The sequence below is a fragment of the Osmia bicornis genome, chromosome 3 (genome assembly GCF_907164935.1).
Source record: "Osmia bicornis bicornis chromosome 3, iOsmBic2.1, whole genome shotgun sequence".
NCBI lineage: Eukaryota > Metazoa > Arthropoda > Insecta > Hymenoptera > Megachilidae > Osmia > Osmia bicornis.
Window position 1 is genome coordinate 1,760,324 of NC_060218.1, and position 480,633 is coordinate 2,240,956.

At 44.2% G+C, this 480,633-nt stretch overlaps 21 protein-coding genes, 1 long non-coding RNA gene and 1 pseudogene across 35 annotated transcripts; 12 read left to right on the forward strand and 11 right to left on the reverse strand.

Annotated features, from left to right (window-relative positions):
- Window positions 1-3,939: 3,939 nt before the first annotated feature.
- LOC114872665 (mucin-17) lies at window positions 3,940-16,444 on the reverse strand. The gene is made up of 3 exons (XM_029180110.2): window positions 15,894-16,444; window positions 9,004-9,109; window positions 3,940-7,526 (listed from the first exon to the last, which is right to left on the reverse strand). Exons 2-3 carry the CDS (start codon window positions 9,104-9,106, stop codon window positions 5,020-5,022), a joined length of 2,610 nt encoding a protein of 869 aa, XP_029035943.2. The 5' UTR covers window positions 9,107-9,109; window positions 15,894-16,444; the 3' UTR covers window positions 3,940-5,019.
- A 2,205-nt stretch (window positions 16,445-18,649) lies between these two features.
- LOC114872670 (peptidylglycine alpha-hydroxylating monooxygenase) lies at window positions 18,650-20,951 on the reverse strand. Its single transcript, XM_029180118.2, has 3 exons — window positions 20,701-20,951; window positions 20,373-20,591; window positions 18,650-20,290 (listed from the first exon to the last, which is right to left on the reverse strand). The coding sequence occupies exons 1-3, from the start codon at window positions 20,866-20,868 to the stop codon at window positions 19,619-19,621; spliced, it is 1,059 nt and encodes a 352-aa protein (XP_029035951.1). The 5' UTR covers window positions 20,869-20,951; the 3' UTR covers window positions 18,650-19,618.
- An 81-nt stretch (window positions 20,952-21,032) lies between these two features.
- Window positions 21,033-24,447, reverse strand: LOC114872671 (ADP-ribosylation factor-like protein 6). Of its 2 annotated transcripts, none has more exons than XM_029180119.2 (3): window positions 24,168-24,447; window positions 21,875-22,054; window positions 21,033-21,591 (listed from the first exon to the last, which is right to left on the reverse strand). In XM_029180119.2, exons 1-3 carry the CDS (start codon window positions 24,343-24,345, stop codon window positions 21,380-21,382), a joined length of 570 nt encoding a protein of 189 aa, XP_029035952.1. In that variant the 5' UTR covers window positions 24,346-24,447; the 3' UTR covers window positions 21,033-21,379. The 2 variants fall into 2 exon arrangements, with proteins under 2 accessions (XP_029035952.1, XP_029035953.1); XM_029180120.2 differs by having other exon boundaries at window positions 21,037-21,591; window positions 24,261-24,447.
- On the forward strand, window positions 22,068-24,059 carry LOC114872667. Of its 2 annotated transcripts, XM_029180115.2 has the most exons (5): window positions 22,068-22,350; window positions 22,433-22,914; window positions 22,998-23,330; window positions 23,408-23,497; window positions 23,560-23,661. In XM_029180115.2, exons 1-5 carry the CDS (start codon window positions 22,191-22,193, stop codon window positions 23,575-23,577), a joined length of 1,083 nt encoding a protein of 360 aa, XP_029035948.1. In that variant the 5' UTR covers window positions 22,068-22,190; the 3' UTR covers window positions 23,578-23,661. The 2 variants fall into 2 exon arrangements, with proteins under 2 accessions (XP_029035948.1, XP_029035946.2); XM_029180113.2 differs by having other exon boundaries at window positions 23,408-24,059.
- Window positions 24,448-24,616: 169 nt separating the features above from the next.
- LOC114872668 (protein LTV1 homolog) lies at window positions 24,617-27,048 on the forward strand. The gene is made up of 7 exons (XM_029180116.2): window positions 24,617-24,762; window positions 24,849-25,407; window positions 25,488-25,684; window positions 25,746-25,874; window positions 25,932-26,123; window positions 26,203-26,448; window positions 26,522-27,048. Exons 1-7 carry the CDS (start codon window positions 24,760-24,762, stop codon window positions 26,633-26,635), a joined length of 1,440 nt encoding a protein of 479 aa, XP_029035949.2. The 5' UTR covers window positions 24,617-24,759; the 3' UTR covers window positions 26,636-27,048.
- On the forward strand, window positions 26,889-28,550 carry LOC114872672 (V-type proton ATPase subunit G). The gene is made up of 4 exons (XM_029180121.2): window positions 26,889-27,049; window positions 27,435-27,535; window positions 27,634-27,732; window positions 27,819-28,550. Exons 1-4 carry the CDS (start codon window positions 26,968-26,970, stop codon window positions 27,891-27,893), a joined length of 357 nt encoding a protein of 118 aa, XP_029035954.1. The 5' UTR covers window positions 26,889-26,967; the 3' UTR covers window positions 27,894-28,550.
- A 493-nt stretch (window positions 28,551-29,043) lies between these two features.
- On the forward strand, window positions 29,044-87,161 carry LOC114872669 (E3 ubiquitin-protein ligase MYLIP). Its single transcript, XM_029180117.2, has 7 exons — window positions 29,044-29,606; window positions 75,538-75,734; window positions 82,402-82,642; window positions 82,716-82,885; window positions 83,001-83,217; window positions 83,310-83,507; window positions 84,032-87,161. Exons 1-7 carry the CDS (start codon window positions 29,520-29,522, stop codon window positions 84,356-84,358), a joined length of 1,437 nt encoding a protein of 478 aa, XP_029035950.1. The 5' UTR covers window positions 29,044-29,519; the 3' UTR covers window positions 84,359-87,161.
- Window positions 87,162-87,619: 458 nt separating this feature from the next.
- LOC114872666 lies at window positions 87,620-137,694 on the forward strand. 2 transcript variants are annotated; one of them, XM_029180111.2, is made up of 15 exons: window positions 87,620-88,037; window positions 89,291-90,183; window positions 90,563-90,819; window positions 90,901-91,541; window positions 91,630-91,821; window positions 91,904-92,588; window positions 92,681-92,777; window positions 128,348-128,598; window positions 128,989-129,233; window positions 129,405-129,557; window positions 129,650-129,795; window positions 132,532-135,084; window positions 135,149-135,355; window positions 135,438-135,833; window positions 135,944-137,694. In XM_029180111.2, the coding sequence occupies exons 2-15, from the start codon at window positions 89,400-89,402 to the stop codon at window positions 136,141-136,143; spliced, it is 6,807 nt and encodes a 2,268-aa protein (XP_029035944.2). In that variant the 5' UTR covers window positions 87,620-88,037; window positions 89,291-89,399; the 3' UTR covers window positions 136,144-137,694. The 2 variants fall into 2 exon arrangements, with proteins under 2 accessions (XP_029035944.2, XP_029035945.2); XM_029180112.2 differs by having other exon boundaries at window positions 88,030-88,113.
- On the reverse strand, window positions 95,356-100,368 carry LOC114872673. The gene is made up of 2 exons (XR_003788806.2): window positions 95,892-100,368; window positions 95,356-95,777 (listed from the first exon to the last, which is right to left on the reverse strand). It is a non-coding gene; the product is annotated as an uncharacterized LOC114872673 (long non-coding RNA).
- A 515-nt stretch (window positions 137,695-138,209) lies between the features above and the next one.
- On the forward strand, window positions 138,210-139,654 carry LOC114872636 (histone H2A-like). Its single transcript, XM_029180033.2, has 3 exons — window positions 138,210-138,348; window positions 138,430-138,637; window positions 139,073-139,654. The coding sequence occupies exons 1-3, from the start codon at window positions 138,327-138,329 to the stop codon at window positions 139,248-139,250; spliced, it is 408 nt and encodes a 135-aa protein (XP_029035866.1). The 5' UTR covers window positions 138,210-138,326; the 3' UTR covers window positions 139,251-139,654.
- Window positions 139,655-141,854: 2,200 nt separating this feature from the next.
- LOC114872688 (UBX domain-containing protein 1) lies at window positions 141,855-143,686 on the forward strand. The gene is made up of 7 exons (XM_029180160.2): window positions 141,855-142,039; window positions 142,112-142,165; window positions 142,227-142,385; window positions 142,462-142,713; window positions 142,779-142,995; window positions 143,084-143,264; window positions 143,420-143,686. The coding sequence occupies exons 1-7, from the start codon at window positions 141,984-141,986 to the stop codon at window positions 143,464-143,466; spliced, it is 966 nt and encodes a 321-aa protein (XP_029035993.1). The 5' UTR covers window positions 141,855-141,983; the 3' UTR covers window positions 143,467-143,686.
- On the reverse strand, window positions 143,687-144,926 carry LOC114872689 (ribonuclease Oy). The gene is made up of 3 exons (XM_029180161.2): window positions 144,759-144,926; window positions 144,065-144,602; window positions 143,687-143,969 (listed from the first exon to the last, which is right to left on the reverse strand). The coding sequence occupies exons 1-3, from the start codon at window positions 144,818-144,820 to the stop codon at window positions 143,805-143,807; spliced, it is 765 nt and encodes a 254-aa protein (XP_029035994.1). The 5' UTR covers window positions 144,821-144,926; the 3' UTR covers window positions 143,687-143,804.
- Window positions 144,927-146,158: 1,232 nt separating this feature from the next.
- On the reverse strand, window positions 146,159-154,029 carry LOC114872687 (ATP-binding cassette sub-family G member 1-like). 2 transcript variants are annotated; one of them, XM_029180159.2, is made up of 13 exons: window positions 153,975-154,029; window positions 153,276-153,411; window positions 152,015-152,280; window positions 149,538-149,655; window positions 148,896-149,082; window positions 148,301-148,446; window positions 147,982-148,220; window positions 147,694-147,890; window positions 147,453-147,621; window positions 147,166-147,266; window positions 146,928-147,083; window positions 146,618-146,858; window positions 146,159-146,532 (listed from the first exon to the last, which is right to left on the reverse strand). In XM_029180159.2, the coding sequence occupies exons 3-13, from the start codon at window positions 152,178-152,180 to the stop codon at window positions 146,360-146,362; spliced, it is 1,893 nt and encodes a 630-aa protein (XP_029035992.1). In that variant the 5' UTR covers window positions 152,181-152,280; window positions 153,276-153,411; window positions 153,975-154,029; the 3' UTR covers window positions 146,159-146,359. The 2 variants fall into 2 exon arrangements, with proteins under 2 accessions (XP_029035992.1, XP_029035991.1); XM_029180158.2 differs by lacking the exons at window positions 153,276-153,411; window positions 153,975-154,029 and adding an exon at window positions 152,450-152,638.
- Window positions 154,030-155,053: 1,024 nt separating this feature from the next.
- LOC114872686 (ATP-binding cassette sub-family G member 4) lies at window positions 155,054-170,252 on the reverse strand. 5 transcript variants are annotated; one of them, XM_029180156.2, is made up of 13 exons: window positions 170,145-170,252; window positions 169,215-169,331; window positions 163,996-164,126; window positions 160,949-161,066; window positions 159,902-160,091; window positions 159,652-159,797; window positions 158,502-158,740; window positions 158,066-158,353; window positions 157,807-157,967; window positions 157,550-157,718; window positions 157,367-157,467; window positions 156,737-157,078; window positions 155,054-156,658 (listed from the first exon to the last, which is right to left on the reverse strand). In XM_029180156.2, the coding sequence occupies exons 2-13, from the start codon at window positions 169,271-169,273 to the stop codon at window positions 156,500-156,502; spliced, it is 2,103 nt and encodes a 700-aa protein (XP_029035989.1). In that variant the 5' UTR covers window positions 169,274-169,331; window positions 170,145-170,252; the 3' UTR covers window positions 155,054-156,499. The 5 variants fall into 5 exon arrangements, with proteins under 5 accessions (XP_029035989.1, XP_029035990.1, XP_029035987.1 ...); XM_029180157.2 differs by lacking the exon at window positions 170,145-170,252 and adding an exon at window positions 169,965-169,986; XM_029180154.2 differs by lacking the exon at window positions 170,145-170,252 and having other exon boundaries at window positions 163,996-164,384; window positions 169,215-169,300.
- Window positions 170,253-171,674: 1,422 nt separating this feature from the next.
- LOC114872690 (40S ribosomal protein S28-like) lies at window positions 171,675-173,469 on the reverse strand. Its single transcript, XM_029180163.2, has 2 exons — window positions 171,928-173,469; window positions 171,675-171,819 (listed from the first exon to the last, which is right to left on the reverse strand). Exon 1 carries the CDS (start codon window positions 172,165-172,167, stop codon window positions 171,970-171,972), a length of 198 nt encoding a protein of 65 aa, XP_029035996.1. The 5' UTR covers window positions 172,168-173,469; the 3' UTR covers window positions 171,675-171,819; window positions 171,928-171,969.
- A 9,116-nt stretch (window positions 173,470-182,585) lies between these two features.
- LOC114877512 (ATP-binding cassette sub-family G member 4) lies at window positions 182,586-195,537 on the reverse strand. Its single transcript, XM_029190177.2, has 12 exons — window positions 194,545-195,537; window positions 191,120-191,289; window positions 189,525-189,748; window positions 188,950-189,067; window positions 188,685-188,874; window positions 188,416-188,623; window positions 188,145-188,321; window positions 187,701-188,062; window positions 187,445-187,613; window positions 187,273-187,373; window positions 187,025-187,180; window positions 182,586-186,949 (listed from the first exon to the last, which is right to left on the reverse strand). Exons 2-12 carry the CDS (start codon window positions 191,275-191,277, stop codon window positions 186,605-186,607), a joined length of 2,208 nt encoding a protein of 735 aa, XP_029046010.1. The 5' UTR covers window positions 191,278-191,289; window positions 194,545-195,537; the 3' UTR covers window positions 182,586-186,604.
- A 4,264-nt stretch (window positions 195,538-199,801) lies between these two features.
- On the forward strand, window positions 199,802-203,678 carry LOC114878393 (TBC1 domain family member 15). Of its 2 annotated transcripts, none has more exons than XM_029192179.2 (9): window positions 199,802-200,195; window positions 200,642-200,734; window positions 200,804-201,305; window positions 201,396-201,563; window positions 201,640-201,734; window positions 201,807-202,005; window positions 202,079-202,296; window positions 202,373-202,687; window positions 202,763-203,678. In XM_029192179.2, exons 1-9 carry the CDS (start codon window positions 200,169-200,171, stop codon window positions 203,069-203,071), a joined length of 1,926 nt encoding a protein of 641 aa, XP_029048012.1. In that variant the 5' UTR covers window positions 199,802-200,168; the 3' UTR covers window positions 203,072-203,678. The 2 variants fall into 2 exon arrangements, with proteins under 2 accessions (XP_029048012.1, XP_029048003.1); XM_029192170.2 differs by lacking the exon at window positions 199,802-200,195 and adding an exon at window positions 200,364-200,467.
- Window positions 203,679-203,841: 163 nt separating this feature from the next.
- LOC114877525 (uncharacterized protein F10E9.5-like) lies at window positions 203,842-204,984 on the forward strand. The gene is made up of 2 exons (XM_029190203.2): window positions 203,842-204,320; window positions 204,434-204,984. The coding sequence occupies exons 1-2, from the start codon at window positions 204,118-204,120 to the stop codon at window positions 204,912-204,914; spliced, it is 684 nt and encodes a 227-aa protein (XP_029046036.1). The 5' UTR covers window positions 203,842-204,117; the 3' UTR covers window positions 204,915-204,984.
- Window positions 204,985-210,423: 5,439 nt separating this feature from the next.
- Window positions 210,424-412,062, forward strand: LOC114877518 (protein dachsous). Its single transcript, XM_029190191.2, has 17 exons — window positions 210,424-213,928; window positions 372,318-372,498; window positions 377,478-377,957; window positions 388,946-389,109; window positions 389,185-389,589; window positions 391,662-392,070; window positions 394,431-394,709; window positions 394,793-395,016; window positions 395,170-395,836; window positions 395,924-396,274; window positions 398,473-398,799; window positions 398,873-399,359; window positions 401,985-402,930; window positions 403,017-403,302; window positions 405,978-406,274; window positions 408,186-408,645; window positions 408,724-412,062. Exons 1-17 carry the CDS (start codon window positions 212,240-212,242, stop codon window positions 411,050-411,052), a joined length of 9,981 nt encoding a protein of 3,326 aa, XP_029046024.2. The 5' UTR covers window positions 210,424-212,239; the 3' UTR covers window positions 411,053-412,062.
- A 163-nt stretch (window positions 412,063-412,225) lies between these two features.
- Window positions 412,226-421,905, reverse strand: LOC114878168 (excitatory amino acid transporter). 2 transcript variants are annotated; one of them, XM_029191653.2, is made up of 11 exons: window positions 421,435-421,905; window positions 419,523-419,648; window positions 419,078-419,285; window positions 418,049-418,091; window positions 417,699-417,952; window positions 417,395-417,628; window positions 414,929-415,123; window positions 414,712-414,846; window positions 414,440-414,548; window positions 414,249-414,367; window positions 412,226-413,978 (listed from the first exon to the last, which is right to left on the reverse strand). In XM_029191653.2, exons 1-11 carry the CDS (start codon window positions 421,607-421,609, stop codon window positions 413,930-413,932), a joined length of 1,647 nt encoding a protein of 548 aa, XP_029047486.1. In that variant the 5' UTR covers window positions 421,610-421,905; the 3' UTR covers window positions 412,226-413,929. The 2 variants fall into 2 exon arrangements, with proteins under 2 accessions (XP_029047486.1, XP_029047496.1); XM_029191663.2 differs by having other exon boundaries at window positions 414,233-414,367; window positions 421,435-421,706.
- Window positions 421,906-430,666: 8,761 nt separating this feature from the next.
- LOC114877446 lies at window positions 430,667-464,195 on the forward strand. 3 transcript variants are annotated; one of them, XM_029190042.2, is made up of 19 exons: window positions 430,667-431,484; window positions 435,073-436,607; window positions 444,119-444,436; window positions 444,883-444,987; window positions 445,421-445,486; window positions 448,872-449,075; window positions 450,360-450,584; window positions 451,107-451,167; window positions 455,860-455,983; window positions 456,812-456,928; window positions 457,047-457,185; window positions 457,355-457,471; window positions 457,639-457,800; window positions 457,943-458,046; window positions 458,625-458,918; window positions 459,644-459,888; window positions 461,464-461,673; window positions 461,764-461,991; window positions 462,530-464,195. In XM_029190042.2, the coding sequence occupies exons 2-19, from the start codon at window positions 435,129-435,131 to the stop codon at window positions 463,165-463,167; spliced, it is 4,836 nt and encodes a 1,611-aa protein (XP_029045875.2). In that variant the 5' UTR covers window positions 430,667-431,484; window positions 435,073-435,128; the 3' UTR covers window positions 463,168-464,195. The 3 variants fall into 3 exon arrangements, with proteins under 3 accessions (XP_029045875.2, XP_029045885.2, XP_029045893.2); XM_029190052.2 differs by having other exon boundaries at window positions 461,464-461,667; XM_029190060.2 differs by having other exon boundaries at window positions 457,648-457,800.
- An 89-nt stretch (window positions 464,196-464,284) lies between these two features.
- LOC114877438 lies at window positions 464,285-471,551 on the reverse strand (annotated as a pseudogene).
- A 478-nt stretch (window positions 471,552-472,029) lies between these two features.
- LOC114877464 lies at window positions 472,030-473,124 on the forward strand. Of its 2 annotated transcripts, none has more exons than XM_029190093.1 (3): window positions 472,030-472,124; window positions 472,679-472,807; window positions 472,872-473,124. In XM_029190093.1, exons 1-3 carry the CDS (start codon window positions 472,065-472,067, stop codon window positions 473,004-473,006), a joined length of 324 nt encoding a protein of 107 aa, XP_029045926.1. In that variant the 5' UTR covers window positions 472,030-472,064; the 3' UTR covers window positions 473,007-473,124. The 2 variants fall into 2 exon arrangements, with proteins under 2 accessions (XP_029045926.1, XP_029045916.1); XM_029190083.1 differs by lacking the exon at window positions 472,030-472,124 and adding an exon at window positions 472,131-472,221.
- Window positions 473,125-480,633: the final 7,509 nt, after the last annotated feature.

Below are 480,633 nucleotides of genomic sequence, written 5' to 3' on the forward strand. Positions count from 1 at the left end.
TACGCACATCGTTGTACGTACACTGACCAAGTTAATGGGTTCTACCCGATGTTTCAACTCTTGCCGAACGAGTTTCGTAACGTTTAATTTCGGTGGTCATCCCGACGACAAGGATCGCACGAAATTCGATTCGATTCGGAAAGGAGTGGAGGCTTCTTAGCGGCGCCTATTCGCGGAAACTTAATCGATTATACTTTGCTCTCGATCGATTCTATGCAAAACTCGACAATGGGTCGTCGTACCCGGAACCCAAGCAACACTTTCGTCTCCGTTCAAATCGGCGACTAACTTTCTTCTCATATCCGGTACCTACGTGCCAGTCAACAGCCGAGCTAACGAACCAACCGATCGACTCTGTTTAACATTCTTTCCGCGACCGACTCAAACTACTCTTCGAATTTCGCTCCCTTCGACCAGGATATCATTTACATTCCACTTTCACCGCTTCGAAAAATCGGTGCAAATTAGCTTAGATAACAATGATAGGAATCGGTGACGGTCGATAGATCGGGTTATTCACCGCTTTGAGACGGAACAATCTCCTTATCCATGGATCGGTATCGTGAATTTTGGTTTGCTATGCGAGGAAATTCGAAAAGAATCAAATAGGAAGAAAGGAAGAAAGAAAGGGGTCGGTCGCGTGCCATCACGTATCGGTGATCGCGGTTGACGCTTCGCTTCTACGCGTCCAGCGTATTCCACGCCGATCAACCGATCGATCGGTTCCCAATCGCGACCTTTCAACCGGTGATTTGTGTGCGTACAACAGCTGAGAAAGAGGGTTGGGGAAGAGGAGGGAGGGGCATAATAAGCCTGGTCTGTAAACTGGCGAGACTAGGCTACGCGTACAAGAGAAAGAATCGGATGGTATTCGCTTGACAGGAAGCGTTTCGCATACCGGACAAGGGACGGTGATGCGAAGCCTACTGCCACTCGCCGATCCATCGATACGAGGAAACGACGAGTCGTCAGTGTGTTTCTGGAACTCACGTACCATTTCGTTTCTTTCCACGAGCTCACCGATCTGAACCGCCTCGCTCGTCTGCCGACACGCTTCCGTGCCCCCTGCCGCGATTTCCATAATGTCCGATTCCAATTAGACAAATAATTCCCGATTCCGCGTAATGACGATAACAACGAGAAGTTGCTCGTAGACAAGTCGATAAAAATTCCGCAATATCAGAACTGTTGAAAATCGAGCTTCCAACTTCCGTCACTTTTTTTCTCGATTTCGCGACGAGAACGAGTTGTTGGCGTAAGAAGAAGGCCGAGTTAGATGCCAGATGCGTGGGTTCCAGGTACCAGAACCGAAGCAAGACGAAACGGTGGAGAGGCAGCTTCGAGGACGCCGATATTGGGTTAGTTTTTACGACCGGTTTCTAGTTTCCACAGTGGTGCAATGAGGCCTGCGCTTCCCGTAGACGATCACCACGTTCTACATTGAAACCCGCATCGTATCGCGACGAGACGAGGACGTACGATGAAACGTTACGGAAGGCGATTTGCATCCAAAATTTCTCTCGGTGCACGTAAATGAATCGCATCGCGTTTTTTGCCGGAAGATGAAAAAGTTTTATTGTCAGAGACAAGGATCGGAACAGAACAAACTACCTAATTGACGTTGTTGTTCTGCGAGTACGAAGCAAAGGGTGCGTAGGATCGATCGAACTATAATGCAACAGGATGTAATCGGCGCGATCGTTCGATCGACCGCAAATGGCCCGACAACTTTTTCCCCCGATTCCCCTACAAATAAATATAACCTTCTCTAGATTTAGTTCCTCGCTCGATGAGTTTCTCGCTAAGCGTGCAAGTTGACAATCTTTAACATATTGCTGCTACATTCCCATGGAAGGTTACTCTTAGAATCGCAACGTTTCTATTTTTTTCTATTATCGATCCAAATAGCATTTATAAAATTACTTAAAAATATTTTAATAATTACATCGCAAACAGTATTGTGCGAAAGTTTGCAGGTACCTACGAGAGATAAGAAAAATGTGAACGTTGACGTTGAAGACTCGATCGTTAATCGAGCAACGACGAAAGAAAGAAAAAGATAAAGAGGAAGAAAGAAGGGGGAGGAATTTTTCCCCGTTGAATTGCCGTTCCTTCCCCGGGCATCGTCGCTGATAGTCGCGCGAGGACCGCTAACGGTAAGATAATGACGCGAACCCATCCCCGTGCGTTTAACTTTCATTAAGGTTGACGGGTATGACCTTCTCGTCGTGCTGCTTCTCTATCTGCGAGTCAACGCGTTAAGGCTTGAAATTTTTCTCACGTTCCGCATCTCTTGCATTTGGGTCCCGAGTAAAACACATGCGGCAGCCTGGCAGTCTGTTCGACGAACAGAACCGATGCGATGCGATGCGATGCGACGATCGGTCCTCTTAATTTTACGATGTCACTTTGAGCCGAGTCGAGCGACCCACTTTTCACGCGGGTCGTCGACTAACCTCGCGTTGGATACGCGATGCTATTACGCGTTTTTTCCCTCCCCTACGCTTTGTCTTTGACAAAGTTCTTTTCTGCTCGAACCCGATATGATACTTGTCTAAATTACCTTTCGCCTCCCTCGCCTAAAAAATTGCAAACCCTTGCCAAAAGTCCCTTGTCTTATTTTTCTTTACGAAAACAAAAATTTGACCGATGGAAAACAGTTAAGGTAGCACGGCTGAAACAAATTGCTTCGCAACCTTGTAATTACTACTGTGTAGAACTCTGTAAGAAATGGGAAAACTGAACTATAGATCGATTGAGGTGTCTCGAAGGTAGCAACCCTACGAGGCCGAACCTTCAGTTCTTTTCATTCCCTTCGTTTGCTGGTTTCCATTCGAATGAACAGAAAAAGGGAAAGAAAGACGTAAGTGCGAACCGGTACCCGGCTTCTTCCTCCGATAGCTTTGTTGCAAGGATATTTTTCTTGCCGATGGTGCAATTTTTCAGCCTGTCAGAAAATACACTTTCTTGAACAACGATCACTTAATCTTGGTTGAAATTTGCTGATATCTCAACCCTGCTCTCCTCTTCGTTGCAACATATAATTTCCAGATGAATATTGGTTACTTTGCAACCAAATTGAATCAAAAGTTGACACGGTGGAGACAAAGTTGAGCAAAATCGAATCATTAAGAGGGAAACGTGAGAAAGAAAAGGAGAAAAGGAGGAAGCAGAGAGAGGGTGCGGAGAAGAGAGATACCGGTGTACAGAGTCGGCTGGCTTCTACGTGCCGGTAACTTTATTTCATCGACTTTTTTCTCGGTACGCACGTCCACGACGCGGGCCCGGACCCCTGTCCTCCGTCGGAGATTTATGATACCGACATTGATACTAAATTACGCCATAAATTAACCTTAAATTCGTGCTTTCGGTGCACCCCGACCTCATCCTTCTCTTGCTCCTATCAACTTCTTTCCAGCTGTAACACGTATTTCCCTTCGCCGCACTTCAATCTCGCTCCTCGTAACCTCGTCTTACCATCCCTTACGACTTACATTTTCCTCTTTCGAAAACTCGGTCGAGCTACCCGGCAAACCAGGGTAACAGAAGGTGTATCCAAGACAATGAAAGATTGTTACTCGTCGTTTGTAATACTACGTAATTACAGTGGGAAAAAGAAGGGTATCGGACGATTGGTTGGTTGGTTAGTTGGTCGGAGATGGTTCAAAGAATCGAACGCGATACCAAGTCAAGGGCGAGAATTAAGGATCATTAGTGGCGATAAATCGAAAACAAGTACCGTTTCGGCAGCTTTAACCCTGCGGCTATTCTTCAGGCGTACTCCTTGCGATAAATTATCCGGTGGGCGTGTATATAATCGATTGCTGTTTCTTCGTGCAACGAAACGAAGATGAGCAACGCGTACCGAGCCGAAACCTTTGTAACGATCGAATCGCCCTTCCAGATATTGTTTGTGAATCAAACCCGATTATGCAGATCGATGTTGATAATGCGATAATTTATTGATAAACGGAAAATCAACAAAACGTGTGACCGTCAGGTACAATTATCATACGTAACATAGTTCACACCTATAGCACGTATACGTAAATAGTCGACGCTCTCGATTATCTTTCACATCGCGTCGCGTCGGGAAACGAAAGAAAAGGGTTAACGTAGAGACGCAACGGATGTAGATTAAGCTGACGCGGACACGGTCGGTAGCTGACAAACAAATTCGATGTTAGCAACCTACGAACGTGAGACTAGCGTTAATAATACAAGGTGAATCGCGTCGAGCGTTTCGTTCGTCCAAGCAGCTTACATATTTGTAACAAATCCATCTCCATCGTGGAGTCGAACGTTCGCAGATCGCTTTACCTATTCCCAAAAATTCGAAACAACCACCATCGAACGTTGTAGCTGGTTCCACCGAACGCGTCTGCGTAAAATCGAGAATACACGCGCAAGAGACAATTTCTCGCGTAATTTGTCGCGATACGACGACGTTATAAATACATTGATCGGAACGAGCATTAAATTACTACGATAAATACGATCCTAAGTTCTTTTATCCGCGTGCTGTGCTGATTGCGAGTCGGCAAACATCCTTGTCGTTTACGATTTCGCGAAAGAAAAGACCGTCTGTGACACTGTCACCTCACAGCAGCTGATAACCCCCTCGATACTTTGACGTACTTACATGTACGCCTACGTACACGAATATACGAATGTATAAATTTACGCGTGTTCAGTCCAGGGACCGCTAATTTGGTTCACCGAAAATATTTTCAACATTTTAGCTGGTCTTTTTACCCGTCAGTTGAAACCCGTGTGTCGATGTACATTCGTCTGTACGTTTCAATGCGTGCATGCGTATGCGTATGAATATGTGTATACTGGCACATTAGAAATTGGCGCGTTTCTTCTTGCGAAGAACGAAATCGTGGCAGGATCACGATTTAGACAATAAATAACGCGGAAAACATAACATAACGAGAAATTTCAACGAAACGATACAGAGTTTGTGGCCACGAAGGTGACGCGTACGTCCATGCTCGATTTCATCGCGAACAGCGATTAATTCCCATCGATCTGAATGGTAGTCACAGCGTTCGCCTGATGCTCGTCTTCCGTTGCGGAAGCGGAAGGCGACACGGTAAAACTATCCAATCCGCTCTCCACCAGACTCATCAAAGTGTTCTCACGAACGCGCGCGATTTTCTCTGCCCGCGCTTTTTCCTCCGCTTTCTTTTTTTCCGTTATTATCGCGTTTGTGTTTCCCCTCTTCGTATTTTCCTCGATGAACTGCTCGAACTTTGACAGTTGTCTCTCCGTCACCTCGTTTATCTCCACCGGTACGCTGTGCTTGCTCACCATTGGTTTGTACGTTTTTACCTTGGAGTGGCCCTGAATGATTAGATACATCGGTCCTCGAATGGGTTTGGCTGGTTGCTTGTAATGCGAGAAGATGGGATCGGTAGTGAGGCTCGGCACGGTGGTGGTTTGCGAGGAAAATGTCGTCGAAGGACGACTCGAAAGAGGAGCGGAAGACGCGATCGACGACGCGTCCCAACCAACGGTTTTCTCTTTCTCATCGTTGCCCAACGTCGTTTCCGGTCCTCGAGTCTGTTCGTCCACTGTAAACAGCGAATTCCCGATCGAAGAGAGGGTTGGCAAGAAGGGTGTGGGCGTAACGACGATCGTCGTCGAGTCTGGCATACGAGATCGATGATCTTCGAACGAATGATCCTCCACTCCCAGCGACATGGCCGGCGGTGACGACGGTGGCGGCGAGTTGGCCATCATCGCTGAGAAATCTTGCGTCTGGGGTAATCTATGATCCATAGCCACGGACGGGGGCACCATGTGATTGGTCGTCGATTTGATAGGGGGCGCGTGCATGTGAGTCATCGGTGGAAACATCGGCATCGATCCTGGCAGCCGGAGAGGGACGTTTGGACGCATGCTACCGAGAAACTGCATCGTCCCGTGATTAGGTCTGGGCTGATGAGTGTGCATCCTCAAGGAGAGAGGAGCTTGCGGAGGAGCAAACACGGATAAAGTATCGATAGGGGGGTGTCTGGGAGGGAACGGAGCCATCGTCGGTTGAAAATGTTGTTGATGAGAAGACATCATTCTGTTCGGCAGGACGGCTGCTTGAGAATCATCAGGCAAAATCGAGGTTCCGGTTACCGAATTTCTAACAGGATGAGACTCGATTTTCATCCAAGTCCCACTGGTGGATTCTGCATTCACGTTGGTCATATTTTCGGGAATGCTCCAAGTAGACGCGGTTGCTTCGGAACTTTGACGAGTATCGTTCAGCTTTTTATCCGAGTAATTGGTCGGCATCACCACAGCCACCGGTCCTTCGTTCACCGTCTGCCCTTCCACGTCCAAGCTTGCGGAAGAATTCGCGAGAACGATGTGCATTTTCTCGGAAGATTGACCAGTTGCCGTTTCCTCTTGCGTGTTCTTCTTGTCGTTATCAGAGACAAAGGAAGTGGAGGAGGAAGAGGAATTTACCATAGTCGAGGACGCTTTATTCGTCGAACCGAGTTCCTTTTGACCTACAACTACCTCCTCGTTCTCATTGCTGTCTCCGTCGACGATTATGTTGGCGTTCTGTTCGACTACCACCTCGTGATTCGACGAGGCGGCTACATGGTGATCGACTTCGTACTGGTCGCGAGAATAATCCGGAGTCTGCCAAGTGGATTGACTGGTATCGGAAGTGGTAGGCGTCGATAAGGGAACGTTGCTACCTGGCCAGCCGCCCGATAATGTCTGAGTCGATTGATAAATCAAGTTTGATTTCTCGAAAGAGACCGAGGCTGTCGTCGCGCTTTCGTATCTCGACTTTGTAGGCTGTGGAGAGGAAGGAGCGTATACGCTCTTGATGGTTTCCACCTGCGAAATCAGCTGGCCTTTGTTCGGAGGCTTGGACGCGATTTTAGCCGGTTGTTGTTGCTGTTGGTTGTAACCGTTCGCAGGATTAACCGCGTAAAATTGTGATCCTTGGAGAGACACCGGTCCCTCTTCCGTTTGGGTGCTAAACTGTTGAGTAGGTTCGACGAAACTGACTATCTTGTCCTTTTGCGTCAACGGGGGCGGTAACATCATCGTGTACGGTTTCGACTTTTGATTGTAGAACGGACTTGGGTAATAGCTGGCCGGTATCGATTGAATTCGGTTTTGGTTTCTATAGTCGATCGGTCCGTTTCTGAAATTCGTTGTTCGTACTACTTTCGGAGGTTCCGCGCCGGTGCTGCCGGTAAACTCGTTTCTGTACGAGTTCGAAACCTCCTGGTTCGACCTGGTGAATTTCGGTCCGTCGACGAACTTTAGAAATTGATCCGGGATCTTCGGACTGGTCTTCTTCGCGGTTACTCCCAGAACGAGAATGTCTCGTTTCGCGGACGGTTCAGTGGTGTGAGAATCCAGCCAATATTGAACCCTATCGAGAACCGGGGGCACGTAGTCGAAGGTTGGATTGTTCTTCAAGGGGTCGCCACGACCCAGCGGTGTCCACTCGTCGTAATCCATGCGAGGTGAAAAGACGCGCGGTTTACTCTCCGCTTGACCTGCGAACAGAAACAGATTTACTTCTATCAGACGGTCGACGATTTCATCGATTCGTCACCGATGTTTAAATTTCAATCGATTTATTAGCAAATGAAATCGAAAAATTATCGTCGATTATATCGCAAGATTTCTCCTGTTCGTTGTCCGTTGTTCGTAACGCATCTTGGCGCATTTTGTGCGCAGCTGTGTTCGACGTGCGATCACATTAATGACACTTGTAGAGATAGAAACGTCGCGTCGAACGACTCGATAATGCAAGGAGAAAACGCGAGCTCTCGAGAGCCATTATCCGTAAACTTCCTCGTAAGCGTACTCCACTCTATTTGCCATTTGTCATGTGCCATCGAAACTCGGTCTATTCGACGCGAGTTAATCACAATTATCGAAATCGACAAATACAGATACATTTATAATAAAAATTTAGAAAATTGGACTTGTCGAGATAACTGGCCGACACTCGAAAGTGGATAAATGTTTGATCAGCGGATCAACGGGATCTCCGAGTGTCCTACGAGGGGCGAAACGAGCCGTGGGCCCGTAGGCCCATAACCCCATAGTCCCGTAGCCCGATAGGCGCCACTACTTGACTCGCGTCTTGGGTCGCGGCACGCTTGCGCGCTTGCACAATCGCGCACGCGCACTTGCACAATTGCGCACGCGCGTGTATGCGCATCCAAAGCATGCAAGCGTAAATACCCGGAGATGAACACGGTTACCGTGCTCGTACACCTTCTCCTTCTCTCTCCTTCTTTTTTCACCTGCCGGTTGTGTTTCTCGTCCCATTTACGCATAATACACGGCTAGATGCACGACCTCCGAAGTTTCGCGGATTGTATCTGACACGTTTTACAGAAACGCGCGTTTCGCGCGAGGTCGACGGAGATGATGACACGAGTAATCTCGCCGACAATTGCTACGAATTCTTCTCGTTCGTCAACTTCGACGAACGGCTTCGATGGACTGCATTTCGTTGTTCTCCAGTAGCATTGTCCGCGAGAGGATGAACGTTTTGAAGATTGAAAACGTACGAGAGTACAAACAGCTGATTGTTTCCGACGACACTGCTCCATTCGCAAACGAGCAGCAAAGATTCATTAAGGTTAAGAGCTTACAGGTCGCGCCAGCCAACGAATGCTTTCCGCGTCCCAGATTTATTGTTGACAATCTGTCGTCGTTTAAAGTTGCATTGATGACATCTTAATTACCGGGATGGATATTTTTCATTTCTACGAAACGTTTCATAGAAAATCTCAGGAATTCGGAACATCGCGGAAACAGCGTGTTTGGCTGCGAACTGGAGCGATCGTGCCAATTCGAATCTCTTTCCGCAGCTTCCTGCAATACGACGATCGAAGCATCCGCAAAATCTGTCGCAAAGCAATCTAACGCTAAACTTCAACTAAACGAGCTCACCTCGTGTTACAACAATGTTTCTTTACGTATCTAACAACAAGCGCGACGAAATCGTTCACTCACCGGTCCTGTTCTCAAAAGTGGACGGAACGCTTTGGCAGGATGAAGAACACAGCAATCCCGCCAGAAACAACCACTTGCACAGATCCATCGATCTTCTGGGCATCGTCTGAAACAGGAAAAATAAAATTGGACTATATTAAGCGAGGTAACGAGTACCAGAAGAATTCTTAACGCGTCCGATAATTCGAGGCGGGTTGCGACCCGCTCGAATCGAACCACGAATTACGTTCCCACGATCGAGACATCCACCACACCGCATCCTTCTCTCCCTCTTTCTCGCCTTCTCTCTCACCCACGAGAAACCGTTTCCCTCGCTCTCCATACCTTTCATCCTTCCCGATACAATCGATAACGAGAGTACGCGCGCGTATCCTGCGTGAATCGAGAGTATCGAGAAAGTGGGCGGATCAATCGAGGAAATTATCCTGGCTCCGCGTTGTTTTAAGTTGGGGTGCTAGATCTGCCAACTCGCGCACACCCCTCTTTGAACGCTCCAGTTCGATAAGATTTTTTAACAACTCTGAGATAAACGGACACGACCCTAAGGGAGTTTTTGATTAGCATTTAAGAGGTTGTTATCGTTCCGGAAGAAAGTGAAAACCGATTTTATCAGCTATATTTACGCGTCTGTACAAGATTAGTAAAGAGAGCAACGTCGTTGTCGTTAATCAAGAAAACCTTGATATTTATCTATCTGGGCGTGATTTGCTGCCTATAAATAAGCGGTATAATTGCTGCTGTCAACGACATAGGCGAGCACAGATAAGAAAAACGATTATATTAATCGGATTATCGACTTAGCGTTTTGCAAACTGCGACCGACCGAGGAACCCTTGATCGTCGCTTCACAACGCCAGTCCCATCGGACAGGAGGATTCTGTTGCTTTCGCGTTTGCATCAAAGTTATTAAAATATATTCCGTAAACGAGGAGGGGAAAGGGGGAGACTGGTCGGTGGAACCGGTGCGCAAACTTGGTGTCTGTAAATTCGACTCGAAAAGCGTAGAGCGATGCTTTGGAATATCTATACTTTCACCCGAGACACGTGCAAATCGCTTTGCCAACGCTCAACGGTTCACCGGTCAACCAACGAATCGTTCACAGTTCCACACCTGCTTCCCGATTTCTATTTACCGATAAGTCTCCTAACGAAACTGAATTAGGAGGATTCCTTCAAATCCTTTTCCTCTTCCTCTCGCGTTCTCCAGCAAGACGCGTTTCGGGCCTCCTCGAAGAAAAGTAACGCGGTCTCTTCAGGTTTCTTCTCGATCATCGTCGATTCGAGTCCAAGGTCATAGGTCGACGGTACCTTCGGTAAAGTGCGAGGTTCAAACCTGGAAGGTTGAAAGTAGGTCGTGCCGAGGGATGTTTGCCGATCGAAACCACGGCTTTCGGAAAGCCTGCTGGAAGCGGTTTCCATCGTATTTGCACGTGCGATCGCGGTGTATCGAGAGAAGGGGTGCGAGAGAGAGAGAGACCAGGTGAAGAGAGAAAGAAAGAGGAGACACGTGGTAACGGTAGACGATGCTTCGGGCGCCGATCTCCTCTCTCTCTGGAGTAAGATTCCCAAAGAAAGAACGTGGTCGGCAGAGACGAGCGAGCAAAGAATGCCGCTTTCTGCGATGCCGCCTTCAGATTCGATGTGATTCGACCTTGAAGATCGAAGCTGCAATCGAACGCCCCCTAATCGAGTCCACATCGAGATTTTCCAAAGAGTAACGTCGCGACGCGATCGCTGAATTCCTTACAGGTCGCGATTGAAAGTTCATGCCAATTTCCACGACCTCTTCTCCTTCCGCGTGTTTCCGTTCTTTCGAACGTTTGGTTGACTGTTTCGTGAGTCGGTATCTCTTTGTTTAACTATAATTTATGGACGCGAGCGTATCGAACGCCTGAGGGATATAGAAGGAAAACGGAAAGACCGGAGAAAGTAGACAAGACACGGAGATGCCTCTGCTAGCTACCTTGTGCCATCACGATCGGCTAAGCGGAATGTTCGCCGACCGATTAATGCACCGCGTAATCGATCCTCTCTAGAATTCAACAACTTTCCACGAATTCCTACAAATAATTTGTCCTCGATCAACCTGACGGCTCGTACGAATAAAATTCGATTTATCCGTGTGGAAATCAATTTTTCTCGAATGTCTGTCGACCCAGACGAAACGAGGTTGTAAGAAAGAAAAAAAAAAAGAACAGCGAATGCAGGAGAAGAGCCCGCGAGTATCTCTTCTCATCGACTGGCCACGCACAATATATAATTACCGTTTACATCGTTAGAAAGTTATTGCCAGCACGCTCGCTCGTAGATCGCTTGTTCTCGATCGTTTGATTCCGAATCGGGAACTCGATTTCAATCGGGGTCGAGAACGCTGTCGCGGTTAAAACGAAACAGCCCGATGATAATCGCGAACGTCGATCGGATCGAAGCAAGCCGAATCATCCGTGGTGTTTTTTTTATTGAAAATCGTACAATCGTCAGGTACAAAGTTGCGAAAGAGTTGAAAATTCACGGTTCTGTATAGGATGTACAGGAAACAGCGCTTTGGTGAAACGATACGAAACGTAATGCGGCAAGTCGGGTCGAATCGAATTGAACGGTATGGGATGAAGGCACGCAGCGAAGACTGTACATATTAAGAACGGTTGCCTCACCGTACAAGCATGATGATCGGTACCTCGAAAATTGTACCTGTACAAGTTCCGTCTCATTTCGCGCAACGTAAAGCACGAAATTGCGGGAATCGTTGGCCCTAATTACTTTTCTTGTCGGCTGCGTTTCGACGATCGAGACAAAACGGCGTGGGAATCGAGACGATGGAACCACCAGCTCGCGATTCGTAAAACCTTGCCATCAAGATATTAAGGTATATTAAAGTATAATGTAAGCGAATTAAGCGGACTTTTATTTAAGAGAAGGGCAGATGAGAAAAAAGGTAAGGTGAGGTAAGGTAAGGTAAGGTAAGGTATGGTAAGGTAAGGTAAGGTAAGGTAGGGTAAGGTAAGGGAAGGGAGGGGAAAAGAAGATGAAAACCGGAGCGGGAAGAAACGGCGTGGCGTGGACGGCCCTGAGATCGAGGTTGGATCGCGAGACAGCGTGGCCCCATCACAGTTTCACTTTATCTCTCTCTTCCGTGGACCACACAAGGTTATCGTGCGCCTGTGAACGCGCGTGTAAACGCCTGCGAAATCTCCTGGTGCGCGCGCGTTTGCATCACTGTCCAAATGGATCGTCGTACGAAGAAGTATTGTACAATCATGGATTCATCGCAGAAGCGAATCTTGACCTTATGGAAATATGCGAAAATTGCCATTTCTTCTCGTTATTCTTTATCATCGTCGTCTGTACGAAAGCGAAAATAGTTGTAATCGAGACACGGAGAAGAAGGAGATTTTAACGAGACGTCGCGTCGTGTCGCATCAGGGAATTGCCTGGCCCCAAAACCAAACCGGCCTATATTAGCTAAGAAGGTGTATTACGTATGCAGGCCGGTCGGTCTCGCTACCGCTCCTTTTCTCGCGTGCGATGAAATTTTCATCGTGGCTGCTTCTTCTGCTTCCCGGGATACTCGTGCGAAATTGTACGTCGTTTGGTGGCGTACAGCCATGCAATCTCATAAATTTTCGTTTTTTTTTTTTTTTCATCAAGCTGGCTCGTGAAAACGAGAAAAATTCACCGATCTGAGATATCAACTCTCGACTTGTCGCCGTTTCAACCGTACGATCGTCGTAGAATATTCTCATTCGAAAGGAGCAACAATAATTTGGCGTGTGCGAAATAAGAAAGTGTCGTAATTTCGTAGAATTTGCAAAGATTTCCTGTACTTCCGTTCGATTCGTGTCCTGGATAGGGGTCACACGATTTACATGTGTTCGCTCCTTACATCGACGTGAATTTCTCTGGTTCTTTTCTAGGTGGTCTTCCACCTGATTGGAGAAATGACGAAAGTTATGGGCTCCCGTGAGCGGCATCAATCCCATCAAATAAATTACGACAACGAGACAGAGATGTATGCCCCGAGAACATACGAACGTACGATACTTCTTCCTCCCAATTACTCTCTTCGCTTCTCTTTTTCTCTCGATACTTTATACTTGCTTGAAATTTGACCGATACAACTTCATCGGATCTGCCTATTCTTAAGAGATTGTTCTCTTGGCATCGAAGATCGTGTCTCGCGAAACGCGTTACCATCGAAATGATTAATGGTACGGTACACGTTCCGTTCGATCCATTCGTCGCGACAGTTTACGAATAATCAAATAAACCAGACGCGAAGAGAATTTTTCTGTTTCGAACGCGATCGAGTCGAGCCGAAAGGAAAGGAAATTACGAAATTTTACGTTCGAATTGGACACGTCCCAAAGCTTTCCACGGCTATTTCTCTTCCCAAGTTTCTCTTGGGACTAACGAGGCAACCGAAAGGCAACCCGCGTTACAAACAACAAACGATTCTCAACATTTTTGTCGATGCGCTTGCCCTGTTCAACTCGTTTCCAGCATGCTCGCGAATATCGACCGATCCACCGGATGACCCTTTGACCAACTACGATACATATTTACCGAATCTCGCGAAACATTCGAATTCATTCTCGAGCTGGACTCGCGTGTCCCCGATAATTGCTTCGCGACAACGTATTCGCTAATTGCTCCGCCCTGGACAACAGATAACAAGCGTTCGGAGAGAATTCGAAAAAATTCAACGAGTAGATAGACCAACTGGTCAGGAAATTCAGAATTACATCGAATCGACTGCGACTGTTCATTAAACGCAAAATTATTACCACTTTTCAAGTTTAAAAATATCAAGACCCACAATTTTCATCTGTCGAATAGCGGGTCGCTATTGAACAGCTGCTGTCACTAAAGATTCGATGAAATTGATGGCTCTGTAGAAGGATAAAAAGTTGAAAAATTGACGATACAAAGGATTTCGCTGGCAGGAAATTGAATCGTTGAAAAGTAAGGAAAGATTCATGAAACGTCGAGCGGGGTTTCTATCCTTTCCGATATAATTCCAACTACATCGAGGCGATTAAGAATTCTCGTTTGTGGTAGGTAAGTTTGTTCGTTTCGTACAGTGAAAAAGGTAAAATTGTGGTGCAGAAAATACGCGAGCACGTCGGTGGAACAAGTATGTTTTTCCAGCCAGGTCGGCTTCCCTTTGGATTTATGAATGTGGCTCGTTGCGAAGGGACCATACTCGTTTCCTGGTTGTAAAGAGAGATATATGAACCTTATGGGACACCGTACATTAAACCGGCAACTGTGTACGCCTATGTGTACACACGTATGTACGTATGCGCGTGTGTATGTATCGAAAGAATACCGAACCGACTACGTTTCGACGGTGAGATTAAGCAGTTTGCCAACTTTTGATGCATCGATCGAAAAACTCCACTACGTGTTCGATGAGGATATTAAAGTTTCGATAAAATCTTCGACCGAGTTTCGCTAAACGTATCATACTCGACACCCTACAGACCGACAGCATTTAAATAGACTTTCATGCGGAAAACCAATTAACAAGGAGGATCACGCTGTTATAAATTTCTCCTTAGAATGTTTAATCATTATTGAGTTAAAAGACAGTGTAAAATGTGTTTTACTAGGAAAACTCTCGTTTTCTTGCGCACCATCGAAACGATCAGTTTCGCTGGAGGAAGACGGGACAAGGGAACAAAGCGGAAAGGAAACTTTGGCACTCGAGCAGAATGCCAATAAAACAGATGCAATTTCCTGCGGGCCAAGAGTTTGCCGGATTGGATAGGAACAGAGTATTGTTGCGGTACGAAGGAAAAAAGGTGGCGACCTAGTTCGAATAGTTTCTATATACGTTATCCGTGACGACGTTTAGGCTGATCCGCATGAAAGAGCTGATTTCAGTAAAAGCTTGCCAACTGGATGTCACGGCTCGTGTCGCGATTCGTATTCAAACGTGAAAGAAACCTTTGCTTCGACGTCGACACCCGATTCTCTATGCCGTTGAAAAAGAATAAAACGATAATTCGATATTTTTTAAGGTACCGCGTTTCAAACTGTTTTTTCAAGTTCGCTTTTCAATAGAAACGCGTCGATATTCTTCGGGTTCCTTTTGTTTTTCGGGTAAATCGAAATCAACATCGGGCGCACGTGCCTAAGCGATTAATGCCAATCAAGAGGCGGTTTCGCGTTCTGAATTCAAGATCGTGTTAACGCGAGCAATCGATAGGTCCGCAAACCGAGGCAATTAAGGATATGCACGAGCAAACAAGACCGCAAATCGTGAAACCGAGCCTTTCGATTTGAATGACCGATAAATGACATTCCGCAGGAGTCTGTACTACACTTTACATTCACGATGTGTCGTACTCTTCGAATTTGCGAGCCAGCATTTCGTCGTGTCGCATACGACGTACGTAAACCGTGACATTTTTTGCTGGAAAATTACCGAGACAGACTAAAAAGTATCCGGGATGGAAAGCTACCCCTACGAGTATAAGTGAAAATTCATTCCCTTTTCATTAGAACAAATTTTCTTTACATACAATTTTTGAATGATTCCAAATTGAAAAAGTTCAACTTGGATTAACGCGACACATCGTAAATAACTTTTACGAGCACAAACTCCGAAACGATCCGATCCTCTGCCAACAGTTTCGGGTGTGCAGACCTCTTGTTAATGGAAAGCATCAGTGAGAACGAGTTTTCGCTTGTGTAAATTGTACCAGAATAAAGTGTCGTAATTATGTAAATAATCTGACCTTTTTGTTTTCATTCTAATTTGAAATTCTCTATTAAATACATCCACGAATGCTCGATAATACAGATAACACGTTCCTGTAGAAGTTTATGCGACCCTTTTAAAAGGCGAAGTATTAGTCGAAATAAAGAAAAGTGGAAAAACTCACCGTAATTTCAAGCAAATTCCTCTTTTTCCTCTCAGCAATTTCTTCTTCGTGTAAACTGCAATCTTCGATTCTTCTATCGTCCTAAGCCGAAAACACCGACGCGTGTTCGCCCATAGGCATAGTTTCTTCTTCTATTGCCTCTTTCGTTCCGTCTTGTCCTCGAAGAAACGTAGGTCGTCGATGCCGACGACCAGGATGATAGCGACGACGAGGAAACGAAGAAACGAAGACAGTAGGGGTGTGTGTTAACGAACAATTCCAAATAATAGTCTGATGGAAAGTGAACTGGAGTCGAAGAAAGCGCGCTTTGTCGTCGAGGATTCGTAAAATCGATCGATCGATCGATCGTTGCGATACTATCGAAAGATGTAGTCGCGGGGTTCTCGAGAAATTCGTTTAGCGAAAGCTCCGGTTCGCTCGGAGCGCAGTGGAGAACTGAGCAAAGTGCCGGCCGGTTGAGCAGCCAGGCGGGCTTTTCCAACCGGCTTAACCAATCGCTACATCTCTCTTCTCTCGCCTGCCCCTTTCTCTCTTGCTCTTTCACCTTTCCATCACCCTCTCGCCTCGAATCTTCCACAAACTGCCGAGTTAGCACCCTGCCGGTTTCTGTTTCCGCTTCCGCTTCCACTTCAACCCTATAGATGCGGCATCCCCTAGCCTTTCTACAATATCTCTTCAACGCTCCTTGCCTTTTTATTTATTTTTCCTTTCCGTAGGGGTAGAAGTCTAAGTGCTAGTATCCCCATAAAATGTAAAGTAAAATTTGTTACAACAGCAGAATAGCCCTTCGAGTGGTGTAAAGTACGAACGAGTACAGTTCAACGAATTGCTCGCGAATATTTCGCTGCCAGATAAAGCACGAATACCAATTATTGGCTGTTGAGGAAACGAAGGATCACGTGCAAACGGTTTGCTGCAATTGAGAAAAATAATACTGAGGAAAGAACGAAAAGATATTGAAAAGTCAAGTCGTTTGAGAACACGTTCACTGCTTTAATGCAATGGAATCAAGGGGTTAAATTAAAAAAATGAATCTTCCGTATGTTTAAAATTTCATACTGCAGCACTAACCACGACTATTTCTACTGTGCCGGACATCGCGTTAACGCGTATTTATTTTCACAGGAATTCTTCGAAGATGTGCCACATTGACAAATACGCTAGCTCGAGTCAATGAATGTAGCCTCGTTTGCCGTTAATGGGCAGCGTATTTACAAATAAAGTTTTACAATAAAAAATTACGTCTCCTTGTGCAAATGCGCAGGAGACGAGTTGAAAACCGAGACACAAACCAGCCTGTTCACACTTATCAGTGTTTAAGATATGATCTTAATCGTATGGAAGGAAGCAGTACACGAGGTGACGGTCAAATCACGACCTCTTCTTGTTGGTTGACGAGATAGAGAGAAAAAAGAATAAGGAAACAAAGGTTGTGCCAAAGTCTACTTAGTTTGTGCGGCAAGCTGACATCGAAGAAAACGTGATCGAGGCCTTACTTTCGAAGTTGCCTGCAAAGCATACCTACAACCGATCGGGCTGCATGTGCTCCAGTCGCTTTCCTAACGACGAGACATGCTTTTACCAACGATGATACTTTTATGCGCGCGTGACGTCCCGTTTTCATTGACTCATTATCGCTCCCCTCGGAACCTCGAACCACCTACATAGGTGGTACCTACCAATTTCCCTTTAACCCTTCCCTCCTGGAAGAGTATGGATTCGCGAAAAAGAGATTGCAACCATCCGACCCGCGTGAAAGGATAACATATTGCTAAAATCAAGAAAATCCATTCCATTAGTGTAAAGAGAGAGTTCCAACAATTTATTCCTGTCATTCTGGAGTTCGTTTTCCTTTCGATGGTACGCGTTACGAAATCTGGAACGAAAGTTAAATATTTCGTTTTAAAGAAAAAAATTCGTCGCGATTACCATACTAAATATTCGATTAACTTTCTCTTAAATATAAACTGTATGTGCTGTACAAAGTTGTCATCTATTTACGTTGTCTACGCGAGCGGAAATCTAATGAATACCATTCGAAAGGATTGTTTTTGCTTCACCTTTGTTGTATCGATAAAAAGTAATGTATCAGGTGATAAACTAAAAGTACATGTATAAGTACTTGTTTTAATTTCTTATTAAGGATCATTCCTGACCTTGGTTTTTCGTCGAAAGAGAGCGATCGAGACTTGTTCGACGAAAGTACTCGTACATATACTTACTTCCATACAAGAGGACCGGAAATACGAAACGAACCGAGGCGAGGCTGCGTGTCAATTTTACTTTCACAAACTCGTATTACAATTACAATTTCGATAGCACAGTTCACGTTTGAATTACTTGTAACGCGTACAAGTAAACAGTAAAATATGGCTACATATGTTTAATTGACTTTTAAAAATTTGATACGTTTGTAGTATTTCTACCGCTCAATTACGAATCCTTCGCGTAATAAATGATTAACAGGTTCAAACGAGGATTGGAGTTGCAATCGGAGTCTGGGGAAAAGATTGATAGTTTCTCTAACGGAGACGCATCGATAGATGTGATGTGTTGAACCACACCTCCGTTAGATTCTTCGACATGTTCGCTGCACTTTCTCCGTTCATTTGTTTTCCAAAAACGTACGTCCACGTTCATCGACATACTTTTTAAAAGGGGATCCCCATTTTACCGGACAAAATACCTCGCAATCCATTTAGCTGATTATAATTATCTAATTGAAAGGACAATATAGATGAATAAAAAGAAATTAATTAATTCACAATTTTCAATATAAGCATGATTTATTAACGAATAAGTATAATATTATTAAATTCATAGAAACTCATTCGCGCCTTCTCTGCACAACTTGGAAAATAATTTATATTTGTTACACTTATCGGTATGTAGAGTAAAATCGCGTCGAGGTACATCATGATTATGTTTTACTTTCAGTCGTTTAAGTTTAAAAATATTCTCTTGCGTACACTTCGAAAATACTGTTCAGTTTAAAAAATTATTATTAGTTATAATAACTTATGTCAGTATACAATTCAACAGCAACTGTTCCATCTTATATTAATGGGCATCTCATTAATAGTAAGTGTCACAGAAATAACGGTTGAAATTTTTTAAATAATTTCTTTTTTGGAATGAATAATAAAAAAAATGATATTTAAATACCACAGGCTAATCCTATGTACAAACACAATTAAAATAAACTAAATACACAACAGAAAATTCTTTTAAGTTTTGCAAAATAAATTAAAGAGACAAATAAATAATTTTCCACCAGCTCAGAAGAACATACAAAAAATAGGATTAACTACGCGCATACATATACAAAATGCATTATCTGTGCGTGAACGATTAATCCCAATCGAAATCTAACAAATGAGAAGAACAATAAGATTACATACTATTTTTAGGCCTAGTATGATATACAACCTGTTTAAAATTAGTTTTCACATGGTACAATTACCCCACTTTGATACATACACAGTATAATTAAAGCTAGCTAAATACAATTCTTCGGATGTAAAGTATCTTTAATAAAACTAAATTTAAATTAAATAAAAATATATATTAGACTGTAAAGAGGAACAATAATTATTATCTAACATGGAAGAAACGAGCGCTATTCTACAACAAATAGACAAAATCCTTCCATAAACTCTGTTTCATTATCAACAACCTCAAATCCCTATCAGTTTCGATCCCGAATGTTTGTAATTGACGTGAGTTTATAAACTGGATGCTTCTATATCAGGAATGTTAAAGAGTCCAGCATCTTTCCAATAATAAACAGGAGGACCATTGGTAAAACAATACTTCATGGATAATGGTTCATCGTTTTCAACATAATACATTAAATAGAAATTACACATTTCATCTGCTTTAGTACTACCTATATAGGTCCAAATATCTCGTGTACTATGCATAGTACAACGAGCCGCTATTTGATCTCCTTGTTCAGCTGAAACCCTATTATGTACAGGATAAAACATTTGAGGTGTCAGAGGATCTCTTTTGCCTAATTCTGTCCAGGTATAATCTGGTTTTATCAAATATCCAGATACTACTTTCCCAAGTGAATGTGTATGAGTTCTATATGCTATAGGGTGGATAGTTTTGTTCTCTTTTATCGTACAAGCAGTTTCCATATATGTTGTACTTCTAGGAGGTATAGCACCAGATGTTCCCAATAAAAGAACTCCAGCTAATTTATTCAATGGACGCAAAGTATAATGCAAGAATACACCCGAATCGTCGGTTCTACCATCTTTAAACTGATCAATGTGAGCATAATGAACTTGTAGAACTAAATATTTTATTGGAGAGTCTCCACCAACCTTAAAACCCACTCCTTCTGGTAAAATTAAAGTTGGTGCATCTCGAGCCCAAGCATACAATATCTATAAAATACATTAATTATATTAATCATTCCTACATACAAAACTATTGTATTTTTGTATCCTATTACTTTGTATTAAATACCTGTGACTCTTTTGCGCAAGGAACCATTGTCTCCTCTTTATCATTCGTACGATGTCCCATTTCACCACAATTCCATATGGATTTTGAACTGCCAGGTTTACCACAACCATATAAAATTATATGATGGGCACTTGCCATTGTTGCATTTGGTTCAAAACCAGTTAAATAGTAATTTTGGGAGGGATCCACTTTAACTGGAGTACATAAATATAATTCTTCCTAAAAATCATAAAAAATATGCCGTATGTGTTTTATTATTTAAATACCAATAAAATATAAGTAAGCAAGCAAACTATCGAATAAAATTTTAATGACAACATGCATTTACCTTGTTTGGTCTAACATTTGGCATGAGTAACGCATACTTGTTTACACTATTACACTGTGTGAACTTAAAGAAAATCGCGAATAAAGTACAAATTATAAATGCGTAATCTCCTTTCATTTTTCGATTACTTTTAAAATGGATTTTAATGGACAACCAACAAGTCCACATGAATCCTTCAAACGTCACAGGGATCGATACGATACAAACCCACGCACAGGTAGTCGCTGACGTAGCAATGAGAAAATTGTATAAACGCCATCTGGCAAAACAGGCACATTTATTAGATACAAAATTTTTGTAAAATACATGTTCTACCAAATAATTTCAATACACATTAGCTACAAATAAATAATATACATATACATAAATTACGGTATAAACACGTGTTTATATAACATTATTGGACGGAATCTAACTACATATGTACCTAGATGGCTACTATACAATCATGTATATGCATTACATACATACGTGTGTGTTTTTCATTCATACAATGTTTCATTCATGAAATCATTATCGTTCGAAATATTGAATGAAGTAATCATAATATTATGAATATAAATTTTCGCCAGATACTTACATTCGTATTTAAAAAGTTTAGTGTTTAAAAAGAATATATATATACTTGATCTAATTAAGTTTTATCAGTAAAAACTTTTACGATGCATTAAAATTATTTTTATCTTTTATTAATGAATATGTCGCGAATTTGATCTGTAAGCCATTCAATGCCTAATTGCAGTCCCTCTCCAGTGATCGCATTTGTTGCTCGTATATGCCAAGGTTTATTCTGTATGCGATCAAGACCGAGTCCAGCAACAAGTTTAACAGTAGTCAAAGAGTCAGGCAAATCCATTTTATTTGCCAAAAAAAGAATCGGTATTTTGCGGCCTACAACGTTTTGAATATAGAAAATTCAATTTTTAATATATATATACCGCAGTTCACCAGAGTCCATAACTGCGATTCCCACTGCGCAGGTTGGAAGATGGTGGGGCAACGCAGCGAGCTCTCCGCTAATCGCTTTCCACTTCGTTTGGGAGTATCGCCAATCAGGGCGAAGATGCGTACTGGAGATGCGCGAAGAACGAAAACTGGTCTTCTCGCAGTTATGGACTCTGGTGAACTGCGCATATATGTATCTATTATTAAAAAATAGCGAACAAATTTATACCTGCTACATCTGGATGTTGAAGAAGCATATCTAATTCTTCTTTAACAACAACTAATCGCAATTTGTCACTGCTATCGATTATAAAAATAATACCATGACAATCCTTATAATAATGTTCCCATAGCGATCTATGACGATCATGCCCTGACATATCGAATGCCGTGAAATTAACATTTTTGACTGAAAAGAAATGATACTTTCACGTAATTAAACTTATCTTAATGTAGTTTTTTGATGTAGTAGTATAATGAATATAGTAATGCAATAAACGAGTATATTTAATATTAATTCCTAACTTGATATTAATCCCAAATAAATGAGAATCACTGAAAGTAAAGATAGTATTAACTGTATATTGGCGCGATATCATTTAAAAGCGTCTGAATACAATTTTATAAAATATCATATAAACATGGAAATGCATACAATTATTAACGATATTATTAATAATGAAAATGATCGTGAAACAAATAAAGGTGAGTATAATGTTGGTTTAGTAAAACTAACCCCATAATACTATTGTCAAATATAATGTTATATTATGATGTTCAATTTTAGAATCTGCAAACGAGTTAAAAAGCAAACTGAGAAGGCAAATAGAAAATTTAAAGTCTGTAATCTATCAAACTGAATGTAATTTAGGTATATCAAAATTTTCAAACACTGAATGTTGTATTGTTGAATCAGAGATATCTAATCCTGTAAGTCCTAAGAAAATTCTAAATATCGATGCACAGTTAGAATCTGCATTGTATAAGTATTCTGGTTTTTATTGTGTTAAGTATACAAAACAAGAATGTGTATTTAATTTTTCATCCTTAAATAAATGTGACAAAAAAAATACTTTCGCTGTACAAATTTTAATGAATAAAGAGAAAATTACATTAGGAAAATGGTTAATGCCAATGCCAATTGATTTAACTGATTTGATGTTAGAACTGTCCATTAAAGAGTTAAAAGACTTGCCTTATTTTTTTAAAACTTGCAAACATTATAATGATTGTTATTTTATGCGACATAAACAATTTGTTGGACTGATGGTAAGCCTGTTAATGATCTATTTTTTATTTTTTTGTAATTTGATACATATAATGAAGTATTAAACATATACTTTACTTTGTAGGATATTGTCTCTGATACAAAAAATTGCAACTTGCAAGCAAATTTACAATATACACAAATTAATTTAGAACTAATGAGAGTATATGATAAAATTAATGATAAATATATAGATATAATCATATATCTTCTATATAATTTCAATGAAATAAGACCACATAAAATTAAAGTAGATTCAATGTCGAAGAACACATTACATCCAAAGACAATAAAACATTTAAAAGTATCTTTAGCATGTTTTAAACAGTTTCATTTATACATAGCATTTAAGAAAATATTGAATAAAGGACCATTTATATGGTCAAAAGAAGATGAAGATAGTCCACTAGAAATGAATGTATGTTGAAATTCTGATTCATTTAAAATAAAAAATCATTCATTTCATTTTATTAACATAATTATGATTACTTTTAGAATTCAGACTGTTCGGATAATGATGGATTATTGGCGGAGTATTTATTATCAAAACAAAAATCTTTAGATCTTTCAAAAAGGAGAAGAAAAGTAAGAAAGGAACAAAATACAATTAAAAGACAAAAGATTGATGATGTTTTAAATTTACCTAGTACCTCCAAAGATACTAGACATTCCAGATCATTTCAAGACAAAAACAAAGAAAAAGAACAAGAATTTGAGAATAGAAAGCAACATTCAGAAAGTGAAAATGACAGTGATATTACAGAATCAACACAACCTGTTAATAAATCAAATCGAAAGAAACCAAGGCAGAGAAAACTGGAATTTCATAAGGATAAATCAAACTTGCATGTAAAGAATGATGATGTATCTTCTAAGATAACATCATTTAAAAAGAAAACAGCTTACAAGAAACTAAATCAACCATTTACTAGTACTCCAAAACATGAAAAGAAGCAAGATTCTAAATTGATTATATCAAGTAACACTGACATTAGTGACATTACAATAAATGCAAAATAAAGTGAAGATTAACTCTATTAATAAAATTATTAGATAGGTACAAATGGAAAGGAACATAATGTTTTATATGTCATGTATTCAGATTCGTATTCATGTATATTTTGTACAAATAAATTTTGTAACCTAATGTAATTGTGTGCTTGAATAAACCAGCAAGTGCAAGTAATAACATAGAATAACTGTAAGCTCGTCAATTCAACATCGAACGTCGTTTGCTCGTCATTATTTAACTTACATGAAAATTTTTCAACATTATACCCAACAGTGGGTACTATGTCTATGCAACGGTCATCCTCGCGTTTGAAATTATTTATGACCGTTGACTTACCGCTATTGTTAAGGCCCACTACTAAAACATTTACTTCTTTTTTCTTAAGACCTAAAAGATTTGCTAATCGATCAAAGAGTCCCATTGTTTTATGTTTCCTTGAAGGTTTGTTGCGTCTTTATCGAACGTCAGTAGTCTATGTTGTTGATATTGACTACTGTTAGGAAGAAGGGCAGATTTAAAAACAAATATGAAATAAACCTTTTTATAGAATTTATATTTAGTTTAAGCATTATTAATATTATAATTTATGTATCTATATATATATAAGTATATAATTTTGGTACTTTGCGAAAAGATTGGGCAAACGTTTGAATTTGTAATATTGATATGGTGAATTTTCTCATGAATATGAGAACCACTGATGAATCGTGTTTTTATATTATGTGTGACATGTATCACATTAATAAACAGAATTTAACTCTGCAAATAATTAAAAATAGTTTTCTACAGTAATTTGTTCCTTAATATTGTTCATTGAACAAAAAATTCTACAAAAATGGTAAATCTTTAGCCTAAAATACATTTAATTGTGTAAATGTTATGGGGTAGGTTATTTTTTACATGAGGTATTTTTTAAATTTTTAGCCGAAAGGAAAAACGAAGAAATTTATCGACAAGAAAAATTCAGTCACATTTCATTTAGTTCATCGTTCACAAAGAGATCCGTTAATTGCTGATGAAACAGCGCCGCAACGTGTTCTTGTACCTGTTGGAAATGCACAAGCTGCTAAAGTCGAGAAAAAGAAATTGGATGAAGATAAACGCAGAAAAGAACAGCAAAAATATGGCATATATTTTGATGATGATTATGATTATTTGCAACATCTCAAAGATGTCAATTCTTTAACAGCTGAATGGGAACGTGTAGATAATACATCCTCTTCAAAGACAAATGATAAAAAAGATGCTCCAAAAATTAATCTACCATCTTCTGTATTTGCATCAAATGTAGAAGAAAAAGTTGGACTGCTTAACAGAGCAGCTCCAGTTTCTGGATTACAATTAGACTTAGATCCAGATGTAGTTGCAGCTATGGATGATGATTTTAATTATGAAGATCCAGAAAATCAATTAGAAGACAATTTTATAGAATTGGCTAATGTTAGCAGCAGCGATGGTGAATTTCCACAAGATCAAGATGATGGTATGTTGTATTTGGTATATTTATAATAATACATTATACATAACATTTTATATATTACAAATATGAATTGAATGAATCAGGTCAAGCATCTGACTTTTCATCAGAAGGACATATGGAATTATCTGATGAAGAACAAGATGAAGTACATAGTTTAAATGGCCCTCAGTATACTTTTAAAGAAGAAGAAACAAAATCACGTTTTACAGAATATTCAATGAGTAGCAGTGTAATGAGAAGAAACAAACAGTTAACACTTCTAGATGATAAGTTTGAAAAAGTATGTATTTGCTGTTATGAAATGTTGTTTTATGTAATAAAACACAATGTCATTTTCACAGTTGTATGCAGCATATGATGATACTGAAATTGGTGCTTTAGATTGTGATGAAATTGAAGGATATATAGCACCAGATTCAGAATTAGTTTTTCAGTGTGCAGCAGAATTTGAACAACAGCAAACTGAGGATGTAAGTATTGCAAAAGTACTTGCAAGTAAAATGTTATTCGTTATTGTATTTTTATAGGCTGATAATGTTGCAAAACTTATGAAAGACAAAATGAAAATTTTGGAAAAAGAATACTCTAGTTCTGAGGATGAAAACAGCCTAGAAGAACTTGTTGTTGATGCAAGAGAAAGAGAGAAGTGGGACTGTGAGAGTATTATTAGTACATACAGCAATATTTATAACCATCCAAAGTTAATTTCTGAACCAAAAGTAGGATATTCAATAATAATTTATTTAATTATTTATTTTATTTAGCACGTAGTTATGATTTCTGCGATTTTTTTCGTAGCAACCACAAAAGATTAAAGTCGATCCAAAAACCGGAATTCCAAGAAACGTGTTAGATTGTTCTGAAAAATTAACTGCTAAAACCTTAGCTCAGTTTGATCAACAAAATGAAAATAATAAACCAAAGGGACCTCAATCCATTGCAGAAACTATGAGATCAACTTTAAGTACATTAAGTATAAGACCAAAAAATGAAACTCCTGAAGAAAGAAAGCAAAGAAAAAGAGCATTGAAAGAATATAGAAAAGTAGGATTAGCTTGTTGATTTTGAATTTGTATAATACAGTGTAAGTTACTAATCAACCATCTGTTAATTTCAGGAAAGACGAGAAGAAAGAAAAGCAAATACCGAAGCATTTAAAGAAGAAAAGAAACGTCAAGAAAAAATTTTATTAAATAATAAACAAAACGTACAAGGAAATCGAATACTTTAATACATTTGTGAACAAACTAATTCGTATTATATTGTACATTAAATATGTTATCCACGAATAAGATGAAATTTATTTAATATAAATTGTTTAATTATTATACATATACCCTAAAAACTGCGTTAATATTTTTGAAATGTTGAGCGTACGTTCGTGCCATTTTGTAGATCGCGGTTAGTTCATCTGTTAATTTACAAGTTGTTGGAACACGTGAGAGCACAACGTAAAGCGCCATCGTTTAAGGCGGGGCAAACAACGGAAACTCCAAAGTCATATGATCGATTTGTGATTCCTTTAGAATACAGCATTCTCCGTTGTTCACGTTGGTTGCAAAGATGGCCAGTCAAACGCAAGGTATTCAGCAACTTTTGGCAGCTGAAAAAAGAGCTGCAGAGAAAGTTTCAGAAGCTAGAAAACGTGAGTTTTTGTTCAAGTGTTATAATTCTTACTCTAATCTTGATACGTTCTAAACATAACACGTTGTGATCAACTGTTCTATGACCCTGAGTTTAAATGGGTGTAACCTTTCAAATGCATTGAAAACTGATATTTGAATTTATATGGATAAAGATTGTAGTATTTTTGTTTTGTAGTATTTTATTTGAAATATTAAAGGCTTCGAGATGACACCTGAAGTTAATAACTTCACTTAAAGTTAAACTAACCTTTTATTAATGCAAGAGGTAATGCGAAAAATATCAGTTTTAAGCTTATTTTATTTTCCTTGTACAAAAATTATAATAATTAAATTGATGAAAATTATCGAAATAAAATTTGAGCATTAAGTTATTTCTGTTCTTAGGTAAAGCACGTCGATTGAAACAAGCAAAAGAAGAAGCTCAAGATGAGATTGAAAAGTACAGGCAAGAACGGGAAAAGCAATTCCGTGAATTTGAAGCTAAGGTGATTGAATTTAACATAACATAGTCCTTCAAATCAAATGTTTCTAGGTTGTAATGACTGTGAAACAAAGACATATATCTTATTTTATTGTTGCTTAGCATATGGGATCAAAAGAGGATGTAGCAGCACGTATAGAAGCTGATACAAAAATAAAAATTGAAGAAATGAATAAAGCTGTGGCAATGCACAAAAATGCTGTAAGTTGAAATAAAATTTTGACTCACCGAAGTACAAAAATTCATGAGTTCAAAATATTTTACTATGAATATTTTGTGTCTTACAGATCATGCTTAAAATCTTGGAGTTGGCATATGAAATTAAACCACAATTACACAAGAATTACCGTTTTGATCATTAAGTTTCAAGAAATATATGGGTTAATTATAAATACTGCATCATATGCTATGAATGTACATTAAGTAATTTCCTTTATCATATCTTTAAACGTATTTTTCATCATTATGTTGTACTTTTATTGCAAATAGTGTATATCTCTTAATCTTAGATGGTGGTATTTGAATTATTATTATTATAGTCCTTTTCCGCAATTACTTCACGACAAACTTTTACCACCATATTGGAAAGTTTGAAGATCATTGTAGTTAAATTACTATTGTAATACAAACATATTGAACGAATTTTCGTCATTGTGATATATCAGGGCTTAGATATATTAGGATGACGTGTAAATGTTAAAATTTAGGTCAAGGTGGTGGCAAGAAATTGTACATCATTGAGCACATGTTGTTAGATGTCATTCCATAATTCTGCTATATCAAGGGTATAAAATGCGCTTAAAAAGTACCATACAGCCTCCCAAGAATTACAGTTTAGTTTCCCATCAAACGTGATTCTCGTGATGATGTATACTGCACGTACTACTTGTTTTGTTTGAAATTTTTAAACATTGTTAATTTATAAAAAGAAAAATTATACCCCACGTATGCACCCTGCACCTGTAAGCTGTTTCATCTGTACAGTATTAATGTTCAAAAATAAAAACACTTAAGGTTTATCCGTTTCGTGATTGATACCTTGAATCTCTTCGAAATGCTTTCATTATGATTTGCGTTTCGTGGAAAAGAAAAAAATGTGATATTGTCAATGTTTGCCTTCACGATTGCGTAATATATCTACGTAATTATTACATAAAACATTTTGCGATTTTTTACATATGTACCGTAGTATTTAAAGTTGCAAGCGAGTTAATCGTGAGACTTATTATTGATATAACTTAAAAACTACAATTGAAAGACATTTGCTTGCAATTTATTAACAAAGTTTGAAATACATTGTAAAATGATTGTTAATTCAATAATCATTGTCACTCGCAATTTTAAGTTTCTTGGCTGTTTGCGTTTGACGCATGCGCAGTTTTAGCTGCAATGTAATTGGCCGCTTCTGTTCACGCTTATCGCAATTGGTTAGATGTTCAGATGGAGAAGAAACTATTCTAAATATGGAGGGGGAATCAGCTGTGTAAACCTAACCTTCCCTTACCGAACGGATCGTGTTCAGAGAAGACAGTGGTACGTTGGATTGCGCGTAGTGCGTGTGTGGTGCGTTTACAACACTAGCGCCACGCTACAGAGACTGAAAGGTGATTCGATTTCGCGAACTAATCCTGGCAGCGCGGAGCGGTCAGTACGTGTGCCATTCTGCACCGAGAAATGGAAGCCGACGAAACGCGTCCGAGTAATACGAGTGCGAGCACGTTGCCGATGGACGAAGTCGTGTGTGAGCACGCAGTGACAGCTGTGCACGAGTACGGGTTTTAAATTTGTTATGATCAAGAACGTACCGGGTAGAACCGGTCGCCGACCAACTGCGATTCCGGAGAAGAGATCGTTTTAGATGCGCTTGTCGAAAGTTCAGTGAACGTGCATTTTGGTTTTTGGTTTATCACCGTTTCGGAGTCGTATCGCGAGTTTCGGCAAGAAAGCAGGGCTCTGTGTACGAACGTCTTTGGATACAACCTGACAAGATGTGGTGTCTCGTTAGTCAAGCCAATTCCGTCATCCTCGAAGTGCAAGTCGACCCTAAAGCCATCGGTCAGGAGTGTCTTGAAAAGGTAAGTCATTATATTATTACTCTTCTTCCCTTGTTTTTATGCGTCCCAAAAGAGTACGTACTGTCAAAGTTGTAAAAACATATTTTTCAAGTTTCTAACATAGCGTTTCTTTCTCTTTAATCTGCTCGCAATACAAAATCGCGGAAACTGACAGGAGGATAATCAAAATCTGTATAATTTTTATTCTTTTTTCAATTTCCTTTTATTCGTATGTGCAAATATGCTAACGTACCCGTACATGTAATTAAAGCTATTGGAGAATGAAATGAAAGCATATAAATTAAATCGTGCTCCTTTGTCCCTGTATCGCGGGTATCGTTTCCAGTGTAAACAATAATAAAGCGACCGTTTGCCGTACGTGACGCTGATCGTGTTTATCATCTGGAATATAGCGGTACAGTAGAAATATTCATTGAAAAATGTTGAATATAATTTTATCGGTGAAATGTATGAATTTCGCGTCTCATCGGTTTCAGCGGATTTCATAGGACATTTTTATGAAAGTTCGACGTAGCGAGCATGCGATAATGTGCCAACTCGCGGAAACTTCAGGTCGCATCGGTTAATGGAAGACTGTGTGAACGCTACCTTAAGGCTAGCTCGTAACTCACGTGCGCAACAGATGCCCCGAAAACATTCGGCTACCCGTTGCTGCAATTCGATATTTGACAACTCGCTCGTCTCCTTTACATTTATTATCTTGTTTACGACAATGAACCGTGATCATTTTCGCGGTTGTAACTTGTACAGGTATAAAAGTAGGGAAAAATGGAGTCTAGCGACGCGATGTTGCGACATCGAAGTTGATTTCGAGATGGTGACGATTATCAAGGCGTTCCTATATTTAATTTATTCGCGACCTAGGGTGACCTCGCGGACAACCTCGGTGGTCGTTTTACCACTAGCGACGTGTTCGTTCTTCTTCGGGATTTAACCCTATTTATAGATGCGAGACGCATCGGTTGCGTGTAAGGCTGCTAGCCTTATTCCCCTTGCTGTCTGCTCTTTGTACTGTGCTTACCTATCTCACCTGTAAAGACCCTTATCGTCCGAGTTGAAAATAACCACCTTCCCGAAGTAGAAATGATAATTTCAAACACTGGCTATCTTGCAGTAAAACGTTTATCTTGCTCCTTGTCACCGCTAAGCCGGTCTTTGGTACTTTGTTTGTCCAGTTGACCAACTAGGTAAGTCTGAGTGCATAAAGATCGAGACGGTTAATGCTTCTGATATCTTTCCCAAAATTTTTACTACGAACTGGAAGATGATATTTCGAAGGTCGAAGGTATCGAAGTAGCAAAGATTATTGCCTGGAAAGGATTACTTTTAATTTGACGAGACACGTTAATTGCATGAAAATATCTTTGAAAAACAGATATATAGATCTTTGAGATCGTAGGAAGGAAAGCAAGCAAGGTGCTGTCCCCATGCAAACGAGATCCGTGTTTACCTGCAATATCAATCCGTGCAGAGCACTCGACGATGATTACGGTGCAACCAAGTGGGTCAAAGCCTAACTGGGTCGCAATTTCACTGAGCATCGTATTATTAGATGCTTGATGCATGCCCACCGACAAAATCGTCGAACGCGTTTTCAATTTAACTACGAGGACCCTCCCTCGTCCTCCCTGGACGAGGGAGGACCGACGAAACTGAACGAGATTAAATCTTTCCTTTCTATCCACGAGATATTTCGTTCTCTAATTAAGGGAAGTAAAGTTCAGTTCGATGGATAACGAGTAGAAAGGGGGAGAATGTTGTAGACACGTTCGAAAAGCTTTTCCCGTCGCGACGCGGAGAAAAATTTAATGTTATCGCGACGACGGGTGTTTTTACGAAAAGTTTCAACGCTTAACGCGAGTGGAAGGTAATTCGGTGGAGCAAGTTTTAAGGAAAATATGCGCGCGAGCAGTTACCAAAAACTTTCGCCGTTTTACTTGGTGAGACAGTCTCCTAGAAAATTAGGTCGATGTCGATAGGAATTACCTGGTCTTTGTGTCTCTAGGTTGATGCGACAGACTCGCCTTTCTTTACATTCAGATAATTCGCATTTATACGCTTCTATTTCGAACCATCGAACTTTCCCAAACGAAATCGTCTATCGTCCGCCTTATGTCTCCATCCGTCGTTTCGAAAGCACCTGAAAAGTAGAATTTTAAACGAATCGCATTTCGTTACGTGACTTGTGAAAAGTAATTCGAAGTTAAAGCGACGAAGTCGCGAGCGAACGATAGTCGCTTTACTCGCGTGCTTTCATCCGAGTTTCGAAACGGATAAACAAGGTGCACGGTCTAGTCTAGATTCTAAAATGCTTTTGTCAGCAGCGGTCCTCGAAGGACTATTCAAATGCGGAGACCGCAACTTGATTAACGAATTTGGAAATAGAGTTTTTCAAATAAAGATTTCGGCCTACTTTGCTGCGTGGGCTTATGGGTGCGCCGTGGTGCGGCCTGGCGCCAACGATTCGGAACTTGACCCAAAAAATACAATGCGACCACTATTCGTTCACGCGGCGGTGTAGATTTACGATTTTGAAAATACGGGTGGTCCGCTGGAGCCGAAAATCCTTTTAGGACGGACCTGGCCAACTCGATGCTCATGGCACAGTAAACTGTGCCCGCATGTAGTAAAACGCTCCAACGAGAGAACACTGACCACGTGCTGCTTGTCAGTAAACCCTATTTTATGTACATTTATTCTAACGTTTCCCTTCTGAAATGGTAATCTGTTTATGGAAACGATTTAACTCTGAAAGAGTGGAGAGGTTGTTTTATTGCTTCTGACGTAATGATGTTTATAACTTTCCAAGGAGATGTTTTCAATTTTATCTTGAACGTTTGATTTGTAATTCTAATGTCTGTCGTAAATTTAACATAGGTTAAGATTTAGTCTAAATATAACTTATACTTCAGTTTATTAGGAAACGAACGGGTTACAAGGTTATCGAATGAAAAAATGTTCAGTTTAAATCGACCTATTTTTGTTGTGTCAATATTATTTCTAATTAATTTGTTCACTTTTTATTGATTTGTGAGTCACGATGTTTACAGTTTGCTCAGAAATTATTTTCTTTTTCTCTCGAATGTGTGATCTATAATTGCAACGCCGTAAATTTCGTTTAAATATAGCGCAGGTTCGTTTTAAAATTTTATTTGCCAAGTACTTAACGAGTACGAGGGATAAGTAGATAGATGCGCGGAATGTGAAATTATGAAATTGAAAAATATTCAAATTGACCTCTTTTCGTTTAATTTGGTTATTTCTAATTACACCAATTCGAATTGTAAATTCAAAATCCCCATATTTATCGTTGCGTTCTCTTAATTCGAATCGTAAAGAAAATTTGTGTTCTTTTTTTCAAAATTCTATTTGGTGGTTGTAAGAGATAGGGAAAGAGCTACGAACGGTTCGTTATCGCGGCAGAATGTACCAGTTACTCTCGGAAGTTCGTGTTAAAGTCGAGTTTTGCGGTGTAATTTGCGTTCGTTTATCAGTAAAACTAGCGTCAACTCGTTCGGCAGTTAGGTGATACTTCTGTAAATGACCATGTCCCTGTGCAGGGAATGAAATGGACAAATCCTTCCGAGGCTATTCGAAAAACAAAGTGGAACAAAAACATATTTTCGTTGTTTTTTCAATTTCTTTTCATACCGAAATGTAAAAAATGTAACTATTTGAATTAATATTTGTTTTCTTCGTATGCGCGGACTCGGAAAATCGAACGATACCGTAGAGTAGTAGAAATTAAACGGGAGAATTTCTAATTACAGAGTTTCTTCTCGTAAATTGTATGCAGGGGTGAAAAAGAAGGACGAGCAGAAATAGGTCGAAGTGCCGTAGGATAATTTCTGTGCCCGAGCAATCTTTATCGGTGACGGGTTAATTAACCATTTCCAATTGCACTGAACACAAGTATGCGATAAAAATTGATTGCGAAAAATTTAATTGCGGTTACGCATCCTTCGATATTTTTTCAAAGTATTTCACAATTTCTGATTCTTCCAACTTCGAATAAGTAGAATGGAAGCGAATTGCGAGATTTTACGGTGATCGAATTGCTGGAAAATTTGAAGAAGAAAGAGCTGTCGAACGTCGCTAATCGTTGCAAAGCCGAAGAACGTGATCTCCTCGATAGGCGGAAAGGATTTGAATTTGATGGAAGTAAAAAAGGAAGGTCGGAAAGAATCGATGAGAAAGCGCCAGCTTGCAAAGCGGAGCTTTGGAGTTTAATTAGGTGTAAGAACGGTATCCGATCTTCTTTCACGCTCGCAGGAATGTTCATTTAATTCGAACCATTCCCAAATTTCGCACGAAACCGCGAGTATACGTTGAAAAGATGCCGATCCAGCATAGTCATCGCAAGAATCTCATTACGTCACTTAATTGCGTTCCATGGGGACCCGTTTCCGTAGCTGAATCCACCAATCGACTCGTTTCTTCCATTCTGATCGTCTTTTTCCTCATTTTCTTTCGCCAGTCTCGACAAATTGTACCACGTTTCTTAATTCAACTACGTTTACACGTTTACGTTGGCTCGTTATTATTGCAGACCGAATTAGAAAGAGGAAAACGAGACGTCGTTTCCCTCGTTCTAGCCGTAATCTCTGCACGTCTCGCAGCTTCATATAGTCGTAACGAATCTTCCTCGAGTGTAACGGTAACGGTGCGCCTAATTAATAGGATTAATTAAGAAGTTTGCGCCGTGTTCTAACAGGTAGCAGCGTCTTTCTAACGATTTTTACTTTTTACCTTGGTCCCACGTTATATCCTTTACACAGGCTGTCCCGAAATTGTTATATCTCGTACAAGTTTCTAGTTTTCTAATTAACGCTTGCATAACAGAGCGAAATGTTGAAAAAGTAAAGAGACGAAAGACGAATGAGTGGAAGGCATTAAGTAAACGTCTGGTCGAAAGTTACGTCTCTGGTGGTCGAGTTAGGAAAGTAATCGAGCGAGAAAGAAAGGGAGGAATAGTCGAAGGAACATCGAACATCAGGGTGGTAGCGAGAAGCTCGTTCATCACTACTCGACGCCCCTAAATGTTTCCTTTGTGGGTTTTAAAAGTTTTAGTAGCGCCGCTATCCGTGGCCCAGAAGTATCTCGTCGATTGGTTTATAGCGGTACGTTCCCGAGGGATTTGTCTCTTTTATCATCCAGAACCCCGTCGTTACTCTCTTTCCATTCGTTTGTTCTCCACGGACTGTGGAAAAAAATATGCTCGCGAATATGCGGCAGTTGGAGCTCGTTAACCAAAACTCTTCTTCGCGTTGCATTTTGGTTTCTTCGTTTTTACGTGTAAGTACACGGTTTACTCGCTTTTCGTTTCTTCAGCTCGTTACACATTGAGGTAAATAACGACGTAGCAACGTGTTTGTAACTACCGCGATTTTTTCGTCGTAAATGGTAAGAAATTTAGATTGATCGTCAAATCTAGAGTTGGTCCAGAGAAGCTGAGAGCGATAGCAACAAGAACGCATTAAAGTTCCAAAAAAAGTAGGTGAATCATTCGTTTGTTTGCCTTTTCTTCGATTTCTTTCGACTTCCTTTGAATTCGTCTCTTTGCTTGCACTTTCGTGGTCGACGTCGTACATTTAGTCATCCAGAAATTCTTTGGCGAGCCTTGGAAACTTTTTTTATTTGCAAGAGTTAAGCAAAGCCGGTGAGTTGTCCTTTCTGGCGCAACGAAGGAAGAAGTAGAGGACACAACAAAGCCTCTTTGCAGCCACTCCGTCGCGTCGCGTCGCCTCGCGTCGCGTCGCCTTGCGTTGCGTTCAACGTCCGTTGAATAAAGCAATATCCCGAGGCTTTATCGTGCCCGTTTTGCACGAACAAGGGCCTGTTATTAGATCGGGAAATTGCCGGACCCGAGTTTTCCCTTCCCTTCTCTCGCGTCCATTTTCCTTCATCTATTTTCTCCCTTATTCCTCGGTTTGGTAAAGTTCATTCTCAGATTGGCTCTATCGCTCCATCACTCCATCCCTTTTGCCTTTGGTTCGGTTAGGCGCCACTTTTTTAATGTATAGACGAAATTTTCACCGTTTTTCAAGGCATCCTTTTATTTCGTGTTTGGTAAATTTTGATCGAGGTTTCTAAAATTCAATCTTGAACGATCGATCAACCATTTCGAATAGTTCGAATTGGAGAAATAATCGCGCTCATATCGACGATAGTCTCGTATCGGCTACTTGTTGTCCGCGAATTCGGCGCATTCCATTTTCGGATACTCGGGATGAAATATCGCGAGAATTCTGGGAACGAGAACGGACGTACACGGACACAGGTGTATGTTAGTTCAGAGAGATTTGTAGAATGTCGAGAAAGGGTTGAATGTTTGATACCGAAATTGATTCCAAGATTTCCGACCATTATCAGATTTCCACTCTTCGTGGTAATTGAAATGTTCAGTGACCCGCTTATTAACCAGGAGAATAATGAAGAAAATCGGCGAGCAGCAAAAGTTTCACTGTTTTTGGTCGCACGCTCGAAAGGGAAGTACATCGGCGCGGCGGCGGTGGTAAATTAAATTCTCTTCGTCTCTCGATGAATTGTCGCAAAGTTCGCGGAGAAAGACGAAAGATTATCGTTTAGAGGCGTGAACCCGATAAACTTTGTACCAAACGTTTTATTCGCGACAGAGTCGATAATCGTTAACGAAGAGTTTTCTCTGGATCGGGATTGTTGTAGGCGGGTTGCAAGGGACAAACAGTAATATCGGGATTACAGGTCGGTCGAAGCGTTAACAGTGATTGGATTCTTGACGACCCGAACGGAAATTGGGTGAAATACGTTAGATTGGAAGAGAAGCGATGGCCGGAAATGAAAAGATCCTCGTCATCTACAGCTAAGCTACTCCCTTCTGTTTCCGTCACTTACTGAAACGTGTTTGTAAATTAAAAACATTTATTTAAAAAATCTAAGTTTCAACTCACGCTACCGTACCCTAAGGAATTTCCTTTGCGAATCGTAAAAGGATAGGCGATAAAGTAGACGGTGCTAATGGTAAATCTTTTAAAATTAGGAGGAAATTAGAAATTTAATCTGGGAAGGAGGTCGATCGCGAACTTTGCCATCTTTTTAAAACGTTGCGTTGTTATTTAAAGCTGGCAATTATGCGGCGTTATCCGTTAAATCCCTGCTAGCTGAGGGTCGTTTTTCCCATAGAACGAACCCGCGACCCTTTTACTCGTGCATCTCTCGCGCATTTTTCTGCTGATTTAAAGGCTGCATTTAAAACGCTTCATTACACTGCGAGACTATACGCGGCTGGAATTCGCGGTGCGCTGGCTGGTCTGGCCGTGGATTATGCATCTCTCATTTGCTACGGAATATGGCAACGATTTGAAACAGTGCTGAACGAAAAATAGGTAGCCGCTTCTCCACCCTTTCTCCACCTTTTTTCTCGTATTACCCTTCCTGTGGCGTCCTTTCAAATCGCGAGCTCCGGTTCCCTCTAGTTCCCGTTCACTCTTTTTCTCGTTTCATCGCAATATGCCGACGATACTCTCCGCTTCCGCAATTTCTCCGCAATACACAGCGAGCTGAACCGCGTCGGAAAATAGGTACCCGCTTCAATGACAATTTTCGAGGTAGCTTTTCAACGTGAAATCTCTCGAATGCCTACCTTTCGCGATGCGTTGTCGTCTCTCGACAAATACAACCACGTTGATGAGCGTCATAAACGTGCTGTGATTCATTTGCTTGCTTCCAAATGACAATTTTCTATTTTCAAACGAATAGTTTCGTGTCAAGACGAAAAGTCATTGAACTTTTTAATAGTGTTTTCGATCGTCGTTCGATACTAGTAATAATATTCATTCGTAACGTCTGTAGATTAATTTCTTCGCAGCGATGTAAAATCAAAAAATCGAATGTTTCACTTCCGGACTGACTGATTGTGAGTTAACAGCTGACCACGTGGACGCAGATAAACGAACACGTGTGGATACACCTACGCATACACAGCAGTTGCTATCGAACAGTAAGAAATTATTTACACTGCCGCTTGTTGCGCTATGAGGAGGGTGAAAAGTGAATGACCCCTTACGGTTTGATAGCGCGTGTCGCGTGTGCGAACTCGTATCGCGTCGTCTCACACGGTGCAACTTGAATAAACCTTTCGGCAAGTTGCTTTCGTTTCCTGCTGGTAAAATAGTAGAGTGGTTTTGGAGAAACGGTGCTTATTAAACGGAAATTAGAGCATGTTTACTTATCGTGTCGTTTTAGACTTCAGAGTTCGGAGAACGCTTCGAAACATACAGACGCATACAATAATTGTTTGCTCTCTGCTACGGTTGTGTAACATCAAGTCACGACTTTTATTCGTGAACTGTTTCGGCTGTTTTACGGTTTGGTAACACTAATTTGAAACTCAAATGAGTTCCGTGCATATAGAAAATGCTGGAAAACGCTGGGTTGGAAATTACGTTGCATGTATTCAACGAGGTTAACTAATTCACGATAAAAAGAAAAAAAGTTTATCGTGTTTTTAAACAATAACCAGAAAACAACCGACGCGACTGGTTGGGTGCAAAGCGTACGCGAAACAAGAATAAAAAGTATGATTTATTAAATAAAAGATAAGCCTTACGGGCTGAGTGGCGCTCAACGAATAAAGTTCTCCGAACGATCGATAAATTTTGTATAAACTTTTGACGGTAATAAAAAGCGCTAAAAAAATGATGAAAAGTGATATAAAAGCGAAAAGGGTAGAGAGTAGTCGGACAGCCCGTTGAGGGGAAAAATGAAAGAATAATAGGAGGTGCGTGGGATGGGTAATATTACTTTGAGAATCTCGTCGCATCGCACGTCGGTTCGTATCTGGTTATATGGTTGGATATGGTTGGATATCGTGCCGAGGGAGAGGCTGGTAGTTTTGCGTGGAACCGAACAACTATTTCGATCTAACTCTGTCCGCTTTCTAATCCACAACGATGCTGCGATATATCGAGAGAGGTTTATCGTATATCGAGCCCGTGTGCCAGCACGACGTCGATGTCTCTACGTCCATCTATAACTCCCGCTTATCTTTGACACGACGTCGTACCAGGGATCCTGTGAATGGCTCGTTTCACTAACGTTTTCGACTATCCTATCGATAGCTCGATTCAACCTGGACCGAACCTTTTCGCTCGCGTTGCGTCGCCAAACCAATGTCTTCCTCTTCTTCTTGCTGCTTGCCTCTCTCCGACTCGTGAACCAGAGATGAGAAAAATTCAAGGGGTAGGAATTACTTTTAGGATCGGTATTTCGATCGCGTACGCTTCGCAGCGTCGATTACAGTAGTGAGAATCATTTGTTCACTTGCGAACACGAGTTACATAAAGAGGGAATAATCTCATCGGGCTCGATAGCTTTTCTCTTCCTGCTGGCTCAGCGCAACGGGTCTCCTCCGGTGTAAAACGACATTCGACACCCATTGTCACTCGTATTACTCGTGTTACCGAACGCGGAAGACTTCATCTTTCAGAAGGTCGCGTACCTCGCGACAAGGGGACCACCTTTTGCACTCAATGCTACATTCTGATATTACATATGCTCTGGAGTTTGTCGCCTGCTGTGTGGTTTTATACTTAGATTTTGAATAATTTGCGAGGATATAGAAAAGCGTACAAACGATCTTATGTATTGTAGGCGTTTAGTGGAGGAGGAAGGCGGACGCCCTTAGTTCGGGTCGGCGACCGCCAGGTGGCAGCGGAGTTGAGTCTGTTCTCGCTGGCAGTCGCCCGGCGTGAGTTCCAAAAAGCGGAGTTATGGGCGTCTGGGGCAGGGATCGTCTCGTCAACTCCATTGACGAGTCTGGCCAGACGTTCCCGAGACAGAAAAACGCGAGCAAGAGTCCTTTTGTCAAAGAGCGTCCATCGAGAATAGTACACGGGGCTTACGTATCCGTGTTACCGGTCGTAGGTGTCACGGAGGAAAACCGGTAGATACCGAGAGTGCTCTGTGCTGGCAAACTCCATAGGAAGCTGCTAGGAGTAGAGGATCATAAAGCGTATTCAGGACCAGTTTAGCCTGCGGGGAATGGGTTTAAATGCGACCTACTCCTTTCCCTTCCTTTTCTCTTTTGCGATTCAACGTTGGCTGGATGCTCGTATCTACTCGTGTCTACCTGTGTGTTTCAAGGTAAACACTGTTCGTTCGGAGACACGCATACGAAATACCCCGTGGAATACTCGGATCGAACATCGAAGGATTCGAAAGAGGAACAAAAGAAGGACGAAAGAAGCGAGGATCCTCGTTAAACCAAACCGTACTCGCGTTTTCTTTGTCGAGGAAAGTTTTTTGTAACTTTTGCAACTAGATCATCAAGTTTCAAAGCGTAGTTTAGTAAAATTGTAGCGTGGCTTAGCGTTTTTCATTATGTATTATAGATAGCAGAAGTTGTAAAAGTCGATATACTGATATACTACTGATTGGATGGCGGTACCACAGGAAACGGGTACAAAAGCGTCGGTTTTGAGATTTATTTTGTATATCTACTTGTGCATGCTGTTGCAAAGAAGTGTCGGTTATTGTTATCCTTTATTTGAAAGGAAATGAGGCGAAACGTTGACCGATTAACGCGATAACGTTCGCCACGGTCGGGATGGTAGCCTCGTAAACTTGGCCACGGCTCGGTATTCAGCGAATTATCGTCCGGTCGTTGAGTCTCGTCGAGGGAACAAAGTTCGAAAAACAAGGAGGGAAATGACGTAACTTTTAAACTGGCTTACTCGCGGTCGAGTTTCGCGGATCCGCCTCGATGCTGGATGCCCGATGCTCGCGGTACACGGACTCGGTCAAACAATCTCCGTGGAACGGGGCCGAAAGTTTCTCGCGGTCCTAAATTTTCTGTTTACGAGTTGGAACGTATTAATCCGACCTCGATGTCGTGAGCACGCACCATTGGGAGACACATGTGTCCCCGGTGGAAATAGCGACCGCTCCCCTGAATAGGAGTGTGCAGTGTACGCGTGCAGTGTACACCACTCGTGGGGATTTGCAAGAAACGTCGACGAACTTGAACATCGACGTTCGCGTGTTCCAACAACATCGGCCGCATTGCCGTTGCGGCGTTATTATCTCTTCCAGGGATGCTTGTTGTTGAAACGGCACCTATATCATCCTCCGAACGCCCATTGCACGCTCGCCGAATAAACCTGTAGGGAAATCCTTGAATCGAAAACTAACGACCCTTCTTCTTTCCACTTTCTACCATCCATTTTTTATCTCCCATTAAGATTCCACCTGTTTCATTTAAGCTGTTGAAAATCGTGAAAGTAAGCGAAAATTGAGTCGGTCGTACTATGGTCGTCGTTACAATCTGCTTATTGAGATCCAGGAGACTCGAGGCCGGAATGAAGCCCTAAAGTGTAATGGGTTAATCCGTACAGATGTAACTTCTTGTCGAGGGTAATCCAGGGTTCGATTGTCGGATAAACGTAATTCGGCCGTGGTTCCGTTTCGATCGATGCCCCTAATACGATCGCATCGATCTCATTTCATCACTTGCTCTTGTTTCATTGAAACGAGAATAAAAACAGTCGGATGATCGTGGTTAAAGAATACACGGCGGGCTGTAAAACATTAAGGCCGTATCGCCGTAGAAGCTACGAAAAGAGTACGCTGTTAACGCGTTGGATAACCTTAATGGAACCTTTTAAGGCACACCAGGATGGCCGTAGCCGTCCTACTGTAATCTACTATTCTCTGCTTCGACAAGGAGGTAAAAGAAGAAAAAAGAAAGAAATTTGTTCGATAATTACTGGGTTGGTCGGAGGTTGAGACACTTTTCCGGTCGTAGCATGAATTTGCTTCTCGCAGTGACACTTTAATCTACCCCTCGACCAACGAGGGAAATTAAAACTGCATCAGACGCGTACCCCTGACGGTGCTTAATCTGTCAAGAACGGGGATTCTTTACAAAGACCTTTACAGCGTCCTTCGATAAAATGCTTGAGTAAATTCGCTGGTTTATACATTTTAGAGATTCTAGATAGACAAAAGCTTTTAATATCAACGATAAAAGGTTTACATCCAAATTACCATTACCGTCTGCAGTCTATCGACGAGAAACGATGAAAAGAAAGGGTTGCTGGAACTTTCTCGTTAATTACAGGGCTGTTCCCCGTTAACGATGCTCACTATTCCGAATGCAATCGACTCTCTAACTACTTGGAAGCTTTTATGATAAACACATTGACGATAAGTGTAGGTATTACTTAGACGTTGAAGAGCTTCATTAAAGAACGTTTACGCAATAATCTATTGTCGTAGTAAAATACAAGTACGAGTTATAAATTTTCATAAAGGATTAAAATCAAAGTCCAGTTGCTGCTTGGATTATTTAAAGAGGTCAGCCTTTTAAACTGAACGATTCCTTTTGCTCTACAGCTTTATAGTGATTAATTAGTTTTTTTGATTAAGAAATATATCGATGAGGTGGTGTATCTGTTGGATGTTGGATCGGAAATAAACCGAGATAAAGTAGAAAGGTGCCACGAAATGGAATATAGAGAGCGGAAAGAGAATGTGGTCGACACGGAATGCCATTTCCTCCGATGAAATCGAAATAAAAGTAGCGAAGAAACGTGTGCCAGAAGTCTATTTCGTATTTTTTCTTCTCGTTATCGATGCGAAATCTTATCTATCTCTTCGAACCATCTCTCGCTCTGAATCGTAACTTTGGTTTCGATATTGGACACCAGGTGATCGTCGGTTAAAAGTTCATTAGCCTAGGTTGAACGATGTGGCGGTTAGAAACGGACAATGAAACGAAGAAGGCAAATATTGAGCTATCAGCTCTCGTGACTGATTGATATTACGTTTAATCGAGCAGTAGTGCTGAACATTGTACAATGATGAGATAGTACCGTTGAAATTGAGTTCCAAAGTCCACCGACTTCCTATGTATTGTTTTTAAAAGTATAATCAACATTCCCGAAGTATGCAGTTAGCTTCTTCATAAATATTTAGAATTAAACGTAGCGTAATTGGTGGGCAACAATTGTACGCTGAAGAATAGGGTATTGGCATTCGACAGTAACGAGTTTCGTTGCTTTACAAGTAGCTTCAACTTCCAACGTAAGAAGCACCGCTCTGCTGTCCATACTGGCGTCATTCCAGGCGCCGAAGAATCGGTAACCAAGATTAGTTTCCACTTTTCACGCAAAAATACAAAGGAACGATGGTATAAAGTACTACCGTTGCGGTTCCAAATTGTCTGAATGCGTTGAGTGTATCCTGGACCAGTTGCTCTTAGCTTTCTATCCAAAGCTAAGGAAGGCAACGGTACGGTTTCAGGATGAAACTCCCGAGTTTTCCAGAGGGAAGATCCTCTTCCATCTCGAAGGTTGCCTAGTAGAAACGGAATTAAATGCGAATTCTAATCTTGTCGGGGTCCGGCTTCATTATGCGAATCGCTTAACGAACTCGCCTTACGGCTCTCCGAATGGAAGAACAAATTAATACCGTTTGTAATCGCGCGAGCGTTAATCGCAGTTATTTTCTTGCGGCACGAGCCTGCCATAAATTCCAACGAAATTTCGAAGAGAAGGAGACTGGCAACGATTACGAGCCCCGTGAAATTGCTTCTGTAATTACACAGCCAAAATATTAATGTTGCGGCGAGCAATGATTTCTGGAGATCGTAAGCCAGGAACAAAGGTAGATTCCTCAATTTTCCTCGCGTTATTTTCATTTTCATGGTTCAAAGTTTAAACGCATCGAGGAAAATAACGCAGCATAGATAGAAAAACAGGATGTATATACAATCGAAGTGTCGAACAATGAAGTTATCGTTCAATGTCTACATCGTATTCATATCGCGATTGTTGATATGTTTCTTAGCAGAGAAAGACCTCGCTACTTGCGAACCTTCGTTATTACGGCTCATTTAAATTGGCTGAAGTGAACTTCCTGTTTAAGTAGACCCTCACCGGATGATGGTGTCAATAGTTGCAAAGCAATGTGCAGTGACGGACTCGTGTACAAACTCTATGCTAATTTTCAAACATCGTTTATTTCGCGAATTCAACAGTTTTGTAAATACTTTTCATCGCGAATTACCGAGTGTAATGTCAACGAGAAACGATTAAAAGTAAGGAGATTAAATATCATTCGTTTTGGTTTGCATATATTTCATCGACGAAATCGAATAATTCAGAACTCAACCGATGGATATCGATATCGATAAAAGCGCGTGAAATTGCCAAGATTTACGGGCATCACGGCATCACGAACGCGAACGGTTGCTTTTGAGAAATGATTCGATCATACCATTCACCTTACCCGCATCCTTCGCTTCTCCATTATCGAATCGTGCGCATATAAATGCGAAACGATGAAAAATAAAAGCCGATTTCCGGGTTGACAAAACTTGCAGGCGGTAGCTGCGAAATATACTCTCGAATAAACAGAAGCTATACGTTCTTTGTCATGGTCGACAGGTGTACCCGTTTATTTATCTTCGAATTTCATTCGAAATCTCTCGAATGCATAGGAACAAGCAAAATTCATTGCTTTGTTAAACGAGTACATTTGGCACGGTACGTTATAAGAAGAATTGTTAATGCGATCGTTTAGTTCATCAATTTTATCGTTCAGATGGTTGTAACCTACTTGGGAGAGAAGAAAATGGGACAGGATTTTTATAGCCATGTACAATACACAGTAGAAGTAAATTAACGCTACGGTGGTGGTGTCAGAAAAGCAAAACAATGACGCTAGACAGTCCGCAACTTACGAATGCGTATAAATAATTCACGAGTAGCAAAGGTTAAAGAACAGCGTCCGCAAATCCGCTGTAAATCGTAAAAATATCTTCCTAATGTATATATAGAGCAACGATATCGTTTCAGGTGAAACAGTGCAAAATTAATTGCAACAAACTAATTTTCACAGCCACGGAAAAGTGGTAGCTATTCGAGAAACCGAGAAATTTTTATTTAATTAGGACAAAAATGCTGCCAGGCACGTAACGTGTGCTACATTGTGTGTTTGTTCATGAAAGAACATGTAGCAACAAGGTAAATTACACATGTAAACGGGAACAAACCGCATAGAACGTAATGGAATGGTGTATCAAGCGAATATGTAGTGGAACATGCGGTTTGCGTGTACATTGCATGCTGCTGTACACTTTCGTACACCCGTGTGCATAGATGGTCTTGTTCGATTAAGGGGAGGAGTAAACCTCTACTCAACTCTACTCTTCTCTTCGTGGAACAAGAGTGAATTAGGCGACTTTGTTTTTCCCCTTATCACTTACTTTTTTTTTTCGTTTAAGTGCACGAATTGTGCCGAAACCGAAACCCAGGAGCGAATGGTGGGTTGTTATTTACCCTACTTTTCGCTTTAAACAAGGGAAACGCATTCTATACGCTTGCGTACACAAATTTCGAAGCTGTACGCGTGTAATAGTTAAGCGTGATGCCGAGAGAGGAGAAAGTTGGTTAACGTGTAAACGACAGAGATAGCAGTGTCGTTACCCTGATGTTTACGCGACCAACGACATACGCGATTTAGCCACGGTACACATTTTCGTTAATTATTTGCGGCGTTGTGAGATTCGATGGAATTCTATCGGCTTGCTTGCTGCAAATCGAACGAATTTGTTACAAGAGAAAACAGATGATAGAATATTGTAATTGAACGCGCTGTCTCCTGTTTCAATTAAGCGAATAGCTTTGCTCTAAATTCGGATATCGAGTTTGGTCGAAGGGCGTATCGATCTGAATAGAGATCCTTGCGTAAATAAAACGAATCGATGGAAATGAAAGGAAAAATTGCGAGGAACCACGATGACTTTCGCAAGAAAAAACCAGAGACTAATCGGATTTAAGGTTCTAGTGCTCGTACGCAAACTTTCAGTGGACTTGGGCAAAGTTTTCCACCCTACGGACTTTAATTACCAAAATGTAATTACAAAATCTAAATATTCTCGAGGTTTTCCAAGAGGTTTTCCGTTGGTGGTGAAATTAAAAAACAAAAAGGGAAGAAATGGTAAATTACTTTAAGGTAAAAACTGACGCGTTATTACCGTGCTTGAGAAAGGATTTGCATCGAATTAGAAACTCTTCGAAAGTTATTATCTTTTACGAATTCAACGAAATTTTCTTGAATCTGTTAATTTAAAATTTATCACGCCTTACTTGAACGTAACTCGATAACGTATTTCGTGATCCTTTGAAAGATCGCGACTCGTAATCGTGCAATATGTGTCAGAAATGTTAGTTTACTTGGAGAGTAGGATCGCAAACACGAAGGTAAACAGGTGATAGAAGATTCGATCGATTTTTTTCTCATCAAACTTTGAGTGGTTATATAGTGGTATGACGTCACGAAGCAATTTTACGGTTACCTCTTAGCGAAGCAGTGACCGAAATCCTCGCGGTACAAAATATACTCGCGATAGAAGTCGGATGAGCAAGTCTACCGTATGACCGACAGATTTATGACGAGAATTCTCCTCTTTATGACGCTCATTCCCGGAATTTTTCCAATTTATCCAAAGACGGACCGAATTCGACGACTTGGACGACGGTATATGGAGTAGTATCGCGTTCAAAAAGCGTTGACTATGATATACTCGATATATCGGGCATCGTTTCAAAATAATATGGATATCGCTGATAAATTGGATCTACATTTGCCTCTGGGATCCATGAAATATGAAAGTTTGAACAAAATTTCTATTAAGATGTAGGGATCGTCTGCCAGACTCGTCAGTGGGGCTTTTTGGAAGTCATGCCGGGGGATCGCCAGCGAGAACAGACTCAATCCCGCGGCCACCTGGCGGTCGCCGAACTGAACTAAGGGCGTCCTCCACTAAACGCCTACAAAGGATACGTAATGTTCTTATCTTGTATCCTAAAACGAATAAATTTATCGCCAAATTGTTGCTACGGATTTGGGTCATACCAAAGGGATAGCAGCTCTTACGTACAGAGGTTATAATACAGAAGTAGTAATAATGATAATAAGATTCATAATGGTACTAGCAGCGGTGGTGGTGTTAGCGATAGTAGTAGGAGTAATAATAATAACAATAACAGTAACGTTTTCGTAGAGGATGGGGGATAGGATGTAACAAGTAAACCTTGAAAACTCATTTTTGCCCTTTTTACCTTGCCAGTGAAAATGGACACGTCTGGTAAGACACGTTCATTCGTGGGTATCGTTCAGAATAAGTGCACGGGAAAGGGTTATGAAATAATAGTAGTTTTCTGGTTCAATGAAGAAGGTAGAGCAAAAGCAGCAGAAGTAGATAAGAGAGCGTCGAAGCGAGCGGAAGATGTTCATGTAGTGTGTATAAATTTCAGGCGTGTGCAAAGTATCGTAAGAAGAGGGTTTGGCGCCGCGCCAGCGTGTGCCAAGCAGTTTCACAGTAGAACACGAAACCCGTAGGCGTTTATCGTTACCGGTTTTAATTTATCGTCGATAAATGAAATTAACGGACTTCTCTCTGCTCGTGATAGCGTCGTGTAAATATACACAGGACGCGGTTAACCGGTTGCTGAAACGCTGAAACCTGGACCAATCGATTGGAGCTGGGTGAATATTTGATATCGCCATTTATTCATTTTTCGTAACAACATTCCTTTCTTTCGTTTAAACCAGTCCTTCTTCAGCTTCATCCTCAAAAACAACTAACTCGTTTGCCTCTACTAAACTCTACTCGGTAAAGAAGCCACATTCCTCTGCGCTTAATTGTAAATTTCAATTTATCTACGTTTGTTTTACCGCCGTTTCTCTGCAGCCATCATCTCTCCGTCATAAATTTCCTCGAGTCACTTTGAACACGATTATCTAAAAGTTTCCACGCGAGCAAATATATGGGTCATTTAGTTTTTGCGCGAAGAGTTGACTCATGAAAACTCGTATCATGGTCAAAAGTTTTTATGGCAATCCCCCTGAAATGTACATATGTAGGTACCTTGATGATACTACAGTTAATTAACGAAACTTTCAACTTCTCGTTTACGACAGAATCGTGTTTTCTGACAGAATTTCTGCTTTGATTGAATTTATGGGTTTCAATTAAAACCGGTCGGCTGATCGAAACAATTTGAAAAACTCGTTATTTTTCGCCGAGCCGATAACTGACATTTATTTCTTATCTATTTTATAGATCGGAACGGCAAAAGAAACACGGACGCGTGACAAACGATCGAATCTTCTTTCTGTTGAGAATACATACATCAAGAAAAATTGTTCCCGTAAGAAAAGTATTCGCATTTCATAAATACGAGGACAAAAATAATAATGTAGGTACCAAGCAAACGTAAGAAATATTGCGCTTTCAAACGACGAACATTTTTCGATGATGGATTTCACGATGGAAATGGGGTGTGCGCCGGAGTGTATTATGGTTATTCGAACGATACGACCACTCTCGTGCTAATATGCTATAACAATAGTTGTCGATCACAGATAACCGTGACGTATATTAGCCGAATAGTTAGCCGACTGACGGATATTACTGATTTTCGTTTCAGCGCCGATTGCTATGGAGTCGCGATGCTTTCGCGTAATTACAACATATCACTCGTATCGATTGAACGTTCGCAATACCATATTGGACAGTAGGACGTACAATATTATTATAGTAGATGGGCGTTCCTTTTCTCGACAGAGTTATCGAGGGAAGTTTAATATTTGCGGGATTTCAGTGTATTTAGGCTAATCGAAAAGCAACGTAAATTTTCTATGGGAAGATAACTCTGGTAAACTGTAGAAACGAGATCGCGATATTGACCACGTCCGAATCAGTCGGAAACGTCGTTTGCGAGATTGCAACGTAACGCTGTTTCACTGTTTATTGACCGATAACGGATGGAAGTTTAACGCGTCTCTCGCGAAACAAGCATCAAGCTTGTTATCAAAAGCCAAAAGCAAAATGTTTCCCAGCTGAAACGGTAAACAATCGCGGATTCTTTTATCACAGTCGGGATTTAGGTTCAAACACGACCAAAGCCAGGAATCGAACGGCACGCGTTATTCGGCCCCTCTTCAGCTATCGTGTTATCCGGATCGTCGGCGAATATTTTCCTCCTCCTAGCTTTTCACATTAAAATCGCTGCAAGATAACGGTAGAAAACGTTCAATCGATGTGCAAGTGATATTTATTTACGTTTCGCGGATTTATCGATTCCGCGGCAGCGGTATCTACTCGATACGAAACGATTGCACACTGCCGTATTCAATGATTCGCTTAATTACCTGCTCTCGATTAACCTTAATGTCGACTTTGCGTAAACAACGCGTAGCTATGCATTTAGTAAAACGCGATAATAATTCTCGTACAGCGTAATGCGGTTGTCAAAAGTTATTTGCAACCGTTTTAGACGTAAACAGCGTTTACTTGATACTCGAGCTGAAAACCGGGCAACATTTCCAGTTGCATTTTACCATCGTTGCCATCGTTACCATTGCACCGATTAACGGCACCGAAAGCCACGACCAACGTTGTTAAACCGGCACAGGATATTACGTCACGGAATCAACCGGATATGACGCAGCTTGTCTTCGTTTATCGATTGAACGTACGCGATCAAGATTTATGACGCACCTTCGAACAGTCGTTTGCGAAACAATCGGTTACCCATGCTTTCAACGATACACGAATCGATGTTCCCATTCGAATGTTACTCCTACTCGCGGAACAAAGAGAACGCAGCTCAACCGAACAAATCCTTTTTGTTATTACTTTTATATTTGTAGGTCACGGTTTTTCTTCGATCTCAAATCGTAATTACTTTTCCACGGCTAACCACGACTTTTTCTTCTGATTTCAGGTAAGAAGCTCGACAATCCGTGGTTAATAACGGACGTTCAAACGTGAAAATTCTATACGTATTCTGTCCGAGCTGAAGAAATTTTCCAGCAGGTGAGTCAAGCTGTGTTAGTTTCATCCATCGACGAGTACTGTAGGCACGTACTTGGTTAAGAGCCACTAACCCCTTTATGATTACTCTATTGAACCGGATAGCTCTGAAAGAAAAGGTCATTTGAACTTTAAGGCCTAGTTTATATCAATAGAGTAAGTGATAGAGCAGCTGATGGTTGACAAAGTACTACAGCTACTCATTGTCAATTTTTCACGTTACGGGATTGTGAAAGAGAATTCGGTTTTTGAAATGCGCAGGTATCGAATACTCTTGTGATTTCTCGGACAAAACCAGAATTCGTTAAAGCGGATTGTTCGATAAACTACACAGTTTTTTTTCTTTTGCTTTAATTTGAAATTCGTTTAACAGTATGCGCGAGTATGTAAATTTACTATCGTTCTTCCGCGAGGAGAGTAAAAGGTCTTTTTCGCAAATAAATTAGAAAGTAGCTTGTACGATCCCGTTACAAGATAATCTGGCATTCGCGACGAATTCAAAATTCATTGCCTCGTCGGTTTGGTAAGAGTTTAACTTTTGAAATGATTTTGCAAGGAGCACGTTTACACGACTCGTCTCGTTATCTACAATTTAGATTCTGAATGTTTATTCGCGCGAGTTTTGCCGTTTTTACCGCGTACGGTCTGTTCGATTGGACTTTGAACCTTGCATCGTGAAACTTATCGGATCGCAGATACGCAAGGTGTGTTTTCAAAAGAGCCGCTTTCAAATGCATTATTTTACCAAAGAACAACTGTTTTTCCATAAAAATAGTTGAAACGATCGAATATCGTTCGGTTAATTCATTTTTTATCCGTGGAAAGTGAACATCTTGCGGTCGATTCGTTCGAGACGCTACGATGCACCTACTTAATAATAACAGAGCACGTAATTTGCTGCACACGCGGTCGTAGCGTGTCGCGAAACACAATAGCACGTGCTTCTTCTCTCACGTTTCGCATGCAAGTTGTTCGAGTTGATCCTTCTCTTTGCACCGTCTCTGCGTTACTTTTCCCCGATCCTCTAATTCCAATTCCAGCTCTAACTCTGTTGATTGTTGATAGTCGAACGGACGAAGGAATATCGATAGAACAATAGCAGCGGTAAAAGGATTGATGAAGCTGTTCGGTATTCGAACAACGCTCTGCTCGATGGAACAAGCTTCACGTTGATACGAGTTTACCTAGCATGGTAGCGTATTTATAGCTCGTGTATCGACTATGTAACGTCGAAAGAATCCGTCGCGAACACGTTTCAACCGATCCTCGAAACTCGAGGATGATTTCAACGAGCCGACTAAAATTGGCCAGGATACAATTATCTCGCAATCGGTTCTCGGAAAATCTGTTAAACGAGCGAAGAACTTTGTACCGTTGCGTTGTGTAACGGATATGCAATTATTTTACCAACCAAGAAAATAAGGTAAGACGATGCAAAGTTGTTCGTTCAATGCTCGCGTCTGTAAACTTTCAACCTCGAGCTCAAACTTCCACGTCGGTTCGAGAATAGACTGAAACAGAACGCGGTCAACGAAGAAAACTTAACACTTTGACGGTCGTTAGCTTTATGGAATTTATTATCGAGTTGTAGGTGCACGAGGAAAATAACCGTAATCCACTGCGAACCCTGATTATATCGAATTTTCTTAGACGAGAAGCATCGTACGGGTGGTTGTTCGGAAAATTTTCTTGCTCGTTTTATGCCGTCTAGAGAGGAGGTGTATCGCGAGTCGTAATTAGCTAGAGAAAAGAAGGATGGTAAGAAGGATAGTCGATAGTGTATCGGTTCTCGTCGAACGAACAACAGGAGGGTTGATTAGCCCTGGTTAAAGCCGAGGTGAGATAGGTGAAGAAGCGTCGGCGGAGAGACTGAGATACGTAGAGGTGGAGAGAATAGAAGGCAAGCGAGATATCGAGACAATAGAAAGGAGCATCTGCACGGACGAACAACTCTGGGATACGAATCAGCTTGGAACGATTAAGAATAGTGGAGTAGGGTGCGAGGAAGTCGGGGAACAAGGTAAAGAGGGTAGGTGGTCCTGATCGGGATCGAAATCAGCCGGAGAAAGGATTCCCTGGTGTTGTTTCAGATCGTCGTATTCCACTTCCGGACTCGCCCCTTTATTTTCCTTTATTCTTTTTACTCTCTTTTTATTTTTCGTTTCTTCGTTTTTTATTTCCTGTTCACGCGAAGAGTATCGTTTTTCTTTCGAACCGAAACTCGAAGAAAGTTGTTCGGAGACTTCATCGGACAACCCTCTTATCTTTCACCTTTCCGTTTTTCTTTTTTCTTTCTCTTTCTTTCCTTCGAATCTCGGCATCGTGTTTCTTTACACACTGTTAAATCGTGGATCTTATGGAGCTCTTCCTTCGAATTTTCAGCAAATTGAGGATTATATACACATTTCGAACTTTAAACGATGTTCCGAAGCGAATCAAACTTTTCTACCGTCGAAGCGATTACTTTGAAGTTAGATTTTAACCTGTTTTATTCATTGAACCTGTTTAGCAAAGCAAATCGCGCGTATTAAACAGGACGTTTAACATTTTTACGAGTTAACAGCTTCGATCGGCAACCACGAAGAGAAGAAAAAGAAAAATTAATATATGCATCGCGAATTGTGCTCGAACGTGGACGCGTTTCTTAAATTGATTATCGCCTCGCGTAACACCGTACCTCGATTTTCCTTGCCAAAAAAGATTTGTTAATTGCAACCGCAAGATCGTGCTTTCGACGTCAAAGTCCAAGCATCGAGGTGCTTTGCCAACTGTTCCACGAACCGACATCGCTTTCGTCTCGGTGCAGAGTCCACGGTGACGAAACGCGTTGACGTTTGAAAATGAAAAATAAGAAAAATAAGAGTCGGAAAACAAGAAACAACCAGTTTCGTTGCGGGTCGAAGAAAGGCATTTAACCGACAACACCTACGCAACCTGCTGTTCCCGTTGGCAAAACACGAACGTTGAAGAGCGAAGAGTGAAGCAAATCGAACTTTGGACTCATTTCCCTCTCTGTCGCGAACACGTTTCGTAATTAGCCCCGGCTTTTTGTCTTACGCGCGAACGCGTGCTGCGAGTGAAGTTTACTCCCGACGCTTGCAACGTTTAATACAGTCGCTCGTTTAACGATTATTTAACGAGCTGATTATTTACATTAAAACGTAGTAGCGGGTAAAGTCTAACGTCGAATCTTTGATCCCGCGAGGTAGGTTTGTTTGGGCAACGAGCTGAAAACTTGGGTGCGTTAATCACGCTCGCGAGCTACGAGTTTGCCAATTCTCTGCAAGTATATTTAAGTAAATCCGAGATACTATACGATATGCGGGATGCCAGAGCTTCTAGTACAATCGAATCGTCAGCCCGCATCTCGCAATTTCCCTTTCTTTCGAGAATCGTAGTTAAACCCTTCGTTCTTTCGTCGAGAAGATCTTGTTTGTTGTTTCGAACATGCTTTGCTCTCGCTTCTACCTTCCGTCTACCTTCTACGATTACAATTGCTACATAGTAGAATTATTGAGTCAGTTAACTGCAAGCTACCCTTTCGTTCCTTGTAACTTTCTCCTATGACTCGACACCAGTTACAGGGATATTCAAGATAAGCATGATAAATGGTACAGCCTGTATGCGTTAGACGTCCACCAAGAACGTTTGATAAATTATTTGTTTCCTCGTTCAATTGGTTAATGTTAGCGTGACCAGAGTATCGCGATCAATACTCGATGCAGAATGTGTAATCACATTAATGCCTCCCGAAGAAATTACGCGTTCGATCGATACATCTTGTCTGTTCACATTAATGGTTTTTTTTGTTAATAAATTAATAGTCACTGCGTGTAGTATTACTTATTACACCTGCGAACGAATAAACTACCGGTTCAACGCGTTGCTCGGTTTTCTCGAGCTACTTGATCGACCACCTGTGACTTAACATGCGATCTTTGTACCCTCGTGTTTTTTTACCTTAACAATCATTTACACTTTGACTATTAAAAATATCCGACTTGCCTTACTCGGTTGATTTCTTATTAGATTGTCGCGAAAGAAAAATAATTGACAAAGCGATTTCAACGAGCGATTGGGTGGGGCTGTTTTTGTAAAATTTCAATAAAGTTGATACATCAAGGTTGTTACACCGCGCGAGAAATTACGCGCAACGCAAAGTTTCTGGAAGACGATGGAATTTCTTGGCAACTATGATTACCTACGTAAATTGAGTTTAATTAACGCGCCCAGCCCTAATAACCCGTGGGACTAATTTTGTTTGCTTTCCATAGTTCACCGTCCTTCGTCCCTTTTTATATCCTGCCGTGTAACCATCGCGCTTTGATGTTTCAATTTAGAACGCAGACAAGCAACGTCGTTGTTGGCATTTTTTTACCGACGCATAATTAAATACAAAAATAACACAACCACGGGTTTTAAGCGACGTAAAAGATCTTGATTCAAAAGGTGAAATTAAGTATAAATTTTGAGAGATAATTTCTCGCACTTTCGTCGAGATCCGTCTGCAAAAGGTCAGTATGATTTCTGAACGTTTGAAATTCTCAGGGGGAGCGATCTTTCGACGAAAGGTATTCATTGCGAAAAGATTAATCGATCGGCGCGCGGATTCGTTTGACAGTGAATCGACAGATAAGATAGATGTATTTCTCTCTTCTCCAATTCGATTCAACTTTCTTTCTGGAGCTGGCTCTCACGAGATTTGTCCCTTTCGCTTCTTCCGCCTCACCGTTATTCCACGATTCCTCGATTCCAGGATTATTCAAATGATAAATGTGGAAATGAATGGGACGATGAGTTGAAACGAGGCGTTAATGAACACTGGTCTATATTATTTGTGCGATAATTGCAAATTGATCGCCGAAACTTAGGTACGGTTAGTAAACGGTTTACATATTACTTGCTGTCAAGGAAAATTTCGACGCTATTGTAGCTCGGCACTAATTTGGTATCTCGGTTAATTAACCCCTTTGTTGCTAAGGGTAGACCATGGGTATATTAAGAGCGACTATAGCTGCTTGCCTTTAATCGCTTCCTGTCTATGAAAAAGCAACGATTAACAACACAATAAGAAGAAGGAGAAGCAAGTAAAGCAGAAGTAATTAAATAAATTGAACAGGACAATTGCAAAAACAATTGTAATTGTCTCGATATCGACATAGTTTATATTTTCCATGTCGAAAATGTTGGGTCACAGAAAAATTGAAAGGTGTTGTAATTGCAATTAAATCAAGACAAATTGGCGAACGAATTGATCGACGCGACGCGACGCTATGGTGCACAGAAAAGGCGTTAATTGAAACCAATTCTCGCAGGAAATTACGTGGAACGTAGTCAGATATCGCCTCGTTTGTTCGTTTCCTTCCTCGTTCCGTTCCTTCTTTTTGTGAGGCTGCTATGTACCCTGTTCCTCAAATATTGGCGCGTCTGTCCAACCAATCGCTAATTAACGATGCAAACTGCTACGCGAAATTATAATTGTAACATACATACAGCTGACATAGCGAGTAGTGGCACGTTTCTCGAGCAGCCAATAAATCAGTCAGATTATACAAAATATTCCGAGAAATTCTCGTTAATTAATACCTCGTTAAATCCAACCGACTTTCGTTAGAATAATTTGCCCTTCGAATCCGCAAGCAGGTTGCGGAAAATTTTATTTTTCTCAATGTACATATGGCAGAAAATATGTGCGTTAAAGTGTAATGCGTTTTGCATTGTTAATTGCGTATAGCGTTATGACGATACGCGAATAACCCGGCTTTGTTATCGGATGCCACGGTGTACGTCGCGCCGCACAATAGCGCTGTTCGGTGCTCATGCAAATGCACGTAACACGATAATAACCTTTCGTTGCCCTTTCTCTAACGTTGACAATCCAATTTTCATGGATCCACGAGTAAATACGCGAAACGGAGGCCGTGTTCGCCGTCTATCGCTTCGATTCGGACTGCCGGATAATATTTATCCGTTTGTTTCAACAGACGCGGCGGCGAGTTAATGCAAATCGCGTATCGTCGATCGTGCGAGACAATCTCCGCACAAAGGGGAAATTCTCTTTCCTGAGTATTCCCCCGTTGATTTTTATGTTCACCCTTTCTTTCTATCTTCTTTCTACGTTGAGCCAAAACGAAATTAATATAATATTCAATCGTGTTAAATTTCGAAGTAAAACCTTGCCGGTCACCGACAACCCTTGGTAAAACTCGGTGTGTTCATTAGGAATCTGCCGACTCTTTTCGCTTCTCCGTTGAAACGACTTTAAAAAGATCGCGTCGTTTGAAATTCTCAGTCGTTCTTCTTTCTGTACAGAGCTTACTGTAGTTGGTTTGCCTCTCTGAGAGGAGGAATCGTTTTATTGGATGCGTCGACGGTTCTTGAACACGCGAACGTCGAGAAGAACGAGAAATCACGATGCATTCCGTGCGAGCGTAAATTCACCTGTCAAGCGTAATAGAATTCTTTTTCTGTTTTCGCCTTGCAACGTTCCACGAAATCTATGTTTTCTCGATAGTACAGACGAGAGTGGCAATTTTCACGGTGGAAGCCAATTTTTCGAGGCATCGAAGGAGACGAGACGAAATTCCATCTTCGGCTTCTGCAAATTATTTCTTCTACAACTCCCTTTTTTATTCTTACATTTCAAGTAGGACAAGTTAGTGTTGTGAATAATCAAGTTGTAACTTGTATCGATTTCGTTGCCGACCGCGTGTTTTAAGGCTGGATCCTAGAAACTAAAACGTAGCAAGAAGCTATGATTCCACGAGAAAAAGCATAGGTAAGCTACGTATTTATTCGAAGCTCGTTTGAAAATTACGTTAGCATGGAGAATAGGTAGCGCACGATTCGTTTGGTCGATCGCAGTCAGGTTTGTTAAGTAAATTTACGCGACGAGTTAGGGAAGAGACGGCGAGCGACGTTGGAAAGAGGATGGAAATTCTTGAAGCTTTCGCTTGCAGCGCAGCTAAGGAAAGGAAGAACCAAATGGAATGTTGGATGAAAAGAGGTAGAAAAGAAAAGCCTGAAGGAGAGTGGTATGGGACAAAGGATTTTCCGGATCAAGGGGTGGATTCCGCTTGTACCGTTCTCTTATTTCCTTTTCCGTTTCCGTTTCCGCTTCCGGTGTTCGAAGTTCGACACGTTTTCCAGGATAGCCGTGAACCGATTAGGCGCGAGAATCGAAAGAAATGCGGCTACAATGGCTGCGACAAACGCGATTAGGGTTGATTCATTAACACTTTGCGATGTCGAGAGAATTTAACTGTTTTAATCGAGTTGAAGCAGTACACCGCGATTACGATCTTGGTTTCCGCAAACGTTCACGAAAATTCGTTAAAAGCGGCTTTCGAAAGCTCGGCTAGCGTATTCGACAATGGAAACGAACAACATGGCGTAGCTTCTATTCAATTCCTTTTTCCCTGTGGGGGAAACAAACGAATTGTTCGGTCAGCGACTATTTTATCGTTCGAGGTATAGATTTGTTTTGTTCGACTCGCGGATGTTAAACGAACGATTCATTTTCCCGAGAAGCACGTAGTCGACGTAGGAACGCTCGGTTCATCCGGTTCCTTTCTTTTCTGTTATTTCAAATCATCGTATTTTCGTATGTTCCGTCTTTTGAAATTGTACAAAGGGCTGAACTTTACTTTAGGGAATCTAAAATTTTTGACCTTTTTTTTCTTAATTTACAGCTAGCGATGGAACCCATACCCAAAAAAATTTGGTGTCTAACCCTCGCGTCAATTGAAACGTCTGTTGGAAAATGCTCCGCTGGAGTGGTGTGTACAGTATACATAGCAGGCCTCGACAAAGCGAATGGAAGTAGGTTAGAATTATGCCCCTTCTTTCCACTTTTCTTTCCGTTTCGCAAAGCTATATCGAGCGTTTGCGGGCACTCAGAAGCGAGAATTTTTTGCCAGAGCAGCGTTTTGCCCGCGTACAAGTGGCACGCGTCGCGAATTTCGAGCAGAGGACTTTAAACGCGCGGGCTAGCGCTGTAGCAGCGACAAAGTTTCATTCTACTGTAGCGCATAAGAAAGTTTTCTGATGAAAAAATATCTTTTGAACGTTTATAAAGTAGAATGTTTGAGTGTACGATTGCAATTAACGCCTAAATCCTTTGACCGATTTGGATCGAGTTTTGCGTAATTACCAGGGAACTTTTGGTGTAATTTTAACATACAATTATTTCTAAAATATCTCCGGAGAAGCAAGCTTAATTTTGCGAGCAAGCTTTTGCTTGGAAGTTAGTTCCTTAAACGTGTTCGATAATCGGGAGCGTCTAACGATCGCATAGTGCGGATTAATTTAAAACAGAATTAAAACTGTGGCAATTAATTAACGACAGCAATAATTGCAACTATCGACGAGAAATCCAATCGTAATCGCAATTTTCATCCGGTTGCTTTCATTAAAAGCGAGAGAGTAGCCTCTTCCGAGGTACGAGTGGTATCGCGTCGATCCGTTCGATCACAGTTTTCCATTTGCCCTTTGTTTCTCGCTGTTTTCCTCCTTTTTCCTTTTTCTTCTTTTCCTCCTTCCCTCCGACTGGAGCTTTTCAGAAAAATACCACGCGTTTCTGCTCTTCCGAATGCTACGTGGGCGACGGCCAATTTCATTGGGTATCGATCAGACGGATTCTTCTCTTCTTCCTCGCTTTCTTTTTTCATTTTTCCTAACTCCTCTCGTACCGTATCCTTCGATTCGACATATTTTCAATTGTTTTCAATACAATCAAATCGGTTCACCGTTCGTAGCAGCGAACGCTACAATTTTCAGTTTACCACGAGTGGACAGGATGTCTATCGGCAACGTTTTCAGAAAATCGACAAAGCGAATAACGCGATCGCTATGGACTACGGACAAAGGAGTAGCTTTCGGCTTCGACGCTGTCTTTTCTCCTTGAAATACTTCGTTTCCTTCCAATGATAAACGAGTTTCAAAACCAAGATCTCTCGATTGTAGTCTGCCTGAAAGACGACAGTGAAACGGGAATTCGTTCGGGGAGATTGCTCTTTGCCAGCGGTATCGTTGATATTCGAATTGGCAAACTTCTCAGACGTTAATTACCATCCGCGATGAGTTTCTAGCAAAACTCGAAGAAATTGCTTGCCATGAGTAAATACCAGTGTAAATAGGTAACCTCTGAGCTAGATTGATTGAAAGAGAAGGAAGAAGACGAAAGCGGGCGATTGTTGAATGGCAAATGTCTTATTATCGAAACAAAAAGGGAATCTCTTATCTAAAGATGTCACGATTGTCTCGCATAATTATAATATTAGGCGAAACGTTTTTCCGTGTCGCTGCGCTGCGAGTATATATTCAGAAAGTTTATTCGCTTTTACGTGGTGAATGTAAAATTCGTTTCTCGCTTCTAGTCCGCAGTCATATCTTGGCGATCGAGCGGAACGACGAAAATCCGATTTTCATCTGCCGGAATATGGTTGAGGTCAAGGAGATACTCGCGTATTTTCCTCGACTCTCTGTACGGCGTTAGTTCCGTTCACTTTAGCGAGGATCAAAGAATAAGCGATTGAAAATTGCGACGAGAAGGAGTCTTTCGAGAAGCGGAGGACTTTGAAATTTTCTTCGAATCGAGTCGCGAGTATCAGAGAAGCGCATGGAGAATCGGAGAGTAGAGAGAGTCGAGGTGGATATCGATCCAGCGAACGCTGGAATCGAGCTTGATATTTGAGGATTGAGGATGGAACAGATTTCGATGGACCGACTATTCTCTGTAATCGCGTTGAAAAGCCGAGACGAGCATATCGGTCAATAAAAGCGTGGAAATCGATTCGAATCGGACAAACAGTGAATTTTCCAGGCTTTTTCCTCACGAAACCAGATTCTCCCTCTCAGTTTCAAATACTAAATCGGGAATTTGCAGGAATTTGTAATTGGATACAAAACTTTGGAAACTTTTACAGAATGATTGTTAAAAAAAAAAAATTTTCACGAAATCAATTATAGTTTGTCAATCGAAGTGAGACGCGAAACGCGGAACGAACGAATCAGAAAGTTAAAGGATTTCCCCGAAGTAAAGAGCGCGTGTTTCTCTGGTAACTTGTTAGGTTTCGAGCAGTTTCTGTTTTTTTTTTACGGATTACCTACCACGGAAAAATCATTTCTCTCGCTTCGAGAAACAAGAGGAGGAGAAAAAAATTCCTCCCAGGGGCACGAGTCGAGCTTTAAGCTTCGTATAACTAACGCGATTACTTACCTTTCTAAGCTTCTTGCGGATTTCACGAGGATAAAAGTTACGAGGGAGCACGTAGCTCTCTTTTATCCGATTGTTACATTCGCACGATGTTCTGCATCCGTCTTGTAACGTCGACTGTTGCTCTTTCTACGCGTCTTCGATATTTTGTCAATCCGTTTTTGATTCTTTTCCTGGAAGAAAACATCTTCAGTGATTTTTAGATCGCTCGCCTTTCAGAAATAATTACGCACTAATTTTAAAAAGCGTTCTGGTATGAAAAATCGTTAAACGAGCGGTCAGTTATACTTGGATATTCGAATCGATAAAATTACTCGATCATCGAAGACGCGAGCCTAGAAATAATCGTTGAAAAACCTTGACCATGCTCTATGAGTCAACTTGAGCTTGATACTCGTGATAGTTCTTTACGACCGACTTCGATGTCCTCGCGATCATCTAATCGCGTTTATTCATGCCACGTGGTATTAATTAAGGAGCGGAAGGGAAGTATTAACGCGATGTTAAAAGTCATTGAAATTGGTGTTGTTACGTGAAATAATAGAGGGTACGGATCACGTTTGACAGCCTGTAATTTTGCAGTCGATAAAGTTGCCAGACGGGAACTTAAGGCGAGATTCGACTGTCGAGTTTGTCACGTTTAACATCAATTAGACGGTTGATAATTAGTGGTAGTTGCATCGTTGCATCCGCTGTATCTTTACCGCGAAGCTAGCTCGAGTTTCCGTGCTCGTAATTCACCAGTTATTATACGAAGCGCCTCGGTGCACCGTGCCGCGAATGCTGGTATTTTCCTCGCGACGAGATTACGCCCACGCAAACCGAGGCGTGTGCCAACCGTAACTCGCCAGCTAGAACATAATCTCGACTGAAATTAACTTTTTCTATCGTCCAACGTTAGAACCATACGCTCCTGTCCCTTTTTATACCATTCGATTATTATTTATATCAAAGTAACACGATAAGTAGAATCTGGCTAAAAAAGAAAATATTCAATTCACGCAACGAACTTATTCCATTAAAAGAAACTACTGGAAGGAATTATTACGGTGCAATTAAATCACGTGATAAGGCAAGAAAAAAAAGCAAAGAATATAGGTTCGAGAATTTTAATAAAGAAGAAGTACGTTGCTTGTAAGTCGAGGCAAGATATCTGCTTTTATAAAGCAACCGTCGCGTAAAATTTAATTTTGCACGAACCGTCTTTGCGTTTGCTTTAAAAGAAAAAGGATTTCTCTTAATTGATCGAAGGAAAGGCGACGAACCTTATCTTGATACTTGCTTGCAATAAAAATATATAGCTGGTAACATTTTTAGTTCGGAGGGTTTTTTCAAATTTTTATCTCTGCTTGGATGCTTTAAACAGCATCTCCTAGTTTAAGGAGTTTCGTAAAGAGGGTCACGACGTAACTTCATTTATCTTTGGACGAAACTTCGAGGATGTATCTACGAAAATGCAGTTTTCGTACTCGCAGGAGCGCGAGAGGCAAAGTAACCTATTTTTTTTTCTCTGAAATTAACTTTGATCGCTTGAGTATACAAATTGTATACACGCATATGTAGATATTTAGGTCATGCATGCTTGTTAAAAATGCAAAAACGAGAACGGAAGATATGTTGATTACGCGTTGAATTGTTTTGGAAGCGTGGTGTAATGGAAAAAGAGAGAGAGATAGTCGAGAGGGGATCAGAGTACTTGGCGTTTCCTCGTAGGATTCAATTACGCTAATCGATTGATTTCTCGAGGGAGATGGTCGGAAGAGCGAAGCAGCTGTTTAGGAGCGTATAAAATCTGTAGGTAGGTAGTAGGAAGTACGAAGGGCGCGGAATTTACGGTGTTTTCTCAATGGCGATATTAAAATTCCATTGGTGCGCATCGTTCGTGCTGTTTCAATTACTTCGCCACTCCTCGGAAGATTCGATCGAGCGTTCTCGAGGTTCCACGAGATAATCGTTCCTTCCGCTTGCATGCTCCCTATCTGAACGATGCGATGCTTTCTACAAAATTTTCAACCAACTTAACCCTTTTCCATCCGCTGACAAGATTTTTACAGAGAGTGAACCGTCTAACGCGATCACGGTACCTTATACGTCCTAATAATATTTCGATAGCTGTCGATAACTTTGCGCTCGTAGGAAAAAAGAGACGTGAAAAAGACGTATCAATCTCGGTAATTAATAATTTCAATTAACAGAAGCATCGAACAAGTCCAATCCATATCGATGTTTCAACAGCTTTCGCCATATTTCAGATACGAAGAACGAATTCAGTAGGTAGTACCTCGATTTCAATTAACTGAATTGCCATTGTGCTGTCCCGATTTATCCTCTTCTTTTTCGATTTCGTTCCTCTCTTCTTTTCTTTCTGTTCTTCGTTCCTCGCGCGACGATCGGTTACCGATGGATCTGTCTATTTCGTTAATGTAAATTCTTCACCATTACTTTCCGCTTCAGAAAAACGACTGACATTCCGATGCATTTCCATTTTCACGTTCAACGGTTTGCTCTTTTCTGTATCGAAGCAAAGATCGATACGTATGTAAATATCGAAGTTATGTCAGGAATCGTAACACGTTTGTTCGCGTGTTCGTTTTTTCTTCTTAAACGTACTTCAAAAATGAAATTCAGTCTTTAATTTATTAAAAACTACTGTTTTAAGATTCTTTATTAAGATACGCAACGCACTCCTCTGTCTCGCGTTAATTAATTTCGCGTGAAATGTGAATTAAATTTCGCGAATTTAAAAGGAATGCTTTTTACTAGTGTAAGTAACGTATATCGTTTTACGTTAAAAATCAATTAGTTTTTTTTAATGTACATATTTCCTTTCTGCTATTATTTTACGCTCCTTTCATTAAATTTTTCGCAAAATTGGTATAAAACACGCTACGAACTTTACAGATTTTAAATTAAACGAATTTATTTTAAAAAAATGTTCGCAAACTTTCTATTTATTCGATTACTGAGAACGATGGAATCTCAATTTAACATAGGAATGAGTACAATAAAATTGTTGTAATCTTCCTCACAAAAGGTACTTTTCCACCGTTTTCCTTGTAGAATGAAACAGTTAAAGATTCGAGCATAGAAGGGATAAGCCAAGTAAGCGAGGAAGCTTGTAGATCATCTTCGAGGTGTGAAATCTCCTTAGAAAGAGCGTTCGTTCACCGTGTTCAATCTTCGACCACCTACTTTTGCTTCCTAGCATTTTTTATTCTTCTTCTACTACTACCGCTTCTATCCTGATCCGCTTACAGTCGACAGAAAGAACTTTATTTGCTAAAGAAGCGGTGATTCATTCTACGCGAAACTACCTCAAGACTACGACTATTTCGAATGCTCATTTTGCATCTTTAAATTTACCTACGAGCGGTAAATTATAATAGTCAACTTTTCCGGCCCACATAGAACAACGAACTCAACTATTCCATTCTGTTTTGTTTCTGTTCTTTTTTTTTTCTTTTTTCAAATCCATCAAAAGTATAGAGTATCGACAATTACGCGGTCGATCTCGCTTTCAAATCGGGCCAGTGAATGCGAAGGGATGAGTGACAGGGTGACAGGGTGACAGGGCTGAAGAACCCGCGAGCAACTCTTGACAAACAGTCGCTCTTTGTAACCGTTCGTGCGAGAGATTTTCACAGTCGGTGGTTTTCGAACCGTTAGAGGCGAATATTTAAAAAAAAAAAAAAAAAGGGAAGGTCGTCGTATCAATCGAGATGACAAAAATACTAAAGAGTTTAAGGATCGTTCGACCGTACGTCCCTTTGAACGCGACTACAAAGCCTGCTGATGTTTTTTCCTTCTTTTTTTTTCATCTTTAAACGACTGGTGTTTGACAGAAAGAAAGCGTCTCTTTTCGAAGTTAAAAAGTTTACAATCTCTAACGAGCAGAAAAGTTGCGTGAAAAACTAGTTTCAATCGAGGAGAAATTTGTACTACCATCGGGAAACAAGAAAAGGAAATTTTTAGCTTTTTCTCGTTGAAACAAAAGGTATTTGTACGACGTCTCAAACAGAGACTTTTCCAGACAGAAGATGAAAAAGCTGAATGGTAGAAGAAAAAGGACGAGTGGCTTGCTTTCTCGTTGCTTCCGTCCATAGGAATAACGGCATGAAATGGTAATGCGGCTTTAAATATGACGGCCATCGTTTTTTCATACACCTAATATTAACCTCGAGTAGGATTTTCAACTTTCAATCGAATTAATTATTGTCCATGCAAATAAGTTAATCTCCATTCGCTGTATAATCGACGTTCACGAACTTACCGGGATACGTTACACTCGGTGCGAACGAAAAATATGAATATTTATTAGAAAGAGCTCGAGCTTAGAAAATCAATTTCGATCCTCGTTCAACGTCACAAGATGATCCTCCAGTTGGCCCGTTTTCATACCAAGGCTTCTTTTAAACGAATCCTTTCAAAGCTGGCAAGGATACGCTTTTATCAGAGATTCCTTGAAACCCGACCGTAAAGAATATAGAGAGATATCTTGTTCCGCATCTTTGGCCCACAAAAGATGTTGAAAACGAGAGAGAAATCTCACCACGTACCGGCATGCTAACCAGGCACGCTTCTCCTTAACTTTCGATTTTTACGATTATCATTAACATTATTTTCTTTCTCTGACCTTTGAAAATACTTTATTTTTGTTAAAATCCTCGAGGTGGTATCGAGGAAGTCTGTTTCTCGGGTCTCGAATTGAGGGATCGATCGAAGCAGTTACATGGAAAGAAGTCAATAAGATGTAAATTGATAGAATAAGAAAGAAAAAGGAGAATTTACAGCAGGGAGTATCGAGAAAGCTTCGAGACACCCTACGGCCCTATGGCCCTATGGCATTTATTTGAATCGAATGCAGGGAAATTGCTGTTCTTCTCGTCTACGTGTTTGTCCGATGGCCTATCCTTGTTACACGTCCAAGCACATTTTCTCCTGCCACGTAAGACGCGAAAATGAAGAAAAAGTAGGAAATAAAGTTTTCTGCTTCTGATAGTAGATTCTGTTCTCGAGAAAATAGATTTTGAAAGAACGTTAACGCGTTAGCTATTCTATATGTCTATGTGCAATTTCAACGGTAATTCATACAGAAGTAAAATATCAGAGTGTAAAGAAGTTGGTGCAATTTCTTGGAGTGTCGATGAAATTCCGTGGAATCGACGAATCGTTCGTGTACGAAAGTCTTTAACGAAAAGTAGCAACGAAATCACTTTAGGTGGAATCGCGCATCACTCGAGAAGAATTACAGATAACGTCTCCTCGCTTCCAGAAAAGCGATAATCGATTCTATAAGACTTTAAGTTATTTCGAGCCTGGCAGACAGTAAGAGGATTCGCTTGTATTTGCATAATCTGTCCAAGAGGATCCGTATTGAAGATGAAAGGTCAAAGAGCCTATAATCGCCTTTGTCGTGTTTCAATAAGGAGCCGTAAGTCTGTCGTAATGTTGGAACTGTAGCGAAATTATTTAGTTACGTTCAAAGTTCGAGCGACAATAACTTTTGTTATTAGTCTTTAACAACCAGCTTATTCATTAATGTGTGTTAGATTCTCGATACGAATAGCGGCACGATTTTTCATTTCTTCATCAATTATTTGATTTAGATCGAAAGCGTCGATCAGCCGTGGACCCCCCTGAGCTATAAACGCGTTATAGACCGCGGACGACTGACAATAAACGAACAGCTGTCGCTTGAGAGGACATATCTACAGTAAGAGATTATTCACTCTTGACCCTTCTGGTAGTGCAACAAACTCGGTAATAATCTATTACCGTACGATAATGCTTGCTACGTGTACGCGCGTGGATGCGTGATGGATTCTGTTTGAGCGATAAATTCATTTTTCTTGGTTCAGTATTTTCACGCCATCTCGTTGGACGGGGGAATAAGCTGAACCGTACAATAGCGGTTTGTCGTTCGTGAAGGCAAACGAAGCATTATTCGAAAGATTAATGTGTGTTTCGGTCGAGCTTCGCTCGTACATTAATTATATCGTCTAATCACCCAGGCAATTATGCAACTACCCATGAAACCGTTCGTCTCATACACGCCGTGAAATTCTGCGTAGTCATTAAGCTAACTGAGCCTCGACTGCTCTGTTATAACGCGGTATCTCGCGATTATTGTTGGAGTGTCAGTTTAAAAACAAGCAAGTTCAGAACGAAACGCGAGTTGATTTCGTTCGTACAAGGAACGAGTGAGAATCGAAACGTTAATTTTCCAACTTCTAGTTTGAGCAAACGAGCAAAGCTTTGGGAAAAGCACACGATTAACGGAACGTTATCCTGCGTAACGATTCGGTCTAATTGTTCTAGTTATCGATCCGACTATTATTTTTAAAATATTTTACGAGTTTACGTTGTTTCCAAAAAAAAGAGAAACAGAAGGGAGAGAGAGAGAAAATCATAGTAACGAACGACAGGAATAAAATCGCAATACGCAAACATTGAACAGAGGCGTTGGTGACCCGATTAATTTGCATCGTTTGTCAAATTGTTCCATTGCAAAGGGAGGAGTGAATTTACTCGCGTACACGATACGAAAAATCTTGAAAAATGTGTAGGGAGAGAAATATTCGGCCAGTCGGATTGCCGGACAGGGATTCGAACTCGTCCGTTCAGCCCGTCGACGAATATTCTCTTCCTAAACTTTTCAAGTCAAATGCCTGTCGGTTACAAACGCGAGCAAATATTTTCGGCCAGATTCACGAGCGAGTGATCGATTTATCGTTCGGAGAAGCGTATGTAAAATCCATCGGCGATCATCGGGAAATTGACGAGTTTACAACGCGCAAATTATTGGAAAGCCGTGCGAATCGAGACAGAGAGAAGAACGGATGCTCTGTACGCGAATTAGCCAGCCGGGATTCGAAATGAAAAGGAATGCAAAGCCCCGGGGGATTAAATGAGCTATATAATTGCTCGCGTGGTTTCAACCTGCACCGACTCGCGGATGAACACTGCAAAGTCTGATATGAATCCACGTTGTGCCTCGACTATCTACACGCACCCACACACCTTCGTTCCTATTCATAACCGAACATTGCCGCGACTTTGACTATATAAGCATGCACCGTGAAACACAGAGTCACTTTGGTGAATTAGTGGAATCGTGGCTTTTAGCGAGAACACGATACAGTTTTAACGTCTCTTCCCTCCGCCGATTTACATCGATAGGGACTAATTTCGATTGCGAACGATCGATGTAATCATTTCGTCGAGAGTTACGTAAACGAGTGTTTGATATGAGAAGTGTTCAGGTATCTAGAAAAAGATATTTCTTCCCAGCCAGTTACGTGCAATCCATGGTAATGCTGTATTTCAATAGGGACTCTGGCAAAACTTTGCAAGCGTTCGGTTCGATTATCGCGCCATTTCACCGGCGATAGAACGTTCTAATAGGTCGGAAAATGAAAATCTCGTACGAGCGGTTTCGTTCGAACTTTTATCGACGTTTTATACACTTTCGAGAGTTGCAACACCGTGACTCCTCCACTGCTCTTTGGCTTTCAATTTTTTGCCACCGATATAACAACGCGACGCGACGCGACCTTTTCAATTGCACAGCCACTCGATTGATTTCCAGGCCACTCGAAAGATTTCCCCGCGCGCGAAACAATCGTTGACGCTCGAGTTTTCTCCCGCCTTTTCGCAAGCCAGACAACGAGGCGAACAACGGAAAAATCGAGTGTCGTTTCTCCGCTTCTTGTCGCTTGTCGGCACAGTATCTTGTAACTTTTGTTGGATCGTCGATTACGAGGTATGTAACAGTTGCGTTTTATTCTATGACGGCAAGCTTGACTTCTCTCTAAAATCTAAAGCGATGACTTTCTCGGCGAAACGAGGTAATTTGTCCTTTTTTCTGTCTCTCGTGGTGCAGGAAAAAAGAGGAATTCAGCTCGATCTCCGTTGAAAGGAGAATTTGGCGGGCGATTTTTTTATTCCTCCTCGATAAAAGAGAAGTCGAGCGTACTCGGCGGTATAGGCGTGTCGCGCGCTCAGCTCAAAGCTCTAGAATGCTTCCAAAAGCGGACGAAAAATCCGGCTATCGAGGAAAACGAGGCTTTTCCGCGCCACTCTCGTCCTGGTACTTTCTTTCACCGCTCAAACCACCGACTGCATCCGAAACCGCGCTGCACTTAAGAAACTTTTCCAGGGATGAAATATTGCGGCCTGTTAACTCGACGATGCAGAATACTGTCGGCGAGGTCGATGCGTGAAATACGAGTCTGAAAAAGGAGGATACCGCACGTCACACGGCTATGAAGTGAAGCTGCAATGCGAGAAATTAATTATTGCGTTTGTTGCATGCTGTACAACGCAACGAGAAACCCAGTTAAATACATGCAAAACCTTTGGAATTTTGCATACGCAACGAACCGTCAATAATTTCTATTACCGGCTGTCTAGTTAAACGCAGATAGCTACGTGTTTATCTTGCTTGTTCGCTTCAACAATTGTCGAGGTAAATTTTTATCTTTTTCACGCCATCGCCAACAACAAACTCTGGAAAGATATGCAAAATTTCTTTAAAACGATTACGGTGCACTTTTCTTCGAGCACTGAAACGATATTACCGCGGAAAATGCGAGAAAAACTAATTGCCGGAAAGTGAGAAAATGATTTAAATGTTGTACCATCCTTCTGGTAGAATTTTATCGTTTTTCTCTAATTTATGTGAAATTTATTATAGTGGGCGTCGAGAGTATATCGCGTTAAACTGTAGGAGACTTATCGATTAATGAAAACCGTCGAGAGCTGAAATTTACACTCGCGGTATCACGAGTCATTATCTTCAAGTTTGCAGATTTTTTACCACGGAAATTTTTATCGCTCCAGTGACTCTACCTCCGCTAACCAAGGGTAAGGGCTGTTTGTCGAAAGTGTTCTGTTATGGAAAATTTTGTTAAGAATAGAGAAATTGATAAAAGACGTCTTAGTTGTGGTAAAATTTGTCTCCTTCCAGTAGCATTTTTTAACTCATCGTTCACGGATGTTGCATATTTTCACGATTACATTATACGGAGATACCTTGGAAACTAGATAACACATAACGTGTTATTTGCCACTTACTTCTCATCCATTCGTTCGTACGTTGAAGTATTACATAGAAAGTTGTGCGAGAAAGTTGGTAAATTTTTATCTTTTTCAAGGTTACAATTTTTATTTTTTGTTACAAAGAATTTTAATCGTATACATTAGGCGTGAGTTAATATCATGCGAATCGAAAGTTTGTCTCGGATGGAGTAAGCAAAATAGTCGTCCCCCTTTCAGCGCTCGCAAAACTTACGAATAAGCAAACTTTCTTCTGTTTGCTTGAATAGAGTTTAGCAGGTTCGATGCGTGGAGGAGTTTTAGCTTGCAATTTAGATTCGAGAAATAATAATCATACGAAGAGTAGGAGGCTGCACTTTCCATTCTTCCTTTTGAGAATCTTTTGAAAAAGAAAAGTTTTTTTCGAGCGTGTAGTAGATTCGTTCGTTTCGAGGTTACAGAAATTCAGGTATAACGATACCAATTAAACCTGACTTAGGTTTACTGATGGTCGATTCGCAGGAAAAAAATTTCAACTTGAAGATCGAACGAGAAATGCACTGCACGCGTTGCATAGCAATCCTGAGCAATGTATCCTCGAAAAGCCAATTAAAATATTTACGACTTTGCGTTTGTATAATAAACGGCACCCATTTCAGTCTCAAGAACCAGAGAGAGAGAATCCGATTCGAGCAATCGGATTTGCTGAACCGGAATTCGAACTCGGATCTTCCGCTCACTGAGTTATTGCTCTAATTGTTAAGCTATCGACGAATATTCTCTTCCTATCTCTTAAGACTGAAATACGTAAATTGATTGGGGGAGGAGGATCGAGTGTACTTTCTATAAATTATTTCTACGCTCAGTGAATTTTGTTTTCGCCTTAAATACGCAAGGGTATAAAGTATAAACAATATACTCGGTGCTAATTAGCGGTACACGCATCGAGAGCTAGCGTAAGGGTCTAATTAACCGGTTTGCATCGCGCGAACGCTTGTCGCCCTAATTAACCGAGTCGTAGCCTGTAAACGCTTGTTTCATTATTTACCGCGGACATCTGTGCGTGGCTTGGATAATTGACAGGTACTTACTTGTCGGTTAGTACAGTCGCGTTTGACGAATAAATTTATTCTCGTGTCAACAACATTACAGGAAGGAGGAAAACGTGGATTGCGAAGAAAAAAGATCGTTATCCGATCGTATCGACAACCGTAACCTCGGTAACGATCGGTTAATTTGATTAGCGATCCTGTTGTCCTATTTTCTTAATAGTACTCGGCGTTGGCAGCAATTTACACGGGAAAAAAAAAGAATACAGGATGAACTCGTAACCGATAGCATAACCGGTAAAATAAATTACAGGATGTATTACGTAACCTGTGGACGTTATGCAATCAACGTAATTGCCGATGATAATACCAGTATCGTTGATACAAAGGTGCTTGGTAATTCCGTTGCGCGCTATTATTTACATCGGGAAATTTATTACACGGTTTACAAGCGACAATTTCGGGCGCACTGCTCCCGTTTCTCGTTTCTTCCGTCTCGTTTTTTTTTTTCCATGGATTTTTACACGCTGTCGAAAATACAGTTACAATAAAATTGCTCGCCAGCCAGGGAAAATGGAATTTCGTTTCGAACCGGAGTGCATTGTAGGGTAGCGTCCCCGGTGAAGAAACGAACGAACTGCGTCCATGTACTAAATGCAAAGTCGATAGTTATCGAACTAGAAGCGGAGAAAAGCAGGGGAAAGAAGAAACGAGAAAAGCTGGGGGTGTAGAATGTAGAGAATGCACCCTATCATATTTCCGGTCGAGAGTATCTGTTTCTTCGCATAAACCGGTACGCCACTACCTACTCCCCTATGTATATACAATTTTCTCTAGCTTCTTAAGCTTCTTTCGCGTATTTTTCACTCTCTTTTCCATCAACCTGTTCCCCCGGTCTGTATTCTATGCGCGTACAGGTGTTGGGTGTCATTTTGACTCGATTAATGTGACTCATTTGAAAAAAAAAGAAAAAAGAAAGGCAACAACGTTATATAATAATCAATACTTGCATGAGAAAGTTAGTGCAATAAAGTTCGAAAGAGAACAACTGAAATCGATCGTTTTTCGAAAGCGTAGAAGCATTCTTCCTCTAGAAAAGTATTTCAATATTTGCCGGATGCAAACGCGAAGACTGCCGATTTCCTAAACGTATGTACGTCGCTTTTCGCTTTGCAGTAAAAGCCTTTCTTCCGCCTTCTGTCTAGGCGAGTCAAAGATTTTTCGCCGTCGAATCGGAAGGAAAAATCGTCTGGTTATGCTGCACGCGAACGTTCGCTCGAATTGGACGCGTTTCTCATCAGAGACGAATGGAAATGGAATTTTTTTTCCTTCGCTAGTGGAACATCCCGTGGAGGATGGCAACGTTTTAGACGCAAAACGCGCGACAAATCTCCTTGGCGCTTCGTGATCCGAGTGTAAAACGGCTCGCAGAAATACTCTTTGAAAGCGAATCCATTTCGAAATTCTCCACGTTTCTCTAGATAGAGAAACAGATCCGCGCGGACCTGTTCACCGGTGATATCACGGGTTTTCGGCTCGAAAATCGTTTTAACGATCCTTCGATAGATCCCAGTTGAACACGCGTGGTCCCAGACAGACGATATTTCCGGAAAGCGAAGAAAAGAGTTGTTTGAAGAACGACGAGGCAGCAGAGGAGCGCGGGGAAGGGTCAGTCGCGTGGAAAATGACGGGATAAGTGGTTTTGTTCTTGGAGACACGGTTTTTTACCTTGTCGTTCTACCTTTTTTAACGAGCCTCTCGAGCCAGCGCTGAGAACAAGAGAAGATGGAGAGAAAAGCGTGGAAAGGTGAGAAATAGGAAGGCGGCCGTCGAAAAAGTTGCGCTACGTGCCGAAGTGGTCTGGCCCCTGACGAATCGCGTTACCGTTCCTGAAGGACCTCGATTACGCGTCGATCATTAAACCCAGGTCCGTGTACCGAAACCGACGCGACGGTACTCGGCACTCGGCACTCGAGAAAAACTCGCGAGCAAACGAGAAAATGGTCGATAGCAGAAGAGAGAGAGGATAACGGTCGGGAACAACGAGTGGACGGAATCCTTGAAGATTTCGAGTGCACGATCCGAGCAAGTCTTTTATAACAAGGAACGTTATCCAATTTGCCTGTCCGGCATCGATTCTCTTTTCCTTCAAACGTGTTATGTGGACTGTTTTCAAATTCTTATTCCCTTCGAATAGGTACTTACTTGCCAACCTGATAAATAATTGCTGCTGCTTTCGAACGGTTGTTTAATGTCCCTTATGAAAAAGTTTGCATCAAGGGGGTATAAAATCGATATCAGGCGGTGAAATAATGTTCTTTGTAGAAACCTTGTAATCTTCTGTCGATAGAACACTGGTTGAAGCACATTTTTGTTGCTTCCCGTACTGATTTACCCTTTGAAAAATGACTTGCTGGTTATACGGTGCAACAAAATGAAGCGACAACCGCGAAATGACACAGCGTTTCCTCCCGAGAAACGTGAGTATCACGGTGTGTCTCACGCAAAAGGATACGTCACCGTAGTGATTTATAGAAGGAATCCTTAAGCAAAGTAATACCAACTTAGAGAATAAGTTTTCGAAACTTTTAACGACAATAACTCTGATGCACGGTACTTAACGTTTAACGAACAAACTTTATAGAATAATTTGAACGATGCATAAAATGTTGGACATTGCGTTACGAGTAACTTTTAAATTCCACTCGACTGGTAGTAATTTATCGTTTGAAATTAATGCTTACAAGAAGAACGGTTGAAAAAAGTTAATTAGAGAAAAAGGTTATTAAAATGATGACGAGTGCGAAGGTTTAACGAGATACCGGGCTTAAAAGTAAAAAGCAACTTTTGGCAACGAAACAGGCGACGCTAATGCTATAAACTGAAATCTGTGAAGAGGAAAACCTTTTAAGGTATATCGCGTTCAATGCCGCGGGAATGAAAGGCAATCCTTTACGAACGAATCGACGCGTTTCTGAGGTTGGCGCGACATAAATTTCCTCGTGCGTCCACAATTCGGTTCATACGTCAGCTTGTCAATACGCTCGGCAAAGAAACCCCTCGCGACAAAGCTCGAGCGATTTATTCGTCGAAATTCGAGTCCATCGAGAAGCTTTGAACGCTTCCATTAGGCGATAAAATAGCCACGCCTCTCTCCCGAGGAAATTCGTTTAACCATTAGAGAACGATTACGCTACATTTTCTACGGTCATTGCTTTTTACGCGTCTGGCATAAAACAAAAGTTAGAACAAAGAATGTCTAGTGATCGCAAAATGGTTTATCGACGATAAACGATGCGGGAAGTTTGGGAAAATTTCTCGTGGCGAAACTTTTTTCTACCACTTAGGCGTGAAAGTTCTTCCTTGAAGCATTCTTTACTCGTTCGCGATCAAAGGAACGAAGACGCGAAAGAATCCTATTTAATTCTTTAGCTTTTCAAAGCTTCTCTCTTTCGCGATTTCACTTTCTAACGGGCTTTGATGACTTTCCAGCGATATGTTGCGAGACGAGAAGTAAATGCAAGAAAATCCCTTCAAGTAATTTCATTTGAAGCTAGGTATTCGCTCTTATCCTGCGAATATCTAACGCGTAGATGAAACTCGATTGATATTTCAGGAGAGTGAAAAGGCAAATAAAAGATCGTTCGCATCTTGCCGCTTCGTCAGGTAGTTCGGTCACGTATCGCAAAGCGCGAAACAGAGAATCCCATGGCTGCAAGTTCCGCCGAGCATCGAGAACCGTAGCGAAGTGCCTGAAAATCCACTTCAATAAACTTCCTGCCGAAAATCTAGTTACGTGCTTACCGATAAGCGGTTGAAAATTCAACCAGAAAACCATTATTCTTTCTCCGTTAAAATTAGAGAAAACTTAGCCGCGGGCAGTTTATAAATTGCAATTTTTCGCCGGCCAATTTTAATTACGGTACTAGGAACAATGAAGGAGAAACCACGGGACGCGACATTTCGCTCTTTTCAGCTTTTCTTCTCTTTTTAGCAAATAAATAAAGAAAGAAAATGGAGATTCAGGTTGGACGAGAAGCGGTGCTCGTTTTTCGGTGACACTACTGGCGCGTAATCTGTCGCCGTGGAGTCGAGAAATTAAGCTAGCAAAACAATACGAGCTGCGTTCGTTGCGTCGACGTTACACCACTCCACACCATGCCACGCCGCGCCACGCCGTGCCGGATTAACGGGTTTATTTAATTCCAGCCGGCGGGCGATATTAATTTTCCCGTCGCGAATGCAAATTACTTCATTTCGAGACGACGCTGTTTTCAGCGTGTCTTGTTGCTCGTTCGTAAAATCATGTTTGCGTAAGAGTGCAGCCGGCCGTCGCGTCGCGTCGCGTCGCGTCGCGTTGCAGCGGAATGCATCGAGCCGGGATACTTTAACGCGTGCACGTGGAAAATGTGTTTGCGTGCAGTTGTGCGTCCGCGTTATGGTTTAACCGTGCCCGTTCGACCGTATTTGCATAACTACGTTGAATTTTCTCTGGTTGCATTGCGAGCTTGAAACTTTGACGTTCCGTGAATAAAAACGAAATGATATCGTTTGAAATTTTCCTTTTCTTCTTGCAACTCGGTAACGTTACGGCCAAAACTATAATAGCACAATAGCTAGTCGGTAAATAGATGCACGCGACAATGAAAACACGAGTAGCAGCAGAGGTAAAGCCGTGTCTTTCGTTTGTGCTTTCTACATTTTTCACCGTCACGTTTCACGAGGCTGCCTTACGAAGATATTGTGCCGGCGATTTTTCAAAATGGTCCGCCGCGTCGGATGAATATTCATGAAAAGCAGACCGGCGACGCATTGCACCTGTGTGCATGCATTTTTGCTAGAGCTCGCTAGGATTGCATTCGCACGACAAACTGCACCGATGAAAGCGCGATCCTACTCGGAATTACATGGTGCTGTTGAAAAGAGGAAGGAAAGTAGTGTGTCGCACGAGCCCCGTATCGAAGCACATTAATACCAATAGGACGACTGCACCTACGGGGTCGATAGATTCTCCGACACCCATCTTTCTTCGAGAACTGTTCGCCTGAAAATGTGCGACTTATACACGCGATTGGAAAGGGTATTTGAAAATAATTATATTAAAATGCTATAATTTTATATAATATTGTGTAAGAAAGATCCATTCTGTAAAATCAAGTAAATAAATCTTTTTGGTTTTCTCTGGTGAAAAAATGGTAGGTAGAATAGCATGGTGGTGGGAAATTTATTAGCTCCTCCACTCTGCTCGCTTCTCTGCTTCCTCCCCGTGAATTTTCCTTATCGCCAGTCTCGCGACCGACTTTTCATCCGCTACGACGAGCACAGAAAAGCTTGAAACACCCACGAAATAGAATACGTGTCGACTTTATGTCGTTCGTTCTTCATTTACGAGATACTTTTTTTTCCTTTTTTTCTTAGAATACCACGCAGTACGTTATACAGTGTACTAGGTAAAAGGTGAAATGATGCGTAACGAGTACACGCGGTTCGGTGATATCCGAGTATGCGGTTCGTTGGAAGCCATGCGCAGCAGGGGTGGCAGTAACTTTCTAAATTATTGCCAGCAATTTATTACACGCTTTGCTCGACCGCGCCGTTGTTTTCCCGCGATTCGAGCTGCGGTTTTCAAGCGTATCCGGCGAACGGTGCGCTCTAGATAAATGCTTGCTTACTCGGGGGATATCGGTTTGAAAAAGGTGGCAATACCACCCTATTCAGAGAGTTCGAGAGGATAGGATTCTAATGAAATATTCATTTTTCTTGCAGGCATGCGACTGTCTCGGCATTAGCAAGGAGTGCGACTATTTTGGACTGAAGTATCAGAACGCAAAGGGCGAAGAGCTTTGGTTGAATCTAAGGAATCCCATTGAAAGACAAACGGGTGGTGGTGTAGCGCCTCTAAGGTTCGCATTGAGGGTTAAGTTTTGGGTGCCGCCTCACCTGTTGCTGCAGGAAGCCACCAGGTAAAAAGAAGCTTGTTTTTCAGTCTTGTAACACGGTTTCGCGTAATTATCCGTTTATCAACATTTACAAATTTCATTGTTTTCGTCGCACAAAAACGTAACACGGTATAAGGACGATAAAAATTTGGCTAGAGTCGTCGAGTACGCGATCGATCGAACCGTAGATGGTTATAAGAGCATAAATTGCATGGGTTGCACCAGAATTGCTTGGATGCACCAATTTCGAGCGTTACGTATATCTACGTTTCGCGTACCAATTTCGCGTTATTCAGAGAGCCGAATGTTTGATGAATAAAACTTTTTTGCCAGGAACTCTAGTAGCTGGTACAGTATGTTGCAGAGTGTATATTTTACGGGGAGAATTCGAAGAGTCAAAGTTTGATAAAATGGTTAGAATTATGAAATGCGAGATAGACCGGTTGCAACTATTTCCGCAGAATTTCATCGGATCGAATGGTAATTCCGATTTAATCGTGGTCGCTCGAGTTGGCCTTGGTGAAGGTAAACTCGCGAGGAGTAATGCGTTCAACACGCGAATTAATTTGTCGCCCAGTGGTAACGTTGGCTGCACCCGGACTACCGTAATTGCAGCAGCTGACGCGAACGCCTCGTTCGTTCGTTCGTTCGCCCAGTTTTTGTTCCCTCTGTCCAGCAACACGTGTTCCTAAATTTACGCTATCGAAACCTCTATCGATACCGTGCATGGAAAAACCGGAAAATCGTTGCGGAAAATTAAATCGTTCGCCGTGAAATCTCTGCTTCGACTCAAATTACCTTTGTCGAATTGTTCACCAAACATTCGACACGTTTTTCCTGGTGTAATCAATCCGATCGGAGATTCGGAGCTTATTTTAATTTTACACGTTTGTAATTAAGAAATTGAAGGCGATGATAAACGGGATGGTCTGTTATTTCCCGATAGAAGCATCATTATTGAGAATCGATGAATCTTGTATTATCCCGATAGTAATCTCCGTGCCTCTGATTCATCCGGGTTTTCTTTCTGAATTAATTCAATATTCCGGGTTACGTATACATAACTCACGGGCTGAAGTTTAATTGGATAAATCTGTCGAGCTCTGATATAAATCCCGTCTTTGTATTCTTTAATCTTTCCGTCCTCTTCGTTCAAGGCAAATAAACGAGAAAAATGAATCGAATTAATAATATAAACTTATATAAACGTGTTTACTTGTTGTTTTCATTTTATTGTTGAGAGAAAAATGTAAAATGATATAGCTGATGGATCGATAGGAGTGGAAAATTCTTGGAACGTAGAGAGTTAATTTCGCTGATATTCCATCGATGGTTGATCGAAGTGTGCAACAGTGCGAAAATGCAGAATGAATTTAACGCGAAAAACATGGAATACCGGGGCTTTACGACGGTTCGTGGTCAGAACACGTTGCCGCTCGAATTAATGCTTGAACTATATTAACGTCGTTTGAATATTTCCCCATTAATTCTCTTTGCCACGTTTAAATGTCCATATTGCTTACCAAAAGGACGAATTAACTCCAGGCGGTGGCACGAATACTTCGTTCTCCGTTGAACGCGTTTCTGGCACGAAAAAGTATTAAGCTTTTTCAACGATATGAAAACGTACAACGTCAACGTGACTCGTAATTCATCGAACAAGAATAAACAGATGAAAGAAACTTGACGTTTGCTAATGATGAAAAAGCTCTTTCGAGCATCGTTGGTCGAATACTCGCCATTCTCTGCGGTTACGATGCGAGAATTTCACACTTTAGTCTATTCGCAACTGCTCGAATCCACTCGCTCGTTAATTCATCGCAAACACTTTACACTTTTATTTATTCCATTCGTTCGTCAGTTGGTTTCATTCAGAAATTTATGCATTCACGAAGCGTTCGATTCCCTATTATTTCTAACTAGTTTTTCTGAACTTCCTTGCAGACTTTCGCAGGGTTCATCTTGTGTCGGTCACCCTTTAGTTTAGCGAGCTATACGATGGCCGCATAGTTTAGTTCGGCCTAAATCGATTAGTACGTAATATTTCATGAAGGCGAAGGCTGGGATCAGGTATAAAGCTGGTGCCGGTGTACCAGAGAAGCATCGAATTCTCCGGAACTAGAGAACAAAGAGCGTAGACGCGAGCACGGGGGTGGCGTCGAGATTTGGTGGACGGTTTGCCTCGGGAATATAAATCAGGGCTTATTACAATGCTATTGTCGCGAGATGCGCGTACAGTTTTCCCTGATATTCAATACCACCGATACAATGGCGAAACAATGGGTTTGCTTGAATCTCGTAAATTTAACATTTATTCCCGTTTATTTGTCTTTTTTAACCGACTTCGAAAAGGTGGAGGTTACTCAATTCGATCGGTATTTTTAATATATAAATTTTGCGCCGCCTCCGAAAAGGTATAAATGAAATATAAATTATTTTACGGTTGTATTTCTTGATTCGAATCAAAGTAGAATTTAATTACATTTAATATGAATAGATTTGAAACTAACTAAGATTTACTATCGCGTCCATTGATTCGAATGAAAAGTTTTCACGGAATCACTTAAACAAGTTGTCGCTAAATTTGAGAGCTTCTCTGAAATCTGGTTGCCGTTAAAACGTTACCTAGCCATTCGAAGAACCCGAAGAAGACTCGGTGAACTCTGGAGAAGCTTTTGAAAGCTCTTTGAGGAAATTTCGCTAAGCATCTCGTGCTTAACCTTAAGAGGGCGCAAGTTCGAAATCCAAGGGATTCGAAGCTGTTTGACTGGCTGCACAGGCTCGCGACTTGCGAGCTTGGATTTCAATGGATGCCCTCTTGAAACTTGCCGGGCAAAGCTAACTTTACGAAAGCTCGGTCTCGCGTTTTGCAAACGATCATGAAGCGCATAATTTACTTCGATTAAGATGTCGTTGAACCCGTGCCACCGCTGACTCGACGGTTATTCTTTCTGTAAAACACTGATGTTTACTGCTGTTTATGTAGAGTCGAGAAAAACGGGGTGGTTACGGTGCACGGGTAACTTATTGTTAGCGTGGTTCACTCTAACGGAGGCTTTACTCGTTTTGGCACGCTAAGCTCGCCAACGACGATCGACACAGCGAGCTTTGGAAGCGCGTAAAAGCGCAAACGCTGCAAAGTTCGACGATAACTTATTTTTCGAGCAACACGACGATCGGCTGAAACACCTACCCACGGTCTTCGTAAACTTCCTCGTTCCCATTCATTTAGGAAACTTAAGGGAAACAAAGAAAATTCGGCGATCCGAATGTAGCGAGCGATTTTCTATCCTGTTGAACGATTGCTGTAATTTTGAGCATGATCGATTAGGAATTCAGGGTACTTTTGTTATCGGAAAGGTTTGAACTTTTCCCTCGGTTGGTTGACGGCACTTATGAAAACCGCAACGCGCTTAACAGCTGAAAAATGAACGAAGCGAAACAGCAAGAAACTGTAATTCGATACGGTGTGGAATTTCTAGTTAAGAACGATCGTAAAACCATTAAACTTTGCTGTACGTATTTTCTGGTAAGCCCTCTAGGGAAAGTTTTGATATTAAACTAACCGTTGTACGGTGAAGTTTGTTCGAAACTCTCTCTAAATATTTTTAAATACCCAGAAGCTGTTTACCTTTCTCGAGAGCCAGTGTCCGTAGGTTAAGCGGTCCTCCTCCAGTTTACTTTACCCTTTTTTTTTTTTTTTTTTTTTTACGTGTTCAACTTTAACAGCGTGCTCGAGTGTTTTTTCCCTAGAACCGTAGAAATTTTCCCCATGAAATTTAAAACGCGAAAGCGTTGTTCGTGGTCGAGAATTTATTAGTTTTTCTCGAAAGCAGAAGTTCCGTTTCTCGATGCTGGCTTATGAATACGTAGGTATATATCGGAAACACGAAAACAGCGAAGGTAATTAGCACACGGGTAAATTAGTTATGCAACAGTTGCAAAGGCAGTCAGTAGGTTGTCTGTAGGTAGAGCCAGAGAGTTATTGGATAGACGGTAGACGTAGCTGGTGCATCTGGTGCTTTGGTTTATTCATTCGCTCGGGAACATTGCCATTAATCTACGGAAACTATACAGAGAAAAGGAATTCACCGGCGTGTTATAAAACTGCTTGTCTCTGCACGAGAAAATCTTTTTACGTCCCTTCGCGTCGTTCAGGAAAACTGATATTAATATCGTCGTTATTAATAAGAATAGCTAAGAGCTTTAATTTCGGTAGTTATCGTAAACGTTCCGAACGTTCTGGTACTAATAACGTGATATATTTCGTTAGGGTCACAAATAGAATCGAGATTCTCTATCGCGATAGTTGCCATTCTACTTCCCTTCTCTCTTTGAACGATCTCCGAATGATTACGTTATCTCGAATTCTCGACTCACCATCTCGGTGTATATACTCGCTAGATGGTCCCAATTTGCGAGCACATAGACACTGATCTTGGATATATTTGTTACCAGAACTTTGATTAAATCAGTTGAAACGAACGGCTGGTTGGACTGGACCATTTGTTTCAAGAAGAGCATCGTTTTTCAAAGCAACACTTTGATAGTCGTGCACTTTGTACACCCCGTATACCGTACACCACTCTGACGCTACCCTGCTAGTTAATGTCGCGATCAAACGATCCCGAGGGTCATACAGAATATATTTATCGCGATAAACGATGGAATTATCGGTTAGCGAACCTCTTGAATATCGATGGCCATTTCAAAATTCCAACATCTGTTGGACGGTGTCTACCGGTGATGGAGACGTTGTTATCGATTTATATTTTCTGCGAGCATATTTAATGTAAAACATACGTATACCGGGAACCCGTTCGGTTTAACTAATTTGGCCAAGAAGGCCGATTTAACTCGGTGACAAAGTCAGGGCTAATTCATAGCTGTCAGAAACAGTAGGAAACAGTCGCAAACAGAGAACTGGAAATGTGCGCTTTGAAATTACCATCACCGGATGAAACAACCTTATCCGTTTGAATTATTTGCGCGAGAATGCCGTCACTGCTACCGCAACGTCTGTCCTCGTAACTTGCCACCCCGTCTTCTCATCTCGCCATCGAAACAGCTAATTTGCCTCTTTCGGCTTGAATACGCGTTTTTAATGCGTACCTTTTAATAAATCACATTTTGGAAGAGGGTGCAATTATCGGTAAATTAAACGACCAGAATACTTTGATAGTTTCGAAGAACTCGTAGAAGGTAGCGAACGCGACTAAGGCATCGCTGAATGAAGACGTAAACTCGACTTAACTATCGAATGGGTTAAATTGCTCGCGAGACGGAAATCATTTTCAGAAGAAACTTGCCGGCGAGCAACGTGGTTTATTAACCGAAAGTTTTCTAACCAAGTTTCTTGGTCGCAAAGTATAAACTCGTGGAACGTGATGTTTCAAACAACGAGCGAATGAAAATACGAGAAGCGAAGAAAGGAATTATCTGCGTGGTTATGCAAGTATCGCAGCTCTTTCGAAGAAGAAGAAGAAGAAGACACCAAAGATAGAACACTCGAGCTTTCGTCAGCGGATTTCCACTCGCACAGTTGTTAACGATAAGTCGTCCAACGAGAGTTTCGAACATTTGGTCTGTCGTTGGGTAAGTTCGATCAGAACCAATATCTTTCTCGCGATGACAAATGTCAGTTGGTTCGTGCAGTTTCGTTCCCTCCCTCTTGGTCTCCGCATCAAACTTCTCTATAAGTTCTATCCGGTGAACCAGCACCCGACGTCTTTTGCTGTTAGTAGCCTGTCCTCGAATTCGGGAAAATCATCCCGCTAAATAACTACCTCGTTTCTTTTCTGTAAACCTTCACATTCACCCTTGTACCATACCGCGTTATTATTTGCAAACATCGATTCTGCATTGTTGTTTCGTTCAAGTTGATTTTATGGTCGATAACTGCTTGAATAGAACGATCGTGCACCTTTATTTGTAGCAGAGATAACTTAACAGCAAAACCCTACGAACGTTTGTAACAGAGTTCATTGTGTGAGGGTGTAATTGAAATTCAGCGAAATCCATCAAAACTTGATCGATTTCGATCGTTTTCGATCGAACGTTAAATTCGCTCGTTGTAGGAGAGCAACCAGAAACCACATCGAACGAACTAATAGTTTCTCAAACGTTCCGTTTCAATTTACCATCTGTACAAATGAAATTCTCCCCTGACTGCAAACTATTTTATCGTTCCACGGATTACGCGTCAAAATCTCCTGTTGCATTTTCCATTAACGCGATTGTCCAAAGTAAAACAATCGTAAAAGGAAAATATCGTTTTGTTATAATTTCGTAAAACGCTGCTCGATGTATTTTATATTTGCAATAACGGGAACCAACGTTCTCGAAACAGTAACAAATACATAAATAACACGTTGAATCGTATCGTTTTACGCTATATTATTCCGTCTACTTTATTACCTGATGGTTTTAATGAAAATTCGTTACTAATTACAATCGTTCTGTTGAAAATTTGGAAAAAATGCTTCGTACTCGGTAAACTCGGTAAACGGAGTAAAATAAATGCGCAAAATATGAAAACAAAGTTCGGCTCGATCGTTTTATACAATATCGTAGCAGAATATTCAGCGTATAATAAAAAGAGTGTTAATTGTTCTCCATGTATCGATGCGATTCGATTAATGTCTTCGTTTTAATTCTTTTATTTTTATCTTTTTCCATTTTTTTGTTACAGGCATCAATTTTATTTACACTCACGTTTGGAACTGGTGGAGGGTAGGTTGAAAGTGTCCGATTGGACCAGTGTGGCGCGTCTGATCGCTTTGATAGCGCAAGCAGACGCAGGTGATTACGACGCGTTGTCGCCACCCCATGCGCTCTATTCCCAATGCTGTCAAATACAACCGACGGAACCGTGCGAACCGAAACCTCAGGATTTCCTGCACCGGATAGTTCAGCAACACAAAGAAATCAAGGTTCGATCTCTTCTTCATTTTTTCTTTCTGTTTCCCTCTCGAATATTTGATAGAGAAATATATATTTATTCAGGGCATGAAACCATCCACCGGCGAGTATTGGTTGCTAAAAGAGATCTCGAATCTAGACACTTTCGGCCAGGAAATGTTTCACAGTAAATTTGGATACAACGGAGTGTCGATGATCGGTGTTGGACCTCACGGTATTACAGTGTACCGCAGCAACGACGAAGAAACGCAAAAGTACGTATAATAAAATAGGATTATACGGTAAGAAAATATATTTTCCTGGTCGGAGAGCGGTTTCCGCTTCAGCCTTTTACTCATCGTACAATTTTCTCTTCCCTTTGTTTTCCAGTATACCGTATACGGCGATACAAAGCGCAACGTCTCAACGGCGAATGTTTCATTTAATTTACCTGTCGCTCGACGGTGAAGAGACCTCGTTGAACTTTAAATTAGATTCCAGCCAATCCGCAAGTGGACTTTACAGAGCAATTACCGAAAAACACGCGTTTTACAGCTGCGAGACGGTTAGGAGCGCGGTGACCGCTCAATTTATACGAGACTTGAAGGTATCCTCCCCTTAACCATATTGCTGAATTGGAAAAAGGAGATGCGAAAATACCACTGTACACTGCAACTGAATTGACCTGTTTCTCCGCAGGGCACTATAATCTCGATTTTCAACGAGGACTCGACGTTAGGGAAGAAGTATGTGTTCGATATCCGGAGAACCTGCCGAGAAGTGTACGACAATGCACGACGAGCCTTGTACTGCGAAGCTACGACCGTGAATTTGCCGGAGGAGAACGAAATGTTGGAGAAGCACGACTGTGGGGACTGCGAGGATCCCAAGTGCAAGGTATGTATTTCGACGAACACCCACTCCTACTACGGTTAACACTTTGCCGTCTCTATGAAACTATAACTCTGTTTGACTCGAGTAAATCGAACGTGTGATACCACGTATGACGTGTAAGCATTTATTGAAATTAAAATTTTTTTTTTTTAATACTCATGTTCGTCAGTCATCAATGAACGTTTCGTTTATATCTTTTTCCATCACTTATTATGTGGACTGTCGAGAAAGTAAAGTATTACCTTTCATTTTGTCATTTGTTCGAGTGCAAGTTCGCGTCCGCGTCACGACAGGATGAAAGATTGCTATACGCTTTTATTCTGATCCTGTCCCGTTTGCCAAACAACGGAAGCGAGTGATACGGCTACTGCCCTTGATTTGTGTCGCATCATAATGGACAACACCTGCCGCTACGGCAGGATTTAGCGTTGTATCAACTCCTAACGTTTCTACACCGTCGACGGACAGCAAAGATGTTAACTAATCGATCTCGCGAACACGATTGTTTACAGTTGTTTAACTTACAGGAATCTCGGGAATGTTTGGCAAGATTATTGGACGCGATGCTCTGTCGCATTTGCATGGATCGTAGCTTAGACACCGCCTTGTTCCCGTGCGGACACGCGGTGGCTTGCTTGGATTGCGCCAGACGTTGCGAACGTTGTCCACTTTGTCGGGCCGACATCGACCACTGCCGGACGATATATCTTCCCATCGAGCTGACGCACGTCGACAAGCACAGCCCAAAATTGGTCTCCGAGTCCATCGAGCCTCTCTATGGGAACGCGTCCACCGAAGAGATTCAGAAGAGAGCTTTAGGAAACGAGAACACGGTGAACGGCAATGGTATTTGAGAGTGCCATCGCGGAAGAAGATTCAACGTGGCTCAACGATTCCTTGGAATCTTCGCTTGTCGAACAGAGAGAACGCATTGACGTCGTTCGTCGAATCGAGCTTCGATCGAGTCTTTTCAAGATTTTCTTTTTTTATTCTTCTCACGATTCAATGTAAGCTTCGAGTTACTTTTTTAACCGCGGAAAACATAGTTTGTTTATCGAATGTCGAAAAAGAAATTATTTTCTAGCGCTTTTTTTTTTATACTTTGTTAATAAAATTCGTTTCGAAGGAGTTGTATAATTTGCCAGAGCACTGTGACATTTTATGTTTAAGGACGAGCAAAGACATCGTTTTCTTTCGTGTTTTAACACGTAGACTGCCATGGAGGTCACCGATCAGCGGTGCTACGAATTTCATTTAACGTGTTAAATTTGATTTGATTTTTAATTTTTCGAATACCACTAAGATTCGAAAGATTCATTGGTACTGTGATCAAAAAGATAAAAAAGAAAAACAACGCGAGTTCGTAACATTAATGAAATTACTATCGTTTAAAAATCTTATCTTACCTATTTATAACAATGTTGCAATGTTACTAAGAATGTTGTCGATATTTCATCATTGAATAATTAACGATATTATAACGTCTTGATTGAACGACCGAAAAGTGCTATTAGCAGCATTGATCTTTGACAAACAGTGCTGCCGTTATTTTCAAGAGAATCGTATAATTTACATCAATGCAAAATTGGATTACGTTGTGCAAAAGATTTTATATTTTCATCGACAACTGGACGAATAAGTTATGTTTCTTTCTTTTTTTTTCTTTTTTTTTTTTTTTTTTTTTAATTTAATCGTTGTTTACAACACTTCTTGATACCTTTGTTCCTCTTAGATAGATTATACACATATTTTTTTCTTTCTCTTCTTCCTCGTACGTGTATCGACTTTCGTTCAGATATCGTGGTGCCGGGGTCACCAGGGTGAAGAGTTTTATTAAAACCAGTGACCCTTCATATTTTTAATATAGCACATACGTTACTCATTATGCGTACACGGTATCGTTTACAAAACGACTGGTATAACGTTCCTTCTTATAGAGGATGTTTCATTTAAGATGAACGCGGATCTCGAACGGTGTAATCGATCGTTGATGGAACGCTCTTATCATCGAGTCGCGCGATATTTATACATTTCTGTTCGCTTCAACGTGTGTACAGGTTTAATATTCGATGAACCGGAAGAGCCATCGCTAGAATCGATTAACGACCAAATAATACGTTGTTTCTTATTTTGAAACGTCCTGTAAAAGAAGGAAACTTTGTTACAGTAATATCTGTTTATATGTACATAAGAGGCGATGATAACCCTCGGTAGGAGGGTCAAACGAGTAAAAGTCATGAGTTCACCAAATGTCAAATCTGATTTAACAGACTCAGTGCGAATGCTATCTTTTTAAGCAAGTCATAATAAAAAAAAGAATACATATTAATTGGTGCACTTTGCACACATATACATACATAAAGAAGATAATTTACGTATCATCGATATTCCCTTTGCGAAAGAGCGCGAGAAGAGCTGTTTCTGAATCAAAAAAAAAAAAAAAAAGAAGTGAAAGAAAGGGTAGAATGTAAATGTTTTATCGAAGCGTGCGGAGGTTTACGTATTATTTATATTTTTTTCCTGATACCAATGTATCATTCTTCTTCTAATTTTTCTTTTTTCACCTCGATCGAGAACGCTTTAATCGTTACCATCGTCGATAGATAGCATCGATTTAATTAAAACCCTTATTGGTAGCATTTTACGAAGTCTTGCATATGCGTATTGAAAGGGAGGCTGTCATGAGAGGGAGAATAAGAGACAAAGAAATCGTTATAGTCATTCATCAATGCAAAGCAGATCTAGTATGTAATTATTTATAAGGAAAAATGATAATAGCGTTTATAATACGCGCTACTGCGTTTAATGACGATTATTGTCAACTTTATCGTTAAGTCAACGGTAGCGTAATCCCTCTTTTCCTGGCGTTTTTCAACGCTTTATACCCCTGGTCTCTATTCTTTAGTTTCCCCATTAGTATTTTTGTATTTCACCCCGAAGGAAATCGTGATTACGCTGCTTCCCCAAGTCAGATATCGATTCGAGTGATTCTTTATATACGAGCGCGATTATAAATATACGTACAACAATGTTAAATTCGTAGTTAGGAAAATTTCGTATCGATGCAATAACGCGTCAACGTGTTTCCACGATATCGAAAATAAACATATTTTCTTCAGAATTTTCTAACTGTCACCGGTATCGATCAATGTGCTTTTATGCGTTAGAAGTTTGTTTTCGAAAACCAAGCGGTATTGGAAAGAAAAAAAAAAAAAGAAAAATTGTTTTATAAATTATAACCGTATGTGGTCTTCGAGAAGAAAACAACTGAACGAATTTGTACCACCGCTATACGTTTACTCGATTATATATAAGAATAATATAATAACGACAACAATAACATTGCTGTTATAGTAAAAGCAACAAATTTTTGTGATTAAATCTCTGTATAAATGCGTACTCGAAGAAATTCGAAATCATTGTAATTGGTAGATGTGTATGGTAGAAATGAAAGATATCGGAGAGAATGGATTTTTAAGAATTATCATTTGCAAAGAGTATTTTTAAAGTATTTTTAATTATTTTTTAGTATTATATCAGGATTCCACTTAAACGGTGGTATATATACATATGAGACCGACACAATCTACAAAAAATAATTTTTAGCATTATAAAGGTACAATGTCCCAACCTGTTGATTAAATACTATGAAACATTTATTGATGTTCGCCTTTTACTCCCACTTATTCTACACCGATTTCCTAATTTAATTATATTTTTGATGTTTATCTTGTTTTTTGATAAAATCATCCACGAGTATGTTACGATCAACTTAAATTTATCGGTACTCTGTGTATAATTTAGTACCTTAGAATATAAGGTACCTTTAGTACCTTGAAATGATGCTAGAAATATAAATTATTGAATGTTATAATTATACATATTAGAGAATTGTAAATATATTTTGAATAATTGTCGGATAAACCGATTAGAACAATCATAGAATTTTTACGTTGCTCATACTGGTATCTAATAAATTGAATAGACAATAAACGTTATATAAGGACAGTAAAATTATTGCGTTGGTTCAACTAAAAAAATTTTAAATCTAGCGCCAAATTGATCTTAGCGGCAGTTCGGCTAAAAACTGTTATATCTGCGCATGCGTCTTAGGCTTTGATTGGTTGACGCAGCGGCATTGTCATATGACGAAGCTGCGTGGCATCATGGGAAGCAGATCGCAATTTTGCAACATGGCGGTGAATTGAGCCAAAGTCGCGGTGCTGTGCCATCAGAAAATGTATTTTTCGTAGTCGTGCAACTTCTTTTATTATACTTTTCATGTATGCGACAGTGTAATACGGATTCGGGACGCGTTAGACGGTACACGGTGCATGTAAATATGAGTGTAACGAAGCGTAACATTATTTCGAAGGTGACACCCCGCAACTCGGTGTGGTGTTCGAGCACGTATGGCAGAGACTAGAATCTGAGATAAGGAAGCTCTGCTTCGCTTAAGTAATACGTACCGCCGATTAAAATTACCACCACAAAGTAGCGATGTGGTGGTTACCTCTCCCGAACTGTGAAAACGTGAGTGTTTCCTATAAAATATATAAAGTGTACGTAGTAAAGTGTCGTGGGTGCGTATTTCGGTAGCAAGAAGAGTGTACGTTTGCCTTGTCTATGATCCTTAATATCCCTCTTATGCATTTCTTCCAATGATTTTACCATAAAACTTTCATTAATCTTGCTATAAATTCTTTTAATCATCAACAGCTGCATTAGAGTTAAATTGAACTGTGAAAACTTCGATATACAAGTCGGTTCCATCGTAGATGCCACCATTGCGTTAAATATTTTTCACAAAGTTTCCTTTTTCGACGTTTTCGTTGAAAAAAGTCAAAAAAATTCCATAAAATTAATGCTGTTTACTCATTCTTGCGACAAGTTGTCTTCTCGTTATCGAAAAATTTGTATTCTAATCGATTTAATCGAAAGTGCTCACCTTTGTGCTTTGCTCATGTTTCTTCCTTACCTGTGCTTAAATCATATTCTATATGAAATCATTTTATACTCAGGTTAGATATACCGGGATCTTTCATGAATTTTTCTATTACCGATGCCCGAAAATGTGTTTTATGGTCGGTGTCGGTAAACGTCGATGTAGCAACACTCCAAAAATACCACATGTTACAGTATTCTAAAAGCATCACACGTTGCAATCCTTCACTAACGATAAGAGTTTATGACGATCAACGATATATCGTATTTATTGTTTCAAATAAACATTTTGCAAAACAATAATAATAACAGTTTTTGATAGTTTAATTAGACACAGTGTATACAATATATAAAGACTCCTTTATCGTGTCTATTCAGTATTTAATTATTCATATTTTTATATATTAATCTGTGTCTTCGTGAATGAATAAAATTATATCATATATGAATATTTTGTGAAGTTGATTTTATTTCAATTAAAGCTGATCAGGTTGGAAGCATATGAGCTATTAAAGCACAAGATCATTTTTGTTAAAATATGTATCAAGTTATTGATAAATATTATACAATTAAACAAATCTGTTTTGTCACATCAAATAATTCTTTTCCTGTATTGAATAAAGAATGAGGTCACAGCTGCACCCAAATAAACTCATTTGCATACAATAAGGTTTCCTATACACTTTGAAATAATATTCTGTACGTTTAATACCTTTTATCTATGATAATGTTTATATAATACCTGTATTCATTGCGATTGTTATCATACCCTTCCTAAATATACATAGTAGTAAATAGAATTAAATAGGTTATATCTAATATAAATATTCTTATATTTCCAGATATGTGCAAAATTCAAAAACTTTGTCAATCACTGTAAGTTGTGATCGTATATGAGTGCCAAACAAATATACATAAAAGGGCATTGAACGGACCCAATGGTTTCCTGACATGATGGAAAATAAATTATATGTGAAAAATGAGCCGGGACTCGATGGGCAATCGCTTGCAAATCCGCAACCAAACCCACCCTCTGAAGATATCGGAGGTGCTAGGGTTTGTTTTGTTTGCGGTACAGTGGGCCATGGGGAACAATACTGGCTCAGAGTAAAACCAAGTCCAGGCGGTGCACCAAATGAACCTTATTTTCCATTTCTTGAATCCCATGAACCACCTGCTGGTTATCGTGGTGAGGGAGCCAGAAGCGGAGCAGTCAAGGCATGCAGTCTTTGCTATGCCTTGTTGCTGCAACAATGGGAAAGTTACGAACAGGATGCTAGACCTCATAGTCAACGAATTTATTGGCTGAAAAGATGCGATGGTGGTCCTTTCACAGGAGCTGAGATGGCTCTTCAGGGAGAATACGCTGCTCAAGTTCTGGGCTTAACTAATGATCAGACACCACAAATTAGACCAGAAAATCGACCAGTCGGAATCTCTCCGCGACTTCCACCAAATTCACCATCTCCCAGAGTGGAACAAACGAGACCACCATCAAACTCTATTGAACTGCCAAGACCACATTCTAATACAGCAGAAACGCACAGACACTTGGAGCAAGCAAGGCTTACAATGGAATCACCCCATCAAAGACTGCAGTCGCCGCATCAAAGGTTACAAAGTCCCAGACAGCCTGTAGAAGATACAAGAATATCTAATGAAGCGGCATTGGATTTAAGACACGCACCTAGAAGTTCACCTGCACCTCAACCAACTTTACCACCACAACCTCAGCGTGAGTTTACCTTTAAATGATAAGTTAGTAAGTCATTCTATTAAACGGGTACCACTTGGTAAAGTGAGTTTGTAAATAAACATTAGCATTCCTTTTAATGTGGTGATTAAAAAAATCAGTTAATTTATCTTCTGATCTCAATCTTCGATGTACAAGTGACTCAAAAAACTGTATTTAAATTATATTTAAAACGAGCCGATAATGTGATAAAACATGCAGAGTAAAAGTAGAGCACTTGCAAAACGCAATAATAGTCGTATTGAAACGCATAAAAGGTTTTAAAAAACAGGGCAAGAACGAAAAATTAATGTTTCTTACCGATTTCGGTACTAATTATTAATAATCATCAATTCATAATGGTTTCATCTATCAATTACAGCCATTTATAGCGGCGGATCCTCGTCAAGTGTCGGTACCGATATCTTGGATCTTTCGATGCCAGATAAGAATTCAGTTACGGAAGTCTGTTATGTGTGCGGAGATGAATTCAAAAGAGGGTCACTTAGTCATATTGCAGCAAAACCACTGCCAACTCCGCCACATCCTTCTGCCAGTCCTCCGCCATTTTTTCCCTCGTTAATGCTTCATCCGCGACCAAGTAGAAGTCGACCTATGGACAGTGCTGGTCGTGTACAGGTATATCTTCCTTGATCGCATCATTATTCGTTTACTATTATTACTTGTTGCAATGCATAACACGTGTATTTTTCGTTTCAGGCTTGTTCAGCGTGTCAAAATCATCTTTTGTTACAATGGAAAGCATATACTCGGCAAGGGGTACCGCACGGCGATCGAAACTACACGCTTCGTAAACGACAAGCACCCGCAATGGACACAACTACTTTCATTTGTTATACTTGTGCGCTCGAGTACCCTTCGTCCAGTATTAGACTTCTTTACTGTTGTCCTAATCCAGAGAAGGAGGCGTACTATCCTTTTATTTATTCTCTGAGACCTCCGCCAGGAGCTAGTCCGATTAGTCCTCAGGGAATGGTGCAAGTTTGCTCTATTTGTTACAAAGCTATACCACAGAAACAACAAGTATTTGGTGGAGAAAATCACGAAGCCCAGCCCTCGGGACAAGGTGTCGATTTCCGACAACAAGGCCCGTCTCCACGACCCGCGGTAGCTAAGTCTCCGGCTAATTCCGCGGGCAGCGATATTCGTTTCAAACCGTACGATTTGAACAAATCGACAGTCGCTACTAACAAACAGCGTAGCGCTACGGTAAAAGGATCCGCTCCTGGCCAACGTAACTCTCCTAATAATGGACCAGCAGAGAATGGAACTGTCGCTCTAGGGCAAAACTATAGGTGCTATATTTGTGAGAGACTATATCCTCGTAATCATATGGAATGGTACGACCTTTGGACGATTGTAAATTTCTGTTAACACATCTTAATAATCATCAGTATATTAATGGTAATTTTTGTTCGTTGTTAAAAGGTTGTCCACGAGCCCGGAGGGAATGAATTCGCACGCAATGCACTTTCCGTGTTTAAGGGGAATGGCACGTACTTCGGAAAACGCTTGTATGGATAGCCATGGCAGAGTGTTGGCTTGTAGTCACTGTGTGAATCATCTTGCCCAACAATGGGAAAGCATGGATGCCGAACGAGTTCCTTTAGAACGTCGCAGGTTAGTCTTTATTCTCGTAGAAACTTTTATTCTGCGTTATAATTATATTTTTTTCTTCGTAACCATTACAAATCCGTTTTAGGTATGATATTCCTAGTCCACATCCAAATGGCGATGTGAACCGATCGATCGCCACCCCACCGAGTTCTAGTTCAGATCGAACGTTTGGTAGTAATCCAGGCACATCGAGCAGTTCCATATATTGTTTCCTATGTGGCTTGCATAGTGATTTAACTCTTGCAAGAGTGTTGTACGGTCGCCCTCAGGGTCGCAACGCACCGTTTTTCCCTGAACTGTTGCGACACCAGTCTCCACCGAACGCTGAACAACTTCGAGAGGATGGTTCCGCGCTGGTATGCACGTTCTGTTACCATTCTCTTCTGGCGCAATGGCGCCGATACGAATCTCTTCCGAGTGGTCAACAAGTGAACGCCGCAGAAAGACAATATAATACGCACGATTATTGCTGTTACGTTTGTGGCATTATGACGTACAGAAAACGAGTCAGAGCATTGCTCGTGAAGGATTTTCCCTTCTTGAGGTATCACAGACAGCCGGAGAAAAGTCTTTTGTTGGAAAACGGGGATTTTGCGGTCGTCTGTTTAGACTGTTACGAAACATTGCGTACCCAAAGTCTTGAGTACGAAAGATGGGGTTTACCTCTTGAAAAACGTGAATATAATTGGATAGTGCAACCACCGCCACCGGAAGACAGTCCTGACGCCGCTATCGCAAGATTGCCATCCGGTGAACGATCCGAGAAGGTGGTGAGTCACTTTTCAAACATTAATTATAACTCTTACGACATTGGATAAACAAGTTAATAGTATACATGAGAATGTTTGCGTATGTTCTTCAGGTTCCCTCGACGTTAACTGTTAGACCAGCACGGAAAAATTGTTCTCCTAAGGCACCGGACAAAAAGGTTCCAACAAAAGTTTCAGAAAAAGAACAAGGTAAGGGAGACAAGTTTCATAAAAAAAAATTATGATTTTAAAAGTGGAAAGAAATAATCGTAATGCGCGATATTCTTTCTTTACCGTCTTTCCTTCTTTATATTTGCAACGCTATGTCCATATACATACAAGGATTAAGAACATAAGTGTTTTAGATAACGAAAAATGTTCTCTCTAGTCAAACATTTGTCAGACGCAGTGAGGTTATCGGTCTGTGTGCTTTAACGCTATCGCATGCGTAAGCATTCACCTCTTCAAAGTTACTCGGATCAAATGCGTCTCTTATTCCGTCACAATTTTTTCTTTAGATTATTAGATTCCAAATTCCAGTAATGCAGTATCGATCCGTAATATAATTCTTTATGCGGCAAAGCGTTCAAACGACCGGCAAATATTATCATCTTTTCTCGGGACGAACTGAAAGTATAACAGATAGAAGGGTACATAGAACGTATACGTATATTCTCGGCAAAGACTAGTGACATGGGGGCGGTGAAAAGGATCGGACACAGGGGGTGAGTGAATCAGACGACGTGAGTGGAGCTCTTAAAAAACCAACGGACAAAAGGATACTGACGGTCGAGAACCATCCAAAAGAAGGGCCTGATGGTTTTCGTTTCAGTGAATTCACTCCTTCCATTGTCTTTTTTCTCTCTATCTTTTTCTTTTCGATTCATTCTTTTTCAAGAGAGAAAATAGCGATATATTGTTACTATGAGGAGTGAGTTTTGATCAAGACGGGAAAAGGAAAGTTGAGCAGTTCTCTGTAATGTTTAAATCCTTCGCAAGTCGTATACATTTTCAAGAAAACAAAATCCCGCCCAGGCAGGTTACTTTTCATCTTGCCAGTTGTTAAAACACCTCCTCTTTTTTTCTTTTCTTTTCATTGTTCCGGATAACCGGTCATGTACGTGCTCCCGTACGAAAAGGTAAGTTTCTTCGAGTTTACGTCGGCAATCGTGCAACATCAGTGCGCAGGCCTGCTATTTAGAAGTCGTAAACTCGCGCTTCGACAAGACTGGTCGAGAAATTTTTCTTTTCACTGTGAACGTTCGAGCGAAGCTGGCAACGACACGGTAATTCCATAATTACGTCTACGAATGATTAACATTTTCCAACACGAGTATCCTGTTGAATACAGCAATGAACGTTTAACACGTTTGCTTGCCACAGCGAAAATAGCCGTGTGCAGTGCAACAAATTACTTGTAATAAAATTTGTTCGGGATAGAATTTTCCTCCTTGTGTTATTATCGTAATAACAGTATCATTAAAAATGGTTTTTTCTCTCTTTTCTCAAATTACTAAGAATCGAAATTCACGCATTAATCGGCTCGAGAATTGACTATAAGTTACTTTTTGCCTACTACGGATCGTTCTTGTTACGTGTATACAAGTGGAATATGCTTGTGTTTCGAGATACCACGAACATTTCTCTCGAGGCGTTCACCATTCGTTCTTGCATAGCACAAAGTCTGTTTCCCCGAGATTGCGTTTAGCATCAGGTTTCTCAAAGCGAACGAGGACACAGCCTCTTCCATTACAAGAGAATTACGTTCCACGTTTCTCGGATTGGTTTCTTTAACACGTTCCATGTACCGAGAAGCTAAAACTTACGACAAGTTGAAACAGTGTAGTATAGTTGTTAGGAAAATCGTTATCGCGCGATTTGAAGTTAGGAAGAAATAAGCATAATTACGAAAAAATGTCCGCGACAATCGCCACCACCCGTCGAAGGCAATTTCTTGCAACAGTTTGCATCTAAATATCTCCGTTTCGGAAGGGTTAATTAAAGTTGTGCCTCCGATAAACGTCGTAGGCCACCGGTGGCCCAACGAACAGTCAAATTAGTATCGAACCGTAATAGAATAGAAATTTTTAATTAGCGACTACCCACGACAAACACCGCGACGAAATTACTTTCAATAAGTTTTCCTTTATTTCTCTGCTCCTCGTTCAAATTTCATTCGAATATCGAGAGATAAAAAGTGACCATTTTTTTCAATGAAAAAAGCTCAACGATGTTTCGAGGAGAAATCGAGGGAAAAGTGAAGGAAATAGCCGAACACGGACTAATGGTGGCATAGATTTCGAGGTTTGGTGGTGTACGCTGGAGAGGAAATGGCGTTTACACGGAACACGATCGTCGAGATCAGCAGGTCGATTAAGGTCGGTCGATCTGGCTTAGAGCAAGTAGATGGTTCGAGGTGTTGGAAGGACTTAACGCAGGGCTTTAGTAGACGGGGTAGTAGCGTGCTCGTTCATAGCGAAAAGGGGGTAAAGCGAAGGAGAGCGAAATCAGGGGTAGGAAGGGTGCAATGGAGAAATAGAAGGCGGAGGAGGTGGAGGGGTTGGAGGAGAAAGAGCAAACGCCCGCAGCGTGACACCGCATTGCGCCCACTTGCCAACCCACCCAACACCTAAATTCGAATTAGGCAACCAGCCCTGTCGTTTCTCGTCAACACCACTCTCTTGTCCTGGTAAACGTACAGGCAGGACATCGTCCTATCCTTACACCTATATAGCTATCTATCTGTCGTTGTATGTGTTTAGGGTAGACAAAGAAAGGGAGACGCTTATACGTATACTGCAGCGATCGTTTATTTAATGTATTGATTACATTTTCATAAAACTATACTAAAGCAAATATTTTTCAACATTAGTGTCCTTATCTGCTTAGGTGACTTTTATCCTTTACGCGAGCTTTCTTTGCTATATCGACGGGAAAGTAATCAGAGGGAGAGGGGCAAAAGGCTCGTTTTCCTCTTCCTTTGGTGATCGATATCAACGTTATCGACTGCTTTTCTCGCTCGGGGTTGCTCACGTATTCTCGGCAGGCGTGCAGCCAAAAGGCTCGACTTCCAACTTTCTTTTCTATCCTGAAATCGGTGCCAGTTCTCGATTCGAACAATTTCGTCTTCTATCATCGCGTGTCTTCTTTGCCAAAACAAAGCCCATTAGAAAGCATTTGTTTTTCCTTCGCTATCGATCGTTTCTTCCCCTAAAATTAATAATATTGGAAAAAAATAGTCTGATATTTCGGTTCTGGCTAATCACGGTGGTATTTATATTCTGATGGTTGGTAGGTGAACATTAGGCGGGTACGTAGTCGTACGTTTTAGTCTTGTACACGCGGTCCCTCTTAATGCTCTCCTCGCGGTCTCTCTGTTGGCTCGCGTGAATAATTAACCAGCGACTGGCGTGTAGAGTAGCTTTTGCCAGCACTCGCGGCCACCTCCACGGTTCGTTTCGTTTCGAGTAACATTCTAGTTACGCTCTCTTTTCTGCTTACTGATGCAGCTAACGTAAAGCTCGTTCTCCGTCCTTTTCGGCCCACTCTTTTCACCACCGTAACGTTCGACTTCTCCTTTTGAACGCCGCTTTTAGACGATAAAACACTGGTTTCATCCTTGACATTAACATTTCATCTTACCTTTTTTTTCTCCTCCTAAGAAAAAGAATACTAATAAAATAATTTAACGACTTTGTTTATCGGTATCACAGGTCAAGCTTAGAAATGTTTCGCAGCTGCGCGAGATCGTTGTGTAATCCTTTAAAAAGAGTTTTTAGAAACCGTAGATATTGATTGGAAAAGATTGCGAGGCGTCGGATCGTTAACGACACACGTGAAATCGGCGTCGTTGGTCCGTGATAAAAATAATATGGCTTATTAGCCTCCGAGGGCTGTGTGCCTTTGGGGGATAGTGATGGTACGCGAACGTGGTAGTTTGGCGCGCGAGGGTAAAGGGTGAAGGGTGAAGGGCGAAGGTGGTAAGGGTGAGCACAGCCGTCCGCGTTTGTACGTCGGAGGTTCACGCAGCAGGGAACGAACGAACGAACGGAAGACAGAAAGAGAAGAGGAGGGAATAAGCGAACGAAGAGGGTTGGTCATGGCACACGAGTAAGTAGAAAGAGATAAAGCGTTAGAGAGCAGTGGTGCAGAAAGGGGAAGAAGGATGGCGAGAGGGGGTGGAAGTTCCCTGTCGCCGGCACGCATTGATTTTGCTCGACAGACAGCCGCCTGTTGGGTTCTCTGACTCCGGATCCTAACTGTTCGCTGTTCGCTGCCTTCTTTTCCTTTCCCTCCCGCCTTTCCTACTTTCTTCTCGTCGCTTGTATTCGATATCTTCTTTTCTCGACGTGCCCCAAACCTTTTGCAATCACAAAATTCAACGTCGTGTTGACTTTTCTCTCGTCCCGAACTACGCGAGTAGAGAGTTCGATTCTCGCGCGTGCGGATACTTGTTGCTGCCGAAATGAAAATATGATTCGTTATACGTATACAGGGTGCCGAAAATAATTGTGGTGAAATTTCAAGGGCGCGTAGGTCTGATCGAGATAAAAAAAATTGCGAATTGTGAATATGTTTGTCTGTTATTGGGTCGATGATAAACTTGATTGGGTCAGCGTTTCGATATCCACGGCTCTCCGATCGTAGTTGCTTCCTCGTGATTGTTCCCAGTGGTCGGTGCCCCGTGTTTGGTGCCACGTTGAGAGGGGAGATTAATTACGCGTCGAATAGGAAATGTCGTCGTCGGTGGTGGTGGGAACAGGCTGAGGGATGAATGCATCGCGATACCGCTGGTCCGTATAATGCATCACCAAGTTAATTATTCGTTAGCCAGCGTTAAGCCGTTTTAAATTTTAGCCTTGGCCGTAATTGTCGATATCGACACCATGGATCGTAGTAACGAACAAGGTAGCGTTGTAAATTTTCGAATCACCCGACTAAACTTGCTTTTACGTAACCACGAGCTGTGTTTTACGGGTCGGATAATTTTCTAAAGGATCAAGAAATAAACAAGGGTGATCGTGCACGGAGAAAAGCGACGAAATTGCGTTGAACTTTGGCTTCGAAGCGGTCGCGTCTAGGGTTTCCTTACCCCGTAACGAGCTTTCAGATCGTTGCACCCGTGTTTTGCGCAAACCTCTGTTCGCCACCGAATAAATCGATTCGAAATATTTCACACGGCTTGAAATCGAATTTGCATGAAATTCGAACGTAAAAATTCAAATGAACGCGCTATGCATTTCTGCACTGGAAGAGTAACCTCGATGTACACATTATCGGGAGTCGAGACACCGATAATAGCGATAGTAAAAGCTCGCGGCTGGTGCGGCGTACGTGTCACGGCAATCGAACCGCGTATCGAAGCGGTGGAATTATTTACGAAGCCAACGTATCCACTTCCGTTTATCACCCCCTTGTTCGCACCTCCCGCGTTTACAAAGTTCCGCTCGTCTAACGTGAGCGAGTTACGCGTTAACGTAGCGTGGGAGGGGATGATGGTCGTGGTACGGTTAGACTCGACGAAGTGGTTGGATTTCAAGCGGAGGGTTAGTGGGTGCTAGAGGGCGCGAGAGAGAGAGAGAGAGAGAGGGTGGGTGGATCGGTGACTAGGCGATGGAAGGGAGGGAAAACCTAGCGGCTTGCTGGTTTCGCAGCGCGTGCCGTTTCAGCGCCAGATGGCTTTCAAAGAGCGAGCGAGATGAACTGAAAGGAAGAAAGAGAGAGAGATGTTAGGTATACGTGCCCTCTTCTTCCCTATTACCCTGAGGTGGATATACGGTTACGCAAGAGAACGGAAAGAAAGGAAACGGAACGTAGCCAACAAATACAGGATTGGTAGTTTTACTTTTTCTTGAAATTTCATTGAATTTTCCATTTGTTTTTAACTCGAATGGATATCGAGTCAAGAGTGTCGAGTTCGAGTTCGATTCGAAGAGAAAGTTGGAAAGAATTTGATGCGGTGGTGAGACGGGATCGGTAAGCGACACCAGTCGCGCGTCAATTATCGATAAGCGATCACGATTTCGAAGAGTACGCGAGATGAGCGAAAACAAGGATCGTTCGTAAAAGGCAAGGAAGGCGATTCCCGCCTCGTAAAAAGATTCGCAAACACGCATGTAATAACGCGTGGTTGGTTGTATAGTTGCGATGGGCTGCCGAAAAAGCAGCCGTGCTCCGTTTCGTCGTGCGCTCTTACCCCACTCTTTGGCGCGAATCGGGCGATCTTACTCAAAGTACAGTAACCGTACGATCTAGTGGTCCGTCGGTAGTGGGGAGCAAGGTACACGAAGACGAACGAACCGCGTCGAACGCGCGACTCGGTTCTCGGGTCTTCAGTCTAGTAGCAGCCACGGTTGCTGTTGCGTCGACCGGTCGATTCGCTGGTGCTCCACGTGTGAGAGAGAACGAGCGGTTCGTTAACGATGGATTTTCTCTGGTACGGTGCGTAACCGATCCGCGTCGCGTTCGTTCGCTTGCTTGCACGGTCGGTTGGTCGGTGTGGAAAACGTGAGCGCACGCGCAACGTGTGTCACGGACAAAGGACAGCGATACCGACGCGTTTTAAAAGCGTCTCCACTCTCAACCCTCTCCTCTCTCCTTCTCTCTTTCGTTAGTTACCCGTCTCCCTCTCTGTTTCATTTTGCCCTCCCTCCTGCTCCTCTTTTTCACCCTGTCCTCCCCATCTTTCGTTATCTCTGTCTGGTTGCTTGTTGGTCGGTCGGTCGACCGTTGTCTTACTCGTTTGCCCGCCCGCCTGCCCGTTCGCTCACTCGCACGCTCGTTCGTTTCGACTCCGTCGGCTGTGAGGCGCGCGCGTGAAAATATATCCTGGCCGTCTGGCGGTAGCGCCGAAGCATTCAGTCAATTAGCCGTAATGGCACGACCTGCCGCGTCGGTCTCGGCCAATTAAGTGGTGATTAGTGCGCGGAACTCTGCCATCGCTCGTATCTCCCTCACACTCCTTTCCGTTCGCTCGTGTGTACTGTTGGAAGATAGATCGCGAACGCGCGAGCGCGTTGCTTCTCGTGCAAAGGCGCCTCCGCTGCCAGTTAGCAGAGGAGTGCGGTGTGAACAGCAGCAACTCCTTTGCTCCGTATCCGTGTGTCGTGCGAGCTCCGATACCTGGGACAACGACTCACCTTCCTCTCTTTTTCTCGTTCGCTCTTTTCCACTTGGTTCGACGTGCTTTGACTACGATCAGAAAGAAGAGAGCCTTTTTCGCGCAGCAGAATCGCGATATCCGTTCGGAGCTGTAAATCACGCGTCGACGTGTCGGACCAGAACGGCGGGAGTATGCGCGATGAATAATGACACCAGTGGAGTAGCGTTGTCGCGCGTCGCAAACTTGCGCTTCGATGGTACCAACGCGCCGGAAACAATGACATTTATTCTTGCTTCTTCGACTTCTCGTCGTCGTTGTTAAGTTTTGTGTTCGATCGGTGATGATATAATCAAGTGCTCCGACTCGCTGCTAAACAACGCGAAGATTTGCTACGCGTTAACACCGAGTAGCTGGTTTATTTTTAACTATCAACGCGAATAGCCATCGCGCGGAAAGGTGGTGGAATAAAAGTGTGTGTACGTGTGGTACATACGTATATGCATATGTGGGATCCGTGCGTTGATCGAGGATAGACGGATCGAAGAGAGTCGTAGATGTAGAAAAATGCTCTTCGATCGATTAGCCGAGGCGACGAAGAAAAACCGGCCTCGTGCCACAGTTTCCTGTTAGCTTCCCAGCATTGCGTGCATTCGCCTCGAATCTACGTTGAGAGCATACGGAGCTCTCGAACAACAAACAGAATGGACTTCCGGGCGCCGCATCCACTCGTGCATCCTTCGCACGCAGGACACCCTTACTACTATCCAGGTACATTTTACCGCTATTTTTCATCGTCGAAACAAACGAGGGATCGTTATGCGATCGTACTGTTTTTTAAAAAAATGTCGATCCGAAAGAATAATTTGCCACGGTTTCGTTACCTTCTTCGCGCGACCCAAGAAATTGGCTTTCACCGAAATTTCTATCGTCCACGATTGACGTGCCGCTCGAAGGCTCGTGAAAAAAATAAAAAAGTAAGAAAGAGAAATAAAAAAATTTGGCCGTGGAGAGTAGGCACGAGCTTAACTCGTTCACCGCAGAACCGTGCACTGCGTCGAGTACTGGCAATTTTCTTAACTGCCGTGCCGTACTTCGCCTCCGGTTGGTCGCCGCGTGTATAATTTAAGTTATCGCCACCGCAGTGTTCTTTCGGAGACGCGGGAGAAACCTAACGTCATCGCACACACGTACAATTCGCTTGTAGCAACTAGATTTTTCCTTTCTCGACGAAAATGCCAAACTTAGAATCAGATAGCACTTATGTACGAACTAAACCTATTAAAACTCAGCTTTTCCACCTTTTTCATTTTTCGCCAGAGCACGCTCTCTTTCGTCCTCTTTTTTTTCTGCCGATTTTCTGTTCGTTTTCATCGCACCAGGGGCGATAAAACTAACCGGACATTCGTAACGCCGAGGACAACGAGTCCGTTTTAATTCCTGCGCGCAACTCGAACGACAGATATCGGGTATCGTGTCTGCGACCGCACACGAAGAACCCTCTGGTACTTCCCTCCCTCCAACTCCCCTTTTTCGTCTTTTCTTTTTGCCCCAGCGAGAAATTAATTATCTCTCGGTGACGAGCAATTCGAAGCGATCGACGTCGCCGATCTATATTTTTCTCGAATAAAAAAGAAGCGACTCTTGCAATGATTACGTTTCACGTTGGTTTAACGATGAATCATTTACCTCCTTTTTAGTTTTCATTTTTACGCGACCGCGCACAAATCAAATCGAACAAAGCAAGTCTTTTGTTTGACTTGACCGTGTTGCGTTCAATTGTCACACCTTTCATTCTGCATGGTCAACTTGTTTGTCCGCTGAACGAACCGCGAACAAATTGGTTCCAGGTATATCGAAGTCATTTGATGGAACCAAAAAACCTATTCAATTTATGTTTCGAAATGGCTTAATTGATAGAGGTTCGAGTAATTGCGGAGTACGGTATTATACGAACGCGTTCGCTTTTACTCGCGCCACGATTATGCATGTATCGTTCTTTCGGTCGATGCCAGTGGAAACAGACGATACGTTATTGCCATTATTAATAATGTATAAAAGCGAGCGCCGCTGGCTAGGCTCTTTGGAGCGTTAAAGCGATCGTTTGTGAGGGCTGGCTCTTAGGCTTTTACAATGGGGCTGTTGCTGATGAAAAAGGTAACCGAGAAAGCAGGAAACGAGAGAAATACTTTTGTCTTTTAATATTCACGTACAAAATATTTCAATAAATATCTGTGAAAAAGAAAAGGTCACGTTTTGTCGACGCGTTTAAGAATTGAAACATTTGAATTATGCTCGTACATCGTGACACGAAAAAAAGAACAGTGCATTTCATTATCAGTAATCGTTACGAATCGTATGTCATTAGAGATAAATGTTATCGTCGAAGCACTTAGTTGCAATACGCTCTCAAAGATAATTATTGTAATTAAGTTGAATGCGCGTTACGACCTTAAGTGTTAACAGTTATGATGCCTCAATGTCATGATTATGTGCGTGTTACATTTTCTACGACACAAAAATAGATCTTTTCACTTATCGTATAATACGACACGACAAAGTAGCACAATATACAAATGATATACGTGCATGTTTCAAAGGTATATCATTTTGTTTCCAAACGAGCGCCGGTAGCGCGTAACATAATTGACGTAGAAGTTTCTACTGTGCAATGATTAGTCGGTAACCAGTTTGCTGAAAAGTACTGGGTTATGCAATCCAACGATCTTACCATCTCGCTGGTAATTTTTCTAAGAAGTCGTTGACATAATAACGATGTCCGTTTGTCGGTTGGTTTGCTTTATCGAGGCATCAGTGCACGGTCCTCCTGTGGCTGCAACAGTCTACAAGGAAACCCCACTGACGGGCCTCGGGGTTAAATCCAGTTCCATTACGGGATCTCCGATCCGGGTGGTCGCCTAACAGCCTCTAACTTGGCTAATTCTCCTAACCTCTCTTCTCCCTTTCCTTTCTCTCTACATGATTCGTGTACACATGTGCGGATATGTAATCGTACTAAACACGCGAACGGATTTCCATTATTAACCCTTTCGCCAGCGAAGCGAAATATAAATGTCAAACAGGTGCACGTATGCGGCTAAAAGACGATTCAGAAGTGTCGGTCAATTTTTGACTTAAAGTTATCGGAAGCATGCTTGACATTTCGCGAATTGACCAAGAAACACCCAACAGTGGGTTTCGTTTGCGTTTGTTTTTTTTTCTTGTCGATTTTTACCTGTTTTTATCTGGCCCACCCGTGCGCCACGGTAAATGTCTCGCAAGGCCTGCTCGCTACTCGGACCGTAACGAAGTGGAACGGGCGTAAAAACGAGTGGAAGACAATTAAGGAGGGTCCGCGGTTGAACGGGGCGGGAGGGTAGAGAGAGTAGCTCAGGTGATGGAAGAAGGAATATAGGTGGAGAGGGGAAAAACGGAAGGTCGACCACCTACCGGTCTGATAAAGTCCATTACCTTCTCCCTTGCCTTTCGATTCTCCGCGCGATTTCTCTTCCTCTCGCGTTTCTCCCGTCCAAATTCGCATACTATCGGCTCCTTTCATCCTTCCACCTTTCGCCACCGGTTAGCCTTTCCTTTCGTTTCACGGAAACACATTCGCCATCGTTTATTTACGTTTATTCGCGTAACCCTCATAGAAAATCCTTTACTTTTTTCCTTTCCTCCCTGTCTCTTCGTTTTCTTTTTTTTTTTTTCAGTCTTTCGCTTACTCCACGGCTTACTAAATAATTGCAAGGCACCGAGGTTACTTTCTTTTTTCATCTCCTTCCTGTTCTACCGCGCTCGACAAAGGACTGTTAAAATAACCCTTTGTGTTTCTACCCCTTTTCCTCGAGCTTTGCCAGACTCTGTCCTCTTGATTTTCCTTCCTCTCTGACTCGTCCGAACCCTCGTCGTCCTCGTGTTGTAACCTTTGTACCTGAACGTTTAGCGTATTTATAAGCGCCATTCCCTGTCCTCTATCGTTTTTTATTTCTTCTTTCTCTTCCTTTCCGTCCACCCCTACGTCGCGGTTTAAAGAGATTCTAAAACGTCCCTTGTATCGTTCCTACCGACAAGCTAGGAGGTTAATTAGGAAAACGTAAACGAAGAAAACTTGTTTCCCGCTTCGACTGTTTTATCGATTGCCGCGGTGTATCGCTTATATCCCCTTTCCAACTTATAGCCGTTCCGTGCAAAGCGTTTACATTTCGAAACGATCGGAGTTTAAGTTTTATTTAATTTTTTATGTAGGAACGGTCGTAGCGAAAGGGTTAAAGGTTGTTTTATTCAGACACGAAGCGCTTCTGCTAGCATCTCCGTTAACAAATTCAAAAATTGCTGGTACCTCCGATAAAGCCTTCTTTTTTAAACGTACTGTATAGATCAGCCTTAAAAGCAAGCTTTTCTGTTGGGACCCAGACGGGTGTGCGGGCGCGTTAACTCGCGTGACAAAGGATCATCGTCTTTGTCGAGGAGTATGCGCCTCTGTGTGTTTTCAACTTCCGTGACAGAACTCGAGAGCAGGCTGAGTAAAAAGTGTTCTCTCTTCTTTTGGCCGCGGTTAAAGGCGCATGCGCGAATGTGCGCGCGGTTCTTTTCAAAAGCGTCTCGGCTCTTTTGAACCGCGCCCCGTCGCGTTCCTGTTTTCCTTTATTCTCTTTTTAATTCGACCCTTTTGCTTTTTCTTTTCTTTTCCTACCTTTTCTTCTCTGTACGCGACTGCTTTCGACTGTTTTCGAAGGTTTTCGGCTGGTGCACGTGATAGGTGCCACGCGAGCGCATGTAAAATGCATGCCGCCGTCCCGACACGAGTGTTTCCTGTTATATAACTCACGTACGCTTTGCTCGAGTGTAGGTGGTTCGGGATGGTTGGGGTGGCGAGGTCGAGGGTGAACCGAGTACGAGAGGATGGAAGAGAAGGGGCAGAGCGGAAGGGAAAGGGTGGATGTTTTATCGTCGAAACGCGCACCTTATGGCGTCCACTTGTTCGCTCGTTGGGAAACTTCTTACTTTCGATTATTAACGTCTCTGACGCGGTTTTTATACGTTTTGTTTCCGCGAAAGCTGGCAGCCATGGAAACTTGACGAGGTAATCGAGATACACGTGCGCGGCTGATTTTGTTAGGAAAATTTCATTCCCGGAAACTGCGAAATACGCGTTGCTTTATTAAAGGTAAAAAAACATAGAGGGTGGCTACATGTTCGAGTGTTGCGTTTGCACGAATGAGAAATAGTCACTCGCCAACGGGATTCTATAATTTAAAGTTCGACAATATCGGTTGCTCGTTTTACCGACTAATCGATAAAAGCAGAGAATTCTATAAATCGCTAGAGTTACGAAACCTATGAGAAGGGAGGTTAAATTGCTATAAATTACCAGTACATTAAACACAGCTTTTGTGTTGCCTGTCTGTTCCTTTCCTTTTACGTTTGTAACTCTGCTGTATTGTGGGGAAATATTATCGATTTATTTTCATCGTTGAACACAATAGAATCTCGTGAAACAGGGGTTGTTCTGTGTTTCACAATGAATCTACTTTCGTCGTATCTAGACACGACGAAGCGTGTCTTTTCGCTCGATGAAATTCGTAAAGACGGTTTCGATGAAGTTTCTCGATAGGGTAGATGGTCGATGAATAGCGAAGATCAATCGTTCGAATTTGATTGTCGGACAACAACAAGGTGAATTTTTCGAGACGCGTTATATCTCTGCGTCGCGACGCTTCGCCTGGCTTCGTGTTCTATAAGCATCGAGTTCGAGCTCCCCATTCGCCGTGAAATAATCACCGACGAGGGTTGGAAGAACCCAAGGACTATGAATTAGGTATGACCCACCCCACATTGGAAACTCTCCCCTTCGATTTCGATCAATACTCCAAGCGAAGGTGGCGGGGAAGGGATGAAGGGCTGCACGCTACTTTCTTTCGTCTCTTTGGAAACCCCCTCTCGACCTTTTCTCGTCTTTTTTTCCTTTCACAGGCACCCTCCACGAGTCAAAGGCCAACAGTCGAGTATAAATCAGAAGGTGATCCTTGGCAAACAAGTTGCCACGCACGGGATCTCGCGTCGAATTAATTTATCTACCAACTCTTCGCCTTTTACCCCTTTGATCGAGATCTTTTCGTTTCAGACGAGAAGCGAATAGTTTCTTTCTACATGGTGGTATCGTAGCGTCTCGTTTACGCTGGCTTTTCACTCGCATTTACGTTATGGATTCCGCTTGGATCGTTGCGTTAATTAAATTTCGATCCTCTTTCGGCGATTCGCAAATTATTCTTCTCCTTTTCCCTTCCTTCGTTCCGACGATTCTTTAACGGCGAGCTTTCAAACTCTGACGGCGTGCATTAACTTTATTGAACGGAGTTAACTTCGTTCGTTCGGCTAGCCAGATGCAAAGTGGCGCCCTTTTTACCATACACCATGCCGCTTCCATATAAGTAAGTGCTTCGTTCCATCGCACTCCAACGCATGGTCGCGTATTTTTTCGAATCGATTTTAAGAACGATAGAAACTCGCGACACTTACAGAGGTAAGCGTAGGTGGTGTCGCGAAAGGTAAAGCGCGTACCCGCTTTGGTAGCCGAACCCGTGCCATTTAAGAAGGTAATACGTACTGTGTCGATAGGCGGCCGTAAAGAGGCTATAAAAGTGTTTCTCGCCTGAAATTTTCGTTTCTTCTTCTTATTTTCTCCTTTCGTCGGCGCGACGAAAAGAGAGAGGTGTCCCGCTTAACTCGTAGCCGACGTTGTAAATTACGATCGCTTTACATGATCGCACAATTTATGGCTAATTCGTAATCATTAGAGTCACGCGATCCGTTATGGGACGGGTTTGCATGTTGACTTCTCGCTGCGAGTTGATAACCACGAGACGGGCGAAGAGCGAAGGGCGAGGGGCAAGGGTTGGAGGTGGAAACGGGTGTTCTGGTGGTTGCACGGAGGTGCCGTACAGTCCTGCAACGAGCGGTGTATTTCATTGGATTAACGTAACTGGCGAACGGCGTTTGCGTTTCAATTACTACGCGAATTTACGATTCAATCGCGCCTGCGCCGACTTGGTCCGCTGGCGTCGAATGGGACGCTCGCAGCCACGCCGCGAACGAAATGGATTGGAAAAATGGTCAGTGAAATCATTCCAATGAAATTAGCACGACTCTCCTTTTTCCTCTCAGCTTTTATGGCCATCGAATCAGAGGCGTGTATCGAACGGGATCGCTTTTAAATCGCGATCAATCTGTGTAGACGCGCGAGACTAATTTTTATTTGCTCCCTGCACCCACGCTATTTGATTTTCCAGTTAAACGCTTTATTTTTTTTTTCACTCTAACCGGCCCAGTTTAACCGGATATGTCATAACGCGTGTTCGAACCGTTGCTTTTCGCTTTGCGGTTCGTTTATTCGCCGCGTTATTTCGAACGAATTTATCGAGTACAACAGGCTATCGTTGAACAGTGATTAGGTTTGCGTTTAAAAAACAAACAAATTACTATTTTTTTCTGACAAAGTTACGGTAGTTTCCCTTTCAGCCAGACCTAAACCATATTTATACGTCGATAAGCTACTTATAGGGTTCAGGCTGGAACGCGGAGATTTCCATGTTTACCCATTGTTTCGTCTTGCTGGAGAGAGAAGCACGTTGGTGAACATGGGGAACCGAATAGGATTTCCCTCGAAGCGTCGACTTACAGGGTGGAGGGACAGGAGGGAGGTCGAGTCAGCCAGTAGCCAATACGCTATACACTGTTCCGTGTTTAAGTTTCTGCGTCCCGTTTGCTCCCTTTTGTCCCGTCCCGTTACGTCCCGTCGCTCCCTTTCTCGTCAGTTTCCCCATCTCCTTTGCAAATTATTAATCACCGATGGTAGGCGGTTCGCGTGGCTCGCGTTCACCCTCCGTCTTGGCGTTCTTCCAATACGGGCCAATTTAACTGTTGCCAACGCTGAGCAACGGGAAGAAAAAAGAAAGGATTGGAAGTGTCGGTGATTAACGTGGCTCTGGTGCCAATTCGTTATCTTCGAAACCTTAACGCGTTATCTCCCACTCGTGGATGAATTGGATCAAACGAATAAATAAGAATCGTCACGAAGTTGTATTTAATTCTGACAGGTTTAATATTCACAAATTATTTGGAAGAATTTTTTATACGCTCGTGTAAACGACAAGTAGGTACAAGGATATGAATGACGTGCGAGATGAAGAGAAAAAAAAGAAAAAGAAGAATATAAGATAGAAAGGGAAGGGAAGGGAAGGGAAGAAAACGTCGTCGGGGTTAAACGATCGGAACGCACGAGGCGTATCGTAGGCGGGGTATAGGTTTTAACCTGTGCCGAGTGGGACGCCGCGCCGTCGAAGCTGCCGTTACCTTTCGATCGTAATGAAAATTGATGGCCTGGCTAACCGCGTTTCACGACAGTTGCAGCTGCAGGCGTACCTCCTGGCAACTTGTTCGCTATCCCATCGAGCGTGCAACTGGTCCTGCTGGTGTGCTTCACGGCTGCTTTCTGCGCGACACTCGCAATAATCGTTTGCCCTCTCGTTCGTACCGTCTGCTGATACTTTTTTACCTGGCAGGCTTTTACGGTTATCATCCTGGTTAAACGATCGCCGGTGAGTCGTGTAATCTCGCCAGAGAGAAAACACGTAGGCAGGAGGAGCAGGGGTAGGAAAGGTGTTACAATCGAGAGAGAGACGGTACGAGTTTGCCGGAGATTGTCAGAGTAAATTCTAATAGGCGTGTCAAACGATGGTCGACAAGGTTGTTCGACAAATTGCCTCTTGACTCTGTTTCGCTGACAACGATTCGTTCCGTGACACGGTTACGATTTACGCCCGGTTCGGACACCGAGTGGAATTCTCGGAGCTGACGAACACTGTCAGCCATTTATTTGAAATATAATCGTTAACCGCACGTTGCACCTTTGAAAGTGCGTAGACAAAGTCCGAGAATACGAGGAGTCGTCGAACGCGGGATTTTCAACCGTGCCATCGCAACGATAGCGATCTGCCGTGTTGACCTCGTTTATTTACGAGCAGTTTTCCCGCTTTCCGAGCACCGTAGCCGTCGTAACGCGTAGCAAATGACAAAGGGTCGCGAAAGGAGAAAAGCCACCCCTCGTAAATCCTATGACGCGTTAAACCATTGAACTTCTCACCCCTGTCGCAAGAGACGTTCGTGAGATATTCCTCTATGGCATGGCTCGACGAGGGTTATCTTCCAGAATGATACGAGTTGCCAAACTCGTTCCTCGCCTTTTTTTTTATATCTTAACATCAGCTGTATATTTCCTGGTTCGTGGCTAAGGGAAGTACGGGTAGGACGGTCCGATGGCCCGTTGCCAGCGGTTGTATAAACGTGACCCGAAAAATTCCAAAGCGAAATCCTCCCGTTCGACAAAGACAGAGGCAAAAGAGGCTGGACGCGTCAGTCCAAACGACATATCATACGGCCGCGTTATTCGCGTGCTCTTCATCGTCGTCGACCGTCGCCGCGATGGACACGGGTCAGAACGTTTGTCGCCTGTCGTACGGGCGAGATTTTCGTGGCTTCGAGAGATATTAATTTTCGAGGGAGCTATGCTTAACCCTTCAGACTCGATGTCGAACTGAAGGGTTCGGGCTCGAGGGTTAAATTGCCGCGTGGAAAAGTACTCGGACGGTCTGGCGCGATAAAAAAACGCTTTGGAAACGTTATTCGACGTCTGGCGTATAAATTCCGGTCGAAGAGGTCTACGGTGTGTCGGCAAAGTTAAACATTTTTTTAATTTTTTTATTCAGCATGATCGGCAAGGAAATTATCGGAATGAGCGAGTAGAAGGAAAGTGGCTGAAGCGCAATTCCCTCGGCAATTTGCTTAAGCCGAGAACGGATCGCGGCAACTTGGAGAGCAACGAGAGTCGTTAAAATTTTCCCTCTCTCCTCCTACTTTCTTCTCTCTCTTTCTCTCACCGATGCTTTTTCTCTGTTCGCTTATATTCCCGCGGGAGGCATTTCACCTCGACGATTCGAGACGAGAACATAAACGAGCGTAGTAACGCGTAGTTACGATCGGGGATCACCCTTAGAGAGGGGTTGCTGAAACGGCTCGTAAGAAACTGTGGAAACGAGCAAGGATTTTCTAGAGAATCCGGCTACCCTTAACTAATACCGAAAACTCGTGATTTCTGGACATTCGCGATGGCTCTGTACAAACATCGATTCGCTGTTTCGATTTGTTAGATCGAAGGAAAGCTTGCCATTGATCGGTTATCCGGCTTGGCCACTCGGGGAAGCTCTACAGAATGCTTTGGGGGTGGTGCGTCACTCGAGCACGTAATTCAGAAGAGGTTCGACCCTCTTCCTGTAACTGGGTCCTCCCTTCTTCCTTTCCTACTTCCTTTCCGACTTTCGTCGAGTTTTAACTAGAATTTGGATAGGTTGGTGTTAAAAAGTCAAAAATAAAATTGCATACACGTACATTTTTAATTCGACTTTATTGGTTCGTAAAACAGAGTCGCTACACGTTTGTTGACCGTTAAAAGGATGAAGCAAGAAGAGATAGCAAGACATTGGTTTATTGGAGTAACGCGAGGAATACTTGGGCAGATTCTTGGCTTAGCTCGTTTGCGAATCCTCTTAAACTTCTCCTAGTTGGAACACGCTGTTCGTTTCTCGAGTACGCTTGCCCGTTGCACTCGTTCGTTCGTTCGTTCGTCGAATGGTCTATACAAGAACGAATTCCAGGAGAAACCAGTTTCCGGCTTCCCGACACGGCAATTCGTGCAGAGCTACTCGAATCCTGTCGTTTAGAAGCCTTCGTTCGCTTCGAATCGACTCTTACCGACAAACGTGATCTCGTGATCTCGTCAAGGCGTGCCAGTCTCCTTACCTTGAGAAACTCTTCCTTCTGCTTTATTTTTTCGTTTCGTTTCTTTTTTCTTTTTCGAACGACAGGTATTCCTACCTGTTCAGCCACGTTCGCGTTTAACGCGTTTCAACGGAGTGCTGTTGTTTAATATTCGAGGATCACGGCAAGATCTTGCCGCGATCGATCGATTGATAACAGTTCTGGTAACGAGCTAATTCCCAGGAAACATGGTTTTACCGCGATGATTCGAGCTGTGGGAAAAAGAAATTGTCTCGAAATAATTGAACGTGGGAATTTGAGGCTTCTATTCTGTAACTCTAAACCAGTCACTGAGAAACTGGTATCGCTTCGTCAACCGAGTCCATCCTGTTGAACACGTTCAGTAGATAGGGTGGGTTGAATTGTTGAAAAATCTAAACTACGCAAAAATGTCTAACTCTCGTGTAATTCAAGTTGCGATGTACAAGGGATTTGTTTTTAAGAAACAACCCGAGTAATTGAAAGAAGGAAAGCGTCGCGTTGAACCGTGAAAGTTTGGGAATCAGTGGGTTAAACGAACGAGTTAAAGTCAATTCACGCAATTAAAAAGGCCTGCTGTGGTCTCATTCCTCTATTGGAGGGTACGAATCGAATGCAACGTCGTTTAGCGATCAATTTTCTAGAATTCGGTTGATCGAAGGGCTTGCTGTAGTTGGTATAGCGTGTAGCGTATCGCAGGACAGCGGCGCCGATATGTCCTATACATCCTAAACGGATTAATTAATAATAATGCACGGTCCCGTGCATGTTAAGCCTCCTTTTCCCTCCCCTGTTCGGTTTCCAACACGGCGAGACCGCGCGTGCCCATGATTATTTTAATGAGCGGGCCACTATAGCGTCCTGGTCGATCGATTATCCAGCTAGCCGACGAAATTAATAACCCTCTGTGTGTCTGCTCTTGTACGCGCGTTGACCCATTCCCCTGGCAATCTCTCTCTCTGATAGCGCGAACGTTTCCACGGGAAAGCCTTCCCGCCATAACCGCGCCGGCTCGTTAACGAGAAAACGTTTTTGATGGCCGCGTTCGATGCCGATCGCAGCACGATAACGAGATTCTCGCTCGGTGAACGGCTCGAACGCGGTTAAAATCTCCTCCCTGCGGACTCGTTGTCCAACGCGTTATCTTCAACGCGCAGGATTTCTCGAAATTTTCTACTTTGCACGCGCAACAACCTGTGGCCGACACCGTCACCTGTACTCGTATTTTTAATCGTTTGCCAACTTATTCTTCCATCTCGAATTGATTCCCCTTTGAAAGCGATCGAGCTGCACGAATATCCAACGGTCTTTGATCGACGATGCATTAGCAATTCTCGTCACGAGACCCTTCCACTAGCCGGATACGAAAGGCAATCGACTTTGGAGAAGATTCCTTCGACACTGCGTGTCCGTCTTATTAGGGGTTGGTGGCTGCTCCAAAAGAGTTGAAGGGTGAAATCGATTCGAAGCTGTCGTTGCCAGATAATCGAAGATAATTACCTTTCGTAAGCGACTCGATTAATACTGTCGCTTCTCTGTAACGGAAATCAGCTAATTGTTTCTGTTCTTGCTTCTGAAATTCCTCTCTCTGTTTCGTTCTCTGAGAAAAGCATTACGTCAGATGGTTTAATTCTGTAATCGGTACATCGACGTACATGGGCAGAAACGGAAGTTCAAAGGGTTTCCTCGTTTTCATGACGTTCGATAGTGGTAAAAGCGTACATATGTCTGCAAGCTGAGGAACAGAACTATAAGATGGATCCCGCGTGATCATCGCGGCACTTGCCTGTCTATTTTCGTACTGCGAAAGAGCATAGCTGCGCCCTTTTTTTCGCTTCGATGAAAGTCAGCGAGTTAAGAACGTGGTGCAAACGCAGGCCAGCTTACGTTTGTTTCCCAACAGCCTATTGGCGTCGTTTGACACTGTTGGCCCCAATTGCCACTCGTTGACCCCACTGTACGCGTTGTCATGACTCCGAGTCATCGGCTTACCAGCCTGTTAAACTTGCTCCCTGGCCTCATCGCCCTCCGTAATCATCCGACAGTCGTGCTCTCGCCTCCCGGTTCCCTCTCTCTTCCTATCTCTGTATCTCGGTTGTTCGAGCTTCTGTGGAAGCAGACATGGGACGAGAAACTTGCTTCCATTGCTTTCGCGTACCAGTCGAGCGTGTACGCGATGGTGTGCAAGCGATCCGATAGCGAACCACGAGCGTCAAGCGTCTCTTCTCCTTGGCATGCGTGCGTCCATGCATTTGCAACTTCAAACGTGCATTCGCTAAATTGATTCGGGCCACGAAGCTTTAAGTCGCGCTCGAGACTTATGGAATCCTTTCCTTTCCTCTACAGCTTTCTCTCGATCTTACACTTTGGCATTTTTTTCATTTTAACTATGTTAGTAACGCCTGGCGGTTCTATAGAATACGTGAAGCCTCGTTTTAATTTCATTTTTATTAAAAATAATGCGACATTGGAATATACAGATGTTTTTTGTTGGTACTCAAAATGAAGCACAGCATAGGCGTAAAACCGTGTGTCGAATCGAATTCAGTGATCCTCTTGTTCGACTCGCGCATCCGTTTTACGCCGCAAAACAAACAGGCTGACTGTGTTCCGTAATTGGTCGTAAAACTAGAGGAAGGGCCGTGGCCCGCGGTTTCACGGACCACTCGGTGCAGAAACGTTTTTCCCGAGAACTCCGATCTCGCGCTCCCGTTTCATTGAATTTCTCGGTATGTATATCGCGGTTCGTGGCGCTCCTCTTTTAGCCGGCGCGCGCATTCAGCGGACGTTTTTCAATGAAAAGCATCGTCCACCGAATAATTGCCGTCCCCCTTACCGCTCGATCGAGTTTCCGAGTTTCGTTTACCCGCTTTACTCGATCAGATGCAACGGGTGTTTCGCGACAAATTATCCAGTCATTCTTTATTTATATTAAATATTTTACATTCAATTAATCTTTCCGAGGACTCGAACTTGTATCGAGTCTTCTTTGTGAAATAGCTTATACAATGATCGCACGTTGAAAGGTTCTCGGTGCAAGAAAGGAAAGCAATCGCGAAGTTGTGGAACGTGGAGGGTATCGTATCGTATCGTGACACGCTAGTCGAACGTTCAAACGGCTTATCGAGAAGAGTTGTTCGTTCGATCGATCGATCGATCGATCGAGCAAAACCCCTGATGACGTTTTTCCGCGAAGTTGCAGCCGCGGTTTGCGATCGGTGACGTCTGCGATAAGAGGCTGGAAGCGTGTGTACGCGAGCAACCCATCCTCTTTCATCGCGACGTCGACGTCGACGTCGAACCGGTCGACTGACATCAAAGGCATAGCGTATAAATCAATTACCGACGACAAAGCGACGCCAGCGAGCGTGCCGGGTCGCTGATACGCTGACGTTCCGCGCAAACTCGATTATCGATACACCTGGAAGGTCGATGCCTCGTCGACGGGGTAAGCGAGCATCGGTAACCGGGCTCTTTCCCTGAAGACAATCGGATCTTTCAAGGCCGGTGGCCAACAGGGAAAACGGAGAAGGTTGAATTTATCGAAAAAGATGACATTCAGCTTATCAATGTTTACTTGGCAAAGTAAACACGAAGCATTTACCTCCTTATCTTTCGATTCGTTGCGAAAGCGTTGTTTCGTTTTCTCTCGATTTGCCTTTGGCAGGAAAAACTTTCCAAACGAGATTTTCACGAACGTCGAAGGCGAGTTAATTAACCTGTCGAACCGAGAAGCAATTACCGTGGACACAAAGGCTTCGCAACTTTTTCCAACATTGTTCTCCCTTCGAGTATCAACTTCGTTCGCTTTTGGTTCCGCTGCTGCACCTACGACAGCAGCAAAGCTTTTCATCCGAGAATTCCGAGGTTTCATTGATCGCGGGTTAAGTGGCTCGGTGACACCAGTTAACCTCGCGCGCAACGCGCGTACAATCCGCGTGATACGAATTACGTTCGAGCCTATTTGCGTCGTCCTGGCTTGGCTCGATCCCTCGATCACTCGCCCTCGCGCCTATACAGCCTTTTCCCTAACTTTTCTTCTGTTTTCTCTTTAATTTCATTTCGACCGTTTTTTAAACAATCTCTTTGTTTTGTCTGTTTCAGGTAAGCCGATGTAAATGGTGCAATATAGAGTAGAGAGTAAACGCGCATCGTAAGTTAAAATCCTTTCATGGAGAACATAAATAAACAAAGTTAATTTTTCACGTTTTTAACTTTGCTTATTTATATTGTCGCGTCGCCGGGCAATAAAACATTGAGAGAGGTGTTAAATAAAAAAGAGATACATTGATCGGTATGTAACGGTACACGATCGTTGTCATATCGGGATATCGGGATTTCTATTGACGAATTGGAGTACATAAATACTAGTGTACGAATGAGAGTAAAGACAGAGGTATGCGGTGGTCGTAACCGATTTGCGATGGATCGAGTTTCGAAACACGAGATCGTTTCGCGCCAGTTGAACGTTTCGAAGTGTAACGGTGAAAAAGGAGGAAAGAGGATTTACCGGTGCGGAGCGCGAAATGTGGGGTAGAGAGCGCGGAATGCGGAGTCGTAGCGATTTCACGGGCGGACGATTATTCGGATGCGAGCTCGTGGCGCGGAGAAACGACGCGGCACGGCGCCCGGTGTAACGAGCGACGACTACTGGGCTCTGTGTACCCTGATGAGAGAGAAAGAGAAAAAGGGAAAGAGCGAGAGACGAGGCTGCTCTCTCGCGCGCACCACCGCCCCCGTAATCGCGGTTAATTAACGAGCCGGCAGCTGGTAACGAGGCTGCCGATTACTTGCCGCGCATCGGCCGCGATTATTCCGGCTCCTGTTACCTTCCGGTTCGTCGAATCCACCTACGATTCTCATTCTTTTCACCGAAAGCTTTTCCGCTTTCGCTTTTGTCTGATCATTTTCTTTCTCGCTTCATCCCTCTGCTCTTATTTCAATTCTTTCGCTGTCTGAAGCGCGCATACACTTTGTCCTTTGACATTTTTCAAAACCGTTGTCGCTAATGATCTATATTCTCTCTTACGAGTATTCAAGCAGCTTAAACTGCAACTTGGAATTATTCTAAAAGTCTTGAACAATTCTTGAACCTTGTAGACTGCTTGAAACGCAACACGCGAATAAACGGTGGGATTTCTTTTTGGTGCCAAGGATTTCCAGATAAATGTGTTTTCCAAGCGACCAGTGATTAAAGCGTTCCCTCTTTCGCTGCTGGGTGCTGTTGATTCGTCCGTCCCCAGCCTCTCTCTTCTTTTCTTTCTGTCTCAACGAAGCGTCTCTATCTTTGCAAACGTCCTTTTTCCTTGCTTTACCGACGAGGGAAACGCCACTTTTTAATCTCCATCTACGTCGTTTTCTACGGCGATGAAGCAACTGCTGCTTTTCGTTAGAGTATAAGAAGAGTGGTGGTAGGTAGGGTAATCGGGCGGAGATAAAGAATTCGTGTATCGATGAACGATTTCCGTCGACAGAGTTGACGGTTACAGAGATTGAAATGGCGAAAGGGGTCAGAGCGATGCGGAGGAAGCAACTTTTCCACTTTTACCTTGGCAAATCCCAGGAGTCGGGACCCGGTGTAGTGTGTACTTGGCGTGAAAAGTTCTCGGTGCCCGTTAATCTTCACCCTCTTGAAGTTTCTCGCGCGTTACGCAGACCTTCCGACCAAGTTTTCCGCGGAGAAACGGCAGAAGGCGAAAGGCGAAAGGCAAAGGGTAGATAGAGAGAAGGCAAGGTTTCCTTAGCTCGTCGGTTATCAAGCATCGTCTGAAACGTTAGGGAAACTTCTCGGTGTTGCTGAATAAATAATAAAGAGGAGGGAAAAAGTTGGCTACAGGATACCGAGGCCAACCTCGTAAACTCTACTCAACTTTCTCCACAGAAAATTTGTACGTTTCAATTCTAGAAGAATATCGCAATGTTCGGTTTGCTTTTCGATCGAGTTTCTGGAAACGTACGTGTACTTAGGTCTTCTACGAATGGAATCGATACGAGGATGTCGTGACATGGCAATTGTTTCAAGTGGTCAAGTCAGGTAATTCAGCCTGTACACCGGCGATTTCTGCAAACAGCTCCGTTTATATTTGATGGAGCGAAGGGAAGGAAGGTGGTTCCGAAAAACGGATACGAGCCAGTCTCGATGGAGTAGAGTCGCGTCGATATCGATTGGCCGGTGCACTCGAGTCACCCTCGAACGATCCTTTATTCCGCGTCGACTTTGCTGTCGGCCCGTTTAGAGAAGAGAGCATCGCTTGGCCTCGTATTTCTTTCTTCCGGCCCGAGCTAGCCCGTTCGAACCACTCGATCGAGATAAGCGTCAACCGCTGACACGACATCCTCGCGTCGCTCGGGGACTCTGTGATCTCGTGTACAGTGAACAGCACGGATGCTTTCGCTCGCTTCCATCGCACCTGATTCAAATCTCAAAGGGGACTTTTATTTTAACTTAAGCTTAGGTTACATTGAAAGAATACGCTAGGACTGGTAAGAAGCTTTTTCTATGCTCTCGATTTGACGGAGTGAAGCTTGTAGAGGGTTGAAAGCATTAACTCACGATCCCGCGTTTTATGAATTTACGAGTCCTCGGTGTGGGAGGATCATCTAGATAGGACAATCTATATCCTCTCGCCGTTATAACTCTCGTTGGGGCACACCGAGTAGGTCGATTCATCCTTCCGACCCGCCTAGCACTCTCCGGCTCGTTAATATTAATTAACGACGGTGACATCACGGATCTTCTAAATATTTGATTATCTCGAATAACTGAGAAGAGGCAGGGCCGCGGCAGCTCGCTTTTCCGCGCCGTTAGGCGCCGCTAATCACCCTTTAAATTCGTTCCGGTCTCGGAAATTGAACGGCTTCTGGGTCGCTTCTGCGCTCACGGCGAAAAATAATTATCTCGAAATTCTCGGAGAAGCTCGACAAACTCGCATCTTCCTTCTTCGACCTGGTTCTTCCGGCGCGGCGGCGAATCGAAATTGTTCGCCCGAAGCTACGTACCGGGATCGAATGAAAAGTCGAGTGGGGAAACGAGCATCCAGGAATAACGCGCGGTGCCAATTTTTACCATCCTCGACAATGCGCAAAACTCTGTTCGTAAGACGATTCCACAAGCTGAAGAGAATTTATACATGGTGCGTTATCAATCTCGAAACGGTTCAAGCGTGTTTCGGCCTGCATTTTTCATCGTTACCCTTAAGCCGGTACCCCTTTCGTTGATCTCGAGGTCCCTAAAGTGCGTGCCGGAATACAGGAGCGAAAGAAGGGATAGGTAAAACCGATATCGTGGGAGTAGTGGATTGCCGGTGAGGGCCGGAACGTACAGTTCCTGTTCTCGTTCCTCGTTCCACGTTCCCATTCCCGAAAAGAGGGTCGCGGCAAGCTTGTACGAAGGAAATTGGAGGCTTCTCAGGAACATATTGCCCTCTCGATCCTCTCCAACTACCCTGCTGGCTGGCACGAAGCGGGATGGCTCTCTCTATCTCTCTTCGTTTCTCTTTTCGAGGAGATTGAAGAGAGAGAGAGAGAGAGAGAGAGAGGATGGTTGAGTTTAAAGCCAGGCAACTAGTTTCGCAACTGCTACCTCTACCTCTCGTTCCTGCAACCCCACTTTGGCGAATAAAGAGACGGAGGGTGTGCCGGATGGTGGTTGAGAGGGTGAAGGTGGCAGTAGGAGGTAGAACGAGCCGGTGAAAGAGCAGGAGGAGAAGAGGGGCAGGGGGATGCTTAAAGCTCGAAGTTCGAAGCTCGAAGCTCGAACATGGCTGGTGGGAGACACGGCCAGAATGGCTCTATCGGAAAAGGGTCCACCCGATCCGGTTCCGGCTTTGCTCGCGCGCGGAAATGAAAGAGACGCCATTGCTCAATATATTAACTGCTCTAAGCTCCGATCGATCATTCTACCTGAATTATCCTTACGAATAGTTAATTTCGTAACAGCAATGATGGCGCGAACGATTCTTTTTCTTGAACGCGTCAAGGGTTCTCGGGTAACGAGCCGTCAAACGTACGCAAGTGTTATCGATTTTACCGGATCCGTTCTCGTTTCAAAGCTTTTACGCGTATTTTATCCATCCTCCTCTGCCTGAAAGCCCACACGGTTCTGTGCGATTCAACCGTTCTCTATCCGTACTCGGTGAACCATCGTTAACGAGCACCGACTCGTTCGTTTAGTAACGTTTTGCCCGATCACCGGTACAAATCGCGTTTCATCGGGCGAGAATTCTATTAATACCCAGCACTGTGTGTTCTGTTAGCTCGTGTTCGTTGCGTTAATATCCGGCCGTTTCGATTACACCGTTATTTCCGTGATGCGATCATTTAAACCCGTTCGACGATTAAAATCCCTTAAACGCCGCGCCGAGTCTGGCTACGTTTCGCGAAATTGCTCTCTCGGATTTCCCGAAGGTAAAAAAGTCGTTGTCAATTTAGGCTGTGATCGAAGATCGTGACGATCAATTGTGAAACAGATCAATTTCCGGAACCCGTTTAACAGTTTCAGATCTGATTGATTAATTGCAACGCGTATCTATTTCGCGAGGGATCGATTCTTCCTGTTCCGTTTCGTGAGCCGAGAAGCACTATCGTGTGCACCCGTTTACAGAGGGTAGAACAGAGATCGACCGGATACCGTTGTGTCGTGGGATTAAACGCGGCCGTTCGAATAGACAAATACACGTGTATCTCTGACGCATCGGACACGTAGCGCTTTCGCGATGCACCGGTACGCACGCGTGCTCCCGCATATGATCCAGCAGTTTCGCGGCATATGTCGTTTCGCATCTATCCGGTATCCCCTATATCGAATCCGCGCCGCGGCTGTATCGCGTGCGGTTAACTGATACGCGTATTGCCTTCCGTTTACCAACACGCACGCGCCCACCCGTTTGCTAACCCCTTTGCCAACCCCGTGCCGACCGCACTCGACCACCAACTCGCTAGCTAGTCTATGTTTGTACTCGGTAAGCACTGATAGCTTTTACTGCATCGATAAGAACTGTCCCTCCGCTACTCGCCCGACTCACGTTGCCTACCTTTGATTCCAAGACAAAAGGGATGAATTTGCCGAAATTACCTTCGAATAGTAATTTTATATTCGAGTCGTCTGCGAGTTGTTTATTCAACGTCCATAGGCTGAATTTCTTTTGCGACATCGATAGACGAGTACCGAGTCAAAGGAATATAATAAACGACGCGATAATTACGGTACGGTGGAAATCGTGTGAAAAATCCAACGTCAGAGACGAAGGTGGCGCAGCGGTGGTTTAAAGAATATATACAGAAAGAGGGAGGTTCTTTCGTGTTGCTCGACGAATAAGAATAAAAACGGCCGGAGAAAAGGTAGAGAAGCAAAGAGCAGCACGGACGTGGCGCGAAATGAAATAACGACTAGGTGGTCGCGCGAAATGGAATAAAAATTCACGCAGAAACGAGCTGGAGCGCGAGCGAGAACGCGAAAAATTAAACTCCCCCTTTTCCGCTTCTCTTCTCCTCCTTCCGTCTGCCTAGAGGCGACCGCCTCTCTTTTCATACTTCCGATTCTTCTTTTTCCTCGGTCCGTGGCAGCTTTTTGTTCTGCCGTCTGCTCTATCGACGTCGTTGGAAACGGGGGAACGTGCGAGAAAACGGGAAAAAGGAAAAAGGAACGGACGAAGAAAACCGATTCGCGTTTGCCGACTGATTGCGATTGAAATCAAAACGTTGCGGCAGAACTGGCCGGAAAAACGATCTATCCGTCAGTCGACCAGCCTCTGCGGGCGAAAATGTTTTTTCAATCTTCTCGCTAGATGGCTAGATGAAACGCGAGGGATGAAAGCAGGGTTGAAATCGATCGATCCTCGCGTTTATCGTAGATTGGTTGAAATTAATTTCCGTTCGAGTCGATCCGGTTACGTTTCACCAAATCTCATTCCCGCGAGGAACGAAACAGGAGAGTAATGTTCGAATGGGAGAAAATGGACGACTCGTAGATGATTTATACGTGTATTCGCAACGAACGTGGCCAACAGGTATCGTTCGGAGGATCGACGAGGAGCGATGAAACGGTAACGATGCGGAGAGAGTCGGGTTAGCGATTTTCTCATCCCTAATTCCAGGCACGAGGCAGAGGCAGACGCACGTACAGGCGGATATCAACGAATTACTTTAGCGAGTCACGAGGCTGGAAACAGGCGAGCGAGCAAGCACTTGCGCACGATGCCAGAAGGCCGAGCTCACAGTAGGGGGTGACAGATGGGCCACGAAACGAACAGGGAGGGGTAGGACGGTGGAAGGAATGGAGCAATAGCCGCAGGGGATCGAAAAAACAGCGAGGGGACAATTAACGCTGGTCCGTAGCAAATCGGCTTCTAATTCGAAGCTTATTTTCAGCGCGCCATCCAATAGACAGACGAGGAGAAAAGGAAAGAAAAAAAACAACTATCCCGAAACGTTTAATTATTTAGCGTAGGATTTACGCGTTCGTTCATCGAGCGGTTGTTTCAGCGACCAGTTGCGAGGGGGTAGTTGCTTTGCTCGCAAACCTTTCGCCGTGTATTTTGCGTACAGATTCGCGCGATCGAAACAGCAACCGGTTCGAGCTTAGCACACTGTGTACGCGTAAAAACAGACGGGGAATATTTTCCATGGCGTGCACATTCGTTATTCGACCGGTCGATGCCGGGTAATTGAATACGCGGCTTTTATACGTGGTCGAGGGTGGCGTACAACGCAGCACAGCATGGTTCTCTGCTCACGATACTAGCGGTAGCCGTGCTGAAAGGGTAGAAGGGTACAAGCAAGAGAAAGAAAAGAGGTGTCAGATAGAGAGAGAGGAGCCGAGGAAAAACGAGGGAGGAAGCGAGGTAGATGGCCGGAAGAGGGCAAAGGATGAGAAGGGTTGGGGACTAGGCTACACTCGATGTGTTCTCCTGTTCCGGGGTTTTATAGCAGCGGTCGGAATTAATGAGGGACCGTGTTTTCACGGCGGCCGAGTGCCGGTGCAGATTTCATTTTACTATTTACCCCGGAGAATTTATTCGACAACGATCGACCGATGGGGTGTGGTGAAAGTAGGGGAAAGGGGTTGACAGTCCGATGACACGGCCGCGGACGACGTTTGACACAATTCGGACAAAGAACTTTCCTTGCTAGTCAATTTTGTCAAAACATTAAAACCATCTCTCTCTTTATTCGAGGGTATTTATTTAATTCTTATTTCATTTATACTGAATTCGAAGCCATCAACGCTCGAGGATTTTCTATGTGTATTTTTAACGAGAAAAGAAAAGAAACGTAGCAGATACGTTGCGTAGGGTGTCGTATATTTTACAGCTTTCCTGTTTTCACCACATCCCGGAAATTCGTTCACCCTTCTCGTAGGTCCGTAGCGCTCAGATTGGTCGGGGATAGCACTGCGGGGTCGTGAGCATCACAGCGGCGTACCACGGACAAAACGTTATTAAATCGTGAATTCTCGTCACGTTCCGCGATCTAACGAATTAATATGGAAATTCCAAAGCACCTTACGAACGAACGAACGAACGAACGTACGTACGGTGTCGACGTGAAATCCCAGATGCACCTTTGGGACTACCATCGACAGCGCGGAGATCGAGTCTCATTGGCGTCGCTGTTTCAACTTTTCTTTTCCTTTTCGATCTTTTTTCTTCTATCTTGTTTCTACAAGTTCTGTCGTTACTTTTATTTTCATTCCCTACCAATGGGAAGCTCCCTTGAAATTAAACTTGGAAAAAACTAAGGGACGTTAAATTATTCTAAAAAATACAAAGATTGTAAAATTCTTCTTTACGTTGGGTAAAAGTGATAATCAGGAATTTTGTCGCAATGTGTAGACGGCGGGCATGGTACGCGGTAATAACTCTGGTTCGACGGATCTGACAGGTCTTTATACGCGCCCGTTGAGAATAGGGGGAAAAGTTGGACGCCCATGATCACGGTTAGAGTGGTACGGTACGACCGTACTAAAATGAAACGTATATTTGAGGTTAGGGCGGATCAGGGGTTGAGCTCGCGGGCTCCCGAGTCGTTTATATGGTGATTCAATGGGGGTGCTTGGCAAAATGTCAAGGGACTCGTAAGGGTGGCCTCGAATTTCGTGGTAGCTTCGGCTCCTCGTCGTTTCGTTGCTCGAACAAAAATTTTTACCAACGCTTTCCACGCTTTACTGAAAACAACTTTTTCCGTTCAGTTTTCTCTTTTTGTTTTTTTTTTTGTTTTTTTTTTTTTTTTCACCCTCGACAATGTTCCACCGTCGAAATATATTTGGAAGGTAGCTGTTGTAGATAGGCGGGGCGAACGCAGCTGCAGCGATGTTCAGAGGTCGTTATCGTTTTCACAAAACTCGCGCAAACGAGCGCGAACGGGTTGCACGTTTCGATCGAAGCGGAACGAAAGAGTAGGAGAAAAACGGTTACCGCTTATTCGATATCTTCTGCAACGTTATCGGTATCATCGGCGCCCGCTGAAAATACGATGGGGCAGAGTCGAAATAAATGTACGGCCGGTCGGTGAATCAATTGTACAACTTCCCAATAGGATTTGACCGAGCAGATAAAGCGGCCAACGTTTACCCAACTTTTATTCCCGCGAATGGTACCATACGGACGCGGCAGGCATGCACGCATACAGAGGATAGTATTCGATGACGATGCGTCCTTTCGACCTCGATTTGACGGGAGCAGAGGGATTCGATGGTCGTTCGTGCGACAGATGTTGATCTAACTGCGTGTGGCAACCCTTTGTAAAAGCTGCAATTTACACGCGCCCACCTCGCAACTGAAAAATATAGGGGTTGGGAGGCCGATGAGTGGTTTCGGTGCGAAAGGAAATGAGTGGCGGCGGATGATGGACTAGCTTCGTCGGCGATTGTTCGCAACCGCACAAAGCACTGTTCGCGAATGAAAGGGAATCGGCTTCTGGCTTCGTCAAAATAACGTTAACTCTAAAACTATCGAATAACCGACGATTGGCTAATTCCTTTCAAAGTTGAAAGTCAAACTTGGTAGATTCTTGTCATATTTTTATCAGGAAAGAACGAATCGCAAATGAAGTGGCTTTCCTGTTCGTTTTTCGTTGGGGTTTGTTCGCCCTAATACCAGTAGGTCGTTTCCCTTTTGTAATTTGCCGTGGAAGTCTTTCCGGCATCGATTTTTCACGCGGAACTTGGCTTCCCGTGACCGAGCCAGCTTCGAAGGGTACGAGGAGTCAGGGGCTTAAACGGAAAAAGGTCAACCACGATCTGACACGAAGCCTGCTAGTGGTTGCTGGTCCCCCTTTTTCTCTCTTTCTCTCTCCCATTCTTCTTCTCTGTCTCTGTATTTTCTAACCTGTCTCCGGGAAACGAGAATGAGCATTGTTATCGAACGTCATAACGACATTCGTTCACTTATCGAACCGTTTAAACGCTCTACTCGGGATTTCATCGGATTATCAGCCGTTCCCTTTTCTTTTCTTCACCCTCGCTGATTGTACGTGCTTTTTTTCTGCGAGAGGATTAAAATCCACGGATGACGTTAATTCGGTTTCCGAGAACCTCCTAATCTCACTCGCGCTTTTCTTCGTTATCTGTAAATCGACGAAATTGTCGCCCTCGTTTAACTAAGTTTATCAAAAACCAATTTGGATGCTTCGGATGTATTATAAATCTTTTTTCACTTTAACGTCACATTCGAAAATTTAATATCGACAGCAGCAACGTTGTTTAGCATCTTCTTAATCGTTATGAAGAGAATTTTATCCGACTAAGACGACAGAGCACGCTTTTTCCCAGCGTTTTAATATCGAGCGACTGGTTAGCGCTCCCTTCTGCAATTCTCTTCCCGTCTCCCCATTTGCCAGCACCCTCTTAGACTATATCCTGTCGCATCGAATACGAGAATCTCGACGCCGCGCCAATGTAATGCCTGCACCTTACGAGAAATAAATGTTGTTGTATTTATAGGAAAAATGACTTTTAATTAAATTGAACGCGAAGAGATTGACTTCGGTGGGGAAACGATCGGTGATGAATGACGTTGGGAACTTGACCGCAGACTACTCGAAAGTTTGGCAGCCAGCATTGACGGAGGGTGGAAATATTCGGTTGCTCGATAGCTTTCCGCGTAGAAAGCTCTCGTGTTTCTCGCGAACAGGCAGAAATCCAGAGAGGGAAAAGCGAGGTCGATTCCATTGAAACTACCCTTTGCTCCTCTCTTCTTGCCACCCTCTTTCCCTTTCTATTTCTCTCTCTCTCAGTAGCGGATACTCTTTGTACCACCCCCTTCACGTGTCGCTCTTCCTACCAAATCTTAGAAACTAATTTTTAATATTAAAACAATCCACGTGAAAAAAGATGGCATCAGCTCGTCGTGGAAATCGATAGATGTAGACGTGAAAGAGTAAAAAAGACACGCGGCTTCTGTCTGTCTGCCAGTCAGAATTTTGTTCCCTACGTTTTACATATAAAATGGACGTCACCCCTCTGTTACTTTACACGGCTCGCTTTTCCACTTCACTTTTTCCACGTGTGACAAAACGACAATGTTACCACCTGTTGTTTATCGTCTTTCGAGCGAGGAGAGAAAGGGGTATCGTTTTCTCGACTTCTGTGGAAAGCAAACATAAGCGAGTTACACGCGAGTGTATTGTTGCGTTTCGCACTGTATACGCTGCCATCGAGCAGAGGCAAGTAGAGATTTCGATTGAACGATGCACAAATATAATAGTTTGTTAGTCGACAAACTTTCCGGGGTTATTCGCTTCGGGGGTTGTTATCGGTCCCCGGGGTTTCGCGTCATATTTTAACTTCGTAATAGCTTAATAAATGTAGTTTGCGTATCTAGAAAGCATGTATAGGAAGATTCGTAATAACGCGAACTATCGAGGTGCGAAAGCTCGTTAAAATCTGAAAGGGACACTCGAAGAGTTCACCTTGTTAGCACGGCTATTTCTGCCACGCTCGTCAACGCGTCGAGCGACGGCTAAGAAATACAATCAACGAAGGCTTGGATAATTCGGTTGAACCTCTCGATTTTCCCTGTTCGACGTAAACTCGTTAAACCCGAGACCGGCGGTCGTACTGTACACGCGTATATATCGAAGGAGCTCGGTGAAAACACTTTGGTGTAAAAACAGAGTTAGCGGTGTAATCCCTTCCTCTTTATCCGTCGATACTGTTTCCTCTCTGCCTCTTTCTTTCTCTGGTATCGTATCCTGGCAGGATACAGAAGTGTCGTGGTCGTGGTCGTGGTCGTGGTCGTGGATAGGGATGTGTGCACGGAGAGGGTCACGGGAACTGTAGCTGGATTCAGGCTCTTCCTGTCTTAGTGGTGTGGCGTTACCATGGTAACAGACTGTAAGCCGCTTAACACCACCCTCTACACCCTTTCCACTCTCTGAAATCCTTGTGCTTCCGACGTCGAGTCAACCCACCCAACTCGGTAGTTCGCGTTGGCGAATGTCGCTTTCCCTTTGCACCCTTCGACCACCGCTACCGCCACCCCTCTATCCACCTTTCGCTTCAAGTAGAACTGCCCACGCACGTTTTTCTACTTTGTTCGCAAACGATGAAACGATCCTACTTTCCTCGAAAACAGACTCGACGATGTTATTAACGTATCGTTGAACGTGTGAATATTGAGATCGAAGAAGGAATCGGTCGACGACAAAGATATATTTCTCTCGAATCGAGTTTCGTATAATACCTGTGTCTCTCCGCTTCCCCTGTTGATGGTCGTCCTTCAGACCGCGCACAGGAAACGCAAGAGGGTAGAAATCGAAGGCTAGACAGAAAGAGAAGCGTTGTAGGAAAGACGATAACGATGACAAAGATAGCAGCGTGGAATACGGGTGAAAAGAAATCGCGTTCCGAAGCGGGAGCGTTTTGAGAGGGTGAAACTCGCGAGGGAGAGAGAGACGCCCGTCGGGGTTGGAGAGGAGAGGAGAGGAGAAAGAGAGAGCGTCGCGTGTCCGTTGAGAGGAAACGAAGGTGTGTGCGCTTTGCTGACGAGGAATTGAATGGAGGGTGAAAACCATCCTCGGAATCACCGCGGAGAGAGCCATCGAGTATTCTCTCCCTGTTATTTTCTCGTTTTAACCGGAGGGCTTTTTCGCGCATGAAAAAGAGAAAGAGAAGAAGATGATCGTACGTCTCTTTCTTCGTTGAGCACCGTTCCAGACAAAGGACCACCCGGATGCCGACGTGTCCTAGCTCATCCTTGATTTATAAAAAAGGAGCGAAAAGAAGGGAAAGAAAACCTCGAACAAACGAAAAGGGAAAAAAAAGAGCAAAACGTCAAAGAACGGATTCGCGTTACGGCGTCTCTTTCGATAGAAATCGATCCGGTTCGAAAGTTCTTCCGAATCGCTTACTCTTTTCATTCGGTTCCCCGCTGAATCCCAGATTCGTATCGTTGCGAACAGCTTCGAAAGATCAAAGAAACGTTTTCCTTCCTCTCGATCGTCCGGGAAACGATGCTTGTTGCCCTATCGGACCAGACGTACCCGTCTCGGGAAAGAAAAGGAAAGGTGAACGCCAGGGGTTGAGAAATATCGTTACGAGCAATTTGTAATTAGCCAGACCACCGACAGTTATATTCCCCGTATTGTTGTCGATTGACTCGGTTCGCGTGACGGATTATAAAAGGCTGTAATTAATATTCGCCACGGTCGTAGAAAATAATTAACGTCTGTCAGCTGCGCTCGAACGATATTTTATTATCGCGCGACCGATGCTTGCTTTCACTCTCTCCGCGGCTATCCTCGTCGTCTTAGCGAATTATGCATTATAGTTTCGAAAAGAAAAGAGAGAAAAAACGGGATCCTAGAGGTCGACTCTGTTGCACACTCAATCAAGAATTAATTTGATTTTAATAGGAAAATCTGACGTTTTCAACCTTTATAACCTTTCACGGTTTAAGCGGGCCTTCGAAGCGAAAAATAAAGTAAATCGATAAATATTTATGAAAATTAAATGTTTTAACAAAAGAAAAAAACTCTGAAAGATATTGCTTATCCTTCGTTTCTACCGTGACGATGCTCGATTAAGATATATTTGTGTAATTGTTGATCGAAATGCGTTCAATGTTCCAAGAAAACTGACTCACTCAAGAAGCATTCGGAAGTCAAAGTTTATCGTTCGTGTCATTAATTTGGACATAAGCGGATAATTGCGTTTTTGTAGCGTACATCAATAAACACGTATTCTCGATTCTACTCTAAAAGAAGAAAAAATTAAATTATGCCCTGTTTGCTGGATATATAAAATCGATATCGATCGATCGATAATTTTCCTTAGCCAGTAGTCAGCTAACGGCAATTAATTTCAGTTACGATTGTTTGCATACGAACGAGATTTCATTTTTTCTTCGTTATTAATGTCGTTTCTCACGATTCCGCGACGTTTAATCGCTCAAGGATGCTCTTGCGTATTAAACTGCGAGCCATTCTTTGCTTTAAAACGACCTCTGTCATTTTTTATCTTGCGGCTCGTTTTTAATTAATCTCCAAGTCGATTGCGACTGACCGCCCTCAACAATAAAAGGCCGACCTGTGATCTTTGACCTGTGAACACGCGACAACGGAAAATTGTATCTTTATAGGCAATCTCGCGTCTCTGTCGCGGATTAAGTTATTTCTTGAAAAAGAAACTTTGTTCTTGCATAGTTGCGAGAGACGTGGTAATTTTTTTGCTCGCCTTTTCTTGCCTTCTTCTGCTAGTAATAACAAACGATGCCAATTTGACCCCAGGTTCAACGTTGATATAAAAAACGTGTAAAAGGAGTTTGGTAAAACTCTCATGCAGAATCAACCGTACGAGGTCGCGTCTCATTGAACTTTCGACCCGTTTCAGGTCTGCAGCCTGCCAGCACCAAAGCGCAACCCACCACGATCAGCAAGTCTCACAGACCTAGTTCCGGCGTTTTACCTCAGGGTCATACCCCTGGGCCTGGTCCAGGTGGCCAACAGAATAGCAGAAGCTTCGCTGCCGCTCTGAGAAACCTGGCGAAACAGGCAGGCCCGGCACCTCAGGAAGAAGAACCTCGCGCCAGTCCCAAGAACCGAGCACCGCCTCCTCTCGTCAGAGGTCCTTCCCCTGCCAAGGTGAGTAGTCCCAACCAGGACCTTTACTACCTTTTTCTTTTTTCCTTTTTCCATTATTTATTTATCGCTCTGTCTCATCCCTGCTTCTGTACGCTTCGCTAAACCCTCTTAACTTGTCCAATACGAATACGAAACAAACCTTCTTTCACGATTACCAGATTTTTACACGTGTTAAGGGTGTTGCGAGCCCGTGAAAGGATCACTCGAAGGGTGTAGTAGAGGTTACTTGAATATACGACGAGTTCTCTTCAAAGAAGGGGAACTAACACGTTAACTACCGTGACGTAACTATCCGGTAGATCTAGTCGGGACTTACTACGATATAAAACGTCATAATGAATCGGGTAATTAACGCGTAAACACTAACGAACGCGGGAATTTGTATTCTAGGAACGGTCCACTCACGAAAGAAGACCCGAAGAGATTCCCTCCTTGTACACGACTGCGAGACCCGCGGACACCAGCAAACACAGCGTAACAGCCGCAGCTTCCGAATTGCTGGCCCGTTCCGGCTTTCAGCCGTATCGGCCCGAGCACCATCCGGCCCATGCTCCACCGGCTTTCGCCTTGGATCCGGCCTACAGTGCTTACCACCACGGTCTTTACCCACCGCCACACCTTCAACACGCTTATAGGTAATTTTCGTCAATTCCTTACGCCTTACGCGATCGTTTCACAAGTCGATCGACTGTCAAACGGGAGAGTTGCCTAATGAATTTTCACAGTTTTCCCTTCTTTTGGTAATTTCTCAACGATTTAGCAACGATTGTAACGGTAAAATTTGTTGTTCTTTTCGGCTCGCACAGATTAGAGGAACAGTTGTACTTGGAACGGTGTGGAATGTTGAGACCGCCGTTGTTTCCTGGACTACCCTCGTATCCTCTGTACGGGTTAAGATATAGTCCAGACATGCTACCACCCGCCTCTCTGGGTCTCATGTCTCCCGTGATGCACGAACGGTAAGTAGAAAGATTGAAGCATACTAATTCGCGCGACGCAACAGCAGTTCGTCGAGTGTACTTACTCAATTGCCACTTGATTCTCGTTTCAGGCTGAAACTAGAGGAGGAACATCGGATGAGGCAAGCACGGGAACAAGCTGCGTTGCGGGAGGAGGAGGAGAGGAGAAGAGCAGCACGAAATTCTGCTCCTGCCGCCCCGGTACCCGCGCCTGCACCTGCATCCGCCGATACTGCAGGTGAGCGAGTCGCTCCACCCCCCACTGCCTTTCATTAAAAAGAAAGCATCGATTACGAGCGATCGCGCGAGACTTCTGTCCCGTCGTTGGTTATGCACTGAATAACTTTACTTTCCTTCTATCTTTCTTTCTTTCTTTCTTTCTTTCTCTCTCTCTCTCTCTCTATTCTCTTTCTATTTCTTTTACTATCGTGTCACACGTAAGCGCGCAACATAAACTGTCCTCGGAATAATAAAGTCATCGTGGTAACTTGGAATTTGTAATATATGCTTCGAATAATGAAATTATTGACTATTTTATTTTATACTTTAAATGAATAATATTCGTCCGCAAAGGATTAAGAGGAAGCGTGGGGGAAGAGGTCTCCTACTTCCTCTTAACCGAGGGAGATCTATGTTGCACGCGAGTGTACACTTATTACCACTCATAGTTCCATCCTTTTCTTCCTTACACCATTTCGCGTTTCGTGTCGTTTCGATCAGCTCATATATATTTTTTTTTCTCTCTTCTTTCTTTACGATTTTTCTCTACCCGTCAAATTTATTGGAAGTTCTCGCGATAGAATCGTTCGTTTTAGAATTACTTTCTAAAAGAACGGAGAGATCGATTGTCTGCCTCTTTGTTCGCGAGTTTTTTTTTTTCTGGTTCAACAATCGATGCCGAGCGATCGAACCATCCGTGACGAACGTTGTTTTAGTAACGTTAAGTCCGAACGATCTGTACTGCGATCGACAGTTCATCCGCAAACGGATCAACTGACGATGCAAGCGAGGAGAAGTCGTTGTAGATTATACCTGACTGTGAATGGGATATAGAAACAGACAAAAAAAAAACACACACACACACACAATGCTACGCTTCTAATTTTAATCTAGGTATAATCAAATTTATAGTCGTAGTTTAATCTTGTTTCTTAATGAAGATAGGATCGATATTTTTTAGATATAGCGCACAACTCACTTGACGAACGAGTTACATTTTTTTTCCTGTTTTTTTTTCTTCTCTTTTTTTTGTTTTTATTTGAAATTAAAAACTGAACCGATTTTAGCCAAATGAATTCGTTTCACCTATAGACCGAAGTCAGACTTATCGAACTGCGAATTGTCCTCTATTCTGACTCGGAAGTGTAAGTGGGCCTTCGGTGAGCCGTTTACCCGTTTTTATGTGCCGTTGTTCGAGCCATATAACTCTGTGTTCCAAATGATTTGTTGTAGTGTCTGAAATGATACCTCTTATTCATGTACAATGATCATGTACGTTACAATAGTTAATCGTTTTGTAGTTAGAGTAACGTCGTTTACGGCGAAACTTCAACATAAGAGTGCACAGATATTTATATTGTTAAAGCTTCTTTTCGTTCTCGCGTTACAACTTGACTTTTAATTATCGAAGGACAACGTTCACATCGTTATAAAAATTCTATTTTTCTTCCTATACGCTTTTTACGCGTTTGGTCTTTGCAAATGTCACTTTTTTCTTCTCGACAAATGCAATTTTGTGTCTTTTTCTTCGTCCTTTTGTTTCCATTATATATGCACGATATGTTAACGTATAAAATCATAATCTAACACGATAATCGGTGGTTATCGGTCGATTAGTATGCATATATGTCTTTTCTTGTCTCCTCCTTTTTATTATTTCCATCGATAACGGGTTCTTTTTTTCAATCCTCAACACACATATTGTCCGACGAAGGTTACTTGTCGCGTATAAAACGGTACACGAATTTAATTGTTAAACTATTGTGTCTTTTTTCCTAGGCGGAGTGCACTCTTGCGTTAGTTCCCGCAACTGTTTTAGAAATTTGCAATTAAACTAAACGTTCAGTGTCAAAATGATTTCTCTTAATTGTAGTGGACCTATCTCACCTAAATATTGACTTGATCCACCGATGTATATAACTTTGTCATACATGTTCTTTTATCAAAATTATACCGTTTTTATATAATTTATTATGTAAACATGTATATTTGGACTATAATTGAAAATAAACATTGCAAAAAAAAAAACAACGTGATCAAAATTCTGATTGACTTGGAATTCTTGACCCTCGATTCATTTTCTGAAACAGTTTTGGGGAGGATTCAGTGTGATCTCATTGTTAGTCATTTTTCAAAGGCATATTACGAAACTTGATCGTGTATCGTTACGATACGATGTTACGACGATAACCGCGACCGTCCCAATTAGTAGTCAGTTAGCGAAATTTCTCTTTTTATTCGATCCGTACGTTTGTCTGATTTCAATCAAATTCTACTGTCAATCATCCCCAATACTTTGATACGAGCGCATCGAGCTACATGTCGTGAAAGTTGCGTGTACGAATCGCTCAGGTAAGTTAGAAATGAAAAAATCGTTTTGCTGTTCAACATTCAACGAAAGCAAAGTACGCGCTGCGTTTATTCGTTCGAAATCAGGTAAACGAGGTACGTATCGAATACCTCGAAATGTAGAGCAACGATCGGTTGCTCAAGAAAGCGATGATAACGGCATACATATATATGCGACAGACTTATGGTCTATTATGGTCAAAATCGATTCGAGGATGTTTCAACGCTTCTCCTCGCGCATGAATCCAGCGGAAAGTAGTAGAAACCGAGAGAAGGGGTTAAAATGCGACGCGAGGGATTTAAAGAATCGATTACCGTAAACGATTCGTTCCCCGTACTAAATAGTAAGCCGATAGCAGCTGATCAGTGGAAGATTACCAAGCACTGTGTTCGGGATTTGTTCCAGCTAGGAAGCCGACCATAGCGGCTCAGATGCATAGCGACCGGGAGCGAGAACGCGAGAACAGAGATCGACAGAGTGGAAGCGGTAGCGGAGGTGGCGGAGGAGGGAGCGGAGGTGGCAGCGGTGGCGGAGGCGGAGGCGGAGGCGGCGGTAACAACAACACCACCAACACGGCCAACAATAACGGTAATAATAGCGTTGGATCTGTCAGTAACAATCACCATCAGTCGAGGAAGGAAGAACAGTCTTCCGGTCCAGCCCCACCATCGGCAGTACCACCATCGGATCCAACGGCAACCGCAAACATCTACCATTCTCGTTTGCCAACCTTCCCGAATCCAACCGTTCCTATTGGACCGCCATCCTTGGCTTCCGCTTCTATCTGTTCCGTCAGTTCCGCGGCCATGCCGCCTCCTTTGGCTTCTACTTTGCCCCCTCTGAACCTTGGACCTCCGCCAGTTATAAGCTCCGCGCCTATCGGCCCTGCTCCCATCCCTTCTATACCCTCTATGTCATCCTTAACGCCAACGGTAATAGGACCACCTCCGCCTCCTCCACCCTTAACCATGCCTCTGGCGCCTATCATTTCTATACCTTCCCTCCATTTGCCTCCCGTATCCTCCACCACCATTCATTCTAGTCAGCATACAGCTACGATAATGAGCAGCGCGACAACTACCGTCACGACCTCTATATACCATCAGCAACAGCAGCAGCAGCAGCAGCAACAGCAACAGCAACAACAACAACCACCACCACCTGCACCGATACCACCACTACCACCACCACCACCGCCACAACAACCATTGTCGCAGCATCAGCAACGTAGCAGCAGCAACGCGACTGCTGGTACAACGACGACCAGCTGTTTATCGAGCAGCTGTACCATGTCTACGCACGGAACGCACACTCTGACGACGCCTAATGCCCTTCCCTCCACCATGAATAGCGTCAATCATATGAGTTTAACTCATAAATCACCGCCGCTATCTCACAGTAGTATTCATGGCTCGAGAAGCAAAGACGCTGCTACGGCACCGACCAGTGCCACTACGAACGCCCCGACCGCCGTTATGACGGTCACTACCGTTACCTCGACCAGTACATCGACCACCTCGCAACCGGCTTTCGTCAGACCGTTCGAAGATTCTTTTCGTTCTTCCTCGAAAAGCCAACAAAGGCCGATCGTGAACAGCCATAATCACAGTATAGCGAATCAGCTTTCTTATCAAGATTCGCCTATAAAATCACCCGCGACTACGACCACCAGCCAGCCGATCGTTGGTCAAACGTTAGCCGACAGTTCTGTCACGGACAACGCGAAGAGTACGAATCTTCAGCAATCTCTGTCACAGCCCATCCCTTATCCGCCCCAACAGTTCCATCATCCGCATATACCTGTGTCGCATGTGGCCAGTTTATACAAACCACCTCATTTCTCCTCCTCGTCTCCTCACCAGCATCATTCGCAGTCCAAGATCAACGTGCCAACGTTAACGACCAGCAGCACCAGCAACAGCAGTACGAACGTGACCAATTCGAATTGCGCGAAACAGAACGTACACAACACCGTCGATCCTAATCAAACTACACCAACCACAACAGCTCAACGAAACAACGTCGATAATTCGACGTCGAATCTTGTCAACTGCGTTTCCAGTGAGAAAACAGCGGCAAACGTAAACTACAGCGGCAACAAGATCGCGAATCACGCGAATTCCCATCAGAAGAGCGGATCCGATACACCGCCCAAGGACAGTAAACCGAATTCGTGCAACGAGAAAATCGAGAATCATTCGAAGACAAGTGGGCCGAGTCAAAATCATTTGGGAAAGAGTTTGCTTCAAGACAAAACCTTGACGACGACTCCTCATCTGGCTCACGAACAAGGCAAAGGTCCGCCCGCCTTTCAACCTGCTACTTTCAGTCTGACGGAGAAAGAGGCGAAACCCGATGTAGAGTCAAAGATCCAGAGCGAGCAGAACAACGTTTTGTCCACATTATCGTTTCAACCGAGTTTTAAGTTCAGCATAAACGATATCGCACAGAAGCCTATAGACACGACTCAGCTGATGCAGAGCATCAAGTCTGAAGAAGTTTTGCGTACCTGTCAGAACGTGTCGAACGTTCTTCTGCAGATACCAAAATATCAAGAGAAACTATTGAATTTCTCCAACGAGCTGAAAACCGCATTTTGTTTCACCGACAAGTGCAATAATTTGACTGAGATTTCCGTGAAGTGCGAGCCACCGGTGTTAAATGTGCCTGACCTGAGCAAGGCTCTAGTCAAACAGGATGCTACCAGCGATAAGTCTTTTCTTGTACCTGAAAAGCCGAAAGAGTTGACGTCCTCGTTAGATTTAGCCGAGAGAAGAAGGAAAAGGAAACGTGAAAGGAACGCAGGTATCGCGTGTAGTTCCGATTCCGAAGGGGAAGAAGATATCAAGGATATGGATTTGTGGATCACCAAAGGTCCACCGGCCAAATTGCAGTATTCTGAAAAGAAACTGGCTTTCCTCGCTATGTTTGGTTTAACTACTCTCAGCATGCGAAACGGTAAAAATATTTCCTTTACTCTTCTTACTTTGTATCATAGATGACATTATATTATGCTCAACAGAGATAGAACTTTGCAAAGTGGAGAAGAGATACAAATTAAATCCGGATCCACCGGATGTACCTTTGGAAACGGAACAACCAGTCGAATCTGTGTTACCAATACCACGTGATCATCCAGATGTGTTGCTTCATACGCCAGATTTCGAGCCAAAAGTTGGCTTTCTCAGGACCATAGGCCTCGATGTAATGCCTCCTAATAGAAGAGACGGTACGTTCATCATTCATTCGTTCCTATTAAATTGCCCTAATTCGATAATGTTAAATGACGTTGTTTGCATTTGAAATTACAGAGGCGGAGGAGACGTGGCAGTACGTTCTTCAGGATCGTAAGAAACGAAGAAGCATGAACACCGTGACGGCGTATTGCGATAGAATTGCCAAGGCATACTTGAAGAATCCGCCAACGTTACCAAAACCACCGCAAAAGATGAGGCTTTTGGATAGGGTAAAAGTGAAGCATGTTCCAGAACGACCACCACCTCTACCACCTTTGGTCCCCAATATCGTCCCAATAGGATATTCTGCTTTACCTATGCCCGGTGAGAATGGGGTTAAGCAACACTGCAAGGGGGTAGATATCAAACTTGCGGATGATAATATGGATGATAACGTAAGTGGAAAAAAGGAAAGACCCAAGTGGACTGGATTCGAGGACATTATGTTAGCGTACAAAGAGTATTCCAAAGGTACGAGGCACGAAGATCTTTCACTTCTATGCGATCCTATCCAAGGACGATCGATTCTCATTTTTGTCGTTTTTTTTTTTCTTTTTTTTCACATTTGTTATTTGTTTCAGAGAAGGCATTGGAGAAGAAGGTTTTGACGAGCGAAACATCAAAACTGATGGCACAGTCAAACAGCTTACGGTCCGAAACTATCCAGCTAGAGCGACGGATATACGAGTTGTTATCCGCTAGAACGGCTCTTGATTCAGAGAGGCGTGTGCTCAGTGAGAAAATTGAAAAGATTAACACACTTGTTAGGAACCTTAGGTAGCGACGCGTAACGCACAACACGGAAACTCATTCATCTGTGATATTATCAAAGGGTTAAGGGTCGTTATCATACAGAACCAAATATTTAAGAGAAAAAAAAAAAAAACTAATAGAATACTTAGGCAAGCGTACAATTCAGAAGGGAAAAAAGTTCTATTGACCAAATGTACAACAGCCTATACGTATTGTTTCGCGACTGCATGTTATGCAACAGTGTTACACACATGTGAAGAAACTCAATAGCAGTAACCGAAGATACGTCATCGTTAGCCCCAGCCATATCAGAGCAGTACGAGAACGTGTGTAAAGATTAATTGTATAAAACAAACAAAAATTATACTGAAACGTGTATGCACTTCTTAGCCAGTGGCCGAAGTGGTTAATAAAGATTTTATAGTTTCTAGTAACGGCTCTTAACCCCTCGACTATAAATAATTGTAATTTGTATCATAATATTTTAATGAAAAAAATAGACAAATCGTATAACTTATTTTATTCTGCGTAATGTGGACTCTATGTCAGATAATAACTTGAAACGATATGATATGTCAGAATTTGTATATGAGTCGATCGTTAATATTAACCGAGAATAAAATAGAGAGGGAAAGGGGGAGAGAGAGAGAGAGAGAGAGAAAGAGGGAGAAGCATCATCGAATCGATACAGTGATAATCGGAAAAGTAAACTCCAGTATAGAGACTGTGACTTTCTTTTTCAATTTGCATCGTAAACGATAGTGTGTACGTGAACTCTGTGTTGAGTAAAATTTTCAAACACTTTTTAAAGTAAACTGCAGACTGCGATTACGATGAATCGGGATACAAAACAAAACGTAACGAAACAAGAACGAAGAAAAGATCGAAATCTTAGAATTATATTATTTTTAACTTAAAAGATGTTTCGAGATAGAAGTAACTCTAGTCTACGGACATTCGTAGCATACAGGAAAATCACGTCTGATTCCGAGAAATCAGAATAGTGACCGATCCTACCTTTCGATGTCCACTGTTCGCAACAATGAACGCAAAGGCCAGTGAATACAAGAAAAATTAATGTAACAACAGCAGTGAGGTACTTATGATAGGTAAAGTGACTTAATTTAAATGCAAATGTGAGACATCGCGCGAGCACATTCCACGTGAAAATATGCTTGTTACCCGACCTCCAACATTCCACATTCGTACAATAAAAACAATCGGATCGCAACACGCGCTAAAAAAGCGAAAATAAAATTCATTTTGTTAAGAAAATTTTTTGCTTTTTTACGTTCAACTAGATCGACGCTACTCTAATTTGTGGTATCCTTGTACTTGTATCTCACTCTGCTCTCTGAGTGTATCGTTCAACTAATACGTCATACGTAACAACTCCAGTATGTATAATACGAGAACCATTTATAATTTCATCGTTTTGTTCATTGAGTGCCTAACGTTATCCTACATTTGTAAATATCATTATTTTTATGTATTGTATAACAAAATAAGACCGCAAAGTATTTGTCGGTCTCGATCTGGCCAAAACAAAAGCCTAGAAGTAAATTGTTGAAAATATGAATTTTCTGTCTATAATTATTCTTATCCTTTCTAATGCAAATCGAAGAAATTGCTTTATTTTTAATCATGTTTCAATTTTTTCAGTTTAACATGACCTGCAGACTTTTCGTAATCTTCGAATACCTGTTTTCTACCGTTAATTCAAAATTCAAAATTTAATTTTATGTCGTACCAGCTGCCATCTATATCGAAACTCATCTCGTTCCTACAGGATGCACGCCTGGTGATAATTGTTACCAACTGCTGTTGGAATAACTATTTAGACTCATTCAGTTTGACAAAAAGGAAACAAGTAAAAACTAAATAAGTTATTAGTTGCAGGAGCTAGTGTTTGCATATTAGCTAATTCTGTACATTAACTCATACTATAAGGGACGAATAGAAGAATATTATTGAATAATTACCGGTTTTATCTAGGGATTTTAGCCCTACAACGAGGACGCCACTAGTCCTTGGTGAGGTGGAAATATTCCCGCGCAAACAAGAGCTGTTCTAACTGTCGCCGCCAAAATATCTGACGTACATACGCATAACCGTTGACGAGGAGGGTAGAGGTTCATTCGTTACTTGGCATTCCAAGGAGGAGCATCTTTCGTTGTATTTAAGAAAAGTTTCATACATTTACTATAAAATATGTCTGGTCGTGGTAAAGGTGGTAGGTATTGAATTCGTTTTACAATAATTCGGTACTCTAAATTATGGAAAAGCTGGAAAACCATTTACATGTGTGTTTCAGGAAAGACTAAGGGAAAGGCAAAGACCCGCAGTAGTAGGGCAGGGCTGCAGTTCCCCGTTGGAAGAATCCATCGTCTTTTGAGAAAAGGAAATTATGCGGAACGAGTTGGAGCTGGAGCACCAGTTTATTTGGCCGCTGTGATGGAATACTTAGCGGCTGAAGTACTCGAGTTAGCCGGAAACGCCGCAAGAGACAACAAGAAGACGAGGTTGGTAGAGCAAGCCCTTCCTTTCTCTTCCTGTCTTTCACTTTCTTCCTTTTTCTATGTATCTATTTTCATCGTCTACTTTTCCTATTATTTCATCAAAATTAGATCGTGATTTTTTAGTACGTCCAAATTTATAAAAAAGAAAATTGTCATTAATAATTTGTTGATATTACAGTATATCATGCAATACAATTAAGCACAAAATTTTTGTTCTTATATTTACTATTTGCGAATTATGTATATTGTTTTCTAACAATTATAAATTTCTTAAACAGTGTTTAAGTATAAGTTTTTATAGCATTTATCATTTATATAGCAAAATAAATTTGATACTAATTACATGTATTTGTATACATTTACACTTAAGTAAGAGGTGACCTTTAGGTATAATCTAATATGAATATATAATACATATGCTGCTTTCTGATGTTTCAGGATAATTCCACGTCATTTGCAATTAGCTATCCGCAATGACGAAGAATTAAACAAATTGCTGTCAGGTGTAACTATCGCTCAAGGTGGTGTCCTGCCCAACATTCAGGCAGTACTTTTGCCAAAGAAAACTAGTACTGGTGGATCTGGAAAAGGTGACAAGGCATCCCAGGAATACTAATAATCTTTTTAATTTAATAATATTTTAGACTATAAATTTGTTTCTTTAATCAGAGATACATAAAGAAATGTTTAGAATATATAAACTTACAATCTGAATGATTCCAACAATACGTATTGTAAAATTATCTTAGTTAATAGTGCAATCTACTGTTTCATTGCTATAAGTAATAGTATGTTGCATTATTAGTTAAGGTACATTTCTAATATTGATCACCTCTATGTTTTACTATTTAAGTCTTTATTTTTAATAATATACTCATTTTGTTATGTTTCGCCCAAATTTTGCATTAAATTAACATTGGTATTATGTAAGGACGAATGCAAATTACAATGGTATAAATGTTTTTGTTGACTGTAAGCCATATTTAGAATGGAAATAAACCATAACTACTCCTCACTTTATATTATTTGTTTGAAAATGTTTATTATTATTACGTTCCCATCTGTTTTCTTGCCATATTTCACCAACAACAAATCATTCTATGTCCCTAACAATTATACTTTGAAAATTTGTGATTTAAAATATATCATTTTCATTGTTTGTGAGTGAATAATTTCTTAATTATTTACAAGTTTGTTTTATAATAAATTGTAGTGCGCATGTGCTACAGATCAGGTCGTACCCATCACTACCTCGAACAAGTGAGTTTCATACTTTGTTCGTTTTTAGGTCTTATATTTCGCTATTTGCTTTGGGGTCCCTGACACCCCGGTAGCATAACAGGTATGCACGGTCACCGGTACCACGGGGTCTCAGATACCCTGAATGCCGTAGTGTCAGTACGCAAGGAGTGTCATCGGTGCTAAGGGGTCCCTGACAACCCGGTAGCATAATAGGTATGCAGCGTCACCGGTACCACGGGGTCTCAGATACCCCGAATGCCGTAGTGTCGGTAGGCAAAGAATGTCATCGTTGCTCAGGGGTCCCTGACCCCCCTGTAGCATAATAGGTATGCAGCGTCACCGGTACCTCGGGGTCTCAGATACCCCAAATGCCGTGGTACTGGTAAGCAAAGAGAGTCATCAGTGCTTCGGGGTCCCTGACACCCCGGATGCTATATAGTCCCTTACATCCCTACATTCTTTTCATCCCTACATTCCTTTCACCCCTACATTCCTTTCACCCCTACATTCTTTTCATCCCTACATTCCTTACATCTCTGCATCCCTTATAATAAATATATTATAAAGACTGGTTCGAATAAAGGTAAGTGAATGTAAGTTAGTAAAATTTCGGGAAAATTTCGAAAGAATAGCGCCCCCTAGCGGCAAAAATTTGAATTAAAATGGCGATGTCGACTCAGCGCCCTCTGGTGGCGAAAAAAGGAACTATATCATGCTCAATTTCTGGCCCTCTAGCGGCAAAAATGTGAACTAAAATTTCGATGTCGAGTCAGCGCCCTCTGGTGGCGAAAAAAGGAACTATATCACGCTCAATTTCTGGCCCTCTGGCGGCAAAAATGCGAACTAAAATTTCGATGTCGAGTCAGCGCCCTCTGGTGGCGAAAAAAGGAACTATATCATGCTCAATTTTTGGCCCTCTAGCGGCAAAAATGTGAACTAAAATTTCGATGTCGAGTCAGCGCCCTCTGGTGGCGAAAAAAGGAACTATATCATGCTCAATTTCTGGCCCTCTAGCGGCAAAAATGTGAACTAAAATTTCGATGTCGAGTCAGCGCCCTCTGGTGGCGAAAAAAGGAACTATATCATGCTCAATTTCTGGCCCTCTGGCGGCAAAAATGCGAACTAAAATTTCGATGTCGAGTCAGCGCCCTCTGGTGGCGAAAAAAGGAACTATATCATGCTCAATTTTTGGCCCTCTAGCGGCAAAAATGTGAACTAAAATTTCGATGTCGAGTCAGCGCCCTCTGGTGGCGAAAAAAGGAACTATATCATGCTCAATTTTTGGCCCTCTAGCGGCAAAAATGTGAACTAAAATTTCGATGTCGAGTCAGCGCCCTCTGGTGGCGAGAGAAGGAACTAAATTTGTATAATGTCGCACGCCTCAATGCCGCAAAAATTTCATCTCAATTTCAGGGAGGTACTGGGATGTATCGAATGCAGGAATATAAGTGATACAAGGATGTAAAGGATACTGGCATGTAAGGGATGTTGGGATGTAAAGAAGGCAGGAATGTAAGGAATGTAGGGATGAAAAGAATCTAGGGGTGGAAGGAATGTAGGGATGTAAGGGATGCAGAGATGTTAGGAATACTGAGATTTAAGGGTTGCTGGGATGTAAGGAATGCAGTGATATAAGGGTGCAGAGATATAAAGGGTGCAGACGGAAGTAATAAAATCAACACGTTCGTCCTCCTAAGGAGTTTATTCAATAAGCTAAGAAGATAATTACAGCAATTTAGATGAACGCAAAAAATGAAATAAGGGTATATGTATGCCTTTAGCTACCTACATGAAGCTAGCCGGAAGGAATAATAAAATATAATTATTTTTAATTTTTCTTATTGTATTTCGTTCATCAAAGCAATCTCATCTGGGGTTGTCTGGAGCCCTTTAAATCATGACCTCTCGAAAACAAAGGCATGTCCAGTCTCTTGTATCTGTAGTCACTGCACTGGGTAAGGTTTTGTAATACATGGACGCAGCAATATAGGTGATTATAGGTAGCGCGTCGTTCGAGGGTGACGTTAAGTTTTTGACTGCTTGGGTATTGAATATAATTTTGTTAGTTAAAAGTATTTCATATACGTTTCAAAAAATTGAGTTTAAGATGTCGTCGAGTGACATAAATATGTTGGTCGATATGGGTTTTAGCATGTCTAAAGCGTAAGGACTTCTACTAATGATCGTTAACGAGTATATCTAACCTTTAATATTTTAATATGTATTTTATTTTAGGGAAAAAGCTTTAGAAATCACTGGAAACAAAGGTGTTGTTCCAGCAATGGAATGGTACGAGAAAGGCCGCGGCTTCATTCTCGTCGTCCGATGACGATCTTAATTTTTATTTTAGGCTCTTGGCTCATTCAGATGATGCAGAACCATTATCTGAACCACCTATCGCTGAAAGCGCACCACCGTCAATTGATCATACACCAGTTCAGGATGACACTGCTAATTCTATTGGTCAGGTATCTACCACTGAAGTTGCTAAATCTATGAAATGCGATATGTAAGTGCATCATGTTTATGTTGACTAATATTTATATGATATTTAAAATAATAGATTGATTAATATGCATATATAGATGTGGAAAATTGTTTAAGTCTAATTTGGAAGTTGAATTTCATGCATCAAAGTCTGGACATGATAGATTTTCTGAAAGTACAGAAGAGAAAAAGCCTCTTTCAGATGAGGAAAAAAGAGAACAACTACGAATATTGACAGAAAAATTAAAGCAGAAGAATAAAGAACGAGAAGAACAAGAAAAGAAAGATGCACAAGAAAGAGAAAAAAATAGAATAAGGTCTGGAAAGGAAATGGCTGAAGCTAGAAGAAAGTAAGTTATATTAAAACAAAAAAGGAAGTATATGTGACATGCTTATTCATCTATTATCATCTTAGGTTAGAAGAGTTAGAGATGAAAAAACTTTTGGAAGAAAGAAAACGTGAAAAAGAAGAAGAGAAATTAGCACGGCAAAGGGTAAGAGAACAAATTGAAGCTGATAAAGCTGCCAGACGTGCTAAAGCTAATGTTGAACAAGTACCCAAGGAACCTCCTTCTGTGCCTTCATCCTCTACAACTCATCATAGAAAAGAATATAATGAAACAAAATTACAGGTAATATATTTTATTTCTGGATGCATATTTATATACGTGTGTTACTTTTTTCAATATATCAAGAACACATCAATATTCGATGTTTCAGATTAGACTCACTAATGGACAAACATTAACACAAAGTTTTGGAAGTAAAGAGCAATTATCTGCTGTCAGATTATTTATTGAAATTAATAGGACAGACGCACCTGGTCCGTTTAATTTAATGACGAATTTCCCAAAGAAGATCTTTACAGAAGATGACTATGATACTCCATTGGATGTGTTAGGTATCATTTATTGTTATTTTTTTCATTGAAATGGTTTGAGTCAGCTTTTGTGATTTAGTGTAATCTTTATATGTCATTGATATCAATACTTTGTAGTAATCGCATAATTGAAGATACAAAGTCCAATCATCTGATTGTAATGACTATACTTTCAGGCTTAGTACCATCTGCAGTTATAATTGTGCAGAAGAAAGCAGAGTGAACGTCATAAATATCAGCTTGCAGTGCAATCAATAATATGATTTGTAAGCTAATGTACCAATTTATAATGTCCTACAGATTCTTTATAAAGAAAACAGCATTTTAAAATATTTCTTCATTTGTAATTTACAAGAGGTACACGTTTCTATGATATTTGTTATTTAACTACAGTATAATTTGCAAATAAAAAAGGAAAAAGAAAAATATACAATTAAAAATAATGACAGTTTGTTTGTAATTTTTAATTTCTTCGTAGAAAATTATTTACTCTTCTTCTTTAAATATTACAATTTATAAGTTCGACGTATCACGTATTTCGTAACTTTGTACATTAGGTAATTACATTTGTACTACAGCGTACTCGTTTGATACTTGACTCAGATACGTTACCAGTTTAGAATTATCACAATTTGTAGGATATCCATAAATACCATCACAATCAACTAATTGCAGTGTCTTGTCGAAACATATTCGTATCTCGAATATATATGATTCCCCAGTTTGCTATACCAATCGCAATATTAATTTGATTAGATACTAATCGAATTGATTTGATTAGATATTAATCGAATTGATTTGAGTAGATACTAAACACTTACCTGATTTTTCTGGCACATTATCGCACCACGTTTACCTAAAACCTTTTCAATGGCATGAAGAATATCCGCCTTTGCGTACGCTTTTCCAGGGACGATATTCGCTTTTGCCAATACATGTTTCATATCGTATGTATCTAATAAGTTAAGCCCTTTTGCAAAATATTTATATTCAGTATTTAGCTGTTCTAACACTACTGCACAAGTCCCATGTTTATTCCATTCGTGTTGCCAAAGTGTAGTAGATTCTGTACCTTCTTGTACATCTATCCATTTTTCTTGCAGCTGTTTAATCAATGGTTTTAACGCAGTCGAGTTAAACACGAGTGATTTATTACAAAATTGCGGCCCTAATTTGTGCAATTGAGAAGGCCAAAGACCATGAATTGACCATTCATCTTTTTCTTTTGGTAAATAACATTTATGCGATGCGGAATTCGTTTTCCATTTGTAGCAAACAGTTGGGGGCCAATGTTGAGTGAAGATTAAAAGATCGAAATCATTCGATTCCGATGCAATTGGTTTCCGAGGAATAATATTGCTAAAAAAAATTTTACAATTTCTTAACTCTTTAAAAGTATCTTAAATCTAATAATACGTTGAGAAAATTAAAAAATACTTCAATATTCTCCTTGTATGCGTTATGTATTTTAAATCGCGAAACGGAGTACGATTAAAAAGAATAGCTTTCACTTACCCATTCACAGTAGTTAGGAGAATGATATATAAAATACTGCAAACTTTTTTACTAACAAACATTTTTGTGGTAAATTTTAATCATTAATCTAAACAAAGAAAACATGAGCTAATGTATATGTGCCCGTGCTTCAGCTGCTGATCTTATGAAGAAAGATCTGTACTGTCGCTCCCTTTTAAGAACTGCACCCCACCATATCTACCTTTCTGATCACGTAGCAGATGGTCAAGCACCTAAGTGTTTCAAGTTTTGTAAGATAAGGTGAACTTGTGGAAAAAGCGCTCTCCCTCCGATTTTGATAATTTTTAAATATGCTGTCAAATTTGACATTTTGGTGAACTTGAGAAAAGGCGCTTCCCTTTCTATTTCAATGATTTTTTGAATATATTGTAAAATTCAACATTTTAAGCAACTATTCTCCTTTAACCTTCGTGTCGAACTTGCTTAGTTTTCGAGATATTTGCAAAAAACCAGGAGTACCTACTACTACATTGAATTTTGCCTGTACGTATACGTAGTGCCCGTTTATCTTAGATTATTTCGTCGGAAGTTTGCTCAACGTTACGAAAAAGGAAAATAAGTGATTGTGCTTATCTCTCAATATTCCATGTAAAGAATTTTCATTTTCGAGTGTTGATTTCATTTTTAATATAAAATTGTTTATTACATCGAAGTATTTAAAAATAAAGGCGGTAGATGATTTTTGATATCTAAGCTTTGATAAATGATATTTTTATCCATAACTGAAAGCTCTAAATATAGAGCTATCTGTCCTCGTGAGTTAAGTTTACACGGTAGTGCCTCAACATCTGGTACAAAGTATATTATGTAATTATAGTTATTAAAACAATTTTATTTTGTATATTTTGTTTAATAAACATATAACATTCATTTATACACATTTCACGAATATTAACAACTATTTCAGCAAGCGTTTCATCGATCTATATATTCACTTTTTTGAGAAATTAATCCTAAGTTAAATATTTTTCACATTTTTCTAATGCCCCTTTCTATATGCAACCCAGTATACATGCATGCAAGTAACTCTTACCAAAGGCGCAGTATCTGATTACCGACACATGTATACTTCAATTATTGTTGAAATTATAAAAGGTTAAGAAAGATTTATTGGATAGAAATTCTTTTACCAAAAAAGCGATGAGAACGATTCCACTTTAAGCGAAGTTACTTAAAATGGTAAAAAAATCTTCGATCAATCTGTGTACACTGCAGTAGGTAAGTAAGTAATGGCCAATATTTTTAAACGGTATAAAATATAAAAGAATCGTGCCGTAATAAAAAAGTTTCTTTAATATTATATACTAATACCATAAATGTTTGAGGATATTTTGATATTGGCTCTACATGGATGTTAAAGCGTGTGAAATTACCGACAATTACTTTCTTAAATATTGTATATTTTAATTCGATACATTTCGTTGTAGAAAAACTTTTTCTATCAATATATCTACAAGATACAGATCTCTTTGTTAGAGATTACTTATTTGGCTGTCTATCACACTGAGAAAACAAAAAACGGTTCCACTTCTTCCTCTCAGTTTGTATTTTGTACACGTCATGGAAAAGGACTAGCTTTTTTAATTATCAATATTAAAGCGACTCTTTATCAGCCTTCCAATCACGTGAAGTGCTTGGAATGTTTTGTTTGGCCTAAGTCTTTGTCTTAATAAATAATACGTGAGAATCTTAAGGAGAATGAGGATAATTATCAAGGCAAGAAAATCTACCCAGAACACCACATGCTCCATTTCTGAAACAAAAATTTAAGCATTGCTGTATTTATTAGATTGGCAATTGAATAGTGAAAAAATTGCTATCCTAAGGGAAATACTTACGCATTATTTGTAAAAGTAGTCGAGGTGCGCTATATTCACAGAATATTTCTGTCGGCGGACAATATAATTGTTCACGATTGAAACCGTACAAGGCGGTTATAAGACCTTCCAAACCGTAACGAATGTAGCTCAGATACATTATCAATTTACGATAAAAAGGCAAATCTTGCATTTCACCCAGTCCTTGCACCGCGACCAGCATCAAAGGAACAGTGATCGCCGGTCCAACGAAGGTACCGTTCTATAAAACGAATATTTATTTAGAAACAAATATTGAAAATTTAAAAACTGTATGTATTTAGAAACGTACCACTATATTTAACATAGTGGCTATAGCCAGGGCCATACTTTCAGCTATGAACATACACAAAAAACAAACGCTAAAAAACATTGCGCATCGAAAGAGTTCCATGGGTTGCCCCGTAATTACGTACACCATTGACAGATATATCGAGGATACGAATATCTGCAAAGTTGAATCAACGAAGAAATTACGATCCGCGAAATGGCTCTTGTTTAATCACAGATCAATTTTTGAAGAAGTTCACCTGTGCAGGTAAGTTCACTAAGGTGAAGGCACAATAATAGGGGCTCAAGTCGTACCACATGTTGAAATATTCTCGTTTAATAAGTTGCACCTCCGCAGGAACTGTAATTTTAAAATTAATTAGAAAAAAGGAAAAATGATAATGAAATTTAATAAAAAAGATAATAGAGAGCAATCGAGGATATCACTGTACAATATTTTATATGATAAACGAGAATCCTAGATCGGGTTTCAACAATTAAACGCCAAGAATCATCGATTCTTCTCGCATAAATATTGATTTCTTACACTGCATTAATACCGGTAACATAGGTACGTAGAGGAAAATTATCAAACAGGCGAAGCAAAAACCAAAATTGAACAAGGTCTTCGTCCCATCGTTACCGACATCCAAAAACAAGCCACCGATGATAAAACCGAGGAATATGTGTAACCCTATCTTTAGATACATGTAACTCTGTAAAACGTTAATTAATTAATTAATTAAATTGCTTAACGAAAGTGTTCATTTGGGCCTGATATTTCATACCCTATTTCTGTACAACTGTAAGAACATCCTTCTCGAGAGAACAACGAATTGATCGTACCAGGAAACTTTTAACGTCTTTTCCGGAAGATTTGAAGTCGTTGACCGAGAAACAGGAACGATAGGCATTTCTGTGTCCACGAAGTTAATCATTCGAGTTATCCACTCTGGACCGTATTCGCCAGCAGATACGTCTATCACTGTAACGATAAACATTTGTTTAGAGATGTTACCATCCATCTATGACTTGATGAAGCTATCGCCACCTTAATCAAGGTACCATTTACTCACCAAAATCGGCGGGATTGTAATGTTTCGGGCATTCCAAACCGACCTGTTGTAGAAACGGTACCAAATTTTGCACGGTGTTTCTATAAACGCATTGACCATTGGCTACAACGTAGACATGATCGAATTTCGCGAAAATCCTCGCACTTGGTGTATGAATGGAACAAATTACTGTTCTTCCTAATCGCGCTAAACGTTCCAATAGCTCGATACACTGTGCCGCTGAGGTTTCGTCTAATCCTCTGGAATCAATATTTTAAATTGTGTTGAAAGCCTTTGTCGTTGTATTACTACACGTAAGTTCAACGAACGAATTACTCACGAGGTTGGTTCGTCGAGAAATATGACCGGAGGATTGTTTACCAGTTCCAACGCAATGGAAAGTCTTTTCTTCTCGCCACCCGACAACCGTTCGGAAATCGTATCTTTCGCACGGGTTAGTCGTAAGATGTCCAAAATTTCTTCGATCTAAAATTATCGAAATTACAATATCCAGAAAGAACGTCGTAACAATTGAATTCTAGAAAAAGTGAATGAAAGCACGCATCTCCCTTGTTGATCTTGTATCCGGTGTGTTTCTATCCGGTAACACGCTTCGAGAATACGAATAATGCCGCGCAATGCAGTTCGAGTATTCTTGTCTTTCCGAGAATACACCTGTACATGCATTTTAAACTGTACAATTTTGCCTGTACCTTCTCCAAACACCATAAGAAGAATGCTGTTTCGAGTAGAACAATGGAAAGAATTCATGATATTGGGTGTAACGTAGGAAAGGAAGAGCGCAACACAATTAGTGATGCTCTGTTAACTCTTGCTCGACCGGTGCAAAGGTCTTTTTAACATTTTTAACATCGCTTTCTCGAAGGCTTCAATCACTTTGAATGAACATTTAAAAAATATTGACTAAAACTTACAGCGGTCAGTTTCGCTGCTTTGGAAATGTGTCCAAGCTTCAAGTCCACGGCAAATTGCATCGCCTCGAATACCGTGAGCCTAGGTTGAATAAGATCCTCTTGCATAATATAACAGGACATTTTCTTAAAAGACTCCACGTCTCGTAGCTGTCCATTGGTGCTTACTTGTCCGGTGACACCGGTCAATCTGAAACCGCGATGACCGCCGATTTTGTAAACGAAACAAGGAGCGAGGGAAAGGGTAGCCAGAAGAGGTAATTGTTGGTCGTGAAAGAGTCTCGATGTCGTAGCACGCGAACAGAGTTAGTTTATCGATCGACCTGACGTTAGAATTCGTGTTAACTCCAGCTAGGGTGAAACTTCCACTCGTTTATCCTAGGTCGCGGGGTCACTGATCTTTAACATCGAACTCGAGCTTTTAGACAAAATAGATTCAGTTCGTTCGTTAAGACAGATTGAGAAATAAATGCAAGTCACGGAACGTTTAAATTGATTAGCGATTTAGCAACTTATAGGCTTGTTAAAATACTGTTTTAATTACTTCCGTGTTTGATAATGAATATCACTTATTCTACCAGTAATAATTTATCTGCCACACGATTTGCATACTTGGTTTATAATCTTTATTTCATGAAATCTTACTTGTATGCTGCGAGGATGTTTAATAAGGTAGACTTCCCTGCACCCGAAGGACCCAAGATCGTGGTCAACTCTCCGGATCTGAATTGCCCGCAAACTCCTCTCAAGATTACTTTCGAACCTATGACATAAGAAAATAAGTATTACAATTTTACGTGTACGAATATATTTAAAAGCGTTTCAAATGCAAATAAATGGGGAGTTAAGTAGAATATTCTAAAGGAAACATGACACGGCGTTCCACATGTAATTGTTATGCAGCGCTCAGAATAATTTTATCACCGTTCCACGTGGTAATCGTGTTGTTAACACACACTATGTTAAATATTTAATATTTTCGAGGTTCCTTTAATCAGCAACGTCACACCCGTTGTTTGAGAAACTTCCTTATCAATCCGTGAAAAATGATTATTACTTTCGAACGATAATAATAGATATTCAAACGGCACGATAAACACGTGCTTCAATGTATTCAAGTGGAACCCTCGAGACTTTTAACACCATTTATTCTATTGATGCGCATTTAAATAAAGAAAAAAACTGGGTTTATCGTTAATAACTTATGTATAATGAACATGTAATTAAGCGGTTGTTAATACCTCTGAACGAACGACAGATAGCTACTACAGATATCAATCATATCATAATGATTTATTGTATTTAATTGATTAATATTTTCTATAAGTGTTAGGAGTATATAAAGGTTGTACGCGATTCTGAGGAAAATATTTCGAAAAAATTAAAATGTAAAATTGGCAAAACGTTCCTCCAGTTATCTGGAAGGAGAAAGGTGGAGATCATCATAGAAACATAGAAAGCGAGACATCGAGAATTATAACGTCATTAAAGCGATTACAGTCATAGTAGAAGCTGGAGAGTTTAGCCAAGTTTCGCTATGCTATAATTCCACGAACATTCCTCCCACGAATGACGAGATCGTGACTTTTTCACTAAAACGAGGCTTGAACGATTCGAAGAATCATTTGAGTTTTCGCTACTTTCCTCTTTGCCTTTCAATTTGTGACAATAGCAAATGGTGTTCTATATGCACATATTCGAAGGTAAACGAGTAGGTGGATTTCGTATTGCCAATAGTTTGTCTTAATTTCAATGCACCGGCACGATTTTCTTTTGAACCTTATCCGAATACGTTCGGTGCATTGAGCAAGTCAGGCAAGAGTTGAATGGAAAGCAGACAAAAAACTATTGTTATTGAAATCTTTTTCGATTAAAGTACATTCACATGAAGTTATACAAAGATAAATTACATTCTTCAGAAATGTTTCCAACTCCGGTGGGAGGCTCTACTTCTCGTCTCCTCGACATTCCGATTACATCGGAATAACATTACTAATTGATTACGTAAATGGCACAGTACTATCAAAAAAAAATGTTACAACATTGACAGTGTAATTTATAAGATGTAACATTTATACCACGTTTTATAAATGCGGACCATTTTCTCTAGAATCATTTATCATTTTATGACGATCAACTTCTAATTACTTTGAATAAAAAATTGATTATACATCCTTTGAAGAGTTGCAAAGACTTCTAAACGATTAAAATTCATAAAGCAAACGAATGACTGACGAAGAAAATTAATAATCGAATAAAACAATGATCAAGCCATTTATCGACATTCCTGATGAATTAATCTTCAGAATATGTAAATTTTCAGATAACACCAAGAATCTTCTGAATTAAAATATTTTTAATCATTCAATTACACAACTGCTAATAAATGGCATATTTCACAGATTCTGAAACATCTATGGTTATCTAACTTTTTTGTCCTTGTATTATGTATTAGTGTTAAATCGATATGCAATTATCCGAGGAACTGCACTTCTATGTTGTACAACATTCAGTTTGAAAGGTTTCAAAGAGGATGATAGCTTTATTCAACGATTATCGCGGAAGATAACATATAATATCATATTGATTAGATTCTTATCGTACCATTCTATGGTAATGTTGTTTTGATATACAAAAATAGAGTGTAAACATTTTGACCGATTTAAATCAAATTTTGCATAGTTAATTTTTATCATTCTACCGGAACACTTTATCTCCTTCCTCAAATTTCATCCCCTTGACCTTTTACGATAATTTCAATTTAAACTTCGATGTTCTAGATATAAGAAGACTAGATTAAGAACATAAAAGTCCGTCAACATTATTAAGTTAGTACTACGTTAATACCATACTACTTTCTACTTTATCTCAATCATGATTTTGTCCTGATCATTTTTATGGTGGAAAACTTTGACGGAAAAACCACGTATAATGAATTACGGATTGAAAAACGAAAGAATAGAATTACAATTATCTGGAAGACTCTTATCTTGCATGTTATATTTAGCTCTAAGGATGAGTGTAAATGGTACAAGGAAAGATGCGCATTTTACGCTTTAATAATCCTGAGGAAGCCGGATTCCTTCCGTTTTTTATTGTATTCAAAATAAGCAACAATTTACCTTTTCTTCCGTAAGGTATCGTATAAGCCAGGTCATTGAATTCAATGTCGATCGGTGGTAATTTTTTAAGATGCGACAAAGACACGTTCTGCGTAGCAGCATGCTTGGTACTCTCGCGTGTCCCATCGATGCTCTTCTTTGCTTTGAACTCCGATTTTACGGGCATGTTTGATCTTAATAATAATAACTTCAAAAGTTCACGTTCTCGTCACTGAAGCCATTTACCCGTGATCGCCTTTCTTTCGTTCCTTGAATGATTCACCGCACTGAAAACACACCCCGCTTGATAAATTAATAATTCGTTTACGTAACAATTAACGAATCATTTGAATTTAAAATTAAAATTCAACTTTTGTACGTTTAGATAAGTTACTCACGATCAAGTGGTCAAATTTTTTGTAATTTCTGAATAATTGACATGTAATCGATACGTACCGCCTTAATTTATCGTGGATTTAATAACAGTTACGTTAAGGACAATTGTTCAATTGATTTTAAATTGTTAATTGTTCTTGAAACACTGACAGTTTCATGGAAAAAGAGTTACTCTGACGAATAAAACACATGGGGAGCAGTCGAAAGCTCAGCACACGACAGATCGCGGTGGAAGACTGATGTTGTAGCAGCTTTAACCAGGTCCCTATTCTCAACGATACAATAGTGTGTGTTTCTATGTTTTATGTGTGCGTGTGTTACTCGCTTACCCGTGCTTTACACATCACACAACCGTTCATCGTTGCATTCATGGATTGATTACATATATCACATTGATACTAGTAGATACCTGGCCGCGATATGGCTAAACTAATTATATATCTTTGCAATAATTGAGAAATTTATTCGCGCCTATATCAAGCCTACTGTTTATTCTGATTTTTCTGGAATAAGAGGGCAAGTTGAATATTTATAATTCTTTTTTTCCATTGTTGCAACAATAGAATTATCCAATTTTATATTTTTCCACTAACGATTCGTATATTATCGAACACGTTTTCCAATTGAAAACTTTATCCTTTTATAATAAAATTGCATAACGAATTGTGTAATAATATAATTGGTAGTCTTTGGAGCACTTAAAGATGTAATTCGAACATTTCGTTAATTACAAGTCAATTCTGACAATTTACATAACGATAGATATATTTTTAAGCCTTTGCTGTACTTCATTGCATTTGTTTAAGATGATCCTATCGAATCTTTCTTTTTCAAAACAATGGTAAAACTTGAACAAAAGCATTAAAAAAAAAAAAAAAATACATACTGATCGAATTGAGTAACCTCCTCCTTTTCGAAGTCGGTTAAAAAAGCTGCAAAGTCCAACATGACTCACGCACAATGTTTGCAGAAACTCATACCCTATGACCATGAAACTATTACGAATCGTGATATGTAATAAACTGAAACAGAAGAAAATACTGATAAGTAGTCGGAATTTGTTATTATCAAGTAGCGAAGATGAAATTTTGTCAGTTATATTACAAAATTTGTATGTAACGCTATATCAACTAGACGATAAATATTGGTTGATTATTGGTTCAAAGTTTGAAGCCATCTAATTTTTTTTTAGTGTTTAATCACAATGAATTCTAAAATGCTAAGATGCTAAGAATAGCTTACAATCGTTAATTGACAAAAGGAAGAAAGATTTTAAAAGCCATTAGAGTTTTATTAAACTGGATTTACGTTTTGTAACAAACTAATCAAACGCTGTTACAAAAACAATTTATAAAACATTAAAAATTCAACAATGACATCATCGTCCAGACGCTCGTGCCAAGCGTAAACTGAAACGATTCAAATCGTCTGATAAGACGAATAGTTTATAATGTCACGTAAGATGTAATCGATACATGATTTAATGTCTGAAATATCTTACTACACTTTCTACAATGTACATAACATGCATTTATTATTATCTACAACAAACAATTAAGAGGGAAAATATTTTTGAAAAATCTACCGAGAAAGGCGCGAAAATTCCAATCGGCTCGAATCCAGACACTCACCGTTCAAATAACAAGAACCGACTGGCTGAGCCAATTTCGTTCCTTCTCAACTGCCAACTACTACGTGTTACAATTCTTTAGAATACCTGTATATGTACACGCATGCTCCGATCTACGAATTACGCAGAGATATTTTCCCGAGGTTGCTTTTCTGCACGGTATTTCCTCTGTGAAAGAAGTTACATCCTCCACGGTGCATTGTTCTGACCGAAGAGACGGATTCTCGCGAAACTCGTTATTACCGCTGCGTGCGAGCAAACTGTTTATTTCGTTTGCAGCTGTTTCCGTTTGTCTCTCCGTTGCCTCCCCTGACATTAAGTTTCGCGCAGAATTTATTTGCATGCTAATTTCTTGTTGACTTCTGTAGAAACTTAAAATTGCTACATTAAATTTGCAAAAACTATTGCTTTAATTTTATTTTTCAGTCATGGGTTAAGGAAATTAGCGTATTGAAACGTGACTATCTTAACTCTTTAATGATTGCACTTTTCAAAACGTCCCTAATTCTTGTCCGATTTAAAAGTAAATTTCTTATAGTTTAATCTCGTTCGTGTTACGCCTCTGTAGGTACTAGCTTTTCTTCATTATTGATTTAGTAACATAATATTACGCGGATGTTTCAATAATCTAGTTCCAAGTAAAACATTTTGCTTTGTCAATAATTTGTCTGAACAAACATAAATATCCCCTCTCACGCAGAAGCTCAGTAAAAAAGCACAGCGGTAAATGCATACTTTCTTTACATTACGGTAACCAGTCAACATTGTCTATCCCATTTGTTTAACCAGGAAGAGAGGAAAATGGAAAAAATTATACGGATACTGCTGTCAGGGTAAAACAACGAGTACGTTGAACTTTCACGGTAGACAGAAAATCGGAGACACACATTCTACTGTAGTGTACACTCGATTTCATCCTAGTATCTCTATTAAAATCAGCTATTTGTGATAATTAAAATTAACACTTTCCCACTTTTTCATATCGCATCGAGGGGAAAATTAATTGCGCGAAGTGAATGAATTTAAGCAACAAGTATATTACGAAAAGCATGTTTTTTTTTATTCGTAATAAACATACGCTATATAAAATACAACGAAGACTATGCCAATTCAGCATAGGTATTATTTTACAAAAGTATACATATATGTATATGTATATTGATCGTAATCGATCACGCTAACGATTTAAATATAAACATGTATAATTTATACCATTTGTGTAAACAGTTACAAATGTATTTCCCGTTAAAGTACATTTGTCAAGTCAGTGAATATCGTTAAAAGATAAAACGTGTTTTACTTTTTTTCTTTTTCTTTTTCTTTTGATTCCGCAAGCGATACCGTATGTAATATTCCTAACGATGATTAAAACTCAAAGAAACAGTTGTAAACTGATGTTAGCTTGTTAAGATTTTAAAGCTTTTTGATATACTCTACTTCTATACGTACCTTTCCAACGCGACTTATATGTTTAACAAAGTAAATTTGCTTAAAAAATATATAAATCGTTTAGTATAGTACACACTCTATCTATAAGAGACACATTAATTGGAAGAGTTACGATGAGTTTTTAGTTGACGTACTATAAAGTATAAGTCCCCGCGTATGCAACGATATGAAATCGATGAATGTTATTTTATGATGTTTTACAATTTACAAAAATCTAATATTCGGTATACGCAACGAACCTGGCAAGATAATCATTGTTTTAAACGTTGTTCTTAATCAACAAGAACATAACACAACGCTATGACATAACAATCCGTACTTCCGCTTTCCCGTAACTCTTCTACATCGTCAAACTCACAGCCATAGGTGGATAAAAAATGTGATCGCTCACGAAACATTATCAATTAAGGCCTCTTATTTTCTCCAAATCATGAAATTGCGATCTTCCGAGACTGCTAGATTCCACCCCTTTTTGTTAACACGTTGACTGGCACAGTAGAAAAGAATATCAATTGTTAAAGATATTAATTCTCTAATTGTATATACTTTGATCTGAATTACTAACGTTATTTCAATAGCGCTTAGTATTTTTCCCATTTGAACATAATTCGTCGGTCACCGATGATCGCTGTGTCAGTCAACGCGGTAACTACCCTTCTAGAAAGCAGTGGTTATACACACTTTGTGTGTATTTACGTGTGATTGTAATTAAAGAGACGAAAAGGTACCCTGAACGAAAGCATCGCTAGTCCATTGCAGAGTTGTTTCAACGTGACAAACCTAATAAGGACGAATAAATTATATTAGCCTAAATCGTACGAATTCGATGCATAGGTATGAACTATATACGCGTGGTGTTCCATTCTTTCGAGGTATAAAATTTGATGCAATAATTCAACGTATTAATTGTGCCCTTCGTTTGAACAGCAATGCTAATGAAATGTATTATCGCGTTATTTTCGAACGTTCTTTTATAGATAAAAAAAATTTTTTTTTGGATTGTGTCAACGTGAATAATAACATGGCGAACCCTATCGCGCAGTCTTCAGTTTCCAACGAAGGAACAGATAGGCAACGATTCGAAGAACGAGAAATATTAAAAGAAGGGCAAGAATATCGAGCGTAAAATCAGCATCGAGCATGTCCAGCTCCTCCAAGGTTGTCTCAGGATTTTTAAAATGGCAGTAAATCTGTAAAATTCCAATATTGATGAAGACTTGTAGCGATGAAAAATAAGTATGCTTATTTATGCAAACGAATTAACTTACCTGAAAACACTTAAGTTTTTCCCGACCAAACGAGTACGTAGCCAACGCAGTTCCTTCGAAACCGTATCTGATGTAACTCAGATACGTGATCCATCTGAGATACACAGGAATCGCGTCGAAACTAACGAAAAATCCTGAGAATAGTAGGAAAGGTACAGACATAACCGGCGCCAAGAACACACCGTTTTGTACGTTCATAGCCGCTCCAACTACCAATCCAACCGACTGTGCGACGAACGAAATCAATAAACATGTTCCCAGGAACATACTGAATCGCATACCATCCGTTGGTTGGCTGGTCATAAAGTATACGAGCGTTACGTAAATTATGCAGAATATCGCCTATAAAAAAACGATCATAAGCTTAGACAAACACAAATAGGAAAAAGAGGTACACTGCCATGTACTATTCGTCCGCGAGAAGATGGCATGGCTAAAACTTGTAGGGATCTATGCTCCACTACCCGATATCCTTACTTCGCATCACAACTATTTTCGTAATTGGTCGAATTGCTGGACGAAGAAAACAAATGAATCGGTCAAGTGTGACTGGAACAGAGCGATGCGATGACGATCTTTTTGCGGATGAATAGTATATATAGCATATTTTTTTGATATTCCAATTTTTACCTGGAATGGTATATCTGACACCGTGATAGCTAGATAGTACGCCTTCAGTGAATACCATCTGTTAAAGTTTTCCTTCAAAAGTACCGGCAACTCTAACGGGACTGTAAGAAAAACAACATTCTTGTAATATGAATCTCATTACACGTTCGGAATTCTAAGGAGAAAAGCAATTATAAAACATACACGACAATATCGTGATGGTCATGGACGTGTACATAAGAAACAGCATGTTGAAAAAGAGGAATCCAAGATTGCTAAGTACTTTAGCACCATCATTTCCAATGTCATAATATAATGCACCGATCAATAACCCCACTAGAACGTGAGCAAATAGTCGAAGATACATAAGGGTCTGAAAAGATAATCAATTGTTTTAGAAATGGACACATACATAGAATACAGCAATCTCTCAAAGACCATTCGAATCATCCGAAACTCACCCAATCTCTACGACTGAAGAGTAGAGTTCTTTTCAAAACGATCCAGAATTGCTGACACTCCGAAGTAGGATATCTTTCAGGAGTAACTACAATTGATTCGTCGAGCAGGGCTACATCAGCGTTATCTTTCTTATCCATGTCCATCGGTATCGCTATGTCGGCTGTAATGACACCATAAAATAGGTGTAGGTGTTGAAAAGGAGATGAGTTTGGGAATACGTTTATTTCACTCATAATTTATTCGTTTTTTTCTGCATACCTTGTTTTGTAATATCATTCCTGGCAAAAGTCGGAAGGATCTTTTTATTATTAATTTCATTTGATTTATCCTCTTGAAACTTTTCCTCCAGATTACTAACATCATTCTTATCCTTTACCTCAGCATTCTCTTCACTTTTTTGAAGCAACTCGCTCGTCGCGTTATTCAATCTCTCTGATTTATTATCAGGGAAAGGATATCCCTCTCGAATATCGTACTTTCCATTCTTGATGGCATTCACCAAATTCTTGATATTGTCCCCGTATTCCCCGCAGGACACCTCGATGACTATGAACGAAAATCGTGATCATCGAATATCATATGATTCGATAAAGGGGAAGAAAATAATGTACAACAATTTACTTTCGAAGGAATGTAACATAACAACCGACAAGGTTTCGAGAATAATTTTAAAATACCATGTAAAAAAGCTTACTGAAAGAGGCAGGATTGTGATAACTGGGACAATTAAGACCGATATTTCTGAGGAAAGGCACTAACTGCGAAGTGGAACCCTGATAAACGCATTGCCCCTCGGCCAATGTGTACAAAGCATCGAACATTTCAAACAATCTAGCACTAGGCTGATGAATGGTGCATATTATTGTTCTCCCTCCTCGAGCCAACGTCTTCAACAATGAGATACATTGAAAACAAGAAGACGAGTCCAGGCCACTGTAAATGATTAAATAAAGAATATTATTATTTTACCATTAATGTTTTCATTACGATTATTATAGCTGTATAAGAGGAAATATAAATTGCTCAACGAAGATATCTTTCTATTTGTCTTCGTGGAGTCGGATATTTACATGTATTAGACCTTGAATTAAGTGGACGTTAATCAGTTGGCTACTTTGCGTTTGTCTCTATCTTATCAAATGAACGAAAATGAACAAGAGCGATTGTGAACCTCGGAGAACCGGTTGGACGGAAAATCATTGAAATTTTAATTAATCACTGGTACAAAACTGCGATGATACAAGCTCGTAAATTAAAGTGTGTCACTAGGCGATAAGGTGGATGAAAATAACGTTGTCGCTTTGTATCTGTAAAGCTGGTTATCACTTGAAAAAAAGGGGCCACATAGAGTTTCAGTGAAAGCGACAGAGAGAAAAGAGTTTTAAAACGTTGTTTAAAAAACTATGACCGCATACTTTCTCTTACCGGATATTATGGATGGTACCCTCTTAACAAATGAAAAAAATATTTTCAACAAAATCTGTAGGGTATCACGTGCTTGAATTCCTTTATCGAAAGAAATCGAATATCAGCGATTATTCGCTGACACTGACCATGTTTTTGTTAAATGTGTTATATAAAGAGGAAACAGGTTTCCTTGACATTCATGGTGGTGAAAGCGAAAGTATATATAGAAGAAGAACATATATACCGACGATTTGGTATCTTCCATTAAATTTGATCGATTCTATTTAAGGAATATTTGGAAAGAAGATTTCAAAGACACGTTCTTGATGACCTTTACCTTCTTTTTCCGCTCGGGAATCAATGTTTAGTAAAGGAATTGTCTGATAATTTTTATACACGTCCATTTAATTCTTTGGTTTGTTACCTAGCCTTCTTACCTAGTGGGTTCATCGAAGAACATTATAGGAGGATTGTTGACCAATTCAAGCGCAATGGAAAGTCTCTTCTTTTGACCACCGCTCAAGTTCGAGGTCATGGTTCGTCGATGTTCGGACAGGCCAAGCGTTTCAAGGATTTCTTGAATCTAAACAAAGAAAATAAAGAAATATTGCATTAAAAAGTTCCATTCTGAAAATTATTTCTGACCTTTTTGCAAGAAGCAAAAGAACAAGTTCATCACAAACGTACCACTTCCTCTTTCTCCGCCTTGCTGATATGCGAACCAAGTTTAAGGTTCGAAGCGACTTTCATGGCTTCAGCCACTGTTAAATTCGCATGAAGTTGATTATCTTGCATGATGTAGCAAGATAACTTTCTAAAGGCACTAAGGTTCCTCTCGTGCCCATTCATCGTGATACTTCCCTCTACGCCAGTTGATCTAAACAATACATATTAGGAATGATTTATTAATGGAAGTCGTGCTCCAAAAAGTCTATAGCTTCTCTGAAGCTGTTTGATATGCAACGACCTAATAGATATCCGGTGTCATTGAGAACAATCAAAGAAGGACGTTGTGTTGATTTTTTTTATTGTTTCTTATGCGCATAATTCGCTTAAACATCGTGTTAATGTCATGTTTGTAATGACGTCAAGGAAACGAAATGGAATAATACCAAACGAGAGGATAAATGCCATCCCATGTTTCAAACGATGACTGATCATCGAAATTTAGTCGATAAGGAAAATGGCAAACCGGTTTCCATTTACGATTCTTCTGTCTGCCTACTTCATTTTTACATTTCATCGTCCTTCTCACAGATGAAAATCAATTTTTTGTGTATTCTATTCTACTTCTACTTCTTCTTGTGTCAAAAAAACTACGAATATAAAGTAGTTTAGGAAGCATCTGTATATGCTGTGTATTTATTATTGAAAAGTCCTTGCGAAAGGATTGCATAATGGACAGGAAGAAAGCGAAATCACATATCCCAGAAAGAAGGTGAAATCGTTACTCGCGGGACAAAAGTGAAACGCGATCTTTTAGGCAACACCGAAAAACTACTTCGCCACGTTCATTGACAGATACCAGTTTATCTCATGACTGACGTTTCAAAGAGGATATGGACTGTAAATAATGAATAGAGGTCGTGTAAATAAAAAAATTATATAAACAGTTTCGTATCTGTAAAAAAATAAAAACCGAGAGAATATAGAACAAAACCCGACGCATGTGGTTAATGGTTTTCCAATGAATAGCAAGTGCGTTACAAAACTCGCATAAACATAATGACTCACTTGTATCCGGTCAGGATGTTTAAAAGAGTAGACTTTCCCGCACCGGAAGGTCCCATGATAGCCGTCAGTTCTCCAGACCGTAGCCTTCCACTGACGGATTTCAAGATTGTCTTTACATCTGTAAATCAGATACATACTTCCTGCAATCATGCTTATTTTTTAATAATTGTTAAAAAAAAATATACATTCTTAATTGTAATCAATCTATCGATAAGCTTGTAAGATATTTTAACAAAGAAAAGTGTTCGCTCCCTAACTGTAATTAACCTTTGGAGTGTGTTTTGGAATGTCAAAGTTGATGACACGTTTTATCGAAGAAAAATGATAAAATGTGGTATCGGCAACCATGCTGGTGCATCATCATTTCCTACATCGCCGACCATACTTTGCCCCGAGAGTTAAATATCGAGGATAATGAGACTCGTCTTATCGCGTGATATAAATTGATAGCATTATTTTTACTTCTTCAACATTGCGCATCCACAAAAAGAATTATTACCTTTCCAGTTGCATTTAGTTTTCATTTATTGTCATTCAGAATCAAAGCTATCCGCAATCCATATTCGATTATCTAATGATTATTCATTAAATTTTATTGCACGTTAATAATTAACGATGCAATACCATTTGATAAGTCAAAACTGACATCGTGATATTATTACTGTTACATCACACGGCAGTTCTATGCACACATATCGGTGATTGCGTGACATTGGTGTTTTTTCTTTTATTACACACGTAATATACTCATCTGCCTAGTCGACAAAAAATAATGTTTTATTTTCAAACGATACAAGATTGAATGTAACGTTATCTTTGCAATGCTTTAACTATTGCAATCCACAGCGCACGTAATAAAACGAACAAAAGTATCTGTCGACTTTGAACGTTTAGTTTCTCTTAATTCTACACGCAGCTAAAGATTTGAGAAGCAAAATGTCAAGGATCTTTGAACGACTATATATTTTAGTCAGTAGAATATCATTAAAAATTTTCTACAACTACAACCTCTTCCAGAAGTTGAATAATCAGATACGATAATCTTACGGATATTGAAGGAAAGAGTGGCTCGAAGAAGCTGCTCCTTGTTGCGCAAAATCAGGATTGCAAAAATGTTGCTATAACGTGTGCATTCACTTTCTATACCTGGTCATATTTGCTTCGATCAACTTGGCCGTATGTTCGCTTCTAGATTCATACCATATACGAAAATAAACCAAAGGAAGAAGAATGAGAATCGAATTGCAAGAATGAACTTTGTTCTGGAAAACAACGCGTTCTTGTTCTATGTACTTGGAAATCTTCATTTTCATGACTCGTCATTGTGATTTTTCTTTTCAATCGTTTGTTTAGCGAAATCAATATTTTGTAACGTGAATATGTCTGAACAACATAATTATTCTATTAGTTCGTTTACAATTCGTGTACTATGATGAAACAGTTACCGAAGTGGTCATTGACACGCAAAGTGTAATGCGCCAATGAATTATTAATTAAGGAAAAGCAATTACGATTATTACGATTCAAAGTCGATCCTAAGTGAACAATTAGGAATAAAATTTTATTTGCCAGTTTGCGCTATTAAAATAATTAAAAATTATTCATACTGCCGGTCACTGTTGATACCCATGACGGTCAACGTGTTAATTAACGATCGAATATAAGTAAAAGGAACTACTACTTTCATGGTTTCTATTTACTTTCAAGCTTTCACATTTTATTACAAGATTCTGCGAACGGCATTGGTATACCTAAGTACTACTGTCACTGTTCAGATAAAAGGGAAAATTGTAGAATTTGAAAAATGATTCAAACGTTTTATTTATTGATACTTGAAACGAAACGAAAACGTCAACTCGATGCCGGAGAAACGAAGCTTTATCGCACAGCTGCTACAATTGGAACAGTAAGCTGCTCCAAGTATAAATTAACGATAAGTGGGAACAAAGACTTGCATTTTCAAATTGCTCGTCTTATTGTTACGGTTGCCTATCCTACCATGCTAATTTTTCTTGCGGTGTATATTACGAAAATTCTCTTTAACGCGCTGATTACTATGAGTTCAAATAATTCAAGTAATTAAGAAACCAAGATAGAAAGTAAATTTTCAATTTGATTCAAAGGCTTATAACAAGTATCCTATGGAAATGATAGTTGAAACTTTATGCCGCAACCAGTTTTCTTACAAAATCTCGGTCAACTACGCTTCACAAAGCGTATAGAAAGTTAGACATTTTTCTGACAATATTACAGGCAAAATAAAGAAAAATTCATGAAACGACCAGACATACAGGAAAATTAATTTGACGACTGTAAAACGATTACACTATTATCAATACCATTTGTTCGAACCGTCACGCAATTTTTTTTCGATAGTTCGAATCGTAACTTTTTCTCTCATTATGTTATCTCGTTAGTTGCACTGCAACACTGATAAGGATTTGTATGTGTATCTCAATGTATCAATTTTACAACATAAAAAGTGCATTATTCGAGATACATGCATGATTCTTTCACACGGATAACGTTTACTTTCACTTTATGGTCAATGTCATCGAAAACAAGTTTTAGTCATTTCAGTTTAGTTCAGATGCAACGATGCAATATCGCGACAGATAAATTTATAATCTGAACGATCAAACTTATTAACATATTTGCCTCAACTTTTTCTATTTGAAACCGGGCATTTTATTTTGCATAAACCTGATACATTCTTTCAAGTTGCTTACCTAGTAAAATAGACGGATATGCAAACAAGCACATTCAAAAGTGCCATCGAATTAATATTTTATAACGCGATTATATTCGGGCAACTATTTTGCCAAGTATCAAGTTAGATTTCGAATAGACAATTTTGGGAAAAGGGACCACATTCATTGCTATGGGTTTGAGATATCTTATCTATCCCTATGACATTAGTTCTAATCGGTAGTTAATCACTATCGATATGATCGATGTACAGTTACTATGAGTCTTCCTAAAATTCTGTACTAGGGTATTCAGATGTTCATAACAGCCCTATTTCAAAAATATATTATTATACTTACTGTTTCGGCGGCCTTCTCGTACTTTATACGCCAAGTCAGAGAATGCCAGGTCAACTGGTGGCCTTTTTGGTAGGTGAGTGATGGTTTTTGGTTGCGCCGGTACAATCTGCAAACGTATTCCCGAGCCTTTCCTAGGTTGTAATAAAATCTCATTCGTATTATCCTCGTGCGAACAATTTCCTTCAAGCTTCATCTTGTATCCTTGTAATATATCCTTAAAACGTTTTAATCTTTTTACTCGAACTTAATTTAGTTTCGTACAAGTACGAGTTTTAAGTAGCCTCGATTCTCTTTTTTTCTCTCCTCGGTTGATTTTTCGTTCAAACGAACCGGTCTTTTCGCAGCGTTGCGTTCTGGTTACCGGATAAACGTACGATCTCTTTCATTGCCTGGAAAATTATTTATTTTGTAGGTCTTGAAAAAGAATACAACCCGAACAATATTGGCGGAACTTGAAATTAAGTGGAATGTCCTTCAAACGGCCATAAAATATATTTATTTTAGACGAAATTATTAGTTTCTTTTTCTTGGGTGATTTCTAATTAATAATAAGGTATAGATGAGGCACGCAACTGTTTTGAAACTGCGAGATACCAATACCAACACAACGGTGAAGAGATTGAAGTTTAGCATTGGACTTGCATATACAGAATGTTTCATAACATGCGGTACCCATTTTAAAACAAAACAATGAACTTTGAAAAAACATGTATCTTATTGAACCTTGCTTCAAAGTTACTATAATCAGTTTTCTTTAACTCTCATTTCTGAACGAATCTGTACACTATATAAATCATAATTTTTGAAGTGTTTTGTGACAACTGTTTACAACTGATTGAAAATTAATGCATTATCATAAGCTGAGTCATACAGCAAAATAAGTAAATAAATTCTTTCACTTGTCTAATCTTAAAATCTTTGAGTGTTATTGTTCTACACAGTGCTTAAAAAAATATGTTTTCATTGCTGTGAAATAAATGAAAAGTTAAATTAATCCATCGCTTGATTAGATGTAAAATAGGTAGCATATCTTATGAAGCAACTTGTATACTGAAAAGTATTTGAGAGGTTTGCGATACGGCTGCGCGAGCAAAGGTCTCCGGACGCTTATTTCCGCGTTTAAAATAAAAACCGCGCGCTGTCACGTTTTCCATCAAAGTTTTTCAATAAGATTGTAATACAATATCCCACTTATTTCTCCTTGTAAGACGGAACATTTGAACTAAAGAAGCCAGTATTTTCCAGTGTACAAAAACTCTTTTGTTCAAGGATTTTTGCAGTTCCACCGTTAAATTTGAAATAACGCGGGCTTCTTACATTGCGGACAAGTAGCGACGCGAGTCTGATCAAAAAGCGACGATCATGCTCTCTTTGGAAGCAAGAACTGCGTAGACCAGCAACTCCTATCCTCGAGACAGAACCAAGCGCATCTCGGTTTCTAAATTTTCCACGTCCTCGGTATAAGCGCTGAATTTTTTTTTTTTTAATGCTCTACGGTTTCACACCTGCACGTATCTTCCTTCCGGTACGACTATATCCAGCAACGAACTATCGAAAGTGTAAACGAAAAGAAAAATCGAGGACGAGAACGACACACGGTCGATTATTCGACGACGATGCTCGGAGCACGGAGTCTCGAGACGGACTGGTTGGCTCTACCATTTGCTTGCACCGCGGCCATCACCATTGACCGTCGTTGCTTTCCACAGTTACTGTTCTCTCCTACTCACTCTATTTCTCTCTCCCATTTACTCTTAAATATTCTCTTTACCCTCCGCTTCGTCTGCCTTTTTAAGGACACGACAAAGGAGGATGATCGTCAGAACGAAGAGAGGGTTAACGCTTTTAAAGGCTGGGCCTAAAGTGATTCGAGCTTTTTAGTTATACCCTTTGGTACTTGCCGTTTTACTAAGCGACCGATTGTTCGCTTACGATTAATTTATTTGTCTCGATTTAACCCCAACGCGGTTCCAACTTTCTTCCTGTTCGCATGAGTAGCTCTGATAGATTCGAAAACGAGGACATAGTTACCGGCTAACTTGTTAAGTATTAACCGTTAAAAGTTGGACGACCGAGGCAATTTCTCTAACTTTGTTTCCTTCTTCTTTTTCTAGTGAAACGCTTATGGAAACGCACATTTCGTGATAAGGACTTGTTTATAAAGCAACAAATCATAGTCTCGTATGAAAAATCAAAGCGTGACATACTTGCGATGCTGATAGAAAACAATATTGACGATCGGTAAAATGTAGGAAACGTCATTTTGTTTTAATTAAGCAATCGCTAACAAAGTTGTAACACACTGTTTTCAAACCTTGAATATTGACGTTTTTTCATTTCTTTTTTTTCTCTTTCAGAAAAACTATTTTGTTGAAATGACTTGAAATGTATGCATGAAAGGAAGATCACGTGTTCAGACGCATTGCGTTTTCAATGAAAAAACAAATTGCAATGTCATCGTGCTGTTACAAGATTCCCTGCAACTAATCGGATTGGAATAGTCTTATTAATTTTCAACTTTAATTAATAATTCTTAACTCATTAGTCACCATTAATATTTCTCTTGCAATTCTGAAAAAGAGAAGAAAAAGAACAATAGGCTGTTATTAGCGTTACTTTGACGTCCGAAGTTTATTGTGTCACGTTTCACCAGCGTCATATCCTACCTGTTGAGTTTAACAACGAGAAAAGTAGTTCGTTAAGTTCGTATATGAAAGCAATCCGATTTATCAAATCACTTTACGTTATTCAAAATTTTCTCTCCTTTTTCTGTTCTTCGCGCGTTAGCTACCAGTGTCATATATCCGTAACGCTCTGATTTCTCATGAATCTACATTTCGCATACCTTTGAAACTAATCAAAGTCGTTTCAATCTGTCGCATAATTTAAGCAACGTAACAAGTTTCGCCACTATGTGTCCTATCCACTGTGGCAGACAAGGTGTTAACGCGTTCACTGCCACAGTGAAAATGGACATCTCAAACTAAAATTTAAAGTTCACTTCTATCTTCTATTAATCAATGCTGACGAGCCACGGGTAATCACATGCCCGGATAGCAAATTTACAATGACGCATAACACGTTCGAATCTATGACCAGTAACCATCTATGCATCTTAAATGATTTCGCACGATCAATACCGCTATGAGTACATATTTTTACCCTTTGAACGTATTGTATACAGATTATGATCAAACATTGATCAACGCTAATCCTATCAAAATGTTGTTACTGATTACAAATTGATAATTTATGCTAATGATAACATTATCTGTACAGGTATTACAGATTTGAACAACGCATAAATTTTCATAGAAAAATTCTACTAAGTACATAGAAACATATTAAATAAAAAAAAAAACATTATTCAAATAGCATAGATTTAGATAATAAACCAGTTTTTGTATACAAAAACTCTGATTTTCCATATTCCAGCTAATTACCTCACCCACCTATGCCATTGCCTATGCACTTACGCCCCTACCCTTCAAACTTCTCTTCTTGCACTGCATCGAGAGATTGAAATACCGATATCAAAATTATATGTTTTACGATGGCTAGGATTTTACAAAACTTACATCGAACAATAAGCATTCGATAGTAACGTTTTCCTTGTACGACTTGCATGGTTAAAGTCACGTAGACGACGTACAGGATCACAATGTCATTGTACGCAAGGCTCGTGTAAGCATTTAGAAGGACATTTCATACTTTCGTCGTCTTTTTTGATATGCAACAAAACTGGTTTCACACTGGTTTTGACTGACATACGCGTTGAACAGAATATACGGCTACATATTTCGTACGTGTGGGTACAATGTGTGCTGAATACATTTCTGACATCAGTATACGCTACGTAAGATGTTAGAAAAAAAGAATACTCATTCATCGATATTGCATTTGATTTAAATAAAATGAACAAGGAGTAAAAAAGTTTCAGAGAAGGCGACAGAAAAAGTATTCACTGGAATTCCCAAGAAAAAACGGCCACCGAGTGACTTAGCAGACTTTCATTTTGTTTAACCGTTTGACTGCTAATTAAAAATTCAATTCGTTTGTTACACGGAAGCGTAGCAATCGTTCTCTGGAATTTTCGTTAAAATGTTCAGAGTTTTGTTAAAGAGCTGATTTGACAATTTCGTGATCGCATAAAAATAATGAGAAAATCTACTGTAGGTACAATGCAACATGTTAAAAAAAACGACGTATCATATTATCAATGAAGCTATCGCAATGATGCTTCACCGAATCTATTCAGAATAAAGGTCGCTTACACAACCAAAAGCGCAAAGTCCACGGTTGAACAGTTGTCGTTGTTTAGCAGCTACGATAAGAACATAATTACTACATTCGTGCAGCGGATCGATTCCTACTCTATCGCATACGCAAACACGTATTTTCAATGTACATTATCAAGCACGATTAACATGGAATTTACCTTAATTTTCCATGAAATCGCAAAAATCTGAATAGTAAGATATTCTGTACACGTTCGAGACACTAATTGTATCATTTCATAAACGCTTTCCAACATTCAATACACGTCATATAAAGCAGAAAAATGATTCAGTAGTTGGTATTTTAATAGATACGAAGATTTTTCTCGTATCGTTTGCGCGGATGTCATCATTAGCATTCTGAACGTTACGTTTCATACTTTATTTCTTATTCCCTCTATGTCTAACGCAAATACAATGATATTAGCAATCGTTTCTTAACTTTTCTAAAACACTCTGGATATAATATTTCATCGTTTTATTGTCGATAGTCATAGCATTATACACTTAATAAGTTTCAGACCTCGAGGAACAGAAGGAAGCCATGGAAACTTCTTAAAAGTTTTATCACGACTATGCCTGACGGTGCATCGACACGATATTATCACGAGGCCATTCTGATCTATCTATCAAACTTAATATTATACATATCCTTCATTCGTTCATATGTAAATGAATCGATTCGCTATTTTCAATTCATTAAGATACGAAGAAATAGTTAAATGTTTTTGTAATTGTTATAAAAAACATTTTACTATAAAGTAGATATTTATATATCAGATTGATGACCTTTTTGCATATTTTCTTTCGAAAGAAAATGAAAGACAAGGAGAGATTCATTTGTTTGCGCGTATAAAACTTTCAAATACCTGACTACCAATGAAGCTTGAAAGAATATTCTTGAAGAACAATTGTTATGTAAATGTTAAGTATTTTACTTACAAACTGTTACTACTGTATGTTAAACCGGCGTGTCCATTCTCCCTCCCGTGCTCCACCATTTTTTAATTCTTTGATCAACGTGGACGGATTTATCTTGACAATAATATATCGACGAATCTGAAATCGTACAAATAAATTGATAAGCTGATATACGAAAAAACAGATTTGGAACATCGTGAAAAATCAAATGGTATTTACAATATCATGGTACTAAAACTGAAATATTAACATTCTGTGAAAAAAAATTTCTCGAATACAACAATGTATAAGCTTTATCTTTGACAGGTCCATTTTTATTTCAAAAATTAATTACTATAATATCTAGTTTGTAGCTTTTGGCGTCGAATAACAATACTACCGTCCAGTTAGCCTTGACGAAATAGTAAAATAAATTTTAATTCGTGAAATTGACGTAATCACACAAGAGAGACTCTTGAACTTTGACTTTGTATGTTATGTTCGAAGATTATCACTGGTAAAATTAACTTAAACTCAATTATTATAATATAAAAATGAATGAAAATTGGAAGTATGGCGGGAAATTGAACGATCAATAAGTTCCTATCGATTCCTATCGATAGAGTGTTCTCGCTGTCTATTCCGTTCGATTATTCTAATGAATTGAATAGAATGATATTCAATAATATGTAAATTGATTCTGTAAGAATACATAATGCGTAGTAGCGTCTCGGTAAAAAGGAAATGAGGAAAAAATAAAGGAACGCCTGTAACGTAAGAACTGACGCGCACCGTACCAAAACCGCAAGAGCTTGAGGTTATGCTCACAAATGATCCCATTCGAATTTTTCACATCTCTGCAGCTGCTTCTAATCGTATGAATAGAGAGTTTTTTTAGCCACAAACAATGTGAACATTTAAAATATAATCTTCGTTCAGAAATGTTACATGGAAAAGAAAAACTCAACATACCCACTTTTACGCCTGCCAACACACGGCACGACGTACAACTAAACGAGTCGATCGATGTTCGAAAACTGTTGTAAACTTTAATCATAGTCGTCTAATCGACGATCATTCAATATCCCCATTCCAAACTTCGATCAGCGGATTGGACGCCGATAAGATTGTGGGATCTGAATCCCCACCAGTGTTCATTTAATATTTTTATTCCTACTTTTACGTTTTATGCGATATGTTCGTTCGCACACTTTTGTATACGCATTACTACTTTTTCGTCAATCAATAAACGAAAATGGTTAATTATTACATATCTTTTAATAACAAACTCAGTCGATAAGGTCAAAAACTGTACCTCGCCGCTAGGATGAATAAAAAGAACGATGTAATCAGACGCAGTTCAAGTTTACATGAAAGTGTACTACCATTGGTCAATTTATACGTATACGGAACAGAGTTAGGTATTATTTATTTGAAAGAATAAAATGATGCTTTATTTGAAACAATTCTTTATTCTCGGGATCTATAAATTAGTTTGGAAAATTGTGCAGCTTATAGCTATTAGCAAATTCGTATTGTTACAATAATACGAACTTCCCAAGTCAGACCACAAGAAAGTTGCTGCAAATGGTGATCCGCCTTATCTTTGACGACCTATCTAAACACGTAGAGACCTTATTGTGCCATTTATTTCGTTCATATGTTCATCATGATACACCTTTAAACGAAAGGAGCTGCCTTGGAAAAATGAAACGCGTGAAACTAAAGAAAAATCTATTTACAAGTTTTGTGCAAACTCGTGAACGTAACGCCTTAAAGATGACCACAAAATGGTGGCCGTCACTCTTCGGTATTAGGTTCACGAATTTTACAAATTCTCTTATGCTCATCCAGGACATAATAAAACCGAATTACACAATGCGGATGATGTAGAACACTCAACCTGAGAACTTATGAAATGAAATAATGACACTCGGTCAAGCTTGAACATAATACGAGAAGATTGAGCGACTTTCTGATAACAAAAATGTGATAAAACATCCTACCTAACACGCGTTCAAGCTAGACTGAAATAGCATCGTTAAGCAGTTGCTTATATGTCTGCATTTTGTTAACGACCGTGCTGCCACTGGGGCTGACTCTAGATTACAATTCAATGTAATTGGTCATTACAGGTAGTTTATACGAAATAATTTGTCTAGAGAATGTAAATTAAAATGAGTAAGAAATTGAAAAACATATTGATAATATTTTTAACTATTAATAGCTATGAACAAAAGAAGAAATTGTTTCCATTTACATAGAAAATGGCGTCTTAGCTGAACAGCGATGGAAATGACATCTGCTGGAAGCGTACCTAATGCACGAGAAGACCGAAGAGACTCTTTTATTGTTCTAGAAAGTTCTGTACAACGGTTATGAGTCATGAGATTTACTTAATTTTCATATAGCTTTAGCTTTAGAAACCGTGAAATGATGTTTACGCTAAACTGAGCAGTAATGCTAGTTATGAGAATTGAGTTTCTGGGAATTATCGAAACATTATAAATGAACTATTTTTATTTGCAAATTTTAATTACATTCGCATACGTATCATTGCAATCATCAGTATTCAGAATATTTGATATTCTATTAACGACACACGTATAATAAAAAGATAGAATCTGCACGTTTCTTCTCATCACACCTGGGAAATAAATATTCAATTAATAATGGATCTTCTTTGTGTGTGTGTTTTATAGGAATCCAGGAATTGATGTAAAACATACATGTATATATGTATATTTTTTAATACCTTTTTAATGATCAAGAAGGAAGGTCACTTTTTGTGTTTAGACTAACGAAGCCGTCTAGCTTCTCTTTCTGATTCTAAGAGTGTTAAAATGTCCCCTTCGCGCACAGGGCCTTTTACGTTTCGTATCAGCTGCCTATTTTGTTCGTTCAGAAATTCCACTTTAACCTGCGTACATTGCCCTTGGGAACCTGTCCTACCAAGGACCTTTACCACTCGTGCACGAACGATGGGTTTCTCCATGCTTTATAATCTTTAAATACCTTCAGTCTAATCCCACGATTGTACAATTGATCGTGATGCTTTCGATCACTTCCGTAAACTACCCTCTTCAATTCTTGCCAACTTAATTTCATGATTGTTAACATTATTCTAAATTATACTTTATAGAACTATTTCAAAGCATCATACAAATAAAAGTATATATATGAGGAGCATTTTTCAAGAGAAAAAAATAAAAAATGTTACAACCTAAAGAATAAATAGTAGTAGTTAATAAAAAGTTAGAGTTTAAGGTGATGCGAGCGTCGAGGCCGAACTTCGAATTCCGCGTCGGTAAAACAGTCAACGTTTCATAGAAAATTAGGCCGAACAGAAACTGATTTAAGCGCCACCTCAATTATCGCATGCTATCAACCCTATCAACTAACGGCATGCTAAACTACGTCACCTTTTGCATACACCTAAATGATACGTGTATGCTACGATAGCTATATGTATAAGTACATAATTAAACATGCATTCATTATTATTAATTTTCGTTCCGTAAAATTGTAGTTGCAATGTGATACACTTCAGAATCTGAAAGGCACAGTTCCTGAAAAATATATAACAGAGAGCATAGAAAAGAAAGCATAAATTTCGCAGCCAATTCGCTCGTATTATTTGCTGTATAATTAATAAATGTACCATAGAAATAATGATACAGTTATTAATTAGTCATCGAATAATAACGATTGCCCAGTTCTCACCACGAGAAGGTTGCTGTGGTTTGGAGACCCGCCCTACCGCATCCCATCCACCCTCCATTTATGCAAATTTTTACTTTCATTCAATAATGAATTCCTCTTGAAAATTGTTATAAGAAAAATATTTGTTAGTCAACGTAGCGAATTTCTATCAAATGAAAAGCAGAAATTATGTGTTCTGTGGACAAGAGCGAGATCTGTCTCTGCTTGAAATATCTTCGCCAGGGTTAATTTCTTTCTACCATTGCGTATCAAACAACTTCGTTCTTTCTAAATTCCATATTTTATGATTTTTTTTTAATTTTATTTTTAACCCACTTCGAAAACAAGGAGGTAATTAGTCATTTGTAATTAGTCAAAAATCATACAAGTTTCTTTTTCAGGAACTATAAAATTACTATAGTTATACGTTCTATATGGTAATATTGCAATCCCGAAAATACTTTTCTGAATTTAAACTATTGTTTCCCAATTAAAAAATATATAAATCTTTTTATTGTAGCTCTTAGCTTGATATCGCTTTCTAAAAGTTATCTTTAGAAAACGATATCAATTACCAGGTCACACCCCGTGGAGGTGGCTACGTTAGTGACCCACCCTAAAATCATAAGAACGTGAAACCATTCAAAACAGACAACATAAAATAAAAATGTAAGCAATACAATCTTGAAATAGAAAATAAAATTAACATCCTAATATCAGAAACAATTAAGAAAATAATAATAATTTAACAATAAAATGCTGAAATAGAAAATATAATTAACATCATAATTTCAGTAACAGTTAACAAAATAACAATTGAAAAACAAAATGCTGTAATAGAAAAGATGATTATTATATATATGAGGAGAATAATTTCCTGAAATAAAATAGTGACCTCCCTAAAATCACAAAACCCCTCAAAACAAACAACATAAAATTTTCAACAATAAAATGCTGAAATAGAAAATATAATTAACATCATAATTTCAGTAACAGTTAACAAAATAACAATTGAAAAACAAAATGCTGTAATAGAAAAGATGATTATTATATACACGAGGAGAATAATTTCCTGAAATAAAATAGTGACCTCCCTAAAATCACAAAACCCCTCAAAACAAACAACATAAAATTTTCAACAATAAAATGCTGAAATAGAAAATATAATTAACATCATAATTTCAGTAACAGTTAACAAAATAACAATTGAAAAACAAAATGCTGTAATAGAAAAGATGATTATTATATACACGAGGAGAATAATTTCCTGAAATAAAATAGTGACCTCCCTAAAATCACAAAACCCCTCAAAACAAACAACATAAAACTTTCAACAATAAAATGCTGAAATAGAAAATATAATTAACATTATAATTTCAGTAACAGTTAACAAAATAACAATTGAACAACAAAATGCTGTAATAGAAAAGATGATTATTATATACATGAGGAGAATAATTTCCTGAAATAAAACAGTGACCTCCCTAAAATCACAAAACCCCTTAAAACAAACGACATAAAAGTTTCAACAATAAAATGCTGAAATAGAAAATATAATTAACATCATAATTTTAGTAGCAATTAACAAAATAACAATTGAACAACAAAATGCTGTAATAGAAAAGATGATTATTATATACATGAGGAGAATAATTTCCTGAAATAAAATAGTGACCTCCCTAAAATCACAGAACCCCCCAAAACAAACAAAATAACAATTCAACAATAAAATGCTGAAATAGAAAATATAATTAACATCATAATTTCAGTAACAATTAACAAAATAACAATTCACCAATAAAATGCTGAAATAGAAAATATAATTAATACCATAATTTCGATTACAATTGAAATGAAAAATGCAGGGAACAGAAAATATAATTACCATTACAATCTCAGAGATATTTAATAAAATGAGAACTCACCCAGGCTATGTTTTAAATAAATTGAACCTATTTAAAATAAGAACATGAAATATAATGGATGGGCAAATCAATAAGAAAAGAATAATTTATTTCAATAAAGTAATAAAGAAAAAAGAAATAGGGGAAATAAAATCGCGAGTTGACCATTCAACGAGCTGGCTATTGAACTCATAAAATTTGGAGTTCAATATGTTCTCGACGATATGTACAAAAAGATCATACAAAAAAAAACTAAAAAATGAAAAAACAAATTTGCGAGCATAGTGACAGAATAACTGTCCATCCGAAGATGGAGAGCCATTAGTAGTTCCCCTCTTCTGGGCAAATTTTGCCGGGGCTCTTCAGCATATAGCCTCTTCTTTCTTCGGCAATAGCCTCACAAAAATCACTCGCGAAAATTTTACGTTTGCTCAGACATTTGTAAAAACGTAACACGTAAACGAGCAACGATCCCTTGAACCGCTACTCGCATACCTGCACAATTTTTGCAAATGTCCAAGCACAAAACACTTTTTAATTTCACTTCACTTCACTGCACTTTCACTTTAATACTTCATTTTTGTAATCGGGTCTAGTACCACGACTACGACTTAAAAACTAATAAGGCTTGGCCTTGAAAAAATCAAGAGAGAATGCTAAATTAATTAATTGATAAATTAATTAAATTGCATTTTCATCTTTTCTCTTGATTTTTGGTTTCCCAACCCCAGATACAAGCTTCTCACGTATTAGAGGAGAATACGAAGAGAAACATGAAAGCTTGCTCTGGCCCTGCCTACTTATAAACTAAACTCAATCATACCAGAAGTAAACTACCTGCCTGCCTATCGCTATATTTAAAAAAGGGCAAAAATCATTCTCACAAAAATTCACTCCACGGTTCTCATACAACCACCCGGGTGCAAAAATGCCTACACCTAGGGAGAACGTCCCGGGACGCCTCCGACACCCGAGTTCAATTCAACTTTCACACTCTAATAAAATCATACCTTTTTGCTGAAATCAACTGACAAATAATAGTGAACATTACGCTAAAGTAACACATCCCATTTTCGTGTTTTATTGAATATCTAATGTAAAAATTTTTCAATTTATTGTTTGATAAGTATTTTGTAATGTTATAGTAACTAAAGATTGTTAATAAACGATACAAATCCCACATCCTAACCACACACACACATGTGGAACTTGTATCGTGGTTCACTATTGGTTCACTACTTTTGTCAGTCGCCAAAATGTATTACACTTAAAACTAAACCTTGTCCACCGCCCTCCACCCACGCGAGTACATCTAAGTACCCGAATGAGCTTTGGGCACAAAAATGAACAAGGCCAAAGGTATTTTCACCTACCAGTTTTCTTCATGTGTGCTGAAATGCCTAAGCTAAAACGTATGATTAGCAAAAACTAAAGATGATATTCTCACTTTATTAAAAGTAAGAATATCGGCGAAATTTCACGGCTCCGATTTAGTATATGGGCTGGTCCCCCCAGGGGGGTGGAGTATATGGTCGGATAGCTTGGAGGATAACCGCGAAAGAAAGACAGAGTGATTGGGGGTAAAAGGAAATGTGTAACGCGGTGCGAGGTCAGTCGAAGACGAGAGCGAATGGAGAAGATAGCGAGGAAATAAACTAGACTATTTTAATAAAAGTGACTCGACTTTGCAAATATAAAGCTTGAAGAGCAAATACTAAAAAGCATAATTGAGCAACTATGACATAAAACATGGTGCACTGCTAATATCAGCTGGCAACGGAGGTTCTTAGGCCCCCTGAACTTGCGCTCGACGCTACATACCACCCACCCCGCCTGGACGTCGTAACGCCAGGACAGGATGCACCCCTTCGCTAAGAGCGCTACCCGCCCGTCCAACACGTTGCATCCAACGGTGTCAGATTGACGGACGCCCATAGTATAGACAAAAGGACTACAGTTTAGAATATGGTAACATATTTTCATATGTTCCGTATTCTAAAGCTGCGCCTGCAAAGGCCTAGTAATGCATGGGTTTGTCTCCCATGAGATGGTGTTTCACGGTCTTATGCCGCGGAATCCTTGTAACTAATTTGATTAAATAAATAAAATATTGGATTGAGTTTAAAAACCAAAAGGATTCCCACCGAATACTAGTCAGTGCATTGTCATATTTACTCACGCGTTGGAAATTTTTCGCAACACTAATTAAAATAGAAAATCCTGATCTAAAAATATGACTAGTACATAAACATCGAACGGGCTAATATTTCACTATACTGGGGTATGCGGGTGGATAAATGATTATGTGATGAGAGTTCGTGAGGCTGAAGTGTGAATGATGAATGTTTAGAGTCGAGAATCGTGAACGTGACAGAACGAAGTTGAAGTATGAACGAAGAGCTTTCTACAATGCTTGAAGAGCAAATACTGAAAAGCAAAATAGAGCAAGTATGACGCTAACATGGTGCACTTCTAATATAGGGCTGGCAACGGAGGTTCTTAGGCCCCCTGAACTTGCGTTCGACGCTACCACCACCCACCCCGCCTAGGATAGGATGCACCCCTTCGCTAAGAGCGCTACCCGCCCGTCCAACACGTTGCATCCAACGTGTCAGATTGACGGACGCCCATAGTATAGGCAAAAGGCTGCAGTTTACAATATGTAACATATGGTCGTGCGCCACATTCTAAAGCTGCGCCTGAAAAGGCCTAGTAATGCATGGTTTTATCTCCCATGAGATGGTTTCACGGTCTTATGCCGCGGAATCCTTGTAACTACTTTGATTAATTAAATAAAACATTGAGTTCAAAAACCAAAAGGATTCCCCCACCCTATACTCGTAAGTGCATCGCCATATTTACTCTCGCGTTATTTTTCGCAACACTAATTAAAATAGAAAATACTGATCTAGCAACATGACTAAAGGGGAGCTTTAAATTATGCTTGAAGAGCAAATATTAAAAAGCAAAATTAAGCAAATATGACTCCACATGCGTCCACTGCTAATATCAGCTGGCAACGAAGGTTCTTAGGCCCCCTAGTTCATACGCCAGACGCTACATACCACCCATCCCGCCTGTTTAAGGCACCTGGCCGCAATGGCACTTGGCCATTAAGGCAGGATGCACCCCTTCGCTAATAGCGCTACCCACCCATCGAACACGTTGCACCCAACGTGTTCGAGTGGTGGACACTAATAGTATAGGCAAAAGGACTTTAAGACAGCTTAGCGTATGGAGTGCGACATACTTAAATGTCCCGTACTCTATGGCTGTGCCTGCAAAGGCCTAGTAATGCATGGTTTTATCTCCCATGAGGTGGTGTTCACGGTCTTATGCCGCGGAATCCTTGTAACTAATTTTATTACATAACAACCAAAAGGATTCCCACCGAATACTAGTCAGTGTATAGTCATATTTACTTTCGCGTTGGAAATTTTTCGCAACACTAATTAAAATAGAAAATCCTAATCTAGAAACATGTCTGGTACATTAATATCTAACGGGGTAATATTTCACTACACAAAGGTATGCAGGTGGATAAATGGTTATGAGACAGAGTTCGTGAGGTCGAGAACCGTGAACGTGATAGAATGAATTTCAAGTTCGAAAAGGGAACTTTATACAATGCTTGAAGAGCAAATACTGAAAAGTAAAATTGAGCAACTATGACACTAACATGGTGCACTGCTAATATCAGCTGGCAACGGAGGTTCTTAGGCCCCCTGAACTTGCGCTCGACGCTACATACCACCCACCCCGCCTGGACGTCGTAACGCCAGGACAGGATGCACCCCTTCGCTAAGAGCGCTACCCGCCCGTCCAACACGTTGCATCCAACGGTGTCAGATTGACGGACGCCCATAGTATAGACAAAAGGACTACAGTTTAAAATATGGTAACATATTTTCATATGTTCCGTATTCTAAAGCTGCGCCTGCAAAGGCCTAGTAATGCATGGTTTTATCTCCCATGAGGTGGTGTTCACGGTCTTATGCCGCGGAATCCTTGTAACTAATTTGATTAAATAAATAAAATATTGGATTGAGTTTAAAAACCAAAAGGATTCCCACCGAATACTAGTCAGTGCATTGTCATATTTACTCTCGCGGTTGGAAATTTTTCGCAACACTAATTAAAATAGAAAATCTAACGGGCTAATATTTCACTATACTGGGGTATGCGGGTGGATAAATGATTATGTGATAGAGTTCGTGAGGCTGAAGTGTGAATGATGAGTGTTTAGGGTCGAGAACCATGAACGTGACAGAATGAATTTCAAGTACGAAAGAATAGCTAATACTCAAAAGCAAAATAGAGCAACTATGACGCAAAAACGGTGCACTTCTAATATCAGCTGGCAACGGAGGTTCTTAGGCCCCCTGAACTTGCGCTCGACGCTACATACCACCCACCCCGCCTAGAACAGGGTGCACCCCTTCGCTAAGAGCGCTACCCGCCCGTCCAACACGTTGCATCCAACGGTGTCAGATTGACGGACGCCCATAGTATAGACAAAAAGCTGCAGTTTATCAAATGGAAGATTTGGTACTCCGCCACATTCTAAATCTGCGCCTTGAAAGGCCTAGTAATGCATGGTTTTATCTCCCATGAGATGGTGTTCACGGTCTTATGCCGCGGAATCCTTGTAACTAATTTGATTAATTAAATAAAACATTGAGTTTAAAAACAAAAAGGATTCCCACCGAGTACTAGTAAGTGCATCGTCATTGTTACTCTCGCGTTATTTTTCGCAACACTAATTAAAATAGAAAATCCTGATCTAGCAACATGACTAAAGGGGAGCTTTAAATTATGCTTGAAGAGCAAATATTGAAAAGCAAAATTGAGCAAATATGACTCAAACATGCGTACACTGCTAATATCAGCTGGCAACGGAGGTTCTTAGGCCCCCTGAACTTGCGCTCGACGCTACATACCACCCACCCCGCCTGGACGTCGTAACGCCAGGACAGGATGCACCCCTTCGCTAAGAGCGCTACCCGCCCGTCCAACACGTTGCATCCAACGGTGTCAGATTGACGGACGCCCATAGTATAGACAAAAGGACTACAGTTTAAAATATGGTAACATATTTTCATATGTTCCGTATTCTAAAGCTGCGCCTGCAAAGGCCTAGTAATGCATGGTTTTATCTCCCATGAGGTGGTGTTCACGGTCTTATGCCGCGGAATCCTTGTAACTAATTTTATCAAATAAAAACCAAAAGGATTCCCACCGAATACTAGTCAGTGTATAGTCATATTTACTCTCGCGTTGGAAATTTTTCGCAACACTAATTAAAATAGAAAATCCTGATCTAGAAACATGTCTGGTACATTAATATCTAACGGGGTAATATTTCACTACACAAAGGTATGCAGGTGGATAAATGATTATGTGAAAGAGTTCGTGATGCTGAAGTGCGAATGATGAGTGTTTAGGGTCGATAACCGTGAATGTGATAGAATGAATTTCAAGTTCGAAAGGGGAGCTTTAAACTATGCTTGAAGAGCAAATACTAAAAAGCAAAATTGGGCAACTATGACGTAAAACTAACTAATATTATTAAATAAATAATACATTGGATTGAATTTAAAAACCAAAAGGATTCCCACCGAATACTAGTCAGTGCATTGTCATAGTTACCCCCGCGCTGTAAATTTTTCGCAACACTAATAAATCTGAAAATCCCACCCCCCTGTGGGGGCCAGCCCATATACTAACCTGATGCCAATTTCACGAATAAAATCGGAAAAACGTTTCAATTTCAAGAGCGATTTCCTTATCAAAGTAAGTAGTTGGAGTAATTAAAAGTATTCATGCTTATTACTTTGATATTGAAATCTGCTCATCGCGAAATAAATTCTTGTACATATAAAAAAGAAAGTGTATTATGAAATCGGAGGGTCATCCGACTTCTTTACATTTTCAAACTCGAAATCTATATGTATATGTAAATATGTACAAGAAAACCCTATCCTGAGCTAAGGCATAAAATACACAAAAAACAATTTGCACGATTATCATTGTATAAAATGATACACTGATATTCGTGGGTCACTATGCTCGCTCAAAAAATAAAAATTACAACCAATTCCCGTGTCGCTACGGACCATTCGTCCTACGACATGATGGGAACCGGAGGAACTTTAAAGCATGCGACTCACCGATCGTTGACTTGCACCACTGCACTCGTCAAAGAAACTGTATCCCCACTGGCCAAAGCACTCATCTGAAAGCATAAAAATCACGATTCTTGAACGATATATGTTTTCTCTCAATTTGTTGTAGTTAATATGCTAATACATAGGATAATTCAAAAATATGCATGCAAAACTATATGGGAATAACTACACCATAAAACCCGGTAAAACACATGCAAATACATCCCAAAACACTCGAAGATGAAAACCATAGAACACTATAAAATATTTGCAAAATTATTGTAAAACACACAGGATACCAATCCATAAAACCCACTAATAAATCCGTATAAATATGCCAAAACACAAAGGGTACTACTCCATAAAACCCACTAATAAATCCATATAAATATGCCGAAACACATAGGGTACCACTCCATAAAACCCACTAATAAATCCGTAAATATATGCCAAAGCACAAAGGAAACCACACCATAAAACACAATAAAGCACATGCAGGTACATGGGGTACCACACCACACAGCACACTAATGCACTTGTATAAAAATGTCAGAACACATGGGTGACCACACCATAAGTCGCACTAATATATCCGTATAAATATTCCAAAACATGGGAAACACTATAGGAAACACCATAGGCACACACAGTAACACTTGTGGTAACACACTGATAAATCCATGCACGAATATCCATAGTGACAACCCGTACCGGTATATGTTTGACAGCTCGATCCATATCCTTCGGCGGTCGCGATAAGACTGATTAGATTTGACCTCCGTACAGGTCGCGCGGGTACCGGCGCGCGGCGCGCGCAATCAAGCATGACGTTCCGCTTCACCGGTTCCGCAGATTTAACTATTTCTATCTGATATTTGTTAATATTTGTTTAATTATTATTTTATATTTTATAATTGTTTATTAATCAAATTATTGTTATATCTATTTAAATTGTTTATTTCTTTACATTTCCGCGTGGGTATATTGCAAAATGTTGTTTAATTATTCTATTAAAAATTATTTAATTATTATTTTTAATTTTACAATTGTTTATTAATCAAACGAACGAACTACGCCCTACAGAATGAACGAGAAACTAAATTTCTGGTCTGTTTTACCTTGTTAACGTCTTTCGCGAATGAACAGTCAACGAAATCGTAGTTTTCAAAATACTTCTTCCTGGAGACTTGTACATCATCCCTTGGGTGCTCGTTTTATTCTATCCGACCCAAAGAATATTAGTCTGGTACCCATTTGGACAAACTATTGGCAGAAATGTTTATATTACGAATAAATCAATGTAGGTGAGTCCGATCCGCCATTTTCTTGACCATTGACAGACAGCAATTTCAATATTTTATAAGTTTTTGACGATTTGGATAATATAAGGACCAGACAAATATTCTTTAGAGCCTCCTGAACACGTCTCTCAAATTTTTTTGCATTTTGTTTAGAAATGAGGACGTATTTTGAGAACTCGCGTCTAGGGATTTTTCTAGGGACTGTCGGTAAAGTTTAAAAAAGAATTGAAAGAGGTCTTAAAGCAGGCTTAAAATAACCACCCCGACGTTAGATTGGTCCTCGTGTCCCACGTGTTTGTGACGAATTCTATCAGTTGCAAGTTTAAATACTCGAGTGTGTACGTATTATACAGATGTTTATTCATTTGTGCTTTAGTATAAACGTGACATTCCTTGTTCAGAACACGAGTTACATTAATGCTCGGCAATTTAACATCGTAAGGGCATACGGTACCATTTTATCCCGCGTCTTACACGTCGTTCGTTAAACTTCGTTTTCACGCGATATTACTTATTCTTCGATGTTCGCACACACACATGCGCACAACCTCACACACGTATACTCTTTAGTTCAATATAAAATTACAATACTTGAAAAAAGTGTCATGTACTTGTATGCGATACATGGTCGAACAATATACATTGTACTTCGACGTGTGTAGTATGTGTCCTAAAAGCGAAAATGGTTTTTCCTTTTGTAAATCAGTTCTCCTATGCTGCGCACCTATATGCATACGTGGTACTTATGTATGTTATTTAAAATCTATTTAACCCTTTCCCTGCAAGCGACGTAGATATACGACCTCGAAATAGGTTGTTACCTACAAATAGCATATCTAAACGACTACCTACTTATCGAGAAAATTTTATTCTAATTTCCTTGAAATTAATAATAAGTCAATTAATTGGCGAGTTCTACGAGAGATGTACGATTAACGTAATGGTCACAGTGAAAGGGTCAATAGCAGTTCGAAGGTTCTGCTCGCAAGACAGTCGTGTGTATGTGTGTGTAGGATTAAAAGTTTACTTGTTCGTTATTACAGTCTCATGTCAGTTGATCTCGCGAGCCTTGAACACAGTACACGCATCTGTTTGTGTGTGTAGGAGTGTGATTAAGTCCGACACATTACTGCTTTTACGCTTGTCAGAAATTCCCAGCTAAGAATATGTTTGCGCAGCATTGCAAAGAACAGAATCGAGAGAAGCAATAAAAAAACAATCAACCGATAATTCAATGTTATCTGTAAACCATATAGTCAGAACCACCCCTAGAATTTTCAGGAATTTGGAATAAAAGTAAGATTTGTACAGGTGTTGGTAAAAATGCGTAAACCCCTAAATGTAGGGCCTCGGTTAGGGGCGGATCTGCACGTGGCAAGCAAGCAACTTGAGAATCGTAATGATTTCGTGTTTAAATCTTGGTTCTACGCGTGTGTCGCATGCTTGCAAATTGCTTTGGTAACTATTTCTTATATCGTAATGGTTCTGTAGAATTTGGCGAGTGTTAATGGCTTCCCATCGTAAGAAGAAAAGTAGGGTAATACGGCCTCCCATTACTCGCCTGACTGATTCGTGTACCGGTTTTGCTGGGGCAACAAGAAGTTTCCGCTGCGCCCATATTTGGAAGAAGACTGAGTCTTCTAAGACCATAAGACTGAGTTGGAACAAGTTTATTATCAAAATAATTAAGAATAAAATGCAAATCTCATACTGTGTTATATCGTAATTGTAAGAAAATAAAGTGTTACATTTTACAAGGCATAAAACGAGACCACAGTACGAGTGTATCAGGTGAGTGGTAGGAGTGCCACCTTCTCTTCTGGAAGGAAGGCCATTAGTGTTCACCGCTATACAACAAGTTCGATTCGCATTTTGTACATCTCACTTTCGTTATGCGCCCAAGTAAGAGCCAAGATTTAAACAGTTTAACTAATTGTTTGTTCTGTTTAACTGAAAGAAATAACTGTTACGCCCTTATCGTATCTATACAATTTCAACATACTCCATTATCCTGCTTTCATAAGTTCCTACGCTTACAGCATTCTATATGTACACTTTACAGAACTTTACTCCTGTTTACGTCATACGATTGTTTGCCGATACTGAATCACAATTGAAACGCATCCGGAATAAAATCAATATAATCCCACGTGCTAATTGGTAATATCGATTTTAACAGCATTAAGTTGATCGCGATACGATTGTGTCCCAACATCTCCCACAGTGCCAGTATGTTGAATAGAAAGAAAATAAAAAAAAAGAATTGGAAACTTTTGACCCCCGCTCCCTATTAATCATAATATTTACGTTTTTTTAACACTAAACGTATCGATTATATGCATAGCATAAATTTATCACTGGTTACAAATCATCGCACAACATATTATTTAAACGCCATGTCCGTCGTTCGACTCGTCTAAAACCAGTAGAAGCAAGCTAAAGAGTTTCGTCAAATCGAAGACGACTCGATTAAGTAAAGAAGCTCGGTCTCGAGAAAATTTCTACATATTTACGTTCCGCGACAAGTACAATTACCTGTTTTACACAACAGTTATCTTCGAAGATGACGAGCACGTACTTGACGAATACAATTTAAATGTAATTTCGCTCCTACCAATAAAGACGGAATAAAGGTAACTAATCTTTGAACGGAACGATCGTATATAAGATACCTTAGCTAAAACAAGAAACCATAAGTTGAATTTATATCTAACATTGGAAATATAAAAATATTTATACCACTATTTTTTTCTTTTTGTTTTTCTTTTTTCTTGTTGTAACAAATATCGTTTCCAAGATTTAGAAAACTAAACGAAATACACCTATATCGATCGATTATATGTGTTTGCGATTTTCTACAAAATCCTATACGATATGAGAACGAAATAGAAGAAAACACAAAAAATTAAAAATTAATCTACAAAACCTTTAATCATTCTGTTACTTTTTCAGTCGTTGAGTAAACGAACCCGTAGTGATACGAACAAGTACGTAGGCCGTGAAATAAATTTCTGTAAACGTTTCCAAAAATCAGAATAATCTCGTTAAATTCGTTAATGTATAGACTGGCGTGCCTACTTGTTTTCTCTCGTAATATACGGTATATGCTCCCTTCATCTCTCTAATTAAAGGGCTATATCATCATAGTAAATGTAACAATGTTCAGCACTCCCACTTAAAAAGCAAACGCACAGGCAGCTAGTGATTGGTCAAGTGTGAGCTTTTTTGTTTCTTTTTTACAATATCTCTGTCGCTTGAACGCTTATAATTATTGAATAATCGATTAATGGAATGACGATATGAGTAAGGATCGCTCGCGATTTCGTACGAAATCATTTTAATACAAATACTAGAATAGGTATCTCGTCGATATACGTACGCATCGGACATGGAAATGAATTTTTGGTATCCCAATAGGTCGGTTAAAATTTTTGTCCGATATGTTAAACGATTTAACACTTGTATATTTCCGAGATACCATGTGTATACGTATATATACATATATACGTATAATCTAAGTGAATGTAGCGATCGATGTAAACACGAGAACAATAAAGGATCAATTTTAATCTTCGATTCGTAAAATCTATTGCTTATCTATCGAAAAAAGTCCATGAAGTTTCGCGTGATGCGCACGCGCTGGTTGGAGGGACCATGAGTCTTAAATGGGCCTAAGGCTCCTGGCGAGTTGTGTAATAATTGGCTATAAATGTTTGCGTTTCGATTTCATTGCATATCACCCACGGTGGTCTCGTTTTTCTTCGGTCTATTATCGATGATATTAAACTAATTCACGTGTACCCTAATTTCATTAGAAATGCCTAAATGATCTATGCGTATATAATTAATCTCTGTTTCTTCGTTTCGTCCAACCCGTGCGAAACAACTTTCCTCGTAAGTTCCATTCTTCAGATTTTTCTGACAAGTTTGAACTAATCGATGAATTATCAAGAACGTAGACATTTTCGAACGTTTTAAAACTGTGAAATACTAACGTTGGTAATGAAACCTTTATAAACGCAACAGCACACACGGTGGTTCGTAATTCAACAAACTTTGTCGGTTCAAAGTTCCTCCTTGCAAGTATAGAAAATCTTAGCAATTGACAATGAAAAAAAGAAAAAAGTTGAAAACATCCCAACGCGTCGTTTTCATACGTGTATATACAGTTTGCTCGTTAATTCGAAACGTTCGAGTATTTCTATCTTCGACGAGGAAAGAATCAGAGTTGAGAATCATAATCGCGAATGTCCGAAAATTCTTTTCGGTTAAATGTAAAGAAACGTCGAGATTGAAGCGTATACCTGTGACGAGTATCACGACCTATCGAGTCATCACCTCGGTCAGCAGCGCACGTTTTAACGAAGAGATCGTAACTTCAGTCTCAGTACAAAGTAGGCGATAATCCTCAAGGAAAGCAAGAAGCAGGCCAGTGCAGCGGCGTCTATCCAGAAGACGGCGTTTTGCATCGACATTTCTTCGAGGAACTTCGTCGGGCTCCTGAAGTGGCAGTACGCCTCGGTACACTTGAGCTTAGCACGATTGTAACCATACACGGAAATTATGGTGCCTTCGAAGCTATACCTTACGTAGCTTGCGTACGAAAGAAATTTTAGATACTTTGGAATGGCATCGAAATTGACAAAGAAACCGGAGAACAGAACGATCGGCACCGACGCCACAGGGCCGATAAATACTCCGCTCTGAAACACGAAATTTCTCTTTTACCAAGAGAAGAATATTTTTCAAAAACAGAAAAGAAGAACTGTAATCCTTACCTCCACACTCATTGCTGCTCCTATCACTAAACCGATGGATTGAGAAACTAACGCTGTTAACACGCATATAGTTAAATACATCATAAATCTATTCGTTTCCAATGGTTGCGACGTCATGAAATATACAATGATAACATATGCTACAGAGTATACTACCTGTAAATAAAAAATAATTGAGTATATTAATTAAAGTATTGAAAAAGTGGCGGAGCCAATGTGTGGAGCTGATTTAAAAGCGTTATATTTACTTGAAATGGTACATCGGCCAGTGTTCTCGCAAGATAGTAAGATTTTACGGAATACCAATAATTTAGGTGTTCTCTCACGAAAACAGCCATTTCTGTTGGAACTACAATCAGGAAATATCATTGATACATTGATGTGACAATAAGGATGCGGAAATGTTGTGCGTTCACTTACACGTAAGAATGGTAGGCATCATAGCGGTGAACATGAGAAACATGACTGTAAAGAAAACGCAACCAGCGTTGCTCATTACTTGCGAGGCATCGTTACCGATGTCGTAATAAATTGCACCGATGAGAAATCCAACTATTATGTGTGAAATCAGCCTTACTCTCGTTAATGTCTGTAACGAGAGAGAATTTTTAATGAACCAAAAAGCTTTTCACCCTAGATTTTCGATGCAACTTCACAGTTCTAAATATGTACTGACCATGTCTCTTATTTGCGATAAGAAGATTCTTTTAAGAAGAATCCAAAACTGGGTACAGCTATTCGTTGGAAAGCCGACTTTCTGTTCTATGCTCTCTGCGCTGTCCAGCAAAGAGGTAGTGCAAGAAATCGGCATATTAATCACCGTCCCCCCGTTTGGTTGTTTCGCGACTCCGTTCGGAATCAAAGCAGACTCGGACTTTGTTTCTTGTTGCGGTGATTCCTTAGCGATATCGTTCGATACAGTTTGCACCGCGTTTATCGCCGCATGATAATGCTGATAGTTCGCGCATTTACCATTGTTCACAGCCATCACTAACTTGTGCACGCACTCGCCGTGTTCCCCGCATGCTACTTCCATTACTGAACCAAATGAGTCACGTTAAAAGAGGCGATCGATAAGTTATAGCTATCGTTAGAATATTCGATCGCAACGTTCACCTACCATAATCCGCTGGATTGTGATAGCTAGGACATTCCAAGCCCATCGACGACAAAAAGGGCACTAGTCCACCTACGTTTCCTTGATATATAGATTGGCCCTCGGCCAAAAGGTACAAATGATCGAACATTTCGAACAATCGTGCGCTTGGTTGATGTATCGTGCAAATGATAGTCCTTCCTGATACCAAATATATTATACAGATTACTCATCATCATCATCATCATCAGTTTATTGTTTCAAATTATGGACTTGTGTCGTTAACACGTTTTACCTCCTCTGCTTAATGATTTGAGCAAGCTCAAGCATTGGTAACAAGTCGAACTATCTAAACCGGAAGTTGGTTCATCGAAAAACATCACCGGAGGATTGTTAACGAGCTCCAATGCGATCGATAGCCTTTTCTTTTGACCGCTACTCAGGCAATGAGTTTGTGTATTGCTCGCGTCGCTTAGGCCAAGAGTTTCGATGATTTCTTCGACCTGCGTTTATCGATATCAGTTTACAATTATTCGTTTTTATTAGAGACTTTCTTAGACCTACCACTACTTTCTTCTCCATCACGCTGATGTCTTTCCCCAGTTTCAGGTTCGCCGAGACCGTCATCGTCTCGTATACCGTTAGATGAGGCAGCAGACGGTCATCTTGCATTATGTAACAGGACATCTTTCGAAATCTTCTGAGATTCCTGTCTTTTCCGTTTATCAGAACGGAACCGCTGAGGTGAGACGTTCTGGAAATATACAGTTTAGTGTCATCGAACTTCTCTCCAGTTTGATCGCGTAAATATCGTCGGAATTTAACTGACTTGTATCCTGCTAGCACGTTCATCAATGTACTCTTGCCGGCACCGGACGGGCCCATAATGGCGGTCAGTTCTCCGGATCGGAATTTTCCATTGACACATTTTAAAATCGTTTTGTATCCTGCAACGTAACACACCTAACATGTAACAGGTAGAAAATTTTATAGCTTTCCTTTTTTTAGTTTCTAGTCTTTTGAATTATTTTTATTTTCTTTTTCGAATCGTTATGTTTTTCACGGCGTGCACATTCTAACGGTTTACGTAATATCTCGCATTGCCAAAATGGTAGCCGGCAGTGTTGCCAAGACTTTGCAACATTCTCGAAGATAAGGTATAGAAATTTCGCTAAACTGCGGGTTTCACGGCTAGTCGGATTCTCTGGCTGACCTCTTTAAAAGCAAGTACAGTAGCACCAACACGAGGTGCATCTGGACCGAAACAAGAACCGGCCTGTACGTACATCTCTATCGATTCTTTCAGCTACCTCGTTCGCACCCATACACATACTCGTTGTTGAGCAAAATGCCTAGCAAAATCGCATCTTTTCTATTCGCGGTTACTTATTGCCGAAGACGAACCTCTCTTCCTGCCCTCAGACACGCTGTATGCCAGGTTCTTGAACTCGATGTCAACCGGTGGTCTCTTCGGTAGATGCGACAACGTAACCGCCGGCCTTTTGCCATCCTGTCCTGGACTATGATTCGGCACCTTCCTCACGAACATGCTGCTGGTACACATTGAAACCGGGGCACCGTTCGTTGCGCTGCCGTTGCAATTACAATGAAGATTGTTTTGTGATCCACTGAAACGTAAGTGGCAGAAATTTTCAATTTTCAAGACCTTCTTTGATTTCAGAAAAACGTGATTTCAAAACAAATTGCGAGTCGGGTTGCGCGAGTAATTCATTCAGTTTCATCAAATTGGATAATTGCCCGTTGTCACTTCTACGAACGCGGCATTTAAAGCGAAACTAATAAAGAACGGCTCTCCACGTACTACTTTACGAGTTTATAAACTTTTGCTTTCCTTCTTAGCGCTGCAATGGTAACAGTGGTGAAAAGTAATTCAGGGCAATTCGTTGCTGCGTCCAATCGATAAAAGAAAATTTTATTCTATTATCGAGATCCTCGTAAAGTCTGAACAACGAAGTTCGTTTCTTTAGGAACAGCAAGCGATTCGTGTTCGACGAAAGGGACCAAGAAAAGTGAGCCGAAGCCTTAAACGCGATCAATGGAAGAACCTTGAGCTCCGATTTAGACGGTATTAGTATTTGAGGTATAGTATTTCACGTGTTCGATGCCGATTCGATGACCGTACGTAGAATCTCTATCATTCGTCATCGTTGTAGCGTACTGCGAAACAACGTCAATGCTACTTATACCAGTTTAGTTGTTGATATCAAACAAAAGCGGAAATAAAAAAGAAATCAAAGGTCATAGGAAAAGAAAATAATCGAATGTTTTTCCGAATTTGATGACCTCATTTTTGCTATCGTTAATTATTTGTACAGAAGCGCGTAGGTTTATCGTTAGTCACTAATGATTACGATGAATAGTTGTGTGAGTTGTATGTACAGACCACTAAATAGTTTAATAATGAACAAAGCACGATTCAACTACACACAACAATCGAAGGTTAGCTCTGTGAGCAATGAGTTATAAGCGAAAATACGTACAACCGATTAAACGGGAATATCTTTTTCTTATGGAAACTCTACAGATGACTGTATTTAAAGACATCTGGTAATGGAAAGCTGGCGATCCAACAACCAGCTGGCAAACATTGTTGAAAACTATGTACTTGAAGAGATTCTTCTGTTTGGATGCTTATTAAAAAGGTAGACGAAAAGAGTAAACTTTCTAAGAACGTTCTATTTGAATTTTCTATAGACCTAGCGTATTATACAAACATCAATGATAGTGTACAATAATCCTAAAAGGTAGTGACTAGATTTGGACGACTTTTCAAAGATAAGGAAAGTTTAATCGCTTAAAAACAGCATGGGTATCTTCTTGTGTATTCTCAAGTAACAACGTTTCTGTACAACGATCGATACAGTTTAATGTAGCCTCAATTTATTCTCTTCTACGTATACTCGGCACTCGTTTCGAAGTAAAGTTTCTTCGGGTTTGAAATCGTTTGAAAATATAATAAATAGGTAATACAAATTTACCTGAGGACCGCATTATTGAGGCTTTCCAAATGTAACGAGGGTGGGGGAGATTTGATCGTCACTTGATGACTTCCACCCGGAATGAATTGCACCTGTTCATCCCCGCTGTATCTGGATGCTCCTCCACCACTCAGACTGAGATTCTTCAGATCTGCCATCACCTACTGATGCTGGAACGATAAAAGTAGCCAATTTAAACTACTCGAATGCTTTCGAACTTGCTTCGATTGAAACCTCCTTTCGTGTTAAAATTATAATTGTATAGTGTTGTTGACTTATATAGTTGTCGATCAATGGAAATTAACCAAATTGCCGTATAACACGCGAACTGATTAATTTCTTTTTTTCTTATCAAAGTTCACCGGAATATTCGTTTATGTAACAGCCGATACGATTCAGAATTATTTTCGCTCGATTTATATATGGTACGCGTAAAAAATTATAAATATATACAAGGACAGTTGTCTACCGTTTAAGACTCGTAAAGTATAATATAGACGAGATTTCATCGCAACATTAAAAAGCGGTTTTCAGGATAACATTCGTGAATCGTACGCAATACTACGCATATAAAGTAAGGATTTTGCCACTGTCAAAACGAGTTCGTGGACAAAGAGCTTTTCCTCCTCTTTTTCTCTTTTTTCATTCGTCCAGTAGCCTTCCCTTTCCATTTACGTTTTTATTGCCGTACATTTACCGAACGGTACGATCTAACATTACTTTTCAGTCCTGCTGATAAGAGGTAAATAAAACCTCGTCCGTGTCATTGATCCTTCTGTTACGAATCCCTACAAATTTTTATTTTCGATATTGCTTAGGATTTGGTAAGGGTACGATATTTTAATGAGCAACTTGTTTGTGAAATTTTGTGAGATTATGGTTGAATCAAGTTTCAATAGAGTTTGGACAGTTTCCGTGAAATTATTAGAGACAAACAGGATTATTAGGGTGTCACCGGTCATCGAACAATTTATGATTAAATAACATGAAATAATAACGAAATAAGTGTGGTGAGATTAACTAGATACAGATAAAATCGTGATCGGGATAATTGATAATACTAATAACCAGATTAAACTCTTATCTTTCGCTCACTGTTTCAGTAAATACTTACATATGTTACTATTATTTTACCTAACACCTGTGTCATCGTAAATTTATTATTTCACTGATCTTGTATGAAATTAATTTCTTTCGAGTTTCATGGCAACCCTTCGCTCTTAGCTTCTGGCTGACTAATCCGCGCTTTTCTACTTAAGTGCAGCTGCAGCAGTAGAAGAGATAAACCCTGTCGGAAGTTAAACACATCGATCGATGACGGATCGATCAGTCATTTGTCTTTGAACAGATTTTATTTGAGTGAGTTATGAATTTATATGCTCCATCAACAATGTGTTAACGATAAGTATATTTTAATTAGTAATTGTCCTTCTATCTGACGTATCAACATGAAAGAGTTCATTAAAACTGGGAAGTTCTTATCAATCAAATATCCTCCACGTGCATTTCTTGTACTTGTTCAAACATACTTTAGATACTCCCCTACTCTACAAGAGGTAACAATGGTTGCCAATCAACACGACACGATAATAAAAGATTTTTCAATTATCTATGATCTACATATTTCCATATGTGATATTTCGCGATTAGAATGATTTTATTAGGTACACTCGACACACACGAACGGTATACTTCTGTGTTGAAAACGAATGAAAAAACTGAGATTCTTAGCGAAATTATTTTCCCGCTTTAATATTCCAAGTATCTTGGTTGAATTAAAGTAATGCTTCCCATGAACACTATGCACCATCGGTGATCTGCACGTCGCGAACCCTATTAAATCTGATCTCATCAATAATTCACTGTTAAACTGTTAACGCGTTAATTGCTGTGGGGAACACCGGTTACTGACCCCGCGAAGAATTGTAATAAAGTATTAATTACATAAGGTAACAAGTGGAGAATTCTACGTGTAACTATCCTACCGTGAACGCTGTAACGAAAGGGTTAAAAGTAAAAAAAGCAGGAAAAGAGAAAGGAAAACACTTGTCGTTTCCTGCCTCGCAACAAGCCAAAACGATGTTTTTCCGGCACAAACACGTGTCAGAAACTGCGCTGGTCCTCGAAACGCGAGGCACGTGCATTTTAACCCTTTAGCTACGTACGATTTACACGTACATCGTCATCGAGAATAGAGAATTCATGCCGAAAAAAGTTGTTCGTAAAATTTTGGCAATATCATTCATGATTTATGAGACTGACCATCCGATTTATATTGAAATGAAATCGATCGGTACTCGTAGGTGCTCGAGTCTCGAGCGTTGATCCGTCGATTGTTGACTCGCAACTGGATGTGACTTTGAGATCAGCTATTGATCTCGATCGCTTTATCGGAGTACTTGAAACCAGATGAACAAATTAGCGATGTTGTTTGGTTGTGATAAGTTTCATATTATCGCGATCGTTCGTACATATGTAAGAATCGGTCGAATAACGATCGCTGCAAATAAACGTTTGAACGGTTAAGGGTCGTGCGTTATTTTTGCCAACCGTAGAGGTCAACAAACTCGCAAACGCATCTAATAAATCCTTGGGTTGAAATTACTCGAGATCGCGCGGGGTTAAATCGTTGTTGGTTCTTGGAAGCTACCAAGTCATTGGACAGTGTTGAGCAGAATCGCAAATATTAATAATTCGTACGAAGCTTTCGACCGGCACGTGTATCGCGTAACTTACGATAAATTATACTTGTTAGAGGTATCGATTTAGCACATGCAAAGATACGTTTACCTAGTTTTACGTTATCGTTAAACGTTCATTTCTCTTGAAACCCTCGACATAGCTTCTCGATCTTTGTCTACGTAGCGACTAACATAGCCTTCTCCGTTGAAAGTAGCGCGGTATCGTGCCAAGATTCGAATGTCATTACTTCTCTTCGCTTAAGCCGCGTCTATTTACGTGGCAAACAACGTAGAATTATTCAACGTTAAATTATTCTTCCTTTATTCTTTCCAACTCATCGCACGCAAAGTTTGAACGACGTCGCTTTGAAATCTCGCGAATATTATTCCAACTGTGTCGAGTGTGACGGTAACAGTTTCAATGACAGTAGCTAGGAAAGGAAAGAACATTGAAAAGGACCGTGAAAATAATTGGGTCATCGTGCAATATGCAAACAAAACGATCTAACTCCGCACATACTTTTCGTCGTTATTAAACTACGTGTAAAGTTTCTCCAACAAAGAATTAACAGCTGACTAAGACCGTGGTAGGAAACGATGGAGCAAGATCTGATCGTAGCAGACGAACAAAGGCATTCGGTTCTTCGAGAGAGCGACAGGGAAAGAGAGAAAGAGAGTCGAGAAACATTGGAAGAAAAAATATCGGATAGCTAGGGGTGTGTATTTAAAATAGAATCAACTCACCATCCGTCGAACGTAGAAATAGATATCCTAGCGGTGTCCGAAATCATACCCTGACAATGACGCTATGCATCATCCTCTATCTCTCCGCCCTTTCGTTTCTCGCTCTGCTATGCACGGTAGTCGTTTACGAGAGAAACCCTCTTGGTCACGACGATCACCTCTCAACAAAGAGAAACGGAGCTCGACAGGTTTTAGCACAGTTTTTCGTTACGACGCCCCTTTAAACCTTGCCTTCGTTTTCCCCACGATCGATGACGAGTTTTTCGAATTGCAAGGCTGCATTCGTTTCCAAAGGATGCGTTCACCACGACCACGCACGGCACTGCTCCCAGCGGGCAAAGTTGCGTTACGCGTACACGCATAAAGCGAGAAACCAAGTTGAGTCGTGAATCAACTAACCAATTCGGAGTATCAACTGTGACTGACAGCCGAGAGAAACGGTCGGTCGACACAACACCGTTCAGAATCAGCTGTCGTGCTATGCACCACCGTTCGCCTCTACCAACAAAATGAACTGAGCTGTTCGAGCCGAAAGCCAGGGACGTCTGCACCGAACGGAGCCCTCTCCCATTCGCGACTCTCTCGGGCTTACCGCGTTCAGGATACGCGCGAACACTTTGCGCTACCCTTTATTACCAATGACTCATAGTATTTCTTTCGCTTTACGATCATTCCAATTAGCCTAGAGACCGTGTCGAAGTATCTAAACATTGCACCATCGCGCTTTCTTCGACTTTTCAATCTTTCCGACTCGCCTACTTACATTCCCGACTCTCGCGTCAGTAGCAGTGTTTCTTTTCCAAAAAGAAAGAAACAACGAAGAAAGCGAGATTTGTCTATTGATTCGAATGAATCGTGGGAAGAATGAAACCGTATTTCTGATCTTTCCCTCAAATCCGTCTTTAAAATCTTACGTAAAAATTCGAATCGAGTTTTCCGGGAAGAAAAAGTCCATGACTATGAATTTTTCTAAGTACTATTTGTCGACCAAGTAATGCAATATAATGATAGGAGTGAGTCAAACAGACGTGGATGGAACATCTCTTTATAATTTACATGCCTCACACACGAGCACCATTCGAAGGTTAAATATTATCTTTTTTTTCTCGTCGAACGATTAGCACGATGAATCGCGAATCGCACACAACTCCGGCTATAAAATCTCGGTGCACGCGTCCGAAAGTTTATGTCAAGTTTGAAGGATCCTTTCTAATCGGAGCGAAGGGTGTTCCGAGGACGTAACACGTTCCTGCATTTCCTCGCGCGCATGCACAACAATGTACCTCTTGGTCGTCGTTAAGGTTGAAATTCCCATGGGCGCATCCGTAAATTTCGACCTAATCGTATTCCTGTTCCGTGGCGGACGAAAGAGAGAAGGGACACTGACAGACGGAAAAGAGAAAGGAGGGAAAACCCGTTGGAAGGATTGAGAGGTGTAATCGGTGAACAAGGCACAAGGTTCCAGGAGGAAGCAGGAAAGAAAAGAGCAGAGGAGAAATGAGTGTGAGTTACCACATGCTGTAGGTCGATACTCTAGCACCAACTTGGATGTTCGGTGCAGGTGCACCGACCAACGAGTGCGCCTGCACCGATGGAACACGCTTTGCACGCCGCGAGTGCAAAGAGTGAGACAACTAGCAACACGAGGCGATTCAAGACAAGGACTGGCGTACTTGTGAATGAAGATCGAACTTCGCTTCGCTTCTGACGCAAGTATCGTCTCCCTACATTTCCAGGTGTACCTGAATGCCTTTTCAGTGACACTAAGGTGTACGCTGTCACTTACGGAGCATCAGTTCTTATACCAACTTGATAATAGACAAGAAACCGATGAAACTAACAATAAGTTCAAGATGTACTCCGAATCAATACCAATATTCAAATTTCATTTTATGGGTATATCATACAAAAATACGTACAATCACGCATTCAAATGAAATCAGATGCAACAGCATGTTTTCCCTCAAACCGTTTCGTGTAGACTGTTTATTGTGCGATTCCGTTGTTTTCGCTGAGACCACGTTCTGTGAAAAACACGTTGAACTTCATTTCTGTTTCCTATTTTTTGCGTGATCGAGTGCAAGACATTTTTTTTCTTTTGCAAACGTTCTGAATTTTAACTGCAACGTAATGTACAGCTTCGAAACGTGATAGTCTGAATGCAGAACAACTATTTTTCAAAGTATAGAGAAAAGGTAACGGTTTAATGCGAAAAACGCTAAGTATGCTGGTTGTTTCATTGTTAACAGGAAACCATTTTCAAAGCGATCATTCGTCAAGGCGAAGAGCTTTTTGCATTACGTGTCCATAGAATGCCATTGGTGAACTGTCTTTGATTTAAAGAACCCAACTAACACCAACCCGGGAACTTTACGAATGACAATGCGAATGTATTTATAAAGCATATCGATGTTTGTAATTACTTGATAAGAACAGTGTATGTTCATAATTCGAAGAAGATTATGCCGGATGTTTCCAAAGTACGAGCATCCGACAAATAATCGCGCGCACTTAGTATCCTGTATGATTTGCAAGCAAAGTATTGCTCAAATAAGTAGAATGTTTTTGAAAACACTGGTTTTAGACGAGTAGAGGAAACTATATTGAAAATTAGTTATGTAATTCTAGGTATAGATAAAAAAAGAAGCTACATGTTCGGCTTTGTTGTTGGGGTAGGGTCCAATCTTCGATGAAATCAAACAAAGACGTCAACGAAACGATAGATTGCGAAAGACATGAAGTAAAAAAATTGCAATAAAATATGTAATAATCCATCGTAATACTCTTTGTACTATTATTTATCATCTGTTCGACGATTGCGGTCAAAGTTCGCATCGTATTCCTACGTTGTCCAAAGTCACGTTCCTCCGATATGCTGCTAAAACCGGAAGCTTTTCTGTTAGCCTCGGTGCACGCGCACCGAACAACATATTCATGCTGATTCGATAAATAACTTATAAATCGAATTACTAAACGATTTGTCTCGCGTGTAATACAACAAATATATAACAACCGATTATGTATCGATCAACGACTACTATCGATTCCATTTTTCTACCCACATAGGAAATAATTCGCGATCTGACCGACAGGGGTGTTCTTTCTTTCGAGCCAATTTTTGCGTAACCGATCTGTCTGCGCTTTGGTAATCTATTTTGAGAGAACATGTCTGCTCAGAACAGTCGTTGAAATACCAAACATGCGTGAACTGAATAACGTGGGATAAAAATAACGCGTAAAGCGTCTTTCGGCGTGAAGTTGAATAAACTTTTCGACATTTTTTCGGCGTGAGCTTGAAAGTTACGAAAAAATGTACAGGTGTATGATTTCATTGCCAATAGAATTCGGGCTTCAACTTGGAATAGCTAAAGTACTCGAATATACAGCGGTAGGATTTCTTCAGAGGGTGTAAAACCATCTGAAACCTTTTAGCGGCTTATAACACTGATCTCGTGCAATAAGACTTCTTTTTATTTGACCCTTTCAGAAAGTCCTTACGTGCAACACTCTTTTAGCTGTCTTTGTCTCTTTATTTATTAAATTGACTCTTGTATAATCGCTTCTGCAACTTTTGAAGCGGTTGTTTCATCTTCTGAGTCAGATGCACTCAGAAACGGTATATTCTATATCGGACCACGAAAAACAATCAAGATTTTACATTTGATTATTATCCTGATATTTCGTTTCGTAAAGAGAGATTCTTGAGATAGTTTTTACTCGATTCTACATGATTATCTTTTTCCGTGAAAGTTTTTGCGCGAGCTGGATTATCCGGAGCGAACGACGAACCGCTTTCAGCCAATTCACCGTCGATTCTAAGAACGTAAAGTTTATGAGTACCCAAGGAAGAAAGCCTCGAGTCCTCGCATTCCACGTCTTCGATTATGGCTGTATAATCACGTATTTGCTACTTGGTTGCAGCTGCAAGTTATTCGGTTTTTGTTCTTCCCCCAATGTTCGGAGTCACGCAAATTTTTTCATCTTTTCAGAGGTAATCTACCACCGGCCGAATAAATGTTACAACCGTGCTTACAATTTTCAAATGACTATAGCAATTTTGTACAATCTATTGGATTAAAAAATCTATTTGAGAATCTATATCGCAATTTAATTGTTACTATATTGCTTAGATTACACAGCAAGTTGCTCGGTACGAGTGCACTCGTTTCTAAATTGCGAAAGGCGAATATCCCCTTTGAACTGTGTAGATACGTTAGAACAAAGGAATCGGACGACTGAAAATGATTTCATCTGAAATCGCTTATAGATACGCAGTACCCACGAGTTTGCTAGTTTTGAATCTAGCGATGAATAACTAATGGTTAAGTAAAAATAATGTTTGTATTATGAAATTCTGGTTTCAATTTCTTCCAAGAACATTTTATTGACGATTTACGAACATCTGTGTTTAATCGCAACAATATTTATCGTAAAAAAATCAATTTTACTGACGTAAATGATCGTTTTAACGATAATTAAAAGCAGCAAATACACAAAGTTGCACTGTTTTTTAAATACGAGTTGAAAATAAACAGTTATATGCGATCCAGTGATGAGATAACTCGGTCTACTTTGGAGAAATATCATGAAAGATATGTGTTACCGGCTGCTGCGATAATACTTCTGTGACTAACTACCGGTTGAACTGTGGACCACGCGACTAATGTCACTAAGCACCATAAGCAAAAAGTAAATATTCAGAACAGACAGACATTCCTTCGAATGAAACTATACATTTCCACTACCATGCATTAAAGATAGCCACTTTACAGGTGTTTTCAAGGTAATCTAGAGTTATTATCAAGCATGGAATTGCTTTGTGGAAGTTACCGTACAAAGTTCTTTATCTTTCAATACGTTTCAGGTGTACAATACGTATACATCGGATAGCTTGTATTTTCAAAATTCGTTTCATACAGGTAACATTTAACTTGTTGCCGACTTCGTATCTTTGGTATAAGGGCATAGTATTGAAATGAATGAACAAACGAAAGAGGGAAAGAGTAAGGTTCGTGACAGAGGTCGCGATTAAACGCTTACTCATATGTAGTATGTTCACGAGTTTAATATTTGTCGAGCAAAGTTTATATATGAATACCGCAGTTCACCAGAGTCCATAACTTGCAATAACTGCGAAAAGACCAGTTTTCGTTCTTCGCGCATCTCCAGTACGCATCTTCGCCCTGATTGGCGATACTCTCAAACGAAGTGGAAAGCGATTAGCAGAGAGCTCGCTGCGTCCCCCCACCATCTTCCAACCTGCGCGTCGCAGTTATGGACTCTGGTGAACTGCGGTATGCGTCGAAAATTTGCGATCTACAACGAATCGTTTGTACAAATACGAAATGTTTTACGATTTTCGAGATTCGAAGGTATTTGAAAACCAAAAGAAAAATATTTGTTTTGTTTACTGCGATCAAAATAGTACCAGAGGGAGACAGCTATAGGTACTCGTAAGCAGCAGCAGCACGCAAATACATGATTGCACAAGCGAGTGAAGACATTAAAATAGAGAGAGAAAGAAAGAAAGAACGAAGGTAAACTTGTACAAGACAGTAGAAGGGATGCAACGAAATCGGTCGTGATTCAATCGGAGCACTGAATTACACAAAAATATATTCGAAATGTTTGAACCTACGGAACAGGGAAAGGTGAGAATCATTTATAAGTAAATGACATTGGTGCAAGTACGGTTATTCTTCTTGTAATGTTTTCTACGCCGAATGTGATGCCCTGTCAATTTTGAGAATGATGTAAACATTGAACCACATGCATTTCCTAGGGTATGTCAACACGACTTGACAAGTTTCCTGCTGATTCGTAAATCTCTAAGCGTCATTCACTGTTGTCTTGTAATTATCTATACGTTGTTGTTATCATGTATTTCAATAAACTGATTGTACCTGAGATGTCTAATAAGATTGTTAGTGAGGTTATGCGTTGTCATTATTATTATAACTTTGTATTCAAGTTTCTTTCCAGTTTGGTCTTATAACTTATCAATGCTGTTAATGTTATATTTTATATAAACATTATATTTTTACTTGAATATCATATGCATTATGTGATTTTATTTATCTTATTTCATATCAACTAGGATCTGTGCATTCACACTGGAGTGGTATTGCGAGGTGCAAATACAAGGGAAGATGAAGTTCACAGTCTAGGCACATTAAACATTGTTGAATATGTAAGCAGACTCAATAAAAAGCATGACATTGTATATCAATACTCATAATGTTATCTTTTAAAATTACAGAGTTTTGGCAAGTGTATAGAATGGAAACCTATTGAAGATTCTGTAGTATCAGAAAATCAAGACCAAGATCCTGAATGGTCTTTAGTAGATACACATACCAGGCGTACTCGTACTTCCTCAGAAGGGCCAGATTCCCTTGGTCGTACAAGAATTGTTAGAATTTTATTCTCAGAATTAAGCTCATTTCGTGTAAATCATGGAGGGCAGCAGCTTATATTTATGCAAAAGGATGGTACCACCTATGTTGCCTTTTTTCAGTTGTCTAATGCTGAAAGTTTTGTAAATTCTTTGAAGGGTTTTATTAAATTTGTAAAGTCTCGTGCAAACAGAAATTTGTATATTATAGTAGATGAAGTTCAATCTGTATTAAGTAAATCGTTCGCTGAATTAGATTTATTTCAAGAAAATACTTCAGATTATGTTTGGAAATTTGTAAAAAATTTGCATAACCGTCCGTATGAAACAACATTAGAAGCATTTAGTAAACTGGCAGATATTTGGTGTAAGTGTATAGAAAATCTGGAGATAAAACTAATACAATCCATTCGATATTCAATAGATAACCAAATGTTTTGCAAACCCTAAATTATAGTATACAAAGAACCAGCTAAACGTCCGGTTGAAGAAGCAGTTGCAGATTTATTAAATAGTTCACTTACGATCGATGTTCCTCATCCTCCGGTATCGGTCGGTTCTGGAGAGGAATATGAAGTAATAGGATTGGGTGTAGTATTACCACCACGACCGCCTTGTCCAAGAGGTACAGTGTATATAGCTTTGTACCAAATTATTTTGTGCAAGGTGTATAAATACGTATATGTATATGATTATGCTAGGTACCCCGCTATCACAAGAACAGTGGAACAAATATAAGGATCCAGAGGGAAGAATTTTAAATCCTCAAGAAGTAAAAGAAGTTATATTTCGTGGGGTATGCATAGAACTTCATAAATGAATGCTTCATAGAGAAACTGTAAAATAAACGATGCATAAAACGTTTCAGGGTGTCGCCCCATCGTTACGTTTTGAGGTATGGAAATTTTTACTAAATTATTATCCATGGGAGTCTACACAAATTGAAAGATTAGAACTTAAAAAAAAGAAGACTGACGAATATTTCATGATGAAGCTACAATGGAGATCTATGACTGCTACGCAAGAGAATAATTTCTCCGATTACCGAGATCGAAAAAGTTTAATTGGTAACATATGAAAATATTGAGGTGGAGTTGTTTATGTAGAAAATAAAGCTGTAATACGTTATAAAACTTTCAGAGAAAGATGTGAACAGAACGGATAGAACACACCCGTATTATGTGGGTGATAATAATCCACATTTAGCACAATTGTATGATATCCTCATGACATACGTAATGTACAATTTCGATTTGGGATACGTTCAAGGTATGAGCGATCTTCTTAGTCCTATATTATGTTTAATGGAAAGCGAAGTTGATGCATTTTGGTGTTTTGTTGGGTTTATGGATAAAGTGGTAAGTTTCTACAGTATAAATGTTTTGGTATAGTAATCGATAAAATATGTATCAACAATCGTTATGTACAAAATAGAGTACCAATTTCGAAATGGATCAAGCCGGAATGAAAGCCCAATTATGCCAATTGTACAATCTCTTGAGTACTACGGATCCACAGTTAGCACATTATTTAAATAGACACGAATCTGGAAATATGTTCTTTTGCTTCCGTTGGCTTTTAGTATTGTTTAAAAGAGAATTCAACGCAGTCGATATAATGAAATTGTGGGAAACATTATGGACGGACTTGCCGTGTAAAAATTTCCATCTGCTTTTATGCGCAGCCATTTTAGATACAGAAAGAAATATTCTCATGGAAAACCGTTATGGATTTACAGAGATATTGAAGGTAAGTATGTACATAAAATTGTACAATTAGAAAGTAGTTTTTCTTTAATTAACACACAGTATGCATTACATACAGCACATAAATGATCTTTCCCTCCATATTGAGTTACCTTGGACATTATCCAAAGCAGAGGGTATTTATCATCAGTTGATGGCTGTAGCGGACCAGTTACCCGATAACGTTCGTGTAATAATTGGACTAGAACCGTTAAATAAAACGTTGGTAGCTAATGAAGCAGAAAATGATGAAGCTTCCGGACAAGACACTGAAGAAGCTGGTGAAGTGAAGACTAATTCAAGAAGAAATAGTACGGAAAGTGGTAATGTTAAATTTGGGAATAACGAAGTGTCGTTTGAACGGGGGTTAAATTTATCGTACATGTGAGACCAGGACCGATCGTTCATCATAATTTGAAGAACGCGTTGTGTATCGCAGTCAATCCTGAAAAATTTATACTTTTAAAGAATGACATTTACAATTCTGTTTTTAGGAAGAATATATGTATTGTTTGTCGAAATAATGAAATCATGTCTTTTTGGTTTGCAACGAGTTGTATCGTTGTACGAAATGAATGAGTTGTATAAAATGTAAGAAAGGTATTATTTCAATAGAACGTGTCGATCGCTGAATTAAAAATTTTGCTTCATAATTGTCAAATTTACAAAGTTACAGCAAAAATTTGTTAGTAGCGTTGAATTTTTAGATATTTATGAAATTTATTGTAATTACAAAGAGATTATAGACCACGCGCATATTTAGTAAGTAAGAAGTAGTTTCATACAGATCTGTATGTTCTTTGTCTTAACGATACTTTTAATGCACATCAATTCGAAACGATATGCAAAACTTATTCACAGCGTATTTTCACTTCAACTGGTGTTTATGCTGGTGTTATTTTCACTTAAGTTCGAATGTCTTTTTCCAGATTTGTATAAAGTCTCACAATAGTACTGTATATTTCTAATAAAAGTTACCTGTTTAATCTTTGATATATACCGCAATTCACCAGAGTTCATAAGTCCATAACTGCAAAAAGACCAGTTTTCGTTCTTCGCGCATCTCCAGTACGCATCTTCGTCCTGATTGGCGATACTCCCAAACGAAGTGGAAAGCGATTGGCAGAGAGCTCGCTGCGTTCCCCCGCCATCTTCCAACCTGCGCGTCGCAGTTATGGACTCTGGTGAACTGCGGTATACATAATTCTTTCAGATATAGCGTTCACCAATTGAAAAACAAAGAAATATCTCGTTTCACATACGCGATTTTAAATTCGAGTGATCCAGTTACTGGATTATTGGTTTATGTTTACAAGATTTTACGTTTGATGTCACATCAGTCGGGGTTTCATGTAGGAAGATAAAAACTGCAAACAATGGTGTTCGTTCAAATGTAAACTATTTTTGTTTTGTTAAACGAATTAATAATAAGGTATGGAATTCGTTGCCATAAAACGTAACAGAGGTCGGAAAAGGAGAAGATATCTGGAGAAACGACGTCGTGAACAAATTAAATTTGAGGTTAAGACTGCGAAACATACTAATATTTTCATCGCAAAAAAAAAATTGATTACTAATACTATGCATGCTAATTCATTTTGGGAAAACTATACAGCCGCTCAAGAGTGGCAAAGAAGGTTAGTTAAACTGTTGTTTTTGTAAGGTTTGAATTGAAGTCAATTCGACAGGTTATAATAATAGTAATATGTATTAATTGTAAAAATATTTCAATGAACAATACTGTTTCTAGACACAGTGTAACGTGGTGGAAAACTCGTTGTACTGCATTAGAACATGAGAATCAAGTGTTAAGGGATAAGTTAAGATCATTAGCATGTGAAAATACCCAGCAGTATTCTTTGCATCCACAAAAAAACCAGGATGCAACTGAAGAACAGTACAGTGCAACATCCACAGAAGAAAATGAAAATTTAGAATTTCATGTAGATGAAGATATGATGAATTTTTTAGAGCAAAGTATGAGACATAAAATAGAATTGCAGAAGAAAAGAGAATCTGAGTCATGTGTTGAAAATAAATTAGAGGATATGAATGAGCATATTCAGGGAGGTGCTGCTTGGATACAGGCAAGAAACCAGAATGCAAAATTGTTGTATGGAGAAGCAAGCCCTACCATATTAGCAATGGAAACTGCTCTTCAGACTACTGTGGATAGGCATAAAGATAAAGCAAAACCTCAGTATTGGCCCATTATTCCTTTAAAACCATGAATTCTAAGACAATATGTTATTCTGAACTTTAAATATGTATTTTATACAAAAAATATAAAAATTTCTTTTATATTACTCGTCTTTCCCAACGCTTATCCAAGGATGGTATTATTCTTGTTCACACTGGTAACGGAAGATGACGCTGCACGCTCGCTTCGTCTTTAGTGCGCATTGGTCTAAGCGTGCATGCAGTTTTGGAGAAACGTCAACCTTTCTTGGCGTGTATGTAATAGGTAATTGATAAACATAAAAACTATTTATTCTTATCAATTTTCTGAATATTTTTCAAACTTAATAATGATTAACTAGAATTATCCATAAAAGTCAACAAAACGGAAATAGGAGTCTCGCGTGAGCACGCTAGAGGCAATATCAAGGTGTTCCCCTCATCCAGCCTTGTACCTGCGAGCCAGTCATAAATGACACCTCTGTTATGAAATATATCGGGGAAGCAATTAATAGGTAATCTCAACGATTGAGCAATTATGTTCACATATTATTATTACTATTATTACCGCTATCAGAAACAATCGATCGGTAACGGCAATATCGAAGAACGCTATTGCTTTGCAATCTTTATGTAAATAGGTGGTTAGAATAGGGTATAACTTCATGATAACTTCATTGAATCTCAATAAACGAGTTTCTCAGATATCGTGGATTTGCTTCGATAAAGAGTGGCAGCGGGAAAGATGTTTCGAAGAGACACAAGTTAAGGACGATCGGTGTCGTTGTGTATCGAAGATAGATTAGAAAAAGACGTACGAAAGAGTTCGGTCAGTCTGTCAATACGTTATCTCACGGTCGATCCGCTGACACGGTCCATGGAATTCTGGGACCAGTTCGAGAGGTTCCAACATCGATATTTCGGTCCAGAGAAAGCCCCTAATTATCGAGATAACGCGTGTCGCGGTGTCGATACTGGTTACGTATCGGCTCCCCACCTTTTTTTCCTACACTCCCACGGGATTTTTGGATGATTTGTTGCCGCTGAAGGTACTTTGAATTCTTCCCATCCAGATACATGTTAAAGAAAAATTTATCGACCCGTCTATATACCATTTACCGTGCATTTAATTTCTTTCATAAATCAGGTCAAGGAAACTCGTTACATTGAAATTTTAAACGTACTTGGAACTTTTTTTACGATTCATGTTCTTTTTGTTTAGAAAAAATTTTCAAATCTATCGATCTATAGATAAATCTTTTTTCCGATTCGAACAAACCGGTCGTTCCTACGCAAAGTAAGATCAGTACAGACAACAAACGTTTTATATCCACCAACAACTTTCATTTAGATCTTTATCGATCAACTTTCACGGTGTACTCGCATATTGCTCTTTATTACTTACCTCTTGACGGCCCCGATGCTTTCCCGTGAACGCAATTAACCGAGATTTTTTCTCACTCTCTTTCTTTTCAATTCATCTAACTGAAATGGAAGATCGTTTTAGAGGTTTGTTAATAAATTTTCCGCGAATCTTCCGACACGTAAATTGAAACTACATAACGAGGTGTCTGGGTCCGTCATTCGATCGAAATAAAGTTCACCCGTGTGTAGAGTCGTCAGAGCCGTGAATTTAACTGGTTTCTCTTGAAATTCTCCATGGTTCGTCCCGCGTTTCGTAATAACGCGCGGTTAATACGCAAAAACAACGAAAATTTGTCTTCCCTTTTTCACCGGCAATTTCGAATGTTCGCCTGTGATCGTGCTCCAGAATCGTTCTCCGGATGCGACCTCATTGGAACGTTTTAAGATCTACCTTTCGTGCAACCGCGTCAAGATAGCGCTGGAGGGAGTTGAAAAGAAAGGTGGGAAGAGAAGGGGGTTTACTTTTTATCGGGTCCGTGTCATTAGCGGCCGCAACGAGTACTATAAGTTCGTATCAAGGACTCAGAAGTCGAAGAGATCTTCGGGACCAGTGACGACGATGACGATGACGAGGACGAGGACGAGGACGAGGACGAGGACGAAAGATACTAAAGTACCTACCACCGTTCGCCTTATTAGGCCTCATCCTCTCTTTCCCTCCGTCCTTTTTACCCCTCTTGGTCCCGATCCTTCTGCTCTTAAAATCATGGCTGCACGTAACCGTCTACTGATTATATGGATTCGGCGATGATTTCTGATGATGCCCCCGACCCCCGAAATGGTAAAATAATACAGTGTCGTCTCCTAGCCTGGACCCTTTCGGGTCCCGTGGGCCGGTTCGTTAGCGGGGCCTTGGCGCGAGGCACCCTGTCATTATGCGGCTGGTCTCCATCACCCCCACCAGTTCCCAATTTTCAGTGCCCCTCTACTACGCCTCGACGAAATCTCTTATATATACCTTGCTTTCTTCCCTTTTTGCCTCCTCTTTTCTCCCCCTTTATTTTCTTTTTTTCACCGCTCTATTATATTCTACGGTTCATACGGTTCCCTACAGTTAACGGAATGAACAGAGATAGAAACATTGTTGCTAGATCGAGCGTTACACGTTATACAGTGATTAAAATCGCCATCAACATTATCTAGGAAGAAAAATGTTTAGATAAGTTGCTCAGAGGTTTTGTCCCTCCCTAAAATTTACACACCAAAATTGAGTATCGTTCATGATTAAGGGGAGACCTCTATGTAGGAGGAGTCAAAAAAGTCATTTTTTTTTATTGCCCGGCATTTCGTATCTTATTTAAACAAAAAAAATTGCAAAATGAAGATGAAGTACTTATTAAATAATCCTCAAAACCTTGAAAATATTTATTCATTCCTTATCCTTCAAAATAATTATTGAAAATCGGCTTAATTTCGGCTTTCTACATAGAGGTCCCCTCTTAAACGTTTTGCGTATCGCGGGGCTTAGGAAGGAGAACGGAAGTTGATGATGGTCGCGTAACGAAATTATCTATCAAGTTCTCCATTGCGCGTCTCGAAATCACGTTTTTTACGAAACTCGAGCGCGAAACTCTAGAGCCGCTCACGACTACTGCGGACATTCGAAACTCGTAACTCGATCGCGCTTGGTCTGGCTGGGGTACCATCGTTGCTTCTCTGCTCTTAAGAAACGTAGTTACTTCTTCTTTGTCTACTTCTTCTCCTTCTCCTTCGCCTCATCCCTTACTCGCGAGACGAATTTTTTCAGCGAACAGGAGCAATTCTTTTTCCCATTGTGTTGTCACAAGGGAAGAGGGTGTACGTTACGAAAAGGTTTAAATGAATACTAGCTGTCTTTGAATTGCACTTGGCCATTCGAACTTCTGCCAAGAGTTGTCTAGATCTTTTTTTTCTTTTGCTGTTTCTTATTTACCTATTAAATCTTTCTTTAAATTCGATTCGAATTCGATCGAAGTACGTTTACTGGTTTTATCATTGTTCCGCAGTAAGGGTGGTTTCGTGGAAACGATGGAAAGACACGTTGGAGCGCAGAATTCTTTCTTTTCGAAAAAGTTTGTGATATTTCATGTTTGAACGACTCGTCCTTGGAAGCAAGTTGAGAGGGTGTAGGTGGTCCCCGCGACCGGCAATCATTTCGCTTAATGACGAGAACTTTTGTCGGTCCTTTCCTCTCCTAAACCTCGGATTATCGAGTCGTGCTCTTTCCTCGTATCCACACAGACCACTCTGCTTCTTTTCACTTCTTCTTCTCTATCTCCTCTTCCTTCTTCTACCTTTATTTCCGAGCTCTGTAATTTTCCCCTAGCGGCCATGCCACCATGCCGTGCCGAAATTGGTGTACGCCGACAAGATTTCGTAGAAATCCCCGACGTTCCTTAATGGGAAGCCGTCTCTGAACGGTGACAATGGCACTTCTGTTGCGGCGCTTCTCTCTTTCTCTTGAAACGGGTACAAAACATTAAAAAAAAAAAGAAGAAGAAGAGTATCGATGCAATGAGAGGAGCTGGAAAAGAGGGAGGAGGCGAAAGAAGAAGGAAGAATCGCAAGAGTCGAAGAGAATTAGGAGGACAATCGCGAAGGAAATAAGGTTGAGAAAAAAATGTTGACTATAAAGAAGAGGGAGGAGGTAGAGGAGGAGGAGGAGGGGAAGAAGAAGAAGAAGAAGAAGAGTCTGTCGTCGATATCTTGCTTTCGGCCCGGCACAGATCAACGCGAGGCATGCGATTCGGAGTCGAGAACGACTCGAGACAACGTACGCGATTCTTCGAACAAAAGCGATCGAAAGACGCAAATTTATTCCGCTTTTATGTTGCGAGCATACTTTTGTGTATCGCGCGGCATCGTCGAGAATGACGAATTGTAACGGACGATGACTACGGGAAATTTGGCCTTCTAGAGAGACTATTATTGCGTTGCCACAATTATTTTCAAAGAGTCGAGTTTCTTTGGTCGGGGTGAACGCGTTACGCGATTCGTGGTCGGATCTGTTTCCGGCACCCGGTATCCAGCACCTGCGAAAGATCGGACCGTGTAGCCGATGCCTGAGCAAACAATACGAACGATGATGCACCGTCTCGAGCGCATTGTCCGTAGCGAGTGGTAGTAGGCGGCGGATTTATCTGCCTACTCGTACGTAGAGTCAGGTAGAGGAGTCCAAGGGTCCTCGACCCAGGAGGAGACGCGTCGCGCGAGCCGACGGATCTTCTCCTTTCGTTTCGGCGCGATTTCGCCGCGGTCCCGTTAACATTTTCGTTGATCATCCGCGATCTATCTATCCGTCCATAGACTGCTAATTATTTCAATACATCACGAGCAATGGAATCGCAGAAAACGCCCGTGCGCGCGATATCGATGGCGAAGGCGGTTGCACACTAATCTGAATTCTTGGCGCATATGAAATTCCAGCGCGTGCCGGTAAAAGAAGAATTCGTTAATTTGTTCGTTTTTATTCTTTTTTTTGAGGGACAGGGCCACGCTTTTAGATTCTTGGTCGCATCATGAGTCATCGGTGATGCACAGAATTATTAACCAAAGAATTTATCACTTACGGTGTACCTGCGCGGCGACGGTAAATCATCGGTGATCTATGCGCGCACCGTTGCGAAATATATTATCGAAGCACGCAATTATTCTGAAAAGCAGAGTTCGAGACGCTGTATCGTCGCGAGGTATCTCATGCATCATGCAACTAACATCGGCCTCATGCCCTCCCAGGGGATGTGTTAACAGATCGTCAAAATTAATGTGCCGCTTCCTGTTAACATGCAAATTTCTGCGATCTACTCGGCGAAACTCGGTCCAGCGAAACTGTGTTTACAGGACACATCGCGATTCGGATGAACGGGAAAGCACTCTCGTCAACAAATTTCAACGAATTCGGCGCAAGAAAGGAAAAATTGCATTCAGCGTGCAAACAATGTGGAATCTTTCTCTCGTCGCGTCACGAAATTCCAGGACCTTTGGCACGGGCGTAGAAGATGCTCGTAGGGCTGAGCGCGGAATGAGCGCCGATGGTAAGTCGGTTCTTCGCATACCGGGCGCTCAGGTAGGTAGGAAGGCGGCGAACGAGCTAAATGAAGAAAGAAAGAAAGAAAGAAAGAAAGAAAGAAAGAAAGAAAGAAAGAAAGAAAGAACGAAAGAAAGCAGGGACTTACGAAGGGAAGAGCGAGAGTGAGAAAGGGCGCGGAAGAAGAGGAGGGATGAAGAGAAGCGTAGAAAGAGGCCGAAGCAGGCAAGGAAGGAAGCGGTGGAGCGAGCGAGCAAACAAGCAGAGAGTTTGGTATAGTCTAGCTGCTCGATGCCGCTCGGTGCGCTGAATGCTGAGGCCCCGGCATATCGGGCCCCTGTACTACCGCTCCCCTCTCCAAGATGGCCGCCGTTCGGGTCCAGCCGGGTCCCCCTGACCGAGCCAGGCCGAGTCCAGCGAGTCAGGGGAAGGGTAGGCCTTGCAGGTGCCGCCATGTCAGTGCATGCCTAACCTCGAAGCCGCGCGGAACGGACGCTGGGCCCAACAACGCGACACCTCGTGCTACATCTTTGCTTCTCGCTGCAACTCTTTTTTTCTGGGCCGAGAGTAGGCTACGGTCGATTGTAAACGGGCCGCGAACACGAGCAACCTTCCGCACGATCGCGTAATCGGTGTCTCAGCGAATACGGAGTGCTCCGGACGATCGAAGCGAACAGCGAATCGCGAGAAAAGGTGTAGTAACCGAGCAACAGGAGATTGCTCGCGACTCGGAGCAAACCTACGTCCTACAAGATAAAAGCGAGAAAACTTGTCGTCAGGTATACGCGTTTCTGTGCGGTTCTTCGACGAGGTCAGGCGAGCCGGTTGATCGTCGCGCATCAGATTTTTCATCTCGCGTCTCGCGTGTGTCGCGCGTGACAGTTTTGGAGCACGGGGGACTACTAGGCGAACGGGAACGCTGCAGCTCTTTCTCTTCTGTTGACGCGAATAATACGCTCTAGCGCAAGGTAAACTCGACTGCAACTGGTCCAGCCTGCTTGTTCACTTCCGAGAGGATCGATCGACGATCCAAGACGAGTGGAGGGGATCTCCGACAAAACATGAGAAAAGGAAGCGCACAGTGGACAGCGTGAATTACGAAGGAAAGTAGAGGTTAGATTTTTGGAGCAAGAACCCGGAGAGCCGCGAGATGAAGGGCGTTCGAAACGCGAGGCGATCGCGGCGGGTTCGCGACCGGTCGTGTTGATCGTCTAGTTATCGGAGGCGAATCTAACGCGAGGAATGTACGATATCTCGAGGCGAAGATATTCCAGCAACGGAGAGGACAGTGAATAGCGCGGCGTGTTAGCAAGAGAAAGAGAGAGAGAAGGAGAGAAACAGGACAAGCACGTACGCGTAGGTAAAAGGAAAGGAAAGGAAAGGAGAGGATAAAACGAAGGGAAGAAGGAAGAGACCGAAGAAGGAAAGGAAGACGGAGAACGGAGAACGGAGAACGGCGTGGAACGGTGTGTCGAGTTGGTTCACGAGTCCACCACAGGAATTTCCACGAGTTGTCGAGGCTCTCCGTAAACTGGCGTGTTTGGTAAACTAGCTCAGCTCGGTCACACCGCTAAGAAGGACGGACGTTGCGTCGTGCGTGGCGCGAGTGATCGCGAGAGGAGAAACGAACGGATCGTACGTGATTGTGCTTGGTGCTGGTGCTGCTAGTGGGTGATAAATGTGCCGGTTGATCGCGTACACGCGCTACCTTCCGTCGGGATTATAACGGACGTCGTCGGGTCGATTGAAACGCGTACACGTACGATTCGTATTTGAGAAAAAATAGATAAAAAAGAAGAGATTGTCAGGTCTATCACCGTTTAAGGACGAATGACGAGCTTTTGGAGAAACGATGATCTGACAATCGCACGTTCGACGATGGAAAGATCGAGATAATAGCGCAAGACGGAGAAGGCGGAGGAGGGCGGCGGTGGCGGAGGCTCCAGGATGCGGCACCTGCTACTGTTCCTCGTCCTGGGAGCGAGCCTCGCCCCGGGCACGTGGTCCGAGCTGGTGAGATACTTGGAAGTGTCGGAGAACGCGCGGCCAGGGACCAGGGTAGGTTTCATCGACGCGGACAGTCCACCCTATTTGATCGTGTCGGTTTCCGGCTCCGCGGTCGAGTCGGACTTGACGGTGGATTACGCGACGGGGGAGATAAAGACGAAAGTGCCGTTGGATCGCGAGACAAGGCCGTCTTACAGTTTGGTCGCATTGCCGCAAAACATTCAGGTGGTGGTGAAGGTATTGGACGAGAACGACAACGCGCCAACCTTTCCGGTGGATCACGTGGACGTAGAATTCCCGGAAAATTCGCCTCGCGACGCGAAGCGTGCTCTACCACCCGCCAAGGACCCCGATCTCGGCCAGTACTCGACCCAACGCTACGAGATCGTGTCCGGTAATCACGGCGACGCGTTTCGATTGTCCCAACACCGTGGTCGAGACGGTGTTCTCTATTTGGATCTGCAAAATTCTGGCTCGTTGGACCGCGAGGCTCGATCCGAGTACCATTTGGTGATAGAAGCGCTGGACGGTGGAGCGCCGCCGCTACGTTCGCGGCTGCGCGTCAACGTGACGGTACAAGACGTAAACGACAATCCGCCGATCTTCAACCAGACCAGATACGTTGCCAGCGTGCCGGAAAACGCGACCGTCGGTACGCCGGTGCTCGCGGTGAACGCGACCGATAGCGACGCGGGCGACAACGGACGGATCGAGTATTCGATAAATCGTCGGCAATCGGACCGAGAGGAGATGTTTCGCATCGATCCAGAGACCGGTATGGTATACGTGAACAAGGCGTTGGACTTTGAATCGAAAGAACGACACGAATTGGTGATAGTGGCGCGGGATCGAGGCGCGCAACCGCTCGAAGCAAGCGCGTTCCTCTCGGTACGCGTGACGGACGTGAACGACAATCAGCCAGCGATCACTGTGATCTTTCTGTCGGACGACGCGACGCCGAAGATCAGCGAGAGCGCCCAACCGGGCGAGTTCGTCGCCAGGATATCCGTCAGCGATCCAGACTCGAGGACCGAGTATTCGAACGCCACGGTCACTTTGACCGGCGGCGAGGGACATTTCGGTCTGGCTACCAGAGACAACATCATCTACCTGGTGGTGGTCGAGAGGCCACTCGATCGCGAGGAAAAACCCGTCTACGATTTGTCCGTGGAGGCGACCGATGCCGGTACACCTCCGCTAAGAGCCGTTCGAACCTTTCGTCTACTGGTGACGGACGTAAACGACAACGCACCGAAATTCGTTCAGGATAGATACGAGGCTCATCTGTTGGAAGCATCGGAGCCTGGTACACCCGTGTTGAAAGTGACCGCCACGGATCTCGACGAGGGCGCCAATTCCGCCATCAAGTATTCTCTTTTCAACACCACGTGGTTCGCGATCGACGAAAGCTCCGGGCTGATAAGCACGATCGCGCACGTGGACTGTGAAGCCGATCCAGCGCCGATTCTAGTGGTTGTCGCGACCGATTCCGGCCGTCCGGCTTTGAGCAGCAGCGCGACAGTGCGCGTCACCGTTCACGATCTCAACGACAACGAGCCTATCTTCGAGAAGCCGCTGTACAACGCCACCGTTCCGGAGGATATGCCTGTCGGACGCTGCTTCCTCAAGGTAAGAGATCTCTTTGCCAAGTTTTCCTTATATTTACATTTGTATGCATGAAAACATTCGCTATCGTACGCTATCGTTTATAAACATCTCGACGTTTTCTTACTCTTTTATCGTTGATCGAAGATGAAGCAGTAGTTTTATAAACGATTTATTTATTTAAGTACACACAATTTGTAAGTGATTCGTTTGGTAACGGAAAGGTGACAAAGTATATAAAATGAAAAAAGAAATAAATAAGCAAAGTAACTGATAGATCGTCGCGATTAACTCAACGCGTAGACGATTCGAGCAAATGATAGGAAGGTAGAAACAGAATTGATTTCATGTAGTAATTTACATCGATTAGTGGACGTTTATGTTGCTTCAATCTTATCACGTCTCCAGATGTTTATGTACGGTAGTGTGTTACATACGAATAGACGTTATTGTGCTTTCTCCGTGCTTATTAGAAATACTTGCGCGCAGAGAGATCGCTAAACGCCAATATGGCAAAGGGGGTTGACTTGTGACTTTCAGACTTGAAAGTACCTGATTGTCTTATTATCACATTATGCATTTCCTATTTTAAAATAACCGAACTCGTTCTCGTACTATAATATTTATTACAACTGTTCCTCTCCGCTGCACTTTGTCATTGTAATAGGCATAGAAAGGGTTAAAGTATTATACGTTCGTATTTGACACGGCAGACGAAACGGTTGCGTAATCTCCAGCTTACGCGAGTTTTCTCGCTTGCAAACGCCTCGATCTCTCGAGATTGACGTTCGTCGATGCTCGACGGTCGAGCGTTCCTAATTGATCTGTCATCGAAACCGATTACTGACATCCTCCTTCTTCAAAGAGATACGTCGCGAATTAATCGCGCGAACGACGCGTCGCGCTGCCGCGAGAACGACACCGCTTTCGATGCTAGCTGATAGAAGAGCTGGTGTTGTTTGACCCTTGCGCCAGACGGCTCAGCATTTTGCGTAAAGCCGTTTCTCGACGAACGTTTGTTAAAGGTTTCCCGTAAAAGCAACCAGCCAGTCAGTCGAAAGGGCAGCGGTGCTTGCCGCGAGCCACGTAGCCGCGTTACGCTGGGAAACTCGTAATTGGTACCGTCGCTCTCGAGACCCGTTTTCTCCGACGCGGCATCTGGCAATTAGTATACGCTTGCTTCTAACGCGAATATTCGCGAGAAGAGCGTCATTGCAGTCTGACATAAATCAGTTTATTATTATAGTATGCGCTCCGTTCCGCCACTGTGCGGTATCAAAGGATACGGGATAGATCGTTTCTTAATTGCTTGATCAAATGAAATATGGAATAAAGGACATTCTTGATTCGAAAAGCTGTGGGAAGCTCTTCCCCGAAGCGGCGCTAGAACGAAAACGGTGTACAGCTTTGCGCCAGGACTTGCCGATCCTTGGACGCGTAACGTCCAGCAAACCGATTCGAGAGACCGGGTATTCTCGAGGCGCGAACGCGTCGCGCGTTCCTGAAATTCGACACGCGTTCGAGCGAAGGGGATTACAGGGTAAGCGGTGCACCTCTGCTATCCCTTTTTAAGAACGATCGTCTTACGCTTTGCGTAATCATCGTTGCACACGAGAACGAAGTCGTTACCGGTACCGTGAGTCAGTTCGATAAGGGGTAGGTTGGCACCAATCTGAACGAAATAGTGAGATAGAGAGAGATAGGAAGATCGCGAGGTAGTCGCTGCCAGTGTGACGAAGCGTCTGTCATTCATAACGTCCGTGATCCGTGGACCGTGGATTCGAGAGGAAGAAGAGAGGAAGAGAGGAGAGAATGCGAACGATGGTGAAGGAAAAGGGAGCGAAGGTAGAGAAAGAAAGAAAAGGGTGCTCGGGGTAGAAAAAGAGAAGAGAAATGTTGGTTCGACCTCCCTCCCACGAGCGTCCGTCCATCTGGCCGAGCGAAACGCGTGCCTTCTTTTTTCTCCGGTTGGATTGTCATCCGCATTCAAGGGAGAAGCGGTGAATGCTCGCGCCGCGGCCGGTGCACACCGAATGCCGAATGCCGAATGCCGAATGCCGATGGAAATTGCAACGAATAAACGAGTACATTTTTCAATTGGGTGGTGGTCTCGGCGAGTGGACGCATCCGGTCAGATATAAGTGCTGCTGGCTGATACTCGCGATCCGATTCTAAATGTTCGCGTCCCAAACTTTCGTACGATATATATTTCATTGGCGTTTTCGTTGCCTAGTTCAATGATGATTTATAATTGTTGCCAGCTCGACTATAATTATTATAATTACAGATTTTTCGTCGGGCTCTGCCAGTCGTGTCTCGAAGCCCGACCGGCCGCGGCCGCTTCTTTTTCGCTCCATCCCCTTTCGTACGGGCTCCACCCCTTCGATTCTTCGCCTTCTTTTCTCCTCCTTCCGTCCATCTCGTTTCTTCTTTTCATTTTTTTTTTCTTTTCCTTTGGCCCTTTTCTCTTCTCGCGAGTCGAGAAGAGACCAGATATACGTCTCTCGGTGTACCTTGGAAACGGGTTTCGAACATCCCGACTCGTGACGCGTCGAATTCACCCGTGTTTCCCTGGGAATTTGCTTCTCGATCGCCCTCTTTACGTTTTCCCGCGACGATACGATCGGGATTTGAAAATTTCTTCGATCGGTTTGTTCGCTAGTTTCGATGGCTAGGATGAGAAACACCGAGACGCGCTCGTTCTCGTGCATCGAAAGTGGCGCGGAACGGTCGGTGGAAAGGATCGATTATACCGGTCGGAAGGATCGCGTTCGATGTTCGAGCGAATGGGTCGCGTTTCTAGACGTGGAAGATGCGGCGGCGGCGGCGGCGGCGGCGATGCATCGGCCGGTACACATCGTGTATCGCGGTACAAAGTGATGACCGTAATGACTCTAACCACCGTCTGACATCTGGCATTAGGCACTCGAGCTTTCGAGTGGCAACGCCCGCAGCAATTGTTGCCGTTTACGACTGCCGTGCACGCTCTCCTTCTCTCTTTTTCCCTCCGCATCACCCTCTCGTCTTGTCTTTTTCCATCCACTCGCGACTTCTCTTCTTCCTCTTTCCTCGCCTGCTCGTCTGGTCGTCTTTCTTCTCGTTTCTCCTCTTGCTCGCTCGTCCGCTCTCGATCCTACGCGCTATAGACCGCATTCCCGAGCGCAACGACGAGGCAGAGATATATGTATATGCATTCGCGTGCACCGGTCGTCGTAGCCACCGCGATCGCCGCCACGCCATGCCACGCCACGCCACACCGCTTCCATATACCTTTGAGCTCGTACGGCTATAAACACCGGCCGTTCGCTCTTCTTTCTTGGCTTTTCTTCTGCTCTAGAATTCTAGCTAGTCATAAGCCGTACACTCTTTTCTTTCTCTCCGCTCGATTTTCCTCCCTTTAATTGTTGCTCCGTTTGTCTTCACGAATGAACAACACGCGATGCAGATTCGTTTCTTGGTTAGAATGCAGTCGATTTTTCCTGCTCCTCGAGGAAACGACCGCGTCGTTTGCTTTCTCGGTGTCATAAAACGATTGCGTAACCGCGGCTTCGTTCTTTATCTCCGTTTCTGGAATAATAGCCGACGAGAAAATGGTTTGCCTCTCACCGAATGGAAACGCGGTTAACCGCCTCGTGGTCCCTCCTATCCCGAACGTAATTACCGAGGTTAGAAAGTCGTCGTTATTAAGGCTCGGCTTCGGACGCTGTTCTGTAGGAAGATAGATATGAGATTTGAGGGAAAAGCTTAATGAACCTAGTACTCGGACTCGCCGCCAGATGGATCGCGCTATGTGAAAGTTCTCGCAAGTACTCGCTCGAGTATCTATCCACAATCCATGCGTACGGAGTGTTGCATAACGCGTGGGGTTCAATTTATCTTGATGGGACTTTGATGGGGCTGGACCATGTGCTACTTTTAGCAGCCAGCACAATATGACCAGAAAAGAAAATTCTGGATCAAACTTAGCAAACTGTTAGATTTCGACGCACGGTTCAGAATTCTAGCGAAAAGAAAAAAAATGAAATTATCTACTGGCAATTGCGTAATAACGGGAAATAGGATCGCTGAAGCGTAGTAAGAACGGCGGGGAATCGTAGTTTCCGCGCAGAAGCGCAAGCATGGAGAAGAGTAAACGTCGGTTATCAAGTTTCTCCTTGTCCCTGGATAATCGAAGGTCCTCACGGTCTGCCAGTGGGTGGTGAGCTACGAGACGATCGTCCTCGCGTTTCCGTCAACTTGCTGGATCCTTGCTGGAGCTAGCTTACGGTGTTTCGTGGCTTAACAAGAACGGCCACGAAGAGGAAGTCGCATACCAATGGATACGATGACTGACCCGCAACGCGAGTGTGCGTATATACGCCTTACACTTACACTTGTACCACCATTCCGTTCGTTTGTTCATCGATGCCTTTGAGCTCGGGATTGCAAATTGCGTAACCGCAGAAAACAAAGACCTTCGATTATGGGGACGTGTACGCGCGCGACAATGTTTCTCACTTTATTTATTCAAGAGTGTCGTGGGCTGCGGGATTGGCTATTTCTTAGCTGTGAATGGAATCGTAATATCCTGAAAAATTGTTACGACACGCGAATCTTGATGTTAGCACCAGACGAGGATACGCAGGTTTCTTTAAGAAACTTGGAATAAAACTTTCCCATGCAACTCTTTCTTCTTTTTTTTACATAGTCTTTGAGATGAATGGAATAATTTAAAAACATTCAGTGTCTCGACTTGGAAACACGTTCGTTAATGCTGGTAAAGAATTTTTGATTTACGAGATCGTCTGATGCAGACAACTTTCACACCGTCCTCTTTCGTTCGCCTACGATTTTATTTATTTATTCGCACAATATCAGCACCTTCGTAGTTACAATAGTCGAAAGCAATAGTAATAAAGTTCACAAGAAAGGTAGATATACAGATAAGGGAGTCATTGTGAAGTGTTGTTACAGTGAGTCATAAACTATATTTCTGAGACACGGCGTGTACGCGATATCGAAGAAGTAGCAAAAATATCTGAAAATTAGTAGAAAGATGATTATTATGAAAAAATGGAATTTGAGGAAGCTTTGGATTACATTATCATCGTCGAATCTGGATGTGTAAGTGTGCGGACAAATAAAAATTTGTTAAATTGCCCGAGGAAAGCTGTTTGTACAGCTGTTAACCATTTTCTACATGAAAGTGATATGTGAAATGATCGTTATTATCGTTTGCGTCGTGTCCCTTGGATGTCTATTGAAAGACACGATGAGAATTAGCGGGATGCTATCGCGTAGCGTTTTACAGTGCCGAGAAATTTGCTTTCTCCGACGGTGACTGGTTTTTCCCTCGGAAGTATCGTTGCTCGAAGGTGGTGGAGGCGCATAACTGCACACGCAGCTTTTGATTGTCGATTCAGAGAGCGATATCGGCGACGACGATTCCGTGGCTTGGATTTCGTGCTGCATGCCAAAGCGATGCTACCTTCTCTCGGCGAAGCGTACGGGTTGATTGAATTTTACTCGAGGATCGTTATCGAAATTCTTCGATGCTCCTCTTAAAATTCCTCTCGACGTGTTTTTTGCGCATTTACCGTCTACATATCGAAACTTTTCCTTCTTTCTCTTCTCGTAGCTTGAAAAGATAAAAGAAAGAAAAACAAAAACAAGGGAAAAGTGACGAGGTAAACTCGGACAGTCGTAAAACTGAGATTTTTTTTGAAATGATACGCGAAAGACAGGTGTTCCAATTTGTCGGCTCGTCGAGCCGGTCCGTTTTTCAACATTCATTTCGTTTTCGTACGAGAAACTCGATTGAAAAGCCGTAGGCTGTCGGTTACGTTTCTTCCACGGTTAACGAAACGATGGTGGAACGATGGTGGAACAAGCGAGACGAAAGGGAAGCTGATCGTCGTAAGTGCGTGTACGGATCGAGGCGTCCGAAGAGAAAGCGAACGCTCGGTAGGCAGATCGGTGCCAGCTATAAGGCAGGTAACCGATCGCGATAAAACGAGCAGGAGGGGTGAGGTGGGGAGGTGCGAGGGCTGCGTGCGAGTTGCACTTTCCAATGCACTTGGTGCGATCGTTGCACCGGGAAAGTGCATACGACGGAGACCTCGTTCGCACGTGTGCCAAAGTGTGCGTACCGCGACACTCGTTCCTTCGACGCGATACACAATTTCCTTTGATTGCGTGCAACTTGCTACGAGAATAACTTACAAAGTTGGCAAACTATACGTGGAATGCCAAGTCTCGGGATAAACTACGCTCGAATCGCTCTTGGTACGCCTTGATTTACACCTGTCGTAAAAAATAGCAAACATTATCTTTCGATTATACCAGGGATCGAAACAAAATTTTCTATGTTTGCGTAGGAGTTGCACGAGAATAACCTAGATAGACCGTAAACCATAGGTGGAATGCTTTGTACTCTTGGAAAACAGCGTTCGAGTCGATCCTAGTTCGCGGTGTTTTACACCTGTCGCGAAATCGATATACCTATACGTTCTCGATTAGCCCTCGATTAATCTAAATCAGTCGTCCGCTTTCGATATTATTCGTCCCACGTGAGTAGGTATCGCGTAGACATTGGAAAAGGACGAAAGTGTCGACAAGTTCTTAGCGAGTGGATAAGCGGTCGCTTGGCTCGGTTCTTCCGCGTTCGAAGAGGCTTGAGAAAATCTGTTGGAAGGTGCGAGCGTAGATTGCCGGCGATGGAGGCAGTCGCGAAGATGGGCCGAGTGACGACCTCGATTGACCCGTCGATCCGTCACGGCTCTCCCTGCTGAACGGCAGAGTGGCCCGCACAATTAGCCGGGTAAGGTGCAAGATCGAAGGATCGTGCGTCACGTGGAAGCTAATGTTGGTCCAATGTAGCGGCAGCTACGCGCTCGATAGGTCGTTCGTTCGTTCGTTTATTCGTACGGTGCGGCACGGTGCGGCACGGTGCGGCGGTGGTTCGTTTCTCGTAGCCGCGTGAAATAATACGCGCGAGACACGCGTGTTTCGTTAATGGATTCTCTTGGCCTCGGGCCGATTCGTTTTCGTCGCGTCATCCCTACGCGGAATTTGATTAATTACGACCGTACGACCAGCCCGGTAATTACTTTCCGATAGGATCCGCGCGCCTCTCTTCTCCGTCTCCACCAATCATCTCTTGCCTTCTTCCACCTTGCCTCCTTCTTCACCAACTTTCTTAATCTTCTCGTCTCTTCCATGGAAATTCGACGAGACGTTGTTCGATCGATTCGATCGACGATAAGTCGGCTTATCGATTGCTTCAACGACGCCTTTGATGGAAGTCGATGGCAAACAGACGATCACGAGTACGCTTGGGAAATTTTGGAAATTATCCTTTCTTCTCTCAATTGCAATCCTATTGGTAGCAGTCGGAGATGTTAACTTTCTATTATTTCCCATCCTATAATACCGAATGCATCGGTTGAAATTGAATCTACCTACAGAATAAACGAACCCGGAAAAGGTTAAAGAGCAGTCGACAACCTAATTGTTTCATAATTCGCATTCGTGTCCAGCGTTTATGTAGAAACGTTTCTATATGGATCTGGCAGCTACTGTGTGCATACATAGACCTATTAAAAATTTTCATTTCTAATTTAACTTCATATCTCGATCAGTTATTAGTCGAAACGGGCTACGAATTCGCTTTCTCGGTGAATAAATTCAGCGTAAGGGGTCGAGTAAAATTTCCTGAAATCGTTTCGATATTGCCCAGCCGATTTTCTATTACTTTTGATATACGATCGATTCGCGAACCTTCTCTTCTATGCGGGAATATCTTCCTGTTGACGTTTACGATGCGGTAGAACTCTTGCTGACCCGGCGCGGCGCTTCCTCGATTTTACGCTAACGCCTCGTTTCTAAACTTTCTCGACTACTTTCCTCGAGTTTCCATTATGAAAAATTGCAATTTTGGCTCGTATCTTCCTCGGGTTACGATCGAAACAGTTATTTATAATACTGTTATTTTCCAAGCGTACAGTTGCATAGAGTTAACAGGTATGTTGAGATGTACAAATCGTTTGGTGGTTAGCGAAAAGGATAATCCAGAAACTGGTAGCTAATTTATACACGAACGAGACGTGTCGATTAGGTCATTAAGCAGCTAGATAGAGTTAACCAGAGTACCGTGACCACTTTTAACGGTTCAAGTGGCCCGTTGGACGGAGTAGACGCAAACGAGGACAGTGCATACATTTTTAATTGGGCCCGTCTACCAATCAATGAGATATCGCAGCACGACGTGCACATCGGTCTCTGAGAAACATCGGGAGCCAGTTTTTTCGTTTCCACACTGAATTTATTCGCTCGATAACGAATAACCGGCGAAGTATCGATCACGTAACCGCGCTCCTGGTGCATACGTACATTGTAATTGGTTTGCGGCAATAAATTTCACCGTCAGATAAATATTCAAGCAGAAAGAACGAATAGGCTTAATGCTATCGAAGCGGACGAGCCTGCGTCGTTTGCGAATCGATCAACCAGACGCGTTTCTATTAGCTTGCTATGCAACAGCCTCTGTCCGCTAATAAAGACACGATAGAAATGAAATTTTTTATGCATATTTTATTTAGAACATTAAATTGCGTATCTGTCATTAGTATCTGTAATGCCTTCTCATCTTTCTACAAACTGCAACAAAAGGATCTTTGGATACACCATTGAAAGGAAGACTTTATCGCGTGTAAAATCTTTCAGTTTCTTTTTTACATCTTTTCTAAATTATGATGTAGCTATTCAGTTAGGTGAAAATCTGTTGATGCAATACGGGTATGGAAGATGAAGAAGCAATTTTCGTTGTAGCCACGCGTGGCCTTTCGATTCACCAGAGACGATCGTTTAATTCGTAATTTCTTTCGCATCCTTTGCGATTGCACACAATAAGATCCGGCGTTAATTGTACTGCAGTTTCTTCTCGAAGCAGAGGGGAAACGAGAACCGTTCGATCTCTCGGCAGGTCGTCGATAGTCGCTAGGACAAAGCGATCGGTGATGAAACGAGTGCCAGGGGCGAGGTCGAGTTTTAATTAAGCTGACGTTCAATCAACAACCGCTTATACACCATTGACCGTTTATTCTCAGTGCTCTCCGTGCATTTCCGCGTTCCTTACCCACGATAACCGTCAAAGGATTTCGTCCCAGAGAAAGAGAATTATCATTGAAATCATTTCGTTGATTCGTTCATCCCTATCTCCAGTTATATACTCGTGTTCCTTTCTCTTCTTATCGGTAATCCGGCAGGAAAGCTGAAAGGTAACAAACGATTAGCCACCTGTTTCTAATTAATTCGGTAAGATCGATACGATGTTTGCCGCGTTATTACGTTACATCATCTTGACTCTGTTTCTGTCGTTCCTCGAAAGCTGTCTCGCTCGGCAATTGAAAGGTTCAAACGCAAAAATAGCAAAGTTAGCGGTAGCTAATTTAACGCTTCCGCGATTTTCTTTTCTATCTCTCGTTATCTGTCACGCTTGTTCTCCGCGAGTACCGTGAAAATGTTGGAACGCGATGCTTATCGTGCTCCTTATCATTATCGGGAGGGTGTGGTTCGATCGTGTCTTCTTTCTTGTCATGCTCGCATTCCGTGACCGTTCCGAGTACCTACTCGTTTCACGATTCAACCGATAGGGCCACCCTCTCTAAACGTCGTGTTTCATTCGACGAAGGAAGGGTTGGATTCGATTGGGTGTAACCTTTGACTCGTTCCTGTCGTTTCGACGACCTTGCCTCGTCTCGGAATGATTTCGACTTGCATAACTAGCTACGGTTCATCCGACGGGGGCCAGAAATCGGAGGATGCCGTAATACGTTTGAATAGAAGGAAGAGTCAAGGGATCGGAGTGCAGAAGAAGAGGAAGAATAAGAAGAAGAATGGAAAAAAAGGAAAGAAAAGGGAATAAAAGAAAGGTGGAAGGGAGAGAAAGATACATGGTGCGGGGCATCAGGCTAACAGCAGGTGGTTGGTTAGCTTATATGCCTTCCCGGGAATCGGTTTAATCTACACACGCACACGCGCCTACCTGTCGCGATCTGTTTGCTGGCCCCTCGTAGGCGAATTGCGATAGTCGAGCTCCATGTGTTACAGCTTACACTCCACCTCGCCTATCGCAATTGCTCGGAATGTAACGCGAACGCGCGTTACACATAATACGACATTCCTCTGATTTATAACGTACGCGTGGCACAAGCGTAACGTTTCGCGATCGGTTTCTAGTTAAACACCGTTCGAAACGCTCGACACACTACTGTCTTTACCTTCGACGGTATTTCACCGTTCAACGAGACTGCTAAACGAACTTTGCGTGTATTAACCCTTTCGATATTACCCGCGGTTATACGTGGCATCTCGCTAAACGATTTTTCACCACGAAACTATCCTACAGTCGCTTTTCTTTTTACCCGCGTGGATTCGACGCTGCTGGATACCTCGTTATTACTTGACAGCTATTTCGCGTTGCTTTTTCCATTATTTACCTGCGTTTCGTTTCATTTAAAGCAGCGCTGTCCGCGGGGTCTCTTGCGCGATTCAGTCTCCCGCCATTTTCAATAGACCTTTGGTTCATGGGGGTTGTAACTACGAGAGCGAAAAGCTCGGAAATTTGTTCCATTGGCCGACACTAACCTAACTGGATATGTAGGTACGTTTATTCTAGCTTTGAACCGTAAAAGGATAACTTTTCTGCGCATAAACTTTGAACAAAGAAAAAGTGAAATTATCTTACGTTATAAAGATTAGATTTATATGATATACAAGGCACCTTTTTCAGTCTTATACTTTCCGGTCTTTGGTTTTACGACTGGTAAACCGTGCTTATACTTCGTTTTAATAACTTTGCACCGCTGTCAGTCAGTCAACGCATCCCTACTTTTATAATTTCATTTATTATTGAATTTTAAAATCTTCATTCCATAGCAGACAGGTACGACTGTCGCGGAGACTGTAAAATTCCTCGCAGACTCGCTGCGGCCTCTCAAAAACGACCATTTGGCGAGTTAGCAAAATGCTTAGAGATGGGAATGTAATTGTCGAGGTTCGCGGTGTTTTCTCTTCCCATAGCATCGTCGATTTTAGGCGCGTGTATCGGCGAAGCGTTTCTTCTCTCTATTCTTCGAGGCTTTCCAGTTACGGTTGTCCGAACATTATCTCGATACCGTATCTTGATAGGCGGTACCGTTTCGAGGATGGAATCGAAAGATTACCCAATTTTCAGGCGTACCTTCGTGGCATCGTTGGTACGTATGTAATTTCCTCTCTCCGTTTCTCTTTCTCTGGTTTCTTTGTTGGACCGAAAGGAATTTGAACGGTGGTGGAACAAGCTCGGCAAAATCTTTGGAGTAGAAGGAACCGAGGGACCACCTGTCGCTCGATGTACGCTTCGTAGCGGACACTTGGCGCGTACGTCACCTCTTTCGATCCTACTCACTACTCGCTACTCGCTACTCGTACGTATCAGTACCAAACGCGTCTGTATATATCAAACACCATATACGTCACGCATAATATTCGCGGTTCGATCAAACTTGACGCGCGCGTCAGTATTTGTAAACCGGTAAGACGGGTAAGGAGAACTGGTACCCCCTTTCGAAGCGGTATTTTTATTTAAATTGTTATTCAATAATATAGACGGGGTAACGGCACGAAAGCTCCGCGTGAAAACGAGAAGGAAATTGAAAAAGAATAACCAACAACCTTTCCACCTTTAAACGTTTATACGTTATTAAAAATATTTTTCACTTATCCAACGCGTTCGCGCCACTTTCTCTAGGATCTGTTGTAGCTACATACGTTACCTTCTCTTCTCTCGATCGTAATCTTGAATCGACGCGACGGTGTTGTGTCACGAGCGTTCCTTCTGCTCGTGGAAAGCACCATGGGCTACGGTGATTGTGTGGTCAAGGTGTAACTTGACCCTCGTTACTCGAACAGTCCTCTTGGAAACGAGTCGTCAGAAGTAGATTGCCGGGGAGCTGCAACCTCTTCGTTTGAGATTCTTGGAAAAATTCGAAATTACTCGCTCGGAAGGTTCTTCCTTCGAAGCGTTACGATGTCAAAACGTATCTACGTTCCTCCAGCTAGATCTGTCCCGTTACATTTCGGAAACCGTAAGGCTGCCAGACAATAATTATCCGCTGGTAGCGAGGCGTTACGTCGCTTGTACGACAAGTACGGCCAACTTTGCAGAGATAACACGATTTTCTTCGCGATGCTGTTTGAAATTCTTCTCGTAACAGTCGAGTAAAGGTGAAAGATTGATGGTTGTTAACGTTTCGCGGCTCGCGGCTCGCAATCCGCGTTATTACGGTGACTGCCACAGTGAAAACGGTCATGCGCGGTACGCCACTCTTTAATGAGAATGATTAAGGTTACGATCGTTTCTTTTTTTTCTCTCTCTCTCTCTTGGATTGCTTATGTTACTACTTCCTGTTGCTGGTAAAGTGTTAATGGTGCTTAGAATGCCTTCCCATACTAAGCTATTGCGCCCTTTGACTCGAGTAAATTGAGCTTATAACACGTACCCACTTGTGCAATACAACAGCATCTATTATTCGGATTTTTAACAAGTAGCATGATTACTTTTAAACTCCCGTAGATAATCTGGACCGTTGACGGGGTATTCGCGTTTCGCAATCAATAGGCGTTAAAATTCTTGATGCATTTTGATTCGAGGAAAGAAGCAAAAGGTGTAAAACGAAAGACGTACGATTGAGAGTTTGTAAGAAATTCGGGACGTTGGCCGGATGATATTCAAATAGAGTAGCGGGTAAACCGTGGCCGTTCGATTCTCGATTCTTACGTCTCGCTTCTCGAAGCGGGAATGCATGCACGCCGCGTGAATGAAGCAGCTACGCGTACGCCAGCTCGTGTAACCCGAACTGAAAGTCACTTGGCCTGTCCACCTTTCTCTCTTCGTCTTCTTCCTGCTCGTTGCATCGCACCTTGGCTACGCCGCTAACGTTCGCCATCTGTAACCAAAGGGCTGACGAACAGAATGCCTGCTTCTGGCACGTGCTTCCTCGAATTCCTGTTTTTCGAGAATCAGAAACAGCTGGAAAATTCGCATTCTCCAGTTTGTAAATCAATCGATCGTTCGACCGCACGATATTCATTTATTTTCGCGTATTCGCGTTGAAAAATTTAATTACACACTTTTGACGTTATAATACGATGTCGCGGTTGTAAAAAAGCGTGCGACGTTGAAGGCTGCTCGATAAAAGTGAAACGTTAGCCGGAAATTATGGGGGGAGAGGACACGCGAATTAAAAACGGTGTGCTGACATTGAAGTATGAATTATTAATACTGAGCGGTGTGGCTGGAGCGGGGCTATGTTAGCGGGTCGTCTTCGATCCTCTTGTCTCTTCCTGTTTGCATCCCACGCGGTATGCGGAATACGGTTTTCGCGAAAGCTCTCGATCACGGACTTTCGAAAAATCTGCTTGGCCGCGAATCACTCGATCGGAATGAAATTTGATTCCAGTACAGGGTAGACGATGGAACGTATCGTCGAACCGCTCGTACCGAACGTGTACGAATGTTCAGGCTCCGTCGATTTCTCTCGCTTACTTTTAAGCTTAAATTAATTCGACAGAGTTTCGCGCGTATACACGTCGCTTGGATACGAACGAAAGTAATCGCAACTCTTCTCATCGCTTTAATTTATGTTAAGAATCGAAATGACGGATTTTGAATCTCTCCCTGGAGTGCTCGAACATCGTCCGCAAGTTGGTCGATTACAAGAGTTGCAGAATCGACTGGTCGCGTTGAAAATACCATAGAATTCCCTAGGACATTAATCTGCCCGAAGTATTATGGTCTGTAGGAAATCGCAGCGTTCGTAAACATTACGCGACGTGGATCGAGAAAGTGATTTTGGTCGGAGATTCGGTTAAAATTCACCGGCAAATCGGCGAGGAGGTTGAAACGGTAGAAAGGTTGCGAGGAAGGTTCCCTGTCGGCTGGTTCGATCTTGGGAGAAAGGAGGAACGAAAATCGGCCGTACTTCGTGAAGGAAATAAAACGATTCGAATAGGTTGGCTTGCTCTTTCTTTCTCTTTGGCGCATCGTTTAATTTATGTCGCCGTGGTAAAATTAACATGATTAGGCAGCGTGGTAAGCGGAGGGGCCTGTTGAATGCAACGTACATCCCGTTCGCGATCGGCGGCTAAGGCTGTATGATAAATAACACAGGGCCCATACGTTACATGCCGTGTACAAACGAAACACATGTGCGGATCGTAAAGGAGAAGATCCCGATGTCGGACGGGATAGAAAGAGAGAAGTAGAAGGAGTGAGAAGGAGAGAAAGGGAGGATGATAGGGGGCCCGATGTGAGTAACGAATATCTGATAGCGAATCCTCGGCATTTCCAACGTATTCCTCGGCTCTGGAGAACGAATGCGGGCCCCTCTCGACATCGCGGGGCCCCCCGCGCGCTCGCGAACCGATGCCACGGTACTTTTACCCACGCACTCGTCCGCGATCACCAGCGATGCCTTCAACAAGCCTCGAATCGCCACGACTCGCCTCAGCTCCATCATCCGACTTTCCAATTCGTTCCTAGATACCATGAGATTACCACTTTTCCACCGTGCAAATGCTAAATTTGACAAAATACCCAAATTATTTATTAGCGCACCCAATATAAATAAGAAAGAGAAAGGAGTTACAATATAGATTTCTTCGTTAAAATGCCTGCTCACTTTCTAACCACGTTCTCTGGCAACGGGTCCGTTGTGCGCGTCGCACGATACCATGCCGTTTAATCCGAACCATGGGACCGAAATTTCTAGGAGACGAGGATTTTATGCTTGCTCGCGTTCTGATCCCCTCCGAGTAGATCCCACAAAGGCCTGGCTCGAATTTTCGAGACGCTGAAAAGGTCCTCTCGCGCGGATAGGGACATGGCTTCTCTCGAGAAGCGAGAGAAGCGATAGAAATTATCTTGGAATTTTACGATCTTCGTTGCGTCTTTCCACGGATCAGAGCGAGGAACGAAGGTGTCGGAGGAATCTCAGTTATTTAAGGTCATTGAAATCCGCTTAAACGGAGTTTAAGCAACGAACGAAGCGCCATGTGGTCTTCGTAGTCTTCATCCTTCGTCGTCGCTGAGATTAAAGTAATTAAAACCCGAGAAGCAACGGCGAGACTCTCGCCCTGCTCAAGGAGAACGAGGGAAGGAAAAGTGGAATACGAAGGAGAAAAAGGATAAAGTCTTAGCGCGTCATCGACGGAAATTAAGGTAATTTCATGGACGCCATAGCCCCTGCGACTTTTTGCACCCACGCTCGTTCCTTCTCGGCCGCGCTGTGTGCTCGTTTGCCGCAACGCGTAATAACGATCCCGATAGTGAGTCATGAGAAATTCAAAAGAAGTTCCTTCGAACTTTATTATTCCTCCAGGAAGGTTCGTTGGAGGAACTCGAGTAGCGTAGCGGAGAGATTAATCATAATTGAGTCGACGGAAAACAGAATCAGATTAGTTGTAAATTCGTTTCTTCTCGACTTTACGCGTTCGTTGTTTGATTTTCGGATCGGTGGATCCTCAGAGAATCAGGTGGAAACTCGATTCCAAGGCTTCTTTCTACTCCACGTCCATTCATTGTCCTCGCCACCCCTCGCCTCGTTTTTCTTCCTCGTCGCCCTGCTTTTTTTCACTCATCCTTCCACCTTTCTTCCCAAACTGACCTGCGATAAGTTGAATTCCGGGGCGAAACGAAAGGTAGGCGCGACCGATCCGAGAACAAGGCACCGAACAAACATGGAGAATAGAAATCAGGACGCTGAACGAGAGATGCTAGTCGAAGCCAATGAAAGGAAAGGCAGGAAGGAAGGAAGAGTGATTCGGATTTGTAAAAGAAGAAAAAAGTCTTTCCGATTTTACCTCCGTATAGAAACTCACTGGTTCTTTCAGCTTTCTTAGTTGAAAAAAATTCCCACGGGCTGAAGCTAATTTTCTTCCGGTGTTCCTGCAACACGCCTCTTCTTTCCATGAAACTGTTATTTAATATTTAGTACAACGCGTTTGTCGCACGTTCCCTTTCAGGGAAACGGCAACGAGATTTTCTCAAGAAACGTGGAATTAAGCGATTTCCTGATTTATACGGAGTTACACCGATTTCCCAAGTAATGTCGCGCAAAGTGCAGTCGGCTAAATCAAGAATGAACCTCCGTTCTCTACGGCGCTCGGTTACGAAACGATTGAAGTCGAGGGAAGAGAAAAGGCGTTCCACCTTTTAAGGAGAACCGCCTGGCCCAGTCAGGACTTCTGTTCTCTCCCTTTTTTTCCCTCGTTACCTCGCTACTTTGCTCTCTTTTCATCGGAAACTTTGCGACGATACGTTAGATTAACTCGTTACCTCTAATTGTACTAGACTCTTCGGTCTCGTAATCGATCTGTGTTGCTCTACGTGTTGTATGCCAGGTGAGAAAGTAAATCAAGTACCTGTCTGGTAAAAGGTTGTTTCCGAAGATTAGGTAAAGTACGAAAAATCAGAAGCGCGATAGGTATAAAAGAATCTGGAATGGAATTGATGCGGCTTAGCGTTTTGGAAGGAGGTCCGACGATGCTACCGCGTTTACGCTTCTGTGAGGTCCGCGGATAATACGGGGCCAATATTTTGAGTCCGTCTGTCAAAAGAGACCCCCCTTTCCCCGTATTGTTGTCGCATAGTTCTGTTGGCTGGTCCCGGTGGTTACGCGTGCTCTACTTTTCAAGTATTTCGGCGGGGTTCCCCTCGAAGAACAGAAGAAGACGGCGCGGCGCAGTCGGGCGAGCTGTGAAGGGTTAGGGAGGTTAAGGAGGTTAGGGAGGACGGGGGTTGGTCGGGGACCGTACTAGGGCCTAGGCGAGAGGATGGAAACTGGTCGGATGTGTACGGGGCCCCGATGGAGCCAGTCAGGTAGAGCGACGAGGGTGAGTAAGAGGAGAAGGCGGAATGAGCGGCGAGGACGAGGCGAGAGAGGAAAGGAGGGGATAAGGGCCCAAGAGAGTGAGGCGACCGGCATTCCACGGGGCCCGTATTAATTATACCAGGCCTCGGTGATGCTATGCGAGCGTGAGCGAGAACTCTAAACTCTTTTCTCTCTCTTTCTCTCTCTCTCTCTCTCTCTCTCTCTCTTCATCTCCTGCGCTCTCTATTCGTCCACGTTCGTTTCCTCCTGGTCGTTCTTTTGCCCGGCGTTCGTGCGAGAAGGATAGAAAAGGAACAGCCGAGTAGACGAGGAGAAAAGAGAAGAAAGGGAGCCCTCTCGACCGCGGTAGGAGTACGCTAATGCGGATCTACTGCCTCTCTAACAATAAGCCGGAACGCTTGGAGGAATAAACTCGAGAGGGATGTATCTCTGGTAGGTACTATGAAGTAACTTTGTAGCGGCAATTCGCACGTGTATACCTACACCGTATACGATTCATCTCCAACTAAGGATTCAAACAGCACGCGTCTCTTCCTTTATTTCTTGTTAAAACAACTTTTACTAGCTGCGCAGACGACTTCGATGCGAAGGAAGCTTTCGTTTACTTTAAGCTTCGGTTCCGTTCATCCTTGCGATTTTTCTTTACCTATTGTTTAGCTAAATCCTCTTTTCCAACGACTCGAGCACATTGAGGAGCGTTTCTCTCTTTATTCCTTAATAGGAGGAGGTGATTTTCAGCTCCGATCGTCCTTGAAATCCTGCTGTAATTATTATCTCGCTTAATCCTGTTTTCCAACAATTTAAACGGAGTACGGAATATGCTAGGTGGGAATATAGTTAACGCGTATCGAGTATAGCGAGCGCGTATCCGAGGGAAAGAAGTAGAAGAGGAAGAAGAGTAGGAGGAGATGGAAGAAGGTACCTGGCACTCTCGTGGCAAACGAAGGAGGATGGAAAGTAAATTACCTCTAGGAGGACGGCTGGAAATACGGGGTACCTGGGAGGGAGAGGGTGAAGTTGGAGGATGAGATGGCACGGGACTACGGTGCTGAGAGGATTCAGGAAGAAAAGGTGGAAAGAGATAGGTAGAGATGCGAGACTGCTGACCGACAGTAGGCTAGTGAAATTGCACCTTTGAAATTTCAATCTTGCCTAGGACCTTCCCTTCCTCGCAGCAGGCCGTTTAAAAAATTCCTTTTCTCTTCCGTGCGTGTCCTATTAAAAAAAAAAAAATTTCCCTGCTACCTCGCACAATTTTGCGCTCTTATTTCATACCTTCGTTCTCTTCGATTTTGTCTACAAAATATCCTTAGCCTAGGAATAATCATAGTCGCTGTCACGAGTATCGGACACAGATCGAGACAAAATGTCGCGTGTAGCTCGTTTGCTAAGAGCAATCGTGAAAACGGTGGCAATTCCGCAGACAGGAATGAGGAATCCGCGTGCGGTAGCGTTGCGTGCACGTTACACGACCAGCAGATCCGCGCGTGATCCACGGACAAGCGGAATGGTAGCCACGCGAGCGCTTCGGGCGAATCCTTACCTCTCCTCTCTTTTACCTATATGTCCTTAGTGCGCCCGATGCACCTTCCTCCCTCGCAACCGACGACCTTGAGTCCGTTTTCTTCCTCTACCGTACAACTCGTCGAGATGCCATGATTTTTCGAACTCCGTCCGACTGGTTGCGCCAGTTAGCACGCTACTCCTTGCACCACTAATCCTTCGGGCAAGCTATCCCGTTTGCCATCTGAAATTTGTCTCTTCCCGTGTACCTACGTTCGCACGCGTTGCATTATTTCATCCTCTGATTTTCGCGTCGCGTCGTTTCGAAGGGAAAGAAAGAAGAGAAGAATCCGTGTAAATCACAGCTTACAATAGTTACCGTTCGGCCCGAGTTGCCGAGTTTAACGGCAGTCGTTGGTCGCATTATCCTAATGTATCCTGACAGGCTGGTACCCCGACGAAATCGAAAAAGGGCCTGGAATCTCGAGATTCTCGTCTTAAATAAAAAGGAGTGGAACCGTGCGGAATGGCAGCGGGGGAGAGGAAGGGAAAAGGATTCGGGTAAAGATTGTGTGTGCTTTTGTGAAAAATCGAAAAACAAATTAGACCGGGCGTCGACGCTAGTCACGATGGGACGATTTATCAAAAATTAATTATCCATTAGGCTTGGGATCGAGTAGAAAAGTGTAGCTTTGTTGCGCACAATAGTCGGACGCCCGAGGCTTTGCCAGGTATATAACGGGAAGAGAGAAAAAAGACGCGGGGCGGAGTGAAGCGAAGAAACAGAGGAACAGCAGAGTAATGGGGAAGAGGGAATGAGAGAGAAAGAACAGAGTCCTGGCACAAAAAATCGTCTACGCCTCCGAATATCCTGCCGCCGTCCTGGATCTACTGGCAACAGAATCTCTCTTGCCCCTTACAGCATCGTCTATGATCTTTAGCCTCGTGGGATCTCAAATTCTTTCCCTCGAAACGTTGCTTCCTTGATAGATTCGTTATCATCGATCATTTACTCACCTGCAAAGAGTTCGCTATTAGATGTAGCTCGAAGCTTCTGAACCTAGACGAAGAAAAGTTCCCCGCTACTATATAAGATTCGAAAGAACTTTGAAATAATTCGAATGAAGAATAGGGAGTCTGTGGTCAGAGAGGTCAAGAATGTTCGAAGCAAAGAGAACCGATCGGTGGAGTATTCGAAGCCGAAGAATACTCCGGGGGCTCGGTGCGGCGAGGACTTACGAGCGTTTCGGAGGATTTTCGAAGGAACGAAGTAAGGCGCGACCACGGGCACGTCAGGAAACACGTTAGCAGATCGCGTTAAATCGTAGAATTAACCCCTCTGTTAGTTCTTCGCAGGCCGGCATAACTTACGGTATTTATTTCGTAAACCTGGACCTCGCCCTGACCCTCGGGATCTTATTTATATCGGTGGACAGGTTCACGTTTCGTTCGACGACGTTTCTTCCCGAGCCTGTTGTAGTAGCATTTCACGATGGAATCGGACAGAAAGCGCGCCTGTTTTCTTTCTACTCGTGTCATCTGTCCTCTCTCTCTTGATTTAATTTATTTAAACAGTTAAAAAAATATCATACGGGGCTAAATGCACCCCTTTAATTATTTCTAACGGAGTCTCGATTTCGTTTGTTCACCTCTAAATCTCTGGGAAAGGAAATGATGAAGGGAGAGAGAGAGAGAGGTGTGGGCCCGTGGTTGGACGGGTACGCGGTTGAGGAGTGACGGTCGTTGCATTTTTGTGGGTGGATATCGAGGAAGAGGGTCTCTTCTCGCCAGAGGGGACAGAGGAGAGAAGGGAATAAAGAGAGGTAGAAAAAAGTACGGCTGGGAAAGAGGATTTTATTTTTGGTGGGTGGCTCGAGGTACGTTCTTTCTTGGTTCCTCCTTCTTCTTCTTCACCTCCAGTTCTTCTCCTCCCTGTTGGACTGTTCGTTCTCCTGCACCTCCTCCAGGTTGGTTCGAAGGGACATCGGATACGCGCAATCGGCTAATACTTTAACGTCTGTCACCGAGGCGAACCGGCTGGACCCACCGGCACTGTCATGAGAAAATAAAGTTCGTTTCTGCGATTCGCGCGTCCGATCTCATGCACTCGTTGCTTGTCCCGCTCGACTCGGCTCGGCTTGGTTTGGCTCGGCTTCGCTTCCCTCGTCTCGCTTCGTATCGCAACGAGTTTTTTCGCTCTCGACGTATCCCGTGACGTTTCGAACGAAAGGATCCCTGTTAGGGTTCGGTTGACCCGCGACGACCCAGCACGACGAACGCCTTCCTTTCTCATTCAATTTCTCGATCCTTAATCGCGCCCGATGTCACCTCGACGCGTGTAAACGCGTTGGCGGTTAATTATACGACCGTGCGGTTACGCTGCATCGGCACCGAGAAACGTTTTCTTCACGCTGTCGGGTAACTCTTCATTCTTCTTTTTCATTTTTCCTTTTTCCTTTTTCTTCCTTTTCACCGTCCACGCTTCAAACGTTGCTTTAATCGCGACTCGTCACCGACCGATAGCCTTTCTTGTCTATGCCCAGCACCTACGTGACTTACTTCGTCGACTGTGTTCTCTGTTGTCGCGACGAGATCGCGGCGAACAAGACGCCAGGTGTGTCGCTTTTATCAGAATATTATCGTGCTAGATTACCAACCCGTCCGAAGAGGTGGAGTATCGAAACCTTTCTACGGCAACGACTAGCCTAGCTTTCGAATGCTGAATCTTCGAAGAAACTATATAATCCTCGTTATCCATCTTGTTCGATCCTTTATCTCACAGGAAATAATCGTACTCTTTCTTGTCTGAAACTCTTTTCTACGTCTGAACAAAATGAAACAGCCCGTGGAGAGATTTACAACCGTGTAAACATTGAACAAGTATTTATCCTGTGCAAAGTATCATATACATTGTTTATGTCAATGATTAAAGCAAAGAAACTGTCCCGATAACATCGATACGAGACAGAAAGTTGCGCGTTAAGAGGTTAATCGGTGGTAATCCGCTTAATCGAATCGGATACGGCTGCGTGGCCCGTAAGAGACTTTAAATCGAGCAAACGGAGCCGTATGCAGATTTTCAAGGTACACGCGCTCGGGTATCGGCCTCCGCCGTCCTACTTTCCCGCTGCTTGTCGCAGGTCGCGAATTCCCCGGCTGCGAGACGCTGATTTGTTTCGCGCGTTGCAAAACAAGAGACACGATAAGAGGTGAAAAAAAACGAAGGTGAAGATTGCACGGGTACTAGAGGAAGAGCCGTTGAAAGAGGAAAACCGAGACGGTAAGAGAAAGAGAAAGAGAGAGATGGTCGTGAGAGTGGGTGACAGTGCACGCGAGCGTGAACGCGGGCAGACACGAGATGACGGGGAAATAAACGCGTGACTAGAATGCTATTACGAACAAATATCGTTATTTGTTCGAGCGTTATCGATAAACAGATCCTTTTTGCGTTGGTTGCAACAAATTTGATAAAACGTTTCGTTTTCTAACCCACCCTTCCCTTTCTTTATCTCCCTCCTCTTTACCTTTTTACCAGTCGTTTGCAAGTACGTCGATCTCTCTTTCTTTCTCTCCCTCGTTCTCTCGCTCTCGATATCTTAATTGCCCGTCTGCCGAGATATTTTCGCGAATCGCAAATTTATGGACCAGCCCCTTAGCGGATCGCGCTAACGACGTACTCGTGTACGAGTACGTACGAACGAACTCGTACCAGTACGAACAACATAAGAATGAGAGAGAGAAGGAGAGAGGATGAAAACGTAATCGTCGATCTCTCGCTGCGAGAATCATTTCGTTATTTCGCGCGTTCTCTTTCGAAGAATCGCCGCGGCTCGCGAACGTATCCCCCCTCTTAACCCCTTGCCACTAAATTGAAATCATTAAGTCTGAAATACCACGGTGTTAAGTATAATACAGTTTTTATAATTACGAGGATGTATGCCGATCGGATAATGTTTAAGCAACCGGAGTCCGGGAAACCTCGATAAATAGCCGCAGAGATATTTTGGTACTAATGGAACCGGTATAATACGCTCCTTCGCGGTATCGCTTATTAATGCCAAAATATATCGTTCTCATTAGAATTTAAAATTGATGGGGTTATTAAGAACCATAATCCCAAATTATTTGGTACCCTTGGAACGTTACGATGTTCCTTGAAAAGCGTTCAACTATAGAGGAGAAGACGAAGAAGAAGGGAAGAAAAAGAAGAAGAAGAAGAAGCGAAGGCAAGCACCTTTGCGTCAAAAGAACTCACGATTTATCGAAATTATTCTAGAGAGACGAGTCGGAAAAATTCGAAAACTCGTATAATGGGTGAATATCCGGCTCTCTACTTATCTAAATCTGTCGTTAGTAATAATAATTTTTGACACTGTTCACAAAGACTGCACGATTCAGATAGCATTTAAGCGGTGCTTCGTGTTATCGAAACGTCGAAGAATGGATTGTTATCCGCTCGTTCTCATTTAGATAGCTGTGACAACTTTTGCCAAGCACTTGCTAAATTGGAAAAAACAAAATGGATATTCCACGTTACTATCAGCTCCACCAGTCTTGTAACATTGATACACAGTTTCGACGATGTTTGACTCGTCCCACAACGTTTCCTTGAAATTTCAATGCAATTAACTTTGCTGCCTCGATTCTCGAGTCTCTCAAATTTTTACGACTTCTAGTCTGTCAACGCGAACAAGATTTATCGGCAATTATTTCTGCCAGATTTCCAGTTTGACACCGCCTCCGAGGCAGACGAATGAATTATTTCGCTTACTGTTCGAACCGCTGCGCCGCGCCACGCCGCGTTCTGCTAGTATACTTTCGCGAGCGATGCGATTAACACGACGAGGCTGTTTCTTTTCTTTTTCGTAGAATCGAATTCAGAGTACATATCGTGAAACGGTGAAAAGCAGGATCCTTTGCTTTATGCTACGAACCGAAGAGCATCGGTGTAACGAGGAGGCTGGAAAGGGTCCACGATGACACGACGGAAAGAGAGGGGGAGAGAGAGAGAAAAAAAAGGGACAGGAAGAATTTTAAGTTGGAAACCTTGTCGCGCGTTCCTTTACCTCGGAATCACAAATACCGCTGGTGCTGAGATCTCTCCTGCCTCGTGGCAGAGAACCACCTTTGACTTTCTTAGGTCGTGCCTCCCAAAAAAAAAAGAAATCGAAAAAAGGAAAAAAAGAAAGAAGGAACCGCGAGGAAAGAACGCCTGGACAACATTTCTTCGATTTTTTCTATTTTCGTCCATGAAAATTAAAGATCTAATGAAAAATCGTTTCGTTCATTGAATGAGATTTTATACGAGGCATTATAAAAACGAAGGATTCGAACGATGGGGAAAGGCGAGTACAGTCCGCGAAATTATATCGCTCAAACTCGTGCTACCTCTTGATCGCTCGTAGAATCAAGCTTCGTGCTGCATTTTACGGCTGGATTCCCCTCGTAAAATTAACAAAGCCCGAAGAATATTCACGGCGGAACGCGCACGATCCTAATTGACGACACGCTGGCTACCTGTGAAATTGATTCACTGCGTACCTTTACACCGCTGACCGGAATTAATGAAATTCACCCGAAGTTTTATCGACCAGCGTGTCTATGTATTAACCGAGATGTACCTATATAGGAAACGTTGCTGGAAGAAACTAATAGGGTTACTCGGTTAAATGAAATTCTTATCCGAAAGCGATATCGGTACGCGTGTACGCTTCGACCGGAGGATCTCTACGCGCCTGCGGGCGCTTACTTAAAAAATTTCTTCCGATTCTCGGTGAAAGTAGCAGAAAGCAAAGTGGAAAAGTAAGGTATCGCGTTTGCACCTCGATTCTTCGCGCTTGGATCTTACAGAGGTACTCGTATAAGGCTTCGACGACATCGATACCGATCGAAAGCAACGCTAGGTGTGTAAACAGACGATATAGCAGCGCGTCGGCGAGATAAGCGAGACGAAAAAGGGAAAGAAGCTCTCGAAGCAGGAGTGTCCGGTCGAACGCGTCCGTTCACGAGCAGGAAGATCGGTTAGAAGCACCACTGGCAAATGGAGCAACCCTATAAAGGCTAAACGGCGCGAATAATCGAAGCTGGTGCCTCGATTTCTCGCGGCTCGATGAAAAATCGACGAATCGTTAACCGCTAAACGTCGCCGGACCGGACGTCGATTAGGGCCCTCGGTCTAGGTATACAGCCTCGCCTGGTCGGATTTACGGCTGGAAACGGGCAGTTGCTTCGGTCCCTGGTCACGTACGAGCTGTGCTCGTGCACCGACTCTGCTTGGGCATTATCCCACCGTGGCTTGGCTTGGCTCGGCTTGGCCTCGTCTGGCCAGGCTTGGCTTTGCGTGGAAATGTTATCGTCGGAAAGCCGAAAAGAAATGAAGTAAAACGAAGGGGAGACGTAAAAAGTTAAGGTGGCCGGTTGAAACGATAGCTTGGCGGAGGTCGAGCCGATTTGAAGAGGCGATCGCGTGACGCGTACAGGATACGTATTTATACGCACCGGAGCCGTGTAATTCGCGTAATGGCTGGATGCGAGAGAAACCTCTCGATGCACCGTTAACGGTTTAGCGCCGTCATTCTGAATACTCTTTTGCGTCGGATTAATCGACTAGGTAAAAAGCTAATGACGAGGAACCTCGACGAAAATGAAACGAAACGAAACGAAACGAAACGACGATTGTTGGGATATCGAACGGTGGCATGGGAAGAGAAGGATAACCGATCGATCGAGTTCCCTCGCGAATCGGGATCGCGATCGAGGGAAGTTCTCTGGAAACATCCGACACGTAGACGGCGTGTAGTCGCGCAAACGTAGCGTGTACCAGCGACGGACACGTTTACGGAACACATTATCCGGTTACACGTACGTACATACGCTGGCGAGTACGTAGGTGCACCCTGACACCGCTCGCGCAGCATGGCTTTCAACCACGCCGGTCAGCAGACTGTAAATATCGCTATGCGCCTTCCCTTCGCCAGAGAGACCGCTATCCACGCTATAGATTGTCAGCAATTATTGGTACACGAGATTATTTGTTGGTAGGCAGAGGCAGATAAATCAATAACCACGGTTGGGAGGCGCGTTCGACGTCGAGGGAACGAGGGATGGGTCAGGCTAGACGACAGCCCCTTATCGTCGTCATTACCGTCCTTGTCCCCGACATTTTTTTCCATCCAATCGAACGCCCATTTCGATCGAACCTTACTTTTATCTCTCTTAACGATACCGCTTGATCTTGTCCCGATAGGATCATCCTTTACGAGAAATTTACAAACACTCCCAGTCAAGTTGAATGATGCACGAGAATTAAAGAATTAGTGTACAAGAAACGTTTAATGAATGAACCGAGGAACGGTAGATAGTAGGTACATACTTGGACCTCGGCACCAGAAGGCTTCTATGCATACCAACTTTCCCGCGAGTCCTACTTCGTTCGTATGCACACGGTGTACCATAATACCAGCTATCTACTATATCCAAGTAAATAGACAAAATTATTTTCCATTCTTCTTTTTACACTGCGCCATAATTCGGGCACATAAATTCATGGGACGCGCGAGAAAGTGAACGAATCAAAATGTATACCGGTGCCCCGAAATCGAGGAACGTCGAAAGGAAGCCCAGCCCCGCAAAAACTGGCTGATGCGTGCAGCGTTTTTAAAGCAGCCGAAGCGTACGTTCACGGGGGATCAGAGAGGATTGGTAGCAAGAAATACGAGAAGTGCATGTCCGTAAGATTTTGCTCGTTTCTTTCCTTTGCAAGGACGTTCCCGGTTCTCGGACGAAAAACGGCTGGGAAATCGGCAGAGAGGAAAGGAAAGGAGAGAAGGAAGTACGCGAAGTAGATTCTGTCGTTGGAAACATGTAACGAGGCTACAAGCGCGTATTAATACGCACTCGAGCGATACGAACGAATGGAAACGCGTATGCCGCACCGTACGAGCTATCACGTAGCCACGCATGACACGCGTGACGTTGCTACACGCGTGTCCAGCTTTCCCTTAAAAAAATCAACCAGGTTATCGGATCTCCATCCTCTATACACTCTGTCCACTCTGTCGCGCTTATTATCGACCTTGAGGTATGGAACAAGTTGTGCATACAGCAGGGAAAAGCATGACGAAGAGAATTTATTTACCAGCACCCTGCCATTCCATTACGGCCACCCGATACTTTCTATAAATTTCAATTTATTCCACGTCATTAATACTAATAATCAAAGGGTAAATTGTTCTGCGTTTTACGGTTCAATCCTTTCTTCGCAGAGCAGTCGTTTCTCTCCTCACCTGTCCTCGTTACCTTCTCTTCCCAAGATTCTGCTTTCTTCTCTCGTTAACGTTCCTTCTTTTTTATCGCGATCGAAATACGATTCCTTGACGCTTACGTCGCTAGAAATTTCTTCGTCCATCGTCCATTCCTTTCCCCAAAATCATCGTCCCTCCGCAGGCCCACCGACGATGCGACGTCCACCTACTCGTTTCGTATCGACTCCTCCTTTTTTCTTTTCTTCCTTCTGTTCGTTTATTTCGTAGCCGGCACCGAGCGTATGAAACTTGACGTACGCGAAGAAGGTATCGTCGACGATGACGATGACGGTGTTCTTTCTACTTCGATGCCATATCCTCTTTTATCGGTCGGATTCGACGTCGCGTCTCCTATCAGCTTCGTTCTTCTTCTTCTTCTTCCTCCTCCTCTTCGACTTGACGTAGTTCGGCGTAGTTTTTTTGCGGTTCCAGTCTTTTTCCAGCGTCGCAAAGGACAGCGTGTTCCGGCACGCGTTTATTCTGTGTCCTGGTCAGTTTGTCGCCGCGTTTCTTTCTCATTTACCGCTGTCGTACCGCGCTATCGATGTAGGATATTGTAAGAAGAGCGATTCAGACTTCCTGGATGTTCGTAGAAAGTCCGTCAGGTTGCAAAGGTTCCCAAGGTCCGAAAATAAGAGGAGCCGAAGGGAGGAGCGGGCCCAGTCGCGCCCTTGAGTGCCACGGACGAAGATAAATACACCCACCGTCCTAGAAAACGAAGTCGAGTTCTAGGAGTCGAACAGGCTCCTAGACCCAGGCTTGGAGAGGGCGTACGCGAACGAGGGAAGCGAAATGGTGGGACAAGGACCGGGGGAGGAGTTGGTGGAGCAGAGAGAGCACGGTTATTACAGAACGTTGTAAAATTATGGATCGTTAAGCGGCTTTACGAGTTTGTTCTGTTCGCTCAGGCATCTCCCTTCGTTTTCTTCTCTCTCCTCTTCTTTCATTGTGTTCTTCGAATCGCGGAAGGGAAGCCGTAGCCTACTTTGCGCTAATTATTCGCTGATGAACCGCGGGCACAGACTTGCTTGATATCTATCGAGGAATTAGGGTAGCTTCCGATACGTTTTCGAATTACTACGCGTCGTTACACGGAACAAGGAAATACAGGTGATGATTGCGTTTCGAAGAGATCGAATCTGGGAAACCTTGAAATAGCCAAGGTTCCAAGGTAGAAGAAACAAAGCGCCCGGAGCTCTTGCGCGTGGAGAGTTCGAAAAGGATCGCCTCGAGGCTCGTCATTAGTCCGCGCGATCTGCCGTATCGGCCAGTCAGCCAGAAGTAAGAAGAACATTCGACGGGAGTACAGGGGTGTGGAAGAGGAGGAGGAAAAGAAGAAGAAGAAGATGATGATGATGATGATGATGATGAAAATGTGGCAGAAAATGACGAGCAAAAGTAAACGGAGATGGAGAAACCGAGAGTACGTCACGCGGCAAGAATAGGATAAGAAAGAAGGGCGAAAAGAGCAAGGGGTGAGTAAGAGCGAGGGCGAGGGTGAGAGCAAAGGAAGAAGAGAGGCGTTCGAAGCCGAGTCAATATCGTTCGAAGCGCGTAAAGCTGTTTTGCAGCGAACGAAACAAAAGGCACGGATATCATTGCGCCGATTCGCTCGGCTATAATGCGAGGGCTTCTTCTCCCTTTCCTCGGTAATACCCCACCTCTGTTCGCGACCACCAAACCAAACCATTTCTCCACCGTCTTCTTCTTCTTCTTCTTCTTCTTCTTCTTCTTCTTCGGCTTCTTCTTTTTCTTTTTCTTTTTCATCTTCTCCCTTTCTCTTTTTCTTTTTCTCGGAAGCGAAACCGTGGCGGTAAGGTAATTGTAGTGATTATACCTTTTTCTCTCTCTTCGACTGTCTATCCGCCTATCTCCTGCTGCCCTTCTCTCTTTACCTCGCGAAACCATCGACGTTCTTGCGCCGCATCGTGTCTCTCCGGCGTATCAGGGAAAAAAATGTTGCTTTTGCCAGTCGTTTGGTTTCTTGCGCCAACCAACGTGAAACTCGAGTTCAAGGAAATCGTGTACGCCGCTCGTACCGATTTTAATCGTTTCTTCAAACGCAACGGACGATCCGAACGGAGATTCTCACCCCGAAGCGGATCTGTTTCGCGACGCGGTCGAGGAGACGGTGAACAGGGGAGCTACCGCTGCGATTTCAGCGGGGTGCTGCATCAGCCAGCATCCACGAGAGGGTGGAGAAGAGAGGAGAGGATAGTTTTATCGAAAGAGGCGGTGGTGGGACGTCTCGACGACGAGGAGGAGGAGGAGGAGGAGAGATTCGAGCGAAGGCGTTCGAGAGATGCTGCCCGCGAAAGAGACGGCGGCCAGCCCCTTGTGGTGTGTCCGTCAGCCCGGCTATATATCACGTGTAAACGACTCGGGTATTAGCATATCTGTATCTGTCCGGTGGTTGTCCCTGCCAACTCTACCGGGGTGAACGTCTCCTCTACCCGCCTCCAACCTCCAGACCCCCTGTCCGAACCCCCTCCTCGCCCGATCCACCGTCCCACCGTCCCTCGGTTAGCTCTTCAGATGGACCGTGCAGATTCCGGGGACCGACCAAGTCGAGTCGAGTCGAGTCGAGACGACTCGAGAAGAGGAGACGCGATGACGAGGACACGCGAAAACGCAGCCAGCTTCGCTCGAACGAGACGAGACGAGCAGGAGGTCCGAAAGGGGAGACGGGAACCGAAAGGGAAAGACAGATAGCGGCCAAAGGATTGCTATCGGTCTCTTCTTCTCGAAACTTTAATTGGGAGCTTGCACGACGCGCGAGCTACGTATTTACGCGAGCAAACCTATACATGTAACTCTTCCCTCCTTCCAATTCGGGAAGCAGAGGAAATTCTTGCGAAATATCGAAGAGCTCTGGAAGAAATAGGAAAAGAGGAAAGAAAGAAGGCGAAGGAAGATGGAAAGGAACGAAGAGAGGCGAAGGGAGAAGTAGAGGAGGCTGCGCCATCGTAATAGCGGCCGAATCATTTTGCCGGAGTATTTTTCAAAATGACTGGGCACCGTAGCACCGGTACACGCCGTGTTCCTCGCGATTCGTCCGGGGCTTCGCCACTCCGAATTGCCCGCAGATGCGAGGGAAAGAGGAAGAGGAAGGGAGGAGAGAAGAAAGAGGAGCAAGGTGGCAAGGAGGAAGAAGGGAGGTGCGCGCCGATGTAACCGAGCTACCCATGCTATACGAAGAGGGTAAGAAAGAGCGAGGGAGAGAAATCTCTTTCTCTCGAAGGAAGGAATCGGAAAGGCGTACGTATCGGGGCTGCGCCAATGAGATAAAAGAGACGAAAGCAATGGAGAAAGAGAGAGGATTGAAAAAGATTGAGAGCGTGAAAGGAAGAGAGAGCACTAAGGGGGAAACAGAAGGGTAGGATTGAGAAAGAAAGAGGGAAAGAGAGGGATGGAGGAAAAAGAGAGAAGGAAGGATGGGCTACTGCACGGCCACCGGTAAGAAAGGAGCCCGGTAATTGCGTACGCCAACCGTTTCTACCGCGGGGATGAATATTTCGATCTCTCACAAAGTCTCGACCCGTTCTTCGAATCACCGCCAGCATGACTCGCTCGCAAGCAGAAACTTACTTCGTTGCCGAAAGAATTCGTGACGGCATCGAAACGGCAGATGATTCTTCGTTCCGTCTCGTTTCTTGAAATCTTGTTCGTTCCCGTTTCTCGATTCTCGTTTCTCGGCTCTCCCCGCGGGGCTGCATCGATCGAGACAACCCTCTCCCCCCACGAATCGATTTCGATCGCGAATCAGCATCGCGAACGACGAATTCGCCGCGAAATGAGTATTCAGCGGCGATCGTCGGGTGCAAAACGATCCTCGAAATGATCGTGCCTGTGCCGGGCCGCCGCCTTTGTCTCTCCGAGTGGCCGCAAACTTTGGCCAAATTCAGATTCAAGGTATACCATTCGTCTAGCTAGACAGACGGTATAATTTGTTGGGTCGTGTCATTTTGAAACTCTCCGCGGATGTTAAACCTCCCACTTTTACATGGACTGTCTACCTGGAAGGAAACCGCGTCACGATCTACCATTCCTCTGTTCTTCGTTCATTATAGACCAAGCTATCGATCGCGCGCGTGTCCTTCCTCTACTGTCTACGTTGAACGGGCAACTGGTCATTTGCCAAATATTCGGAGCATTGCGTTATCCAGCCTGCTGAAACGTACAATCGGTCCAAGCCCGAGGGCTTCGTAGAGAAGAGAATTCGTACTTTCCGCGCCCACGGTTTCCTTTTGCGTCTTCCTTTTTCTTCTCTCGTGTCGAGGAATTTCTAGATTTGAAGGGGACCTCGATCCACTCGGGGGCTCTTGCCAACCGCTAACGAGAACGATCGCGAATCGCACCCGTCGCGTCGCGTCGCGTCGTTTGTGGCGCGAACCTTGTACGCGAACCGAGATAACGCTGTTGGCTTATTCCATGCTTGGCATTCGCGTTAACGCGACAGAAACACCGGCGTATACGTAGGCGTCTGCTACCGATCGTTTGTCGAGCGTTCGGTATCGTTGTTACCGGTACTTCGCCACCGCCACCGCCGCCGCCGTCTTCGTTCGGTAATTGCGAACGAGTTTCTAAGCATGCAACGACATTCTCGAACACGCGATCCGTCTCCGAACCGTTTCCCTTCTACCTGGCAGATCGGTGAAATGAGCCTGAGATGGAAGAGGAACTAAGCCTGGCCGTTAAACTTCTCTGACAATCGTCTGCACGCACATTCGCGTACACGTTCGTTGCCTGTACTCGAACGAATTTAGACGGAAGCCGTCTACTTTGTACCAACGAAAGGATTAAAAAGAAATTTATTTGACGCGTGTGTCTGGTATCTCGTTAACGGACCAACCTCGAACAAGGAGGCGTAAACTTTAACGCAGTTGGGTAACCGATTCAAACTCCGCCCAAATAGACGAGAACGTGTCCGTTCAGTTTTCGATAACGATGCTTGACACGGGGGTCTTCTATTCGTTTCGTCGAAGCGTCGAAGCCACAGGACTGGATCGAAAATAAGTATCGGAAAGGAATACGATGAACGAGTACGAGCGTGGAAGATGTCGTCACGCGACACGCTGGTATCCGGCGAAAGATTTGGCAGCGGCTTCGAGGGGAGGTGAAGGAAAGTGAAGAGAAAGAAAGATAAAGAGAGAGAGAGATAGGAAGCGAAGGGGGTAGCTGAGAGATGGCGAGTTCTTATTACGACGCGGCCGTTCGTCGTCCAATTAGAGCCGTCTAATTGGAGGCTCGTGGAGGCGCGGGGATGACGGAAGTGGCGATAAGGCCGGGTGCAAGCCGTCACAGTACAACCACCGGGCGAAAGAACGACCCGAAGAGAAGGCCGGACTTCTGGCACACAGTCGAACCGTGGTCGTACACACGAGTGACGTATCCGAACGTATGCGGCCCTCACAGAGCGAACCGAGGCGCGAATATAAATCACGCCGCGTTATACCCGAGCGTGCGGCTTCGCTGCGGCCGTTTCACGCACGCATCCATGCATATATACGTGTATACCTATATAGTACATATCCGCACATGTGTACACGCACGATCACGATCCCTCTCTTCCTCTTCTTCTTCTTCTTCTTCTTCTTCTTCTTTCGTTCCCTTCTGCTTACATATTTGGTTTCTCTTACTTTTACTTTCCTCGTCACTCGCCCACCGATTTCACCCTCGCAACTTCTACGCGAGATGTTGATTTAGAATTAGCGTTATCGAGCCCTGACTACGGTAATGAGAAAGAGCAAAGTTTGCGATTCGTTTATATCAGTGACGAGTCAACAGCTTCGACTAACGACGTTCAACGACTGATTTCTTCGCATCTCCGCTATCTCTTCTGCAGCAGGTAAAAGAAAAAAGAAACGTTTGCTTTTCGAACGAGACGCAAACAGCTTGAGCAATTTGCACGATTTGCCAAGGCGAGCCGGAAGAAGACTGAAGACGGTTAACAGAAGTACCGAGGAGTCTCGTTTGCCTATGCACTCGTCTATGCACGCATGCATGCACGGTGTACCTTTCGCAGGCGTGCGGCTCTTCGTGGCTTCGTTTCGAAGCGACCGCGTACTTACAAATGTACGCTTGCTTGGTGTTTGCTCGAGCAAATAAAGCAGACCCGGCTTATTTCGCGTACGCGACCGCGAGCCAGCCGGGAAAAGAGACGACGAAAGCGAAAGAGGGACCACGGACGGATATACAAGAAAAGAAAAGAAAAGAAAAGAGACACACGCTCGTGTCCTGTCTTTCGAGCTGTAGGATATTCGTTCGCCGTTTGTTGCATGAATAATTAAGAACGCGCTCGATATCGGTCGGTCGCTGTCTAGCACCGACTGGCCCATATACGCGTAAAGACTTCGCTCAGCCAATAATGTGCGTTAAGGATCGCGAAGCAGACACGATTATACTCGTAAAGATTCTAAACGATCCCAATAACTTGCCTGGACTTTTTAACGCGGTCAGAAGTAAGATACAAGCGGAGTAATTAATTCTCGGCTTATTTTTTAACCGCGTACAACCGGCAATTTATATCTGCCTCTGCGAGAGAAGCGGATTGAATTTTGTTGGTCTATCGTATTTGCTTCCGAAGATCGTTTAACGTTCGCGCCTGGAAATAAAAAAGAAGAAAAAAGAGAAAAAGGAACGTAGGTACTCTTGGCTCGGTCGTTTGTGCGGTTTTAATTACGGCTCGGGATAAATTCTCGACGGCGAAACGTCATGGGGAAACGCGAGGAAAGGAAAGAGAAGGCGAGGTGAGCGTTGCCCGGCATCCATTACGCGATCGAGTGATGTATGGTGCGAAACGGCGTAGGCAGCCATCTATCGCCTTCACCTGTGCGCTTAGCTGCTCCATCACCTTTCTCTGTCTTTCTCTCTCTCTCTCTCTCTCTCTCTAAACCCCTGTCGATCGAACACCTGTCCGCATAGGTAATCTTACAACCCTGGCCATAATGGAGAGCACGAGTATGCTGCTCGAGTCGCATGTTCTCATTCATTGTTGCCGCTACAAACACTTTCTTCTTCTTCCGTCGATAGCTTCAAGCTTACCTACTCGAAGTTACAATTTATTTATCTAACAAACTGGCAACTTTCAACAAATTTTCTTACCTTTTTATAATATAACAGTTGCCCTCGCAATGTTAATTGAATGTAGTCCAAGTTCAGCGAAGAAACGATGTTTCAAGTGGGTCATCCGAGGAGAATGATGGATAGGAAGGAAAGCAGAAACAGGAGAGAAAGTGTGAGAGACAGAAGAGAGAGGTTGAGACGTAGCGTGTAGTTATCCGCATTCCGGTTTACCGAGAGAACCTATGCACCTGAGATGCATAACTCTGCCGTGTGCGAGGAGCACGGGGAGAGAAGTGAAACGCACGGGATACGAGAGGGGCAGAAAGGGAACTGACCATTTTCACGACGAAGCGTTAAGGAACGTTTTATAGTCGAGGGGTTACGCAAAATAATCGTTCGCCAGTCGCAATCGCCTTTCGATCGAATATTTATCGTCCTCTGGTAGGTTTGAATATAAAAATCCCACGTTAAATCATGGACATGCGCCGCATTCTTCGACTGGCCTCGCCCTTGTTCGAGACAATTACCACGGACCACGGTTGTTCGCTTCTCCACCTAGTCGCAAATCATTTCTCGGTACGGCAAATCGTTTCTTCAAACAAAAATCTTCTCTATGATTTCCCTTTGTTTACCGATCTCGTTCGAATTCCAAAACTATATACTTTTCCTTTTTTTTTTTTTTTTCACTTTGTACCGACAACGGAGCTCGTTGATGTTGTTTCCTTTTTTGGAAAACGACGATGGTTTGGCGTATCCTTTTCCGTTGCGATTCCTCGACCGATACACGCTGGATGGTTCGCCACGGACAGACGGACGGATGGACGGACGGACGTGCATCGCGATCGTATCACTAATTGCGGCTCGCTATCTCGAAAGCCTAAGCGATGCTCGTGACTTACTCATAACCCGACGTTTTGCCATTTCTATTTTCGTCCTTACAACTGTTCCTCCTCCGATTCCGTATCGTGCGCGAACAACAACTTGCGTTGTAAAACGTAGAACGCTCTTCGAAGATGATATTTTCAATTTTTGCGCATAGAAATTGAGACGAAAAGTTTCTGAGTGAAAAGGAAAGAAAGAGGCGTTCGCTTGGACGCGTTGGTTCGGCTGGAATCAGCTTTCTCCGACACCAACGGCACCGAGGATTCTTTTATTCCTTGGAAAGGGATAGGAGGTTGGAGCTGGCCTCTGTTTCGCCGTGATTTCTGGGACGATACACTCGACCGCTTGTCCTGGTGGACGGGACGAACGTGCACCGCACAGCGCGACGCGATCCTATCGGTAATTGCGACCGGCTGTACCAGCCAGGAATACAACGAGAATACCAAGGAACGAAGGGACGAAGGGACGAATGGCGTGGAAAGAGAGAAACACGGATAGAATTCGAGTGGAATTTACGATCGAGAGGAAAATTCGCTTTGCGTTTTCGTGGAAAAACGATCGAAGAGAAGGCGCGAACACGCGTATAGGTATCTATAGAATAACACTTGAGAAAGTAGAACGAGAGGAGGCTTTGACGCGTGCAATAAACGCAGGTGCAGTTTGACACCGCAAACTGGTATGCTGATGCAATTAGCAGAACTTACCTCTACTATTCTGTCTCTACGCCAATCTGTGCGGGCATAACTCGCTAGAAGTGGTACGCGTGTAACGATAAAGTAAAGCGACCGTGCAAAAGCAGATGGAGGGAGCGATAACGGGCAAAATCGGCCGTGAGCAGGGGAGTAAGAATGGGAAGAGTGGTTGCGTTCAGGTGGATAGAAAGAGAGAAACCGAGTGAATTGCACTGTTTATTAATGTGTGCCAACGAAGCGTGTCTGTCATGTAGGTTGGTAGGTGAGAGCAACGATGCCGATCTTGAAAGAGAGGCAAGCCAGGCAAGCAAGCAAGCAGGCAGGCTGGATTTGCTGGCTGCTGCTTCTGGTGGTGTTGTCGCTGTCGGCGCGATCGCTGCCGTTGCTCGAGCAAACAAGGAGTTCGAACGTGTGCGTGCCTTCGTCTCGATTCGCTTTAATTAGAGCAAGCTCGTGTTTACACAAAGGTAGACCGCTACGAGCCGGGAAAAATCTGTAGGCGCGACTGCATCGAATCTGCCGCGCGTCGCGGTTTATTCGAGCCTCGAGCGTGCGCCTAATTATTTCAGAAATTCAAGCTCGCGCGTCTCCTTCGAACGATCGTGGCCTCGTTATCTCCTCCGTCGAGAAGAATCTTCCTTTTTGCGCGGTCGACGCACTGTTTTCTTAGATTTTTTTTTTTTTCTCTTTCGTTTTTCGGGCACCGGTTCGGGCAAACTGGTTGCCATCGTCCCCTGTCAGCGTACGATTCACCTTGGAAGGTGCTAGCTGCCGCCGAATCTGGCGAGACGTAGACGAGGATAATCGATCGCATTAACGGGATCCAGGGTTAATGACTAATTGCTCGAATTGGCCATTCCGACCAAAAGTATTCAACGTTCACTGCGATTTCACTTTTCTCGCTACGTCATTTAACTAACACGTGCCGCAATAAGTTGATTATTAAATTAATTTTTTAATTTAATTATTTATATTATTATTGCGTACACGAGAACAGCTACTTCTCAATTCATTGGCCATTTTGCGGAGCAATATTCAGTTGGTAGATTTAAAGTGGATTGTGGTTGCATCGCGTGCTTTCGTCCATAAAATTTCACGAATTTCGCGAGTAACTGTCGGAATTTTTATCGCTGTAATTTCACCCAAGTTCGGACAAAATACGAATTAAAATGCAAAGCGATCGGTCGGCGGACTAACGCTTGATTGTCAGTTACAGTGAAGCGAACGCATAATTAACGCGCCGTTTCCGTGCGATATTTTCGCGACCAAGAAAACCTTAACTTTCTTACAATTACTTACCGATGAACAGTCATTTCTCGACAGTTTTAATACTCTTCCTTATTACGTTTAACGCGCGTGTAATTGCTACGTTTCCAGCTACTTGGTAAGATTTTTCTTCAAACTTTTTCGCCCTTCTCGTTCGTGAGAATGTTGCTTTTCTTTTCTCAACGTTTTCTTCTCGGTATTTCTAACGCTTCTCGTTAAAATCTTTTCGATCGTCGCGACACAACGTTGGCACGCTTGCATCGAAAGTCGTAAAATGGTGACGGAATAATCATCAAGCATTGAAACCTTTCCGCGACGATAACGATTACCCTCGTGGAAAATCTGCACGGCTACTTTTCATCGAGCAATAACCGCTTCGAGATTACAGCATGCCGCGTTTTAATGGTCTGCGAGCATTAACGTAGACCACTTAACTCCCTATAAAAGACACCGGACGTTACGTCGTCCTCGACAATTTTATCGTCTTTCAGAAAGATGGGCCAGAAAGACTCTCTCGCGTGTACTTACACGGTTCTCCGATCTCCGACCAACACGTGCATTTTTCGTATCCTTGATTTCAAGAAACAAAGGTTGGTAATTATCGTCGATCATCGACTGGTCGATATCTTGGTGAAAATATAGGAACGATCGCGGGCAAGTCTGGCCATGGTTTCGAGAAAAAATCGGCACGAGGATAGGCTGTTTACAGGCAAAATCGTTCGTTGGGTAATCGATCAATCGATTCTCTAGGCGTTGCAAGGTTATTACGTGAAAAATTCTTGTATCTTCGATAGCTTCTCGCCGCGGGAGGGTTCGGACCCCCAGCGTACTCCTCCTCTTTTCTTTCATCTTTCAGCCATCAGCAATCCTCATCTATCTCTTCCCTCCTCCTTGCCGACCATCACTCTAGCCATAACTCCTTCTATCCTTTCGCTCTTTTCTCTTTCTTCGACTCTCTTGACCTCCTCCTTCCAGCTATCGCGATGTAGTATCCATTCTATCTTTCCTTCTCTCCTATCCTTTCCATCTTTTAGCCGCACTCGCTGTTCTGATCCGTCTTCCTTCCACCTTTACCGCAATCTCCACATTCTGTTTCGCGTTTTTCCTTCCTCTGTCGGTCCTCTGGTTCTTTTTAACGTGGCGTTAAATGTCACGGTGAAAATTTAGAGGAAGAACTAAAGGGGTTTGTGATGGAAACGTGATTTATACGTTGGTGATGAATTTTACCAAGTTTTCGCGAAGGTTACAGTTAGGCGCGCGCGAAGTGGCTCGAATCGATTGTAAATTTCTCGCGACGACAGTAGATTCCGTGGCTTTCAGAGTCGCTTTTACCGGATATCGGTGTTGGTGGTTCGCGAGAGTGGCGAGAGGATGGAGGTACGGGGTTCGCGAGATCGTTGAAACCAGTTCGAGTCGATGTTTCTGCTGGAAACACCTTGTTATCCCTCCCATAGTCTTCCACGACGACTCACTTGTGCACCCGAAAAAGCCAGCTTCACGGATCAACCTTCAGAAAACTTACGATTACACACTGCAATTAAGGAATCAGGTTATTTATTATGACTGACAGTTGGACAAAAACTTTTAAATTGTTATATGATTTTTTTGATTTTGAATTTACATAGCGTTAACGAGTGTTCTGGTCCTAAGAATCGTGGTAAATTTAAGAATCGAAGAATCTTTGAGCAGGTAGCTTTCGTTTACCTTGTGCCGATGGACGGTTTATCGGGCAAAACGAACGCGTTATCGGCAAATCGAACGGACGCGCTCGAAACACGCGGTGACCAGAAGCAGTCGGCGGCGTTAATAGCCGATCTTGAGCGTCGATAATAACAATAGCCATGAGTTACGGTATGAGAGCGGCCGCATACCTAATGCGCCCACATCGAATCACCGCACGGCAAATTTACGACGATACCAACCAGCTACGTTCGCGAAATTTATAATCGACCGCGGCGATTCGCCAAGGAAGTTTCCAGTACGAAGAGCTTGTGTGAGAAAATCGGTTCGCAAAAGGTTGGCCCGAAATAATCGCGCGTCGGTTTCCGAAGAAGTTTCGTAATTGCAGAAAACGGGCCCGTTCACCGGCGCCACCGCGTTCATCGTTCAATTGCAGAGGAGAAGGCGCGGGGTTGGGTTCGACCGACTGACTCGATCGTAAAGCAGCAAGGGAACGGTGCCGAGTGCCGATGCATTCGGTTGCAGCGCGCTCCAACGTACCGTGTAACCGGCCGTTTAGCGGCTGCTTAGCGATCCGATTCTACCGATTAGAGGAAAAACCTTGCGTAAACGCGAGCCGCCGCGTTTGTTTCGCGCTGGTAGCCATGCACCGCCTCGTGCATTATGTTCCGCAGCTTGTCCACGGTATTTGCCAGCGTATTTACCAGCAGCTCCGTTGATAACCGGTAATTCTATCTCGGTAATTACCGCAGGCCAGAGCAAACTGGTAACCGCCTACCTTTTCACTCGATGCTACACTCATTCTACTTACTTTTCAACTAGAATCAACTTTTTTTCCTTTATTCGCTCGTTCGGAACTCTTCAGCTCCCTACTTTGATGAAACAACGTTGAAAGAATATTCAAAATAATACTAAATGGTCAGATGAGACTAATAACCGTCCTGCTACTACCCACTTTTACCTGTTTACCATGTATGCTCAATCTTACTTTTTTGTTTCGTCGCTGAATCCCCTGGAGGTTGGTCAATTTACTTAAGAAACGTTGAAAGAGTGTCGAAGGTAGCAGGAAAAGATCAGAGTAAACTGCTAACAATCTTGCTACTCGTGGTTTATCTCCTTGCGATACAGAATCAATTTTACCTTATATTCGTCCGTTGCTTCCCCTCAATTTGGTTAAGCAACGTTGAAAGGGTGTCGATGGAAGTAACGAAAGGTCAGAGTAAACCGGTAAGCTTCTTGTTACTCTCATTTTATCTCCTTATGATCCAGAATCAATTTTACCTTTTATTCGGACGCTGCTTCCCCTGGAGGTCCGCAATTTAGTTAAACAACTTTGAAAGAGTATACTGGCGCGGCGGTCCGAAAGTTGCAAGTTTCCGCGATGCAAAGTTGAATCGTTGATTAGGCGCTACAGATTGAACGGGATGGCATGGCAGGGCACAGCACAGCACGGCACGGCACGGCACGGCACGGCACGGCACGGCACGGCACGGTTCGGCTTGGCACGGAACAGCACGGCACGGCAGAGGGTTACGATGAGATGCACGCAAGTAGGATGCTCAGCAAAAACCGTTCGCTGCACGCGTGCAAAGTGTTTCGCGGCCGGAGGCAATACGGAGATTCCAGATTCTCGACACCACTTATCTTCCATGCAACTTTCTACCAGTGGAGCAGATGAGAGGCACCGATAAAAACGCATGAAATATATCGACGGCATTTATACGGCCACCGTCGATCGACGATCAAGTTATTAATAATCTTTTCGCATTTAGCTACCGTATCCACGCTGAATAATGCTTTTCGACCCTGGCTACCGAAAATATTTCTTTCTTTTTTTTCTCTGGATAGGGGTTTAATTTTTAATATCTCATTCTGAGGTACAGACATAAAATATTGCTTCCCTCTTATATAATAAGGAATTCCAGTGAAATTTATTTGAGATAGAATTTTTTTGTTATCGCCCTTATCGAAAGGGTTAATATAGGATATATTCTTGATTGAGCGACGCCAATGCGGCTCGACTATTCAGCCAGACAGCCCGTTTATATGCGACGGTAAAAACCTCCTACCGTATACGCACGCCGAGAGCTGGTTTAAATCGCCCCTGGCTACACGAAGATTCCAGATTCTCGTCATCGTTCGTCATTCCTGGGTAACTTTGCCCAGAATAAATCGGCTCACGCGATGAAAGTGTAACGCGATAATTATAGTAAAACACCGGGGGCTTATTTCGAAGCAGCAACGAAATATTTATAAACATGTTTTCCCCGTTTTCAACGCAATTGATTTTCGACAATTACTCCGAAGATAGCTTTTGTCGATTGAATTAGAAATCAGTGAAATTCGAGGCTGTACTTAACGGTTCTCGTTAAGGGGGTGGGCTTGAAAACGTACACGCGCGCTTAGCGTTTCGCTGCTGGCCCGAGGCATTTTCGGTATGACGGATTTCCAACGCCATTCATCTTTCGTGCGATCTCGTTGCCCTGAAGAAACGCTCGATCCACGAAGGGATCCTGCGCTGCGGAACCACCTGCGTTCGAGCAAATAGGTTCCGCGTCCCGACAAATTGTCTCTTTCACGCGTCTTCCTTTCTCTCCACCCTTTCTCCGGTGTTTCTTCTTTGTAAATAGAATTACCGGGGTAATGACGACTGCTGGCGACTCAATAACGTTCTATTCCACTTCGCGTTTAAGCTCGATTTCGAGCGGCGTTTCTTTCTAGCCGAGAGATTAGAAGGGCGGTTTAAGACGAGGAAGGAATCAGTAGGAGGAACGAGGTAGATACTGTTGGATGAATTCTCGTCGGGAGAAAATAATTTGCGGGTGTCCGGTCGGCACGGTGGTGTCTGCGGTATTCGTATACTCGATGAGGAGGCTTGGCAAGAAAGCGGAGGAACGAGGGTAGGATGTTGTGGTCGATGCTCGTAGATGAGAGAACGGGACAAAAAGAAGAGGATGAAAAAAGTGGGAGGGTTGAGATCCCGGCTGCGGACTTTATTAACTCTGGGTAACGTTACACGCTGACCCGCAAGTGCACCCAATTGCACCCAAATTCCGCGTAAGTCGAGACACTTTCTCACTTTCGAACTCTGATTTCGTTACCACGGAAGATTCGTAAACTCGTAGGTTAGGGATAAATTTTGATATCGTTATCTGTGTAAAGGGGCAGTTTGAAAAGTGCCGTTAACGGTTCTTCGCGAGATAGGATCGCTGCCCTTTCTTTCTTTCCACCTTTGCCAAGCTTTTGCTTCTTAGATTTCCGGGCACGAAGCAGTCTGTTACACGAGCCAGAGACGAGTTATTAACTGCGTCCGTCCGTCAGAGCGTCTTGAGCCTCGGTGTTTCGAGTTCCTCCCTCGCGAGGTTCTTGCCAGCCAACGATTCAACGGAAGATATTCTAGCCTAGGAAGAATCGTAGGAGCTTCTGCCGTTCCGGAGGCGGTGTCGCGCGAAACGTCGAACGGAGGACGGGAAAAAGTTAGGGTAGACCGTGGGATTTTGCGTTATTACAGAAACGAGTGAACGCGTTTAGATATTCCTCGTGTCTGACGCATAGATATACGCGTGTATATGGTAGACGGTCACGCGGGCTGCATTCGCATGCAAACACAGTAAATAGTCGTGCAAACAGCGCGGCAAGGAAATAATAGCGTCAGCGTAGATGGTAGCAGAAAGGGGCTCGTGCGAGCATCGCTTGTGTTGGATCGTACAAGAAACGCATTCCAGCATAAAGCACGCTATAGGTTCCCCAGATAATTATCTATGTCCGAGAAAGAGAGAGGACGAGAGGGGACGAGAGTTGTCGACCGGTATACACCGGGACTCCGCCGGAACCTGGTGCTCGGACGGACGCGGAACCTTGCTAAATCCTGGATCTCGTAAATGCATAAATAAGCCTGGCGCGCGTGACACCGGTTGATCTGTCTTCGCGATCCTCCTCCTACCTCGTCGTGGCCAGTTAACCCTTTCGCTCCGGCAGTGTGCTCCGTCGGAGTGGCACCGCTGTACGCGCCATCGGTACCGCCGAATAGCGCCACTGAACAGAGCTCTGCGCCGCAAAGTGTGCATGTTGCGCTTAGGTAAACTGGTGTTCGGAAACCTTGAAAACTTAACAGCTTCTGTCCAATTTCTTCTAATGATTCAAGGAAGATTTCCTGTTATGTTATACTTTTGTACAATGCCGTCTATAGGCGACGCTCGTACACACAGGTCGTCGCGCGGATGCCGTCTATAGGCGACGCTCGTACACACAGGTCATCGCGCGGATGCCGTCTATAGGCGACGCTCGTACACACAGATCGTCACACGGATGTCGTCTATAGACGACGCTCGTAGCGAAAGGGTTAATCGTCCTTCGATTCTTTTCCCAAGCGACAAACCTCCCTCGGTATCTTGCTGGCAGCCTGCTGAGCGACGAAACCTTGCCAGCCTATCTCAATGCCTTTCTACCTTTCATATGCAATCGCGACAAAGTTGAACCATACGGATTCCCTCTGTTACACGATTTTAGCGCTGGCATCGACCTACGGTCGATGGTAACGGGACGGGATGGTTCGATTGATTTCGAAAGAGTCGAAGGAAATTCGACTCGGATCGTGTACTACTCCGTGGAATGTGCCGTGTCATAACCTATTCCAGCCGATGCTCGAAAACACGGAGGTGAATATCGTCGCGAAGGAATTCACCGAGCGTAGCTGACTACAGCAGTCTGGAACCTCGTTCGTTTCGTTTTCAGCGACGACTGCTACCGGGATTCTCGTTATTTATCCGCAATTAAGAATCCCAGAAAGGTGTCGAGCGTTTTTTTCCTTTTGTTCCCTTGTTCCTTTTTTTCTCCCTTTTTTCGTTAGCTTGCTCTGTTCACCGCGGTCTGAATGGCCGTTGCGTACGTCGATCCGGTTTGTGGCTACTCGCGCGCGTTGGCGAGGATCAAAGGAGAGGATGCTGACCGTTCGGGTGGTCTCGTGCCGGTCCTCGGGGCTCTTCACCGACAACGGCACAGATACTCTCTGCCCCCGATGCCGTTCTATCTACCTGTACGCGGCTCTTTCTATATTGTATATATATATATATATATACATCGTTCTTTTCTTTCTTCTCTTGGTCGTTCGAAGCTCGTTTTCTCTCTTCCTTTCACCCACCTTCCTCCCCCGTCGACACCCGTCTCCTTCTCTCTCGCCTAAAGACTCGTGGCTCACTTAACGTCAAAAACATTGCGATTTTATCACCCCTTTCAATTAACTTAACAATATGCCAGATACACAACAAGAGATAGCCAATAGTTTTGCAGTGGTAACGGGACAGGAACAGGATCGAGAGAGCCGATTCGCGGTTCTCTGGCCGGACAAAGTTTCGTCCGACAACGTACAATGTTTCTGCGAACGAAAGAGGTACAGGGCAACGAAGAAGAACGAGAGAAACTCGCGTGCACGCATCGCTCGCATGCCACGATACTCTGCTATTCAAACCAGTCTACTATTTGACTCGAGTCATTCTTTCATTCAATTTACTTTTCAAACCGGAAGTTATACTTTTAGAGTATAAGAATTCGTGCAAGAGCAGGATGTTTCAGGGTAAATTTGAAATTGAAACGAAACTGCTTCATCGATGATCGTAAACATCCAAACTCGGCTATACAATAATGGAACAAAAACGTGGTGCAACCACGTTACAACGCGGTTTTATCTCCCCTTGTAGAAACTGAAACGCCTCTCCCGTGTCCCGTAAGATCGCACAGTCATTGTCGTATCCCATCCTTCTCGATTCTCAGCTTCTTTCTGGGACCCGTTTCGCCAAAATTATCTCGTTTCGGGATCTTCCTGGTGATTATCAGAAATTCATTCGCGCCGAAAATATCCGATGGCGTTTCGTTGACCACCAAAGGAAATTGCGCGATTCAAAGTAATTATCGTCAGTTTAATTACACGCGAATTCCACAACGGGACTGTTATTCCTGTGCGAGGAGTGGCCGTGTATTGACCGCCAGCTTTTCTCGCCTTTCTCACCGCAGAGCAGAGTTCCAAGCGAAAGGTATTCGTCGCGCGTAAACTCGAGGAAAGGAGCGTGCGCGCGATACTGTTTTCATTTTCGTTTCTTTTTCACATTTCCTAAGAGGTAAAAGAGCAAAGTAACGCATTGAACTTGAAACAACAGGTCCTCCGCTTCGAGGTGCTGAGAATAACCCTGCGAATCGTTTCAAGGACGTTGCTCGTCCACCGACCTATCCACCGTTGCGTGCTTGAAATTCCTTCGAGTCACCTCGAGAGCATCGGCGGTCGAGTAATTTGCCATCTTTCTTTGGACCGTGCGCGTTGCGACAGCCAGTTATTCAAAAGCGTGACGTTTTTTCGATCGCGACTCGCCCACAAGAGAAAAACGGGACCGTAACCGTATCGTAAGCGTAGCGTATCGTATCGAGCTGACCGGTTGGCCCATTACCGAGCTACGTGTTCTATAAGCAACCAATGGATCCCAGCGGATCAGCCGATTGTCCGCTCGTAACTCGAGGTAATTAGAGTCAGAAGTACCTACACCCTTGTTCCTTCGCTTTGGTTGCCTCCAACGTCTTCTTGGATAGGCTCTCGTTCTTCCTCTCCTTTTTCTTCTTCGAACTCGTGCACTGTGTCGGCTGCGGCCGCGGCTCATCGCCCCATGTGGCGCGTTTGCATATACACGCGTGCGCGCGTACGCCAATACGGCCGTACGCGTAAACGAATTTGCCTCTTTTTCTCCTTCTATCCTGTTTCACTTGTATTCTCTTCCCTTCCCATCCCTTAGCCGCTTTTTCTTCGTCGAGGATCGTTGCACGCGATCGCGATTATTATCGATCTTTCGCGATGCTGGACAGATCGTAGTAATTCTACGGGATGGCTGGTTTTATCCCGCAGCACGGGGTCTAGGTGGTCTTATACGGAGAACTACCCAAGTGTTACACTCACTTATTAATGAAACTTTACCCCGTTTTATGGGCAGACGACTAATTGTTTAAAAGACATTAATAATTAAAGTTAGTTACTACTTACATTGAGAAGTATGACAGATTAACACATACAACTCGCAATCTAGAGATCCACGGTTCAAATCCTTGATTCCCAACATTTTTTTTTTTAATGATAATTTGTCTCTTTTTGAATAACTATTACATAAAAATTATCATAAAAAAAAAAAAAAATTTGGGAACCAAGGATTTGAACCGAGGACCTTCAGATTGCGAGTCATGGATCCACCCCGTGGTTAAACACATGACTCGCAATCTAGAGATCAACGGTTCAAATCCTTGGTTCCCAAAAAATTTTTTTTTTTTTTTTTTTTTAATTTTTATGTAATAGTTATTCAAAAAGAGACAAATTATCATTAAAAAAAAAAATGTTGGGAACCAAGGAGTTGTATGTATGAGTTTGTCATACTTCAGAATGTAAGGAGTAACTAACTGTAATTGTAAGAGCTGTTGTATGTTAAAGATGACATTTTTGATAGACAAGATAAAGAAAGTAGAATAATAATAGTAATTCCAGGTGCATTTATTTAAAGGAGTAAACGCATTACATCGAATGAAACTGGACAAACGAGTAATTCGAGTAGTAGCCAACTTTGAACAAATTCGATAGGGATCTAAACAAATTATCGACGGATTCGAAGACCGGATCTCGGCAAACACGCGAGCCTTGTTTGTTCGAACGAAGCAGAAGAACGATTCGGCCCAAAAAGAAGGTGAAAATTGTTGAAGGCGGTGTACGATGGTGAAAGAGAAAGGTAGAAAAGAAGTGGCAAGAAGAGCGAAAATTCGCGACCGGCTCTCGGCGAATTAATTAACGGCGCGGCGGTCGCGACGAAATCGAGGATCGAGTATTCGCTCGGCGAAGACACGGCCGTTTTTTAATAGCCCCTGGGAGTAATGATCGATTAGGCCGGGTTGCGTGCTAGGAGGTCCCGCGGGGACGACATTGTCGCGCGATTCACCCAGCAGGCGACCTTCCAACATCAAATGCACCCGTTCCGTTGCCACCAAATTATCATTTTTCTGACAAACTTCAACAGCTGTCCTTGCTTTCGCTTTGTATCCCTAGTCAGAAGGTGCAGTTAATGATCAACGGTCGCAGAACAAAGACCAAGTTAAACACTGCGGAAACGAAAAATTAGTCGTCTTCTGGGAAACAGGTGGTTGGACGTTTCCGAAACGGTCGACGATTAACGAGACGATTTCGTGTGAAAGAGAAAATCGGAAATTCTCCAGAAGGACGTAAAGTCATTTTCGCAAGACGGCGCTTATGTAGCATGGAGAGATAGCGAAGCGTCGCAGCGGCGCTTCCTCGTGAATTTATGCGCAACGTTATCGGTCCTCCGTCATTCATGTCGGTTCGATTATAGGGCCGTTGCTGGCGTAAAGGTTCCCCGGAGCTGGTGGATACGTCGTCTCGGATATGGAATCTTCTTGTTGTTCGAGTGATTTTTATTTCGCTGCCGGTCGATCGGATGGGTCGCGTGGTCGAAAGACACGGAGAAGGCGCGGCAAGCAGGCGGGCAAGCGGGCAACCGGGCGAGCAGACGAGCAGCCAGTCCGTGCACGGCGTTGTCGAATCGAAGGCCAGCAGAGGTCGTCGAACGGCCGCTGTAAGTTGCCGGGTGTGGGTGGTTGAAAGAAGGCCAGACAAATTACCCCCGGCTTAATACGACAATGTGCCATCAACTTTGGCCTACACGCTGACAGTTACTATTTCATATACCTTCTCGTTCTGACTGGCCCCTGGCCCGTTTCTCCCCCTTCTTCCTTCTTCGACCAGCCTCCCGCCGCGTCGTGTTCCTCTGCTTTACCACGTGCTCGTGTACGCTGGGTCCCGCTAAAATTCAGACTGCCAGGTACATTCCGTTCGACAGGGGACAGACAAAATAATGGAAAATGAGGATAAAATAATATAAAAAAAGGATAAAAAGAGAAACAAGTACCTAACCCTTGTAGGTAGGTAGGTACATATGTACATAATGGAATGTTTTCGCGGAATCGGTGAAAGTAATCGCGAGGATGAATGGGGTCGGCGACGTTTGTCTCGCGGGAGAGTTACAAAGAACATATCTGCTGGCAGAGACGAGTGAATACGAAACGAGCGAGCGTCTGTTAGAAAAAGTATCGTACAATGGGCCGCGAACACGAAAAGAGTCAAAGGCTCTTCGAAACGATGCGATGGTTCCCCCGAGGCGTTTTCGTGGACAACGAAGAGGTGGGATTCTCGCTTCCACGGTACCGTATCCTCTTTCTTTCTTTTTCTTTCCATCTTCGAGGCCGGTCTCTCTTCGCTTTTGGACGCGCGAGAGATATCTCCGAATCATTAACGGCAATTAAAACATTGATCAAGTGAAGAACGAAGGCTGGCGTAGAGGAGAAACTCGCAGGCGAACCTCTGAAAAGGGTTTCATGGGGTTTCGGGGAGGGTGAGCGAACTCGTGAGAGGGGGAGGACCTCATGCGGCGAGAGCATATTACTTCGCAGGAGGCTGCGTAGGCCCACCTTCTCTTCATCCGATCCTCTTTTCTTCTTCCCTCTCGTTCCTCGAAAGTCTTTGGCGAGTGTACCCTCCTCGAAGAAGTATTCAGGGCTTCTCAACCGCCTGCAGCCACTCGTTTCCTCCAATTGCTCGAATTTAACCATTCCGATCGCGGTTTCGACTTACTTTAGTAGATCGGAAGCACGCAGCTTGCCACTCGAAACGATTATTCTACCTACCGCAGCAACGTTCCTCGGAAACGTTGCTACGAGAAAGGAAATTGGAGCAAACAAGCGCCAGGAGGTTTGAAAGAGCCGGGGTGCGATGAAGAGGGATCGATCGCGTAAGGCGCGAACTACCGTTTAAGGCGCCTCGTATACCGATATAAACGGCTGGTTAGCATCGAAGATCTGTATCGCGAGAAAAGATGGAGAGGCGAGCGGACTCGTGCGGCCGTCCGCATCCGGGTGTCGCGGAATACCAGCTATCCCTGTGTTCCCATAGAACGAACGAGCCACCGACAGAGCCAAAGGCTGCTCTTACACGCTTCTACTTGCTCGCTTCAGCAAGTACTAGAGGAGGTCGCAACTTCTCTCGTACACCCGAGAGAAGCGTAGAGAAGGAAATCGGCCTCGTACGAATGCATAATACGGTACCTGGCTGAACGAGACCCCCCTGTCAGCGATCGACGCGTAAACGCCGCTAAACAATCCCGGTAAGTGGCGTGGCTAGCCGCGAGAACAGCTTTCCTATAGCCTCGTAATAAGCCGTACGAGGCTCGTGCACGTTCCGTTGCGGACCTTACAGTCGTTGCAGTTCGAGGATGCGAGTGGAGAAGGTTAAGGGAAGCAGGCAGCGAGTAGAAGAGAGAAGGAACAGAGATACAGAGGGAGGTGTCGGCAGTCGTGTTGTCATTTCTCAAGCGGTCTTAGCGCCGCGTTCTTCCACGTTCTCCGTTGTCTAGCGCCGTGAGCTTTCTCGTGTCTCGTGTCTCGGATCGTCGGGTTATTTGTTTAATATTGTCACGAGTCAGGAGGATTTCGAGAGATCGATGACGGCTGGGCTGGATGGGGTTGGCTTTCTCGTCAATGCGAAGCGATTCCGCTGGAATCGCGGCGATCCGTGCCACGGCTCGTATCGTCGATCCTCGCGAAAAGGGTACCGGTTTTTTCTCGCGTTCGACGGCCAGAGGAAGAGAAGGGACTTTGAGCAGTACCTTAAAAGAATTTAAATTGGTATCTGCCGGATAAAGAGTCGGGAATTACTGTAAAATTCGTCGATCCTCGCCCACGCGCGTTTATTACCGGAATCTCTCCGTTTTTTTTTTCCCTTCTTCTTCTTCTTTCTCCACGCGTTTCTCCCACCAAACACACCACCTACGAGACGAGCTGTCCCCTCTTCTCTCGTCGCGGGGTTAGCGGTTTAGGTTAAGTTCGTGAGGGACGCGAGCCCTCTTATTTACTTTACCGGTCTGCGGAGATCGTATAGACTCGATAAAGCATGCCCGCGACTCCGAAAGGATGCCTTCCACTTCTTCTCCATCTTCGTTCCTTTCTCTTCATCCTCCTTCTTTTCTTGTCCGTTGCCTCTGTTCAATTGGCGAAAGTAAATTAACGCGAATTCGAGGTATTCCATTCCCTTGTCCGTCCCCTTCCTCTTTCGCCGCGATATTCACGATCGTCGAAGCTTAACGATTGCGCGATCGATCGCGCGTACAGAAAGCGGATTGCATTCCGCACCGCTCTCGACCGTTCGTTCGGCGAATCCTCTTCGCTTCCGGTCTCCTTAAATTTTTATGCTACGCGGACGAACGAAAGGTTGCGTTTGCCGCCTCGTCATTCACGCACTCCCTTGCTCTCTCCTTTTGTTCTGCCTTTCCGCTCTCGGGGAAGGATCGACGAGTGGTACACTCGCTTGACTACAGATCCGCGTCTCTTAAATTCTGCCCACCTTTTTTTTTTCTCCCTCTCGTACGAAACGATGCAACTCGCGGGAACGCAAGTTGCCAGCAGGAATGCAAGCGGTTCGCTCGCTGAAAATGAAACCTTTCGCGTCGGAACCGAGGGATCCCTGGTATTTCCAGATTCCCGAAATTCACCTCCATAGAATTTCAAGTTTCACAAGTTTTCGAAGCTGTCTCGTTTCCCTCTGGTCGCGTTATCGTCGCGTGGTTGAATCGTTTCTTTTCCTCGGCACAGAAAATAAGGGCTAGCGGTGAAATTTCAGCCAAAAGCGCTGCTCGCGGTCGACTCGGCTGTAAAAAAGGGAACCAAGGCGCGCCTTCGCCTGCTGGTCGAGCAACTGCGTCGGATAAAGACAGCAAGGCAAGGCAAGGCAAGACCGATCGTCCTGGGCTCAGTGCCTTCCCTTTCGATCGATCCGCTTCTTCAACGACAGACGAGGAAAGCGAGACGAACAACGTTTCGGTCTTGTATCGAAAAGAGATGAGGGCTCGAGACAATGGAGCGAGAAGGAGAGAGGAGGTGAAAGGAAAAGGGAAGAGGAAGGGTAAGAAAGGGTTGGGGAAGAGGAGCCGACCTAAATGCGGGCTCAGGCGCGGGCGGGCCGTTGATATCGAATTTATCAGGTGTCGGGTTGCAACCGTTCATGCTCTGTCCTTAAGCACGCATCCGCGCCGTTTTGCCGGGCCAACGCGTCCGTAGGATCGGCGAAACTTCCATCCGATTTGCTACGCTTCGAGCCACTCGTATCCTCGTGCCTTGCCGTGCCCGACCCCTCCTGGTCCAGCATCGAACCGCGAATTTCGATTTCGTCCAACGTCCGTCACCGAGGCGTTCGGACGAGAATTCGGATATAATAAAACGGTGGTAGCCCTCTTCGGTGTCCGTTCGCGTCATCCTTCGTCCCTCGTTCTTCCAACCGTGTCTTGTCCCTCACGAAAATCTATTACACTTATGATATTTGTGGTTCGAAGAAAAAGAAGGAGAAGGGATTTGACTCGCGTTCGAGTAATCAAGTAATCTAGTGAAAAAAAAAAATAAGAAAAAAAAAAAATAGGGGTTAGACGTTGATTAGGAAGAGTTCGAGACACACGGTTTCTTCCTTTCTTTTTCTCTCTTTCTGCTCTCTGTGTACTCTCTTACCAGCTGGACTGGATTCCCTCTCGTTCTCCCGTCTTCCCTCTAGCCTATATTCCCTCTCTGGATGGAGCTCTTTTACCGTGGCTCGCCGTCAGTCTCGGCGAGTCGCTTCTGTTTTCAGACTCGAAGCACGCGATCCTCGTTCGCATGTGTAACCGGCACGACCACCATCTTCGTTCTCGTCGTGTCGTCGTGGTCGTTCGTTTCTCTCCGTTCCTTCGTTCCTCCGTTCCTCCGTTCGGTTCCACGACAAAAGCGTGTTCAGTCGGCACACAACCATTAGCCTGTTGTACGCATCGTACCGCCACCAATACCGTTCCCGCACTCTCACGACCACCATCCTCTTCCTCTGTTCCTGCCACTACCACCATTTACCGGTGGCCGGAGCCGGGGCCGGGGCCGGGGCCCAATTTCGCCGGCTCGCTGCGCTCCCGAAATTATTTCCACCGCTGTATTCACCGAACCTGATTCCGCCCGTTTAATGCTCGACTTGCGTTTCGTCGAAACTTGGAAACACGACGATGCAGCTGCTTGCGCGTACCATCATCGTCAGAAATAATATTCCAGATCCACGGATTCCTCTGGCCCCCATCTTGACCGATCCTCACCGTTTCTCACCGTTCCAGTAGCTCTCGATTACGAAAAATCTTCAACGATCCCAACGCGTTTCTGTAACGCGTCAAACGATTCGAGGAAACCTATAAATTACGTCCTCCCTCTAGGACCATTACCGATCGAGTCCTTGGTTGGTCGGGACGTTAATAGGAACCCGTAGAGTCTGGACAATGATTAACGATCTCGCCACGCGTTGCTTATAGTCACCGCGACGATTTACATATTACGAAGCGCGTCTTAATTTGACAGCATGCCAGAGGATTCGGCGCGACGCTGCGTTCCTTCGGCAGAGACATCCTTCGGGTTGCATAACGCGACCACGGGATGACTATGGGACTGAAAGAACGAAGGGACTGTTGGCAAATCTTTTTTTCCCTCGCTTTTACGAGCCAAGAGATGGCCACGAACCCGGAATTAGAAATGCGGTCGTCCTTCGCGCAGAGGAGAAAAATGAAGCGATTCGTATGCGACTCGTCGAGATACCGTACATACGCGTTACAACGTAGCGGTGCCTCTTTTACGACCGCTTTCAGTCGAGTAAAGCAAGAGGAAGAATCTTTTCTCTTGTACTAACCCGTACGCGACCGGAAGTTCCTGGCTAGTCGTTATTAAGATACGTGGTTAGGTATCTTCCGCCGGTATCCGTCGCATCTCCGTTTTCTCGGCTCCGTCGACGATACGCGTGCTTTGACCAGCTGACGGGATTTTTACCGATTCCGGAATTCGAAAAGTTACTCGGATCTCGAAGAACCGTTTTTATCGAGATGCATCTAACTGAGAATCGCAAGCACCGGGTTGGTTCGTAGAAGAGGCGAAGCAACGGAGAAGGCCGCGCGTCGATAAAACGGGCGGATAGTCGTAAATTCGTTTTTGCTCCTTCTCCCCACCCGATTTCTTCCTTTCGCGCCGTGGCGCGATCGGTAATTCGCTCTCTGCTCCTTTCGCGTCTGCTTCATCTCGCCAGCCGGCCCTCCCTCTCGCGCTACGCTTAAAACGTACATCGGCTTTGCACGCGAACCGACTTCGTGGAAGGAACAGAGGCGGAATGAAAGGGATGGGACGAGGGTTGCAAGACGAGACCCACGTCGGCGAAAAATAGTCGTGAAATATAAGCTGCGACATCGAAGGAGGAGAGAGTACGAGATACGGATTAGGGTAGGAAGGAGGAGAAGGGCCAAAAGGGATACGCGGCGCAAGGGACAAAGAAGGAGACGGACGAGGATCGTTAAGGGAAGGAAATTACATCGGTGCTCCAGAGTCCATTGGATTCCTATTAGCAATAAAATCGGTCAGCGGCGTAGCCAAACGAATCAACGGTTTCCAATGGCGGCGAGATGGACCGGCTCTCGGCTTATTTATACGCTCGCTCGTTCGTTCGCGATCGGATTGAGATCGAACCGGACGCAACGGCTGCACGACCGATCTGTCGCGGTTCGCCGGATGCTCGATTTAACGATCCTGGATCGTTGTCGGTGCGTGTCGGGTTCGCGTTCGGGGATAAATGTGACCGGCCATATCCTCCAGGCCGGGGCGGAAATTGAAAATACAAGCAAAGAAGAAAGGACGATAATTGTTTCGAGCGTGCTTTAGTTCTTTCCTCGCGGAATGATAAATTTCGCTTCGTTTGTTTGTAAGTATTGCGAGTGGCAATCGGTTGCGGACCGTACGAAATAGGAGAGCTGACGGCACGCGAACGGTGCCACTCGACACTCGACTCGATCGTACTCGGCGCGATTAAGATCGGCCAGGCGGCAATTTCGAGGCTAATAGCGCTTAGCCTCTCGAGGAAGTGGAGGAAAGAGGGACGGAAACGGTCGCGGTAAGATCGAAAAGAGCGACGAGCTCGAAGGTATTCAGAAGCCAGGTCGCGTTCGCTTCGAATGCAAAGGTTAAGAGGGAGAAGGAGGCGGGGGTGGCTCGGAAGAGGCAGAAGGGAGGGCCTCTGAAAGGCGCAGGACGAAAAGACTTGGAACGAGACGAAACTGGAAGAGAAAAAGAGACGGCCGAGGTGAGGTTGCTTTCTGCGGTTTAAGCCGTGCATACGTAATATCTGATTCTACGTCCGAGGGAGGTAGGGCCCGCGATTGTCCTGGTCGTCGTGCGCGTTGTCGGCAAGCAAGATGGGAAGCAGCCAGGGGACGCGATTCAGACGAGGACGAGAGATCTCTGGCCACGAGGGGAGCTGGGATAAAGGAACCGAGATAAAGCGAAGCTAAGAAAAAGACGCGGAGAGAGACAAATCAAGAGAAAACTTCACAGAAATCGGCTTTTCTTCCAAGAGAATTGTCAGTCTTAACCGCGCCAACATTCGGCACGTGGTCTTGGCACGTATTAAAAGAGAAAGGGGTAGGAGGAAAGGTGTAAAATAAGAGGTTGGTAGAGGGTTCGATATTCAAAGAAACATGGAACAATCGGTGCACGGTCCTCGTTGTTATTAACGCCGTCATCGATACTAGTCTGGCGGTTGTGGAAACAGAAAGCAGGAGAAAAAGAAGAAAATAATAAACGGAGCAAAAGGATCGTAGAGTAGTGGGAGGTGGTTTTGAAAGAAGACAGGAGGAAAGAGGTAGGAGTAAGGGAGAGAGGATCTTGGCGGCGGCAACGGCAGCGGCGACGACGCAACCTATTGTCCTCGTGTCCACAGCCTTTTTCAATTCAAATTGAAGCCGCAAAAAAAGCGCAGGGCACACACACGGTTCGGGGACCGAACGCGAAAGCCGGTCCCTCGTTCGTTCGATACAACGGCAGAGGGGACCGCTCTTCTTCCTTCGCTCAGACCTCTTCTCCTTCTCGTCTACGTCGTCCGGGGGCTGATTCTATCGGACCGTAAATATCACCATCACAGACGCAGCTAACGGGCCAACCTCCTTCTGCGATCGAGAACACACACGTATACCGGTCCTCCTCTTTGCAGGGGAATATACGAGAGCATCGTTGGAAGAAGAGTACTAGAGACGACAAACGAAAAAATCCTTTTCTTCTCTGGCCGTTCTGCCGGTTTCGCGGTCGTCCCGCGTTTACCTCGTCCGACTGTATGCGTGCACACCAGCCTCCAAGGACTCGGCCGCGTCTCCGTTTGACGTTCAAAGAATATAGGGAAGGACCAATGCTACGGACTGGCCCGAAATCGCTGCCTCCGATCGCATTCGCCGCCCTCTTCCGTTCACCGTTCGCCAACTTAACCGAAGAAATACGCGGAATTCGTCGCGCCTCGCGTCGCTTGTATTTTTCGCCTTGCCCGTGAGAATCGACCAGATACTCGATAATTCACCACTTTCGTTCGTAGTCGGACCAGGTAGGCGACTTATCCAGGGGATAATTTAAACGGCCGGGCTCAACCGTAATCCTCTTTCCAGGGGTTGCTACGCGGCTACTAATCAACCTGACGGCATTTCTATATCGATTGCTAATCGTCGTTTCTCTTTTGCTTTCAGGTAAGGATCGTACCATGCAAATTTCATTTTACGGATGCGACCATTAGGGCGTCAAGAGTAAGTACTTACACAAAAAACTAAATAGGCTTTGCAAGGAGGGTAGTTCGGATCGAGGCTTTTATTCGTTAACGAATCCGTACGTATCCGGATGACAGTTTGGGAGAGACGCGATGATCGGTCCTGGGAACCACGAGGCTGTGGATCTTTTGAAAGAGTTATGGGTACGTAGGGTCCTGGGAGCAATCTTTGTCTCACCCCGTGCGATCGGTGAACAGAAGGGAGCCGGTAGAAGAACTGTGTGGCAGCGGGGACCAAGAAGTTGCTTCGTTTGCTTTCGCAAAGGCTTCTCTTCGAACTCCATCCCCCTTCCATCGTTCGGTAGATAGTTTAAGGCGGTGCCGCGAGCATCGAGGAGCGAAAAGAAGGTCCTCGATCGCGGATCGTCGGCCCGCTACTCCCGACCACAGTCCTTGCTTTGCATTTGTTTCGGCGATCGGTCGAACCTGCCCGCTTCCCCTTTCAGCTGTCTTCCTTCGTAGGTCCTTGTCATTCCTCTTCTGCTCCCCTTTTTCCTCAGCCGCGCGCACCCTTCCTCCTTCATTCTTCTTCTCTTCTTTCTATGCTCGCCTCGCCTCGTCTCGCCTCCTTCCAGACAGCCCCGTCAGTCTCTAAATTACCCTCGGCCTGCTGCTGGCGGAACCTGGGCCGTGTCTATCGGCTGCCAGCCACCACGGACGAAGAGCAATGCGTTCGTTTCGGCCTTCCGTGTGCTCTCCGTTAATTGATAACTGATATCTCGGATCTTTGGACAGTTTTCGGTTCGAAACCACAAAGCCGCCTGGGTCTGGCCCGTTCGTTTACCGAAACCACCACCCAACGGAAACGGAACGGTGTACTTCTTCTTGGTTCACCACCACGCCTCTCTTTCTGTCTCGTTTCTCTTGCCAGTTGCATCTTCCGACTATTCCTGACTTCCCTTCCTTTTTCTTTTTCTCCCTTTTTCCACTTTTTCCCCTTTTTCTTCTTCTTCTTCCGGCGTTCTTTCTTCGACCACCGAGTTCACCACTCCGACAGAGGGCAACTCTCTCTCCGACTCCCTTTTATTCGTCCGTTTCGGGACCATCCGATGCAGAAGAGGAAGAAGGATCCGGTCGTGCAGAAGAGAGAAGCAGGCGGACGCGCTGCGCCGCGCCGACTGTCGCGCGCCTTTTTTTCTTTCTCTTCTTCTTCTGCCGCTGCAACTTCTACCGCTGCCGCTACCGCTGCTTCTGTTGCTGCTGTCTTCGTCTTATTCCTTCTTTTTTCTCTTTCGTAACTCCGCGACGACTTATAAGGCGATTCTTCGCGTTCCAGCCGAAAAAAATCCGAGTTCCGTGCTGGTCGGGCGTTAACATCCTTGGCCATCTTCGTGGATCTGGAATAACGTTCACCGGCCGAACTTTTCCAGTTGTCAGTCTGTTTCCAGAAAGGATGCCAACAAGTAGATTGTTCTTTGACAAAGGTTAACGTACTCTCCTTTTAACGCTACCAAAGGTGTAGCCAACGAACGAGGAAACTCGAGGTACACGTACTTACTTGCTCCCCTAGCAATGGTGGGTGGCGATTATCGATTGCCTTTCGATCTTCTCTTCAGAGATTTCTTTCATACGGTTCGCGTATTCGAACCGTTGCACGCGAAAACGTACGCCACGCTTCCCTTCTACGATAAGAAGCATAATGGAAAATTAGATGCGGTCCGAGCGTTCTTACGTAGAAAGTTTCGATCATAGAGTACGCGCAAAGTATAGGCTAGCGAGACAATGCACCGCGGCGTAATGACTAGGTTAATGGGAAAAACAATGTGCAAACAAGGCGCTGCGTGGCAGATAACAGAAAGTAGATAAGGGAACCGCGGGACAGGCTGCTCGTTGCAATCTCTCCCTCTCCTTCTATTTCTCCCTCTCTCGATTAAATGATATCGCGATACAACGAACGTGTACAACAACTCTGCAGGACGATTCGACGAATATATTATATGGTGTGCTTTCACCTGAACACGGGTATTACTATTTTAAAAGCTGACTTTACTCCTCGGTCCGAACGGGCGAGCACCATCCTTCATAGGAAATCAATTTTCCTGATTACACCAACCAGCCAAAGAGTAATTGCATCGATGATCATCGTAATAGAAGCTCGCTGCCCACGGTGACACGATACCAGCCTACGCGTTCGATACGTGGACGGACGATTCTTTAAATCTCACGATCGAAGCTAGGTCTGATGAGTCGGAGGAGAAAAATCACTCGAGTTTAAGAGTGTTAATCCCTTGAATCTCGATTTGTTTAAAGTAGAGGACGGGTTCGGAATGGAGCGCTAGTACTTACGTGGCCCACGAGGCCGGATGTTTGGCTGCGCAACAATAGAGGGTGATAAATGTGCGCGTCAAGGGCCGCGAAGAGGGCTCCTTGTTCCACGAGCCGCGGCTCTCGACGAACGTTCTAGCTTTCTTCTTCTTCTTCTTCTTCTTCTTCTTCTTCATCTTCTTCTTCTTCTTCTTCTTCTTCTCCTTCTTCTTCTTCTGAAAGGCAGAGGACCAGAGTCAGTTCTCGGCTATCTCCATCTTGAAACGGGATACGAGGACGCCCGCGCATCCTAATGCCGCTTTCGGTCCGATCCTCTTGTTCCTCTGCAGGTAGAATCAAGGAATACCTTTGTATCTCGACGAGCTGGCACGGTGAATTTCGGCAAGCGACGTGCTCGAACGAGACAATTTTCTCGAGAAGAAGGTATCCTTTTAGATCGAAACGATCCTGCCAACCATCAACCTCTCTCTCTCTTCTGCTTCGTTCTCTTGTTAAAAGAAAAATATCGATTCGGCGATAAAGGAAACTCGTCTAAATTTCTAGGAAAAACAGGATCGACCAGTTGCGCGAATCTGATTAAAGGAGGAGCATAGTAGTCAGCTGAACGATAATATTACCGGATAGGCGATAGTATTGCTCGATAAACCGGACGTGCACATCGAATGAATCGAGAAGCCGGAGTAGATATCGGTTACTTTGCAATACCGATGTATACCAAGTTTTCCAAAGCTAAGAAATGCCAATGGATATTACTTATTTTCTAAAGAACGTTGAATCGACAAATCGATTTCAAAGCCGATATCGAAGGTTATGCAGAGTGGAAAGTAACACTCGGAGCGAGAGATCGCGTGCGAGCGTAAAGCTCGGCAGCAAATCGTTAACGAGATGTCACAGGATCGCGGACCTCCTGCTGATTTCGAGGCGGTTGTACGCTTTTCTGTCGGCCGCGTAAACCGAAATATACGCGACTGCTCAAGCTCGTAAAGAATCTGCCACGGCGAATTTTTATTTGACGGATTTTTAACACGGTTCGGATTGAATGCAACGGCTCTTGGTTTAGTTGAAGGAGAAGAAATTGCCTTAATTAAACGGAGCGCGATAGCGATGCTCATAACCGCGTATCGATGCGCATCGTTCACGATCGATAGAATAGCACTGGTGTTAATCGAAGTAGAGTTATTTTACGACGTCTAATAAGAGATTAGCTTTTTTCCATTACACAAGATCGTACCCGACAAAGAACTTGCCACGGGTTCTGCTCGAATAGTTCTTGGCTATTCGCCCCTTATTCGACTCGTTCTCAGTCTTTCTCCTTTGCTAGATATCTCGCTCGAGCCGTTAAGGGAATTTAAAGGCGACGCTTAGGTACGCGGCATCGTTCGGGCCGATGATAGCAGATAAGCGGTGTCGTCGTAAAATCTCTTGCCCTCCTCGTGAGACAAAAATTATTTCTCCTTTCGAAAGATCGTCGAGTTTTCTTTCCCATGCGTCTTTCCGATCCTTTGAATGTTGCTATATCGTAGAAGGCAGCAACGGGGCGGGATAATAAGGTGTCGCCGTGTATCGAGTTTTCAAAACAATGTGGCAAACACGCGGTGGATCGAGGATAGGTTGGCGCTTGTCGAGGCGTGTATCGCTAATAACGCGTGTGTCCACGCAGAGAAGGTCGGGGCGTGGGTGTCGATGGTCGCAGTTCATTGAAAATTCCAGCCTGTCCCCGGGGTCCCGTTAGAACCACGCCAGGAGGGCTACCGTCGCTCTCCGACGACGGATTATTTAATGAAGGCACGCGCTACCGCTTGATTTTTACCTATAGATAACTCAATCCCCGAGGACCTTCGTGTCCTGCTGCATTCAGAAGCTCGTCCGTGCTGCGACGTTTTCTTAAACAAATCTATATTCCTGGAATCCTCGAGAAATACTGATCGTCACGTATTTTCCTACCCTGGCCCTCGGTTTCTTTTCCTCGAAATTTCACGGCATAAAGTAGAAACAAAGTTCGAAACTGGCGAGTAAATGAGTACAGAAGAAGAAGTAAGAAGAGAAAGGGAGGGAACGAGAGCATCGGTATTAATTACACGGCGCGCGTCCGGCTCCCTAGGCCACCTACGGTTACTCGCTTTGCATAATACGTATATACACTTACGGTAAGGGTGGCGAGGGAGGATACGAAGGAAAGAAGAAGGCAACAGTCTCGAGGGAGCGAAAGAGTTGACGGTGGAGGAGGAGAGCCGGCAAAGTGTAAGGCAAAGACGAAGAAGAGGAAGACGATGGCTCGTAAGGGAGGGATTGTGGTGGTGAGGAGAGGAGAGGAGAGGATCTGGCGCGGATCGAAAACGAGGAACGGCGAGGAACGTGTTCCATTCCCACTCGATCGGAACCGGAATCGCCTTCTCTTTCTTCTTCGTCGAGAGCTCGGCAAAGCTCGAACGTTCGTCTTCTTCTGGTCCCCTCTTTCTCTTACTCTTTCACCGGGTCGAAGCGCGCCTGATTATTTAGGCAGCGAATGTTTAATCGAAGCATTGTATCGGCAGGGCCAAGAACTGCTGGCTGTTCGGTTGCCCACCTCCTCTCGCTGTGTTTAGCCAAAGAGACACTCCACCTCCGTTCCTTCTTCTTCTTCCTCCTCCTCCTCCTCCTCCTCCTCCTCCTCCTCTTCCTCTTATTCTTACTTCTTTCTCCTTGTCTCTCTCTATACAGTGGCACCGCCACCTCCGCTACCGTCACCGTCACAGCCGCCACCTCATCCTCTTTACGTTTATTCGTTTATTTGCTGCTGGCTGATACCTCATTACCGCGACAGATCCACCGATAAGCGCACCGTTCTCGGAAACACACAATGCGCCCCTCCTTCCTCCACACAGTCTGCCTTTGCTGCTGCTGTTGCTGTTGCTGTTACTTTTGCTGGCGTCGAGGAATAAAGGGAGGCGAGGTGGCGGCATCGGGAGTACAATCCTCACAGGCGCACATCCTCGCCCTTTTCTACATCGTTTCGCCACCACTTCGTTCTCTCCCTCCTTCTCTTTGGTCCCGTTCTGTAGACTTTGTTACAAGGGAAAATAGATATCAGCCGCATTTGCTTCGTTCCGTAAGGAGAGGGTGGATATAACTCCATTCCAGTGTACGTTCGACTGCCAGCAACCTTTTATCGTTCTATCGAGGAGCCGCGAATCGAATTTCCATTTATTAGTGACCTCCCGAATGCGGACCAATTCCTACGGGACCTAATCTGCCTATTTGCTTCTAGTCTATCTGCTCGGGTATCTCTTCGAAACGGTGTCCCTCGAATCTGTTTGGTCGGTTCCGTGACCGAAATTGAATTCGTTATCGATCGAGATTTGCATTCGGATAGAATAGCGCGCAAACGATCGGGGAAACGAATACGTTTTCATTACCTTTCGACTTTCGACTTTCGACCCTTTGCATTCGTAATCGTTTCAACGTGATCCTAGTGAATCGACTTTTTACGCGTTGCAAAATGTTATTCGACGACAATGGTAACCCGGTGTATCAAGGGAAGATTGCTTTCACGACGAAAGCATTTCACGCGTTACGAGAAGATAAATGATCCCGTGGATTCGAAAAGATGAAGAACAGGTAGCTTGAAAGATTCGCGAACGAAATCGGATCGCGTCGTTTGCATTGTACCCTAAGTGAATCGGTGTAAATGACGAGCAAAAAAATTGGCTCGAAGATAGGAGGAGGGCACACGGGGTTGTGAGAAGAAGCCGGAGAAAGGTGTGAGAAGAGAGAAAGAAAGAGGAGAGGGGGGGGTTGGACATTATTTATCGATAGCAATGAAAAGGTGGCGGTCGGCGCTTGATGCCGGAGGCTCATTATTCAGATTAACGTTACGCGCCTTTTTTCGCCGGCCAATACGCCGGTGAATATTACTCAATAAATCATGGACGTCACAGTGCTAAAGACCCAAAGAAAGGAGGGTCCTTGAGATTTTTCAAATCATCTGGCTTGATGAATGCAACATCGTTCCTCGGGCCACGAACTCGGTTGCTCAGCTTGGAACAGAGAGCGCACCAGAAAACATTAGCATGAGTTACCATCGCGTTGCATTAGCATCGGTTAAAATGGTAATGGTAACACAATACGTCGATCGGGCAGCCATGGAATCGTTCGGCGTTAAACTCGAACCAAGGACCTTTGTAAAACGTTAACGTTTAATGCGCGTCGGTCAACGGGCTTGAAAACCGTCTTGGACGCTGATTAACCAGCCACCATCGTCCATTAACCTCGAGAAGAACTATTTTAAAGCGGACGCGCGAGAAGGTCCTTCGAAGAATCTCGACTCGCGTGAAAACCCTGGTAATTGGGCTGGTTCAGCCGAGTTTCGTGGCGTAAAGCATCTCCGACGTTGGTAGGATATTAGCGTCGGTGGTTGGCGCCGTAAATAAACGTTCCAGCGTAGCGCATTATGCGGGAGAAAACTTTGTTCCCGGCCGAAAATATGTGGAATAAGGGAGCTAGCGCTTCGGTGGAGCCGGTAATCGAGATTTATATGCCGATTACGGGAAAAGGGGGAGGGGCTGAGAGCCAAGTAACGAGGAACATTCTCGTCCGGCCCTTAACATAGTTAGCATTAGCCGTGGCTGAGAGGGCAAAGAGAGAAAAGGGAGAAAAGGGAGAAAAGGAAAGGAACGTATGGAGACAGGCGAACGTATCTTGCTCGTAGATAGGATAGAGTTAGAAAGGTTTACAAGGCGAGAATCATGGAAGCGAGGCGGATGAAAATTTCACTCTCGACGATGACACGCACGAGTACGACGTTTACGTCCAAGAAACGGGAAGGTAGCGAGGAATATATAAATAAGATGAAGGTTTCCCGCGATTCACTGGGTCACCATTTATAGACGTATTCATCTAGCTCGTGACTGGAAGTGGAGGAAAGGATATCGGCGGCAGTCGACGGAGGGCAGCAGGACGTCGCCAAGCGTGGGATAAATATCTAGGGTCTGTGTTTCGTTTAATTAGCATCGGTATACCAGCACGATCGCACTCGCGTACGAATACGTGTACGTTCAACCGGGCACCGGGCAACGGGCAACGTACTTACATACATACATACAGAGAGACGGAGGGAGGAGAGGAGCGTGTTGGTTCGCGAGTAAGAGGGTCGGTAAAGGGAGGTAAGGGAAGAGGAGGAAAGAGAGAGGAGAGGAGAGAAGAGAAGAAAAGAAGATTGGGAGAAGGAGGAGAATCAGAGTTGGACGGACACGTTGACGAGGCACGGTAGTAGCTCGAGGACTAATTAAATAAATCCGGGAGCGGCTTCTCGGGCTGCGATCGCGACCGTAACCACCACGACGATGGTTAGGGTCGTCGTTGCGGAGGCGTCTCGGGTCAACCAGAAGGTCAGCACGCTGGCGGTCCATCTTCTCCTCTCTCCTCGTCTTCCGCTTCATCACCGTCTTGCCACGGTGCTCCTCTTTTCGTGACGAGACTAGCGCCCCTCGTGTCTTAGATCACCTTCCGTCCTAGCTAGTCGTGCTAATTTATTCGACGACCTGGCATAACGATCGCTTTCCTTCCTCGAGCAATGCACGGTCTCTCTGTTGCCGATTAGCGAGCCTAGAGGAGTATATTTGTCGCTACCGCGGCGAGATTTCATCGAGAAACTAGCAATACCTTTGTAACTACTTTGCCAAACTAACGCGTACCACGCCAGTGCAGCGTTTCGAAGAGTCGTGCTGGATATTCGATGCATCAGCAGATAGAACCTCTAAACCGCCTCCCGGTACACCTTGCCGTTACCTGGCGATATTAGTCTAGGTGGCAGCTGTTGGCGAGAGCCTCTGCTTGTAACCAATCAACGTAGTCGGTCTCTCTTCGACGCCGTTTACCTTCTCGGTCTAGTCGTTCATCATCCACCGCTCGAGCGAACATCCAAAGTTTTCTCCTCTTCTCGCCAGTATGCTGGATCGAGCACGAGCTTCGATCGCTCGTTACGCGAATACCAGAAAGTTTTGCCCGGTTATTTCTAGTCGATGACCGACCACACCGTCGCTTTTCCTCTGCGAATCGAGCTCAAACGTAGCTAGGGTATCCCAGATTTCATTTCCGATGCAGCAGAGTTTGATCGTTGGTATCAAAGTTTCTTCTTCTAGCCGAAGGGAGGCAATTTATACGTTAAACGCGTTGTTCCACGAGGTTGTTGGTACTAGTTCTTGCGCACGGTACCGTTCGCAGCAAGAGTATAGCGAGAGATCGCCGAGGTAGGTAGAAGAAGAATATACGAACGCGTGACTACGCGTCGTTCGAGACGACGATAAATATAATGCGAGTTCGTGTAAGGAAAGTCGAGGAGGACGACGATGAAGCGACTAGGACGAAGAAGAAGAGGAGGACAAGGAGAGTACAACGAGGTCTGGCCACTTTGGCTCAGCATGCCACTCTTACCCCTAATTAGCATACAATTTCTGTCATTGCGGAGGCTGGCTGGCGGTACCTGGCAAGCCAGGTATAAGCACACTAAATACCGTCGCGGAAACATCCTACCGGTGCTTGGCCAGGACTAAGACCGCTCTAGCAAACCAACTCTCTCTGCGCCGACGACAAATTGCGCTGTCCATTTACGTATCTTCCCGCGTATTGTTCCATTCCGCCCTTTTGCTCGATTTACAACGTGTACCAAGTGCTTAGCTACAACCACGATAGTTACGAGAAAAGCGGACTAAAATTTCGTGTTGCACCTCGAGGGTAAAGCATCAACTTATTAATTGTACGATGATCACGATCTCGATCCTTTCCCTTCCGCGTAAACGTTTGCGAACGTCAAACGAAGAAGCGAAAGATGGATGGTTTTCTACGCGTCTCGACTCGGTTTTCGATGCGTTTTAAGGGGAACTTAACGAGGAGAAGAAGGCGGTGGAAGGAGAAGGTTGAGAAATGCAAAGGAAGACAGCCACCCCCTGCGGTTCAGCGTTGCAACCGCGGCAGGCCTGTACATCTAGCGCAGTTTCTTCTGCCAGGATAAAGGCGAACAGACGAAAGGAACGAAGCGAAAGACGCGGGCGTTTTGCGCGAACCAGCGCGCCGGGTCCCTATCTATATGCAGGAAAGTGCGTGTGCGTCAGAGTACACCGTCGAGCATACATAATTAATATTTAAACAAGGAACATCGGCACCGACCGTGCCACGCCGCGTCGCGTCGGCCTCGAGTCGATGCTTCTTCTGGATACTCGCGGAGAAGGAAAGACGACGGGGCGAGACGAGTTTCGTGAAAATTAGCATTGAAAATTTTATAACTCGTTTATTACGTAGAAAATAGCGAGTTTCTGTAATATTTTAATATTTTACGAGGAGCTAGGTGATTTCTTCTTCCGTTGAAACGGTCGGAACAGAAGAGAGGGCGATCCCTTATGGGCGGAGAGGGGTCGCGGAAAATAATAAATAAACATTGTTGGCGGGGACGCCCATTCTTTAATAACCGAGGGGCGAAACGCGTATTCGCGCGTACCGGTATATGTATAAATAAGCGTTTGGGCGATACCCTAAGGCCGAAACGATAAAAGGTGCAACAAGAGCAGCGAGGAGCTTCGGAAACTTCGATTAGAGTTTTTGTTTGCTGCTCACAGGCAGCGCCTTCTCTTTCTTTCTTTCTTTCTTTCTCAAGTTTCATCCTCGTCGTTACGCTTCTCCTCGTCCATCCATTCGCTTCGAACGCGTCGATGGTTTGTCCAGGTGCACGCTTTCTCGTTTCAACCTTCTTTCGGTTGGCCAACGAAAACAGGCAAAGATGGGCCGAAGAAGGTACGCGCAATTTTTTGCTCGCTCCATTCCGGGATGCTCGCGCCTCAGCACGAAAGAGTTTGAAAGAAGGATGCGAGAAACGGAAAGGGGGAGGAGATCCTTTTTGCATCTCGTAACCCCGTAACCCGTGCTTCTCGACCAGCGCAAATCGTCTCCGGTTCTTTTTATTCCATTTCCAGCCGGCTCCGCGTCCGACTTCTCTGAGTAATTAACACCAACGATTGCTCGATAAATCTCGATTACCAGTGAAAACGAGTGTGTACGAGAAGTAGTCGTAGAGGTAGCTAGTTGGGCTCAGTTCGTAGGGTGCGTATATTTGGACAAATAAATGGACAGGGAGTTGCGAGAAAGTTGGTATTGCGGATAATTCATCTGGTAGCGTGTAGGGGGAGTAGCGGAGCAAATTTAACGAGCCTAATGCCATGGTACAACATTGCACTTATCCGTGCCTAAGAATTATCGATTGCTGCTTCTCTTCGGTACGATATCACACGACCTGTCGATCGTCTAACGTTCAATTACACCGACGAGGAGGATCGATGCAACAGAGTGTGACTAGAATTATCTTGCGTCTTGGGCGAGTACTTGCGAGCAAGGTAGAGTTTTCAAAAGGGTCCCTCTGGTGGCGAACGGAGGATCGTTTCGCGGGTTGGCTTCTCGTAAAAAGTCGAGAGCCACGAAGTCGAAGCACGTAACTGCCGCCTACAAGTTGAAGCACGTGGACATGTCGGTTTTTTCTTCGCGGCGGGGACCGCGGATCGCTCGGGGCTTCAATTTAAGCGTAGCCGGCTAAAACAATAGGCCAGGCCTCTCTTCTTTCCAGGGCCGTTAGGCCGTCGTTTGGACAGCCCTGGAGGCTGGCTCGGAAAAAATAAATGGCCCGAAGAAGCGAAAGCCTGTAGGAACCGTGGCGCTGTCCGACGGCCGTCGCTCGAACGGGCAGGATGCGAAGGAAAAGACGGTTATAGGGAGAACAGGCCCGACCACGGACCCCTATACGTAAGCTGAAGATGCAAAGGTGGATGCTACCACGCCCAGAAACGACCTCGAGACCTCTTTCGCCCCGTTTCTCTTTCTTCCCGTCTCGACTGTGTCTCGCCAATCTCCGACCCAAACTCTTGCCGCCAACATTTTTCACTAACGTCGATTCTTCTGATAATCCTGCTGGATTCTGTCGCAAGACCGGGCCCGAGGGAAATTCGTTAACGAGGGTTATAATCGAAGCAGGAATTAGTGGTAATATCGTTGTTGGAAAGGAACACCGTTACGTCATGCGGCGACAGCGAAAGGAAGACCTAGAAAGGTCGGCCGTCGAAGGAGGGGAACGGAAGAAGGATAATAATTTCTATGATTGCGGCTCTAATAACACGGGATGCTGCTGTGAAGGTGGAGGTTAGGTAGAGGTAGATCTCCGTCTTTACGGTTCGTTGATGGAAACGGGAGGGATTGTTGCTTTCCAGAATGCTCTCACCGCATCGTACCGCACCGTGATACGCCGTTCTCCGGTATTTCACGCTCTAGCCTGCGTTGTTTAGCATCCTCTAGAGTCTGGTTTCGAATCCAGCTTAATGGTATCGAAAGGTGTCCACCGCCTCGTTCCTCTCTCAATTAGTCGTTACTTTGCTCGACGAAAACGGTCTCCCGTGGTACCATCTAAACCACTATGTAATTACGCTGGAAGGGTCGTTCAAAGGGAGAAAAAGAAAAAGAAGGGCAGGGCTGGAGGATGAGGAAGGAATCGTAGAGTCATGCAGCGTCATCGTCTCGTAGGACGAATTCCGTCTCGACCAAGGACGAAGTTGGACAACAAGGTTTATTCGTAGACGCGAGTCGGTATGTTGGCTGAAGCTTTCTCTCTCGGTGGTTTCTACCGTAACGATTGTACGGCTTCGTTAATTTCGTGTAGCCTGTGCGGCGAATTCGACGGACGTCCACGACACGGAAGAAAAATGCCTTCTGCGAGGGACAAGAGAACCGTCGTGGAAAGGGAGAAATATACGGAGGATGCAGGAAGGTCTAATTGTGAGACCGGGGCCCATTACGGGCCTGAAATTACAGGGCCAAGTCCCCCGACCTCTCGTTCCATAGAACAGTCCGTCCACGATGCGCTTAGTCGTATTTTCGGGTAGTCGGACGCATTCCAAGAATAGCGAACGTTATTATATAGTAGATTTAGTTTACGCGTTACGATGGAATTTCAAGATTTTCGGTTATGGTTGCGCGATCGCGACATGCCTGATACTCGATGGGAATTGAGAATAATAGCCATGGCAAAGAGTTGCCCGCGTGTGTACGCGCGGTGCTCGGTGCATTCACCCCGGGGCAGCCTCTGTGCCTCTCCTCTCTATCTCTCCAGCACAGCTAGCCTTGTGTAAACCTATTTGCTGTAAAATTACTCTGCGGTGGCATCTCTCGCTACCTCGCCCCGAGCTCGTCTCGTGCTCACTCGCGTGCACGACCGCGAACGCGCCAGCTCCGACGCGACCGATTCACCTTCTTCGCGCACCTGATCCTGCCTTTCTCGTTATACCAAGGTAAATTACTCTGCCGAGAAAGCGTCTCGCAAGCTCGCCAATACGCCTGCAAATTAATCAATTTCAACTACGTTTCTCCGTAGTTATTAACAGCGAATGTTAGCCAGTACTCGAGTAAACATTGCGAATCGATTCGTTCGGCGCTGCACGCGTTACCATGTCTGTTGCCGGTCGAAAAAGCCGAAGAAAGAACGGAGAGAATAGCCAGGGACGGGTTTCGATCCGACAGCTAGACGAAGAATGTGGCAACGACGATGATAATCCGGAAGGTTGCGGCAAAGCGTGAACCTGGCATTTTTGCCGGCTGTCCTCGCGCCATTCACGATTCGTCATCGAGACCGGGGCCGACCCTACCGGCCGAGAGAGGACTATTAATCAGCCCGACCCGTCGGTGGTCCCTTTAAACGGATTTAAAGGACAACACCGACAAAGGAGTACGCTTTTTCGAAGTGTGATTCCCTCCTCGCTTTGCTACGTTAAACTCACTTATAAATGAAACTTTGCCAGCTTGTAGAGCTCGTTGAGCTGAACACGCCTATACCCCCTTTTGTGGGCAGACGGCTAATTGTTTAAAAGATATTAATAATTAAAGTTAGTTACTACTTACATTGAGAAGTATGACAGACTCACACATACAACTCGCAATCTAGAGATCCACGGTCCAAATACTTGGTTCCCAACATTTTTTTATTTTTTTTTAATGATAATTTGTCTCTTTTTGAATAACTGTTACATAAAAATTTAAAAAAAATAAAAAAAAAATTTTTTGGGAACCAAGGATTTGAACCGTTGATCTCTAGATTGCGAGTCATGGATCCGCCCCGTGGTTAAACACATGACTCGCAATCTAAAGGTCCTCGGTTCAAATCCTTGGTTCCCAAAAAATTTTTTTTTTATTTTTTTAAAATTTTTATGTAATAGTTATTCAAACAGAGACAAATTATCATTAAAAAAAAAATAATGGTGGGAACCAAGGATTTGAACCGTGGATCTCTAGATTGCGAGTTGTATGTGTGAGTTTGTCATACTTCAAAATGTAAGGAATAACTAACTGCAATTGTTAATATCTTTTAAACAATTAGCCGTCTGCCCCCAAAAGGGGGTATAGACGTGTTCAGCTCGACGAGCTCTACAAGCTGGTAAAGTTTCATTAATAAATGAGTGTAACACTTGGGTAGTTCCTCAGACTGTGAGCTCGAATTCGCTTCTGTTCGTTTCACGAAACAAACGATATCGATTCGATTATCATCGCTACAAGATGCACGCGTATACGCGAGTAAGCGTGTATGTAAGCGGTAAGTATGTTGCAGACGGTGTCGAAGTAACGGTACAACACACGGAAAAGAGCGGAGGCTGGATTTGTACGCGAGCCAGTGGCAACGAGAGAGAAGGAATCGAGGGCAGGGATGAAAGGAAAGCGCGGGACCGAGGGAAACGAAGGGAAGGTACAGAGATAATTACAACGAGGGGAAGGAGAGAGAACCGTGGACTAGATAGCGAGGCTGAAAAATGGGAGCGATAGAGCCGATGGAGGAGCAATAAAATACGAGGCGCACGCTATCGCGGCCAGTGGCCAGCGGCCAGCGACCGCCAGTCAGCGGCCAGCGGCGGTATAATTATTGTAAACCGGAAAACGAATATTGCGTATCGAGACTGGTAAATGTCGGCACGCGTTGCTCCTTTTGCTTGGCCACCGATTGCGAGGGTTACGCTCGATTATCCAAGGAACTCGATCGAGCGGTTCGTGACCCAGCATTTCGTTATTCGCCTACAAGGTTTCGTTCGTTGGCTTCACCTTGGATTCCGTACAAAGATCACGCCAAACGAAGGAATACTCTATGCAGTACGTGGCGCGGCGACGCGTCATTACATTCACTTGAAAAACGCTCGTTTTCTTTCGCGAAATCCATGTAATTTTGTGTAGCGGAACTTAGACGACCACGGTGAAATTCGTGGTATTGCGAAATATCGTTGTCCTTCCGGCGAGGACCAACTACCTTCGGGCAAGCTTTAACGACTCGGCTCGTTGGTCGTTGCGTACTGGCACAGACCGGTATTTACCTTTATGGCGTCTATTCGATGGTGGCATCGCGCTCTTCCCTTCTTCTTGTTCGAATCGGAACTTTTACAGGATACCGGGAATACCTTTGCTCTGTCATTATCCATGTCCGCGAACCTTTTCCCTTTCCTCGCGTACGATTCTCGAGCGTCGTGCGATCGGTATCTGTGATCGGTAGCAGCCGTACGGTCTTCTGGTAGCGTAGATTCGCGCGAATGTCGCCTAACGGGACATTAGGAACGGGAATCGCGCGTGGCGAAGGAGAACTTCACTGTGTCGATCGAGGAAGGATAGAATAATCCGATGAAAGCGACGAACGCATCGCTTTTCCCGACGGAGAGGAGAAATCTCGCGTCAAGTTTTTCGCCTACGATTTTCACAATCGCCCGGAGTTTCAGTTCTCGTTACGAGTCGGACACTAGAGAAAGCTGGAAATTAATCTGGTTGCTGCACGCGGATGCTCGCTGCAGTGCTCCGCGTCGGCACGAGCCGCGTTCTAGCTTCGGGCAAAACGCGTGGATTAAGATATCTGGAGAATTACCGCGAGCGAAAGAACGAGGAAGCATGGGAGAAAAAGAAAGAAGAGAAAAGCTGGACGCGTACGGTTGTCGGTGTATTAACGTCGCTACTCGCTAGCGGTCGATTAATTGCACGGAACCGTGTAATCCGTAGATCCCACGTAACAAAGCCACACCGCGGTGGATTATATCAATTAGAGAGTATGGCGTGTATCGGTGAGAGAATAGGCTCGTCGAAAGAAACGGAAAGGAAGAGGAAAAGAAAAGATACACCTGGTCGTAACGAGCGTTAAGCGTTACCGCTTCTTAAAAGGACGAGGGAGATCCGCGAATGAGGAAGGATACACGACAGGAAGCTAATTACAATAATCCGTGGAGGCTAGGGGCTAGGGGCTTCGATGAACGACGCAGAGAAAATCCTCGGAACGGTGGCGCGCGTGCAGAGAACTCGGTAAAAGAAATTCTTCGATAATTCTTCGCTGCTTCAATTTATTCGTCCGATCGAAAGCGATTTATTCGAAGAAACGGATCCTCGAGCGGTCGTTCCCAGGACGAGCGATCGCTTATCGAACGGAATTCGTTCCGGTAGCGATCGAAACGCGTACACGTTCGCAATCGAAGAATTCCTCCGTGGTCCATCGTTCGAATTGGCTGGCCGATCGATGCATCGCGCCGCAACGGTTGCATTAACGTCGAATGTCGGCGTTGCTACCAGCTGCAGAAAAGAAAAAAACAAGTCGGAACGTTAATAATCTCGACAGCCAAAAGACGTCCGAATATATCGAAAGAAAAAGGGAGATGGACCGGGAAGAGATGTCACCGGATACGGGAAGGGATCGAAGGTGCAAAATGAAGAGAAAAGAAAAGAAAAAAAGCTCGTGACTCGAAGAGGGTAGTGGCGATCGTGTGTGTCGTGTACACGAAGTAGTCGTGGCCGTTTTGCGAATGAACCGATAATGAGTTAAATGCAATTAGCCCCGCCGCCAATACGGGCCCCGTCGGCATCTCGCTCTGTACGGGCGTGAGAATGAAATATCGTAATTCATTTGGCGCCCCCGGGCTTTGGCAGGATGCATTACCCATTCCGCTAAGCGCGATAGCAAGCGCGAGCGAAACGACTCGCGGCACGTTGCGTCGAGAGGACGCGCGAACGAAGGAATATGACCTCAGATGGATATCGGTTAATAGCTTTTTTTCGGCCGAGCTTTCGACGCGAGAGACGAAGTGGTCGCGATTTGAAACTGGTTACCAAGGAAATTCCATCTCTGCCTCCTTCTCCTGCTTGCCACCGGCAGCTAACCAGCGGAATCAGGAACCACTCAACCGTATTTGCTCTTGTTCTTCGTCGAATGCAAGTGATGACAACGTCAGAAAGAAGCGAGTTGTTCGTATAGGAGGTATCAGGAAAATCTCGAGTCTGTATGTATTAAAAAACTACGAAGAAAAAGAGGGAGATCGGAGACGCGTTCGCCGTCGACTACATTATTGACTACTCTACTGTCAGCTGGTTGTCGTTTCCATTTCCACGCTCGCTTTTTTATCGAGCCTATGGGTTTCAAGCTGACGGTACGTGTTCCGATAAGACGCGTCTACATCTTTGCAACCTGCGAAGAGTGTAATTATTCAAGTATAACAGTTGCTACGCTGAGAAAAATAGAAGAAAACAGGGAGACGATGATATGTGTATTGATAAGTGATAGGAGAAAAGAGGTACGCGCCGCGGCGCCACGATTGTATCTCGATGTTTTCTCGAGCTGATCGGAAATAAAAGTAAGGGATGATCGCGCGATCCTATCTTTATTGGCAGCTAATTAGGAATAATACTTGGATAATTACAGCATCGATCGCACTTGAAAAACAACAAGGTTGTGCGTGTAGAATAGCGTAGGTATATAACGTAAGAGCGATGTTTCGGCGCGTTTGTCACGGTCGAAGCTAGTTCTAAGCGAGGGTCGACGAGGTGGCGCGTATACTCGTGGTAATTAGACGGGTTGGCAGGCCTGGCTTCCAAAAGGGGCTCCGTCCGGTACGCTTACTAATGAAAGGGAGTGACTAACGAGTGATTATTAATATTGCCGGATGATCTCGATCGCGCAGCTAGCACGGTATTAACGCCGCGCCGCGGCGATATCGGCCTGCTGCGTGACGGCTAATTAGAGGGGTCAGAGGAATAGAAGACCTTCTTAAGACGAAGGGTTCGTTACGCCGCGGCCGAGGGAATCGTCGTGGCAACACACGCGCGATACCGCTCGTTAATCGCCGACAGCCATTCTACGTCCGTTTCTTTATTCCACGTCTCGTAACGTATATTTTTGATCCCGTACACGTGTGTGTCATCTGTTTCGGCAGATTCTACACAGGTGCGAAAATAGCCGTTTCGATATTCTGTAAACTTTTGGGTGCAAGAGCAACGTTTGAAACGATTTGATGGGAGCAAATAGGAGGAAAAAGAATTTGTAAGGACATTAAATCGGTCGATACTAAATCTCTCGGTTTAATTATAAGCTTTCTCGCTCGCACGCGAACAAGAAGAATAGATACGTGACCTGTCTCGCAGAATGAATTAGTCGTTTTCTCGACAGGGACGATGAGAAGTTGGCGGAGGAGGATGCAGAAGGAGGAGAAGGAGGACCGTTTCGTAGAGCAGTCTCTCGCATCGCGCGAGAGCATCGGCTCATTAATCTCCCGCGGTAATTGCGACCATATTCCGACGGAGCGCGGTTAAGACTCTCTTCCCGGCTGCTTCTCCTTCTTCCTCTTCTTCGGCTTCTTCATCTTCTTCAGCTTCTTCCACGTCATCTGTGGCGAAGACTGAAAAAAGGTAAAGAAAAGCAAAGAAAAGGGAAGAAAAGAGAGGAAAGGAAAGGAAAGGAAACGGGAGGGGAAGAGTGGAGGCGCAGCGGGGAAGGCTCTCGATACCTGTCCGTCAGTCTCCGTCGATTGCCAATAACGCTCGAGACTAAAAGCCTTGGACCCGTCGCTTTTTAACTTTTCATCGACTCGATTTTTTACCCAACTGGAATCGGCTACTTTGCGTTCGAAGGGACGAAGGAACGAAGAGGAACGAAGAGGAACTGAAGGAAAGAACGAGTTCGATTACAGTAAAACTTGGATATATGCAACAAACATTGGGACCCAGGCGTTGCATATATCCAGTCGAGGTGTCGAATCTCGGGTTACACGCGACGAGCAGCCAAGCGTGAACGTAGAAAAGGACAGACAGTGGTGGAAAGAGAGAGGTCCGATGATCAAAGGAAAGAGCCGAAACGTATCGGTGTGACTAATACTAATTCAACTATAAAACTTTTTTATTTTTGACTTTTTTTGACTGAAACTTTTACTAACGCATTGGTGAAATTTTTCTGATTAAAATGATACCAAACACGATATAGTTTGAATTATAATTACTTGCTAAAATTGATGTTAAAAGTTGGCGAAAAGCAAAGGAGGATTGGAAATGAAAACCGGTTGCGGCGTCGACTCGGGTTTCAAACGTTGCATATATCCAAGCGAGGTGTCGATTCTGGGCATTTAAACGTTGCATATATCCAAGCGAGGTGTCGATTCTGGGCATTTAAACGTTGCAAATATCCAAGCGAGGTGTCGATTCTGGGCATTTAATGTTGCATATATCCAAGCGAGGTGTCGATTCTGCGTCCGTACAAATCGTTTGTACCGTGCCGCGTTACCTATTCTACGTTCGTACACAACATGCGACGTGTTGCATGTTGCATGTTGCGTGTTTCATGTATCTTTGGTGTACGGCCTGCCTTATACATATGTAGTCAAATCATATCGTGTTTGGTACCATTTTAATCAGAAAAATCTCACAAGTGCATTAATAAAAGTTTCATTAAGAAAAAGTTAAAAATAAAAAAGTTTTATCGTTCAATTAGTATTAGTCACACCGATATTACGGTCGGATCATATTACACGGTTTCCTCGCCGAGCGGCTCGGTCCGGCTTAGGGGGATCCCCCCAAGTGGAGGGGATAGCGATGTTGCATATATCCAGACAAACTTCTGTTGCATATATCCAAGTTTTTCTGTAAACTTCGTCTAGGTTTTTCCTACCGATTGCCGAATGACCTTTATTCTTTGATTAGCTTCGCTCGCAAATTGATATCGAGCTTGCACCGGTTTATCATCGCGATTAACGAGCTTATTATTGCTCGGACGGCTCCCTTCGGCTTTTCCCTTCGTCTCGATCTTTTCCCATTCGAGCCTCCTTCTGTTCGCTTGTACGATCTGCCTGTTACGCGCCGATGCCACGGTCACCATTAATTATCGGTCGATGTAACGATCCTGGCGACCGAACCCACGACTCGATTCGCTATCCTCCGAATGAAAAAGAAGGAAAAGAAAAAGAAAGACAGAGAGGTGTTTCCGTTTAACCATCGAGCCAGTACTTTAGGGAGCTGACTGCGAGGCCCGTGCTCGATAATTTCGACGGACGTATCGAGCGTTCCGGAGTATAAGTACACGTTATAAGATATAATTTGTTTGGCCTAAACGTTTTTTCGCCGAATCGAAAGCTGACGATCTCGTTTCACGAGCACGAGCGTGGCGACTAATTTCGTGAAGGGGAAAATCTGTTTACGCGGGAAATTCGCGAGATCGAGAGTCGTATTGGAATCGGATGGAACGTAATGGAACGTAATGGAACGTAATGGAACGTAATGGAAGTAGGGCGTAAAGGAAAAAGGAGGCGCGCTCGCGTAGCATTCACCCTCCCCGTCGCGTCGAGTTGCCCCAGGGGCCAGAAGGAGCGTTGCACCGAGCGTAGAGCCGTAAGATCGCAGCGTGAGGCGTTCCACACACAACTCAGAGGTTGTTGACATAAACGATCCAGGACGTACAACGTTTTAATACAAAGTGCTTTACGATCGGACCGGTGCGGTCGGTGGCGCACGCGTGCTCTCGCTCAACGAGCCCGCGTCTCGTTCCGGATCCGGACTCGAGCCTGAACGTTTCTGTCCGGTGGGCCTGCTCTCAGATTAGGCCCTGTGGTGCGTATACGCGCCCGCATAAATCCCGGCCCTCCCATAAATTGCGATACGGTAGCATTAAAGTGAAAATAATGTATGAAATTTGCCTTTTGATCATTTTGTTGGCCGGGGGCGCGCGGCTTCCGCTCTCTTCTTCCTTCGTTCCCTCCTTCTTCCCTCCTGCCGCATCACTTGCGTTTCTCTCTTTTTCGTCCCCCGAGTCTGTTACGCCCGCCCCGACCCGTATCCGCGCGTGCTCGCGACGCTTCTCACCCGGCTCTCTCGACCTTCGATTCTCTTCCGTTCCCGATCGCTTCCGTTTAATCGATGCTTGCTGCTCAGCCGCGGAAAGGAAGCGAAGCTGAGCGCGTTTTAACAGCCTGCCAGATACACTAACAGGTTCGCCGATCGATTGGACGACCGATAAGCGACACCGCTCCGATATTTTCCGTTTAAAGCCGGACTTAGGGGGAATATTGTTCCTGGATTACATGCCATTACTATCGCGTGTAACACGCCGCTTCATCGGTGGACGTATCTCGCGATACGTCGGCGAGAGGACCTCCTAATCTTGCATCAGGCCCGCCGGGGTCCACTGCAATCTCTCTCTCTCTCTCTCTCCTCTCTATGCCTCCTCGAACTTCCTCGCGCCTCTCTTTCTCTGCTTCATCCTCGATCGCACGTCTCGGCTCTACAACCACGCATCCTGTCTAGGTAGCCGCTACTTACTTAACCCTAATTTCCATCCCCCGGCGAGATCTAGCAGCCCTCGAAAGCGAAGCCACGTCAAACAAGGAATACCGGATAATAACGACTTTCAACCCGTTCATTCGGGCCTGCTTAGACAATTTATAAAACGAGTTTATTCAAGCCATCGAATTTCATCGTAGCCGTGTAAAAATCTACGTATCTAGAGGTAGTAAGAGGCTGCTTCCGCGTTCACGGAAATTATTTACGGGTAAAAATAAGAGCAAGGTTCCCCTGGAAACAGAGGATCTAACTTCTGTGTAGACAGCGAGAGGGTGTAATAACGCGAGGCGAAGCGCATGGCATAATTCACTTAGCTGTTATTAATTACGATCTCGACGAGGTAATCGATCGATTTATCGCAATAACCGGCTTCTATGGATGCGCATAGAGTTCATGCAGCGAAAGGTGTGGCAGAGTAACCGCTTTGTCGTTACGCTTGGCGGCCAGACACGCGATTACGGTTCGCCGGAAAAAACCTCGACGCGTCAGGGTGCGCTTATTAGTCGACAACATGACGCTTCGTTAAGAACTCGAATCTGCTTTATCGCTGAATTCGAAATTGAACTGTGAGTCGTCTAAAAGATGACTTTAAGGCAAATAACTCCGCGGCGACGACAGTGCGGGACCATGGATTCTCCGTGCGTACGCTGTCAGCTTGTTTTAAAGAACGTCGAGTACAGTTATATAATTAATAGAAAAGTACAAGCGACAGCAGCATGTGCCAGCGAGCGCAAACTGGCCGCGGCGATACGCAGCGGACAAAAGTGCTGGTCTTGAGAGATGACGGTGGCAGATAATCGTGGCAGGGTACACGGTCGCCTAGGTCGCTGGAAATTCGAGCGAGAGGGAAGCTAGAACGAGACGTTCGAGTTGCATTGGAAGGTGAAGGTGGAGGTGGAGTTGGAGGTGGAAGGAATTGAAAGTCTAAAGTCGCGAACGCGGTACGTGTGTAGGTACTCGCGGAGCAAGTACCATACTGTCCGCGAGTATCCTCGTGCCGTGTACGTCGGCGAATGCGTGACAAATAAACGTACACTAGCTAGCTCGTGGCCAGACTGAACGGGAATTTGCATTTCGTACGCATAATGCGTTCAGAGGATCCTCGCTTCGACGTCGCGTCCATCTTCTTTTCACGAGATTTTCGCATTTTTCCCTTCTGCTCACGCGTTCCTGCAGTTATGCCGCGAGGCGAGAACTCGCTCTTCCTGGAAGGTGGCGAGAAACGACGACTCGACCGGCGACAGGAAGAGGCAAGCGGTTATTATCGTGGTACTAGCGTTGTTACTTGGGAATTCGATCTCGATCGGCGATCATGCTTACAACCTGCGAACACGCGCACTGATCGATTGAAAAAAGAAGCCTCGGTCGAGCCGCGATACAGAAATGCTTTGGTGAAATAAAAACTTCTGTAGCACCAATCCGACTCGTGTTTGTCGTATTTGCTCGATATATTATAAGGGCAAAGAATTAATTCAATGTTGCTACGTCGAGAGGTGACGTCGATGATAATCGTGCAATCGAAAGCAAAAGCGAAACGTTGCAAATCGCGCGAGTCGCGATAAAGCGGTGCTCTCCCCTCTCGTAATTTCCTCTGCGTAATCGGAATAACGCTCGGTAATAACTCAGACGGGCCGAGTAATTATTATTGCTGGCTCGCAGACGGTTGCTTACTCGGCGTCGATGCTCCGCAACATTTTATCGATGATTTACCGCCGCTTGCGTGCCAACGAAACGTATCGCGACGGGGTTTTGAAGCTCGTTACAAACGATTCGAGGAGAGGGAGGCTTGGTTCCTTATTAAACAAAGTCATTTTTAAGCGGCTCCCGGCTCGCACGCGATCCACGCTTCTTTCCTACCCGATAGTCTTGTTGCTTTGAATGACCAATCGAACATTCGAGCGGGCGCGTTCACCCCCGTGCGTGAGTATCTCGGAGGATACTCGGAGCCAGGAATATCAACGACGATTGATATCGGGAGAAACGAGCATGAACCGATTATAGGGCGGTTATATTGCCTAACGACGAATCGTACAACGACACGCATTACGCCGGGCAAATCTTTACGCGAGTTTTTACGGCTTCTTTCGAATCTCGCTGACACGTCGAGTCGTGAGGTCCGGCAGAACGAAAGGAATGTCAGGAAGAGGAAGAAGAAGAGCATACAGAATTTCGTGCCAGCCAGAAGGTGAATCTCGCTCCGTCAAACTGGCCGTAAAGAGCCGCAAGATACTGGCTTTAATGGCCCTCGGTTACGACCAGACGAGAACTAGTTACATTTTATCGACCTTCCATTTCGGGCTGTACGAATGCGCCTTCCTTCCATTTTTTTTCTCCTTCCACCCCTTTCTGTTCATGTTTGCTTGAAGACAGGGGTAAAATACGTCAGATTCATCGGTGAAACAATCGAAAGTAAGGCGCGAACGAAGCGGGAAAGAAGGTAGTAGAGAAACGAAGCGATCGATCCGTGGCCCTGAATGAACGACTCTCTTACGGTGAAACGTGAAATTCCAGAGATAAAGGGGGTACCAAAGTGGCCCGAGATATTTCAATTCGGTGCCGTTTATCTCGTGGCCGTTCGCTTGGCCGAGTAAAAAAGCGTTAAAAAGACTTTAACGTAATTACCGACAAATTCGAAGCCGCGACAGACGAGTACCTGGCAGGCGTCAAGAGATTACTCCAAGTGGCGAGCGTGTGAAGCAATAGGACGAGTCGCGTGCTGTCGTAAGCTGTCGGCGTATCGACTACTCTCGCATAAATCACCGAACGGTAAATGCTTTCGCCAGAAACGACCGCTCCTCTCTCGGTCCATTGGCATTGAACGAAACGGAGCTCGACCTTATCCTCTCTTTTTTCCATTTTACAAAGGTTAGTCAACCTTTCTTACGTTCCACGGGTTTTCCTTTTCTGGAAAATCCTTGCTATTGAAGAAAAATCACGTGAAAGATAAAATTCATGCGCGCATCGCAAGAGCAGCCGGCTCGAACAGTCCGAGATCTTTCGCTTCTTTTTTTTTCCTTTTCGACTGGCGAGCAGCAATGAGGCATCCTTCTACGTCGAGCCGGCTTTATGGAGGGTCGATGTAAAACGTAAATTAAAGAAACACGCGGTGGAAAGACCGGGAGGAGTGGCAGACGCGGCGTGTAGGCGCGAAAGGAGAAGGTGAAAACGGTCGAAGCAGTTAGCGAGGAGGTGTTAGCTGAACATTGCCAAGCACCGAAGCGTTTGTTGGCGTCGACCGATGATCCGAGCTTCTGGGCTCCTGTTCGCGCCGCGTACTCCGAATTTACACGCTAAACGTTCTGAAAGCCGCTAAAACTCCGGTAGCACGTAAAAGCCACGCGCTCGATCTCGCAGAGAATCTTTCTTCTCCCTTTCGGGTTTAATCCGACCGTTCTTTTGTTTACGCGTACTCTACCATCAGGCGTGGGATGCTCGTAAAACGCAAGACCACCTCGGCACGAAAAAATTATCCAAGATTTCGTTTTAAGATTAACCCTTTTCCTTTTGCCGACTTTGTTCCCTAATTTCCGCTTCGACGTTTTCTCTATTTCGAAAGACTCCCGCGACACTGTTGACGTTGCTAAGAAGATCAAAGAGCAAAGTTGATCGTATAGAAGAGGTAGTAAAAGTTTTCGTTTAGAACGTGAGGATTTTGCGAAAGCATAGGTTGAAACGCGTCGAGTTCGCTCACGTCCGCTTGAATCTACAAGAGGCCCCCGATGCTGTTTATCAAGAGGTCCGTCGCGCGCATGTCAACGAACCACGGAGCGCAGCGCAGGTCACGTTTCCGAGCGCCTACGAGTTGAACAGCGCCGAAAAGCGACCGACTCCGCGTTATCCTCGACCCCTGGGGAAACCAGGAAGATCAAGGGCCGATCCGTAGAAAGCTACGTGGTCGGGGATAACCTCAAATATTTGGGCTTTTAGACGTGTTTGAAGAGAAAAGACAGAGGCCGACTGCCGCGCGATGCCGGTGATCCGTGAGACTCCGAAGACGGAAACATGAAACGTTTCCGACCGACCGTAGCCCATTTGCCAGCTCCGTTTGTATCTGACCGCACCACCCCACGCTTCTTCTCATTCTTTTAACCTTCTCTTTTGCCTCTCGCTAATAAAGATTCTACCATCAGAACGTACGCCTTCCCACCCCCCGGTGAAGCTAGTTGCATCTGGAAGCCTGAAATCTTATCAACTGCAATAACCCAGACTAAAAACGCTAATAAAGATTCGAGTACACGAAGAGACTAATTAGCGGAGAAACGAAGGAACGGTTTATTAATTAATTTCCAAACAAATGGCCGCGCGGATAAGAGAGAAGAAAAAAGATAGAGGGAGAGAGGGAAGGAGAAAACGGGCGATTCAATTAATTCCGGCTGTTATCTAGGATCGTTTTCGTGGCAAGGATTTTCCTGGTCGATGTCACGTTTTATTATTTTGATCGCGTGCGTGCTCTCGGGCATCGAGAAACGAGATAGAGGCCTCTAAACGAGCACGTATCGCGAACATGCCCGGCTAGGAATAAATCCAGCGCTCCGCAAGACAAACGGAACAGGTTCGATCGGGAAGGCTGCGACCCCAAGCGCAAGCAAAACGTCCCCTCGTGTCCTGAGTCCTGAGTCCTGGTGCTTCTTACGCAACTTCCACGTTGCCCGTTGCTCCTTATCCCTGCTCTAGAAAAAGAGCAACGCCTACTCGCCCCGCCGCAGCGTTGCGTGTTATTATATACATTATCGTCATCGTCCTCCTCCTCATTCTACCTTTTCTCCTTCGTATCCTCTTTTCCGCCTCTTTTGCCCCGCTACGATCTTCCTCCTCATTTTGTACGGGCCCATCGTCGTTCTCTGCCGGTTACCGGTGCTTCCATCATTCTCGAGAAGGGCCACGCCTGCCCCTCCCTCGATCCTATCTTCCTCCTTCCCGCCCCCCCCCCCTTTTTACTCCTCGCGTACATCGTGTACCCTCCCCTCGTTTAATTATCTCCGCGCTGATTGGTAGCGAGGAATTTCGCGTCGGGTAATTTTCATCCCTTCTCGCCCTTCATCCTCTCGACTCCCTTTTTCGATCTTCTCTTCTTTACTCTTCGTCCTCTTCTTTCTTCTCTAATCTCACGCATTTCCTTCTCCCACCAGATCGACCTCTTATCCGTTCTCTTCTCTCGGTCCTGTTACGCGTTCTACCACCAAGACGAGCCGCCTTCTCGTTGCTCCGTTCTTGCGCAATCTTCATAATATCATATCCGATCGACTCAGCTCATTTTGCTCCTTTTCCTCTCTTTTCTCATTCGTTCTGCATGCTTTTGGAGTTACTCGATCATCCGTGAGAGGCTGCGCTATGAAAATGGTAGCAGCCATCGAAGCTCTTCAGAGTGAAACGTTTGTCGCCTAGAGCAGGGAACAGGATCCTCGATGAGAGGACGTTGGCTCGAGGATACAGTCACGGTGCGAATAGTGACATAACTCCCGGACATGCTAGCACCGGTCAATTAGCTTCGCGGTGCTGTACCGGACGTTAGGATGGGAGGCGCGTCGGTTACGAGTCACGATCCGTTGCACCGCGCCGTGGATTTATACTTGGTGTTGTCCTAGAGAGCGTGGCTCCGCATAATGCGGATAATAGCGGGGTGTAAATTCGTTGCCGGTTAATAAAACGTTTTTAGTCTAGCGGCGTTTTCACAGTCGCCGAGACGGGTGTTGAAGAATACAAGAAGGACTGTGCGTACCTTTGTTGAAAATAAGGAGATATCTAGTCTCGTTGGATCTGTAGCGACTGGAGCCGACCAAGTGTCGCAGGGGCGCCAAGTTTCTCGCGAGATTCTTGGATGGAAAAGTAAGGATACCGTGAAGCGTGACGCAGGGTTGCGTTACTCGTTCGGCTAACGAACGTTGCTCTTCTCGTGAACGGTCTTAATGGTCGGTTGCTCGTGGCGCTATCAGCGACCGCTGTGTATTACAACCGGTGATAGTTACGCTATGCTGAACCAGCAGCGTGTACGGTATTAGCGGCTGCTAATGAAACGTTACCCGTTTATTATCGCAACACGCCCTCTCCCTCCCTCCCTCCGTTTCTCTCTGTCTGTGTTCACCGTGTGTACACCTGTCCGATCGAGGTCTAGCATAAATAGTGACATAACTCGTGGCTGTGTACCGCGAGTCAATTAGTTGTACCGTAAAAGATACGTTGCGCGTCTATAAGTAATAGTCAAGGCTACCGCGTTGCCGATTGGCCGGATCGTTCCTCTGCTAATTAACCTTACGCTGTTTTCCCTGTTGCACCGTAGCTACATATATAGCACGCTAGTTCGGTACCGAAGGGACGAGGTAATTAAGAGTTATGCCGAGCTGTAATGCGTTGCTCTCGAAATCCTAGATCTAAATTGGTTCGAGTCGCCAGCTCGAGCCGTATTTTCACCGTTTTTGGACATAGCTAAACGATTTAATAAGCGAACCGCGTTTCTGGCAAAGGCGAAAGCTGCGTTCCTACCGTGGAACCAGATTCTCGAGGAGACGACAAATCGCTACACCACTGTTTACACAGTCATGGTGCCCGGCTGGTTGTAGCTACGCTATCTTGAGAGCAGTGTATCGATTGGCAGCGGTTTGCGGTCACGTTTTAACGCGTCCACCTGATGCGTTACCTGTATCCAACCGGTCGTCGTTGGGTCGTACGTTCCAATACCTATCCGTAACGGTAACGAACTTTTCATTCGTTCAGATATCGTCTTTAACTCCACCGTTTCTCCCTGTTACTAGAGAATTTTCCAATAGTTTGCTCGGTATTAGTCGACAACGTCGTTATTGCAGACAACTTATTTCTTCCACCTGTTCTTTCTTCGTCCCGTTCGATAGATCAGGTAGTCCCGCGAGAAACTCGAGTCGAGTCGAGCCGACTCGTTGATTACCGAAGGATACAATAATTAATAGTAGCTAGACGGGAGAAGGATAAAGTTGGAAGGATGGGAAGAGCGGTTAGTACCGAGCTTGGAGTAGGTCATTTTCCTATCTTCTGCTTCGTATCGGTCTGATATATACGCGCATTCTAGCCTAGCCTGCCGGTTAGCATAAGTACCAGTTATGACTCGTTTTCTGACGTATAATACCTATATATTCTTCGTTAAGTACCATGCCAGTCGGTGCACGTACAATTAAGGATAAAATAAAAGTTTCCTTCTCGATGCATCAACGAATATATAGAGTAACAAGTTGTTGTTTGACGCGTCACGAGTTAATTTAAATATTTCCAATGAAATATTTCCGCAATGATGACGTTTCCATGCTGGTCACGAGTCCGTGTCGCCGATGGCGCTCCACAATTCTCTTTCGGAGACAGAAGCTACGTTCGCGAACTTCTGAAAACGTTATTTACGCACGGAAGAGAAAGAACTGCACCGAACGCTTTTGTTTCTCCACTTCCAACGGTGCGGAATTTACAATTGACCTCGTCAAGGTCGTAAACCTCGTTTCTTCTTTGGGTTCGCGATCGAATGCCCCTGAATACCGAGCAGATCAGCACTGGAGAAGAAGCCTGCGAGCAGAGAGAATGGCGAGGAGAGAAAAGGAAAGGTAGAAAGAAGAAGGAAGAGACGTTCGACTGGGTTATAGCTAGAATAAGAGGGTCGAGCAACTAGTAATTACCCGTAATAAATCATAATTCCATCATTATTGTTTAATTATAATCAAACTCGCGAGTTGAATATTGATTAAACTCGTGGTAGCGCGATGACTAGGCGCATCCTCTTCCTCGTTCTTTCGCTAGCTTGATTCATTAATTTGCAGAAGGCGTCACCAGCACCGTTGTATTTTCTTTATTCGCGACTACCGTCCCTGGGGGGTCAACGGGTCGTTTCTGCTCTTCGTCGCGCGTCTTGCTTTCTGATAAGATAGGAAATTACCAATCGTAGATAGGGCAGAATCTCGTATCGATCTGAAATCTATTTTTTTAACTGAACCGGACGGAACAAAGAAGCAGAGATATCTCGTTCGGGAGAAAAGGGAGCAAATCGAGAAGAACGGCGAATCCTGGTGAAAAAAGAGAAACGGAGACGGGAACTAGAAAAGGAGAAGAGAGAAAGGAGAAGGGAAGCGCGTATAGATCCAATCAAGTATAGCCGCTCATAATTCTCTGTTGTAATTATTGCAGAGTCTCGGAGGGCTGCGCTCGGACCAAAGCGATCCTCTTATTTTATTGATTAAATTGCTATTACGTTATATACGCAAGGCACCGCTTCACTGGCGGGCAAAGAAGGGAAGTAAAGAGAGAGAGAGAGAAGTGCATCGTATATGCAGCGCGTGTATGCAACGTGCACGGGTATTATACGGACGCGGTGATACCGTGGCTGATCCACGATGCGGAGCCACGACGAGAAGAAGAGGAAGAAGAGGAAGAAAAGGAGGATGGAAATTCTCATAGAGGCGGGAACGTGGAACCAGATAAATATGTCAGAGCGAGCCAGGGAAGGAACCTCGATCTCCGTCGAGTGGAGAAGGAACTCGTGTAAAGGATAACCTCGCGAGGTTCTTCGGATAACCTCGCTTTGCAAAAGAACAAAACGGAAGGAAGGAAGAATGGGAAGAAAAGGGGAGTAGAGGCATAATCGTTCTCACCTGAAAGGTGCGTTTCGTCGCTTCGAACGCTACGTTCCTTCGCCTCTTCCTTTTCTCGTTCTTCTGCCGTGCGAGGACGAGGACACGCGTGAAAGAAAGGTTCGATCGGAAGAAGAAAAAAATATCGTCACAGGAATTCCCGGAGAAATTCGATATCTCGCCGTGACGGGGACCTCCACTCTATAATTATTCCATCTTCGTCCGTTCTCCAACCGCGAGATCCTTCTACTCTCATCTCCTCTCGACTCTTCTCTTCTTCTCGATTCGCGACGCGGATCTCGCTTGCACCCTGCGCTGGTCCACGGTCCAGCCTGGCGGAGAGTTCTCGACCGATGCAAAACACGTAATCCGATATGTCCTACTAGCGTGCAGATAGAGTCACTTGTTCGTGGCCTCTAGACCTTGCCTGCCTTTCGCCTTCTCTCCCTGTTTTCCAGCTTCTTTCTTCCCCCGGCTCTCGCTACGTTCCCGCGAGACAAATCGACTCGGTGACAAGTTGTCTGTAAAAAGGCTGGTCGGGGAGGAACAGCCACGTCTGCGAACGCGAGCTACGTCGCGACGGCGGCGTGCGGCGCGAGCCCCGCGTCTACAGATAACGTCCGTACCTTGGCAAAACGATCTCGAACCCCTTTCGAACGACTCGGAGAACGAGCTGGAGCAACTTGGCAATCTTAATCACGATCGTTTTCTACTCTTATTCCGCTGAATAACCTTGTCGATGAGTTTGCTGAGACTGGTGGTCGAATTCCGTTGATCGATGACAGGAAGATAGGTGGAAAATCGAGTGAGAAACAGGCAAAGAGACGGAACGGGAAGTCAACGATCGGAGAAGTTGAAGAACTGGCGGTCGATCGTGTCTCTGTGATGGCGAAGTTAGAAAAGTTCGATAAATAGTGATCGTAGCGCGGGAGGAGGAAGAAGTGCAGTCGTTGCGGCGTGTTCCACGCGAACCGGTGCTTCTTCTATTCGCGATGATGACACGAGGAGGTACCGCCTCGTAAACCATCGCCGAACGAAATTTATGGGGGTATGGTGGATAGCACCTTTTACTCTGCAAACTACTTTCCTACTGCTCTTTCTCTTCCACGATACGCACCTACGCCTATCGTGCGTGCAACCAGGGTTATCGTCCTTCCTAGATGCCGCGATACCGTTTATCACCCGCCAGAACCAAAGACAGAAAGAAAAAGAGAGAGTGCGAGAGAGATAGAAGGGGTGCAGCGACCTTTAAGCGAGGCGCCAAATGGTATCAAGTCAGTCGAACGGATATCCCACGGAGTTTTATTTCTTTTTTCGATTCTTCGAGTCAATTTTTCTCCGGACCCTCTCGACTTTAGCTCCAACGAAATTTCTTATCCGTACGAGGTTAATTGCGCAAAGGGTAGGTATAGAGGAAGAAGAAAGAGGACAGAGAGACGAGACGTCGTGACGCTCTTTTTTCACGAGCGTATTAATTTTTGCACGCCACTTTGAAAGTTCCACGAGAAAATTATTACCTGATGTTGCTGGAACGCAGACGAGATACACCTCTTCCACCAGATCATTTCTTAAACTCATTCCGCGTCAGACTCCGTCCGGTGTAATCAAGTCGTCATGCTTTAACCTTACCTATTACGCGTTTCTTTGCTTTGTACCGGCAAGGAAATTCCGCGGTTTCGTCGAAAGAAGACATCGAGCCCGTTATCGTCGATTTTCCGCCTCGTAGCTGCTTGTCACGACAGAGGGATACGAACGAGCCAGACTAAAAGACTGATCTTTGACCAATTTGAATTCGTTTTTACTCACGATCGTCGTTCGCCATCGCCACGACGAAAAGCGTTTAACCTCCGGTGGGCGACGCGAATGTAATAACGTTGGGAGAAAGAAAAACGAAGCAAAGAAGCGATAGAAGAAAAGAGAAAGGGGAATTGCCCGCCAGTCTCACACACGCACGGTCCTAAAGGTGGAAGAGAGAGAAAGAGAGAGAAATAGAGAGAAGGGTTCCGTTCGTATAATACACACGTCCGTATACCGATCGGAGGCCTGGGCTAATCAGACGGACATAATTGATCTCACTTGTGATCTTGAGATTCGAAAGATCGCGGACGGAGAGGGGCTCGAACCAATAATTATTGTTAATACCGGTCGTCCCTCGCTCTTCTCCTTGCCGGTCTCCTCTCCTCTCATTCTCTCCCTTTCTCGACGGCTAGGCGTCCCTCGCCAACTCGATACGCTCGACGTCTTTGAATCGCCCACCTCCATCTTTTTACATGTACGTACGAAGAACCCGCGCGAGCCTGTGTTCCTCTCTATACATTTCACTTCCCTTTCTTTCCTTTCTTCGCCGCACTCCTCTGGCTCGTTCTTCGTTCGCGTTTGGGCATCTTTGGCATCCCTTCGTCTGTCCTTCCTATCAGGGGCCCGACTGGTTCAGAGCTTTTATTTATATTAATTTCGTGAGCTTTCTTCTTTTTTCTTCTTTCGTTGCTTTCCGCCGGTTTCGAGGCCTTGCTGGAGCACAGAAAATATGAAATAATAATGATAATAATGAGCCATTTTGCGCGTAATAATATGGTGGGAGCTGGCGCGATTCGCCAGGCTAATAACGTCGGATGCCATAGCCCCGTAGCCCCGTAGCTCGGATGGATCTTGGTATCCGTGAATCCTCCGATCTTTAACTCGATTTCGCTCGGTCCGCTGCGGTGATTTTGGTGTCGCTCCTATCAACGGTTTCCTTTTTCATCGTCCCATTATTTTTTCTTTCTTTCCCCCCTCCTCTGAATATCGCGAACCGTCGCGTCGCGTCGCGTCGATCGATTGGGAAAAAACATCGGCGCAGGAAACGTTGGCAAAAAGTGGGTTAACGAGGCGTTGATCGTGGTCGATTTTAAATAATTGCCTTGGCGCAAAGTGCTCTCACGATCGATTCGGCTGATTTTATCCGTTCGAGTCGATGTTACACGACCGCCAACGTCGCGGTATTATCAGCTTCGTCGAATAGACCGATCTCTCTCGCGACGTATCGTAAAACGATGGACGCGAGTTCGAGAACGAGAAGAGAAGACACATCCATGGGTGCATGGGTGTATGTATATACCCATACACGTACCAAGAGAAGGTAGAAAGGAGAAGGGATACGAAATCCCAAGATCGGACAGCCTGTGGACATTTTGCCTCCTGCCGCGCGAACGAGGCAACCTCTAAGGATTTTATGGCGCGGAATGGGATTTGGGTACACTTAGCGGTCATAAAGCGGCGAAGGTGCAAAGAGGTATCCGCGGCCACCCCCTCCACAGCATAGCAGGGCCGAGTCGGCACCTTTCATCCCGAGGGGATCGACATTAGGGGTAACGAAGCTTTTACGGCCGCCCCGCCCTTCTACCACCGGCGACGATCCGCTTCCGTGCACCTCTCCTTTTCACGGCTCGCTTTTTCCACCGACAACATTTCGTCGAAGAATTTATGGCGTTTCCCCTTCGCGTTACGATTAACCCATTCGCGTGCTCGCGAGAAAATTAGAAAACCTATCGGAAAGGTTCCTTTCTTCGCGTTCAAAGCGCCGTGCGAAACATTGGATCGCGGTGAAAGACAATAAATTCGGCGGCGGATACGTGGTACACGAAGCGGAGGAGGCGCAAGAAGAAGGAAGACAGTGCGGCTGGTCGAAGGTTACCGCGTCCTCGGCCTTGTTCGCTTCTTCGACGTAGGGCGCGAGAGAGTGGCTTGTACCTCACACCCAATCAACTTAGATCCGCGGTTCCAGATAAGGTTCTCTCTTCTCCGTGCACCGCCGCGAACAGCGAACAGCGAACAGCGAACAGCGAGCAAACCGCGCGTATATACACACGCCTGCCGTCACCGTGCTGCCTCTCTCTTCGATGGCAGTTGCGGGGGCGGCCTGCGAATACTAAGTCACCGGGCGCAAAATACACTGGCAGGATTCCCCACCCGCCGCCCTTCTTCGTGTTCTTCCTCCCTCGCCCCCCTCCTCGCGGGACTCTTCTTTTTCTTCCTCGGCATGCATGCACCCGGGTAACGAGCTTTCATTAGCGACGCTGTAGGCTAATGAGCCGTGTTAGAGCCACTACGTGGACGGCCTCGAACGCTGGGATACTCCGCTCTGACTTTGTTCCTCGCTTCTCTCCTCCTCCTCTCTCTTCTCTTCGTTCGCGATCTTACCTCCACAAGCTTTTCTTCCTTATTCTCGTAGGCTGGTTCGATAACGGAAAAGCTCGAATTCTACAAGCTCGCGACTTAATAAGGTAACACCGACATTAGAGACGATTACGGGAGGATGTCCGTCGGTTGCAATCACCGAGTAACCAGTTTTTAGCAAGCATTTACGATTCGCGGTGTATCTGGAATGCGAGTGGTATCGATTTCTGTGTCTGAACGATGCTCGTCCAATTTCCTCGTTCATTATGCTCTGTAATCTGGCATCAGAGAAGGAGCAACGTTGGATATGTATCAAGTTTTTACGGACACTCGCAAATATTCAAGGTAATTGAGAAACAGGGTATCATGCTTTCTTCTTCTTCCATTCGTTATCCTCCTTTAGTAATAATAATCGAGAGCGTTCGATGAAGGGCATCGGGATCGTGAAACGCGATGCTTGTCAGTGAAAAGGGGCGCGCTTAGTCAGACACGTCGACCGCCACAGTGAAACTAGGCGCGTATAGTCAGACACGGCGCAGCTCCGATTGTTATTAAGGATAGGAATCGTTGAATTTTTCACTCTAACTTTCTAATCTTTCACCTCGACTAATCACGGATATTATTTATCGGGGGTAAAGCTCTAATGTGTGTGTCGGCGGCTGGGAAATTTGTCGTGGTCGTTGCTAACCCGATAACGCTTGGCGGCTTGCTTGCGAAAGCAGACGGTCCCCGATAAATCTCCGCGTGCCGAGCGCGAATTGTGTTCCGTGCGTATCTAGATACCATGGAATATGTTTACACGTATATCGATTATTGGACAGAGTAGCAGCGGCTGGTTAACGGCCGCGTTAAACGGCACAACAGGCAGCGTATTGTGTCGTATTTATTACCCGGTAAAGCCTACCGTACCGCCACGGAGGCTAACGTCTCTTATTTCCTCGTTACGATCGTTTCTCACCGTGTACGCGTGCTTCGCATAACGACGTTATATCGTCCACGATGATCGCTGCGGGTAACCCGTAGGCGGTTTAACCCTTCGAGCACTACGAGCGGATATTATACGCTCTAAGTTTATCCGCTTCGAATGAATTTTAATATTTTTGTTTTTTCATTTTTCAGGTAAGTTCCCAGTAGAGAAGAGAAGTAGGAATCGGACGAAGAGAAATCGCGACCACGACCGCGAACGATTAGCACGGAATCGGGAGATAAGACGAAATCGCGAGCGAAGATCGTCGTTGCCGAGCACGGAGTCGCGACCAGCGAGGTTCCTAGCAAGGAAGCGCTGGTATTTATGTTAATTACTGTCAACGTTAATTAGAGTCGGTGCCCTCGTGCAGCAGCCTCGAGGACGGTCGGGGAGGAGCGCGGAAAGCGGGTGAAGGCACGGTAAGAATAACGAGAACGAGAACGAGAACCAAGAGGGAGAAGGATGAAGACGACAGAGAGGGGAAAAAGAGAATCGGGAACGGAGAAAGAAACGCGAAGAGAGATCAATCGAAGTTGCTAGCATGAAACTCTTGGTCGCATTGTCTGCCACGAACGATCGGGTTTAGCTTCGAGTATCGATAAGTACCGTAATTCCCGTGGTAGAGCATCTTAATGAGACGTTGCCCGTTTACCTAGCTCTTTCTCCCTTTCTCGATCGCCCCGATTCTCTTTGATATTTCTCGAGTCGCGAGCAAAGTTAGCCTGAAACGATGGAATATTATTGTATCGTGACAGTTAGCGATCGCGTCACGCGACGATTTTCACGCGGCGCGGTAAAAACCGTGTGCCGAACGACGGAAGCGCAAGAAACAGCGGAAGAATGTTAATGGCAGTTGTTCCGAGCCTGGGAATGTTGTCTCGCGGATAACGCCGCTTAATTACCGACGTCGTTCGAGCATCGTTCGAGGGAATCGAGTTTGACGGACACTTCCGGTTAAGTTAAGTCCAACAGTCGCATAAAATCTATAAATTGTCGAGTGCGTAATGTTGCTTGCCTTGCAGCGATCTGAACTTGATGATACCTGCATAAATGTTGCCATTGGGGAACGTTCATTCGATTTCTGATCGTGTTTTCTTTACAATCTCATTATCGGAAAATTATCAGTTTCGTTTAACGACGATTAATGACGAATTTTCTTAAAAAATCGCTAGGAGGATTCACGGTGAGCCGAAACACATTCCGTAGCTCTGTTTCCTTCAACCCTGTTCATCATCCGGCGTTTCTGTCCTGTTTCTCTGAAGTACGCGATAGAAGAGAGCGCGTAAACGCGAACAGAAAACCAGGAGCGTCCTTCGAGAAGGCTGCACCGGGTACGATGACTTTTCAGCGGGGCTACCGGGGGAACATAGAAAGCGCTGCCAGTACCGGACGACTCTGTGTACCCGCGGGACAATCCGACGAACGGACATACGTAGCTACATACGCGGTAACATAGCTATAGAAAGAGATATAGTGAAGGAGGAGGAAGAGGAGGAGGAGGGGACCGCGGGCGGACAGTTTATGATACGGTACGACTTGAATACTCAAACGTGCCGCTAGTCGTGTCCTCTTCCTCTTGCTCCTCCTTCACCTCCTTCATCTCCTTCACCTCCTCCACCGTCGCACCGCTTCCCTTTTGCACGGCTACGGAGACCTGTCTCTATAACCGACTAGTCGCGTCGCGAGTTTAAGCTTTCCACGGTTCAGAACCAGCGGATCGAAATCACCGATTGAATACGCCGCGTTTCAGAAAGCTTGGGAAAATCGAGCCAGCTAGTTGATGGAGAAAGAAGAATGCGCCGATGTATAGGGGCGATAATTATAGCTGAATCTGCTGCTTCTTTTTGCTGGAAGATCCTCGATCGGAGTGATTAGGTGACGGGAAAAATTCACGGCAATGTCGTGGAGAAACCCGTTCTCACGTAATCGTGGTCTATTAAAGCCGACGTGTACGAAGAAACGACAACTGAACGATTCCCTGATACCGTCGATTCGATTTCCTATTCCATGCTCGGGTAATTGTCGCGTATCTGGTTTAGCAACTGCGTACGGTAAACACGTGTTGCAAGCCAATAGGAAGTTATTCGTTCGATGTTTAAACTAGCTAACGAGAATTGGCGTTCCATAGAATTCACGGTACTAAAACAAAGTTTAGACGGTCGAGATCGGTTAAACGTTTGTGGATTTTTCAAAGTACCCGCTCGTCAAAGGAGTAATAGGCAAAAGGGGTGGATAAGGTAGGAAGGTATAAATTACTCGGGATTGCTAACTAAATTAGCACCGCTCCAAGCGATATTTATATGGAATATCGGTAGAACGCGCCACTGTAAACGCCTCGAGCACCTGCAATCCATTTCACGACCGATTTACGACGACTCGCTAAAGTTCCAAGTCCCATGGAACGCGATCACCTGTAAGGTAATTACGCTACCAGCTAATTTCATTTAGTTTCCTAGCGTATTTCGGTTCGTTTCCGCGATAGGGCGAATTATCCACGGCGTTGATTTACGCGCGGACGATAAAACCGGACGCGGCCGCGGTCTGAACAGCGCAGGAGTGATCGAAAGAAGCGTCTCGATTTCAAGATACGATAGCGAGACCGAACGATGTACGGCGTCAGCGTACCTTCGAAATCTCTATATTCCTCGAATAGTCGAACCTTCGCGAAAGCATTTCTCAAATGCGATCCCCGATGGTTATCTGGCGCGAGGATGGAGCGGCTTTATCTTTAGCGTATCAGGGGTGAATCAGCGGTATCGTTCAAGTCCCCGACAAGCTTCGAGCCGGAGCTCGAGAGGTTGGCCAACGCGAATCGAAAAGGATTCGCGAAGCCAGGGACGTGGATTCCGTGCAATTAATTATCGGGATCGGCTTGGGCGGTGTACGCGACCCGCGCGACAGAAAGTATCCGATTACCTTGGGCTACATCGAAGAGAAACGGCAGAAAGGGAAGTAGAGATACGCATCCTGGACGCACGAAACTTTCCAGTTCCTCCTGGCCACGCTGAATTGGACAAATTCGTCGCATCCCGTTCCGTTGCCATTTCGGACGATTTACGAACTCCTCTTCCAAATGCAGCGATATCGAATTCACGGGAAACTCGATGAAATTTGAGCCTATCCAATTTGACGAATATGCAAATTAATTTGCTGCCTTCGTGCTTGAGTGGAGAAATAGGGAAGTGGATCGAGAGGGGAGATGTTTGAAACTCAATTATCAGACTTGGCGGTGCAGGAGGTCGCGCGGGTTACGACGAGGACGGAATGGCGTGGCGAGTGGTAGGTAGCGCGACAAAAGGGGACAAAAGCGTGCAAAGCAAATGAGCGTAAATAACCGCCTACGCCCCACCGCGAGACGTTCGACACCTTGGTTCGCGAGTGCGTCGGTACCGGTGCCATTATTTCATTAATTAGTGTCACTCGCGGCCAGCGGTAGACACATAAACACGAAGAAGTTCTGCGTACGGGGCCGTGTTACCGCCACCCGCTTTGTTCACCTCCACCATAAACCCTACGACGAGCAGAGAACTTTGCTCCTTCTCTCTCTTTCCATTCCAACACCTCTGTCTCTCGTTTCTCGGCCGGATATTTCTCCTACATCCTGCTGCATGTACGCACCACCCTTTTCTCCGTTTCCTTCCCGCCAACCGGCAGCAGGATCGTTCGTTTCACCTTCGTTGACCCTTCGATCTCGCGTTTTATAGCCACCTAGTCGTCGAGGGAGGTGTGAAAAGTGAAACGATGCTACACAAAAAAATTCCGCTTTCCTTTCTCGAACGATGCGGTTCTTCCCTATTTTTTTTTCTTTTTTTTTCGATACCGTATCGTAAAATCGAAGAGTCTCGATCGGTCCTGCTTATCGATACGGTCGCCGAACGGTTTAGAAGCTGTGGTTAGGTACAGTATAGCAGTACGTAGAACGTTTGATAACAAAGTTCATAGGCGCATAAGGTTCGAGGGAGAATCGAGGCCCTGAGCATATGCTCGTCTTTTCGTTAGAGTTATTTTATCGTGCGTCGAACGTCTCGTGTAAGAGGCAGGTAACAAAATCACTGTACGATTTCAACGTTTCTTCGAGGTTCTCGACCTTGCTTTCGCCTTTTGTTTCGAATTGGTTCCCTGAACTCGCGTAGATTTCTCTACACAATGCTTACTCCGACCGATCAAAGGGTAAAAATGCTTGAAACTCAACGGAAAAGGGTTAAAGTAGGATAGGCAAGGCAACGATTCGAACAGTAGGAGTAACGAGATTTCTCACGAAGATTGAAAGGTATCCCAGTGAGCGAAAGGGAAAAAGCGTCACGCGATCGTGCCAATGGAAAACAGCAAATCAGATTTGTCCCTGCGGAAGTGTTCGAAGCTCAGAATTATGGGCTCGCGTTGATCGAACAAGCTGCTAGGATGCTGACAGCCGAGTTCACGCGAGTAGTAGATACTCGGTCCATGTGGGAGAACAAATTGGTAACCGGCTACGGTTCGTAACGCAACGCTTGTGCCGCTGCGCTGCCCGCGGGCAAACAGGGCCTCCTTTCATTACGATTCATCAAGCTTTTCATCTTTTTCACGCGTTTTCGAACGCCTGTGACTCCTTTCCTAGTAATGTGTACAAATGAATATCTATCGTTGAACGATTCTTGGTGTCGTTGAAACTTTAATCAGTATCGGTACCATTATTTCTTGTCAAGTAAAATGCAGTCTTTTTCGAGGAACCTCGAGCAAACGTCCAAGTAGCAGCCGTTGTACTAAAGTAAGTAAGATTGAATCGCGCTCGTTATCTTGGTTAAAAGGAAAAGAAAGAAGGAAGGACCGTTCGTTTGGAGATTACGAGCGTTTCAAGGCAGAGCACTCGGTCTGCTTCGAAAGGGAAGAGTCTTTTATATTTTCACGCCTTAACGCGATCGTTCGGGAGTTAATTACCTAGCTGGGTCATCGTACGCTGCCCGACCGTATTGCCCCTCGGCGGAAATTTCGTGCGTGCACGAGATTCGTTGCCCTGGCGATATGAAAGATCAAGGTACCTTGGGTGCGAAATCGATTGGCTCGTTTGCAAAACTTTCAACGATTGCGCTCCTTTATTTGGACCGAAAGAATTTCATATATTAGGAAATCCTCCTTGCGATTGTTACGCAACGCACGCGGTATCGAAAGGGTTAACGCTTACCAGTTTTCACAACTACGCGTACATAATCAGGTGTCTCCGATACGTATCAAGTAACTTTCTTCATTGCCTTCTTTGGTCTTTTCTAATGCTCGTCGCTTATGGAATATTTCTCAATCCTTATTTACACGAAGATTAGCGCATTAAATCAATCGATTACCGAACGACATTCCGTTAGGCTCTGACGATCTAACGTCGTTACGGTGATTGGAAATATCGTGTGAATTCCTCGAGTTCACCGGCGTCGAATCAATAATTTCCCGATTACCAAATCTCTGTGCAACCTCCGGACATTTCTCGAACCACCTACACTATTTTAGGTGGAAGGTGGATGCTCCGTGGCTAATCGCGAGTCTCGGTTGTTTAATTTATGTCCGTGTACGGAGGCTGGTCCTAAACTATCTCTTTCTTAAGAGGAGACGATCGGTGTAGAAAGTTCGTTAGGCGATTCATCTTGCCGATAGATGTAATTTAAGCGTTTCACACGAATACGCCCATTTCTCGGGGACGATCCTTCGAAACGAAGGGATCCGAGGTAGACGGAATGAATTTTTACTGGTGTTTCAAAAATTTTATCATTCTAATGTCGATTACTCTTCCTCGTTAAACTTCTCAGATATTCGCTATTCGTTAAGCTGGCAATTTTTCCCTGTCGATTACTCGGTTACCGTATTTAGTTGAGCAATTAATACCACGCCTTCTCAAGGATCTCGTTCGTCGACGAACCTGTTATTCTTTCTTCTGGTCCGAACGTCGAAAGAGAGACAGGGCTGAGGAGAGTTTCGTGGCGGTGGATCGGCGCGGCGTTCGTAGCTGTGTACCGGTATCGAGGCATTTATTGAATCGATATCCGGAGTCGTTTCGCAGCGGGTCTCTCTCCGAGGCACGTACCGCCTTCGGGTCTCGGGCATTTTTCATCGCGCGCCGACATTCCACGGTATACTATATACTATATATGTACGTGCGTTTGCTCGCTTCTTCTCTCGTCTCGTCTGTACAGCCTCCTGACAGAAGAGCAGAGAAGGAGGGATATAACGGTGTTCGAAGCGATGAGAAATCATCCCTGGTCCAGCTCGAATTTTCGGGAGAGAGAGCTCGTTGCGTCGAGGGTACCACCGCACAGATCGATCCATGCATTACGTTCCGCCCCGAGAGATGACGCACAGCTTTGGAAATCGTGAGCATCGACTGGCTATTTCCAGGCGAATCAACTCCAAAAAGTTTACAAGATCGCGCGTACCCGTGAAGCTTTCGAAAGCGTATCTCCAGCTGAAATTTGTCGAGCAGTGCGGCACGGCGCGTCTCGTTACACGCTCGAATAAATCAAGGTATCCCGCGGGTGACTTAATTAGATGAGTACCCTGTTAAAAGGGGAGAACTCGATTACGAGGCCCTGTGAGAAAAGGGCGCTCGTGTAAAGGGTATATAATGTGCGTGCGTTGCCGAGTATTTTCGTTCGGCTGATTATTCGGTACACGACGGACACGCACCGGCCCTTTCCCTTTGCCAGTTCGTACTTTGCTCCGATGAATAATTGCTTTTAATACCGTATCCCTTTCGATGGGGTTCACGGAGGCGACGAGTGATAAATGCCCGGCCGAATCGTAACATTACAACGAATTTTTTCACCAGCCTTCTTTTTTCCTCCATGCCGCATCTCGTTGGGAAAATAATTTCGCGTCACGAAAGGCCGTTAGTCCGTTCGATTGCTTCTTGGCTAAACGCTCGATCGGTCAGGCTCGTTCGCGAGTCTCCATCGCCAGGCGTCTGACCGATAATAAATTTATTCCCATCGATTCATTCGCGACAAGGCAGCCGAGTATACTTCGCGGAACCGTCGCCTGAGTTACGAACGAAGAATCGTCTAGGAAGCGAAGCGCGGCTGGTCAATTCCCTGTCACCAACTATTTAGAAAAGCAGGCGTATCGGGGAACGAGCCGCGACGAGCTTTACGAGAGTGTCGCGACAGCGATCCTTTCGCTTATTTAATTTATCGGCTGCACGATGGGGGAAAATCCCGTAAGCGTGGCATAAATTAATGAAAGGATCAAAGAATCATTCAAATATGTTTTAGTATTACAATCGAGACTCGAAAGTGTCAGGGTAGGATTTATATTTCGACTGGGGGATGTCTGTGGTTATTTACAGTCGAGAATGTATCCTGAATGCCGGTTCATGGCGCGGCGTGGCATGGCGCGGCGCAGAATTTAAACGCAGAGGTCAAAGTGCGAGACGTTGATACGGTTCCCAAGGAGCGAAAGAAAAAGAAGGGGGTAGCGGAGATCGGGAATAAAGCGGCGAAAAGAAAGACGAAAAGGATGCGATGGTGTCGGCGGGGCCATAGCAGGGACACACCGCTTTGCGACTAATTAATGAACGTTGCTTCGATCAATTTACATTTATCGAGCTCCCACCGTAGACCTTCTTTCCTGCTCTCTCTGACGAACAACACGAGCCTCCTTCCTTTTCTTTTTCCTTGCACAGCCGCGTTGGCCAGGGGTGCGAAGGGGTGCAGCTTCGTTAGCGCCTCGAAGACGTCTCAGAGATCCGCCGAACACGACCTCGGTGAACACCGACTTGCTTGCGCGATTCTGCTTCCCCGGATGTCCTACACATTTGCACCGAACCAAAGTATATCTTGTTTTCACTCGCCTGCGACTAGAAACACTCGAGGAGAAGCTGTGCCATTTGATTCGGTACAACCGGTGTACAGAAGGGTGGCTCGAGAAAGGTTAAGAAAGGTTCAATTAATCCCGAAAGCGCAAGCGTGGGAGAAAAAACAATTCCAGTGGTAGTTCTCACAATCAGACCCCAAAAGATATTGGTTGCCGTGCAAATGAAACGTTGGGGTTAATTTTAATTTTTAATTTTTAATATCTCAAGTTACGAAATTTAGCTGAAGCTTGGTATCCGAGTGAGTTATGCCGGATATGGTTGTAGCAGTGTAATGGAAGACCGAAATTGTCGGGAAACGTCGAGCCAAGACGAAGGAAGCGAAACCACGAACGAGAAGGTTTCCTCGGTTCGTTGAACATCTCGCCAGCAGAGTAATCGGCTGCGAGTCCTCGCGCGCGCAAATAACGTTCAGCCGCGAGGGCCACTCTAACCTTTCTTGTCCCTGCGCGTAGCATCAAAAAAGGATGCTATTTTATCGGGCTCAAGGACCCTTCGAACAGCTCGCAGCTAATTTTGCGGTCGAATAAACGACGACTGGAGGTGGAGACCGAAGAGAAGAAAGAAAACGCTTCCATCTTCGTTGCCGTTTACCCTCGCCTCGGCGGCCGCAAGAAAATGGAAATTGCTCGGCCGTCCTTGAAGTCCTTACGCGAACCTCCTCGTAATACTAGGAATCTGGCTTCGGCCATTCTTCGAACGCTATCCACTTGTTTCTTCGCAATCACTTTTCAGCGCGTTAACTTTTTATCTTCGTCGTTTCGAAGAAAAGCGTGAAAACTCTAACGATCGGACCGTGAGTTTGCTTTTTTTAATGAAAATATCGTCGAGCGCATGAACGGAAGTAGGATAGTAAAAGCTGCACCTTTATCGTCTGGTCGTACGATTAACGTTTTTGCCGACGAGCAGCTCAGAAGAAGAAGTGAAAGAAAGAAAACTGTCACTCGTCGTTTGTCGATCAAGAATTTTCATCTCTGCAGAGTTTAACATTTAAACGTTTCGGAGTCGCGTCGTTTCGATCGTAAAGCTAATCGATTGGCGAGATACTTTTACGAGCGATTCATTAAGAGTTTTATGGGTTCTTTTTGATGGTATTTCTGAATTTAACTCGGTCGTATTTAACTGTGGAAAAAGTGCGATTTGTTTCGACTTGTATCGACGTACCGTCTTGGTTTTTTCCGTTTTTATAGCGAGAATTTTATCTGGTAAGTACACTTCTGCTCGAAACTCGAAAGGAAAGGAAAGGAAAGGAAAGGAAAGGAAAGGATTGTTTGGTTGGTACGCGACGCGTGAGGCCCCGGCAAGGTGCAAATCTCATACACCTGGATCGTTACATCGTGAATCAGCGATTGCTTTTACGAAGGCCGGGATATTGAAATGGGGCCTGGAAAGAGGGACGTCGAAGTCTCGATTTACGAAGATGAGAGGCGCGCTCGGCTTAACTCGTGTTCCCCGCCTCTGTCGGTGACGACCGATCTCATCGCTCGTTCCAACGTCGTGCTTCGATGATTATCGAGATGAAACGTACCTTTTTGTGTTTCTATATTACGTATCATTAATGCGGCCCCCTCGGTTACGTTAATAACGTTCGATGATGTCGACGGTTTTTCATTTAAGAAAATAACCCTGGCATTTTACCGAATAAATTCGTCCCTCGCGCGTTACGTCGCGTCGCATCGTGTAATTTATTTTTCGGGAAACGCTCACGAGTAAGTAACGTCGTAAAAACGTCACTCGAAAGAAGAGGCAAGTTTTGACGTTTCGAGGCGCTTAGTAGTGGCGTATTCTTTCGTGGAGCTTCGATCGTTCTATGGAACACCGGGACAAGGGACAAGGGACAAGGTAATAAATTATTATCGCGTCGATAAGGAATGTTGATGGGGTCCGACGATAGGGGCTGCGTCTCGGAGAACGCGGTCTCGGTGGTTATCGACCGCCTAATAGACTCGTTTCTGGGTGTCATTCCGTATATCGATGCAGGTGATTGATCCCCGGCGCGATCGTGATTTCGATGCCGACGATTTCGGTCCGTCTCGAGAGACCGTGGCCGCATCGACGCTTTTCCATTCATTATTTCCGTCTCGATCTTATCCGACCTCCTTTATTGAATCTATTCACCTGGCATTAAATAGATTCTGATGGATCGATCTAAATTTCATTCTGTCACCGTGACATCACCGGCCTGCTACGTTTTCACGCGACCTTAAAAGCCATGGATTTCAGTGTCGGTATATTAAACGAATTAAGGCATTAAAGGTAGCCTAAAACTGGTGCGATTTATCGTGAAGGGTTCGCGTAGCATAACGCGAGAATAGCGCATTCGCGTTGTCCCGTGACAAAGCGGTTCAATGAATCAAACGTATCCCAGGCTAATAGCCTTCAGCTGGAGGAAGCGAATGAAACGAGCTGCCTTATCTCGCGCGGACGGTATTTGTCCAGAGCGAAGCAAGCCGGTCGGTCGATCGATCGTAATTGAATCTCTGCGCGCGTACCCGGCCTCCTTCCTTCCAGCGCTCCGTTTATTCCGCGTCCGACGATGATTCCTCCTCTGACCTCGACACCGTGCTTGCAACGTGCTTGCTTTTGTTTTCTCGCTCGCCGAGACCGAGACCGAGACCGAGACCCCTTTCATCCGCTTCAATTCTGCATTTTTCCACGTACGGTACCAAGGGGAGAACGCCTGGCCCATGAAATTCGCCGAACGAAACTGGAAAGGGGAACTCTCGGAAGGGTGTTTGCGGTTGTAAAAATGCTGATCAGACTCAACACACCTTTCCACGCGAGACCATGTTTTTAAACTCTTTCGTTGCGTCTACGAAACTGATCGTTATTGTTTGTCCAAGTAATTCGATCGGCTGTTAACACTCAAAAATGCACACGAATACGAAGGAAACGCGACAGTTGGATCGCGATCGTTGACTTTCGGTTCCCAGCAAACGATCAACGACAATAGAGATCGTTTGTTACGCGGGAGGTATATGTCTTTTGAAAAATCGACGCGTTCCGTTCATTTATCCTGAGCTCGATCGAATGATCGGACGTCCGTTCGCGGAGGCCGAATCGATTAATTACAGGCTGGTTGCGAGGGCGGGCGGGGGAGGGTGGCGGGCTCAACAACGAGACGAGCTTTCGTTCGCGATGATGCTGGCGTCGTAAATTACGCGACGCGGTCATTTGTTTCGGAAATCGTGAGTTTGCCGAACCGTTTGGTTGCTTTACAGAGGTTCGCGAACATCGAAAAAAAGTAACATCGAATGGTGGGAAAAACGGATTCTCGTATTCGTGACAGGCGTTCCGAAAGCACCGGTACGAATCGATTCTGGTAGAATCAGTGTGGCGGACAAGAGCTCCCGCTGTTACAGCGTCGCGGTAACACAATCGTCGTGCAGGAATGTAGACCGATCCTTTCACGCGTCGAGCAGACCGTGTGTCTTAACACCTGCCTGCAACCGTTCACGATCAATCTTGGCCGTCGTTGATCGATCGACTTGGCTATTACATAAAATAGAAACGTATGCTCCGCGTTCGTTTTCTCGCGACCGGCTTTATTAATCCGTCGATAACTCTGGCCGAATTGATCGCGATAATACTTTGCGTCTCTCAGAGGCAAGAGAGCACAAAAGAGGCAGGCCGTAAAAGTTGCGTAAAACGTCGATCGATATTACCTGTTACAACCTCGAGTATGCCCTTCTTTGTATCCGATTACGTTCGATGCAGGGAATGGAAAATTCGAACGCGAAGTTTCGAAAAAGGCCGAAATTTGTCGAACGGTGTAATTTGTCACGCATCTTGGTACTGGTAATCCAGTGTCTCTTGAACGGAGAAGATGGTTCGCGACAGGGATCGATCGGTTTGGATCGATGAATACAGGCATTGTGAACGTAGGAGACGGAGCGTTGGAAAGGCACGCGTGGCACGTGTGTCACACACGTCGCGTCGCGTCGCGTCCTGCTACTCCGATGAATGTAAGTTCACGGTGACGCGACGGGAAGGCGCGATAATGCAAGCGCACGTGCACACGAAACTATGCGCCCAGTCATCCTACCGATCGACCGACAAAGCGGTCACGATGCTTACTTACCTTACCTTTGACGCTGCTGTTGCTGCTGCTGTTGCTGCTGCTGCTGCATTTCCTCTCAATGGACAATTTTCGTGAAGGTTAAAAAGAACAGAAAGTAATAAAGATGGCGAAAAGGATTTCCACTTTCGACGAGGATTGCTCGTTGTTCGTGCAACGTTTCAATTTTCAGTCTGCTCGATTGTCTGACGCAAGAAGCTGGTTCGAATGGTTGTTAAGGTTCTATTATTCGTTCCGCTCGGAAGATAAATACAATGCGTACACGATGTAGCGGTACCTCGTTAGCCATCCACGACGGGAGGTTGTAGTTTGCGTTTAAGCCGAGCAACAAGCAATCCCGGTTACATCGTCGACGCTAAGTAGATACGCGTTCTATTCGAATAGCCATAACGCGGGGAGGAGCGAGTGGATCTCGCTTACTCGCTCCCTCGTAGTCGCGATGCTCGAACGATTCCGCGGGGAATACACTCGACGGGGTGCAAGAACGGGGCTACGAAGATTCGATCGACTCTACGCGTGGTCCAACCGTGGACTAATTGTAAGAACGTGTCGACCTTCGACCATCTGGTTAGAAGAATGTACTACACCGTCGCGTATCGAGAATCGAGAATCGCGAATCGAGAACGAACGGATATCGAACGCTGGCCCTCCACTCTGTAGTACTCTGTACTTACTCTTCTAGGAGGGAACGTTGGGGGATCGCGTGCCTGCCATGCAACGCGAGAAAACGAGACGCAAGATTTATGCGTTCCGATTTGAGAGAAACGTCGCGGGAATAATTAAAGGAACGAAGAACGAGGGAGAGAGAATAACTCGTAGAATTTTCTGCGGTGCAATCCCGTAGAACCGGGTTAAACCGCGTCAGCTCTCATATATTACGCCATTTTACTCGCTCCTTCGAAGAGTAGCAACATTAATTATTTCTTTATTAAGACGATCGCGTGCATGTTCTCCGTTCTATCTCACTGGCCGCATATTAGATTACATTCATTTTTCTACCGAACATGTATTTGAATTTTATTATTATCATTATTACATTGGTAAGCACCCTTTCGTTAAAGCGTATGCAACAAGAGTCACAGGGCGAGGTACTTACATACACGTTTCAAGCGGTACGAGAACACGCTAAAGAAATAGATTATATTTTCATCGGGAATTCAGAATTTATATTTAGAATTCCTGAATTTCCTTTCGGTGCCGCGTTTGAGTTAAAGAAAAACTAAACGTCGTTATAACTAAGGGGATTAAAAGTAATACGCACTGGATTATCCGTGGTAAAGGACTCGGCGTAGACTAGAAACAGTTTATCGTGAAATTACATTAAATCGTATCCGATTTGGTTCGTTCCTGATACGACGAAAGCTAGCTTATTGTCAGAGTGTGGAAAGTCGAAAGACGTAATCCGGACACGGAGGGACGCCATTAGGTCGCCGAGATCCCGTGCACGTCCCGTGGCGGTATCCCCCCGTGGATCGTGATTTTACACGCTCGCGGGATTTCATATTTACGCGGTCATCTCTGACGAACGTAACAGCAAAAAAACGTCCGCGGTTTTGATCGTCCTGCCGCGAAAGATCCCTTCGCCGTCCTTCGAGGTAACGCAGTCCGCCGCGTCTATCCAGCCGTTCGTTATTAACTTTACGCTATCTTGGACGACCATCTTTACGCTGCCGGATCGAGTGAGGCGTATCTACCAAGTTCTTGGCCTACCAACATTACGTGCTCCTACACAAACGTGCAAACCCCCTTTCTCTGTATGCGTGTGCCTACGTCAGCCTCTTGCTGACCGCCAGCTAACAGGCTTAGCTCCGTCTCTCTTGAAAATTGCGCGCCATATTTTTACCATATTACTTCATTTTTAAGCCACCTCCCGCTTCTGCCAAGACTCGTTGCCACCACCATCATCTTCTTCTTCTGCATCGTCTCTCCTCTTCTTACCCTGCATTCGATATCCACCGATGTCCGAAACTGGCTCACCGCAAACCTTCTCGTGCACCGCCATTTTACTCGTGTATCGCTCACCTTTTCTTCCTTTTTATTCTTCCTCTCCGCTTCTATCTCTCTCGTTCTGTTACCTTTCTTGAAAATTACTCGTCCCTTTTGATCGTTACCTGTGTTTCGCTTGACGACGGCGCGGCGACGACGACGACGCACGTGTCCCCCGTTTCCCGTCGGAGTCGACGGGTTTCCGACCACCGCAAGATGCAATACGCTTTTTGCGGCAATATTTGTGGGGAATTTAAAATAATGATCGGCCAACGGAGCTCGTAGGCCGCGTCAGCGAAGCTGAAATCCGTGGGGGCGCGGCCAAAGGGAAAAAGATCAACGCGAAGACAAGCTAGAGGATGGGGTGCGGAGAAAAAGGAACGAACCGAAGAAGAGAAGAAGGAGGAGGAAGGGTTTGGCGTCTACGGGGCAAGTTAATGAGATCACGCGTAATCGAAAATTGTCTGCTGTTCGAATTTCATTGGAACGACCGTTGCCCACGCAAAAATCGCTCCTGGTATGGTTCGCAAGCCTTTTCGAAAGCGTACTATGGGCGGGAATCGCAGGTGATTTCTTGGATGATAGGATGCATTTGCATTTCATTTTTCTTTTTAACAACACTACATATCTGTTTTTACAACATTGTTATAGCGTCGGTAAATATAGACTGCGTCCTGTAATCTCTCGCCGCAGTAGAAAAATCCACGCATAGTCAGACACACGGTAGGAATTTGATTTCGCGTTCAGGATCGCGCCCTCGTTACATGGTCGCGTCGCGTCGCGTCTCGTCGAAGGTTCCGTTGGTGAACGGACCGCGATATTATCAGAGTCCGTGGCTGTAGGCGCGAGCAGGCAGACCCCTGCGAAGCGAACCCGCACCATCTGACACCGGTCGTTACGTAAAGGTCCATGGTTGTTGTTGTAAGCAGCTACTGATAACCTGTCTACTATTACCGCTTAACAGTACGAGCGGTTACAATGGCAGGCAGGTTACACGGCTCGGCGACGGATGATTTGTTAGCCAGTTACCGAGGTTGCTACGAGACCGAGAGATCGGTCCCCGGCGAGACCCACGCTGTGCAGTGCTGTTCGCGCCCTCGCCTGAAAATCGCCCTCCTCTTTTATCCGCGTACCACGCGTAAATCACCAGTGTACTCTTCATCTTCCCTGTCGTGTCGATTCTCCCTCTTCCAGTACCGAAATTATACTTTTTACAGAGGCTACAATGTTCGGTGGCCAATTACGTTGGAAAATTATCCACGACTGGCCCGGTGCTCCTTGGTTTACCTTTTATCGCGGACCAATTCGCTGGAACCGAATCGACGCTCCGAGGCGAGAGTATTTCGTACCAACAGTCCCGAGGTAATAATCTGTGTTACAATGTATCGTCCATGACTGAACTGAAAAACATACCACAACCAAACCGGCTCGCGTAATTTGTGGTTACAAGAATTTTTATTTTTTCATTCATGCCGGGGTATCGAGTAGCATTTTCGACGATGCTGATAATAGAGCGCATCAAAGGATGCCGATTGCACTGGAATTGATTCACGAGCGAAATTTGCATTTCTCCACGTGTTAATAATTTACAAAGTAACGAGATATGAATTACACTGAACTAGTAACGAGTAAAGTTTTTTAGTGTCGTGCGCTCCCAATTAAACTTGAACGTTCCTCTCGATAATGGATCACGGGGTACCTATAAAGTATGAAACGAAACGAAACGAAACGGAGAGAAGAATCGTGGTCGATCAAATCGAGGAAGGTTGTAATCGGCTCACGGAAAGTTTGGTGCGCGGTGTAAAATTATCTGTCGGCGCTCCCGTATTATGTGTACTCGACAATGTATGCGCGCTCGTTGCTTCGTGCTGCTCGAGTGTGTCGGAAGCCTGCGGAGCAAACGCGCGAGAGATGGTAATGCGGGTAATGATAGGCTGCGTATCGACTAATCATAAGACGGACTATGAAATTTGCGCGAATTCGTCCCTCGCCGATCGAGATTCGAGAGGCGAGAAATGCCTAATGTCTTGCCATCACTTTTTCTTATTCGGCTCGAATCTTTGCAAACGAGTCACGTAACCAAGTCAACGTTTCCACCGCGTCTCGTCTTCTATCGATTCGGTTTTTCCTCTTAAGAAAGGTCGCGATTCGTTTGGAAAGGGTTTAAAAACGCGACGCGGCGTCTTGGAGGAAACGCGAATCTGCGAGAACCGCGAGCGCGTTTCCTCGTGGGGGCAAGGTAACGAGCGGGTAGCCGATAGGTACGAGTACAACAACCATGCGGCAACAACCTCCTGTAGGTAAGGCTTCGGAACGCAGAAGGAGGAAGGTAGGTAGGTAGGCAGTGGTAGTCGTCGGTGCTGGCTGGGCTGCCGTACCATATTATTAAGGCGGCCAACCGGTGTGACGCTCCGCGTCCCAGGAGCCAATGGCACCGCGTCTCATCGCGCCAGGAATGCGTCCACTCCTACCTCTTGTGCTTTTGCCCTCCACGAAAACGAGCCCCCACCGTTTCCGGCAAGATCGACGAATTCTCCTTCTTGCATCGCGATCGAGATCCGAAACTGCCTCCTCCCCCCTCCCCCCGCCCCTTCTTCTTTTCCTTTTCGCTTCCCTTTACCACCTTGCTCCATCGCCCTGTGTGCGTTGCGTCGCTTCGGGTCTTTTGACCTCTCGGATCGATGACGCGGACCGATTTCCGTTCCCCCCTCGATATCGACCGGATGTCGGTGTACCGCTTTATTTCATCCCGGCACACCTTTGCCCGATATTCCTTGCAAAAAATAATTTCTAGAAATTGCTGCCGTCCTCGAACGGGAATTTCACTTGGCGCGTTACGGCGTCCAGGGTTTTACGAGCCGTGTAATTGCGTCACGGTGCGCGAAACGGAAGGGGCGTCGATTATTAACCGAGAACCGAGACACGCGGTCGTGCTCTCAGACGTAGTCCGTGTGTAAACGAGCTGCAAGCGTTAATTTTCGGATGAACGTTGCGGTTCCTTGGAAACAGATCGATCCTGGGAATTTATCGTTTCACCTGTACTTGGATTATCACCGTTCCCCATTACTCGGGGTGGCTGAACTTGGCCATTCGGTCCGACGAACCGAGCCGTTCACCTCCTCCAATCACGATCTTAATAACCTTCGATGCTCGAAAAGCGGACAAAGACGAAGCGGAGACGACGACAGCAACGAATACGCAGGAAGACGGAGAAGAAGCAAGGGAGAAAGAAAGAGCAATTCGAAAGGATCGAGCCATGGTATCCGAGGCGCGTAATAACGACGAGACCAAGGGGTCCGATCTTCGTGGACAATTTACGAGGGTAAAGTGGGTCATAAATGTAATTATGGCTAAATTATGATTATAGAGCTACCCCTTTGAGAACGCTCTTTCGAGTTCTTCTCTCGTAGCAAGAATAGTAACAACCTGTCGCGATGCTCCAGGGTAGTTATCCCTCTTTTCGTTTCTTCGATTGCGTTCGTTGGCACGACGAACTTCCTAGGAAACGATCGTGCTTCGATTTTCGTTCGCGCGAAAGATAAAGCCCGATCGAGAGGCAACGGAGGGTGCGGCGAACGAGGATCCTTATTAAAAATAATTCGCATGCGGCCCGGTTCCTCCTCGATCCCTCCTCGATCCCACCCACCCACTTTTGCCTCCCTTCCTAACTCTTCTCCCTTCGGCATTCCGTCAATTAAGAGAGCCCTTCCGATCCAGCCTGGATCCAATTGGAAATAAAGATCACCCGTGCACGGCGCCCGACGCTTTCGCGATCTTTCGTAATCATAGAGTTTCGTGATATGCTTATTAAATCGAGCCAATCATCGGGAGGGCACCGAATCGAGGCGTACGGCGCGGCTCCACAGCCCTCGGGCTGTTTCCGCTTCCTTTTTCCTACCGGTTCTTCTCTCTCATTACACGTCGCATCTTACGACGACGACAACGACGATCGAGACGACGGTTCGAGAAGTACGAAATCCTTTCGAGTCGACTTGCCGGTTTGATCTCGCGTTTAATGTGGCAGCCTCGCTACCGAAGGGACCCACGGGTCACGGCCGAGGGTCGAGCGTGATTTTCCTGGCCCACCGCGTGCCGCAACCTCGGCCACGCTTCGGTTCACCCCGCTAAAGCCGTTTCATTGTCCCTCGTTCTCCTTGCTCCCGTCTTCGTTGGTGGCAGAGTCTCAGCAACGGCCGAAAAACTTGTACCATTCGGTTTGAAAGCTTGCAGAAAGCGGAAGAAGAGAGAATCTAGAGAAATTTAGCGGTGGGAAAGGTGTGCCCTTGCGGACCTACACGGAGAACTCGCATAAGATACCTCGTCGCTGTGGAGGACGTTAACGCGGCGCTACGAACGCGACGGGGGTTCCGCGTAGCTACCAACCTCATTTTTATGATTATTCGGCGGCGTTATTGCTGCTTGACCCGCCATTAAGCGGTTAAATGGACCGAGGCGAGAGGGTTTCTGGCCGCGCTCTTTACGACACCGGAGGACATTCGCTTCCGAGGTAGAGCAGAGGTCGGCCCGGTCTGCCTTCTATTTAACCCTCTACCTGATTTCTTTTGCATATTTAGTAGCGCGATCAAACTTAACGCGACAACTTTTTATCACGCGGTTCCGGTAGCTTCTACTTCGTCGTTTCGCGTTAATCGACCCGAACCACCCGTCGTTTCGAGAAATCTTTTGACCAACGAGAATAGAATAGATCGACGTAGAGCGAGAGGGAGAGCAGAAAGACACGGCACGGGTCTCCGCCTTAATTCTATTTATCGGTTCGACGTTTTTCGCGATCGCAGCATACATTAAGCCACCGATGCAACACGTAGCCCCGCAAATATACGGTTAAGCCTATGTTTCATTCATGAGCCATAAAGTTCCCGGGGACGATGGTCGCCGTTCGAGCCACTAGAAGCTTTCTGTTCGATTCGTAGCTGCTATACTCTCGCTTCCTCGATCTTGACCACGCGGAATTCTGAATTTCTCGTTTAATATCCCAGCTGGGACCGTTCTCACGGAAATAAAAAGAAGAACGGAAGCAAAGTCAGAGGGCGTTGGAGCAAAGGCGTGGTGAATCGTTGTTCGGTCGAAACGTCATCGATCGTTCCGCGCGGACGAAGCGAAGGATAGATACGGTCGAACGTCTTCTCCGGTGGCAGCGGTGGTTAACCGGTACCCTGGTTGTCTCATTTGCATTCACCCGGGAACTCGAGCGCCGCAAAGGTTGCGCAGCAGATACTTGAAAGGAGGGAGATTCTTGCTCTCGTGTATCTCCTCGTGTATTTGTTTGTAAGTCTGTCGCTTTCCTTTCTTTGTCCCCCTGTCCGGGCTTCTTGCTCTCGCTCACGGGCTCGGTTCTCTTTTATTCCGCCGTACGACTAGCTTCTCGTTTCTCCTTCCTCATTCCATTCGTTTTCCCATTCTCTTCCCCATCCTCGCGTCCCCGTTCCTGCAAGTTTCTCGGCTTTTCGCGCGGAACGTCGCGTCGCCCCTTAGAATGGTCACGGTACAGGGTGCTCTGGCAACGGTGAAACGGAAGACGAAGAGAGGTATCGGTTGCGCACGTAGGCGCGAGGTAATCCTAAGTAATCGAGCCGACTTGGCAATACGTTTCGCATCGACGATGCAGCTCGGTGCTTGCCAATGTCCGTTTGTTGTTGCTGTTGTTGGCGTTCGCGGTGCTGCATAACGGCACATTTGGTGGCAAAGAGGAAAGAGAGGTTAAAAAGCGTGAGCAGAGAGGCTCCGGGTTCGTCGTTTCGAGTTACACGAGTCTCGACGTCTCGCGTACCGTTTGCGGAGATTCCGGGACCGTTCGCGGGTCTCCTTATCTCGTCACCTTTCCCGTTTTCGCGGCTTCCCAAGCAAGAATCCGTTACGACGATCGCCCTCCTACCCGAGATCACACTCGTTGATTCGAGTTTCTATCGCCTGGGTGCCATCTCGGCAGACTCCTCTCGCGAGAACACCTGGAACGCTTGAATTTTTCGACTCGAGCGCGATCGAGTTTTTCAAGTTCCTTCGATATCCGGGATGATCGAGCGCGTCCTTCGCGGTAGAAAAACTGGCTCGACGTGGATCCGAGGTGGATGGACGAGGATGGTGGATAGTTTAAACGATCCGGGGCATCGGGATGAGTTTGAGGAAGACGAAGGGTGCTGAGTAGGCCGAGAGGAGGAGAGAGAAGAAGAAGGAGCACCTTATCGAGATTCTCGACGGCCTTGCCCGTCGATTTATCACTCTCTCGCATAATAGGCCCGTGCAGATATTCCAGAGCTCTCGCGAGAAGAAAGATCATCCTTTTCTTTTCCCTCCCTCCTTCTTTCTTTCTCCTTTCGTTTCGTTTCGTTTCGTTTCGTTTCGTTTCGTTTCGTTTCGTGCGGTTCGCTTTCGCGGCGGCCGCGACCGCGACCGCGAGAAGCGCGCCTTCCACTCGTTGCTACTCTTTTCTCTCACGACGCGAGAAACTCGATCCAATCTTCTCGAAGGGATCTATGTAGAACGCTCCACTCATTTGTCTACCGTCCTTTTAAAGCTGCATTTCGCGGCCAGCCAGTCGGCTCGTCGACTCTCCAGCTTCAACGTTTCCTCCGGCCAGAAACTCGAACTGTTCTTCGCTTGAGGAGCCAAAGGCGAACCGGATACGCTAGCTGTAATCATTCCGGATCGTCTGCGCGAATTCTCGTGACAAGAAGAAGCGTTTCGTCGACGCGTCCTACGATGGAAAGCGTGCTGGAGCGGTTGACCCGATTCCCAGACTGTTTCTCCTCGATATATCGATAGGACCGCGACGCGACGCGACGCGCCATGCAACCGGTAGTTAAACTAATCGAAGAAGAACGAAGGAACCAACGGCTCCTACTGTGATTCTTCGTTCGGTCGGATTCGAGAATCGGTCGCGAAAGACGACAGCAGAGAAAAGCCTCTTGTCCACATTAAAGCCGATAAATATCCGACAAGCGTATGCAGGAAACCTGCTCGCGTTCGCGATGATCGAGGAGCTGTCGTCGCTTGCCGCGACTTTCAACCATACAAACGATTTTATTTCTTCCACCGATTCCCTCGATTTCTTGTGCCAGCGTATTTCATTGAAACAGACAGCAGTTTCGCTACCGTTTGCATAACGAACGAAACACACAAGTTTTGTATCATTAAGGCAGCATCGATGATTGCGGTTCTTACTTCTGTCGAACCATGATTTCGTACAGGTACGAGTCAGAGAAAACGGCAAAGGGGAGGCAGAGAGATATTTCAGCCGAATTCTCGTCTTAGCCCGGGGGGCGGCGAACAATGACACGCTGGCAAACATGCTGTGGCATCTGTATGTACGTAACCTTACCGGTTACCTTGCTTCCTCCTTCTCCACCTTCTCTCTGTCCTTTCTCCTTTCTTTCGTCGAACGGTCATATTTTTTTGTGCCCCACAATTATTCCTTCGAAATTGCCGGTCCGAGTTGCCTGATGCGGAAAACTTACAACGCGCTAACGGATTTTGCTCCACGCTTGAGTAGAAGCCTTGTGGTTGTTCGATTGATTTCTTTTTTCTCTTTGCATAAAGAATAAATTTTTCTGTTCAAAACTTGACGGAGCAAGTACTCGGACGATCAAAGGTTTCAGGGTGTTCTCGAAGGATAGTTTGACTCCGCCGTACATTTGTTCAAATGGTTTACGAGAAATCGTGAAACCGATTATTTCGACGATTTTGTCGGGCAATCTCGACTGCGAAGGTCGGTTTTCAGTTTCAGAAAGAATGACTTTCTGGCGAACAGCGGAACCCCGTAATTTGGTCGGCCACGCGTAAACTAGGCACTGTGGGAGCGCGGTGGAATCGTTTCAAGCGACGCCTTGACCTTTTTTCTTCGTACGCGTTTTTACGGCCGACCCACGAAAAAATTGTTTCCTCGAAATAATTGTCGTTGCGCGTCCTCGAAATGGAGCAAAACCAGCGGGAAAAGAGACAAGAAAACAGGAAAGAGCCGAATCGTAGCAAGTTGGCTACGATTTCTTCTTTATTTTTCCACGAGAAATCCGGCGATTCGTATTGCAGAGTGCACGCGCAAACCGTTAGGTGTAATTGGTTCTCCAGAAAGCGATTTCTAGATTCCTAAGGCGCGTTCCGATGCAAACATATAAAATATACGAAACATTTCCGTAATCGCGCCGCGGTCCGGCACGACCGTAAACGGCGGCCATTGTTTCAGCCGTGATCGGTGTAGCCAGAGCGGTAGAATAGTCAAAGAGGATCGCGCGAGGTCGAGGAGCAGTCGATTTCGAGGCGTCGATGCTTGTTCGAACGTTTTCAAGAATTTCCTGGCATTCCAGAAATCGCGAGACCCCGAGTCACCGAACGGACGAATTCGTTCGTCATTCTTGCAGCAAATTTTTGAAGGCGTAAACGACCGATGGGTCGCGACACAAACCAGTTTTCTCGTTTCGCTTACTTTTTACGAGCTGCCAACGCGTTTATTTCTTCGTCCGGATCTCTCGGAGACTGTCCGAGAGAAGACGAACGCGGTTGAACGTCTGCCAGGAGTAGTATCGTAAAATTTTTAATCGAGCGTCAAGCAGCAGGAGGAATCGAGACGACGCGACGGAGGTTGTCGCTTACGAAAGTGAATCGGTCGTGCCGATCGAATAATCGTTAAATTTGGAAGAGAAACGACGCTGTTGAATGGGCTGGTGGATGCTGAAGAGGCGAGAGTCGAGGTGCGAAAAAGAACACTGTCGTCGAGCAAGGTTGCGTGAAACGTGAGACGCGGTCTCATATTTGCTTTCCACCACTATCCTTAATGACGTTGTAGCGGTCGAAGACGACAATGAGATTATCGCCAGATAGCCCCGGCTGATACATACGTTCCTCCGGCACGTTGTTAATCCTTTCGCTTCTTTCACGCTGTTTTCATCTTTGTCCAATTCCTTCACTTTTGCCAAACTTCTATAAAGTAAACATTTGCTAGCGAAGGATTTCCTCCTCGATTGAATTGCAAATGCGGATGGCGTCGTGGAACACGTTCCAAGTGTTAACTACGTTTCGCGAGTAATTAACGAACAGGCTACGATTCGAGGACGAAATCAAGATTGTGCGAGATAAAAAAAAACTTGTCGTTGGTCGTAAATAGGCGATAAAGCCGGAGGAGTGTTCGCCGTTGAAGGCGCGACATAACCGCCCACTTTTGGTGATTCGTGGATTCACGATACCATGCCGCATCCTTCGGTCCCATGAAATTTGTTAATCTTTCTACGTTCTTTCGTACCTTCGTCTCGCGAACATCATCGAGGCAATTCGGTTGCCGAACGAGCGTGCACAATACGTTGGTGTACATAGGTGGCATAACGGCGGTACGCTTTGTAAGGACGCACGGTCGGCGCAGTGTCATTTCGTACTTTACGAGACAAGGAAATTAGTTAAATGTGTAATAATGCTCGACGGGGGGCAGCAGGGTCGAGGCACCTTTCTCCCTCTTCGGCAGTGGTCCCGGTCCCGGGTCAGATGCCGGTTATCCGCGTGTCCCTTCTCTTCCTTCTCTTCTTCGTCTTTGAAGCCGCGTCTCATTCCTCCGTCACCGTCTTATTCCGGCCGAGGTTCTCTCACCTGGTGTCGGAGACTCGTTCGCAGTCGGCTCGACCACACGCGGAGCCATCGCGCTATCTCTTTTACGCTCGAACGAGACGCTAACTCGAGAATCGTTTAGGCAGCTTATCGAGTAGCGGCGATACGGCTGCGCCCGCTTCTTCGTTCGATCTCCAACCGCGTTTCACCGCTCCACCGTTCTTATTTCCCCGCCTCTTGTTCGTTAATTAAATATCTGAACGAGAACGGAAGCGGTGCCGAACGAACGATCTACGACGCGTCGCAGGAAATTCTAACCAGCTAGTTAATTTCATACACCTGTCTCCAGGATTTTTCTTTAATAAGGAAATTATCCGATGGAAAAGCAGGTGTAAGCAAAAGAAAAGTGCGCGGATCAAGATTTAATTTACATAATTATGGCGGACGGTAGATATACGTCCTTTTCTCCTGTTCGTTCTTAGCAACATTGATATCTCTGAAATTGAACGTACCAGCAACGAGAAACTTATCACCCGCGAAAGCAATAATTAGAACGTAGCGGTAATTAATTATCTACCGCGAATACTTGTTATCGTGCAACGTCAGGATCGATATTAATTTGAAAAAGAAACTGGTAGGTACTGTTATTAGCGATAATTGCCGATCGGGTCAAATACACGTTTTGCTCGTCAGAGTAAACCAACTACTGCCGTGTCTTCCGTTTCGAACGGATCGCCGCAGCTTGTTCGCAACACGCCAAACCACCGCGACATTTTCCACGGATTTACGAGTTTCCCAAGGGAATTCACGCGAGGCGTGCCTCGTACCGCTCGCGATATTTATCGCGTGCCGTAATTGAAACGTTCGTGCGGCCACGCGATATCCGATCTAACCGACGCTTTTCTTTCTGTTTCAGGTAAGACGAATGACGCTTGCTACGTTACGATGCGAGACGCACGCTCTCGCGTGTGTGTCTTCTCCGCTGGTTAAAGGAACATCGAGCCGATTCGAGGAACGTACTAGTCGATCGCATTTCGAAACGCAAGGTAACGAGAGGGAACAAGATCTCGCCAGGTGGGGTCGCGTCGCGAACAAGAATAGACGAGAAAGCTAAGGAAAGACAGTCGTTACAGGTTGCCGATTCCTTCTGTTGCGTAAGGATTGGCAACCTTCGCGATCCATGAATCCGTTATGCAAGTTGCACCGGTTGAAACCTTCTTGTTCCGCCTATGAAAATCGCTTCGTGAGAAACCAGTTCCTCGTTCTTCAACGATTTTTAGAGCGTTCCCCATCACCGTCTTTGTTTCCTTGGGTGGCTGTGTTATTCAACCCTGGCACAACCAGCGAAGATGATTCGCAATCTTGCACCACTGACAGAACGTTGGTTAATCGTGCCTCTAATTATCCTGCTAAGAGGAATCACTCTTTCGTCTTGTTTCTTCTCGCGATTAATTGCTTTCTCTGCTCGAGTATAGAATCTTGACCCACGCAACGCGCTCAGTCACTCGATCGATGATTTTCAAAAACAATATTGCCCTATCCGTATAGAGCCGCTTCTGTCTTCGAAGCGAATACGATCGATACCATCTGCAAATCTTCGCCAATCTTCTCCTCTTTGTTTCTTTCTCTGTTCTCTTTGTTGTCCGCGTAGCAAAGAGTCCGTGATGGAGGGTGGGAGGCACGGAGAGAGGTAAACCGCATGTACCAGAAGGTATACGCGCAATGGAGCCCAGAGAATGAGATATCGGACACTGACCCGCGCAATGTACTGCTCGACTACGGTTCCTTACAGAGAATACATCATTTACTCTTTACTCGGCCATTGTACGGGTTGCGGCGAACGACGAACGAGGTATTTCGATAAATATGGTACCCGTCGCGGATATTCTTTAGGGACGGTCACGACATAATCTACAGGCTGCGTTTTCAAGTTTTTCACCTTTTCTTTTCTCTGGTTGAAAGATTTCAAGGAAACGCGACTAGGCGCAGATTTTGCGGTGAATTGAAATTTCAAACTTTGCAGGGAGGATCGCGCGTGTGTTGTAGAATCGGGTCGAACGAAGACGGTTAGGGTGGTAGTAGGAAGAGGCTAGTCTCCGGTAGCTAGGTGGCCAGTTAGCGGGCAAGTGTCGTGTTTGCGTTGGCTCGTCGTAAACCTGCCGAGAAGAGGGAGCCCGGATAGCCACCGTGGAGGAGGCTGCGCCCATCTTCTCACCCTTCCTTCTTCTCCTTTTCCTCCTTCTCGTCCTTCTCGTCCTCTTCCGTCTCGGATCCGTTCCGTGAGTCGATTGAATATCGTCCTTCTGACAGCGGCCTTTGCCGCTTCTCCAATACCGCGTGTTTTCATCGTGAAAAATTTACATTCCCCGTTGGCTTGCGTGCCGCTTAACGCGTCAAACTTTGAGCACCGGTTAACGAGCGCTTTTGTCGCTTGCTGCGCGACTCCTTTGCGATATCGCGAAACCGTCCAATTCGATCGGATCGTTTAACGTTCGAATTGACTGATCGACTGCTTAAATTCAGGGTGTGTATAACGTTATCTGCTTCCGTTCCCAACGAATCGCGAATCATGCTGGACAAACGAGAAACAGGTTTTCCATCAAGTATCTTCTGTATCCATCTCCCGACTCGTTTACGGGCATCTCTAGCAGATATCCCCTAGTGCGTCGAAACCATTGAAGCTGGAAAGTGTTAACATTCGATGTTAACAGGATGTAACGACGTTATATTTAACAATAAGACGAGTACCAAACCTGTAGTCAATACACCCTTAATCATTGCATTTATTAATAATTAATTACATACACTGCAATTTTTATAGAATTTAAGTTATTCAAAATAGAATGTGGAATTTTAGTTTAGAATTATATAGAATTTTAATTATTCAAAAAGAGACAAATTATCATTAAAAAAAAAAAAAAAAAAATTGAAACCCAGGATTTGAACCGAGGACCTTTAGATTGCGAGTCATGTGTATAACCACGGAGCGGATCCATGACTCGCAGTCTGAAGGTCCTCGGTTCAAATCCTTGGTTCCCAAAAATTTTTTTTTTATTTTTTATTTAATTTTTATGTAATAGTTATTCAAAAAGAAACAAATTATCATTAAAAAAAAAAAAAATGTTGGGAACCAAGTATTTGGACCGTGGATCTCTAGATTGCCAGTTACATGTGTGAGTTTGTCATACTTCTCAATGTAAGTAGTAACTAACTTTAATTATTAATATCTTTTAAACAATTAGTCGTCTGCCCACAAAACGGGCTACAGGCGTGTTCAGCTCGACAAGCTCTACAAGCTGTCAAAGTTTCATTAGTAAGTGAGTGTAACACTTGGGTAGTTCCCCTTGTTAGTTATCCAGAGGCAACGAAGGATATTTTTCACAATCATGTCGAGTTTCGATCGTTCGATCGGCGCCCGTGAATTCTTCATAGGCGAATAATTAGCTGGACGTCGCGTCGCCGAAACTGGTTTTAATTCGTCGCCGGAGAAGGCGAGAAAAAGCGAAGGATCTTTCTTGCCAAGTAGACCTTCGATCGAGGTTCGGGCGGCAGACGCATTCCGCGGGAGGAAAGTATCCGGTACTCGAAAGTCACGGTACCGTGGACTCATGAAAGTCGATGAATCGACCGATTCGTACGACAGTGTCGACATCTAAGACGTTACCATAGGGATGCTTTCTTAGTCCTTGCTCCCTGATGATTGTTTCATTTGAAATTCATACCCGACGCGTTTTCCGGACTTTGGATTCTAGACGATGATCGACGTCGTCTTCGAGCGACGTTAAAGGCTGTGGCCACGCAAGTCGGCCTTGACGTATTTTCTTGCTCTTGGCCGTATACTCGTTTTCGACCGCAAAAACCCTACTCGTTCGATCGTTCCTCCACTGACCCGACCTCCTTCGAACGATCCGGATCCATAAATCGATCGATTTTCTTGCGGCGAGTTTTCTTGCGTGCTTCGTAGCTCGAACGAAAAGAAAAAGAAGAAAAAAGGAACAGAGGCATGGTATAGATTCGAGGTCGTTGATCCTAGGGTTCCTCTAGCACGAGCCAAGGTGTTAAAGAATAATAAAAGAAGGAAGGCGAGGGGTGAGGAGCCTAGTAGGTAGTAGAGGTGGAAAGGAAGATGGCCCTGACAGGGCTGTTTTTGTATCGCGGTTGGTGCGCGCTCACCTACCAGCGCACAAAAGGGCGCTTGCTCGCGATAATCCTTTATCGTTCTCCCGACCTCGCTCGAATAATTCGTATTCATAAACGGTAGAGTCATTAGCGGGCTTGCCAGCAGTGGCGAAAAAGAAGCAACGAGAAGAAACGTTCGCCGGACGCGTTGAAGCGACTCTGACAAAGACGAATGTCGTCGATTCCGTTAAGTTTCGTCGAGCGATATTGGTAGTAAGCGCGGAAGCGTGGCGCGTAACGCGTGACAGTCCCGGAGAACAAGCTCGTAAGTCGTGTTGCTGAAGCTGGAGCAGGAACAGGGTGTGCCGTGGTAGGTGTTACGTAAGAGGAGATCGAGGGTTCTCTTCCTCATGGGTCTTCGGAGTTTCGCCTGCGTGGCGCGTAGTACGCTTCTCTCTGTGGCGTGGAAGGCGCGTCATAACTCAGAGACATCAGCGTTCCGTGATTACGAGTCATTAAGGGTCCGCGAACCGGTCGCTAGCAGCCAACCCTTTGTGCGTAGACTCGTCCGTGTGTACGCACGCACCGATACGCGGACGTTTCGAGATGGTAGTTTGCCCTCTCGTGGCTCGCGGTTCGCGGCTTAACTTTCGGTGCGTCACGCGGCGCGAACCTGGACCATTCGGTTCGGAGCACGCGGCTCCAGCCGAGTACCGTTCATATTTTAGCATCGCACGCCGCGGGTGTTCCTATCTTCTTCCCGTTTCTCGCTCGCTCTCCTCCACTTCCTGCTCCGATCCTCTCTATCCGCCTATTCCACCGTCTCTCAAGCCTCTTTCTCTTATTCCTCTACAGTTTACGAGGCTGCTGCGCGGAGGCGGTTTCCGCACCTGTTACCTCTTTTATTAACGCGTTCTGGCGACCACCGAATTGCGATCGGAAGCCGATTCGGCTCGTTTCACGTCGCGAACCAATTCACTTTGAAACTTTATGAAATTCGAAATTCCTTGCCAAACACTTGCGCTAACATACCTACTCTATCGTTTATTCTATCAGTGTAAACTAGGTTTTACCAATCAGTCTACTAGCAGGCTTTGCACGAAACGTTTTCTTCTCCTCCTCCACTTCCACCTCCATCTCCATCTGTTCGTGCTTTCCTTCGCCATCCTCCACGCAGCAACCGGCATGTGCTGAATATTTATACGCGATATTCGAGGTTAGACAACGAGCTGCCCACGCGAGTCCGTGTCTCGCCTTTCGAACTGGCTGCTCGATGAAATAAAAGGGGACGTTCGAAACGATTCTCCATTCGATCCACGGGATTTTCTGACTAATGGGGCAATCTGTAAAGTCGCGTGAAACGCGGCTGAAACTTTCCGCATCGACGTGAATAACCGCGCGTTGATGCGCGCAAGAAAATATTTACGCGCATCCGTGGCCAGGCCAGTAGCGCAAGAAACCAGCAGGCCGCGACATCCTCCTGCAGGACTCTGCCTAATGTCTGCCTCGCATGAAAGACCGAGCTTTTCGCGCGAGTTACGATACGAGGCAAAGAGTATTCTTCCCCCGTATCATTTGCCGTACGTTCGGTGAACGAGAAAAAACTAGCCGAGATTTATTAACCTTTAACGAATTATTCTTCACTCTTTGAAGAATGAAAAAAAAGAAAGCACCATAGGTATAAACGGCAATTACGATAAATCCAACGAGTTTTTAGCGCGTTTCTGGTCGCGAACGAAATCGCAAGATAAAACGAAAGGGTAGAAGAGAAGGAACTTTCCGATGCTTGATCGCAAACTAACACGACGCAGCTTCGGTTTTTCTGACCGCGAGCAGACGAGCGGAACAGATATCCAAGTTGGACGAGCAGACATACCAGTTCAAGGGGTTAATAGCCCCTGGTTGCGACGGTGCGAATGGCTTATAAGATTCTCGCGTGTCCGATACGGTCGCTTAACGTTCTTCGATAGGGCGTTCGTTGGCCACTGCTCGGACTCCTCGTCGGATTCGTGCGATCCAGCAGACCGGGAAAGCCAGTGGAATCGCGAGCATCGTTCGACTTCTCTCTGTTATTTATAACGCGCAAAGAGTACCGAAACAGCGACGCGTTAGGGTGGTTTTTGTCAAGTCGCAGCACGGTTTGAGCCGAGATAAAAGCCTCGTCCTGCGGCCGGGCCTGCGACACCTTGCCCCGTCTGCAGTAGCAGCTTCGCGAAATTCGCAAAAACCGTGGAGACTCCGGCTGCGGACAATCTCGCGTTTATGGCAACGAACGAGGTGTGCTCGTATCCGGAGATTCGTTCGTTGGTGGAGGACGATCCAGAGGACGTCCCTGAACTCGCAGCAAGTCGCGGCAAAGGAAGAGGCGAGGAGGGAAAAAAGGGGATGGCGAAAGAGCGCGGATATTATTTGCCATTAAAGCGAGGGACAATTTAAAAGCTATTACTATTACTCACGGCCTTCGTGTGTACCCGGTCCGTTGGCTGACCGACCGACCGACCGTTTCGAGGCTTCACGGTTTTCTGCAGTCCGAGAGCTGTTTCTTCGTTTCTTCGTTTCTTCGGGAACCGGGGATCGTTTTGCGTGACCGAGCGCGTTTCGTCGTTCCTCCTTCTTCGCGTCCTTTCCCGTCGCTCGATTTTCACGGAGTTACGCGGTCTCGCGACCTCGTGCCGCTCGAGAAGAGGGAAACAAATTACCAAACGGAGCTGCGTAAACGAGTCCCGGCGAGGTATTCGCTCTAGGTATTCCGTTGATCTAACTTTAATGCCCTCGCTTGCCTCTTGAACTTTAATGCCCCTCTAATGCCGAACGCGCCGAGTGAAATTCTTTGCGCCGTCCAGGCTCGAACACGATGGTTGCTCATGGCCCGATGCCGGAATTCCAGACGGTGATGATCGTGGATGGAACGTAGGATCGCGGTAACGGCAGCTCAGCTAGCGTTACCGTCCGCGCGAAAAGCGAAGCAACAAAAGCTACCGGCTACCGGTCTCGGTCTCGGTCTTGGTCTCGCTCAGAGAAAAAGAGAGAGAGAGAGAGGAGTCGGGTGTGTGCACGACCTCCAGCATCCCGTTCGAGAGCTCGAGCCGAGAGAGCCGAAGGATCTTGAATTCCTCGACCTAAAGATTAACCAGTTAACCGATACATTTTTCGATCGAAATCACTTCCTAGCACTCGAATAACCGACCATCAGCCTTCATGAGCAACGCTCCAACGTTTTTCCTTTGCGAGGACCCTTAGCGGTAACGAACGGCAAAAAAATAAAGAACAAATTAATTCGTTTTGCCCGGTGAAGAAGCGCGTCCCAACGACGAATTAACTCGTCTTTGTCGGTTAATGGATTGAGATCGAGCAGCGGAGAAGTCGAGCAGAAAGATGTTGCGAAAGAGGAAGCGCGAGAAAGGAAGGTAAGAAATCGGTAAGACGAAGAGAGGGTAGAGGTAGGCGTGAAAAGCAAGAAGGAGGAAGGGAAGAAAAAGTCTCTCGCGAGGCTGTGGCTCGTTAGTCTCGAATCCCCGAATAATGGCGCCGGTCCATTAAACAAACAGCAATTTCGGGTACTTGGACTCGTGGCGAAATCATTGGGGGAACGGTCGGCGGGAACCGTTAACGCGTCGTCTCGGTGAGTACGCGGCAAAAGCGGTCTGTAATTCCGGCCGAAACAATTAGCTCGTTCGCAAATGATTCTGCGAATGCGTGCACCTCTGCGCAGCCCGCAGGAAATTGCTTTACGACTTGTATCCTCGATTGTCCTGCTCCTCTCGAACCTTCCATTTTTCCTTCTTATTCTCCTGATTCGCGGACTGCGAATCTGGAATCGAAGCAATTTTCTTGGACAGTCGTACGTTCCCTTCGCACCATTTTCGATCGAACAGGCCGCAAACTCCTGCAGCTAATACTCCTCTACTTTCAAGGAGACGCTGTTGATCGTTTCAAAGAACTTTCAGACAAAGATTCGCCCCGAACGAACCGAGTTTCTCGATCTCGGATGATTCCAGCGATTCGTCGTCGCGTTTTTGCGGGAACAAGCAGCAGCAGCAGCAGCAGCATCAGAAGAAGAAGAAGAAGAAGAAGGTGAACGAAGGGAGAGACGATGGGGAGGCGGTTGTAGAGGACCGGCAATGCTTTCTTTATCGCGGTCCCTCGTCTGCGTCTTCCGTTTCGACTCGGCCGCAATAATTAGGCGTAGCTCTTTCGAGGGCGCGGCGATCCGCGTTCACGATATTCCTGTCAGCGTGCAACAAACTGGCCTCGTAGAAACTGGACGATTCTCGAGACAAACGGTCGATAGGCAATTAATCTCGCCTCTCCACCCTTTTCGCCTTCTCTGTCTTACTTTGCCGGATAGCATCGTTCCGCGCAAGCAGCATGAAAAATTCTTCCCGTATACCAACGTCCAATTTCGGAGCGATATCTTAAGTTGTTGTACGAGTTTTTCGACTGAATTTGCGCAAGTTCCTTTGATAAAGGATAACTAGTAAATAACGTTCACCCTTTTATATGGAGTTGGGGTACGACGACCAATTCGCGTTTGGAAATCAACGATGGCTTGCTCACGAATTAATTAACGGGACGGTGGAGAGGCGGTCCAGATGCAAGATCGAGAGCCACGGGGGCGAAAGGATCGCATGTGCGAACAGGTGCAATGCAGCTCTGACCGTTCCGCGATCCGGTGGATCTTGCGTTCCCGATCGTCCGTGTACCGCCTACGGTGCCGGATTATGGAACGATATCGCTGAAACGACGGAGATCGAGCTCTCTCGATCCTCGATCGACCCAGCCCGTGCGGCGTGGCGGCCTGGTGAGCGTTGCGTGTTTCGATAGCAACCGATCGAGGGGCGAATTCGCAGGAGTTCGTCTCGTCGGTTGGCTCGATCGTTAGCGGGAAGAGTAGGAAGGCGTTTCCGGTGAAATAAATTTGCCAGACGGGTGGACCGACCTTGCGTGAAATCGTACTCGAAGCGAGTAGAAATTCCTCCCACGTTCGATTCACCTGTAGATTTGAATGAATTCTCGAAGGACGAGTTGATTTTCAGCTGCGAGACTTCATCGGCGATTAACGGATTCACGGATTCGATGGCGAATCGTAAGAGAAACTCCAAGTCAGCCATTCATCGGCTACCATGTGTGGTCAAAGAGACTCGCGTCGGTGCAACGGTGCACGCTCGCTGCATAAGGATAGATCCTTTTAAATTTTAAATAATCACCAGTAACGGACATTTTTCCGATAAACCGACGTGGAATTTTCATTGACGCGTCGCGGCAAGTTACGGCGAGGTGCTATTCGAGGCGCGTTTCGTTCGAGGCCTCGAAGAAAAGGACTTAATCGTTCGGATTCATTAAGCGCATCATTGCCGTATTCGCTTTGTGGCTGGTCTATCCGTTAATCGTCATTCAACGCGCGTAGCTCGGCGACGATGAAAAGTATCAACGCGCATCGAGACGCTTCGTCATGCAACCATAGTCCCAGTACCGCCGTGTTCCTTGACTGTCAATCGATCAATACGAATGACCTCTCGCGCATCGTATGTCAATCGTGTAATCTATAGTCTTGTCGCGAATAAACGACTCCTGATTATTAACCAGTAGCGCTATTGTTCTCAATTTGTTCGATTGATCATTAATTCAGCGATCAGATGTGATCGGCGCTACGAGTTCGATTTAGCTAAATACCTGACGAAAATATGAAAAACATTACTGCTTAATGTCCTTGATAATCTGTATCTATTATTCCGTGTCCGACTATCCGTTGATATTTCCACTGTGTAGATACCAACGAGTCTGCAATTTCCTCCTGTGTTCTTAGTTGGCACCGCAGCTAATCCTAGCATGTAGTTTCATTAGCGTAGAACTAAGATTACGAGCGGGTAACGGTGCAGATAAACGGAGCGAACAAGGGTTGTTACAATCGTGCTGGAATCCGCAAAAAGGTTTCGAGTCGCGTATTTCGATGGAAGACGATATGGCGGTGCTCTGAATAGCGCAAAAACGCTTCGACGAAGCGGGTGCACGACCGGAGTAAAACTGACGCCCAACGAGCCGCGATTAAACTTTCCTTTCATCGAGGATAATTAAACGAATCGTCGCGATCCACGAAACGATACGTAAGTACCACGCGTCGCGTCTGTTTTCTCGCGGCTTTCGCTCGTAATTAACACGACTGCTTCTTCCGTTAATTCCAAAGTGTTCCAAAGGACGGAAAGGCTTTATTCGGGAGGGAAAAAGCTGGGAGAATGATTTCGCGGAACGTTGTATCGATGCGCTGGATCTTCGTGCTTGACCATCGTGAGACGCCAGCTGCATAAATTAATTACCGAGGCGGAATTCTAGTGTTCAACGAGTTACTTCGTGATTAGAGAATCGGTCGGGTTTAATCGACCGGGTCAGTGGATTTAAATGTGCTCCAAGTACACTTTAATTACAACCCTTTCACTGCTGGGCCCGTTGTGTGTCGTGATTGCGAGTCGATCGTTGAAACTTGATAAATAATTTGTTCGCTACAATAGAACCTCGATATTCGTGCAATTAAGAGTAAGTTCTATTCATCCAATCACGTATTCCAAAAAACCTCAACAGCAGTGATTCTCGCATGGTAGTAATCATCGAGAAAGATGGAAAGAGAAAGAAAGAGGGAAATCTGCTGCAAGTAACAGGCGACTTTGTCGTTCGATTTTTTCGTCGGTGTGCGCGAGATTCACGAGATGCACGATCGGTGGGTTTCTGTGAAATATCACCGGCCTGGATTTGCATACAGCAAACGTGGAGAAAGGTGCGATTTCCATCGTTCGTCTCGCCCGGATACTTTGGCTGCGGCGAAAAGAAGAGAAAGCTCGATGAGGTATCGAGTTTCGTCGTGGAATTCGTAAATCAGAAAGATTTTCGCGCCTAAAATGAAATAAGTTTTTCTCGGATGGAATAAAGAGAGAATCGCGGCGATTTCTCAGGAGATGAGTAGACGGCCCGATGGTAGAGAGGTTGGAATCTAAAGACGGGAGGAATAGAAGACGCGGAATAGGCGGAACGAAAAGGAGAAGGACCGTGGGTGCCCGCCTCCGCTGACTGCTCTGTTCGGGCCGGTGTGCGCCAGCCCGGAGGTTTTACATTCCGCGAGGATTTATCGTAGGAAAGAACGTGTTCGCCGGTGTAGAAGCAGCGTCATGAAGGGGACCGTGATCTGACTACATCTCTTATGCGCGCTATATATCAGCGTGCCGGCAGGCAAGAAGGAGAAGGCCAGGAAGAGAAGAGGTAACTACGCCGCGGTGAGTCTTGTGCCCTGGCCACGAAGAGACACGTAGCTACACGTCTGTATACATAGGTAGGTACGTGGCAGGCCGAGCGTACACACCGGATAAAGGTAGACGCACCGGTAGGGATCGCAGAGAAGTTCCTCTTTCCGTTTCTTCTCGGAGAGCAGCAGAAGTAGTGGAAAGAACCGCTGAGATTTTCGTATTATTTCTGGGAATTCTTCGAGCGATCGTCCTAGAGATACCGGGACCGGGACTCTCGGTGCCCTTTTTCCTTCCATCTTGGTCGAAGGATCCGAGATGGACGGCGGAAAGAGTAAGAAGGTAAGAGAGAAATAGAGTTCGTTGTAATCGAGATGACTCGTGGCTTCGCGAGCCTGAGGAGACTCACCGCGAGCGACCTTTCTTTCCTCGGAGTTCTTAAAAGGCCGACAAGCGAGCAGCGGTTTCTTGCGTTTTTCGAGCTCACCTCGAAGACGTTGCACGCGTGTTTTTGTTCAGCTAGACGGGGACTAGACGGGAGTAGACACGGAAAAGGAACGATTAAAGATCGCTCGTTCGATTGCCGTTGGTAAATCGAGGATCACGGGTGGCACGAGTGGAACGACTTCCGCCTCCGTATACCGAGGAGAGCGGTGCCGTGTCAGAAAGCTGGTCAGTTTTGATGGGATGAATCGGGTGAAAAGGAGATAAACCGATCCGATTACCAGAGAGCTTGTCCATCAGGGATTAGGCTGCCTACGAGAACGTACCTTCCGAACCATCTCTTCTCTTCGATTCGATTCGCAAGCATTTCCGGTTGCTACAACAAACACCTTTCTAACTGTTCGTTCTCGCTTGTCGTCGATGAAACGTTCGCGGCGAGTGACGCGGCACGACGTAATTAAACGACTTCGCATTATCCGCCAGTTAACTCGAACGTCGTAGGAGACACCTGTTTTTTGCGCCAGACCTGGCTGAAGCCCAAGCGCCAAGGAATCTCTCCACCTTCTTTCATTCTCTCGCCATTTGCCCGTTTTTCTGACCCCCCTCGGCTCGCTCTCTTCTTCCACCGGGTTGCGCGTTGCTTTTTCTCTTCTTCTTCTTGTTCTTCGTCTTCTTCTTCTTCAGCCAGCGATGGTCGAGGCTGCCGTTCCATAGCCGTAAACCTAAGCTTAATTACCAATTAGACGTAGCGCGGAGGCACGCTTTTGCCCGGGTAAAATCGATTAGTGGCATGGGACACGACGAACATCGCCGCGTTCTCCTTGCGGGTTCAGTCTCTTGAACTACTCGCACCAATTTACCAGCACACACGAGTGCGAGCTCCGAAGCTAACGTGGTAACCCTATCGTCGTTACCAACGGGCTTATGCAAATCTCCAAGAATCGTAAGCACGGTACACCACACCCTCTTCCCTGTCGCAAACCCAATTTTCTTCCTTATCTAAGCCTTTTCTAAGAAAGATGGCCAGGGATAGTATTCGTAATGATTTTTATTTCGGTGTCGTGACGATTGCCGCGTGAGAAACGAGGACCACAGGGACGAGTTATTCGGGAAAGAAGTAATTAATACGTTTCAACGTTGCTTTCGAGTACAGATCAGCCGTGGAAGATAAACGAACGTGAAAGTGGACCGAGTTTTATTGCCGCGCGCCGTTTTTCGGCGGGGGTTTTAGTTTTCGGTGACAGGAGGAGTATCCAGTGTCCGGTCAGTAACGGCGTGGCGGCATGGCGGCGGCGCGGCATATCCCTCGTGTGCATCGGCACACGGTGCATGTGCATGTCGATGCTCGCAGGTAACACAGGAACTCCTGGGCCCGGGTATCAATTTATGCGGTGCAACATTGTCGGAACGCGCTTGGCCCCGGGCCTGGACCCTCGTCCCTCTGCTGTCGGTGGGGCAAGGGGATCGGCCACACGGAGAAACCCTGTATTCGAGGAGAGCGCCTTGTAAGACCGTGTTGGAGGTCAACGATAATTCAGGCAGGAGAATACCAGACCGGTTAACTTTCGAGCTGAAAGAACTCCGTTTAAAATTATACTCGTTCGATTCGAGCACGGCTCCCTCTATTCCTCTTTTTCTTATTCCCCTAGTGTCTCCCTTCTCTTCTTCTTTTCTCTTGCTTCGTTTTTTCTTCGTCTTCGTATTCGTCTTCATCTTTGTCTTCTTCTTCTTCTTCTTCTTCAACTTCGCTTCCTTTTCATTTTTATTTTCACTTCCTTCTTCCTTTTTCCTCTACCATTTCGAAAAGGTGTCGTCCACCGCGGATCAATGTACACGTTCGTACACACTGACGAATTCTACGTTAGCCGTGTGTTGCATCTTGATTAATTTCCTTCGATCCGGCTGGATGGGCGGCGGCGTGGCGGAGTGATGCACGCGAAGAAAAAAACGTTCCTTCGGTTGTGTTCTGTCAGTGGAAGTTGTTCTTTTTCAGACGGTCAGCGTTTCGGGTCTATCGATCACGCGTCGATGCACCGTCCACGCAATTCTATCTCTTCTAAGAAAATCAATTTTGCCAGTGGTCAGTTTTGTCACAGTTGGAAAGTGGATTGGCGAATTGGAGCGGAAGAGAGAGGGCGGGCGAACGGTGGGTGACGGGAGCATGTACGCGCGAACGCGTACTCCTCTGCTCGAGACTCAATTTGTCAACGAGGATACGTGGTTTTGTTCCACGAACCGGATTCCGTTTCGATGTACGCGCGACGCGACGGAGCAAAACACAGCCGACCGGGCACCCGCCTCGGCACGCTCGCCCGATTATCCAGCTCCAGCTTCGCCAAGACCCTCTTTCTCTTCCTCTTCCTCCTAGTCGCTCCCGGGTCTTTGTTTTTTCCTCTTCACCGCGTTCTTCTCTTCCTTCTTCCTTCGTTCGAACGAAAGCACCAGAAGTGGTAGTAGTAATAGCGGCGGTGGTGGTATCCCGCCGAATTAGCCATAGCGATCCGAAGACGAGCCAATGAATATTCGATGCCGAAGAACGTCGTCCGACGAAGAAGCCGCGTAGATGCCAGCTTGGCGCGCGCGTTTTTTAACCGCTTCGAAACGGCTTTGAACGCAACGGTACTCGGCTCGTAAAAGCCGGCGCGAAAGTCGTAGGAAAGAATCTTGCGAGCGTAACCTGGCCAATAACTGCAGCGAAACGGCGCGGTTCGAAGCAGAGCGAAGAGGAACGTCGTCACACTCGTTTCAGGGTCCTCGAAATTTTAAACAACGACACCGTCCACGAGGACGTGGACGAGGACGAGGACGGGCAAAGTTTCGCGACGAAGAGCAACAGGGTGGCAAGGAGGGAGAGCGAGAGGATGAGATTCGGGGAGAAGAGAAACAGCCTCTTTGGGCGATTAAACAACTTAGGGACCGCGGGCAAGCAAAGGCGCCGCCTCGTGGACGACGCTGGAATGATTAAATAAATTAGTTGCTCGACAAAGAAGGGCAGCACCGGGATGACTGGATGGGATCCGTACGAGGGTAATCCCCGTTGAATTCCTCCTAATTATGCACGCTTTACCACCATGGCTACCAGGCCGCGAAGAGCGGAGGGAAGCAGAGCGCGCCGTAAAGGAGCGAAAGACGACGCGACGCGACGCGACGCGACGGGATGGGATGGCATGGCATGGCATGGGATGGGACGAACAAGAAGAAGAGAAAAGAGGCAGAAGCGGTGTAAGACGAGGAGAAGGCGATATTCCTTTTCTCTTTGCAGCTTCTCCGTTCGTTCGGAGCGTGCATCCCGTTCTACCGCGAGGTGCTGCAGTTCTACCGTCGGCCGTTTTACTTACAAATTCAATAAGCATATATCATATTTAATGCACGCCCTGAGCCGGGAATGTTTCGACCGCCCTGGACCACCTTCCTCTTTCTCCGCCGATCTCTTCCTGCTCTCTCTTTCATCCTTCCTCTTTCGCACTCGTTTCTCGCGGGCAAATCCGTTCGCGGTCGATCCGTCGCGGAAGGATTTCGTGGCGACGCGACGCGATCGAGGAGAATCGATTCCGCGTGGTTGAAAAATCGCTTCGCGAGATATACCGTTTACGAGCGTTCCCTCTTGCTACCTGGACCTCACGCGTCGTCGATTCGCGAAATCTTGGACGACGATTAACGTCGATCGGTGGCAAGAGTCGACAGCCTCGTCGATCCTATCCGCTATCCGGTCGTTGGTTGCGTCGCGTCGGTCGAAAAGTATTATCGCGGACGCGTACAGGTCAGAGCTTATCTGGCGTGCGGCGTGTTTTATTACCCGGAACCAATTACACCCTTGCTCTGATTGTCAGCGCGGTCCTCGCCGATGTCAGCCACCGCGGTGCACCGGCACGGACCGTTAGTATTCTTCGGTGGCCCTTGCCAGAGGTCTCCGTTCTACCGACACCTCCGTGTACGCGCTCGATATACACGGCTGTGCACGCGCGGTCAACATGCCGGTGTACATGCGCGAGTCAGCCAGCGGACAAGCAGCGACGAGCGAGATCGCTGTCCTGGCGAACCGGTGAACAGAGAGAAACGGAATACACACGCAACACGCAACACACAACACGCTCGAGATCGTAACGCGCGTTACCCAGTCCGCTGGACGTTCGATAGAGAACGAGATAGCGGCACGTCGTACGGTGGGAGGCCACCTATCTGGACGTATCTACTAATTAATTTATACAGGCTCTTTCGAGCGGCTCGCACTAATAGAAACAGCGACGGAGGAAAAAAAGAGCAGACGAGAGTCCAGTCCGCTTCTATTCACGTTCCAGTCGAATCGGGCCGGCTTGGCCCGGCCTGGCCCGGTCTGGCCCGGTCTGGCCCGGTAGGGAAGGCCACCGAATTCGTCGTTTCATTTGCATTCGAGATTCCTGGCATCATCCTCGTCGTCGTCGAGGGGTCAGAGGATCGAACTGGAAGAAGAAAGAAGGGAGAGTTTGCGTTTGCGCGCGGCAAATCGACGAAAAGGGCGTTAATATTATTTATAACGATAATTAAGTACAGCCACGGGCGATGAACGGCACTGGAATGCTCTCTCGCGTCCGGTGGTGCCCTGCACCACGGGAGGCCATAAAATATCTTTAATGCCTTTCCGATTCAAATTTGCCCCTTAATGGCTGTAATAGTCATCGGTACCGACGACCAGCGCGGTGCGGCGTGTCGAATCGACCCTCTGCACCTGTACCCCACCGTCCATGGAGCGTGGGTGCACCGAGGCCGATTCACTCGCGATATCCACCGACCGACCAGATTAAGACCTCCCCTGTTACCTTCTACATCCGCGACCCCGGTTCCCTCTTCCATCGCGAGTGTACGCGTTTAAGAAATATACGCGCCCATAAAATACGATTAGCCTTCCCGATGATTGGGCCTCGACGTAATTAGCCACCGGCCGAGATTGCGAGTCAGCTGTAGGTACTGAGAAGAAGGCGTAAAGACGAAGAAAAAAATGTTGTTAAGAGCCTCGGGAGACAAGACATAATCCGGAACGATCCGAAGTCATGATCGACCGGTGGAAATTGAACGTTCTCGTCCGACGGCGTTCCTCCGCGTACCATTTCAAGGACACTCGACACCCTGGAATCCAGAACCCGTGGAACCGCACGAGACTTTTTCCTTACCCTCGGTGTAGCATCCATGACGGGCGCAAGGGGGAAAACTGTGAAACGATTAGGTGGGAAAAAGCGAAAGGGGTGGCACGTAGAGGACCGTTCGAACGGGTTACGTAAGCATGATCGAGGAACAGCCGTGAAAATAGAGCTCTACTCGCGTTCCCTTAATGATCGACTCGCGTCGTCGCAATCGCTAATTCGCCGGGCAAGAGTTACGAGTCGCGTTCTCGGTACAATATATTCCCCTTTACCGCGAACTGCCGTGCGCGATAAATACGTCGGATCCGAGGATTCTCGCGTTACCTCTCGGGAATAAAAAGGGGCACCAGCGAGGCCTGGACCGACCGAAAAATATAGTCTCTGCAAATACAGATCTAATAACTTGTCCGCTCACGTGGCGCGAAAGAAACTTTCCAAAGCGATTTACGGCGAAATTTACCGGTATGTCGGGCACCGCTGCATAATTCATGGCGCCCTGGGTGCCGACCCCATCCATTTCGTCCGCGACTCCGCGTCCACCGGCGAACGACCAGTTCGCAGAAAGCATTCGATCGAGAGAGAAAGTGGTCCGTTCCTCGATGCCACCTTCTTAGAACGCGATACACCGATCGCGTAATCTTCTCGATAGCCCGTGAAAGATGTTTTTTATTACTCTGCTAGGATTCTCCGGACGTCGTCGTGGTCCTAGGAAAGGGACGCGTTGGAAAGTGGGCGGATGAGCGACACTGCTTTCAATAAGGCAAGAACACGGCTCTGTAAACCGCAAGTCATGTTGCTTCATTACGCCGCCCCACGCGAGAGTAAGATGAGACTTGGAAACTAACGTAAGCCGCTCGTATGGGACCCGCCTCGTGCGTACGCGTCCGACTCGATACGCCTCTAATTCCGCCTAACCTTCTCCTTTCTTACTTCCTCCACCTCTTCCCTGTTTCTCTGCCTTCTCGCGAGGAACACCGTCGGATATTCCACGGAGCCGCTGTAAATTCTTGCAGCAATTGCATTTACCTGTACCGGGCCGTAACGACCGTTAATTAAAGCCGCGGATTTTTACGCGCGTATAACTGAACATTGCGTAATCCTCCTACGCGAACAGTCTCCATCCGCTTCGGTCGATCAGGAATTATAGTTTGCCGACTGATTTGGTCGGCATCGCCGTATTTAGAAGCTAAAAGGGATAGGATGATTCATTGGAATCTCCTATCTGGTGGTGGATCCGCTCGAAACGCATTAGAACATTACGAGGTTAATCTCGGGAAAGAAGTGTCCCTTTGGTCGTTCGCTTCTGACTGTAGCCGATTCGATTGGCGAGAGGAGCTGGAAAGCAATCATAAGAGTGCGATTAAACGCGAGAAGGAAGCATGTGGTTACGAACGCTTGTCTAAGATGAGTTAGAATCGAATGGCGGTTACGCCGCAAGCCGGTACGGCTAATTGGAATTTAGTGATCGTAAGTCGTGGCGGAGGCTGTGGTGTCGGCGATGTCGACGACGGCGGTTGCGGCGCCGAGTGCCGGTGACCTCGTGGAATCGCAATTTTCAGATTGCTCCTGACATCTGTTCCCTGGGAAGAACGTTGATGGGAACGCGAAACGCGAAACGCGAAACGCAAAAGCAGGCGGGACGGGACGGTGATCGATAATCGTCCTTTCAAAACGACGACCCAGCTTGTCCAATCGACCGCATGCTCGTAATTTTGTGAACATTGTCGATGTACAATACACGTAAGTGGACGCGTGTAATATATCAGGGAAGGCGAAAGGCGATTAATCATCGTGAGGATTAACTTTGAAATTCGGTGCCGATCGTGGCTGGTCCGGATCTCGGTAATATCGTGACAGAGAATTCGCGAATGCGGGATTCGGGCTGCGTCCTGGCGAGGAGGATTCACGAGGCTTGGACGTATACGTGCTCGCTCACCGGCCGACGATAGCAATCTACATCCTTAATTCCGCAGGTTGTCGTGGCCGTGCCGGATCGTAAAGTCGAAACGTCAAAATGCACACCGGTTGCCCGGTGCACGCCCACCCACGTACCCGCCGCTCACGTACACGGAAGCACACGCGCTCCATCCTTTCCTCTACTTCTCGATATTTCTCTCGACAATCCTGGCTCACCGATAAATTCCGTCCGAGATCGAATGATTAATCGCGGCTGAAAAAGAAGCGAAACTTTCCCGACGCGGGACAAGTGTTTTCTCAATATTTTACCGTATCCTTTACAAAACGTAGAGTAAAGTTAATTACGTCTACTGCTAGGAAGATTTTTTTCGGTCGCGGCAATTAGTCGTTTGCAAGCATGGAGTTTTATTGGAGGGTCGAAGACCGTTCGAAGGCCCCTAACTTCTCCTAATAGGATCGACCGTTGACTTTGGGAACCTTGATGAAATCCAACATAAAAGTTAGTCCGAGTGTTCGGTTAGGTATATTAGATTCGTGGCGCCGCGTCGCGACGCGGCAGTTACCGTCTGTCCCCCACGGCAGTCTTTTAAGCTCTCCTTTTAAGTTACTTGGAAGTTTAAACACCGAGCAAAGAAATGATGTATTATGTTTTAGTCATAACCGCAGAGAAAGGGTTAAGAACAACGAAGATTCTTTCCATTCTATTTCGACGGCCAATTATTCGACTGGGCGAGTTTCAGCCACATCCGTTTCGAGCGGGTAGCCGCGTATTGTAACTCGTTCGTCTCGCCGTGATTTCAGGACGGATCGATTTTGTCGGCCGCAAAAACGATCGGTGCACCGTGATTGCGAGAGAAACGCTGCGCTGGAAAGAGAACGGATTACGTGCGTGCACTATTACCCGCGAAATTACGTTTTATCAACTTCTTGCGTTTACACCTCGTTTCCTACCCTCTCCTTTCTTGTCGTTCCATGAAAATTATTAGAAAATCTCGAATGTTTCGAGCGGAAACTTTTCCCCGGTTCGTTTTCGGATGGATAGTTGCAAGACAGTTCTACTGACAGCCAGAAATGGAATAAGAAGATGGAAAGACGAGACGGAAGGAATGGTAAGAAGCAGTAAAGACGCTGCATCGATGAAAAACTGGGGCTGACATGTTAACGGGTAACAAGAAGTCGACTTTATTGGCCGTAAACGCAGCAATCTCTAAGCCGGTCTTATCCTAGTCTGGTCTGATGCACTCTCTGCACAACCGACAGCAAAATCTCTTTCTTCCCTTCGCCTTTTTTCTCCTTTCTTCAAACCTATACGAGTCGGTTTTCTTGCGATTTCGAGGCAAACCGAGGAGAAGAAGAAGAAGAAAAATGACGGACGGAATGTCGATCCAACGCAGAATAGAATAACCACCGAGTAATCCTTTCCTTTTTTCTCCCCTCCTTAATCAGGAATGTTCAACTTGCAGTTAAGCAAACGGAATCCTTTATTACAGAAATTCCTTGCACGTTCGTCAATGAGACTCGAAGCTGATTATCGCTAGAAGCCGAGCGTTCTTGCCACTTTCCCGCGTTCCCGCGGTGCCCAGTAGATCCTCGAGAAGCTACGACATTAATCCTTCGGATAGTTAGCCGAGCACGAACGAGAGATCTTAATGGCGTTGAAAGTATCAAGCTTGCGGGATAGATTGAAATTTACACCGGAAAATTAGCGTGGACAAATACCCTGACAATTGCCTCGATAAAATAACTTCCAAGATCGCCGAGAGTTGATTGGCGCAGTAGAAACAACCGTAGCTGGTAAGACACTCGCTACGTCCCGTGTTTAATTGTTACACAAATTAAGCAATCATTTTTAAATACGAAAAATCTGAACTCACAGCCACTCGTTCGTATTTCAGAGGATGTTAATGCGAAACGGGCTGCTGATTGTACGCGTGTAAACCGCGTACACATGGTTGGCGGAAGGTGAGAGAAGCGAAGACTGTATCGAGTTTTCTCTCCTCTCTCCGTTGTCAGACTTTTCTTTTTCTCGGTTGCAACAAGATCGCGCGTCGAGCACGCGGTGACTTTTCGTATCTGTACTCGCCTCGAGAAACATCTGTTTGACTCGCGGTGTTATCGCGTTCCGTGAAAAACCGGTTGCGGCACACCAATTTCGGATATCCCTGTTTCTCGAACCCGCAGGAACCCATCTCTGTTTCAGCTGGATTCATCGGTTCCCTCGTCAGTGAAAACTAGAACGTTATACGAGCCAGCGAGGCGAACTGGAGGGTTGCAAACTGAATTAAAAATTTAACGGATGCCTGGTGCTAACTGTGCTCGATCTTCGGCGTTATCCCCGAAGAATGCACCCCTGAAGAGGAGAGGTCGTGCGAGAAATCCTGCCGTCCGGCACCTGTTGCCGTCAGAAGGAACTCGAGTAGGAACCGTTCGCGTTCAATATTCTCGATCCCACGAAACTATCTAGCTGTTAGTTTAGATTTTAGACGAAGCTGATGACAAGCGGGGTTGCGCACGAAATTTCTCGATGGACGATCTATAGGGAGTTGGCAAAATCGTGGGCAGCGTGGCGGGCCGGTATGCACGCGGCACGAGAAGGCAGGCGAGTTGGCGCGCGAGAACCAGGCACTCCCGTCGAGCACCTGTCGCCAAAGGAATCGACCGCCTCCTGTACCACTCTCTCTCTCTCTCTCTCTCTCTCCTCCAAGGATCTGGCCCTCGTTGGATCCTGGAAGCGAGGCGCGCGCAACCGGCTGACGGAGCTTTATCTCTAGCGGCCGCTTCGCGACATGACGGATCGGTGCATTAGCGTGCTGATTAGCTCCTCTCTCTCACTGGCCCTTCGACCGGACCACTCTCTCTCTCTCTCTCTCTCTCTCTCTCTCTGCTCCTCTTTCGATTGCACCTTCGTCGTTCTCGCTCTTCTCTTCTCTTCACTTCTTTTCTTTCGTTTTCTGGTGTTTCACGGTGCCGGTCTGGCCGTTGCGTTGGTTCGGCTCGATTCCGCTTTCGTTTGTTCGACGCTGGAGAGGAAGGAAGGTGTCTGGCTGGAAGGAGAGACTCCGCTACAACGAACGACGACTTAATTAAGAACGAATATGTCGACGAGGCTCGTCGCCCGATAACGCGGTCCTGGCCGAACGACGAAGATCGATGCTACCGACCGATTCACGATCGCGTTTCTTCCCCGTCAAAGTTTACCTTGTTCCTCGAGGACAAGAGGACCGGAGACCGCTGCCGTGGAGTTTTCGCGTTCGACGTGGTACGAGGCTAACGATCGCAGAACGGAGAACATAGTAGCCTCGAATTGCTTTCGTAACGATTAATTGCTTTCTCGACCTTGCGTCGTTCCGACGGTAATTGCCTCGTGAAACTAGACGTTAAATGGTGTTACGAATTTCCCCGGGCCCCTCCGGGAATGCCAATACTCTTTCTCAACAGATAATTGACCGGCTGAGGGAAACGCGATTAAAATGGGACGCGAAGAGATACCCGTGAAAGATGGTGCTGAACTTTGGGCGGGAGATGTCAAGGGAATAATAAAGAGTAAGAGAGTAAGATTCGCCTTGGGCAATGCTCGGCACCCAGCTGCCTCCACGAGATTGACCAATTCCATCGGCTTCTATCTAGCCATCTAACGATATCGCGTATATGGCGGTGGATACCAGCTAACAAATCTGCCAAGAACTCCTCGGGTGTGCAACATAAATAAGGGGAATCGAACATGCTGTTGAAATGTTAAACGGTCCTAAACGTGTGCGAATACGTACACGTACAGCGTAAATGTCAGCGCCGGGCCGACCACCTTTCGCGGAGAAGAGATCTTTTGCGCAAAGACGTTAACCTAACCGAGAGAGGAATACAAATTTGCGAGCAACAAGCGTTCCATTCGTCCGCCTGCATCTGCTCGTCGATCGAAAACTTGCCATTTTTCTTGTTAATAAACCAGTACCTCTCGTGATTAAACGATCGAACGGAATGTTAGCAACGACGAATGTCGTCGCGGGAGGTAGAGAATGTTCGAACGTGAACATGAATTCTTAGATTGACACGAAAAAAAGCAGAATTATATATTCACGCGTACAGATAGATAGCGACAGGTAAATTATTCTTACTTGCTTAAGTTTCTTGGTCAACTCCATCATTGCACGGTATCATTACGGTTTAATTGGCAAGAAGATACGAGGCTGGACTCGATACGAGGCTAATATGAGGTTATTATTGCACTACCACAGATGCTTCGTTTCAGCGAATCAATTAAATCGAAGGAAACGTTGGTGAAATGATATCGGTCTGAAAGTTAGGTTCGCGTGAAAGGACACGAATGGGAGTAGCAAGGAGCGTGGACCAATAACGGAAGCGACGCGACAGGAGGGTTCGATCGCGGCGACCGGACCGGACCGGACCGGCGCGCTGTGTTTTCAACGCGTACTCGGTTCATCTGTTATTATACTCCGCTGGTCCCATCGTTTGATGCAATACGTGCGCGCGATAAGCCCGCGACAAGGTACGTACCAACCTTAGTATTCGTCCAGGGTATAAGTTTCCCGAAGAGGGAACGAGGTGAATAAAAATAAATCAAACGTCCAACGGGCATAATTCATCATCCGGCGATATTAATGCGACTGCTGGACGCGATCGTCCCCGCCGGTTGTATCGTGTGTATGCGACTTTCGATCGGTCCATTCGACGAGGTGGCGACCACGTAAGAAAGACGCCGAGCACCAAAGGTACACGGGGACAGAGAGAAAGAGAGAAAGGGAGAAAGAACAAGGGGAGAGAACGAGCCTCGGGATGTTTTCGCAGATGAGAAGCGATACCGCGAAAGCTCTACCTGCGCGAAACTTTATTGATGACGAAATACCCGATCCAACCGATCTACCACCGTGCTACGTACCCTCAATTATATATAAATAATTAACTAGCCACGCGGACATCACGGATCCGGCCCAATTAAATCCACCACGATCCGAATCGTTCGTGTAGCTGATCGATTTCACCAACCGCAACGCGTCACGTCGATACTTTCGCACGGAAATCGAACGAAACACTTCCAAGTGGTTGGTCTCGAATAAACGATAGCGCGAGAGACAAATGGGTTCGCGTCTTCTTCTTCGTATACTTTACTAATCGGTTTTTTAATTCCCATCGCATCGGTTCGAATGGTTAAAAATATTGCTCGGCGAACGAGCTCCAATATCTGTTTGGAGAGCGTTTAGAGAGGTGTCGCGACGGTTTCTCTCAATCTGATTCTTCTTTTTTGCCACTTTACGCCGTTCGAGTAACTTCCGTGGCCAAAAGGACGGCTAAGAGAAGGGTGAAGAGAAAGAAAGAGCGGAGAAATGCAAGAAGAAGAAGAAGAAGGGAATACGAATTGAGTCGCTCCTGTTCGGTACGTATATATACTCGAAGTAACTAATTATGCAGATAACGCCGGAGCGGAGAAAAGGAGGGTGGGCATCCAGATATGGGGGTCCGGTCGTGCTCCTTTCGCCTACCTCCTCTTTACCCTTTTTCCTTCTTTTTCGATATCCCTCTGCGGACCTTCCGCGGCCATCCTCCTTCTGCTTCCCCTTCGTTGCGTGTGCTTTAACGTTCCTGGCGACGCAACAGTCGCCGTTAACCGTTACGATATCAAAAGTTTCGAGCTTCTTGTCGGTAGACACTGTCGCGGTTACTTACGGGGACGAGGAAGCACTTAAGAAGGAACGTTCAGTCGCGCGATAGTTTCGGCACTCGATTCGTTCGTCGAATCGAAGGTACCGCAGATTTCATTTCGCCGCTGCCGCTGCTACTTCTTCTTCTTCTTCGTCGTCGTCGTCGTCGTCGTCTTCTTCTTCTTCTTCTCTTGTGTTCTGGTATCCAGAATGGTCGAGTTCTTGTTGATTATATTATCGTGTTACAAGCTGTGACGGGTCGAGGTATTCTTCCGTCGATCAAGCATTTTTAGGTGCATCTCAGTGGTATAACGACAAGGGAGAGCAGGCCTCGGAGATGTTAGACATCCATCCCATAACGCTCAGGTAGCCGTTTACGGTGTTCGTGTTGGTTGCGTGCGTATACGCGTATACACTCTAACGAGTACGGCAGTTTCTCATTAGCGCGGCCGCTTTTTCTCCCGACGAATTATGAATCGTTTTTATTGCTTTTAAAATTGCTAATCAACCGCTCGGTCATCGGGGGCAGGCACGGACTCGTTATACCTTGGCGCCCCGTACTGTCTGCCTTTCATTTCGCTCGCCAATCCCTCCCGTTACAGCCCTGTTCAGTAAGTTCAATCGATCCGAATATTCTCTCCTCTTCTTCTTTCATATTTTTATACCACTATTATATCTTCCGATTGCGCGGTTTAATCGTAGACACGGCCTATTAAAATTTATCGACTCATTAATCTCTCTGTTTGATTTAATTTCCTGGTTCGTACGCTACCTGATCCGGCTTCGTTTCGCCTCCTTTCGTTTCTTGCTATTCTGCTCTCGTGATTCAACCTATCGGAATATTAACCGAAGATCTGCTCGATCCTCCCTTCCTCCTTACGGGCGCCGCCGAAATGTCAGCGATAAATTTCCTCGAGTTGCAAGCGTCACGACGTTTCCTCGCCGTTTCATCCATTAACATAAAGTGACGTGCAGTCACGCTGAGAATTCGAGAACCACCGGGAGCACGGTATTCCGTCATCGCTAGTTACCAGTTTGTTCGAAGGGAACGGGAAAGGATGAAGATGCTGCTTTAACCGGGATCAAGAATGCGCCGGATTTTTCGTCGCGGTACACACGGATAAACAATAGGAGGCACCGGTTGCGACACCATCATTTCCATAGCCGTGCTCTTTTCTCTCGAATCGAATCGAACGTAACAGAGCTTTAACTGTCGAATACTGAAATTTTTCGAAGGAGGCCGAGGAATAGGCGCGCACGTTCGAGTGTGCGCCCCGTAAGGAGGATCGGCCCCTCGTATCCAGCATGGTCTGCTATCGAACAGACCGATCGCTTTCTGTTCGCGCCGGGTCTTGTCCCGTGTCGGTGATTATCGGCCCTCATTATATTGGGACCGATCAATCACCTCGCGTCCGAACCTCCGCTCCGTCGACAAGCTCGCGGAATCGCCGAGTATCCGGACCCACGTGAACGTTCACAGGACACGCCCGTGCCGTGAAGATACGCGACGATAATGCAGTCGCAGACTAGCCTCGTGACATTTAATATTTTATATTTTAAAACAGTTTCTTTTTTTTTTTAACGAGACGTGTCCAGAGAATCGAGCGAGAATTTACACCTGAAAGGCTGAAGAATCGGAATAAACGAACGCTCTCTTCTCTGTCGCCAAAGAATCGAATAAGTCGGCCTTGTTCGTGGAACGATCTCTTCTTTTTTGTATCGTAGAGGTCGTGAGCGCATGTCGCTGCACGCAGATAAGCCCCGGTTTTATTCCCTTTGGTCGGCGATCAGGTGCGCGCTACCCAACGGGAATGACATGTCAATTCGTTCTTTATCCCTTTTGCTCTGCTCCTCGTTTTTTCTCTCCTTCACCTTCAACGAGACTTCTTTACACGTACAACTTGCAAACGATCTGTTTCATGATCTCGTTTCCCAACAAGAAGTCATCGTTCATTTGCAATAATATTTTTTGTCCGACAAAGTATTTGTATCGTTTCCTTGAAACGATCGTATCGTTCGTTTCAGCAAATTCGAGGTTTTGCTCTTTTTCAGGTTGTCACGGTATACCTAACCACCTACCGGTTGTTACCTAGTGACACCAGGAGGATTACGTTTGTACGATTCGCCGGCGTGGATGATGTTGTCGCCGCTGGTGTCGGCGTTATCTCGACACGGGAGGGCACTTACCTGCCCGATAACCGTTCTGTTTGTCCCTTTCCTCTTTTCTCTCCCGTTCCCAGCTCCGAGTCGCCTTCTTTTTTCTTTTACTTATTTCTTTTCGAAGCATCGATCAGTTTGATGCGTCTCGTTTCGTACAAGGGTTCCGTTTCACCAAATTTGTTCGTCTGGCCAAGTACGCAAAGAGCCTTTGGCTCCGCGCTCCAGCTTACTCCCGAGTAATATAAGCAGAGAAGGTTATCCCTATACCTTCTCACCGTCCGCTGAGTACTGTTTATGCAAATGCTTGGACGAATCGCATCCAATGGCAATCGCTTCGGGAATTACACCGAGATCCGCGCTGAATCATTATTCCACGGCGCTAAAGTCGTCTCACCCCTCGAACCGGTAATTTCCTGGCGACGCGACGCGCCGCCAGCTTCTCGCGTTCTTCTCCCAAAACGTTTTGTACACGCTTTTTGAACGAACCTAACGTGGTTCCACTCGATTGTAGCTTACACAGTAACGTAATAACGGTAGCGCCTTGCGTACACCTATATTCTCGAGCTTGCAACAAGAAAAATTTTCTTATATAGCAACCATAGAAAGCATAGAAGTAACGAGAAGTCTAACAACATCGATAGAGATACGCGTTATCATTGTAATTCCAGCTAGAGCAATTAGAAACATCGATACGTGCTGCTCGATGTTCCGGAACACGAACACGCGTACTACATCACAACTGGCATCGGTATCGGTACGTCTTCAAACCTCTGATGAAGCTAGTTGCGATGCTGGTAAAATAGTTAATTTCTCAAAGGCAGTAGTCTACCGTCGATCTTGTGTCAGGTAATCGTGTCTATTCGACCGGATCTTATATAATCCCTAATTAAGGTTTCGGGCTACGGGAGAACGCGAGTTCGATGCCATTTCCAATTAAGGTTACGATGCTGGCTGCGAGAGAACGAAATATGTACGTAGATAGAAAGAAGACTAGGGTTGGGAGGGAGAGGAAGGGACGACAAAGGGCATCGTTGACGAAGGCTTTTCCGTGTGAGCTGGAGGACGAAGAGGAGGCAGAGGGAGCGGGAACGGGAACGAAGTCGAAGGCAGCGTGGTCGTGGCCCATTAGGGACTATCGGGAGTCCGGTGAACCAGGGCATAAACATGCTCGACACCTCGCCGCCTCGCGGTAATGCGTTCGTAACTCCTGGCAATATCTTTCTCCCTCTCGCTCTCTCTTCTTCTCTTCCTTCCTCTCGTTCATTCACTTTTTCACCCGTCCTTTCTGTCCTGCTCCCTTTATTCCCCACCTTTAGCTCCCTAGGACTTTCGATACGGAGGTCCCAAGCCTCTATACTACCTTCCTTCGACTTTCTTTTTCTACACCAGCCCGGTGCACCGGCGTGCCAACGAAATACGTCCCTGAATTTAGTTAAACGCGCGGTCGGTAATTAATTCGGCCAAATTTATCGTAATATTGCGTCGAGCCGAAACCCGACGATGTTCCGCATCGGTCGTTTCAACGTAATGAAATGCTCGTGAATGCTAATGCGGCCGAGAAGGCCGCGCGCGCCTCTTGCCTTACCCTCTCGATAGACATCTGAATTCCGCTGCCCGTTCGAAACGCGCGCTTCAAACTTTCCTCCGACTTACCCGGCCGTGATTCGAAGCGACGCGACGCTGTACAACGCGATCGGTTAACCCTGCTTTTTCTTTCGGACGATACATCATCCTCCTAGATACCCCAACATCCATCGAGCCAAGTTACATCAATGTCACTGGACATTAGTCGTGAGTCGGGAATCAAAAGGAACCCAGATCGTCTTATACCAGAGCATGCTTTGCTTGGCAAACTTACATCAGGACATGGGAAAATTTTTCCTTGGTACAAAGAATTTCCAACGCTATGTTGATGCAGTGGAAAGGGGAAAGGATGTAACGAGGTTGGAAATACATTGAGACGTAAAGTTTTTCGAGCGACGCTAATAGCGACATTAGTCATTTCACTCGGCTTCTCTGATACACAAATGGTCGCATCAATAACGAACAAGAGAGGCGAACGAGATAGCCGGTTGATTCGTCGGAAACACGTCGAAGGTGAGGAAAGGAGATGGAGTATCGAAATGAACCGGTCAACGTCGTCCATGCTTTCGTCGTTACTCGATTCGGTGGAAGCGTTTTAGCGTTTAGAAGGGCCCGGGATAAGGTGCAAGATTAAGATTAAGATTCCATATTCCTCAGCGTCCGAGTTTCTGGCTCGGCTCGTTGCGCCTCTCGTCTTCTTCTCTTCCTGCTGTCGTCCGGTGATTAAACAACTGCCGTGAGATAAATGAGTATCGAAGGGATTTCAGGCTCTTTGTCGTCTCTTTCTTCTTTCCTTCTAATCGCGTATAAATCACCACGGTCCAACGACGATCCATCCGGCCTGTCGGTTCGTTCAGCGAATAAAGACGGTGTCGAAAGGTGTAATCGAAACGAATGGTTTTCGAGCGAGCAATGGACACGCGTGAACCGTGTCGAAAGCTCTGCTACCATGTTTGTTCGAACGAAAGAGCTGGTATTTAGAGCAGAAGGGGGTGGAAGAAGGAAGAAAAGAGAGGAAAAAAATGGGGTGGGAGCGATGTTGGCTGGGAGAGTCGACGTGTTAATTGGAAACGCGCGAAACGCATGAATCTAATCGCCCGTGCCAAGGGAGAACGAGCCGATAAGCGTCCAAGCGAAACTATAAATTCCGTTCGGATGCATTAGCGTGTTCGCGACGAGGCTCAGCAGGCCTGGAATTCGACGTTAGCGTGGAAGAAGTGGGAGCCGCAGCTCGTACAACCTGTACGCTGTTCACCTCCTCCTCCTCCTCCTCCTCCTCTTCCTCTTTTGAAACGTCGATAATTGCTCCGCGTAACGTTCGCAATAAATTCTCAGAATCGAACGCGAGAACGGTATCAGCGTCGAACGAAAGGTATTAGCAAACGGAGAGCGTTCGCGAGTTTTCGCGACCGCCATTATCGCGATCGTTGGTTACTACTATTAGGCGGTCGAAAGAAAATCGAATATTCCCCGCGTTTTAGCGCGCTGCCGCGAGATTTATATCGGCGATTACCGTAGATTCTCCACGCAGGATCGTCGCGAATTTCGCGAAACGCGACCGGCTACGATTATTCTCGTATTCGATGTAATTACGCTCGCACGGTCCGGAAACTATAAATTCAAGTATGCGTTACCATCGTCCGTGCAAACAGAAACTTCGTTTTCACCTGTCTACCAAAGGCAAAAACACCGATTTAATCACTTAAGACGCCGTAGACAAAAAACGTTGAGGTACGCGCTCTGTAACGAGCACCGGCTAACTAGGTCCGGCCCGTTAATCACTCGCTCGGACGCGTTGGCAAATCGAACGGGTATTCGACGCGACGCCAGTAGAAATCGTTTGCGGAAAGGAACGACCGGTTCCCTCCGCTCAATTCCCTCGATTCGCTCTCTTTACCGCGACGTCCTCGAACTTCGGTGCAAATTGAAAATTCATCATCTTATAGCAAAAAGAGAATTTAGTAAAATTTAGAAAAATGAATAAGTGTTCGAAACTAACGCGATGCTTTTGTTTGCTTTCTCGCTTTCTCGAAAAGGAGGTATGTAGAGTACAGTATTGAACGGTAACTCTTCTCTTTTTCCATTTCAACCGTATGCACGATCAGGAAAAAAAGCTTCAAGGATACGCAATCAAAGTTCCTACGGTCAGCAATTAAATCTCGCGAATAACGGATCCGATTTCACTGAACGACTCGGCACTGCTTATCGAATCATTTCGACGAGGTTTATCTCTAACCGAGTAGATGAAAACGAGCGATTTTCTCTCGTATTATCCGACATAAATCCACATGCTACTGCCTACGTTACTCGTGGTTGTCGCGGACACGATTCGCTCGTGTTCTCGTTACGGTGGCTCCGCCAAGTAGATCGTTTCGCTCCATTAGCCGTAAAAGCGCGTGCAATCCATTCGTACGACCGCCCACTGACGATTACAACTAGCTTTACCTATAGGTATATATTTTCTTTCGAATCGTTACATTCCCGACGTTTGTTAGAAATACTTTGTTTGAACCGTTGTAAGAATCGGTAATTGTAAAAGGACGTGGCGTGCTGTTCGTCCGATGGTTCTTATACGGAGAACTACCCAAGTGTTACATAGAAATAATAAAAAAAAGAAAAAAAGTTGGGAACCAAGGATTTGAACCGGGGACCTTTAGATTGCGAGTCATGTGCTTAACCACGGAGCGGATCCATGACTCGTAATCTGAAGGTCCTCGGTTCGAATCCTTGATGCCCAAAAAATATTTTTTTTTTCTTTTTAATTTGTATGTAATAGTTATTCAAAAAGAGACAAATTATCATTAAAGAAAAATGTTGGGAACCAAGGATTTGAACTGTGGATCTCTAGATAGCGAGTTGTATGTGTGAGTTTGTCATACTTCACAATGTAAGGAGTAACTAACTGTAATGGTTAATATCTTTTAAACAATTACCCGTCTGCCCACAAAACGGGGTATAGGCGTGTTCAGCTCGACGAGCTCTACAAGCTGGCAAAGTTTCATTAATAAGTGAGTGTAACACTTGGGTAGTTCCCCTTGTTGGAAGGGAGCATCGTGCGACCAATGTTCGATTCGTTCGGATACAGGTACGCCCGTAGACCGGGACATAGATCACGATGCCCCGACACACGGTGCTCCTTGCAACAAATAGATCGTCCTGGTGCATTACGATGCACCGTGTGCGGCACGGTCTACACCCGAGCTGGCCGACCGCCCGCCGGTAATTAGGCACGGTCTGCGTGAGCCAGCCCCGGTACACGCGTGTAACGACGCGCCATTCGACGGTGTAACTCACGAACGGAGTCGAGAGTGCGTGCTCGTTGCCGCTCGTAGTCTCAGGACCGACTCGATTATGCGTATGTAAGTACGGGCGAAGAGAGGAATCGTGACCCGCCGCGCGAGACGAATCGGACGAGTCGGCACAGCTTAACCGCTTCGAAGGATTAAATTCAATTTCCGACACTCATCCTCTAGAGAAGGGATAGAAGAGGCAATCGGGGAAGGGGATAAATAAAAGGGGCGAGTAAAAAGCACAAAACGCCGATGATGATGCTTGTTCGTCGAGTTGGAAAGTTTTCTTTATTCGTCTACTATCTTTCCTGCTTTGGTTGCGCCCGTTTTTTTCTCCATTTGTAACCACGTCATTAAGATCGAACGGTGTTTCAGTTCTCGCTACGCGATACTCATCGCCGACCGGATGGATCTACCGATCTGGTGTAGCGTTTCTCCTGCTTCGCCGTGCTCTCGCGACGCGGAGATGGGAAAGATTGCCGGTTCTATTCGTTGTACCAGGGACGTATAATTAAACGCTATTAAGATTACGCGGATGGTCGTTAACCGGCTAGGTAAGAGAACTGGGCAACGGGCTGAAGAGGCTGGCTGGTAGAATGTATTCCACTCGAGCTGAAGAGTAGTACATATTCGCGGTTCGAGAGCCGAGCCCGTATGATCGACGCGTTAATAGCGCCGATAATCAGCGTTATTCATCTAGTAAACTAATCGCGATTGTGTTATATCTGAAATATTTTACTCCAGTCTTCTTTTCGAACGGCTATCCATACACTGTCAACAAGTTTGAAAGTAGCCTAGATTGCGCTTTGTTTCTTCGTTGACGATAAACTGTTGTCTGAAATCCTTCTAACAAGAGAAGATAAGGAACCCGGAAATGTGTGGAATTTATTCTAATTCAAGGATAGATTGAATTTTCCTGTACCGTGGATGCGGGCAGTTAGCCCAGGTGTCCGAAAAAGGAGCCGCGTATTCTGGCACAAAAGCTATCCACGAATCCGTTGACGAGTTCGTTGATCGTACGTGCGCCGTGATGAGCACCGGTCTGTGTATCGTCGGCATGGAATACGAATCCCGAGGCGATACGAAGGGAGGAAAGGATGGGAGGGATAGGAGGAAGAATATTCGTGGTACCGGTGCACCGTGGAGTTTGATACACGCGAGCTTGTCTGGAGGCAACGAGAGTGGGAAACCGGAAGACGAAATTGACTTAACCATACTGTTCGGAGGTATAAATAAGGTGCGGCCATACTTTTTAACAAAATTGCTCGAAAATTATCAAGCAAACTGGTAAGAGATCGAGACGAAGAAACGATGCAGTATGCATAATAAATTCGGGAGGACCAGAACACGAATCGGTTATTTCGATAACCCTCTGGCAGTATTTGCTATACCTACTCGCCATCAGAGAAACACTCGTGACACCTACACGCTTAGATAGTAGAGGTTTGATTTTCGAAAAGATTTTCAGACACGAAGGATCCTCCTCGTATAAAAAGAATAACTGGGACCAGACATTGCGAACGTAGATCGGCCACGGTGCCAGTCTCGATTAACCGGCCGCACACCGTTCCGGCCTAGCAATATCTTACGTAGGCGCTACGGGTCTACGTGGGCCGGCTTGCAACCCGGCTATATCCAGCCACGAAGTACACGTTTTGCTCGATGGGCAGGAGGGAGCGCGTCGTGGAAGTACAGTAGCGGCAGCCCCGGGCATCACCACGAAGGGCACCTCATTATTTATCGCGATATCAACCTATATTTCACACACATCTGCACGGTCAGGGAGAAGCAGGGAGGCGAACGAGGGAAAGGGTGGCCGAGAGAGAGACCGACCAGATAGGAAGGAACGAGATGGCACAAAGAACGTGAGCGCATTGTGTCCACCTCTCTCTTTACTTCTTTTCTTCTTTCTTTCGCCACCTATTTTCTCCGTACTTGTTATCACTATTGTAAGCCGGACGGCGATTCATAGTAGAGCTATCGATTCGAATCGGGTATGCGATGTACACCGTGTTTCAAACAGCGGATATAACAAATTGAAGATATTTTGCTAAATGATTTCGCAGTTCATTGCTTTCGAAACGACGGAGAATATCGGAGATTAATGAAAGCTCGGGAAACCTGATTCGAATTTTTGTTGCCTTTCCGCAAGTACCGCTCTTTCCTTGCATTTATCCTTGGCTTGGACCGTATTAAACGGAGAACTTCTCTGGCTGGCAGAAAAATCGGTAACGATCGATCCACGTTCGCCGCGGTGCACCACTCGCCGCTTGCCTGTTCTCCTGTTAAATTTATTCCAAGGTGGACCTATCTTTTTCCGTCTGCGGGAACAGGTCCCCATGGTCGTCGTTAAACACGCGGACGGCTCGATACGGAATTCTTTATTGTTACGAGAAACGAATTAATGGAAGGTGTCTCCGCTCGTCTCTGTAATTAATCGATCTGGCGCATGATCGAGCGAACCTTCTCCGAGACTGTATGCAATCCTACGGTTTCGCATTGGCCGAGAAAATGAAGTTCTCGTCTGGTTCGAAGCGTAATCTAAACGATTGGTCCGTCGAGGTGGCGAGTACAGGTACCGATAAAACGTAGAACTCGCCGCATAACGTACACCCACGTGTTCCGAACGCCGACCACTCTCGTTCTCGCTCGTACAATTACCCCTGCTTCGCGAGCTTTCGTTTAGGCGAAAAAAAGAGAAAATAAATAGGAAAAACGGAATTAAGAGTATTAACAGCTCGGCGAATTTCTCGTTTGAGAAGGGAACGAGATCGCGATATGTACTTGCAGCGTGAGAAAATTCCATCGGTATTCCCTCGTGAACGTCTCCGATCGGTGACTGCGTGCTTCTCGTACGTTTACCTGATGAAAATATTTTCAAGAGAGTATTTAAAAGCGTGCAACATCGTAAACGTTACGGAAACGTGGCGAGACAATGTAAATTACGAGCAATATGTTACTTTTACACACGCACAGGAAATGCTTGTTCGAAAGGATCGGCTCTCGCGAGTATTATGCGTATAGCGAGAAGGCGGGAAAGAGGGCAGGAGTAAAGCAACGGCTTATCTTAATAGATTACCAAGCCATTTGGCATAATTTGCCGGATCCTATTATCGCCGCGTCTCCGATAATATTCTCTTAATTCGGTCCCATGGGTGTTAATGGTGTTAATCTTGTCGAGCGGCGAAACGCTGATTAACGGTGCTGCTCGACGAGATGCGTTCGTTGGATAAAAGCGTCTCTTTCGATCGCCTTTCGTGCCTCGTTTCGATATCGCGACGCTTCTCTGGCACGTTCAACTCCAGCGCTAGAGTTTTTCCACCGTTATGCGAATTCCTTGATGAACCTTCTCTTCGAAAAGTTCACGCCTTGTTCTTGATTCGAACGTGTGGTCGGATGAAGAAGAAACGTTCTCGACACTGGAAACGCGTCAAAGTCGATCCGTTCGAATAGAATCGAGCCGATACGAGGAGACGAGACCAGCCAGCCTACAGAGTACGTACGAATGACCGCCTCTTTGGATGCATTACGATGTATGTATTAGCATAATTATTGGTTGGTCGCTATCAGTGCCGGCGGGCCGGCGTTCACCAATTTATGATTTCATCGCCGGTCGCGCCGCGCCGTGTGCCAGGCTGCCGCTAAACCAAACCAGTGCATCGGTGCATCGACGACGAGTGCAGAAGAGAGACCCAAGTTCGAGCACGAGCCGCCCATTGTTGTTCGTTTTTCTTCTCCACTCCGGATAGACACGGGCGAAGGGATCGCGGCAAGGAGGCGAGTATACGTAGGTTGTTTGCAGCCTCGAATAATTTTTCTCTCCTACGACCGATCGATCGACATTTTCATCGGTCAATTTTTATCGTGCCAGCCGGCGAACGTCGTGACAGAATCGTAGAACGTTCGGTTCTTTCACACTTGCCGAATATTCGATTATGCACACCCGAATTCGATAGAGATTGGAGGATCGGTTCGATCCTTAAGGATATCTTCGGTGCTCCCGGCACCCCCTCCTGCCGAAACGCTTCCTTTTATCTTTCTCTCCTCTCTCGTTCAACCTTTCTACCTACTCTCTCGGTCCCATGAAGCAATCCGGTCCTTAAGTGGCAGGTGCTTAAGATTCTCTGCGATCGCGCGAGGAGAACCAGTCGTGCTGCATTTGGATCGCATTCGGATCGTCTCCTCTCTCTTTCTCTTTTCTCCCCTGTCTCTGTTTCTCGCCCCGTTCACAAGCCCGACTCTCTTCCTCTCCTGCTCTATCGATTTCGAACAACGCGTATATGCTAAAACGTCTTTCGATCCCTTTGGTCAGTGCGCTCTTCGTGTACGGCGAATATTTCAGCAAATTACGCGCGCTCGCTCTCGACCGAGTAAGCGAGTGACGAGATAACGATCTTGATTCGAAAGAAAATTCAATTTACTCGGCCGAACGACGTTGTTCGCGTCTAATCGCAGTCGCATCTCGCGGTCGTTTCTTCGATCAACCGTGCACACCTAAACGCTCTATCGTTCCGGGTATCTTTGTACCAGGGAAGACCAAGAAGAAGACGAAGAAGGAAAAACAATTTGTCACTCCGCGGTGGACCGCGGGAGGTCTCTTATAACGCCGTCTCTTCGCGCGTGTCGAAATTTCCTGGCCCGCCAGACTTTTGTTCGCGAGATCTCGCGGCTGAATCTTCAAATGAAAGCACATCGTCAAATTAGTCGTTGGATATGCAATAACCTAATAGTTGTTGGTTTATCGAAATGCAACCGATCGGAGGAACGAAACATGATTCACGACGCGGTCGACTGCTGTCAGGTAGCAGCAAACTGATCGAGCCCGAGTCAATAAAAACGCGATCCGGATTCCCCGTGGTCCCATTAATCTTCAAAGTTCCTCGCAATTCCACGAAGAGTGCGAAGTAGCGGAGGCCAACGCGTGTACCGCCCTGTCCTCGATATCCGACTCGATCCTTGTCACGAGAGCTGCCATTTCGAGGCTAACGCGAAAACTCGATTACAAATGATCGCGTATTACACGACAATCTCCTACGAGTTCGTACCTACGTATATGTAGCAGCCAGTGAACATAGGTAGGTGCACGATCGTGAAAAGATACGAACGCGGGACGGCCGGTCGAGCGTAATAAATTCGTCTCGCTATATTAGCTGGCAAGTTGGCGCAGGAGACGTTCGAGAAGTGGAAGGAAAGGATGAATATATTTTTCGAAGAACGGGAGCAGAGGGCGAAGAGAAAGGCGATAAGAGATACGGGAAGAGGGAAAAGGCCAGGTTATTTTCAGGGACGCGATTATTAATCGGTACGATCGATTAAATCGCAATGGGATACGGCCGATTGCGTGCGCAGGATCAATAATATCGCGGACGGACTTACAAGGCGCAAGGGGATCCTTTAATGCGAGGATAGGTGTATCGATTATTGCGATCTCGTTTATCCGGCTGTTCTTTTGCCAAGCGACTAGCAGCGGCCTTCCACGATCACGGATTCCCCGAGACGGTCGCGAGCCGCAATTACTCGCGAATCCCTCGAAACTCCTTCGATACCGAGCATCGATCATTCCGCATCATCGATCCTTTTGCGGCAACCTTCCAGCTGAACGAACAATTAATACGTTTTACGAAGCGTTCGTTGGCAAATTCGCGAGACGATATCGTTATCGTCCCGACGGTCAACAACGATTGAAAGAAAAAGGGAGGAAGAGCGTCGATCGTATTGGCCGATCGTATTCTATCGGGACGAACCACGCGAAGCGACGCCGCTCTGCACCGACCAGCTGGAAACCGGGAACGGAAAAGAAGGAGGAGGATGAGGAGGAGAAGAAGAGGAAGAAGCAGAAAAGGGGTTAGCAAGAGAAGGACTATAGGAGGCACGCCACGAACACACCAGACAGCTATCTTAATCGACGACCTTTCTGTTAACCCGCCGATGGTTGCGCGGCACGCTCGGCCGACAGTTGCTTTTCCACGAGTCGCTTTCGAGGAGGAAGGTTGATCGCGAACGAGGGAGAAGGAGAGACGAAAGAAACGCGGAGGAACGCGGAATCCGAGCCGAGGAATCGGGCAACGGAACGGGGTAACCGGTCGAGTGGCGGCCAACAGGGAACCGGGTACGCGTGGGCGGTTGCCGAATAATAATAAACTGGTCTCTCGAACCTCCGAGTTTCTCCGATGCTTCTCTTTGTCTTTGAACATTTATCAAGTAACCGCGGAAAGCGTTTCTTTCAAATTTCAATCGACACCGTTTTTCGGACGGATCTCCTGGCTATGCGATCCAGAATTGAAACGTTCTTGAAACGGATCGAGCGGTGGGAAAAATTCCAGCGAGGAAGATCGTGTAAAGTCACGGATGGAACGTTAATTGCTGGACGGAGAGTCGTTCGGTAGAAAGGTTTCGCGCGTTGAGCAAGGTCGCGTTGCGATTCTGTCACGCGGCTCCAATTACTGCAACCCGGTAAGCTAGTTTCGACTCGGTTGATACGCGTAAAAACGTCGGTGGACGTGGTGTCGTGGCTACGAGCCGCTCCGTTTAAACTGCAGACTTAAACTGGTCGACATCCGCCCACGGTTCGTACATACGTACTGGCCGATTGCAAAGGTAGATTACTAACGAGCTCTTCTGCACCCTAGTATCCTTTCGTGTATGGTTATGAGAGCGGGTGCGACCGATAAAGGACGAAACGAGAGGAAACTGTGAGTAAAGAAAGGCCAATTAACGATCCGTTCGATCGACCGGGTGAATCTTAACGAACGTTGAATTGCTAAAGCGAAAACTTTCGATGCCGCTCGGTTTCATCGCCGCGTTCTAGTTTCTTCTTCGGCTCGTTATTCAAATAATAATTCTCGGCAATGTTTGCAGAAAGCGAAAAAACGATTCGAGCTTCGGTGACAACGAGACAAACGAGCGCTATTAACCGAATGCCGAATTTACGAAAAATAAACTCCGCTGGCTGGATAAACTCCACGGGCCCGTGTCGAAGGCAGGGCAACCCGAAAGACTCGCAGGGGAGGCGATAACAAATGGCGGGACGCGCGTCGCGGCGATAGCTTGACAAATATATATTAAACTATTTTAATGAGAAGTGGCCACCATATCTCATCGCAATTACCGGGCACCGACCCGCCGGGGGCCTGGTTCGGTTCGCCGCCCCTCGGCTCCGCTGTTGCACCGCCGCAAAAACACGCATGCCGAGAGCAAAGGTTAAGAGAAGGTCCCATACAGCTTCTTTAAGGAGAAAGAGAAGGTACGAAAACTCGCCTCTTTTGGTTGATCGCGCGGCAAACTGGTCGATCGAAGAAGCGTGAAACAGCGAGACTCTGGCGCGTGATCATCGACAGCGCTTACAAGCCGACTGATACCCGTGACATTTGGATATTCCTTATCCAACCCCATAGAAAATCAACGTCGATGAACCCGTTGTACATCGACGACGCGTGGCAGAGTCAGGGAACACGGACAGAGGAAAGTTCGAGCACCGTGACAGGAAGAGGAAAACCGAGGAAAGATAGAAAGAGTTGGAGAGGAACGGAGTCGCGTCTCGCGTCTCGCGACTCTCCAGCCAACAGTGAGTGACAGCTCTATAGAGTTCGTCGGGTTGGTAGCATTGTGCGGATTTCCCTTCTTCTACCCTGTTCGCTCTTTCTCTGTTCCTTGGTCACTTTAGTCACGGCTCTCTTGCGAACTCGTATGAAAAGTCTCGTACGAGACGTTTAGTACCGTCCGTCGCGTCGTGTACGCGTCGAGCTTGATTACTTTCTTGTCGCGGACGTTTTAGGCTACCCTGTTTCCGCCGTCTACAGCTCCCACTCGCCGGTCAATTACGCTGCATTCCGTTTTTCTTCTCTACAGAGAAACCGTCGCGATGCGATCGAAGAATCCAACAACTAGTTCCTCCCCCTACTCGTCGATTTCTTGTTCACCTGTAATCGTTCTAAACGTGCCGCGATGTAATTACTAAAAGATCCTAAGCGGTCTGTTATCGAGACACAATCGAGTCCTACGCGAACCCCGCAAGAAGGTACAAGATCGCCGATTCCAATGGCTGGGGATACGCAATGCTCGGCAATGGTTATTGCTAGCCAGGAAAAAAGTCGGGTTCAATTAGTTCGCCAAGAGCGAGTCTCTATTTGGAGATAGGGAACAAAGTTTTGCCACTCGGTCTCCGCGTGTTCCATCTCCTTCGTTTATCGTTCTCGTTTTTCCTCTCGGTACTTCGTTTGCTTCTTCTTCTTCTTCTTACCCTTCGTGATTTTTCACCGTGTATTTGCGGCCTACGTGCGGATACATCCGCGACACGCACGCGCTCTCTGAAAGGGAACAAGCCTGGAAGAAGGAAACGGCGAGCAGGAAGAAGAAGGACGGTCGGCCGGATGAACGGAAAAAACGACAAAGAGGAGAGGCGAGTCCGCGAGAGGTGGCAAACACGCGCATATTTATTTATGCAAACGGAATACGCATCCAGCTAATTGTGCGGTCGCACACCCGCGGTGACTCACGTGACGGCTCCTCTACCCAGCCATCGTTCCTGCATGTCAATTCGCGTGACAAAGGATCATGGTGGTTCTGCAGAATCGCGCCGCGTCTCCGTCCACCCACGAAAATTTCCAGTTCGCCCTCGAGCTCTCTCCTTCTCTCGTAGATAGGACGGCCTTACAGTTCGCGTGTTCGCATGGTCGCGCAATTAGGCACTCTTACGTGCAAATGGTAGGAATTTTAAATGCGCCTGCCTACAGCCCGATAAAAACTGTGTAACGTAAACGAGCCAACACCCGCGTTTCCTGGTACTGCTTTCGGATACGTTTGTACCCCGGACCGAATCTCGATGTTGCTGATGGACAGGAAGCGGGTGTCGAAGTCGGAAAGAAGGCGCACAGATAGGAAGGATCGTGGCTGCGGTGGACGAGGACTGTCAGAGTCCATCAGAGAGTCGGCGAGCCGGGAATACCGAGGATGGCTACCCAGCTTACTCGAGCAACAGCTCTATCTGTCGAGCAGCAGCGGGCAAAAAGCGGCGGCCTGCGTGGTCGCACGCACGAGCAACGGAAAGCACCGGGACGACGCGACGCGACGCGACGCGACGGCGGGGGGTTGCGAGTCGAGTTACGGAGAAAAACTCCCTCTGTCGCGTTCGCCAGGGTGGCGGTACCAAGCGAAATTAGGAGGGAATTTGCATTCGTCCAGTAAACAGGGTTAACTCGATATTCCAAAATGGATTGATTTGTTACTTTGCTTGATTAACTCAGAGAAAAGGGTGATAGCGCGAATATCAACAGGCTCGTTAACGAAATAAATCGCGAGCTTCCTCGACGCGCTTAGAGACGATCGCTCCAGTTCATTTCGAGAAGGATTATACGACCGCTCAAAGGAAGATACTACTGCCTTCGAGGATGATTTAGTAACCCAACGAAGTGAAGGATAATCGTATGAAATATCGTTGTGTCGTGTACACAGATGGTGAATAGTTGGGTGTACGCGCGGCATCCTTCACCTCGGGGAATGCCAGACCTTTCGGTAAGCTTAACGCGCGGGAATTTCATACAGTATTAAGGAAGATGCTTTTTCTCAACAAAGAAAACACCGAAAGCCGACCCTATTAGTTGCTCGAATCACTAGTATCAATCAACGAGCGAGAACGTTGTCTCGTCTTCTAGAAGTTTCTACTTAAGACATCATCAAAGATTAAAACAAATCTTTCATCCTGGACCTGCTAGTTGGTCTGTATGATAAATAGCGTTACTGCTAAATTACTAGCGAGCCCAAGACGAAATTGGATCAATCGAAGGGAAGAAAGTTACCGTTCTTATCAACTATTGGATTGAACTATCAACTTTTCGATCGTTCAATCGAAACGGACGTTATCAAATATTCTGCACAGCACGGAGAAAATTTTCAAACGAACTATATTTAAGTGTAGCAGAGGATCGCGGAGCCTTGTAAACCGGTCTAGCAATTACGCGGAAGATCGATTACAGCCTCGTAATGGGCCCTTCTTAAGCGGCGAAGACCTATGAATCTGTACGGACGAAAGTTCATAATTTCCCGTAGTAATTGCTTCATACACGCGAATGCCTACCGAGAAACTCCATTTTTCGTTCGAGATCAGACTCGCGTGCATCGATTATTCCTTTACCTTTTTCCATACAGTGGAAGTCCATTTATTTGAACATGTTAAGGAAAAAAAGATGGCTTCGATAATTGGGATGTTCGGATAATAGGAGCTCGCTGATTGCCTCGAGTAATTATTTTTTCATTTCAAATAATAATCCAAAGTTCCAGCAAAGTGGTGTATCGTAATCGCCACGCGAACCTCGACGATTCTAGGATCGGTTCGTCGAGTCATTCGCGATTTACCGAGATAACTCGGAGCAGTTGGACAGTTTGTAGTTGTAAGGGACGAGGTGTTAGGTCGTGACACCTTGGTATCCGTGCGAAATCGACAGCACTTTCGACAATGTTGCAAGAGAACGACGGTGACGAGAAAGGCGGAGCCCCGTCGACGACGAAAAGACTAAAAGACTAAAAGGTAGCGGTTGTTGGTGTTCAAAGGCAGAGGCGCGAGCATGCTGAGAGCCTTCCAAGGCAGCGTACTTTATAACCGGTGTAGACAGCCACCGCACGTATAAACGGTTCTCTACCTCTACCTTTACCGCGATCGTACTACCTTCAACATTTGCTTGCTCCAGCTCGTTCCTGTTGCTTCGAGAAACTTGGGAGACCCCATTTTACTTTCGATCGACGTCCGATCACGCGGATGACATTAGTCGAATGCTTATTTCTTAAAAAATAACTTCATCCCCTTAGCTACATTGTTCTTCGCTTCCCGTGCTTTCCATTGTTTTCTCGCAGAAAGGGCCATTTTTCTGTGTGCAAATCAGAACGGGGAAACTCATTGGAAATTCGATAGAGTGTCTGTTCTTTCCGTTTATCGAGTACCTTTGTAACCAGAAGACGGTTTTTGAAAACGCGAGAACCCGATTCCGTGGCAAAAGGGGTGCAAGGTATTTCGTTCGTTGTGCACTGGTATTCAGAGGGAAAGATAGAGAGGGAGAGAGAGAGAGAAGGAAAGGGAGAGCTATGCGCGTTGCACGGCCTTTTCGAAGCAAACCCACGGCGGATTGTATTCCGTATCCAGCCCGATTGAAATCGATATTCCCGGCAAGGTCGGCGTGCAACAAAACCAGCCTGAACAATGCACCGGCTGGTATACATTCGCCGAGCACGGGAACAACAGGTAAAACTGCTCGCGATTTAATACACCCCTTTCTCTCTCTCTTTCTCTTTCTTTCTTCCTGCCGTCTCGCTTCCTTCCTTTGCATTGGGAATCGAAGAAAAACGTGCCATTGAAAATTGACGTGTAATCGACGAACGAACGGTAAAGAATTGTTGCAAAATTTCCCGTCTGCTGTCGCCAATGATGTAGCGGCTTAAGAACGCTTGGGGACGAGTCGGGATTATTCGATAGCCGTGGTGAGATAAGGGGGTGCAATTTAGAAATGCAAATGTAAATTGGAAAATAATGCAGATGCGTGACGAACGTGATGCGAGAAGAACGGTGTATCGCGAGGTAAACGAATAGGAAATTAATCCGTCGCGTCGATAGAAAGTGAAACTATCGTGGCTGGCGATCAGCGAAGTGATTAGATTCGTTGAGAAAATTCTGAACAACTTTGCTTGCAAACAGGATACCTGCCCACGGTTGAACGTATCAGCACGGTTACTTTAATAATTCAACGAACAGAAACGTTTTCGATAGCATCGCTGTTTGGATTAAGCGATAGCTAATACGAGGATTAACGAAGGCGATAAAGGAATGGTAGAAAATAAACGGTGTCCCCGGGCTTGATCGAAAGTGATTCTCTCGCGTTATGACAATAATTCATTGGGACGAGAGTGAAACCTGTCTAGCCGCTTCTTTTGAAAAGGAATAAATAATTCTGTCCGAATGGAAATTCTTTTAAAACGGATCGACGTCTTTCTTTTCTACCGCTTACAATTCGCTCAATTTCTTTTTCACTGTTTAACCCTTTTTCTCCCCGCGATTCTTGTCTCTTGCTCGCAGCAAGAAACAGAGAGACCAGGGCCGTACAAGCGGCAGAAAGCACGCAATGCCTCTTCAAGGTGGCAACAGTGTTGGCGGGAAAGTTATTCGACCGGCTGCCAGTAAATCATTCTTCGCGGACTCCCGCTTTATTATCTACCGTCTCTCTCTCGCTTCGGCTCGAACCTCCGTTCTCTTCCTTTTTCTCTTTCTTCGCCTACCTCGATGCAACTTTGCCTCTTTCCATCTCACAATCTTTCTATACCTATCTTTGTAGGCACTGCTCGTTTGCTTATTCTTTCCACGCGGGAAAACGCGTGGATGGTTGAACAGATACATACGTTATTCCGCAACGCTTTCGACGCTTAATTACCCGCTGTCCGCTGCTCGTTCGCGTTTAAACCTGTTGAAATAGATCGACTGCTATACCGAGTCATCTAGCGATTCCACCTTCTCCTAGAATATGCTGGATCTCGTCGATGAACGTTTATTGGCCAACACAATACGTGCCTCGATCGAGAGAAGAAACTTTAAACTGTCATTAAAGCTACTTTTGCCTGAGTTAAAAGGTTCATTATGGCACGAAGTTCGCGTCTCGATTTCCTATCCTGCAAATTACGTCTCATGTTAGTAAATTTACGAGTTGGCTGGTTGCGTTTCGCGGTTACCAATTACCCGGCCGTCGATCGATCCGATCTAATCGAACGTTCGATACCTCGGTTACCCTGCCGATGTGAAAATTAAAAGCGACTACGTTTACGTTTGACCTCGCTTACGTTTAGGCTTGTAAACGTGAGCTCCGCAAAGAATATTAAAAAAAATAAAACTTTGATATCAATATTTATCACTTCTTGACACACGTCATCGCAACTCTCTCTTCATTTTTCTTGTTACCATGATTCCACTCTTGTTCCTTGATTAAACGTATACTTACATCATACTCATTCTTAATGGATATCATTCATATTTCTGCACATTTCACACCTCTGCGTACTTCATTTCCTGCATCAAACATTATTTTCGGATTACTTAACCGTACTCACGCAACGGAGTCGTGTAAGTAGTTTGGCTCGACGGTGATCAGACGCCTCCGTTCGCTGTATTACGAAACGATTCAGTTTTCTTCGAGAAACAAAGCGCTGCAGCTGCGCTGCAAGACTACCAAAAGAATAAAGAAACAAAAAAAAAAAATAAAAATACGCTCAACCATTTTCGAGAGCGGCACGCTACGTAACTTGTAATCTATCGAGGGTGAAAGGTGGCGATACGTAGTCGCATAAATAACAAGTGCTGGAAGCACGCAGGCGTCCATCACCGCCTCCACGTCCATCGTTGTAACGTTTCAGCATCCTCGTGTGGGGAGGTGGAGCGACTGGGCCACCGGCAAATTAGTCACCGGCTCTGCGATTACAAATGGACCACCTCCCTGACGATTCCCGTGTAACCTGCTTTAACCACGCTCAAAGAAATTAACCCTTTCGTAGGGGGATACCGTGCAGAGAGCTGTTAAGAAAAATGTGCATATTTTTTGTGTTTTAAATTACTTCCATTCATGATTCACCTTTCTTCGAGCAAGTTCCTTAAAAAGAAAAAAAAAAAAGAAAAAAATTTCTACACCTTTATGTCACGAGCACGAAGAAAGTAATTTGATTTACAGTAAGATAATGAAAATTTAAATATCCTTTGCATAAAAATTTTCAGCTTGGAACGGCATCGTACTTTTTATCAGACTAAGCAACGATCAAGCTCCGCAACGTCCATTCAACTCGCAACAAGAACGTTCCCGCGATTACTTATCGGCGTGCAATTAATTTGAAAACGTCGATGGTTTCAGGTACAAGCGACCGACCCGGATTGCGGCGTGAACGCGATGGTGAATTACACGCTTGCCGCTGGAAGAATGGAAAGCGAACAGCTGATGGTGCGTAGCGATACCGGCGAGATTTGCGTCAGAACACCGTTGGACAGGGAAACCGCGCCCTATCTAGAGATTCCTGTCATCGCCACCGATAGAGGTATGTACACACTTGTTCTTGCGTTTCTCAAACTACCTGCAATTATTCTTGCACTCCGGAAATAGCGTTTTGTAATGCATTCTTTAACTGTCGGAATGAACATCAAATGATTGACAGGATGTGTAACATCATACAGAAAGAGAAGTAGAAATCGATATTGTTAAGATATTGTGTCCTAGTACTATAGTAAATTCATAATTGAAAGTTGTATATCGTATAAACGAGGACAATGACTGAAGTTTATTGATCTGGCAAATGATCGGCATCGAGCTCGTTACAGTTCCTGGCAAGTTTTTTAGCGATTCACTCGCACTCAGCGTTTAAGTAAATAGAAGAAGGCCTAGAGAAGAAACGTTAATGGAAAGTAGAATTAATAAGAAGATCAAAGAAAAACAGTGAAGCTGAGACTGGATAAGAGGAAAAGCATTACGAAACAAGATTCGCTTCCTTCGGCAATATAAAAACAGTCTCTATCGCAAGTACCTACTTGACGTGTTGACTATCGTAGGAAAGAAATTTGAAATATTATAGCATTAATATTAACGCGTTGACTGACGTATTTTCTATAATTGAATAGTACTACACAGGGCGATTTCCAGTGGGGTAGTCCACGCTTAGAACGGCGATTACCGGTGATTCCCATAGCAGCGAACGCGTTAAAGTCCCCTCGATTAGTTGGTGCGTTTCGTAAAGAATGTTCGTTGACCAAAAATGGAATCGGCGAAGGAGGTACCGTGCGAACAATGCTTTTCCTCGGTCTTATCGTCGCCTGGTGGAATAGGTGCGAGGCAGAAAGGGGAAGGAAGGATAGGAAGGATGCGGAAGGTGCGGTGGTGCGACACAGGCAAGCTGGTGGAAAGAAACAGCGAAGGGAGCCGCGAGGCCGCTTGGACGAGGGAAGAGCTGTAGCTATCGCTTTGCCAGGATCTACTAGCGCTGTAATGGGGTGTATGATTTATGTCGCCGGTGTATGGTGTGCCCATTTTCAACAGCCTCCGTTCAAGCTGCCCCTACGAGCGAGGACAATGACTGAAGTCCATTGATCCGTCGAAGGGCTGGCATTGACCTTGCTACAGGTAGCAGGTTCTTTAACGATTCTCTGGCACGCGGTGTTTCAGTAAACAGAATGTGCAACGCGAAGAAGCAACGTTAATGGAAAGTAGAATTAATAGGGCGATCAGAGAAAGACGAAGCGGAGAAAAAGGAAAGGCACGAAGAAGGAAGTGGATGAAACGCGATAGAGGAAAAAGAAGACAAGGGTACGAATGGAATAGAAGTAAAGGGAAGTAGCTCTATTGTTGACCGCATGCCGTTTTGCAAACAGCAGAACTCCGCGTCCGTAATTGTCGCTCGTTATCGATACGATTGTTCAGCGTGCTACCAGACTCACCGACACCATCGGCACAATAGTACCGCTCGGATATGACGGCAGGGGAACGCGTGGTACCACGCGAACCACAGTCTCGCTTGTTCGTGATTTATACCACCTGCTGACGACCCGGGACGTTGTTCTACCCAGAGCCAACTCGAACGAACGCGCCTCGACTTCTCAAGATACGCGATTGCCAGCCACGGAATCAACGCCGAGAGCTTAGTCGCGATAACCATCCGCCAAACACGCGTTAGCAATGCGCCAAAAGGTTAGCATTGCTTCGAGTTTCTCCTGGAATTTGTTGTGCAAGCGAATGGATATGAGGATTCGAGGAAGAATTAACTCGTCGTGATATTTATTTGCTCCTTTCTCGTCTTACACGGAGAACTACCCAAGTGTTACACGCACTTATTAATGAAACTTTGCCAGCTTGTAGAGCTCGTCGAGCTGAACACGCCTATACCCCGTTTTGTGGACAGACGGCTAATTGTTTAAAAGATATTAATAATTACAGTTAGTTACTTCTTACATTCTGAAGTAAGAATAAGAAACTCACGATTCAAATCCTTGGTTCCCAAAAATTTTTTTTTTTTATTTTTATGATAATTTTTATGTAGTTCCTCTTGTTAGAGCGAACCAACGATACCCTAACCATTTCTGATCATCGATTACCTATAGTTTTCCAACGGAAAATCTGGTTTGTCTCTGATCGACTTGCAGCGGGAACACGTTCTAGGATAAGAGTAACGATAATCGCAAACTGGACGTTTTATCACCGTTAATAGTGGCGGATAACGGTACAAGCAGCTCGATAATTCTTGACCACGAGTAGTCTCGCTTTGAATCGTGTAAGAGATCCGCAAATGGCTAGATGATACGCATACCGATAGACTTCTTTACCAGAGCTGCTTTGTTTAGATGTGGGAGAGCTTGACCATACGCGTTACTCCCTCGGGGGGCCAACGAATAATAAATCTGAAGATACTATGTACCAGTACAGTGGATTCTTGCTAAAGAATTCTACATCATATTAATTTTCTTTTTTTCTTTGCGATAAATCATTTGGTTGACGAGTGCACGAACGAGCAAATTAATTTTACAAAAGCACCACGTTTCATCGTGGCGCGGAGTAAAATTCTTCCTGACGTTGCTGAACAATGCGACGAATGGGCGGATAAAATCTGGAGATTTGGGTCCGGAGCGTCGCGAACTTGACGAAACAGAGACTGGGCTCGATGTTATCTTTCTTTCTGGAAATTGTGCATTACGTGGTGTACATGCGAAACGGTTTGCTCATCTTGATGCACGTGCTGCGATCAACGTACAGAAATGCAAAGGAAGGCGTGGCCACGGTCGGAGCTGAACTTCCTGAAAGTCGGCGGTGACTTTATTGACACTGATCTCGTAAATCTTTCAGGCCCGACTCCCACAATGGACAGTCTTTGCGTTGATTTCTTGTTGGTTTCCGCGATCGTTCGACCAACCTCTCATTCTCATCAAACAGGCAAGAATCCTGTGCATTTATCGAATTCCATCGTTCTTAAACATCATTTGCAATTATATTAAAGTCCTTAAGCGGTCTCGACGGGTTGCGTTATAAATCTCTATTTACCAATTCGATTGAGCACCGCTGGCAAACACTGACCGCATAAATCTTTCGAAGGCTCCGTATCCTGTGCCGCGCGAACCTCGAAAAAGGATTCGTCCCGACGATCGACCGCGTGAAATTAAAAAGGAGCAGAGAGCTCTGCTCGGCTATCGTACACCCATGTGTACCTATATAACGCGTTAGAGTGTCGTTGACCTACGTCCAGGAAGCGATCGTACTCCGGACGAGGCGCGGACATCCACTTCTGGATATTCGGTTTTATTCGATCGTTAATTTGATCGATCTTCGAGGTCCAGGTGCGCGAGGAATGTCGGAGACTCGTTTCGAACGAAGCAAAGCAGATGAGAGACGCGGGAGTGGGTCGATAGAGAAATTAGGGGTACATTTCTTCGAGGGAATTCGCGTGGCCCGAAGATCGGCATTTCGATACCTCCACAAGTCGTACGGAAGGTACCTCGCCGCGCCGCGTTGCGAAGAGACGGCCGAGGAAGAGAAGGTAGGGGAACGAAAAGGGAAAGGATGAGAAGGTAAAGAGAAGAAGAGAAGCACGAAGCCGAAGAACGGAGGGGACTGGCCCCTTGACGCATGACTCCAATGACACTCGTACCTATAAATCTCGTCGCGGTCCGAGCTCCGCACAACCGAGTCCATATATTACTATGAGTTACGGGTGTAAACCGTTTAAACATCGGATTACCCGTTTTACATACTGTCTTTAATATTAACACTTGCGTCGGGGTTCGGTTAAATCAGCTTGGTCGAAGCAGCAGCAGCAGCAGCAACCAGAACAGCCGCCGCGTTATCGCATTCGCGCTCGCGTTTGCTTGCCCCCTCTTGATCCAGCGCAGCGCACCGTCTCGATTAATTAATCCGTGTAGTCGTCGGTTCGACGAAAGGTAAAGGGGATCGCGATTAGGCTTCGACGGATAACGTGATTTACGGATAGGGATCGAAGAGAAGCGTTATTATCGACCGTCAAAGACCGTATATCAGTCTTGTACGAAGAAAGGCGATACTTCAACGGGCTAACGAATTATTAGCGCGCGAACGACTTTTCTCATTTTTCTTTTATACTTTTATCCCCGAAGACGCCAAACAACAAAGCGATCAGGCTCGCTGTTAACGACGAGTAGCGCGAGTCGCCGGCATATTGATCGATCGATCCGTCCGTGTAATTGCTCGAAAAGCAGCACGACCAGAAAAGAGAAGATCGGGTTGGGACACTGTTGGCCACGCGGCCCGTTCGAGCGCACCGAGAAATTCCTCTCGTTTGAAATATTACCGCGAACGCATTACCCTGCTCCGGGGGTAAGAAGTTTCTTCCTCGACGAAATAACGCGAGTGCGACGAGCATCGTAACTGGAGAAAGCGAAAGAGAGAAAAACGAAAGGAATGGTCTTTGAGGTGTATATGTGAAAGAAAAGAGAGAAAGAGAGCAAGAGGTGGGAGAAGCTGATTGGCTTCGAAAAAAGGCAATGGTACTACAGGGCGCTGGTGATTTATGTCGACCGGCTCCAACAGTCCACGTAGATTCGTTCTCTACGCCGGCTAATACCCCGACATTATTTGGCTCGATAAGAGGATTTCATCCAGGAATGAAATAAACATAATCGCTGAGGTTCGCACTCGTGGCCCTGCTACCCAAAGTTTTACATACAGTGCTTCCCAACTTCGTACCTTCTTGCATCCCATTATAATGGTAACAAGGATAGCGAAAATTGCGCGTATCAACGATAACCATCGTGAAAATAGCTTTGATAATGCAATGAGTAAGCACTTTATCTCGACTGACAAGCAGAAAGTTGTTAACCGCCACGGGCGATCGCAGAAACGCGTTCGAAAATTGCCAAGCATCGCGATCCCACTGTTTTCCTACGTGTACTAACGACAATTATTCACAACTGTCAATTATTAAAGTATGTGTAACTAACTTGGAAATATCTGATATTTCGAGTCCAGTCCACAGTGTGTAATATCGAGAATTATTTTCTGTTACAGGAGGCCTGAGTACCGTAGCCATCGTGAGAGTCCAAGTGACCGACGTGAACGACAATCGTCCGATCTTCGAACCGCGCAAGTACAACGTCACCGTGAAAAGCGACAGTCCGATACAGGGTGCGATTTTGAGGCTGGTAGCGACGGATCTGGACGCGGGACTGTTCGGTCAAGTGGCGTATCGAATCACGAACGGCAACGAAGCCGGTGTTTTCCAAATCGATCGCAACACCGGTGAGCTTCAGGTGGCGAGACCGAGTCTGTTGTCCCGCTCGTTGCTGCATCAATTGAACGTAACGGCAACCGACGCGGCTGGTCTGAAGAGTACCTTCGACGCCGAAGTTCGAATCACCACGTCATCCCCGGGGCACAGGATAGCCGGTTGCGACAAACCACGATACACCGTCACGGTCAAGGAGACCATTCCTCAGAACAGCGTGGTTGCCGGCGTGAAGGATGGAGCCGCGTCCTCTTCGCCGTCAGGTACGTTGGTATTTCCTTGTTGTCGGAGGCGCCGTTATCGATTTCCGGTGGAGAAGAGCCGCGCGGAGAAGGCTCGATCGGCAGAGTTTGAAAAGGCTTCGGTAGAATGGTTGCAACCGCTGCGCTGGTCGATGGCCGGTGGTGAATGCATCGAAAACGTATTCCACGCGCGGCGTTACCGCGTTAGCATAGTCGCGTCACGAGAAAACGCCGGCGACGTAGCGAACGCCCACGTGTTTGTGTACGTGCAACTACGTGGAACCACGCTTCTGTAAGGACAGTCTCTTCCCGTGTCTTTACCTTCCGTCCATCCGGTGAACCGTTCCGTCTTTGAGGAACGAAACCGAATTTCAGGAAATGAAAACAGGTGGTGAAGATTTTATTTTTCCTTGGTTCTTAAATCTTGAACAGCTCTTGCCGTCTGGTAGAACGAGGAAGGAGACGGAAGAAGGGTAAGGTGGCGGCGGTTCTCGAAGGGTTGGCAGGGCAGGGTGGGGTTGTACGGGGAAGAAGAAGAAAGGTAAAGGCGGGAGAGGTACGTATCCGTGTTTCCACACTGGTGGTACATCCGATGCAAGATACGGCGCGTCACGACCTGCGCTCACCGCGCCATATACCCGATGCACCGTGTAAAGTGTCTCGTGGCGTATCGACCGGCACGATTCGCTACGTTATAGGCTCAAGAATGGTGGATAGTTTACACGACGGTGCCTTACCGGTGGTCGTATTGTTCGGCCGGCATGGCCCGCATATGCAGCCTGTTGCATATCAATGCGCGCGAACCTCTAGTGTGTTCCTCCTTCGTCGAGGGACCACGTCGTCGTCGTCGTCGTCGCCGTCGTCGTCGTGGCTCGTTCTCTTTCGCTCCGACCGGACGGATCTCTTCTTTCGCCCAGTCCCCAGGTCGTCTTGCGTGTTCCGTTCCGTTCCGTTCCGTTCCGTTCCGTTCCATCTCTTTTCGAAACAGAGACAGAGATTCTCTTATAGAGAAGGCTCGAGGAACGTGGGCCGCGCTATCTGAGGTTAAAAAGTATCGTGACCCTGTCGGACGCATGGCCCCGATTCCCGCCAGATCGCGATCCTACTTCGAACGCCTTTCGTTCAGAAATGGTAAACGCGTTTTTCGAATTCCTTCTGGTAATTCACCGAGACGACAACGGGACCGAAAATTTCGGCAAAATATTTTACTCGGACCTGTGCCGGGCGAGTTTGAGAACGCGTGTTCATGGTTGTTCTTGGTACGTCGAGGCCGATCGATCGGGCGATTTCGGAACGTGGCTTCCAATCGGCCACGCGTCCACGCGAGAACCTGTTCGCACGGAAGATCGAGACATGGCACTCGGGCCCACAATATTTGACACACGGCAGCCAATCAGATTATCAGATTAAAGTCGGTCGAGCCGACGGGGCGATCGTCGGCACAGGTGCGATTCATTTTGTGCCAAAAAAAAAAAGAGGGAGAGATAGACATAAGAGATTCTCGTTGCATCTTCTCACCGTTATTTTACGACACCTGTATCGACGCGAACAACCCTCTGCGAAGATTGCTCTCGGCTCGCAAACTCGCGGCCACGCTTTGCCCCGACTAAATTCTCGTTTTAGAGAAACGATTTGCATAATTATTGTGCAGAACGGCGCAGTGTCCGGGACGTTAACGGCGTGTTCATTAATTTCGTATTTATTGCGGAACATCGAATCGCGTTATCGGATCGTCGACGAAGGACCCGCTTTACGAGCACCTGTTCTGATAACACTGGCCCCGTGTTCCCTTTCTGGAAATACGAAAGACAAGCGAGGTCGTTAGAGGGGCGCATTGATCGTCGAGGAAGCAAAGGTCGTTAAAAGAAACTTTGATGGAAACAATCCTTCCTTCAGGGGGGAATCGGTGGGACCGTGAGTCGAATCCGCTAGTCATCTACCCGTACGGTTCATTCCATAAAACTTGGCGACAAAGTGAGGAACGCGCTTCATTTTACGGCCGCGTTTATGGTACCTGGCGGACGATCATCGGCTAGAAAGACGACCGTTTCTTATCTTATCCGCGGAACGAGCGACCGCTTTCAACTTTTCACAGCTTTCCAATTGCGGCCTCTAGATTAGAAAGGTGTTCTGCAATCGCGGCAATCGTGATGAGAAAAAATCAGCAGACTGGTTTGGAAGAAGTTGACTCGATATACATCGATCGAACGAAAGGGTTTCGTTTGTTCGTGGAAAAGGTATAAATCTGGGTACAAGCGAATCGTTGCTGTCCAACAACGTGGAATCTCGCTGGAAAGGAATTACGTAATGCCCTGCTGATAAGGTACCGTTCGACGCATTGAACTCTACTTTAATCCTTTGATCGAAAGTAACGAGATCGAGTTACGCGGTGTAATCTCCCGGTACTTCTCTCGATCCAACGTTTTCGTAGCCTGAGATTCTTGTCCGAAGGGAATGCGCTTCGAAAGAGCGAAAGGGAAGCTTGTTACAAGCTGAACGAGAGAGTAGGAGAGAAGAAGAGAAGGATAAGGGGAAAGAGAACCGTCGCCGTCGTCGTCGACGTCGTCGAGGTCGCATAAATCGTCGCGAGTCGGATACCGAGCAGCCGAACGCAAGCCGCCATTGTCCAGGACTTTTTGCCCTTCTATCTTCCCTTCTCTCTCTGCCTCTTCTCCTCTTGCAATCTGCTGTTCCTTGTTCGTTCGACGCTGCCGCTACGAAACTGCACTCTTTGCATACGCTTTAAATATCACCGGTCTGCTGGCTTTGAGGGCTCCCAGAGCGCGTCTTTCCCTCTTCTGCGCTCCTTTTCGAAGGTACCGAACGAGAAAGTGGACCGAACCGGACGATGGACGTCGAAGGGAAGCCGAAACCAAGTCCCTTTCTCGTTTTCTCCTTCCTTTTTCCCCAGTCGACTTGCATCGGCTCTCTGCAAGCGATGCAACCCGAATTCAAATATCGCATTCTGACGCGTGTCCACGTTCTCTTCCCTCGACAGAATCGTTTACGTAAATACCAAGTATGCTTCGCTTCTCTAATTGAAGGGATTGCGACAAGAAAAATCTCCGTAACCGCTGGAAAAACGAACTTAAGCTTTCGAAAATGAGCACCGTGATTAGCAATCTTATCCAGTCGGCACGTCGTTAGTTTTTAACGAATTTAACGACGACACCGTATAAAAAGCAACGGTGTAGCGGAGTCGTTTTAAAGCGCCTATAAAGATACACGAAGATATAATTCCAGGCTCGATTCGGTCGTTACGGGCTTGATTACGAGTTTCGACCAGTTCGATTGAATTAAAAGCAGACGCGAACAGGAAGCGGGATAATTTCTTTTACCCCGATGAGTAAAAGAACCCCTTTACCCCTTTCCCCGCTTGTTCGTCGCTGCTCACTTTTGTTCCTTTTCTTCCCTCTTCGTCCTTTCCGTGCGGTCTCGTGCTTGCATCGTGCTTTCGCCAGACTTGCAAATTTCAGGGGTCCAGCGTTCTCTGTAACTTTGCATCCCGCAGGAGTACGAGCGAGCAAACCTAAACCAAGCTGCGAGATCCGCGGTTACAGATAGCGAGGACTCTCTGCCACGGCAGGACGAATGCTCACAGTCTGATTTGCGTAATTCCGTTCGTGGAATTTCATGTTCCCCGCTCAATGTCTCTTCTCTTGTTCGAAGAGAACTCCGCTGCCCTACGTGTATGTACGTCGTTTTGGGTAGAAAGAGAAACGGTTTTACGTTAGGAAGAAAGTTCTCCGTTGGCCGATAGCATTGCGAAAAATCATCGATAATATTCTGAAAAGAAAAATTCCACGGGGCATAAGATCGATTGTTCGACAATCTCATCTAGGATTAGCCCGCGGTAATTCTGCTGCCTGTAGGTTGTAAGAGAGGATAAAGGGGATCGAATCGGCGAAGGATCGGAGAAGCAGTGAGAAAAAGATATATGGATGAGCGCGTGCATGCACGTAGAACGGATAAGGGGACCCTCCGCTCTGTAGACGGTGAGATGGTAAACGGCGATAAGAAGGCGCGAGATAAGAGTGGAGAAGGTGCATCATAGGGCCCCGCATACGAGGAAAAGAGCATCCCTTCCTTCTATCGCGGCCTTCTTGCTAGCTGATCGTGCCTCGTAGCCCTATCCCTATCTGTGTATCTATATGTTCGCGCACACGCACACACCTACCTGGCCAACAGAGCCGACTTACACAAGCAAGTACGCGCGAACAGCCGTTTACACGCGAACCTGTCCGCGCGAAAGCCATCCCATCGTCTTCGCGATTTCTGCAACGCCCGTCGACTTTTCCCGTCCGCGATCGGCCTCGACGCGATCGCACAACACCCGTCTTCGAGCTCGCCGAGGATGTGCTTTTCCTTTCTCTCCGACTCGCAGAGCATTCGAACGATTTATATCGCGATAGATCGCTGGAGAAGCGTGAAAGCCAGGGACCACGCTCGAACGTCGCGCTGTCTGCCGATCCCGGAACACGCTGACGCGAGTAAACCGAGGGAAAGGAAGAAATTTGTTTCAATTTCAACCTTTCCAAGCAGAGGAAGAACGTTTCTCGCGATCGATACCCCGTGGTGGCTAAACAATACGCTAGCCACACCCGTTGCTTATTAAACCGTCTTTACGAACTCGAACTCGGCGAATTTCTTCACCGACCGGTCTTTCACACGCGCGATCTCAGCCTTCCTCGAACTTTCTCATGATTTCTGATGGAACGGATCGGGGAATACAGATTTTTCTCTGTTTAGGATTGGTAAACAGATTACACTAACACATATAGAAGCTTAAAACCGTGTTAAGTATAATAAATCGAGTCGTGAATGCCTCGAGACTCTCATTACGACTGATGATGGTATAGCAATGGCACTGTGGATAGCGTAATCGCCTATGAACACCACATTCGACTTCCATTCCTAACCCTTTCCTGCCGTCGATCGCGGCGAACCGTAGTCTCGACACTGGCTAACGTCAGCCTTATTGTCAGCATCAATTGTCTTGTCGTTCTTGCCGCTTCTAAGCCTTCTCTTCTTCTTCTTCTTCTTCTTCTTCTTCTTCTTCTTCTTTTTCTGGTACACGTTGGTCGACCATGCCAGACCATTTAGCCGCATCCGTGCAACGAGACGTTTTACGCGTGTATAAAGCTCTATTCGTTTGTTTACCGGTCTCGATGCTGCGTTTCTTGCGCTATTGTGCGCCGCGAACACGTTCTCTTCGCTAACTCGACCATTGAGTAACAGAGAAAAAGAAAAAGCTTCGGGTCGACCATTTACGCGAACCTGTACTCTTCTACTATGATTCGTACCTTTGTATCTACCTCGATTCCGACGCTGCTGTTTGCTGTATAATTCTGAAATTCGAATGCCTCGCGAACGTTGCACGATAAGGGTGTTGACGCGTTAAATAGAAAGACACGGAAGGAGGAACGATAGCGGAGGAGGAAAGAGGAAGAGGCGAGGCCGCCGTCAACGACAGCATACCTTTACCACGGTATCGCTTCTTCATCGCATTCGTCGCGTCGCTGAACGCTACCGTGGCTCACCGCTAATCATCATTATTTAATTACGAGGTCGTTTTTCGTAACGCGGACGAAAAGTGTCGGTGGTTCGCGCAGGCACGTCGCCTATCGTCGTCGGGATAGCCGACGTCCATTCCATGGACGATTTTCGTAAATCTGGTTTAGTGCTGGCAGGTCAGGTTGGAATTCGAGACACGTAGGGACGAAGTGAATCGGTTTCTGCACGGTTTTACGAGCACTGCTGGCCTGGAGACGTCGTTAAACCGGCGACGATGACGAACCGACGAGAGACGGTAGCGTCTCAGCTCGCTTCGAGACACTACTGCCAAGCCGGTGAAAGGAAGACCATTAAAATATTACCAAACGTTTCTTCTCTATTTCGACCGTTCCTCCGGGCCATTTCTTCTAAACTGTATTTACCGTTCCCCCAATTAACGAACCGGCCGATTCGATCCTTCCTCGCTGCTTCCCGAGATCGCGCCTATCTCGATCGTTGCTATTACCCGGCCTACCTCTCGTCCAATTAAAAATCCACGAATTTATGCAAACGGTCAGCCTTTTATTGGCCGCCGCGACCAGGCCTCGGGACATTCCGAAATCGATCGCGCTGGATACCGTGTCGAGAATTGTAAGCGCGAAATCGACGAGGAGAGGCGGACGCGACGTTTTGGGGGAAATCTTGGAGGGGGATCCTCGTAATTCGATGGACGGCCCCAGCCAACCCGCCGTTTCAATGGCCGTGAAGGAAAAGGGAAGCGAACGAGGTGACGAACCGTTCGCCGAAGGGCTTTCCTCGAGACTCGTAAAGGCCGTGCCGCTCTTGAACAGCTCCGGAGCATCGAGCGACCTCTCGAACGGCCCGTTACGAGCTAATTAGCAAAATAAGAGAAACGCTCTGTGAGGTATAGCTGGCCAGCATAGGCAACAGAACTCGTGCCTCCTTATACGGCGTGATCGAATCGTCGTTCTCTGTAATTTATCGCGAGTTTTCTTCGCCCGGAATGTTCCTCCTCGTGAAACTCGGTACACCGGTTTTTTCTGCCGCCCCTAACCGCTCTGTTTTCTTATTTTCCTTCTTCTTCGTCGATCGACGAGAGAGCAATTAAACGGCGATGCTTAGAGAGACGAATATCTCCCGTAGGCAGAGCCGTTATAACTGCTGCTACGACACGGCTCAAAAATCCTATAATCGTGCATGATAGGATTATAAGCGTCTCGTCTCGGTGATTACTGTTTCTAATTAACCAAACGATGCACGTTTTGCATCATGGTGGAACGCTTTAAATAGATTGCTGGTGAAACGAGGTTCGAAGACATCGCGATTTCAGGTGTAACCTTGCGTTTTCAGCGTTCGAGCAATGCCGTCGAGAGAATTAACCGCGGAGAAGGGCAAGCAGAACAGCCAGCAGTTGTTCGATCGTTTCTTACTTCGGCAGAGTACCATTCTGCACGCGACGATCGAACGAACCACTTAATGGAACGTTTCTTCGCCGCGTGCTTTAGCGTCGCTGTTTATTAACGCTAGAAAACGTTCAGCCCGTGGCTGTTTCCTCTAAACAAGTCGAGAATTCAAGGCAAGCTATGCGAATCGATTCGAACGCGAACGCACGATATCGATTAAACGGTTTTTAGCTGTTCGTCACCCGCGGCGAGTCGACGAGGAAAAATTTCGTTCTCGTCCGTGTTCTACGCTGGCCGAGTCAACGGAGAAGAACGTCTCGCACGTGAGAACCAGCCGAGCGGAAGCAGGACAAGCTATCGTCGTCGATGAAGGACGAACAGAGAGGAACGGAGCAAGGGGACGAGGGTTAGGAAGAAAAGGAACACGGGAACGGGAGTCAAGGAACTAGAAATGAATTCCATTTGTGCGATTGAGAGAGGAGCTACGGAGAACGGGGGATCGGACGAAGAGAAACGGAAAAGGAGAGGGCAGGATAAAAAGGGCTGGCACGACGTCGGTCGCGAGGAACACGCCGTTCAGAGGGTTACCTTGCCCCGTGGTAGACCGAATCGAAGAGAAACGAGTAGTTGATAAACGAAACTGAAACTGGCGAATGGAAGACCCGGATGGATCGTGAAAGGATCGACGATAGGATATACTTAGAGGCCACTTTGCGATAGGACGCGTTGCACAGGTACCACGTGTGTAAAAGAAGCTAGCTTTCGTAGCGATCGGTCAGCCAACGACTGGAATCTCGCGACGATCGATTTAAATCACCGCGTCGATTGGAACTTTCTCTCTGTTCAGGCAAAATATTCGAGATTCGATTTTACGTTGGATGCGTCAGCGGATAACCGGATTCGGTCGGTGCGGTGATTAAATTAGCAATGCTAATGAAACTTTATGACTCGCTCGATTGAGATATTAGAAGCAATCTAGACTCGGATCCGTGTATCGATGATTTAAAAAATGATGAGAACCGATAGCAGATAGCCGTCTGTTTAATACGATACCCGTTGCTGGAACGGATGCAACACGATCGTCTAACGAAACACGATTCCCCGCGAAACTTTTCTCTGTCCATTCACGTACAAACGAGTCTCGATTCTTGCTATGCCTGCTTCCCCGAACTGTTGTTACTTGATCAAGAATTTTGGCCGTTTGGTCTGGAATTTTCAGCGGGTAAATTTCGCGAGTACCGATCGAACTCGAAAGGGCGAGAATCAGTAATGAGTAGGTTTCTTGGCTGGCTCGGATACCGCGGCAAAAACTCGCTCCCGATTCGATTCACGATGGCAGAGGGACGAAAGGGACGAAAGGGAAAGGATAGACAGAGGGAAGGAAAGAAAACGGGAAGAAGGAGAAGGAGAAGGAGAAGAAGAGCGTGGACCAAAGAGAGCTTCGAGGGACCGGGCTGGACCAGCGATCTCCACGAATTAATCAAATACGCGAGCGATTTGTCTTCGTTACACCCACGTGGGCACCCCGGAGGGACGCCTGTGTAACCGGGGTGACGAAGCCCTCTCGAGTCGGCACCGCGGGTGAAAAACCCGTTCACCAACTGAGTTCGCCGTACTCTTGCATTGCAATTTATTCCCTCGATAAATGAGGCAAGAGGGGGCAAGCTTCCTTTTCACCTATGTTTTATTATTATTTCTGACAATTGTCTTACCGATGTTATACTCGCGCTAGAGAACTAGTAGCGAACGTGTTAACGGGCTAAAGACGAAATAGCTATTCGAAGGAGAGTCGTTCAGCAAGACGTAAGCGAGAAACACGTAAATCTCGTAGAGCGTGAGAAACGAGAAAACGCCAAGCTACGGACGTTTCCTATCGTTCGCGCGTCTTTACTAAGGGAAAAGAGAAGAGGAGTATGAAGGTGGGAGGCAAAGTGGAGTGGGTATAAATAGCATCCCATAAATTATGCCATCCACGTACGCGACCGAGTACCATCTTTAAGACCAATGTCGTTCGATGTCAGCATCGAAGACCGACTCGATTCGATTCGATTCGATTCGACGATGTCACCGGATATCGTGGAAATGGAAACGCTCGCGGCTATCTTCCAGGTAAACGCACAGAGGCGGTGGCCACTGCGCATCCTAGTCTACCAGGTTTTTCTTTACACCGGCGAAGGAAAAACTCGATCGGTTCCATGGGAGACCCGATCGCGACGCGGTAGATCCAAGGCGTTTGTCGAAACGTATCCAGAGAGGATACACGTATTTTCCCTCTCTACACTCCTCTACTCTCCGCTACCCTTGCTCTCGTTTTGGATCGAACAGCGCGATCGACCGATCGCAGCAATTATCGACGTCTAAAAAGGTACTTACCTGTACTGTACCGAATAGATTCAAGCAATTGCAGACCTCAACCGGTTTCCTCACGATTTTTATAGAGAGACGAACTTCTTCTTCGAATAAACTTTTATAAATTATAGTTGCAATGTAACTTATTATTTTCTCGCATTCAGATTACAATCTGTAACCTGTAATGTTGATAATAGTTTTTACTACAAGATAAACTTCTTAACAGATTTAAAAGCGGTACGTATGTACCAGAACCTTACCACAATAACCTGTTTTCCTCTTCAGCCTAACTCGATCAATCACTATATTTCTGCCTGTGGTTATCTCGCCTTAGGATCTGCGCGTGTTACCGCGTTTTCTTTGTAAAATCGTTCCACTCATTAGTTTGAAATAAATTAAGTAATCCACGACGCGAGCGAGCCTCGCGTTAATACACGCGTGTTCACTGAAGTTGCATTGAACTTGTCGCAGTGAAGTTGGTCACGCATTCACTCACCGACGCGGCGCGGCGTGAATGCGTAGTGAATTTGTAGCCAACTTCACTGCGACAAGTTCAATGCAACTCAATGTACTGGATGCTCGTTGATGCTCGCCGACGAACGAGTAGAGAGAAAAATGATTTTCTCGGGATTCGAGAGGCAACAAAGGATCGATCAATCGAGCTCGGTTAAATGTCACGAAGATATTCGCAGAGTGATCGCAAGACAAAGCGATAACGGTTCTTCGGAGCTGTTCAATAGCGTGGCTAAGAGCCAGGACGATCTAGAAGTTGAACGCAAGAACAATGCCACGTGGGATTCCGCGTGGTTTCGCGACGACGGAACATCCCTGCGGTTCACGAACGTGGGCGGACAGGGAACGGCACTCGTTATGCAGGAAACATGCTCTGCTCCGGTGCGCCGTTCGATCGTTCATCGCGTCTGTCAGCCGGTGGTAATGATCCTTCGATTTGCCTATTAATTGATTTTCTCCGATACAGCTAGCCAGTTTCTTAATAAAGTCAACCGACCAGTTCAGGTATTCGTTAATTAACTGTTGCGGGAGAAAAATGTCTAATAACGTTATTTTGTTTCTAAATTCTGTCGTGACGACGACACAAGACGCCAATAATAATTTACACGATTTAGGTCGATGCAAAAAGTCTCGTTTACAGTCGATCGATTCTGGTATTTCTTGGATAATTAGAGAGGATGAATGGTCGATCGCAGCACTTTACGGTACTGCGTTTAGCAAGATCGCGGCCATTCGATTCAATCAGTCGATTATGGCGTTCGAAACGACGATTCGCGCTATTCCCGTGGATTTTTCGTGCAATCTGCTGGGACGAGAAAGGAAACGAGCAAAATGTATACGTGAGAACAAGCCGAAGTTATAATTAACGAGCAGCCTGCTTATATAGTATCCCAACACTTTTTCGTCATTTTTGCGCTTTCAACCTTACCCACCCCCTTCGTTTCCGCCCTTTTTCTTCCTCTTTTCTCTTCTTTTTTACGAAACGAATGAACTGTTCGTTTGGTAAGATCGAGGGGAGGGGGATAAAGGATAAAAAAAAAAAAAGAGAAACGAGAGGAAAGGAATTAATACGAGGCTTGCATCGCGTCCATCGCAGTCTTCTCCTCCATCAAAAGACTTCTCCAGCTTCCGACGCTCGTTCGTACTTAAAACGATCATTATTTAAAAGAAACGTATAAAAAAAGAAGCCACTTTGTAGCCATTTAATAACGATAATAACCATGTTTGCAGGTGAACGGCCGAGCAGATTTTATTTGGTGAAGGAAGAACCGGATCTAACGATGGACCCGAGCACCGGTATGCTTCGAATTCGCCAGTCATTGGACCGAGAAGCCCGAGACAAATACATTTTGAGCGTCGAGGCGCGTAATGGAATATCTGTGGGCTACTGTCAGGTAAACTGTCAAGATATTTTGCTCGAAACTCTGCGATTTACCCTGAACCGATGGGTATGGTACGTCTTATTGCAGCTGGAACTGAACGTGGAGGATGTGAACGATAACGCCCCTATGTTCCCGAGCAGCAGCGTCCGTATTTCCGTGCCGGAATCGCATCCCCTTCACACTGCCCTTTACGTGGCACACGCGACCGATCCGGACACGGTCCCGTCGCACCCTCTGCGCTACGTTCTCGGCCAGAACAGCAACGACCTGTTCGGTATAGACGGCCGCACCGGAGAGCTGTATCTGGCCAGAAGATTGGATTACGAGACCCAACAACGCCACGGACTTCTGATAAGAGCGTTGGACGGTGCTGGACTCTCGGCGAATCTCAGCCTGAGCGTCGAGGTGCAGGACGTGAATGACAACCCCCCAGTGTTCGAGAGGAACGAGTATCACGTGGAGGTTCCCGAAGGCGCCAAGCTCGATTCTCAAGTGAGAAAAATCTTCATTACACGCCCGTCACGCGGGCATTTGTTTGTCGAGGAGACGCGCGGTAGGATCCTCTTTCGTGGAACAGGGGGGGGGGATGAAGGAGCGTATATGTATATGAAAGGGAATGGGAACAAGGGAATTCTGGATCGCCCAGAAAGGAACAGCAGATCCAACAATCTTTCTCCCGTGTTTCCATCTATCCTTCTCGTAACTTCCATCGGGATCTTTCGTAATTTCATCGGGACAACCAGGAAGACGATTCGTTGTCGAACCTTTGCTCCGTTACACGAACCTCTTCTAGTCTTCTCTAACCGTTTCCTCGTTCCTTCTTCGATTAGACACGGTTAGAACAGACGGGACGAAGAAGAAGAAGAAGAAGAAGAAGAAGAAGAAGAAGAAGAAGAAGACGTTGACTCATCGAGTTCACCCTGTCAGCGGAGAACAGAAACGAATTAGCCGAACGCCAAGGCGCGCGAATGATTGGTCGATGATGCGGATTGCGAGCTTACTCGACAGACCAGTTCGGTTAAGGGATTGATAGAGTATAACCGATAGTTTGATAGAGGAACGCGGTTCCTTGTTGCTTGCGATACACGGTACGTGTATTGCCTGGCCAGTATGGTGCGCTGGGATTGATAGGTAATCGTTGATAGGCTTAACAGAAACGCAGCGGCCAGCTGTTCGTTTTATGAACAACCTTCGCTGGTTATCCCGCTCGAGAGGGCCATTTATCCTGGCTAAACACCATCACCGGCGTACTTTGAGCGAAATGATTCGCCGTCCCGGCTGATATTTCTCATACGTTCCTGATGTCTAGGTGTCGAATAGCAGGATTTCCTATACGGATATACGAAAAGTCGCGTATCAGGAGAGAGGGGTTCAGGTCATTAGAGGATCTCGGTAGGAGAACGGTATCTAGCCGTGGAACGCGAGCGACGAAGAAACGATTCTTCGCGATGGTAGCCACCGGTGGACGTAATCCCGAATACGAGGATACCGATGACGAATGGGCAGGAGATGGTCGAGTCGAGATAGGCCCGTTAAATGACGTCACATTTTTAATACAACGTATACACGACGAGGGTACGATAGAAGAGGAGACGAGGAGAAGACCGCACGTTCCTCCCTTCCTCTTTCTTCTTTCCTTCGTTCGCCACTCGATCTTTCGTTCCATCTTTCTGCCGGTATACACGTATATATCGGTGCTATCTATCGGCGAAACAGATCTGTGAGCTGTCGGTGGTATCCGGACAATATCTTAGCCGCGGCAGAAGCAGAGAGACAAGGAAAGGGCCAGGGAAGTAGCAGCTAGCATGAGTAACCTGGCTACAGTGAGCGTAACCCTTCACCCGCCGCGAACTAATAACGTACAGTTAGACACATTACTGCCTGCTCCCACGTCAGCTTCTCCTTCTAATGGTGTGCCCGATCTCTATCCCCCTTCATCCTTCCCACCTTCCCACCTTTCCTCTTTTAACCTTCCTCGAACACCAGGTCCGATCGTTTCTATTCTCATCCTTATCCTCCCCTTTCTCCATTTTCTCTCCTCGCTTTCTCTCTCTCTCTCTCTCTCTCTTTCTCTTCATTCGCCATCCATCATTGCCCGTGCGCCAGCTCCGTGCACGGGATACCAAGTTATATACCCTCGATCCTACGCTTCTTCTTCTCCTTTTCTTCTTCTTCTTCGACCTCCGTAATTCACGATCCTCCCGCGCTGGAAAACATCAACCGGTTCGAACGCATTTAGGGTTCGCGGTCTTTGGGTGCGTTTAATTAATACGGAACGACCGGATCGACTGGTCTTGTCTCCTCTCGCCGACCTCCTTCTCTCTTTCTCTCTGCCGCCCTCTTTTTCATCCATCTCCCTACAACAGCTTTTTTTCCTCTCCAACGAGAAACGTTTACATCGCAGAAATTCAGATTTCTCCTCGGCTACTCCTCCCCCCTTCCTGCTCTTCTGCTCTACCAGAGTATCGTAATTGTTGTACTCGTTTTTTCTGCGCTGCACCGCGCCGCGCTGCATCGGCGTACGTAAAAACAGCCTGGTAAAACAACTTGTTCCTGTCCGACAGATTCTTCAGGTGACCGCGGTGGACCTTGATACAGGCAACAACGCGAGGTTGAGTTACCGTCTTCAAGGATCCTCCGCCTTCCGGATCAGCCCGAACACCGGCTGGATCTACCTGGCTCAGATTTTGGATCGCGAGAGTCTCGATCGTCACGCGTTGACGGTTCTCGCGACCGATAATGGTTCACCAGCCGCGACGGCAAGCGCGTCCGTTCTGGTGACGGTGTTGGACGACAACGACAACGATCCCCGTTTCGAGAAGGATTTCTACGGGTTCGAGTTGCTGGAGAACCTGCCCTCGGGTACGCTGGTCGGATCCGTGAGCGCCTCCGATCCTGATCTTGGCAAGAATGCTCTGCTCAGGTACGCGGTGGTCCAGGCAAACAGCAGCTTCACCGTGGATCCTGATACAGGTAAGACATATATACCTATACCATTTTTACTGTTTTTCACAGTTTGGCATTACTTTCTTTCCTCGATGCTTGTCATAACCGGAACGTGGTCGAAACGACGTTCGAGTGTTTACGAAAGGTATCCGTCGAGGGGCAAGCGACTCGAAAGGAGGAGAATAATATTAGCAAATCCTCTGTTTACCAGTCAAATCCCGACGAAATCAACTGGCGTTCAAGATTTATCGTTTGAAATTCTTTTCATAGCCAGATGGAATAGGGAATTTAAAGAACGTTAGAGAGCGAGTTCCGGTAACATAAGAAAAGAGAATGATGTATTAGAGTTGAATTGGTGCGGTCGTTGAGCAAGGCGCGAGAAAAAGGTAGAAAGAAGCGATTAATTTTCTAAATAGCTCTTGGCCGTCGACGCTCTTAATTTACGCGTCTCTGTTGACGCAACAGAGCGAACGGCCCTTGATGTTGCCATACCATTGTTGAACAAGCGGTTCCGTGACGATTGTGCAACGCCGTTAGAAGCGTTCGATAGATCTCTGCTCGTTTCGTAAGTGGTCGAAAACGCCTAATGAAATCGGCTTCCATCGAGCGTACAAAGCTCTCTCTCTCTCTCTCTCTTCTCGTTCTTCGTGTTCTGGTACGGACGCGTGTCACGGTACAGGCGCGCGCTCGAGATTTATCGCGTTCGAAGATGGAAAAAAGGAAAGAACCGAGCGGTAAATTTATTTTTGATACGAATGCCTTTAATTGGAGTCCCGTACAACGCGATACCGGGGATACCGAAATCGAACAACCGATTATTTCGTTTTTGTAACATCTCTGTCACTACCCCTTTCTCGGTTCGTGGATATCAAAAGTATAATCCTGTAAGAGCGGTGCTTTCACCTTGGCCGGCGTGTAACGAATCAGCAGAAAGGAGGTCCAGGTTCAGCGCACACCGCGAAACCAGCACGCACGATGCCTCTCGTTTTATGCTACGCGCATACGCGTTTTGATTGGCATGCGACACGAGAGTATTTGTGTACACGCTGGTTCCAAACCAGCCTGGTCGTCTTCCTTTCCTCGTATACACCGACAAGTCTGACCGACCTGTCTGTTTACAGAGCTGCGACTTCTTCGATCATTCTTATGCGCGAACCTTCACCAGAGGAGATACGAAAATAAAAGTAATAAACGTTGTCGCTATGCCGGAAGTATCCATCAACTGTTCACTCGTGTTTATTCTCATTTTAATAACGATCTTTTCCGATCGAATGAATTTAGGGAAATCTCGAGCGAGAGTTTAGTGGCTAAAGAGGCGGTTCGTTCTCTCCCGGTTGCCAAGCATTCTTCCCTTCAAAGAATCCCGTTGTTGGTCGTGGAACGAACTTTCCTAACGCGCGCCTCGTCGAGCATGGATTTCCAAATATTGGAAGAGACACGCGGGATCGGAAAGAGCGCCGCGTCGCGCAGGTACCCTCGGAGGGAGTCGAAGAAGTCAGTCGCACGGTCCCACGGTTAACACGAGAAACGCATTAGCACGCGTCCTACGATATACTTCTTATTGTTCCGCGATGGTATCCCTCGATGCCGGCGCGTTTGCATGTTCCTCGTCGATCGTTTGTCTTCTGGACGAGGAGCAGAGCCGCTCGTCGACGACGTTCTGCCGCGGTGGCAGGGACGCGTCCCGACTCGACTAGCTACGTCGAGAATTCGTGGAGGCACGCGGTTACCCCAACCTGCTTCGACCCAACGTACGAATTATTATCCCGATCCCTTTCCACATCTTGGAATAGTTCTGCCCGCTCGGCTAGGCGCTTGCTTAATTACCCATTAATGCGCCGACCGGTCCAGAAGATGGCTGCACTCAGCAAACATCTTCTCTTTTCTCTTCATCTTCTTCTTCTTCTTCTTCTTCTTCTTCTTCTCAGGTATTTGTACCTACCGTTCTCGCCACTTCTGCTCGCTTAGTTCTTGCTACAATTATAATACGCGTAGCCAATACCTACATAAGTTCAGGCGCGACCATGGAACGCGCGAGTGTTCGAACGGACGAACGCCGATTATCCAATTAATCGTTCGCGTCCGAGGAAATTGATAAGGTTGGTATACTCGTGCAGCATTTACGCGAGAAAATATATGGTCAACCGGGCCCCATGGCGCGATCTCGCGATCGATTCCAGACATTTTCTAAAGATACCTTTCAATAGAGGAAACGACTGTTGAATAATCACTTGGCTCGAGATGAAATAAATGAGAGTCGTAAGCGACTATCAGCAATCGTCAGCTGTGAAATGAAGCGTAGAGGTTCTATTACTGGTACTTGATCGTTAATCGGAAAAGAAATGAAAACGAATCGGAGTTAATGTTCTTTCGTTCGTGACTTTCAGGTGAGATTACCACGAGGGAGCCGCTCGATCGAGAAATCAAAGGTGTCCACGAGTTGGTGCTCGAGGCTCGAGATCAGGGCACGCCTTCCAGGGCGGCTAGGGTGCCCTTGAAGGTTACCGTGTTAGACGTGAACGATAACTCGCCTGAAATAGTGGACCCTCAGGGTGACGTTGTCAGCGTCAGAGAAGAACAACCACCGGGAACGGAAGTGGCGAGGGTCAGAGCGTTGGACACCGACCTCGGAGAAAACGCATCCGTCACCTACACCATTCTTAAAGGTGAAAGAACGTGAAAATCCAAGTGTCGAATTGTGAAGATACCGTCGAATTCCTCGTTCACGATGAATAACTTTGATTTACAGACCGAGATTCGGACGGTTACAACGTTTTCACCATCGACCCCATCACCGGCATGATTAGAACGAAGGCGGTTCTCGATCACGAAGAACGAAACGTATATCGGGTGTCCGTAAAAGCGACGGACGCTGGTCGGCCACCCCGGCACAGCATACGGGCGTTAAGAGTCGAGGTTTTAGCTCTCGCGGATAACCGGCCGACCTTCACTAGCAGCAGTCTTACCTTTAACGTAAGTACCGTCCACCGTCATAATAGTACGTCTATCGTCTACTCCCAATTTACGACCTTCGTGCTCCAATTATGCAAAGTCGATAAAAGGTTAATTAATGGGATTAATTTGAATGGTAGCTTAATAATTGAAAAAAAAAAAAAATTGATTCAGGTGCGAGAAGACGCGAGTATAGGACAAGCTGTGGGTTCAGTGTCGGGTGCGGGCCCAGCGGGTCGCGTGGCCTTCACCCTAGACTCGCTGACGCCCGTCAGCGAGTTTCCAGCGTTCGACGTGGACCGCAGCTCGGGTCAGCTGGTGGTCGCCCATTCGTTGGATCGCGAGAACGTTAGCGAGTACCACCTGGAGATCAGAGCGCTGGACACGACATCGATCGGGAACCCTCAGAGCATCGCCGTCTCGGTGAAAATAATCATCGAGGACGCGAACGACAATCCACCTCGGTGGCCTCAAGATCCGATAACTGTCCGCGTGTCCGAACGGGCTGTGATTGGCTCGACGATTTACAATTTGACGGCCAGCGATTTGGACAGCGGCCCGAACGGCGATCTTCGATACGGTCTGGTGGCCGAGTTTCCGTCGAGAGGCAGCTTCGCGGTCGACTCTCTCACCGGAGCACTGACGCTCGCCAGACCGTTGGACAGAGAAGAGAGAGCCGAGTACACCTTGATCCTGAAGGCGTCCGATCGTGCTCCTCCCGGTGAACAGTTGGCCTCGACCGTCACCGCGAGGATCATCGTTCTCGATCAGAACGACAACGAGCCGGTTTTCGTCGCCCCAGAATCCACGAAAGTGGCCGTCACGCCGGATCTCTTACCAGGTAAGCGCAACGAAAATTTTCAATTCCTAGCGATTCAATTATAAATTGTGTGGCATCGTGCGGTATCGTAAATTGGGATCGTTCCAGGAGCGACGCTGGTGAGAGTGGTCGCGGTGGATAAAGACGCAGGTGACAATGGCCGTGTATCGTACGTGATTACATCGGCAAACGAGCAGTCGAGATTCTCGGTGGGTTACGAGTCTGGTATAGTGAGCTTGGAGAGGCCGATGGTGAGGTCGACGGAGCTTGAGATTACGGCGAACGATCATGGTACCCCACCGCGAAAGTCAACTCTCAAGCTGACTCTGACGCTGGCTTCTGGACAGACCAACGGACCTCCTCGGCTACTGCTCGCCAATCCAGTGGCTAGAGTTTCAGAGGACCTCCAGGTTGGCGCGCCGGTTCTAAACGTCGCCGGTCCTATCATCGCCGATCAGGGTAAGCGTTCAGCGATCTTTCTCAAAGGGTTATCGTTGGTAGCGGGCGAACCGCGTGGATCGTCAAGATCGCGATTCCCGATTCACCGTTTTATTCCCCGCTAAATACGCCAGATAAAACCCGGCGGATTTACAACCGGTCAGTTTATTGATAAATATTCACCGATGCTCGTATATCACTCGACGAAGATGATCAGATAGAGCCGCGCGTATATTCGGTTAACGCTTGCCAGGATAATGCGGAGGGACAAAGCCGAACTCGCCTCGTTCGCAAACTTATCGATCTCCTCTCGAATGCGTGCACAGCGCATACACGCAAGCGTTCAGAGACGCGCGCACGTGTAGCAGAAGTGCTGCGACAAGGACGTAGGAGAGGACCAAAAATGGGCCTCTCGCGGCTACCCTTTTAGGTGCTCCGTTCGCGTCCTTATTGTTTCGGTGGTGCGTCGCCGCATAAAGTGCCAGGGAACAGAAAAGGGGCTGTCAATTTAGCGCTGTATAGGACGAGCAGCTGAAATTACAGTCTCCTATCTTGTTTTCTCTCCTTCCTATTCATCCTATCCCTCCTCCGACTTCTTTGTTCTTCTCCAGGGATTTTCGACTTCGCCACACAGACGCACCACCTACACCGGGAAGCGGTCGCGCCGCAAGGCGGAATATAATCGTAGCCGGGTAGCCAGCTAATAGGAAAGCCCTGCTATGAAAATACCTCGAATAATTGCCTTGAATCCAGCCTGCTACGGTGCGGTGTGGGGGCATTATAGTAAATTCAACGAAATGACTCGCGGTTCGGCTCCCTCCGGGTCGAGACCGCGTTCCATCCGCGTGTAATGTCCGCGGAATACCCCGCTGCGGTCGTGCATCGTTCTCGAAAAAATTCCCCAGAAGAATTCTCTGAACGAGAAAATTCCATCGTCTGTAGGTCTATCGTCAGGTGATACGGATAATCGTCTCTGATCGGGTACCATTTATTTCCGGAAGCAGCAAATAATTTGGGAAAAAAAGGAAGAACGCAGTTGGTTGTGATCCTAGTCTTCTCGGACGCGTAGCAGCCGCGCGGAGTAAAACAGATGGAACGAACACGAACACGATGATTACTAAAAGGGCGCGCAGAAAGTCCGGTGTTCTCGGTCTCGTAGCAAAACGTTCGGTACAGCCGACAACACGGTATATCTCTCGTTTTGCGCTTATCTAGACCGGCGCCCGTGTATCAGACGAGCGCATTAGCGCGCCCCGCAGAAACGGCAAAGGGTCCCGCGTCCCTCTATACTCTATGCGATACTCCGAAGGACGAGCCTCCTGCTAGGGGCCCGGAACCGCGAGACCAGAGAACGGCCAGAAGCTGGAGGTAGACCGGTGGTCAGAACGAAAAGGGAGAACGAGAGAGGACGAGGCGAAACAATGGTCGCGTATATCATCGTGCCGCCAGCCTGCCGCGGTACGCATAGGCAAATCACCGGTTCCAACCAGCCAACCAACCAACACCGACACCCTCCTACCTGTAGCACGAGCGTGTGCGTGTCGCCACCGTAACTACCGTTCCGCTGCGGCCAACGAAAAAGAAGCCCCGCTTTGTTCAATGTCCGTTATAAACGCAAAATTTCCGAGATTTGGAAATTGAGAGTGGTTCAAGGATTAAAGAACGTTTAATCCCCTGAAATTTCGTATTTGATTATTTTTTTGCCAAAGAAGGAAATTTCGACACGGACTGTATAATTGCAACGAATCGATGTTTCGTCTCTTCTTCGTTTTTTCGATATCTTTTACCGATTCCCGTTCCGCTCTTCGTCTTCGAAGTTGTCGAAAGAACAAAACCATTTCGCGAATCGAATTTCGATCAGTATATTAAGAAGAATTTACGAAGTATGCCGGCCCGCACCACGTGTCGATCTTCGAGCCAAGGGACACGATCGCTTTTGCTGTTCAAGACCTGCGTTTATATATGCAAACTGACCGATAATTTTGGATTCTCCGCGAGGACGCGACAGGATAATGGTTTGGCGAGGGGAATCAGGGCCTATGGTCGCGTGGTTCTAATTTCGCGAACGGCACCCAGCAACATGATTTCGCTCGCGTGAAAGTTTACAAAAAAAAATACGATCCGAGAGCTGTTTAATTTTATTCGACGGTTTGAATATCCACGGATAAAAAATATTGACCGACACGTTGACAGAAATTCTCTTGTGTGCGATTATACAGGTAACGTCACCTTCAGCATTCCGAGCAACGTCGCCTCGGACAAGTTCGCCATTACACCCGGTGGTTTGGTCACTCTTCGAGGACCCTTGAACCGTGAACAGACCTCCCGCTACTCCGTCCCGATCTTGGCAAGGTCCAGCAAGCTCTTGGATATTAGCACTCTCGAAGTTCTAGTCATGGACGAAAATGACAATAGCCCCGAGTTTCGGCCTGGCTCTTGTTATACCCTCGCCGTTCCTGAAAACCAGCAGACTTCTGTGATACACACGATAGCAGCCACCGATCTCGACGAAGGCAAGAACGGGGAAATTTACTACAGCATCGTTGGTAAGTCGATTAATCCGATAAAAATGTTGAAATTTTTCGATCAACGTTTTAACACAATTCGTGTCATCGCCAGGCGGAAACATAGGCGCAAAGTTTATCCTCGATTCCGTAACCGGAAAACTATCAATGTCGAACTTGGACAGGGAAACAGTTTCCAAATACGTCCTGACTATTTCTGCAAAGGACAAGGGTCGTCCCAGTTTGGAAGCTCGCTGCAACTTGACCGTGATCGTCCTGGATATAAATGACAATGCTCCTACGTTCGTTCCAAATCAGTACACCGAATCACGACCTCGTGGTGCTGTCCAAAACTCCGAGTACCCTGGATTTGGCATACCCAATGGTTTCCCTTACTCCTCTTCCAATTATCCAACCAATTCTTATCCTAGTAAATACTTAGCGACCATTTCCGAAGACGTGGCACCAGATTCTAGCATGATGTCCGTAAAAGCTACGGATCCTGATCAAGGGGTGAATGGAAAGATCACGTATGCCATTGCAGAAGAAAGCAGCTGGCTCTTCAGGGTGGATAATCTGACCGGCGTCATCACTACCGCTGGGTAAGTATTTCTTTCTTCTTTAAATGATCAGTAAGATTCGTATAGACGTATCCTTTTCCTGAATTTTTTTCTATCCTGTTTCGTTCACACTGTAAATTTACTCAAGTATTCAAGACAATCGTACAGTCGAGCATTTTCTCCAACCGATGCGATCCAGCAAGCGGTTACAATTTTCTCACCACGCTCTCGCAGTTCTTCCCTTTGCGACACCCCTCTCTCCTCTTTCGTCGGCTTCGCTAGCAAGCTAATTTCATTCTGGCGTTAATTACCGCGCGACCTTTATTGCGAGTCCGATTAGGATCGTCGGTGGGATATTACGCCGGTACCGTGGCGTCATAAAACGAGAAGCAAGCGAATAGGAGGAGTCGACGAGATAAAGAAACGAGAGAGAATTGAAAAAAGAACCGTATGTACGTTCGAGCAGTGGAGGGTGAGGAAGACGAAAGAAGGCGGAGGGTCTAGGAATGTCGTAAAATTATAAAGTCAGTCGATAGGCCTCGCGAACGATGCACCGTGCTCGATTAGCCGATTCCATATGCATAACCCGTAGGCACGGACCAACAACGCGTTGCTTCTTCCTTCTGCCCTCTTCTTTCTTCCCGTGCTACCGACTCCACTTCCTCCTCCAAACGGTGAACCGTCTGAACGTGCACGCAATAAACCTGTATCACGAGACATCGTTGGAACCATATTTTTTTTTCTTGGCTTTTGTCCCGTCAAGGCCGACCTCTGCTAATTAATAGATAACTCGGCCGCAGGTCCCATGACCTGTGACCTCGTTGGAACGCGTCGCGGATCGTTAGGTCGAGCATTCTCAACGCGATGGTAGTAAAGAAGCAAAAATTTACGTGCTTTTTTTCTCCCTTTTCTTTCCGACGAATACTTTTGTCCAAGTGTAGGGACTTGAGAAAAGGGGACGGGTGGACGGGTAGAAGGAATCCATTCGAAAGGACCGAAGGAATCGATGAGATAGTGTTTGCTTTGCATAGTTTATTTTGCGGGATGAATTCATAAGAAAAACAAAGTATGCCCGTGCTGTAGAAGCTCGCGAAATCTCGAGAACGTGACAGGGGAAAGGAGGAAGGAGCCAAGAAACAGGGAGATCCGTAGGGTGAAGGGTGTCGTCGGTAGCCGCGAGGAAGCACGCAGTGGCGTACTTTTGCCGCGCGACAGTCGTGTGTCATTTCAGCGGGACACCGTGTGGCATTTCAATGCATTATTTCAGCCGGCAAAAAGCCTGATATGCAAAACCAGATCCCGCTCGAGCCACTCTTTCGCGATCTCTGTCGCTGTCTCTTTCCCCGTCTCCTTTTTTTTCTTTTCCCTCCGCTGTTTGCTCCTCGCTCCTTTATCTCCTCGACTCGTACACTCGTGTCTCGTTGTTGCTGTTGTTATTGTTGTTATTGTCGTTGACTGTGCGAACAGATCACCTGGTTCAAGACCACCTGGAGATCGTCAAGCGTTACCTTTTTATTAATGGACGAGTATTTCTTTTCACAATGTTTCCATCGACGCTATATATACTTTAGTAAATGAAAATAGTGCAGATAGTATGATCGTAAAAGTAAAATCGGCAACAGTAGCCTCAGTTCAATTGCAATTAGTCGCGATCATTTCACGTGATTCCGTATTATTCCACGCTCGTTAAGGCTTATTACACGCACGTAGATACGTACATTACCGCATAAAAGTCTCGGGGACACTTTCACGTGGTGCAATAAAAGTCACGGAAAATCTCTTGTAATGCACGGTAATAAAGCGAAGTGGGTAATTTGAACTATTCTAGTTGATTCCGATCTCGAAAGCGTAAATTATCGAGCACGGTTCTTTCGTACCGCTAATCGGGAGCTCGCAAAGATCGCGTGACTTTTCGCTAGCAAGCCGCTAATAAAGACAATGTTTACCGGTTCGATAAATTACCATCGATTTGCTTTATCCGATCGCGAACGATAGAAAAAATTCTCATGCGATTGAATGTCGCTCGTTAAGCAGCCGCTCGATTGAATGGGAACAAATTATGCATTCGTAGCCGAGCGAAAAATTTGCCGTGATAGTATAATTAGATTAGAATTAACCGATAAAGACGTTGTTCGAACGAGAAAGCTTGTGTCCCTGTGCCCGGTTAGCGGCACGGAGTCAGGCAAAGGAGTTGAATAAGAAAAAAAAAAAAAGAAAATGAAACGGTCGTGAAACTATTCAAATGCAGAGGCGTAGAAATCCGGAAGCGGGGGAACGTAAGTCGGGTGCGCTAAGTCGATACAGCGATTTCTCCAGGCGTATAGCTCACTGCGACGGGGATGCTAAATTCTCTCCGTGGTTACGGCGAAAATGCAAGGCTACCTCCCTCCGGCTTTCGTGCGATTTAAAACGCGAAACGGCGCTCGGTGAGTCGGTGTGGAGGATCCGCAGAGTTATGGTAATGGCGGACGTGGATTACACAAGATCGCCGTGCGCGATTAAGGCTTCCGTCACACAAACAAGCTACTCGCCGGCACATTTTGCTTAAATCCGGCCCGCTCTACCGATTCGAACAACAATCGTCTATCGACCGACGCTAGATGTTACGAATAAAACTTCTATCGTCTCTTAATCGAATACTCGATACAATTACTGAATCTTCTGCAGCCCCTTGGATCGAGAACGCCAAAGCACCTACAACTTCGTGGTCGTGGCCACGGACAGTGGCAAGTACGACGCTAAAAGTACGTCGATCCCTGTTGAGATTCGAATAAGCGACGTGAACGACAACGCCCCAGTTTTCGCGGAACACCCTTTTCGCGCCCATGTGTCGATCGGCACCCAACCGGAGAAGAACATTCTTCGAGTAGTAGCCACGGACGCGGACGAAGGGGCGAACGGAGAAATCATCTACTCCTTTCTGCACGAGCAAGAGAAGCCAAAATTCAGGATTCACCCTAACACGGGTGCGGTGACTGCGGCGTTATCCTTGTCGCAGGATAACGGCAAGACGTATCACTTGGAGGTATTGGCCAGAGACAAGGGGAATCCACCGAAGAGCACTCGAGGACTGATCGAACTGCAAGTCGGAGATCTTGCCGATTTGACACCGGTTTTGAAGTTCCAAAACGAAACGTACGAAGTCGTCGTTCAGGAAAATTCTGCGGCTGGTACCGAAGTGCTTCAAGTGACTGCCGTTCGATCGGATGGCCGGCGACAACACGTTTCGTATTCGTTTGGATCGGGAAACGAGTTTGGAACGTTCTCCATCGACGAGGATACCGGACTGTTACGGGTAAACGATCCTACAAGGTTGGACGCCGAGCTGTGGACCGATTTGACGGTGAAACCGACGGAAGAACAAGGGGAGGACGGTCGTACGAACTCGTGGGGAAGGTCCTTGGAGGGACAACAGTCCAAGGAGAAACCTAGGGAGAGCTCGAAGCACGTGCTTACAGTAGCTGCTAGAACCAGTGGTCCGGATCATTTGGAGGCGTACGTAAAGGTGGTCGTCAGGGTGTCCGACGTGAACGACAATCCACCGGTTTTCACTCAGACCCAGTACTCTGCTACCGTGTTGGAAGGCAATGTCAAAGGAGACTTTGTTGTCAAGGTAAAAAAATAATATTGTCTAATTTGTTATTCTTTTCACTTAATATACTATTATCCGTACTAAGATTTTCGTGTGGATTTATGCAGCTTTCAGCTAGCGATGCTGATCAAGGAATGAACAGTAGAATTCTCTATCATATCGTCGACGGCAATCCAGACAACGCGTTCACCATAAGTCCGCCGTACAGCGGTATAGTTCAGACGAACATAGTTCTCGATCGCGAGATCCGTGAAAAATATAGACTGACGATCATTGCGACGGATCAAGGAAATCCTCAGTTAACCGGTACGGCCGCCCTCAGCATCCGAGTGATCGATATCAACGATAATCAGCCGACTTTTCCGGAGCACAGCATCGTCTCAGCTTCCGAAGGTAAGCGCTGTCATTTTTTTGTTTTTTTTTTGCCAATTATGCCTACACCGCGGTATGTTAATCGATCAATAAAGTCTCTCGTAAAAAGGCATCGATTTGTCAAAAGTTCCGTGATGATAAACTGACAAAAAGTCGTCTCTGTGTGGCAAGGATGGAAAGAAGGGACGGTTGAAGAAGAAAAGAAAGAAGGAAAAGGTAAAAGTAAGAGCGAAAGAGAAAGGTATAAGCGTGAATAGTCGAGGCGGGAGTGCACGCTACTCTCGAAGTATAAAGTTAAGTGGCAAAGGATTTATGCCGGTATTAAAGTCCAACTGTTCGGAACAATCTGCATAACTTAGGCGAGGCTGCAAAACGCCAGGGTTCGGCTGCCTCGCCGTCTCTTTTCTTCGCCTTCCTGCTCGCTGCTTATCCTTCTCCGTTTCATATTGTTCCCCATTGACAGGTACGATTGAATGGAACGGCAGCGAGCAAAGGTGGCCTCGAGTTTGACGCGCAAGCGCCAGTCTCGTGCTGCTACCGCAGAATCGATGAAGACGTTAAAGAACCCGAAGAAAAATAAAGAAATTTTCCTGGAAAAGGAGAAAAAAAAAAAGAGAATAATTCGTCGAGTATCGATACGATTATCGTGCTCGGTCTTGTTCGTTTAATTTAAATTACGAATTTCGTTTCATTATAACTACGATGTTGCCGCGTGTCTTCTTAACTTCTTCTTCTTCTTCTTCTTTTTCTTTATCTTCTCTCCCCCGTGGTCATCTTCTTCTTCTTCTTCTTCTTTTCGTTCTTATTATAAAACTTCTACGAACGTTCAACACGAAAGGCCGCGTACTCGAGCGCCAAGAGAGTAACGCGAGATCGCTATCTAATTTGTATCACCATAAAACTTCGGCTCGGTGCAAACGAGGCTACTACCGCTTCTATTCGCGATGCAGCGCTCGATAGAATTTATTTAACAGCGTCGTCGCGTAGCGTGGCGAGCAAAAGCGCGCCAGCCTTTTCAACCGAAGCGCCGTCGCGTCGACTTATCGTTTCGAGGATCGTTCAAACGACGCTCGATCGAGCTCTTTACGAGCCGTTTCACCTAGTTCCTTATGAAATATCGCTCGTAACCGAGTAATGGGATCATCGATTCGCGCCGTTTAACCTAACGAGTTAACTCGTCGCGTGAAAATTCACACGGGTTAATACTTGTACTCGCGGCAACTCCCATCAGGTGGTCGCTTTATTTTTAATAAACCTAATACCTTAGGTAGCTATGACCCCGTTTTAAAACGGTAACTGGTATCGGCGAGAGTTCGAAGGAACGATTTCGTGTCTGGCTGAAAAACGATCCCGAGTTCGCGACCGCTCATATTTTAGCGAACGCGCACGGTAATTGTTTTTAATTATCCCGCTGGACGTGGCGTATATAATTATCGTTCGGCCTAAAACGAGAGGTGCGGTTCGGCAATGTTCGATAGACCACGCCTTTGTTCCTGAAGGGCCTTCCTTCCCCTTAGCCGTGGTGTCCGCTAGCATCCAAAGGAGGATTTTAATCGACAGCATCGATCGAATCGGTTCCGAAACTGGCACTGACACGAGAAATCGAAACAATGGTAGACCACCGACGAGTGGATTTTCCGTACAAGGAGCACATCGCCGACATCGTGTTCGTGTTCTACAGACGCCAACTACCGCGAACATCAGGGACCTCCGGTAATCAGAATTACCGCGATATAACTTACAGAGATCCACTGGATTCCGATGAGAATTTATTATTTCGCGTTGGTCAACGTTCGCATCCTCGATTACAAGATAGTTTCGTTGGAATGTGGAGATCGTAGAAGTAACTGTCGTGAACGTTAAGCTAGTATAGGCAAAGCTTATCGAGTTGGAACAACGCTAACCGCGCTGCAAGAGTTCAAATCGAGCGAGTTCGCAGTCGTTCTCGAAACCGAGTGGTACGACTTTAACGATCAGTCGTGAAATTTACGAGCGGACGCAGCCGCGTGCCAGCTAGTCCTCGGGCCATTCGAACGCGTCTCGGAATAATTCTTTTATATCCGTGCAGGTGTTGCGTATCAAACTATAATCGCCCCTCGGATATAGGAAATGTGCACGAAAATGGCACAGGAGGGTATAAAAGCTTTATTGATAAATACCATGCATGAAATGCTAAATATAGAACAGCCTCTGGAAAAGACAATTCTTTCTCAGTTCCTTTCGTAATTTGCCCTCGGCACGCTCGAGATTATCGCTCTACGATGAACCGCCGAATCTTCCAGGGGATTCGCTTGGCCTCTCCTTAACGCGAGCAAGATAAAACGGGCCGATAGTAGGGATTCAATGCATTTTAAACGCGACTCCCTCGAAGTGTCTTTAAGTTCGCGGAAGAACTCCTCCTCGCTCTATATACGTATCACGAACGATCGTCTACCTGTGACAAAGTGGCTTTTGGCCAAGAATAAAAAGACGAAGGCGAACGGGTGGCTTGTATAATGATGCCATTCATCAGTAACAACGGTGTCTGGCATTGTTGCAGACGATGAACCGTCTCTGTCGTTCAATCTTGCGATTAAACGGTTCGTCAAGACCTAACGTATCCTTCTTTCGATCGAATGAGGTTACTTGTCAATGAAAATTATAATACTACACTTTCTATTACACCTTGAATTAATACGAAACGCATTCTGATTCAGGTACAGCGGTTGGTACGGTTCTGACGACCATCACGGCGAACGACGTCGACAGTTCTCCGGCTCTGACCTATCGATTCGGCAATGTGACCAGCCCGGGACCATTCAGTATCGACAAGTACGGTGGCAAGGTGGTTCTTCGTAGACGTTTGGATGCCGAAACACGGTCCGAGTATAGTCTTCAAGTGATCGCCAGCGATGGTATTCACGAAACGACGACCAACCTGGTGGTTCGTGTCACGGATCTCAACGACAACGCTCCTCAATTCCAACAGTCCGCTTACATCGCCACTTTACCTGGTGAGTATACTTGCTCTCGTAGCAAAATGTTAAATAGACCAAGACGGTGAAAGTAATCGCAACGCAGGAGAGAAGAAGAAGAAGAAGAAGAAGAAAGAGGAACGGTGGTCCCGGGACCGCGTCCCTTCGCGCGAAATAAACGCGAGTTTAAAAACTGGTTTTTAGTAGACACGCGTTGTCCTGTTGGCCGTGTTCCAAACTCGAATTGACACCGCGAGGAGATAAAGCGCGGGAAAGAGATGCGACTAGAAGGGAATAAAGGGGCTGAAGAAGGATCGAAGGAACGTAAAGGATGAAAAAGAGTGGCGGATGAGTGGGAAGGGGTTGGGTAGGGGGTCGATGAAAAGCTAGCTGCTCGAATGCTGAAGGGAGCGAAGGAATAAAGGGAAAGAGAAAGAAAAGGAATGGCAGCAGCGATGGCACGAGGGGCGGGTGACGGGGAGGGCGAGGAGAATTGCGAACGCCTCGCACATAAATAAACGCGAGGACACCGTTTGCCAGGCAGCCGAAAAGCCGCCTTCGCCTGCAACCGCCGGCCGAGATCGCCGGCTTCGAAGACTCTCGAAACTTATTAAAAATACATAGGCCCGCGCCTAATGGTGCATTTGGGTGGGCGGAAGAGGGGTGACAGGGGAGGCTGGATTGGCAGGAGGTGGACGTGGAAAGAGTTGAAAAGGGGTGGGGTAGAGGAGCTCCCACGGCGACTACCTCGCGGAATTTGCATCTCTTTCTTTTCCCTTCCTTTTTACCTTCGCTACGTTCCGTTCATTCCGTGAATAGGGTTGCAAACCAGACAGGATTCGGGAAAAGATACTTGACGCTCGAACGATAGCCTTCAGAGTTTTCGCAACACGGTTTGTTGCACTTTTCTCAAAAGGGATCCTACCTTTGGATGTACCTCCTGTGTTCCTCGCAACGCTCCACCCCGTTGAAAATTAGTTCGATAACGTCTACGCCTGCTGGGTGGGTTAAGATCGTTTCTTTCCAAGGCTATATTCAATTTCTTTTGGGCAAAAATAATGGATCGTTTATATGGCGATGAGCAATCCAAGGAGGACGAGTTAATCTGGCGATTACCAAAATCGTATTAAGCTGTCCAAGGAAAGTAGGATATATTTTGGAAAGGCGGAGAAGGGATTAACGAAAGAAAGGGTGAAAGCAGAGGTAAGAAAGAGGCAAGAGGAATTGGTGCCGCTATGGAGGCACGATACGAGCACGCACACTGCACGGTCATACGCAGCTCGCAATAATTATAGAGTACCTGTCACTTCTCGGTTAAGATCCCCCGATCCCCCTCCCTTCACCGTGGTATCGTCCTACCTCCTCACCTCGGACATCCCCAAAGGGCTGCACATACGTTCGCCAAGCTTTATTTCAGTTTCTCCTCCTCTCCGCCCTTCTGTTTACCTCTCTCTCTTTCTCTCTTTGTCTTCCCTCTTCGTTTTAGGTCGGAGCTTGGCACATTAATGCCGAGTTATCCGACGATTTGAAACGCATCGAAATGATTTTTGTGCGCCCAGACCTGGCCCCGTCTCCGCACTGGCCCCCACGGCTCGCTCGAGCGATTTATATAACTGGTTATTATTTCATACTTCCGTTCAGCCCGATGTCAGGACGGCTTATCCTCCTTCTTTACCGAGAAAAGAAAGAACCGATGGTGGTGGTACTGCTCGAGGACGTGGCTCCGACAAAAAGAGGCAAAGGGTACTTGACCTCACGCCTCTGATCCCTCGATCTTTGTCCCGAGTACTTTTCGAGTACGCACTCTGCTTTTTGCTTTTCTTTCGAACCGACCAAATCGACTTTTACCACTTCAACCTCGAGAATGCTCCAATTTTTTTTATCTTTTTCCGCAAGAGAAACTCTCAGGTCTTTGCATTTTTTCTCACGTTTCAGTTTTGTTTCTTGCAGAGGGTGGTCGGGGCGAACTGCAAGAGATTCTGACGGTGAACGCGACCGACGACGACCTCACGGAGGACAACAGCCGAGTACGATATTATCTGCAGAAAGCTACCAAAGGTTTCTCGGTGCATCCGATGACCGGTGTACTGACGGTTAATCGTACCGCGATACCGAGACCGTTGCCGAAAGAGGTGGAGCTGGCCATCGTGGCGGAAGATTACGGTAAACCACCGGCATCCTCGGTCTGCTCGGTTGTCGTACGATTAAGCAGCCTGAAGAGCACGTTGCCCGAGAAAGAGTACAAGATCACGGTGAAAGAAAACGCGTCGAAGGGAACTACCTTGATGAGACTGTCCGACGTGGACCTGTTGGACGGTGCGATCGTGGCTGGCGATGACAGTGGCACATTCGAGGTGTCCAGAGGAAAATTGATGCTCTCCAAAACGCTCGACAGAGAAACGAAGGACAGGTAAGGGAGATTTGATTCGATAATGCGTAGAAAATGAATCGAAATGTTCCGATCTTTAAATCGTAACGAATTTTTCAGATACGTCTTGCGGCTGGGTTCCAAGAACGAGAATATGACCACCGGATCGTTGGTAGGAGACGAACCTATCACGGTAATCGTCACGGTGGAGGACGTAAACGATAATTATCCTCATTTCCTGGAGGAGCTTCATCAAGTGTCCATCAAGGAAAACGCGGTTCGTGGAACGATCGTGGCGACATTGCGAGCCAAAGACGACGACCTAGCTGGTACAGAAGCAGCAAATTTAGTTTACGAGATTACTTCTGGAAACGACGGTGGTCTCTTTCGCGTGGAGAAAACTACAGGCGCGGTACTGGTAAACGCCACGTTGGATTGCGATCTCGAACCGGACGTTCACAATCTTGTGGTGATGGCGTGCGACAGCGATCCAATTTCTCCTCTCTGTGCTCTGGCGAGGCTACGAATCCATCTCGAAGACGTCAACGACAATTCGCCAAAGTTCCCAGTTTCCGAATACCTAGAATTCGTTGGGGAGAACGAACCAATCGGGACGACCGTCTTCTCCGCTCGAGCCTCGGACTTGGATCGCGGTATCTTTGGATCTCTCAACTATTCGATCGTGTCCGCCGCGGCGACAGGTTTCTCCGACATCGACGACAGTTGGAAGCTGTTCGCGGTCGACGGGAAATCCGGCACGGTCACCACGCGAGCAGTTTTCGATTACGAACTACGAAACAGATACGCGTTTACCCTGAGAGCCACGGACACGGGTGGTCGAACGGCTGCCGTCAGGGTCAGAGTGGAAATCGAATCGAGGGACGAATTTTATCCTCAATTTACCGAACGAATGTACAGATTCGGAATAAAAAGTGGTGCTCAGGTGTTGCCCGGTACGGTGATCGGTCATGTCACAGCGACGGACCGTGACAAAGGACCGGATGGTCGGGTGGTTTACCAGTTAACCTCGCAGCACCCCTATTTCAAACTGAACCGCACCACCGGCGCGTTGATCGTCAAACAGAAGCTGGTGCACATCGACATGGACGTGGAAGAGTCGTCGAGGCTGGTGGTCAGTGCCAGTTCAGGAAGACAGGGCTCACTGTCAAACATGACCGTGGTGGAGATCACTCTGACGGACGACAGCGACGTGAACGAAGCTAGAGGAGCTACCGCGTTGGCAAACCCCTCGGACATTAACTCTAACATGGCTGTCGCTGCGAATGGAGGTCTCGCCGACTGGGCTTTGGGTCTTCTGATCGCTCTACTTCTCCTGGTGATTGCATTCGGTGCCATTTTCCTATACCTTCATCTTCGAAATCGAAGACACAAGAAACCCGGGACGAAACCCGGTCTGAACGGAGAGAGCAACGCGACTGCATCCAATAGCTACGTAGACCCAAGCGCTTTCGACACTATTCCTATTAGAAACGTAGGCGGGGTCGGTACAGCGGGAAACGGAGGTTCGGGAAACGGAAACGGGGCAGGTGGTACCGCGACCTGTCAGTTTGCTCCTCCAAAGTACGACGAGATACCACCGTACGGTACCTCCGGTCAGTCTGGACAGCAGCAAGCTACTTCCGAATTGTCTGGCAGCGATCAATCCGGCTCGTCCGGTAGAGGTTCGGCCGAGGACGACGGAGAGGACGAAGAAATTCGAATGATCAACGAAGGTCAACAGACAGGGGATTCAGCCAGCGATTTGTCGGTGCACAATACTCAAGAATACTTGGCCAGGTTAGGAATCGTCGATCCCCCGGCTGGTACACCGAGAAGGCCTCCCGAAGCTCTGCCACTCGATAGCCTGCACCTGTTCGAAGACGAGGCTGCTACCGAAGCGGACATCGCTACTTTAATTTACGGCAAGATAGGCGAACCAGGCAGGCCCATGTCCGGTTTGGAAGTGCCTGGTGGTCCGTCCATGAACGGTTCCTTGAGCTCCATCGTGCACAGCGAAGAGGAGCTGACGGGTTCCTACAACTGGGACTACCTGCTCGACTGGGGCCCCCATTACCAACCTCTGGCTCACGTATTTAGCGAAATAGCCAGGTTAAAGGACGACGCTGCTAGCGTCCAAAGCGGAAACTCGGGAAGCAGCGGCAAGACCAAGTCTGTACATAAAGCACCACCTCCCCCGTTGCTCACTTCCGTTGCTCCTAGATCTTTGGCGGCTCCAGCGTTGGCAAGGGGTATCCTTCCTAGGTCTCCGATCAGTCATGACGCTTCCACCTTCCCCTCTGCCGCCCTCAGTCCGAGTTTCTCCCCGTCCTTGTCTCCTCTTGCCACTAGAAGTCCAAGTATCAGTCCTTTGGTGCCACCTACCACCCAGAGGTCCGGTCAAAACGTGAATAGGGGTATTCCAGTTACCGACGCCGAACTGAGGATTTGAAGGTACTTTAAAGCGATCGTTTGATCGCGTCAGGTGTTAGTATTAGTCGCGTGTAATCGATAGCCAGAGAAGATCACGCGCGATTCTTTAGAAAATGTACTGTCCGCGCGTTAGGATAAATTCGATTTTGTGTGATTTCAGCGTGTAGCGTGTATAAAATAGAGACTCTAAGCTGACTGACCTTCGACGGGATTCTCGAAGGCGCCAAGGTGCAAAGAACTAACTTTTTAACTCTTCTCGTGATAGACAAACGCCTCTTTTACGCTGTTAGAATCGAAGAAAATTTATTGTAGATAACCAAGTCGTCCCGCAATAACCCTAACGAATAGAGCGTAATCGAAGTCTGCGGAAAAGAGGCGATTGCGTCGATATTATTTCTTTATACTTTATTCCTTCCGTTTTTTTATTTTTCTTTTTGTACGATACGACTGTCACTTGCCGTTTCGATCGTCGGTCGATCGATAACCGAAAAAATACTCGAAGTCCTTGTAAATAGGAGGTGCCAACGCGGGCGCGTAGTTTTTAAGTAATCCTGTACATATTTATCTAACGAACGAACAGAAAGAAGCAACGATCGCGTCTTATAATCAAAAGGATAGACTGTCTTATCGTAAAGTAACTCGATGTTTCGTGCCGTGCTCGGTAAAACTCGCCTGTGTACAGTGATGTATAATGTTGTTTAGAGAACGGAACGTGTCGTTCGATCGTTTTCACGAGCAGGGTAAGTATCATCGGTTCAAAATGCGGCGTCACGAGCGAACTGATCATTCCGATATTCGTGATCGCGCATCTCCACCACTTTTAAACCGTCTCCATATAATTTGTCTACCTTCCGTGTTCGTCTTTCGCGTGGAATCTCGATGTTAAGGAAGACGATACTTCTGCCAGGTACATGCGCATAAATGTTAGAGGATAGATATTGTCATATTTTGTATAAAAACGAACTCTTTGTACAAAGACTCCCCTGTGAGCCAGGGATTCGCCTAACGGTGGATCTTAAATAAATGAATTTTTTAGGAAATCCTCGTCGTGCTTCCTGTCGCCCGTCTTCTGAAGCGAATACCAAACAGAAACTAACTTATAAAACATAGAGGAGCATTGGAAAAAACGACACATACGGTTTTTGTATAAATCTGCATCTTGTTATACAACACATTGAGCCTTACAAGTATATTCACACGTAGTCTTTGATGTATTTTGATAAATTCTTTCTCTATACTCCCTTCACCACCGCTATGCTAGAAAACCGAAAAAGCGCCATCTTGTTTGCTATTCGAACGTAAAATGTGAAATGTGTCGATGGTTGTAAGAAGCAAGATTATTAAACGAAAACAGCGATGAGGATGCGAGAACTCGATTGATCGAAAATGCTTTTCGTAACGAAAGTAGCGCGTGTTCCTCGTACGGACAAGGAACAAATAACTGTATCTACGAAGCACTATTTTATCCAGTTAATTTGTACATTTAAACAGTCTCTACGAGAGAACACGTATCGACCTACGTTCCTAAGGTCTAAAATTAGTAGATTCTCTTGAAAATTCTTCTATAACGTTTACAGTTAGTAATTCAAATGGCATGTCCAGTCTTGAGACAGCTCGTTGACGAGCGCTAGATATATTTTTTCTTTATCTCGTTCGTGATCATCGGATCTTTGTTACGAAATCGAGAACCGTGTATTCGGGTTATAAACGAACCCCACGTATGGATCAAGGCTAGTCAAGAAGTGCACAGAGCTGCAAATACACTATCCTCGTCAAAGTGTCGCATCGGACGACGAGAAATTTCCTTCTTTCAAAGAGATTCTGTGCACCGATTTACGTTCGTCGATGGTCCAAAAAGTTGAAATTCCGTACGAAAAAGAGACTAAAGGAAGCTACATATATATAATATATAGGTATTGTTTCCATATTCTCGGTCTACGATCTGGTAGTGTTGAACGACAACTTTACAGGTTTCAATTGATATCACAACGTTCCTAAAATCTACGTGTCCCTATTATAACGCAAAGTGTGGCATACAATCTTTTGCTTAACACTGTGTTTCTTTTTTTCTTTTTTTTTTTTTTTCTTCTTCTTTGGTAATCATCCGTGTGATTGCTAACACTCGAGATTCGATGTTAGGTATGGGACGTACGCCGCAAAAGTGATCGTGGTGCCGTACAACGTTTCGCCCATTGCCATGATTAGAATTTCAATGAAAACAGATGAAAACGGTTCTGAAACGTCTCGCGAGATTGATTACACGGTCAAGTTGTCAATCGTAGAAAATATAATCGTGGCAGTACAAACGATCGGTCGTCAAACGTGATATATTTTTTTCTTTTTTCTCTCAAGCTGGGCAATGAGCGAACGTTGTTTTACACTCGACAAATTAAAGGGGCTTTTCTTCTACTTTCAGAGCGGCCGTTTAGAAAACAGCCGCAATAAAATAAGGCACCACGTTCGACGCTGTTTCACGCGATCATTGGTATTACGGAGTGCGATCGTTGGTTGCTCGAACAAGCCGCTACAAAAGCTCAAAAACGGTCTCGTTATTGCTACGTTTCAACCCTTTCGCTGTGCGCCCTCGTTAAGCTGAACTAAAATTTAGTATTAATCTTCTCTATTGACAACGAACGATCAGTGAAATAACGTTTGCTTCCCGCAGCGAAAGGGTAAATAGCACTGAAACACGATAATTGCACCCCCTTTGATATTGACTTCACGTTTTGATACGTTTGTTGACCTCGTTATTCGTCTGGAAACGCGTAAAGTTTGCCGCAAGACGATAAAATGAGGCGCGATGCGATCACGCGACACGATGTATCATTGATCCCCGTTGAACGTATTGTAGTCGATGGTGTTCGCAACTAAACTAAAGATCGGGATGAACCGCTAGTCAAACCGTCTCTTCGGTCACGCTCCTAGGTATCTGCAACACGCTGATGCTGAAACGAGAGGAACTGATTGAAGGGAGCTGCCCGAATTACCGTCGGATCGAAGCAGTGCTTTCGAGAAGCGGAATGAAGAGATACAAAGATGAATGAATCGCGTTTGGTCGTTGATGCAGTGATAGGGAGACCATCACAAATCATCGGTAAATGTGCCGCGAGTAGCGAAGCAGAGTTAATGGACGTAGCAAATGAACCAGAGCGAATGTACGCGATCGTTTTGATCGTACAAAGTGATAGCCTAGCCCTACCAACAAGCTTGTTTACTTGGCGACGCCGGCTATCCTCGTGTCGTCTTGCATTTCGACGACGATGGTGTCAGGATCGGGTACCCTATTCGCGGAAATGCATCCATTCGCGATAGTGGTTGGTAGAACGGTCTCTGACTGAAAATTATGAATCTCAATTACATTCAGCTTCGTTAGGAATTCTATTGTGAATGAAACGCCTGGAAATACCTGGTAGGCTGCTGCGTCCAATGCCATCAGTTCCTTTTTCGACAACTGTTCAACCACGGCAGCTGCGTAACAATCTCCCAGCATGTTGTTGGTGGTACGTATACGATCCCTATAATCGTTACGATCGTGGAAGAGATATAATATTTTCGAACGGAAATAAATTTAACAGCGGGCAGATTAAGGGGATTTAGAGCGATGCTGCCAACTGGGTCGATGGCCTAGTTCACTGGTGGCTAAACGAAAGCTGGATGGATTAGTAGGGCTATACTTACACGAACCAGTCGATGGTGAACAAGAGAGAAACGTTATAAACTGGAGCGTCGATGGCGCTTAACACGACAAGCAGAAGAACAAGGGCTGCGCTCGGAACTGACGCCGATGAGACGGACGCCGCGGTCGAGGTTAAACTTGAGAAGGAATGCTTGAATTAGCATTAAATCGATAAACTACAGGACACAGATGCAAAGTGAAAGAGAGAAGTATGCTTACATGACCGTTATAATTTCACCAAAGCCCAATACGATACCGTGCATCTGAGCGATGAATATACTGGCTACGGCGACGAACAGCGCCGTCCCGTCCATGTTAATGTTGCAGCCGATCGGTAGAACGAATCTGGTCACTCGAGGATCGATCCTGAGCTTGTCCGTCATCAGGCGGAACGTGACCGGAAGCGCGGCAGCCCTGTACAAAGTTGCGTTAGAAATAGTTCCGGCAGTGCTTGCGTCGAGTGACAAAAAGAAAAGAAAAGAGAATTCGGTTCTCGTTGACGCGCTGCGTTGGCCGGTGTCCACGAAGAAAGGGTCATTCTGGTGTAAAATCATGTGTCATTAATTCTCGAGAGATCTCGTAACTGTTGCATGGTCGTGAATGATGCTTCTGAAGGGCAATATGGCAATGAAACGGATGAGCACGAATCCATCGGGCGCGAATAGGATGCAAGACGACAAAAGGTTGAGGGTACGCGTTATGGTCGATTGATAGAGCGTCCGGCGATTACAAATTGCAATGAACAGAGAGGGCTCAAGAGACTAATAATAAACCAGAATGACCGCGAAGACGAACTGAAAATCAACCAGGGTTAATCGTCGAATATTCTCATTGCAGACAAACTCCGTCCATCCCGTCTCCTGGTCGTGTGTTTTTTTTTTTTAAATCTTTTTTTTTTTTAAGCTCCTGCAACAGACAATCGTATGTATCTTCATGTGTGCGGCCATCGATTACTTACCAAGGCCACCCTCGGTCTCTGAACCACCTGCAAAAGGCCGCGTGCAGCGCGTGTTCTAATACATCATCATGATATTCATACAGTCTCTGTTCAGTTACACTGAGAGCGGTTTCTCTCAGTCAGAACCTCTCTTCTGGAAAAAGTTAATATCCACATAGAAAATAAGTTGAATTAGAATATTGATGGTTCAGGACGTTTGCGATCTTGACCGCCGCGATGATAGGACGGGATGGTTTCGTTCACGCTATAGGTACGCTCGTGATACGGTTACAACTGTAATTAGTAGGTACTATTGTTGGTATTATCTTCGTTCAGACCTCGTTTCTCTGATGATCGAGCTTTAACTATAACGTGAATAAACCGTAGAAAAAAAGGTTCGAAGTCACGCTCATCGAATTCGTTACTGGACGAATGCTTCTCTGTCCCAAGATGCATCGAAGGGAACGAAGTTGCAAGATGAGAAGGGACGAATTAGGAAGGGAATAAAGTTCCAGGAAACACCGAGGTAGGTAAAGGATATTGAAGATGCCGAATGAAATGCTGATGGATAAACTGAAAAAATGATCGTTGCTTCGCGTGATCCACGGTAATGAACATAGTCAGAGAAAGAAAATGATCGTAGCTCGGGGCTTCTGGCCAGTGATGGATGACGCCGGCAAACCTGGAAGAGCGGGCTCGACACGAGCAAACAATATTTTTTTCAGCTTTCCTCTTGTTCTGGGAAAATACTTAAATGGTAAACGTGATTGGCATAAAAGCCTTTTTCTCTTTCCGTCCTCTATCCTCCTCCTCTGTCCTTCCTCTCGCTGCAGGAGGACAGAAAATTCGGATAACCAAGGCCCTCGAAGGCTTCCATGCCAATAATCAGTCCAGTTGACACGGAGTCAGCTGATTTCCGGTTCAACAGACACGGATATTAAACAATATTCTCCGTGTACAAATCGTTTCATCGTATTTTAGTGCATGGAGTACCATCGAAATTTCGATTTTAAAAATTTTTTTATATATCATTATAAATTGGAATGAATATTGACCGAAAGTTCGTGGTTATCACTAATAACCGGGAGTATCCGCATCCTAAGTGCCATCCGGAACTGCATACCTCTCTCCCTTTCTCTCTCTTTCTCTCTTTCTCTCTTTCTCATTGGCAACGAAGAGCTTTCCCCGCGAGCAACACTCAAGAAAACATAAAGGTCCCGTAAAGGAATAGGAACGGAATCGACGGGAAAAAAGGATTCGACAGCGTTCCACAACGAACTTGACGCTAGAACAACGGGCGATAAACTGAAAATAAATTGGAAATCTACAATTTCAACGGATCTGATTGAACGTTGAGAAACGCTGCACGGAGTGGATCGTATTTTGGAACGTTGGACAGGAGTACGGCCTCGCAAAGCCTCTTCTCGGCTGGCTGAAACACATTTGTCTCTATCAATCGATTCGAATCATGCGTTCACTTGTTTCTCGAGTCTTTCTTGTATCGTTGCACTATTCTTTACTTTTCTTTCGATAGAAAAACATAAACGAGAAAGACGCGTCGTTGACTAGAAGAAAAATATAATAAAAGAGTTCGATGGGAAAATTAAAGGAAATCGCGTGTAATTTAGCATAGGAGAAGGAAAAGAAATTGTAACGACGCGACGACGACGACCGAGGCCATGTGAGGTAAACGAATAATATTATGGGTACTCTGAAGGTCGGGCTGAGTTCGAAGATCGACGACTCACGTTGATGCCATGGCGAAGGCGGTCAGTGTACCCTGGGCGAGGCCGGCGTAGAATTTAAAGGGGTTCTTTCTCACGAAGGCCAGATAGATCAGCTGCATGATCACCAGCTGATAGAAAAATACACCGATCACGATCGTGACGATGAACCAAGCGAGCTGCGACATCACCAAAGCCAAATCGGTCACGCCGAGTATTTTCCCGGCTATTACCGAGGTGATGCCAACCGGTGTCATCCTGTAGATCACAATGGAAATTATATTTCCTCTGTCAAATTGAAACACGCAACCTCCATAACCATACGTACCACATCACAGTCGACACCATTCGCATGATGACTTCGAATACAGCTTTGAAGAAGTCGATCACGATCTGGCCTTTTTCCCCAAGCGTTCCCAAGAACGTGCCAAACACCAGACAGAAGAAAACTATGCCCAGGGTGTTCGTACCGCTTCTGTATTGAGTTACTCTCATCAGCTCCACTTCTCCCATGACATCATTGGACATGGAATCGCTGAGATTTCGAAAAGGCTGAGTCTTTGGAACGTATACCGTGTGCGCCTATTGGTAAAGTTGAATTTCAATGTCAGAATGCGGTGTACCTTACATCGTTAATTAATCCGAGGGTTAATCGTTAATTATCGTCGAGTATTTTACCTGCTGAAAGGCTGCCTGGAAAATATTGTCCGGGAACATGTTCCTGTAATAGACGTGAAAGTGCGACTTAAATGCGTTGTATATTTTTCTTCTTTGTTTTTTTTTATAAATGTTTAATCGATAACTGCATTTAACGGCTTCCGTGGGCAATTCACGATATAGCGCATAATTCTATTAGTCGACGATATGCACCACGGACACACGCTTCAAACGAGCCTCTTCTGCTCGTACAAATAAAAGTACGCACGATCGATGAAACTTCTATTCTCGTCTTGATTGTGTGTCATTCGACTTTTCTTTGGAAAAAAAGTTCACCGATCATGAATCTCGCGTGACCTTAATCCTTACCTCGAGACTCGCGAAACTTGGAATAATTTCGTGCAAGACGAGTAATCAATGAATCCTTTAGGGCTAAGTTTATATCTTATCGAACGAACGTCTATTAATAGACTTTTCGATTAGCCAGCGGTTGATAAACCTTTAACCGTTATTGATTCATCTATAACACGATCGAAATAATAAAAACCGAGTGTGCTAAAAATAGCAAGACTTACTATTAGCTAAATTATAAGACGTGTAAGAAAATTGAGAAAAAGTTCCATTTCGTTATCGAAGAAATAATTTATCATTTACGCCGTTAACAATCGCTTATCCTCGCAATGTTCATAAATCAATTTCTCTTTCGACCTTAATAAATTCGTCCCTCGAGAGGTTAATGGAAATGAGTAACAGAACGAATTCGATCGATTTCTCGAATAAAAAGAGGAATGTAATCGAATCGGCTAACAGGCAGGGCTGTCGTGACAAATTGTCGCAGGTATTCTTGTCATCGGCTAGTTCACAGTGAAACGAGTCAAGCGTTTCTCCAACGACCGACTAAAGGACTCTACTTTTATCGTGGGAAATTTCCGGAACTCTGCTGTCATACGTGACGACGCAAAGGCACGGAAATAACGAATGTGATAATCGATATCTAACAACCGATACGATGTCTCGACGATTCTCGAAGAGATAAGAAAAGATTACTACCTTCCCAAATCGAGCAGGCTGTCCAAGATGTTGACGGCCCTTCCGCTGTGCGAAGTAGTCATCGATTTTCGAATTCCCGGATTACCCGGGTGAATAAGTAGAACCAGGACAACGCCAAGGACAGCATTCAGCAATGACGTGAGTATAAAGTATACCAAAGTTCGAACAGCGATCATACCGTTCATTCTTGCGTTCAAACTGGCAGAGCCTGAAATTTAATTGCATTTCTTCAGTATAGTTTCTTCAAGTATTCCTGCCAATATCCTTTTATGATGATAAAATAAAAATACTTTCTTCGCTGACTTGCTCAAAATATAAATTGACCCTTTGAACTATAATTATTTCCTTACAAGGGGAACGTCTCACCTTCGGAACACTGATTTGTAGGGGTCCGAAAATCTAATAATTTTCTACTTATTTTAATTACAGAAAGTTGTCTGTTTACCAGATATAAGGCTGGCGATCACCAGTGGCAAGATCATTAGCTTCAACAACCTCATGAACAGTTCTCCAGGATAACTGATTAACATAACTGCGTCATCGCCGAGGTTCAGGGGTCGCAGACCGAACCCTGAAAAAAACAATGAGATTACAAGTATAACAGCTGCTTTTAGAAGGCTTAAAGCTATTCAAGGTGAGGGCGAGCAAATGACGCAATAAGATGTCCTGCTCCTAAAATGTGATCACATCAATATTCAATTATATTGAAGAAGCAAATGATTAAGGGTATTTTTAGTTTTTAAGGGTATTCCAAGGAAATAAATCAAATCGTCAATAGGGTGTAAACAGGTCAAGTTATAGAAGAGATTGCTTTATCGACGTGTATGCGCGAAACAGATGAAAGCTTTCGTCGAAACTGTTGCATAATTGAGTAACTAATAGGAACGATTTGCATAGATTTAAAAACATCACGTAAACTTCCTTCGAGAGGACGTTTTATCGTTCGGATAATAGGAAAGCTACTATGTTGGAATTAAAATGGACTGAAAGAACGAACGAAACAGTAAATGAAAGCACGTCGACGGCACTCGACGTGTTTGAAAACGGGTCGCTTTTCAACGCATCTTTACGTCAAGGTTGAATTGTACAGATGAAACGTTCGTTCAAGGTTGATTGATCCTTTGGACTACGTAGAGGCACGTTAATTAGATGATACTTTTGAAGGAAACCTCTTACCTATCATTGACACCTTTTAACGGGATAACGTGATTACCGATTTTACGTAACCAACGTTAATTTCAATGTGGGTCGTTCCCGTTGATCGTAAGCGAAACCTATCCCATGCATGCTCTCTGTTCGTCAAGTTCAAGACAACCGATCATTCCTTAAGAAATTAATCGTCTCACCGCGATGGTTACACAGCAGGAAGAACGTCATCGAAAGACGTACATACTATACGGTATTTCATAACGAGTGATGCAAAGGGTGTGTCATGTCACTGTCGATGTGTTTTTCCCTGTTCTCATACAAATTTTAGTTGATTGATATTTATTACGTCTATGGTTAAATCATGAGTCAATAACACTTGCGATTCGGCGCCTACCACCCCGTGGGGGCGTTCGGTGCGCGGCTTATCGTTCAACACATAATCACTAAATTGAAATTTCTGGAAGCACTTTCTACGTGCACGTTTTCATATATACGGTTGGATTACTTACAAAAGATAAGTGCTTAAGTACTATTACCACATAGGATACTGATATAATAATAACTAATGCAATATAAAATATAAAATTTCCCAGTCTTTTAATGAGTTGTACTTGTTATAAAATAGCTCGCGTTTCATAATTACGAAGCCGTGGTCGTAAAATAGCATTCATAACTGACAATGAGTCATTAGCTACACGTGCATGATATTTGTACACGTGACATGGGAGGACATGTTGTGTCAATAAAAAAGCACAATAGAAAAAAGAGTGGAAAGTTATCTTGCCCGTGGTTCGTCATTGATTTAACAGCACCATTGTTGTGAAAAATAAGATCGGCTCGTATCGGATGAACTCGACCTTGGCACGCTTCCCCGTAATGGACGAAAGCGTAGGCTGCTTTTGGCACGATGTAATCGTTATCTAGGATACGTAACGTATCTGGAAATTCTCCTATACAGTTTTTCGCTACATTTACATGTATTCAAAATGAACATTCATGAAAGTTTCATGAGTTGGTCCAGCTAGAGGGCAATGTTATCCTTTCCTCTCCCTTTGGCTCCGCCACGCACCCCGGCTGACATTTACTTGGCATATCGTCGATGGGTTCATCAAGGAATCAGGTCAACGCGTTCATCAGAATATTCCAACGCGTGGATGAATAAATACAAGTTGACGTTGATATTAATTGTAAAATTGGTGGGTACTTACCAAGTAACACGCCAAACATCACGCCGGATAAGGTGACCACGAGGAGAAGATTCTCCCTGATGAACTTCCTGGTGTCGGCGGTCACCTTACGGGGACCCTGAGAGGCCGACACGTCCTGGCCGTCCATCTTGGCGAACAGATAGTCGGAGAACCGAGCCGAGGATTTCTCCTCCATTTCACTGGGCCGCCAGTAAGCGGCGTAGGTGGTGCTGGTGGAGCCGGTCGTGCACGAGGAGGCCGATCCTCTGGGCGATCGGCCGGCCGATCCTGCCAAGCTCCCTTCTCGCGATCTCTCGCGGCTAGCGGCGGGGCCCCGGCAGCACCACGACGACGACGGGTTGCCGTTTTGGGGGTGTTTCGGGAAATCCGTGCGGAACGAGCAATCACGCGCTCCCACCAGACGTCCCAATAGCCTGACGGCTTTTCTGGAACTCGGTATCTCGATCGTGGTCCCCAGCTGCCACTCGACTTTTCACCGATCCAATACAACACGTATACGTTTCGCGATTTCACCCGTTCCAATACCCACTGCTAACCAGATTCCTAATGGATCCTACCGTTAGCTTACGAAGAAACGACGATCACAACGAAGATGGAGGTGGTAGGAAGATTCCTTGGAAGAAAAGTTGGCGATCGATGTTCGTGTCGAGGTCACCGGTCTCTTCGAGTGTTCCGAGTTGATTCAGCCTGAACGTTCGCGCTGTTGCACAGGGTCAGTTACCTCGCTGAGCTGCCACTTTGCACCTTGTCGCGATATCGTCGATTCGTGTATGCACACGAAAACTCCAGCTCGCGTGTCCTTTCTTCATGGAACGACCAACAATCGATCGTCCAGCCACTCTACCAGCCACTTGAGAAAACTACTAACAGAAAGTGTATGGCCTGAATTTCGATGCTCGTTTTATTTCTCGATGCGTTTATCGCGAAGGACGAGCCCCAACTGGCCGGTTACTGGCGGACATATACGTATTGATTTGCTGACGCACCTCTTTCCCCTACGACCCCTCGTCGCTTTCACAGGCTGAACAGCAGAAGCAGATGACGCTTGCGCGAACTCCGGTGGCTAAGTCGGTCGCCTGAAACGAGGATTGTGCACTGACACCGATGATATTGTCGTTCGATCGTGCATCACGAGCAACGGTCAGAGGGGAAAAGTACAAAGGGGTCGAGATAAAGGGGAGACGAAAGCTTTGACACCTAAAAAAAAAAATAAGAGCGGAATACGTAACGTTTCAAAGCTCGAAGGATCCTTCTGCCGGATGAAAATGCATTTTCATTGCTAGAGAATCAGAGAGAAATCTAGAAACGAAATCTCTTGTTCCCAGGCCCGTTTAATTTTTCCACTCGAATGTCCTGCTTTTCTCGAGCGTTCTCGTTTAGAGATAAAACTTTCGCTTCATAAAAGTGATTAGACTAATAGAATGCAACAATAGAAATGTACTTGAACAATCAGAAAGAATACATCATTTCTGGAGTAAATTTCAGAATATTTTGGTCGCAATTGGGAACGTGTACGTATTGAACGAAGCGCGAAGTAGTACGAGGCTGAGTTTCAGGGAAACGACCCGATAACTGTCCGACCGAGAACGTAGAGGATCTACTTGCGTCTGACCATAACGGCTTTTACTACTGGCGGAGTTGCTGATTGTTGAAAGCAGCAAGAGATGGAAGCACCAGACTGTCGCAATAATTTATGCGATTATTATTTTTCATAACAATTGCGTTTAACATTAAAAAAGAAATATAAAATTTCGAAAATATTTCGCTCTTCTAATATCAATTATTTTAAAATCATACTATATTTCATGTTATTCGTCATATTTTTCACGTTTCTCTTCTCGATTAAACGATAACACCTGTGGTGCTGTTCACGTTCCAAACATGACCCCTGACAAACGATTCTTCTCTTATTCGCACGTGAATCTCTCTTATTATTAGATGCCAGTTCCCCTGTCATGCTTGTATGATAAATGTTCCTCGAAATGCGTGAATTAGACGAACGATTGACGAAGAACTCTGCACTGGAACGGTATCGAGGGACAGGGGGTCATCGTTGTTGAATAATGGAAGGCAACTCCTCGTCGCAGATCGTTCCGGTGGAGCGATGCCGGAGTTGGATCTCATCCTGCTCGTAAATAATATATAACCGTGAACGTAACACCGAGAGCAGCTTCTATAAGAGAAGCCTTTATTTATCGGCTTCTTTGAACGTATACATCCTCCTGTTCCACATCTTTCTTCCTACAAAAGATGGAATGGTCACGCATTCGCATCCAGATTGTTCGAGGTAACGTTACACCTTTTCCTTTCTCCTACTTCTTTTACCTTTAGTTTTCCCTCTATGACGAACATAGAGGAAAAGCAGGTAAGATTAGAATAAGAATGAATGACAATCCGTGGATCTCATTACGAGAAGGGAATAGCGAACGAACGACGAACAGATTGAATTTGTAGGTGGAGCAAACGAGAGCGGTATTGAGCAAGCTACTAACGGGAGAAGGAGAAACGAACAGGTGAATCCTTGTGATCGGATTGTCGTCACGTTCGACTGCGCATACACGTACCTACCTACGTAGGTGTAAGCGGATCAAAACATGAATGAGGATCACAAGACTGTTCTAACGAAGCAGTGGCAAAAACTGCCTAGGAACGCGAGATTCAGCTGATTGAAAGTTATAAAAAACTCGAGTTACCTGTATTCTTGCAGAAATCGGCCGATTAAAGCTACGAACGGAGAAGTGTAGAACCTCAATTTTACTTACTTAGTCGAATTTACTTTCTCCAAGTGCTGTAAAATTATTTCCAGTGTAACCTTTCATACATGTTGATGTAATAATTTAACAGCGTCAGTTGGTAAATCTTTACAAACCGTTGCAATTTAGGTTGAAAAATATGAATGTACGTTACGTACATACGTAGGAAGAAAAATACTTGACATATCGGATTGCTGGACCGCAATTCCAGGAATTCTCTCTTTTCAACTCAAGATTCAAATAACTACGCCTACATGCATATGTATATTAAACAAATATTTAATAATGTCGCAACGAGCGTACGCTCGTGTATTACCTCTCTGAGATATCACTGGTCTCTAACGAATCTAATCGTAAATTTAATTTCCTTCGACAGTGAACACCAAACAGACAAACCAAATTTAATAATCAGCCAGCAACGTCGATACAGGGAATGACGTTGTTGTTTCATATTTGCCTCGTATCGTCTGAACCATAACGCGATGCCCTATTGTTTACTCGCGAACTGGTAAATCGCTTTAACGAACACAAACAGGGTGTAATTACGAGGACAAAGGCGATCTAGGCACGAACCCTTGAACGCTGCCTGTTCTTCGCCATTAATCTTCCTTTACCTTTATCCCTGATACATATAGCTTGCAACGGCGAAGCCGATTAAATAGCCTTACAGAAAATACAGGATCAGGGTCCCATATTGCAATTTTACATTCCCGAGTGATTCGTCGGATAGGGGAACAGAAGATAAGACGTACTCCTACAATGTCAATTACACCTGCGTTTAATTAAGGTTTCATCTTGTGTCGAATTATACGGAGGCTTCCAGAGCGAAGATGACTGATTCAGGGCGCAGAGGTGCTGGCAATTACTTATCTCGTTGATCGATAACGCTTCTTACAAAGATATAAGAGGGTATCCCAAAAAGGTTGATCGGTTCGATTCCCTAATCCAGACTTAAGACAGACTTAAACTTGAAATCTGACAAAAGTTTCTCGATTTAGATTTCGGCAACTTGTCGAACACCGTGGATACGGATCGAGGACAGATCGGTAAGGTGGAACACAATGAAGGTAAAAAATAGGAAAAGGCGAGAAGCAGAGAGTGGGAAAGGAAACTGGCCCGAGTAAAGTAGATTTAAGAATCGCGTCCGCTGTTGCTCGTCGGAATCGCCTGGAGCTTGAATAGAAGTCGGAACTGTGGTGAAGACAAGGGCCATTATGTCGGCACGTAAAGCGACGTCAGCCAAAGCTCGAGTGTCCGTTCTTTCTTGCATCTCCCGGCCGGCTTCCATTCTTTCTCTCCTTCTTTTATGATGTCGCGCTAGTTCGTACAGTAGCGCCCTTCCTTCTGTTCTTCACCTATTTTCCTTTTCTTTCTGTCTCACTGGCCGTCGAATCGCCCGCCTTCCCTAGGTCAGCAGGCTATTCCCACACATGCTAGGTAGATACCTGTGAACCTTTGAAACTTCCCTCAAGACTGCCTCAAAAGATGCATCCCCGTCTGGAAGAGAATATTTCTCAATTTACCTCATTCGCGCTCGATGCTTCCAGGAAAACCATAATTAAATTTGTCGAGCGTAATTGCTTTCCAACCAAGAAAGAAAAACCTCCTATTTCCTGCTTCTTCGGCTCTGCAACCGTACAATTGTCGGGGTTATTTCGAATGCACCGCTTCTGAAACTATGTAAATTTGTTCGGTTGTTGAAATTTCTTCGTGCTACGGGCGTAATTGAGCCTGTTTTTTTAAGTTTCAGAATTGTTCTATCCCGTTTCGTTGTTAACGCAAGCTTTCTTTACGTTTACGTCCGCTGAGATCGATCGAGTATCTTGAAAACTTCTAGCTCGACTTCAGTACTCGACCGATTGCAGCACCAACGCTTTCAGGTTGCGAAAAGTCACGTTCCATCAATTAAACCAACCAGCTAATAACCGATCGTCGATCATTCTGTTTACCTTGAACAGCTTTCCCTAGCGAGTCATGCACGAAGACGCGATGAAGTTTAATGTCGTTATTCTAACGAGACCGGTTAATTTATTTGCTGAATAAATCAAGGTGAAACGTTTAGCTTGTGCAAATGAAATAATCGGATGAATAATGAAGGCATCAACCGTTAGGAAGATTCTTTGCAACACTGTTCCTGATGGAAAGAATTATCTGGCTAGAACAGCGAAATGAAGATGGTGTTTGTTATCAAGTAACCATAGATTGCTACGGAGAAGGTATTGTTGTTGTTACAATAACGTTTCAACATTAGGCGCGGGAAATGCATACACCCTTCGTATCTGCATGCAACGTGTTCTAATTCACGCTACGTTTGATAAGCAATAAATTACGCCGACGTTTTCCGTTGAAAGCGGAACAAAGATCGCGTTCAACAAGTGTAGCATGCGAGAAATTGCTTTCAGAAAAGATGAACTGTTTACGATGAGATGAACTCTTTTCCATCCTATTTTTCTGTCGGTTGTATATTTTCAAGCTAAATGTACACGAACAGACAGTGTTCCTTTTCATAAGACAACGCAATTTCGAATCTCAAACAGTGAAAATTCTCTCTTCATACGATAAAATCAAAACACTTCTTCTTCCTCTTTTGTGTAAATTTTCAATTGTTAACGAAGTAAAGGGCAGAATCCAGATAATTAAAATACAAAGGAAGATTATTTCTGAGGGAAACAAAAGAAGAGGAGTAAGGAAAATGTGAACAGGATGTAATCAAAGGTACATCTATTCTGGTAGGAAAACGACTTCCGTTCGCGGCTGGCGCAAAAGGGATTTTGATGGAGAATGCACGTAATTCGGGGGAAGATAAAACCAAGGAGAAATAGGGAAGGGTAAACCACTGTGTTTACATAGCAAGTAGCTTGATCGAGCCGATTACTCTACCCCACGAACGAGTTGGTTTTCACTCTTAATTATCCATTCTACTTGGTGCAATTTCGTAACACATTGGCACAAAGAAAGAGAAATTTATATAAGAGAAAGACACTCGTTAAGTTTGTTATAAATCACGAACCTTTCTTTCTTTCATTGAAGGAAGGTGAGTTAAGCGTGAAACGATTTCAAGTTTTCTTAAATTTCTTCTCTTTACAATAGCGATAGAAAAGCGTGCTGGGTGATGAATGAACCTCCGTAAATAATACTCAACTTTGACAAGAAAGAAACGAGGACAAGCTCTTTCGGGGAAGGGGAAAACAATAGGTTCTTCTTTGTTTGCAGAAGACCAGCAGTAGGAAGCAGAAAAGATAAGGGAACGATGCAACAAAGAAGAGAAAGAATATTGACGATTCAGATTTGATCGCGAAATCTGGATGCGAGGCTTTAAACTTTGAAACAACGGGGTTTGGAAGGATCGTAAACGCTTTTATCTTAGTCGATCCTCGATCGCTGGTTTCCGGATTACAAACGCAACCTTGGGGAAAGCTTCTCTTTCCGGAATGTCGTTTCAACCAGGTTCAAGCAAATGAGTTCAGCGAGAATTGCTTCTTAACGGGGAAACAAGATTTACGCTGGAAAGAGACTTAATTTAGCACGGAGCATTCCCTCTTCCTAACAACGTTTCGCTCGGCAAGATTTATTTTTCGCATTAGGCAGAAACGATATTTAATTTCGCGATCGTTCACCTTCGCCTCATTCCCTTCGACCTCGATTCTGATAAGAGGATTAACCACTTCTTAGCGTATCGTTTATTTATCAACCGCTAAAAGATTGATGTTTAATCAGTCAAGTGTAAAACTTTTCAGAAAATTCAACGTGTAAATTGACTTAACTGGTCGCAGAAGCATGTCGCGTTAAAAGGTGTCAGAGGAAAACGATACCTGCGTTTACTTTGCATCGTGTTCGGTAATACGACACATGAATGCCGTCTGAATAGACCGAAGCTATCGTGGGATCGTATCATGGACACTCAACGTGATCTAATAAAGCGAGTCGACCTTCGCGTAGCGAATCTTTTCGCCGTAGAATTTTTATCGGATACAATAGCGAGACGCCGCTGAAATTTCAAATGTAAAACTATTCGAAACACATTTGAAAACATGATACAACGAAATCGATTTTGTTATCTTGTTCGTGTCTCGTAACAAACGCAATCGAACTATTCTCTATGGCTTTGCAGCGATTGCTACGAAACAGTTGACTGATTTTATTCAGTAATACTAGGCGATCGATGAAGCTCCGAATCGAGAGAATAAAATTGGATACGATATGTTCTTGCGCTGCCATTTCTTTGAACGCCGAAAATTCTAAGTTGCTTGCTCGATGAATTCTACGATTTTTATTTTCAAAGGAATCGCGAGAATGCAACGCGCTTCGGATATCATAGCGACGGGTTTTCTTGCACGCCGGAAACTCAAACAGACAGACGGCACTTTCTACGGTTAGTTCTATCTCATTGGTAACGTCTAGGTAATTTAATAATGGACAGAATCGAGCGTCTCTCTCGTGGATAGATGACGTGTACAAACCAGCAAAGCAAATTGGGACTGCTGCGAGTTGGTAACCGCCACGCCGCCACGCCGCGCCATTGAACACAAAGGCCACTCTCTGGTGACCCAACATCCTGTCTTGTATTCTGACTATCCTCCGGAGGATCCAAAGCAATCGCTTCGCACACTCGATGGAAGTAAAGCGGTAACGTTCGACCGATCTACTGTCCATGACATCGAAGGAGATCAACTTCGAACGAACCAGGCTCCGTTTTAACCCTTTGACTATCAACAACCTCAATATAGAAGTTCTCAATAGCCAGCTCTAAAAGCGTTTCACATTAATCGCCCACTGGGACATCTTTAGACATCGTTCGTTTGTTACCACCTTCACTGCGACGGTACAAACAATCGTATCTAGTGCAGCACGGAATAACGTGGATTATTAATACGTGGAATATTATAGTGGAAATGACCGTGTGCAATGTGGCGCACTGTAATAGGAAATATTAACACGTTGCCGACCGAATGTAACGTAATCGTCACGTTACAACAATTCGCTCCGATCTATTTTAATCTCCACAGAATTTCATATTGCCAATTCTTTTGAACCTATATCATTCAATCCATCAACGGGCAGACTGATCTGGATATTACGCGTTTCGAAACGAATAGCGGAAGGAAAGGATTAAATTCGCGAGAGAATCGTCGATAGAGGGATTACTTTGGCTGGACAACGCGCATTAGCGAAATCCGACAAGAACGAGCAGAGATTATGCTTTTCTTTCAGAATACGATTCAAGTTTCAAACAGAGAACAAGCTAAAGCTTGGATTTGCAATATAGTAATTTGAAACAGCGAGTTTAATGGCTAAATGGAGCAGATGTATTTGATAATTAAAGCCCGAATGAAAATTTACTCCGGCTGAGGCTAACGCCGGTTCGACGATATTTATCAACACTGAAATGTTCCCATTTGCCCGAGAGCTACTCGTATTCCTTGGCTGATAAGACTGAGCAGTTGGATTTATCGCTTCGACACGATTCCTCTTTCCAAGCCGAGTTCCAGGCGTGTGTTTGAATTTGTATTACAATTAGAAAAGTAGGGCTCGCGAGACCAGATTATTTTAGACTTGACCGTAAAACAAACGATCAATTGAAGTTCGTAATGTCATTAGCGAGAGTATGGTAACTGGTTGATAATATGCTTACGTGCTTTGGCAACCGGGTTGCACATTTGCATCTCCGACACGCGGCCTAAGACACGAAGGAAATTGTGTTCCCGCGGTTTCGAACAACGTAATTTATTCAAGCTACTTTCCCCAGGAGCAACTGATGCTCGTTCATTTGCATATAAATACACATCGATACCGCTGTTAAAAACAACAGACACCATGAAACTTCCTGCTGCTTTCCGCTAGTTAACAAAACCAACCGCAATCATTATTGCGCTCCGCAAGAAAGATCGAATCGTGTTGACCAACTGGTGTTCCATTCGTACAACTGTAATTGGATCCCAGGATCGTGGTAATTTATTCGTAGATCAATTTTCAGAGGAGCTAGATTGCATTTTTTTGCTCTGAAAGGTTAAGAGGGAAAAGCTTTCAAGATGACAGTGACAATCGTGACGTTCCTTTGAATCCTTTTCTTCTCTTAACTTATTCTCTTTTTTACTCGAATAAATCATTCGATGGAAAAAGTAGATAGGATCGAAAGCACCGGTGGTGCAATGAGATTGAAAAAACATGAATCATAATCTCGAAGCGACGTTGCTCGTCCTTGTGTAAAACCAAAGAGAAGAAGAAACAGACGTGATATGAGATTCAGAGAAGGATTATAAGAAAAAAAAGAAAGAAATATTTTACCAAGGTGGTTGTGTCGTTTGAATATTCGAAAACAGTGGACGTCAGGTGGTCGCTTGACGAACGAAACATAGAAAAAGCGTGGGTTGGAAGGAAAATACAAGAGAAACGAGCGTCTGCGCGTTACTAGGACTGGCTGTCACGAGAACTCCTGTAGAAGACGAGGCTGGCAGAATTTCGCCGAGGCAACAGTGCGCGGACCGCCTGCACGCGACGCGGTTGCTTCCACGCGACGCCCTCCACGTCCACGTTATTGCCCTTACAGAATCCCTAAAAAATACACTTTATTTTTCGCACTGTTCCATCTTGACAGTCTTTAAAAAAAAAAAAAAAAAAAAAAACAGAAATTCTAAACGATCTCGAGAGGTAAAAAATATTCTACGTTAGGAAATATTTGTGTAACGCTTGCAACTGGTTGTTAAATGGCCCTCGCGATCCTTGTAACGAGCCTCTGGACGTTTCATGGCGTAAAGATAATGAGTTGCGAATAAATAACGAGGAGAAGAAAGTGCGATTTCGCTCGGAAACAAACAAACGATGAGATTATACAATTGCAATCTCTGCGAACATTAGCAGGCTCGTGAAAGGGGTGCAAAAGACGTTTAACGGTTACCTAAACGTGCCGGAATGCGATCAACGTAGGCAAACAGAGACGCTGAGACGTTTTTCTAATGGATATTTGTCGGCTGGTCAGACAAAGTGCAAATATTTCTGAATGGTAGAAGGCTCTAAGAAATGCCGAAAAAACGATCGGTTGCGGGACTGCAATTCAAATAAAGAAAAAGTTAATGGAGAAAGGACAAACACGGTTCTTCCAACTATTACGAAAAAGTGACAAGTTTACCGAGCTGCTACGAAGAAGACTTAAATAAATTGGTTTCAGCATTTAGAGAATTGTGGCGGCGAGGTCAGTCATAATGGTGATGTTCAAAGAGATCATCGACATGGATCGTCATCGAAGTTGGTATTGAAAAACAAAAATGCGACATTCGAAGCAGTATTACACGATTTTACGGTAAATCCTACTCTTTTATATTATCTTTTTATCGACTCTTTTGCACGAGTATCGAAAGCTTGCGGCTGGCAGTTCGATTATCGCGTTGGGTGTTAATTTCGTTTTAACCCGTCAACTGCAGTCAATTGTTTTACTTTTTTATATGAAACCATTCATTTTTTTATTGCCCATCGATTACCCATACGGCGGATAATGTGTTAAAAACGACAGGGTCCAACATCTCAGCTCTGAAAGGTAGTGGTCCATTCGCGAAAAAATACGACGAAAGTTCTCCCATTTACTGTATGCAAGTTTACGCCTCGCTACTACGTATCTTTCGCAAACGAGTATTTATAAAGGTTAAGAAGAAAGTCTGATATCGCGTGCAAATTTAAGAAACTTTGCTGGTTCTCTGTAATCTCCGGTCGAGAAAGTCGTAACTTTCAAGAGTTATATTTCTTCTTTTATCTGCAGTCTCAATCGCAAGAAGAATCGTCACCCATCGAACCTGACGATTTTAATTTTCCAATAATTCGTAAGATCGTCAAAGAACCTTTATATCCTTTGCGGACGACCAAAGGATATTCGAATCTTTTCTCTCTTTTTCCTTCAGTTGGTATCTAATAAAAAATGAAACGATTACGAAACCGCACGCGAAAGATTGTTAAACAAATAAGCGGGTAATAAGCAGGACGAAACGAAGCTTTTAAGGCCGTTGCGACCCTCGATGTCTCCCATTAATTCTAATAAATGCAATCGATTAAGTTTGACCGCGGATCGCAACGTTACACGTTCGTGTTCATCAATGATGTACAGAGTACCCCGATAAAACATGTTACGCGTTATATTACCATATATCTTAATATGGAAAATGCACAGACGACGTCAACTTGTCACGACGTTGATATAAAAATGTTTCACAAAATAATATTCATACATCGGATAAGAAATTTCCTTCTGTTATTTTCTCATGAATCACCCTCTATATGCGAATCGATGAACATTACAAAATTCATTTGGTTCAATCATTTCCATTTCGTGGTCATGCACATTATCATCGAACGTTATTCCCTGTAAATGCATATTTAATCCCTTCCCTCCGCATTCAAATTGGTATTTCGAGCTTCGAATGGAAGTTATTGATAAAAAACCTGAAAAACTGACTGAGCTCGCAACTTTCTCCAACCTTCCACGCAATTTCCCGAGCGTTTAATCAAACTACAAAGTACTTTATCAGTTTCACAGATCGTTCTCACGACGAGGCGTAATGAGTTCGAAAAGTGACCAGCTTAATGGAAATACTTTGGTAACAATGAAATTCAATACTTTAATTACGGTATTGTCGAGTTGGAAAATTACGGCTATCGTGTATAATCCATAATCTGTTAAAGGTTAAAAAGGTGGCGCATGGCGATAATTTACGTGCAATTTCACGAGTGTTCCCGTGGACCTAAAATTTCCCAATGAATTTTCAACGAATTTCCCTTGGTAAGAAAAGTGGAACGCGATCGCTAGGGGAACTCTCGGCAAAAATTGAGCAGACTTAACGAACTTTTGGAAGAATTCTTCTCTGGCGTAAAGTAGATTGCTCTTTTCCACGACTTTCTATCTCATCCTCTTCCCTTCTGCCTTCTCAATCTGGATATTGGTCGGTCCTCATCATTTAAATGGTAAACCGTTTGATAACAAGCGTTAAAAATAGGGAAGCAATTTTAGAACTAAGCAAACTCATTTCATTTCCTACCAGAAAATTTGGTAGCGTTTAAAATGCATAACGCAATCGAAGGAGACCTTCGTGAACGTAAGTTTCCACGCATTCGTGGATTGCGTTCCAATCGTTGTTTCGATATCCTGGAGGAAGAAGGAATATTCTGTTTTCAAACACGTGGAAACAATCTTATTCCCCGTACGATCCATCAGTAATACGGTTTTTCAACTGGAAACTTATTTTCCACGCAAACTCTGAAAAGCCCGAAGCTCTGTAATGGGTTTCAACTTCTTTGAATGTTTTTTTTCTTCATCTTCAATTTTGATAGCATTACAGTTATGCTGGTACAGTTCGAAATAACATAATCACCTGATTATTACAGTGTCACTCGAGTGTCGCCTCAACTTGATATAAGACACATTTAAAGCTTCCTCGAGTGACCCAGCACCCGGCGTCCGAGGGTTAACTAGTTTTCGCTCGTATATAATGCTCGTTTCACGTCAGAAGGGTGGCGTAATGAGACTTTCAAGCCGCTATATCATGAACCTTAAAAAAAATCCAACGGACATCTCGGTCACGATTTTAATTTAGTGTATGATAAACGGTGTCCCGTTGAAAATTGAAGATGCGAACGTATCGGTCCGTTCAACGGTCACTCTTTTATCTATATCTCAATCCTGCTATTAGTCTGTGTCCTGTTTGTCCTGTGATGTTCCTCCCGGGGACATAGGTACGTGGTGTGACGGTAGGTCAGGGGATCAGGAGGTTTATCCTTACAAAAGGTTTCGAAGCTTCCACCCTTCTGTCAATCGGGTGTCTATCGGAAGCGTCGATCCACCCTCTGTTCGATTCATACTGCCCGAAACAAAAAGGTGGGCGGGATTACAGGAGTCAATCCATATTATCGCGTGTCGTACTAGACGCGGCTAATTCTACCAGGACAATCAACGTGACTGGAATTACGATAGTAATACTATTGAAAATTCGTCTACATCACGTATGAGAGTGAACGCATTAATTTCGTTGGCTCGTGTATCTCGATGCTTTAACGAGGTTTCTTTTTCGAAGAGCTCGAACACGACAGCCGTCATTCTGTCAAATATTTCACACGCGACATCGAGGGATCGTTAAAGCTTAAAAGAAGCGTGGATGCACGGGAAGCTGAAATTCGACTGGTACTTTCATGAATAATAAAAGAACAGACGAAATATCAGGCGACAGATGCTTCCAGGTTGCTCGTTGAAAAACGAGTCGGTGATACCGTGTAAAACAAGTGCTCGCTAAGTAGTTAGAAAGTCAATTACGTTAAAACGTCGAGAGAGAACATTTGTCGACGAGGAGGATACTACGTAGGCGAACGTCGCGTTACGCAACCAGGATAAATTAAATCTCATTGTTTAATCGGTAGCGACGTTTACGCGTGCTCGGCCCATTTGAACAAGGTCAGAAATTTCGTCGACGTTGCGAATAAAAGGGTTGCCGTAGTTGATTACTTCCTCCCGCTACTCGTACACAGATTTTCTCGATTCGAAAAACAGAGAGAATCGAACGTGATACGGCTCTACGGGAGAGTATTTATTGTCGTTAAAGCTAATAGGCGTTGCTAGTTTCGTGCGACGAATAAATCTGTCGACGTTTATTAATCGCGATAAAGGAGACTACGATGAAATAGTGCCGATATTGTAGGATTTACTCGAGCCAAGCACATAACTTACGGGATTTACACCACCCTTTAAAAGGCAGCTCGGTAATATATTATAGTACACGGGATGATTGATGGGTGATACTCTTCGCTTATATATTTCACCTTATATCTAATTTAAATTATGTTCTTACTCTTGAAAAACTGATATCCCTTCGCTTTACTCGGCTTATAAAATACTTGTTACGTGGTTTTTCAGATGAGAAACCAGCAGGACGCCTCGAGTCGTCGAAACAGCGGCGGCGACGACTGATTATGACGCGCGTCGGCACGCGCCGCGATCACTCTCGTCTCCTCCTGCCATTCTCATCCTTCGAGACCTTCCACCTTCCCTGCAACCTGATCCTTCTTCTTCTCAGCCTCCTCTCTGTCCGCAGCGTTCTTCCGTGTAATGAAAAGACTAGACCCCAGTGTCATGAACTTGCGACCTTTCCTTACCACCCAGTCGATAGCAACGTGGAAAGAAAATTTTCTTCCTTCACACCGGACTGGATGCAACGTGGCTTAACTTGGTCGAATCGAGTGGAGAGAATCGACATCAAGGATAATAGGAAGTCACGGAAAGACGCGAGCTCGTTGAAACGAGATAGCCAGCTGGCGAACAAACGAGCTCAATCCAACGGCGACTATGATCGTGAATTTGCCGATAGCGTGACTGAAATACTCGGCAATTCTTTCGTCGAGTTTCGCAAACGGCACGAGAAACGAAAGTTTCGTCGAGAAAACGACGTGCAAATCGATACGGATACTCGAACCGACGATACGAGTCTATCGAATGGCGCACGCTACCACGACAGGAAACACATCGACCTTAGAATGAAAAGAAACTTCGAGAGGAAACGTAAATTGAACTGGAAGGCTGCATTAAGTTCCCTCGGATTAGAAGAATCGCTTTCCGATTGCGACGGTGAATGCGAACGAGTCTATTCGCGGTCCGTTCGAAGAAATAGGTCCGATCGAGTCGCGGATAATCCCGAGACGAAAAGAGACAATGAAACGGACGCTTCTTCCGTTCGTTCGACCGACGTAAATGGCAATCTGTCAGCGGTGCTGAACGAGAGCAGCGAGCAGCCTTTCATTGGCTTCGAAGGCTCGCAGAAGTTCCCCATAAAAGTCACCCATAAGCCGCCGGTAGCACCTCAAATTGAAAAGTACGACAGAAGGCACTTTGGTCCACCGAAAATGGACGTTCCTGAGGTCACTTTACCTTCCTATCCGACCACGATGTCTCCGGATCTGCCCAAGAGTCCTGGCAGGGATGTTCTCCATCGACATCGTAAAGTGGACGAGAACGCGGAAGAAGAACGGAAACAGGAAACGATCGACGCGAATGAGAAGGTAAACGATACAACGGATGAATTGTGGTTACCAGGCGCGTCTTCCGGTCGACGTTCTTCGAGCATGGCCGCCAGTAAATCTGAGGAAAAGCGTGTTTCGACGTCTTATCCGATATTGACAAGCACCGAACAAGATTTCGAAAATATATCGAGCACTCAGGAAGGGAGAAAAGAGGAAGAGAGAAACGAAGCGGAGGAAGGTGTGACAGTGTCAAATGTGAAACCATTCGAGAAGATAAACGTAACCATCTTGGGATTGTTCGAGATGACTCGAGGTCAAGAGCCCAGACCGGAAGGACCCAGCGAACTGCAAGCCGCCAGATTAGCTGTGGAACGAGTAAACGAAATGAATGTGCTATCCAACTTCCAGCTCCGTCTTATTTATAACGATACCAAGGTAAGGATCACGTAATTAACTAATTACTTTGAGTTGATGCTTCGAGAAGAAGGGTTGTTTGCTTTGCGTGCTTCGTGCACCGTTTTAAAGGGATCTTTGTCATGGGATTTATTAACACATCGAGTGCCACAGTAGTGACAAACGCTATAATTTTAAACGAAGAAACGATACTTTATATATTTTTGTGCACTTTCGCGAGAGACGAAAATTTCCTGCTGCTGGTGTTAGTGTCAATTCTCTTCTAGGTCCTCGCTTTTATACGAAACACGATACGTGTTTCCTATCACGCGATCAGACTTTCGACTATAACAGCAAACCAGTGAAAAATACTTTACCATGAAACAGCTTGAACGGTTCACCTAAATTGCGCTCTAGATAACGCTAGATTTTAGAAAGAGCTTCTAACCTGCTACCATTCACTTTAGTCAAAGAAAAATGGACGAGACGAGGAAAGAATAACGCCACATGGCTTCTCAATATTATGTAGCAATTTTTCTTTTCATCGAACAAACATACATACACACGTATAATATATATTAAAATTTGAAACTGTCGCAAACCTAGCGATTTCGCGTTTTCCCACCGAAATTTAGGACAAGTTTCTCGAAACGTTGCGCGTTTACGTCGGCCGAAATTACACTTCTAAATTAGCGTCGCGTTAATTTGCAAATTACATCAGTTTAAAATTTCATTTTCTGTTCGTCTATGTCATAACGCGTGGGAACTTTGACGTCATTAGAAAGAGGATTTTACACAGTCGTAACAAGGACGAGTGTTAAATTCGAGTTGGGTTACGTTACGGTCTGTGACTTTTATTATTTTTTCAATTGCATCATGAAATTGTTTTTTTTTGTATATATCGTCTAGTTCATGTCAAGTGCTGTATCAACATGTCGACATCACAGAAGAAAGAAAGAAATTCAACATCGCAAAGAGCAATTAAACCGCGACGATTGTTTGATCGAAACAACATGCTCTTGAATCTTGCACGCGCGCGACTGCGTTTGTGTTGGAAAAACCACGGGGAAAACTGTTACCTCTCGTGATAATTTCCGTTCCTCTGTTACACACTTTTCGCGTTAACCACCCCGTTTGTTTGAGCGTGCTTTATGGAGGAAAAAAACACGATCGACTATGTCATCACAGGTTCGTGATAAACGCGGTATGGTATGCCTTTTATACAGAAGGAAACATTTTATAGATAAACAAAGTAACGATTAAATAAAATTTGTTGAAATTCCGTTCACGCAACGTTAATTGGTCTCTTGCTTTACCTATGTATAAACCAGGATTTTTAATTTGCACCCTAATTAAAAGAAACAGTCGTGGTACCGATCGTTTTCCAGTAAGAAATTTCGCATTTTCAGAGCAAAGCGACAGAGCTCTCATTATATACGAGCCCGAAGCGTCACGTGGATTTTATGTGTCTTCTTCGTTGAATTCAGTAGAGTGCGTCAGTCTGTTTTACGTTTTCTCGGTGTGCTAGTGCGGTGTGCGGTTGCGTGTGTAACGCGAACGGCTCGATGAAAATGGGAATTCGGAACGAGGAACGGCCGTAGGCTATACGTAATTCAACCAATCTCACGCTGACAAAGTCCTCGAAAAGCGTTCGTCTCTTACGACCGTTTGATAAAAAAAAAAGAGAGAGAGAGAGATTGGAATTTTCCGTGAAACCAGTTTTCCACACTGACTTGCCCGTTTTACAACCAGCCCAGTCGTTTATTCGTTGCATTAAACGAACGCTTATCAGCAAAACATTCTCCGGTTGATCCCTGAATATTCACCATTAATTTTGTTTGCGTTCGCAAGAATTTGCATACCTCGAATCGCGACCAAGCGATTTTCGTTGTCCTTTTCACCGGCACGTTAACAGCCAATGAAACGTTACAAATAGAAGGATGTTGCATCTGGGATCCTTTTCTCGCTAAATGGAAATGAGATTTTATTTCGGCGTCGAACGCGACCTAACGTAAAATAGAATCTTATCCTTTCTCGTGACCGAGTTTAAACGCGCTTTAAAACGGAGGGAAAATTCTGCGTTGGCTTCGTTTCAGTTTCACACTAATTAGCTGAAAACTTTGTCTGCTAAATATTCGTGGGGGACCTGCGTCGTTTCGTTGTTAAATAAGTAATAAACTTTATTTGATTTTCTGCTCTTGATATAAAATTTTGTTAGACTTTAACGATCTAATTAAAAAATCCTTTTTGTTGACTTTGCATTTTTGTTCGGTCAAACTTTTTCCACCGAATTATTATCTGTCTTTTAATTGGTGAAACCTCAAAATAAGAAACAATAGAATCACGTTTCCCGAATGTGGAGATTAGAGTTAGAATCTGTTTCGAAAAGTGGGTTACGGTGAAAAGCCTGTCGCTATCGGTGTTATCGGATTAAACCAGACAGGCGAAAAAAATGGTTCAAAAGGAAAACGAGATTCCAAAAAACTCTGGCTACGCTTTGGAATTTATTCACAACCTTTCTTAAACTTTAACCTTTTATTTCCTTATCTGTTGGAGATTGAAACGTCATTTACCGTAACGTTAACGAAACATTCCCGTAAAATAAAATTGTAAATGTTTCTGTGATTATCAGAAATTTAATTAAACGAAGAAAGATACTGTCAGCTTTATTTTTAATCTTCCCAAGCTTGTTTTAAATACTTATCACGCACTTTATATAAAATGCGGCAAAAAACGTGTTACACTGATCGTATCGATGGTTTCGAAGCAAAGCCTATCAAACCACAATTATCGATACTTTCCCGCAACCGGTTAGAAGAACCGAAGGAAATCGATTGCAATCAAACGCGTTGAAAATGAAAAAAGGCCAACTCCAATTATACGACATACCAGTCGTATGAATTCCAACTGGATATTTTAAAAGCGACGTAAAATATCGCGAATTTAAGCTTACCTATTTCCTTAATCTGCAAACGGAAGATATTTGAAATTGCATAAATAGTAATGAGCAAAGCGAGAAAAAAAATGGAGAAGGAAATGGTAGCTTGATGAAGTAATTCGCGACGTCGTTTTATCTCCGTCGACGTCACTCATCGATGGCGTCTGAAACAGAGTGGAAAAAAGTAACTACTGGACCATTTCCTTCTCTAATTTTTTCAGAGCAACTTATTCGATCGAAGCAAACAACGTATACCTACCAGAAACCCTTTCTTCATTGACGTTTTCCTGACGTTTGAAGAAGGAGGAAGAGAAGAAAGATAGGTTGCCTGAAGAGTTATTTTCTCGGTCAACTTTGACAGCTGATGAATGACCACGCTGTTACGTGTTATCAGAATTTTCAGAAGAGGGTAAATGGAAAAGAAATGACGTGTTGTGGATAAAAAACAGCCTCGAAATTGGACGTTGCGAATGAGAAATGGAGAGAAAGAACAGCTTGTTACGGACACGAGCGTTGTCTAGGCTGAGGTAGTGTGTCATTTTTCGGAACACCCTATATTTCTCTATACGATGAAAAAATATGTTACAAATTCTAACGGTATGATCATTCATGCTTTTCGGATTGGGATTAATAGAGCAGAACGAACGAAAACGATCCGAAAATTACGTGAACGCACGATGATTAACCACGTAATTGCCTTGTCATGGTTAGTTAACGAAACAGAGTCGAAGCCGCTATCGATAAAAATTTGCAAACGCGATCAGTGATCGCTATTGAAGCGAGTTTCTGACGCTTTGGGGACATAATGCGGCAAAAGTAATTTTTTAAACGACGACAGGAGAGCGAGTGGAGCAAATGAATCGCGTGATTAAACAAATAATAATGTCATTGAGTTATGAGGAAATTGAAGGTAGCCGTTTCCACGAGGAAAATTAAAGAGCAAACGATATTCTTTGAACGTCCATGGCGCGACGTAATTCCCACGGTATCCTTAAATAATGGTTTGAAATTGATTTCAAGATCGATTTCAAGTCAAGAGAAAAGACGAAGTGGAAGAAATATGACTGACAAAAGGAAAGTGGTTCAGCAGATTTCGCGATGAAATGCGACGCTAAGGTAATCCCCTGGAAAATGAAAAACGACGATTCACGTTTTAAAGTATCCGCGAGAAATCTTACTACACTCAGGCGAACATTTAATGAGAATGCCGCTTTGATACTGTTATTCCTTATATATACTGTATATACTCTTTTAACCGCACAACTACATTAAATTTTTCCATAAAGAATCGCAGCAGTAAGATTTAACGATGCTTCCCTGAGTGAAAAGTAATGCGATTCTTTTATACACAAGGTGTCTCGGCTAACACCGAACACCTAAATATACCTTTTATTTAGTAAGAACGAAACTGTTACACCCTGTATAGCGAAAAAACAGTCCATCATCTGGACATATGAAGAAGAATGGTGAAACATGAAGAAATTTATGGCTCGTATAGCCAGTAAAATTTTTATAAATGATTTTGCGAGCCTCGGAACATTGAAAGAGTCATATGAACATATGAATCTGGTTATGAAAAGGCATTTTTTTAAATTAATTTAGCAGACGATACTAGCGCGTTATATATCAGAGGTAGCTTGACAAGTTTAAAAAGCCGGGGAAGCTGTAGGACTTGAAACTATGCGTACAACGCTATCAGAACTTGCTATAACATCGGAGAGGGTGTTCGCAAAGTTGTGTCTCTCCGTGGTATAATTCCGTGGTGAAACAAACTTGCGTCCTATCGCGTAGAAACGTTAACCCTTAACTCATTCAAGATTAGGCTGTCAAAACTTAGCAGACGCAAGGGTGAATTATAAATCTATGTCGCTGCTGGCTGAAACGACTAAAAATTCAATGAAAACGGTTGAACGGCATAGAAATTTTCCTCCTCTTCTAAGAAACATCGTGTTTGCATCCACGTCTTTAAGTTGATACACTACGACAAGACAGGTAGAACGGTCATACGCCCACTGAAAGCAGTGACCTGTGCTACAAATTCAATTTAATCAGAAATAATAAGAAAATAGGAAAGGGGTCGCCGATGACCCCCACGGTAGTGAACGTGTTAATAATTCACTGCGCTCTTTTCGTGCATGGAAAGGTGATATTTATGATTACTAAACGATTTCGTAAAACTTTCGCGCGCACCGAGAGCAGTCTGATGTCTGACTATATTCGGACGTTACTACTTACTCGCTTGACGCGCTTCGCTCATACTGCTGGATAGTCACAAGAAGACTGAAATACTATTACCACCTACACACTACTTTGTGGATTTATAATTTATAATGTTTAATAAACACCAGTTGCACTTCGACCAACACGCTAAAGCCATTAAAACGATTTCAATATATTAGTTTCTATTGTAAATGGTAATAACATTGAAATTCACAATCGTTCTGCAATATTTCTGTTCGTAGAAAACAGATCACAGGTCACTCTTTTTTCCTTGCCATTTTTGCTCGATATTCCATTTCATCGATGCCATGAAATTTTATTCCCATTTTGGCGCCGCTATAAAACAGATCGTTTGTTTCCCAGGGACATATAACATTCGAGTTCTATGCAAGGTTCTTCAAACTTTTATAAAGCCTCATGATCTTGGTTATACCTGGATAGAAGCAATCATCGCATCGGATCGCGAATGTTCCTGCATAAATCGGTATAAACGTCCTCTTACATCTTCCTCCGTTTCTCATTAGCGTTCAAATGAAACTTCTAATTAAAAGACGTCAGCAAGATCCATCCTATCGTTTCTCATTAAACGATGTATGACTTCAACCATGATTGAACGTGTTCAAACAGAAAGTACACACGGATAGATAAAAAATAATTTGCCATAAGATTATTGCTATACAGTGATCGTGATCTTCTTTCGATCTTTGATTTCACACGGAACCTTTGAAATTCATCGATGATACGTGGCAAAGTAGCTTCAGAAATTCCTTTCGATTGCGAATTCCATAAAAGTCCGGTCACGTTCACTCTGATCCGAATAAGAAGATTAAAGAAGGACGCTCAACAATTCGATCGAGAATCAATAAGCCCGATTTCGGGTGAAAAATGTGAGCCATTTAATTCGCTCTTATTAAACGCGTTATTCCTCGGACTTGTCTTTCATTACAAAATTTTCGCCGCGTGGTTGCGTATACGTATAGAGAATTTTAGGTAAAAGCACAACAGCAGTATATGATCCTTTTGCTCTGATGTTTGTACCCTTTCGTAAATTCCTGTTGGAAAGTTGGAGACTACATTCCCCGCGTGGCTATGTACAATCTGTAATTTTAATCTCTGCTTGCTTCCTTTGATGGATCCTCTCTAGCAATATTCGGAGCGATTGTAGCTTTAGAAAACTTTGAATCGATTGTTTCTATGTATGAATGTAAAGGATCAGTGAATAAAATTGAAATTCACGAGCAATTGAATATAACCGAGTGAAACGTCTCGGGTAAACTTAGATCGTAGCTAAGATGATGGATATGCATGATGCACAGATTTGATTGTACCAGCAATCGTGTTTGCTGCTTTGATCATAAAAGCGAACGTGATCCAGGGACGCGAAAAAGGAAGACGTTCTCGAGGAAAGATTCGTTTTGCTGAAAAAGCACCGCACTAGGTCGGTCATCAACGAAGTTCCGATTTCAAGAAGAAAGTCAACCCGAAGTTGAATCGAAACCTCTTGAAATTGAATGAAAGTGCAACAGGACACGAGAGTATGGGTGTATTCCGTTCTAGTTCGATGTACCCTTCGGAAGTCGTGTCACGATATCGACAGAATGCAAAGAATCAAGAGTGTGTTTTCTCGTCCTGATGGTCTTTTGTTAATAACCAACAATTCCATCATATGCTTGTTATATTTCAAATAGAACACACAATTTCTTCCACCGAAGACGAATTGATCATCAAACTATTCGAATTGTACATTTAACCTACTTTTCCGTTCGTCCCTTGCATACTCGAAGTCGAAGTCTGGCCGTGAAGTCTGTATTTTCCTTGAAATTGTCACGGTGTAAAGTTCCACTAGTTCAGCGGAGCATTGAAGGTATGTGTCTGTGAGCTTTCGAGTCCACCCTAGTCACCGGTCGCGTTGAATAATTGCTCGTTAAGGCTCACCGTATCTTCTCTCGCCTTACATTTCCAACGAACATACAGAAATCTAGCAGAAGTATTCGCGATCCTTTCCCTTTTTTTTCTTCCCTCTCGTTACACGCTGCCTTATAATTGCTTACTTTCTACACGAAGCACGTCTACTCTCTCAGGAGAATTCTGTCGTCGACCCGTGTTCTGTAAACCGTGATTTCGTGTTTCTTCAACGATATAATACCCGTGGAATGGAAACGTTACGTTCTATGTATATCTTTGAGGTATAGAGACGAAACATTCTAATATTTAACACGTTAAATTAACACGTTGATTACCATACCGCTCGTACATCAGTGACGCTTTAGTTTCCATAGGAGATCATCGCTTATATTGCAAGGAATTTTCTCGGAAATTTAATTATAAATATTTGTGTCATGTACTTGGTCATCATAGACGATAAATATTAAACTATTTTAACGTTTGTTTTTAGTGCGATCCAGGAGTGGCGGTAGATAGATTCTTCCACGCTTTGTACTCGGCGAAGAAAAACGATCTGATACCTCTATTGCTGGGCACCGCTTGTTCCGAGGTCACGGAAACCTTGGCCAAGATCGTACCCTATTGGAACGTGATTCAAGTCTCCTTTGGATCCACCGCACCTGCGCTCTCGGATTCCACCGAGTTCCCGTTGTTCCTGCGAACCGTAGCACCGGATTCGAGCCACAATTCCGCGAGGATAGCGCTGATCAAGCATTTCGGATGGGACACGGTGACTGCACTCTCGCAAACCGGTGACATGTATTCTCTGGTAAGCTGCCGAGAATTTTATAGGTTGATTGATATGAAAAATCAGAATAATAATCAGAAAATAATTGAAAAGATAAAGGCAGAAAGAAAATTCTGAATCTGCCTACAAATCAACTCATCGTCGTACGTACGGAGAAACTCGGGAACCTAATTTGCTCGAAACTTTATTCGACCTGAAAAGTTAAAGTTTTTAAAATGATAAACGTTGAACTTTTAACGTCACAAATTTCTTTAACCCCCAACGTTCCGAGAGACTTGGTTCGCCCTTTGACCTTACAGTTGAAATCCTTAAATTTCAGAAATTGTAGTCGAAAGTAAATCCTTGATTATACAGCAAAGTTTCGTGCGATTACTACAAAGCAACTGATAAGCGAAACACGTAACAAATAAGTTTGAAATCTGTCTGTTTCGAGGCGACAACGTCACGTGTCTGTTTGTCCGTTTCAGGCTGTAAACGATCTAGTCACAGAACTGGAGCAGGCGAATATCACGTGCACCGCTACTATCACGTTCGCGGAGAACGACTACAAGGAACAGCTGCGAACTTTGAAAGTATGACACGCTTCTACTTAAGCTTCATTGAATTTCTTCTCAACAATCTTTACGAGAGATTCGTGGCGTGACTCGTACCGTTACAGTCTTGCTCGAGAAGTTGCATTTGCTTGCAACCGGTTATAGCAAGGATTTCAAGCGTGCAATTCCATCGTGAGCGATTTACACGCTGCGAATTCACGAATTTCCGCAGTATCAATCAGCGTTAAGATTACGAGCTGGTACTTTGAAAGAGTATTTGCCGTGCATTAGGGTTCGTTAAGCCACGCCAAGGGAAGAAAATTCAATTAGTCATGGTGCTTCGTGTGCGCCTTTAATTATACTTCATAACTAATTACTCCGGGTAGTGTAATTTGATGAAGCTGCATAAAAGTAGTAACGTCCGGAGAGAGGAGTATCGGTCACGCTGAAACGTAGTTTTATTTGGTTGCAGGAGTTGGACACGAGAATCATCATCGGGAGCTTTTCACCGCGACTGGCACCACGTGTTTTCTGTGAGGTGAGTCCACCAGAAAAACTTGTACAAACTCGTAAACCTGATTTTATTTTTGTCATATTATAAACTTCGGATACGCCGGTCACGTACTTTTGGTCCGTAATACACAAGAAAGGTAACATCGTCATTTTCTTTTGAAAACAACGCGCAACGGTAAGCTTCAATTTTATGCAAATCCCGTCTGGAATTCATTTAAAACTTTAATCTTTAAATGAGTTTTGTTTAAAAGACAAATTCAGAATTGTTCTCCAGCAGCGTATTTTTACATTGGGAAGCAGAGGTCGATTAAACGATATTATTTTGCTGGCCACTTCGAACAACTTGTTCGAAAGTTTATCGAACGTAGAAAAATACGTTGTCGTTTCAGTTACATCAACGTTTCCCCGATATTTCTCTTCCTCCGTTTTCGCTGCTTTCCAGAAAACACGGTACATCACCAATTCTTTTCGAATTACTCGAGAATAGAACAGTCCACCATTCGCACCTGGTGTGCCGTACGTTTACGAGCATCCCTTTACTCCCGCAGTCAACAGCACTTCTATTACGAATTTTTCACAACCCTCCCTCGTAAAACTGCAATTTCTCAAAAAATTACACCTTTCCAGTGCTGCTGGTACGATATTGAAACCGCGTAAAGGACATTGTTTTTCGACATTCATGTTTCCCGCAGTCCGAGTATATTCTAATCGACGAATTGAAATTCGTCCATCACGAAGGACGTTACGCCTCGATTTTCTCGGGAAAATCGATGAAATGCAAACACATGGTCACAGCCTGTGCTCTGCTAAGCGAATAATGAACATTGTGTCAAAGTAGGACGCAATTTCTCGCTTTCTCTCTCTCTCATGGTCTCAGCCTCACTCTCTGTCAACCACAAACACACACGTACGCTTCTCGTTTCTATTATCCCTCCGTTGACTTTATGTTTTCGAGACCAGTCCTTTCGAATAGCCTCTCAACAGATTGTTTACCCGACAACTTTCCAAGTGTTCCACCAGTTTACCAATAAAAATGTAAATTCAATGCTGACATAACTGCGGAACAGCATAGCAATACGTTAATAATTAGAGTTACGACGACAGTGAAAATAAAAACAATTTCTTCCGATGGATTGAAAACTCTGTGCGGTCTGTTAAACTGGAAATCGCTTCTAGGCATCAACAATTTGCACAAACAGCAGATGAAATTACACTCGTAACGTATTCATGGTATTTGCATGCTTACGACATATCGTTGAATTCGCAACAAATTCAAATTGGCCCTTAATTCAGTTTAAATTGCGCCGCTCAAATTCGGCGATTCTCTCGTGAGTGCCATCAAAAATATTATCGTGTAGGAGAGGGGAGAAAACTATACACGTATTTAAAGTGCTGTCGACCATTCCAAATCCTGTTCAACGAACTAGTAATTATTTTTCTCAGGACTTTATCTGTAGTTAAGGGAATAATTAAAGCTGAACGATAAATTCTGTTCAGAATCAAGCACGTTACAGTACAAAAGAACTCGGTTGTTGTTTGTAAGCGATACCATGCGAATCAACGAGCTTTCGCGCAAGCGTTATCTGTATTTTCGGTTGATTTATGACAGAAACGTTTCCGCGTTCCTTGTTTAGTTACGCGCTGGCGAACAAGAAAGAGGAAAAACCTTGAATATCCGCGTAATAAACGGTCGATCCTGACCCGCGAATATTAAACATCAGGAGAGTAACGAGGAATGGAATAGTTCGAATGAAGGGAAAGGTATGAATATCGTTGATCTAGCAGTGCGTTATTGCTTGATGGCAATAGTTATTTGCCAGCTGACTACAATACACAGCACGCTATGATATATGTGAACGGTACTCGATGAAAAATCTAGCTCACGAAATAGAAATACTATAAATCACTCAAGTGTCTTTTTTACTACAACAATCTTTTTGATTAAAATGTCTTCAGGTGATTTTCCCCGACGCAATATTGTCATACTCAAAGGATAAAAAGAGCGAAAGAACCAAAGAAACTTCAGTTTTCCATCAACGCAATGGATTTTTCGATTCTAACGGAAGTCGGAAAGGTCGATAAGGGAGTTCGTTTTCCGAAACGACTTGGAAATTGATTATCGAGAATCGCGTTAAAGCTTTTTGCTGGTTGCGAGCAAAAACTGCATCGTCTGGAAAGGGTGATACATCATTCGTGATCGTCGCGTGATAAGATACCGTGACGATCCGTTTCTTGCCTCCCTCGTTGACAAATGACATCGCTAAAACGCGATCTAACGGCAACCGAAATACGCGCCGGGTGTCACATTTCAATAGCTGGTGAAATTGATAAAATACAACTACCAGAGAGCAAACTTATCCTTCTTCAGCATCTTCCGCATCTTTTGCTATCGTGAATACGGCAAATAGAAGCGTATCAGAGAACTTTTTAAAATTTATTTTCTCAAAGAGGAAGCCTTCAGAGCGAAAATGTTATTCCACGCTTATATTCTCGCATAGAATCACCGTCATTTCCACTTGTATCGCTGCGTGGCATTCTGCGCAAAGAGTGTGCCATAACATCTCGGTATATCTTCAATAGCGAATTCAGCACATATAAATAATAGAAAAAAGTTTTTCCTGTCTGAGCTTATTTCTATATCGCGCCTACATATTATGGCACACCTTGTATATAGCAGAGTCGAAATGGCGATGCAATGAGCAGAATAAAGGAAAGATAGAAGCGATGGAAAGGAAAGGCGAAGATGGACGGTACGCGAGATGGGATATATTTTACAAAGACATCTCCAAGGGTCCGAGAGCAACCCTCTGCTCAAAGTCATTTCTCATTACACCGAACGTCCACCCTTCCGACACGAACGTCGTAAATATTTCCGGCATACCGCGACGCGCGTTGCTTCGATCTTCCAGATGCGAATTGCATTCCCAGCCATTCTTTTTTTCATCCTTGGCTGGCAATGCGAGCGAAACCATTAACTTTTTCCTTGACAGTCGCGTTTCACGATCGATCCTCGAAGTTGGACGTATTGAAACCCATTGAGAATGTGTTCAAAAACCGCGTCAATTTTTTTTTCACTCTACCCAACGCGACAAAGCCATTTCGATTTTTTTTTTTGCGACATCCCATAGAAGCATTTATCCGTAACGGATTCGTCTGCCCGTTTCGTGGGAGATAAAAGACTTATCCGAATTAGCCGTATATTCAAGAAAGCATAAAAGCACAAACCTTCCAGTCACGGCCAATTCTAAAGCTTACCTTATCTGTTTCTACGGATTTCGCCAGAATTACGAACAAAGAAGAAAGGGGAAAAAGGACAGTAATTATCTCGGAATTTTCAATTATAACGGAATGATAGTCCCTTTCCGTAATTGCCTATTTAATGAATTTTTTTGCTCTGTGTATTCTGTTAGGCCTGGAAGTTAGGAATGCACGGGGGCGACTATGCTTGGATTTTGCCAGGTGATACGATCGACCTATCAGGAATGGCGGGTAACTGGTGGCACTCGGGACCAGAGGAATGTACACCCTCGCAGCTCTCGCAAACTCTGGATGGCTTGATCATCGTCAAGAGCCACGGATCCGCCTTAGGAAATGAGATCAGTTCTTCGGGGTTGGTAAGTATTTCATCTTGAATAGTGAAAAATTACAGAAACTTATCTATATGAAAATTCTCGATCTCGTATGGAAAGAAAGGGGTAACTAGTACCCCTTGAAAATTTCTTTCGGGAACAGTATCAGTGATACATGGTATGAAACTGACAAGAATTAACGAAGAAACGTAGAACCGTGTCATTATCATTGGGATAAAGAGACAGGGGCAGGCCTCTTTTCGTGTCCATTAAAGGCCTGAGAGAAACGGCACGGCAGCAGAGCGTGATAATGGCTCCTCGACTACCTTCTATCGAACTTTCCATGCCCGAGCAATCCTGCTAATGACTAACTCACGTGTCGCTAATTACGTTTACACGAGGGAGAAGAAGCCTGCCTCTCGATGAAACTCCAACGGAATCTTCTTCGAAATTGGTATCGTTTCCACCTTCGACACAGGATAGGGGATGTTGTTCGCGACTTACGGTTGAAAAAACGGTTGACTCTTTATTTTTTTATTTTTTCAGGCGACGTCATGAATAATTCCGCGAGCATTCGAGTATGCTAAATATTTACGCTTGGGAAAATAGAAATTCGTACTATCTCTATCTCCCGCGAATATCGGAATCAAAAACGAACATATGTACATACACACGTGTAACATCTTATTTACATACTCTGAGAAACGATGCACAGGAAGAGTCGAGTTTTCCGTCGACACGACCTGAATATCGTCGCGATGCACCGTGCCGCCTCGTTTCACTGAAAATTCGTGTAAACGTTTCTGCGTACACCCATCGGATACGCAGCAGTTAATGGATTTAACCAAAAATATATACGAGATAGCGTTTCAAGTGGAATTTCCATAGAAATTGCAGATTAACCACGCATCGTCCCGATAATACGAAATAAAATTTCACCTACGTTTATCACGTCTGCAGTGCTGTTAATCATACGAATAGTTTATCGTTCCTCTACGTGAAAAATGTGTTTTTGTATCGTGAAACGACACTCCCGATCGCATAAACCAGCAAAAAATGGTGACTTTACTCGCGAAACGCAATCAAGAGAATATCGAGATTACAGCTCTGCTTTTTATTCAGTCCTTTACCTTGAAACCTTTATCGAGCCGGAACGGCAAAGAAATGTTGCGCGTTTTCAAGAAATTACACACGAGCTCGAGTCTCGTTTCGCGCGCGAAAAGAAATGAAAACGTCCTCGAGCGTAAACGCGGTCGAACGCGCGTAGCAACGTATAATTTCTTGCTTCCTCTTAACGCGATGAAAACACCATCTTTTTGAATTGCGTAGACGAGCAGTAAGTTTACATCGGAACTGGCAAAAAGAGGCGTGACACATTCAAAATTCGCCGCTCAAACGTACGACGCGGTTTGGGCGATAGCCCTCGCACTGAAGAGGACCGAGGTTCTTTTGAACAAAGCCAACACCAGCATGAGCCAATACACGCACACGAGGAAAGACATTGCGCTGAAATTGCTGGAACAGTTGAAGGTTCTACGTTTCATCGGTGTTTCGGTGAGTATAAAATGAGAAATCCTAAGCGCTTCCTACCCTGATTCGGTAGTTAAAATCAGATTAGGCGGGTCATCCAACATTTTAGGGAAACGTATTCCAGCGAAAACACAAAGGATCGTTCGTGAAAGATTATGAAATATTTATACAACTAATTTGGTTTGAAAATAACGACACACACGGACACGCGCGTAGAATGGAAGAAGAAGAATTAATGAGCCTCCCTTCGCTTTGCTTCAAACCGACTCTTTCATCAATCACTCGCGATGGCAATAATGGTTGGTTTTCTGCTTTCTATGTTGCACGTCTATCAAAATACACATCAATTACAGGATCTATGTATCCAACTCGTTATCCCGTGGAACGGTGATTCTTCATATTTCGAACTTTGTTACTTGAACCGTATGTTTCCAAGCGAATTAAAAGTACATTCGTTGAAAGTTCGGAATAATTTAATCATCAGAGGGCGGGTATGGTAATAAAGTTTCTTTGCATCTATTGAAACAATAGGTTTGTTTGTTTTAGGGACCAGTCTCGTTCGATGGGGCCGATCGTGTCGGTATAACGGCCTTTTACCAGATGCATGGTGAGTAAAATTTGATTGCTGCTATAAAGATTATGCATGCGCGTATAATTAATTATTGGAAAAAACTTGTTATCCCAATTAGAACGAAAAATCGTCTAAACGCGAATCAGTGACAGTCGGACGTTTCTAACGACGCAGGATATATCGAATACGCGTTCGTATCGCAGTTAACTGACACGTTTAAACGAAAGGATGAGCCCATTTACACGGCTTCCATTGTTCAATGCTCGGCCAGCGATATGATTTCAGTCGATGCGATAACTGTACGGCTGGCTAACGTTTCTGTCTGAGCATTCCACTGTTAAACACGCTACGTATGTACGTTCGTTCGAATTGTTCATGAGAATGAGCCTCTGTTTAACTGCTGCTTCTGTTTGCTGTCGCTGTCGTCTTATTAACGCGTCCGCTATGTGCATTCGTTCGGCAAATAGTTCGCTACGGATCGCAGATGCACACATTAAAGACACTGTTACCCCTTTTATATTTCCATATGATTTAGTCAGCTTCATTTTGAAACGATAACTGATGCTTGTCGCACACAGGTATTAGGATGTGATCTTTTACGGAAAATCGTGTGGAAATCAGCGGAGAAAATGCTCTAAGAATTTCCATTCGAAACCTTTGACTTTTCAGTTGTTGCTCGACACACGGTATCATTTGTATAATTCAAACAAACTGTTTGCTCTCACATTTTTCTGAATAACAATCCACACACTTTAACAGCTAGGGAACAAATTTCAAACAAAATGACCCGGGTTAGGTGTGGGTCCGCGGCACAAAGTGCCATGCAAATAGACCGTGTACTCATTGACTCGTAGCTCCACTTGGACGCCCCAGTTTGGTGTTTTTTTCATAACGAGAACGACCGATGGAAACGGCACGTGGGAGTGAAAAACGCGAAAACGAACAAGTAATTTCTCTGCACGAGTGGAAAGACGCGATTCACCAAATAGGTTGCCAGGTTTCGACGGGTTTATGTGGGTCTCGACAATGCATTTCACTTGCTTCGATGCTCTTTAACTAAACGGCACGTTGCCAGCCGTTTCTGATAACAATTAGCGATGGGATAAAGTTCGGTATGTGTTCGCAAACCCAAATCATTAACCAAGTTTCGCGTTACAAATTCATTGTTAAAACGTTTCGTGACTTCGAAATTTGATCTCAACTTTTACCAACTCTCTTTACCAATGACAAGTGAAAGAGCAACAAGAGGGAAAGGTGAATAATCATAACGTTTGAAGCTACTTGCGAAATACTTGAACCCGTCGCTACTGATAATTTGATGTTTCAGCTAGGAACTCGGTCTGATTTGACACTGGATCGAGCGTGCACGCTCTGTGCCGAGATTGTCCAAACATGAGACAATTAAAGCTGCCACGTACTTGCCTAGCCATGAATTCGATATGCGTTTACGATAGGGCGAGAACGTAATTAACGCTGTTGCAAGAAACAGCATACGGGTTACATGAAATGATTCACGGTAGAGATTGCCGGAGGAAGATCTATGAACGTTCCACCGTAATAGATTATCTTCTCGAGAAGAAGATATTGATAAGTTTAAACGTTCCGTGATGGATTGACTGGTTATCGATACCCCTTAAGCACTTACTTAGCACGGTCTGAACACGAGAATAAATCGGCGCATACTAAAAAAGGAAAAGGCAAATATGTCATTCTTATTTGACCCGTCGTTCATGAACTTTTGACTGGCCTACGATAACATAGCAAGAAGTGTTCCATCGAACTGTATTAAATTAGGGAAAACGAATTTAACTATAAATTAATTAGATTTCGAGGCGAAGGTTACGCGTCGACGAGTTGGAAAGCTTCTAGCGTGGGAACTGGAGTCGAAAGAGCCATAAGGACTTTGCTAGTGTGGCGGGTAGGTGGTTTTCTGTGTGCCCGCCACCGCACAGGACTGCGGCCTGGCCGGATCTCCACGATCCAAAGCATGAAACGAGATCGGCGTGAGCTTCGTGCGAACACGACCAAAGATGTTTGCCATTCTACCTGGCGGATGTCGGTAAGAAGTCGATGAATAATTAATGAGAGAAGGACCCTCAGGAATCGAACGGCAGCGAAAGGGAGCGTGCCCGAGAAAGGAGAAAAAGTGGAGATAGAAAACAAGAGAAGCTGGAATGTATTACGCCCGAGTCGGTATTAATCGTCGTTCCAACGAAGAAGCAACCTCGTAACACGTCCAATGAATATCGTGTACGGCTTTTTTTCCGACAAATTCTACCGCGACAAATGTTACTCGTGTAAATTGTCGGAAATCACTTGCATTGCTTTAACCGACATTATTTCTTAACTACCAGGAAGAATTTTCTTAATTTTCTTCACCTTTCCTTTCCTTTCCTTTCCTTATACTTTATCAGTCTCATATGGTACATGAATTTTTGCTATTATATGTTGATTTTCAAGCACCCATATACACGTCGTCCGCAACGAAAGGGTTAAAAGCTTCTGTATCCAACATATCTGTACCACGAGCTTTAAAGAAGCTGAAAACTGCCCGAATCCCGCAATTTCCTCGCCGTTTTTACAAGCACAACCTCTCAAGCTCTTTACCCAGTTCCTCTTGATCGTCCCGTTGGGAGAACCTTTATTTCTTCAACGTATACTCGTATCGAACGGGCCGAAAGATCTTTGTTTCCCAGGAAAACGTTTCTATGGAACTTGAAAGTTACTGTGTTCTCCTTATATGGTTACATCCTAAAAGCAAGGTAGCGTTGGAAATTGAGCGATTTTCCGGGCATTTTCACGCAATTCTTACTCGCTCGTGAACCATTCGTGGTTGAGCGATCGTTGATGGTTCGGCTCGTTAACCTTGCACGAGCTACGAAGAAGAACTTCTTTTTCTGATCAACCTTTCGAGCATCGATTTCTGATAGAGTCAACGAACTGGCACGAATTTCCGCCAGCGATAGTTGAACACAAAGAACCTTCGCCTTGTTCGGACAAATTGGATACTATCAACTGCTTGCTTCTTTACCTCTGGTTTCCGTTACCGTTGTTCTGTATTTCTTTTTTCTTTTTTTTTTCTATTCCAGTTTACCTTTTCCACGCTCTTTCATCCATCTGGCCGGTCGACAGTCAAGGCTCTACGGTTGTAATCCATCAAATCCTGTAGCGGATAACAGTCACATTGGCGCTACCTTTGGATTTAACTTTCAAGCATAATCTCGATAATAGAAAAGAAAAGAGAAAACTCTGATCTTCCTTTATCGGGCGGACAGCAATTTTTCCTTCTTTGTCAAACGATCAAGATTAGGTATACCAGAATTGTCTGTGCTCGAGAACATTTCTTCCGCTCGTGGCATACGCTGTGAAAGTCACGCGACTGACTTTATTTCTGTAATTTTATTCGCTGGAAAGTAGGTGAAACTGAACTAACAGATTATCAAAAAGAAAAAAGATGTATAAAGATAATGGTTGGCAGCCAGTTACTTTATCTCAACGTCTTGGCACCGTAAATATTCTTTTCACGACGATCGTAACGATTCTTCCAAGTTTGTGAAATCTTATTATACTGCAAATGAAGATTGACTGAAAGTCCAAAGTCACGGGATTAATAGTATTTGTTCTGGTTCCGGCCACGTCCTGATTAATTCTGTCCTTTAAAAAAGTTTGATCAGGAAAGAAGTACTCTTTCCAAGATAAGAAATTTGGGTCTTCCTACTAATCCCGTAACACTCACGAATAATGAATAAAGGAAAATTTTGTCTGGGAAAATCTGCAATGATGCAAAATGAATAAACAGAGAGCCAGAAAACAACGATGTCCTATTTTGTTCGCGTCGTAAACTCAATCAAGTATTCTAGACAATGATGAATGGTACCGCAACGTCCGATAATTTCCTCCTCTCGAGTTGAAACGATCTTCAATACTAATTGCTTCGCTCCTTCACGAAACAGCTACGAACGATAACGGAAAATGAACTTTTTCGATGGTCGTAAAAAGAACAAAGGGGGTTCGGTTAAAGAGCATAAATTACGAATATCCGTTTTTTCAGCGATGAAATAAATCTTAAGTAATTGTATAGTTGCCTCACAGATTGACATCGATCTACAGAAAAACGAAAATATTAATAAAAAATTTATTCAATTCACGGAAAAATACAGACACGCTACACTTCCAAAAATAAAAAATACAAGTAGTATGAACAGATATTCATCAAGCAAGTGTATCGACTGTTATCATGAATGGAAAGTTTAAAAAATCATCGACTCGACCTCTTTTGCCTTCGATCCGCGAAAATAGGTATGGAAAAAGCAAGGGTAGAACGAAGAGAGTATCATTATCTGCCTACTATCATTAAGCTGATGAGAAAAAAATCCCAATATCGTCTCGTTTGTGGCTTTCAATGGGCTGGTATTTTCCTCGTACGGTACAGAAATTATTACCGTCTTATCGTAAGCTTCAGATTCATTTCGTCGACTTACTGGTACGAAGCAAGCCTTCTGAGGCAACGGCGAAATCAAAATAATTAAAGTGTACGTTTCTCGTGAAATTGAAATCCTGAATAATGTTGTTTTAGAGGAAAGACAAGATTGAAATTTGCACGATACAAGTGCGAGTGCGATTTTATTGAAAAGGAGATGCTCTTCAAACAATTATTTCATTCCTCAAGTAGCAATTCATTGTTGAGTAAAGAGTAGAACGGATGTCTTAAATTGCTTCCATTTGTAGGTCATGTTATTAGGAGGATAGCGATTTTCAGCCCAGAAGACGGCAAACTGATAATGAATTGCCCAGGATGCGCGATAACCAGGTGGCCTGGCGGACATCCTCCTGCGGCTCGAAGAGTCTTCCGGTACGTATTGCTTGTGTTCGATTTCCGAATGATGTAAATCATTGAAATTTATCATCATTCCACTTGTACCTTGGTATACAGCCACCCTATATTCGATCGACCCTTATGTAATTATTACGCTTCGCTCGTTCACCGATATCGATTCTCGTATCATTTTTTAATCATTGGTCGGCTAGGTATCTATCATTCACACTCCCATTCATCGGATAGATACGAATCGATTACCGCATAATACCATACGAATTTAATTAAACTATGAATAAGAAATAAACGTTTGACAAGTAGGCCCGTTCCGATTCACTGAGGATGAATGTCGTTTCTAACCACATAATCATTTATGGTCCATGTTATCGGCTTTCCACACTAATGGCGGCATTATTCGCGCAGTAAACGATGACGTAAGGCAATCTCAAAAACAACTAAAATCTGGCAAGATTAATTGAGCTTTCACGTGGTTGATAGTTCAATATAAAAAGGACTACAGAAGTGTTTTGTTAAGTACGCGATCTTGATGACACTATACACAAGTGCGCGATAAAAATCTATTGTACTTGAGACTAAAGTTTCTCTATTAAAACCCACTACATTAACGCGAACTTGCTATATCGTTATTCTATTATATTTTACACAGTAGCGTTATTAAATTTCGCTCCTTAAAAAGCCGCTGAAGTACATGGAAAGTTAAGGTCTTTTTAGCTCAGATTTAAGAGATGAAAAACTTCTTATCGAGTTCTTTTCTCGCCGTTCATGACGTTCGTTACGACCACCATTACCGTCTTTATTATTATTTAATGTATTTTAAAAAATGGTCGTTATTCTTCCCTGCAGGTTAAGAGTAGTTACCGTAGCACCAGCTGCTTTTCTCGCGGTTGCCTGTCTAGCCAGTATCGGTGTCACCCTTGCCCTTGCGTTCTTGGCGTTCAATCTACACTTCCGCAAGCATAAGTAAGTTTTACGATAATTTGCTGAAACGTGGAAAATTCTTTTCGTTTCAACTTCTCTTCGCCTAACTGGTCCACTTTGTGCAACGCGTACAAATCGTTCTCTTCACCATGACTGACAGGAGCATAAAGCTTTCAAGTCCTAGACTGAACAATATGGCCGCCGTTGGTTGCGGTCTGGTCTATGGTGCGGTTATACTTCTGGGTCTGGATCACGCAACGCTTCCGGACAGCAACGACTATTATCCCACAGTCTGCACCGTGAGTATTAATCTTCGACTTACGGGAAATCGTTAGTTTCGTGTTCGGCTAGTTTGATGCCGGACGTTTGCAACACGAAAGGGAGCATCTTTTTTTCTCTTAACACCCTATAGAACCAGTGAACTTTAGACGAACGTTATATTTAGTAGTACCCGTTGTATCGTTCCAGGCGAGGGTGTACCTATTGTCTGCCGGCTTTTCTCTGGCTTTCGGATCGATGTTCACCAAGACCTATCGTGTGCACCGGATTTTCACAAGAAGCAGAAGCGGCGTTGTCAAGAATAAGGTACAATACCTATATCCGTAACACAATAAGAAAAAAGAAAAAAAAAAAATGAACAATACGATTCACCTTTGAACGTTCACGATTGACAATTCAATCGCACGAGCATACGATTCGAAGCTCGTATATCGCGTGCACAAAAAGCGTCAGTACAGTCCTGCTACTTGCAGCTACTTCAGGATACCCAGCTTATAAGCTTAATCTGCGTCCTTCTACTGATAGACGGCCTCGTGGTGACCTTGTGGGTGACTTTCGACCCTATGCAACGTCATCTGCGAAACTTAACCCTGGAGATTAGCCCTCAGGATAGGGGTGTCGTCTATCAACCCCAGGTAACCAGCAGAACGTCCACAAAAAAAGAAAAGAAATACTTCTGTCCCTCTTGATAATCTTGATCAAAAGTATCTGTACGCGATTGGCTATCGACAAAACGGTATAATAAATCAATGCAGCGTCGATGCTTTTTCACCACAGGTTGAAGTGTGTCGTTCTCAACACACGAACAGTTGGCTGGGAGCTCTTTACCTTTACAAAGGTCTGCTGCTGATCGTCGGTGTTTACATGGCCTGGGAAACGAGGTAAAAATGTTCGAACAAGGTACACCGTAACAGACACGAGCGTCTCCTATAATTTCGTTTCACGGTGTTAGCGAATATTCATTAAAAACAAAGGGGTGATTCGTGAATCCACGCGTACGGGAAAGTTCCGATTTAGAGAGGCGGGGCGAGGTCGAGATAGGAATTTGAGTTTAATGAGGGATGCCATTAGACGTTCATTAGTAAAAGGTGTTTCCTCTTCTTGCCGGCAAGCTGTTACTGAACGAATCAAGGACTCGATAACGAAACGTATCGATCCTTTGCAAAACGGAACCAATTCTATCGATAATTTAACACTGACAAAATGTTGACATATTTCTCCCAGATTTTTTAACGAATCCTTAATTATGACTCATTAATTATACAAAAAGAAATAAAAGTTTTATGTACAGATAGCATGGAGGTTCTTTGTCTCGTTCGCTATTGTTCTTTTTCTCTTCTGACCCAATATTTGTATACACTCGCGTATACAGGGTGTCTCATTTTAATCCACACAATTATTTCCTTGGTAGATCATCCATCTCTTTTCGTATTCGTTCACATATTCAGCTTGATTCCAGACACGTGAAGATACCAGCATTGAACGATTCCCAGTACATCGGTATGAGCGTCTATTTCGTGGTGATCACGTCGGGGATCGTGGTGGTGTTGGCTAATTTAATGTCGGATCGGGCGACCCTGGCCTTCGTCACGATCACAGCCCTAATCTTGGCCTCCACTACCGCGACGTTGGCTTTGCTATTCCTTCCCCAATTGGCAAACATTCTAGCCGGAGAGAGGGCTGATCCAGTCGTGCAGAGTCTCGGCTTGAAGATCGAGTGCAACACAAGGAGATTTGTCACCGATGATAGAACGTAAGTAATCGCGGCTCCTTTGCACGATTGGTTCGTTGATAAAGAAATGGTGATCGAAGGCAAATGGAAAATCAAAAGTTTGATAAGAATAAGAATGGTGAGAAAGAAGATAAAAGTCTTTCGTTTCGAAACTAATCATTCGAACGGATCGGCCTCGCGGGTCGACGATCATATCCTTTCCTCGAGTCCAAGGTAGCCGAACCCTTCGTTTACTCCTCCTTGGGTATAAAGTATAAAGGAACAATTCTTTTGAAACCAGGTCACAGATATCGTTCGTCATATTTTATTCAACCGGCCGACTTTCATCGGATATTCGTTAAAACGATATATGTATGTTGTTACTCGGGAAAGTTTATCGAATTTTCCGCGAGAATTTATCCGATATAAAGAAACGAGAGCGTATGGCTCGGTGAATGTACATCACTCTTACTGTCCTTCGTTGTTTCCTGTTTCGCGTGGAAAGACTCATGAAGTTTATAACATCTGCTCCTGCAGTCGACAGATTGAACTGAAATAGTTTATGACGAATGTTGACCACTGTTGTGTACCAGTGGAAAGATACTTCTTCGCGATTTCGAAGATCATAGTCGCTCTGAAATCCCGTCTTAAGAGATAGGATTTATCTATTTATCCGATATAGCTGTTTTTGCGATGCAATCTTATACTCATTGTCAGTTTATAGTTTGAAGCTAATCTAACCGAGATAAAATTTGTTGGGGAGACAGCGAGCTTCAATATCGCGTGGAAGTGCAGAATCGCGTGTACCGGCGTGAAATGGCGCAGCTGGAGCTGGAACTTGCTAGATTGGAGAAACAATTGGCACAGGAGCAAGTCGAGCCATCGCACGCCTCGTCGAGCGCATCGATTTCGCAACGCAATCCCAGCATCGGTGGTGGTCTACCTTTGTTGCTGCTCAGCGTTCTCCCGCCGGTCATCCCTAGGGCCAGCTGGCCGTCCGCGGATTCATCCGGTAAGTGAATTTCTTTTGATGCATAACCAAAAATTCGTTGTGCAAATACGTTCGTGTTGCATAAGATTCAAGATTGTCTCAGCAGTCGCTCGTTTCCCTTTGATATTCCCGTAAATTTTATTTTCCTACCAACATCCAGCGGTATCGAGGGAACACACGGGGCAATGTGTTTGCTCTTTGGTAGCTACGAAGAAGAAGTAGGTCGTACATTTTCTCCTCCGGTAAAATATCGAAACGGAACCTGTGGTCAAAAATATCTGTCGCGAATAAACTAAAACGTAGACGAGAAACGTAAACCATTGAAACGAGCTACTATTGATTGACATTTGCACGATGAATGAAGATATTATATCAGGGAGAGAAAGAAGGAACGATACATAATTAAATGTTCTTCTCGCTTCGTCATCCTTCCGTCATTCAGGTGATCGAGAAAGGTGACACAATTTTATTTATTGCACGCCATTGTTCTGAACGATTCAAAAATTGACATGCTTGCACCGAAGGAATCGAAGAACTAGAATAGCGACGCTAAACATTTAATTAAACATTCAAAGTTCTTTCGGAATGAACTGACGAGTTTTACGCGTTCAAGTAAGCACGTGTTTTTCTTCAAAAATTGCATGAAAACCAAAGTGCCGAGTGAAACTTCTTTTTTCCCCTTTCGTTTCACGTTTGTTTAGCAATGTATGTACAAGCGTTCGTTATCTCACGCAAGCTTGTTATTCCAACGATCTGAAGCGGCAGTCTGTTCAATATTAATTATAATAATTTGTGCTCGTGTCGTTCGATAACGAGACGCTAAACTCGATACTCGGAATTCTGTGTTGAACAAATTTACAGACTGCTATTTGTGATCGTGGATGAAACAGTTGACACGAAATCGGTCTAATTGTCACCAGGACATTAGCCGGCATTACTAGCCCTTGCTAGAGCTTTGCGAACACGACTCGTACAATCCTGACATATTAATTGCCATTCGAGACACTAGACTGCACTCGTGTATCCCTCGAGCTTCGAGTCCCAAACCCCTTGACAAGTTCGGACAACTCCCTGACAGGGCAATGCACATGCATATACCGAGTTCTGCACGATTGAATTTGTACGCTCACCTCGCTGTTTCGGAATGCAATGACGTTCAGCTGAACGAGAAATCGATGGACAAACTCGACGCCCGCGAGTCGATCGAACGGGTAAACAATCGAGCAGAATTTCCATGTTTATTCTTTCCGGGAAACTGATACCCATTGTCGAGATTGTCGATCGAAAGTTGTCTTTTTTCGGCGATAACACATGACATTTCGTGCCTAGATTGTCACGAATAAGTTGATACACGCGGGTAGAGTACAAAAGTTTCGTAGGACTAAGAAAATTTTAACGTAGTTACAGAAAATTATGATAAAGTATAGGGAGATACTTTTGAACGAATCTCCTCCTTCCTCTTCTACGATATCGTAGTACCTGCTTACGCTTTTGCGATGAATATCTTCGATCCGCCGAAGAATGTCAGTAAATTTGCTAGCAATTTGCTTAGCGATCATCGGAATACGGATTATTATTGGCATTTCTTCGATCTAGGCATACGCCGGGGTACCGTAGCGTTTAGCAGCCAACCGGATCTCGAACCAGACGGCGGCGCCAGAAGAAGTCTCGCGGATATTTACAAGCTTCATCAGCGCAGGGAAACGGAAGGACCGAATCGTTTGGGCGTTTTTCAACGACTCTTGAGTCTTTTCGGTAGTCGTCCTAACAGCAGGAAAACTTCAACCGCCTCGTTTTCGGGTAATGGTAAAACGACTTTCTCGTTGGAGCAAAGTAATTTCAGGCGTTTTGAAATGAAGGATTAAACTAGATAGAAATTGTAACGTAATCTTGTAGGAGTAGCATCAGCACTGCGGGTTCACATGGGCTACATCGCTGGTTTGGTGCCGGGCACGAAAGCTGCGTCTACCTGTCAGGTGAATGCCCAAGGCACTCGTTCGCCTCATCCTCGGTGTTGCTCAGGACCAATAATTAGTATTACTAGCGAAGAAGATCGCAGATTAAGCCTGGGGCTGCGTCGTAAAGAGAGCAGCGAGCCAAGAGTCAATTTCAGCCTACCGCCCAGTAAGTGTATCCAAACTGTTCATTTTCAGGCTATCCATTAATCTTCCACTGCCTCGAAAAATCCTAACCAAACGAACGACCTATCTTAACCCTTTCGTTATAAGAAATGGACATGGAATTGCAAGAAAAATAATTCATTAGAATGTTTATAGAAAAAAAAGTTCAATCGTATGTCGTAAATGTCCTACATATATCAGTGTTGCGTTCCATCTGTAACGAATGCATTTTGTCGCAAGTTGAATTTCGAATTTCTACGATAAGGTAGACAGACGTTACATGTACGTGGGACAGAAACTCCCATGCTCGATAAGAAGGATCGCGAAGGGATGGGTGACAACAAATTGACGACAGCGTAGTATGTAAAGTAGTCGACTACGAACGCAAAGGTTTCAGATTCGATTCCCCAATGCCCCAATTCTAAATAACGGATGCTCGAGTTAGTAGTACTGTGAACCTTAGAGAATGTTTTATCCTGAATTTTCGAACGGGGGTGTTAAGAAATTTAATCCACCAATTAACACGTTCTTTTTTCTTACAGAACCAAGCACCAGTCAAACATCCTCGCGAGAAAAAGTCCGAGGATCTCCACGATTTCCTCACAGAATAGTCCCAGCGAACAGTTTGAATGCGATCGCTCCTGGATCATCGATCGCGAGGTCGCATCGATGGCATTCGATGGAGGACGCAAGTAAAATGAAAATCGCCCAATTACCCCGAGGTTCCTCCTGCAGTCCCAGCAGCGACGTATGGACCACTCGCCACGAGCTTGGAATCCCATTGAGCGAACTGGGAAACATTGTTCGAAAGGTGAAACCTCCAGAATCGTTAGCCCTCCCATTCGTTACAGGAACAAGCTTACTTTCTGACGACGTGACTGTTGTTGAGGACGATTCGAAAATGACCATGGAGGACAACAGTGTACACGAGAACGTCAGTTCCATCGAGGTAGACTCGAAGATCACTCGATCAGCTTCTTCTTCATCGTCGTCGTCGTCGATCAGAATATCGAAAAACGATCCGTCGTTTTCTAGAAACGAATCGCAATCGGATACGAGTACAAACGTTGTTAGGGTGTCAGAGTGTTCTCGATCCTCGAGTCCTACGGTCCTCGTGACGAATTCGGCCGCTTTGGAAGAGAACGCGTCGGGTGAAAACGAAGAATCAACTGCCGTGTAGAGTAAAATCGTGGAAAACGACACGACTTCCTGCTGCAATATCCTTCCTTCCTTCGCTAGTCGATAGTCTCGAACAAGAAGAAGCGATGTACCAATCTGTGCCAAAAAGCACAGGCCAACAACACGACCCAGAAAAGACGTTTCTCTTTTCCTTCAACCCTTATGATCCCAACGACCAATCTAGGCCGATTAAAATCATCTAAAAACGAATATTTCATACATCTTGAAGCATATGGTGAACGCAACATTTTTTATTTAAAAGTTGTGTTTCAATTTTATCTTGGGATCTAAAGGATTAACCGTAACACGTAGAACTATGATCAACTCGGATTTACGAAGGTTTCAGTACGAGGAACGAAAATTTATTGCTGTTTAAACTTTGATCGTGTGTGTTCCCTAGCAATTGTGCCAAAGACAAAAATAATACAGGGCCGGTAAAAGTATACCAGCTGATCGACTTTATGGATTACGGAGGGACCAACGTATTAATAATAATTTTCATTTCGTTGTTCGAAATTTGTTTCGATGAAAACCGATTGAAGATTCTTTGTAAACCTTTCGTTTCCTCGATATCATTCCGTATCAATTGACAAGCTCAAATCGCATAAAGTCGAAAAATAGGAAAGTTGAGAATACTCTTACAGGTCCAAACAAACGTTAAAGTGTTCAGCGTCCTAGATCCCTTCCTTCAGTACCTGCACTCGGTGTAACGCAATGACACTTGTTTCGACCATAATTCATGGTTTTTCGGACTCACGGCGAGTCGTCTAAAACGAAAATAACGATTGTCGATTTCGTCTGTAAATCTTGAAACGTGATGCACCGATATTTTCATGCTGACGCGCATACAATTTAATGTACGTGTGTATAAATCTGTAGATAAAAGTGGAAGAAGCGCAAACGTATCCCCTCGTTTCGTACCTCGATAAACGTCTCGATGTGTCAATCATTGAATTTACTGACTTACTACCACTAAGCAATAATGTTTTGTCGGCGCAATTAACAAATGGTGTAATAAAGATACGCATATATTCTACCTATTTACTGGAACACACAGTTCTTTCTTTTATTCTGTTTAACACCCCGAGAATCTGGTACATGTAAAAGTCGGCAGGAAATAAATTAGAATATTTTATTGTTATCTATCTGTAGATACAACACGGTGGATATGAATTGGCGAAAGTACAAAAAGTTATACATCTTTTTTTTTTTGTTTAAAACAGAGCAGTTATTTACATTGCGTTAATAAAACTTTTGAAAGATATGAGAGACGCGATAGATAAAGAGCATCTATCATGACCAACAAATATACAAGCTTCAATAGATGGCTATATGATTTACGAGAAATTAAAGAAACAAATTTCAACAATGCGCACAATACAGTAACTTAATTGTTATCCAAGTATATATTAACGATGAAATCCCTAATAAAATAAATTACATATCTATCTACGGTTATTCATATATATGTACAAAAGACGTAATTTTTTTTTTTTGTTAGAAAAAATTAACATGTCTATTGAGCTGAGCGTTAATAGAAGAAGCAAGTCATTCGTCTCCTTTCAATCCTAATAAAATAACTAGCAACTCCTTACTAATTTTCGCTAATGAAAAGAATAAAATGTGTTCGTCGTTTAAACGAAACGTTATAATCACAGATTTGCTGTCGTATTTAAAACTGGAAATTGTTAAGTATTCACTACTTTCTGATTGCCTTTGACTCTGATAGTCGTGCCTCCGTTAGCTATATAGTTGCCTGAAACAAGAAATTTCATTATTTTAATCAATTCCAACAATCTACGAAACTTGCACCAATCCCAGTAATCGACGAAACTTACAGTGATTTTTTCTAGAATAGTCTCCGCTGGTTTATCCTTTTGGGGAGGTTTCTTTGAATGTACTTTAACGGGTGTTGTTTGGATTTTATCACCCGTTTCGTTTTTCTTCGCCGGACTCTTTAACGCGTTCTGTGCCTCGATTCTTTTTCTATTAAGAAATGCCATCCCATGAACTCTCAGGTGTTTGTCCACCGCAGCCTTGTCTTCGAAAACAGCCATGCAAACGTGACATTGGTTTGCCTCGATGGACTTTCCCTCAGCTTCGAGATCGTCCACGTTGTCCGGAGCGTACGACGTGTTTTGAGCCATGTAAGTGATAGGATCATCTATCCCATGAAATGCTTTCAGATGCATCTGCAAACTGGGCGCGACAACGAAATTATCTCCACACTCCAGACACACTAAACATCGTCCTCGGATTCTGTGATTCGAGGCAATATGTTCTCGTAAGTTTACCATATCGGTACACCGTTGATCGCATTTTTTACACCTAAAGTTACCCTCGCTATCCTCTGCCGTTTCCTGTTTCACGCACAGCCCAAGACCAGCGAAATTTGCATTTTTCGAATCGCTGTGCTTCTTCGGTGTCCATCGTCTCCGCCTTTTTGAATTCGACGAGCTACTGTCAGACTTACGTTTTCTGCTACCCAGCAGATCCTTGTAGCCACCGTTAATGAACTCGGTAGATAGCCGTAACAGTCTTGGTGTTACTATTACCAATTTACAGTCTTGCGAATGCTTCCTATGAAAATGATCCTTTATTACGGCCTGAGATGTGTTGATTAATTCTCCGCACAAATAGCAGGAAAAGTTAAAGATCTTCTTAGACGAATCACTCAAAGCAATTCGTTGAGGACGTCGAGCGGCTCTGTGATTTCGAGAAAATACCGCCTTTCCTGCTTTCGTGGACTGTTCAGACACTTTGGGCCGACTAGATTCTAAGACATATTGTGGAATTCTAGCTAATGGAGGAGGTCCCGCGATTGGCCTGGTTTGTGCAATTTCCGCATCGGTCTTATCATCGAGCACCAGTTTAGTTTTCAAGCTATCACTGATGCTTTCATCTTGTTCAATTTTTGAGAAGTGATCTTCTATGTACATCTCGTCTGGATCGGGTTTAATCGGTTTCTCATCCCATCTATTATCAACTGTATCTTCGAGTTTTATCTCTTTCACTTCATCGTTGCCCATCTTTATATATTTCTTCGGTGTTTCTTCTTCTGCCAATTTCGAATCATTCAACGTTAGATCAGCGATCGATCTGACGTCGAGTATCTTGGGTAACATTTTATCCGACTGTTGAGACGGTTTAGCTTTAACGTCGATGAGTTTAACGCATTCTTGAGTACCATAATTTAGATAATCATTCGCTACTTGAGTTCCATGTTCGAACACCTCCGACGTGATGGTCCTGGTGTTGATGATTTTTGGCATGATCGTTCTATTCTCTTCAGCTTCCGCTTGCGTATTCGCACACTTACTTTGCGGCGGACTATGGTTTAATAAATCAGCTGGCAAAACGTTCCACAATACTTGAGGACTTATCAGTTCCTTCAGACGTAAAAGATGATCACCTTGCAAATGAGACATTACCTGTTTCGCTTCTGCATTTATAAACGTACAAAACGGGCATTTGAACCATATCATTCTTTGAACGACCAAATGCTTCTCCATGTGAAGCATGTACTCTTCGCAACGCACGATACATTGTCCAAGTTTACACAGCACCAGCCTTATGGGAAGCAGCTCGACTGCGCCAGAGTGTTTTTCTTTATGGTGTTTTCGATACGCGGAGTACGAAGGTAAAACAACGTAACACTTGTCGCATGCTATCTTGTTGTGACTGTGCATGATACTAAAATGCCTAGCAATAGATTCCATGTCTTGAAAGCCGTTTATTTCGCAAATCTTGCAGCCAAAAACACGCTTCTTCAATGTATGAAAACAGGTAGTCCATGTGTGGGCTTCCAGTGATTTAAATGTAGTGAATTTACGGTAACAGTCTGGACACGAGTGCGGTTTCTCCTTTTTGTGAAAAGTCTGATGAGCTAAGAAACGCATCGAGTTACCTTGATACATGTGACACTTGTGACAAACGTGTCTGTAACAAGAGCAATAAATATCATTTTTCGAGGGTTTCGAAAAGCCTGGAATATAAGAACTGGGTTTCGTAATTTTATTACACGTTGTGCAGACAATTCTTGTTTCCGTGCGCTCGAATTCTAATTCCCATTCGTTTAATGGTGTATCCTCGCTCGTATCATCAACTTTCTCGCTACACTTGTCGATACAATGTTTCAGGACGTGTTGCAAGATGTTCACAGCTTTCAAGTTTTCTTGAATCACGTTATCATCTATGCAATTCATTACTCTTAATACTTCGTCGCTAGTTTGTTGCAAATGTTCGTATCGTTTCATTAATTCAAAGTAAGGAAGATGAAAAAATTCATTCAACATTTCTTGCTTACACTTTGTTATCATTGTAGACGAATCGACGATAGTATGGACCAACTTCTGATTCAGAAACTTTACATCGAGGTACAAATTCTCATCTTCGCCTTTGTAGAACGACAAAGTTTCACAAGTGTTGCTCAGATTTTGCGGGTTGATGTTAACGTCTATATGTTCAACTTTTGGATAAGTCCCTTCGATCTTTTGATTGGCTTTTACGATTGAAAGGGATTGCTTTGACTGAACGTCGCAACTAGAACTGCTCGACAATTCTGATGGAGATGGTGAAGGCGTTAAGGGTGACACATCACCCTGAAGAGAGTTTATTCTCTCTTGGCTGGATATATTTTCTAATTCGGTAGAATTTATAGGTATTAATGGTGGAATATTATTTACAGATTTTGATTCCACTTTACTTCGTACGCCTTTCCTTAACATTATTGCATTGGATACGTTTTTAGAATTTTTAGTGGTAGCTGACGACTGTTTAACAATATATCTTCGACCATTTTGATATATTACTTTACCCGAAAACGATCGTGCTGAGTTTTTCGTAAATTCAGTTCGACCTTTAAGGGCAGTTTTACTAACGTTTCTGTTAGGTAATTCGCTTAATGTATGAAACGGTACCGTTGATCTCTTTTGCGATGTCTTTGTATTTTTGTCAAGACAGGCAACAGGTACCAATTTCGCTGTCTTTTTAGAAGATACTTCTTTTAATACTTTACTACTTTTTTTGGGGGGTGATTCGCTTGATGTATAAAACGGTACCACTGATTTCGTTTGCGATACTTCAGTATCTTTTTCACTACAAGTATTAGGTACCAATCGAACTACCTTTTTAGGAGACGATTCTTGTTTATTATGAACAGTTATGATATCTGAATCTTGTCCTATAAAAACAATCTTTTTGTTATTAACAATATGAGGGGGTAGTTGATTGATAATTGTATTAATGTCAACACGCTTTGTGCCTTGAAATGTAAAAATCTTTTGGCCAGAATTAACTGTTAATGTATGTACATTTTGTTTTAATTTATCTAATTTATCGTTGCACGTATCCGTTGTTATTGCAGGAGAAGACGTATCAGATTGTACCTTAGATATTGATTCTATATTTAAAAAATTGTCCGGAATTGTTTTATTCAAATCTGTCTTTAAAATATTGCTTTTGGCGGCCACTATAACTGGCAATGCACGTTTATGTTTATTGTTAAGTTTTGGCGTAATCATTGTATTGCCATATGACATAACCATATCAGATGAAATACACTTCAAACCTGTGGTTCTATTTTTTTTTAATTTCGTAGTAACCATATTAGCAATCAAATTATTTTGTAGTGATTTTGTAAAAGGTGTTGAATGTTTCCTTGTATTATTAGTTAGTGGAGTTTCAGGTTCAAAATATTTTGATGCAGGTCCACAATCCACAAAAGCAATGTCATTTGATGTACAAGGATTGTCTTCATTTTCAATCACACCTTTATCAGAAATAAAAGTTGCAGCATCTACAGAAAATGAGCTTTTCGTTTTATCAACATTTGCTATGGAGTCAATAATTTCAATATCAGAGTACGTATAGCTATTATTGGATGTAGAATGAGAAGATTTTAAAATTGAAAACTGTTCTTCTATTGGTATTTCTAATGGTTTAAAGTAAAATTTGCCTTTATAACCCTTAATAACAAGGGTGATTAAATTACTACTCTTTTCTGGTTCACTAGTAACCAATTGCCACCAATTATTCTCAATGCTGTTATCCTTTAACCAGTCCATTATATGCACTTTCATTATAAATGAATGTTCCATGAGTGCTTCCAATGTTATATCTACTTCAGGATTCCAATTATGATTTATGTTTGTTGGTAAAGGCATTAACATTAAATCACCCATATCTGCTACATTTACATTATGGGCTCTCAAATGTGCAAAGAACTGGCACTGATTGTAAAAGATTCTAACTGCCCCAAATTTCTGACTTTTGTGTAAACCTCTGCTTCTTAAATATGAACGTTTATTACGTTCCAATTGCACACATGCAGAGCACAATAAGCCTTCTTTGGGACTGTGACCACAAGTAGTTATGAAACATTGTTGACACCAATATCCCAATATCCAACTTTTCCTTGCAATGTGATCATCCAAACTGTTTCGAAAATGGAAACTAACAAAAAATAAAATTTTTATTTTAATATATTTTGATCTAATTATTATATGCTAAATTACTTATATCATGATTGGTTATACTAAAATAATGAAATAAAGATACTGAAAAAAATATTAAATATATTGATAAACTTACCAGTCTTTACACTGTGCACACATGTGTAAAGTTTCATATTCTGAAACATGTTCTCTCAAGGTGAGGGGTGGTTCTTTTGGCACATAAGATGGTGCCTGGGTTACAAAAAACAGCATTTTTCACTGCTGTATAATATTTGACACCCCACTTGGTTTCAATTCTCCGGTTTTTTCTTAGCTTTGGCATGAGATTCTGTTTATTACATGTCACAGTATTCACAGTATCCTAGAAATATGATCCATAAGCACCAAATTGATACTTTAAAATTTGAATACAGATGAACCTTTGATATTAATTATAATTATTACATAAATATTTATGGTATTAAGCTCAAAGGCAATGAAATGCTGTTCCTTCTACTGATACAGCAATACATATCCTCTATACCATTTATCATGTACTTTTTTATGAGATACAATAAGTACATTACAACACTATGAACTTAGATAGTACTATGTAAATTATGTCTACAATTGTATCAGTAAGTCTCACCATTAATTACACTCGCTGTGTATCTCCTTCACATCATACAATGTATTTAGACAAATCAACACATCATTCTTAATAAGAAAACCACCATTCAGCCATAATATGTTTTGCTGTTTCTAAACCGTCGGTAAAACAGAACATACGGAGCTGCCGTCGCGGCAAATGATTGAAACAATTATTAAGAGATCCAAAATCACAATACATAAAAACTATTATACATTTTGCAATATAATTCGTTTAACATCCTCTATTAATATGCATACTGTATTTTATGTTATCATAACCACTATACAAGGTATCAGAATATCAATATTAAACACAATTATAAGTCCTCAAGCCACCTTGATATAGTGTCCAAAATCTTTCTGAATGTATGATCCTGGAAATATACATAAGAATTATTACATTATTACATTTTACTGAATTTTTCTTTAAAAGTACAATTTGTGTAACATGTATACTGTTACAATTTTTGTAGTCATGTACCTTTCATTTACATAACAAACATAACTGCAGATTGAAGAGATTATTAAAATATTACTTAACATATAATTAAACTGATTATAATTTATTGATTAAACTTATTGGCAAATATAGTTTAGATTTAGAATTTTATTAGATTACATATTTTTACATAAATCACATCTTAATAAACTGATGATCATTGATACATTTATTTTTGATTATATTTCTTCTGATGTAAAAAGAAGATTGTACAATGTGACAATAAGTTTCTTTTGAAGTAATGAATTGTACTTCAAAAATAATATCAAAATACCTTTAAATAATCTGAATTATATTAATTAACAGATCAATAATCTCTTCATACATACATACATATAAACCTTCATTGTACTATGCTATAATTTCTTCTGAATATAGAATTATTTTATCATAAAATAATTAAAATAATAATATTAAATACCAACCATTTGTATGTACCATGTAAGTAAATGTATTAAACAAATCTAACTAACATTAGATTCACAGAACCGTTTGCATATTACACCTAAATACATATACACAAAATTAATGTTTTGGTTCTGATCAGTTATATGTAGTCATAAACAATTTCTCATATTCCATAACGTTGTTGGGTGTGATTAATGGAATAATTGTAATGGCATTATTTCGCAATGCAATTACTACTTAATACAATTACAAGAACTTCTAATTTGTTGCAAATAAAACTCTTATTTATATAGAGTTTCTAACCTATTGGTAATTTGTTACAGAGGGCGCTACTTAATATCTATATCGCCTATAAGATTTTGACACTACGGCAGTTCACCAGAGTCCATAACTGCGAAAAGACCAGTTTTCGTTCTTCGCGCAGCTCCAGTACGCATATTCGCCCTGATTGGCGATACTACCAAACGAAGTGGAAAGCGATTGGCGGAGAGCTCCCTGCGTTCCCCCACCATCTTCCAACCTGCGCGTCGCAGTTATGGACTTTGGTGAACTGCGGTATATACTATGGATACGAGATTCCCATAAGCCAGCTGTACAGCGGTTATTGTAGGGATGAAAGGAATGTAGCCGACACTCCTTTCTACTAAAGTTTCGGCTCACATCACGACTGAAATAAAATTGATAATTACAAAAGAAGTAATTTGTCACAAATGTTAAAAATAGACTCACAATCAATCACAAACGATTTACAAATGAAATACACTAAGAAAAATTAAAAATAATCATATTTTATTATTCCTTCCAGCTAGCTTCATGCAGGTAATAACAGATTACTTCTATATCAAAAAACGAAAACAAAGGAATATCCAGTCTTCTACATCTATAGTCACTGACACATGATTGCGCATGATCCATTCCTCGTTCGACGTTCTAAAGCTATTAAAAAGAAGTCCGTGGTACAGGAAGGTAAGTTGCGCAATGAGAGAAAATGTCGTTCCATCAATTTAATCCATTCACTGGTCGTTTAAAACCAGCTACACAAAGTCAAGCATTTTACCCATTAGTAAGTAATTAATAATAAACTGTCTCGTTTCAGTAAACTTTTAGTAAATTTTCAATACATTTTTAATACATTTTTAATACATTTTTAATACATGTACTGAATACATTCATATACTTTTTACAGACGCTTCTGTTCCTATATAATATATGTATATGATGCATTGTTGTATTGCATGAAGATAATAATCAGAAAATATTAAATGTAATTATTTAATAATTGTTAACATTTACAATGGTGTTTTAATAGTAATAAATATGTATAAGAAATGAAATCATATGTGTTTATGTAACATACAGTATTGATGTATAAAAAACTCAAAAAATGATTCTAGAATTGTGATAAATTAGATATTATATAATTTTTGATTCAACTGAATATAGTTTTATTCTAAACATGTCAATTATTTTACAGATAATCATATTAATAACATTTTAAAGGATTTATGTTTTTGTTTTAGGCACCCAGTAAGTTGCAAATAGCAGACCCAATCATGGTTACTGAGTCGAAACCTAAGTCAGTACAGAGCTCTAATGTAAAAATGGCTAAAGCAAGCTCTAGAATAGCTGAACTTCAAAAAAAGTTCCAGGTAAATACATATTTATTAATAGTGGTATATAGAAAGAAAGTTTACATAAAAGTATATGTTACAGGCTGACCTGTCAAAACCTTCATATCTCTTGGCTGGTACCAGAGATGTAATAATATATCGTAGTTGTATAGCACTAACTGCAATGAGCTTTCTTGCAAACATGTATTACATGATTCAACTTCACAAGAAGTTCTAATAAAAATAAATTAATACATAATCGTCATATAGACATTTATAGAGAAATACATAGCGTATAAATTACATTGTTACTTCAATGATGTGAACTCACTATTATAATTAAATCATTAAAATTACTTTCTGCTATTTCTATTATTCCTTCAAAGTTCTAAAAACCTGTAAGTGGATAAAAAAATAGAGGTCGATTATTATACTGGTTGTGCCCTTTTGATACGGACCTAATTTCATCCAGGGGTGTCAGGGACCCCGCCGCGCCAATGACGCCCTCTGGATACAGTCTTGACATCATCGTGGGGTGTCAGGGACCCCTTTACGACGGAACTCTCTGCATACTGCTCGGATATCGTATTGTGGTGTTAGAGACCCCTAGCTCACGAGTTCTCGAAAACAAGGTCGGTAAGTTGTCGTGTAGTTTCCACCGTTTCTGTATAGATGTCGCTAAGATCGAATTATCGAATTGTCTTTTTAAAATACAAATTTGTCAAACCTTTATTTTGATAAGATTTTTTAGGCTGCAATGTAACCGTAGAATGTTCTGTTCTTTTCAGTAACGAGCAAAATTTGCTATTTTTTTGTAATTTTCTGTATTGTTAGTTACGTTGTTCACCGCTAGATAGATTTAGTGGTACTATTCGCAAAGAGCGCATTGAAGGACCTCCTGTTCAAAGGACTCGTACAAGAGTAAGGGAGCAGCAATTTACATCAAAGAATGTAAATGTATCACTTAACAATGTATCTAACACTTACGATAAAAGACGCGTTAATGACGTGATCAGTTCTGTTGCAATTGTAATCGTTTCGTTAGGTACATATATTCGTGAATATATTACAGTATTACCGAATACGAGTAAACATGCATTTCGACACGGACATGGTCAAACTCTTTGCAAAACTTCGATGGTATCCGTGGTTTTCAAGGTGACACGAACCTTGTATCGTAAAAGCAGCGAGGTGTGCGAAAGGTGATCAATAACCGTCAATATGCAGGACGACGTTTTAATAAGAGTGTAAGCCCGAGATCCTAGGGCCCAGTTTATGACTCCGCGACACAGGACGTCACTTCGCTGCTCTTACTGCCTGCTCTTTATTATCACTCGTCTCTGTCTCTCCCTCGTTTCTCTCGTCTTTCCTTCACCTCCCTCCTCGTTCTACCCCTATTCTTGCTCCTCTCTCGGTCACTCTTTACAGTTTCTTCCTTTTCTTCCATCATCCCGCTGTCTTTGTCTTCTCTCCGTCTTTCTGGCTGTTTTCACGCGAATTTATTATTTATAAAGTCGAAGGAGCTTGCGCCTCCTCGGGCGTGTTCCGACTTAACCGTCTGACTTTCAGCCTGAACAAAATTCTTGCACAGCTTTGCTCGATTCCGTTCACAACTCTGCATCGTTTTTATCGTTAGAAACGCCTTTGGTATATTTCTGAGGTCGAAAGAATATTTGTGTGATCCCGCCAAAGTCGGCAATCTCCCTCCCAAGTGGAATGTCTGGAAATAAAAATGTCACTCTGGAGGTGAAACATGCTTTTTCAAGGGCAATACCATATCATAACCGACCAGATGTATCCCGGTGAAGAGTCGCTTATCTTTGAAAGGTGGATCGAAATGCATTTAAGGTAACCGTAGTACTGATCGATTATGCTAAATGTATTTCTCGTTCCGTGATGCTGATTAGATTATTGGTTAAAAGCTTCGGATTATCTGAAGTGGCGACATATGTTCGACATTTCCGGAAGTCGGCTGGCTCGAGTGGCTCGCACGCGCCCGGTATATGGATGTTAATTTTTATCAAGGGACTGCGGATAGACGGGAACGGTTGGCTGGAGTAGCTCGCGTAACGAGAGGAGCTAAAGGAAGAGAGTAACTACACGCAAGTGTAACGCGTATGCATTCCCTAGGAAGCCGTCGCGTCGACGGCAGGATACGCTTCTGTCGTCTGCGCCAAGTAAACCGAAACTCCTCGGCTTTCCGTTCCGGTAAACAACCTTTTAATCCTATCGAGATTGCTCGTTACAGAGACGATAATTCAAGTTTTAGGCCAACATCGAGGCCACGTTTGACGTCTGCTTCCGTGTGCACGACCGCGAACTTGCCAGCCGACTTTTCGACGACGATCCAAGCCTTTTATCCAGCGATACGGAAACTTTGCCGTTCTGGATACGATAGGGCGATCAGGCCGCCGCGGGCCAGATGTCGGCGGTGCCGGAACGAAAGCGATACAACCGAAGACTTAAAGGAAAAGAAAGAATGAAAGAAAGGAAGGAAGGAAGGAAGGAAGGAAGGAAGGAAGGGGGTCGAACTAGAAAGAAAATCGAGGCAAGACCCGAGTAGAGGAGGCAACAACGTGCATGCGTTTAATCGATAATCACCGGCAAGTGGTTCCGTCCCGAAAAGGGTGCGGAGGTTACATCTGCGAGGTATCATCAGCGCCAGGCTACGAAACGGCGATCCATCATCTCACGGCAGTCGAAATCCGAAATTGCTCGGCCATTTCCTCGGGCTACGCGTGCGGCTATAATAGGGATTAAGGCCGGTGTAAATAAATTTCGAATCGCGAGTAATCCTATCTCTTTAAGCTTCACAGCGTTCACGGAGTCGAAGCCCTAGAGGGGGCGACGAATCGGCTTGTCTCCTTCTCGGTGAAGATAATCGAGGCTAACTTTTCGAGAAGAAAGAGAACCAACAATTCCAACACGATTCTTTTCCTTTCTATTTATCTATGGACGAGGACATTGCTTCTCTCTGGGTTGGACGTTGAAAATTCTCGATGCCGCCTACAACGTTGGAGGCTAGTATCTAAGGGACTCGACACACCGATAACGAGCAACCAGAAGTGACAGCGAGGTGGTTCATTCTTCTAGCGCGGCAACGGAGAACCGTCGATCCCGCGTTTGCCGGTTGTCTTCTCTCGCTCGATTGCTGAAATAGTATTGTTACGCTGTTCATTGAGCACAAGGCACGTCAGAGATTGTCAACGGCCGATAGAGGAACAACCTTCGGGGCTCCGGGTAATAATAGATATGCTGTCAGCAGGATGTTTCGACATTCGATAGGACATTTTTTTTTTTTCTCTTTCTTACCTGGCTGCAGGAAATCGAGGTTTGAGCAAAGACGACGAAACGAGAGGCTGATTCGGGGGGACGAGTTTCGGAGCGAAGGAAAGCGAAGAGCACGAGAGGCGGCAGAACAAAAAAGGACGCGGAGGAAGATGGAAAGGATTACGGTGCGTCAGGAACGATGACTGAACGGCCGGTAATCGCCATGCCGCTCTAATATTTCGAATAGTTCGCATTTACAATGGGCTTTATTGGCGGGAAAACTGAAGGGGGGTATTTTGAGCGGCTAGGACATCCATCACCGGGTGTCAACGTGATTGTCTTGCGTCGCGTTCAACGTGGAAAAGTATTGACGTCGGATAGAGGTGTCGAGCCGCGGTGAGGCCGGCAACGCGTTACTTTCGCGAACGAAAACCATCTCCTAGTTCGATGCCGGACAAAACGCAGATGTCACGAGGTTATTTCGTTCAGAAGCATCCTGATCAGCGGCTCGTTGTGATCGATGAACGGAAGGGATTTAGACGATGCCAAGATAACGTGTTTGGACAGCATTATTTCAACCGACGAATTTTAGCGTGCGACGGGGCGCTGCGGGTCGTCATTGTGTCGTATTTAAATGAGCCTTCTAATGCGTTTAGCCGGAATATCACGGCGGACTGAAATCATTTTGCCTTCCAAAAAGACGTGTCGCTTGCTGTCCTTTTTTCGCATATTCAAAAGTATTTTTCATGATAACTGAAGCAACTTAGTTTGTTTAACAGTTTAATTAACATCGAAGTATTTTGTAAAAAAGGACAAGAACTCGTTTTATCACAAATTCAATGATAGTTAAATGTAGAGTATTATAGTTGTCTGTACTGAAAAATGGTAACAAATTTTTGTGTCTCGGTAAGCTTTTCCTCGTTACTGTATGTCGTCTCGTTTACATGCTAGATATATACTTACTAATTCAAAGGGGGAGAGAGAGAGAATAATGGAGAACGTTGGAACGAGTAAAAAAGCTATCGACGTCGTTCGTTGGGAAAACAGTTATACGGGTGGCCAGAGAGTAGGTATACGTAGCAACATACGCTGACGAGAGGCGTCGATGCATAATCGGAGCGCACCCTTCCGTGGCTATCCGTTTTATTTATCCGATAACACGCCATTATGGGCGAATCGCGGATGCGGCTGTGTGTCGGTAACGATTGGCTATTTATAATAACACGTGGCATATGGGTAATTAGTTGCGCGTAAGCCGGGCTGAAAAAGCCGAACGTTGACGGTACTTGTCCAGAAAAATTATCGTCGTTTTTCATCGTCCCGCCTCGAAATCCATTATTTCGGCTCTTGATTTTTCTCCGACCTGTGGCTATACGGTATAGAGGCAGCGTTCTATACGTTATACACATAGGCCCGCGCGCGTGCAATTAACGTTTTGTAAAATCTGCCCCGCTCTTTCGTGACTCCCGGGGATCGACTTTGACGCTCGTTTTGCCACGACGCGCACGTATCACGCACGAACGAGTAATTACGTTAATTCGATCGATGTTCTCTTTCCTCTGATAGACCGGTGGAGTGGCTGACGAGCGACGAACGGCGACCGGCGACGAATCAAGGGGATGACGGCAGAGCATGCTGTAAATTCAAGGAGAAAACGGAAAGCCGTTCGAGAGGAAACGCGATGAGAAACACGACGAGCAAAGGAAACGAGAGACAAGCTAAGGTTGGCAATCGGGGCGGACAGAAGATGACTTCTCTTCGTGAACGTCCAGTCGATGGTAAACGTCGCTCTATTAACTCTCCTCTTCCACACAGGCTAACGCGATTAATGGCGATAGGATAACAGTGGCAAAAATCTGGACAAAAATCCGTGTCGCGAACACACGGTAAACGGAACGTCGGACAAAGATATCCAGAAGAGCGACGCTTCCGGTGCACTGAAGTCCTCGTGACGCGTGTCTGCTCGGTTGCCAAGGAATGCCTTCGTTCTCTCTACAAGCTCTCTGGGAAAATTCGCGCTTTTTTCCTCGCTTATTCGACGCTCATTTTTCGCTGGTATTCTCTCTGTTACAATTCCGTGACGACGACGACGACGACGACGACGATGTGCAAACAATGACGAGGGTTACGTAACAACACGCTCTGCTTGTGTTTCGCGCAATTCTCTCGTGCAGGGTGGCCAATGAGCAGTAACGAACGAACTCGCTTGAAAATCACCGTCGATCAGGTTTACATTTTGTTACCCGATTGCTTTTCGAACCCTCTTTGCAACTAAATATTCTAAATTTAGTTTTGCAAAAAGTAATCGAATTTATTTTTCACCGCGAATCGCGAACCGATGAACGTAGCCGAAAAGGGGTATACAGGAAGCGAACAAAGCCGCGAACGAAATTGTTCCGTGGGCAGCGAAAGACAGGCAGGCACCGTTACAGCCGGAGCACGCTCAAAGTCGTAAGCTGGTCGGTTCGAGATATTTCTCGTGGACCGCAAAACAAGAGGAGGCAGCGGTTGCTTGGACGAGCGAATGCATCGAGCTGGTACAACCGACGGGATTGTCCTTCATTACGCACGAAGGAAAGTGCAGTCATCGACGTGCATACCCGTAGGTATGCACACAGAGGCATTAGCTCCCCAAAGCCAACCGGTATTAATTCCACTAATTGGACGTGGTTTGGTTCGTGGCAAACATCGGTCCCCTACCGATCCTCGACCTTCCTCGGACGAGGGACTTGGATCTCGCGATCGATCGCCTTCTCGCCGCAAACAATATCACTTTATTCTTTGTCAGAAAACGTTCTTCCTTACTCGATTATTATCAACGAAATTTGATGAAATAAAACGTTAGGGAAGAAGGACGAGGCTAAGTCTAAACTTGCCATGATTTTGGCAAGTGGTCGCAATCGAAGGATGAAGGTAATCGAGGTAAAAAGCCGTGGACAGCTTTTGTTAGAAAACTGGAACGGCAAGACGAGCGGCCCCCGCTCGTCCAAGCGGGAGATGGTCAATGAACGTTAGGCCCAGGGGGTCTCGTTTCGTTTGGGGTTGCACGAGGTCAAGGGATCAGCTGCGGTGGAGGAATACGTGTCTGCGAAGCCTGTTACGTATACGTATATACACGTATGTACACGTTGTATGTGTACTGGTAACAAACGCGGAGGGTCTTTCCTCGTGAATCTGGGTCACCGGGCTGATGAGAGGACTGATCGGGGGTTGACCGTTAGAAAAAGGCCAAACGATGATCCCTCCTTCGTGTTTCTTTCTCGCCTATCTCGAAAGCCTTCGAACTATCGTCCGTGACGAGTTAATCGGACAGAGGGGTCTTCTCTGGAATTTCTCCCCTTGGATTTCGCGCCAACGAACACCGCCACCACCACTACCGTGACCACTGTGTACATGGTCCATTCAAGTTTTCGGCCCGGACGTTGTTCTTACGATCTTCTTACTTTCAGAAGATGGCTGGAGGATGTGGAAAATTGCAGATGGCGCAACCAAGAATTTTTCTCGCGCGACTAAGCGGACCGAGTGGCGGCAGAAATTAACGAGAGACTAGAGAGGTTCGCGAAGAGCGTCCGAAGGGAAAAGTTTGGACGCGAGAAGCATCGGCGGATACGGTCGCTTTAGGTATGGTACAAAGATATTAAGCACTCATGCTCGAAGCTTACCGAGAGCCGAGGAGAGTGTCGGGTATGGTATATCGCGTATGGCGCGAGGAGGAGGAGGAGGAGGAAGAGGTGGAGGAGAAGGCGGACGAAAGGTGGTAGCGAGTCGGAGTCGCGGTACGAGGGGCTAGGGAAGGGTTGGGCAGAGGCAAAAGAGGGTGGTCGAGGAGCGGAGAGAGATCGCGAGGAAGCAGAGTTACCTACAGAAGAAATAAGTGCGCTCGTGTAATGCTGATGGCGAATATGGTAGAGGAGATCCGAGGGAACGGCGAAGAAGAAGGTGGCAGGGAGGACAGGCTCTCCGCGACGATGGGGAGGGAGCGCAAGCAACGGGAAGGGGGACCCCCCGCGCGCGCTGAGACCGACCGATCGATTCGAACGCCGGCGACATTCTTCGTCGTACGGACAGAGAACCGAGGAACAGGGAGAAACGAAGAGAGACACGAAGGGGTGGAGGGAGGGACAGAGAGAGCCAGAGACACGAAGAATAGGGACGGGTGCGAAAGAGGAAACGAGGTGGAGACTACCGCTGGTCGCGCGAGAGAGCGCGACTTGAAGAGAGCGTGCAAACGGTGAGTCAAGGTGGGAGGAGAGGCTGCAAGAACAAGGTGGGAGGGAGTTATCGGAAGGAGAGACGGAGAGAGGTAACGCGTACCTGTGAAGGGGGGAATGAGAGAAAGAGAAGAAGGAAAAGGTAGCGAGCCAAAAGGTTTGGCTGCACGGAGAATCGCGAAGGGAAAAGAACGAAATGGAAGAAAAGAAAAAAAAAAGAAAAGAAAAGAAAAGTTGGAACGACGAGGGGGTTGGTAAGAGAAGAAATCGAACGAGAGAGAATGTAGAATGGGAAGAGGAAAAAGGAAACGGGAGGGTAAATCGAGTAGAAGAAAGGAAAAAAACGGAAAAGGGAGAAAGAAGAAACTAGGGGGGCAGCGGAGA

Bases quoted from the DNA above. Each gene is read 5' to 3' on its own strand.
- LOC114872665 (XM_029180110.2), bottom strand. From the start codon at position 9,106: ATGCCCAGAAGATCGATGGATCTGTGCAAGTGGTTGTTTCTGGCGGGA. The intron at 7,527-9,003 runs GTGAGTGAACGA...TTCTGTTCGCAG, and splicing joins CACTTTTGAGAACAGGACCG to GTCAAGCGGAGAGTAAACCG.
- LOC114872670 (XM_029180118.2), bottom strand. From the start codon at position 20,868: ATGTGGACTTGTTGGTTGTCCATTAAAATCCATTTTAAAAGTAATCGA. The intron at 20,592-20,700 runs GTAAATGCATGT...TATGATTTTTAG, and splicing joins CAAATGTTAGACCAAACAAG to GAAGAATTATATTTATGTAC. The intron at 20,291-20,372 runs GTATTTAATACA...TGTATTTTATAG, and splicing joins CTTGCGCAAAAGAGTCACAG to ATATTGTATGCTTGGGCTCG.
- LOC114872667 (XM_029180113.2), top strand. From the start codon at position 22,191: ATGAGAATCACTGAAAGTAAAGATAGTATTAACTGTATATTGGCGCGA. The intron at 22,351-22,432 runs GTGAGTATAATG...GTTCAATTTTAG, and splicing joins TGATCGTGAAACAAATAAAG to AATCTGCAAACGAGTTAAAA. The intron at 22,915-22,997 runs GTAAGCCTGTTA...TTTACTTTGTAG, and splicing joins AACAATTTGTTGGACTGATG to GATATTGTCTCTGATACAAA.
- LOC114872671 (XM_029180119.2), bottom strand. From the start codon at position 24,345: ATGGGACTCTTTGATCGATTAGCAAATCTTTTAGGTCTTAAGAAAAAA. The intron at 22,055-24,167 runs GTAAGTTAAATA...ATTTCTTTTCAG, and splicing joins TAATGTTGAAAAATTTTCAT to TCAAAAATGTTAATTTCACG. The intron at 21,592-21,874 runs GTATAAATTTGT...AAAACGTTGTAG, and splicing joins TCAACATCCAGATGTAGCAG to GCCGCAAAATACCGATTCTT.
- LOC114872668 (XM_029180116.2), top strand. The intron at 25,408-25,487 runs GTATGTTGTATT...TGAATGAATCAG, and splicing joins TCCACAAGATCAAGATGATG to GTCAAGCATCTGACTTTTCA. The intron at 26,124-26,202 runs GTAGGATATTCA...TTTTTTTCGTAG, and splicing joins AGTTAATTTCTGAACCAAAA to CAACCACAAAAGATTAAAGT.
- LOC114872672 (XM_029180121.2), top strand. From the start codon at position 26,968: ATGGCCAGTCAAACGCAAGGTATTCAGCAACTTTTGGCAGCTGAAAAA. The intron at 27,050-27,434 runs GTGAGTTTTTGT...TTCTGTTCTTAG, and splicing joins AGTTTCAGAAGCTAGAAAAC to GTAAAGCACGTCGATTGAAA. The intron at 27,536-27,633 runs GTGATTGAATTT...ATTGTTGCTTAG, and splicing joins TCCGTGAATTTGAAGCTAAG to CATATGGGATCAAAAGAGGA.
- LOC114872669 (XM_029180117.2), top strand. From the start codon at position 29,520: ATGTGGTGTCTCGTTAGTCAAGCCAATTCCGTCATCCTCGAAGTGCAA. The intron at 29,607-75,537 runs GTAAGTCATTAT...TTTTTCTTGCAG, and splicing joins GTCAGGAGTGTCTTGAAAAG to GCATGCGACTGTCTCGGCAT. The intron at 82,643-82,715 runs GTTCGATCTCTT...ATATTTATTCAG, and splicing joins AGCAACACAAAGAAATCAAG to GGCATGAAACCATCCACCGG.
- LOC114872666 (XM_029180111.2), top strand. From the start codon at position 89,400: ATGATGGAAAATAAATTATATGTGAAAAATGAGCCGGGACTCGATGGG. The intron at 91,822-91,903 runs GTTAGTCTTTAT...AATCCGTTTTAG, and splicing joins GTTCCTTTAGAACGTCGCAG to GTATGATATTCCTAGTCCAC. The intron at 135,356-135,437 runs GTACGTTCATCA...TTGAAATTACAG, and splicing joins GCCTCCTAATAGAAGAGACG to AGGCGGAGGAGACGTGGCAG.
- LOC114872636 (XM_029180033.2), top strand. From the start codon at position 138,327: ATGTCTGGTCGTGGTAAAGGTG. The intron at 138,349-138,429 runs GTAGGTATTGAA...TGTGTGTTTCAG, and splicing joins GTCTGGTCGTGGTAAAGGTG to GAAAGACTAAGGGAAAGGCA. The intron at 138,638-139,072 runs GTTGGTAGAGCA...CTGATGTTTCAG, and splicing joins AGAGACAACAAGAAGACGAG to GATAATTCCACGTCATTTGC.
- LOC114872688 (XM_029180160.2), top strand. From the start codon at position 141,984: ATGTCGTCGAGTGACATAAATATGTTGGTCGATATGGGTTTTAGCATG. The intron at 142,166-142,226 runs GTACGAGAAAGG...TTTTTATTTTAG, and splicing joins GTTGTTCCAGCAATGGAATG to GCTCTTGGCTCATTCAGATG. The intron at 142,386-142,461 runs GTAAGTGCATCA...ATGCATATATAG, and splicing joins AAATCTATGAAATGCGATAT to ATGTGGAAAATTGTTTAAGT.
- LOC114872689 (XM_029180161.2), bottom strand. From the start codon at position 144,820: ATGTTTGTTAGTAAAAAAGTTTGCAGTATTTTATATATCATTCTCCTA. The intron at 144,603-144,758 runs GTAAGTGAAAGC...AATTTTTTTTAG, and splicing joins CTCCTAACTACTGTGAATGG to CAATATTATTCCTCGGAAAC. The intron at 143,970-144,064 runs GTAAGTGTTTAG...CGATTGGTATAG, and splicing joins TAATGTGCCAGAAAAATCAG to CAAACTGGGGAATCATATAT.
- LOC114872687 (XM_029180159.2), bottom strand. From the start codon at position 152,180: ATGCCCGTAAAATCGGAGTTCAAAGCAAAGAAGAGCATCGATGGGACA. The intron at 149,656-152,014 runs GTAAATTGTTGC...CTTATGTCATAG, and splicing joins GATACCTTACGGAAGAAAAG to GTTCGAAAGTAATCTTGAGA. The intron at 149,083-149,537 runs GTAAGATTTCAT...TCGCGGTTTCAG, and splicing joins AACATCCTCGCAGCATACAA to ATTGACCGGTGTCACCGGAC.
- LOC114872686 (XM_029180154.2), bottom strand. From the start codon at position 164,188: ATGAAGCTTGAAGGAAATTGTTCGCACGAGGATAATACGAATGAGATT. The intron at 157,468-157,549 runs GTATGTTTTATA...TTTTTCTTACAG, and splicing joins GACCATCACGATATTGTCGT to TCCCGTTAGAGTTGCCGGTA. The intron at 156,659-156,736 runs GTAAGTTAATTC...GGAATTTTACAG, and splicing joins AAAAACTTAAGTGTTTTCAG to ATTTACTGCCATTTTAAAAA.
- LOC114872690 (XM_029180163.2), bottom strand. From the start codon at position 172,167: ATGGAGAAACCCATCGTTCGTGCACGAGTGGTAAAGGTCCTTGGTAGG.
- LOC114877512 (XM_029190177.2), bottom strand. From the start codon at position 191,277: ATGGCAGATCTGAAGAATCTCAGTCTGAGTGGTGGAGGAGCATCCAGA. The intron at 188,063-188,144 runs GTAGGTGAACGT...CATTTGGTTCAG, and splicing joins TCACAATCCAGCGGATTATG to TAATGGAAGTAGCATGCGGG. The intron at 187,181-187,272 runs GTAAATATAACG...TTTTATTTACAG, and splicing joins TGGCCGATGTACCATTTCAA to GTAGTATACTCTGTAGCATA.
- LOC114878393 (XM_029192170.2), top strand. From the start codon at position 200,423: ATGTATTTCAATAAACTGATTGTACCTGAGATGTCTAATAAGATT. The intron at 200,735-200,803 runs GTAAGCAGACTC...TTAAAATTACAG, and splicing joins CATTAAACATTGTTGAATAT to AGTTTTGGCAAGTGTATAGA. The intron at 202,297-202,372 runs GTAAGTTTCTAC...TGTACAAAATAG, and splicing joins TTGGGTTTATGGATAAAGTG to AGTACCAATTTCGAAATGGA.
- LOC114877525 (XM_029190203.2), top strand. From the start codon at position 204,118: ATGGAATTCGTTGCCATAAAACGTAACAGAGGTCGGAAAAGGAGAAGA. The intron at 204,321-204,433 runs GTTAGTTAAACT...TACTGTTTCTAG, and splicing joins GCTCAAGAGTGGCAAAGAAG to ACACAGTGTAACGTGGTGGA.
- LOC114877518 (XM_029190191.2), top strand. From the start codon at position 212,240: ATGCGGCACCTGCTACTGTTCCTCGTCCTGGGAGCGAGCCTCGCCCCG. The intron at 392,071-394,430 runs GTAAGACATATA...CGTGACTTTCAG, and splicing joins CACCGTGGATCCTGATACAG to GTGAGATTACCACGAGGGAG. The intron at 395,017-395,169 runs GTAAGTACCGTC...AAATTGATTCAG, and splicing joins GCAGCAGTCTTACCTTTAAC to GTGCGAGAAGACGCGAGTAT.
- LOC114878168 (XM_029191653.2), bottom strand. From the start codon at position 421,609: ATGGAGGAGAAATCCTCGGCTCGGTTCTCCGACTATCTGTTCGCCAAG. The intron at 418,092-419,077 runs GTAGTAATCTTT...CGTCTATTACAG, and splicing joins AGCCTGCTCGATTTGGGAAG to GAACATGTTCCCGGACAATA. The intron at 417,629-417,698 runs GTACGTATGGTT...TGTGATCTACAG, and splicing joins ATGGTGTCGACTGTGATGTG to GATGACACCGGTTGGCATCA.
- LOC114877446 (XM_029190042.2), top strand. From the start codon at position 435,129: ATGACGCGCGTCGGCACGCGCCGCGATCACTCTCGTCTCCTCCTGCCA. The intron at 444,437-444,882 runs GTAAGCTGCCGA...TGTCCGTTTCAG, and splicing joins CCGGTGACATGTATTCTCTG to GCTGTAAACGATCTAGTCAC. The intron at 451,168-455,859 runs GTGAGTAAAATT...TTCCATTTGTAG, and splicing joins GGCCTTTTACCAGATGCATG to GTCATGTTATTAGGAGGATA.
- LOC114877464 (XM_029190083.1), top strand. From the start codon at position 472,147: ATGTCGTTCCATCAATTTAATCCATTCACTGGTCGTTTAAAACCAGCT. The intron at 472,222-472,678 runs GTAAGTAATTAA...TTTTTGTTTTAG, and splicing joins GTCAAGCATTTTACCCATTA to GCACCCAGTAAGTTGCAAAT. The intron at 472,808-472,871 runs GTAAATACATAT...TATATGTTACAG, and splicing joins AACTTCAAAAAAAGTTCCAG to GCTGACCTGTCAAAACCTTC.